The sequence below is a fragment of the Geotrypetes seraphini genome, chromosome 15 (genome assembly GCF_902459505.1).
Source record: "Geotrypetes seraphini chromosome 15, aGeoSer1.1, whole genome shotgun sequence".
NCBI lineage: Eukaryota > Metazoa > Chordata > Amphibia > Gymnophiona > Dermophiidae > Geotrypetes > Geotrypetes seraphini.
This window is the reverse complement of record NC_047098.1, coordinates 30,384,585-30,907,348: the sequence shown is the minus strand read 5'-3', so window position 1 is coordinate 30,907,348 and position 522,764 is coordinate 30,384,585. Positions and strand designations below refer to the sequence as shown.

The following is a 522,764-nucleotide window of genomic DNA, read 5'->3' as shown; positions in this document are numbered from 1 at the left end:
ATTATTTTCTGATTCTAAATCTTCTGTGTTCATCCCACGCTTCTTTGAACTCAGTCACAGTTTTACTCTCCACCACCTCTCTCGGGAGCGCATTCCAGGCATCCACCACCCTCTCCGTAAAGTAGAATTTTCTAACATTGCCCCTGAATCTACCACCCCTCAACCTCAAATTATGTCCTCTGGTTTTACCATTTTCCTTTCTCTGGAAAAGATTTTGTTCTACGTTAATACCCTTTAAGTATTTGAACGTCTGAATCATATCTCCCCTGTCTCTCCTTTCCTCTAGGGTATACATATTCAGGGCTTCCAGTCTCTCCTCATACGTCTTCTGGCGCAAGCCTCCTATCATTTTCGTCACCCTCCTCTGGACCGCCTCAAGTCTTCTTACATCTTTCGCCAGATACGGTCTCCAAAACTGAACACAATACTCCAAGTGGGGCCTCACCAATGACCTGTACAGGGGCATCAACACCTTCTTCCTTCTACTGACTACGCCTCTCTTTATACAGCCCAGAATCCTTCTGGCAGCAGCCACTGTCTTGTCACACTGTTTTTTCGCCTTTAGATCTTCGGACACTATCACCCCAAGGTCCCTCTCCCCGTCCGTGCATATCAGCTTCTCTCCTCCCAGCATATACGGTTCCTTCCTATTATTAATCCCCAAATGCATTACTCTGCATTTCTTTGCATTGAATTTTAGTTGCCAGGCATTAGACCATTCCTCTAACTTTTGCAGATCCTTTTTCATATTTTCCACTCCCTCTACGGTGTCTACTCTGTTACAAATCTTGGTATCATCTGCAAAAAGGCACACTTTTCCTTCTAACCCTTCAGCAATGTCACTTACATACATATTGAACAGGATTGGCCCCAGCACCGAACCCTGAGGGACTCCACTAGTCACCTTTCCTTCCTTCGAGCGACTTCCATTAACCACCACCCTCTGGCGTCTGTCCGACAGCCAGTTTCTGACCCAGTTCACCACTTTGGGTCCTAACTTCAGCCCTTCAAGTTTGTTCAACAGCCTCCTATGAGGAACTGTATCAAAGGCTTTGCTGAAATCCAAGTAAATTACATCTAGCATATGTCCTCGATCCAGCTCTCTGGTCACCCAATCAAAAAATTCAATCAGGTTCGTTTGGCACGATTTACCTTTTGTAAAGCCATGTTGCCTCGGATCCTGTAACCCATTAGATTCAAGAAAATATACTATCCTTTCTTTCAGCAACACTTCCATTATTTTTCCAACAACTGAAGTGAGGCTCACCGGCCTGTAGTTTCCTGCTTCATCCTTGTGACCACTTTTATGAATAGGGACCACATCCGCTCTCCTCCAATCCCCAGGAATCACTCCCGTCTCCAGAGATTTGTTGAACAAGTCTTTAATAGGACTCGCCAGAACCTCTCTGAGTTCCCTTAGTATCCTGGGATGGATCCCGTCTGGTCCCATCGCTTTGTCCACCTTCAGTTTTTCAAGTTGCTCATAAACACCCTCCTCCGTGAACGGCGCAGAATCTACTCCATTTTCTCGTGTAACTTTGCCGGACAATCTCGGTCCTTCTCCAGGATTTTCTTCTGTGAACACAGAACAGAAGTATTTGTTTAGCACATTTGCTTTCTCCTCATCACTCTCCACATATTTGTTCCCAGCATCTTTTAGCCTAGCAATTCCATTTTTTATCTTCCTCCTTTCACTAATATATCTGAAAAAATTTTTATCTCCCTTTTTTACATTTTTAGCCATTTGTTCTTCCGCCTGTGCCTTCGCCAAACGTATTTCTCTCTTGGCTTCTTTCAATTTCACCCTGTAGTCCTTTCTGCTCTCCTCTTCTTGGGTTTTTTTATATTTCATGAACGCCAACTCTTTCGCCTTTATTTTCTCAGCCACTAGGTTGGAGAACCATATCGGCTTCCTTTTTCTTTTGTTTTTATTGATTTTCTTCACATAAAGGTCCGTAGCCATTTTTATCGCTCCTTTCAGCTTAGACCACTGTCTTTCCACTTCTCTTATGTCCTCCCATCCTAACAGCTCTTTCTTCAGGTACTTTCCCATTGCATTAAAGTCCGTACGTTTGAAATCTAGGACTTTAAGTATCGTGCGGCCGCTCTCCACTTTAGCCGTTATATCAAACCAAACCGTTTGATGATCGCTACTACCCAGGTGAGCACCCACTCGAACATTAGAGATACTCTCTCCATTTGTGAGGACCAGATCCAATATCGCTTTTTCCCTTGTGGGTTCCGTCACCATTTGTCTGAGCAGAGCCTCTTGAAAGGCATCCACAATCTCCCTACTTCTTTCCGATTCCGCAGACGGAACATTCCAGTCCGCATCCGGCAGGTTGAAATCTCCCAACAGTAGAACCTCCTCTTTCCTTCCAAACTTTTGGATATCCACAATCAGATCCTTATCAATTTGCTGCGATTGAGTCGGAGGTCTGTAGACTACACCCACGTAGATAGAAGTTCCATCTTCTCTTTTCAGAGCAATCCATATCGCTTCTTCCTCTCCCCAGGTCCCTTGCATTTCGGTCGCTTGGATATTGATCTTTACATAGAGAGCTACTCCTCCACCTTTATGACCATCTCTGTCCTTCCTAAAAAGATTATATCCCGGTATGTTTGCATCCCATCCATGTGATTCACTGAACCATGTCTCTGTGATAGCAACAATATCTAGATCTGCCTCTAATATCAGGGCTTGCAGATCATGAACTTTGTTGCTTAGACTGCGAGCATTTGTGGTCATCGCTTTCCAGCTATTTTTCAGCGATAATCTCCTTTTTCGTATGGATTTTTGTGTCGTTTCACTTTCCGTTGCAATACTAAGAAATGAGTTGCTGATATTGCTTATGTTGCAGCCTTTACTACTATCACATCTTTTCTTTTGCCGGGGGTGGTCTCTATAATTGTCCTTCGTACATACACCACCCCCACCTTCTAGTTTAAATGCCTAGAAAAATATTGTCTAAATTTCTCTGCAAGGTTTCTTTTTCCTGCTGTAGTAATATGTAGCCCATCAGTGCAATATAGCTTCTTGTCCTTCCATGTATTTCCCCATCCTCCTATGTACCTGAAGCCTTCTTGATGACACCAGGCTCTGAGCCATCTATTAAAGTCCTCTGTGTTTTTCATTCTTTGCTCTCCTTTTCCATATGCAGGCAGTATTTCAGAAAAAGCTAAAGTCTTTACAAAAGGTTTCACGCCCTCACCAAGCTCCCGAAAAGCTTTCTGTGCTGCAAGTGTGGAGTTGTTGGCCAGGTCATTTGTTCCCAGATGGATAACAACATCAGTGTTAAAATCCTTAGTTTCTTCCTTAATTATAGTCAGTATTTGCCTGGAACTCCTGGTAGCTGAGGATCCTGGAAGACATTTCACTATTTTGGACTCCTCGCCCTGTGTTCCAAGGTTAATGCCTCTGATGATGGAATCCCCCAACAGTAATAGTTTTCTGTTTTTGGCTTTTTTATTTGTACTTAGGGTGCTCTTGTTCTCTTGAGTTTCCTTCATTGGTTCCAGTCCCACCTCCCTTCTGTTTTCCTGAGTATCGCAGTGCACTAGTGGAGCGAAGGAATTCTGTAGAGGTAATATTAGTGAAGGTGGATGTTTCTGTGTTACATGTCGCAGTCTTCCTGAGCCTACTGTGACCCATTTATTCCTGGGCTGTTTTATTCTTTGAGGTAGAGGTGGTAAGTTGGTATGATTTTGTGGAGTGATGGAAGCTGCTTTAATTGTATTCAATTCCTGTTTAAGTTTGCAGAGCTCCTCCTTAATACTGGCACAGATAGATTTCAGAGTAAAAGCACAAGTGCATTTTTCTAGCAAAAATGGTGCTGGTACTCAAATACCAGGCCATTCTTTAGGAGTGAGGTGATCACTGATGGACCCAGCCCAGAGGAGCTAGGTCCCTGCAACCAGTCACAGAATCCATGAAAAGGCAACACAGAGTGTGCAGAACCCGAGTTCTTTTATTAATACTTGGTGACCATGAGTCATTTTTATTAAGCAATGGCAAAGGTGCCATAGTACTAGAGAATGACACAGTGACAGATCTTGAGTTGAGGAAGGTGTGTGGGTTACAGAATGACACAGTGACACAAATTCATCACCATTCCCGTCCCCACAGATAACTGCGGGAAACCATCCCCATGTCATTCTTTAAGGAGAGAGGGAAGAATCAGAGTATGAATGGACACAGTTACTGACCCTCAGGTCTTGCATTGAAGAATGCTGGTGTAGAAGGACTGAGGTTTGAGACAGACCCTAAAGAATGACACAGGATGGTTAGAACATAAGGCCAGAAGTGTTGCCATACTGGGACAGACTGAAAGTCCATCAAGCTCAATATCCTGTTTCCAGCAGTGGTCAAGCCAGGTCTCAAGTACCTGGCAGAAACCCAAAGAGTAGCAACATTCCAGAGCTGAGATTGTGATGTCATAATGCCTTATTCTACCAATGCCTAAAAGCCAACCTCACCAGTGATGTCACAATGGCTTCATTATCCTATACTTGGCTCACATAAGAATCAGAGTATGAATGAACACAGCCACTGACCCTCAAGCCTTGCATTGAAGAATGCTGATGTAGAAGGACTGAGGTTGAGATAGACACTAAAGAATGACATGGGATGGTTTCCAGCAGTTATCCACAGAGACGGAAGTAGTGATGAATTCTGTCACTGTGTCATTCTCTACTCAATACCTCCTCAAAAAAAGCCCTGAGAAGGATCGCGTTCATATCTGGATGGAAAGAGGAGTTTGGGTCAGGGGCTTATTCTGGAACTGGGTCTGGGGAGGGGTGTGAGTCTAGAATATAGACTATACGATGGTGGGATGTGGATCATGGGTTCAGTTGTGCCAAACCTGTGGGACATGGATTAGATGCTTAATTTATGTGACATCAGGGAAAGATTGGAAAGCAAATGATGCCCACAGAGAAGTCCTAGAGAAGCGAATACATGATCCATCCTGTGATAATCAGAAGACACAGACCTCAAAATAATTCAAGCAACAATTTATATTCTGCACAATATCCAGTGTAGGGAGCTAGACAGCAATATAACACTATGAAATGCTTACAATTCAATTTCAACCCTAACACAGTAAAGTGAAAAACACTCAATAAATAATAAACTCTTTTCACAAATAAATGCACGGCTAAGTTTCATTATTATTCAATACATCACATCATTATGTTTACATATACACAGGCCAATCAAACATGAAAGGAGAAAAAAAGTCTCAGACCACGTAGCACAGCTTTAAGGCAAGGCTAAACGCCACCTCATAGGCATTAACAAACCCTCCTTTATTTTGCTCAAAATGCTCTATGCAATGCAAACTATCAAGGAAAACATTCAAATAGGGCAAAATAGCAACAAAACAGTTACTTATCTTTGCCGAAGACTGGTTTTTTTTTTTATGCCTATGAGGTGGCGTTTAGCCTTGCCTTAAAGCTGTGATCACAGCTGGCTTGTGTTAAGTGATCTGAGGCTTTTTCCTCCTTTCATGTTTGATTGGCTCGATAAGGAGAGAAAAAGGGGATATGCTGGATGAAAGTGAGGAAAGACCCAAGAGAGAGGTGACATATTGGATGGAAGTGGAAAGAGAGAGAGAGATGGACATGCTGAATGGAAGGGAGTAGAGGACAGAGTTAGTGAGAGACTGGGGAATAAGAGAAAGGGGAACGAGAGGTGGAGTGAGCAAAAAGAGACAGAAAGCTTTAAGTAGACAGTTGCTTTCAATGGAAGTAAAACCCAGATGTCTCAATCTGTCTTCCTTTTTCTGGAGCTATAATGGTAACCCTAATCAAGGGCAATTTAAAATGTGTCATTTGCATGCCAACCATTTATATCACTGATTTAACAGCATTCAGAATTCTTCCTACATCAAGAGCAAGATTAATATGGGAAAATCCAGAGTAAACCACTGCACTAAAATGTAGCACAGTCTACTACATCAACCCCAGAAAAGGAAGGAGCTATTCTGCTTTATTTCAACCTCTCCTTTCAAGCAGTCTGCAAGGAAAAGAAGGGGAGGGGCAGCACCACAGAATGAATTAGCACATCCCCTCTCCCTGGAGTGAATGTTTATCCCCTATGCCTACATAGATGCCATCCTTGTCTTTGCACTTTTCTAAAGGGACAGTTTAATGGCTTTTCTGCACTCTGGTTCACAAGCAGGCACAAGATCCAAAGACGACTTATCAGCAGTTTGTCTGATGTTTATTTTTATAAGAGGTTTATTCTGAAAACAAGCTCTAAGTGACTTTGCCTCTATAAGAAGAGAGATCCAGAACTGGACTTTGACTTCTGATCTTTATTGCACAGTCAGATAAGGCTCCAGAGCAAAGTCTAAAAACAGATACACTCATTTTTTTTTTTTTTTTTTAACCCAGCAGTTTCCTCCTGCCTCTTTTGCTCCAGCTTCTTTGAAACCAGCGCTGGGATCTGGTACCATAAGTCTTAATTCACAATTACCCAGGAAAGTTTCTCCTATTTTATATTCCTACCACTAGGTGTCACCCTTCAGCAATGAGCCAAGTTCCTCTTCTGCATGGGAAGGCTGGAGGACAGTTGCAAAAGCTGACCTCAGGAAGATCAACTCAGGGACCCTTCAAATGGCACTGCCACTGAGCCACATATTTAAAGACATGGGATGGGGATGGGACTTGTATACTGCCTTTTTGTGGTTACAAATTCAAAGCAGTGTACATATACTGTAAACAGGTATTTTGTACCTGGGGCAATGGAGGATTAAGTAATTTACTCAGGGTCACAAGGAGAAGCACTGGGATCAATCCCACAACCTCAGGGTGCAGAGGCACCAGCTCTACCACTAGGCCACTCCTCACATGTGGTCAGTGCTGATGGAAACTACATGAGTATTTGTCTAAATTTGCACTCATTCTATACATAATTCTAGTGTGGCCTACACAGTGTATCATGGGCTCTGTTCATAACACTTATAGGTAGGGTTTTACCATATTTTTCTCCATGACCCCGCCCCATTCTGCCTCCATTCTGTTCCGCCCAAGCCCCGCCCCCACAAAGCCTCCTCTCTGCTTCCAGATGAGCTGCATCTGTAGGGCCTGGAGCATGCGCGGACGTGCGTGACGTCATCCACGCATGCTCAGAGGCCCTCCAGATGCGGCCTGAGTTCATGGGGGCTTTCCAAAACCTGGACAAATGCCGGGCTTTGGAAAGTCCATCCAGGAGCCCAGACATTTAGTATCCCTACTTATAGGTTGGGATATGGGATTTGGGGTGAGCAGTAAAGTTATATGAAAGCCAGCTTGGAACTTTAATGGATGGTAGGCCAGTACAAAAGCAGGCATAATTTATGCATAGAAGTGGCAATGTAGCAATGTACTCTGGCTTGGCCCAAAATTAGATCACTTACCCACGCTCATTCCACCACCTTCTGGTCCCACACTGCAGATCGAATTCTCAAGCAAAGTTTGGGGCATCATTATTGACTCTACACTTTCCTTTAATGATCATCTCAACTCTCTGGTAAAAAAATGTTTTTTTAGTCTTCACATATTGAGGAAAGTGAGATCCTGCTTCTGCCAACAACATATTGCTGTCCTCGTACAATCAATCATTCTTTCCAGACTGGACTATTGTAATTCCATCTATCTAAGTCTAACCAAGGAAAATCTTCAAAGACTTCAGCGGATCCAGAACACTGCGGCTAGGCTGATCTTCGCAAAAAGCAAATTCGACCATGTTTCCCCGCTTCTGTCAAAACTTCACTGGCTTCCAATGATTTCTAGGATTCACTTTAAATGTACCTGCCTAATATTCAAGATCCTACATGGCATTCTTCCTCCCCTAATTCCACCATCCTGGAATTCTTCGAGACCTGACACTACCAGATCTGCCCACATACTCAAACTATCTTCCCCTCATTAAAAGGCATCATGTATGCAGGTGAATTAGGGAAATCCCTTTTCTTCAAATTCACTGAGATTTGGAATAACCTCCCTGCCCCGCTGCAGAACCTAGGCTCATTCCAATTATTCCGAAAGCATCTGAGAACCTGGCTTTTCTCCAAAACATAAAGCTGGTTATCCTCTTCATAACCTCTAATTTCTTATTATGTCCTTCCCTCATTTATTGAATTACCTGTAAACCGTACCGAGCTCTATCTTTATGGAGATGATGTGGTATACAAACTTAAGGTTTAGTTTAGTTTAGTTGCTACTTGAATATACAGCAATTTCATTTAAACAACCAGCACCATGGAATATATGGATAAGATTCTATATTATCTAGCAGCAACAGCTAATAAAAGTCAGTCTCTGAAAGGGGTTTATCGTTTAGAACATATTTTGGGGGATGATGGGGAGTTGTTGGAACGTGCAGATTTGCTAGCTAAGGTGGGGGAGACCTGGGGTGCGCAGTTTGCGTGTCATCAAGTGGAGCACTATATGGGATCCCTCGATAGAGCACAATTACGATGGGGGCCAGGCTGCGGGAACTGTTTGCTCGGGAGGAGGGGGTGACCCCTCTCGGTGTCCAGCATTCGTGCTAGCTTGCAAGAGTTACAACCGGCCAAAGATTACCAGAACATCCGGAGTAAATGGGAGGGGGAATTGCAAATTAATTTGAAACAATGGGATGTAGCCTGTACCTTGAGGGCAATGCCAGGGGTCACCCCGTGTGCTTGGTTGAGGGAAACGCATTATAGGGTGACCTTATGCGCATATTACACTCGCACACAATTGTATTATAGTGGGGGGTCTCCCTACACCACTGTGTCATAAATGTGGGTCAGGGGGACACACTTTGGGACATGCCTTTTGGACATGCCCCATCATCCAGCGCTTCTGAAGGCGTATAATCTTTTACATGTCCGGGTTGATTGGGAGAGCCCTGCGCAGTACCCCGGCTCACTTTGTCTTGGATTTGCCAGAGGCTTTTGGCCACTTGCCTAGGGGGAATCGGGCTCTGTGCAGGAAGATGAGTTTACTGGCCAGGAAATGTATTCTTCAATGCTGGACAGTCCGATCCTCCAGCGTTTTGGCATTGGCGGAACCAGTGGCATCAGTTGGCCATCTGGGAGGCGCGAGATGTGGGAGGGGCCAGGAAGCGTAACTTGTTGTTCCTGAATATTTGGGAACCATATTTGCAAGATTTGCATCCAAAGGGCCGTAGTGCGGTATTGAGATGGGTGTCCTAATGTGGGTGCCCAGATAGTTGGGCTGGGAGAGTACTGGCGAGTGTTGGTGGGGAGTACCTTTAGGAGGGTGGGAGGTTTGGGGTGGGATTGAGGGGTATGGGTAGGTTCTGGGATTTTGCTATGGACAGGGTTCAGGGGATTCAGTGGGGGGGGGGGGAGTGGAGTGGCATCTTCGGGGCTTATCAGAGTCCAGGGCCTCGGAGTGCTTTTCCGCTCTCCTTCCCATGCATGCTCGTAGTGTGTGCGGGGGGTGGGGAGGGGGGAGTTTGGTTGATATTCCTCTTGTTTTGTCCTTGTATGTTATACTATTTATTTGAATCAAGTAAATGCACTGTTTTAGAATCAAGGTGCTTATACATTCAACTCTCGATTACAGCCAGAATTCTACTTTCTTCCAGCTACAGCAGCAACCTTATTAAACCTTATCAGACCCTCAGGGGCACCACTCAGGACTCAAACTTCTCATAGTCTAATCTAATCTAAACCTTAGGTTTGTATACCGCATCATCTCTACATTCGTAAAGCTCAACATGGTTAACAAGTTAGGGTCAATTGACGGTTACAATGGTCGTCGGTGGGAAATAGGGATGGAGCCTTGAAAAAGCAATCTAGGCGAAACATGTCGGCTTTGACATCCCTAACTAACACTGACATCTTTAGCCAAGAAGACTTAGCCACAAACTTAAGCTAAGTACTAACTTATAAAAATAGAGAGTTAATAGAGGGGAAGTTATAAAATTAAGCTCTATTAAGAGAAAGTAGACCCAGTGACGAGCTGACACGTAAAGCTCAGGACTATGAGAAGTTTGAATCCTGAGTGGTGCCGCTGAGGGTCTGATAAGGTTTAATAAGGTTGCTTCTGTAGCCGGAAGAGAGAGATACTATTTATATGATGCATATTTGTTTTGTATTGTGCACCTTCGGGGTGCCTTGCTATTGTGTTCTTGTTGTTTGCATCAATAAAAATTGTTTGAACCTAAAAGTCAGTCTCATCAAAGTATTTGCAAAAAGAGCTGTGTTTTAATCAGCCTTACTGGGAGATTCCTAAAAATTAGATGTGAAGCCCAAGCATCAGGCCAGGTATCTATCTGGATAGCAAATTTTATCCTGTTAAAAGAGGGATCTCAAAGTCCCTCCTTGAGGGCCGCAATCCAGTTGGGTTTTCAGGATTTCCCCAATGAATATGCATTGAAAGCAGTGCATGCACATAGATCTCATGCATATTCATTTGGGGAAATCCTGAAAACCTGGATTGCGGCCCTCAAGGAGGGACTTTGAGACCCCTGTGTTAGTATATACTGATAAGTTAAATATTTTTACTATAATCACAATGTGCAAAATTGTAAATAAAAATGAGTTTTGTGCATATTTCAGGACTCACATGTACCAAACATTTGTCCAAATGTACATGGTCTCGGTGTATTAAGAATTCCCTTAGGGAATGCTGAGGCACACAGTGTTCTAACACATGTGCTAAAAATTTTAACTCTTGATGCAGTAAACTGATGGCATGCAAGTTACCACAGTAACGAACAAAAGAGAAAATCCCTTCTCACAGCGGAGAAATGAAAAGCACAGCAAAGGCGACCCTTGAGTATTTTATTTATTTCAACAGCTACTGAAAATACACAGTTGCCTTCACTGTGCTTTTCATTCATGCAAATTACCATAGCATTAAAAGCACTAATGTACTATCAGCAATAAAAAAAAACCTAGTAATGCAGCTCTTTGCTGCATGAAGAATAAATCTCTTTCTGACAGTACATGAGCTGGCGTTTGCTAATGCAGTGATTCCCAACCCTGTCCTGGAGGAACACCAGGCCAATCGGGTTTTCAGGCTAGCCCTAATGAATATGCATGAGAGAGATTTGCATATGATAGAAGTGATAGGCATGCAAATTTGCTTCATGCATATTCATTAGGGCTAGCCTGAAAACCCAATTGGCCTGGTGTTCCTCCAGGACAGGGTTGGGAACCACTGTGCTAATGCACTGACAGTAGGGAATTGTAGACGGTTTCACCAATCATTTCTATAAACCAGTGGTTCCCAAACCTGTCCTGGAGGACCCCCAGACCAGTCGGGTTTTCAAGATAGCCCTAATGAATATGCATGACAGAGATTTGCATATAAAGGAGATGCCAGGAATGCAGATCTGCTCCATGCATATTCATTAGGGCTATCTTGAAAACCCGACTGGCCTGGGGGTCCTTCAGGACAGGTTTGGGAACCACTGCTATAAACAGTTCAAACATCTGTTAGTGGACCCTCTTACAGCTATGTTTAGGAGAGGGTGGTGAATTACCCCATTTGTGGAGATTGCCAGGGGTTACCTTGATTTTAAAACCAGGCACAGATCCTACTAGCTCTGGCTCCTATAGACCAAGGGTGTCAAAGTCCCTCCTCAAGGGCTGCAATCCAGTCGGGTTTTCAGGATTTCCACAATGAATATGCATGAGATCTATTTGCATGCACTGCTTTCATTGTATGCTAATAGATCTCATGCATATTCATTGGGGAAATCCTGAAATCTGACCGGATTGCGGCCCTCGAGGAGGGACTTTGACACCCCTGCTATAGACCTATTTCGCTACTAGGTACCAACTATAAACTCTTCACTAAAATACTAGCTCGTAGATTACAACACACATGCCCGCACCTGATACATGATGACCAGGCAGGCTTTATTGAAGGTAGACAGACTTTTATTTGTCATTTGCCACACTTAATCTGGTCGGTAGAGAAGGGGGGTCCTCCTGCTTTGTTATTGGGAATTGATGCGGAAAAAGCCTTGGAAAGTCTATTGGCCATATTGCTAAGCACTTTGTCAAATATGGGCATTAGAGGACAGGTTTTTTCTTGGATAAAATTATTGTACACCAAACCATTGGCTGCTCTACTGATCAATGGAGGCGATACTGAATGCTTTGAATTGGGATGGGGGACTAGACAGGGGTGTGCTTTCTTCCCCTTGCTTTTTGCTTTGGCCATGGAACCCTTTACCAATCATGTCCGGTCCCAACAGGGTATAGGGGGCTTTACTAGTGGGGAGGTCTCTACTAAGCTTCTGCTATTTGCTGATGATGTTATACTCATGGTTACGCACCCTAGAACCTCTCTCCTGGGGATCATTGCAGAGTTAGCTCGATTTAGTCGAGCGTCTAATATTAAGGCTAATATGAACAAATCCAAAATTCTCAACCTCTTGGTACCTCCGGAGGATAGAGTTCAGCTGCAGAACAGCTTTCCCTTTAAATGGGTAGCAAAAAGCATCAAATACTCGGGAGTTAATATTACCTCTAGCCCGCAATCTTTGAGCTTTGAAGACGTACCTAGGGTTACCAGATGTCCAGATTTTCCCAACATGTCCTCTTTTTAGAGGACTGTCCAAGCGTTCAGACGGGCTTTTCAAAATCCGACACTTTGCCCTGGTTTGGAAAAGCATAGAGATCAGGGCGTGTGATGTCATCATGTCACACCTGCCCTTGGGCAGATGCCTTCCAGACACGGCCTCGAAGAGACAAGATTTGTGTGGGGTCGGGATTGGGGGGCAGAATGAGGCAGGGCTGTGGGTGGAACAGGGCGGGGCCACATGCCCTCTTTTTTTTCAAGCAAAAAGCCCAACCTAAATATATGGGATGGCATTGGTTGAGCAATGAAACCTCTTAAGTCTTCTGTGTGCTCTTATTCTTTATTGAATGATCTACATTCCCTTTCTTAAAGGAACTCTTGTTATTTTGTATAATTTGAAGGACAACATATCAAGTAATGAACTAAACTAAACGTGAAGACCAGCGTGCACGCAGAGCTGCGCTGGGATGTGTGAACACCAGTGTGTGCATAAGAGTTAATAGGATGCGCAGCACAGGACTGGCACATGGGAAGATGATTGTGCACACATTGCTGGGTTAGGAATGTACAGGAACAGTGAGAATTTGCTTCCTTCCCCTCCCCCATGTTATTAGTGTGTAAAAAGGCAAACCCTTCCAACATCTAGGACCCAGAGACATCAGTGGGAATCTGAACTGCAACTGAACAACTGGTGTTCAGTACACGAAGTACATGAAATGGTCCAGGCTTGACAACAGAAGTCTGAGATAGAGAATGACACGGTGACAAAATTCATCACCGTTCCCGTCCCCGCGGATAACCGCGGGAAATAATCCCGTGTCATTTTCTAGTGTCTATTTCAACCTCGGTCCTTCTACACCAGCATTCTTCAAAGCAAAGCTTGCGGGTCAGTGGTTGTAGCCATTCATACTCTGATTCTTATGGGAGCCAAGGATAATGAAGCCATTGTGACATCACTGATGTGATTGGCTCTTAGGCACTGGTGGAATGAGGCATTATGACATCACAATATCTGCTCTGGATACCAGAGACTGTCATTCTTCAGTGTCTATTTCAATCTCAATCCTTCTACACCAGCATTCTTCAAAGCAAAGCTTGCGGGTCAGTGGTTGTGGCCATTCATACTCTGATTCTTCCCTCTCTCCTTAAAGAATGACATGAAGATGGTTTCCCGTGGTTATCCGCGGGGACGGGAACGGTGATGAATTTTGTCACCGTGTCATTCTCTAGTCTGAGACTCCTGTGACTGACAGGATCTTGTTTAGACAATATAGTGATACATTCCAATCCCAGAATAGGTGTCTGAATCCTCAATCCTCCTATCAACAGATGGGAAGTTAGAAGAATACTCAGACGGAGAAGGGTAGGAGCAGAACGGTGAATAAGAAGGCAAACTGGACCCCGTCAGTGATTTTCAGTAACCTTATCTAGAAAATGCCTTTCAAAATCATGTCTGCCTCAGCAATATCCAGTTAGTGCTGGCACAGTCTGGAGGGCAGAGCTAGGGTAGAGCTGGCCATTACCCAGGTAATGCCGATATTCAGCCCTGGTACCTGGATAGCTCCAGCAGCTGAGTTATACCCAGATAGTCAATATTGGTATCCTGGAAAAGTCTGGCACTGAATACCTGAAGTCAGTGCTGACCAGGGTGTTTAAATTCCAAAGGCTCAATATATTGCACATATTTTTCCTGTATCTTTCTAGGGTTAACCTATGGCTCCAGAAAAAGGAGGACGGATTGACATCCAGGTTTTACTTCCGTTGAGAGCAATGGAAGTAAGGAGGACAGATTGAGACTTCTGGGTTTTACTTCCTGAAAAGCAATGGAAGTAAAACCCGGATACGGATGTCTCAATCTGTCCTCCTTTTTCTGGATATAAATGTTCCAACTACTTCAAAATATTCTTTGTCTTTAAGTTACTATCTCTTGGAGTATATAGCTTATGAATCTCTTATGAGTCTCTTATATTTTCTGTCATAGACCTCAGAAAGCATCCTCCTCCGTCCCACAATGGTGAACATCCCACCATTGTGGGACGGAGGAGGGTGCTTTCTGAGGTCTATGACAGAAAATATAAGAGACTCATAAGAGATTCATAAGCTATATACTCCAAGAGATAGTAACTTAAAGACAAAGAATATTTTGAAGTAGTTGGAACATTTATATAAAGGGAAGCAACTGAGTTCCAAGATATAAGTAAATTGCCTTTTAAGGTTGTTTGGCACTCCTTTTTCTGGAGCCATATATTAACCCTACTTTAAACCCCTCTTGGGGTAAAGACATCTTTGGTCTATTTTATTCTACCCAGTGTGACTCCAAGGGATTATCCTGATAGCAGAAGGCAATTTGCGCTTGGTATCTCTCGGCCTCACCTCCTGAGGGAAGCAGTGGCTCTCTTGTATTGGAACTGGCACTGAAGCAAAATTCCTGACACTGTGCTGCTTCCTGGCATATTGGGAGTGGCAGTGGTAGGTTCTTGGGGTGGAAGGGGTCCTGCCCTTGATGACAGGAGTGGGACTGGCAGGGCTGAGGAGATGCACACTGCAGACTGAGCTCTGGTATGTACTGTACGCTGGGATCAGGGCACTGCCTGGAGAGGAGAGGATCCATCGGACTATAACCCAGCTCCTGAGGAAAGGAAGTGGCAGAAGATAAATGAAGTCCTTGATAAGTTTTTTTAGTGGCTGAAGACCTTCTGTATTTCAGCTTGTCTAGTTTCCCATTCCGGCCTTCCCGTGCACGTCGGTTCTGGAACCAGACCTAGAGAGGCAGAAAACTTCAATCATTGTAGCTCACCAGCATCTGCCCCTCTTCTCCAAAACTCATTCTTCATACAACCTGACCCAAAATTACTCATTAAAAAGATTGCCCTTTTTTTCCCATGCACATGTACTTATCCTCAATCTGAGGCAGGGTTTATATTTTAATGAGCGCCATTTTTCCTCTTTAACAGAGTAGAGCTGTACCATTTTGACCCCTGAGGAAGCCACCAATGGTGAAACGGGTCCCCGTAGGGTTTTCGACACTAGCACTTGAAAAATCTTACTACCGGTAACAAAGATAAGTGCGATTATTTCATTTATTGATTTTTTTTCACTGGATGTTTTGTTGAATACACTTTATTGCACCAGTTTATCATTTATAACGAACTCAATGAATGATACCTTCTCCTGCATTTCTGGACAGAAATCCTTGATGATTTTCCAGAGCAGGGATCTGAGAGTTCAGTTATAACCTGAAAACATTTACTGTACAAGTTTTGTTATTTGTGCTCTAAGGAAATAAGAACATCGGGGTCATTCCCCCCCCCCCATTGTAATATAAATGCATTTCAATATTACCAAAAAATGGGACCCCCTTTGTTCTCATTGTAGAAGAAACCAGCAGAGGACAACACAGCAGGTAAGAAGCGCTGCTTGTTGACTCCACCTGCTGCTTGGAAAACAATATAAGGGAGTATGAAGAATGCACTCATCTCTTTGGGTTGGGTGGGGAGGTACAGGTCTCCCCCTATCCAACCATTCATTTTGCCAGCAGCTTTCATACCAGTGAAGGCGGGCCCTAGGCATGTGCCTAGCTTGCCTATGCATTAATCCTGCTCTGCCTTAATCCCAACCCTAGCCCTTCTCTATCCATTTGCTATCCTTCACTCCAAACTGGTTAGTGCCAAGCCCCCCAGCCCCATCTTTCTTTATATCACCCTCTGGCGAGAAGACTTACATGAATTTTGCTTTCAGGCAATTTGATGACAGCAGATAACTTCTCCCTGGTTGTGATGCTTGGATAGGGATCCACAGCAAACACCTTCTCCAACTCTAGAATCTGATGTTTTTCATAACTCGTCCTCACTCTCTTCTTTTTCACTCCTACTGGGGCACTCAGAAGCATCTCCAGCTCCTGCTGGGAATAAGATAGATCCACAAATGGCTGATTTACTGGAGCTAGAATGCAAACAGAAAAAAAATAATTGCCTGTAGAACAAAAAATGTATTTCCAAAGGCATAATTTACTTATAGACATGGCATCCCTCCCCCATCTCTTGGTATTGCAGGACCATGGGAGAAGCTGCATAATTAGCATCCCTTGAGAGAATAATCACACATGTCAGCTGATCCCTGCCCTGGAATCCATAAACCTGCCTGGAACCTTCTGCAGAACCAGTAAAATAATCTGAATGAATTTGCATGAAACACCCTCCCACCTCCACTGCTATGTCAGGTGGCTTTCTGTCATTCAACCCAATTCCCACCTGTTGGAAGAAAGCTAATCAGCACAGCTATAGTAGAAAAGTCAAAGGAAGGGAATGGCAATTCAGGGAGAATGCATTGGGGGTACACTGTCAGTATCACTGCTGACAACTAGTGGCCGGAAGCTAACACTGCGGATCCTCAATAGTGGCTGTGGCTCTACTGCTTTGCTGCTCCAGACTCAGGGCTCCTTTTATCAAGCCGTGTTAGCGGGGTTAACGCACGTGACTTTTCATCACGCATTAACCCCCACGCTGGCCTAAAAATTACCGCCTGCTTAAGGGAGGTGTCAGCGGCTAGCACGGCCGGCGGTTTAACGCGCGGTATTACGTGGGTTAAACCGCTAGCGCGGCTTGATAAAAGGAGCCCTCAGTTGCATATTACTTTCCTGCTTTTTTGTTATATACATAAACGACTTGTGGAAAATAATTTTAAAAATCAGCCCTAAATATTTAGGAGTCTAGGAATTTTTTACTGCAGGCCTTATCCTCTGTATAACCGGCTATGATTAGTGAAGATAGATGATATCTATAAATGATTATGAGTGGGGAAGGCAGATGGCATTGATATCAGATTTTCTAAAATATACATTTGGTTTTGTTTTAGTGTTTTGTATTTTATTGAATTATGTATGTTTGTGATATTCTAAGCTGCTTAGCGGCATGTGGAGTAAAAGTTTTTAAAATAAATAAATAACATTCTTTCTCATTTTTGCCCGTTTTTCTCTTACTCAGTTTTTAGAAGCAGTCTCTTGATTTAGCCTGAGCTTTAACATCAGCTAGGTGCCAAATTTAAGACAGAAATCAATCTGCTGCCCAACCTGCTTTCCAGTCTCACAGAGATTTATTTTGTAATCTTCATCTCCCCCGATTGCCTGCTTTCAATAATCTCTGACACTCCTTCCCTCCTCCCAGATAGGACTGTCACCACTCCAAAGGATGCAGGATTGCCTTCTTTTTATGCATCCTCAGCAGGACTGGGTTGGTGGCAAGAATTTGTACAGCAGTGGCAGGCATCTCCCTTCCCTTCCTGGGCCAGTGTGTTCTCTCAAGATTCCCTGTACCACATCACAAAGCTATTTGATCTGAACCACACAGCTGGTCTCCTTATGTCTCCTATTTTGTATGTACGAGAGTTATTTCATAAATAATGCACACAATTTTTTATTTTTTTTATTTACATGTTTATTTTTTTTTTTTTCAAGTACAGTATTTCTTTCCAATCCTTCAATATAGGGCTCCTTTTACTAAGGCGCGCTAGCGTTTTTAGCGCACGCGGGATTTTAGTGCACGCTAAATCCGCACTACGCGGCTAGAACTAACGCCAGCTCAATGCTGGCATTAGCGTCTAGCACACGTGGCATTGTAGTGCGCGCTATTCCACGTGTTAATGCCCTAACACAGCTTAGTAAAAAGAGCCCATAGTCTCTCTGCTTTGCAATGAACGAGTCCCAACATCCGGGAAGCTTCATTATTCCATCCATGACACCGTTTTTGTTCAGTTGCCGAATGGCTCGGGTAACGGCGGAAGAAAGCTCTTCCAGAGATGCAAAACGATGTCCACGCATCGGTTGTTTCAACTTTGGAAAAAGGTTGAAGTCTGGTGGACTCATGTCTGGACTGTAGGGAGCATGAGGTAACACCTCCCAGCCGTATTCACATAGTTTTTCAATGATGACATTCCCTATGTGCGGGCGAGTGTTGCCGTGAAGAATGAGTGGCCCAGCCAAGAGCAACTGAGGTCAGGTTTTTTGCGGTATACTGATGTCGGTGGAATCCCTGTGGTCTCAGAAAGTGAACAAGAAAGAGACCTGGGTGTACTGATAGATAGGACCCTGAAGCCGTCGGCACAATGCGCGGCAGCGGCAAAGAAGGCAAATAGAATGTTGGGCATGATAAAGAAAGGAATCTCGAGTAGATCGGCGAAAGTAATAATGCCGCTTTATAGGGCAATGGTCAGACCTCACTTGGAATACTGCGTCCAACATTGGTCTCCCTACCTAAAGAAGGATATAAAACTGCTGGAGAGGGTGCAGAGACGAGCAACAAAACTAGTGAAGGGTATGGAGAAACTGGAATATGAGGATCGACTTAAAACACTGGGATTGTTCTCCCTTGAGAAAAGGAGACTGCGGGGGGATATGATCGAGACTTTCAAAATACTGAAAGGAATCGACAAAATAGAGCAGAGAAGATTATTTACATTGTCCAATTTGACACGGACAAGAGGACATGGAATGAAGCTAAGGGGGGACAAGTTCAGGACTAATGTCAGGAAGTTCTGCTTCACACAGAGAGTGGTTGACATCTGGAATACTCTCCCAGGGGAGATTATTGCAGAATCGACAGTCCTAGGCTTCAAAAGCAAACTAGATGCATATCTCCTTGAGAGAGGCATATAAAGATATGGTGGCTATAAAATAAACCAGGTGTATACCTGGCGGGGCCTCCGCGTGTGCGGATCGCCGGACTTGATGGACCGAAGGTCTGATCCGGAGATGGCGCTTCTTATGTTCTTATGTTCTTATGTTCCTCGCATGTTGCACGACGATCTTGTTCAAGAGCATCAGCCACGAGTTTCACACATCGTTCATCGGTTGTTGATCTCGGCCTTCCTGGTCATGCATCATCATCGATGCTCACACGACCGCTCCGAAAACGAGTTGCCCACCGAGAAACTACTACGGTCCACTGTTGACTTACCACAGACTTCACGTAACACACTGGATTTCTGTCGGGGTTTTTGCCACGTAGAGTTTCATTCTTAATGTACGACCTCTGATCGTCAACAGACGCAGTACCCGAGACACCTGCAGCCTCCATTTCTCACACTTGTCACAGCCACACTATGTACACTACAGAGCTCCTAAGCACACATCCTGCTGCTTCAAGCATTGAAGTGAAAGTGAAACAAGGTTTACTGCAATAGCATCATCCACTCCCCAATGTTGCCAAACCTGTGCATTATTTATGAAATGACCCTTGTATAATAAAAGGATATTTGATGTGAGTTAGAATTTGATGGTATATTATGTGATGTTAAAGTATAAAATGATTTTATCTTATGTTACACTTATTGAAAGTTTTAAAAATGAATAAAGATTATTTTTTTTTAAAGGATAAATTATTTCAACAATTTCCAACAGCCCCCTTTAACAGCTGGATCTGGAAAGGCCATCGGTCTCTTTCCCCACCCACCCCCACCCACCTGTATCTCAAACAAGATCCTCAACCTAAGTACCCATAAATAAAGACACAACAACATTAAGTTGGAAAAATAGAGTCGCAGCTCTGTTTATTATAACAACAATAACACAGAATTATGAACAACCATCAAGCTACCATACAGTTACATATAAACAGCTATATGGCCCCCGTGACCCCGCCCCTGTCAGCAAAGGTCAGGGGGGGGTGGCAGGAACCGCCCTGCCCCTTCGGTCAGGTCACCAGCCCACCTGGGACCCGCTTCCGAACCAGCTGCCCTCTAGCCACTCATTTCCGGATGAGCCCCGGCTTTTTGGTAGCTTGAACCCCGCCTGCAACTCTAGAGCTCCCACCCGGGAACCAAACCACCCCGCAAAGGGAGGGTGGGCGGGAAAGCCGCCGCCGAGGACAGAGAGAGACCCGACACTCGGCGGCTTAACTCTAAAATAACCCTGCCCTGAGCGTCCTGCCGCTAGCCAATCCTGCACTCCTAAACTCGGCAGGACGCATTTCCTCCTATCCTAAACTCCCTTTTAAACTTTGTCCCGCCTCTCTTCCCCCCAAGAACCAATCACGACGGGCAGACACGAAGAGCCTTCCAGCCCCGTGTTATCAACGCCCGTCGAGACTAACTCTCGGGCTAACTTTAACAGCTGGATCTGGAAAGGCCATCGGTCTCTTTCCCCACCCACCCCCACCCACCTGTATCTCAAACAAGATCCTCAACCTAAGTACCCATAAATAAAGACACAACAACATTAAGTTGGAAAAATAGAGTCGCAGCTCTGTTTATTATAACAACAATAACACAGAATTATGAACAACCATCAAGCTACCATACAGTTACATATAAACAGCTATATGGCCCCCGTGACCCCGCCCCTGTCAGCAAAGGTCAGGGGGGGGGTGGCAGGAACCGCCCTGCCCCTTCGGTCAGGTCACCAGCCCACCTGGGACCCGCTTCCGAACCAGCTGCCCTCTAGCCACTCATTTCCGGATGAGCCCCGGCTTTTTGGTAGCTTGAACCCCGCCATGAGCCCGAAATCCTATTACGGGCTCCCCCCAAGAAACAGAGCTGCGACTACAAACCCCTACTCTCCAAACAAGCCTCACAACATGCCGCAAAGTCCTCAAGAAACAAATCCAAACCCACATCTGAAAGATGAACACCGTCCCTGGCAAACAAACCCCTACAAGTTACATCCACCCATTCGTGTCTGATGTGAAGCCCCCCCCGAAGCGCCACCCACGCCCCAATTTGTTTATTAACTTTGGACAAACCCCTGGTCCACTTCTTGGACCCCAAACACCGAGGTCGCGGGACAATATCCGACCAAGCCAACCTCGTAGCAGGGAACCAAGACATGATACACCGAAAATCATCTCGGGCTGCATTGACAAGCTGCTTGCCAGTGTAAGAGTCCACATCGTTTCCGCCCAGATGCACAACCAAGATGTCTGGGCGATAAGAGCAGGTCCGCAGGTCTCGCATCAGGGGCAGCAGCTGATTCCACCGCATGCCCCGCTGTCCCCACCACGAGACTCGAACACCTCGGTGAAAAAGGCCAAGATGCATACCACCCTGTCGGACCGTCGCCCGATCACTGGCCCAGTGAATAAAGAAATGCCCCACGATCCACACCGTAAAGGAACGAGGGACCCAACCTACAAAACAAAGCAAAGTACTGAAACAGAGAGAATAAGACCAAGGAGAGAACACATGCCAGCATGCCAGAGCAACAGGCTCGGATGCAAACAAAAGTGCTCCCCAACCCAACTCCCAACAGTTAAAACACAACCCCCCTCACACCAAATGCCCACCCCAGTACAGCTACGACAAACCAGATTAGCGCATACCAGTACGAATGTAACCTCTGAAAGCACCAGAAACCCATCTGCCCAAGCTTTGAATGACTCCGTCATTGAGACCCGCTTCCCGAGCACTCGTCGCCGCTCCTATCCGAAAGGAGTGAGTCCCAAAACGCGCTGGATTCAGCCCACAGCGCCCCAAAGCCTTTCGCAACACGGCCAGCAGTTGATAACGGGTAAGAGGAGACCCGTCATGGTGAACCAATAAAACAGATCCCCCGACAGGCCGGATTGCCAAGTACTCCTCCAGCAAAGACACCGGACAAGAACAACTGCCCGGAACTCGCCGAAGCCGCACCGACTGCCCCCGACCTGTCTGATCCGTTTTAGATCGCGCCACCAGCACTCTCAAGGTGTCACCAATCAACTGCACGTGGTGTAAACGGAGTCCCTCCTCTTCCCGGCCTACCGAAGGACGCGCCAGGAGTTCCCCAACTCGCAACGCCCCAAAAAAGGCCAAAGAAAAGGACACTTTGAACAACCGTTCCTCGTAGGCTGAAAGGACAACCGACCCTAAGACTTGCAGCAGCCGCACCAGCAAGTCATGAGTAATCGGTATCCTACTGTCAGGAAGGACTGGTCGGAGCCTGCCCATAGCCGCCAGCATCCGTTTCACCAGGAAACCAGCGGAAGGATTACCCCAACCGAAAGCCTTACAAAAGAAGGCAAAACCAGCCAATTTCCCAGCTACAGAACGACGGGAAGCCCCATTCCGGAAACAGTTCACCACAAACTCCGCCATCAGTTCATCGGAAACCGGGCCTGCAGACCAACCCTTACTCTGCAAAAAGGAGGAAACAGCCACCCAGCCAGCTCTATAATGGGTCCAAGTCGAAGGGGCCACAGAGCGCCTCAGCATGTCCCAGATGGAAGTCTCACCAGCTGCCACAGAGACTCCGGCATGGACCGTCCTTCGAGATGAGCGCCCGGAGCAAGACGACGGAACTGCAAAAAGTCAAAGCGAGACAAAGCGTCAGCTATACCATTATGAACCCCCGGTACATGACGAGCCCTGATGAACAAGTTAAGAGACAGACACCTAAGAACCAGCTCCCTAATTAAGGAATTAACCAGCAAACATTTTGCAGTCTGTCTATTAACAACAGCAACCACAGCAGCATTGTCACACCAGAAGAGTAACCGCCTGTCCCTCAATCTATCCGGCCAAAGCTCGCAGGCCACGACCAACGGGAATAACTCCAGCACGGTAACATTCCTCGTGACACCACGACTGTGCCATTCAACTGGCCAACGCTCAGCACACCAGTCCCCCTGAAAATACAAGCCAAACCCGACGCCACCGGCCGCATCAGAAAACAACTCGAGGTCAAAATTAGACACCTCCCGAAGCTGAATAGGAAGAGTCCCGTTAAAAGACAACAGAAAACGAGACCAAATGCGCAAATCCGCCCTAACCCCGGCCGAAATACGCACAAAATGCCGGGCAAGACGTACCCCGGACGTAGCGTGCGCCAGCCGCCTAGAAAAGGCTCTACCCATCGGCAAAACCCTGCACGCAAAATTCAAAGAACCCAGCAAAGACTGAATTTCCCGCAAGGGGACCCTCTTTGCCCCCAAAACCCGCCGAATCTGGACCAACAGCTTGTGAATCTTGCAATCAGGCAACCTGGTCACCATAGCCACAGTGTCCAGCTCGATGCCCAAAAAGACGAGCGAGGTAACCGGCCCCTCTGACTTGTCCGCCGCTAACGGAACCCCAAATTCCATAGCCACAAGCTCGAATGTCTCCTTCAGCCTACCACACTCCCCAGAACCCGGAGAACCAATGAACAAAAAATCATCCAAGTAATGAACCAAGGAGTCGAGATCCGCCCTCTGAACCGCCACCCAATGCAAAAAAGTACTGAAAGCTTCAAAATAGGCACACGAGATGGAACAACCCATTGGTAAACATTTATCGAAATAAAAACGGCCGTCAAAACAAAAACCCAACAGAGGGTAAGAATCAGGGTGAACAGGCAGCAACCGGAAAGCTGATTCAATGTCCACCTTGGCTAAAAGAGCACCCGGGCCCAAGCGCTGAATGATTGCCAATGCGCTGTCGAAAGACGCATAGCGCACCGTACATAAATTGCGCGGAATACCGTCATTCACAGACCGACCTAACGGAGAGGACAAATTATGAATCAAACGAAACTGCCCAAAAACCTTCTTAGGAACCACCGCCAAGGGTGACAAATGCATGGCAGGAAAAGGTTTCTCCAAAAAGGGGCCCGCAATACGACCCCGAGAAAGTTCCTCATCTAATTTGATCCGTACCACTGACCCCAAGCGACCCACTGAGGAAGAATTACGAGAGGAAACGTCACTTCTGGGACCCTGGAAGGGGATGAGGAATCCCTCGGAAAAACCGAGTAATAATAAAGAAGCAGCCTTGGTAAGAGGGTACCGTAAAAGCCAAGGCCGCATGGCATCGACCCGAACAGGAGTGGGAAGCCTAGAAGAATCACTTACCAGGACCGGCGCCACCAGCCGATCCCTTCTTGGGACACTTAACGGACGGATGCCCTTGTCCGCAAAGCAGGCAGACATGCTTAAACCTACAGTCGGGGAACAGACACGACGATCGATTGAACTTCCAACAAGCGTCTGACACCTGACCCCCCGCGACGCCCGGGGAGCTGGCGGAAGTCCAAAAGGGCCGCCCCGAGCCAGACCCAAAGTTCCCAGGACGCGCTGAAACCCCCCCTTGAGACCCCCCAGCCTTAGACGCCATATGAGTCAACCAAAGGTTAATGTCCTGAGTACCCCAAGACATATGACGATTTTCTTCCATCTTGTCGCGAAAAGCCTCATCATAGTTGAGCCAAGCCCAACCACCGAAACGCTGATAGGCATCTAAGACGGAATCGGCGTAAGACAACAATAAACCGGAATCAATCGGACGCGCTCTACCCCAAACACTAGCTAGTCTCAAAAACGACCGGATCCAATTGATAATATTCCGAGACACAGGAGAGGGACGCACAGGAACTCCGTCCTTTTTAACTTTCTTTTTAGATTTCTTATGAACACGCCCCTCCAACAGCCGGAAAATATCAACACACCTACGTTTTCGAATTTTTCGCCGCCACGCCTTCGGCACTTTTTCCCACAATTCAGACAACGCGACCAACGCCGGAGCACCCCGAGAGCTAACGTCCGAAGAGCGAGACTGACCCAAGAGACCCTCCGTCCCCGAAACAGAGGGTGAGGAAGAACTAGAAGAAGAAGAAGAAGAAGAAGAGTCAGACGAGGAAGAAGAGGACGACACATGCCCCTTACCCTTACCCTTCTTCCTATGACGTCTTCTAGCCCTTTTACCCCCACCAATCCCCCTTTTGTCCCCGTTACCCAGTCCAGCAGCGCGCTGAGGCTCTGCCACTCCTGAAGTCTCCACGCCAGTGGCGCCCCCCGCAGCAGCCACCACATCCTCCATCGTCTGACCAGGATCACGATCCACCACCACCGACGCTGATGCCGCTACCGATGCCTGACCAGGTCCAACCGCTCCACCGCTCGATGTCTCCGGTCTCGAACTCAGGTCCTGCAAAGTAGAAAGAGAAAAGGGAGCAGCACCCGAACCAGAAGAATGAGATCCTAATGCCAGAGAAGAGGCAAGACCCTGTGAACCCCCGCCTAGAGGCTGAGGACCCAGGCCCCACCCTACCATGGGAAAAGACCCCCCGCCTGAGGAAGACGTAGACCCCACCACGGGGGAAGGAAAAGGAGGCCAGAAGCTGGAACCCCAACCCTGAAACCAAGGACCCGGAGGCCAAACAGGCCAGGGGGGTGGGAAAGAAACAGACTGAGCCGACCCCTGGGACAAAGGAAGGGAACCGCCCTGAACACCGGTAACGGAACTAGGAGTCTGAGAGGGAAAAACAGGAAGTTGACTAGCCCCAGAGGAAGACCCACCAGCCCCCGTCGAGCCACATGCTCCCAGACCCGAAGGAAAAACAGGGGAAGAGAAAGAACCTAACCCCGGGAAAAGAGGGAAACCAGGAGACCCTGCGCCTGCACAAAAGGAAACACCAGCCAGGCTACCACCCTCCCCAGAAGGACCAGCCCCAGCAGTACGAGGGACCGGGAGAACCTCAAGGGAACCACAAACCTCCCCCACAGATAAAGGAACACCACTCTCACCAGACCTACCCAAAGAAGACCCAGCAGATCTTCCCCGACCCCCCTTTGAAGGCCCGCCCCTCCGCCCCCGGCGACCCACAACAAGCGCAGCGGCCGTCATGGCAGACAAGGCCGTCAGTTTAGAAGACCGAGCGGACTGAGGACGAGCCCCAGCGTCAGACGGAAGAGAACTCACCAAGTCTGACACAGGTTCCTCATCAAAAGAATCACCAGCTTGAAAAGACATCTCGGCCAGGTCCTCCACGTGCTCTGCCAGCTCCACGTGCTCCGCCAGCCCCACGTGCTCTGCCATCTCTACCGAGGAACCGCACTGCTCCAAACACCACAGACCGACACGTGGAAGAAAAACTACCCGAGCCACCACCGAGGACAGGAAAACAGCAAACCTCCCTACACAAAGCAACGCGAGCCCCACGCGAGCAGAGAAAAACGAAAAAAATTCACTAAAGCCGCCGCCGAGGACAGAGAGAGACCCGACACTCGGCGGCTTAACTCTAAAATAACCCTGCCCTGAGCGTCCTGCCGCTAGCCAATCCTGCACTCCTAAACTCGGCAGGACGCATTTCCTCCTATCCTAAACTCCCTTTTAAACTTTGTCCCGCCTCTCTTCCCCCCAAGAACCAATCACGACGGGCAGACACGAAGAGCCTTCCAGCCCCGTGTTATCAACGCCCGTCGAGACTAGCTCTCGGGCTAACTTTTACAAGTAGCATTAGCGAGTGCCGCACAGCAGCAGCGCCAAAGCTCATAGGGATTTAAAGGGCTTCGATGTGGTTAGCGTGCTGGCCCGCGCTAATCGCCTTAAGTAAAATAGAGCCTATTATATTTTGCAAATTATTTTTTATTACCCATGTAGGATGTATTAAAATACTTTTAATTATTTGGCTAGTACATTTTGTACTGTTAGTAGTGTCTAAGTTAAATATTGTTTATTCACAATGTGCAATTTTTAAATAAACATTTGTTTTGAGCATATTTTGAGATCCCCGTGTTTTGTGTTCCACTAATATCCTAATGGGGAAAACTTCTTGAGCACATCTGGCCCTAAGGCCGTTATGCATTAAGGATCAGATTCAATAAATGGTGCTCAAATTAGGCAGAAAATCCGTACCAGTGGCATAGTGAGGGTAGGAGGTGTCCCCCCGCTGCACAGTGTGCACCCCTTCCCTTCCCCCATAACTCTTTAGCTTCCCTGTTACAGTGTGTCTCTGAAGCGTTTTGTACGATAAATGTAAATTTTTTATTTTGTATGTTAATATGTAACTCGCTCTGGATAAGGGCGGGTGAGAAATAAACAAACAAACAAAGCAGTATCTTGAACTTGCTACCTTCGCTGGCGTCAGTGTTCCCTCTGACATCACTTTCTAGTTGTGGAACCCAGAAGAGACATCAGAGGGAGTGCCGATGCTGGCGTGGGCAGCAAGTTTGAGATGCTGCTCACGCTGGCAAAGAGCTACATAGTAGCAGAATTGCAGAACACCATATTGTAGCAAGATTCCCATTGTAGCAGCATTCCAGAAAGCCAAAGAGTGGCAAGATTCCAGAATCCCAAATAGTAGCAAGATTCCATGCCACGGATCCAGGGCAAGCAATGGCTTTTCCCATGTCTCTCAACAGCAATTTATGGACTTTTCCTCCAGGAACATGTCTAAACTTTTTTTAAATCCAGCTACATTAACCGCTCTTACCACATCCTCTGGCAATGCATTCCAGAGCTTAATTATTCTCTGAGTGAAAAAAAAAAAATATGTCCTCCTCCTATTGCTACTTCATCAACATAACTGCAACAATTTGCCATTTCAGCCAGAAAGTGTTTGTAAACCAGGTACAGCTTCCAGAAGAGAAAAATTAAGTTTTGCAGAGCCAACAGGCACTTATAGAGGCTGTTCCCCTTTATACCTATTATTTTTTTCAGCAAATGTGGTATAAGTAGCCTATATCTTTCTATGCAATAATTTTATCATGAATGGCATTAGTGTTTCAAACAAGGTTTGGGGAAGGGGTAATAAACTCAGAAACAGGGGCACAGGTTACAGCTTCTTTGCATTCCTAAACACTCCATTAGGTGTTTCTAAACTGCTCCACTCAGATTCAACACAAAATAAAAACTGATCACAGAAGAATTAATCCCTCTTCCCACTGCCAAGATGTGTCGACCACACTAAATAAAGTTCAATATGTGTGAGCCTGTCAATAAAATGTCCATCTATTCCAGGCAGCCCCTATGAAATATTCCCATTTCATTGGAGAATACACATTCAGGATAAGGGCCTCTGCATAGTAGGTCAAATCTGTCACTGGTTGTGTCTTTGGACACATTTTTCTTAATTTAGAGCTTCTTGATAAAGGGCTAATTCTCCTCCAGTAGGGCTTGCAACGGCACAAATATTCTGGAACCTGGAGAGGAATGCATGTTTCTGAAATATATATATATTTTTTTTATGTTTAAATTATTTTTATTATTCCAGCAGTAAGAAGCAAATACAAACAGTAGTACCAGTCAGGAAATAACATTTTCAGCAATATAATCAGTTCCCCTCCCATCCCCCCCTCCCCAAGAATCCATGGCCAGTCCAACAGCTGAGAGTGGGAATAAAATCTTAAAGATTCAAAAGTCTACTGCGAGCACGCGGTGTCCTGCCAGAAGTGCTCCCACACCAGACAAAATTTGCGTCCCGGGCCAAGAGTCAAGTCTCCCACCATGCGTCTCTCCAGTGTTGCGTGCACTATCATTAGGGATCTCCATTGTGCATATGACGGGGGATCACGGGAGAGCCAGTGGGTGAGGATGTCTGAAATATTTTAAAATGTAAACGAAAGCTGATCTAAAGCCCCCAAACTGCATTAATCCCAGAGAGAAAAAGTGAGAGATCTTACCTTGGGCAGCTGGCAGAGGCCTGGCATCCAGGTGTGCTGCTGGGCATCCCTCATTCCAGGAGCTGGGGCAATTGGCGATGAAGCTGGGAGGCTCCATAGCGCTGCAGATGGACCCACCTGTAGAAAAGAGTCTGGCTCTGGCTCTGGCTCTTCCTTCCTTCAGCCCTTCTGTTTCATCACTCTCCGCCCCCCGTCTCACACCGTGAAATCCCTGGTCCCCTAAGAGTAATTACTGAGCTTAGACACAAAAGGATCAGCTTCTTGCACCTCAATTTGGCCGCTTCAGTCTGACTCATTTAAGCAGTCCTGGCTTTTTGGCAAAAACCATTGCAGAGCATGCCCAAAGCTCCAGGACACTTTTGTTGATTTCAATATAGGTAACTTTATTGGCTTGACCTGGTACCTGTAGGATTATAAGAGAATCTACGGTGTGCTGGTGTAAACTTCAAAAACTGAAACATAATTGTAACAAGATTATAAAATATTTGCACGGTATATGTATTCTGCAGCTTAAGAACATAAGAATAGCCTTACTGGGTCAGTTCAATGGTCCATTCTACCCAGTATCCCATTTTCATGGAGGCCAATCCAAGTCAAAAGTACCTGGCAAAAAACACAAATAGGAGCAACATTCCATGCTACCAATCCACGGCAAGCAGTGGCTTCCCCCATTCCTGTCTCATAATAGACTATGGACTTTTCCTCCAGGAACTTGGCCAAACCCTTTTTTTTAAAATCAGCTACCTTTAACCGCTCTTACCACATCCTCTGGCAACGCATTCCAGAGCTTAATTATTCTCCGAGTGAAAAAATATTTCCTCTTTTTAGTTTTAAAAATATTACTGTAACTTCAGTCTTTGTAAATCCTTTTCTCTTGGATACACACACCAGACTTTCCTGTAAAGGAAGGAGACACATCCAAGAATTATAACTTATGGATCTGGAATGGCCGAGTTGTGCCCATACACCCCCTCCTCCCACCCCCACCTCTTTCTTACTCTTCAATTACCAGCGCTCCTTCTACCCTTGTCAATATCTTAGACAAAAATCTTAAACAAACCTTAACAATAGAGACTACAATAATTAAACAACAGCCACTTTGGACTAAATTCACCAAGCTTTGCGAGCCTTCTCCGACCCAATTCACTAACCTCCTAGCCGATCAACCTCCCACCCGATCCAATCTGCGCATGCAAATGAGGGGAAATGGCATGCAAAGTAGGAAGGCAGCGATTCACTAAAGAGAAGAAGGAACACCGATTGGGCTGGCCAATCCAAAAAGAAGTGACTGCCAAGTTACCAGTTGCTTCTATCCTGCCGACTCTCCTGCTCTCTGCCGCCCTGTCCCTGCCGACTTTCCTGCTCTCTGCTGCCCTGTCTCTGCCGACTCTCTTGCTCTCTGCCGCCTTTCCCTGCAGTGTGAGCCCGTGATTAAAAGCGTGTTCTGTTCCTGGCTGCAGTGTATTCTGTTCCATTAAAGCTCTCCCCCCTCCTTGTGCGGAGGGAAAGCGCATGTGTGGACCGCATCTACAGGCAAAGAAGATGGTCTGTGCATGTGTCAGGATCCATGGGGTGTGCCTCCGATCGGGATAATTTGCATAAGGATTCATAGTGAATCGGTCGCCCGGCCACGGATCGCCCACAGATCGGATCAGATCTGTGAGTTTAGTGAATCTAGGCCTTTATTATTTAAAAAAAAACCTGACCTCAGCTTTGTTTATTGAGGAAACACAATTGAATAAACAATTAACAATGCAACACCTCTCAAGCTACAAACAACTTGCAACTTGAAAAGACCCGATTAAAGTCCCCTGGCCCCGCCATATCAGCTAAGGCCTGAAGATAGGCATAAACCTCCATTACAGAATGACAGGACAAATTGTGCCTGTCCCCGCGGGATATCTCTATCCTGTCCCGTCCCTGCCCCATTCCTGCAAGCTCAGTCCTCATCTGCACAAGCCTCAAACACTTTAAAATCATAAGTAGCAACATTCTAAAGCTCAGATTGTGATGTCATAATGCCTCATTCCACCAATGCCTAAGCTCTGTCCTCATCTGCACAAGCCTCAAGCACTTTAAAATCATAAGTAGCAACATTCTAAAGCTCAGATTGTGATGTCATAATGCCTCATTTCGCCAATGCCTAAGCTCTGTCCTCATCTGCACAAGCCTCAAACACTTTAAAATCATAAGTTGCAACATTCTAAAGCTCAGATTGTGATGTCATAATGCCTCATTCCACCAATGCCTAAGCTCAGTCCTCATCTGCACAAGCCTCAAACACTTTAAAATCATAAGTAGCAACATTCTAAAGCTCAGATTGTGATGTCATAATGCCTCATTCCACCAATGCCTAAGCTCTGTCCTCATCTGCACAAGCCTCAAGCACTTTAAAATCATAAGTAGCAACATTCTAAAGCTCAGATTGTGATGTCATAATGCCTCATTTCGCCAATGCCTAAGCTCTGTCCTCATCTGCACAAGCCTCAAACACTTTAAAATCATAAGTTGCAACATTCTAAAGCTCAGATTGTGATGTCATAATGCCTCATTCCACCAATGCCTAAGCTCAGTCCTCATCTGCACAAGCCTCAAACACTTTAAAATCATAAGTAGCAACATTCTAAAGCTCAGATTGTGATGTCATAATGCCTCATTTCGCCAATGCCTAAGCTCTGTCCTCATCTGCACAAGCCTCAAACACTTTAAAATCATAAGTTGCAACATTCTAGAGCTCAGATTGTGATGTCATAATGCCTCATTCCACCAATGCCTAAGCTCCGTCCTCATCTGCACAAGCCTCAAACACTTTAAAATCATAAGTAGCAACATTCTAGAGCTCAGATTGTGATGTCACAATGCCTCATTTCACCAATGCCTAAGCTCCGTCCTCATCTACACAAGCTTCAAATACTTTAAAATCATAAGCGTTCGAGGCTTGTGTGGTTAAAGCAGAGCTTGCGGGGATGGGACAGGGATATTGAGACCCCCTGGGAACAGGGACAAATTTGTCCCTGTGTCATTCTCTACGCTCTTTGTCTCCTTTTCGAGTCGCCTGACCCAAAGTGTATCCATTCATCTGAGCACACTTTCAAATAATCACTCATCGCCTAATAAGCTAAAAGCCCTGTAGCTCTGGATTACCGCAGCTGTGACAATCTCAAGCCCCAGCATCTCCCTCAGCCAAAACTCCAGCGCAAAGGGACAGATGGGAGGGAAAGCTGCATCTGAGCAGTGGCGAAGTGAGCGTGAGAGGCGCACCCCCCTGCTCCCTCCCTGCCATGCTTGTGCTCCATTCCCTTCCCCCATATCTCTAGTTGTTCACTGCCGCAACAACTTAAATGTGCTCCTCGCGACCCCGTCAGCGTGGCACCTGGAAGTGACATTAGTGGGAGAGCAGTTGCGAGGAACACACTGAAGTTGTTGTTCGTGGCAGTGAACAACTAGATATGCGGGGGGAGGGAAGGGGGTGCGTGTGTGGCGAGGGGAGGGGAGGGGAGGAGTGGGAAGAGGCGGTGCTTGGAGAGGCAAACTGCCCCCTGCCCCCTCTCCTTACTATGCCACTGTAGAAAGGACCCTGTGCCTCAGAGGCAAGGCTCTTTATACCCCCACCCATAATGCTCTGCTCCTCTCTCGCTGTCAAATACGTTTAAACTTGCTGGCAAGAAGCCAAGTTTCCATACGGCTTCCCACCCACCTCTGCCTGCAAATACCCCCTACCCTCACCTCATGTGATGGGCTGGGGAGGGCTTCAATGGCTGGGAGGGTGTAGATGGTCTGGAGTAAGTCTTAACAGAGATTTCGGCAGTTGGAACCCAAGCACAGTACAGGGTAAAGCTTTGGATTCTTGCCCAGAAATAACTAAGTAGAAAAAATTAAAAAATTTAAATTGAATCAGGTTGGGCATACTGGATGGACCATTCGGGTCTTTATCTGCCATCATCTACTATGTTACTATGTTACTCCTTAGCCTAGCCTCTCCCTCCTGCAAGACCTTTCTAAAAAGGTCTTGATGGGCAACCAACTCGGGCCATCCAGCCCATTGTTGTTGTAGTTCATAAAATTTTTTAATGGAAAAAATGGAAATACAGAAAGAAAAAGAACATATCGAATGAAAATAGAGGTGATTAATATATAAACTAAACTAAACCATAAGTTTATATACCGCATCATCTCCATAAAGATAGAGCTCGGTACGGTTTACAGGTAATTCAATAAATGAGGGAAGGACATAATAAGAAATTAGAGGTTATGAAGAGGATAGCTAGCTTTACATTTTAAATAGATAGCTATACGTTTTGGAGAAGAGCCAGGTTTTCAGATGCTTTCGGAATAATTGGAATGAGCCCAGGTTCCGCAGCGGGGCAGGGAGGTTATTCCAAATCTCAGTGAATTTGAAGAAAAGGGATTTCCCTAATTCACCTGCATACATGATGCCTTTTAACAAGGGGAAAGATAGTTTGCGTATGTGGGCAGATCTGGTAGTGTCAGGTCTTGAAGAATTCCAGAATAGTGGAATTAGGGGAGGAAGAATGCCATGTAGGATCTTAAATATTAGGCAGGTACATTTAAAGTGAATCCTAGAAATCATTGGAAGCCAGTGAAGTTTTGACAGAAGCGGGGAAACATGGTCGAATTTGCTTTTTGCGAAGATCAACCTAGCCGCAGTGTTCTGGATCCGCTAAAGTCTTTGAAGATTTTTATTGGTTAGACTTAGATAGATGGAATTACAGTAGTCCAGTCTGGAAAGAATGATTGATTGGACAAGGACAGCAAAATGTTGTTGGCAGAAGCAGGATCTCACTTTCTTCAACATGTGAAGACTAAAAAAACAATTTTTTACCAGAGAGTTGAGATGATCATTAAAGGAAAGTGTAGATTCAATAATGATGCCCCAAACTTTGCTTGAGAATTCGATCTGCAGTGTGGGGCCAGAAGGTAGTGGAATGAGCATGGGTAACTGATCTAATTTTGGGCCAAGCCAGAGTAGTTTTGTTTTGGACTCATTCAGCTTCATTTTATTGTTTGTATAAGTTGTTTTTATTATGTTTAGTAGATTTAGTCCCTTTGTTAGTTATTTTTGTTACCCCTAATTCTGGGGTACAGATAGAGGGTTACTTTACAGGGCATTAAGCGAAAAGGGTATGAGAGTTTTAGGTTATGAGCACTATCAGGTCATAGACCTGAGGGGCTGCCGCGTGAGCGGACTGCCGGGCACGATGGACCTCTGGTCTGACCCGACTTATGTTCTTATCGATTTGTACATCGCTTAGAATTTGGAATAGGCGATTAATCAAATTTTATAATAAACTTGAAACTTGATTTGTACAGAGAAGGCCCAAATATATATTTCAACCATACAAAATAGACATCAGTAATACATAGTAACATAGTAGATGACGGCAGATAAAGACCCGAATGGTCCATCCAGTCTGCCCAACCTGATTCAATTTAAAAATTTTTTTTTTTTCTTCTTAGCTATTTCTGGGCGAGAATCCAAAGCTTTACCCGGTACTGTGCTTGGGTTCCAACTGCCGAAATCTCTGTTAAGACTTACTCCAGCCCATCTACACCCTCCCAGCCATTGAAGCCCTCCCCTGCCCATCCTCCTCCAAACGGCCATACACAGACACAGACCGTACAAGTCTGCCCAGTAACTGGCCTAGTTCAATCTTTAATATTATTTTCTGATTCTAAATCTTCTGTGTTCATCCCACGCTTCTTTGAACTCAGTCACAGTTTTACTCTCCACCACCTCTCTCGGGAGCGCATTCCAGGCATCCACCACCCTCTCCGTAAAGTAGAATTTCCTAACATTGCCCCTGAGTCTACCACCCCTCAACCTCAAATTATGTCCTCTGGTTTTACCATTTTCCTTTCTCTGGAAAAGATTTTGTTCTACGTTAATACCCTTTAAGTATTTGAACGTCTGAATCATATCTCCCCTGTCTCTCCTTTCCTCTAGGGTATACATATTCAGGGCTTCCAGTCTCTCCTCATACGTCTTCTGGTGAGTTAGGAGTGACAAGGTATACAGTATACATATGTTCAAACTTCCAAATAACAAACAGGTAATCTGGAGAAAGAAAACCAGGCATTTAGTGCAATGGAATGTATCATATAAAGGAACTTGGATCCAGTGATGAGGGGGGAGGGGTATAACCCATGGTGTACTCAACTAAGTGTCAGATATAAGGGCAGTAGCCATATAAATGAGAAAGAAAGGAAAAACTAAAAAGATTTTCCGTAAGAGAACAGGAGTATCAAAACATAATGCAGGAATAGAGGAATGTTAATTATTAACCTGAAAAATTCAGAATGGGGAGGGGCCCAAATTTTGTCAATGACAGACTGCTTATGGGAGAAGGCGGCAGCTTTGGAGTCATATAAATGGAGGTCACAGCCCATCATTAATGGTTCCCATTGAGTCCAGCTCTCACGCTTTGTATTACTGTTCTCAACTTAAGCATTTGCCTAGGGCCCAAATCTTTAGTTTAACATTCATAGGAGCCAGCTTTTCAAAATTATTCAGGGTGCTAAACCCAATGGAAATCGCCTCTCCCTGATTACAGTCAAGGAGTTTGTTCAATCTTGAGGGTGCTCTAACACCCAGAGCACTTACAGAACTGGCTTCTAAGATAGCATTTATCAAACTTTCTGTGGTTGTGACCCCATTATCAGGGCCACAAAAAAGCTTATGACTTCCAGAGGTGCAGGCAATGACATTTCAATGTACAGCCTGCCCAGATCACACCCCCATTTGGGGTTGAGACCCACAATTTTGGAAACTCTGGTTTGGAGGTGTCCTCTTATCAATTCAATGGCTTCTGATTCAGATGTTTGCACAGGCGGGTGCTTGATCACCCCAATATTGAGCAAATGATCCGAGGATACTCATTTAAAACTCACAAGAAGAGAAAGCGGCAGACACCTGCAGATGGGAGAACAATGCACAAGTGGCGGGGGTGGGAAACAGACAAATCTCTACACTACTGGAGCCAACTTCTCAGAATGATTGAGGGTGCTAAGCCCATCACAAATTAGCTCTCCTTTGACAAAAGTGAAAACATTTTGGTCAACACTGGGGGGAGGGGAAGACTTAATGGTACATGTTAGGGTTTTGTTTTTTTTAATGCACTGTTGTGACTTGCTGAATTGTGTTGTTATAACAAAATAGTATTAATGATTTTATGTTGTTTGTTAATTTACACGTATTATGTATGTATTGCTGTTACTCGCACAGAATTACAGAATGTAGTGGGATACAAATTTTTTATATAAATAAATACATAAGACTCTGCCAGCAGCACACTTTTTTTTTTTTTTTTTAAATTGTCTTTATTAGCAATTGCAAAAGGAACAATAACCAGGGTCAAAACAAGCAGAAAACATAACAGGTAGAGAAAACAATACTGGAAAACCAGAACAGCAGATGGTAAAAAAGCACATTTTATCTGCTGCTTTCTTTTCTGCTGTCTCAACTGTAAGGCGACCCTAAGAGGGTCTTATCCACCTCCCTGAGGTGCGGCCTTCCAGTGGGGTGCCCAGACCGCAACAGGAAAACGTTAACCAATCAGCCCAGGCTACCTCGTGATCTGCTCAGTCATGAACACGTCAGGTGCACAGGGCCATGTTGTGGTTGGCTCTGTGCACCCTGGAACTCTGACTTGTCATTTACCTGCTGTCTATTCCTCTGCATTCAGGACCACATGGGGCCCCCTAAGTGAGAGTTTTAAAACTGAGCTGCAATGATCTTGCTGCATACTTTGCAACTAAATTTAAAAGCCTCCATCAGGATTTACAGGATGTCTCTTACCCACAGGCCGATGTTCAAAACCTAACACCAGCACTAAACATGATTATCGCCGGCATCTATGTGCCACCCAATGCTCTAATCCAGTATATCGCAAACTGTGTGCCGCCTGAGATTCCAGGGATTCTGCGAGGCGCCGGCTGACTGCCTCTCATGGCAAGAGGCACATCCTGTAGGCAGTCAGTCAACAGCAGCGCCTCTCCTTCTCTCCATGCCTCTTCCCTTCCAGCACCCCTTACTGGCGGCTCAGGGCCCTTGCACATGTGCAGACATTGACTTGATGACATCATGCATGTGTGTGACATCATCGCACTGACGTCCGCACACTTCCGGATGCCCTCGAGCCACAGCCACCACGTTTAGAGTGCTGCAGCTTCGCAAAGTTTGCGAGACACTGCTCTAATGGCTTCAATGCAGGCTGCATTTAAATGCACTCAATTATTACCCTGCAGTATTCCTAAAAAAAAACCCAAAAACTCTCAGAAGCATTTAGTGCTTGAAAAAATAATGCCAGGTCCAGGGCAGCTCTGGAAGGGGTGGTTGAGAGAAGGGGTGTCTAATGACACTCCCTTCTTTCCCACCAACCTGACCATTCTGCCCTGAATGACTTCCTGTGCCATGCCCCCTGAAATCCACCCCTGAACACTGGGCAAACCCTGCAACCTTTTAAAAAAAAAAATCTCTTTTGGCCCAATGGACCCCTCTCAGCCCCTTTACAAGAGGATCTCTGACTCCCGCCCCCCCCCCCCAAAAAAAAAAAATATAGAAAAAGCCCTGGTGGACCAGTCCAGGCCAGATTGAGCCAGGACTCCCAGAAAGTCCACCCTTGAGGCCTAGGGGTAGCTTACCCCTCTGACCTCTTCATACTTTGTAGAAAGAGAAGGAGAAGGGAAGGATGCCTATTTCCTCCTCCTCCTCTGGGCAGCGTCATCAAAAAGGCAGCACCCTACACTGGGTGAGGTCTAACCACTATAAGTAGTTAGGCCTTATATGATAATTAAGCCCACCTCAATGCTTCCTAGGATGCACCGGGTGGGGTGTGGCACAGCCATTTTAATGACACCACCCAGAAGAAGAAAGAGTATTTATTTTTAAAATATTTCTATTCCACATAATTTTTACAACTCTCAGCAGAGTACAATCTAAATGTACATAATAAAATTGACATCTAATAACCAGACCTAGATAGTAACATTATATCCCAAACCTCTAGCTGAGCTGATTAGGTCAATGGAGATGAGGCTGCTTCAGAGCTTCCCCTGTTCAGCTGTTCAGGGTTTTGCCCTGCCAGCTCTGCGCATGTGTGAAAGTTGCTTTTCCAGTGGCTGATGGGGTGGGATTACAGCCAACCTCTGCGAAACTAACTTGCATGCAAAGTTGGTTGAGTATCGATTGCCATTTTAAAATTGGACAATTTAGTCGGCCCCACAGCGACCCACCAGATTTTAGCAACAATGTTAGTGTATCCGGGCCTCAAGCTCCTCATACTCATTGAAACTTGCTTGACTCCACTGAGCTCCTGTGAATCCCTAACACAGCTGGGAACATACTTGATATTGGCTTCTAAGCCCCTCCCCCTTAAATCGCAGGGGAACAGCTAAGCTCACTAATCCCCCATCTCCATTAGTCTTTTGTGTACTGCTTTTATCCTTTGTGATACATAGGCTGAACCTTCTCCATACTTTAGGATGGAGTGTATTGTCTTTCTGGTTCGCACCATGGTACCCTGGCACTATCTGTATTATTAAGTCATAAAATCCTCAATAAAAATTACCGGTACTTCTAAAATCTGCAATGAATCACTAAAATAAGAATCATTCAAAGGTTTTCACAAACAAACATTCTACTTTTTTCTAAAAGGTAAATAAGAAGTAAGAATTTATGTGCAACTTTCTTTAAATTAATTCCCTAGTTCCTGATACTATGTTCACATTTACTTAAACAAGTCCAAAGCACTTTTAATAACACATACGAGGTCTGTTCAAAAAGTTCCAGGACTGATTTTATAAAAATGTATTTAACAATCTTACAGCTTATTCCACTGGATCTCCTTCAAAGTATTCCCCTTCTCCCAACGTCATTTCCACTTCTGGAAACAGTCCTTAAATGCATTTTCAGGAATTGCCAAAAGTCGCTGCGTTGAATTTTGCTTTATGTCTTCAAATGGTGTCGTATTGCTTTCCTTTCAGTTTAAGTTTTGCTTTCCTTTTCAGATTTAAGTTTAGGAAACAAGAAGAAGTCAGCAGGGGTCAAGTCAGGAGAGTACGGTGGCTGGGGAAGAACTGTCATTGTGCTTTTTTGCACAAAATTCACAAATTTTGATGGTGGCGTGAGCGGGCGCATTGTCATGATGCAGGAACAATGACTGCTCCCCCCAAAATTCAGGCCATTTCCTCCTGATTCTCTCATAGAGTCATTTCAACACTTTCAGATAGCAGCTTGTCCTTGTGGCAGACATTTATAGTGAACAACGCCACAGCTGTCATAAAAACCTGTTAATATCACTTTGACGTTCGACATGATCACTTTTGAAGTGTGAATACCATTCAAAACACCTTCCGTGACTCATGACATGTTCCTCATAAGCCACTTTCAACATTCATAAGTTTCTATTGCGGCCTTACCCAATTTAAAACAGAACTTCATGCTGTAGCGCTGCTCATGGAGGTCGCCCATGATGAAAAATAGCCGATCACGAAAACACACTTTCACAAAAACTACTGTTGCTTGGAGACATAACCAGATATCAGCAAATGGGAAATAAAGAGGTTACACATGAGGTTTCATGCCGCTGTACCAGGCCATGATGCACCCTCACCTGGAGTACTGCGTCCAGCACTGGTTGCCGTACATGAAGGACACGGAACTACTCGTAAGGGTCCAGAGAAGAGCAACTAAGATGGTTAAGGGGCTGGAGGAGTTGCTGTACAGTGAAAGATTAGAGAAACTGGGCCTTTTATCCCTCGAACAGAGGAGATTGAGAGGGGACATGATCAAAACATTCAAGGTACTGAAGGGAATAGACTTAGTAGATAAGGACAGGTTGTTCACCCTTTCCAAGGGAGGAAGAACGAGAGGACACTCTAAAATTGAAAAGGGACAGATTCCGTACGAACATAAGGAAGTTCTTCTTCACCCAGAGAGTGGTAGAAAACTGGAACGCTCTTCCAGAGTCTGTCATAGGGGAAAACACCCTCTAGGGAGTCAAGACAAAGTTAGACAAGTTCCTGCTGAACAAGAATGTGCGCTGGTAGGGCTAGTCTCAGTTAGGGTGCTGGTCTTTGACCAGAGGGCCACCGCATGAGCGGACTGCTGGGCACGATGGACCACTGGTCTGACCCAGCAGTGGCAATTCTTATGTTCTTAAGTTTCAAACTGCTCAATACCACCTAGTGCGGCTCAAAACAAAATTCCTATTGGCGCAATTCAAACTGTCCTGGAACTTTCGGAACTGAAAGTGACTGCTCTGAATTGAGTCTGTTCTCCCAGGTGCTTTGGACTTCTTAGTGTTCCACTTTGTTCATTTGTTTGTTCACCTTTACTTAAACCCCCATAATATCTATTAACATGTTTTATTGTATATTATAGTGATGACTGAAGTAGCATATCATGCCATACTGTTATTGGAATTATTTTCACTTCTGTAATTGTTGCCTATGTTAAATTTATTCTTGCTGTACACCACCTTAGGTGAAGTTTTTCAAAAAGGCAGCAGATAAAACCTATTAATAAAATAAAATGTATTTTTGTTATAATGGGAGTTGGTCCAACACACCTGTTTTCCTAGTGCCCAACAAAGAGTTAATAATATTCTAGACTAGCCCCAGCTTCTGCTCAATCTAACTGAAGACCCGTTTTATTTGTGTCTTCATTTTCTCAAAAACTGCTACTTCTCTGTACAAAGCAGAAATGTTTTCTCTGCCTTCTTTTCTTAAATGGAGACCTTCCCCTTCAGTGTCTCCCCCACTGCCCCCCCTCCCCCACTCACACACAACCCAAAAAGATACACATTGCCGAGGAAAGGCTTCTGAAACTCCAGCAACCCACTAGCTCAGAGGAAAAAAAACCTTTCTGAACTATTGGAGACCTTATCTGACCAATGGGAGCTGCCTTATCCGACCAATGGGAGCTGTCGGGGACATCACCCATTTGTGGCTGACTCATCCTGCTTGTCCTAGGTCCAAGAACTGATAATCAAGGCTTTATGAATGTGCTGTTCGCCCTTTGATCCCTTATCTTGTCACAATTGTGATAAAACAATGGAAGAATCTCTCCTTCCTCAAACTTTCAGCCCCTTTTTCTTCATCATCCACCCCTTAACCGGACAGACAAGACAGGGCTAACCCTGAGAGGTCAAGCATAAACACTAAAAGCGCATGAAACCCCAAGGCACCTACAGACGGCAGAGGAAGACAATCTTTTTTGGTTGTGCTATAGTATATTATACTTATAATATTGCTTTTCTCAAATTCAGGTCTCTCACATGATTCATCTGAATTACATAGACACTGCTCAGATCGAAACAGACTGTTGTGCTGGCTTTTGTTGATCCCCCCACAGTTGCTGCCACCTTGCTCTATCATTTTTAGCCTTTCCATCTTGAGGTGGCAGCTCTTACACCTTCTCTCACCTAGCCCTGCCTCTTTAGTTTCTCCCTTTAATTGAGCACTCAGGCTCCTTGTACCCATTATCTTTTTTTTTCTTCTTCTTCTTCTTCATTATCATTCCTGCAATTTGTACTTACCCCAACACACACATACTTGCTTTCTCCTAGGAGAGGCATGAAAGGATTCTGATTTTTCAAAGGACCATCTCCATTCAGCTTAAGAACTGCCAAAATGAACTGACAACTGTCGCCTTCAGATCAATTTTCCATTTGTTTTGACTCAAATACATATCCCTACAGTTTACACAAACTGAGGGCTCCTTTTACAAAGGTGGGCTAGTGTTTTTAGCGCACGCACCGGATTAGCGCATGCTATAGCGTGCACCACCCAAAAAACTACCGCCTGCTCAAGAGGAGGCGGTAGCGGCCAGTGCGCGGTGCAATTTAGCACGCGCTATTCCGCGCGTTAAGGCCCTAATGCACCTTTGTAAAAGTAGCCCTGAGTCACTGGTACTGTACTTGTTCCTTTAATAAATCACTTATTTTGTATTTTGTCTTTGGGACGAAATGTCTTGATCTTACAATTCGATTGGAGTTGTGCCTTTGATTTCGTTGATCACAATATTTTATTGCACAGTCTGGATTCATTGAGTCTATTAGGTCAGTGGTTCCCAACCCTGTCCTGGAGGACCACCAGGCCAATTGGGTTTTCAGGCTAGCCCTAATGAATATGCATGAGAGAGATTAGCATATAATGGAAGTGAGAGGCATGCAAATCTGCTCCATGCATATTCATTAGGGCTATCCTGAAAACCCGATTGGCCTGGTGGTCCTCCAAGACAGGGTTGGGGACCACTGTATTAGATAATGTCATCTACTGGTTTAACAGGGTTTTTTTTGCAATCTCAGATACATCAGGTTAGAAGAGATGCAATTCTCTCATAAAGGTAAACCACGTGGAGTTCTTCAGGGATCTCCCCTTTCCTCTTTGACATCTACCTTTCTTCACCGAGTACAGAATTAACTGAATTACGAGTCTTACTGAATTACAAGTCTTATGCAAACGATATTACCTTGATATTTACTGTTTCCTCAAATTTCCCATTAGAAATAGATAGAAAAGGTTTTCCTGTTGATACATGATAGAATGACCAGTTTTAAGCTAAAATTAAATTTAAAAAATTAGAGTTTTCTTGGCTTCTAATAATAAGACAGATGAAAAAAACTTACAGTTACATGAGATTAATTATATCATTATTCCAGCAATACAAATTTTAGGGGTCCAATTAGATTGGAATTTATCAATGAAATCACAAGTAGATTCAGTAGCTCAAAAAGGATTTGTAATGCTATGGAAGTTATTTTGAACCTTATCTGTTTCAACTGTTAGTGCAATCTCTTTTAAGTATCCTAAATTACTGCAATATAATATACTTAGTGGGTTCCTATGTAAATTTCCAAAAGTATCTAAAATTACACAGAGCGTTTGCTATTTAATCTGAAGAAAGTTGAGCATATTTTTGTTTTTTTAACCAGAAATTACATAACAGGCCAGGGCCAGAGTTTTATTACCTCCCCCCCCCCCCCTTTTTACAAAAGCGTAGCATAGTTTTTACTGCCAACCATGGCGGTAACAGCGCTGATGCTCATAGAATTCCTATGGTGGTATAGTGGTTTCTTCAGGAGCAGGAAAGAGCCCAACTCCTGCCCCTGCCGCTGCTAGAGCTGCCGCCGATGCCTGTCCGAAGATTCTGAAAATGGCGATTGAGATTTCATGGGGCAGCCTCGCGAGACTTCGCACAGTCCACACTCATTACCTACACCATGCCAGGGTACACAGTTACCCCCAGATTCTCTACATATGGTGCCTACATCTGCGCATCCAAGATGCGTGTGAAATTTTATTGTGTAGCGAGCCCTTAACTATCAACAATCGGGCGCTAATTTAATTGTGTGTGAAATTTAATTGTGTAGCGAGCCCTTAACTATCAGCAATCGGGCGCTAACAACCAGTTATTGAAGTTAATTGGCACTCGTTGAAATCTGCACACATATCTCGCTGTGCTCTATTTTACAAGGCGTGGCAACTAACTATTAGCAAACAACTCAAAAGGGGGTGTGGCCATGAGCAGTGATGTAATGGGGTGAGCGGTGGCGCCCCTCTCCCGCCCACCCCTGCCCCTTCCCCGTACCTTTTTATTTTCGGGACAAGCAGCCACAAACTTGCTGCTTGCGTTGGCTTCCGCGCTCTCTCTGACATCACTTCCTAGGCGTGGGTCCCGGAAGTGACATCAGAGAGTGCACCGAAGCTGATGTGAGCAGCAAATTTGTGGTTGTTCGCCCGGAAGTTAAAAAGGTACAGGGAAGGGAAGGGGCTCACGTGCAGCAGGGGGTAGAGTAGGAAAGGGGGGCAGAGAGCAGAAGGGGTGCCTGCGCCCCCAGGAAGGACATCCTCCCTTATTACGCCACTGGCCATGAGCATGTTAGGGGCATTCTGAAAAGTTCCACATATAGTTATAGAATATGGCCATGGGGAGAGTGTGGTGCAGTGGTTAAAGCTACAGCCTCAGCACCCTAAGGTTGTGGGTTCAAACCAACGTTGCTCCTTGTGACCCTGGGCAAGTCACTTAATCCCCCCATTGCCTCAGGTACATTAGATAGATTGTGAGCCCACCAAGATAGACAAAGAAAAATGCTTGAGTACCTGAATAAAAATTCATGTAAACTGTTCTGAGCTCCCCTAGGAGAATGGTATAGAAAATTGAATAAATAAATAATGTGAAAAGTTTCACCTCTGATAGAGCTGGTATTGTGACATCATAATGCCTCAGTCCACCAGTGCCTAAGAACCAACCTCATCAGTGATGTCACAATGGCTTCACTGTCCTTTACTTGGCTCACTTTTACTACATTTTGATTTCTAGAGTGGCGCAGTGGTTAAAGCTACAGCCTCAGCACCCTGAGGTTGTGGGTTCAAACCCACATTGCTCCTTGTGACCCTGGGCAAGTCACTTAATCCCCCCATTGTCCCAGGTACATTAGATAGATTGTGAGCCCGCCAGGACAGACAGGGAAAACTGCTTGAGTACCTGAATAAATGCATGTTCTGAGCTCCCCTGGGAGAATGGTATAGAAAATTGAATAAATAAATAAATGGCTTTAGCATACCTAACTTGGGTGCCAGCGTACACCAGGTTTTGGTAGGCATAAATCTGGTGTCTAAAGTTAGGCAAGGGGATCGGTACTTAGCAAGATTCTATAAAGGTTGCCAATGTTTTCCAGCACTGAATTTTGAGTGCCATTCATAGAATTCCCTCCTTAATGAATTTTAGCACACCATTAGAAACATAGAAAGATGACGGCAGAAAAGGGCTATAGCCCATCAAGTCTGCCCACTCTACTGTCCCACCCCATTAAGTCAGAGTGCTGCTCGACCCACGTAGAGATCCCACGTGGATGTCCCATTTATTCTTAAAGTCGAGCACGCTAGTGGCCTTGATCACCTGCACCGGTAGTTTGTTCCAGTGATCCACCACCCTTTCTGTAAAGAAATACTTCCTGGTGTCACCACCAAATCTCCCTCCTCTGAGTTTGAGCGGGTGCCCCCTTGTGACTGAAGGTCCCTTAGGAAAGAATATGTCGTTTTCCACCTCGACACGACCCGTGATGTACTTAAATGTCTCAATCATGTCACCCCTCTCCCTGCGCTCCTCTAGAGAGTAGAGCTGCAACTTGCCCAGTTTTTCCTCGTATGAGAGACCCTTGAGTCCGGAGACCATCCTAGTGGCCATTCGCTGGACTGACTCAGCTCGAAGTACATCTTTACGGTAATGTGGCCTCCAGAATTGCACACAGTACTCCAGATGAGGTCTCACCGTGGTTCTGTACAGTGGCATTATGACTTCAGGTTTACGGCTGACGAAGCTTCTATTGATACATCCCATCATCCACCTTGCCTTGGTAACAGTTATCACAACTGTACACTAACAGCTACTTCTGGAGTCTGTTATAGGGGAAAACACCCTCCAGAGATTCAAGACAAAGTTGGACAAGTTCCTGCTAAACTGGAACGTACGCAGGTGAGGCTGGACTCATTTAGAGCACTGGTCTTTCACCTGGGGGCCGCCACGTGACCCAGCAGCGTCAATTCTTATGTTCTTACTACATGTTAATTCACATGGTAATCACTTACTGCACGTTAGTAAAAAGAACCTAACCTATGAAAAGAAAGACTTTTGCTCCCAGACAGTAATTTTAACAGATATACCACTTTTGAGAATATTTGAGAAACAAAAATTAAGCATGTTGAAACATGTTTCAGGAAGACAAATCAACTGGAACGTCTCCTGAACCCTCTGTGGCAGTGTCTCTCAAACTGTGTGCCACAGTACAATGATGTGCCCCGAAGAGATTCCAAGTGTGCCATGCGAGATTCCAGAATTTTACTTTGTTTTTAAAAATTCCCTTCATAAGTATACACTTCTCCCTCCGCATTCGCAAAGACAGAAAAACCGCAAATAACTTTTTCATACGTTGTTTGCTGTTTTCTATTAAAAACCATCGTGAATTTGGTGAAACCGCGAATAACATGGGGGGAGACCTGGCCTGTTCCTGAAGGAGAGGCAAAACACAGTGAGGAAAGTGCTGGGAATGGGCGATTTTCTCTGTAAATGCTTGGAATCGGCGATTTCTCTATGCAAGCTGATGTAATTTGGGGGGGAGGAGCCAGCAAGCTAAAACCCGCAAATAATCGAAACCGTGAATGCTGAAACCGCGAATACGGAGGGAGAAGTGTACACTAGAATAGATGACATGTACCTCGCATACAAAAGAGTCTATCAATGTTATGAGTTTCTATGTGTGTAAGGATGTAATCGCCCAGACAAGCATCTTCCTTTGATGTGATTGGTCCTTGAAAACTACCAGCAAGTAATTTTAGTTTTATTTTTTATGCAAACTTGGATTTTCAGCTCTGACAGAAATTCAATTTAAAAAAAGAGAGAACGACAGCAAATGGTTGATGATGAAATATGTGTTTGCTTGCCCACTATGGAGCCGCGTTTTGAGTTAATTTGCACTCAAAAAAAACAAGCACATTCATAGCATTGATTAGCAATTCTATTCTATCTACTTTAGTTTCACTATCGTTACAATTACACATACATAGCTTAAAGAACTTTAAAGAAATAACTCTCAAATTTTAATTTTTGTTGGTTTTGCAATTTTATACAGTATAATCTCATTATAACGGACTTCAAGGTACCTGGAAAAATGGTCTGTTATATCCAGAGTTGCATTTTTTTAAAACTTTATTTAGGGCAACTTGAAACAACGTAAATCGATGAACAGTCACTCCACAAGCATATCAGCAACATCAAGAACAAAACTCAGCAAAACATTGGTATGGCACGAAATGATTGCAAACCAGAACAATACTGTATCTTTTTTTTTTCTGGGCTGCATTTTGATACTATATCACCGGAATGCCACGTGCCTTATAGGCGGAGCCTGCCTGTCTGTTATAGCCAAATAAAACTACAGCTAAAAGCGGCTCTGGGGACCAAAATAGTTGTCCGTTATATCCGAAAGTCTGTTATATGCGAGTCCACTATATCTGATGATTTTCTGTATGTTTATAATGGCGCTCGGCTGGGACCAGCAGACCTCGTCCGCTATAGGCGAGGTTCCATTATAAGCGAGTCCGTTATAATGAGATTATACTGTAATTTCAAGTTATAATGTGCCACAAAAAATCATTTTTTTGCTCTATTTAGTGTGCCATAGCTAAAAAAAAAAACGTTTGAGTGACTGGGAGAAAGTAACTAGCGGAGTGCCTCAAGGTTCGGTTCTTGGGCCCATCTTATTCAATATTTTCATAAATGACCTTGAAGACGAAACGACCAGTGAAATCATCAAGTTTGCTGATGACAAAGCTGTGTAGGGCAATCAGGTCACAGACGGACAGCGAGGAACTCCAGAGAGATTTGAGACAACTAGAGAAATGGGCAGAAAAGTGGCAAATGAAGTTTAATGTAGAAAAATGTAAAGTGATGCACCTGGGCAGGAAAAACAAGGAGCACCAGTATACCTTGTTTGATGTAACTTTGGGAAAAAGCGTACAAGAAAAGGATCTGGGGGTATTGATAGATAGGACCCTGAAGCCGTCAGCTCAATGTGCAGCGGCGGCAAAAAAAGCAAACAGGATGTTGGGCATGATCAAGAAGGGTATCACGAGTAGATCTGAGGATGTCATAATGCCGCTTTACAGAGCGATGGTAAGACCACACTTGGAATACTGTGTCCAACATTGGTCCCCCTACCTAATAAAGGATATAGTACTACTGGAGAGGGTGAAGAGGCGAGCGACGAAGCTTGTAAAAGGTATGAAGAACTTGAGCTACAAGGATCGCCTCAGAAAACTAGGATTATTCACTCTCGAGAAGAGGAGACTGTGAGGGGATCTGATAGAGACTTTTAAAATACTGAAAGGATTCGACAAAATAGAGCAGGGAACAACTTTATTCACAATGTCAAAGGTGACATGGACAAGAGGTCATGGACTGAAGCTGAGGGGGGCCAGGGCCAGGACAAATGTCAGAAAGTTCTGCTTCACACAGCGAGTGGTGAACGCCTGGAACGCTCTCCCGGAAGAGGTTGTGGGGGAAACCACCATTCAAGGTTTTAAGGGCAAGTTGGATGCACATCTTCTTGAAAACCACATTGAGGGATACGAATAACTAAGGTATTCGCCAGGGTAGGCCTGGCTGGGCCTCCGCGTGTGCGGATCGCCGGACTAGGTGGACCCAAGGTCTGATCCGGTGCAGGCATTTCTTATATTCTTATGCTTTTATGGTGTGGAGTAGGATTCTAGGGGGTTCTGGGGACCACCAAGATAGAAGCAGCAAAGTGAAACACGATTAGAAATGGCATATCAAATTCTCAGATTTGATACATGATATAGAGACTGGTACACTCAAGTAGGGCAGACTGGGGCAGTATTTTATACAGAACTCATTTCCTGCCATTGTTACTCATTCCTGTAAGACTACAATGAAACTGACTAGACTCTGTGCTAAGACGGGCTTTCAGAGTTTAATGTTTGCAGATTCTGTATTTTGGGTTACAAACAAGCATTTAAAGTGCGATTAGCAGTGCATTGAGAGATTCTCTCCTCTGCTTCCTGTCTGTTCTGGTCTGTGTGTTTTGTCCTGTCTGAAGCTCCAGTGCCACCTCTTCGGCCTTTACCTGAAAGGGGTGATGAGGGAGGAGGGGGGGGGTCTGTCTCTTCCTGCCTAGTGGAGACGAGCAGAAGTTTGAATCTGGAGCCTAACGTGGATTGCAGAGGATACAATGAAGGGTGTCAGGAATAGGATCAAAGGAAGCCACATGAAACCAACTACTGGCTGCAGCGGCGATATCAAAGGCATGGTGTGGGGAGGTGGGGTGTTATAAGAGGGTTAAAAGGAGCTGTGGGCAAAGTAGGAGCAGGAGCAGCATATAACCCCAGGACATGGCACAGCCATCCCCCAGCTGCCATGAGCAGGAGTCGGTGATCTCAGGTAAGTGGCAGCAAGCATGCACTTAACTTTCACAGCAAAACAAAACCACAATCATTCCCAATGTGGGAATATACAAATACCGCTTCCTAAGGCTGTGAAAGCATTGCTCTCTAATGGGGTCGGGTTCCTAAAAGGGGGTGGGGTGGTCAGAGGTTTGAAACTCCTAATAGATGATGTCATGCAGCAAAAGAACCAAAAAGGGTAAAAGCTTCAATTTGAAACAACATTTTGCATTGGTTGAAAGACATTGTGGTAGTGCTCTACTTTTGTCATGGACTGCAGTTTGCAATGTAGAAAGTCATAGATTGAGGCTCCAAAAGGAGGGAGTCATTATGGCATGCAGGTCCTAAGGAACGGGGCCCGGGAACTGAAGCTTCTAAAAGGGGAGGTTGAAAGATGCAGGTCAACGATGCAATACAACGTCTTGAAGCCCGCAATTTTTCTACATGGAATCAATGCGGCTCACAGCAAGAGGGTTTACATTTGTGACTCTTAAGTCAGAGATAAGCCAATTTAATATAGGCCTGGATTCACTAAACTCACCTTTCCGATCCGATCCGTGGCCGAGTCATGCCGGGCAACTGATTCACTAAACAGTCCTCATGCAAATTATTTGATTGGAGGCACGGTCCACACTGACCGCAGGGATTGCTGCAGAGCGATCCAGACGCATGCGCAGACCATCTTGCACAGGGCTTTCTAATGCTGGAAGCTTTTTGGCTTCAGAAGACACATCCCAAGCAGGCTGCAGGATCAGGCACACCAGAGATTTGTGTTTAAACTTCATAAAATCAGACACTTCTCTGCACACAACCCACGTTGTCTCACAGCCAGCTCCTACACAGCATTTCGATATCACAGCCGAGGCAAGAAGCAGCAGTCATCGCAAATTTCCTGCCCGCTCTCTTCCCCCCCCCCTCTTTCTCCATATTCACATCTCTGCTACAGAAGCTCGTTTTAATTACCGATGCTTCACTTTTTTAAACATGCTTTAGCCAGATATGACAGAACACGCTACAGCCAAGAACACACTTTTAACTGGTGGTTTAAAACCACGGGTTAAAATCATGGGCTCGCACTGCAGAGACAGGGCGGCAGAGAGCAGGAGTGTCGGCAGGACAGAAGCGACTGGTCCTCAGCAGTCGCTTCTTTTTGGATCGGCCAGCCCAATCGGTGTTCCTTCGTTGCCTTCTTTGCATGCCATTTCCCCTCATTTGCATGCGCGGATCGGATCGGGTGGGAGGTTGATCGGCCAGGAGGTTAGTGAATCGGGTCTGGGTCGGAGAAGGCTCGCAAAGCTTAGTGAATCTAGCCCATAGATTCTATCTTGAGGTAATAATGATGGGACGGGGATGAAGTCTCTAGGAAGCATTTGATAATTAAGAGGAGAAAAAAGGTGTCTTTAGTTTTTTTTTTTCCTGAAGAGACAGTATGTGGCAAATTACTGCAGATATGTGGGTAGATTGTTCGAGAACTCAAAGGTGGCATTAAACACCTTCTTACGACTTACTTGTTTTGCAGTGGTTCCCAACCCTGTCCTGGAGGAACACCAGGCTAATTGGGTTTTCAGGCTAGCCCTAATGAATATGCATGAAGCAAATTTGCATGCCTATCACTTCCATCATATGCAAATCTCTCTCATGCATATTCATTAGGGCTAGCCTGAAAACCCGATTGGCCTGGTGTTCCTCCAGGACAGGGTTGGGAATCACTGGTTTAGAGGACAGAAATGGTATCTTGAAGCGCTGTGTAGATCTTGAGTTGAGGAAGGTGTGGGTTACAGAATGACACAGTGACAAAATTTATCACCGTTCCCGTCCCTGCAGATAACCGTGGGAAACCATCCCCATGTCATTCTTTAAGGAGAGAGGGAAGAATCAAGAGTATGAATGGTCACAGCCACTGACCCACAAGCCTTGCATTGAAAAATGCTGGTGTAGAAGGACTGAGGTTGAAATAGACATTAAAGAATGACACAGGATGATTAGAACATAAGACCATAAGCGTCGCCATGCTGGGACAGACTGAAGGTCCATCAAGCCCAGTATCCTGTTTCCAGCAGTGGTCAACCCAGGTCTCAAGTACCTGGCAGAAACCCAAAGAGTAGCAACATTCCAGAGCTGAGATTGTGATGTCATAATGCCTCATTCCACCAGTGCCTAAGAGCCAACCTCATCAGTGATGTCACAATGGGTTCATTATCCTATACTCGGCTCACATAAGAATCATAGTATGAATGGGCACAATCACTGACCCTCAAGCCTTGCATTGAAGAATGCTGGTGTAGAAAGACTGAGGTTGAGAGAGACACTAAAGAATGACATGGGATGATTTCCCGTGGGGACGGGAATGGTGATGAATTTTGTTATTGTGTCATTCTCTAATGTGGGTGATCTTAATGTGGGATACCAGTCTGCTGGAATTTTCTCCATAGATGGCTTTGTGGATCATACAATCCAACTTGTAAACAATCCATTTTTTCACTGGTAACCAGTGTAGTTTATGTACAAATGCACTTGAAGCCAAAGACAAAGGTGCCAGCTTTTCAGAGTGATTGGAGGGGAAGATGGGCTAAACACATTATTCGACCACTGCACCTACATAGCTGGCACCTATGGTAAGGAGTCTGAACCCCTGAAAGGTGCTGCTGATAAAGGTATGGGATGCAATGAATAAGGGAAGCTGAGACTCCTGATGGAGAATTGTCATAGGATGCAGATCCTAAAAATTGTGTGGGGGGCGGGGGGGGGGGTGCTCATGGGGTTAGGCTTCTAAGGGAGGGAAGGTCTTGGACTGCAGCTTCTAGGAGAAAGGATCATAGGTTAAGACTTTTACAAATTTCACAGGGTGAGATAGGAGCACAGCCCTCAGAGCAGACCCCTTTATTTATACTTGAGCACTTCCAGGATGCATATTAGCTGGATTAAAAATAATAAAATGTTAATAAAATGAATGTGTCTGCTATTGGATCTCTTGCCTCTAGGGACAAGAAAGCCACAGTCTGAGCAGCTGGAGTTCTCTGCAAGTCAGAGGAAGAGAAAAAGGATCACATTCAGCAAAGCCCAGCTCTCTGAGCTAGAGAAGGTCTTTGCTGTGGTTCCTTATCCAGATATCAACACTAGGGAAGACCTGGCAGTTGTCACCAAGCTCCCAGAATCCAAAATCCAGGTGAGATCAGCAGTCCTCTTTGCCCACTTCTTCCCCATCAGCAACCTCTCTACAAGGGAACAACTAATTTAATATCTAGGGAAAAACAGGCATGCAGGAGGGTAAATTCTGTAAAGCAGGCATATAAATGTACAGAATCCTGATTTACTGTCTCCTGTTCCCTATAGGCTCCTTTTACTAAACAGCGCTAGAGGTTTTTAGTGCGGGCCGGCAAGGTAAATGCTCCAATGCTCATAGAATTCCAACGAGCGTTGGAGCATTTACCTCGTCAGGCTGTGCTAAAAACCTCTAGCACCATTTAGTAAAACCCAACATGTTTTGAGGAAGAGAGAAGTTTCTTTCTAAATATCTTCTAAGTATTTTCTAGCAATATGTTTATGCTAATTGCTGAATCTATGACCTGATGAAGAGGCTGATATGGATCCTAAAAGGATTATCATTATGAGATTTTCATCCTGAAGACTGCTTCACTTCTGAAGGTCATTTAAATAGAAGTGCTGAATGGTATTTTTTGATTGGTTATGTGGGTTATATTTTTGAAGTAGTGTTAGAATTCTGGCATATATCCATGTGAACATATGAGCGTAAATTTCAAAAATCTGCATTAGAACTGTTTTGTCAATACATGCATATCTTATGTAGTGTGTTGACAGGTAGGCCAGAGGGACGTGAAAGGGAGATGAACTGCGAGCAGATCAAACAAGTATATGGACGCAGCACACATGATATTAAATTTCCTTTTGCTCCATATGCTCGTTTTAGAGAATGACACGGGGACAAAACTTTCCCCGTTCTCGCGGGAACTCATTTTCCTGTCTTGGCAAGGTCTTTTCCTGTCCCTGCCCCATTCCTGCAAGCTCCGTCCTTTAAAATCATAAGTGTTTGAGGCTTGTGCAGTTGAGGCAGATCTTGTAGGGATGGGGACAGTGACAGAATTTGCGGGGACGGGACAGGGAAATTGAATTCCTGCGGGGATGGGGAAAAATTTGTCCCCGTGTCATTCTCTAACTCATTTAACAGGGAGCAGGCCTACACATGGGCAGAGTGTGGTTTGGACTTACACATAGGATTACCAGATTTTTGCACAGAGAAACCTGGACACTTGGCCCCGCCCTATTCTGCCTCCAGCCATACTGTTCCATCTCCAGCCCCACCCCTACCCCCACCCCCACAAAGTCTCATCTTTCTTTTCTGACCTCCAGGCTGTGTTTGGAGGGCCTCCGAGCATGCGTGTGACATCATCCATGCATGCTCAGAGACCCTCCATTCGTGGCTGGGAGGCTGGGGATTCCAAAACCCGGACAAACTACCAGGTTTTGGAAAGTCCATCCGGGCACCCAGACATTCCTTTAAAAAGAGGCCTTGTCCAGGTTTTCCCTGTTAAAGAATGGTAGGAATCATGAGGTGGAAAACAGATTATCATTGGTTGGAATATATAATAATAATAAATAATAATAATAATTGCTTATATACCGTAATACCGTGAAGTTCTATGATCTCAATCTAAAATGCAAAACCCATATGTGGTAGGTCTGTTAAACACTGCCAGAGGTTGTGGTAAGAGTGGATAGCGTAGCTGGTTTTAAGAAAGGTTTGGACAAGTTCCTGGAGGAAAAGTCCATAGTCTGTTATTGAGAAAGATATGGGGGAAGCCACTGCTTGCCCTGGATCGGTAGCATGGAATGTTGCTACTCCTTGGGTTTGGCCAGGTACTAGGGACCTGGATTGGCCACTGTGAGAGCGGGCTACTGGGCTAAATGAACCATTGGTCTGACCCAGTATGGCTGTTCTTATGCTCTTACGTGAGCAAAGTATAGGACAATTAAGCCATTGTAACATCACTGATGAGGTTGGCTCTGAGGCACTGTGGAATGAGGCATTTGGACATCACAGTTTCAGCTCTGGACTGTTGCTGTCATTGGGGTTCTGGAATCTTGCTATTCTTTGAGATGTTGGAATGTTGCTACTCCTTGGGTTTGGCCAGGTACTAGTGACCAGGATTGGCCACCGTGAGAATGGGCTACTGGGCTAGATGGACCATTGGTCTGATCCAGTACGGCTATTAAAAAAAAAAAAGAGAGAGAGAAACACAAAATAAAGAACTATACATTCAAACAGATTAACTCAGCAACCAGACTACTTTATCTGGGTCTGTAAAAACTCCCCCCCCCCCCACTCCCCATGTCTCTCCCATCCTGGTGAACATCAACTTTCTTTACAAAGATCTCATCCCCCGCCTTTTTTTTTTTTTTTTTTTTTAAACTGGAATTAGCCCTGCTGGTCAGAAAGGATGCTCACTGGAGAAGATGACAACCAACATTTAATCAGAGAGCCTTTCATAAAATAAACTAAGCTAAGCCCAGTCAGCTCAACATCCTGTTCTCTGACAGGTCACAAGTACCCGGCAGATCCCAAAAGTTGATCTGTTTATTTGGTTGGTTTTATATCCCGTCCTCCCCCAACGAGTTCAGAACGGGTTACAAGGTTGACATTCATTCGTATTGCTTATTTCCAGGGACAAACAGTGAATTTCTCAAATCTAGCTGGTTCATCATTTTTATGGACTTTTTCTTCTTTTGAACTCCACTGTGCTAGTCATCTTGGTCCCCCTCCCTGACAATGGGTTAAACAGTTTGAATGAGCACTGCATTCAAATATACTTTTTACAATTTGTTTGTAATCTGCTGTTTGTTTCATGGAATATTTTATTGTGGCGTTATTTGAAAGGTTAAATCACCCTCCCCCCTACTTACCCACTTTACCCCACTCATGATTTTGTAGACTTCTATCATATCCCATCTCGGTCATTTCTAAACTTAACCTGTTTGGCCTTTTTTCATAAGGGAGCCTTTCCATCCCTTGCATCATTTCTGTTCCTCTTCTCTGAACCTTTCTTAGTTCCACGACCTCCTTTTTTGAGTTGGAGCCACCAGAACTCAAGTTTTCAAGCAATCTTTTACATTCTATTTACCATTTTGGTGGGATGAAAATATCAAAGTGTTATTTATGAGTTCAAGAATGTTTTTCTTGGGGAATCACTCTTAACAAGTTGGGTTTTAGGAGAGTAAAATCCGATACAAAATAACCAAGCAATTGTTAGTGAATCAATCGCTTGGCTATTTTGCATGGGGGTTTTACTCATTTGCATGGGTGCATTGGATCGGGTAGGAGATTGATCAGGCAGCGGTTTAATGAACCAGGTCGGGGAATGATCACAAAACCAGTTTTCTGAAGAGTTCTCATGTGCCTTTAAAATCCAATTACAATATATCAACTTCTTCATTTTTATCTTTTCTTCTAAGGTGTGGTTTCAGAACAGACGTGCAAAGAGAATCAAGAGCGGAAAGCTGGATAGGTCTGTATGCAAAAGATCATCAATGACCAAGAAACTCAAAGAGAAATTCTACCCATCCTCCCTTGCCCAAGGCCTAAGATACAGCCAGAGTATGCCCCTCCTCTCCAAGCAATGCTCAGATCCCAGGGTGCAATATGTGCCAGAACTGAACCCAAGCAGTGTTTTGCCTCAGCAGTGCCACGACCTGTCTTTGCATCAGGGGCAGGACATCTTTCATTCCAATAATCCACCAGTACAGCCCTCAACATGCCAGCAAGCAGCCCAGTGGCACAACTTCTGTTTCAATGCCAGTCTGAGTTCAAGAGAGCTAACGCCTTTGTCAGAGCCCCAGGCAGCACATAGGACACAGTTTTCTGCCTCAGAATGTCAGCAGCTAGCCTGTGAAGAGATGCTTCCTCTAAACAGGCATGAGGGTGGGCAGCAGACCTCTTTGAGTTACATTTCAGATCTCATTTACAATGCAGCTATAGTTACCAACCTTGGAGACTATTAGATCTACTCTAAAGACAGAAATACTTGAGGTATTGGGTCTATTGTATCATTAAGAACTTATTTTTTTAATTGACTAAATTCGGCTCTCAGCTTTGACCCAGTAATTCCTTGGGACGGGACAGGACAGTAACTCTCTGAAACATCCATGACCCCCACCTTGGAAGAGGACAATCTCACTCTAAAGCAGTGGCTCTCGATCTTTCAGCTGTTGTGACACACTTGACAGATAATATTCACATGCGTGACACATTATACACTACAGTTTTCAGCTGAACACAGAAAAAAAAAACCCTATATAATAATTAAATTATTGCTAGCAATGATGGAAGGGACATACAGAAGCAATAGTGGTGACTGCAAGGGTGGATGAGAGAGAGAGGTGAGCTTTAACACTTTCATTTGAGGCAAATGACAGAAGTAGAAACCAAGGACAGATTCTTCAGACTGTGGGGAACCACAAGTACTAGGGGTCACTCGGAGAAATTGAAAGGGGACAGGTTTAGAACAAATGCTAGGAAGTTCTTTTTTACCCAGAGGGTGGTGGACACATGGAACGCACTTCCAGAGGTTGTGATAGGCCAGAGCACAGTACAGGGGTTCAAGGAAGGTTTAGATAGGTTCCTAAAGGATAAAGGGATTGAGGGGTACAGATAGAAGCAGAGGTAGGTTATAGAAATGGTCAGGAACCACTTCACAGGTCATAGACCTGATGGGCCGCCGCGGGAGCGGACCGCTGGGCGCGATAGACCTCTGGTCTGACTTAGTGGAGGCAACTTCTTATGTTCTTATGGAGATTTTATTTAGTACCTCACTTCATGGTTCTCAGCTCTCTCCAACCTGCAGTAGGAGGAGTGTGGCACAGTGGATAAAGCTACAGCCTCAGCTCCCTGCACTGCTCCCTGTTACCCTGGGCAAGTCACTTACTCCTCCACTGCCCCAGGTACATTAGAAAGCTTGTGAGCCCACCAGGACAGATAGGAAAAATGCCTGAAGTGTCTGTATGTAAACTGCTTTGAATGTGGTTGTATAACTACAAAAAAGCAGCAGTATAGAAGTCTCAATCATTACACGTAGTTATTAAGAAAAGCACAAGCATGCTATCAAATTTTCAGTGACACACCTCCCAGCTGTTAGTGACACTCCAATGTGTCTTGGCACAGTGGTTGAGAGCCACGCTCTGAGGCAATCCTTCCGAGAAGTAATCAACAGTTCTGACTGTTCTCCAAACCGGATGAAAGTTTGACTTTGTTTAAGCATCGATACAACACAAAACCAAGGGCTCCTTTTACAAAGGTGCGTTAGGGCCTTAACGCGTGGAATACGCGAAAATGCCCCGCGCGCTAGCCGCTACTCTTGAGCAGGCAGTAGTTTTTCGGCTAGTGCACACGCTAATCCGGTGCGTGCGCTAAAAATGCTAGCGCACCTTTGTAAAAGGAGCCCTAAGTTTTCAATAAGGATAGAAAATAATAATTTAATACTGATGATTATATTAAAAACAAAACAGCCCAAAGAAGTTAACTTTTCATTCTATAACAGGGCAGACATAAGATCACATTAAGAAGTAGGCAGGAAGCCCCTTCCCCATAACGCTTACTGGCATCAGGAAACACTAGGACCCAGGACAGGATTAATTTGTCAAGGGCCCCTAGGCACCCAAGTACACTGGGCCCCCTGCCCCGCCCCACCATGCGCCCAGGCAGAAACAGGAAGCTACATCAGAGGGAAGCTTTGGGCAAGCAGCACCGCTTGCACAATTGCAGTTCCTGTTGTCTTTTTTACCCGCGTTGCTTGCTTGTCTTACTTTCCGTCGGTGGGAGGGGGGGGGGGGGGAAGGGTCCGCATTGCCGATCGATGCTGGAGGGGCCCATCACCATTTGGAAAAAACAATGTTGATGCCCTCCTTCATCGGGCCCCCCTGACCATTTCGGGCCCTAGGCATGTGCCTACTTGGCCTATTGGTTAATCTCGCCCTGCTAGGACCTGACTACCTTTAATGTCTGACCTTTAGGTAAAACTATCTCTGATGTTACAGCTACTAGGCACACCTCCCAGAACTGCTGCATCTTCCTCTCACCCCTGATCCTGGCACGCAGGACCTCAGGGCTTCACAAGTGTCCTCTGTATTCCTGGATAAAAGAGAGCAGCAAATTCATGACGAGTCAACCGATTTCATGTATAGCATCAAAACAGTAGAAATTCACTGTACTTATTGGCTCTCTGACCTGATGTCAACTTTCCTGCTTAAGACAAATGTAAAAATGTATAAAACATAATAAAACATAACTCTATAACTAGGTGCATGTGATTTTGCAAACTGTGTGTACAGTAGACTCCGTTAACCGGCACCCATGGGGATCGATAGATGCTGGATCAATGTAGTTTCTGGTTGCTTGAGAGTTGCTATTAAAAATAGGCCTAACTAATACTATACCCCATGCTATAAACTGTTCCAGACAAACTACCGGACATGTGGAAGGCAAAGCGTGGGCGTACTTAGGTATGGCATGTCCAAGTTTACACTTAATTTCTACCCTCATTTTTATTTAAAGTATTACAGTATTTCTTTGATTTTTTATTTTTCTGGTTGCTTAAGATCCAGTTAACAGTCTACTGTACATAAATGCTGAGAAAATTGGCACTTGTGCACTAAAGCACCCTATGTACTATTCTGTAAGTGCGTGTATACTGTAAGTGCTGTGGCACGCATATGTAAGGACGTGTGCACATGGGCGGAACACAGCTGGGACTCCTAATTGTATGCATAAAACTTCAGCATACCATAAGTTGTATGCATCCATACTGTATTTACTCACCAGCTCTATGGCCGGTACAGCTACTGGCACATAAATATTAGGTGCACCAGTGCCAGCTTAAGCTTTTATTCTATAATGGAATTGGGCGGGCAGATGCTGTTATTAGACTAGGGAAGTCCGATCCTTGAGAGCCGGAGCCAGGTCAGGTTTTCAGGATAGCCACAATAAATATGCATGAGATAGATTTGCATTTCAAGGAGGCAGTGCATGCAAATCCATCTCATACATATTTATTGTGGATATCCTGAAATCCTGGCCTGGCTCTGGCTCTCGAGGAGTGGAATTGCCTACCCCTGGACTAGGCACTTCCCAATCATTATCAGAGCATCTCTAACACAAGGTCTCATTCTGTCTTCACCTTTTTATTAACTTCCATGGCTTGGAGAGTATTAATGCCCTGCATGATTCTTTAAGATTGTTACACTATAAAGCAGAGGTGTCAAAGTCCCTCCTCAAGGGCCGCAATTCAGTTGGGTTGTCAGGATTTCCCCAATGAATATGCATGAGATCTATTAGCATACAATGAAAGCAGTGCATGCAAATAGATCTCATGATTATTCATTGGGAAAATCCTGAAAACCCGACTGGATTGTGGCCCTCAAGGAGGGACTTTGACACCCCTGCTATAAAGGGAAGGAGATGAGGTACAGCATCCAGACCAGACTGGAGAACAGCCTTTGAATCTTAGCAATGCCAAATACTCTTCAAAAACCACCATGTCTGTGCAAAGAACAGTCTTGTTTTTATCAACATAACCTAATCACAAGACTATGTTGTGGTTCCAGGTTACAGAACAGATTTGTATAGATTAAGACATTAAATGCATTTTAGAAGAGGTTTAACAGACATCAGAACATTGATCAGCATTATTATGTCTGGAGAATGCCCTCAGGTTGGTGAGCTAGCCCCCAGTTTTCAATGAGAAGCCAGTCACTGTACATGCTCAGCTTGGCAATCCTCAGAATCAGACACCACACCAACCCCTTGCAGTCCTCAGAATTAGGTGCCACCATAATACCCTCTGTAACTAGAGAAGAGGAAAGGGCCAATCTTTTGTCCATTACAGGTTGACTTTGGTAATAAGGCTGCCTGTTTGCCAAGTACCCAAAACACTATTTTTTAAAGTTTTTGTAGGTTTTCTTGTTCTGCAGGCATGACCTGGCTAATACTTTCAACAGCTCTCCTTCGTTGCCGCTGACACTCCACAAAGGTGACCCCTATGGCAGAGGTACAATCTAACACTGCCCTCAGCAGAATTCCTCTGCTATCACCAATTGTCCTCAGCAGTATCGTCTCTTAAGAATGGGTTTCCCAACCAGTATGTTCTTTTAGATCCTCATGTCCATTAAGCTCTGCACCCTGGTCCACAAGCGCCTGCTAATCTATTAGTAATCATAGCCCTCTCTACTGCGGAAACAACATAACTGTTTTTCTCGATTCCAAAGCAATCCAGAGAAATCAAGACCTCACTCCCTTTACATGGTAGAGCTAATAGTTTATTTGCTTTTTTGATAATGAGACACTGGCTTAAAAGTTTTCACATACTGTAGAATGACACCAAGATCTTTTCTTGAATAGTGATGCTTAAATTAGAAGCCAGCATTATGTATCTGTAAATGGGTCTAGAACAATTCAGCATGGCTGTTTCATCGTGGCCCTGTCATTGTGAACATTTTAGTGCAGCCAATTCATTAGGGCTGTTTCTTCGCTGCCAAGCACTTACCTTGCTCAAACTGTCATTCCATCAAACAAATAACATGGTGAGGGGGCATATCAAAGAAGGCTTGACCCCACGACACCCCCCCCCCTCGGTGCTTAAGTCCCAATTGGAGAGGTGAAGAAAGGCTTCCAGGGCAGACCCCATAGCCCCCCCACTGGTGCTTCATGCCCAATTGAACTGGTGAAAGAGAAGGCATTGCCCCTTCACCCCCCAACTTCAAAGTTATCTGAAGGCTCCCACTATGGCTGGACCTTCTCCCCTTTCCCCCCACTAGTGAATCAATAAAGGTATCTGGGACAGCATCTGTCAGACTCTTCCCGAGCTGGGATGACTCAGCACAATAAAACTGCCTGCTCTTAAAGAGCCACAATATAAAAAAGGGGGGGGGAATAAACATAAAAGACGTCTCTTTTTAATTATGATAAGTACAGCTAAACAATTGATTACATGAAACTGGAAAAACTGGGATCGTCTCAACTTTACATTTTGGTGGGCAAGTTTATGTCTAATATATAAATATGAGAAAATGAATGCTGCTATATTAGGGAATAATGAAAACTTTAAATTAATTTGGGGCCCATTGACATCCTTTGTAGAATCTCTATAGTTATGGTTTGTTATTAGATAATAAGCAGATCCAGGGAGGGGGGAGGGGGGAGGGGTGGGAGGTAAATAAGGTTGGAAAAGTTTTGGTGGGGGGAAGGGAGGGTATTAATAAGCATGAATTTTGAAAAATTTTAAGTGATGTCTATATTGTAAAAAGATTAATTTACTCTGTATTTCACTTATTGTATATGTTTTAAAAATGAATAAAGAATTTAAAGATCCTCTAAAAAAAAAAAGGGGGGGGGGAGAGGGAATTGCCCCTTCACTGGTGTTTCATGCCCAACTGGATTGATGAAAGAGGGGGGGCATTGCCCCCTCACCTCCCCCCTACTGGTACTTCATGCCCAATTGGACTGGTGAAAAAAGGGGACAATGCCCCCCTCATCCCCCACTGGTGCTTCAATAAAGTTATCTGAAGGCTCTTGTTGCAGCCGGCAGTGCTCCCCTCAATAAAGTTATCCGAGACAGCATCTGCCAGACTCCTCAGCTCTTCAGGTGAGCTGGGTGGGGGTGACAACTCAGCGCGATGGGTCCGACTCAGAACAGCAAGTCAGACTCCTCGTGAGCCGCCTGTTCAGTTGAGATAGGTAGGGCCAACTCAGCATGATGAAATGGCCCATGCTTAAAGGGCCGCATTGAAACGTCCCAATCCCTCTATAAATTGGGATTATTTGTTCCCATGTGCATCACTTTGCACGTGCCCACATTTGAATCTGATGTGCCATTTGACGACTAAGCTCCTAGTTATATAAACTGTTCTATAATTTCCTACAATCCTTTGCTGTTGTAATGACTTCAAATTTACAGCTGACGTAGAATTATTTAATCACCTCATTCATCCAGATATTTATGGATATGTTAAACACCACACATTCCTCTATGACTACTGGGATACTATTATAGAACTTCCAAAAAAGGGAAAAAAAAGATCATTTAGTCAGACTCTTGTTTCTTGTATTTTAACCAGTTTAATATTTACAAAAGGGCATAATCTCCCATCCCAACACCTTTTAATTTTCTGAGGAATCTCTAAGGGAATTTGACAAATGACTTCTGAAAATCCAAATACACTAGTAACTGATTCAAATTTATGTACATTTGTTTAACCATTAAAGCTAGTATGGCTGTTTTAAAAATTGCAGAGAGAAGGCAGGAGCTCAATTTGCTGATCCTTGTTTCCACATCATTATGTGACCAAAGATTCTAATTTTTTTAGCACTATATACTCAAGCCTAGTATAAAGAGTAGTTCCAATATGAGTAGTGAGCTTGACTATATATTTTAACCCCCACATGAGAAAACTTTGTTTTTGGTATTAATACTAATCCTTAAGGCAAGGGGTGCCCACACTTTTTTGGTTTGTGAGCTACTTTTAAAATGACCAAGTCAAAATGATCTACCAACAATAAAAATTTTTTTAAAAACCCATAAAGCATACTGTACACAGAGAAAATGTTAATTATAATTTATATTCGGGCTTTTTTTCAAAGAGGTCAAGGCAGATTATTTTAAAATATGCAATGTCACCTCAGTAACAACTATACAAAAATAACTATACAAAAATAACAACTATACAAAAATAGACAAATATACCCCCTCCCCTTTTACTAAACCGCGATAGCGTTTTTTAGCACAGGGAGCTGCACTGAATACCCTGTGCTGCTCCCGATGCTCATAGGCTCTCTGCGCTAAAAACCGCTATTGCGGTTTAGTAAAAGGGGGACATAGTGCAAAATATAGTCAGCAGATATAAATTCTCAAAACAGACACATTTTGATCACTAAATTGAAAATAAAATCATTTTTCCTACCTTTGTTGTCTGGTGATTTCATGAGTCTCTGGTTGCACTTCCTTCTGACTGTGCGTCCAATATTTCTTCCCTTCTTTCTGCCTCCTGCATGCTTCCTCTCCTCCAGACCTCATTCCATTCCCCAACCAACATCTCTCTCTGTCCCTCCATGAGTCCAACTTTTTCTTCCTCTCTACTTGCCTGCCCCCTGCCCCCCCGAAACACTCCATTCCCTCCCCCAACTTTTTCCTTACTCTCTCCCTGCCCCCTCCCTTCTTTCTTTCTCCCTTCCCCTTTGTCTTTCTTTCTCTCTCCCTGCTCCCTTCTTTCTTTCTTTCTCCATGCCCAAGCCACCTCCACCATTGCCAAATGCCCCCAGCAAACACTTCCTCCTGTCTGCTCTTACCATTATTTCCCAAATTATGTATTTTTCTCTCAGTTCTCCTCCCCCATTACATCGCATGCTCCCTCTTTGAGTTCCTGTCACCCTCACAGACTATTTCTTCTCCACTGCCACAGCTCCAATCCAAGTTTCAGTCTCCATTTCTGGCTCTTCATAGCAACATGCTTTGTCCCAGCTATTAACCCTTTTAATTTACTTCATCATCCTCTCTATTCCTTCCCATGACTTCACTCCCAATTGTGCGCCGGGCCCACAAGCCTTCACCCCCGACGTCAATTCTGACGTCGGAGAGGAAGTTCTGGGCCAGCCAGGCTGCAATTGGCTGGCCTGGAACTTCTTCTCCAACGTCAGAATTAATGTCGGGGGGGGGGGGGGGGGGGAAGTGAAGGTTCGTGGGCCCGGCGCTTGTGCAGTGGATGCACTGACCTGGCTTTTGTGACATCAGGGAAGCAGGGAGAAGGCAAAAGCAATGCGAGTCTATCATGGAGCCCAAGATGGGCTCCGTGATCGACTCGCATTGCCCTTGCGATCTACTGGTTGTTCGCGATCGACCTTTTGGGCACCTATGCCTTAAGGCATGTTGCTCATTTGATTGCTTACCACTTTCAAACAACCGAGCACTCAATCCAAATATTGATTTTTATAAATAAGTGCATTAAACCAAGGGTCCTTTTACTAAGGGCATGTTAACAAATTAGCATGTGTTAAGTGCCATGCTACCCATAGGTATATAACGGGCTGTATCACATTGAGTGTATGCTATCATTAGTGTGCCATAGTAAAAGGCCTCCTAAATGTTATATATTTTTCATGAATTGAATGCAGACATGACCGTGCAATGCAGACATGACCGTGCAATAAAACATTTTGAGGTTACGGCTTTGAGAGTGCAGGGTTTACAAAGTTGCTGTACTATTTTTATAAACACTTTTGAAGTTGTGTATGCTTTATGTACTCATTAGAGGTGGATTCACTTTAGAAAAACAGCTTATCAAACATGATAAAAGGAATATGATTAAAAATTCTTGCAATTCATAGATTTGATTTGGCTTTTTCTCTTTGAAAAGCAACAACTCTAATTCTGCAAGTGCTGGGTTTTCCTGAACGATGGTAGAGGTTTCTACCACGGGCCGTCAAATTAAATCCTCCGATGCTCATAGAATTCCTGTAAGCATTGGAGCATTTAACTCGGAAATCTCTACCGCCGTTTAGTAAAAGGAGCCCTACATTAGCAGGGACCGATGTAACTCTTCCTTTAGTACCTTCAGGGCTCTTTGATTAAGCTGTCCTATGAAGTTGGCGTAGTGTGTCCTAACAGGGACTTTCCCCCCTCCCCAATCAGGCCCATTTCTAGCACACTACTTGAATAGCACTTCCCACACCCATACTCTGTCCAACATACCTCCTCCAACCCCTCCCCCCACCAAATAAAACCCCACACACATACCGCAGTTAAAGTGCACAAAAAGGAAAATTATGACAAAATACTTTAACGCATTTTACACTTTTTTTTCCTACATTAAGCGTGGTAGCACTTAATCTGATTTAGTAAAAGGGCTGCTTCAGTGATTGTATACCGAGAAACATATTTCATATTTTTTCACCCCTTCCTATATGGTAAAGAATTTCATATTTTTTCACCCCTTCATATATGGTAAAGAACAGAGTTTAACGTATATTTTCTACCACCCTCCATTTTTCCCATCTACAGGGACATGATCAAGCAGTACAAGCGGCCTATGCTGGCGAAAGCTGAAATAGAAAGCACATCAGCTGGTCTGCCATTACTCCTTCACTCTTGGTCCCATTAGGTAGCAGACAGGTTTTCCTGCATTGGGTATAGTGACACTGTAGTACAGAGTCCTACAATCCCTGACTACATCTAAACCACCTGAAGGGAAAAAAAAAAAAAAAAAAAAAAAGCTGCGTCTATACATTATACATATACAAACAGGCAAGACATCAATCAACATCTACAAATAGCTTCAGTGAAATCTTTATCAGAAGACCAGTACGCTCCCTGTAAGAGAGGAGACAAGTTCATACTATTACATTGAATCCTTCACCAAGATGTCAGCAAACATCTTCAAGTGACTGCTTCATATTCTGAATCCGTTCCATTACTGAGTAACAAGTCAATGTGAATTAACACTCCAAGCTCTCCTTCTGAAAGTTCAAGGAGAAATGCAACAAGTTTGATAATCACTCCAGTTCTCCAAGCTCTCCTTCCATAGTCCGCACCAAAACATAGAGCTCCGCCAAACCCACCACAGAGGCCACAATGACAGATGACAACACCCTCTGGGGAGGAAAGAGCAAAACAAAAACTGAGAACAGATTGACAAAAATGGATTTGAACATTTTAGATCTAACAGAACTAGATTATTTCTGTTTTATAATCCAAGCATAGTCAGAATATATGCTAAGCTTCCTGGTGCTTCCACAGTAGAGACACAGTAAGTAAGGTAGCAGCTGCACCTTGTATAATGAGAATTGGGCAGAGGAAAGTGAAGTTGCACACCTGGAACAGATGTTCTCTGTGGACAGTAAGATCCAACAGCCAAATAAGTGGGTAAGTTAAGCACCTGATGAAATCAAGCTGATCCCTTGTCCCAAAGCTCAAGTCTCTGAACATGTGCAAGATATCCTACCCAACTCAGCTCATTCAAAAGTGTGATTCAAGCTTGGGCAGAGGGGGCAGGATAGTGTAACTACTGGATCTTTGTGACTTGCCCAAGATCACAAGGAGCTGCGGCAGGATTTAAACCAGCCTCCCTTGGTTCTCAATCCTTGCTCTAACCCATGGAGTGAATAATGCAGATTCAAGAGCAGCAAAATAATATATTAAACATTAAAATATATATATTTATTGTATAGACTTATGAAATGGGGATTGTGCCAGTGCCATATGAGACATTCAGGTCTTTTTACAAAGCTGCTCTGTTGCTACATGCCCAGCCACCCAGTATATCAAATCGCATCCCCTTTCCCCTTCCCGTATTTATCCACAATTTGATTCATGGATTGTATTTTTGTTCCATTCCGAGTTACATTTCCACTTTCTTGGATTATGGTCAATAAAAGCATAGCAACAAGTTCCAGTGTGCTGCTTTGTTTCAGATGGTTCCTTAAAACAAGATTATACAAAGGGTTCAACATCTGAGAAAATACAATATTTACCAACTCCCCACCCTTGCACTTACCGCTGCAATTTCAGTGAAGTAGTACTGACTGCCTAGATACGTACAGACAAATGCAGCAGCCACAGTAACAATAAAGTTGAATATTGTTATCGCCACAGCTTTCATGGATTTCACTGTAGCAAGGAAAACATGAGGAAAAAAAAAAGCAATGAAGTATGAACTGAAAGGTTGTTAAATCAGAGCAGAAAGGATTAGATTCTGTACTAATGTCTCTGATGGGAGAAATAGGATATGACATCAGGCAAGGACTATGAAAGCCATCTAGTCTGCCCAGTTTACTCCCTATTATGCTGCCATTGCTGGACCAGTTTAAAATCAGCGACCCTTGGATTTTATGATCCAGTGTGCAGGCCCTCTGCCATAGCTTCATGTATTCTGAAAGTTTTGAAGGTGTCATTTTCAAACATAGACATCTGTGGATGTGCTCAAAAATCTATACACACTAAATGTGATGCCCTTCCCTGGAGCATCTCTAACATAAACCAAAACTAATATTAAACAAAAAGGTGGTTCATTATTTTGCAAAGCTCCTGCATAAATTCTTTTGGGTATTTGCTTTTTACTCCAATAGACAGGAATCACAAACTGCACTAAATTCACACAACAAGAATTCTTCAATATCCCACAACTTTATCCATATAGTTTTTTCATTAACGCAAGCAATACTGACCTGGAGTCTGTCACTTTTCATTAAGTACATCCTTGTAATAAGCATTTAAAACTACCCCCCCCCCCTCAAACACACTTGGGGAGTGTCGCTGTGAACTGGGATCACACTTTCAGCTCTACCATGGAGTGAAATCAAAGGTGTATGTATGAATAACTCACCCTGTCTTCCAAAATCAGCTAGAGTTCCATACCGATTCAGCTCCTGTCAAGGACAGGTATTTTATTATTTAAAACATACTTTGAGCCAAAATACTAACTACGAAAAACCTAATAGTTGAGTTTTTATCGATGAAGGACTGATGACTGCAAAATCTGCATTTGCTGATTATTATAAAGGTGTTCTACTGGAACTAGATAGAGAAGCAAGATGTTCAGAATAAAACTATCCATATAAAACATTGAGGGCTCCTTTTACAAAGTTGTGGTAGTGATTCCCAGTGTGGCAAATGTGACAAAGCTCGAAGGAATTGAATAGGCTTTGTTATATTTGCTACATGGGAATTGCTACCATGGCTTTGAACAAGGAGCCCTTAGAGAGAGATGCTTATATAGAAATGCTCCAGGCAGCTAATGATTTTACAGGGCCTATATTAGGATCATGTCAGAATACAGCACTGTCCGAACAGACTGAATCCTTATTTTGAAAAGGTAGAATAATACAGGAAATGGATATGAAAATATGATTAAAGTAAAAGAGGTTCTCCTATTAGCTCAGTAAGAGAAGCTACTCTAACTCAGCCTCAGTTGCAGGTTCAAATCTCAATCTAGATAGGCAGTAGTACTACAGTATGCAGTCCCCCCAAATTCTATGACCTTAGAAGCTAAGCATCCCATGTGTATGCTAAAATTACAGAACACTTCCGGGAGGGAGGAGAGGGAGGAAGAGTTGTGTGAATTCTGAAGGACACACTGGGTGCTCACCCAATTGGGGTTATTAAGGAGGGTTGGGAGGAGGGTTTTAATTCTGATGCGATAATTTCATAATGGGGAGAGATTTGTCTATGGGGAGTTGCTGTACGGGTTACACTGCCTAGAGACGATACTTTGTGTATTAGGCATTAGACTATATGGCTCTGTAACTTTGGCTCTATTTGACCATGTGCACTGCATATAACATAACATAACTTTATTCTTCTATACCACCACAATCAGACGATTTCTGGGCGGTTTACACTGAAGAGAGCTGGACAATCAGCAAAGTACAAAATACAATTAGCAAGGGTACAAAATTTCCTAAGAGTAGTCAGAGTAGAATTATTGTTATTAATATAACTTCTATTTAGGAAATGAATTTATCAAACAGTACAGTCTTAATTTCTTTCCGAAATTCACCGTAAGACAGCCTGGCTCCATTGATGCAATTACCTAACCGTTATATATAAAATATTAATAAAAATTTATTGTGGGGGGGTGGGGAAAAATTATAGAACACTAGAATTCACCCGTAAAAGTCAGTATTCTACAAGTTTACTGTACAGCCTGAGTAGCCTGCAGCTGCAAGTAGTGTCCCTGTGGGAAGGTCCCACACTTAGGGAATAACTTAGAGAATACAATAAATTATAAGCTAAAGAGCAACATTTACACCTGTTTTTTTTTTTTACATGGTGTAATAGCTAATGCTGACTTACACTCAGTTCTAATACAAACCTGGGAGGTCCAGATGCTGTTGCAGAGTGCTGTGTGCAAATTCATTTTACTGCCCAAATTTGGGTGACCTTTTTGCCCCCAGTGAGCTTGGATCTTACCTACAACTACAGGTTGTGTTACAGAAGCATGATGGCAGAAAAAGGCCAAATGGCCCATCCAGTCTGCCCATCCGCAGTAACCATTATTTCTTCCTCTCTCTAAGAGATCCCATGTACCTATCCCATACTCTCTTGAATTCAGACACAGTATCCAACTCCACCACCTCTTCCAGAAGACTGTTCCACACATCCACCACCCTTTCTGTTGCTGTAATAAAAGGTAATTTCTGCTTTCGGAGTAATAGATTTTATGGTTCCAAAAGCTTAGCTTATTGGTTTTGTTGTTCCAGTAGCATATATGAAGATTAGTTTCTCACAGACCAAGAACACTCCTGGAACCTGCAGCCTTATCTACAGTATCATATCACCATTTCTTTCAATCCCATACACTACATCATTTCTCAGCTGAATATCTGCAATCTCCTTCAACAACTCATACCATAGGTTCCTTCTATTACCTGGCAGTTGATGTTTCTTGTAATACGCTTATATTCATCATTTGCTAATTTTGCCTTTATCTTTTCCAAACGGGTCACAAGCTCTGGGTTCTGGAAAAAAAAAAAGGATTAAATATTACATTACAGCTACATGTTTTACAGGTATTAACCTAGTGGTTTTAATGCCCTTCTTTTAAAGCCTCTACCCTGAAGGAAGAATAAGGAATGAAATCACTTTACAACTCAAAACTGTAGCCACTGGATTCAACAACCATAATACAGAAGATGCTGTGTGGCTTTTGGCCCAGTGATTACTCTCCTTTCATTCTCCAATTCATAAAACATAAGAACATAAGCAATGCCTCTGCTGGGTCAGACCTGAGGTCCATCGTGCCCAGTAGTCTGCTCACGCGGCGGCCCAACAGGTCCAGGACCTGTGCAGTAATCCTCTATCTATACCCCTCTATCTCCTTTTCCAGCAGGAAATTGTCCAATCCTTTCTTGAACCCCAGTACCATACTCTGCCCTTTTACGCTCTCCAGGTGTCCACTACACATTGGGTAAAGAAGAACTTCCTAGCATTCGTTTTGAATCTGTCCCCTTTCAATTTTTCTGAATGCCCTCTTGTTCTTTTATTATTCGATAGTTTGAAGAATCTGTCCCTCTCTATGCCCTTCATGATCTTGTAAGTCTCTATCATATCCCCTCTAAGTCTCCTCTTCTCCAGGGAAAAGAGACCCAGTTTCTCCAATCTCTCAGCGTATGAAAGGTTTTCCATCCCCTTTATCAGACGCGTCGCTCTCCTCTGAACCCTCTCGAGTAACGCCATGTCCTTCTTAAGGTACAGCGACCAATATTGGACGCAGTACTCCAGATGCGGACGCACCATCGCCCGATACAATGGCAGGATAACTTCTTTCGTTCTGGTTGTAATACCCTTCTTGATTGTGCCTAGCATTCTGTTTGCCTTCTTAGCGGCCGCTGTGCACTGTGCCGTCCACCATTACCCCCAAGTCCCTTTCTTGGGTACTCTCATTTAATAGCACCCCTCCCATCATGTAGTTGTACCTCGGGTTTCTGTTTCCTACATGTAATACTTTAGTCCAGTCTAAATATAGATTCTGAAATCAAAGAAATCTACTAAAAGTTCATAAAAAAAACCAAAATAAAAAAAAACAACTCTAAGGAAATAATTCAGTTTCATGAATATGACCAAGTACCTCCATCATTAAGGTAGAAATCTGTCATATCCACAGACCCTTATCCTCCAATCACAAGGAATTAGCCATACTGGATCAAATGAAAAGATCCACAAGTCCAATATCTTATTGCCAACAGTGTCCAAAAATGTCACAGGAGTGATCTCAAAAAATTGCATGCTGTTTTACCTACAGGGATAAGCAGTGGCTTTTCCCATATCTATCTTTGTAATGGTTTATGGACCTTTCCTCCAGAAAGTTTGTTTAAAAAAATAAAAAGTTATGCTAGCTGATTTTACCACATTTGAATGCCCATGCCAAACTGTCTATTGTAACTTCCTGGGTAGCAGACCCAACCTGTCCTGAAGCTGAAGAGAAAAGTGTCTGAGATAACTCAATTGTCGTTTGAGGAATAAAAGAGATACAGAACATAGAAAGCACCTCAAATGAAGCCTAGAGTTAGAAAATTGCCTAAGTAGAATATTTATAACAAATGCGAGAACATGTAATGTAATTCAACCTTGAACTGAATAGGTAAAGGCAGAATAGAAAACCTGATTAACATAACATTCTGTGTCAATGAATTCCAAATCTAATTTTTTTTCACTCAATACATGTTCTCCCATTTGTTATAAATATTCTACTAAGGCAATTTTCTAAATCTAGGCTTCATTTGAGGTGCTTTCCATGTTCTGTATCTCGTTATTCCTCAAATGACAATTGAGTTACCTCAGACACATTTCTCTTTATTTTCAGGACAAAGAGCTAGATTCACTAAGCCCACCAATCATGTCCCGACCACTTAGTGACTCCTTTGCGACCTGATTTCCCTCCAACCTGATTCACTAACCTCGTGGCCGCTCATCCTCCCATCAGATCCGATTATGCAAATGGGACACGGCATGCAAAGTAGGCAGGCAGTGATTCACTAAACAAAATCTGGACTGGCCGATCAACAAAGAAGCAACTGCTGGGAACCATTCGCTCACATCCTTTCTGACTACCCTCTCCTGCTCTCTGCCACCTTGCTCAATAAACTCCTGCTCTCTGCCCCGACTGCCCTTCCCCGCAGTGCAAGCCCTTGGTTTTAACCCAATGGTTTAAAGTGGATTAAAACCACAGGCTTGCAAAAAAGTAAAAAACACACAAAAAAGTTTTCTTTTCAGCTCTGCCAGGCACAAATAGCCAAACAAGATATACAGGGGTAACTCTTACAAGATAAAGTTACTGTTGAGTGACTAAAGAAATTGATAGCACAAAAAACCAGCACTTGCACAGACTATCTACAGATGGTCTGCACATGCGTCGGGATCACTGGAGAGCGATCTGTGCAGTCGCAGTCAGTTGGGAGTCTGATTCCAATTGCCCTCATTTGCATGAGGGTGATTCATGAATCAGCACACCCCCCTCCTCCCAGACACGGATCCCTCTCTCTACAAAGAAATCAGGACAGCCTCTTTTCTTCTACAATTCTATCTTTGTGGTACAGCAGCTTATCAGCTAGAGACAAAATACCATCCTAGACTATACTAATTATATGATTACAGAAACATAGAAACATGATGACCTGGATTGGCCACCGTGAGAATGGGCTACTGGGCTTGATAGACCATTCATCTGACCCAGCATGGCTATTCTTATGTTCTTAAAAAAAATGAGAAGTCAACAAACAAAATAAGGCGACACTTTTTTTTAACTGAATATCTGAAAGTCAGACACCAATGTATTAAATTAATCAAATAAACATGTTTCACCTTCAAGTTATTTGCTAATTTGTAGCGTTATTCTTACAAATACAAGTCACGAAGTTTCCTCCCCATCCTCAAAGACTGACTAGAGAGACATACCCTTGGAGGTTTCTCCACCTTGGGCAGATAAATCTGACTTCCTTCCAGCAGCTCATGGAGATATACAGGAGAGCCTATGGAACGAAATTACTGCAGTTAGTATCCATTATTATTAAAACGGATCCTAGTCCATATTATGCTATTACTTTTTGATCGTGGAACGTCTTTTTTGCTCCTTGGTGTGTTACAACTTGACTTGAACTGACAAGCGACGGCAGCAAAATCCCTTACCAGACTCCTGTAAGAAGCTGTGCAATTTCCTCAGCAACTGGAAGGACAGCAAAGGCTCGCCCGTAGGACTCACGACTGCCCGCAGGGATTCCCTGAAGTCGTCGGGGAGCAGCTGCTCTCGCTGAAGCAGGGTCCGGATCTCCCGCTGTAGCCTCTGCCCCGCCACATACGAGCACGCCATGTCCGCACAACGACCGGAAACCCGAGTCGCGCGCCTGCGCTGTGCGTCCGTTCGTCCCCATGGCCCGTGGGAAGAGCGCATGCGTTGGCCTAGGGTTACCGGAGCGCAGGCGCGCTGTGCTGTGGGGGGGTCAGTTGGGAAGATGGCGGCGTCTGTAGCGCGGTGCTGCCTGGCTGCTGTGAGCCGCTACAAGCGCAGGGGCTTTGGGGCGCTGACGGTTTGGACTGGGCTTCGCCCGGGGCCGTTGTGTGCCTGTTGTGGTCATAGCTTCCAGCAGGAAAAGCGGTTCGCATCCAGGTAATTTAATGAGGGAGCTCAGAAGCTGGTGCACAGCAGCCTCATAGGGTCCTCTGCAGTAACAGCAACAGTTATATTTGGTCTCTCTAGGGACACCGGGAATCACACTGGGGTTTCGCCGGAACTGTGGCTCCTCCTGGTATGGACAGCGGAACATTTATTTGGTTGGAGGAGCCAAACAAACCAATTACTGTAAAGATCTCTAGTTGCTTGTGGTAGTTTGGCCAAAATATTCTGTTGCTTAGGTGGGTTAAACCCTTTGGAGAAGAGCATTTGCCAGTACTTGGGGGGTGGGGAGCTACAACATGTGTTCGGATAGATACTTGTTTTGCATATGAGAGTCTTATTTTATTCAGGCTATCTCGACTTTAAAATCCTTCAAGGTGGTTTATAAAGAAATACACAAAATTATAGATTCATACGTAATATAATACACCCAAATATGTTTAAAATGCGTAACTATATGTTAAAGTAAATGTGAAACGCAAGAATAGCAGTTAATAGGTATTGCAGGTTGGCATAACTTTCGATCAACCATTTACCGGGAGCAGACTTTGCCTTCTTTAACCCTTGAATTGGCAGATGGTAAAACGGCTGCTTTACTGTAACTTGATGTTGAACAAGAGTATCAGTGCCGAGGACAGGCATTTAGAGATGCAGATCTCCCATAAGAGCCATAGAAAACACATGTTTCTGAGCAACAATGCCAAATAAAGGGTTAAGTCACATGAAATGACCCCCGACCCCCACCCCATCCATTCCCCTCCATTATACTGCAGTGTATGCCATAGAGCCAGAGCAATCGGTCTAAAGGCCTTTGCTCTATTAACAGTCTTTCTCACTCAGTAAAGGAAGGCACACATAGTATAATGGTTTAGAGCAGCAAGCTGAAAACCTGGAATTCATCTTAAGTCCCACTGTGGTTCCTTGTGATTTGGGGCAACCCTGCACCATCTCAGGTAGAAACAGACTATAAGTGGGGGATAGGAAAATACTTGAACTTGCCTTGAGCTACATCCGGAACCTTAGGCCCCTCCTGGTGCATCCCACAATGCACTGGGAAGGGACAGGCCCCCCATTCAGTGGCGGCGGGCCTGCCGGCCAGAGGGACAAAGTATCCCTTTGGTCAGCCAACTTAAAGAAGGTACTGGGGGGGTCAGGGGCATTCCCTTTGGGGGGGGTTGTCCGTCAGAAGGGAATGGGCATCCCTCCTGCCAATGATCTTTGGGGGAGGGAGATTCCAGCAGGAGGAATAAGCATTCCTCCTGCCAGGGAATGTCTCGGGGGGGGGGGGGGTTTGGAAGTTTTTCCAGCAGGAGGGAATGGGCATCTCTCCTGCCAGGGGATGTCTTGGGGGTGGCAGCAGGAGGAATTGGGCACTCTTCCTGCCGCAGACATTCAGGGGTTCCGGCAGGAGGGACAGGGCGTACCTCCTGTCGGTAGTCTTCACAGGGAGGACGGGTTCCCTGCCGTAGCCGCTAAACTGATCGAGGCAGGGAGATTCCTTTGCCATGATCAATTCAGCGGACGCGTCTAACTGGCCTACATTTCAGGTGCCTCTCGCAGCTCTAGGAAGTCGCCTAGGGCCACCTAAGCTCGCCTAAGGCCACTTCTAGCCTTGGGCAAGCTTAGGCGGCCCTACTTGTCTCCCTAGGCTTGTGAAGAAACCCACAATGTAAGCAGCTTGCCTTGGGATGTTATTTATTTTTTTAACGTATGTCCCGATTAGCGGGTTAGACAGCGGTAGGACGCCTACCGCCGCCTACAATTGGGATGCCGTTTATAGAATTTTCCCCATAGTGTTTGAACTGGGCACCAAGCTTCTATTCCATAAAAATAAAAAAAATTCCCTTTAAGCACTCAAAGTACTAAAATGTTAAGGGATTAGTGTACAATATTTGCCTCTTAACACGTGTTAAGCAACAATATTGTCTTAATGCATGTCAGTTTGTTACCACAGGAAATATAATGATATGCAAATGCATGCAGAGCATCTATATAATTCATTATTTCAACTTCACAAGATGCATTATTCCATGAAAAATAAGGTCAGCTGAAAACTAGCATTACTTTTCCTTCCAGAGAGAGCTTTGAGCTGCTAACAAGCAATATGTTAATCTCAGATGTCTTCTTTGAAGGGTTTAGTGTGGTAGAAGAAGTGAAGTCTGGAGGATTCTCTCTCCCCCTAAGAAGACACGTTATAGTCTTTTTAAGCTGTTTGGTCATAGCTCTACTTAGCAGTCAAATGAGCACTGTAACTTAGGGGAAAGTGACTTTTGAAGGGGATACAACTTTCAGCTCTAATGGAACTTCTCAAGTGCGACCAGCCATTTTCTCCCTTCCTGAGCAAACTTAAAAGTGCAGACATGGCAGAAAAAGAAGCACATTGGACCATGCATTAGAAGCTTAGTGCTCCTGAGGAACAGAATGACACAGCCTATGAGACGATCACAAGCTGTTGTTTTCCTTTACTATGGGAGTCACTAGCCTTGATGCTGAGTTACAGATTAGTGACTCCCACAGTAAACTGCTCTGTGGTAAAATTAGAGATTTTACAGCAACTTAGCAGTTTCCCCTTCTAAATATTTTTAGCTGTTCAGTTTGGGTCATTTTATTTTGTGCTGCCAAAAATTGATTGCCTCGGGTGTGTGGAAGGATTCTGTCAGTTCATGCAAATTCATGTCATTTTGTATTGAATGATGGGCTTTTGTCATTATAGATTCTGTTATAATAATTGTATATGTCTTATTTATTATCAGAAATAGGCCAGAAGGAAAAGTGCTGGAAACTGTGGGAGTTTTTGAAGCACCAAAACAGCAAGGAAAATATGAGACTGGCCAGGTAAGAGAGAGCTGGGCTGGTGCTGTTAGATATGGTTCCACTTTGTGAAGTAAGCAAATTTGTCTTTTGAAGAAAATGAGTGACTGCATCCTGCATCCATCATCTCTTTTTTAATTTAAATGTTTATTCTTATTATTTCATATTAAACCAAATAAACATTTGAATAGCATCAGGATTATATTCGGGGAAACATTGAAATCCAGTTGAAAAGCTTCACCATTCTATTAAAGAAAACAAATCACCATAAATATCAATATAATCCTATTAGAACTAAACAAAAAAATGGATCCAGGAGGAGAAAAGTGGAGGATAACAATAAGGAAAAACCTATATAGGAAATTATACCTGAATTACCCCTCCCTTCTAAATTAAGCACTTTCCATTATAACCATCATAATTTGAAATACAATTAAATATCTTCATGGGGTACAGCTGGATTCAAAGATAAACCTGGGATTCTCTAATGCACTGAGATGACTTTTTACTTTCAAGAAATCTAGAAAATTATAGTGGTTTGAAAATTACATATTTTTGGGATTGATAAATGATCTCACATTTTACAAGGAAATTTAATCATAACCTGCATACCAAGAGACTTGGCCTCTTGGGAAAGTACAGGAAACTTCTTTCCATCTCTTTAACATCTACATGTCCTCCCTGAAACTCTTTCAACTATCCCCCCTGGAAACAATCTACACTTATGCAGATGACATCCTTGTCCTCCTTGAGACTGACCAGAACCTCACCAACCTCCACGAAAACATTACAGCTTGCATAATGAGACTCCGTGCCTGGTCCCTCTCGGTACAGATGAAACTAAATGAATCTAAAACAAAACTACTCTGGCTCGGCCCAAAATTCGAACACCTGCCCACACTTTTCACACTACCCACAGGCGATACACTACAGCTCGAGTTCTCATGCAAGGTCCTTGGTATCACTATCAATTCCTCTCTCTCCTTCAATGACCACCTCAACTCCTTGGCAAAATCATGCTTTTTCAGCCTTCACATGCTGAGGAAAGCTAGATCCTACTTCAGCCAACAACACTTTGCCATCCTTGTCCAATCCATCATCCTCTCCAAACTAGATTACTGCAACGCCATCTACTTAAATCTATCAAAAAAAAGTATTCTAAGACTCCAGCTAATCCAGAATACTGCAGCCAAACTGATCTTCTCAAAACGCAAGTCTGACCATGCCTCCCCACTCCTTGCCAAACTTCATTGTCTCCCAATAATCTCCAGAATCCATTTCAAATGTTCCTGCCTGGCTTTCAAGATCATTCACGGAATCCTGCCTCCTCTTATCCCACTGTCTTTCAACTCCTCCAGTCCCGACTCCTCCAGAACTGCCCAAAGGCTTAAACTAGCCTTCCCCTCTCCACGCGGCATCCACTATTCAGGCAAACTGGGAAAATCCCTTCTCTTCAAAAGCACAGGTCTTTGGAACGACCTCACCACCCCGCTGCGGAACCTGAGCTCCCTTCAGTTATTCCGCAAAAAACTGAAAACCTGGCTTTTCAGCAAATTGTAGCTCTATCCTTCCCCCCTTTCTCTCCCCCCTTCTACACATAAGTTCATGTAATCCTTTTTCTTCTTCTCTACCCACTATTTTAAGTTCTTGTAAACCGTGTCGAGCTCCATTCTCATGGAGATGATGCAGTATATAAACTTAAGGTTTAGATTAGATTAGAGTAGATTTACATAAATCAGGAAAAAATAAAGTCAAACGATTTTTGAAAAACAATTTAAGAATTCTATCTTTATCTTGTTAAAATACAAATGAAACCAGCAAGATAGCTCTATCAGTTACTTCTTCAATTAATGTCTCTAGCATAGTAATAACATCCAATTCGGCTCCTGGAATTTCTGCAGGTTGATCTTCTGTTCCCTGCTGTGTCTTCACCTTCAAATAATATTTAGCTATAGGTGGTAATGCCTCTACTGGGATCTTCAAAACATTTAGAAAATATTTCTTTAAAGTATCTCTAGGATTTTCATAAGGCACCCTAGGAAAATTCACAAATCTCTAATTCAAAAGTCTAATCCTGTTTTCAGTATATTCCATTCTCTGATGAAATACCAGCCAATCTTGAACAACAGAAGTTGCCAGGTTAACCTGTTGCTCTACACACTGTTCTAAGTCACCACCCTCCGAGTCAAAGTGCTAATTTTCTATTCCTGCTGAGAAACATTTAAGGCTAATTTAGCTGAAAATGTACCCAATTCACTGGAACATTTCATTACTGAAGATTCTAAACGTACAAGAGCTGCCCAAACTGAGTCCAGTGTCACCAATAGAGGCTTAATATGCTGGGAGCCAGATGATCCCGGTTTAGAAACTGACTCAAATAAGTCAATGAATTCAAGCCAGAAGGAATGGTGACTAACAGAATTTACAACCGTTAACTCCTTCTCAGATGTTTCTATAACAGAAAAAGCTGGTGCTGCTACTGGCAACAAAGTCTGGGAGCTAAATGCTTCCTAGACTTCCTCTCCGAGCTGCATCTCCTCGACCTGCTCCTCGGCATTTGATTCAGTGCCCTGAACTGGCAACACTCTGGAATTAGGTGGGGGGGGGGGGGGTGGAGTGCTTTGAGCTATCAGGCTCCAAGAAGTCTCAAGCAGCTGCTGGGCCAAATTCTCCTGCAGAAGTCGCTGCTAGCTCTGAAACTGGAGCGTTCAGCGCAAATGCCGAAATCAGCTGCTGCTTCAATTCGGGCTTGGGTGGAGACTTGTAGGGACAGCTCTGCACCTTGCCTTTCCTCTTAAGAGACATATCAAGTTTAAACAGGAAAAAGAAAAACCCAAAGGTAAAATATCCATTCAGAAGAGTCTGGAGCTCAGCTGAATGCATCCACACAGGTAAATGCCATCTTGGATCTCCTGCATCCATCATCTTTTTTCTGTAATATGTGAACTTTTGAAATGATGTAAAATTTTTGGAGAGAAGGATTTGCAGTTGTAGCATGAGCTGAAGCATGGTAACATATTCCTTTGCTTTCTGTTTGTGAATCTTTCATTATCTAATAATCTTGATATTTTTATTCTTTGATAAATGTTATTATTTGTGGCCATATGACGAATGTAAATAAAGCCAGAATATTGTAATTGCTTGTGTTCTCATATGCATTGTTCTCATTTCATGCCAAGGAGCATTTTATTGAACAGTAGCCATATTGGTCCTGGGGGAAAATACATTCTTTGTAAGTTTTAATATTTTCTTTTGTATAATGAAAGAACTGCTATGCGCTTCTAAGCAAGGTCAGTAAAAAAAAAAAATATCAAAGCTTGCATGGAATTCAGCAGAATATTGTTTAAAGGGTTTCCTCAGGAATAGCAGTGTATGTATTGTAAGGGCCTAAAAGCCATAAGGTTGAATGTGGCTTACAGTTAAAAAAATAATATACAGAATGTAGTTATCAATCTGCTAAATCCAACGTAAGCGAAAAAAAGATATAAAATCAACACATATTAGGAGGGCAAGTGCAAACCTTCAGGATTCAGGGGCTAATGCAGTAGGATCTGTAGTTTCCTTTTGCCAGTATGGATAGGAAACCCAGATAACCTCTTTTGCTAATGGCAATTTGAAAAATGTTTTGTTTGGTTTTTGCTGAATGTGTTAAGACTCTTACTTTGATGCACTAGTTTGTACAGCTATGGAGGAATAGAATCCTTTATTCCAGTGTTGTTGGTTTTTGTTTTATGTTTTTTTTGTGACTGAGGACTATATCTACTTCTCTTGTCTGCAGTTATTTCTTCACAGTGTTTTTGGATATCGGGGTATTGTCCTTTTCCCCTGGCAAGCCAGACTGTATGATCGGGATGTGGCGTCCCCTGTCTCGGACAAGTAAGGATTTTCTTCTCATTCTGAATCGGTTTAATATCACGAGCCCTTCCTTCCCTTCGGGTCAGTGCTACACTTATTGGAAAGACTTGATTCTTGAATGATGACCACTGAGAATTTCATTCACATTAAGCTTTGCTGAAGAGCTTGCAGCTATAGAGAGCTAACAGCAAAATAATTGTCATGCTAGATCAGAAAAATGATTCATTAAGCCTAGCATCCTGTCCCTGATAGTGACCAGCTTGGGTCACTTGGAAGTACCTGCCGCATATTAATGGCAAATAGCCATTAAGCCAGGTAAGCTTATAAGAAGGTGTTGTATAGTGAGTGTGGTTGTCTGATCTCAGAAGAAGTTAGTTTTGCAAGTGAAACTTCTGGTTTGTTGGTTAATCAGCTTTAGTTCCCTATGTGGTGGGAGTGATGTCATGCTAGAACCAAGCATTGTCCTGGTTGAGGAGCAGAAAGCCAAGCAATACACATTGTTCTTAAGTCCTCATGTGTGGGATTTGATTCTTCCTAGGGCAGAGAACTCAACAGGTCATGGATCTAAAGAAGTCAAAGGCAAAACCCACACTTACTATCAGGTGCTGATAGATGCTCGGGACTGTCCACATATAGTAAGTCACTGGCAATTAGTTCATATAGGGTCCTGTTCTCAGTGTGTTGTAATTCCAGACAGAGTTTAATAACCAAAAACATATTGAGAGCTGCACAGTCTAAGCTGTAGTGAAATGAGCTGGAGCTGAGATATTTCTGCTTTTCCAATTAGCAAATCTTAACTTACACAGTCAAGTCACATTATTATGACCACCACCTATTTCTGACGTCAGGGACGCACAGCCAATGAACGAATGTATGTTTTGCACTCAGACTTTGTGGGTATATAAGATAGGATGTCATCAAGTTGCCAATATAGCAGCCATAGCTGTTGTGGGGAAAAGCGCAATTTATCAGGCATTGAAAAAGGCTTTTAGTGGCTTTGTATGTTTCTTGTTGTGTGCTTTCAATAAAAGTTGTCAATTTAAAAAAAGAAAAAGGCATGATCATCAGCTACTAGGTCAAGGGTGTCAGCATTGCGGAAACAGCAGAGTTTATGAAACTGCCAAGAACAAGCACCCTGCAACTATTGTTGGATGTACACAAGCTGGTGGCAGCAGTGTTATGGTCTGGTTTTCTTGGTATGGTCTAGGTCCCTTGATACCTCTGAAAACCATATGAGTATCTCTCCATCCTTGCCAATCAAGTATACCCATACGTGTTGATGGACTTCCCTGTGGCTTATGGGATCTTTCAACAAGACAATTCAACATGTCATACTGCCAGAATTGTTTGCAAGTGGTTTGCAGAGCATGATGAAGACTTGCAGCTGCTTCTCTTGTCTCCGAATTTCCCAGACCTTAATCCAGTCAAGTACATTTGGAACTACCTCGATCGACGACTGGATCCACCACCATGCTGCCGTCAACAACTGTTGGACGAACTGCAGTCTGTATGGCTCTAGATACCTCTAGCGTTCAAATTCTTGCACAACATGGCACCAGGCTACATGACAACCAAGTTTCCTCCATACATGCCAAACAGGTCCCTCAAAATGCCCCCTGGTCATGGCCTTCAACTGCAAACTGCCAAATGACGTTCCTTCTCCCACTTCGTACTAAGCCACTGGAATCAGTAGCCCCCACAGATCAGATCTCCTGAAGGACTCCTGAACTTTAGGAAAGCAATAAAAACATACCTCTTCACCTAACTCCCCTGCCTACGGCCGATGGATTACAAAGAAATGTATATTGGTTCTAGATCCTTGGTATATGTTGCATTAAGATAAAAACTTGTATTGAAAAATCTTGTACTGTAACTATGGCAAATTGTAACCTGTATATTATATATATTGGTATTAGATCCTTAGTATGTGCTGAGTTACGATAAAGACTTGTATCGATTAAACTTGTACTGTAACTATGGCAAATTGTAACCTGTTCTGAGCTCTTTGGGGAGAACGGGATAGAAAAAAAAAAATAAATAGCAACCACTCAGCATCTTATTGAATCTCTCCCATGGCGTCTGGCTGCCATCTGTGTTGTCTGAGGTGGTTATTCTGGATATTAGCAGATGGTCATAATAATATGACTCAGCTGTGTATAAACGTCAATTGCCTAGTAAAATGATAAAGAATGAGTAGATCTGCTTGTCTACAATGCCTAATGTTCTGCAGGATAAGGGCAGGAGTAGCACCATGACTTTTGTCCTATACATAAATTGTTTTGATAGTTCTCATGGATGCTGTTGCTTTCCTAAATGATATGAACTGGCCGTTGCCTTGTAAAACTAGAATAGACTTCTCAGAAAATTCCTAAGTTCTCTTTGTTTCTTGGCAAAATGGAGTACTAATCTTTCCTTATTACTTTTCAGTCTCAGAGGTCACAAACGGAAGCGGTAACATTTCTCGCTAATCATGACGACAGCCGAGCACTCTATGCTATACCAGGTGGGTGAAAGACTGTGCTTGTTGCTAAAGGCTATAGTGATGGCTCTGTGCAAGTAGAACAACTAGGCTTCCAGACTGGATTCTTAGTTTTGTGGGAACATTTTTCTGACCTGTTATAAGCTGGGTCTAATTTCTGTTTTCAGTACAAAAAGCACATGATTCCTGAACCATGGGTGAAGACCCAATTATTCAAGACTGACGTTCCTATTGAACTAGAATGTAAGACAATACCTTCCGCAAGGGACGCAAAAGGTATTGTCAATGGGAATGTCAGTCTTGAACCAGTGGATGTATGCACCTTCACCCATGGGTGTATGTAGAGAGCCTCATTTCCATCCCTCACGGGTGAAGATGCACCACCCAAAGGTTCAGGACTCATGTGCTCTTCTACTGGAAAGAAGATTATCGAGGTAAGAACCTAATCTTCTGATAGTTGGTAGAATATGTAGTTGGACTGATCTAAGCAATCACATAATTAAATCAAAAATAAGTTTGCCACTCCTTCTGCAGGACTGGATTATGTGAGTCATGAAGACATCCTACCCTACAATTCCAGTGACCAGGTGCCCATCCAGCATGAACTATTTGAGAGATTCCTGGGCTATGATCAGACTAAAGGTAACATCCTATTCTGCATCCCGATTGGGAGACTTTCCCATGCAGAAATTCATGAGTTCTGGATATTTTGGGGGCTGTAGTGATAGGACATGGTTGCTTGGCAGTGGAGTTTAGGATACAGTGGGATATAAGGTCACAGCAGGTATTGGCTGCATTGTTTAAGTGATGTTTCAGGTGTTGTGGGGCACTTTCACAATATGGTCCATTTATTATAGCAAGGGCAGAGTTGAACCTCCCTTCTGTAACTTTAATGTAGAAACTTGCATTTATTTTGTAGAAAAAAAAAGTGTATTTTCTGTCTATCTCCATAGTTCCTCCATTTATAGCAAGGGAAACATTGCGTGCATGGCAAGAAAAAAATCACCCATGGTTGGAGTTGTCAGATGTCCATAGGGAAACCACTGATAATGTCCGAATCACAGTCATCCCCTTCTACATGGGCATGAGGGTAAGTCCCTGTCGTGCCTGCTGGGGGAAGGGGCATGGGGTGATTTTGCCTTTCCTAGAGGAGGGCAACCCTTTTTTCAATACACTGACATCACATTTCAACCCAGCCTGGCCTATATAGATGATGCAATGTGCTGATATCTCAGTGAGAAACTCTGTTTGCTCAGCAGGAGGCGCAGAATTCCCACGTTTACTGGGTGAGTGTTTTTCTGAATGTAACTTTTTTTTTTCTGTTTGCATTTTGGAAAAAAAAAATGATTAAATGGCTGTAGCTTGTTTCTGTACAGTGGCGTTACTGTATCCGCCTGGAAAATTTGGGAAATGAAGTTGTTCAGCTCCGAGAACGACACTGGAGGATTTTTAGCTTATCTGGAACTTTGGAAACAGTCCGGGGCCGTGGAGTTGTGGGACGGGTGAGTATCCATGTAGTGCTTCCCAATATTACAGCCCTACCACACTTGTTCAGCACTCTCCAAGTTAATAGTTGTATGTGATAGATTATAGATTCCCTGCAGAGAACATAAGAATTGGCGCTGCTGGGTCAGACCAGTGGTCCATCGTGCCCAGCAGTCCGCTCCCGTGGCAGCCCTTAGGTCAAAGACCAGCGCCTTAGAGGAACAGTTTGCAAAGATCAAAAATTTGCGTTAGGCATGGATGATGTTCAAAAATACCAGCCTGGAAGCCCAGACTAGATATATTCCATGTATTAAAAAAGGAGGAAAACCAAATGGCAGCTGGCTTGGTTAACGAGTGAGGTGAAGGAAGCTATTAGAGCTAAAAGAGAATCCTTCAGAAAGTGGAAGAATGATCCAACTGAAAATAATTGTAAATGGAGCAAGAAATGACAAATCAAATGCAAGGTGCTAATAAGAAAAGCAGAGAGAGACCTTGAAAAGAAGATTGCACTGAGGGCAAAAACACATAGTAAAATTTTTTTTTAGGTATATTAAAAGCAAGAAACCGGAAAGAGAATCAGTTGGACCGCTAGAAGACTGCGGGTTAAAAGGGGCTCTCAGGGAAGTCAAGGCTATAGCGGAGAGATTAAATGAATTATCCCAGGACAAGCAGGCAGCATATTCTTGACTGATGGGTGACGGCACCGACGGAGCCCCGGTACGGACAATTTTAGAGTGATTGCACTCTAAGAACTTGGAAAGTTCTGGCATGCCGCACCGCGCACGCGCGAGTGCCTTCCCGCCCGACAGAGGCGCGCGGTCCCCAGTTTCTTAGTTTCCGCGGAGCTAAGAAGACGCGTTTTTTTTCAACGGCTGTTGAAAATTTTTTTGACTTGCCTTCCCGCTCGCGTAAACCTTTTTGGCTTTTGCCTGTTTCCTTTTTTCTTTAATTTTTGTCTAAAAAAAAAAAAAAAAACCTTTTCTTTTTTAGTCAATTTGGCTTTTCCCCTGCGGGGCCTTCTGCCACCATCGAGGCCTCGGCCTTCGATTTGGCTGAAGCCGTTTTTACGTTCATGCCCCCTCAGCCAGGGTTTAAAAAGTGCCAGCGGTGTGCTCGGCCTATATCTCTCACGGACCCACACAACTGGTGCTTACAGTGTTTGGGTCCTGAGCATCAGGCCTCCACCTGCACCCGCTGTGCCACACTTAAAAAACGAACATTAAAAAATCGCCAAATACAACAGCGATTACTGTTCGGTGCCGAGATGTCCGATCCCGTTCCATCGACTCCGGCTTTGGCACCAGTTCAGTCGGCACCCTCTTCTTCGACGCCGCGCAACACCGCACCGGCGTCCCAACATTCAGGTAAGCCGGCTAAGAAGCCTTCCCCGCTGGAGCGTCCTCCGGTCTCGAGTGCAGTGAGTCCAATCCTGCCGACTGTGAGGCGCCAGCGGAAGCGCTCCGCCCCTATCGAGGTGAGTCCCTCGACATCGGGCTCCTCATCTCCGGGGCGTCGAGCGGCACTGCAGGTACCGCAGAAGAAAAAAGCGGTACCGGTGCCATCCCTTGATGACCGAATTACGGCCATTCTCCAGGTGCAGCTCAAGGAGCAATTGCAACAGCTCCTTCCAGCTATCCTGGCACCGAACCTTCCGGTGCCGGTCCGCACTGAGCCGGTACCGATAGTGGAACAGCCTGTGCTGTCGGTATCCACTCCTTCGGTACCGCTTCACTCGACCTCATCGGTATCGATGCCAGTCCTTGCACCGGAGCCGAGAGCTCAACATCAGTCGGTGCAGACTTCGGCACCGGTGCCACCGATTACATCGCCTGGCTCGGTATCGATGAGATCGGGTAAGTCGGTGCGCAAAACCCGACATGTAGAACCATCTACTCCAGAGTCTCGGGACCGTTCTTCCCATGTCAGGGATCCTGATCTGTGGGGAGATTCAGAGGAACCTTTTCTCTCTGAAGGAGAATGTTCCTCAGATGAGGAGGATTCTGCTGTACATGACCCGTCCTCTAGGCATGACACTTCATCTTTCTCGAGTTTTTTGAAAGATATGTGTGACTCTTTGTCTATTCCTTTGGAGGCTGAGTCCAAAAAGTCTAAAGCTTTTTTGGATGCCCTTGACTTTGACCAACCTCCAAAGGAATTTTTGAAGCTCCCTCTTCACGACATCTTGAGGGAGACTTTCTACAAAAATTTGGAGACTCCCTTAACGGTTCCAGGGGCCCCACGTAAATTAGACTCTTTATACAAAGTAATTCCCATTCCTGGGTTCGACAAACCTCAACTTCCACACGAATCTTTACTTGTCGAATCCACCCTTAAAAAATCTTCAGGAGCCAGTGTATATGCTTCTGTACCTCCTGGCAGAGAGGGTAAAGCCATGGATAAATTTGGTAAGAGGCTCTACCAAAATGCAATGTTGGCAAATAGAGCTGGTAATTATGCTTTTCATTTTTCTTTCTACCTTAAACATCTCCTTACCACCATGGCTTCATTTGAGAAGTACCTTCCCCAACGGAAACAACAATCCTTTCACCATTGTTTGTCGTCTCTGTTTCAACTGCGTAAGTTCATGGTTAGGTCCATTTACGACACCTTCGAACTTACTTCCAGAGCGACAGCAATGTCTGTGGCAATGCGTCGCCTGGCCTGGCTTCGGGTATCTGAACTTGATGTTAATCATCAAGATCGGTTAGCCAACGCCCCGTGCCTAGGGGATGAGCTTTTTGGGAATCCATGGACTCGACTACTCAAAAGCTCTCTGCTCATGAGACACGCTGGGATACCCTGCTTAAAAATAAGAAAAAGCCTCCCCCAGCAAGGCCTTTTAGACAACAGTCAGCCTATCAACGCCGCTTCACAGCTCGCCCATTGCCAGCAACAGCTCAGCAACCCAGGCGTCAGCGGCAGCAACAACGTCAGCCTCCCAGACAACAGCAACAACAGCAGCCTGTGAAGCCACCTCCACAGCAGAAGGCACAGCCCTTTTGACTTAATTCGCCAAAGTATAGCCAGTACTCCTATATCTGCTCTCCTGCCTCAACCTATAGGAGGTCGTCTCTCTCTGTTCCTCAGCCGGTGGGAAGTTATCACTTCGGACCAATGGGTCCTCAACATCATCCGCCACGGCTACTCTCTCAACTTTCAGACTCTTCCGCCCCAAAGCCTGCCAAAAGAGTCTGCTTTGAACAGTCCTCAATCTGCCCTCCTTATTCAGGAAGTCAAGTTTCAAGTTTTTCAAGTTTATTAAATTGTTTGATTAAACGCTTTTCCAATTTCAAAGCGTTTTACAAAATTAAAAACAGAGTTTAAAAACAAAACTAACTTATACATAATGTTATACTACACAAACTAGGGTAACATCCTTTGGACAAAAGAAAACTGGAAACAGTGGGAAAATAGGGAAGAAATACAATTTTTGTTTAAAGAGAACATATAAGGAAAACACATTAGGGAGGTAGGGAATATAAAAAGGCCTAAAAAATGTCATTATAGAAGTATAAAGGTATATATTTAAGGGAAAAGAAGTTAACTGATATTATTGCTCAGGAATTAACTGATATAATTAAGAAAGAGAACTATCAGTTAAATGCTTCTTTAAAAAGAAGACATTTTAAGTTCTTTTTAAAAGTTTGCAAATCTTGTTCTAATCTTAAATACAAAGGGAGAGAATTCCATAACATTGGGGCAGTAACAGAGAAAATTGAAGCACGGCGGGTTCCAATAATTTTCAGTGAAGGAACATTAAGGGTAGATTGAGAGGCTGATCTGAGAACTCTGGATGAACTGTAAGGAATCAGGAGCCTATCTATAAAAGCAGGAGTATTGGTTTTTAATGTGTTATGAACTAGAAGAGCTAATTTATAATTAATCCTATAAGATATAGGCAGCCAATGAGCATTTTGTAATAGAGGTGTGACATGATCAAACTTTTTGGAACCTGTAATAATCTTTATTGCAATATTTTGAATGAGTTGAAGACGTCTTATATCCTTTTGGTAAGCTCCTTTTAATAAGGAGTTACAATAATCTAATTTTGCGATAACTAAGGAGTGAATTAATGTATTAAGGGAAAATGAATCGAGAAGTGGGGCAAGCGAACGGATCATCTTTAACCTGTAGAAACAATTTTTAACGAGAGCGCTGATGTGTGCTTGGAAAGTGAGATTGTTGTCTATTAAGACTCCCAAAATTTTTGTGTTAGTTGTTTGATTGAGGGGCTTATTGTCAATTATTATTGGACTGGTAAGTTGAACTCCTTCTTTCCCTGAGAAAAGCACAGTGGAAGTTTTAGTTATACTTAGAGATAATTGATTGTTATTTAACCATTCGTGAATTTTGGCTAACTTATGATTGATTTCTGATATGTCATGTGAACTGTTGGGATCAATAGTGTGCAAAAGTTGAAAATCATCTGCATAGGCATATACTGTAAAGCCTATGGATTGACAGAGTGTTAAAAGTGGGGCCAAGTAAATATTGAACAGTAATGGTGAAAGTATGGATCCTTGAGGTATTCCATAATTGTTTTGGTACGGCTTTGAAAAAGCATTGTTGAAAAACACAGTGGAAGATCTTTCAGAAAAGTAAGATCGAAACCAATCTAATACTTGATCTTTAATGCCAATGGATGAAAGGCGCTGTAGTAGTAAATAGTGATCGATAGTATCAAAAGCTGCAGCTAAATCTAGAGAAATGAGTATAACCGATTTATGTTGGTCCAGAAAATATTGAATAGTTGTAACAAGACCTAATAATGAATGTTCAGTAGAATGATTTTTCCGAAATCCAGTTTGATTAGGATGTAAAACCTGAGTTTTGTCAATGAAGTCTGATAATTGCTGGAATACTACCTTTTCTGTAATTTTGGCTAAAAATGGTAAACTCGAGATAGGACGATAATTTGAGCATTCTGACAAACTTGATTTAGTATCCTTAATGATAGGAAGAAGAACAGAATGCTTCCAATCAGTTGGAATTGATGAAGTGGACAGACTCGTATGAATAATTTGAAGAATAGCTGGACCAAATACTGAGAAATAACGTTTGAGAAGAAAAGGCGGAAAGTATTCTAATTTTGACCCTTTGAGGTTTAATCCTTGAAGTAGCTGTTTTATTTCAGTTAAGGATGGAAGGGTAAAGTTTGAACATGTAGCATGTAGTGACATATTATTTGATTTTTTGTCGTCATCTAGATTTCCCGTTAAATCATCGGTTAGGGGTGAGCTAGCATTATTGATTATGTTTGCTCTTATTGAAGTTATTTTAGTATGAAAAAAATTGGCTAAACAATTAGCAGAAGGAGTATCAATTGGGGAAATCATTGGTTTATGTTTGAAGATTGTTAAATGTTTTAACATTTTAAAAAGCGCTGAGGTATTCTTGGTCTTAGAAATTTTTTGAGTGTAATACTGTTTCTTTGTTTTGTTGATCATTTGACGGTAGTGTTGGGATTGCTGTTTATAATTGTCTAAATTGATTTGAGTTGGTTTATTGCGCCATTTACGTTCGATTGAGCGTAACTGTCTCTTTAATAAGGCAAGGGAAGAATTGTACCAATCCCTCCTCCTTCTGAACGCTATAGAAGAAGTTCCTCTAGATCAAAAGGGGCAGGGATTCTACTCCCGTTATTTTCTAGTCCAAAACAGGAGATCTCAGACCAATTCTGGATCTTCGCGATCTCAACAAACATCTGGTAAAGGAAAAATTCAAAATGCTTTCCTTAGCCATTCTTTATCCTCTTCTCAATCAAGACGACTGGCTATGCTCCCTCGATCTCAAAGAGGCATACACTCACATACCGATCAATATAACCTCAAGACGGTATCTCCGCTTCATGATAAATCAATGTCATTACCAATACAAGGTGCTGCCCTTCGGTCTTGCTTCCTCTCCAAGGGTGTTCACCAAATGTCTTATTGTGGTAGCTGCTTTTCTACGCTCTCACCACCTTCAGGTATTCCCTTACCTGGACGACTGGTTAATCAAGGCCACATCCGCTCAAGCAGTTCTCCTGGCCACCAACCAAACCATCCTGTTTCTACGAATACTGGGATTCGAGATCAATCTACCCAAGTCTCATCTCATTCCCACTCAGAGACTTCAGTTCATTGGAGCGATGCTGGACACACTCCTCATGAGAGCATTCCTACCATCCAATCGTCTTCAGACCCTTCAGTCTCTATGTCAGCAGGTGCTTCCACAACATTCCATCTCGGCCAAACAAATGATGATACTCTTGGGTCACATGGCATCCACAGTCCATGTCACACCCCTCGCACGTCTTCACCTGCGCACTCCTCAATGGACCCTTGCTACTCAGTGGTCCCAAGCGATGGATCCTTGCTCACGACACATATCTGTGACATCATCTCTTCGTCAGTCTCTACAATGGTGGTTGGTATCCTCAAATCTATCCAGAGGTCTTCTGTTCCATCAACCTCCTCATCAACTAGTCATCACCACCGACGCCTCTCCTTATGCATGGGGAGCTCATTTGAACGAGTTCCAGACTCAAGGTCTTTGGACAGCCCAGGAAAAGAAGCATCACATCAATTTCCTGGAACTCAGAGCGATGTTTTATGCCCTCAAGGCCTTCCAACATCTTCTCTTTCTCAGGTCCTTCTGCTGTGCACAGACAATCAAGTGGCCATGTACTACATCAACAAACAAGGTGGGACAGGCTCTCGCCTCTTATGCCAGGAAGCCCAGAAGATCTGGACTTGGGCCATAAATTACCATCTATTCCTGAAAGCTATCTACATTCAGGGAGAACAGAATTCCTTAGCGGACAAGCTCAGCAGAATTCTCCAGCCTCACGAGTGGACACTCGATCCTGTAACTCTACAGTCTATCTTCGCTCAATGGGGCACTCCTCAGATAGACCTCTTTGCAGCTCCTCACAATCACCAGCTGCCCCTATTCTGCTCCAGACTCTACTCTCCTCACCGTCTGGCAGCGGATGCATTTCTACTCGACTGGTCCAATCTGTTCCTGTACGCTTTCCCTCCTCTGCCTCTCATGTTAAGGACCTTGTTCAAGCTCCAGAGGGAACGAGCCACCATGATTCTGATTGCTCCGAGGTGGCCCAGGCAACATTGGTTCTTCCTTCTACTTCAACTCAGTTCCAGGGAACCTTTTCTTCTTCTTTCTCTGCTTATACAGCATCAGGAGACCCTTCTACATCCCAACCTCCAGTCTCTGCACCTGACAGCTTGGTATCTCTCGGGCTGACCTCTCATGATACTCTTTTGTCTCAGCCTGTTCGTTCCATTATTGATGCCTCCAGGAAACCAGCCACTCTGCAATGTTACCATCAGAAGTGGACGAGATTTTCTTCCTGGTGTCTTCTTCATCATCTTGATCCCACTTCCCTGGCAGTGGAGACGTTGTTGGATTATTTGCTTTCTTTGTCTGACTCTGGCCTTAAGTCTTCTTCCATCAGAGTCCACCTCAGTGCCATTGCTGCTTTTCATGAGCCGGTCCATGGAAAACTTCTCTCAGCTCATCCCCTGGTGTCCAGGTTCATGCGGGGTCTTTTCAATGTGAAACCACCTCTTAAAGCCCCTCCCGTTATCTGGGATCTCAATGTGGTTCTTTCCGCCTTAATGAAGCCTCCATTTGAACCTTTGGTTACCTCTCCTTTCAAGTTTCTCACTTGGAAGGTACTTTTCCTTATTGCTCTTACCTCTGCCAGGAGAGTCAGTGAGCTTCATGCACTGGTTGCAGATCCACCTTTTACGGTCTTTCACCATGACAAGGTGGTTCTGCGTACACATCCAAAGTTTCTCCCTAAGGTTGTCTCTGAATTCCATCTCAACCAATCCATTGTTCTGCCTGTTTTCTTTCCAAAACCTCATTCTCATTCTGGGGAACAAGCTCTGCATACTTTGGATTGTAAAAGGGCTCTAGCTTACTATCTAGAGCGTACGAAACCCCACAGATCAGTTCCCCAACTCTTTCTGTCCTTTGATCCGAATAAATTGGGACGTCCTGTTTCTAAACGTACGTTGTCTAATTGGCTGGCAGCGTGCATTTCATTCTGTTATGCTCAGACCGGACTGACACTGGAAGGTTCTGTCACGGCCCATAGAGTCCGAGCAATGGCAGCATCTGTAGCTTTCCTCCGTTCCACTCCTATTGAGGAAATCTGCAAGGCTGCTACTTGGTCCTCAGTTCATACTTTTACATCTCATTATTGTCTGGATGCATTCTCCAGACGGGATGGACACTTCGGCCAATCTGTTTTGCAAAATTTGTTTTCCTAATGGCCAACCTTCCCTCCATCCCTCTTTTTGTTAGCTTGGAGGTCACCCATCAGTCAAGAATATGCTGCCTGCTTGTCCTGGGATAAAGCACAGTTACTTACCGTAACAGGTGTTATCCAGGGACAGCAGGCAGATATTCTTGCGTCCCACCCACCTCCCCGGGTTGGCTTCTTAGCTGGCTTATCATAACTGGGGACCGCGCGCCTCTGTCGGGCGGGAAGGCACTCGCGCGTGCGCGGTGCGGCATGCCAGAACTTTCCAAGTTCTTAGAGTGCAATCACTCTAAAATTGTCCGTACCGGGGCTCCGTCGGTGCCGTCACCCATCAGTCAAGAATATCTGCCTGCTGTCCCTGGATAACACCTGTTATGGTAAGTAACTGTGCTTTCTATGCTTTGATTTCACCTAGGAAGATGTAGGAGAGTTGCTGGTGCCAGAAATGGTATTCCAATCTGATGAACCACAGAAACTCAAACAAATCTGTAACTCTGACTGGAAGATATAATAGGTCAAATTGAAGAGTAGCAAATCGCCTGGACTGGATGATAGACATCTCAGAGTGCTGATAGAATTGAAAAATGAACTTGCAGAGCTATTGTTAGTAATTTTTCTTTAAAATCTAGCATAGTACCAGGAGACTGAAGGGTGGCCAACATAATGCTGATTTTTAAAAAGGGTTCCAGAAGTGATTCAGTAAATTATAGACCAGTGAGTCTGATGTCAGTGCCAGCAAAACAGTAAAGACTATTATAATTATAAAGAATAAAATGACAGAACATATACTTAAGCATTGATTAATGAGAGAAAGTCAAAATGGATTTAGTCAAAGAAAATCTTATCTTGCCAATTTACTGCATTTTTTTGAAGGGGTGAATGAACATGTGGATAAAGGTGAGCAGGTTGATATTGTGTATTTGAATTTTCAAAATGCATTTGACAAAGTACCTCATGAAAGACTTCTGAGGAAATTAGAAAGTCATGGGATAGGAGGTAATGTCCTATTATGGATTAAGAACTGGTTAAAAGACAGAAAACAGAGTAGGTTTAAATTACCAATATTCTCAATGGAGAAGGGTAAATAGTGGGGTTCCTCAGGGTTTGTGCTGGGACTGCTGCTTTTTTAGCATATTTACAAGGACGTACGCTGGTAGGGCTAGTCTCAGTTAGGGCGCTGGTCTTTGACCAAAAGGGCCGCCGCGTGAGCGGACTACTGGGCATGATGGACCACTGGTCTGACCCAGCAGTGGCATTTCTTATGTTCTTATGTAATTGCCACGGTGTTCAGATCAGGATTTGTGCATTTTGAGTCCACTGGGGTTGGGGATGCTGCAGAGGCAGTGTTGAGCCCAGAGTAGAGTTATGCAAGGAATCCTATTGCCTGTCCCCTTGCCTCAGGACAGTTGCTGCAGTAACCAAACAAGGATTAGCCGGAGGGTGGAATTACTAGAATAGAAGAAGAATCCTTTTGACAATTATTAATGAAGTTTCATAGAGTTAGAATTCTAGAACTGGCTGTGACTGAAGTAAGAACATAAGCAGTGCCTCTACTGGGTCAGACCAGAGGTCCATCATGCCCGGCAGCCCTCTCACGCGGCGGCCCATCAGGTCCAGGACCTGCACATTAATCCTCTATCTATACCCTTCAATCCCTTTTTCCTTCAGGAAAACATCTAATCCTTTCTTGAAACCCAATACCATAGTCTGTCCTACCACACCTTCTGGAAGCGCATTCTAGGTGTCCACCACCCTCTGAATGAAGAAGAACTTCCTAGCATTGGTTCTGAATCTGTCCCCTTTTAATTTATCCGAATGCCCTCTCGTTCTTGTAGTCTTCGAAGGTTTGAAGAATCTGTCCCTCTCCACTTTTTCTATGCCCTTCATGATCTTGTCAGTCTCTATCATGTCCCCTCTAAGCCTCCGCTTTTCCAGGGAAAAGAGCCCCAGTTTCTCCAATCTTTCAGTATAGGAAAGGTTTTCCATACTTTTATCAATCTTGTCGCCCTTTCCTGAACTCACTTGAGTATCGCCATGTCCTTCTTAAGATACGGCGACCAGTATTGGACGCAGTACTCCAGATGTGGGCGCACCATCGCCCGATACAACGACAAGATAACTTTCTTCGTTCTGGTTGTAATACCTTTCTTGATGATACCTAGCATTCTGTTCGCCTTCTTAGAGGCCGCTGCGCACTGGGCCGACGGTTTCATTATCTTGTCTACCAGTACCCCTAAGTTCTTTTCTAGGCTACTTTCACCCATTACCAGCCCTCCCATCATGTAGTTGTACCTCGGGTTTCTGTTCCCTACGTGCAAGACTTTACATTTCTCAGTTGAACTTCATCTGCCATCTCGTCGCCCACTCCCCTAGTTTGTTCATGTCCCTTTGTAAATCTTTGCAGTCCTCTTTAGTTCTAGCCCCATTAAATAGTTTGGTGTCGTCTGCGAATTTTATTACTTCGCACTTCGTCCCTGTTTCTAGATCATTTATAAATACATTGAATAGCAGTGGTCCAAGAACCGACCCCTGCGGAACACCACTCGTGACCCTCCTCCAGTCCGAGTAGTGGCCCTTCACTCCTACCCTCTGCTTCCTACCCGCTAACCAGTGCAATAGAAAGAGAGGACTTTTTTGTTGTGGAGATCTTCCAAGTTGATGGTGGTGTAAGAAGCAGTTGTTTTGTTTGCATGCAGGGAGGAGATGTAAACTGAACCCTGTTTAACTCTTTTGAGGTCCCCTCTCTTTAGGAGCCTTTCCTCTCCAAAGAACAGCCAGCATTCCAATACAGCAGCCATGTTTCTCTGCAGGCATCCAGTGGACACATGTGGTAAGAAACTATTCTCTACTTACAATCTGCATTGTGTCCCATTATACTTTTTCCTTTAAGTATGTTCATATGTTGTAACCTAGACAGATAGGCCATATGGTCTTTATCTGCCTTTGTTTCTATCTAGTCAGCCTCTCCTTCCCTTCTGTTAAACAGTGGAAAAGGCCTGTGAAGAAAGGGAGGGCCACTATTCCAAGCTCTCTCTTTTTTTGATTTAATCGCTTCTGATTGCCTCCTGTGTACATCCACTGATTGCTGATTTGACATGGCACTGGAAATAATTAACAGAGAATTATGAATGCCACTGTGTGACAGTGTTTTAAGCAATTTGCTCCATCTTTTTCATCTGTCCATAGTCTTATAGCATATGCATAATGCTTTTTTAATTTAAATTTTATGTTGCTTGCTTCCCACAGGGACTCCAGATGGCACAGCATAGTCAAAACAATATGTAATAAAACTACCACGCAGTATATAAATAAACTGCCATGCAGTATATAAATAGTCTCCTGGTAGAGGTGGTGGAGACAGTCTGCGTCTGAAATCAAGAAAGCGTGGGACAGGCACATGGGATTTCTTAGGGAGAGGAGGAGAAAGTGGATGCTGCAAATGGGCAGACTGGATGGACCATTTGGCCTTTATCTGGCATCATGTTTTATCCACTGCTTTGAAAGTGCTTGGGGAAGGGGCACCAAAAGATTTTTTTTTTGCCAACACAATGGGATATACTGATATGTCTCAGTCAGTGTAGTGCTCACATGAGGCCTGGAACATGATTGATATGTTATTGAGTTGCAGCTTGGCAATAAATTATCCCCAGGGTAGATGGTGCAGCAGAGCTGAAGAAGCTGCTGAATTTGAAACCACTACATTCATTGCTGGTATGTATTATATGTATTCATTAACTACCCAGGCTCATAAACCTACATTTTGTGTTCGTTAGGGGGACGTTCCGCTTTGAGAGGCCTGATGGTTCCCATATTGATGTCCGAATTCCACCTTTTTCCTTGGAAAGCAACAAAGATGAGAAGACACCTCCTTCAGGCCTTCATTGGTAGAGAATAGCTTCCCATCCTGAGGAGTCAAGTTTTTACCCATCCAGCTGCAGCCTTGTCTGTTTCTCCAAATTCTTTTAGTTTCACACAGCAGGTGGTTTTTTGTGAGGATTTTTTTTTTTTTTTAAAGACTGATGGAATCTGAACTCCATTGCTGGAAAGCTGTGTTAACTATCCCCAGGTCATCGTCCACCTAATGAGAGGAATGTTTCATATTCTGTACAACCTTCCACATCGATGGTTTCTTATAATAAAAATGCTACATTTAGTTTTTCTGTTGTTTAATCATCATATCTGTTCTTTTGTACATTTGCAAGTTATTTTTTAGCAATGCAAGTACAAGAATAAGCTAGAGAAAGTTTTATGCTGTAAGAGTCAAAAGATAAAGAAGAATTTCAGGATGTTATAAACAGTTGGTAGTAGAAAGGGGAGAAAAGTACAATGAACTAATTTAAAAGCAGAATATTTGATCTGCAGACATTTTACAGAATTGAGTAAGGGAGAGGGAAGGACCAAGACTATGGAGAGGAATCCCATGAAGAAGTAAAGAAAATCAGTCTTAGAGAAATTTCATGTATGGCAATGAAAGCATCCAGGGAGGTACTGCAGAGAGGCAGGTTTAAGCATTTGCAAAGAAAACAGCAAGAGGATTTCATGAGAGTATAATATGTTTCTAGTGTGACAGACACATTATTCTTGAACCCATGGGTAGTCAATCTATTCCTGTGAGAATTCTTGTAGAGAGCCTCATTAGCATTCTTTTGCTCTGCCTCCCAAATCTCTGGGCTGTCCTCCAATTCCTCAGTTGTCTCTACAAGCGAGATGGCATTTTTTTCCTTTAATTTTGGATTTTGCTTACTGTTTGCGAGGCTTTTTCATTTCTACAGAGGATCCCAATCATGGAACATCTCTGGCTGCAGAAGAGCCCAGACTCTTAAGGTCAGAGGTCTGCATCCAAGGGGCAGACTGCCTTACAGTGAATCCACTTGCACTAACCGTCCGGGAGCTCAGAGACCAGTCCCTTGAGGGTTCATAGACAACCCCGCGAAAGACAAAGGCACGCGCCAACAACTGAGCGCAAGACGGAGGCGCGCGCCGAAGAAAATTACAGTTTTTAGGGGATCCGACGGGGGTTTTTGTTGGGGAGCCCCCCCAGTTTACTTAATAGAGATCGCGCCGGCGTTATGGGGGGTTGTAACCTTCCACATTTTACTGTAAACTTAACTTTTTCCCTAAAACAAGGAAAAAGTGAAGTTTTCAGTAAAATGTGGGGGGTTACAACCCCACAACGCGGCGCGATCCCCACGCCCCCCCCCCCCCCCGTCGGAGCCCTAAAAACAGTAATTTTGTGCGGCGCGCACCCCCACGCTGTGCTCAATTGTCTAGGCGCGCTTTTGACCTGACACCCCCTTGAGAACAGGGCTACCCCAGGTTCTGTCCATATTGGACTGCAGCACAGACTGCGTGGCTCCATGGTGATTTTTCAAGGATTGGAGCTTGACTGCATTTCCTCCTTCCAAATGTGCACGCATGAGGTTCCGGTGGGGGTTGAGGTCTCCGGCCGGTCATGGGCCTGAGAAGCAGTCCAAATTTCAGGCTTGTCTGAGGCAGAAGTTCTTCTTGTAAGCCATCTTCAAGCAACCCCCTGCACAGTGAGTAGCAGGCTAACAGCCTTTAAAACAAAATTGGGGTGCGGGGGTGGTCTTTAAAAGGTTTTTTGGGGGGTTCTGAGGTTAGAGCCACCTCTAAAATCCCCAAATCGCTAGTTTTTGGACCCCAAGGTAGCTCTCACAAGCTGTTTTTGATGCTAAAATTGATGCCACAGTGGCGATCTTGGATTTCCGGATTTGAAAATGAGCCTCTATTTTCCCCCAAACACCTTGATTTTGATGAGAACAGGTGTGAGAGACTCCTTAGACCAAGATACCTTGGATTCATGCCAGATTTGCGCTGGATGACTGACTGAGGACCGTTGGTGTTCCACATACCACGCGTTGGGGGGGGGGGGGGTGGAGTCGCTAGCTTAGCCTCCTCTAGTTCCTTGGGTGGGAGTGTTAGTGCCAAATGGTGTGAGGACCAGGTAAAAAGTCCAGGTTTAAGCCAGGAAGTAGCAAAAAAATGCATCTCTGGTAAAGTGGAGCCATGTTACTGCCACAAAACCCCAGAAAGGAGCTTGGGAACAACCGCAGGGGTTATCTGGGCATCCTGGTAAGGGTTTCCCCCTGAATTCATCAAGATGATGTTTGACACTTTCAAGATTAATAAGGGCCGCATGGAGACCTTGGGGATTGTGGCCATACTGAACCTGCCCCCTCTCCCCCCCCCCCCCCACAATGCTAAGAGCACAATTCTGTAGCAACAGTGCCTTGCACAAGATAGGGAGGTTCAGTCTGAGGAGGACTGGGGCGATTAGAGCTTTATATCAATGCCTTTACTTTCCCAGTCTGTGAACTCAGCAACAGGAGATGCTACTTCATGTCTTTTGGGGGAGGGGGGCAAATCCAGACCTGATGGAGACTCTTGATCTGTGAAAGGACCCGACTGTGCCAGTTGTTTAAGCCTTCTGTGCTTTTGAAGGTAATCACAGAATCTCTCCAGGAATTAAAGATAGATTCCACAGCCACACAGTGCTCTCTTATGAGCAGCACTAAGGCACAGACCACATGTTTCCCTTCTTGTCAGGACATTAGAAAAATGTTAATGGACCATTGGAAGGTCCCAGAGGGGCCCCTTCGGGTGTCCACAACCATGGCAAAGCTCTATCCGATGGATGCTGAGCTTAACCAGCTAATTGTTCCACCAAAAGTGGGTTCCTTGGTAGCACAAGTAACCAAGCGTACCTCCCTCTCTAGTGAAGGTGGTGTGGTATTAAAAAATACCCAGGACCACAGGCTGGATTTTGTTCTTAAGAAGTAATTTGAAACCACAGTCTCCGATCTAAAAGTAGCTGCAAAGGCATTCTTTGTTGCCCATGCTTGCCACTTCAAGTTGCTCCGTGATCTGGAGGCAGTGGCCGGAAGGAATCATCAGTTTCTGATGTCTGGAGTAGATTATGTAGCTGAGTCCAGTTCAGGGACACTGGTCCCCTTCTCAGGGGAAGCAGTCTATCAACAGCTTGGAGCTTCAAGCCATCCATCTAGCGCTTCAGGCTAACTACTAAGCCATGGAATAGGAGGAGAAGTGCACAGATGGATCGGCAAATGGCTAGAAAACAGAAGGCAGAGGGTTAGCATAAATGGGAAATTCTCGGACTGGGAGGAAGTGACTAGCGGCGTGCCCCAGGGCTCGGTTCTTGGGCCTATCTTGTTCAATATTTTTATAAATGACCTAGATGAGGAAACAACATGCAATATAATAAAGTTTGCAGATGACACAAAACTATGTCGGGCGGTTGCCTCTCAAAGGGACTGCGAGGACCTCCAGAAAGATCTGATCCAGCTGGAAACGTGGGCGACAAAGTGGCAGATGAACTTTAACATAAACAAATGCAAGGTGATGCATTTAGGAAAGAAAAACACAAAACATGAGTATAAGATGTTGGGGGTGACATTAGCAAAATGTGAACAAGAAAGGGATTTAGGGGTACTGATTGATAGTACCCTGAAGCCATCGGCACAATGTGCGGCAGCGGCAAAAAAAGCAAACAGGATGCTAGGCATAATTAAGGGGATCACGAGTTGATCGGAAGAAGTCATAATGCCACTTTATAGAACAATGGTTAGACCGCACTTAGAATATTGTGTCCAACACTGGTCTCCATACCTCAAGATAGATATAACTCTGTTGGAGAAAGTGCAGAGGCGAGCCACAAAACTTGTCAAAGGAATGGAGCATTTGAGCTACAAAGAACGACTGAGGAAACTGGGACTTTTTACCCTCGAGAAGAGAAGACTGAGAGGGGATTTGATAGAGACTTTTAAAATATTAAAAGGATTTGATAAAATAGACCAAGAAGCAGCATTGCTAACATTTTCGGATGTGACACGGACAAGAGGTCATAGCCTGAAACCGAGTGGCAGCAGGTTCAGGACAAATGTCAGGAAATTCTGTTTCACACAGCGGGTGGTGGGTGCTTGGAATGCACTCCCAGAGGAGGTTGTGGCGGAGACTACTGTACTGGGATTCAAACGCAAGTTGGACGCACACCTTCTTGCATATCATATTGAAGGATACGGTATAGTCGGGTCTCCAAAAAGGAGTACCTAAATGGGCCGCCGCGTGTGCGGAGCACCGGACTAGATGGACCTCGGTCTGATCCGGTGAAGGCGTTTCTTATGTTCTTATGGGAGCACACTGCAAAGCAAAGCAGTATGAGTTTTCTCAGACAACAGAACAACGGGAGCTTATTTCAATTGCTAAGGGACATCAAGAATGCTCCTATATGCTTGGAAGCCCAGATGCTATTTCGGTGGGTGGTACTCTCAGCAGCACATGTGGCAGGAGTGGACAACGTGCAAGCATATTTCCTTAGCTGGAAGTCTCTAGATCATGGGGAGTAATCTCTGTCTTTGGAAGCCTTCACCTGCATTCTGAGTCGGTGGGGGTGTCTGACTTTTGATCTGATGGCATCAGCGGCCAACAAGAAGGTAGCACAGTTCTTCAGTTGAAGATACAAGCCAAGAAGTGAAAGTTTGGATACCCTGGTGCAACCATGACCAAATAGATTAGAGAAACTGGGCCTCCTCTCCATTGAAAAGAGGAGACTGAGAGGGGACATGATCGAAACCTCCAAGATAATGAAGGGAATAGACTTAGTAGATACGGACAGGTTGTTCACCCTCTCCAAGGTAGGGAGAACGAGAGGGCACTCTCTAAAGTTGAAAACGGATAGATTCCGTACAAACGTAAGGAAGTTCTTTTTCACCCAGAGAGTGTTGGAAAACTGGAACACACTTCCGGAAGCTGTCATAGGGGAAAACACCATCCAGGGATTCAAGACAAAGTTAGACAAGTTCCTGTGGAACTAGAACATACGCAGGTAGGGCTGGTCTTGGTTAGGGCGCTGGTCTTTGACCTGGGGGCCACCGCAGGAGTGGACTGCTGGCACGATGGACCACTGGTCTGACCCAGCAGCGGCAGTTCTTATGTTCTTAGGACTTTTCTATGTCTTCCCTCCGCAGCCCTTGATAGGCAGACTTCCACGCAGGATCATGGTGCACCCAGGACTGGTGATTCTAGAAGCACCAGACTGGCCAAGTCGTCCGTGGTATGCAGACTTGTCTGTAAAAGGGGCCAGGGTCTCGGACTTCTGTGCCATCAAAGACTGCTCATGCAGGGCCTAATTGTCCTGGAGGATACGGAACGCTTTGATCTTGCAGCATGGCTCTTGAGCACCCAGCACTAGTGCACAAAGGCTATTCGGACAGAGTGATGACCATCCTTCTAAGATATAGAAAGAAAGCGATTCTAGCTGAATATGTAAAAGCCTGGTGGATTCAAGAGGAGTGAGGACCCATGCTCTGCCCTGATATCTGTGGTGCTTTCCTTCTTGCAGGAAGAACTAGATAAAGGTCTAGCGGTTGGCTCCCTGAAAGTTCAGATAGTGAGTCTTTTGTGTTTTTGGCTTAAGGTTAATAAGAGCACCCGTAGACTCACATCCAGATGTGGCTAGGTTTTTGAAGGTCACTTTGTACCCAAGTCCTCTGGTAGGGCAGCCTTTTCCAGCATGGAGTCTTAATATGGTGTTATGGGCACTAGCGAGAGCGCCTTATGAACCTCAAGAGAAGCTTCACTGATGGATCTTACATTTAAAACAGTGCTTTTGGTGGTGATCACTTCAGCTCAATGGGTGTCGGAATTGCGGGCATTGTCAGAGATCCCTTCCTCAGAATTTCACATTCAGGCATTGTACTATCTTTCTTACTAAGGGCTCCTTATATAAAACTGCGCTAGCGGGTTTAACGCGTGTGACTTTTCATCACACGCTAACCCCCGCGCTGGCTAAAAAACTACTGCCTGCTCAAGAGGAGGCGGTAGCGGCTAGCGCAGCCGGCGGTTTAGCTCAGCTTTGTAAAAGGAGCCCTAAAAGTAGCCTCCAATTATCATTAATCAAGAAGTGCAGTTGCTTGCCTTCACCCTCAGGATCAAGGAAAACTGATAAAAAGTGCTGAAATTGTTGAATGTGTGCAGTGTGTTGCTGTGGTATCTGGAGGTTATAAACAAATTTTGACTGTCTTATCTCTTTATGCTGGCATTTGCTGCTCATAAAGGCCAACCAGTTTTGAAACAGACCATTCCTAGATAAATCTGTATGGCCATTTCTTCAGCCTATATCCATAAAGATGCACTCCACTAGAAGTGTGGCTTCCTCATGGGCAGAATCTTCAGCTGTGTCCCCGGAAAAATTTGTAGAGTGGTCACTTGATCTTCTCTCCATATGTTCATGAAGTTTTACAGGATAGATGTGGCCAAGAAGGACTCCACAATCGGATCATCCGTTCTGCCAGCAGGCTCATGTGTCCCGCCTTAAACACAGAGGACCACTTTGATATGGCCCACAGGTTCAGGAATAATATGTCGCACTAGAAGGAAAGATTAGGTTCTTACCTCAGTAATCTTTTTTTCTAGTAAACAGATACATTATTCCTGGAGTCCACCCTGTCAGATATTTATTTGCCTCTTTACTGCCTCGAATGTGCTGGGGAATCTGGATGTCTTGTTTCTTTCCTTTATCCAACATTGACAAGGATAGAGGACACTGTTAACAGTTCTCTCACTACTTACACCCCTATGCTTCAAGAAGATAGCTTAAAATTCAATTTATTTTGGTATGAGTTATTACAGAAGAACCACTGAGGTGGCTTCAGCTTATGGAAAATACTGCAGTCAAACTTATTTTCTGAGTTGGACAGTACACCGGAACTATTACTCTGTTGAAAAGATTACAGTGGCTACCAGTTATCGCATGGATCAAATTTAAGATAGCATGTTTTGTCTGTTAAGTCTTTGGTTTGGTATCTGAGAGGGAAGGAGATTTGTGGCTGTCACTGATGCTTCTGGAACTAGAGGGAGGGAGGGAGGTAGTTGGGTCAGGAGTGCATGACTGGAGATTGAGGATGACGGAAGACTTTTTTTTTTTTTTTTTGGCCAGTTGGTTAAGAGTGCTGATTAGTTGAATACTGGTTAACTGGAATTCTACTGTATTTAAAAATAAGAACATAAGAATTGTCATCTCCGGATCAGACCCTGGGTCCATCAAGTCCGGTGATCCGCACATGCGGAGGCCCCACCAGGTGTACCCTGGCATAGTTTTAGTCCCCATATCACTGTATGCTTCTCAAGGGAGATGTGCATCTAATTTACCCTTATCCGTATCACTCTATGCCATAGAGAAGATATTGCTTAAAATGCAGCAAACAATAAAGTTATAACATTTGTTACAGGATGACATGGTTAAGGCAAGTGCAATAACTGTTTAAAAAAAAGGTTTAGACAACTTGAAGGAAAAGACCATAAACTATGTAGACTTAGGAAAGCTATCACTTATGTCTGGCTGTGAACAATAAGGAATAGATTCATCCACTGGAATCTTGCTGGGTTGACCTGGACTAATCATTGTCAGTGATAGGATGCTAGGTAGGATTGATCTTTGATCTAACAAAAACCAGAAGAGGTGTGAAGGTCAGATAGGAAGTGATTCTATAAATGGGTGCAAGGACTTATGTGCTCCTTGCATGCTAAGTACTGGCATAATTGGCAGATACATGGCTAGATGCAAAGAGGGCATACATGGGGCAGATTAGAGGTATAATACCAGGTAATACATGCAACTTATAGAATGCTATCTGTTGTGCAATTTGCATGGTGTACATAGGTGCACCCACATATAGCAGCCATCGTCTTGGTGTAAATGATCCCACCTAACTTTTGGTGCGACAAAGTGAGTTTATGCTAGTATTCTATAACATCTTAGGTGGCCTAAATATCATTATAGAATAGGCACTCATGCCCCATTGTGTCATCTTTTATGAGTTGGCAGATTCTAGAATTACCTCCATAGATCCCCTAACATCAGCACGCAATTCCTTTACCAAAATTGCAGTCTTTTGAAACATAACAAGAAGAAAAAGATCTCAGTCGTGGCCATTATATTTGTTAAAAAATGTGGCTCCAAAACAATGCCCCTCCAAACATTATTTTAAATTTTCATTTTATATATCATTTTTATTAAGGAGTCAACAAGAGAAACAGGCATGACACAATTAACAAATAAGCAGACATGATTAAGAACTGCCCACAATAGCAGATATGATACGAGCAACACAAAACAGAAAGAGGAGCCCTAATGACACATTTATGAAAATAAAACATTCTTCATTCAGGCTTCTTCAAGGTGTGCAATTGTTGCACACAGCAGTGCTGTACCTTAAAGCCAGTATAGTGTTCTTTCCTTCTCAAGCCCCAGCATTATAAAAATCCTTCTCTTAACCCCCCCCCCCCCCAGCTTCACAGAGATCCAACCATCCAAATTCCTTCACCCCACCTGATAAAGACAACCCCTCCCATTCCCCCAAAAAAGCCCTCATGCCTGATTCTCCCCAACTTTATTGGGATCTCTCTGAGATCTAGAAGTTACCCAAAGTCACTCTTGCCCTTTCTGGGCTGGGTTCAAAATGGCAGCAGTTGTCCCTTAGTAGGCGTTCACTTGGAGGATGTCCAAATCAAACTTTGGACATTTCCTGCAGGAAGTCCAAAGTAGGAGGCAGAGAAACAGCCATTTTTAAAACTGGCAACACAGCAAGACACCCCAATTTTTATTTTTTTTTTAATGCCTACTTCAATGGCTGTCGGGATGTCCAACTTTATTTGCCATTTTTGACCACAAAACTAAGTTCAAAACATCCAAATCTAGAACATTTGAATGTGGGAGAGCCCAGCATTTTAATGGACTGGCCACATAGACATACCAATACTGTGTTTCCCCGAAAATAAGACAGTGTCTTATATTAATTTGGGGGTCCAAAAAAATGCATTAAGGCTTATTTTTTGGGGGGGATGTCTTTTTTTTTAATATACAACAATCATCTGTCCCTCTCCTCTACCCCAATTCTTCCGCTTTCCTTTCTCCCCCCACCCCATGTTTTAGCATCTTTCCTTCCCTCTCACCCATCCCCTTGTGCACCATCTTTCTATCCCTCCCTCCCATCCCCCTGTGCAGCAGAACCCCACTGGCCCTCTCATCGTGAGACTGACATACCTCCGCTCTGAGGCCTCCAAAAACAGCAGCAGCAGCAGCAGCGCACAGTAATGCAGCAGAGGTACGGTCCTGGCAGGGAAGGCCGTGAAGCAGCCCATTCAGAGCGCTGCCACCGCTGCTGTTTTACGAGGTCTCGGAGCGGAGGTATGTCAGGTCTCACCAGGTGGGGGTTGCTGAATCGATGAGTCCAATTTTTTTGGCGAATTGGGCAGACATGGAGCCAGGGAGTGTCAGGGATATTTGGGAGGGGGGGCTTCAGGGGTTGATCTTAACTAGGGCTTATTTTTTGGGTAGGGCTTATATTAGGAGCATCTTTAAAAATCATGCTAGGGCTTATTTTAAGGATAGGTATTATTTTCAGGGAAACAGTAAAGTAGTGGGACACTTCAGATAAAGGGTGTCGGAAGTACTTCTCATTGTAACCCTCTTCTAATGTTTGGTGAACCCTCCAAAATGTCCCCAAAACCTACTATACCCACCTGTCTACCATCTCAATAGGCTTAATGGCTGCAGGTGTTCAAATCCAAGCTAAAGGTCCACTTTTTAAAAACTGCCTTTAACTCTTAACTCCCACTCACTGCTGTCAGATTCCCATACCCACTGTATCATTTCCTCTACCATAATCTTCCCAACCCTGAAATGTCCTGTCTAAATTTGATTTTAAGCTCTTCTGAGCAGGGACTGTCTATTGTATGTTAAAATGTACAGTGCTGCATTTGCCTTTGAGCAATCAAGCTCAAGAAATGGGCATTGACATGGCAAATGAGGTTCAACTTGGATAAGTGCAAAGTGATGCATGTCTGGAACAAAAATCTCATGCACGAATACAGGATGTCCGGGGTGGTACTTGGAGAGACCTCCCAGGAAAGGGAGTTCTGATTGACAAATCCATGAAGCCATCTGCACAATGCGCTGCAGCAGTGAAAAGAATGCTAGGAATGATCAAGAAGGGGATCATGAACAGATCAGAGAAGGTTATCATGCCGTTGCACTGGGCCGTGGTGCACCCACACTTGGAGTACTGCATCCAGCACTGGTCGTCATACATGAAGAAGGACACAGTACTACTCGAAAGGGTCCAGAGAAGAATGACTAAAATGGTTAAGGGGATGGAGGAGTTGCTGTACAGTAAGAGATTGGAGAAGCTGGGCCTCTTCTCCCTTGAAAAGTGGAGACTGCGAGGGGACATGATCGAAACATTCAAAATACTGAAAGGAATAGACTTAGTAGAGAAAGACAGACTGTTCACCCTCTCCAAGGAAGGGAGTACCAGAGGACACTCTCTAAAATTGAAAGGGGATAGATTCCGTACAAATGTAAGGAAATTCTTCTTCACTCAGAGAGTGGTATAAAATTGGAATGCTCTTCCGGAGTCTGTTAGGCATGATAAAGAAAGGAATCACGAGTAGATCGGAGAAAGTTATAATGCCGCTTTATAGGGCAATGGTCAGACCACACTTGGAATACTGTGTCCAACCTAAAGAAGGATATAAAACCGCTGGAGAGGGTGCAGAGACGAGCAATGAAGCTAATAAAAGGTATGGAGAACTTGGAATACGAGGAACGACTTAAGAAACTGGGATTGTTCTTCCTTGAGAAAAGGAGACTGCGAGGGGATATGATCGAGACTTTCAAAATGCTGAAAGGAATCGACAAAATAGAACAGGAAAAAAAATTATTTACAATGTCCAATGTGACACGGACAAGAGGACATGGACTGAAGCTAAGGGGGGACAAGTCCAGGACAAATATCAGGAAGTTCTGCTTCACGCAACGAGTGGTGGACACCTGGAATGCTCTCCCAGAGGAGGTTATTGCGGAATTCACCATTCTAGGATTTAAAAGCAAACTAGATGCACCTCTCCTTACAAGAGGCATAGAGAGATATGGGTGACCAAAATTACGCCAGGTGTACACCTGGCTGGGCCTCCGCATGTGTAGATCGCTGGACTTGATGGACCGAAGGTCTGATCCGGAGATGGCAGTTCTTATGTTATAGAGGAAAACATTCTCCAGGGTTTCAAGACAAAGTTGGACAAGTTCATGCTAAACTGGTGAGACTGGACTCATTTGGAGTACTGGTCTTGACCTAGGGGCCGCCGCGTGAGCGGACTGCCGGGCAGGATGGACCACTGGTCTGAGCTAGCAGCGGCAATTCTTATGTTTTTAATAAATAGTAGTAGTAATAGGTGCAGTATAGTAGGATTTTTGTGAGCTCACACATTCCACCATAAATGTAGTGGTTAAAGTGACTTATGGGCCTGGGTTTTCTCTATAGCTCACTAGCCTACTCACCAGGCTACTTAAGACACCTGTATGTTGCTCTACTAGGCCTTCCCATACCAGGTGCAGCTGTTTTAGGGACAGATATGTATTGTTTCATTCAGATTTTTGAGGGGTGAGAGGGGGGTCAGTAGCCACTGGGGGGAGTGTGGAGGGGTCATAATTTAATTCCTCCAGTGGTCATCTGGTTGGTTTGGGTACCTTTTTTACACTTAGATGCTTTTAAAACAGGTCTAGCTCACGTCTAAATGTTTTGGGAAAGGTGTATTACCTCAAGACGTTCCAAGTCTAAGGCCACCCAGAAAATGCCTCCAGCATGCTCTGGATGCAAAGTGGTTATGATGCTTCGCAAAACATCCAGAAAGACTGTTTCAAAAATTGGCACTTGAAAATTTTAGCGAGAAAAAGTCCATGTGCCAATTTATGCTCTTTTTTTGATGTCTTAATGTTTTGAAAATACCCCTAAAAACCCTTTTTGGCTCAAATGCCATCAAGGGAGGGACCCATGAAAGCAAAAGTGCCTAGGGCCCACAAAAGTCATAATGTGGCCCTGGAAGCCTTACAGAAATTCATATTTTAGACCCCACCAAGTCCTGCTCAAAACACACCCTGATCATGTCCCCCTGCTATTTATATCCAGGTTTGCTGAAATTTTATGCAATATTAACATTTATGTGCTGGGTTATGCACATTTACAATATGAACATTGGTTGGATTTTAATTATCTTGATATACCACAATTTACAATAATGTCATGGTGGTTTACATATAATACGAGGGCTGTTCAAAACGTATCAGACCTTTATTCATAAAAAATACTTGTATTCAGATACCGCAATCTTATAACCAATCTCCATCAAAGTAGTCCCCTTGGGCTGTCACACACTTCTTCCAACGGTTCTGCCACTGTCGGAAGCAGCTCTGGAATGCCTCTTTTGAGATTGCTCGCAACTGGTCTATCGCATTCTGCATGATGTCTTCTCTTGACGGAAATCTGGTCCCTTTCAGGGGCATTTTCAGCTTGGGGAAAAGCCAGAAGTCACACGGAGCCATGTCGGGAGAGTAGGGAGCCTGAGGAATCACAGATGTGTTGTGTTTGGCCAGGAAACTCCATATCAAATGTGAAGAATGGGCAGGTGCATTATCGTGATGGAGCTACCAATTGCTTGCCCACAGGTCCAGCCATTTGCATCTCACTGTGTTATGAAGGCAACGCAGAACCTCTTGGTAGTACCCCTTGGTGATTCGATGATCTTGCATCACTAGGGTCCTCACTTGGTCAATGATGATCTCATTTCTGGATGTTGAGAGCCTACCAGAACATGCTTCACTCTACACTGATGTGCGGCCATCTCTGAAGCGGTTGTACCAGTCGTTTATCTGTGTGGTGCCCATTGCTTCGTCCCCAAAGGTCTGTTAAATCTTGCGGATCATTTCCACTTGGGAATCGTCAAGCTTTACATAAAATTTAATGCAATAGCGTTGTTCAACTTTTCCTGTCATTTTGTCAAAAATGGAAATCGGACGGCATTCACTTACACTTCCTCACTCATTGGCAGTCTGCCGGAGACTGACAACTTCTTGTTCAAGCCAAGCTGGAAGACTTGAACAGTGGGGCCAAAAGAATTGCCAGAATGGAATCTCGGCAATTCAAATAACAGACACGAGAAAAAGCCATGTAATATTCAAATTTCTGTAGGCGGAAAAAGATTCAAGCATGCGCATTAGGGTCGCCTATATACCTGTACCAAACCATGCCTCCCTAGCTTTATTTATTTACGCAAGAAAAATTAAGGTCTGATACTTTTTGAGCAGCCCTAGTATTTCAAGCAAATACAATTGTACAAAACATCATTGCAAAAAAAAAAAAAAAAGGAAATGCAAAATCCAACATAGACATTTGTTAAAATATGCACATATTCCCATGCATGATTGGGAATATTCATATAGGGACCAGTATATTCAAAAAATGCCACACAAGATTTTTACTAAGACCTCCTTCATATGCTAATATGCGTTCATAGCCTGGCTTCATTATTTTTTATCCAGCATGTTTTTGATTTATGTTTATAATTTGTTTATTTATTTTATTTATTATTTTAAAATTTTCTATGCCGTTTTTTTCCAAAACAGTTTACAAAAAGTTACATAATAAAATATTATAAAAATCAGGACAAGATAAGAACAAAAACAGACAGATTCAATCTTTACATAAGGTCAATTGCTCAAAGAAATGCATCTACAAAAGAACAAAAGAAACAGATCAAACATAATCAGTAATATAGAATTTGAATAGTTTTCCATTAACATCATACAATAATATAAAACTCTCCCCTCCACACACACTCTTTCAAGAACTGCTGTGAGTTCCTGAAACCCCCTCAACTCTGTATCCTCCAGCAGGATCCCATTGCACCAACCAGCATTGTGAGCTTCTCTACCGCTACTAATGACAGGGGAGTCAATTCAGAGCGGTTTGCATGAGTTTCTATAGAGGTGTTACAATACAAAGTTACAAAGAGCTTCTGCAGGTGTTACAGTGTTACAGGGGCTCCTGTAGCAGTCTACATATGTTACCAGCAGATCAATCATCCCACACACTCCATTCCCACAGTCTCACTTGTAGGAGAGGAAGAGGAAATACAGTAGGAGCTGGGATATATCACTAAGTGGAAGTGGTATAAATATGTACATACACAGTAGGATGATTGATTATGGTATAAATATGTCTATATTGAAAACCATCTCAGAAAACACTAACTCTGTATTGTAACACCTTTACAGAAGCTCATGCGAACTGCTCTGAATTTACTCCCAGTCATTAGTAGCAATATAGAAGCTTTCAATAAACATATATAATGAAATGTTATTCCTTTATATGAAGTTAGATCATCCACCCCCCTCTCAACTGATAAAAAAGAAATGATCTGATATCACCATTGTGTTAGGGCATGCTCTTTGATTTATAAGAACTGGCAAAATAAATATTGATGCACAATTTTTGTACTACTTCTGTGGTAGGCTTACAATTTTCTTTATGCCTGTCCCTTGTAAGAGTTCTGCTACCACAGTGGGATTTCTAAGGCATGTTTTGGGATGGCCAAGTTCCAATGCAATCATATAAATATTTAGAGGGAACAGAGGGAGAGAAGATTTTGGTCACTTCTGATGCTTAGTGTTGAGTTTTAGGGTAATAGCTAAAAGTGATCAACCTCACACTGCAGCTTTCCCGTGATATGTAGCCTTCTCTCTTGTGTACTTGTCTGCCCTCTTCCTCGTCTTCTCTGATATTATGAGTCTTCTTTTCATGAGGAGTTTTGAAATGGCAGATCTGGCTGTTGAAACAATTGGCATTAAACAGAAAGATAGTCGTTTCCATCCTGTGACCTTTCTGCTGTAGCAGCGCTGGAGGATGGGTCAGAAACCACAAGCTGTTTCCTCTGTGCTTCTGAGATGACATTGAGAATGAAGGGCACAGCACAGAGCCCCCCCAACTCTGTATCCTCCAGCAAGATCCCAATGCACTGACCGGTATGTGTGGGAACATAACACACTCCACTCCTGGAATATGAGTACAGTAAGAGCTGTGATACATTACTAAGTGGGAGAATAGCACAAAATAGGTTTATTAGTTAGAAGTCAAAGGAGTTTACTTGTGTTTATAAGTGTTCTAAGAGTCTGATTTACTTCAATATTTTTCCGTTTTCTGCAAGTGAGAATAAAGCTTAGTAAATCAAGTCTAATTGAGAAGTTCTAAATGTGATTCAGGATCCATTGCTGGTTTCCCACTGCCCCAAGATGGCAGTCCATCACTGACCCATCTCAGAGAGATGAGAAACCAGTTATATAAATCCAGAGATTTGTCCGAGTTGTTACATCCCTAGGACGCAGGTTCAAATTCAATTCATGAATATTTGGACCGTAGTCTGCTAATATCACTCAGACAAATTAGAGTTGATCTTTACTTAGAGGCTGCTTTCACTATAAGGCATTTTGTTAGTGGGAGTAGGCTTGATTGAATAAGACCCTTTGTGTTCTGCTGCAGCACAGGAAATTGGTCAGTGTTTAGTGGTTTTGACTTGTAGGCTGCAGTTTGTCGGGTGATTCTCAGCCATTTTGACTCTTTGGGTAGCAATGATTCTGCATGTCACAATTATTTTCTGATTTTTTTTTTTAGGTGCCAGGCTGAAGGAAGGGGCTCCTCATACGAAGAACCACCCCGATATGACATTCATAAACAGTACCAGTACCAGAAACCTGTCTGCTACAACCACTTCTGTGCCTACCACAGAACTCATAGTGAGAACCTCCTCTAGCAAGCACAATAAGAGTAAGCCAGCCAGCACTTCTCTATTCTGAATTCTAAAACTCATTCAGTTAACGTCATAGTCACATAACTATTTTCTCACGTTCCTCAGAGACAAATAGACGCATTTGCATGTCGCTAAGTATTTAAAGGAAGGGATTGGTGAACCAAGGATTGTAATGGAGTAAGCCAGAGGTGTCAAAGTCCCTCCTCGAGGGCCACAATCCAGTTGGGTTTCCAGGTTTTCCCCAATGAATATGCATGAGATCTATTTGCATGCACTTCTCTCATTGTATGCTAATAGATCTCATGCATATTCATTGGGGAAATCCTGAAAACCAGACTGGATTGCGGCCCTCGAGGAGGGACTTTGACACCCCTGGAGTAAGCTAAGGGTTTGGGGCCTGATAAACACAGTGGAGTGAGCAGAAGGTACATAGTCCAATACCTAAATGGAAAACTTAATAAACACAGCCTTGTGCATGATATTTGTTTTCCTCTCTCTCTCTCATTTAATGACAGGTTCATCAAACAACCTTTATATCTCCTTATTCTCAGTGGGCCCTATATTTGGTCTTATCATAATCATCACTGCAGTGGTACTACTATGCAAAAGGTAAGTTATTATTACCCAATAGTCCCATCTCGAGCACTGTCCTTTCAGAAGATTGTACAGTTGTATTCCACATTTTCCCGTAAGCCTCCTAGTATAACTCTAAGCACTGTCTATCCCATGTTAAGACCTGCGCTCTGTTTGCACTTACAATCCATTAGCAGCACTTTGAAAGATTCAGCATATATTTACCCCCGTCTTATGACACACTGATCACTAGGTCTTTGGGGAATATTTTATATTAAGCATAGGACACCATCAGAAATTGTCCTTTCTAGTGTTCAAGCCTTGGATTCATCTTATCAGCTACTGCAGCACCTTTTACAGTCAGAGGGCAATTTTTAAAGCAATTTCTGCAAACTAAAGACATTGTACGTACATAAATAGGCTGACAATACCCAGATAAATCTGAGTACATTTATTTCCATTTGGGCAAGGCATTCCCAGGCATGTAGGATGAAAATGTGCGTACTTTAGTAGCCATGGTTTTGTTTTGGTGATTTTGGTTAAGGAAAGGAGATGTAAGCGTGTTCTGTGTACAAAATATGCACATATTTGTTGTGTAGAGGCTGTGGGTAAAAAGTATCCGTGTACTTTGCAGCTTGAAAACCATTCCCAGAGGCTCAGATAAAGGGGATGGAACACCTTCATCATGAAGAGAGGCTAAACAGGATAGGGCTCTTCAGCTTGGAAAAAAAGATGATTCCGAGAGGATATAATAAGTTTATACAATTATGAGTGAGGTGTAATGGTTAAATAGATGCAATTATGAGTGAGGTGTAATGGTTAAATAGGGAATAGTTGTTTAGTCTGTGAGACACAAAAACAAGGGACACTCCAATAACCTAATGACCAACAGATTAAAAAAAACCAACCTTTTAATAATTTGGTTTCAAACTTCAGGTTGTTAAGTGTCTCTATCATCCAGGAAAAAAAAAATGTTAGAGGGCCCTGATGAGTCCTGCAATGCCTTCAGATATTATTAATTCAAATTCTGCTGTTTGTTATTTTTTTGTAGAGGCAAGAAACACCACCTGACATCACAGAACAGGAGACAGATGGCTGTCTCTAGAAGAGAGGAGAATATTCCACAGTCTACATTGGTCATCAGTCAGCCACTTCCACTTAAAAAACCTGATCCACCAGGCCGGTGGCAGCCATTGCAGGAGATGCACTCATCTGTCCGAATCTGGAGACAAAGACAGAGATTGCTGGTGAGTACCTGAGGACCTACGCTATCTATAAACTTTTTCCTATTCTTCCATCATTAATAAGTGCAATCTTCCAAAGACGCTTGCCAGAACTACATGTAGCTAAAACAGCTTCAGTATCCCTGCTGGTCCAGGAAGGAACACATGACGCACTACAGGTATTCATGAGATGGCACATATCTACCTTCTTTTAAGTATCTTGTAGTGGCTACTGTATTGTTCTATTTGTGCAGAGGTCCTGGTCTTCATCATTTTCACAGGTCCCCTCATACATCATTTTCACAGGTCCCCTCATACAACCTGCAAGATATTTCCCTCCTGGAGATGATAAAGGATGGAAGGCAAGGACGATTCTACCGAGCCAAGATGAGCTATGGGAATTGCAAGGGACACAAACTTATCACTTGCAAGGTTATCAAGGAAGGTGAGTCTTTTTAACTCACAGTCACATCATGTGTGTTTCAGCAGTGGTGTTGCCATGGGTGGGCTGGAGCCCTCCCAAAATCATAGCATTCTTCTGTGGCTGGCAGGGATTCCTAAACCCCGCAAGCTGAAGCGTTCCTCCTCCTCAGGCGGCCAGTACTTTTCCAAATGGCAGCTGTCAGCACTTGCCTCAAGCTGATGCTGACACCAGTCCCTCTGCACATGCTCAGTTTGTCTGAACATACGCAAGCACGGAGTATGGGTGGCCTGCTGGCAATGGTGTTATCTTGAGGCAAGTGCTGACAGCTACTATATGGAAGAGCACTTGGCTGCCTGAGGTGGAGGAGATTTTCAGCTGGCGAGATTTGGGGATCCCAAGCAGCTCAGGTATTTAATATTTTGGGTTGGTGGGCAGGAAGGGGTGGAAGTCGGAGCTGGGGGATGAATTCTGTGACCACCCACCTTGGGCTAAGACCCATCAAAATCAGCTGTTTGGCTGCCTTCCTCTTAAACCATCCTGGCTTTCTTTCACCATTATTGAAAGAACTCCCTACTACTAGGCCTCCTTAAATATCCTTTCTCAATAGTATCCTTCAAGGATACCTCACACCGAATCATCTGCTCCTGGGCAACTGTCAGCTTTCCTCTGCATCTCAGTTTAATAGCTCTTTGTGACCTTTATGAAATCATATTACCCTTACCCCCCCATCCCCATTCTCTCACATACAAACCAAGATTGTAAGCCCTTTAGTGCAGGGGTGTCAAGGTCCCTCCTCAAGGGCCACAATCCAGTTGGGGTTTCAGGATTTCCCCAATGAATATGCATGAGATCTATTAGAACAATGAAAGCAGTGCATGCAAATAGATCTCATGCATATTCATTGGGGAAATCTTGAAAACCCGACTGGATTGTGGACCTCGAGGAGGGACTTTGACATCCCTGCCCTAGAGGAAAATATCCACTGAACTTTGAATTCCTACTGAAAAGGTATACACCAGGGATCTCAAAGTCCCTCCTTGAGGGCTGCAATCCAGTTGGGTTTTCAGGATTTCCCCAATGTAATGTAATGTAATGTAATGTAATTTATTTCTTATATACCGCTACATCCGTTAGGTTCTAAGCGGTTTACAGAAAATATACATTAAGATTAGAAATAGGAAAGGTACTTGAAAAATTCCCTTACTGTCCCGAAGGCTCACAATCTAACTAAAGTACCTGGAGGGTAATAGAGAAGTGAAAAGTAGAGTTAGAGGAAAAATAAAAATAAAATAAACATTTTAACAAGACAGCATTGATCTAAATACTTTGGGAGGTAGAAGAGAGGAGAGAAAGGAATAGAAGCAGAAGGGGGAGACGTTGAACAGTAGAATTCTGGAGAAATTTAAATGATAGAAATAGAACAAAACAAAGACAAAATGCAAAACAATAGATAAGATTAAAGATAAATCATAAGCTGGAAAGAAAAATAAAATAAAACTTTGTCTTCAATCCACGGTTTCAGCGTCAGTGATGAAGTGGAGCAAGTAAGTTTAGGAGGAGCGATGACGTTTCCAGAAAAAGGGCTTCTTCAGGGAAGAGACTTGGCCGACAGTCCCAGGATGTCTATGTCTCCTCCCCTGCGATGTTCTCCCATCCATGCATTCCCTCCCAGACACACTGCCCATGCCCCAGCCGCTCCAAGGAGGCTGCCCCAGATGAGGCCCACGGTGAATGCAGGATTCTCTCCTCTGCGGGAAAGACGCCCGGAGCCGACAGTCGATCTTCATAGCGGATTGCAGGGGGGGAAGAGTTCACACTCTTGGTAGGATCGGGTCTGTGTTCTCTCGGTGGTTGTGGCTGGTCTCGTTGCTGCTTAGGTGTAAAAGCAGTTGATCTCCACTGCTGCTGATATTTAAAAGCAGGCAGATTGATCTCTCCAATGGACTGCAGGGGGAGGAGTTCACAATCCTGGCAGGATCGGGTCTGTGGGCTCTTGGTGGTTGCGGTAGGTCTCGCTGCTGCTTGTATGTAAAAGCAGTTGTTTTTCTACTGCTGCTGATATTTAAAGCAGGTAGATTGATCTCTTAAACGGGATATAAAGGGAGGAGCTCTCGATAGTGGCGGCTGGTCTTGGTGCTGTTTAGGTGTAAAAGCAGTTGATCTCCTCCTTCTGATGATATTTAAAAGCAAGCATATTGATTTTTCCAACGGAATGCTGGGGGAAGAGCTTACTTGTCTGGCTGGATCAGGGCAAAGGGCTCTCGGTAATGGTGGCTGGTCCTGTTGCTGCTTAGGTGTAAAAAACAGTTGATCTTCTTAGTGGACTGCAGAGGGAGGTGGAGCTCACACTCTTGGTTGGATCGGGTCTGTGGGCTCTTGGTAGTTGCGGATAGTTCCGCTGCTGCTGAGGTGTAAAAGCAGTTGATTTCCCACTGTTGCTGATATTTAAAAGCAGGTAGATTGATCTCTCCAATGGACTGCAGAGGGAGGAGCTCACTTGCCTGGCTGGATCGGGGCAAAGGGCTCTTGGTAGTGGTGGCTGGTCCTGCTGCTGCTTAGGTGTAAAAGCAGTTGATTTTTCTAGCGGACTGCAGGGAGGGTGGAGCTCATATTTTTGCAGGATCGGGACTGTGGGTTTTTGGTGGGTTGGTCCCATTGCTGCTGGGTGTAAAAGCAATTGATCTCCCACTGCTGCTGATATTTAAAAGCAGGCAGATTGTCCAGGGAGAGGAGCTCTGCACTCAAACTGCCATCCTCCTCGCCTCCAAGTTCCGGAATATAGATAGATCTCATGCATATTCATTGGGGAAATCCTGAAAACCCGACTGGATTGCGGCCCTCAAGGAGGGACTTTGAGACCCCTGGTGTACACTAAATCCAAAATAGTGAAAAGTGCTTGTTTCAGTGTTTTTAAAATGACCCCTTAGATCAGAGATCTCAAAGTCCCTCCTTGAGGGCTGCAATCCAGTTGGGTTTTCAGGATTTCCCCAATGAATATGCATTGAAAGCAGTGCATGCACATAGATCTCATGCATATTCATTGGGGAAATCCTGAAAACCCGACTGGATTGCGGCCCTCAAGGAGGGACCTTGAGACCCCTGGTGTACACTAAATCCAAAATTGTGAAAAGTGCTTGTTTCAGTGTTTTTAAAATGACCCCTTAGATCAGAGATCTCAAAGTCCCTCCTTGAGGGCCGCAATCCAGTCGGGTTTTCAGGATTTCACCAATGAATATGCATTGAAAGCAGTGCATGCACATAGATCTCATGCATATTCATTGGGGAAATCCTGAAAACCCGACTGGATTGCGGCCCTCAAGGAGGGACTTTGAGACCCCTGCCTTAGATCTTAAGAAGGCTCTGAACATTTGTGTAGACATTTTTCATGAAATCAGACACCTGTTATTTTCTTCTTTAAATGGCTACTATGGGCTCCTTTTACGAAGGTGCGCTAGCGGTTTTAGCGCACACTTAGCGTGCGCTACATTGCAGTGCACGCTACACGCTAACGCCTCCATAGAGCTTGCGTTAGTATTTTTCATGGGATAGCGTGCGCTAATCTTCAGTGTGCGCTAAAAACGCTAGCGCACCTTCGTAAAAGGAGCCCTTTGTTGCATTACTGAGCTTTGCCAATGGTTAGAGGGGGTTTTTTTCCCCCTAGAATAACACTATTAATTTCTGACTTTCTCCCCTCAGACATTATTGGTACTCACCGTCGTGCTCTCTTCTTCTTCTAGGAGTATCCCTGAAAAAGTTAGAGTTGGAAGTTTCAATCCTGAAGAAAGTTGGATACCACAAACACGTGCTGCAGCTTTTAGACTGGGAGATAATGCAAAGTAGGCAAGACGAGCTTTTCTGCCCTTAGAGACTTCTCTGCCCCTTTCTCCTGCTCTGCTTTCACCTCTGTAATTGTCTCAGCTTCTTACCTCACACTACATTTACAGGATACAACAATCAAAAATGTCATTTGAAATGATGTTCAGAGCTGGTCCTAGGACATCTCGCAACTGTGCTGTATGTCTCATATGAATGCTCACACTTATAAGCCATTCAGTATCCAAACAAAATCTTAAACTCCTTTGTTCATTTTTTCAAGGGCTTCAGATATGCCAATGGTTAGCCAAATGTTTCCTATGGCTACCAATATAATTGTGGCCATGGCTTCCTCACTAGCCCCATTATTTGCTTTTTTTTCGTATTTTTTCTTAATTTTCTTTAAGCCTTTAAAGTGCTCAGTGCTCTATCAATAACTTATCTCTTATAAAAATTAATAAACTTTAAAACTTATCTTTGTTTCTAAGTATTGTTCTCTTGTTCACATCGGGAAGGGACCTGTCATTTCGACATGTCTACACATGTCGAAATGACAGGTCCCTTCCCGATGTGAACAAGAGAACAATACTTAGAAACAAAGATATGTGCTATGTCCCAGTAGTCATCCAACTCAAAACTGATAAGAGGCTTCTGTGTTAATCCTTGCTGTAGTGATGCAGCGTGTCCTACAGGAAGAGATATGCTAAAGTTATGAGCTTTATAAAACTACTGGGAGTCACTTTAGACGCTATGAAGGCCTAGGTCGTTTAGAAATACGTCCAAAACCTGTTTTTATTATTGGCATTTGGACGTTTTTGAGAAATGTTCGTCCAAGTGTCGACTTAGGCCAGTTTTTGGACGTTTTTCTCTTTCGATTATAAGCACCATCTTAAATAATAAAATGCTAGCCCGCGCATGCGCACCCAGGACGCGTGTTCCCTGATCCCTTTTCTGTCGGGATGTGGCCGCACGAGTGCGCATGCGCGAGTATTACTTCACAACAGCCTCCTTGCTCTCCACCTAGCCTGCTTTCAAAGGGCCCGGTAAAGGTCGGAGAAGGCAGCGAGCTCTGACACCAACAGCAGCGCCACTGCACACCCGCCGCCACCCCCTGATCCCTGCTCTGTCGGCAAGAGTGCACTACAGGGGGAAGGCTTAAAGGAGCAGTGCTGGCAGCGGTTGCCAGGAGGAGGGCTTCGAGGCAAGGCGGCTGTCGGCAGAGGGCAGATGCCGGGCCAGGACGGACTGAAGAAGATGCGGATGGCGGCGGAGGGAGCGATCGCAGAGTCCTACCGTTGAGATGGCCCCTGCCCAGGGAAACCTTCCAGGAAGTAAAGATAAACCGGCTCCGGAACACTTGCAATTCAAAGTCGCCGCAGCGGCTCCTCTCTCGAACCGCACCAGCGTCGGAGAAGACTTCCGACTCAGGCGGGGATCGAGAGAGGAGTCGCGGCGTCAGCTTTGCACTAAAACATGAACTTTGAGCGTGTCCGCCAGTTGGCATTATAACACCAACCTGACTGCGGAGAACCAAGCAGAAACAGGTAGTTCGGCGCGGAGGGAGACCACACAAGTGTTTTGCGGCGGATTTTGTTGTGGGGGAGGGGAAGGCAAGGACGATTGAGTAAGAAAAATGGTAGGGGAGGGGAAGGGGGTTAAACAGATCCTTACTAAATAAGCCTCCAATGAGAGTAATTTTTAGATACATATTCAAGGCCAGTTTCCAGTTCTTTCATCTGTGCTCCTCTGTTAATGAAGATATTGTGTATTTTTATGCCTACATAAGAGTAGGGGCAGGGATTGGGGAATGACTACCTCCCTCTTCCTGGGTAATGAGAGCTATCAGGTGGAAAGTAGCTAGCTGGATGGGGAAGCTGCATATGGAGATGAGGTGCTACAAGTATGCATCTGGTGCAACCCCAAACTTATATGTCATGTCTGTATTTCTAAGTTAGATTGTAAGCTCTTTGGAGCAGGGACCATCTATAAATGTCAAAATGGCTACATCAGGTCACCAACTTCAACTTTATTCTACCCACTGAAAAAGTGACCGGCTTGAAACCTTTGCACAAATCAAAACAAAGAGCCAGACAAAGAGCAGGCAGGGGGGGTCTTCGTGGGGGGCGCAAGCACCTCTTCTCCTCTCTGCATACCTCTTTAAATGTTCGCCAGCGCACGAAGCATATTCCGTTCTTCAGATAAGCTACTCTTACATTTACCCTTCTCCTCCACTGCCAATTCCATAGGGGACATGTGAGGGAAGGAGGCTTTACTAGCACCCGTTAATGTAATGCGCTAAAAAACTAGTGATATATAATACATTATACATCTTAAGTAAGATGATTTAACTTTTACTGGGTATATTTTAGAACTTGAATATCACTATAAAAAGAGAAATTATACAATAAAAAACACACCAAGTTCAATATATAGCCACACTTCCAGAAGGATGATATGCCACCTCTCTTGGTTTCCCTTTTCATTATATGGATCCAATTTAGCATTCTTCTAGCAGATTTATCACTAAAGATCTTCAGAAAAGGTTCCCATGCTGCATCTGAGGGATTAACCTTTAACTCATTTGTTAATTTTTCAATATTATATGTTCCCAAACTTGACTAATGAATTTATATCTAGTAGGAGACTCTGATCTTTTCTAATTAAAGGCCACATAGCATCATACACCATCCACAAATGAGAAAATAACTTGGGGGGTTGGTCAATTTCTCAGACTCTGTATAAAGATTTCTATATTTTACAGACTATCTACTTTGAACATTTTTATTAATCTCTGTATTTCCCTCAAAGCTTTTTAAAAAGGAGGGGTAGAATTGCACAGAATTAAGGAATGTGATACACATATAGTAGAGCTGCCCTAAGATCATGCCTCTTTGAGAGAAGCACAGAGAAGATATGGCAGTACTTTTGGGATACTTACCCCCTCTTCTATGAAACCGTTCTAGCGGTTTTTAGCGCAGAGAGAACAGAGAGCCGCGTTGAATGGCCTGCGCTGCTCCCGATGCTCATTGAGTTCCTATAAGTGTTGGGAGCAGCGCAGACCATTCAGCTGGCTCCCTGCGCTAGAAACTGCTATCAAGCATGCAAGGATAAATAGTGTGTCTGCTTAAGCTGAGGCTTGGAAAAATTCCCAAACGTACTGCCATATCTTCTTTGGATTGGCAAATGCCATTTCTAAAAAGGTATGTGATTCTTTGGATTTCTCACTTCAGTGTCCCTTCTTTCAACTCCCCCACCTCCACCCCCACCCCCACCCCCACCCCCCTCACCCTGGAAATTTCCTATGGTTTCCCCCAAGTCTTTTTTTTTCTCTACCTTTCTTTCAGGGCCTTACATGCTATTCCTGGAGAATGTCAGCTTTGGAACTTTAAGGAAATTCCTGCGTGTCTTTCGAGTGCAGCTGATGGCCAATGAGAACCTGCAAAAGCTGCTAACTGTAGTTGCCTATCATATAGCCCTGGGCATGGAACACATCGCCAGCAAAATGGTAACACAGTTATGTACTGCCTTTAAAAAAAAAAACACATCCCATCCTATTATCAACTAATATCAAGTCTAATGTCCCAAATGCACATTGTTCAACACAGCACTGAGCAACAGACCATGGTTTAGTTCTGGGGCATTAATAATCACTATCAACCAATACAAACAAACTGTCACACGGGTGCACAGGTGGTTCAGAAAAGACAGCCAGTCAAAACTGGAGAAAAAAAGCCTCAAAATCAAAACTTGCAGCAAATTACATAAAGTAAAGTATAGCTGCCATGTTCTTACCACAGCAATGATTTTGGAGGATATTTGATTTCTGAAAAATGACAGAATAATCTTGGTAATCTGGATGATGGTGTTCCTGTTATGACTTTAAAGCAGTGGTTCTTAACCTTGTTGGAGGTACTGAACCCCACCAGTTTCATATGCGTGTTCACCGAACCCTTCTTTATTGGAAAAATAAAATATGATTTTTACAAATTCAAAACATAGGTATACAGTGAGGGAAAAAATAATATAAATTTTGAAAACAAAAAAGTTCTCCTATATTTCGAATAATAATAACATAATAATGAAATTTACTGCAAATCAGTGTGACTTCTGCTGTTGCCTCTCAGAGACCAGTTCAGAAATGCGCGGCTTTACCTTGGCAAGTGCCACTCTCATATCATTTTCGCAACAAAGTCTGTTCCTTTTCTTCGTTTTTATGTCCAGCATCCTCGAAAAGGATTGCTCGCAAAGATATGTTGTAACAAACGGTATGAAAATTTCCAGAGCTTTCTTAGCAATAACAGGGTACGTTACCAATTGTTGACACCAAAACGTTGAGAGCGTTGTTGTTCTGAAGAGTTGCTGTTGAACCTGGCTCTGCTGAATTTCAATGATTTCATCGAGGTATTCATCATTGACATCTGTTGTCTCAACACTAAACGTGAACGGCTGTCTCACCCATGCTGGATATGACTCTCTTGTAGGGACGTATCCGTCGAGAGACTTTGCAAGCTCATCTAAGTGCGTGGCAATAGTTTGCTTCAGTTCCGCGGGTACAGAAATGTCTCCGATTCCAGATACATCTTCGATCTTACTTACACAGTTGTCTAGCAGGGGAAAGTTCGCAAAGTTATCGTTTTCTGTTTGTCGTTTCCATAATGGTAGCTTTTTTTGAAAATCTTTCAGGTTTTCTTCCGCTTCGATGATGTTGACTCCACCACCCTGAATCTGCTTATTGAGATGATTGAGAGCTGCAAAGATATCAGCCATGTACGCTAAAATGAGAATGAACTCAGAATTTTTGAAGCAATCTGCATGACAATGTTGCTGCTCACTGAATAACTGATAGATGATTGAACGTGACCGAAGTGCTATATGAGTCGGAGGTGTGTTTTGACCTCCGCCGAACCCGCGAGACTGACTCACCGAACCCCTGGGGTTCGGTCGAACCCAGGTTAAGAACCACTGCTTTAAAGGAACTAGTCTAACAGTGGACAACAATTACATGTGATCCACAGGACCACGACTTGCATTAAATTCCTGCTGGTTTTTAGGTGCTACCGCAGCATATGGGAAAGAGTCAGAACCCAGACTCCTTGGGACACGTACCTCCTATTTCTATAACCTCAGTACTTAAGTGGAAAAGATTATAGCATACTAGTAATTAATGCATGAATGTAGCTCATGTACTAGTGTGCTGTTCTATATTATAAACACTCAAACTACATAGTGTGTAATGCAAGGCTGTATATGTGGGTGGGGCTAGGGGGCAGAGCATGGTCAGGTGCCACATTTATACATATATATTATAGAATACGGTGCTAAAGTATTCTATTTAGGCCTGAGCATTTAGGCCCGCTATTGATGTGGTGTAAGTGGGCATGTCTAAGTGTTACCATATAATTGATGACCTATAGTAGCATTTTACTGTAATAAGGGAATCTGTGCACACAGATGGCTTTATAGAATTTGAACTTAGCAAGCTGCATTTTGACACTCTTTCAAGAATTGCCCCTCAACACGCACTCTACAGACTCTTGGTTGAACTGTAAATGCTGCTGCACATATTGCCCTTAGGTACTACACCGGGATCTGGCACTCAGGAATATCCTGATTGGTTCTTTCCCTTATGAATGCAAAATCACAGAGTTTGGACTGGCCAGTGACCTGCTCAATCACGGGAGCACCCGGAAGCATTACAAGGTAAAAAAAAAAAGACTTTATTTTCCTTGTGATTTTTATTGTTTGATAATATCTCCTTTCCTTCTTTATATTATTTGGTATTGTACAGCACTCTGCTGTAAATTAAACTAACAGGAAGGAGAGGTTAGCGTAGTGTTCTTCTGTGCAGCCCCCAGAGACCTCTGTTGCAGTCCTCGTAATTTTTTCCTCGTTACTCTGCCTCTCTACCCAGGCTCAGGACAGAAAGGAGAAAGTGAATGGGGGGAGGGGGGCTGCATGCATGAAGGCATGGCATTTCTCAACCAACAAAAAGAGAAAGCATTTGTAAATGCTCACAATCCCCTCATGAGGTTTAAAGGTAGGCTGGTGGGGATAGATGTCATTGGCACACATTGGTCAGCAGTGTTGTGGCCCTGCATGGAAAGGTATTTAGTGGATCTCTTGTAGATCATTAGAATCCAAAATGGCCCCAGCTTAAAAATTAATGAAGGCCACTTGGTTAGTGCATTATCTCTGAGAAAGATATAGGTCAGGTTGGGGCAGGAGTGATCCCTTTACGTGCCTGCCTGGCAGTCTCCATAATGAAAAAATGGCTACCATGAGATCCCATGACAACCTTTGCGAGACTGCGAGTTTCCTGAAGGTTGCCTTGGAATTCCATGGCAGCCATTTTTCACTACAGAGTCTGCTGGGCAGGAGTTTAAGGGGTTTGCTCCTGCCCCGCCTCACCACTGGACCAGCAGAATCAGGCAGGCTATTTAGCTATTTGCACAAAGGCACGGGGAGGGAGAGATTGACGGCAGCTCCAGCTCCCTGCACCACTAGACCAGTACTAGAGGCCCGTGGTAGGTCCAGGAAAGGGGGCAGACTGGTAGTCTGTCTGCACCACTGGACCACCAGAGCAATACTGGAGGTTTGCGAGAGGTCTGGGGGGGGGGATCCGGGAATGGGAACAATTTGGCTGGCTGCAGAGCCGGCAGACAGGACACTAGGGAAGGGAGGAGGGGGTCACTTCTGTCCCAGTACCTGTACTTGAATATAAACTATCGGTTTATATTTGAGTCAACCTTTTTCCCTCCTTTTTTGGGGGAAAAAGGTTACCTCAGTTTAAATTAGGATCGGTTTAGTCCACAACTACTGATCCCCAGAACTGTTAATCACTAACCCTTAACTTTGTTAAATCTACTCAATCTGTAACATCTTTTAATCATTGTAAACCGCATAGAATTTCACGGTCTTGCGGTATATAAACTGTTATTATTATTATAGTCGAGTATATATGGTACATAACAATACAAAACCAGCACTTAAATGTTAATGAAGGCTCATGGTGCCAGATCCCAGCCCTGATTCCAAGTGAAGAGGAAGTACAAAGGAGCAGGAGGAAACTGCTTTGGTAAACAAACTACCTAGGCTTTCTTCCTAAAACCCCCTCCTCCCACAGAACTATTATACTTTACTCTTGCACTGCAGCACTGGGACTCCCCCACACGAAGGGTTACCATATGGCTTCTCCAGGAAAAAAGAGGACGGATTGAGATATCTGGATTTTACTTCCATTGAAAGCAATGAAAGTAAAACCCGGATGTCTCAATCCATCCTCCTTTTTATGAAGCCATATGGTAATGCTACATGTGACTCTGCCAATGCTCTTCTATTCTGCCTGCAATACAGGGATCTCAAAGTCCCTCCTTGAGGGCCACATTCCAGTCAGGTTTTCAGGATTTCCCCAATGAATATGCATTGAAAGCAGTGCATGAAAATAGATCTCATGCATATTCATTGGGGAAATCCTGAAAACCCGATTGGAATCCGGCCCTTGAGGACCGGAGTTGCCCATGTCTGCTCTAAGGCCATCCACTAGTCCAGGGGTAGGCAATTCCAGTCCTCGAGAGCCACAGCTAGGTCAGGTTTTCAGGATATCCACAATAAATATGCATGAGATAGATTTGCATCTCAAGGAGGCAGTGCATGCAAATCCATCTCATACATATTCATTGTGGATATCCAGAAAACCTGATCTGGCTGCGGCTCTCGAGGACTGGAATTGCCTACCCCTGCACTAGTCCAATACCGAGGGCCACACATAAAGTTCTGCCATTTTGCTTTGCTCCTAACCTGCTATCCCCTTCATATACTACCTAAAGCACAAAGCACCCCTCCGTACATTGATTCAAGTGTAACCAATTCCCTGTGTGTGTCTTCACAAAAACACCTACCTACCCCTACACAAGCTTCTCAAAGCACTCTTGACTCCCTGAGCATTTTGCTCCAAGAATACATTGACTGATATATTTTGTGTTTCTATAGTCTGATGTTCCCCTCCGCTGGTATCCACCTGAATACTTCAGAGAAAAAGCTTATCATCTGAAAAGTGAGGTGTGGTCTTATGGCATCCTGCTCTGGGAAATGGAAACACTGGGTAAATGTATTTCTTCTATACTGCTTAAATAGTTCACATTTTCCCTATCTGTTCCAGTGGGCTCAGAGTCTAGCTATGCTACCTGGGGCAATGGAGGGTTGGGTGACTTGCCCAGGGTCACAGGGAGTAGCACTGGAATTGAACCTACAGTCTCAGGGTGCTGAGGCAGTAACTCTAACCACTAGGCCACCCCTCCACTCCATTAAATAAAAGGTTCTTTAATCTTTTATGTTTATTTATTTGCTTAGATTTACCACCTTTTTGAATACATTTGCCCGAGGCGGTTTACAGGCTGAACAGAATCTCATCCATTTTTCAGAAAGTGTTTCATGATTTGCTGGTAGCCTGAGTATGTATGTCTTGCAGGCTGCTCACCATATCCAGACTTGGAAAGTGCTGAGGAAGTTATGTTTCATGTCTGCAATGGATACAGAATGAGGAAACCGGGAGGATGTCGAGATGAGATGTGAGTGTCACATTTTCTACTGGAGAAGCGGAGACTGAGAGGGGACATGATAGAAACTTATAAAATCATGAAAGGCATAGAGAAGGTGGAGAGGGACAGATTCTTTAGACTAGCAGGGACAACTAAAACAAGAGGTCATTCAGAAAAACTGAGAGGAGACAGATTCATAACGAATGCAAGGAGGATTCTTCTTCACTCAGAGGGTGGTGGACACCTGGAACGCACTTCCCGGAGAGGTGATAGGACAGAGTACAATTCTGGGGTTCAAAAAGGGACTGGATGACTTCCTGGAAGCGAAGGAGATAACAGGGTACAGATAGAGGTTTACCTTACAGGACATTGAGCGAATAGGGTATGGATATTTTAGGTTAGGTAGGGAACACTTTCAGGTCATGGACCTGGGGGGCCGCCGCGGGAGCAGACTGCCGGGCACGATGGACCCCTGGTCTGACCCGGCAGAGGCAACGCTTATGTTCTTATGTTCTTTCCTCTTTGTGGGGGAAGGGGTGAGTAATTGCAGGTTTTGGCAAGGAAAGAGGTTCTCCACGGACCTCAGATCTGCTGACCAGAACTTATTGATTGTCCCCCCCCAATCAAAGAACTTTACTGCACTAGAAACACCAATTTCTCTGTTACAGCTCCAACCCTTTGGAATGCCATGCCATCTCACCTTCGCCAAGAAAATTCTCTTGAAAAATTCAAAACTAAACTAAAAACTTTCTTATTCCGAGACGCATACCACAGCGTCTGATAATTCCCTTTTCCAACAGCACTTCAGTTTACAAAAAGAACTGCTTTTAAGAAGCGACCCCCCTCTCCTGGTGTTTTTCCCTCCCCCCCTCTTCCCATCATTTATTTCTATTTATTTTAAAGATATAATTATAAATTTTCCTTTCCCCCTCTCCCTCAAAATCGCGTACATTAATGTACTCATCCATTTTATGTCCCTTTTATTTGACCCCATTCTTAAATTTAACATTTTTAGCTTTGTAAACCGGCCAGATACATGTTAATGGTCAGTATATTAAAATGTAAATAAACTTGGAAACTTGGTGGGTTTGCGGGAGGTGATTTTGCAGAGCTGGGATAGCACAGAGAAAGCTATCATTTTGGGGTTTCAACATTACCATCCTGTGTTCTGTGCATCTCCCAGATTCAAGGTGATGGAGCAATGCTGGACAGAAAATGCAGGTCAGCGTCCTTCCTTCTCAGAGATTTCCAAGTATTTGGAGGATATTGTCGAAGAGGATGCGGTGAGATATACACTGATGCCATATATTCTGCAGCAATGCAATGTGATGTCTCCATGGCTGAAATGAAGGTTTTAACCTGATTCATGGTTTGTTTTTTTTGCTCAGGATTATATACAGGTGGAAGAAAGCAAGACATAAGAACATAAGAAGTTACCTCCACTGGGTCAGACCAGAGGTCCATCCCGCCCAGTGGTCCGCTCCCGCGGTGGCCCACCAGGTCCTTTGACCTGTGAAGTGATTTGACCATTTTTATATCCTACCTCTGCTTCTATCTGTACCCCTCAATCCCTTTATCCTTTAGGAACCCATCCAAACCTTCCTTGAACCCCTGTACTGTGGTCTGGCCTATCACAACCTCTGGAAGAGCGTTCCATGTGTCTACCACCCTCTGGGTAAAAAAAGAACTTCCTAGCATTTGTTCTGAACCTGTCCCCTTTCAATTTCTCCGAGTGACCCCTAGTGCTTGTGGTTCCCCACCGTTTGAAGAATCTGTCCTTGTCCACTTTCTCTATGCCCTTCAGGATTTTGAAGGTTTCTATCATGTCCCCTCTAAGACTCCTCTTCTCCAGGGAGAACAGCCCCAGCATTTTTAACCTGTCAGCGTATGAAAAATTTTCCATACCTCTTATCAGTTTTGTCGCTCTTCTCTGGACTCCCTCGAGTACTGCCATGTCTTTCTTGAGGTACGGCGACCAGTACTGGACACAGTATTCCAGGTGCGGGCGCACCATTGCACGATACAGTGGCATGATGACGTCTTTCGTCCTGGTTGTGATACCCTTTTTGATGATGCCCAGCATTCTGTTTGCTTTCTTTGAGGCTGTCGCACACTGCGCCGATGGCTTCAATGTTGCGTCCACCATCACCCCCAGGTCTTTTTCAAGGTCGCTCACCCCTAGCAATATTCCTCCCATTTTATAGCTGAACATCGGGTTCTTTTTCCCTACATGCATGACCTTGCCTTTGTCCACATTGAAACTCATTTGCCATTTTTTTGCCCACTCCTCTAGTCTCGTCAGGTCCCTCTGCAGGTCTTCATAATCCTCCTTGGTTTTGACCCTGCTACAGTTTGGTGTCATCAGCAAATTTAATGACCTCACATTTCATCCCCGTCTCCAGGTCGTTGATAAATATATTGAACAGGTGTGGTCCCAACACCGATCCCTGAGGGACTCCGCTCGTGACCCATTGCCAGTCTGAGTAATGCCCTTTTATTCCAACCCTCTGTTTTCTGCCCGCCAGCCAGTGTCTGATCCATCTGTGTATATCCCCTTGCACCCCGTGATTCCACAGCTTCTTAAGCAGCCTTTCGTGAGGTACCTTGTCGAAGGCTTTTTGGAAGTCGAGGAAGGCTTTTTGGAAGACCATGTGCCTCAGTCTGTAGGGATGATCTCAAAGTCACTCTCAAGACATGCATTCACCCCTAGTTGGAAGCAAAAAGTGTTGAGTGGAGGGAAGCCAGAAGCTAACCTTTATTCATGAAAGCAGCATTGTAGTGGGATTTCAGTGGCTGGATTGTACTAAGGATAAGGTATCTTCTGCTGGGGTGAAGGGTGTTTCTCTATTTCTTGATACCTGTGCATCCCTTGTAGCCTGCTACCAAAGTCCCTAAAAAGGGACAGCAGTGTTGCTTATATTACTGGTACTAAGGCTTAGCATTGGTGTACAGAAGGAACCAGAGAGCAGGTGTCCTAATTTGTTGATTCCGTAGTGAGGGGGAAGTGGGGGGTTTTTTCTCATTCATTTTTGTACAGAGAATTTAAATCCAGTGTTTGTTTATATGTTTGATGTATGTCTAGCAGTACTATAGAAATAAGTAGCTTTAGTACACTTCCCCCTCAATATTTGCGGGGGTTAGGGGCAGAGCCAACCCACAAATATCGAGAAAATGCGAATAACTTTTAGGGCTGGCTCTGACCCACCCCCACTTCCCTCATGCCTTCTAGACCTCTCCCCTGCCTCCCGGACCTCTATACAGCTTCCCTGGTGGTATAGCGGGAGAAGTGGGGCAGCATTGAAAAGACAGTGGACTTCCCCTCCCCTCACAAGGATGATGCCGATTGGCTGGCAGCGGGTTGGCATGACAGCAGCAGAGACATTTCTCGCCATGGGTTCCGGCCAAGACCAAGGCAGCCGCTGATTGGCTGAGGCACCGGTGCTCAGAAGCCCGGCTGGGAGCATGAGACTGCCAGGTGGGCGGATGCTGTGGCTGTCTGGGGGGCTTTGTGAGAGGTGAGGCATGAGGCCATTAGAGTGATGAAGGCCTGGGGGGACCGTGGCCAGATGTTGTGACGGTCCAAAGAGAGGCGAGGCTGTTAGAGCGGAGCTTCGTGGTCGTGTGCAGGGAGGAGCCGACCGAGTTACTTGTTGCCTACGGTGGTTGCACCGGTTTTGAATCACGGTAACGCAGTGGGGCCGGATTTGGCCATTTTATGAGGCATTCGGGAGGCGGGGGTGGGTCCAGGTTTAGAAACTTGCGAATAATCAAATTAGTGACTCTCTAGTGAGAGAAAGAAATGCTGGTGTTGAGCAGTGGATTTTCCACAGTTAATATCCCCAGTATATTTCAGACCCTTGCTAAAGCATCAGAATCAGGCGAAACGGGTCCCGTCGGGGATGGGGATTGACTGAATACTCATTTTCTTCTATGAGATCTTGATGCCGGCAGGCGCAGATTAAGCTAAGCCCCACTCTGCTGCTTTTGCAAAAAACATAAAATGATAAGTTATTTATTCGAAAAAAGAAAAATTTATTTATAAAAAGTTCTGAGCTAAAAATAACGAATTAGCAGGTTTTTTGAGTCAATAAGATACCGAAACCCTTTCATATGTGAACATATATTATCCGTTGTGGATGGTTCATGGGGTTACTGAGACCTTTTTTCCTCTGATCTAATGATCTATCTTTGGCTTGCATAAGAGATTATTTGTTCTTGCTCCCACAGAGACCACTAGGCTTCACTAAGGAAGGGCAGGCACAGGAGAGCAATCAAGGGGAAGGAGGAATAAGGGAAAGTTTCAGCTGAAAATGCAAACCCAAAATTCAGTTGATCTCTAGACTGGTTAGTAGGAGGCTGCTTGCTCCTATTATTTTCTCTCTGGTGATGCTCCCTGTTGAATGAATATTATTAATTGATCTGTTACATTTATTGAAATGGAAATAAAAGTACTACTGGGTCATTAAATATTTTAATTCCTGTCAAAACAAACATATTCCCCGCTATTCTGTACAGGGTGCCCAATTTTCCACACACAAATTTAAGTAGGATCCCAAGATGCATGTGCACCTCAATTGATTAACAAGCCAATTAACATCAATAATTGAACACTAAATTATTGGTGTTAATTGTGAAAGTTGTGCACACATCTTGGCTATGCTCTTTCTACTGTTAGTAATGTAACCTGTCGTTAAAACCATCCATGGTACCTGAAAATTGGAGGGTGGCAAATATAATGCCAATTTTTAAAAAGGGTTCCAGGGGTGATCTGATAAATTACAGATTGGTAAACCTAACTTCAGCTCTGGGCAATATAGTGGAAACTATTATAAAGAATAAAATTGCAGAACATGTAGACAAACATTGTTTAATGGGTCAGAGATGTAGTATCTACAATGATCATCTCTTCCTTTCTTTCCTCCACCCCAATCCTTCCTCTTTCCTTTCTCTCCTCCACCCCAATTCTTCCTCTTTCCTTTCTCTCCCACACATGTGCAGCATCTTTCCTCCCCCTGTGCCTTCCCTCTGGAGCATCTTTCTATCCCTCCCTCCCATCCCTCATGCAGCAGAACCTTTGCACAGCTTCTATCCCTCCCTTCCGTGCAGCAGAACCCATGACCCTCCCCATCTTTCCCTCCCATCCGAACACCGCCAACCGCAAGACCTACATACCTCCCTCAAAGAGTAGCATTGGCAGCACTCTAAACAGGCTGCTTCGCGGCCTTCTCCCGCTGGGGCCTTCTGTGCGCCGAGTTACTGATGACATCATCAGTGATGTGGCAGAGGGAATACCCTGGTGGGAGAAGGCCACGAAGCAGCCTGTTTAGAATGCTGCCGATGCTGCTCTTTGTAGGTCTTGCAGTCGGCGGGGTTCGGACTGGAGAGATGGGTCAGCAGGGCTTCGGCAGCAAGGCGGTGGGAAACACTGCTGCCGGCGAATCCAGGAACATTCAGGTTAGGCTTCTGGGGACTAGGGTTTACTTTTGGGGTAAGGTTTATATTAAGATCTACCCCGAAAATCATGCTACGGCTTATTTTTAGGGAAACACGGTAGCTGCTCTATAAATAAATACCGAGCTTAATAAATGAAGGTACATTCCACTGGAAAACATATGGCGCTGAAGCAGCTATGCCTGCCCCTTTTTCTTCTCCTTCACTTGTCTTGAGTGCACTGTGTCAGACTGACTGCTTCAGTAGTCACTTGATTCAGTAGTCAGATGAAGGTCACTCCATCGCTACTTCCTGAACATCCTTCAAAATTTCACTGCTTGACCATGGCACTGGTTCTGGCACATATGGCTCATAAGTCCATTTAGGAAAAATACGCTTGTAAAGGTTCATGAGCACGGTGTCCTGTGACTTCAGTTGTCTGTTGAAACAGCACTTCATATGTCCATGGGTACCTGTTTAAAAAACACCCACAACGTGCTATATCAAAAGCAAATCTTCAGCACTGTCAAATAGTTCCTCCACCCCTTCCCAACCATCACATCAATCAGTCGTCTGCCAATATCTTCCCGGCTACTCACTCCCCAACAACAGACTCTCCATCCCTTGATTTTCCCTCAATGAGTTACTTCTCCATCCCACCCCTTCCCTTGTTTTCCTCTGCCTCTTTCTCTATCCCTAACAGACCATTCTGTTTCTTTCACCCTCCCTCAGCTAGCTGTTTTTCTGATTATCCCTTTTCCACATCGTTCCCCTCTTTCTCCATCCCCCTCCTTCCAGGAGCTCTGGTTGGTGCTGAAAAAGAACTAGAGGTAAGAGAGTCCAAGTTATGGGGTCAGAGCTTATAATGAAGTGCAGCGGGGTTGAGAACCAGGGAAGCTAGGTTGCAGATCCCAAATGATGCTCCCTGTGGCCTTGAGAAAATCACTTAAACCCTCATTGCCTTAGCTACAAATTGAGACTGCAAGCCCTCTGGGGAAATGGAAATGTGCCATGTACTTTAATGTAACTTGCCTTGAGTTAATACCAAAAAGACACAAGCAAAATCCTAACATACTGCACTGAAGATATGTATAGCAATGGGGCATCCCGACTTACCTAAAGGCTCCTTAATATGACCTCTGCAGCCCCATTTTGTTCGCAGCTCAACTAGTTTAAACCACAGTACATCCTCTTAGATAAGACAAAGAGAAACAAAGAAATGGAAACATTAAAAAGGAAAACTAGGTTCTTAGATACAAATGAAATAAAAAGTTTACAAATCTCATCAGCAGTAGTCACCAAACCTCTTCTCTTCATGGACAGTAAATGATGCAAGCTCCATGGAGCCTATAATGCTAATAACTAATGCTCTTTATAAAGATGACATAGAGCAGCAACAATGTCTCTGGGTTTATAATGCTAATAGCTGTACCCAGCACATATGAATTTCCCATCTTGCTGCTTTGCAGCAAGCACCCAAAGTCAACATGAGCAAGTTCTCTGTTCACCCTAGCAGCTGGAAATCAGTAAATCTTGTAGGGGTGTGGTTCAAGAGACTCCTGCTTTCACCTCCTGCTTCTCATTGAGTTACTTTGGAAGTGCAGTGTGATAACCAATTGAGCGTCAAGCCCTAAATTAGCCACGTAAATTAGGCCTAAATGCTTTTGTCAATTAAGATCCCTTCTGACCAAAGAGATTCTGACCAAATTAATTTGTGCCTTCATAACAAGTTGTCTTGACTATTGTAATAATCTTTTTTTTGATCTTAGTAAAAACAAAATCTGCTGCAAAATTGCTTCTGGGAGTTAAGAGATATGAGCATATTACCCTAGTTCTCTATTTATAAAAGTATGGAATTCAAATTGCTCTGCCTGTTTAAAACATGTAACATTGGTCAAATAAACTGTCAAGATATCTACCAGCTAGATCCTTGTGTTCTTTGCAAACGAATCGATTCAAACTGCCAGGTTTGAAATAAATTAAATTGTCATCTAAAAGAAGTAGGGCTTTCTCTTATGCCAGACCAGCTCTTTGGAATTCATTAAGTAGCTTTCATGGCAATTGCTCTTATTTAACTTTTCGTAAGATAATTAAATCTATCTTATTTCATCAGTGTTTTACGCAATTGCTATTTTGAGGGCTGCTTGATTGTGATCTAAGCTGTAGATTAAATTTTATTTGTTTGTTAGACTAAGATATTTTGGTTTTGCATTTGTCTTTTACTGATGTAATTTTTTTTCTCGGAACTTGTTTATATTGTAAACTGCTTAATATCTGGTTGTCAATACTGGTATATCAGATTAATAAATCCAATCCAATGTCTTCTCTAACTTACCTCTATTAAAAAACATATAGCGGACCACTGCTGTTTTCTTTATGATTTTGAATGGGTGTCCACTCAGAATAATTCTCTTAATGATAATCCTGTCTGGATCCACTGTCAACAGAGAACCTGTGGCTACCAAGTCATGCATACCTGTGGAAGAGGGACAAACATCACTGCACTTGCTACCTAACAGTAAAATCATACTGCAATGAATGGGTGGGGTAGTAAGGATAAAGCCAAAGTAGCAATAAAGACCTTGCTCTTCTCCCAACTCTTTTGAATCTGAGAATGCAAGGTTGCATTGCGCAATTAGTTAAGTCCTACAGAATTGCCCACTTCCCTTTTCTCCTTTGCATTATTTGCTCCTAATTATCCCTTGTGTTTCTTTATTTCTTGGATGTATGGTATCCTATCCTCTCCTGTCCACAATAATGGTGTTCCTGTCTGTAAACCACTTAGCTCTGTTTTTACAATTTACAGAAGTATAGTAATCTATAATAATAAAATGCTAAGCACGCTTGCGCACTCTTACCCCGTGTTCCCTGAGTCCTGATCTGTCGGGCTATGGCAGTAAGAGTGCGCATGTGCGTGTCTAAGGACCGGCCAGGTAACACGCTGTGACTCCCCCCTCCCCACCACCGACCCTACCCGGCACACCACTAACACGCTGCGACTTCCCCCCCACCGACCCTACCCGGCACACCAGAAACCCCCGTTGACCCTCAGCCGACCCTCCCACCGCTAGACGGCCGACAAACCTCACAGCTCCAGCAGCGTCCCAGGCCAGTAAACACACTGCTTCGGGTCTTCTACTGGCCTAATTTCCTCTGCGGCGTCCCTGATGACATCATCAGGGACACGGCAGAGGAAATTAGGCCAGACGAAGACCCGAAGCAGCATGTTTACTGTGCCTGGGACGCTGCTGGAGCTGCGAGGTTTGTCAGCCGTCTAGCGGTGGGAGGGTCGGCTGGGAGGGTCAACGGGGGTTTCTGGTGTGCCGGGCAGGGTCAGCGCGGGGGGAGGGGGTGTTAAAAACATGCTGCTCAGGGGGATGGGAGGCAGGCAGGCAGGCAGGCATGGGGGGGGGGGTTAAATGGAAGGGGGATGGGAGGCAGGCAGGCAGGCATCAGAGGGGGTGTGGGGGGGGGGGTTTCAATGGAAACATGCTGCTCAGGGGGATGGGAGGCAGGCAGGCAGACTGGCATTGGGGGGGGGTGTTAAATGGAAACATATTGCTCAGGGGGATGGGAGGCAGGCAGGCTGGCATCGGGGGTGGGGGGTTTAAATGGAAATATGCTGCTCAGGGGGATGGGAGGCAGGCAGGCTGGCATCGGGGGGTGGGGGGTTTAAATGGAAATATGCTGCTCAGGGGGATGGGAGGCAGGCAGGCTGGCATCGGGGGTGGGGTGGGACAAAGTCTGGAAGATAATGATGGGGACATAAGGAGGCACTGGGGGCACTAAGGACATAGAAAGATGCACTGAGGGCACTAAGCAGGACAGAGGCACTGGGGGCATTAAGGACACAGGAAGGAGGCACTGGGGGCATTAAGGACACAGGAAGGAGGCACTGGGGGCATTAAGGACACAGGAAAGAGGCACTGGGGGCATTAAGGACACAGTACGCAGGCACTGGGGCACTAAAGACACAGTACAGAGGCACTGGGGGCATTAAGGACACAGTACGCAGGCACTGGGGCACTAAAGACACAGTACAGAGGCACTGGGGGCACTAAGGATATGGGAAGAAGGCACTGGGGGCATTATGGACACAGGAAGGAGGTAATGGGGGCACTAAGGATGTAGGAAGGGGTACTAAGGACAAAGGAAGGAGGCACTGAGGGCACTAAGGACATAGGGAGAGACACAGATAGAAAAAATGACAGACAGGCAGCGTGCAAAGAGAGAGAGACAAAGAAAAAAAAACCCCAGACAGACATCTACTCTAGCACCTGTTAATGTAACGGGCTTAAAGACTAGTTGTGCAATAAATAAATAGATTATGCAATATCCAGGTCCATACATTGCTGTCATATTTTCTATTAATAAAACATTTCTTTTGTGGTGCTCATATAAATGACATAATTATGTTATAAATCTCATTCTCTCGTAGATGCATGTACACAAAAACAGCAATTTTAGTCTGAACTGTAAATGTCTGCTGTACTCACCATTACTCCTTTGCCTAAACATCAGTACAGAGGCAGGAGGAAACATGATGGGGGCATATACTGTTGCCACCACAGCAGTGTCGGGGTGCAGGAAGCATTCAGCCTTGTGCTTATCAGCTGAAATAGAAAATATTCCAAATTAAAAATAGAACAATCACCAAACACAAATACTGAAGTAGGTATGCTCTGCTTCCCAAACCGCTCATGACCAAAGTATGGTCCTGAAAGCAGCAGCTGTACTAGAGACACACTTTCTTTAAACTTCAATAAGCAGCAAAAATCTAAGTCAATAAGATTTTTAAATTGGTATCTCTCGGTCCTGTTTGTAAAGTTTCTGGCTCATCCTTTCACTTTTGGGACTCTTATGTTTCCTGCAATTCTGAAGCAAGGGCAGCAAAATTCAGCTCCTATTGTGGATCTGCAGCCTTCCAAAATCACACTGATAAGCACAGCATGTACTGTGATTAAAAGACTCAAGAGAGATTTTATATGAGGATCTGGCCATAATAAAAAAGTGCACAGTGAAAACAAAAATAACTTTTGAAGGACAAAAGTGAAACAACCAAAATCTAAGGGCTCCTTTTACTTAGCTACAGTAGCGTTTTTAGTGCGCGCTAACCCCAGCTCAATGGAGGCGTTAGCGTCTAGCACAAGCGCTAAAACCACTAGCGCAGCTTAGTAAAAGAAGCCCTAAGAGTTGAGGAGGGAACAGAGATAAAGTAGGCAATTTGATAGTGTCAAAATGATGGACTCGGGGAACTGGTACTGACCCAGGATGTGCAAGAATACAGGATTTCAGTTTGCTCCAGTCTTAACCTGAAGATTTTCTGGAACAATGGAAAAGGGAACGGCAGGGCATTAGTCTTGGAAATTCTGGGCAAGACAGTACATAAAAGATAGAATGAAGTCTACTGGATATGGGCCCACCTGGACTGAAAACCATTTAGAGACTACTACTAGCCATATATAATTATGGCTGGCAGATTGGCTTTGGCAATGGCTTGGAAATAACCTTTGATTCCATCTCATGTGCAGGTTTTGGCCAAGCTAAATTCATTCCTGATGACAAAATTGATTGTGTTTTAATGGAATCGAATAGCCCCTTTTACGAAGATTTGGCAGCCATTCCAGAAATGGCGGCAGGCAAAATGGGGACTCAAGAGACGGAGCTGTGAATAAACAATGCTAGCATTTTGTTTGTAAGTTTTGGGATAAGCCGGACTGAATTAATACTACATAACTCCCCCCCCTTCCCTGCAGTATCTGGGGACATTAGTGGATCAGAGGTAACTATTCTATTAATTAAGCCACATTCTGAAGCATCACAGTGCGTAATGATAATTTGGAATATTTGGTACTATTGGTCTAGTTTGAATAATGTTTGAAAAATTAATAAAAAGACTTCAAAAAAAGAAAAAAAAGAATTAAACAAAAAGAAAAGAGAATGGCTCACCCTAGTACTGACCCAAGGTTTGCAAGCAACACAGAAAGCCTGGATTGCACTTCAGTACCAATTAAAAAAAACACTAGTACTACAGAAGCCTATTTTCCTACAACACTCACCTGAGGTATGCTGGGAGTATAGGGGTTTGGCTTGAAAACGTCTGAAACCACAGTGAAATATCATCTCTTCTTTGGCTTTCACTGGTATGCTATTCGCAAGATATCTTCTTACCAGTAAATTCAATACAGACATCTGCAGAAATAAAATGTCAACTCATGAGAAATCAATTCATGAGAATCTAGGAACCAATCAGATGGCTAGAATATGTACCTTCTGTTCATAGGAGAGCAAAGAGAAGAGGACTAGAGGTGCTCCCCGCTGAAAACTCTCCAGCACCGAAACAGGAACTGCGGAAATATGAACTGTAACATACCAGCCAACCTGAACAGGAAAAAAAAACCCACTATTATTACTTTGAAACCTCTCCAAGAAAGGATAGACAGGGGTAGCCTAAGCAGCATAAGTACCATTGCGCCTTCCATCTCCTTCTCCTCATGTTCCCTGAGGATACGCTTCTGGGTTCTTGAGAAATTGTGAAACTGGAAAATGCGCGCATAATCCCTGGGAAGATTTTCTTTTGCATCCCATGGAGATGTGCGGAAACTCTGTAGACCCCGATATTTCTGGAATCTGCACAACACAGAAATTTATGAGAGAGCTATCCCAAACAGTACTTTAGCATTCTGTCAATTTATACTGTCACTCCAGGCACTCGCTACGTTCCTTTGGAGCACTGCTAATTACCAAAGAGAATGTGCTGACACTTACCGGACTCTGCAAAGCCCATCCTGAGGTGTATCCACCTCATCTGGGAACATCTCATCCTGCCTTTGTTGTCTGTATTTCTCCATATTCTGCTGGTCCTCTCTCTCGTCAATATTTTCATCATATTGTTTATCATGTGTACTTTCAGCAATGCTCATAGTCTCCAAATCTTCCTCTTCCTGATCTTCATCATCTTCCTCATTCTCATCCTGTTTCAAACAGGACATAAAAAAATTACTTAAATATGTAATCTTATGTAATGTATATGTGCATACATCTATATATGACATACAGATACATAAGCTACAAATATGTATACACTTATAAGGCACACTCTCCATCACACCTCCTACTCAAACTGCTACCAGGATCAGACACAGGGTTTTTTTCCTCCTTCCTGTATGGTATGATCTGCACTTACCCCAGAAACAGCTTCATCCATCATATCAATTTTTTCCATGCATTCCTCTTCATCCTTGCTGTCTTCTTCCTCTCCACTTTCATCATCCACAATCCATGCAGCCTGGTAACTAGATGTTCCTTTTGGGACCTTCTTTACTACGGTCCTCTTGTTTGTCAGTGACTCTGAAAAATGCCCACCACAATGAGAAAATGAGAACTCAGCAAAGGGAGCCCAGACTATCAGCATGCACACAGCAAGGGAGAATGTGGAAAACTCAGCTCTGGCTCTATACAGTATAATCAACCCATTTGTGCTGAATGTCTCTTTTCTCAATAATCTCAGGTGATTTACATTGCAATAGTACTGAAAAACTACATGCATCAAACCAGACAAGCTATAGGATTTGTAATATACCCACCTTCAGCCTCTTTGAGCTCTTCTTCACTAGGCCATGTCTGCTCGCCTTCCATAGGGTCTGGAATAACTTCTGACTGCAAAGATTCCTGTAATCTAGGATCTGCCTTCATCAGTACCTTCAGGTCTTCCTCCATCGCAGCAACTCCACCTTCCAAGCAATCCTGTGTGGCAGAAGTCTCAAGCTTTAAATCCAACTTCCTCAACTAAGAACTAAGCCTGCTCCAAAAAACCATCCGATACATACTCAGTAACTGTTCCACATATTAGTAAAACCTGATCCTACCTAACCCATACTCATTATAAACCCTTTATCTAAATCCCTTCTCACGGTGATCAGTTCCTTATAGGGAGTGTACATCAGTTCAATGTTCCCTCTAAGATAGGGGTCTCCAGCATATGGCCCAGACACTCCAATGTGGCCCCAGGAGACAGAGTCGACTTCAGCTTTCACTTCCAGTTTGCTCTGCTGGAAGTGAAAGCATTTAAAGAGACACTAGGCACTAGTACCAACCTCAAGGTTACTACACTGTTTGAGCTATTTGTCTCTCGGTAAGTTAATATTTTTGTAACATCAAGAAGATGGGCTGAGAGAGAGAGTGGGTGAAGTTTGAAGGAGGTGAGGGTTGAATACGAGTGGGTGAAGGCTGAAAGGAGGGTTTGAAAGAAAGTCGGTTAAGGCTGAAGGGGGGGGGGGGAGTTGAGAGAGTGTGTGTAAAGATTGAAGAAGGGGATTTGAATGAGAGTGGGTGAAGGCTGAAGGGGAGTCTGAGAGAGCATGCAGGGGGTGGAAGGGCTGGAGAAGCAACATTTCTAAATTTGTGGAAGGTTTGGAGGGCTTAGGCCGGCAGATGGACACCGAGGTGGGGGGAGATATGGTGTTAGTGGGAGGATGCCAGGGGAGGTATTTGTGGCCCTCAGAGCTTTCTCATTACCACTTTGCAGCCCTCAAGGTGAAGAAAGATGCGAGACCCCTGCTTTAAAGCGTGGCCTGGTGCATGCAAATTTTTTTTCGTGTGAGCAACAAGATTCTATAAAACAAAAATATTTGATCCCAGGATTGGCAATACATTTCTGTATATAGCGCAAAAAACGATCATACATATGGTAATTGATTTAGTTTAATTTTTAAAATTTAATTTTGTTTGAAAGTCAGGTCAGTATTTTTGTGAGCGACCATATAAAATGTAAGAGCGATTGCTCATGCACTCTGCTTAGCGGGAACATAGCACCGGTTACCTGGTATTCGATTTTGGCACAGGTCGCATTTACTCAATTGTATTTGGGTTGAACTATTACACTGCTTTTTTATTCTATTCAGAGATTTTTTATTCTGCCTTGTTCAATATAGATTCTAGATGTACAAACTTGGAAATCTCCAAACCAAAGTAAAGGAGTATAGCAGCTGAAAATACAAAACAGGAAGTGTAAGATTATCTATAAAAATAAATATGCGAAGGCCTGAAGAAATTTACCCCCCTTTTTACTAAGCCGCAATAGAGGTTTTTATCGTGACCCGGAGCACTAAATGCTCTGATGCTGCTTAGTAAAGGAGGGGGGGGGGGGGATTAATCCTCAATGTAGAAAAAATATACATTTTTAAAAAATATTCCAAAAAAGTATAATAGGAAGTTATTTGCCTTTACTACTGGCAAGTTATTCCATATCTTTGTCTCCTAATGCATAAATGATTGCACAAGCCTTCTGAACTTATAGACTAGTTTATTCATCAGCTAAATCTAAGTAAATATGAACATCAAGAATTATATCAGCCTGAAAAACTAATTAAATGTTAACGCTATTGCTGTTCTATGGGTTTATAAACGACCTGGAAACGGGGACGAAGTGTGAAGTTATAAAATTTGCAGATAACACCAAACTCTGCAGCAGGGTTAGGACCGCGGAGGAATGCGAAGACCTACAAAGGGACCTAAACAAACTGGAAGAGTGGGCATACAAATGGCAAATGCGATTTAATATAGAGAAATGCAAGGTCATGCATATAGGGAAAAAGAACCCGATGTTCAGCTACAAAATGGGGGGATTGGTGCTAGGGGAAAGCAACCTTGAAAAGGACTTGGGTGTGCTAGTGGATACAACAATGAAATCAACGGCACAATGTGCAGCAGCCTCAAAGAAAGCAAATAGAATGTTGGGTATTATTAAGAAGGGTATCACAACCAGGACGAAGGAAGTCATCATGCCGCTGTATCGAGCGATGGTGCGCCCGCACCTGGAATACTGTGTCCAGTATTGGTCGCCGTACCTCAAGAAGGACATGGCGATGCTTGAGAGGGTCCAGAGAAGAGCGACGAAAATGATAAAAGGCATGGAAAACCTTTCATATGCAGACAGGTTAGAAAGGCTGGGGCTATTCTCCCTGGAAAAGCGGAGACTCAGAGGAGACATGATAGTGACTTTCAAGATCATGAGAGGTATCGAGAAGGTAGACAGAGATAGATTCTTCAGACTAATGGGGACCACAAGTACAAGGGGGCACTTGGAGAAGCTGAAAGGGGACAGGTTTAGAACCAATGCTAGGAAGTTCTTTTTCACTCAGAGGGTGGTGGACACATGGAACGCACTGCCGGAGGTTGTGATAGGACAGAGTACACTACAGAGTTTTAAAGAAGGATCAGATAAATTCCTGAAAGATAGGGGGATTGAGGGATACAGATAGAGGTAGAGATGGGATATAGAGAGAGTATAGATAAAGACCAAGGGGATTTAAGGGTTCAGATAATGATCACTGTACAGGTCATGGGCCTGATGGGCCACCGCGGGTGCGGACTGCTGGGCGCGATGGACCTCTGGTCTGACTCAGCAGAGGCAACTTCTTATGTTCTTATATTGATTTGTATACTAAACAAGCTATTTTAAACTGAATTCTTAATTTCACAGGAAGCCAATGCAATTTTTTAAAAGATGGGGTGCCCTTTTAAGCTTGCCTAATTTAAAGATTAGCCTAATTTAAGTGTTTTGTAATAATTGTAAGATTTATAGTGGCATTTCCCCAATAAAAATACAGCAGAGAGAGTTACAATAATCAAGCTATGGCAATAAAATTGACTGTTATGATTCTAAAACTATTTTGGACCATGTTTAATATTGTATATGATATCTTGTTTAACTGTCTTAAAGAGTGACTGAAATTTAAGAAGATAAGTATCCATATTTAAATATAATTCACATAGTCATTGCTACCCTACACAAGGTCCTACCTGTGTCTGCATGTGTTCATCTTTTTTCATTTGAATTTTCGTTATCCTGGGATTCAAGGGAAAAGGGTCTGCAGGAGCATCGATCTGACTCATCTGGAAATCCCCATGTCCCACAATATGTACCAAACTGTTCACATTCAGAGTTTGTCCTCGGATATAACCAGATACTTTCAGGGTCCCCACTAAACCTGCTTCATCAATGGGCAGAAAGTCAGCTTTCTGGGCTAAGAGGTATGTCCGCTGATCCCTAAATGCAAGGTGATGCTGTTTCTGTGTGGCCATCTGCCTGAGCAAGACAGCAGCCGCCTCCTCTGTATCCAAACTGAAAACTTTGGCATCCGGAAAACGTTTCTTAATGGTTTTGCTCATATTTTTCTTGGCATCATTTTGTTTCTTCAATGAAAGTGCATGAGCCCCTTGTACTGCCAGAGCTGAAACAGTGGAGGAAGGAAACACACTGGCTGATTCAGGTGATTAAAAATTGCTGCTATTGCTCATTTTATGCTTTATTAAGGGCCCAAAGTAAGATGCATGCATATACAAAAACCACATCCTAAATAATACATAACTAACCCCCTCTTTTACAAAGGTGCACTATGGTATTTAGTGCGTGCTAACCACACGCTAAATGCATGTTATCCTATGGACGCGTTAGCATTTAGCGCACGCGTTGTTTTAGTGCGCACTAAACACACGCTAAAACGCTTAGCGTGCCTTTGTAAAAGGACCCCTAAGAGCACAAGAAAAATATCAGCAGAAATTTTTCATTTCTTTATTGTACACACACAAAAATCTGGAATCGAAGAGCAGTACTACTAACATGACACTCATCAGTAGGAAATAAGCTTGTACCCATGAAGTTGTAAAATTGACAGTTTTGCATGGTAAGCAAAAAGGGATCCACAGGATATGGGTTCTGCCTTTATTTTACCCTCACATTTCTCACCTGGACACTAGTTTTTATTCCACTGTACAGTTCTCCCTTCATGCACGCACATCAACCACTCACTCTTCTTCCACAAAGCTATTCTATTTCTCAGTGAGCTACAGATTTTTATACATACCATAAGTGGGGAGTCCCTGTGCAAACAGACAAGACAGGCAGTAATCTCCATAACTGTCCCAGCCTTTTTGAGCATCCACCAAAAACAAGAGGGTGTCTGCCACTTTTGCTAGATCTAGAAGAGCATTAAAATCCCCTATAGATACAAAGCAAGTGTTATTAAATTCAGGAGGAAAGCTCTCCTGTAAATAAAAAAAACAGCTATTCCAGCACTCTAAGGCCATACAAATATTTTTAAAAAATTAAAGCATTATAACAACAAATGTTAGTGTTCCTTAGTGTTATCTCTCTGATCATCAGATCAAAACTTACTTTCCGTACCTTCCTTGAAAATCATAGGGACCAGAAGATTAGATATGTTCACTGTGGCGGGTCCACAATGGTGGAATGCCCTTCCTCAATACATTAGAACAGAAAATGATATCGTAACATTTAAAAAACTTTTAAAAACATATTTATTTAAAGATGCCTATAACTCTTGAAACCTTTTTACTTGTTTTAATAACACTTTATAGATTGTGCTTTGGTATTTTGTACCCTTTCCTCTTGTTTTTCCCTTCCTTTCTTACCATACCCAATATTGTAACTTTTAACTCCTTTCCTCACCCCTCATGTAAGTATTAATTGTAATGTCATTGTTATTATGTTAAGTTTCTTTATCTATTTTACTTAGACTGTGTACATCGCCTAGCAATTGTAATAGGCGATTCATCAAAAGCTTAAATATACTTGAAACTTGGTTTTCTTACTTATGTTTGCTGAAATGAAGATCCACCTTTGTTTGAATTGAGGACATATCAATGCAAAAGTATCATTGTGCTGTTCACTCTGGTGGACAATCATAGCTACATCACTTTTAATTAATTTCAAAGCACTCTGTATATCAATCTCAGCATGAAGTGGGACCAGAACCACTAGGTGTGGAGGACCATCCTTGCTGCCCAGGTTCCGCTTTTCAGAGAGAACCTGTAAGATGAATGATATAAATTTCATTACAGAGAAACAAAATCTAGCCCTAATCGTCTCTTCCCCACCTTGCAAGCATAAAACACAGTCAGCTCTGCTATTTATTTATTTCAATTCCTATCCCGTCCTCCCAGAAGCTCAGAACGGGTACAAAAAAGACATTCACAGTAAATTAAGGACATGACTTGTCATAAAACATGGAGTATATAGGAGGAATGAAATAAAGAGGAGTCTGTCTGCTGGTGTCTGCTTAGTTGAAGATAGGTAGCTATAGGTAGCAAAACATCTCCTTTGGTGAAACCTGGCTGTCACAGCCTTTAGGCTTGATGATTTTTTTTTTTTTTGTTATATCTCAGTATTTAAAACCACTACTATAATTTACAATACTCACTGCATCTTTGCGTTGCCTCCGGATTTGGTTCAACTTGTGCTTCCTGTCCAACTTATTCAGATCTTTTCTTATTTTTTTACTCAGGATTTTTGCAGACACTCGACCTAAGACAGGAAAAATAGTCTTCATATACAATAAATCATATGCAGTTTATATTCTAGCAATCAAACTACAGTGGTACCTTGGAATCCAAACTTAATCCGTTCCAGAACCCCAATCGAGTTCCAAAACTTTTGAGTTCCAAGACAATTTTTCCTATTGAAAATAATAGAAATTGGATTAATCCATTCCTTGGTCCCAAAAACCTGGCAGAGACAGCAAGATCGGGCCCCCACCGGCATAGGCAGAAAGATCGGACCCCCACCAGCATAGGCAGCAAAATCAGCAACAGCAACTGCAAGCGGTGCTCAGCCCAAAGCTTCCCTCTGACGCGAACTGCCCAGGTGGAAACAGAAAGCTGCGTCAGAGGGGAAGCTTTGGGCTGAGCACTGCTTGCAGTTCCCATACGTTCGGATTCCAAAGCAGTGTTTGGATTACGGGGCAAAATTTAATTAAAAAAAGTTTGGATTCCAAGTTGTTTGAGTTCTGGGACATTCGGATTCCGAGGCACCACTGTACATTATTATGTTTTGGCTTGATTTAATAACATTCATAAATCACTTTTTATAGATAAGTACAAAATAATGTACAGGTCTGCATACTACAACTCAAAAATTAGCTCCACGAAGCAGTTCAGTAAGGGCCTGCATAATTTTTTAAAAAGGTTGTTTAATTTTTAAAACCCTTACCCCCCCTTTTTTTTACAAAACTGCAAAAGTGGTTTTTAGAACAGGCCGGTGTGCTGAATGCTCTGCGCTGCTCTGGACACTCATAGGAACTCTATGAGTGTCGGGAGTGCAGAGCAGTCAACGCGCCAGTCTGCGCTAAAAACTGCTTTCACGGTTTTGTAAAAGGGGAGGTTAATGACTAATGCCCCGAGAGATTAGTCTCATTGATAAATCTACTGGGATATGTTTCTGAATCAAGGCAAAGTATATATATTTATTTCTGGAATTTCCATCAATTAGAAATGTTAGGTTTGAAGTAATTTTTTCTCATCTAATATAATAAAACCCTAAGCATGCATGCGCACTCTTACCTGCGTGCTTCCGTTTTCCATGATCTGTAGGTCCGCAGCAGGCAAGAGTGCGCATGCGCGCGTCGACTCCCTCCCTCCCTCACTGTAAGATTGCTGCCGTTGTCCCCCACATGCACCCTTTCCCGGCGCACACAAACCCCCACTGACCCTCCCATCGCAAGATGCACAAACCTCCCGGCTCCAGCAGCGGCCGCATCACACTAAAGATGTGAAGAGGGAGCAGGGAAGAGGTGCTGCTGGACCAGAGGAGCAGGGAAGAGGTGCTGCTAGACCAGGGGAGCAGGGAAGAGGTGCTGCTGGACCGGGGGAGCAAAGAATAGGGACAGGGGGAGCAGGGAAGAGTTGCTGCTTGACAGGGGGAGCAGGGAAGAGGTGCTGCTGCACAGGGAAGTGGGTTGGGGGAGGAAAATGCTGCTGCACAGGAAAATGGAAGGGGAGGGTATGCTTCTGCTGCTACTGCACAGGGAAATGGAGTGGGGAAGGAAATGCTGCAGGTGAGAAAAGGGGGCTGGGGCTGAAAGGGAAAAGATGGGAGAAGGGGGTTGGGGGTGTAAAAATGAGTTTGGAGCTGGAGCTGGGGCCAAAAATAGGAGACATGTGAGGGAAGGAGCTTTACTAGCATCCGTTAATATAAAGGGCTTAAACACTAGTTCCTATATGTATCTTGCTGTACAGCTATGGAATAGTTTTCCTATTGAACGTCGCACTGTGGCCAATTATTTTAAAATTTAGGAAATTGTTGAAGACCTATTTAGTTTTGATATATTGTTATTAAATTTATTGTACTTATGTTAACTTCCTGATGGTTATTAGTTTGACTTTTTCTATCCCACCTCAAACCTACCTTAAAGGGCTTTGACGGGTAAGGAGTTCAGTATTACATAATATTAAAAAAATTCCATTGTTCAGTTTGCCTGCAAAGAGTGGATGTTCTTGACTGAGCACAGAGGGGGGACTCAGAATCAAGCAGTAGCATCTTTTGTCCTAATATAGGCTCAAGAAGAGTGAACAATAGCAAGAGGCAATGGCTTTGACCCAGACTGAATAGCAAGAGAAAGGAATTAGAAAAAGTCTTTGCCCTTCCCTTCCTCTCATCGGGCATGAAGTAGAGTGGGGCTGGGGACTTGGGAAGAGTGATATAGTTGCATCTAGTGAGGCATCTCTGCCCATGGAAGTCTAAGAAGAGTCAGAAGGTGGTGGTGAGGAGAAGAAATTGCTTTGGAGAGGAAGGGGTGAATGGCAGAAAAGAAGTGAGGAATATAGGCAGAGCCTTGAGGACTGCATCTTAATGGGAAAGGAATTGGATTGGAAAGAAGGGAAAAAGAGAATGCTGTTATCTATCAAAATAGGGTGGGTGTCTGGTATATTCTGATCAGCCTTTATTCTACACAAGTTATTGGACAGATACTTTCCAAATAATGCAGAGAAGTACGTGGGTCAAGTGGGCTTTGACACTCTCAACTGTCCAAAAATAATTAAATAAATGAAAGTCTTAATAGAACAGCTCGCTATGAAGTTACACAACATAATTCCAGAGAATAGCTCCATATCTTACGTTTGTAAACCACTGTGAACTATATTATGGTATTGGTGGTATATAAAGAAATTGTATTGTATTGGAAGGCATTCATTTCCGCGTCCTCACTGGAATAGAGTTAAAGGTAATCGTAAATTAGATAGCAGTCAGCAGATACAAAAGTTTGGTCCATCCTGGAAGCCCAACCACATCACTACCCTATGTCAGGAGTTTCAAAGTCCCTCCTCGAGGGCCGCAATTCAGTCGGGTTTTCAGGATTTCCCCAATGAATATGCATGAGATCTATTAGCATACAATGAAAGCAGCGCATGCAAATAGATCTCATGCATATTCATTGGGGAAATTCTGAAAACCCAACTGGATTGCGGCCCTAGAGGAGGGACTTTGAGACCCCTGGCCTATGTGTATCTATCTACAATTTGTTAGCAAGCCTGCAGGAAGTCAACCCTTCTCACATTTGCCTTAGCTAGGAAGTGTTATTGAATCAGCCTACTATAAATGTTAGAAGACCTCATTCACCTTCCCCAACCACGTATCCGGCATAGACTGTCAGACAGCATTGCTGGTACGAATTTGCAACCCCCATGAACTTTCCAAGATCCGGGGCCACTGCAACTGAAAACAACATAGGCTCCCTCCATTACCGCGACTCTCCCGCTCAAACTCTCCTTTGCTGCGGTGTTTCCCCGTCTTGTGATGCTTGTTCTGCTGTTTCAGAGCGCTAGCTCGGTGCACCGCCTGCTTCTTCTCCGTAGCCATCTTTTGGAAGAGAATCTCTTCCGGGTCACGGAATCCGTCCCGACCCCCCTGACGTACCTTCCTGTTTCCGGCAGGGCGGAACGCGACCGAGGGGGGCAAAGTTGCGTCAAGAGGGGACGGAGCACAGGAGGAGGGAAGCGGCGGCGGCGGCGTCCTGGAGTTTGAAGGTAGGATGGGGGGATGACTTGAGATTGAGGGTCAGGTGCCGGATGGTGGATGGGGAGGAGGGGAGAAATATACTGAATTGTGGAGCGCTGAAGAGAGAAGGAGAGATGGCAGACCGTGGGGGAGTGGACGGGACGGTACCCGTGTATCCGAATGTATGTGAAGAGGGGAGCCCGGGAGTACTGGAAAGCTTGCGACTTGGTATCTCCGAGTCAGATTGTTAAGTTTTTAAGGGACTATGATAAGAGCATAGAGAATCTGTAACTACTGAAAGTGGAGAGAGAGAGTAGTGGCAGGGATTTGTATTTTTTTTTAAACATCCAGAGTCATTTGCTTCAACAGTGAGTGTTGGGTCTTAGGGAGTGGATAACAAATGTATTGATGTGTTTACTTAAGGGTCGTTTTACTAAGCTGCGCTTGTAAATGGGCTTAGCGCTTCCTAACATGGGACTTTCCTACAGTCTCTAAGCCCATTTGTATAGAGGGGCTGCTGTAAAGTTCTCAGCCCAACCAACAAAGTCGGAGCAGTCTCCATCGAGGGCTGTAAACTTAGTCCAGCGATTTTCATTCCGTATTTCTCCGATGGAACGAACAAAGTGGAAAATCGCTGGACTAAGTGTATTCTAGCTCCCAGTGGAGACTGCCCCAACGTTGTTGGTTGGGCTGAGAACTTTTTAGCGGCCCCTTGTATCTATAAAATAGGCACTTCTCTATTTGTTGAATTTCTGGCTGTGTGCTACTGTTATCAGCATGCATGCTCATTAAAAAAAATTAATTGTGTTTACTGCCTCCAGTTTAGGAAGTGCTAAAAGCTCTTGAGTTACGCCACTTCACCTTCCCAGGTTCTAACCGTACACGTAATGCACACCTGTTTGCCTACCCCTCCCCAAAAGGATGCATCCACAAAAGATTCTTCGACAGGACCCTCTCCTTCCAGGCTGGCAAATGGAATGACTGCCTGTCCACTCTCATCTCTCTTGCCCCTACTTACCAATCGTTCAGGAAATCGCTCAAAACATACCTCTTTGACAAATTCCTCTAACCCCCGCTCCTCCCCTACCGAACTAATAATCCCTTGCCTATCTCCCTCTCCCTTCCCCTCCCCCCATGCAACAGTTACTGGATCATTTTTGTAATTAACACTGGTTTATACCATATAATTGCTAACTAACTCTCTGCACCTACATTGTATAAATCGCCCTGAACTGTCTTCTTGATATGCTGTAACCTCGATGTTAACTTCGCTGTAACCTTGATGTAACTTCACTGTTAATGTACAGTCTCTTATCCTGTAAACCGCTTTGAACTGTTTTGTGGTATTGCGGTATACAAAAATAAAGTTATTATTATTATTATTATTATTATAGACATGCTAACTAGTTTCCATACTGCTAGCTGAACAGTGCTTGCCTATTCTCTTCCCCTGACATGCATTCTTAATGCAGGAAAAATGGCCTAACGCATTCTTTGTTAGTTTTGCCATTTGCACACACTAACCCCCTCTTTTACGAACGCATAGCGCGGGTTTTAGCACTGGCAGTGGCGGTAATTGCTCTGACGCTCATAGGAATTCTATGAGCATCAGAGCAGTTACTAGTGCTGCCGGCACTAAAACCCGTGCTATGTGTTCGTAAAAGAGGGGGTTAGTGTGTGTAAATGGCAAAACTAATGAAGAATGTGTTAGGCCATTTTTCCTGCATTAAGAATGCATTAGCATTTAATGCAGCTTAGTAAAAGGGCCTCTTAATTACAATATTTTCATCGGAGTGGTTCTGAGTGCATTACAAGGCAGAAGTATAAAGAGATGTACAAACAAAGCCATATAAAACAACATAACGATGCAATAAAACACAATACAGTGAGAAAATACATATGTACAGTAATAAAATCATAAAATATAACACCTTAAATACAATACAACTTCTTATATCCCACAATTTTCAATAGGTAATCATTGTGGCTCACAGCAAGATGAGTTACATTTATGATTATAATGCTGTTGGTAAACAAAGTTTAATATTGCTAGGTTAATTTAAGGATGGCAGTCTATGGGTAGAGAATGACACGGGGACCGTTTACCATGGTAAACCGGGGATCACCGCAGTAAATCTGCAGAAATGGAGACATTTGCAACTGATTTACCGCAGGAATGGGGACAAGACCTTTCACCGCCCCGCGGGAATGGGGACAAGACCTTTTACCACCCCATGGGAGCGGTGAAAAGTCTTACTCCTGTGGTAAAAAAAATTGCGCCCATGTCAGGCTCGGCATCTTCTCCCCAGCTACTCTTGCGCCTATTTTACCTTCAGGAGCCAGCCATGCCACGATGAAGACAGAAGGAACCTAAAACCAAAGCATGAGACCAATGTGATTCGAAGCATAAAATTACCAGACCACAAAAAGAAAAAAATTACATTTATTTTATATTTTGTGATTAGAATATTTCAGATTTGAAATATGTATCCTGCTAGAGCTGGTATTCGACATAACTAGGGACCGCAAAGTCCAGGCTGTTCTTCTTTAGCTTCCAGCTGGCTTAGGCCTCTCTCTCTGACCAGGGGGCTGTTGCCCTAGTTGCACTCCCCTAACATTATTCTTGCCATGTGTGACTAAAGTATTCTGTTAGCTTGATTTTTCTATATAGCATTCTGTAGTAATTTGGTTTGTTCAGTTTTTACAATAGTGAAGGGGATATTTGTGAGAGGGGAGATGGGTTTTGTTGAACCTTGCTCTGTTTTATTTGTGTTTATAAAATGACAATTGTCAGAGGAGCAGCTTCCGCCCACACAAGTGACTGCAGGGTGGCACAGGCAGGCTTCACCAGCATCAGTTTCTTTTCTAAAGCGCGGCATCAGTTTCTTTTCTACAGCGCCGCGAAAGTAAGGGGGATGGAGGAAGATAGATTTGGCTGGAGGGAGGGAGAGAAGGGGCCGTGCACGTGATCAGTGACCACGCGCCTTCCCTCCCTTAAGCTTCTTTACACTGCGAAGGTAAGGGGGAGGGAGGGAGATTATCGAGCCGCTGAAGGGCGGTGAGGTGGCGAGAGGGAAAGGTGGATGTGGGGACGGGGCGGTGAAGGGGACGGTGAGTTCGGGGACGGGGCGGTGAAGGGGACGGTGGTCTGGTGACGGGGCAGTGACGGAGACAGATTTTTTCCCCTTGTCATTCTCTATCTGGACTGAAGAGGACTGGGAAGAGTTGAGTCTACTGGGGGAAGAGATATGTCATTAATTTTTTCCTGAAAAGGCAATGTGTGGGTAATCGTCACAGATAGGTAGGTAGACTGTTCCAGATATGTGGACCTAGGAACTACTACTATTTATTATTTCTATAGCGCTGAAAGGTGAACGCAGTGCTGTACATTTTAAAATACAATAGAAAGTCCCTGCTCAAAAGAGCTTACAATCTAATTTGGACAGGACATTTCAGGGTTGTGAAGATTATGGTAGAGGAAATGATACAGTGGGTATATGTATCTAACATCAGTGAGTGGGAGTTAAGAGTTGAAAACAGTTTCAAAAAAGTGGGCTTTTAGTTTGGATTTGAATACTGGTATGGATGGAGCATGACGTATTGATTCAGGCAGCCTGTTCCAGGTATACAGTGCCGCAAGAATGAAGGGACGGAGTCTGAAGTTGGCAGAGGAAGAGAATAATACAGATAAGAGGGGCTTGCCCAATGAATGGAGATCACATGGAGGAGCATAGGGGGAGATAAGTGAAGAGAGGTATTGGGGGGGGGCTTCAGAGTGAATGCACTTGTAAGTCAGCAAGAGGAGTTTAAACTGTATTCGGAAATGGATGGGGAGCCAATGAAGTGACTTGAGGAGAGGGGTAATGTGAGAATACCAGTTCTCATGGAATATGAGTTGTACAGCAGAATTTTGAACGGATTGAAGAGGTGAGAGATGGGTGTGCAGGAGTCCTGAGAGAAGTACTTTGTAGTAGTGTAAGCACGAGGTGATGAGAGCATGTACAAGGGTTTTGGTAGTTCAGAGAGAAGAGGACAGATTTTGGTAATATTATAGAGGAGGAATTGACAGGATTTGGCGGTTTGTTGGATCTGAGCAGAGAAGGAAAGAGAGGAGTCAAAAATTACCCCAAGGTTGCGAACTGATGAAACAGGGAGGAGGATAGTGTTATCCACAGAAAAAGAGAACAGCGAGAGGGGGGAGGTGAGTTTAGGTGGGAAGATATGGAGTTCAGTTTTAGCCATATTCAATTTGAGATGGCAGTGAGACATCCAAGCTGCAATGTCGGACAGGCAGGCTGAAATTCGGGTCTGAACTCCTGTAGAGATATCTGGTGTGGAGAGGTAGATCTGGGAGTCATCAGCATAGAGGTGATATTGAAAACCATGAGAGGACATCAGTGTACCAAGAGAGAAGGTATATGGAAAAGAGGAGAGGGCCCAGGACAGAGCCTTGAGGTATGCCAATAGACAGTGGGATGGCAGTGGAGGAGAATCCACCGTAGCATATGCTTAAGGTACGATGAGAGAGATATGAAGAAAACCAGGAGAGAGCAGAAACCTGGAATCCCAGCGAGAACATATTGAGGAGGAGATGGTGATCAATAGTGTCGAAGGCAGCAGACAGATTGAGAAGAATGAGGATAGAGTAGAGTCTATTGGATTTGGCCAGGAGCAGGTCATTAGAGACTTTAGCAAGGGCAGTTTCTGTAGAGTGGAGAGGGTGGAGGTGGAGTTAAACATCCTCTTAAGATGTACTTCTTGAGAGGATGGAAATGGTATCTTAAATCATTGCATGGTTCTTGAGTTAAGGAAGATGTGTGAGACTGGAATGCTAGCCACTAGTCTGCTGGAGTTTTCTCTAAAGATGGACTTGTGAATTATATAGGTTAACTTATAGTGAATTCTTTTTTTTTCATACAGTAGGTAGCCAGTGTAGTTCGAGTAGCAATGGGCTAGCCCTCTCTAAGCGGTGGGATTGGAAGATTAGCCTTGCTGCTGAATTCTGGAGCACTTGCAGATGCTTTAGTTCTTTCTCTGTAGCATTATAGTAGAAGGAGTTGCAATAGTCTAGGTGGGTTAGTAAGACAGCTTGTGCCACCTTCCTAAAGCTGCTCTGGGACAGGGCTGGTCTGACTGATCTTAGTTGTCTCAGTCTGAAGAAAAACTTTGCCAGAGAAGCGATCTGGCCTTTGAATGTTAGAGTGGAATCCAGTGTAACTCCTAGCACCTTTATGGAGTTTATCTCAAGTATCTCATCTGTAGGTAGCACTAGTTCCTTGCAAGTAACAGGTCATAGTCGCAAAACCAGAGCAACCTGATCTTTTGTTTGTTGATTTTGGTATGGGCTCAGGTACTCGAGGTGCATAGTATCTTCCAGAGATTCTTTGGCTATGCAAAGTATGAAAATGTCTGCGTGGGAGAAGATATGTGACTGGGGGAAGGGGAAGCTGTTGCTCACTGCTTTTAGGTAGATGTTGAATAGGGAGGATGAGAGCGGGGAGCTTTGTGGGACCCCACAGGAGGACACCCAGCACTGGGATCTTTGGCTGTCCTTCTAGACCTCTTAGGACCTGTTTTTTAGGATCTGTGAGAACTAGCTGAGGACTATTCCTTGCATACCTAGTTTGTTTAATCTCAGGAGCACAGTGTCAAAGGCGGCTGAGATGTCGAACTGCGTCAAGACTGGGCTGTTTGTCGAACTGCGTCAAGACTGGGCTGTTTGTCGAACTGCGTCAAGACTGGGCTGTTTGTTGAACTGCAACTGGACTTTTGTCAAACTGCATCAAGACTGACTGTTTGCCCTTGCTCAGATAGTGTTTGGCTGTTGAGGTTAGTCCCAGTAGAAGAGTTTCGGTGCTGTGCATGACTGAAGCTGAGTTGCATGCAGTGGCATCCATCCTGTTGGTTAATGAAGTCAGATAGTTGTGTGTTGATGCAGAATTCTAACAGTTTTCCCAGCCAGGATATTCCTGCTATGGGTCTGAAGCTCTCGACCTTAGCTGAGTCGAGGCCTGGGGCTTTTGGTATAGATGTCAGTGGAATTACCGATACTGCATTGGGGTAGATGCTTTTGCTTAAGCATGTATTTATCAGGTCTGTCAGTCAGAGGAGGAAGACAGGGGGCGCCTGGCACAGTAGTTTTGCTGGACATATGTCTAGGTTGGATGTTTGTTTTTTTTAAAGCCTTTTTAGCCAGTTTGAGATCTCTTTGGGTGTGACTGGGAAGGAGTTTAACCAGCATCTGTCAGCAGGGACGCCTTCCTCAGCAGTGTGGCATATTTGGTCTTGTCTGACACTTTCTTCTAAGGAGTATATGAAGGAGATTCCCTCATTATCACAGTTTTTTTCGGAAGTAGTGTGCCAACTGTGTTGCGTCCAGTTGATATGAGGCTGAACCGCCACAGATGGCCTGCATTGCTGTTAAGGAGTCAAAAAAATTTGAAGAGGCTTTTAGTGGAGTTTTCTGGCTTGTTGGTATTGTTTTCTTTTTCTTCTCCATCGGATGTGTCAGTCCTGCATCTGGTTCTTCTTCCAGGCCCTTTCTAGTTGCCTGGCTTCAGTTCTTTGTATGATACTGGGTTCCACATCAGGATTCACTAAAGAAAAAGATTTAGATGTTGTCATGGATAATAAATACATTGATATTTCTGCTCAGTGGAAACAGTGCATTTAAAATTTATCTTGTACATATTAATTGTCGATATCTTGAAAACCAGACTGGCTGGATGTGTTCTGCAGTCTGAGTTGAGAACCTCTGACCAAGAGTAATTGTCAGTGGTGGGGCAATTTAAGAAATTATTGAAAACACTTTTCTAGCAGTTTGGCACATTTATTTGGCACATAAGTGTCCTGCGTGGATCAGATAACATCAAGCAAACCATATGCATATAAAACAAGGTATATTCAAGTTGCTCCTAGGAACAGTGCCCAACACATTTCGCCAAACAAGGCTGCCTCAAGGGCATATAACTAACTAGAATAAGAACAGCTTTCACAAACAATAGCAGTTTGCTAGTGTGCAAATAAATAGCTTCTTCCAGCTCTTAGAAAATGTCCTGGGTCCGTCGTAACACTTACAATGGACCCATGCCCTTTTTTTTTTTTTTTTAAAGAGTTTTCTGCATACTATTTCTAATTGCTTCTGCTCCTGTGTAAAGGATATCAGGAGCCCACTGACCAGGAAGTTGCACTTCTGCAGGCTTGGATGCAATATATCCTAGTTCTTTCAGCAGTTTTTCTAATAGGATTGAGTTTTTAGAAAAGTATTGCTGAGCTGGAGTTTATGGCAGCATTTTCCTTATAGTGTTTATCTTTTAGTTTACTGTTCAGGTCATCTGTTTCTGATCCACTTAGCATCTAAGCCTGTTAATAGTCTTGTGTCTTCTACGTCCATAGAGAGGGAACTGGGTTTAATATCTGGCTGCAGTTATACAATCTTCCTATTTAACAGAACTCCTGGATATAGACCTACTGCTCTAGAAGTTACTTTATCAATTATACAGTCTTCTTATTTAAGGAAAATTCTGGATATAGGCCCTCCTTTCTTGAAATTCCATAGTTGGGTCATATTACTTTCTCTCAGATGAGTAATTCTGATATCCATGGCAAACCAGGACATCTTGATTTTTATGGCTTATTTAAAAAAAAAAAAAAAAAATTGCTTTGCATTCTTCCTTCACTTACTTCTGGGTACATGAGCTTGAAACTCCTAGAAATATAGTAGAAGGTTCTTACTGTGTTTTCTTCTCACTCTCGGGTGTCCTGAATCTATTTGTTTATTCTCCTCAGTGTTCTCTGAGGCGTAGAGACAGGAAAAAGTTTCTTCCTTCCTCTCTTGAATGCTAATCCCTAGTTTTCTTCAGAATGAATGATTTGAAGAAAACTACATCTGATGTTCTTCAAAACCTCAGGTACCAACTTACTGTGGTTAATAACCATCTTGTACTTCTCTCTAGTAGTTATAATAGTATTCCTAAATGTTGAGAATTTCTATTGGTTTCCTCATGAATTCTCCTTCATTATTTTATCTTCAGTTTGGAGTTCATTGCATGGTTTTTCAGCAGATTGAAGATTTATGTGTTACAGCCTTTTCCTCTCATTTTCTTTCTAGCTCCTTCCATAGTAGTATATCGGAATTAGTATTTTCAGATTTCTTGTATTTTGGGATCTGTAGTTTCTTGGACAGGAATTTAGAACTGTCTAATGAAGTTCAAGAGAAATGCAGAGTGATATATTTGGGGAGTAGATATCCGAGGGAGAGGTATATGCTGGGAGGCTAGAGGCTGATATGCATGGATAGGGAGAGGGACCTTAGGGTGATGGTGTGTGAGGATCTGAAGGCGATAAAGTAGTGTGATGAGGCAGTGACTATAGCCAGAAAGATGCTAGGCTGTATAGAGAGAGGTGTAAGCAGCAGAAAAAATGAAGTACAGGTTGTTTCTGAGGCCTCACTTGGAGTATTGTGTTCAGTTTTGGAGGCCATATCTGGACAAGGATATAAGAAGACTTGAAGCGGTACAAAGGAAAGCAACAAAAATGGTAGGGGTTTGTGCCAAAAGAAGTATGAGAAGAGGCTATAAGACCTCAACATGTATACTCTGGAGGAGAGGAAGGACAGGGGTGATAAGGTATAGACATTTAAATATTTGAAAGGTATTAATATAGGGAGGGAAGTTGGTAAAATTAGAGAAGGGAAATTGATAAAATTAGAGGACATAAATTGTGGTAGACTTAAGAGTAGTGTTAGGAAATTATTTTTTATGGAGAGGGTGGTTGATGTCCTGAATGTCCTCCTAAGGGGGGTGGTGGAGAGGAAAACGGTGACTGAATTAAAAAAGGTGTGGGGTAAACATAGAGGATCGTGCAAAAGAGTTGGTTTGGATAGGCTGGAAAGAGCAACAGCTTGAAACTAAGGATAGTACCAGGTAGGCTTGTAAGGTCTATGGCCCAGAAATAACAAAGAAATAAGATATTTTAATCATGAAATTGTAATGCATGTAATTACAGGGCAGACTGGATGGACCATTCAGGTCTTTATCTGCTGTTATTTACTATATTTCATGATAATTCAACATTTTTTAGCAAAACAATCTTGATGGATACTGTGCTGTCTCCTTTGAATTCAAATATTTTTTTTAATATCTCAACTCTTTCAGCCTCATCAACACAGTTCTCAGCAGAGAACTCATATTTTGACAAGATCTTACTTGCTACCTCTTTCATTATTCCACAAGATGGTTAAGTTCAGGGTATGAGCATGTTCGCCTTTGATGGTCCATGTTAAAGATTTGCTGTATCTCTGACATATCTCCGGTTTTACCTAACCTATCTCGGCTCACTAATGTAATTGAAATTTGTTACCAATGTACTTGACAATATTTTCTGTAACATCGCTGTATATGTACAGTCTTCCTCTGTAAACCGCTCTGAACTGCTTGTGGTATTGCGGTATACAAAATAAAGTTATTATTATTAACGGGTATTCATATTCCCACCCTTTCTGAGAAGTGCTTTGCTACATTCCATGGATTTTGGATGGTCTGGTCTGGATGCTAAGGAAGGAAAAGTTAGATGTTCCCTGATAATTTTCTTTCCTTTAGTCTCACTAGACCAGTACAGGGTCCCTTCCTATTATATAATCAGTTTTCTTTAAAAAAAAAAAAAAAAAAAGTGTTTATTGAGAATGGCAAATGGTCCAGACACTGAATTACAATCAACAATAGCAATACAGGAGGAACAAGAACTGGCTGTAATTTGTAATAATTCCTCTCGGGTTCAATAGTCAAGTTGACCATTCAATACTAAAGTATCAGCAATAGGCTGATACTGTTATCACATCTCCACAGAATTCCTGTTGTTATGGCTTCTCAATACTACTGTATCAACAATAGGATGACCATTGTTATGACATGTCAATGGAATTGCTGTTATGACTTTTCAACAGAAATCAGGAAGCGATTAGTCCACTGCTTTGTAATTCAAAATACTGAAGATCTAATGCTGTGTGGAGCCCTTTTAGAGCAAAGTACACAGGACTTTTTATTTTCTCTGTTTCCATCTTCTGTTCAACTGAAACAACCCATGGGTCCTGGACTGGTCTGGTGGGACTAAAGAAAAAAATTAGTAGGTAAGATCTAATTTTTTGATTTAGATACTAACAAGGTCTTTACCAGGTTGATCTATTCATTTCTCTTTGGGACTCAAGTTATGTAAGGATGCCTGTGGGAATTTACTGGCTGGATAATAGTTTTGTATTCTAGCCTCACATCTTGGATACTTCTTAATAGAACATTCATTTCATCCTTCTTTAGTTTAAGTGGCATAAGGGAAAGATACCTATTGTCACGTGAAAGTTTGAGGATATGACAGATAGAAGGGATGACAGTAGGAAAGATAGTGCTGAATAGATTGGTGGCAATCGAATCAGAGAAACAGGTAATTTGGAAGAGGAAAAAAATGTGCCGTTTCCTCTTCAGTGATTTCAGAAAAGGAAGAAAAAAGGTGGCAGGGGTTGAAGGAAGGTTGACAGAATGGACTGGAGGAAGGAAAGGTAGAGGTGACCCGGTTGATAACTGAAGGTTAATCTTGTGAATCTTGTCGTAGAAGTACTTAGCCATAGTCTGGGGAGAAAGTGAAGGAGGGATTGGCGGTGAGGGCAGAGAATTCAGTGTGGCAGAGAGACAGTGAGGGTTGGAGCCAAGAGAGTTAGTCAAATGGGTGTAGTAGTCCTGTTTGGCAAGTAGGTCAGCAGGAATCTGAAATGTATAAAGTCAGTATAAGCACAGGATTTAAGCCAAAGACGTTCAGTAGACAAGACACAGGAACATAAGTAGCGGATTTTAGAGGTCAGCCAGGGCTGGGGTTGGCATGCCTCACATAGCGTGGGATGGGAGGAGCAAGGATATCTAGAGCAGAATGATATAGGAAGAGACAGCCTCGTTAACAGACTTGTATAACATAGTGGTTGAAAGGAGGGATAAAACAGTGGTGGAGAGAGAGCAAGGGTCAGTAGCCTGAAGATTCATAAGAACATAAGAATAGCCTTACTGGGTCAGACCAATGGTCCATCAAGCCCAGTAGCCCGTTCAAATGATGGCCAATCCAGGTCACTAGTACCTGGCCAAAACCCAAAAAGTAGCAACATTCCATGCTACTGATCCAGGGCAAGCAGTGGCTTGCCCCATGTCTTTCTCAATAACAGTATGGACTTTTTCTCCAGGAAATTGTCCAAACCTTTCTTTTTTTTTTTTTCAGTTCCAGTTTCAAAATTTTTTATTGAGATTTTGTATAACGTACAATAAAGCAGGAGAAACAAATTTAACAAACTGCTCATAACAATTAATAACAGAAAGCTTAGATAAAATCCTTGAAATAAACTCTGTCTCCCCACCTAGCCATCCCATTTGCAGAGAGTGAAAAACTAACATCCATCCATATCTACATACATCTCCAAACCTTTCTTAAAACTAGCTACGCTATCTGCTCTTACCACAACCTCTGGCAATGCGTTCCAGAGTTTAACTATTTTCTGAGTGAAAAAATATTTCCTCCTATTGGATTTAAAAGTATTTCCCTGTAACTTAGAGTGTGCCCTAGGCTTTGTAATTTGTGACGGAGTGAAAAATCAATCCACTTGTACCCGATATACACCATTCAGGATTATTTTGTAGACTTTAATCATATCTTCCCTCAGCCATCTCTTTTCCAAGCTGAAGAGCCCTAACATTTTTAGTCCTTCCTCATACGAGAGGAGTTCCATCCTATTTGCCATCTTGGTCGCTTTTCTTTGAACCTTTTCTAGTGCCGCTATATCTTTCTTGAGATAAGGAGACCAGAATTGAACGCAATATTCCAGATGATGTCACACCATGGAGCGATACAGGGGCATTATAACATTCTTATTCTTGTTAACCATCCTTTTAAAAATAATTCTTAGCATCCTGTTTGTTTTTTGGCTGCTTCCACACATTGGGCGGAAGGTTTCATCGTATTGTCTATGTTGACACCCAAATCCTTTTCTTGGGCGCAAACCCCCAAGGTAGACCCTAGCATCCAGTAACTATGATTTGGGTTATTCTTCCTAATGTGCATCACTTTGCATTTGTCCACATTAAATTTAATCTGCCACTTGGACGCCCAGTCTTCCAATTTCCTAAGGTCCGCCTGCAATTTTTCACAATCCGCATGCGTTTTAACAACTTTGAACAGTTTAGTGTCATCTGCAAATTTAATCATTTCACTTGTCGTTCCAATTTCCAGATCACTTATAAATAACTGTTTACTCTCCTACATTGAGAAAAATGACCATTTAACCCTACCCTCTGTTTTCTATCCAATAACCTACAAGAGTTTGGCCAAGTCAGAAAACCTCTCTTTGATTTTGAACAACAAGCAATCTATTATTTCAAGGAACAGTCATTTGTGCTGGATATTAGCTGCAAAATTCTTTATTTAATTTTCTATACCGTTCTCCCAAGGGAGCTCACTCAGAATGGTTTACATGAATTTATTCAGGTACTCAAGCATTTTTCCCTCCACGACTTTGATTCTTTGCAGGGCCCATTTCCTCCTCCAAGCTTTCATATATTTCCTGAAACTTTTTTCTCTGACCAATTAAGAATTATTTTACATCTTTTACCTTTTGTTGGCAATATGTACTATCAAATTGTTTTGCATGTAAAATAGGAAACAAGACAATTGTGTGAGCAAAAACTGCACCAAGATCATCAACAGGAAGGAAAGCTCAAGTCATCGAGTCTGTGAAGAAAACCTGATGCAGCAAATACTGTTTCACTATCCCATTCTTGAGCATTATTAATTATATCTTGAAATGGCTCAAGTAATCCTTTTTTATTCTCTTTCACAATGTTGACACTCTGTGAACTACAATTCCATTGTGTAGCAGCCATGGGATTCTTACTTTTACAAGGTTATCTAGTAGCTGAATTCTCTTACTTGACTTTGTGAAAAATGCAGCTCAGAGTAGAAACGAAAATTTTGCACTGGCGAATAAATCCAGCACTTTGACTCAGTACTAAGTTTAAGATATGTGCATAACAGTGAACAAACACTGCATTAGATGCTTCTTTTTGAATCGTGGATTGCACTCCACACAAGTTTGAAGCCATGACTGGAGTGCCATCAAATGCTTGTACTACAAGCTTTTCCAAGCACTAGAACAGGGGTGTCCAACCTGCGGCCCGAGTGCCACATGCGGCCTCTTGAAGTATTTTGTGCGGTCCTGGTCCAGGGCGATGCAGTGTTTTCCTCTGCTGTCTCCGGGTGTTTACCGTCTTGCCGACTCCTTCCTCTGTCTTGCTGCAGCATTTGTGCGGCCCCAGAAAATTTTGGGAGGGGCCAATGCGGCCCAGGGAAGCCAAAAGGTTGGACACCCCTACACTAGAACCTTAAGAGTTTGGAAGATAAGCATTGAAATTCCCTGTGCACTTCTATCTGTCACTTTGAGGAACCCCAAAAATCTTTCCTTTGGTCCACTGTCATCTGTAGTATATCTCACAGATATAGAAAGTTGAGAAAGCTACATCAGGAGATTCATCAGCCAAGAAAGCAACAAATGTTGATTTCTATAATTCTTCTTTAACTGAAGAAATTATGTTATTTTGAATATGGTTTCATGTTCCTGAGAAAACTGTAGCCATTTCCAAGTGCTGACACAAAACTGAGGGCTCCTTTTACTAAGCTGTGTTAGGGCATTAATGCGCGGAATAGTGCGCGCTAGACGCTAACTCCAGCATTGATCTGACATTAGTTCTAACCACATAGCGTGGGTTTAGCACGCGCTGAAAATGCTATCGCAACTTAGCAAAAGGAGCCCCGAGTCATTACTCGACCAAATCTGTAGCAGTTGCACATAATTCCCTCTGCTGATTGACTGTACAGATTCATCGTGGCCTCGAAATGCTAGTTCTTGTTGACCGAGAAAACAAACCACATCAATTAATCTCTTCAAAACATCTCGTTTTTTTCCGACCCTCATTGTGTCTCAGAATTCCAAGTCTGCAATGTTCATCAAGTTAGAGATTAGTACGAATTTGGCCAAACATTTTGAGCTACAAAGTAACTCTTAAGTGTGGCTGAGAGCATTCATGTTTTTGGCATTCTTTAGTCAAATTTTTCAGTTGAGAAAATCCGTTGAAATTTTGTGTTCCTTTTTCAGTGTTGAAAAGCAGATACTGCCAGCAGAATAATTTATTCAGAGTTAACACTTTCTATTAACCACTCTGGACCAGATTCTCAAAACTCACCGGTAAAATCCGGTGAGTCGATGTAATGGCGGTAGTAGGGTGATGTGACAAGTGATTCTCAGCATAATAGCATGCAAATTATATGCATGCTATTTCTGCAGAGAATTGCCGGTAAAGGGGGGGAGAGGGGAGTAACTGTGCCGTGTGCTTACTCAGAAGAGTAAATAAATCACAGCTTACTCCTTGATATGCTGTCCTCATTTGGATTCCATGAGTCTGTCCTCTCCTGGTTTGCCTCCTACCTTTCCCAACGCACCTTTAGTTTATGTGTTTGTGAGTCCTCTTCTGCTGCTACCCTGCTAGCGGTTGGTGTACCCCAGGGTTCTGTCTTAGGACCTCTTCTCTTTCTACACCTCTTCCCTCAGTGCCCTGATCTCCTCCCATGGTTTCCAGTATCACCTATATGCTGATGACTCCCAGATCTACACCTATGAACCTCTACACCTGAAATTTCACCTAAAGTCCAAGAAAAAGTCTCTGCTTGTTTGGCTGACATTGCTGCCTGGATGTCCTGCCATCATCTGAAACTAAATATGTCCAAGACTGAGCTGCTCCGCTTTCCTCCTAAACCCTCTGCTCCTTCTCCTCCTTTCTCCATCTCTGTAAATAATACTGTCATTGTTCCAGTCTCCTCTGCTCGCAACCTTGGAGTGGTCTTCGATTCTGACCTCTCATTTTCTACGTATATCCAACAAGCTGCTAAGACCTGTCACTTCTATCTCATCAATATCACCAAAATTCGCCCCTTCCTCTCAAGCTCTTGTAACCTCACGCTTAGATTACTGCAATCTACTCCTAACTGGTATCCTGCAGTGTCGACTCTCCCCCTTGCAATCTGTGCAAAACTCTGCTGCGCGTCTCATCTTCTACCAACCTCGCTATGCTCATGTCATCCCTCTCCTTAAGTTTCTTCACTGACTCCCTATCTGCTATCGCATACAGTTCAAGATCTTATTGCTGACCTACAAGTGTGTTCACTCTGCTGCCCCTCAATATCTCTCCTCGCTGCTCTCTCCTTATACACCTCCCAGAGAACTCCATCTCAGATAAGTCACTCTTAGCATTACCCTTCTCCTCCTCTGCCAATTCCAGACTTTGTTCCTTTCATCTAGCTGCCCCCAATGCCTGGAATAAATTATCTGAGTTTGTCCGTAAAGCCCCTTCCCTTGTTTAAAAGCAGACTGAAAACCCACATTTTTGATATAGCTTTCAATTCTTAACACTACTCCTCTGCCCTCCAACCCAGCCCGTTGATTAACCGTTCCCCTTAACTGTATCCCTGCCATCCTGTTTGTCTGTCTTGCCTGTTTAGATTGTAAGCTGTTTCGAGCAGGGACTGTTTTCTTACTCTTTGTGACTCTGTGCAGCGCTGCATGGGTCTTTTAGCGCTATAGAAATATTTAATAGTAATAGTAGTAGTAATTGCTAGGTACAGCTCCTCCTGTCAAGGCTGCACTCCCTGCCCCAATCAAATGAGCCTCTGGTATCTTCAAGTCCTGCCTGCTCAACTGATTGACCAGCAGGGAGAGCAGCAGAAGGGAAAGTCCCCTATCCCATTGACACCACCCCCTTGCCTGCCGTTGCCCAGCCCCTCCTCCACACACACATCCTGTACAAGATCGGCAGGAGGGATGTCCACTCCCTCCTGTCCTATTCACTGCTGCCCGAACCCTCTGACAACCCCCTGTCCCCCGTTAATTAATGCTGAAGAATGACAGGAGGGATGCCCACTCCCTCCTGCTGGCAAGCCACCGGAGTCCCCAGACATCCCACCACCCCTCTGTACTTCCCCATTACCTTAATGTTGAAGAGTGGCTGAAGGGATGCCCACTCCCTCTGTCCGGCAGGCCTGTCTCTTCAAAATGGTGGATGGACAGACCGGCTTATCAGGGGACCCCCGGCAGTTTTCCACTAGGAGGGAGTGGGCATCCCTCCTGCCGTTCTTCACCTTAAGGTACGGGGGGAGGGGAGGGGACCCCAGTGGCAGGAAGGAGTGGGCATCCTGCTTGCCGGCCCTGAGGGAGGAAGCAGGGGTCTTTTTTTTTTTTTTAATTGGGTATTTTTTTGTGGTGATCTGTCAAGTCTTACTTTCCTGTCGGTACCTGCACTTTCCTGTTGGGGGGCATCTGTTTGATTTGAATGAAGAGGTGAAAAGAGCGTTTGAAGAGAGATGATGTGCAGTTCTTTCATAATAACTTTCAAAAACTTGTCCATCAGCAGAAATGTGCGGCGAATGGTGGCAGCTATGTAGAAAAATACATACATGTAATAAAAGAGCATTATTTGGGGTTAAAAAAAATTATTATAAGATCTTCATTTTAAACAAAAGTTATGGAGGTAGAGGCATCATTTTTCATTTAATCCTCGTATATGCACGCACATAAGTGTGTGCAATCAAGTGATTCTCTTCCTTCCTCAGCATGGTGAGCATGAAAAGTTGGGAAAAAAATCATTAATGGGCAGTGATTAAAAAAAGGATTTTGAAACTATGTGAAGAGATTTGATTTAATGTATTTGTGTTATCTTTGACAGACAAATACTGGCTATCTGTTCTGGCTGCACTCTCTATTATACCAGGGCTTCGCGCTTTAGGTAGAAGTTATTTGCCTCCATCTGCTGGTAGGCGGACGTAACTCCACTCATCGCTGTACTGGTTCGGCAGGATTCAAAGAAAAGAAATTAATAAGTAAGTTCAAATTTCACTTCAATACCAGATTAATTGCATAAAATATTACCTAGTCTATATTAATACTTCTTTTAAATTTGGAGCTTATTTCTGGGCCCTCTCTCTGTCTCCTTGTTCATTCGAAGTCTGCTTGTTTCTTTGTCCCTCTCTGGGGCTGCAGATGTTCCTGATCTCAAGTTTTTTTAAACAAAAAAACTAACCCACTAATAAGGAAAAAGCTAAAGATACTACTGGTCCTCCAGAGTAGCAGATGATGTGGTCTCTTTCTACTCACTAATAGTGATGGAGAGTAAAGTGACTTGCCTAAGGTCCCAAAAAGCATTAATGGGCAAATGAGATTCATTTCCTGGTTCTCTGCTTCTTTATCCCTCCTCTAAGCACTAGGCTGCTGCTACTCCATGCCACAAAGATGGTCCAGGTTTGAGGATATATTGTTTACCTGTACAGCTTGAAAGAGACTTAGTGTGAGCAAATAAAGAAGATTCTATAGAACACTGGGTATGGAATTTTTAAAGGAATACCAGAACTAGCAGATTCACAGATCTCACAGAGAAACAAAACTGTTTACATAACCTGTGCTAGCTTTAATGTAGCACTGCAGACCCTCAAACCGTCTGGTTAAAGGATCCTGAGCTCTTCAGGGTAAGTGACTGGTGTGCCCTGCCTGCTGGGCATAACTCCTTTTTTCTAGAGTTGCTAGTTACTATAGATATTTATCCAGGGACAATACATTCAGCATGAAAATATCATGATAAAATACTGTTCTGTACTAAAATATCAAATTCCTTGATTTTCATTGACAGAGTTTGCTCTTATTTGCTGCTTCTCTTTTCCTGAGGTTTTTTTTCTTTCCCTTCCTCATAGAGCCTCTGAAAGAAATGAAGGAGCCCAGGCAACGGAGAGATAACAGGAGACCAGATCTGGAGCTGTACAAACCCCGGCTTTCACGCCTGAGAAACAAACATAAGGAAATAAAACAGGATACTTCAGGGAGTGAGGGGAACCAATCTGAGGAGTCCCGGGATGAAGCCACCAGTGACAAGGAGCTGACTCCCTCTAGTGATGGTCACTGCCAAAGGAATGGCATGTCTAGAAAAAATGGAGAGGTGGCCAGCAGAGATGGTTCCTTGGGTCATGAGGCAGATGGCTGCCTCAGGGTTAATAGGAGAATTAAGAAACCAGACAGGCAGATTTATGAGCCTGGCAAACGAATGTGGGGTTCATTAAAGGAGCCAGCTACCCTGGGAGCAGGTGAGGACTTGATCCAGAAAGTAGAACAGCTGAGCATTGTGGGCGATAAAGAAAGAAACCAAACTAGTGGCAAAGATCCAAGGAGTAGAGAGGGAGCTCTGAGTGAAGGAGGAAAATCTGGGAAAGGAGATAAAGGGAGGAATGTAGAGAGAGAGCGGAACCGAAAAGCCAGTGAGGATACAAATCAGGGGAGACTGATGAAAGATCAAAGGCGGCTGATCTCCACAAAGCGTTACTCCCACTCAGACAAGCGCAGGACTCGAGCTCGCACATGTAGTAGCAGCTCAGCTGGTAGTAACAGCAGCGAGGGGCTGATACCAGCTGAAGGGGACATGAGAGGGCAGGAAAGGAGCTGCAGTAAAAAACAGATGTGTGACTCATCCACTGACTCTCTAGATGATGAACAAAGAGCAGAAACAGAACCTTCAGTACCTCTCAGGAGCCCAGGCAGGAGAAGACAGCAGCCGCACCATTATACTCACAAGAATAGGACATGCAAAGGGGATAGTGTCAAAGAAAACCAGGACAGCTCCTCTTTTCCTTCCCACAATGACGGCACCCAGAGGGGAGGCACAGACCTCAGCAATCAGGAAAGTGGGCGAAGAGGTCGTGGGATACTAATTCTCCCTGCCAATACTGACCTCTGTGCTAGCTCTGGGGGAATACCAGAAACTGTCCACTTGGCACCAAAACTTACCAGCAAGGCAGTGTGGGGAAGAGGCCGTGGAGGCATGAACCGCCGTCTGTGGGACCCAAACAATCCAGAACAAAAGCCTGCGCTAAGAAATTCAACTCATGCACTGCATTTTCTGGATACAGATGATGAAACAAGCCCTGTGGCACCAGGAGATAGCTCTCAGTCTGGTCCTCGACTCACCTCGGCCCCCTTCTACAGGTTTCAGAGCTCTGACAACCCATATTACTTTCACAGGAACACAGGCTCAAATCCCAGTCCCCAGTATCCTTATGGAGCTTATTCCTTGCAGTATCAAATGGGGCCAAATCATAGCATGTACACAGGATCATGTTATCCAGGATACCCCCCTCCTGCAGGACACTATTTCCCTAGCAGCCCCTTGAGTCCTGAGGAGATGGAACAGCAGGTACGGAACATGCAGCAGCAAGAGCTTGCACGTCTTCTGCGGGTGGCAGATAACCAGGAACTGCAACTCAGCAACCTGCTTTCCAGGGACAGAATCAGCCCTGAAGGTCTGGAGAAGATGACTCTGCTCAGGTAGGAATCATCCAAGGGAGAGAGAAACATAAGGGTGAAACCCCCTTTCCTTTTCCACATTATTAGTTACTTAGTTAATTCTGGTTCTGTGCTTGTTTTGTTGTTTTCAGTCTATTATTGTTTTGTGTCTTTGTGAGCCATTTTGAAATATATTTCTTCAGTAAAATTCTATTTAAAACTTTTTAAATAAAATAAAGGAGGGTTGTTTTACCTGTTTGACGCTGTCCTTTTCTCTGGTCAGCTAGTGATCTTCTCTTTTTGCAGAATGGAACTTCTCCAGTTGTATGAGCGATGCATCCTTAGTGACATTGAATTCTCAGATTCCCAGAATGTGGATCAAATTCTATGGAAACATGCCTTTTATCAGGTGATTGAGAAATTCCGTCAGTTCCTGAAGGATCCAGCAAGTGAGAATGCAGAGGGAATTCGCAGGAAACTTTTGGAGCTCTTGGATGAGGTAAGTAGTACAAAATGGAAACATTTTTTTTGGTACGTGCTAATGGAAGAGAATTCTGCTCTTTCTGCAGTCAGACATTATTTATTTATTTTGGATAGTCTTGAGATCCTACACTCTTATTCCTGTAGTCTGTTAGTCTAGACCAGGGATCTCAAAGTCCCTCCTTGAGGGCCGCAATCCAGTCGGGTTTTCATGATTTCCCTAAAGAATATGCATTGAAAGCAGTGCATGCGCATAGATCTCATGCATATTCATTGGGGAAATCCTGAAAATCCAACTGGATTGCGGCCCTCAAGGAGGGACTGAGACCCCTGGTCTAGACTAACTGCAAGGTAATGGCGGAATAAAAATCACTAATATAATACTAAGGATGGGTTAACCTTTTTTAGAGTAGATGTGAATGGGGTACTGTGCTTATTCTTGGCTCCATACTGTAGTTTCCTACACACAGTAAGTGTTAATTTTGGGCTAGCATGGTTTTGAAAATATAATGGGTTTAACTGGACAGGAAATTCTCCTGCCCTTGCACAATGGCTTAATGAAATTAATCCAGAACTTACTGGATCCCGGCGACTTCCACAGCGTGTTACCAGTGCTTTAGATTTCTCAGCGTGCCTCACTGCTATGTGTCCAAGGCTATCCTTTTGATAACTTTTCCTTTTATCAAAAGTGGACCCCTGATGAAGATTATACGAAACACGGACCGTGTTGGGTCCCTTGCCTGGTAAAAGGTTTTTAACCAATGTTTTACTTGTTATAAATAAAGTCAGCCTGCATCGTGTACCAAGTCTGCAGTTTTTGGTTTGTTTGTTCTGGATTGTTGGTTACTGCAGACAGTTGGACCTCAGGTTTTTTCCTTTGTGGTTTGGTTTGTTGTTAATGAAATTAATCCCAAACCTGTCCTTAACTGGGTAGTGCCCCTGAATATCACCACTAATCAGCCATCTCCTAACTGGCTAGGTTAAGGGGCAAAGTGCCAGCTTAGCTGGTTAGTGGCAATATTCAGTTCGCTGATTGGCTAAGTAAATGCAGAAAGTTAGGAAAGCAAACCAGTCATCCTAACTTTATGTGCAGAGTTAACCAAACACAAGTGTGAATATTGGCCAGTGCCAACATTCTGATTAGAGACCATACCTGAATATTCACTGCTGTGAATATCTGGGTTTTAGGTCAGCCTACAGCTGGAAATGGCTCTTAGCTGCTTATCACCTCAGGCTAAATATTGGCCCCAATATTAACAAATTCCCAGGGGGAGGGATCGTTCACTTCAGGTTTTGAAGATCATGCAGTTATCCCAACTAACCAATTCCAGATCGGATTTATTTTTAAATCACACTCTACCCTGTTGTAGTCCTTAATATAACCAGAATATTAAAATTTTATAAAAATACCTCCTGGGAAGAGAGGGTAGGGGTGGGGGGGCTTGTAGAGCCCAGTAGTGGGGGGCTTCCCGTGTCTGGATGTGGATTGGGTGATTGCGCCGGATCTGGAGTTCTTCGCCTCTCTTCCGGGCCACTTGTAGAGCAGGCAGTGCTTGGAAGAGCAGGCATGAAAGGCCCAGGCTTTTGCCGAAGCCTGGGCCAGGCTGAAACATGTTGCCATGTGTGGTGATGATGTCATCAGTGACGTTTCGCACCTATGTGGGATGGAGGGGGGCAGGCCGAAGCTCTGGAGAGAGAGTCTCGGAGCCAAAATAAACACTGAGCCACCAACGTTTTGAAAATGCCAGGAGATTGGAGGGAGCCCAGAGAGGGGAAAATGAGGGTCCTATAGTGGTGGCATGATTCATGATGATATCACGACCACACATGCGCAGTTGCACATATAATTAAGTATATTTTGGGCTCGGAGACTGCTGCGAGACAAAGCGGAGGTAGCAGGAGACCCAACAACGGTAGTTTTGGTTTGATTTTATCATGCTTGCACAGTAATTGCAAAGGAGTCTGGCAAATAAATATAAAAAACATTAAAATTGAAAGATTTTTAAAAATTTCAAGGGACCAGCAAAGGTGCTGGATATCTCCTGGGCAGTGTTATATGTTAGCTGCCTTACAAAAACACTGCTATTTTTCAGAGTTAAAAAATAAAGTTCCTGCAAATTAATGTTTGCAATATTTTGATAGAATAATATTTTTGAGTGTCAGCTTAGTTGAATAATTAATTTCCAAAAATTAAGGTTTTAAAATTAATTTAAAACTGTAGTTGGAATGTGTAGGAGTTCTGCGTTTTATGAGATAAGCCTTCTGATTGCATAAGTTAAAAAGGGACTTTGCAGGTGTGTCAGAGGAGAGCAATGGAAGAATTCAGAAGAGGAGGAGCTGTTTATGAGTGCTCTGTATATGTGAAGGAAGTATTTGAGAAGAAAAATTGAGAGTGTAAATAAAGTGCTGAATGAGAGAGAAAGCTGGTATAATAAAATGGGAAAACCCATAAGTCTTATTTTCTTTCTTCAACAAAATTGATCTTCTCTTGGTTCTTTACTATGGCAGCAAGGCTCATACACTGCCTGATATCTGCATGCTGGTGTTTTTCATCTGACCAGTCTTGCCCCTGCAGACACAGGACGTTGCATTGGTGTGGGGGGATGGATCAAAGGGAAAGCTCTGGAGCAGGATGCAGTCAATTTATGGGCAAAGCTTCCACAGCTGGGGACCAAGGGAAAACCATATTTAAGGTAGACTTGTGGAGAGGGGAGCTGTCACACTGCTAGCAGGGTGAGGGGAGAGAGATGCTAGATCATACACTGGAGGGAAAAGACTTAACTGCAAACTGGGGAGTGGAGGAGATGGTAGCCAACAGAGGGAGAGAAGAGAAGGATAGAGAGAGAGAGATAATGGATCTGCAAAGGGAAGGAAGAAAGAGATGCACAACTGGAGGGAAGAGAGAGGAAGAGATGTTGGACTTGAAGGGGTGGAGGGTTGGTGAGAAGAAAGAGAAATATAATGGACTGGGGATGGAGGATAGAGAGAGGGTTTAGTATGGAAGAGATAATGGACCTGGGGTGGAGGAAGAGGGGAAGAAAGAGATCTATTGGGACACTGAAGGGCAATGGTGGGAGGGAAGAAAGAGAGAGAGAGAGAGATGGTCGACCCCAGAGGGCAGATGGAAGAGAAGAAGGAAGAATAAGAGAGAGAATGGACATGGCGGTGGAAGGAAGGAAGGGAGAGATGCTGGAAAGTGGAAGGGATGGAAGAGAGGGAGAAATTGGACCTGGGGTAGGTGAGCGGGAGATATTGGTCCTTTGCAAAATATAAAGAATTAAGAGCAGAGAGGTACTGTACCAAGAGGTAGAAGAGAGGGATGAGAAGAGGAGCATGGAATGTTTCTAATTGGGTTTATGTCAAGTACTTCTGATCTGGATTAGCCACTGGAAACAAGATACTGGACTAGATGAACCACTGGTCTGACCCAGTATGGTTCTTCTTGTGTGAGGTAGTAGATGAGGTGGATGGTGAGTGGGCAGGAGTAAGTTTGTAAAGGACCTTGAAAGTAATGGGGATGTTTGCCATTTCCCAGACTGTAACCCATAGAATTCTGGGTGTGAATGAAATGATACCACATATGATCTCTTAGCCTGTGTATACCTATATAAAGCTAGCACCAGAGGTTGCCAAACCTGTTCTGGTGATCTAACTTCTGAGTCAGGCTTTCATAAAATTCTATACAAATGTGCATGAAACAAATTTGCCTATGCCAGGTCTCCAGTGATGCAGTTTACTATCCTCACACTTTTGTAGATATTCTGAAATGCTGACAGACTGACAGATCACCAAGATAGAGTTGGGACACCCTGCTATACTGCAATCTGGGAATATTTTGATCTAACATTCTTTTTAATTTTTTAAAACTCCTGCAGGGCAGTACTTTCTTTGATGCTTTACTTCAGAAGCTACAGGTCACTTATCAGTTTAAACTGGAGGATTACATGGATGGAATGGCTATTCGTAGCAAGCCTCTGAGGAAGACGGTATGTGTTCTCTTCTCTTTCACTTTCTTACAAGTTACCTATTTGAGGTTATGATAACACACTCTTTGCATTTTCCTGTTAGCTTAATTCTGACATGCTACCTGGGCTTGTGCCCAGTAATATAGGCTGCTATAATGTACCATGAACTGGGTACCTACTTTGTATCTCTATAGGCTCTTTAGACCAGTGTTCAGTGGACATGGAATAAGGACCGTCCTTGATACTTCAGACCCATCTCTGCTATTACTTTTACCTGTTGTCCTCTTTTCATATTGCTTGGTCCTGATTTGTTATTTGCAAGTGGCAGAGGAATTCAGAGAAACACCAACATGGGGAAAATTGGAGAAAGTTGAATTCTGTTGACCAGATGGCCTACTCTGCTGCTGAGGGTATAAGAGAATATTAGGAGTATGCAAGAGGCTAAGAAGGAAGAGCTGAAAATATTGTAATGAAATAGTGCTACAAGTCTTGCTTGATCTCCTGACACCTGTGTTATTTCTGTTGTTTAGGTAAAGTATGCCTTAATCAGCGCTCAGCGGTGCATGATCTGCCAGGGAGACATTGCCAGGTACCGGGAACAAGCCAGTGACAGCACAAATTATGGGAAAGCACGAAGGTATTTTGCATAGTTATCACCTATTTCCTCTTTCCATAATAAGAAACAAGCAAAAGGTCCATCTCCAACAGTGGCATGTAGTGAGTGCTTAGGGGAAATATAAGAAGCAGGGCATAAATAGAGTTGGTATCCCCTATCAGACTCTTCCATCTTCCAGTAGTCATGATATAGAAGTGCACTGATTTTGGGGTTACATACCTGAGTGTTCTGAATTTAATAGCTTGCATAGCACAAGTTCCTGTAGGAGTGTGGAGATGGGTGTGTATCTGCATGGAAACTGTTTTAAGTCAAGGAAGGAGGGGTGGTTTCTCAGTGGCCTCTGTTAGGAGATGCTGCTTCCATTATGTCCAGTTGATTTTACAATGCTGCACAGCTCCTACCTGATCATGCATATTTTTCTCTGACAAGCACCCTTTCTTTGCTCCTTAGCTGGTATCTGAAGGCTCAACAGATTGCCCCCAAGAATGGCCGTCCCTACAATCAGCTGGCCCTTCTGGCCATCTACACGGTAAGTTCAGCAACCTGTCTTTATGGCAAGTGAAAGCAATGGAAACAAATTGTACTCCAAAGAGCCAAAACTGGTTCTGGTATACTCCAGTCAAGACACAGACTGATGGGAACACACTGTACCCTGACAAAGTGAGACCTGAAGCTGAAATGCTGCTATCAGAGCACAGAAGCTAATGGAGCCCTTTGACCAGTGAGGACAGGATGTTCTTTGCACATAAGGCAGAGCTTCCCAAACTGAGTGTTACAACCCTGGGGGGTGGGAAAGGTACTCTATGGTTCATCATTAGTCCATGCCACCCAGGAGCCACAGGCTTTCTATGGCCATGTGAATTGGTGGTGTGGCTACAGAAAATTTTTATAGAATGACACGGGAACAAATTTGTCCCCATCCTCACAGAAACTCAATTTCCCTGTCCCGTCCCTGTGAGTTTTGTCCCTGCCTCTGCCCCATTCCTATTAGCTCTGTCTTAACTGCACAAATCTTGAACACTTATGATTTTAAAATGTTTGAGACTTGGGCAGATGAGGACAGAACTTGCAGGAATGAGGCAGAGTCAAGAAAAGAACTCACTGGGATAGGACGGGAAAATGAGTTCCCATGGGGATAAGGAAAAATTTGTCCCCTTGCCATTCTTTTTAAGGCCCATTATAGCAGAATTCACCAAACTTTCCACGGCCACAATACCAATTCATGTGGCCACAGAATGCTTGGGAGAGAGGAACATCTGGATAAGAGGGCTTTTGTGGGCAGCATAGGGAGAAGTCTGGTTCTGTTGTAGTTATCCCAGTTTAGGTAAATGTGTGTTCATGATGGCATAGAGGGGGTGTGTGGTTCCTGCCGGTATTCAAGGGAATTGTACATCTGGTGTGGGTGATGTAGCACCAGATCTGAGTTTCTCAAAACAAAAGTGCACAAAATCTGTAAGTCCATTTGCTAGCATAGTTTTGTAATGGGAGATTCAGTTTAAGTGATATAAGAAACCTGTGGCCTGTAAAGTGATTAGCAAATAGCTTTTACCAAAGGTTTTCATTTTCTGCAATTTTTAAAAGAGATGATGATCTACAGAAAATAATTTGCAAGACCAAAGTCGTGGCCATTGAGATGCATTAATTTGATGGTTTATCTCAATGCTCCAAATGTCTTTAAGACCATTTTTTGGTTTTTTATTTACAAATCCAGATATTAATTTATACCATTTGGCCACGACTTTGGTCTTGGAGGTTAAGATGTACAGTGTCAGCATTTATGAGACAAACTTGGTTTTTTCTTTTGCATAGAGCTTTTTGGACCCCTGTTTGTTTACAAAAGATAGATAGTTCTAAGTCTAATAGATGCTGGCATTGTCATATTGAAGCTGGGACATTAGATCATCTTTTATTCTATTGTCCATTTATTTTATCATTCTGGAAATCAATTTGGCCTCAAATTAATAGGATGTTAGAAAACCCGGTAGCCTTGACATATGATACTATTTTATTTGGAACAACTATGAGAGCAAGAAGTCAAATTTCGCCAAATAACAACAAACTTTTGTTTATTTTAACTGGAATAGCAATACAACAAATAACATACAATTGGAAAAAATATGACAGGTTAAATTACAATTTCTGGTGGAATTCTGTATGTCATATGTACAAAATGGAACTCACTATTGCAACGCAAAAAGGTTATGTGAGTAAATTTCAGAAAGTCTGGGGACCGTTAACAGATTTTTGTAATGAATGATTAACTTTTCCCATGATAAGATATTTGATTAGAGGGGAATGGGGTGGGATTTTATTTCTGATTATTACATAATATATCAATATTTGAATGAATTTACAATAAAGATGATTTTATGTATTATTGAATTGGGAGGGAGGGAGGGATGGGGGATTATTATATTCAATAAGAATGATATAAATTTAGATTTCTTACATAATATTTTAACATTATAGAATACTAATTTCCTAATGAAATGTTAAATTTGATGCTAATATGTGAGTTAATCAAGTGTGTATCTTTAAGTTTTATATGAGTTTAATTGATACACTTGTTGTAACATACAAAAATGAATAAAGAATTATAAAAAAAAAAAAAAGAAAATAATTTGCAAACAAGAATCTCAACAAAAAGCTTTGAGGAGCTTCTATCTAAAAAGCTACATTTTAATAAAAAAAAAAATTGAAGACTGCTCAGTGCTCACCACACATGTGCCATACTTTTGCCTGCAGAACCAGTTGGCGGTACTGAAGCTCCCCATCAAGACTTCTGTTTTTTTGTGCTTTTGTGTTTTTTCATTTTTTTTACTTCATGTTTGATTATGTTCAGTTGCATTTAATAGAACATTATTTGGTGAATATTATCAGAGTGGTTTACGCCAGTCCAAACTAATAATGCTGCTAATTCAGTAGGACAGGAGGCCAGTAAGAAGGAAATACAGGGAGAGGGGAAGCAAGAAGAAAATATGCTGGACCTAGGACGGGGTGGAACAGAGTGAAAAGAGGGGAGAAAGAGAGAGATTGGACCCAGGAGAGGAGGGTAATACTGGACAGTCAGAGAGGGAGAAAGAGCTGCTGCACTGTTGGAGGGCAGCAGGAGAGAGAGGAGAAATGGTGGCCTGAGGTATGAGAGGAAGGAAAAAAAAAAGGGGAAGAGGAGAGAAGCTGGGCAGAGAAGAGGTGATAGTGGTTGGAGGGAGTAAGGGAGGAGGGCATGGCATAGTGGTTAGAGCCACAGCCTCAGCACCCTGAGGGTGTGGGTTCAAACCCCGTGCTGCTCCTTGTGACCCTGGGCAAGTCACTTAATTCTCCACTGCCCCGCTGTAACACATAGGAAAAATGCTTGAGTACCTCATTTGTAACCCATTCTGATCTCTTTTGAGAGGATGGGCTAAAAAAAATTGAATGAATGAATAACAAACAAAGTGGAGATAATTGGACAGAGCAAAGTAAGGACACAGAGGGAGAGATGCTGAATATGGGGGAAGAATAAAGACACTGAGAGGGCAAATGCCTGAATATGAGGGGAAGGGTAGGGTCAGGGACACAGAAGGAAGATGGTGGACATTGAGAGAGCAGAAATATCAGATGGCCAGAAGACTCTGTTAGGAGAGTTCAGAGAAAACCAGAGGAAACACTGGGGAAAAAAGGCCAACAAAGGAAGAAAACAGTATTGTATTCTGAAATGTATTAATTGGAATGTGTTTTGAGAGAGACGTTTAAATACCTATGTAATGTAAATGTAAATGCGCATGAGTCGAGTCTCTTTCATTTGAAAGGAAATGCTGCGATGGGAGGGCATAGGATGAAGTTATCAGAGTAATCTTAGAGAATACTTTTTTACAGAAAGGGTGGCAAATGCATGGAACAGTCTCCCAGATGAGGTGGTAGAGACAGAAACTGTGTCTGAATTCAAGAAGACTTGGGATAGGCATATGGGATCTCTCGGAGAGAGAGAAAGAAAGAGATAATGGTTACTGTAGATGGGCCATTTGGCCTTTATCTGCCAACATGTTTCTATAGTTTTGGGGGAAAAAAGCATCTCTGATATTTTGCATTTCAATTTCTGTTTCTCTAGTTTTGCTGTATATGCAGAGTTTGACTTCTTGAGGTTTCAAGTTCAGGGTTTTTTTTGTCCCTTGTTTCATATTTGTTGAGGAGTCTGTTTTACGCACATGACCAAGGTATGGTTTTTGAGGGTAAGGTTGTTACTCTTTGAGTCCTGGGAGTTAGTGCTGTTCTATTTCTCCAGTGTTGCATTTCATGCAGTGGGGAGGTAGTGATAAGAATTGCCTTACTGGGACAAACCGAAGATCTATGAAGCCCAGTATCCTGTTTCCAAAGACCTAGCTAGATCCCAAGTTGTCAAGCAGATTTTATGTTGCTTATCCTAGGAATAACCAGTAGATTTCCCCAAGCCATCTTAATAAAGGCCTATGGACTTCTCTTTTAGGAAATTATCCAAACATTTTTTTAAACTCTGCTAAGCTAACTGATTTCTCCACATTCTCTGGCAACAATTTCCAGTACTGGATGAGTGGAATCTTCGGAGATGAGTCCAGGGACTGGTGTTTGATACCACTGCAATTAATATAGGCCTGAAGAATGGTGAGCAAATGCACATGTAGTTAATACGTTCATGCACCTTCATTGAATCATCAATAGGACAAGAATTAGCATGGCTTACCTGTCATCAAATGATGAAACTGGTGCTTAGAAGCATTTTTACCCAACTGTTTGGAGTTAATAATGGAGGATCAGATGTTGTGATGTTCAAAGGATTTCAGCAAAATTAGCCATACATAGACTAGGATTCATATGTGGTTGTTGCAGACTATGTTTGATGCAGACACTTCAGTTATTCAGAAAGAAATTGCAAATTTCTGCAGAACAGCCTTGAATTCATCACTTCCAAGGGATGACTACAAGGAGCTTCTTGAGCTCTGTTTAATTTTTCTTGGTGGCTTCCCAGATGCAGATAAAATGAAGCCATCATTTCGAGCAAGGACCTTCCACCATGCACAATGGATGACGAAGGCCATCTACAATATTAAGATACTAGTCTTTAAGCCCGTTACATTAATGGGTGCTAGAATAGATGTGTCTGTCTGTCTTTCTTTCTTTCTTTCTCACTCCTTGGTCGCTGTCTGTCTGTCTCTCTGGCCCCCTGTCTGTTTGTCATTCCTTCTGTCTGTGTCTCTCCCTGGCCCCTTGTCTGTCTGTCTCTCTCCCTCTCCCTGGCCCCCTGCCTATTTCTCTCTGGCCCCCCAAGCAAACCAAGATTGCTGCCTGCCCCCCAGCACACCCCTCCCCCCAAAGCAGCCACTTTTCCCTCTCCCCCTCTACTTCCCTGTGCATCAGTAGCAGCCGGACGCCTCGCAGCACCTCGAAGGACACCCTCCTGCTGTTGCTCTCACCGCCGCATGCGCCACAAGCCAACGCACGCCGCAAAGCCAGCGCGCGCCGCAAATGGAACACGACACGGAAGCAAAAATCATGGCGGCAGGGATCACGCTGTTTCAACTGTGTATGCACGGGTAAGGGTTTTATTATAGAGGATTTCTGTTCCAGCAGTAGTTCTCTCTTACTGCCAAAGAAAGGCAGGGCATCAAAGAACTGTTTCTCTTTGTTAGCCTTATCTACATCTGCTACTGGCATGAAGCACTTCTTCCTGTAAATGCACCACTCAACGACTTGCATCTGCTTTCAGAACTTCAAAAATATCCAAACAAGACTGTTGCTAAGGCTGCGTCAACAACATTCACCAGACATCTGAGGTATTTGTCAGAAATTTTGGCTGGTCTGGCCTTTTTTGATGTCAGACTACGTAATGAAGTAAAGTCCAAGATGGTGGCAAACCTTCAGCTTCCACAAGTTCGGCAAAATGTTTTGACTGGCCCTGATTCACTTGGTCCCATCAGCCTGGTATCATGCATAACAAAGAGAACTTATGTCGTCTGTGGTGTTCTTGACACAAGTGAACAGAAAAACAATTTCTAGTTAAAGATCCTGCAAACTGGAAAATACTGCTGTTCATCTTCATTAGAGTCTATAAGTTTATTCAGGCTTTTGCTGCTACCTAACATACTGCTGGTTATTTGCTGTGTATATTTAATTATTTTTAAAGATATTTAGGTGTGGATTTAGTTTTCCTGATGAGCTTTTGTATTGAACTATTTTGTTTTAACAAGTTTTAATTTATTGTAGAGGACTTTATAGTTGTTTTTCTTTTATGTATGTTTATTTTATTATGTATGTTTTTATGTACTCTGCCTAGAATTGTATGATAGTGCAGAATATACAGTACATTTTAAAAAATTAAGAAGTGTAAATAGCCTGTGAGAAAATATCCAATAATTTCACTTCTTTCTTTTACTGTAGAGAAGGAAACTAGATGCTGTGTATTACTACATGCGCAGCCTGGCTGCCAGCAACCCTATCCTCACTGCCAAGGAGAGCCTCATCAGCTTGTTTGAGGAAACCAAGCGCAAGGTGAGTAGTCTGGTGAAGGCTGGTATGCTACGGGAAAAGGAACAGCTAGAGGGACAGCAAGTTAAAGGGTCAAGGCTTGTGGATTTGATATACCGCTTTTCTGTGGGTACAATCAAAGTGATTTATACAAATTACATGTAGGCACTTACTCTGTCCCTAGTGGATTCGCAATCTAAGTCTTCTACCTGGGGCAGTGGAGGGTTAGGTGACTTGCTTAGAGTCAAAAGGAGCTGAAGTGGGAAGTGAATCCAATTCCTCAGGATCTAAGCCCATTGCTCCAACCCAGTGTCTCTCAAACATTTTTAGCTACAGAAAACTAAATGGAGCAAATGTTTTTCGTGGCACATTATAATTTAAATTATAAAATTGCAAAACCAACAAAAATTTAATTTGAGAGTTATTTATTTAAAGTTCTTTAAGCTGGGTATGGATAATTGTAACAATGTTCAAACTAAAATACAGTGGTACCTTGGATTACGAGCATAATCCGTTCCAGGAGCATGCTCGTAATCCAAAATGCTCATTTATCAAAACAAAGTTCCCCATTGAGAATAGTGGCAACAGCAACGATTGGTTCCAGAATTCGGGGTCTGTACTTGTCTGGGCTGGGTGCTGCAGCACCGTCTCCTCCGTCCATCATCGGAAGAAGAACCCGATAGTGCCGCTTCGGGAGGGATGCCAGCCGCCGGAGAACCCCACAGTGCCGCTTCGGGGAGGATGCCAGCCACCGGATAACCTCATAGTGCCTTCAGAGGGATGCTTCCTCCATCTGCCGGCCAGCCCTCCATGTAGGATGCCCCTCGCATGCTGGAGAGCCCCCACCTGAGCCCACGCAGCCAAGCGCCGCCCCACCCGCACGCCGCGCATGACACACACAACGCCGATGATTGACGCTGTGCGTGTCACACGCAACACACAGGAGGGACAGCACCTGGCTACGCAGGCCCAGACAGAGGTCCTCCAACCTGCGGAAGGCACCCTATGTAGAAGGCTGGCCGGAAGACGGAAGAGGAATCCCCTGTAAGTGCTCGTTGATCGGGGCAGTGCTCGGTTTGCGAGTCAAAAGTTTGCCGAGTGTTTTGCTCGTCTTGCAAAACACTCGCAAACCGAGGTACCACTGTAGATAGAATAGAATTGCTGTTGTACAGGCAATGATCTTGTCGCGGCTGGACTACTGCAGTGTCCTGTACCTGGAATAACCAAAAACGGGCAGGGCATTGCGAGTGGTACAGAATGCCGCGGCTAGATTGATAACAGGAATGTCAAGATATGACCACATTATACCATGTCTTCGACAATTGCATCAATTTCTATATCGTTTTGTTTCATGCCACTTTTTGCTTATGATTATGGTTGTGACTATGGCACTTGTCATGTGACACCCCCCCCCCTATTTTAAATTGCCGGCGTTTTTAGAGCCGTTTTTACTTTCGGGTTGCTCAGCTCAGAGCACTGCAGATTGTCTCTACTAGGTAAGAGCCACCATGGCTTTATTTCATTCTTCCTTTTTATTTTTAACGTGCACAAAGTTATAAGTTATTTTAAGTTTCCATAAAATATTAGCTGATGGGGTTTTTGTTTTCTAAAATCTATTGCCACACTGCGACGTTTGTTAGTGCAGGACAGCTACCCTTCTTTCACGCTGTGCAGCAGAGACTTTTTATTTATGTATTTTTAAACCTTTCCGCATGCAAGGTTTTGTAATTATTTATTTTTCACTAATTATATTATACATTTTTTGGTAGGTTATAGTTTATTATGTGCATGCGATGTTTAGTTTATTATGTGCCCGTGATGCTTTTAGTTTCTTTTGCTGAGCCTTGTCCTTAAACATGGTTATGACCACGGCACTTTTTTGGTTGGCCCGAGACTTTGTCCAAGTTTTTAATTTTAGCCCACTGTGTATTTGAGTTTGACACCCTTGATCTAGAGCTTCAGCTATGTTAGTGGTGATGAGGTGTCTGGCATGGTTGAGAGTCTCGGATATGGACATCAACCTTCAGGACAGATTGGCTAATATTCCCTGTTTGGGAGAAGAGCTTTTTGGTGACTCCATTGAGGTGGCCACACAAAAACTCATTGACCATGAAAAGAATTGGAATGCTTTGGTTAAAACCAAGTCTAAGCCTCCCTCAGCTTCTCAGTCACCTGTATTATTCAAATGAGGTGACATAGAGAGTGATAAATTTGTCTCCATTTCCTTGAGATCTCAATATCTCCATCCTGTCCCCATGAGTTCTGTCCCTATCCCATTCCTATAAGCTTTTCCTTAACTGCACAAGCCTCGAACATTTATGGTTTTTAAAATGTTTGAGGCTTGTTCATATGAGGACAGAGCGTGCAGGAATGAGGCAGGAACAGAGAGAGAGAGAGCTCACAGGGTCAGAACGAGGATATTGAGATCCTGCAAGGATGGGTGGGTTTCTTGCAATATAAAGGTAGTAGTCTGGAGGCACACCAGATCTCTAAAGAAGGCCTTACACTTATGGGGAGAATTGAGGCCACAGAAGTTATAGGAGAGCACTTTAATCCCTGTCATTCTGAACCAAAAAAAAGTACTTTTCAAGGTAAGAAAGGAAGCATTGTAACCTCCCCTTCCCGTGATCATCAAGATCTCCCACCATATATCAAGTAAGTATCAGTCTCCAATAGCCAAAACCCCATGGAATATACATAGCATAAACAGAATCCCCCAGTCTCATGCATTTCTCATAGTTCTACCCATACACCATTCTCTCCATCATTCATTCTTACTTTCCTCGCAGTGCATCCACATTCACACCCAATCCCCCATTACCCCAATATGGAATGCAGTTCATAGCAAGGTCATGGCAGAGAAAGGTCTAGCACTAATAACACTTCTCATCAGCTGAGAAAACTGTCCACCAATTGCCTCCAGGCCATCCAGTCTCAAAAAACTCCATTACTGGTGTGAGGAGCTGCCAAACCATTTGAATTAGGAATCGATCCGTTTTCTACACCACTCTCTGCCAGCAAAATCCAGCTAGGCATTGCTGAATGGATTGAGATGCACCACTTGTCCCCGGAGCCTCTGGTATCTCAAAACTTTTCTTCAGAAGCAAATCTTTTTGCCTCACCGATAATCACTACTCAGTTATGTACTCCAAAGACTGTTATCAATAACCCAAAAGGGAAGATCCAGTGATATTGTATGTTAGCATTAGTGAGAGCAGGGGGTCATCTCCTGAAATGTTTTCCATTTCTGCAGGGTAGTAGAAACAAAGTCTCTTGGTAGAGCTCCACTCAGTTACATCCCAATGAACTGTCCCCAGCTCCCTGGCCCTGCGGAGCAACTTCTCTTTTAGAGCAAAATTTTGGAGGCATACCACAATATCCTGTGGCCTGTTCATCATCTTAGGTCCCAGGAGGGTGCACCCTCTCCACTCCTGGATCCAACGTGTCCTCTTGCAGAAGCCACCGATCCAGTTTCACTGCCACATCTTTGGCATCCTTATATAATGCAGTATTGGGCACTCGCCAAACCTGCAAATTATTGTGCCTGATTCTCAATGTCTTCCATTTTATCCACAAACTTGGATAAGTCTGCTCTCACATCTTCAAGACCCCATTATGTTCCCACCACTCTCTCTTCACAGGAGTCCATGTGGAGTTCCACCATATCAATTCGACTCCCCAGCTCCACATGGTCCTGATGCAACTCCTTGATTGCCTCTTTAACCTGCGCCGCTACTGCCGAAATGTCAGTTTTAACTTCTGTGAGCATGTCTGCCTTGGTTGGCACCTCTATTCTATTGCTCAGCTACAGGAGAGCTTTATCAGTCTCAGCCGCTATTGGCTCTAACATCACCACTGACGCCCGCCTTCCTTCCTCTCCCAAAATGCTGACGCCATGTGGTAATCTACCTGATATCTTCTCCGTGTGTCTCCACTCTCTTTTTCATTGACATACTAATGTCAGTGCTCTCCTCCACTAGACCCGAAATGTTTTGACTGGTTGCCTGCCGAATCGCTTCTAATTTAGGGATATTGACTGACTTTAGAACGGAGCCTCCAGATTAGGCAGTCATTGTCCCCGGTGATGTCACTTCCTCCTATTAAATATTTCTTTTTTTTTTTTTAGTTTTATTTCTTTATTAATTTTCAATTTAAATCAAGCTAAACACTTGTACAGAAAGCAATAGTCATAAAAACAAATAATCACGAGGTAATTTAACATCCAGTAAGAAAACATTATTTAACTATTTAAGCTCAAGTCCTCCTAAAGGATCCAAGATTTTAAATTAGCGAAAAATTAAAGTTACAGAAATTATTTTGCAAGATATTCAAAGCAGAAGCACTGGAAAATGAGGTTTCTTAATTATATTAGGGTTCAAGATAATCCTCCATCCAGACGAGACGTAGCTACGAAAGTTGTCAATTGAGATGGTTCAAAGAATACATATTTAACAGAACGGTAACACACTATACATTTACATGGATGTCTCAAATAAAAAGTTGCCCCCAGAGAGGTAACCCCAGGTTTCAAAAGAAGAAATTCACGGCGACGCTTCTGTGTCTCCCTTGTAAGGTCAGGGAACATCTGTACTTTACAACCAAGAAAAATTTTTTGTCTATTTTTAAAGTAAAGTCTTAATAACCATGTTTTATCTAATGGAAGCGCCACAGTTAGAATCAGAGTTGCTGGTGATGCCAAGTCTTTATCAGATGTCTCCAATAATTCTGAGTCCTGAATGAACCCGAAAAATGGGAGAAGAAGATATAACTGAAACAACAAATTCTCCCAACCCCCTAGAAGGAAACTGAGATGAGAGGGAGAGACCGCTAGTAGAGGGGATTCACTCAAAAGGAAGATAGATTCAATTAAATATTACTAAAATATATAAGAGAGCCCTCAGTCACACAGCCTTCCTCCAGTCTCCCGGAGATAATGGCTGTCATTGGTTTGCACCCAGAAAGGTGTCAATTGTGAAACATCCCCGGGCTCTCTTGTGAGTTTTAGTGATAAATAACACAAAAGTGCAGAAAAGTGTGTACAAAATCAAAAACACCCTTTCTACTAGTGGTCTCTGCCCCTGATCCAGTGGAGCCAAAGAAAGAAAGTTCAAGTGTCCAAATTCAATAATAAAGCCAATGGAAGATACTTAGCTTCTCAAGAAAAAACAGCCAGCGGGTAACCAAGTGTCCTACGGGACTCCGTTTCGGGGGTAGACCCCCTTCTTCAGGAACGGCTGGCTCAAAGCAGAAGCCCCAAAGTCAGCGGGCTGTAGCAGATTGGCAGTGAAAGAAAATGGCGCTTGAGCCGGGATGGACGCCTCCGATTTGAACTGCAGAAAAGGTGACGTCACTGCATCATGTGACTAAACAGCTGAGGGCAAGGAGAGAATTACTAACCCTCGCAGTAGGATCTAAAATAGTCATACTGAATAAAGTCCAAAATACGCACAATCAAAGCTAAAAACACTCTGAGTGATTAGAAAGTGTGATGCCACTCAATATATTCGTTATGCCCGATGGGAAATAGAGTTTGGCGCTCAAAGATCCAATACTGCTTCCTTCGTTGCAATAGAGCTAATTTGTTGCCCTGGTAATCATCATAGATCTGCTCAATAACAGTCCAGCGCAGATCTTGAAAAGTATGGTTAAATTGTACACAATGGGGCACCATAGGGGAGCTCATAGATTTGGTGTTAATCCTGCTCCGATGTTCTATCAGACGTGTTCTAATGGTTCTTTGGGTGCGCCCCACGTATAGCATATGGCACAGACATTCAATTATGTATATAACCCACTTAGAAGTGCACAAGGTGTTGGTTTTATGGAAATACACTTTCAAGGTCCCAGGATGTTGCCATGTGGGGCCCTCAATTGAGCTGGCGCATATATCACAGTTGTCACTACATTTTGTGTGCTGGCCTGCGCGCTGGATCTGGGTTCGATTGGAAATATATCTTGAGTGGATCACACGGTCAGCGATGTTCCTGGGACGGGCATATGCAATGCAAGGTAAGTCTTGAAAGCTAGAATGGAGCTGCCCCTGGATCAGGGGCAGAGACCACTAGTAGAAAGGGTGTTTTTGATTTTGTACACACTTTTCTGCACTTTTGTGTTATTTATCACTAAAACTCACAAGAGAGCCCGGGGATGTTTCACAGTTGACACCTTTCTGGGTGCAAACCAGTGACAGCCGTTATCTCCGGGAGACTGGAGGAAGGCTGTGTGACTGAGGGCTCTCTTATATATTTTAGTAATATTTAATTGAATCTATCTTCATTTTGAGTGAATCCCCTCTACTAGCGGTCTCTCCCTCTCATCTCAGTTTCCTTCTAGGGGTTTGGGAGAATTTGTTGTTTCATCCAATAATTCTGAAACATTTAAAGTTTGTTGGCCCAATTCTTTTTGTTGATTTACAGAAACTTTCATAGGCAAATAAGACACGTGAGAATGGTGGTAACATTTCTTCTGATACTTCCAAAGTTTCCATCAAATATCTCTTAAGCATTTCTCTTGGATTTACCATTTCTAATTTAGGAAAGTTAATTAGCCTTAAGTTATTACTACGAGAATTATTCTCAAGCATTTCAACTTTCCTTCTCAAGTTGGTATTGTCTTTAATTAAAGTTTCTTGAAGTTGTTTTGATGTAATTATTTCCTTTTCAATTTTCTGAATGGTTTTATCTGAATCAGACAATTCTTTTCTTAAATCTTTAAGTTCTTTTGTATGTTCTGTAATTTTTCCTTCCAAATATTGAAATTTAGGCGTAGTGAGCTTTACAAAACCAGCAATTAGGTCCCATAGTGAATCTAAGGTTACAACTTCAGGTTTAACCAAAGAAATTGAAGCTTGTAAAATAGTAGAGTGCTCACCATTCTGTAGAGATTCTTCAGGGCCTGTCTCCTGGATTTCGCCCCCTTGTAAAACTGAATTCTCCTCAGGTATATTTGTTAGGGTTCCTTGAGCATGAGCCCCAACCTCCAAACCTTCTCCTAGATTTAAACTTGCCTCTGAGGGAGAGAACACCTCCAGCTCTGGGGTTTCCCCATCCCTGGGAGAACTGGTAACCTGAGGGTGTGGGGGCGGCGCCCTTCCATCGGGGCTTTCATGCCCTGGAGGAACAGCTACGGGTTCGCCTCCCTGTGTCCTCAGCGGGCCGCCTTCCGACGCTCGAGAAACGTCCTGCACTCGCCTCAAAAGCCGTTCGATATTGCCCAGAGAGGGAACCTCAGGATGCCGCAAGACAGCAGCAGCGCTCCGTCCTCTTCTCTTGGGCATAATTGTAAGTAGTCACAAACCCTTTCCAGAGTTCAATTATAAAGAAATTCTTGATTTGAGAGCAAGCCCGACGCGAGCAGCTCAGCACGTCTGACTTGAAGCAACCATCTTGGATCCTTTTTCCTATTAAATATTTCTTAAAGAAATTCACAGGGGACATTCCCACCAATCTAGGGAAATTCAGGACTCTAAGGTTCAGTCTTCTATTAAAGTTCTCAATATATTCTAATTTTTAATGTTGTATAGCATTATCTCAGGAAAACGAAAAAAGAAGACCCAAATTTCCACAAACAGAACTGCAGAAATTACCTCTGTTTTATTCCTTCCAACAATCTTAGATTATTGGAAGAAATAAAACAGAGGTCAAGAATATAGCATTATATATATAAAATGGAGCGTACATTTGCAACACAGAGAGGTTATTTTGGTAAGTTTCAGAAGATCTGGGGACCATTAACAGACTTCTGTAATGAATGATACCATTTTCCCATAATAAGTTATTTGTTAAGAGGGGATGTGGGTGGGTATTATTTTAATCATCTCATAATGTATATGAATTTATTAATATATTTTGTTGAATTTGTATGCAATTTTTTTTTTAAGAGGAGGGAAGGGGATGGGTGGGTTTACAATTTTAGTAATAATTGTTATACATATTATGTATTACTTACTTTTTCAAATATTATAGTACATGACTGTAGAATGATATGTTGTATTTACAGTGATGCATGAAGGAATATCAAGTGTGTATTTTATGAGATTGTATAACTTTATATGATACACTTGTTGTAGTATGAAAAATGAATAAAAAATTTAAAACAAAAGACTAACATAATAGCTGAAACAAAATCTTACCTATTTAATTCTAAGTCTCCCTTTCCCACGTTTAAATGGAATTTACCTGCAGATAAAATAATCGCTAGCAAAGTTTTCTTGCTTTCTGGAAGTCCTCTTAATAGCAGCTTAATAGTCACTTTAATGGCAGCTTCAGTTGCTTTCTATAACTATACTATTGTTTTGTCCTCCTTTCCCAATTTTAGATCTAGCAGCAAAGCTTTAGAAAATGCTAGCCTTCTTTTCCTATGTTAGTCCTCTTGGTGCTTTCTACCTCCAATGGAGCATCTAGACCCCGATTCGGCAAAGTGTACCTAACGGCGCATAAGTGGCACCTACTATTTAGGTGTCCTAATTAAGTGGTTAATGAATGATTTAAGGGTCTTAACAAGCTCTAACTGGGACTTAGATGGAGGTAGGCGCCACTTAGGCATCCTTAGAAGGTAGATACGAGCCTATCTATTTGTAGGCGTCCTCAACAAAAACTGGCGCATGTGTCACGTCTCCCTATGTAGACGTGGGCGTAACCTAGGCATGGTTAAGCCTAAGCTTGAGAATAGGCACCTAGAACAGAAAAAATTAGATCGCGTCTATTATTGGGGACGCCCATATGGCGCCTAAATATAAAGACGCCTAAAGCACGCTAAAGATAGGCACACTTTGCAGAATCGGGGCCCTAGTGTCTCTTCCTGGTACCCTGGGTGGGGGGGTTCAAATCCATTTGAAACCTGCCGTGAGATTTGTTCTGCAGAATGGGAACTTCATCATCATTTTGACTTTCGTAGGTGGATGGAAGAATGGGGTATACGGGTTGAGGTAATTTTTGTTTCTTTCAAGTATGCTTGAAGGAGACAAGATAAACGAGGATTTGCTTCCATATGCCTCGCTTATCAGTTTCTAGAGAAATGAAGAAACTAGCTTAAGAACTTCCCCTTTTCTAAAAGTTTTCAAAGCAAAAGTGCATACATAACTTCCCTTTGAAAATAATTCCACTAAAAATACTGTATATATTTACACCTGCTATGTGGGATGTGCAATATTTCTTTGAAAATCCGAAAGTATGCACACAAGTGCAGACATTGTAATTGATATAAATGTAATTCACTGTTGTTCAGTTTTATATTTGTATACACCACATTGAACCGCATGGTATTTGTGATATAGAAATACATCTTAAATAATAAAATGCTAAGCGCGCATGTGCATTCGCGCCGCGTGTTCCCTGATCCCTTTTCTGTCGGGGTGTGGCGGCACGAGTGCGCATGCGCGCTTATTACCTCACAATAGCCTCCCTGCTCTCCACTTAGCGCTGCTTTCAAAGGGCCCGGTAAAGGTCGGAGAAGGCGGCGATTGTGAGAAGAGCCGCCGGAGCGTTAAACTGGTCGGGGCTCGGCCTGTTCGGTCCGTGCAGGCTCCTCTCTCGTGGTCTTGCCGGCGGACAAGAGGGAAGACGTAGATCAGCACGAAGCTCTGACTCGGCGCGCGCTTTTGACCTGTCACCAGCTCTGACACCAGCAGCGCCGCCGCCCCCTCCGTCAGCTCGCACGGCAGCTCCAGCTCCACCAGTCCCCGGTGATCCTTGTAGCTGCCCGCCTAACACAGTCTGTCCGCGGACGGCTCGGTTATCTGCCCCCAGTGGCTCAGCGTCGACCGACAATGCCAGGAGGGCAGCGCCACGTTCAGGAGCTGCCTTAGGGCGCACGGCAGCTTCGCACCCGGGAAGCTGCCGGGCCGGAGTGACATCGGCCAGGTCAGAGCTGCCGGGCGGTTCCGGGGGCCGCTCAGAGGTCCGGACGCTCATCCTCGGCTTTGATGAACATTAGCCTGCCTAACCCATGGAGAGAAAGGGAAGGTAATACGCTTGGCATTCAAAAAATAGGACCGCATGGTCTGATGTTGACCCGTTTTTCACAGGGCATTGATGGGCCTCTCTTTATCTGACCTTTAATACTACCTGCAGTTCCCCCACACATGCTATTGAAAAGTATGTCACTCTCAGCAGGGCTGGTTTTTACAGGAGAAATCTGCTTAAATTTATTGGGACGATGCAACACTTTTGTTTTGTATGAAACCTACCTGTTTTTGGTTTTGGTTTTTTTTCTCATAGCCCCTAAGGCATATTGGTAAACCTGGCTAGCTGCTTAAATCTGACAGCCTATTTTATATCAAGGGGGTGAAGAGTAATGCATTTTACCTATTTTAAAGCAAAGTATAACAAAAAATTGTGTCCACACTTTTCCTGTCATCAAAAATCTAAAGCCCCTTTTATCAAGTTGTGTTGGGGTTTATTGCAGGCCACTGTGGTAAAAGCTCCGATACTCATAGAATTCCTATGAGCTTTGGCACTTTTACGGCAGTGACGCTCAACCTCAGCTCCCTGCTGGCCGGTGATAGGTGTATGTGAGGGAAGATCCTGGATGGCGGCAGCAGGTAGCTCTCGGCTGCTTCCTCCGCCGGTTCCCCGGGACCGGTTATTCTCTCCACAATAGTTGACCCACCAGTTGTGTTTCGCTGGGATGGTAGTGAAAGGCAATCTAGAACTGGGCCCTCACAGTATAACCACTGATTGGATAATACCAACCCCTCAACAACGGGTCTCCAGCTACCACTACTGGGAAGCAAGTTAACCTGCCAACCAACACACACAAACACACAGAAAAAAAACAAACACACATACAGCAGGCAAAGAGACAAACACCAAAACAAACACAGACAGAGAGACCACAGGGAAGTGTGGAAGGGGGGGGAGGAAAATGCTGCAGCACAGGGAAATGGAGGGGGAAGGAATGCTGATGTAGCTACTGCACAGGGAAGTGGAGGGGGGAGAGAAATGCTGCTGCATAGGGGGCAGGGAGGGAGACAGAAAGAAAATAATGAGACAGGGGCAGGGAGAGAGACAGAAAGAAAGAAAGACAGACAAATATATATTCTAGCACCCGTTAATGTAACGGGCTTAAAGACTAGTTTTTTTATGTTATGTTATATCCTAACTCTGCATAGGTTCCAGGGCAAAAATAAAACAGGCACAGCTATCCCTATTTTCATCATTGTGTTTTTCTCACTGGGCACTAGTTTCATTGTTGCAATGCACAGTGTGTCTTTGATTTCAGGCCGAGCAAATGGAGCACAAGAAGCAGCGAGAAGTGGAGCTCAGCCCCAGCATGTGGGGAATGGGGAAGAAATCTACATTTCGACCATCGGTAGAAGACACTACACGATTAGAAATCTGGATACACCCTTCACACCCCCTCTCTTCTCAGGGCAGTGGATCAGGCCGGGATTCAGATCAGGACAATGACCTGGGAAACCTCAGCCCAAGTGATGTGAGTGACTTGCAGACTGTAAAATAACTAGCAGATCCCAGTTTACCTTAATTTCCCTTGTACCTATGCTTAAATAAGCTTTGTTCTCACTAGATCAAAGACTAACATTGCATTTCTTTTCCTGTTCATCCCATTAATATTGCCCCTGCTGTATGTTGCTCCCTTTCTTTGCTCACAGTGCTGTTTCTTCTCACCTTTCCTTTGCATGTACCTTCCTACCTCTTATCTCACCTTATTTCTGTGACCACACTATGTCATCCATGGTAACATGTGCCTAATTCACTGGTTTCCAATGTATCAGCTTCAACTTGTTAATGGATTTTTATAAATTAATTACATTTTGTATTTATGCTTTTACAGAGAAATGTACAGGAAAAACTTAACAGACTCAAACTTGACTAACAAATATTTCAAAATAGAAACAATTTTTAATTTTCAGACAGAGACTTACCATCAATCTAAGAAGGCTTTATCTAATAATCAAACAGAAAATCTTAATTATTGTCTCCCAAATAGCTCTCCCAATAGACAGGTCATAAGATAATGAAGTCATAAACACAAAGCATCACCACAAGTCAGCAGTGCATGAAGGGCTTTAAAAATGTAGACGTCAATATTCAAAATGATCTCTGTAGCTATGGAATTAACTGTATAAATCATTCTTTGAATATTGGTTCTGTTAATTGCATAACATTTGGCTGGACATCCAAAAGTTACATGGTTAATATGAAGGTGGTCTTGGAGGCGTTCCAGGGGTGAGGCTAAAAGCCAATTAAATAGTGCCAAAATTTAGCATGATCTGGTTAACTTTATCTACTTAATAGGGCTACATAAATATCTGTCCTTATTTAATCAAATGACTTATTCATTTATAGGCCTCTACTACTATTTATCACGTCTAAAGCACTGAAAGACATATGCAGAACTGCACATTTTTACATTTAATAGAAAGTCCCTGCTCAGAAGAGCTTACCGTCTAACTTGGATAGGTAGACATGACATAAAAGGTTGGGAGATGCAGAACCCAAGGTGAGAGGAGTTGAAATCAGTCTCGAAGAGGTGGGCTCTATAGTCAGCAGTTGATAAGTTGGCTGAAAATTTGCCTAAATTCATTCTGTTATCTTTAATCAGACTGAGATACTCTGAATATTAGTCCCTTAACATTTAATTCTAAAGATTGCCTCATTTAAATTTAAAGTTGCAGTTATTGTATTTCATGATTTGAAATCTGCTATCCTGTGCCTTTGGTGGTTGGTGTCTTTCTCCTTGTTGCCACTGTGTGGTGCTGTTTCTCTTAGCATATACAGTATGTCTGATGTCACTGCAGGATGTGCAGATAACTGCTTTGTTCTATTAAGTTATCACTTCTTGTATCTTTGTTGTGGGAGCCACATGCATATTACAAAGCTGCTCAGATAGGTACAAAAAAAAGAAACAGTCTCTGAATTTCTCCTGTAGGCATCAAACCCAGCGTAACTCTTTGGGATTGAGTAGTCTGCCAAGCCAGGTGGTCATTAGAGGATGAGCAGTGTGTTGGAGGAAAGAACGGCATTCCATAGATGGCATGCCAGAGTAGAGAATGGCTTCTTAGCAATTTGGTGCTCTGGAACAGGGAGCAGTGGGCCAGTGGTTGGCATTCTGAAGGGGAGGCAGTCTGGAGGGGTAATGCTGTGGGCTGAAATTGGCCTTTTGGAGAAGAGAGAAGAGCATCCCAGTGTTTGGTGTGGTAGAGGAGAGAGCAGTATGCTGGGTATTAGCATTTGTACCGTCTATCTCTTACCTTGCAGATGATGTGCTGGCCTCCTGCTGTCATTTTATGAAGCAAACAGTGTTAGAAGAAATTTTGAAGCTCAAGGGACACCCCATAGGCTTTCCCTTCATTTCACAGTTAGAACTAGTCTCTGCTTTTGTCTACTAAGATAAAAACATAGAAAATGGTGACAGACACCATATGGTCTGTCCAGTCTGCCCATCCATACCATTTACTGTCCCAGTGGTTTCCAACCTTGCTATGTAAAGGGCCGCAAAGTGGCCATGAGAAAACTCTGGGGGGCCACAAAAAGATTTTAGGCTTACACATCTAATTTTAAATACTAATTATGATTCTTCAAAGATATATATTTTTTAAAACTCACTTTATGTTGGCTTATTAACAGTTGAAAAAATCATAAGTGTGACTCCTGAGTAACACACTTAAGAGATCATTTATTGGAAGCTTCTCTACCGCTACTAATGACTGGGGAGTCAGTTCTGAGTGGTTTGCATGAGCTTCAGTAAAGGTGTTACAGTACCTGAGCTTCAGTAGTGGTGTTACAATACATGAGCTAAGTATATATATATATATATTTATACCATATATGTACATATACTATAGTTATAGTTTCTGTATTATCATATACTCATCTTAATGAGATGGATACCTGTATTTGCATATTGTTCACCAGCATAGAAAATTGTGGTTCATAGTTTGTCTCAATTCAAGGCAAGCAAGGATAGTTCACAATAGCTGGTATAAATAATTCTATCCTGCCTTTGGAATCACCTTCTGTGACCTGCCTATCAGACACATGGTCTGTGGATAATGCTTAAAAACTGAAGTTGCTCATCTGAAGGATGCAGCAAAGTTGAGATGCAGATAGAGAAAAGGCTCCTCGAAGCTCCGCTAGGTAGTGTGTGCCTTATATTGATGCAAATGCGTGCAAGAATGCGCATAAATGTGACCACACATGACATGCAACCCAGTGGAGCTTCGCAGGACCTTTCCTCTACCCACCTCCGATCGGTGCCACATCCATCTGGTGAGCGAATTCAATTTTTCAGCTATGGGTTTTGAGGCAGCAGAAATGGACTACTGGGATGGCATGTTGGAGACCACTGTACTATCGCTTTCTGTCCCATAGAAATAGCAAAGTAGTACTTGTTACAGGAGTTCTCCATAGATGACAGTGAAATGCAACTCAACTTTCAACTTGTATTCTGCCTTTTTGTAGTTTGCAACCAGACTCAAAGCAGTTTACACACAGGTACTTCAAGCGTTTTCCCTATCTGTCCCGGTGGGCTCACAATCTATCTAATGTACCTGGGGAAGTGGAGGATTAAGTGACTTGTCCAGGGTCACAAGGAGCAGCCATATTCTTTTTTTTAATTATTAATGCTTTATTAATATCAAAAAGGTACAACACAGCAAAGTAAGATTGAATACAATGCTAAGCACAGCATAACACTTCATAGCCAGAAAAAGCTCATAGCACATCCCCAGAACACCCCAATTTACCTACCTCCCATGCAAAATCAGGCAACAGAACTAATCTCCCTCCCCCACCCACTCTGGTACAGGAAATCATCTCTAAAAGATATCAGCACCTAGTTTTGCACCAACGCTTAAACGAATGCCATTGTCTCTCAAATCTACCTCATTTATGATGTTTCAGTGCCGTTAACTTATACAATAAGTGCCAGTCCTTTAACTTATGTACCAGCAAGTCACACTCCGGCAGGGTCTGCGAATGCCAAAATGCAGGCATATTCTGAGGTGACATCATCGAAGGAGCCTTGGTTGACGGACTAGTTCTTTAGCTTAGAAATATCTAAGAAAATATCTCTGAGCATGTGCAAGTGTTCCTGTGCTGCCTTGGTCTTGCTGCTCTCCTCACTCCATACAGAGCTGAAACGTAAGGGTTTAAAAAAAATCTTGTGGAGATGAGGGGAGGGCGAGTGTGGTTTCATTTCCCTTTTGTCTATAGACAATCCTTGTTACAGGTAAGCAACTTTGCTTTCTCCGTAGACTCGGGCAGGAAAATCCAGGCACACTCTGAGATGAGTCTGTAGCCGAGGGCCACGCCAAATATATTTATTTTAAAATTTCTATCCTGTTTAGACCTAAATGGATTACATATCTTCACATACATAGTATGGCTGCGTTTCACTGTCATCTAGGGAGAACTCCTGTAACAAGTAAGCTACTTTGCTATTTCTATGGGAGAGAAAGCGATAGTCCATACATAGTTCAGTAAAACAAATATGATCAAACAAACATAAACAAATAATTCTCAGAAAATCATATAAAAATTGCCCAGTAGAAAAACAATCATGAGAATCGATATCTAGAAAGATGCATTTACAAATAGCTGCATTTTAAGTAGTTTTCTAAAGCTACCCTTATCATTTGCCCGTAAGTGTACAAAAGGTGAACGTAAAGTCTGTGAAGGAGTTGAGATGCTGTCAAGCAAAGAGGTTGTAGAGGGCCACTGGTCCAAAATACTGCATCCTGGTTCTGATGAATATTTTGAAGGTGTGACCTGAAGCCCATATGGCTGCTCTATCTGCTGGAGGGCGTTTTCCTCTATGACTGACTCTGGAAGAGCGTTCCAGTCTTCTACCACTCTCTGGGTGAAAAAGAACTTCCTTACGTTTGTACGGAATCGATCCCTTTTCAACTTTAGCGAGTGCCCTCTCGTTCTCTCTACCTTGGAGAGGGTGAACAACCTGTCTTTATCTACTAAGTCTATTCCCTTCATTATCTTGAATGTTTTGATCATGTCCCCTCTCAATCTCCTCTGTTTGAGGGAGAAGAGGCCCAGTTTCTCTTATCTTTCACTGTACATTGAATGTCTAAGAAAGAAGAAGGGATAATAGACAGCATGCATAGGCAGACTAGATATTTTATGTGCAGAATATCTGCCATTGAAAAAAAACCCAACAAGTCTACACCAGTCGTTTTTTACGATCACTAAAACCCCCTTTTTTTTTTGGGGGGGAGGGAGACTAGCCAAGCAATGTTAGTGCATCAATCACTTGGCTACTTTGCATGGGGTTTTAGCTAATTTGCATGGTTGGATCAGAAAATGGGTGATTGAGGGGAAAAACACGCGGTGGACCGTTTTGTGTATTAGGTCGGGAAAAGCAATCGTCGCTAAAGCTATGAAAACATAGAACATAAGAGTTGCTGTACCAGGACAGACCAAGGTCTATCAAGCCCACAGTGGCCAACCCAGGTCCCAAGTATCTAGCAGGATCCCAAGTAGTAAAACAGATTTTATGCTGCTTGTCCTAGGAATAAGCAGTGGATTTCTCCAAGCTATCTTAGTAATGACTTATGGACTTCTCTTTTAGGAAATATTTTAGATAGCTTTCTGGATGTTGGGAGCACCTGTTGAATTTGTTCAGCTAAAGATTTCATGTCTATTAAGTCCCACGAATCTCCAGTCTACGAAGGAAAGTGTTGCAAAATTTGTGCTTAGGTCTGTGCTAACAGAGATGGGTGACTGCCTAGAAAGATATGCTAATCTATTGAGAAGCTTAGAATATGTGGAAAGCAAATTTCCCTGAGCCAGTGAGGAACAATTAGGGGATGGGCTCAGGAGTATTATAAGGAAATACTTTTTTTACAGAAAGGGTGATAGATGTGTGGAACAGTCTCCCGAAGAAGAGGTGAAGACAGAGACTGTGTCTGAATTCAAGAAAGTGTGGAATAGGCACGTGGGATCTCTTAGAGAGAGGAAGAGAGAATGGTTACTGCGAATGGGCACACTGGATGGGCCATTTGGCCTTTATCTGCCATCGTGTTTCTATGTTTCTGTTTGTGTCTTATAATAATAATAATAACTTTATTTTTGTATACCGCAGTACCAGAATAGTTCAGAGCGGTTTACATGACAAGAGTCTGTACATCTACAGCGAAATTTACAAATAAGTCAATCAATCAATATAACTTAGCGAGTTGGGAGCAGGCAAGAAGGAGATAGAGAGGTTATAAACAAGTCAATCAGCATGGCTTAGGAAGTCGGGAGCAGGTAGGTGGGAGGTGCAGGTAGGGAGAAGGCAAGTAGGTGGGAGGTGCAGGAAGGTGGGAGGTACAAGGCATAGTTAAAAATAGAGTTACAAGGAGGGCAGGAGTCAGAGATATTTGTCAAAGAGATAAGTTTTGATTGACTTCCTGAAAGTTTGGTAGGAGGGAGAATTAGAGATGAGAGTGGATAGACATTTGTTCCATTTGCATGCCTGGAATGCCAGGGATCTGTCGAGGAATCTCTTGTAGATGCAGCACTTTAGGGACGGGAAGGCAAACAAGTGGGCGTTACGTGTGCAGAGATCTGAAGGATGTTGAACAGCAGAAAGCAGGGGGGAAAATATAGAAAGACTGATTCCAGTGGATCATGAATACATCTGATTCTATTCTATTCTATTCTGTTGGGGCTTGGATGAATAGAAGGAACATCGAGCATTGTCCTGAGATGGAAACATATCTGGCACAGGAGTTTCCCAACTTTTGTAAAGCACTTGATATAGCTTGGGATCTAGTGCCCACTGGAGGGGTAGGGGGGGGGTGTGTGGGGGTTAATTTGTGACTGAGTCTGCTATCTGGTTTAGCCAACCTGGAAGGTATGGTGCTTGAAAATTCATGTTTAGTGATATTGGGTTCCAAATCCTTATGGCTTTTTGCCATAGATGGAGGGAACTCCATCCTCCTTGTATGTTTATAGAAATATAGAAACATAGAAAGATGACGGCAGAAAAGGGCTACAGCCCATCAAGTCTGCCCACTCTACTGACCCACCTCATTAAGTCTAAGTGCTAATGACCTAGTTCCTTAACTCGACCCTCGTAGGGATCCCACGTGAATGTCCCATTTATTCTTAAAGTCGAGCACGCTGGTGACCTTGATCACCTGCACCGGAAGTTTGTTCCAGTGATCCACCACCTTTTCTGTGAAGAAATACTAGTTTGAGCGGGTGCCCTCTTGTGACCGAGGGTCCCTTGGGAAAGAATATGTCATTTTCTACCTCGACATGACCTGTGACGTACTTAAATGTCTCAATCATGTCACCCCTCTCCCTGCGCTCCTCTAGAGAGTAGAGCTGCAACTTGCCCAGTCTTTCATCGTATGAGAGACCCTTGAGTCCGGAGACCATCCTAGTGGCCATTCGCTGGACTGACTCAGCTCGAAGTACATCTTTACGGTAATGTGGCCTCCAGAATTGCACACAGTATTCCAGATGAGGTCTCACCATGGTTCTGTAGAGTGGCATTATGACTTCAGGTTTGCGGCTGACGAAGCTTCTATTGATACATCCCATCACTATGTAGAACATGGTTACTTGATTGTGTGTCCTAAGGAGAAAAAGTTGGAACCAAAGCCACTAAGAAAACCGTTTGAAGTGCATTGTACAACGCCCTAGTTGTAGAAGTTTACGTCCATTCAAGGAGGCTCCAGTAACTTTGTGTTCACTGTTGCAGCAAGTGGGCCTCTCGGCTTAGTTTGGAGGCATCCATGTTTAAGGTTTATTTATAGTATTTATATCCCACTTACAACTAAACAGGTAATAAGGAACATGCCTAAAATAACATAAAACAATAAATATCAAGCCAAATATCAAACAGCAAACCTCTTCAAATAATCTAAACTAAAACTAAACTAAACCTTAAGTTTATATACCGCATCATCTCCACGGAAGTAGAGCTCGGCACGGTTTAGAAGAACTTAAAAATGAGAAAGGGTAGGAAAAGGTTTACATAAGTTTATAAATCGAGTGGAAAAGTAAGAGAAAAGAAAATACATGTTAGAGAAGAGCCAGGTTTTTAGTTGCTTGCGGAATAAATGAGATATATATGCCAGACCAAATAAGTGAGTTTTCAACCTCCTTTTAAATGCATCAAATCATTACCGGTACTTATTGTGGTGAAGACTGAAAAGGACATCCTGAGACTAGATTGGTTCGATGTAGCCTAAAATCTTTCGGTGGCCTCCTCGAGCTTTCTTGTGTTCACTTTGTGGCCCCTTACATGGAAAAGATTGCAGACCACTGCCCCACAGTCACTGTGAATGAGGACGTCTATACCCAGTTATGTACTTGTACTGGATGAAAACACTGGGCCTGCAGTAGCAACTTGTTTTGTTGCTTTTTATTTTGGAAGGTTTAGGTTTGTGGTAGAATCTTGCTTTTTCATTTGGCCATTTCAACTGTGAAGGGTTCTGCCTTGTGATGGAGTCTGGAGATGTGTGTAACAATCTTTAGCAATGCTATCTTAGCTTCTGGTCTTTGCTTCTGCTGCTTTTAATCTCTCACAATGCTCTTAAACATGTTCTCAGGGTGGCAGTGCCCCCTCTCTCCCCCTTCTTCCTTGGTGACCTCATCATTTTGTTCTGTGACCTTGGTCTTAAAACCACTTTAATGCCTTCCTTTCCCCCAAGTGCCTCATTTCTAGAGCTGAGGCAAGTTTCTTCTGCTTTTAGTAAAAGGTTTTGTGAGGAGGAAGCAGAGGGTGCCAGGGTGCATCTGGGGCTGGTTAAACACCAAAACCACATTCCCAGCATCTCAGGGCCTGCGACGTGACATAAGCCATGCATCAGCGCCTGGCTCTCACCTCGGCAGCCACATTCACCCTCTGACCTGCTTCTGCTTAACCCGCATTTTATTTTATTTTGTACTTCTCAAATAGAACCAGAACAGTTTTAGTCAATTGTTTGATACAGTGTATCTGTTTTTAAGACTCTTGCACTCATACATGACATTGCAAGCCTTCTTATAGCCAGGCTTCGGTTTGTGGTGTGACTTTTGCTGTTCGACAGGACAGCTGAGCGAGGTTTTGGCTAATGACAACAGAACTCAGACCACCTTGGCGGCTTTTTATTTTAGGACTTAAGTGAGAATTTGTGGGCCTACATAGTTGTGTTCCAGTATAACAGTAAAAAGTATGTGTGACAGAGAGAATACTCTTGCACTTTGAAGAAAAGATGATCTACCCCATTTACTATGGGAAAAGAGAAAGCAGCTGTACCTCAGAAAAAGTCACTGGGCCATATGTATTAGATTCTAATCCCTCTTTCTGAAGAGAAACATATTCCCTTATATGATAGAGACAGATTGCTCCCCGGCTTTGGAGATAGAGACTCTTTGTCCTCGCCCTGTCCTCACTCCAAAACTGTTTTTCTACTGGAGAAGGAAAGAGAGAGAGAGATACTTTTGTTCCCTATTTCCTGCTGTTCCCCCCCACCCCCCACAGAGAGCAGGCAGACTACCTCCATTACATGTGATAGAGATGAAAGCAAACTTAGGCTTCTATCCACATTGTGTTCTAGAAGGAGAGATGCTGATAATGTGGCTCTGAAACTGCTTCTGGTTTGGGTCCCCTTTAGATATTGTGATCCCCCACAGAATTTGTCACATCTTTTCTCATTATTCAATATATGCATGTCTTCCTTTCACTTTGCTATGTCTGCAGGATTCTTTTGCACGCAAGATCAGAGACTTCCCCAAAGAACTAACTTCCCGTGACCTTTCAGAATGAGATCTACAGGTCCTGAAATGTCACTAAGATGTCCCTTGTCTGGCTTTGAACTGTTTGCAGTGACACTCTAAATGCAGCAAGAGAAACAAACAGAAAAGAGAGAGAACTTGATTGTGGGAAAAGGTTGTCAGTCAGGAATTTATGATTCACAGTGGTATTCCTTCAAATGATATGGTTAAAAAACAGGGAAATTAGAGTATCCTGATAGAGAGAATATGAGAAATCCAAGGTTACTTAGACCAACATTAATGATCCAGAATTACCTGCATCTTCAGAGAGATATAAACAGAACGGAATCTAACTCTTATGACATCTCTTATGCTATTCCTGTAAACTTTTGTGTAATCTCTGAAAACTTTTATGTAATCCGCCTTGAACCGCAAGGTATTGGCAGAATAGAAATCACTAATGTAATGTAATCTAATCCAGTATTTCTGTCACACTATGCATAAATAGGTTCAAGGCAACTTACAATATAAGGAATTACAGATGTATATGGTCCATTATATTATAGGAGTTTGAGGAGGGCCAAGTTATGAACAGAGTAATGGAGAAGGGAGGATTGAGGTTCCATAACTGGACTGTATAACACTTGAGTATGGGATTTAGTGATATTAGGTATTTTGAGCATGCTTTCAAAGAAGAATTTTTATTTTTTTTCTGAATCTGTTGTAGAATGTTTACATCCTAATGTCAATTGGGAGGTTGTTCCATTTCTTGGTGCCATGATAATTGAAGAGTGAGTCAAATGTTCATTTATATTTAACTCCTGTTAGGTTGGGAGGACATAAGAGAAGTGGAAAGACAGTGGTCTAAGCTGAAAGGAGCGATAAAAATGGCTATGGACCTTTATGTGAAGAAAATCAATAAAAACAAGAGAAAAAAGAAGCCGATATGGTTCTCCAACCTAGTGGCTGAGAAAATAAAGGCGAAAGAGTTGGCATTCGTGAAATATAAAAAAAACCCAAGAAGAGGAGAGCAGAAAGGACTACAGGGTGAAACTGAAAGAAGCCAAGAGAGAGATACGTCTGGCGAAAGCACAGGTGGAAGAACAAATGACTAAAAATGTAAAAAAGGGAGACAAAAATTTTTTCAGATATATTAGTGAAAGGAGGAAGATGAAAAATGGAATTGCTAGGCTAAAAGATGCTGGGAACCAATATGTGGAGAGTGATGAGGAGAAAGCAAATGTGCTAAACAAATACTTCTGTTCTGTGTTCACAGAAGAAAATCCTGGAGAAGGACCGAGATTGTCTGGCAAAGTTACACGAGAAAATGGAGTAGATTCTGCGCCTTTCATGGAGAAGGGTGTTTATGAGCAACTTGAAAAACTGAAGGTGGACAAAGCGATGGGACCAGACGGGATCCATCCCAGGATACTAGGGAGCTCAGAGAGGTTCTGGCGAGTCCTATTAAAGACTTGTTCAACAAATCTCTGGAGACGGGAGTGATTCCTGGGGATTGGAGGAGAGTGGATGTGGTCCCTATTCATAAAAGTGGTTACAGGGATGAAGCAGGAAACTACAGGCCGGTGAGCCTCACTTCAGTTGTTGGAAAAATAATGGCAGTGTTGCTGAAAGAAAGGATAGTGCACTTCCTTGAATCTAATGGGTTACAGGATCCGAGGCAACATGGCTTTACAAAAGGTAAATCGTGCCAAACGAACCTGATTGAATTTTTTGATTGGGTGACCAGAGAGCTGGATCGAGGACATATGCTAGATGTAATTTACTTGGATTTCAGCAAAGCCTTTGATACAGTTCCTCATAGGAGGCTGTTGAACAAACTGGGTCAGAAACTGGCTGTCGGACAAACGCCAGAGGGTGGTGATTAATGGAAGTCGCTCGAAGGAAGGAAAGGTGAGTAGTGGAGTCCCTCAGGGTTCGGTGCTGGGGCCAATCCTGTTCAATATGTTTGTGAGTGACATTGCTGAAGGGTTAGAAGGAAAAGTGTGCCTTTTTACAGATGATACCAAGATTTGTAACAGAGTAGACACCGAAGAGGGAGTGGAAAATATGAAAAAGGATCTGCAAAAGTTAGAGGAATGGTCTAATGCCTGGCAACTAAAATTCAATGCAAAGAAATGCAGAGTAATGCATTTGGGGATTAATAATAGGAAGGAACCGTATATGCTGGGAGGAGAGAAGCTGATCTGCACTGACGGGGAGAGGGACCTTGGGGTGATAGTGTCCGAAGATCTAAAGGCGAAAAAACAGTGTGACAAGGCAGTGGTTGCTGCCAGAAGGATGCTGGGCTGTATAAAGAGAGGCATAGTCAGTAGAAGGAAGAAGGTGTTGATGTCCCTGTACAGGTCATTGGTAAGGCACCACTTGGAGTATTATGTTCAGTTTTGGAGACCGTATCTTGCGAAGGACGTAAGAAGACTTGAGGCGGTCCAGAGGAGGGTGACGAAAATGATAGGAGGCTTGCACCAGAAGACGTATGAGGAAAGACTGGAAGCTTTGAATATGTATACCCTAGAGGAAAGGAGAGACAGGGGAGATATGATTCAGACGTTCAAATACTTGAAGGGTATTAACGTAGAACAAAATCTTTTCCAGAGAAAGGAAAATGGTAAAACCAGAGGACATAATTTGAGGTTGAGGGGTGGTAGATTCAGGGGCAATGTTAGGAAATTCTACTTTACGGAGAGGGTAGTGGATGCCTGGAATGTGCTCCCGAGAGAGGTGGTGGAGAGTAAAACTGTAACAGAGTTCAAAGAAGCGTGGGATGAACAAGAGGATTTAGAATCAGAAAATAATAATAAATATTGAACTAAGGCCAGTACTGGGCAGACTTGCATGGTCTGTGTCTGTATATGGCCGTTTGGTGGAGGATGGCCTAGGGAGGGCTTCAATGGCTGGGAGGGTGTAGATGGGCTGGAGTAAGTCTTAACAGAGATTTCGGCAGTTGGAACCAAGCACAGTACCGGGTAAAGCTTTGGATTCTTGCCCAGAAATAGCTAAGAAGAAAAAATTAAAAAATTTAAATTGAATCAGGTTGGGCAGACTGGATGGACCATTCGGGTCTTTATCTGCCGTCATCTATTATGTTACTATGTTCCTTTGGGAGATGAATTTGTAGTTGAAGCGATTCCAGTTTTCTGGTTGATGTTGACAAGGAATTGACAAATAAGTTTATAAGTGGCTCTGCGGTTTTTGCATATCGAATTTGGAACATTATACATCTAATCCAATGTCTCTCAAACTGTGTGCCGAGGCACAATGCTCTGCCCCAAAGAGATTCTTGGTGTGCCATGAGAGATTCCAGAATTTTACTTTATTTTTAAAAAATTCCCTTCATAACTATACACTAGAATAGATGACATGCACTTCGTATTTGCAAGAGTCTGTCAATATTTTGAGCATTTGTGTGCGAAAGGATACAAGCACCCAGATAAGCATTCTTTGATGTGATTGGTCCTTGAAAACTAATGGCAAGTAATTAAATTTTAATTTTTTATGCAGTAGTTGTCCTAACTTGAGCATTAAAGCAATCGATGCTTTGTCACCGTTTGAATCTTCTTATCTTTGCGAACTTGAATTTTCAGTTCTGACAAATTAAATTGAAAAAGAGAATGACTGTAGATGGTGGATGATGTAATGCGTGTTTGCTTGTCGACTATCAAGCTACGTTTTGAATTAATTTGCACTCAAAAACAAGCACATCCATTGTATTGATTAGCAATTCTATTCTGTCTACTTTAGTTTCACCATTGTTACAATTATCCATACATAGCTTAATGAACTTTAAATAAATAACACTCAAATTTTAATTTTTTGTTGGTTTTGCAATTTTATAATTTCAATTATAATGTGTCGCGAAGAACATTTGCTCCATTTAATGTGCCAGGGCTAAAAAGGTTTGAGAGACGCTGATCTAATCTAATACAAGATTTCTGAATTGCTCTAATACCATTTAGTTCAAGGTGATTTACATAAAAAAGAAACCATAATAATTATATGGGAAAATACAATTCCTTGGATAAAAAGATATCTCTACAATTCTTTAAAAATACTAAGGGGTCCTTTTATTAAGGTGCACTAACTGATTTAGCACACGCTAAATGCTAAGGCACCCATAGAATATAATGGATGCCTTAGCATTTAGGTCATGCTAATCTTTAGCACGCCTTAATAAAAGGACCTATAAGTTAACAATTTATCATATAAAAATGTTTTCACATTCTACAAAATTTCCAATAACTAACTTATTGGCATAGGTAAATCATTCCAAATAACAATAGCAATGTATATAAAAGAAGAGTTAAATTGAAGTTTAAAATGTATACGTCTGAAAGTAAAAAAGACTAAATGGTTATCTATTAATTAAATAAACCGGAACTGGTAGTGGCGTACAGAAAAGCGTTGCTAATGAGACATAGCCCTGACGCAGCGGGGATATAATTTTATCCTGTGAAATGCAGGCCTCGTCAGAAGACTAAAAGTTTAAGCAACGGCCCTGTTTTTTTCTAAAAAGAGCAAAAGCTAAGTACAATAAAACCTTGGATTGCAAGTAACTTGGTTTGCAAGTGTTTTGCAAGACGAGCAAAACATTTTATTAAATTTTAACTTGATATACAAGCAATGTCTTGCAATACAAGTACATACAGTATACACACATCACAACTGACTTTTTCAACACCTTTTTGAAACCACCTTTTTGAAACCACTTTTTCAACCCCTTCTCCCTGGTGTTGAAAAAGTCTTTTTGGGTTTTGAGAGGGCGTGAAATTTTGCACTTACGTGTTTTTGGTAAATATGGACTACATGATGTATGAGGCTATTCTCATTTAGACTTCGGTCTGGTGCTGGTCACCTCTTGAGATATTGCCTGAGCCAGAGGTCTACGTTCATCTAGTTATGACGGGCTCATACTGATGTCCATTATTTATTTATTTACATATTTATCTATTTATTCCATGTATTTGTAGTTTTGCCTCATTTCCTCAGACTTTTTCTTCCCCAGCGATTAGGCGTTTTAGCCAATTTTGGATTATTCTTACAGATTTTGTGGATACTATTGGCTATTATCCATTCAGGGTTTTTACTTGTGCTTATATTACAAGACCTTGCTTGATTATCAAGTTAAAATATAATAAAATGTTTTGCTTGTCTTGCAAAACACTTGCATACCAAGTTACTTGCAATCCAAGGTTTTATTGTATTGGTTTCTGGAAACTGTAGTATCCTTTGTTTTAGCAGTGACTCAATTAATTTAAACTTGTAGTTCCCAGCTGCCTCCTTACTTACATTTTTGTGGACAGGAACTAAATCTGCCTGTTTCTAATCCTCTGGAACCCTTCCCAATTCCAAGGAAGCATTGAAAAGGTCAGAAAGTGGAGCTGTCGGAATTTACCTTGGTTGCAGTAGAACTCTCAGATATATCCTGTCTGGCCCCATCATTTTGTCTACTTTTAGTTTAGCTTGCTCTTTTTGAATGCAGTCTTCTGAAATTCTGTCAAAGTTTACCTCAGCTGTATTCCTGCTTGTATTGGAATACAGAAAAGAAAGCATAATGAACCCCAAGAATGGATGTGAAAACAAAACTTTAATAGAAGACCAACACAAGAAGAACTTTTAACTACAGTGGTACCTTGGTTTGCAAGCATAATTTGTTCAGAAGCATGCTCGCAATCCAAAGCATTCGTATATCAAAGCATATTTCCCCATAGGAAATAATGGAAGCTCAGATGATTCGTCCCACAACCCAAAAACTAATGTACCTGAATAAAATAAAAAGGAGAAAGATGCCGAGCTGCCAGAGGCGGAGGAAGAGGAAAAGAACCGCAACCTGGGTGGCTCCTCGGTACTGCTGCTCCTGTCTTAGCAGCCACTGTTGCTTCCGGAGCTGGGCTTGGTACTGCTGCAGAAGCAGGCGTGGCACTGTGTGGAGCAGAAGCGGTGAATCCGCAGGTGGTATTCCTCATGCTTTCCCAGGCTCCGCAGCGTCCTAGTGCACACCCTGCAGGAACGAAAACACCACCGGACCTGTATGCATGTGCCATCCACGTAAACACCACCAGCACTGGCTGAACCTGTACGCATGTGCTGACCCCCGCCTCCCGGAGCTCCAAACACGCAAAGTACAGGAGTTCTAACCAGGTGCGTGAGCTGCACAGAAATAGCCCCACCTCGAGCGAATGCATGCACCGTCCCATCTCTGGAGGAAGGCGCCCCCTCAGATCCAGTCACCTCGCAACAAGGACGCACTCCCAGCAGGAAGAAGTTATTTGACTGCTCATTTTGTAAGTCAATGCTCATTTTGCGAGTCACAAATTATGCAAACGTTTTGCTCGTCTTGCAAAACACTTGCAAACTGAATTACTTGCAAACTGAGATTTGACAGTATAAGAGTAGAATGACCTAGTTCAGATTTAGTTTGTATCTTAAAGTTTTCAAGATTATCTAAAGTCATATACACTTCTCCCTCGGAATCTGTGGTTTCAGTACCCACGGATTCGGTTATTTGTGATTTTTTTTTTTTTTTAAGAAACGCTGCATCCCAGATCTTTCCCAGACTTTACCTGGTTGTCTAGAGGTGACGCAGGGCAGAGCCATCATCAAAATGGCTGTCATTAGTTCCCTTTGTAGTCCCATCCATTCCTTCCTTTTTGGCAGCAGGTTCATGAGTCCCACCCTGAATTTTTGGGACTGCCTTGCTACGTCCCACTGGTCCCAGAATAAAGTAAGATTGTACAAGAATGAAATATGAGGTTCTTACCTTTGCTAATCTTCTTTCTTGTAAATCCACAGTTTATTCCGAGAACCCACACTATACCTCGCTGATTGTCTGCCTTTGCATGTACTGATAAGCTGGATTTCTGTTTTCTGACCAGCCTTTATAAGAGTGCCATAAGAATGGGGTTAGCACTTAGTTTTGGGGAGTCCCTTGTTCAGGCACCCCCTTCTGACGGTGCTGGCTGTGTCTCCTTGTAGCACTGTTTTGTTGGGTAGTGTCCCTGTTCCCTCTCTCTCTCTTTTTCTTATGCTCTACAGATGTTCCTGGCTGCTTTAAGACTAACTGATGTTCACAGGGACAGTGATGAGGTAAGAGGAGGAGGGGTTTAAGCCTCTGAAGTTTGAAGCTTCCTACAAAGTCCTTGTGGGTAGATGGAAATAACCCACTGGTCCCGGAATAAAGTGTGGATTTACAAGAAAAAAGATTAGCAAAGGTAAGAACCTAATCTTTTGTGTACACACACATACACACACCATACAACACTACCACACATAATTAGAGAAGTGCAATTAGGGCAACTACTCTTGTCCCCTAGCCAGAGAGAGCCCCAGACCTGCCAGAAGCTGAAAAAGACACAGCCTGGTAGTGGGCTTTGGGGTTCCTCCCAGATTCTTCCTGGGCTCCAGCTATGTCTAATACCAGATCTGGAGAGAGATACATTTCAAATCTGACAAATTCTAATCACAAAATAGAAAATAAAATTATTTTTTCAATCTTTTGTTGTCTGGTCATTTTATTTTTCAAATTATGTTGGTCTCAGGCTCTGGTTTCTGCTTCCCTCTGATTTCACTTAACTCACTTGCTAGGATCTCCTGTCCATTTTACATTTCTCTCGCCATGGTCACCATTCATTATCCATGTTCCTATCTTTTTCCCGTGTTCAGCATCTCCCATCTCTGCGTCCATATCCCTTCATCTAGTATCATCACTCTGTCCCTATCACCCCTCTCTGTTCCTATGCCCCCAATGTCTAGCATTTCCCTTCTTGTTTCCATATACTCCTCTCCCATGTCAGGCATTGCCCATCTGTGTCTATACCATCCCCATGCAGCATCTCCTCCTTGTGTCCCTATGTTCCCCCCATGCCTATCATTTCCCTTCTTTTTCTATATGCCTCCCTGTGTCCAGTTTCTGCCCTCTCCCACACTCAGACACAGCATAATATCTTTTCAGTTAGAGGGACCAAATAAACCAATCTCCAGACCTTCCCCCAAACTCTTTAGTTGCTGATACTGTTTGCAAAATATTGGTGGCTATTCCACTACCTATGCCCACACCAGTGTATTTGTCTCCTCTCTGACATACCCCATCCAGCTTCTCTCCCTCTCTTCCTTCTCCTCCCAGCATTTGACTTGCCTGTCCTACCTCCTTTTTCTGTCTTCCATTGTGGGTTTAGTATCTGACTCCCTATTCCTTCATTGCCTTGGTTCGGCATTCCCCCCTCCCCCATGGGTCCAGCACTTCTCTTCTAGCCAGCCAACCCCTTGTTCCACTGGTCCAGCATTTCTCTACCCCCCTTTCCATGGTTATGATCACCCCAATACATTGATCCCCAAAAAATTTTTTTATTAAAAATATGTATAACAAACAGCAAAGTTATTTTAGAAGTTTAAAAAAATAAAAGCAAGTTGAAAGTATGCTATTCATTTATACATTTAAATGGCAAGGAAGCCCCTACCCTTCCTCCTTAAAGCTAAAATTGTTGATGGGGCTGGCTTTACCATTAGGCAAACTAAGCGCTTACTTAAGGCAGAAGCTTCTGAGGGGGAGGGACAGCTTTTTCTAAGCAAAATTATAATTTCTGACAGCCACATTAACTCAAAGAATCATTTGTATGCAGTTTTACATATAGGAATGGTGGACAATTCTTACATGGCCTATTTACTAGGGTATGTCGCAAAGTTTATTATTTAAAAGAATGTTATATATTTTTACATGATTTTTCTGGGATGGTTGTTTTAGGGTGAGTTTAATAATGAATGCAAACTGGTAAATAGGCTGTGCGAGCATTGTCCATACTTTCTGTGGATAAAGTTGCACTTGGGTGATTTTTTAAAGTTTATGTTGCTGTCAGAAACTACGGTATAATTTTGCATTGAGTGAAGCTGCTGCCTCCTCTCCACTAGAAACTTCTGTCCTAGATGACTGCCTAAAGTTCATTATGGTTAAGGCAGCTCTAACATTAGCTTAAAGCCCTCCAAATAGGAAAGGTGGGGCACAGAGTTCAGTTCCATCATTCTTGGTGCAGTGTGAGAAACACCTTTCTCCATTATTTGTATGTTGAATATTTGGGGAAGAAGTTTTGCTGCTTTGGTGATGGCGGGAGTGAGCAATATATATAAGGTTTGGTTACTTTTATCATACTCCCTGCATATGCTAATGATATCCAGATATCTAATCTAATCTAATCCTTAGGTTTGTATACCGCATCATCTCCATATGTATGTACAAGTACTTTAATGCTAAAGTGAAAGAGAAGTGACTACTCATGCAGTGCTAGCAGGCTTACAGGTGCTGTAAGAAACCAGGGCCATCCTATGCTTCACACTCCCACTATTGTCTGTTGCTTCTTGCATGTATTTGTCTGCTGGTCTTTCTTGAGGTTCTGACAGGGAGCTTGTGCAGCTTTGTAGGGAAATACATGTGTCATTTGATAAAGAGCAGATACAGAAATATACATCCAAAACTGAAGTAGCAATTTTCAGCATGAGACTAAATTCTCCCAAGACTGGTTGCAAAATCTTTTCCTTATTTGGTGGCTGTTAGTGCAGTCGGAGGCCGCCCAGGTGCTGAACTTGTCCTCTGAATCTTCATGCTCCGCTAATGATGTCTTTGTGCTCAGGCAGCACCTGGCAAAAGGTTCATATTAATCATCAAAATATGCATCAGTTGAATTGTAGAAAACGCCAACTGTAAATCTAGGAAAATCTATTTAGTTTCATTCGGCAAGAGATACCAAGGCACTCACTGTTTGTGGAGCCCTGGTGCAGCTAAGCACAGAAAGCACATCCAGAGCCTAGGGAAGCTGTTGTAATGAGTAGCTAAGAAATATATGCAGGGGAAAAGGAAATGACCACTCTTCTTTCACTTAATGAGAATGGGACTCAGAAGACATGTCCTAATTTGCCCGGGGAGGCAGACCTCTGTGTTCTTCAGGGCATAGGTGTAGTCCTTCTGTAGCTGTTGGTTGTCAGCAGGAATAGATACCAGTGCAGACATCTGGAGTGCACTTGGGTAAATATACAAGTTCTACAGAAGCTGAAAAAGGGTGAAGTAGCAAGCAGCCTTGATTTTGCATAAAACCAAATGCAAATGCTGAGTTTTGAGGGACAATCACAGCAAGTAGTGGGATGAGGGAGAAGCCCTCTCTCATGAATGCTGACAAATATTATAACTACAAAACACCCGCAGTTAGTGCTCCTTCGCCCTCATAATGAATGTGACTGTTGGGCAGACTGGATGGACCACGCAGGTCGTTATCTACTGTCATGTTACTATGTAATAGGCCCTTTTATTTAAAACACTTGTAAAGCTTTTTATGCCTGTCTTGAATGTCACCCAGGCTCTTCATCTGGCTCTTGGTGGGATGATTTCAAACACAGGATTTGTTTGTAGGGAGCTGCCACATCCTGAATATCTCTTGGGATATGCATCAGTTCTTTTGGTTTGCATCTAGCAGATATGGGTGGGGTAGTAGTTGAGTGTTTACTGTCCTCATGATGTGCCTGCATGTGGACCTAGCTGCCAGCAGAGGGTACTGTGTGCCTGTCCAGCCCACCACTCTGAATGATACTCCAGCTGTTGTGCATTGTGCCCATGACTATGTGTGAGGAACTTGGGGTTTGCTCATAAAATATTCAACCCAGAGCTCACCAATGCCCTTTTGCCCTGCATTTCCAGGACACCTGGAGCTTCTCATTCCCAGAAAGTTTGAAGTGGGGTAGCAGTTTAATTCTCATCCTTTTTAGCCTGAGTTTGATAGAACAGAGAATTATGAAATCATACTTGAATGTGTCATGTAGTTTGTTTTTGTGTGTATGTCTCTCATAACTTTGGAATGATTAGACCAAGCTGCACCAACTTTATACAGAGGTAAGTCCTTTAGTGAATATCAGACTTTAATTTTTCAAAATTGGGGAGCAATTTGATGCTTTTCTGATCAGAAATTATATTTTTTGGGTGTCATATAACTTTTAATTAGATGAAACTAGGTCCACCCAAATATGTGTGCAGGTAAATGCTTGGTAGACATCCGACTTATCCATTTTTCAAGGTTAGTGAATGATCATTGAGGGGTGGGAGTGAAGGCAGGCAGCAGAGGAAGCAAAGTTGGCACCGTTCAAAAAGAAAATGCATGCCTGGTTGACCTTGGACTGTCTAGAATGTCATATATTTTACTTGTTTTTCTCATGCAGCTGAACAAACGATTCCAGCTCAGTTTCCTACATGCCCATGGGAAGCTCTTTACCAGGATTGGGTAAGTCTATGGACACTTCCTTTAAATCTGTATTATCTGCATTGTATCAGAGAGGCAACAAGTTTAACAACTCAGACCTTTTCTGTGCCTGCCTCCATTCCTGTGCCAGACTCCTTTCCATGTCACTACTGGCTGGAAGAGCAAGTGTTGCATTGAATGACTAGGTTAAGCAAGACCTGGAAGAGATTTCATTAGATATGGAATTTTTAAAAAATTGATATCCAAGCAGCCCACAGTGATGTCTGTTATCACTTTAGGAGGGCCTTTTGCAGTACCCTTGTTACTTGATAACAGTATGCAAACTTCACCTTATTGCTGTAGATATAAAATATTTTGGATGGTGACTTCTGAGATATAACAAAATGAAAAACTCCAAAGTAGCCATCTTGGATGAGCTGAATGTTGACAGATGGAGTAATAAAGCATCAGGGAAAGGTAACTATATACTTGGGTGCCTAAAGAAAAGGAGATAATATTGCCCTTGTGTAGGTCATTAGTAGACAATACTCCAAGGATTGGCCAGGTGTGTGCAAAATTTTTTTCAGGTGAGCAAAAATGTCCATTAACAAATGAAGGTGCAGAGACTGGAGGAAGTGTTTCATCTGGACCGTGATGCAGCTTGTAGCTCATTATTAGAATAATTTCCAAGCAGACATAAAGCTTTCTTGCATCACTTAGAAGAGGGAACCAGGAGGCACTTCTGGGTTCCCAGAAGTTGTTTACTTATCTGTTTTATATCCACTGCTTACCACAAAAGTTTAATTACTTTAGTAACAGATAAAGCCCAATAAGGGTGGAGTAATAGGCACAAGCCTTGTATAGGACCCTTGGGCAGGCCAGAATCTGACTGTCTGGAAGAAGGGTGGACAAGCACAGCTGCACATTCAGCCAAAGGAGAAACATGAAACAATTTAACTTAAGAATGTAATAAATTTTAGTTGATTCTTTTGTGTAATGTAAAGAACTCATTTAGTATCTGGTATAGAAAAGAAACAACATTGGTGAATACCCATTTCTGCTGCAGGGCACTCTTTCCCTTTCCAACCAGCTGTCTTCCTCCACTCCATAAGCAGCTCCTCCCCTTCACATTTGTTATCCCAACCATATAGACTACTACTTATCATCCTACCAGCTACCCTCCTCATAGAAACATAGAAGATGACGGCAGAAAAGGGCTATAGCCCATCAAGTCTGCCCACTCTAACAACCCCACCCCCTTGAATTTACCCCCTAGAGATACCACATGTGTATCCCCTTTACATTTTTTACCCCCCTAGAGATCCCACTCTATCCATATGTCATCTTACAGACCCCCATTTTTCCTTCTCATAAGCCAATTTTGTCTTCTGTATCTGTTTAGTTCTGCAGATATCTTTCCTTCCTGTGAGCAATGCCAGCCTTTTTCCTTCTTGGCCCATGTCCAACCCTGCAGATCCCCTCTTTGATTCCTATCAACCCCACCCTTATCTTTGGCACTTTTCTCTCTTTAGAAGCTGTACCATCCAGCTCTGCCGAAGCGCTGTATGTTCCTTCTTTTCTCCTATCAGTGCTATCCTTACTGCCTTATAAGCCCCTCCTTCCTTCCCTCCCCGTTGGAGTTCCATATCAGTCAACCCTGCACCTTTTTGCCTGCTTGGGAAGGAAGGTGAGAGAGGAATAACATATTAAATGACTGCAGGAAAAGACCATTTCTAGCACATTATGTCTAGTAGTCCTGAACGCTATGGTCTTGTCTCCCAACCATCAATTGCTTGCAGAAAACAGTCAACCATGTTTTCCAGCCCCTTCTCCTTTCCAGAAAGCTGCTATTGCCCTCTCAGTTTTTCTGCAAGCAAGTTGCTCAGAAGTGTTTTTGTTCTGTTCTGCTGTTTTGTTATTTTTGGAGTATTTTTCTCAATGATCTTTGGAAGCTCGGTATCCAGAGGTTCCCACTTGGTTGGACCTCTGCCTGGGAGAATAAGCAGACTCACATGGTGGAAGTCTGCTGCTAGCAGGATTAGCCCCTCGGTGACACCTTGCTAACCAGCCTGTTGGTATTTTATAGAGCTCGGGCTGTCACCTGCATAGCTGCTCACATCTTTGATTCAGTCAGAAGCTTGAGTGCAGACTGTATGGGCTCCTTCCCGGTTCTTACGGGACTAACAGTGGGCCGGTTGCATGGTCCTCCCTCCTTTTTATTTCCTTCAGGGAAATCTCCATGGACTGTTTTTGGCACAATTTTTCTGGTGATGGCCATCTTAGATTTTAAACAATATTTTTTTCTTTTGCCTCCGTCTGCCTCAAAACCCCTTGATTTTGCTTAAAATTAACTGGGATGGACTCCTCAGGTTTTTTAACCCCTATATCATGCTAGATTTGCTCTGGACAGCCAGCTGAGGAGTGTCCATGTCCCGTATGAAATGGATCTACAGGAGGTGCATCCCCAGGAGAAGAGACCCCTTCCAGAACCCTCCAAATCTGTATTAGCCAAGCGCAGTCGTGTGGGAGTGTGGGGTCTCTGCCGGGGTCGGAGGGACCCCTAGTACCAGGCTTCACACTGGATTTTGTGAGTCTGATGTGGAATGCTTATTTTAGCTGCTGAGGGTCTTCGGCATCTATTAGCAGCACACCAGTGGCAGTGGTGCAGGGGTTCTCCCTTCAACAGGTGCCCCGATCAGATGAGGTCTCAGACTTGGACTAGGAGGTTCAGTCTGTCATGGACTGGGAGGCTAGCAAGTGTGATTCTATGCCACTTTTATCCCAGGATGAAATCTCCTTAGCAGAGTCTGCTTTTGTGTAGGAGGATAGTGGTCAAGAGGCGACACTGGATCAGTACACCGGTTGATCAGGGCCTCTGTGCTTTCGAGCATTATTTCCACCTTGCTGCAAGAGTTAAAGCTGGAAGTCCTACCAGCTTCTTCTCAATGCTCATTAATGAGCAGTTCTGTGGCTCCAACCACATTTTTCTCTAGCATCCAGTCATCACAAATTTGGTCAGTGACCACTGAGAGTCACCAGATGGATCTCTTTGAGTGACTAAGACTATGGCCAAGCTGTATCTGATGGCGCCTGATTTCCAGCAGCTGCTTGTTCATCCAAAAGTGGACTTGCTAGTCACTAAATGAACCTCTCTTCCTAGTGATGGAGGGGTGATGATGTGAATCCTCAGGATCGCAAAGTGGACTTGTTCCTTAAACATCAATTTGAAGCTATGGCCCTAGGGATTAAAGCGGCAGCTGCGTCTTCCTTTGTGGCACATGCTTGTTGCACTCGCCTGTCTCAGGTCTCTGACCTGATAAATGGGGAAGATCCCCAAATGCTTCTCTCTGGGGTGAGTTATATTGCTGATGCTCTGTATGATCTTATCTGACTTATGTGCAAGGTCTAGGCCTAGGACTTCACTGCTCTGGATCAGACAGTGGGCAGGAGATACTACGTCTAAAGCTATGCTAAGCAGGCCTCCATTTTAGGAGAGATGATCTTTGGCAAGGGCCTAGATGACCTGATGGCTAGTGTGACAGACCGTCGCCCCAAGTCCTTATCGGACAGCAGACCCCGGATGGCCCAGAGTTCAGGTTGGGGCAATTTTTGAGGCTCCTGAAGATTTCATACTTATTTGGGAAGCCAGTCGATGCAAAGATCCTTTCAGGGATTACAGCAGAGATTCAGAGGTGGCAGGAGACAGCCTCAGGCTCTTGTCCCTCCCCAGCCACTAAGAAACTACAGTAATGCCAAGCCAGGGGGCAGGCTGTCGGTCTCAGATTGACGTAAACCACTGGGTTCTAGAGGAGTACAAAATTGAATTCTGTGTCCCCCTACCAGACCGCTTTCTAATGTCTCAGGCTAGCCAGCTGGATGGAGAGAGCCTTCAAAGTTCAGTCTGTGGTGAAAAGACTATTGGCTCTTTGAGCCATAGAGCTGGACCTGGACATAGATGTGGGCTTGGGCAGATATTCCATATACTTCATTGTGCCAAAGAAAGGCTCAGACAAATGCAGACTGATTCTAGACCTCAAGTCAGTCAGTACTGCTCTGAAGATATCACTTCCGTGTGGAGACCGTTTGGTTAGTCATAGAGGCAGTGGCGCCGGGGGAATTTCTTGCCTCCCTCGATCTGATGGAGGCCTGTCTTCACATTTCCATTTTCCCGGCCCACAGATATTTGCAATTTTATGTACTGGAGCAGCATTTTCAGTTCTCCGCTCTCCCATTTGGCCTTGCCACAGCTCCTCACCTTTACCAAGTTGATGATAGTGGTAGCAGCGTACCTCTACAAAGCTAGGATTCAGGTGCACTCTTATTTGGATCATCAGAGCTCCATTCATGGTGGAAGGTGAGCTGACGCTTTCAAGAGTGGTGCAACTCCGTCCAGGACTTGGGCTTCATAGTCACCTTCAAGAAGAGTCAGTTGGAATCGACTCAGCACCTGGAGTACCTTGGAGTCTTGCTCAACACTGCTAGGGCCAAGAGTTGCTTCTAGAGCCATACAGACTGAAGCTTCAGAAGCTGTTTTTGGAGCAACTCTAGAGGCCGGCTCCCACAGCGTTCCATTATCTGCAAGTCCTGGGTTCAATGGTGGTGACTATAGAGGTAGTTAATTGGGCCATAGCGCCCATGAGACATCTCCAAGGGCTGTCTTCTTTCTCGCTGGTCACTGCAGTCGGACTCGCTACCACAGCCGCTCCAATGGCTCCCATGGCTACCTACATCAAAGAACAGCCTGCGATGGTGGCTGTGGTCAGTTGCTCTTTCCATGGGAATACCTCTTCGCATCACCTCCTGGGAGATACTAAAACCGATGCCAGCCTTTACAGTGTGTTGGGGGGGGGGAGGGGTCACTGCAACAGACACCCAGTCCAGGGGTGTTGGACTCCTCAGCAGAAGTGGCCCATTAATCGCCTGGAACTCAGAGCCATCCGTCTAGTGCTTCAGATGCTTGAGAAGTCTCTGGAAGGCAAGGCAGAGTTTTCTCGGACAATGCAACAGCAGTAGCATATGTCAAGGAGGCACCCCGTTACACCTAGAAGCTTAACTCCTTTTGGGTAGAAGCTCACTTGCAGACTCTCGACCTTGACCATGCATGTTGCAGGAGTGGAAAATGGACAGGCCGACTTTCTCAGTCGGCAAACTTTTGACCTGGGGAAATGGTCTCTGTGGTCTCTGTCTCCACAGGCATTTGACACCATAGTTGGAAGTGGATGCCTTGCTTTTACAGCTGAAGAACCAATCTTGGAAGTGAGGGGATGGATGCGTTAATCTAACTGTTGCTGGAGAGCAAACTCTTGTATTTGTTTCCCCTGTGGCCCATGCTTAACTGAGTCATTCACAGGATTGCAATCCATCTCAGCTTGGTAGTCCTAGTGACATCCAATTGGCCTCGCAAACTATGGTATGCAGACTTAGCTTGTCTCCGGAGGGTTGAAGACCTCAGATTTCCGGTCCAAGTGGATCTTCTCAGGGACCGGTTCCTATCGAGAATCCAGAACACTTTGGGCTTACTGCATGGTTCTTGAGTGGATGGCCCTGACAAGCAAGGGTTATTCAGATGTGGTCATTACCATGTTGCTCAGAGCGAAGAAGTCGTCCACGTTGATAGCCTATGCTAAGACCTGAAAGTCTTTTCAGTGCTGGTTTATGGTAAAGGATGTAGGGCCCTGACAAACTCCAGTTTCAGTAGTCTTGGACTTTTTTGCAGGAGGGGCTTCAGACAGGGCTCTCGGTAGGTCCTCTGAAAGTGCAAGTAGGAGGTCTTCCCTGTTTCCAAGCTCGAGGGGAATGAGGCTCCTTGACCTCTCATTCAAATGCCACCCAATTCATTAAAGGGGCTCTGCAGTTGTGCCCTCCGTTGTGTGGCAAGGTCACAGTAGTGCTCCTTAAGAACCCTTATAGGAGGCTTCCCTCTTGGATCTTACGGTCAAGATAGTGTCCCTGGTGGCGATTACAATGGTGAGACAGGTTTCCAAGTTACAAGCTCTTTCCTGCAGGGAGCCATACCTCAGATTCACGGAAGCAGGGCTCTCTTTATGCATGGTCCTTTCTTTTTAAAGGTAGTCTCGGCCTTCCATCAGGAAGTCCGTTTGCCTGCTTTTTACTTTATGGAGCCTAAGAAAAAGGATAAAACATTGCATTTGCTGGATGTCAAGCGAGTGCTTCTTTGGTACCTCAAGGTTAGTTACCAACGAGTTTCACCTTTCAGATCACCTTTTTGTTCTCACAAGTCATGCCAAGAAAGGGAGGCCAATGTCTAAAGCCTCACTTTCTAGATGGATTAAAATGGCCATTTCCTCCACGTATGTGGGCTGTAGTAAACAACCACTGATCGCATTGAAAGTATACTGCACTAAAGGAGTTGCTGCCTTATGGGATTAGGACTGTATCACCCTAGGAGATTTGTAGAGTAGCTACATGGTATACACTTCATACCATCACCAGGTTCTATAGGGTGGACATAGCAGCTGGGATGGATGCTGCTTTCAAGGTCTCCGTCTTAAAGGCAGGCGCACTGGGCCCACCCTAGACTCTGGGGACTTCTTTGGCACGTCCCTAGCGTTCAGAACCACTAGATTGCTTTTGCCTGCCTTCTGCCTTAGGATGATTCTTAATTTGAAGAATTTCTGTCCCTCAGAGGATCTGAGAAAAAAAAAAAGACACTGTATCAGTATTTCCTCATGACTATACACTCTGGTTTAAGACTCTGCTTGTCAGCAGGGCTTGTGAATAGCTCTATACATAGTTGATGCTAGTTGCACAAGTTTGACTGTTACAATATTATAATGTTTTTTCCTATGTTTGTTACAGAGCAGAACAAAATTGTGGTGTCCAGGATCTTTCCCCGTTTTCCTGCTTCTTGTTATGTTTTTTATTACAGTTCTAATTGATTGCTTTTGTACAAACTGAGAGGGCAGGATCAGGTCCCTGGGAAGGAGGAGGGGTTGGAAAACATGATTGACAGTTTTCTGCAAGCAACTTGCTTTTTGGGATATAAGACCCTAGTGCTCAGGACCAATAGACACATCTACATGAAAGAAGATTACCAAGGTAAGAACCTAATCTTTCTTTGACTTATCCAGCGTTCTTATAGTACGGCCAATAACAATTAGAGATGCATCCTAGCCAAAAAAAAAATAATTTTCTTTCTTGGTCCCGAGTCTATCCTCTAGAAGCCTCATATTATGACCACCCTCATCTTCCAGGTCTGTCCCATATTTGCTATCAGCCTTCTTTTTGGCTGCAGTGTTAATCTGCTTATCTGTGGCCTAAAATACAGCTGTCAAACTTATTCATAACGGTAAAAAATATGATCACATTACTCCTTTTTTGATTAATTCACACTGGCTTTCAATTAACCACCATATCACCTTTAAAATATTACTTTTAGTATTTAAAACTCTGTCCACCAATGAACCACAATTTATTAATAGAATGCTTATTCCTTATAATACACCACGCTCTCTCCGATCTACAATCCAAAAGCTCATAGTAGTCCCTTCCTTGAAAGTCATCAGAACCAGATGCCATGATATGTTTTCGGTGATGGCCCCGCAACTCTGGAGCACTTTGCCTCAATATATAAGAGAGGAAAACGATCTCGGCCGTTTTAAAAATAACTTAAAAAGCTTTCTCTTTAAACATTACATTACATTAGGGATTTCTATTCCGCCATTACCTTGCAGTTCAAGGCGGATTACAAAAGAATTATCCAAGATATATTACAACAAGAACTTACAAAAAAAAAAAAATTGGTCATTTTCAAAAAGAGTGAGAAATGGGTAAGGTTATTTGTTTGGGGTAGTTGACTTTAGTGAGAGGTGGAGTTTGAGACTTGCAGTATTATTTCTTTTTTCAGAGTTTTCTTGAAGAGTATGGTCTTTATTTCTTTTCTAAAAGTCTTGCTTTTAATCTTTAAATTATATTCAAATTGTAAAGTAGTTACCCTCCATAACTATACTACTCCCTCTCTAATGTTTTTTTTCCATTTATGGTTCTTTTTTTCTACTTTAAAGCACTGATTTGTAACTTTATTCCTCCATTCCTTGTGTATCAACTAGTTTGTAAGTTAGTCGGTCCAATCCATTATTTTAAAATTTTAAATAGTATGTCTAAATGTATGTTTATTTTTATTCTATTGTAACTCACTTAGTAAATGTGAATAAGCGATTTATCAAATCAAAATAAAACTTGAAATAAATAAAAATAAAATAAAACTTGTAGGAGGTCAGGAATAATGCTTTATTCCATGCATTCTAAAAGAGTTTATAAAGAGAAAGGGGCAATCACCCTGGGGATACAGTATTTGCTATATTTTGTCCTTAGGACTTACTCTAGGGTGGAGAAGAAGTTGGAAAGATCAGGCAGAAAATGGGGGTCTTCAAGTGAAATTCATACATATTGGCTGTCTTCTCCAGGATGGAAATATTTCCTGATGTGGCAGAGAAGGCTCTGAGAGAATTTCAAGCACTTCTGCAGTTCAGCCCATCACCTATTGGAAGTACCCGTATGCTGCAGCTCATGGCTATCAACATGTTTACCATTCACAACTCCCAGCTGAAAGGTATTGTTTGTGTTTCTTGGGGAGATAAGGCAATCTGAACCTGGGAGCTGGAGAGGCCATACCTGATATACCCATGGCAGGGTACTATGATAGGCATGCAGAAGGCTCCAATTAGCTACATATTTTATGTTGTCCTATTCAGACCCAGTATACAAAGCTAAGTTTTAGTTTAATGTAATCCACTTTGATTTAAAGCAGACAAGAAATTTTTAAAATAAATAATATAGAGCCTATATCCTGCAGCAATGCAGGGCGATGCAGAGATGTGTCAATGCCTGATACCTACCGCCAGGTCTGAGGCTGGCGCATAACCACTTCAATCAGCATAAACCCCATTTTTCACCCCTGTTCGTCCCTGTTTTCTTCCACACCCATCCTCACAATATTACTACTACTACTATTTAAAAAAATGAATTTACTTTCTTGGTGTCTAGTAACACAGTAAATGATGGCAAGTAAAGACCTGCATGGTTCATCCAGTCTAACCAACAAGGTGGTTAGAGCTGCACCCGTCACTCTGCGGGCTACAGCCACCCCGTGCTTAAACACTGGTTAGCAAGTCTCCACCATTCCAACCACATGTGGAGGAGCATTTTCGATACAGTGTCCAAATCTGAGTTTGGATGTTTAGCAGAAGGCGCACACAAATCCAGTAGCAAACAAGACCATTTTCAAAACTGCAAAACGTCTATCTTGTTTATTCAAAAATGGCCATTTTTCAGATGTGTGTCTATTTTTTTTGAACCATTAAAAAACTAACAACCCCAAAATAAACACACATCTAAAAGAAAAACGCATATAACAAGCCATCGGGATGTGGGAGGGACCTGCGTTTGTAGTAGACTGATCACACAGACATCCAGCAGAGTAGTGTGGCACTTCAGGGGACACTGCAGTGAACTGCACATAAAAGGTTCCAGGTAACAGCTCGCCATAACTCCATTTTAGAATGCATTTTAATATGCAGTGCTCTGATATTTACCGTGGGAGGAAACTTCAACATAGAAGCATTTTTTGCATACAATGGTTATTAATGAGCTGATAAACTGCTCATTAAGGGCACACTGCAGCCTGCAGTAGCTTTCTGCAACCATTCACCAGAGTCTTAGATGTAGAACTATTCTGAAGTGAGATCTTGGATCAGGCCTGTGCTCTGTTGTGGCTTCCTTTGTAGTGAGCTGTTCTGGAGTTCAGCTTGCTTGCCCAGTAGATAACCACAGCCTTACAAAAAAAACAACCAAGAACCTGGGGCAAGGAGCAAGATTTACCCTCGGGCTGTATGGCTTTGCTGTGAAGCAGTTTGTAGAGGTCAGAACTCTAGAGGGTGGAGGAGTTGACTTCTGGGCAGAAGAAGCTCTTATTTCCCAGAAAAAGACTGATTCATTCTCTGAAGCTTGCTTACTCTTGCTCTGGGGCTGGCATAAAGAGAATTCTGAAATGTCTTTAGGACAAATGACAGAATTCATTTTTTTTTGCTCACTCATTTATAGTGGAAATTAGGAAATTTTTGTTTCATGTTGTTTCCTGTGTCATTTGTGGAAATGTTTATTTTGTTCAGGATTTTTCATTGAAGGGAGCAATGTCATCAAGATTACTTGCTCTTTTGAAAAAGTGGGCACTCTTTGCAAAGGGGGGCTCCCTCTTTTCCTGATAATGCATACTTGTGTAATGGTTCATGCATACAAGCACTATCGGAAAAGAGAATGTACTCTCTGAAAGAAGGCACCCTCTTTTCAAAGAATGAGTACTATTGATGAGAAAAGATAAAACACTAAGGGGGTCCTTTTACTAACATGTGCTAATGGATTTATTGCACACTAACGAATTAGAGTGCATTATGCAGCTCATAGGTATACAGTGGGCTGCATAGCATTTAACACGTGCCAATTGTTAGTATGCACTAGAAGAAATCCCAAATTTCCTGTGTATTTTTCCCTACTCATTTTCATTTGATAACATTAAACAACTTGGGACATATTATTGATTCTATGAATGCTTAGTGAAAATATATTTTTGACAAATACGAATTTGAAAAATAACAGTATTGAAGAACTACAAAAACAAACAAACAGAAACCTTGTTGCAAAATAAATTTCCATTCCATGTTGTGATACTGCCAGGCATAGTGATCCATCTGTGAAAAAATCTTAATACTGCTGCGGTCTGTTACGGGACATATTAGAGAGAGTTCATAAATGGCACCCAAAAACTTGAGCACTTAGCACTATTCTATAAAGGAAGCACACTCTTTACAAAAGTTACATTCAGAGTGGTTCCCTCACCTAAATTTTGGAGGCCACACTTATGCCTGCTAAAAGCAGATGTAAATTTTGGCACCAAAATTACTCCCCTCCCCTTTTTACAAAATCGCACAAGATATTTTTAGTGCTGAATGCTCTTCGCTGCTCCAATGGTCATAGAGTTTCTATGAGTATCGGAGTAGCGCAGAACATTCAGAGTGCCGGCCGGCACTAAAAACCTCTTGCGCAGTTTTGTAAAAGGAGCAAGTGCACTTCAGAAATGCACACACAGCTTTCTGGAACACCCCTGGCCATGCCCATTTTTCAGATATGTGTGATTAAGAACATAAGCAATGCCTCTGCTGGGTCAGACCTGAGGTCCATCATGAACAAAAGTCCGCTCATGTGGCGGCCCAACAGGTCCAGGATCTGTGCAGTAATCCTCTATCCCTTTTTCAGCAGGAAATTATCCAATCTTTTCTTGAACCCCAGTACCATACTCTGCCCTATTACGCTCTCTGGAAGTGCATTCCTGGTGTCCACCACACGTTGGGTAAAGAAGAACTTCCTAGCATTCGTTTTGAATCTGTCCCCTTTCAACTTTTCTGAATGCCCTCTTGTTCTTTTATTATTCGAAAGTTTGAAGAATCTGTCCCTCTGTACTCTCTCTATGCCCTTCGTGATCTTGTAAGTCTCTATCATATCCCCTCTAAGCCTCCTCTTCTCCAGGGAAAAGAGACCCAGTTTCTCCAATCTCTCAGCGTATGAAAGGTTTTCCATCCCCTTTATCAGACGTGTCACTCTCCTCTGAACCCTCTCGAGTAACGCCATGTCCTTCTTAAAGTACGGCGACCAATATTGGACGCAATACCCCAGATGCGGACGCACCATCGCCCGATACAATGGCAGGATAACTTCTTTCGTTCTGGTTGTAATACCCTTCTTGATTATGCCTAGAATTCTGTTTGCCTTCTTAGCGGCCGCTGCGCACTGTGCCGTCGGCTTCATTGTCATGTCCACCATTACCCCCAAATCCCTTTCTTGGGTACTCTCATTCAATAACATCCCTCCCATCGTATAGTTGTACCTTGAGTTTCTGCTTCCCACATGTAATACTTTACATTTCTCAACGTTGAACTTCATCTAACATCTCATCGCCCATTCCCCTAGTTTGTTCAAGACCCTTTGCAATTTTTCGCAGTCCTCTTTAGTCCGAGCTCCACTAAATAGTTTGGTGTCGTCTGCAAATTTTATTATTTCGCACTTTGTCCCTGTTTCTAGATCATTTATGAATATATTGAAATAAGCTGTTGCACTTTACAGAATAGTGAGATGCATGCACAAATTTTTACACCTGCCAATTAATATCAGTTATTGGCTGTTAGCACCCAGTTATTGATGTTTCTGAGCTCATTAGTCAATTTATTTGAATGCGCATCTCTGATGTATACACAAAATTGGTCATAAAAATTTAGGCAAGATATACAGAACCTGGGGTGTTGCGCATATGTGTGTGATGTTTCCACTGCTGCCATCTGTGCTGTCTGTAGTGAGACAAAGTACACATGGGTTATATGGAAGTTTACACTGGTTTTTATAAAGCCACAGTAGAGGTTTCTACCGCAGGCCAGCAAGGTAAATGCTCCGACGTTCATAGAATTCCTTTGAGCGTCGGAGTATTTACCTCGCTGGCCTGCGGTAGAAACCTCCACCACAGCTTTGTAAAAGGAGTCCTTGCTTGTCCTGTGGTGGGGCACTGAAGTTGTGTAGAAGAGAAATTTGTACAAACTGAAATCCTAGCAACATTGGTAACAGAACCATGGAGTTTTCAGTTAACTTGGTATCAGTTGGATAAATGCCTAATCAGGGCAAAGCTTTTTCTAGATGCCATAAATGACTGTCAAGGGGGGTGAACTACTTGATCTCTTCCTCACTGCAACACAGGCCCTGATGCCAGAAGTAACTGTGTGGGCTGGGGGCACTTGGCAATAGAGATGATAATGTGATCAAATCTGACATCATTATTTGGTGGGAGGAAATAAAGGAAAACGACTGCTGTTGTGTTGAACTTTAAAAAGGTGGTCTATGAAAGAAGCTAAAAGGAGGATTTGAAAGGCTAAAAATTTGGATGTGAATTGAATCTTTTTTAAAAATGCCATCTGAAAAGGAGGAATCGAGATGACTGTCAGTGCTGTCGTTTGAGGTCTGCTAAATGGGACAAATTTGAGTACTGGTATGTGGAGCTGCAAAGGCCAGGCCCAACCATGTACTCCCTGCTGCATTGTAGGGATCCAGCCAAACATAGTGCAGTTCTCAACAGGATGATCAGACTCTGAGGTTGTGATGACTGGAGATATGAGGTTTGGCAGAGATGTGCCCTTCTAAAGTGAGAGCAGTATTTCACTTAGGGCTCCTTTTACAAAGGCACGCTAAGCATTTTAGCGCACGCTTAGCGCATGCTACAATACCGCACGCGCTAAACACTAATGCCTCCATAGAGCTGGCGTTAATATTTTTCGTGGTTAGCGTGAGCTAAAAACGCTAGCGTACCTTAGTAAAAGGAGCCCTTAGTCCAACATAGATGAATTGTGATAGTTCCACATGCGAGTCAACTGATTGATTGTGTGAGACTTGTTGCAGCTGGTCTGCAGTTTGGGGCATCTTCTAAGATGCAGCTGGACTGTCTGCACTGGAAGATCTGTACATGGGTGCTGTGGAGTTGGCCAGAATATCAAAGAATCTATTGGAAAGTCAGACCTCAGACTTGAGAAGTAAGCTACAATGTAGTGCTTATAAAGCTCCTAGCATATTGGCATTCTATAGAGAGCAAACCACCAAATATCTGGTCTGCAATTGTAAGTATGGGACCTTTCCTTGTACATTATATTGACAGTGCTTTGGTTATATTGTCAACATATAGAAGCAAGTGATTAGAGTAGAGTAGTTTTGTGTGCTCTTGCATGCTAACAATGGTGATGTAAGAAGCCAAGCTATGAAGTTAAAACATGTCAGGTTCCACTAGAATCCATACCTCTAATTATGAGAGCTGCAACCATTACACAAGCATAAGCCTGAACAAGAAAAGTGCAGTAGCAATACAAAAGAAACAGAAAATCAAATATGTACAAAGTAATCATTACGGTATCATGGACCACTTGATCCTCAATATAGGAGAAGCAAGGAAAACTCTGAAGCAAGGAAAATCAAGAAATATGCTGGAAAATTAGGAGAGTGCAGTTACACTTTCAAATACTCCCCACAGCCCCCCGACTTCTAATTCCAACCCCTAACCCTGAGATGTGCCCAGGAACATCAACATGTAATACCACTACTTAGGAGGGAACATTGGATTTCAATTCATCTTTGAATTAAGTTTAAAATTCTTTTGCCTGACCCATAGGCTTTCTATACTGTATGCCTTTATATCTATGTCCTATATTTGCCATCCTACACTCTCTGATCTCAGCATGAGAATTTCCTATTTATTCATCTGCTGCTTATGCATGGCAGGAAATAACAAGACCATCAGCATTTTTCTTTCTGGCTGCTTCACTCTGGAATTCCTTACCTTCTTGTCTTCATGTAGCATCGTCATCTTATAAAAAGCTTAAGGTTTGAAAGCTTCCTTTTTTTTGGATTAGCTTTTGTTATGGGCTGACCAGATAGGATCTGTTAGATTGGTTAGTTGGACAGGTTGTATTTTATGTTGTCTGAATTTGCTTTTTTACTTTGGGGGTTTTTTTTGTTTGTTTTTAGATATGCATGACCTTGTCTTTTATTGTTGTTGTAGTTGCTATTTTAATCTATTGTAAATCACTTTGCTGTTGATAGCTGAAGGTGGTACATTTGGTAGAACAGTAATAGAATCAATTATCATCAGCTATAAAACTTGAGGATTAGTGGTAGCCAATATAATGCCAAACTATACCAGATACCAAAAAGCAAGAAGAATGCAATTAACCTGACTTTCCTATAGGAATTAACTATATCCTAGTTCTATGGAGGAAATCGAGCTTAATAAGATGAGAATACAATACAGTACTTTAAAATTGTCCTTATGAAGAAGACAGCAGTAAAGCTGGATCGCTCAAAATCTGTAACAAACATCAATCCAGATACAGGCAGTTCCTGGGTTAAGAACAAGTTACGTTTTTAAAGCTGTTCTTAAGTCAAATTCGTATGTAACTCAGAACTTGTAGATTTTAAGATTCTTGTTGCTTACCTCTGCTCCCAGCTGACAAAAGGGCCAACTGTCCCTACCAGTGGAATTAGCTTCAAACAATTGAGAGAGAGACCGCTGAACAGAAAGCTAATTCCAGTGGGTGGCCCTGAAGCAGTGGCGGTTTTGCCACGAAATGATCGTCGGCTCTTATCACCTATATTAAAATGGTGTGTGTCTAATCGATAAAACTTTTTTTGCTTACTTCAAAGGCTAAGTTAACCTTTATGCGAAAGTTTGTTGTTGTTTTTTTGCTGATGATGTAAGGGTGGGTGAGTGTGGGTTCACATCTCCAATGCTCTGAGGCTTTTTCTTTTGCTGGTTAGTTTTTGCTTTGATGCACTATTTATGGAGTGTATTTGATTTTGAATTGGACTACCCATATTTTATCCATTTTTACTTTTGTACGCCGCTTAGAAGTTTGATAAGCAGGATAACAAATTTTAAATAAACTTAAAATTCTACTTCAAACACCACAACAAAATTAGCCTTCTCAGTCACAACTAACCAGCAGTGATTTGCCATGTATTTTGTCAATGAAATTAAAGATCTTTGTCAGAATCTATAGATAGTTTCTTGAAGCCTCCCACCATATAATGAGAAGAACACCCTCTCCCCAACCCACCTACTCTGCACAGCCATCTGGGACTCATTCATCTGGGTCAAAGTAGAGGATCTCAGATCTTGAAAGGCTATGACCTACATCCTGCCATCTTATTTATTATTATTTATTTAAAAATTTGTATACCGCATACAACTATGCGGTTTCCAAATAACATACATAAAATCTTGACTCTTTGCCCAGCAAAGACATCACAACTAGCAAGCAAAGGCCTTATTGAAAGGGCCACAAAAATAACTCCTCTCTTTTGGATGGTTATCTGCCAACAACACTAAAAAGGGTGTAGTGTGTCCCTTATTGAAAAAAGAGCTTCCTTAATCAGGAGAAGGTTGAAAACTGCTAACCAGTTTCTAACATTGCTTTCCTGCAAAATTTACAGGATACTCTGCATTCAATTCAATGACTGGTAAATTAAAGTAACATGCTAGACCCATTGACAGTCTGGCTTCAGACTTGTGTACTGAACAGAAAAAGTTATTTTGTCCCTTCTTGACGACCAACCCCACAAAAACTATGACAGGGGATCTGCCATGATTCTAGTGTTGCTGGACTTCTCAACAGCTTTCAACACCGTGGATCATAACATGCTTACAAGGCTGGCAGAAATAGTTATCAGTGGCACAGTATTTACATTGTTCAAATCCTATCTGTCAGACCAACAACTATCAGTTCTGTTCAGCAACTGCACTTCACCTTGGGTACTGAACTGCAGGGTTCCTCAAGGATCCATACTGTCACCTATTTTAATTAGTAACTACCCTAAGCCTTTAAGTTTATTTCAAAAGCTTGATATACTGCCCAGCCTCATTGGATCAGGGTGGTTTACAATGAAGAACATATTTGGTTAAAAAGAATTTCAATAATTGAACAGGGAAGCCTAACCCACACATTCTTATAAGATTTACATAAAAACAAAACACCCATAAACACATTCAAACTAAAAGAAAATCAGTATACCTAAATCATATCTAACATACTTTAAAAAATCATTTTCAATCCTCTGTGGTCTGCCTAAAATAATGCATATATAATATATACCATATATAATCTAATATAAACCGGGATTTGGGCCAGTGCCCAGCACCCACTCACCTAACCCCCTCATAGACTTATTGCAGGCCTCTGCTGGCCACCAGGCTCTGCACCCTGTACCTCCTCCCTCCCTCTGGCACAGGAATCCCTGGTGGTCCAGAGGTGTAGCGGGCAGGAACGAGCTTTCCGCCCTCCTGCCCCACTGGTAACCTGGTCAGTCGCTGCTGCGAGTTCTGGCTTCAGCAGTTGAGTGGTACCGAGTAGGAGTGCGCTTTGGCACTGCTGCTCGGTGCTGAGCAGCTTCATGAATAGCTCCTGTTAATTCTCACAAGAATTCACGGGAGCCATTCAGAAAGCCACTTAGGGCAGAGCAGCAGTACCAAAACGTGCTCTTATTTGGTACTGCTCAGCAGCTGAAGCCGGAACTTGCGGAAGCAAGCGAATGACTGGGTTAGCAGTGGGGCAGGAGCATGGAAATCTCACTCCTGGCCACTACACCTCTGGACCACCAGGGTATTCCAGTGGCAGAGGAGGTATGATGGACAGGAAGGGAAGGGGACAGGATGGCGAGTCTGGGAGGGAGGGAAGGAGGCTGGGTGTAGTGCCTGGCAGGGAGGGGGTTGGGTGCAGTGCCTGGCAGGGGAGGAAGGGGACGCTGGGTACAGATCATGACAGGGCACTTGAATATTAAACTGTCCAACTTATATTCAAGTCAACCATTTTTCCTCTCTTTGGAGGAGTGTGTGGCGCAGTGGTTGGAGCTACAGGTTGTGGGTTCAAACCCCTCGCTGCTCCTTGTGACCCTGGGCAAATCACTCGGTCCTCCATAGCCCCAAGTACATTAGATAGCTTGTGAGCCCACTGGGACAGATAGGGAAAATACTCGGGTACCTGATTGTAAAACCACTTAGATAATCTTGATAGGCGGTATATAAAAACCTAATATACTTGAAACTTGTGTCTCGACTTATATTCGGATCGACATATTCAAGTATATACGGTAAATGTTTGTATTTCTGATACTGTGTCATGTTAGTTGCATTACTAGGATTGATTGATTGTATTTTAATATGTTAAAAGTATAACCAATTATATTTCCTATATTTTGGTTTTTTTCAGCATATAATTTTGAATTTTTTGGCACCTAATTCACTGGGGCAACATAATTAAAATCAATTGGAGGAAGTATTTTTTTCCTCCAGCATGCAAGAAAGCAATGGAAATTGTTGTTAGAAGGCAAGTTAGCTGAATTTTAAAAAATTTTAGACAATTTCCTGAGGAAAAAGTCAATAAACCATTATTAGCCATGTAGTCATGGAGAAGCCACTGCTTATCCCTGAGTATGAGCAATAAGGAATGGATTTTCTGCTTGGGATCCTGCTGGGTGCTTGTGAACTGGATTGTAGTGCTTGATGGATCTTTAGTCTGACTCATTATGGTTCATCTTTAATTTTTTATACCTGTGCTATATGGTGGTACACTCTGTGAAAAGCTTATGCTGCTTTCTCATGTGGGGTACAGTGTGTGTATATGCAAAGGCATGGTTATCAGCTTAGCCTTCCTTCATAAGAGAACCATTCCATCTACTTTAACATTTTGCTCCTCTTTTCCAGTTCATTTTTTAACTGATTCAGCATTCAGGTGCAGTCCATCATAGATTTTATACAGAGGTATTATAATATTATCTAAAGACAAGCAGGCAGCAAATTCTCACATGTAGGTGATGTCATCCATGGAGCCCAGTATGGACAGTGCAAAAGTGTACTGTCATTTAAAAAAATTCTTAAGACTGCCCATACCGTGCATGTGCGAGTGTCTTTCCTCCCGATGCCGGCACATGGGATCGTCAGTTAAGAACATAAGAATCGCCGCTGGGTCAGTGGTCCATCATGCCCAGCAGTCCACTCATGCGGCGGCCCTCTGGGCAAAGACCAGCGCCCTAACTGAGACTAGCCCTATCAGCGTTCCAGTTATGCCTAACTTTGTCTTGAATCCCTGGAGGGTGTTTTCCCCTATAACAGTCTCCGGAAGAGCGTTCCAGTTTTCCACCACTCTGGGTGAAGAAGAACTTTCTTACGTTTGTACGGAATCTATCCCCTTTCAACTTTAGAGAGTGTCCTCTCATTCTCCCTACCTTGGAGAGGGTGAACAGTCCGTCTTTCTATACTAAGTCTGTTCCCTTCAGTATTTTGAATGTTTCGATCATGTCCCCTCGCAGTCTCTTCTTTTCAAGGGAGAAGAGGCCCAGCTTCTCCAGTCTCTCACTGTACGGCAACTCCTCCATCCCCATAACCATCTTAGTTGCTCTTCTCTTGACTCTCGAGTAGTACCGTATCCTTCTTCATGTACGGTGACCAGTGCTGTACGCAGTACTCCAGGTGAGTGTGCACCATGGCCCGGTACAGTGGCATGATATCCTTCTCCGATCTGTTCGTGATCCCCTTCTTTATCATTCCTAGCATTCTGTTCACCCTTTTCGCTGCCGCCACACATTGCGCGGACGGCTTCATGGACTTGTCGATCAGAACTCCTAATTCCCTTTCCTGGGAGGTCTCTCCAAGCCCTGGACATCCTGTATTCGTGCATGAGATTTTTGTTACCGACATGCATCACTTTACACTTGTCCACGTTGAACCTCATCTGCCATGTCAATGCCCATTCCTCGAGCCTGATTATGTCACATTGCAGATCTTCATAATCCCCCTGCGTCTTCACTACTCTGAATAACTTCGTATCATCTGAAAATTTAATCACCTCGCTCGTCGTACCTATGTCCAGATCATTTATATGACCCGGGTCATTTCAGCTAAATAAGATAAGTAGCTTAAAGTTAAGCAGATATATGCAAGTAAAGATCTATTAAATAATTTAAAATTAATACGCTGATGAATATTTACTGGCCAATGATGAAGGTCCACGTAATGCTTCCCGCTGAGAGCGTTTATTAAGCGGTGGAGTGATGGGGCTGAGGCCAAGCTAAAACCAGCATTGGATTTGGAGTCTTTATTAACGAGTGGAACAGGACCATTTCAGGCATAACTGGTGTATCCTGTGTCTAGGTACTCAACATTGGGATACTTCTCTGCAAGCTCTGTTCTAAGTTGCAGAAGAGGTTGCTTAAGGCCAAGAAATTGCAGTTTGAAGAATTTTTTTGGGTCAACTTCAACTGTATTGACTATTACTGTACACTCTTGACACTGATCATCAACATCGATCAATGCCTACATCAACACAATTACTGGCAATGTCGATGCCACCTGTATTAGGGGAACTTCATAAAAAGGCTAAGAAGCATAAACATATCTTCCCTTTTGAACAGGCATGAGCATTGTTCCAGGCGTCGTCACCATCAACGCACTCCAAGTGTCAATGTATCATTGCAAGATTGTTATCTTTACAATTGGTGTCTCCTCTGAAGTGTTCCCTGACATTGGGGTTCCCAACGCAGACTGCAGCTACTGTACCCTTGCCAATATCGGTATTGACACCATCTCTCCAGAATCAGCTCAAAGAGCTGTTGCAGAAGGTGCTAATTGGATTGCTGAAGTTGGACTCAGTGCAAAAATCTAATTCATCGCACCCAGCCTCAGCCCAGTCCAAGCACCGCCCTCCAACTCCATCGGGCCATCGATCTTGGACACTAAGATGTTGAATGTCTGAGTCAAGGAGACCTCCATCTTCTAAGGAGCATAGCTCATCCTCTCGATGTTCTTCTCGACATCCATCTTGATGCTATCCTCGATGCTCACCTCAACGTTCTATATCTACAAAAGCTGACATCGAGGAGTATAACATGGATATGTCATGCTCTTCTAGTGACTACCCTGACTTGTCTACAGATGAGTCCTTTGGGATTTAATCTGATCCATCTCCTCTACCTCTTTGACGAAGGTCCCCTCCAGAAAGTCTGTCTTTTCAAAGTTTATCAGACAAATGAGGCAGTCGCTTCCAATTAATATGGAGTCAGAGCCTCAAGCAGAGCTCATGGATGCTCTTGACTACAAAGGGTGGCCTAAGGACTATATAAAGATACCTCTGCACAGTCTTATGAAGAGGCCTTATTCAAAAACTGGGACGCTCAACCAAAATTGGATACTCTGCAGAATTCAATTGTGCCCAGGCTTTGATAAATCACAGTTACAAAATCAGTCCTTGGTAGTGGAATCTGCCTTAAAGCGAGCTAATAGTTCTAGAACTTATGAAAGTGAATAAGTGTAAACTTCTAGTTTCCCTTATCGGACTATACAGCACAAAGTGTGAGAGAAGGTAAGTTGGAGACAGCCCCAAGATCAGTTTAAAACAGATACAAGAAAATTTAAATAATATTCATGCCTCCAACGGCAGCCAGTGCAGCAAATGGGTAAGAACATAATTTTTCTTTATCTGCCGTCATGTTTCTATGTTTCTACCCATAAGAAAGAAAACTAAAATTTTTTTTGAATTGGCAATTCTGACAGATCCTGGGTTGGCTGTGTGCTGCGATTCGACCTGCCTGGCGTACTATTGTAGTTTCACCATAATCAACCTCTGACCTGGTCCCGTCTATGTGAAAACAGAAGTTGTGTCAGAAGGGAGGCTTGGGGCTGGTACAAGGAGCGCCAAAAGAACTGAAGGCTTTAAAAGTTACTGGGAGGGATTGGGAAGTGGAGTTGAGAGACTTCTCATAACCTGCAGGGAGGAGGAGAAGAAGAGTTTCCGGGAGTCTTCAGCTGTGTCGCTGCTGGGTGAGCCTGGGTCCACTCATGGCTGTGCCACCAGCCTCACTCCCTGCATGTACCTACAGATGTGCATCTCATTCTCTGCCCATTCCAGTCCATGTATGAAGCTAACAGAGGTATATTTTGCACTACAGACTTTTCCCTAATAGTCTAGTGGAGAGACAACAATGAGTAATATGTCAGAGGTTGCAATTTTCTTTCTTAGGGAGATGGAAGAAATGTGATATTGGGGTCCTGGCTGTGTTTTATGTTGCGGTAGCTGCCTGTATGCCTGTTTATTGTATGTAACCCAATATTTTCTATTTTACCAAAGAGGCCAAGAATTAATTTTTTTTTTTTTTTTAATTCTATAAGTGGAGGAGAAGTACATTTGCTTTCTTGTGAGGAAATAACTGTGGGGTGCACCTCAGACCTACCTCATGTGCCCAGTTCATTCCAGATTGGCCTCCCTGGGCGTCCCTGTTTTGCACTTTGGTAATAATTTGTTTTGTAATTTCCAGGAATGGGACCCATCTAAGGCACACTGTTTTATTTTACTGTATTATTTGATTATGTTTCCTATAAATCATTCGCTGTTATTTGTCAGCCATCTCTACTTCTCCTTTTTACCCTCCTTGTGTGACTTTAAATTGTGAAGGCATGCTATAGAAGGTACCAGAAAAGACGCCATACAGAAATGGTACCAGGAAGAGCTGTGAGTTTTGAGCTTAGCTGACTCCTTCCAGATTGCTGCATGCAAACCAAGTGACTAAATGAGTCTTTACTGTAGTTGTTTGAAGTAGTCTCCCATCCCAAAAGCCTAGCCTATGTCCCTGTCCTCACAGCAGCAGTTCTGGTTTCTTGCTAGAGCCTTGCACAGCAGTAATCTCTTTTGTTCTGTCTACTGCTTTTTCTTCTGAGAAAATCTAAGTTAGTTCTTACATGATAACACCAATGCACTTTACATTTCTTAAATTAATGGTATCCCAAATGAGCTCATATATAGGGTGACATATGGGGCTATGGAGGTTTGTGAGAGTCAGGTTGTATACCATCTAGCATGGGACTGTCGCACTATACATAGGACCACAGTGAACTTGGGATGTGTACCTTGTGGTATGGGGCTAGAAGTGATTGCTGCAGTGTCCAGGGACCTCCTGCTGAACTGAGGTGTTCATGGCCGTTAGGGTCTGCTATAGTGTGTCTGAAGTTGACCTATGCCTTGTGTACGTAAATTCTCAGTATCTCCTGGAGCTGCTCCTGTGTACCAGTTTGGATTACTTGTTTTTTATGACTTTATCACATTCTTATAGGTAAATTTGACATATTCTTGTTTTGTTCTGTGTTAGAACTGCATTTGATTGACATATTTCTTTAGCTGGACTTGAGGGGAGTCAATCCTTCAGCTCATCTGGTGTAATTAACTTTCTTCATTAGGCACATATAGGAATGTTGTCCATAGAGGCTTGTATGCCTGGTCCTGACTCATTAGATGTGAAAACCAGTAAATCACATCAAAAATTTGAGTAGTGTTATGGAAATCACATCCTGGCATGCTGCCAGGCTGGTGTGCTGCTTGTACGTGGAACTAGAAATATCTGTAGTAAGCTGGAGACAGAGTTTTCCATGGAGTTTGACTGAATAAGGAGAGAGAGTATTTCTTTAAAGTGCTTTTTGACATCTTTGCAGAAGTATCTGCGTGTTTCATGTGTTTTGGATTTCCTGTTGACTGTAGTCTTTTGGTGCCACATTCTGCCTCTTGGTGTATGAAATATAGTAACTGCTGCAGCTGGAATTCTTGTCTCCTTATGTTTTGAGCGGTTTAGATACGGGGACAGTGTCAGGGTTTCTAAAACAAAAAAATGGATAAATAAGTACAGCGTCTGCTCTTCTGATATACCTTCTTTTGGTGGAAGTGTCATATTGGGTTAGTTTTATACTTGCAATCAATTCAAAAAATTAATAATTAATTTGTATATCATACACCCTTAAATCTAAATGCTCAAAACTAGTGTCTGTTCAATAAAAAGCCATAATTAAACCACAAAATAAAAATAATACTTATGAGAATAATGAACCTCACTCCTAAGTAAGGATATGTGGAACATGATCTCAGTCTCTTAAATATAGTGCTAATGCTTTCTGCAGTATTTTCTCTGTGTCAAAATGATCTTCCTTCTTGGGTTTGTAAGGTGAAATATGTATAGGCAACCCATCAAGGTGTGCTTTAATTGAACCTGTGAAGTTACATTTTTAAACCAATAGGAGGAAATATTTTTTCACTCAGAGAATAGTTAATCTCTGGAATGCGTTGCCAGAGGATGTGGTAAGAGCGGTTAATGTAGCTGGTTTAAAAAAGGTTTGGACAAGTTGCTGGAGGAAAAGTCCACAAACTGCTGTTGAGACAGACATGGGAGAAGCCACTGCTTGCCCTGGATCGATGGCAAGGATTGCTGCTACTGTTTGGGTTTTTTGCCGGGTACTTGTGACTTGGATTGACCTCCGTGAAGACAGCATACAAGGCTAGATGGACCATTGGTCTGATCCAGTAAGGCTATTCTTATGTTCTTATCCAATCATTGCAGAATATTTCTGTGTCTTTCTACCATTTTCTTGGTCTCTGCCCTATTTTATTGATGCGTGATGATGATCTCTCTCGCCATAATTCACAGAATAATCACTGGGTTCTGACACATCTATTATCAAAGTAGGTCTTGTACATTTTCTCCACTATTACTGGTTTTCTTTGTATTTGTTTTAGAAATGTAATTTCTTTGATGCTCTCAAGCTCTGCCAGTGAAGGATCTGTGAAGTGTGCTGTGCCGGGAGTTGTATTAAGACCTGCACTAAAATATGACTGTTTACTATCAGGCCACTTCAGATACTTTTCTATCTCTTAAATTTGTGGGTTTTTTTTATTTTTTATCTTCTTTCACTATTTCTATTTCTTTGATTTTTGATCTTGGAAATGTATTATATGTTGTTGTTATATATTTTTAGTTTATCAGGTACTTTAGCTAGATTATGAGCCTTCGGGACAGATAGGGTCTAAACTAAACTAAACCTTGGGTTTGTATACCGCGCCATCTCCGCGAGCGTAGAGCTCGGCACGGTTTACAGAGTTAAGATAGAAAGGAACTACAATGAAGGTTTATAGAAGAGGAAGTAAGAAGATAGAGAGGGACAAGGGTACCAGTGTTTCTCCATATGAGAAACACTACTTTATTTTGAAATCTCTCAAAGCTTTTTTTAAGTGCTGTCAAGTTCATCGTTTTTCTCAAGTACCTAATTTCACTTTAGTTTGATACTTTGTAAATCGCTTAGGTCAGTAAAATGCAGGAGCGGTATATCAAATCTTAAATAAACATATTCAGCTTTTTTTCAATTGGAATGGGAATGTCCCACATGGTCGTAACCTCTTCATCCTCCGTAATTCTCTTCGAGTTGCGATCCCAGTGCCTTTTGGTATGGCTCTGTTATAGTGTTGCCCAACAAACAAAAAAAGGAACTATAATAACTGTTGCAACCTTTGTAACCGAGGTGGTGCTCAGAACCGTGAAACGGTAAGAAAATCACAAATCGGGGATTACACCCCTGTGGGTGTTTTCAATCATCTATCATTGCACCATCTTCATTCGGTAGAAAGGTAATAAACTGAATTTCAAAAAGCTTAAAGTGTTCATTGTGGTATTGAAAAATACACTTCAATAAATTAAACTTGTAATATATCTTGTGACAAATCTTAACTTAACTTTAAATAAAGGAGTAAGGAAGTTTTTTCACTCCAGCGGGTCCTGATGCGTTTCGCCAGTGGCTTCCTTAGAGAACCCCCACTTGCTGGCTGTAATCACTGAGTAAAATTTCTCTGCTCCCCAAACTACATCACTTTAAGCTTTTTGAAATTCAGTTTATTACCATTCTACCGAATGAAGATGGTGCAATGATAGATGATTGAAAACACCTACAGGGGCGTAATCCTCGATTTGTGATTTTCTTACCGTTTCACGGTTCTGAGCACCACCTCGGTTACAAAGGTTGCAACAGTTATTATAGTTCCTTTTTTTGTTTGTTGAGCATTTCTACACTTTGGAAACTTAGGGGTCCTTTTTACAAAGGCGCGGTAGTGGTTTAACGCATGGAATACCGCACGCTAAACCGCCTGCCACGCTAGTACCTAATGCCTCCATTGACGAGGTGTTAGGATTTTAGGCTGCCGTGGGGGTTAGCGCGTGATGAAATGTCCTTGATAAAAAAGGAGCCCTTAGTGTTTATACCCCTTACCCATTAGTTCAATTGGGAATCCAGGACTTTTATAGTGTTTACAACATTTCCAGTGGATGAGACATACTCCTTATTGTGCCTTTCTGTATAAAGATGTTCTGCCATCAAACTTTGCAGCCAGCTATAAAGTTATGATAACACTTTTCTTCCTTATAGGGAGGACAGTGACCCTTTAACAGGAATTAGCTATAGTAGCTTCAGTATTCAGGCTAACGGGTGTCATTAGTTTAGAGCATGTTTCTCAAGCCAACCCTGAAGTACTCCTTCCAATTAAGACACAATGCATGTACATATAATTTATTGTTTATTATATATGATATACCACTAAGGTTGCAAAAGCAAATCATAGCAATTTCCATAAATAAAAACAGATAAAATAATGAAATGTAAAAACAGACCATAAAACAAGAAAGTCTATTATATGAAAGGAAAGAGAAAATCATTCATACAAGAGAACATTACATGATCTGTCATTTATCCTTCTGTCTACTGTATGTTCCTTGTGGATATCCTGAAATCCAGTCTGGGGGGAGACATTTAAGGAAAAACACCAGTACAGAACATCTAAGGAGGGTAGGAGCTGGTGTGATTAGGAGGATGAGCCCATGAAAAAAAGAGCATGCATAATAAAATATTTTCTAGGGATTATATCTGGTAAATCTGAAGTCCAGTCCCAGGAATCATTTACAAGTAGAACCTTAAACTATGTTTTAGAGATGTCTTAAGAGAGTATTTCTGGAGTAAAAGCCCAGAATGGAAGCCCGGATCCTTGATTTGCATATTTCTGTGGAATAGGGGCTTGGAATTACATTATAAGACACATAAGATTAGATATGTCACACTAACCCACTTCAGTGCTGCTTCCAATCTCAAGGCCTTCCTGGCCTGCATCCACCAGCAGTGCTACATTTGATCTTAAAGTCCTGCCTGTGGCACACTCATTCTCAGCAGTGCTGTATCTGATCTTGAGGGTCCCCTGCTTGTGTTGCATCACCCCTGAAATGTTGTTTCTAATCTTGAGACCCTCTCTGTGGAGTTTTCTGTCTCTATCGGAGCTGCTCATCTTCCCGCCTAAACCCACCTCCCCGTTTCCCTTGTTCTCTGTCTCTGTGGACAACACTCCCATCCTTCCTGATTTGTCTGCTCGTAATCTTGGGGTTATCTTTGACTCTTCTCTCTCCTTCACCGCCCAGATACAACATATCACTAAAATCTGCTACTTCTTCCTCTATAATATTACTGAAATCTGACCCTTTCTCTCTGAGCACACTACCAAAGCCCTTATCCACGCTCTCATAACCTCGTGCTTAGACTACTGCAACTCGCTATTCTCAGACCCTCCACTTAGCCATCTGGCTTCCCTCCAATCCATCCAGAATTCAGCTGCATGACTCATATTCCGGGAGATCCACTATACTCACGTTACCCTGCTCCTAAAATCACTTAATTGGCTTTCCATCCATTTCCAAATACAATTCAAACTCCTCTTACTGACCTACAAATGCACTCACTCAGCTGCCCCTCACTATCTCTCTCCACTTATTTCCCACCTATGTTCCACACCTCTACCCCGTGAGCTCTACCCAGCTGGAAAGCCCCTCCTATCTGTGCCCTTCTTTTCCTCTTCCAATTCCAGACTTCATCCCTTTTACCTTGCTGCGCCATATGCCCGAATCCCTATGGCGGGCTCCATCTCTGGCAGTGTTCAAGAACCAGTTAAAAGCCCACCTCTTTGAGAGATCTTTCAACTCCTAACTCCTCTCACCTTGGGTTCTGCATTTCCAACCCTATAGGTCTTGTCTGTCTGTCCAAGTCTGTCTGTAAGCTCTTCTGAGCAGGGACCATTTATGAAATGTCAAAATGTACAGCGCTGCGTAATCTTTCAGCTCTATATAAGTGATAAATAATAGTAGTAATACATTGCTGCTTGTGATCCCAAGGTCAGTCTTTCTTTCCCAGTCGGGGTAACTACATCATCTTATGGAGGGTGCTCTAAAGAAATGCATGGTATTGGAAGGGATCTTTATGAAAGTATTCCACTTCTACTTTATTGCTGTATACATATGGTTTACAGTCTCCTTGGCCCTAGCATACACTGAAAAACCAGAAGATCTGGAAATCAGCAACTGTGAATAACACATAAATACTAATACCCAGCTCCAGTAGCTTATACTGGGGATGATTCGTACCTCTTTCTGTATTATAATGAGAAAATTATGGCACCTTCACCTTCTCCCCCAACTATGGAGATATGACTTCCCTCTGTGCAGAAATAAAGTATCTTCCCCCTCTCCCTCACTGCTGAAGAAAACCTGTCTTTGCTGTCAGCGTTGTTGGGTAGAATCTCCCAAGACCCAGCAAACAGTTGGCTTGAACTTTGAACAAAAAAGAAAAAAAAAGCTTCTTCTCCAGATGTGCTGTATCTTTAAAAGAGAGGCAAGAGAGAAGGTGGAAGTGATGCTTTAAGGAACATCTGTAACAGCAGAGCCAGACGTGCTGCAGCTGGGGTGGTGCGAGGCCCTGGCAGGCGGCTGCGCTGCTGTCTGCTGGGGTTTACTCCTGTCTGCATTGAAACATGGCTTATGGTTGGGAGGGGAAGGATGGCACACAGCCAGTTCTAGTTAGCTGGCCCTTTCCCTCCTCCTTTCCCCAGTTTTAAGTCACATTTTGGGGCCAGACATGGAATTAATCTTCTGTCCTACTCTGGGCACTTCACATTGCTGGCAGCAGAAGGCAGGATGTGGGATCTCTCTCCCTCTCCCGCTCTGCGCCTTGGCTGACTTTTTTACCTCTCGAAGAATTTGGAAGGCCGTGAGATCCCCCTGCCCCCCTCCCCTCCCTGCTTAGCACTGATCACCCTGCTGTGGCTTCACCCTAATACATTTCAGATGTTGGCGCAGTTGACATCAGTATCAAACTATTTTACATGTGATCTGGTGTATTTCCTGAGGAAATCTGCAAGATATTTATTAAGAACTAATAAAATAAAGCTCTGTGAGATTTTAATTCATTTTTAGTCCCCTTAGTCCTCTGTTTCTCCGCTTATCAATGCAGTTCAGTACCTCTTGCTGCCTCTTATCTGTTGTCTTCATTTCATTTCATTTCTTTTCCTTGTCTTCATTTCTTGTTAATGTTTCTGTCAGCTCTTCTTCCAGCCTCACCCTTGCTCCCTAGTCTTTGTCTCCTTTTGGAATGTTTTTCTTAAAATGAAGAAAAATAATATTCCAATTTTCCTGACTTGGTTTTTGAGGAGATATATAATTAGATGTAGACAGATCTTGGAGCTGGAGGGGGCTATTCCCAATTCTCATTCTGCCCTGTTAATACGTAGAATTTCTGGTTATGAACCTGAGAAGCCACCTCAGATCTTAAGTACTTACTGGCTCTATCCATTCATCAGCATAACCCCCTTCAACAGATGAACATTTCATTTATGGGCACAGAATGCATCACAGAGACCTCAGTCCTCCTGAGAAAACTCTGCAGTCTCTGTGATGTATTCTGTGCCCAGAAAATGTTCCTTCACTCTTCTCTGTTTATTAGATGGACGGTGATAATTTTGTCCAGTGGGGCATGTGGTATCTAGAGGCCCTGTGAGTGCAAGGTCCTTTTGTCAGTGACTATTAGAATTTCTCACTTTATAGCTTAAAGTGCCTTACATTTGGAGCAGGGTCCCTAGCACTTTTCAATCTCTATTTTTTCCATTTGCTGACATGATCTGTTACATGAAGGTTTTGCCAGTTTGGGGTGTGTTGCTTTGCCTCACCTCTGGCTAAAGTTAAGGAAGGTCCCAGAACAGAGCTCGGTGCTTCACAGCAGACAGTAGGAGATGGATTCCAAACCTTTTACTCATAGTTACTGTCTGAAGTGGAGGCAGGACACCATGGTCATTGACTGCTTATTCACAAGTCTCAGAACAGATTAACTTTGGCTATGAATTTGCTAGTCTTCAACTTGTATATCATGGAAAAATATGATATAACCAGTAAATTCAGAATTTTTAAAAAGTACAAAGGTGAAAAAAATCAAAACCAGTAAGGGAGCAATCTTACAATTTGCTGATTACAGGTATATCAGAAACACTTCTGAATCTTTTACAGGACATATTATAATTTATGTTCCAATATTTATTATCAGCATTCATCTGCAACTTTTGGTATTTTCTCAAAACATGTTTTCTTGAAATTTTTATTTTCATTATTCAGTTATTTTTCTTCAAATCATATTCTTTTCCTTCAAAGTTAATGCTCTTCATTGACTCATTAGGAAACCTCTGTATAGCCTGCTATCTTTTTTTTCTGTACTTAATTCTTAAATCTTCAACAGAGGAGAATCACTGAACACTATGAAAAATCAATCATCAACCTCAGCTTGTGGCAGACCCTTTTTTCTTTGTTTATAGTGGTTATCTTGAATTAAAGGGTACTATCATCCTTCCATGAGTCCGCAGAACTGCTTATGGGGTCTGTGAGAGGATATTTGTTGCATGCAGAATCAGAAGAGGGTAAATAATTATTAGTCCAAACTGAATCAAAGAGCCTACCATGGAGCTCTGGGCCATGGTAGGGGCACTCAGGCATAGGTACTTTCACATACATGGTACTTCGGGCCATGGAGAACACTGCATCAGAGCCACAGTGACTTGGTGTGAATCCTTGCAATTTCTCTTCTACTGGGAAGTGTTCTAGTTGCATCCTTGTCTTAGTAATGCATGCTACAGATAGGGAGATCCTGCCCTTGCAGTTGACTGCCTGCTCTTCATGTTCTACTTGCTTGAATGATCCCAAATCCAGCATTTTAATACTGAATTCAGTGACTGGCAAGAAGCAGCATTTAATGTCTTGTTAAGACAGCTTGTTTTGTGGCAGCCAGCATCCTGCATTGATCAAGTTGGTGGAAAGAAGTGGATCTTTAAGAATTGAAGACCCTAGGTTCTCCGTACCAGAGCAACTCTGGGGATTGGGAGTATATAGCAATGTTGTATGGAACATTCAGTGGAACCCCAGGGTTCTCAGAAATAGGAGTGAACTGATAATGGAGTGGGATGGCAGGGCAGTAGCAGCTACTTCTGCTGCCTACTGTTTCAGTCTAATCTGTTCCCATTGTTTGTTGGGGATGAAGTATTGGGGGGGGGGGGGGACAGGGGATGGCAATGGAAGAAAGACAAGGCTTGTTTCCAGGAACTCTGCTCTCCCTCTCAGCTTGATAAACATTTAAAAATAAAAGCTACAGCTTTGCAGTTGGCAGGGCTGCCTCATTCTTGTGTCTCTCTGTTTATTTTGCTTCCCCTTCAGTTCATGTTCATCCCTGGACATGTGTATTACAGCCTGCGGTTTATTATCCTCTGAAGAGCCCTGTGCCTGAGACTCGGCTAACGCACTGCCTGGCAGAGCGGATGTGAGGAGGGTGTGTATGTGTGCGTATCTGTTTCATTAGCTCAACAAGGGGAAGATGGGCTTCTAGTCTTCTGTTGTCTCATACTTAAGATTGTAATTTGGCTTAATGATGGGACCTCAAAGCTTGCAGTTTGCAAAACTGTTTCCTCTATTAACTATGTCTTGGTGTTTCTGCTGCCCACCAAATACTCCATTAGTCTACTTTTTCTGCTCACTCCCCAAATCTCTTCTGGTTTTCTGGACCTTTTGGCCCTGGACTAGGTTTGCTTTAATGTTGAAGCTAGAGCATCCTCCAGAATTCAGCAATTCCAAAAAGCTCTGCTAGTGTACCTCATTCAACCCCTGCAGAACCTCCTGCTATTCTAGTATTAAAAATGCTTTCCCACTTCCTACAGCTCTGCCAATACATCTGTTTCCCACCCCCCTACAGCGCTGCCAGTACACTTCCATTCTGTTTCAGCTGTTCCAAAATTGAAACTCGTCATCTGCACACCTCCATCCTTCCATTCATTACCTGTTGCAATTTCATTCTCCGTGGACAAGCAGGATGAATCGGCCACCCTTGGTGATTTCATCCAACATACCCTGAAAGGGGGCTAGCACATGCTCAGAGTGAGTTTTCCTCTGAGTTCTGGGAAAGCAAATATACTTTCAGGGCCAAGGGTGGTTGTCTTATCCTGCTGTCCCGGAGAACCCCTGTTACAGGTAAGTAGCCTCACTGTACTGACATACATACAGCTATACCAATGTCCTCATTCCTGCACTATAGTAGTTCTTGCTATTGCAGTACTAATATCCCCATCACAAATTAATGGAAACGCTTTTAAATCAGAGAATGGTGAAGTTTCTGGAATCCTGTGGATCAGTGGTCCCCAACCCTGTCCCGGAGGACCACTAGCCAGTCGGTATTTTGGGATAGCCCTAATGAATAGGCATGGGGGCAGATCTGCATTCCTATCATCTTCATTACATGCAAATCTCTTTCATGCATATTCATTAGGGCTATCCCGAAAACCTGACTGGCTGGTGGTCCTCCAGGACAGGGTTGGAGACCACTGCTATGGATTACAGGACCGGATGCATCATGGATTCACTAGAGGTAGGTCTTGTCAGACAAATCTGATCAATTTCTTTGACTGGGTGACCAGAGAATTGGATAGAGGGAGTGTGCTAGATGTGGTGTATTTAGATTTTAGCAAAGCCTTTGACAGTGTACCACACAGACGTCTAATAAATAAACTGAGTGCCTTCAGGATGGGTCCCAAAGTGATGGGCTGGGTAAAGAACTGGTTGAGTGGAAGGCAACAGAGGGTAGTGATCAATGGAAATCACTCTGAGGAAAGGGATGTTACCAGTGGTGTGCCTCAAGGTTCTATTCTTGGGGCCTGTTCTTTTTAACATTTTTATAAATAATATTGTTGCAGGGCTGTCAAGTAAGATTTGCCTCTTTGCGGATGATACCAAAATCTGCAATAGAGTAGACACCCAGGATGATGTGAATAACATGAAGAAAGACCTGGTGAAGCTTAAAGAATGGTCTGAAATTTGTCAGCTAAAATTTAATGTTAAGAAATACAAGGTCATGCATTTAGGCTGCAAAAACCCAAGGAAACAGTACAGTTTAGGGGGTGAAAAACTTTGTGCATGACAGAAGAGCGGGACTTGGGTGTGATTGTATGTGATAATCTTAAGGTTGAAAAGGTGACTGCGAAAGCTTAGAAGGGTGCATTGGTAGAAATATGGCCAGTAGGAAAAAGGAGGTATTGATGCCCCTGTATAAGACTCGTGAGACCTCATTTAGAATATTGTGTACAATTCTGGAGGCCACACCTTCAAAAAGATATAAAAAGGATGGAGTCGATCCATAGGAAGGCTGCTAAAACGGTGTGTGGTCTTCGTCATAAGGCATATGGGGACAGACTTAAAGATCTTAATCTGTATACTTTGGAGGAAAAGGTGGGAGAGGGGAGATTTGATAGAGACATTTAAATACTTACGTGTAAATGCGCATGAATCGAGTCTCTTTCATTTGAAAGGAAGCTCTGGAATGAGGGCATAGGATGAAGTTAAGAGGTGATAGGCTCCGGAGTAATCTAAGGAAATTCTTTTTTACAGCAAGGGTGGTAGATGTGTGGAACAGTGTCCCGGTAGAGGTGGTGGAGACAGAGACTGTGTCTGATTTCAAGAAAGCCTGGGATAGGTACGTGGGATCTCTTAGAGAGAGGAAGAGAAAATGGTTAATGCAGATGGCCAGGCTGGATAGGCCATTTGGCCTTTATCTGCCATCTATGTTTCTAAATGCAGCAATGTAAATGACGCCTCCCCTCTTCTTGCAAATTCATTCCTCTTCTCTCTCCATTTGTCTTTCCTGATGACCCCTGTATCATCCTGTTTTTACTTACCTATTGCCTAAATCTGAAGCTATAAAGTTTGTTCTGTTTGTGTTGGTCAGTCTGTCTCCTTAAAATCAGCTCTTAGGATCTGACCAATAATTGCCCCTTAACAACCTTAATTGAACATGACATACAATTAAAATGATTTTCATATTTGTTGTTTCCTGGGAAGGCAATTTTCAGACGCTGAGTTGTTTGCCTATATGTTTTGGGAAATTATCCACATATCTAACAAATGAAAAGCAAGATGAAGCAGGGAAGAGATCGCAATTGAATGTAGTTAGCAAGATGGAAACCCCCCCAGAACAAATGAGCAAAAGGGGCATAGAGGATAGATGAAATGGAAAGCAAAAAGGGTTGCAGAGATGGTAGAAAACAGGCTGAAAGAGGAGGTGACAACAGATTCAGTGAAAAAGATCTTGAAGGGTCCAATCCAATTGTTCTTCCCTTTGTCTCTCTTTTCTACAGGCTATGTAGTTCTACCCCTCTTCCCTAGTGTACCAGTATATTAGTTTGTTATAGTACATCATTCGTATTCCCCAGATTTTACTTTTTAATGTAAATTTACTTGTACTCCACTTAGAAATTCGATAAGTGGAATATCAAATTTTTAATAAACTTGTAAACTTGTAAGAGCAGAACTTCTTATTGATGACTGTAAAGTAACATTTAAATGTTTGGTTTTCCTATCATTTTTTTTCTTTCCCCATCCTTCCATCCAGCAACTTTCTTTTTTTCTCTCCCCATCCTTCTATCAGTGAATCATTTTCCTTCCACATCCTTCCATCTAGCAAATCTATGCGCTCAGTACGTACCTTTCTACATCTGTCTGCTTTAAATATCCTTGTTCACTCCCTGTCATTAGTCACCTTGATTACTGCAATTCCCTATACAAAGGTATTAAAATAAAAGACCACAAACTGATCACCGGTCATCGAAAATATGATTGTCACCTCACTCCTCAAAGCTGCCCATTGGCTACCAATCTCTCACCGTATTACTTACAAGATTATTCTTCTTGTATTCAAGATTCATAGTGCTGGAGCACCTTATCTCTTCAAACACTTGATCCCTTATTGTTCTCCTCAATGTCTCAGATCTTCACAGCAGAACCATGTTATTGTCTCGACCTTTTGCAAGATTACCCTAGACTCTACATGAAGTTCTATATTTTCTGGCAAGGCCCTGAATTGTGCAACATGCTTCTTCAACATCTTAGACTCCTCACATCATTGAATAAATTTAAAGCTGATCTCAAAATTTTTCTTTTCTCAAATGCTTTTGTCCGACTTCTCTCTTTCTCTCTCGGGTTCATCATGGATCGTGTTTTCTTCCTAAACACAAAACATAGAAACCACCCTTTTATCTGTCCCCCACCCCACATTTCCTTTTAAAACTATGTAGTTCTACTCTCTCACCTCACTATCACTGTCTTGTCTACATGCAGCTACCTCCCCCACATCAATTTGGTCTTTAGGCCACCTAGACACTTTTTGATAGATGGATAGTAAGTCCCAAAATAAAGTTGGAAACTTGGAATCCCTTTTTTCTTTCCCCATCCTTCCATCAAGTGACTCCCCTCTTTCCCCATTGACTAGTGCTGCTGCTTTTCTAGCAGCAACTGCAAAACAACATCAAGCAGTCATGGGGTCACAGTCTCCATACCCATTGTTGGCTCTTTAGGTCTGCCTTAGAACGGGAAGTTAACATCAGAGGGGGCTGAGAACTAGCAGAGGCAACAGCATGTGCAAGGAGACTGCAGCCCTGTGACTACTTGATGCTGTTTTGCCACTGCTGTTGCTGTCCTGGAGAAGCAGCAGCTGCAGTGGGGAAGGTAGTGTGTTATACTGGGTACAACGTAAACTCTGCTGAGGTCTCAGGGTAGGCATACTGTATGTTGATAACCTATGTCTTAAGATCACATACTTCGCGGTGTTACTTTTAGTTTTAACTGTGCTCTCTGACTAAAGAAATGTTAACTTTATGGAAGCTTCAGCCACCAGGACTCTCTCCTGCCATTCTCCCTCATCTGGGGGAAAGAAAGGGCTTCTTTATTTGCTTGTAGCTACAAATTGTTTAGCTATTTTGGATTGTAGTAGGTTTCTATGGTGTCCCCTGAACGTCATTGGCCTAATATTTAAAAGCACTTATTCAGATAGCAGCATTGGTCTGGTCTATCCAGCGATTTTTCAGCAAAATTATCTGGATGAGCTGCTAAAAAATCATTATAGACCACCCTGGCTCTGTCCAGATAGTACAACCATTGTTTCTGTTCAAACAAGCATATGATTCCTTACGAATGAGTTAAGCACCTCAACTCATAAGTTGCTTGCAGAAGACATCAATCATTTTCTTCTTTCTGGCCCCTTGTCTCTCTGGGCAGTGCTCCCTCTCCTCAGTCTTAGTCTTAACTTGTGCAAGTGAGTTGAGAAGATGTCTTTTCATCTGCTCTGCACTACATTTTTTATTTTCAGGATTTAATCTGATTTATTTTGGCTTCCCTGTGCTGAGAGGTTTCCAGTAGTCCTGGGACAGCTCTGCCTGGGAGAAATGGCCCAACATTAGGGTCTGTAGCCAGGGAAGCGACACTTTTTAAAAAAAGCACCTGCCTGGTTGGTCTGCTCTAACACTTGGAGCTTGGGAATAGGTTCCCTGGGAGTGGTGCTCGCCCCTATGAAGTCAGATGCTGGAGCGCAGGCTGATTAGGCCCCGCAACTGGCTGAGAGGCTTGGCGGAGGTGGGCTACTTCCCTCCTCCCTGAACAACCATGTGGGAGCATGAGGGGTCCGGGGTTTGGAACCTGAATAAAAGGCAGTCCGAAGAGACAAGCCGCTGAAGCTACCCTTGCATGTATGAGGCAGAAATCCATTCTCCATATCCAGCTGCAGTGAGAAGCTGATGCAGGCGTAGCATATGGTAGAGCTGTGAGTATAGCTCATTACTGTCTATGGGAAAATCAAGGTGAGTCTGAATTCATCAAAACTAAGGGTTTCTGAGGGTGTTCCAAGGGTCCCACATCACTAAAATCCTATTTTCAGTCATTTTGAACTTTTGGTTTTGCTCCCACAGGCCATTTTTTTATGCTAAAATGTTGTGGTGGCAATATTGGATTTCCTAATTTTATTTCAAAAGCTTCCTTCTACCTCAAATTGCCTTGATTTTGGTAAAAAAAATCAATTGTTATGGACTTCTCTGTTGGTTTAGACCCCCATATCATGCCAGATTTGCACTTGAAGGGTCAGATGAGGAGCATCTTTGTCCCACGTACCACCAGGTACATGAAAAGGGGTGGGAGCCATGGGCTTAGCCCCTCTGGTCACTTCGCATGTCAGGAGGTGCAGAAAACTCAAGATCCGAGTTGTGAAGTCTTGTTAGAGCCTCTTAAACGTGACTCACGTCACAAATGAAATGCTTTTGCGCAGATGCCTCTGACCCTGAGAGGAGACATGTGGTAGACCGGAGAGGTCCTCAGAGGTCCCGGCAGGTGTTTGACTCTGATTTTGTGACATTAATTTATGCAGCTTACCAGAAGCATAAAGGGTTGTCTGTGTGTCAGCCAGTTAGCTCCTAGAGGAGTTTACCTCTACAAAGCAAGGTCTTGCTGCAACTGGTAGAGCTGCAGGAACCAGGGGCCCTGTCGGAAAAGGACTGGAATGATCTAGGGCCAGATGCAATTCTGCTGCTCTCCGACCATGCATGTTCCATGGAGGATCTTAGTTCTCCGTGTGAAGAAGGTGACTAGGAGTGGGTGACAGCCTTAATTCAGGAAGAGGATCCAACCCTGCAAAAGCTATTTAAGCTGGCAGATTTAACTGAGGTTATTACATTTTCTGTGCGGGAGTTAGATTTAGAGTCCCTGCAGGTTTGTACTGCCCAGCTCCCTGTTAAACAGTGCCAAGTCACAGTCCACTTGCTTCACTTCACAGCCAGAGATTACCAGGATGATAACAGAGCATTGGGAGATGCCTGAGGGTTCTCTGATTGGTGCCAGGGCAATGATGAAATTGTATCCCATGGCTTCTGATTTCCAACAGTTATTTACTCCATCTAAGGTGAATTCTCTGGTGGCTCAAGTTACTAAAAGAACTTCTCTGCTTAATGAAGATAGAGTAGTCCTGAATGATTCTCTGTTTCACTGGGTGGAAACTCATCTGCAGGACATCACAGCAACTCATGTAACTAGAGTGACAGTGTCCGGGCCGATTATCTCAGCCACTGGACCCTGAATCCAGGGGAATAGTCCTTGTCACAGAGAGTATTCAACTACATTGTGAAATGCAGGGGGCGACCAACACTCAATCTCATGGCCTCAGCAGACAAGAAGAAGTCTCCTCATTTCTTCAGTCAAAGGTCAGAGCTGGGAAGCATTGTCATACATGCTCTAGTACAACCTTGGCCAGTAAATAGGCTTCTGTATGTGTTCCTCCCCCATGGCCAATGATAGGCCAGGTCCTTCACAGGATAGCGACCTGTCGAGGATTGGTAATCCTAGTGGCTCTTCATTAGCTGCATTGTCTTTGGTACACGGATCTGGTCCGGTTGCAGCAAGACAGCTGTCTTGGACTACTACTGCACCAGGATCTTCTGTTCCAGGGGCCCATGGCCTTAGAGAATCTGGAACACTTTGGACTGTTGAGCACACAGCCTTAGCATGAACAGGATATTTGGATATGATTATCAGAACGCTTCTACAATCGAAGAAGCCAATAACTGTAGCAGCCTATGTGAAAGTATGGAAACACTTTCAGCTCTGGTGTAAGGAGAAGCAGTTGGATCCCTTTCGGGCTCCCATTGCTGAAGTCCTGTCCTTTCTGCAGGAAGGCCTAGAGAAGGGTCTGACGATAGGATCTTTCAAAGTTCAAATAGCCAGTCTTTTATGTTACAGAATTTGAGTGGACAGAAGATCTTTGTCCTCTCATCCAGATGTGTCCAGGTTCTTGAAGGGAGTTCTCAGGCTCTTCGCTCCAGTGCGGAAGCCAGTCCCTATGTGGAATCTCAACATTGTGTTACGGGCCTTCGTTAAAGCACAGTATGAAGCTCTGTCGGAGGCATCTAACCATTAAACAATTTTCTTAGTTGCAGTCACTTCTGCAAGGAGGGTATCGGAACTGCAAGCATTATCTTGCAGAGAGCCTTTCCTCAGATTTGCAGAAGCAGGAGTGTCTTTATGCACTGTGCCTTCCTTTCTATGGAAGGTATTTTCAGTGTTTCATGTCAGCCAGTAAGTGTGGCGTACTATTTTACAGCCACGGGCATGAAGAAACAGGACAAAATATTAAGTTACTGAATGTCAGGAGAGTTCTTTGTTACCTTGAGATGACAAATGAGTTCTGCCTGTTGGATCACCTATTTGTCTTGACCAGTGCTAGCTGTCGGGATAGACCAGCTTCTATTTCCTGATGGATCTGCATGGCTATTTCCTCGGAGTATATTGGCTATGGAAAGCAGCCACCAGTGTGGCGTCTTCCTGAGCAGAGTCCAGGAGAGTGCTGCCAGACAAAATTTGTAGGGCAGCCCCATAGTCTACTCTCCATACCTTTACAAAATTTTACACAGTGAACGTGGCAGCACAAATGGATGTGGCCTTTGGGTCCTGTATGCTGGTCTTAGGCTGTCCTACCCTAGACTCAAAGGACTGTACTGGTACATCCCATCTGTTTGCACAGGAAGGAAGGAAGAATTAGGATCTTACCTTGATCTTCTTTCTTGTAGAACAGCATATGATTCCTTATGCCCCACCCTGTCAGATATCTGTTTTGCCTGCAGAGACTTGTAATCCAGCGGCTTGGCTTGTGGTAGCTAAGGAAAAGAAACACAGCCTTTGAAGAGGTGACATATTAGTACTGAAATTGATATTAGCACATTTTGCTTTGCTAAGAGCTGCACAATTGTTAATGCTAGTTGCACACAGGTAGGTGGGTTTTTTGTTTTGCCACCTTTGTTGCCATGTTGGGTAGTTGTTTATTAACTCTTATTTACTATTGCAGAGCAGATCAAGTGTATCTGAATTGGGGAGTTCTTCGAGTGCCCCCTTGTTTTCATTTCATCTTCTAGGAGTTATCACTTGCTTTGGTACGGACTGAGGAGAGGGGGCAGAGAAAAGAAATTGATTGACATCTTCTGCAAGCAACTCACGAGTTGAAGTGCTTATCGCATCCGTAAGGAATCTTATACTGTTTTACAGGAAAGAGGATTATCAAGGTAAGAACCTAATTCTTCCTTTTTAAGGAATGGCATCTATAACATACAATACTCAAAAATATCAAAATTCCATTAAATTAGTGTCATGGCTGTAGAACTGCTGTATAAATTGATAAACCTTTTTTACTTACAGAAAGAAAAAAAGCCTCGGAATCAATATTAGCACATATGTACTTAATATATTTTGTCATTGACTAAAAAATCCTTAATCTATTTTGCAATTTTTAAAATTTTTAACCTTCTATCAAACATTCAAAATAAACTTAACTTATAATGTACTTACATTTTTTTTTATTCACCCAATGATGGCCAACATTTCATAGTAAATTTATGGATCAGATAAACTCTATAGAATAAGAACATTATATTAAACTAAACTAAACTAAACCTTAAGGGGCTCATAATCGAAAGAGAAAAACGTCCAAAAACCGGCCTAAATCGGCACTTGGACAAACATTTCTCAAAAAGAGCCAGCTCCCTCTTCCTAATTGATTCAGTGCACAAAGCCATGGACAGTGGCTCCTACGGGCATCCTGCACCTGAACCAGAAGCCTTCTTTCTGATGTTGCAACGTCAGAGGGAAGGCTTCCAGATGAGGGACGCGCAAGGTGCAATTAGTACTATTATGGGGGCGGGGTCTGGGTAGAGATTGGGTAGAGCTGGGCGGGATCTGGCCCACGACTTAGCCCAGTGTTCTTCATCCACTGGTCCACAGACCAATGCCTGTCCACAGAATAATTATTTTATTTCTGCCGGTCCATAGGTGTAAAAAGGTTGAAAACCACTTACTTAGACCATGTAAAACATGTCTAAGTCACAAAAACCCACCTAAAGTCACCAGATAAGCACTGCGAACACATAACACAGATTCCCACACACTACCCCAGTGATCACCAACCCCCCCCCATAAAAATTTTATTCACAACTTTAAATTTCAGCCTCCAGACCATCATCACCTGGCCGCGTGGCATAGGAAAGCCTAGTCGTCCAGCCCAGAGGCAGCTTAAATCGTCTTGGGGATGGGTTAGGGACCCATAGAGAGGAGGACCCATGCCCATAAGCCCCTATAATCACTGCATTGATACTTAAACATGTGTACTGCCCTATACACCCCCAAAACCCTTTTGTACTAGCATATAAGTGGCTCCTGGGGTTGTAGATAAGTGGGTCTAGGGGATTCTGGAGGTGGTTTGGGGGGCTCACCGTCACCTATAAGGGAGCTCTAGGGAGGAGAAGCCATGGTACCCTTTTTGTGATGTTCACAGCAGTGCCCTGTAAGATATCCCACTATTTAGGTGGCATGTCTGGGTGTTCAATCCATCACTTTGCAGACCCCTCCCACATCCAACAGGGCTTGTTATAGGCGTTTTGGACTTGGACGGAAAGTTGGACGGAAATGTGGTATAAAGATGGACGATTTAGCAGCTTGGTTGATCAGATTGGCAGGACGTATAATTAGACGATTTTTGAAAGTAAAAAAAAGTTGGACATATCTTTCGAAAATGTGTCTTGGGCACTTTTTAACTTTGGACGACTTGCGAGATGGACGTAAATGGACTTAGTCATCCCTTTCGATTACGCCCCTCTAAGCTTATATACTGCATCTTCTCTATAAATATAGAGCTCGACACGGTTTACAAAAGATTACAAAAAATTAAAAGGGAACTACAGTGAGAATTGGTGGTAGGGGGAAGCGGAAATTTACATTTTTGAAAATAGACAAGTTTTTAGATGTCTTTGGAATAATTGGAAAGAGCCCAGATTGCGTAGCTGAGCAGGAAAATTATCCCAAAGCTCTGTAGTTTTGAAGTGAAGGGATTTTCCCAATTTTCCATTAAGGCCAGTTTTTAGAAACAGATTCTTTTTAACAATTCATCTATGTTTTACAGCAAGTAGACTTCTGCATTGAAAACAAATGGTGAACATTGCAATATGACAATCCAACTGAAGTAAAATGCTGAAACATGAATCAGCCAATCAGATTATAGCATCATAGGCTTGGTTAGACTTTCAGAAAAAGTAAAACCAGTCAATCACTAAGTTCAAACCTTTGGGTTTGTCTGTATCTAATTTATATACAGGCCTAGCTCAACTTATGGACCAGACGAGGCATTGGCTTAGAGAATTGCATGGGGACAGAAATCCCACCCATCCCCGCCAGGATCCTCTCCATCCCCACCTGTTCCCGCCAGGATCCTCTCCATCCCCACCCGTCCCTGTCAGGATCCTCTCCGTCCCCACCCATCCCCGCAAGGAATTACCTCCATCCCCGCTTGTTCCCATAAAAAGCAGCAATTACTTCTAACAGGATCATCAATTCCACAGTTTCTTTTGTATTTGCGCTGCTGTTTTCCTTGTGGAATCTCTTTGGTGGAACCCTTTTTTTGTTTTCTGTTCAGGTAATTAACTTATAAACCCCCTCTTTTACTAAGGCTGATGTGTCCATTATATTATATGGATGAACCCTGCTTCCAAAGCCTTCCATCCCCATGGGAGTCCCGTGGCTAGAAAGGGGTCCCCGTGGGAGTCCCGTGGGCCAGAGGGGGGGTCCCCGTGGGAGTCCCATGGATTAGGGGGGATTCCCGTGGGACCTCCGCAGGATTCCCGTGATCCCCGTTCCCGTGCAGGCCTCTACATTGGTTCAGGGCATTACTGCTAAAGGGCACCAAAATCCTGATCTGGCATATCTCTCTCCCTTTTCTCTTCCCTCTGTCCTTCTGCCTTCCTGCAGTTTGCTATCCACAGTAGAGAGTGAAGGGAAGAGAGAAGAGATGCCAAATTGGGAGGGGGGGGTGAAACTTGAGGAGATACTGGATTGCTGGGAGGAGTCAAGTCAAAAGCTGCTTCAAGACGCCAGTGTCCCTTGAGCCAGTCCTACTTATATATTCATAACTGTTCCTTTTGTTGTATTAATCTTCTTCAGTTTCTACCTTGAGGGTTACTAACAATATGATCTGTGATAAAACATCTTAAATCTTCAAAAACTTGTCTATATTTGCCACAGTGTTTAACTAAAAGCGCTTCTCATTTTCTTCTCTTGATGTTACTTTAGTGTTAACTCTTTCTGGTTCGAAACTGTCTTTGACGTCTGACCCACATATAATTTTGAACTGGGGCACTGAATGCAATAAGCAACATATGGTTTAGATGGGCTGGTGTGAGCTTTGATAGAGACTTCAGTCTCTAAGCATAGTACGGTCCAGAGCTTTGGGTTGTGTCCCAGAAATAGCTAATAAAAAGTAAAATTTAAATCAGTAATTTAAAGAGAGGGTAAGGTTGGGCAGACTGGATGGACCATTCGGGTCTTTATTTGCCGTCAATTACTATGTTTCTATATTACTGTGTTTGATAACTCCCACATGCAAAATGTCTCATATGTTCAGAATCTCCTATTGTTCGTAGTACCAAGGAGTTCAGTTGTACCTTTCCAATTCCTTCCCCTGTGTCATGCCATCCGGATTTGTTAATTTTCAAATGTAAGTTGTAGTGATATAAGATAGGTAAGATTATGAACAAGAAGCCTAAGTCAACTGGAAGCTGTAGATAACTATTTAAAATCAGAATTTGATCTTATATCTAATTTATGGGAATGCATCAAAGTAGGCTCAGTCTTATATGAGATTATTTTACCATGCCAGGAACATCAGACCTCAAAGCCATTGGTCCCAGTCAGCGTTTAAATGGACTGTCAGAGCTGCTCCCCCACCCCCAAAAGGACATATTAATTGTGTCCCCCGATTGTCCAGTTTAAGTCAGACAGGAGTGATCCACAGTTGTTCCTGCCATGGACCCATGCTGTGTAGTAGTAGTAGTATCTAAAATAGTGCCCCTAATGGTAGTCTCGGATTACTACTGCTAAGAGGAAGGCTCTGATGGTCCTTGCAAAATGCAGCCTGGGAGCTTCAGGCTGCAGCTTTTTGACCTCATGCTCCTGGGCTGTTAGAATAATGTTGCTTGTAAGGTAACTATAAGCAGTGTTATTTATTTACAGTGGGAGTCAGCAACCTACAGGACTGTTATACTGCAGGATGTTGACCCCTGTGGTAAATCAAGATGCAATAAAAGCTCGCCTTTTACTGCACCTTGATAATTTCCCCCTCGGACTGCTATTCAGATAACTTAGGATGGTATTATCTGGATAGTGATGCAAATTATCTAGATTATTTTTTTTTTCCACTACAGATTAATATTGACTTGCAATGGTTTATTCTTCAGGAATGTGCTCAGAATTCCTTTATTTTGGAACTTTGCACTTTCAGTTTATCTAGCAGATTCATGGAGGTTTATGTATACTTTATAAAAATGTAACAATATAAATAAAGAGCAAATAGCATCTTCTTATGTTGAAAATATGTGATTGCATAATAAAACATTTTAGATCCTGCATTGTCACAGCATTTTTTGAGGTTTCTTATCACTGATCTTGCTATTTTTTAAGCAAAAGAGCTATCTGGTAAGGTTTGCCTCTTTATGGGTAACCAAATCTGCAATAGGATAAACCCCTGGGATGGTGTGGATAACATGAGGAAGGATCCAGTGAAACTTGAAGAATGGTCTAGAATTTGGCAGCTCTGACTTAATGCTAAAAATGGAGGGTTATGTATTTGACTTACAAACACTCAAGAGCAGAACAGTAAAGGGTGAAGAGCGGGACTTGAGTGTGATCATATCAATAATTTTAAGAGGCCAAATAGGTAGAAAAAACAATGGCAAAAACTGGAAAGATTCTTGGGTACACAGGGAGAGAAATGACCAGCAGGAAAAAGCAGGTGATGGTGCCTCATAAGTCTCGTGAGACCTCATTTGGAGTACTGTGTACAGTTATAGTGACATCACCTTCCTAAACATATAAACAGAATGGAGTCTTTCTAGAGCAGCCATTCACAACCCAGTCCTTGGGGCACATTCAGTTCCATTGGGTTTTCAGGATATCCACAATGAATATGCATGAGTTAGATTTGCATGCATTGAGGCAGTGCATGCAAATCTATCTTATGGATGTTCATTGTGGATATCCTAAAAACCAGATGGTGTACCCCAAGGACTGGGTTGGGAGTGGCAATTAAAATGGTCAGTGGTCTTTGTCGTAAGGAATGTGGAGACAGACTTAACGATCTCAATATGTATACTTTGGAAGAAAGTCAACAAAAGGGAGAATGATAGAGACATTTAAATGTATCCCTAACATAAATACACAGAAAGCAGGCCTCTTTCAACTGAAAGGAACTTTGGGACAAAGGATCATATGGTGAAGGTGAAAGGGGATAGACTCGGGAGTATTCTGTTGAAATATTTCATTACAGAAAGAGTGGTGAATCTTTGGAATGGCCTCCCAGTGGGGGTGGTGGAGATGAAGACTGTATCTGAATTCAAGAAAGCATGGGTCAAACACAGAGGATCTGTAAGGGAGAGGAAGGGATTGTAGAGATTAGTAGATGGTATGAATGGGCAAACCAGTTATGCCATATATGGTCTTTATCTGCCATTATTTGCTATATTTCTTGACTCTTGTAGTCAGTGCTGGTGTAGAAATGCTGCCCCAGGGAATTCTGGGAATTTGATTTATACCTGTAAGAAGCATCGTCTTCAAGTGATATTCATACTCTCTTGGATTCATGCCCTACCTGAAAGGTGAAACTTCTGAGCAGTGACTTCCCTTCTGATTTGTTGCACAGTGTGCTGAGATTTTCTTTGCCATGATTGCTGGCCTGCAGCAGACAAGACACAAATCTCATTTGTCATTGACTTTTACAACTGTCTTATGTATTGCCCAATCCCTCAGGGGCATCAGGAGTTAGAATATGGGGTGAATATGTGAAGGAAGCTTTGCGCTGTCTCCAATATCAAAGGTTGTCTGCAGCACAGTCTGCTATCTTTTATAGCTGACTAAAAGACTTACAAAGGTGTGTAGCAAACAGGTCTGAAACATCTGCTTGAAGTTTGCAGTAAATTGTGTGTGCCACTTCCCTAGGGAAACAGATGTTTGGGCTGTATTTCTCTCTCTAACATTATGCAAGGTGATGAACTACTGCTACCATATGTCAACTTTTCAGATTTAAAACAGGTACATTTGGGTAGGTAGATAAAGAAAGTGAACCGAATGAGAGCCTTGATTAAGACAATACCAGTCCATCCTGCTGACCCATGTTGGGGACAGTATGGCATTGATCTGAGGTGCTTGGTTGTAGAGTGCTGCTAGTTTGGCAAATTGGGTGAGGGTGTGCTGGGTGCAGGACTGCTCAGAACTGTTATAGGAAAGGTTTTTTGCTGGATGCAGGACAGTACTGTTCTATGGCAATGAGAGGGATTGTGCTAGGCGTGTGTTATAATGTGTGGAATGCTACATAGGAATTGATATTTGGGGTCAGAATAAAGGTTGGTCAAGTCCAATTTCCAACAGTGGCCAATGATGGTCATAATAGTATCTGGGAGGATCCCCAAATATAGAAAGATTTTCTGTTCTTTACCCCTAGAGATAAGAAGTGTCTTTCCACAAACCTATCTCATTCATAGTTTATAGATTTTTCTTCCATTAACTTGTCTAAAGTTTTTTTTTAAAAAATCCATCACCATCTGCTTTTACCATGTCCTTTAGTAATAAATTTCAGAGCTTAATTGTGTGTTGAGTGAAAAAAATATTTTCTCCTGTTTTAAAAGTGTTCATTTAGTAATGTCATGGCATGTCCCCTAGTCTTTGTGCTTTTTGAAAAAGTGGTCTATAGCAAAACCCGAAAATAAATGGGAGATAAAAAATCACAAAAAAAGCAAAAACTCCCAAACCCCAAGAAATAGAACTGGATAAGTGGGAGAGACAAGTACAAGAATGGTAAATCTACTCTAAGAACAACCAAATAATGAATTTTCAGTGCTTGGGAGAGCCCTCAGTCACACAGCCACCCACTGGAAACTCCCAAAAGTAATGGCTGTCACGGGCTTACACCCAGAAGAGTGTTAACTGTGAAACATCCCCGGGCTCTCTCTGTGCTAATTTAAGTGATGAAAGTGCACCCAACAGTGCTGAGTGTGAAAAAATATATATAAATCAAAAAAACACACTCTACCATTCACTAAAATTGTCTCTACCCCTTATCCAGGGGGCCAAAGTGTAAATATCAAACATCCATATCCAACAGAGCAAAAGACCAACTGGAAGTACTTAGCTTCTCCGAGGAAAAAGACAGCCAGCAGATGTCAGTTTGTCCGACGGGACTCCGTTTCGGGAGTGAACACCCCCTTCTTCAGGAACGGCTGGACTGCGCTATGATCCCCAAATCATCCGACACAGCTTAGTTTGACAAAGCTTTCCGCTTTGCTCTGTTGGATATGGACGTTTGATATTTACACTTTGGCCCCCTGGATAAGGGGTAGAGACAATTTTAGTGAATGGTAGAGTGTGTTTTTTTGATTTATATATATTTTTTCACACTCAGCACTGTTGGGTGCACTTTCATCACTTAAATTAGCACGGAGAGAGCCCGGGGATGTTTCACAGTTAACACTCTTCTGGGTGTAAGCCCGTGACAGCCATTACTTCTGGGAGTTTCCAGTGGGTGGCTGTGTGACTGAGGGCTCTCCCAAGCACTGAAAATTCATTATTTGGTTGTTCTTAGAGTAGATTTACCATTCTTGTACTTGTCTTTCCCCCTTATCCAGTTCCATTTCTTGGGGTTTGGGAGTTATTGCTTTTTTTTGAAAAAGTGAACAACCAATTTGTGTTTACCTGTTCATTCTACTCATGATTTTATAGACCTCTATCACAGTGTATTTCAATTTTCTCCCAGAGGCACACATAGCCAGTTGGGTTTTCAAGATTACAAAAATGAATATGCATGAGATAAATTTACATTTGTTGGAAGCCCTTTTTATGCAACTATCCTCATACATATTCAGTGTGTAATTCCTGAAAACCTGACTAGCTAGGTGTGCCTCCAGAAGAGGGTTGTAAAGCACTGCTTTCTCTTATCTCCCCTCAGCCTTCTGTTTTCCAAGCTGAAGAGCCCTGACTTCTTTGGCCTTTCTTCTCAGGGGAGTTTTCCCATCTTATTTATTATTTTGCTTACTCTTTTCTGTATTTTTTTCTAATTCTGCTATTTCTTTATTGAGAAGTTTCTATAATTGGTCAATTTAAATAGCGGGGGTTCAAGTACTGTATACTCCACATCCAATTCCAACACTAAAAAACATTCAATGACGTTGCTTGCCACCCTTATATTGACATAACTGATTGCTTATTTGGAGCAATATTTATTTATTTTTTTTTTTTAATAATTTTTGAGACCTCAGCAGGTGTTAGAATGCATATATGTACAAATATTGCAATTCAGCCAACATTGTTAACACTACTCAAACCATATCAATTGTATCAAATTGTGAATTTTAATTATACTTAGCAAAAGAAAGGAGGACCCACTGCCAACATGGCCCATGTTTCAGAAAAAAACATTTGTTGCATCAGGGCATGGTCCTGTAACAAAAGACAATTAATTGTAGAACACTAAGGGCTCCTTTTACTAAGCTGCGCTAGCGGTCTTAGCGTGCGCTAGATGCTAACGCCACCATTGAGCTGGCGTTAGTCTTTACGCGTAGCGCGGGGGTTAGCGCGCTCTAAAAATGTTAGCGCACTTTAGTAAAAGGAGCCCTAAATGTGGCATGTGATGCACATATATAGCCAAAATGAGGAGAAAAGACCTCAAAGAACCCCCGGAGTCCAGTCAATGGAAAGACACCAATTAGGGGTTTGGAGTACTATCACTGGTCAAAACCTCCTTTTTGGATAATAATTATTTTTATAGAAATTTTTTTTAAGTTTTTGAATTAAATATTATCCCAGGACAAGCAGGCAGGTATTCTCACTAATGGGTGATGTCATCCGACAGAGCCCCGATACGGACGTCTCGCAAGCATGTGTTGCTTGAAGAAACTTAGAAGTTTCGAGATGTCCGCACCGCGCATGCGCCAGTGCCTTCCCGCCCGATGGACCGGGCGTGTCTCCTCAGTTCTTTTCTTTCCGCGGAGCTGAGAAGTTTTACTTCAATTCTGCGCTGACTGAATTCACGTTTTATTGCCTTCTAATTCCGCGATTTTGGATTTCTTTTCCTCTTTTCGTGTGTTTTCTTTATTTTATTTAAAAAAAAAAAAAAAAAAAAAATTTTCTTCCGGCGAGTCGGCCGGGTCGGCCACGTGGCTCAGGCCCAGCTCCTTCGATCTAGCAGCGGAGCTTTTTCGGCCTATGTCCCGACCAATCACCGGTTTTAAAAAGTGTAGCAAGTGCCAGCGCGCGATTTCGCTGACGGACCTGCATCGACGCTGCCTGCAGTGTCTTGGTCCAGAACATTTCCCGAAATCGTGCCGGCCTTGTTCCACTCTAACAGCGCGAGCGTTTAAGCGGCGCTGCCTGTTGTGGGAGTCGATGTTCAAGATGGAAGCTGCTAAGGAACCTTCAGCTTCGACTTCATCGGCCGCTTTCGCCTGTCCATGCGAAACCAGCGAATACTCCTGCTACTCCAGGCCTTTTGAAGCCGGCTTCGTTTACCCCGACTTCGGCCACGAGTTCGACGCCGGTGCCTGTTCCCGTCTCCTCGGCTCAGGTACCGCCTTCCACTATTCCACCGGTGGTCATTAAAGTGCCGAAGGCTACCAAGCAGAAGCACTCGACCACGAAGGAGCGCGAAGACCGTGCAGGAGGACCCCCTTTCGGTGTGGATCCCTCCATATCGGCTTCGCTGTGGTCCCTGCTGGAAGCTCAGTTCGTCGAGCTCATGCAGACTATGGGACCCAGGTTAATCGCCTCCATCCAGGGTGACCTCCCAGTCCCGATCCCAGGGGGCGGGCCACCCCCTCCTCCTCCTCCTCGTCGATCGATCTCGTTGCTTAACGAGGAGGAGCGGCGGAGGGCGGCTGGTTCCTCGAGGCGGGCCTCCTTTAGCGATATGCCTCCCTTAGAGCCCATCACGGTGCCGTTCCTCCGACTGATAATCGCAGTCCTGGGCATAGTAAATCACAGGAAGAGTTCTTCCGCACTCCATACCAGGCCTGGGTTGCATCGCGTGAGGCGGCCTCCATTCCGCCCCTTCGCTCTACCGCTTCCAGTCCCATACATTCACTGGAAGCTTCGGGGGACCATGCAAAGTATAGGCGTTCCCGCTCTCCTTCCCGGCACCGGGAGGGACATCGATCCAGACACTCATCTCGGCACTCCTTGCGCCATTCTGAGGTTTCGCCGCAGAAGAAGCTGCCACGTCTGCGGTACTCCTCATCGGATTTATCTCCCCCGGAGGGGCCGGAGTACGAGGAACCATCTACCTCTTATTCTCCTTGTCGATCCCAAATCTCTCTGGATCCTGAGGCTTCTACTTCCTCCAGTCCGTCTCGAAGGCCCGTACTGGCAGACCAGTTGTCCTTTTCTTCATTCCTCAGGCAACTGGCTGATGACTTGGATGTGACTTTGGACACTGGGTCTCGGTATTCTAAAGAGTATCTCGACACCATGCACTTGCCTAATCCTCCTGCGGAGTCTCTTCGGCTTCCTCTACATAAATTGCTGGATCAAACATTCATGCAATGTTTTGAAACGCCGTACTCCATCCCTGCGGTCCCGAGCAAATTGGATGCCAGATACCGCATTGTTCATCACAAAGGGTTTGAGGGCGCTCAACTCTCTCACCAATCCCTGCTGGTTGAGTCCTCTCTCAAGCGTTCTCATCCCTCCCAAGTCTATGCCTCTGTGCCACCGGGACGAGAAGGGAGAACGATGGATAAGTTTGGTAGGAGGATCTACCAGAATTCTATGATGGCGTCTCGAGTGCTCAATTATAATTTCTTTTTTTCTTCATATTTGGAGTTCTTCTTGCCGGTGCTCCGCAAGTTTACTCCTTACATTGATTCTCAGGCTCGATTCGAGTTCGAGGAAGTGGTAGCCTCCCTTTCCCAGCTACGTCTCCAGCTGATGCAGTCCTCGTACGATGCCTTCGAACTCTCGGCACGTGCTGCCGCCTGCTCCTTGGCCATGCGTTGATTGGCATGGCTTCGAACGATTGACATGGATCCGAACCTACAAGACAGACTTGCCAATGTGCCTTGTGCGGGCGCCGATCTATTCGACGAGTCTATCGAGACTGTTACCAAAAAACTTTCAGATCATGAAAAGTCTTTTCAATCTATTCTTCGGCCTAAGCCCAAGCCTCAGCAGTCTCGACCTTCTAGACCGCCTTTGATTTATCAGCGGCGCTACACCCCTCGTCAACCGGCGAAGAGACAGCCTCCCCAGAAAGCTCAGCAGAAGCCTCAGCCGCCGGCTGCACCGAAGGCTACTCAGCCTTTTTGACTCTCTTCCAGGGAGCATAACCGATCTCGTTCTGCATCCCCCTATTTTTCCCATCGGGGGTCGCCTCCATCATTTTTACCATCGATGGGAGGCTATTACCACCGACCTCTGGGTCCTTTCCATCGTAAGAGAAGGATACTCCCTTCATTTCCATCGGTTCCCTCCGGACCACCCTCCAAGAGAGTATCCTTCCAACTTGACGCAGACCGCCCTTCTCCTTCAGGAGGCTCAGGCTTTGCTCCGGCTTCGGGCCGTCGAGCCGGTCCCGGTGGACCAGCACAACCGGGGGTTTTACTCCCGGTACTTCCTCGTCCCGAAGAAGACGGGCGACCTGCGGCCCATTCTGGACCTTCGAGTCCTTAACAAGTTTTTGGTAAAGGAGAGGTTTTGCATGCTGACCCTTGCTTCTCTCTACCCCCTCCTCGAGCGGAACGACTGGTTATGCTCTCTGGATCTCAAGGAGGCCTACACTCACATTCCCATTCATCCGACCTCCCGCAAGTTCCTCAGATTTCGGGTGGGACATCTACATCTGCAGTATCGAGTGCTTCCTTTTGGCCTGTCCTCGTCTCCCAGAGTCTTCATGAAGTGTCTGGTGGTGGTGGCCGCTGCACTCCGGAACAGAGGTCTTCAGGTATTTCCCTACCTCGACGACTGGCTCATCAAGGCCCCGTCAGCTCCAGAGGTCATTTCAGCGACCTTGACCACGATCTGCTTCCTGCAGAGCCTGGGCTTCGAGATCAACTTCCCCAAATCTCATCTGCAGCCTACCCAGTCCCTTCCCTTCATCGGGGCAGTACTGGACACCATTCAGCTTCGAGCATTCCTTCCTCCGCAGCACATGGATGCTCTTCTTCATCTCTGCCAGTCTGTATCTTCTCGCCAGTCCATCTCAGCGAGACACATGATGGTCCTCCTGGGCCACATGGCCTCTACAGTTCATGTGACACCCTTTGCCAGGCTCCATCTCAGAATTCCTCAGTGGACCCTAGCTTCACAATGGACTCAAGTGTCAGACCCGTTGACTCGACACATCATAGTCACTCCTGCTCTTCGGCAGTCTCTACTTTGGTGGATGACCTCTTCGAATCTATCCAGAGGTTTGCTGTTTCACATTCCTCCTCACCAGAAGGTTCTCACAACCGATTCCTCGACCTATGCCTGGGGAGCTCATCTGGATGGGCTTCGCACTCAGGGGTTCTGGACCAGTACGGACCGCCTCCATCAAATCAATCTTCTGGAGCTCAGAGCCATCTTCTATGCTCTTCAAACTTTTCAACATCTGCTTCACGACATGGTGGTCCTCATCCGCACAGACAACCAGGTCGCCATGTATTATGTAAACAAGCAGGGGGGCACGGGATCAGCCTCCCTATGTCAAGAAGCTCTCAGAGTCTGGGATTGGGCGGTTCGCCACAATGCCTTCCTCAAAGCTGTCTACATTCAGGGGAAGGACAATGTCTTGGCAGACAACTTGAGTCGTCTCCTCCAGCCTCACGAATGGACTCTCCATTCCAACCCCCTTCATTGGATCTTTGCACAATGGGGGATGCCTCAGATAGACCTCTTTGCGGCTCCCCACAACTTCAACCTGCCTCAGTTTTGCTCCAGGATCTACACTCCTCATCGCCTCGAGGCAGATGCCTTTCTGTTGGATTGGGGGAATCGCTTTCTGTATGCGTTTCCTCCATTTCCTCTCATTCAAAAGACTCTGGTCAAGTTGAAATCAGACCAGGCCACCATGATTCTGATAGCTCCTTGGTGGCCCAGGCAACCTTGGTTCTCCCTTCTACTTCAACTCAGCAGTAGGGAGCCGGTGCTTCTTCCAGTGTTTCCTTCTCTACTTACTCAACGCGGACCACCTTTTTCATGAGTTGGACAGCTCGAATTGGTCCTGCCCTGAAGACGGCTCAGCACAAAAGCCTGCGACACAGAACATTCAGTGTACAGCACCGCCGGCAATCGGGGCATGAGTATGCGGCTCAGGAGACTGGGAAGGGCCGCGGCGGCCTGCAGGCGCCTCAAGCCACCGCGGCCTCCTCCCGGCAGCCGCCGCTCCGCACCGCACCGCCTTTGCCTTAGCGCACATGCACACTCAGTGCCGAGGCCGGGGCTTGCGGGATGGTGGGGAGGCCGGGGTTGCGCGGAGCAGCAACGGCAGAAGATAGACATTGCCGGGGTCGGGCATGGACCTTGCGCCGCCCTGGCTGGCTCCTCACTTTGCTCGAGGAGGCGATCGGCAGCTGGCTGGGGCGATGGTAAGCCCAATGCGTGGTAAGCGTGCATGCGCACTTTTGTGGCCACATCTCAACGGATCAGGGAACACGGCTTTAGAGTGCGCATGCGCACTTACCATTTTATTATTATAGATACCGCCAAAGCCATAGTATTTCGAGGCGGTTTACAACAAAGAAGAGCTGGACAATCAGCGAATATAGGTACAATGTAAAGTCATCCAAAAACAGGTGAGCAGGACACAGAGGTAAGGCATAAGAGATCTTGGGAAACAAGAGATAAGGTATAAGAGGTCTTAGGTTACAAATCGGTTAAACAGGTTTGTTTTTAGTAATTTTCAGAAATTTAGGTAGGATGAGGAGTGCGAGATAATATTACCCAGCCAATCGTTCAGTTGACCTGCTTGGAAGGCAAGTGTTCTGTTCAGGTATTTTTTGTAACGGCAGGCCTTTAGTGTTGGATGGTTAAACAGATGTACTCTGCGTGTGGGTCTGGATGAACAATCTAAGTTAAAATGGGGAACCAAGTACATGGGGGCCGAACCAAGAATGGATTTGAAACAGACAGGCAAATTTGAACAGCACTTTTGTTTCCAGGGGCAGCCAGTGGAGTTTTTGGTAGTAGGGAGTTATGTATTCCCATTTTTTTAGCCCAAAGATCAATCAGATTGCCAAATTTTGGATGATTCAGATTGAGATTGCATTGAAGTACTTTCTGGTGGATCTTAGTTTCCATAATGTTGAGAAGCCTTTTCTGACCAGTAAGTCAGTGTGTGCTTCAAGGGTAAGGCAGCGGTCCAGTGTCACTCTCAGAATTTTTATGGCATCTGTAATAGGAAAGACTTGACCATTCAAGGAAATTGATGAATCTTTGATTTTGGCGTTCGGACTTGCCAGGAAGAATTTGTTTTTTTCTGAATTGAGTTTCAATTTGAAATCGACCATCCATAGTTAGATTTGCTTTAAGATAGATGCCAGGTGATTTTTCGTCTCGGGAGTTAGGCTTGTTAGTGGAAAGACTGTGGTGATGTTGTTAGCATAAATGTAGAATTTGATTTTTAAACTTTGCAATAGATTCCCCAGTGCGGCCAGGTAGATGTTGAACAGTGTGGGGGATGGGGGAAGCCCTGCGGGACTCCACATGAGTTTACCCAGTTGAAGGAATGAGTATTGTCACTGTAAACTTGGTATGATCATTTACTTAGAAAACCCTGGAACCATTTTAACACATTACCAGAGAGACCAATTAACTCCAAACAGTCCATAAGAATAGCATGATCAACTAAGTCGAAGGCATTACTTAAATCAAATTGCAGGACTAGTGCACTTGTGCCCTGGCTAAATAGGCTATGGAGGGAATCTAGCAGAGAGGCAATAACAGTTTCAGTGCTGTACCCGGAACAAAAACCTGACTGGTTATCATTTAGAATGCTGAATTTATCCAGATAGGTTACTAAATCCTGGTTGACCAGTCCTTCCATTAACTTTGCAAAGAAGGGAATGTTCGCAATGGGTCTGTAATTTGATGTCAGCTTGATAGATTCTTTGGGATTTTTTTACATTCGGAGTGATCAGGATATGGCCTAGGTCCTCAGGAAAAGTACCTGACCGTAAAAGGGAAGAGAGTCAAGTGTGTAACTTGGCTTTGAAGGTGGCTGGGGCAACTTTCATTACATTTGGTGGGCAACAGTCTAATTTGCAGTAGGAATCAGCATATTTTGAGTAGAACTTGCAGAATTGTTGCCAGGTAGGGATGGTAAAATTGTTCCAGATCAAATCAGCCCTAGGTTCGTCTTTGAGTTGAACAACTGGGTAGTTCAGATGGTTGGTTGTAACGACCGATAGGGTGGATCTCAGATTGGAGATTCTGTTCTTGAAAAACTCAGCCAGGGCATTGGCCGGTGGTGGGGAGTCTAAGGTAGGATGAGTTAAGGTCTGAATGTCATAAAGGTTGTTGACTATTTTGAAAAGATTTTTGATGTCGGGGTTTGGGGAACCGATTTTTTGTGTGTAAAAGTTAGTGTGTTTGATTGTTATAAGTTTTTTATACTCTTAATTTTGTTCTCCAATTGGCTCTCTTTACTATCACCAGATTTCAGCCATTGTCTTTCAAGTTTTCGTAATTCCCGTTTCACTGTTCCTAGTTTGGTGTCAAACCAGCCATCCAAATTTTTGTTTCTCATTTTCCTTGCTTTTATGGGGGCCATTTTGTTTAGGATCTGTGTGCTTATGTTGGTCCAGGAGTCTACCATAAATGAGTCTGGATCTGGGTTGGAAGAGATGTCATAGTGTGACCAGAATTCCACTGGGTTTACCAAGCCTCTAGTGGATATCACTTTCTTAATCCTTTTTGCCATCTTGGGATTGGATGGGTGATGTCTTGCTTGCCAGTTAAGTTGGAAATTGCATAATCGGTGGTCTGACCATAGGGAATCAGTCCAAGTGGCTTGCTCCCAGAGAATCTTGGGATAGACTTGTTCTTTGGAGGAGAAGGTTACTAGGTCTAGTTGGTGACCTTTTTGATGGTTTTTTTCTGGGGTCGGTATGAAGAAGTCAATAGAAGTGATGAAGGATAGTAAATCTTTAGTGTCACTCTGCTCTATCTGTTCTAGGTGAATGTTCAGGTCACCGATCAGTAGGTTGTAGGGACCTGTAATTGAGTTTGTGAGGAGGAATTCGGAGAAGTTGTCTTTAGCGGTGGACCATTTCTTAGGAGGGATGTAAAATAGCATGATAATTAAGCCATCTTCTAACTGGAGTTTACAGGAAAGAATTTCCAGATCCGTTGAGGATTTCGAGGCTAAGATGGTGGACTCGAATGAATCTCTTGCTATGATGGCTAGTCCTCCCCCTCTTCCCCTGGTTTTGGGTTGAGACATAATTTTAAACCCAGGTGGAAGACAATCATGAATTATGATATCATATGACACTGAGCAGGGTAGTGCTGGGTATTGGACAGCACTAGTTTATAGCATTGAGCTAAGATTTGCTGGGTGCAAGATGACAATGGTTTATAGCAGGGGGTCTCAAAGTCCCTCCTCGAGGGCCGCAAGCCAGTCGGGTTTTCAGGATTTCTCCAATGAATATGCACGAGATCTATTTGCATGCACTACTTTCATTGTATGCTAATAGATCTCATGCATATTCATTGGGGAAATCCTGAAAACCTGACTGGATTGCGGCCCTCGAGGAGGGACTTTGAGACCCCTGGTTTATAGCAATACTATGCTGTACTGTGTGTGAGACAGGGTTGGCCAGTGTCACTAGACCAGATTGTGTTGGGTACAGGACAGCACTGGACTGGGTTATATTGTTTAGAGAGTGCTACTGGTCTGAGGTGCTGTTAGGTGATTTCAGGTGAAAAACGGTGCTTACATCTACCAGCTGCAGAGCAGTACTGGTATATGGTACTGGACAAGGTTGTGCTGGGTGCAGGGATGTGCTAGTTTGTGATGCTGTGCCAGGTTGTTCTGGGCTGTATTTTGTTGTATATGGAAAGGTACTAGTCTGTGGTGCTGGGACAGGTGGTGCCAGTTAAGGGGTTGTTATTGGCTCAAGTAGTGCTGGGTATGGAGATGCGCTGATCTTTGACACTGGATCAAGTTTTATTAGGATTTTATATACCGCTTATCAAGGTTATTTAACGGTTTTACAATCAGGTACTCAAGAATTTTCCCTATCTGTCCCGGTGGGCTCACGATCTATCTAACGTATGGAGGATTAAGTGACTTGCCCAGAATCATCTTATACAACCGGTAGCTGAAGAATGGTGTTGGTCTGTGGCATTGGGCTTGCAGAATGTGTCAATATGTGGTGATGAGCTGGATTGTACTGAGTATGCATTGACTCTGTTGTGTGAAACTGAGCCAGCTTGTGCTAGGTCTTGGGTGGTATTGATCTGTGGTTCAGACATAGATTTTTAGTTTCAGGTTGTTTTATTTTAACTTGATATACTGCCGTTTGTAAAGTCCAGCATAGCAGTTTACAATATTTTGTTGGCTCCAGGGCAGTATAGGGCTGATTGTGCTGGGTGTGCATTGGCATTGATGTGTGTGGTATGCACTGGGCCTGGATGTCCTGGATGTGGGGAAGCACTGGACTGGGTTGTATTGGTATGCAATGTTAATTGCTATTTTTTTCTCTGTTAGAATCAGTTAATGGTTCCCATGCAATCTTTGAAAGTTTTGAGGGTTTTTTTGTGTAGTTTGGGAATATGTAATTAAGGTTTTATCATTTTCCCAGTAAATCTGCCAGTCATTTTATGATGTCATGAGGGATTCTGAAGTCTGCAGCTGCTTCCTCATTACGTCAGAGTCTGTGGAGAGATTAGTATAGGCACACCAGAGTTAGAAAGAAGTAAGTGCTGAATGTGGATTGGCTTGCAGAGGGAATAAGAGGCCCTCAGTATCAGCTGTCCTAGTCCGTTCTGAGACTCTTGCAGTCCCTGCCTTCCAGGTGTGTGAAAAGAATGGCACAGTTTCTGAGGCATGAAGGAGGAAGAAAGGAATCATGCCTTTGGAAGCTGAGGGGGTATCACTGTCCTAAGGGTGGGAGATTACTGTTGTAAGAGTTTAAGGGGAGCATGGACACAGTCTGTACGGTAGAAATAGGCAAGAACGAGTTTCATTCAGCCCAGAAACTTGCTTTGTTTAATAATTTCTTTAGTCCTTTCTTGTGTGTTGCTTTTTAGCTTTTCTATCATGTAATTTGGTGTTCATATTTGGTCTGTGGAGCTATGCAAAAATCTATTAATGACCCAGCAGGAAGTAGCATCTTTAATTGTATATGTCTATGTGAGGAAAAGGCAAGAATTCTGAGTGTATGTATCTGTGACTATGTATCTGTGACTATATCCGAATGTGACATTCTTTATGATTCTTTATGAGCTGGCCAAGCAGTCTATGCCAAGTTGCAGACTGAAAGTCCTTCCTGCCTGACACTGCACCCCAAAGTGATATTGGTACTTGGATGAAAATTGCTTTGTCTTACTTTCCTCCTGGTGGGAGTGAAGAAATGCCTAAGAAGAAGTAAGAGTGGCAGATAAGTAGCTACTTAAATCTGTCCATTCTGGCTGTACAGCAGTGCACAGATCCCTCAGTGTCCTTTTACTCAGTGGCATCTTAAGGTATTCTGATTCACATTCCAACAGGAGTGGTGTCCATTGATGCTTTCAGTGTGGCATGTACTGAAGCAAACATAACTGATAGAGACGTTTAAATACCTACATAATGTAAATGCGCATGAGTCGAGTCTCTTTCATTTGAAAGGAAACTACAATGAGAGGGCAAAGGATGAAGTTAAGAGGCAATAGGCTCCAGTGTAATCTAAGGAAATACTTTTTCTACAGAAAGGGTGGTAGATGCATGGAACAGTCTCCCAGAAGAGGTGGTGGAGACAGAGATTATGTCTGAATTCAAAAGGATTTGGTATAGGCATGTGGGATTTCTCGGAGAGAAAAAGAGATAACGGTTACTGCGGATGGGCTATTTGGCCTTTATCTGCCATCATCCGCTATAATAAAACCCTTAGCACGCATGCACAATTGAAACTTCGTGCGGCCGTGATCCGTGGCTCCTTGTCGCCAAATGTGCAGTAGGAGCCTTCGGCGGTTTGCGACACGTGCGGCGGTTTCCCCAGCAATGTTCCTGCCCCGATCTCCGATGCCAGCTGACTTCTGACAACGCCTCTCCTTCTTATCCCCGGACCAGCAGCGGCAGCAGCCACGCGGCATTTGCTAGGCCCACTTTGATAATGCGAAGCGGGCCAGCCTAGCAAAAGCCCTGAGGCTGCCTGGCCTAGCAGATGCTGGCTAGTGAGCAGGTAAGGGAGAAGGAGTACTACTGGACAGGGGGGAGGTAAAAGGAATGGAGAAGGGCTACTGCTGGACAGGGGGAGCAGGGAAAGGGATAAAAGGAACGGAGAAGGGCTACTGCTGGACAGGGGGAGCAGGGAAGGGGTGCTGCTGGACAGGGAGAGGTAAAAGTAAGAGAGAAGGGAAGACAGACAGGGCAGAGAGAAAGAAAGAAATGCCTAAGTCTACACATCTATTCTAGCACCTGTTAATGTAACAGGCTAAAAAACTAGTGTTTCTATATTCTGAGACCTTATGTATGAGAGTGGGAGGAGTGGGGCTTCCTGCCCTTTCCTCTTGAGAAGGAGAACATGCAGGTTACTTCCCTGGATGAGGCTTAAGGAGACAGGCTGACTTCTGCCCTTTCCCTAGATGAGTGGGAATAGGGAGGGAAGTAGAATGGGCAGTCTCCTTTGCCCTTTTGCCCAGGTACATAAGAACATAAGAACATAAGAAGCGCCATCTCCGGATCAGACCTTCGGTCCATCAAGTCCGGCGATCCGCACACGCGGAGGCCCTGCTAGGTATTCACCTGGCTTATTTTATAGCCAACCATATCTTTATATGCCTATCTCAAGGAGATATGCATCTAGTTTGCTTTTGAAACCTAGGACTGTCGATTCCGCAATAATCTCCCCTGGGAGAGTATTCCAGATGTCAACCACTCTCTGTGTGAAGCAGAACTTCCTGACATTAGTCCTGAACTTGCCCCCCCAGGTAAGTGAGGGGATGCTTGGATGAGCTTCTTGGCTGGACTCCTGCACATTTCTTTGTTGCAGTTCATCCATTCAGTTCTCTCCTTACCTTTCCTTGTATTGAAGCTCTTACTGTCTGGTCTGTTGCTATCTTTGCACCTTTGCTGGCAGGAGTCCAATTATCACTTTCCTGAAGATTTTCTGTTTTAGCACTGTCTGACAGTTACACTACCAAGTGCTGTGTTCTGTTCTAAGCGAATGGACCTTCTCTGCTGGAAGACATATAACATTAATTAGAAATACATAACATCCGTCCTGGACCAGACTTCTCCCGTCACTCTGCTTCCGAGGCTGAGACAGCTTGGAGGACAGTTGGTTTATATTTTCCATGAGTGAAACATTCTCCCAAAAACCAAAAGCTGTGTTTAAATTATACATGAAATTATAAGAGGGTTTATTCAATCACTCCTCAGCCCCAAACCAGGTAGATTTATGATCATAAGTAATATCTCCCTCGAGAGATATCATTAAAAAACAATTAAGTAGCATCTTGAGGATTCGAATGCTTAAATCAAGTTAAGAAACCCTTCAAATAGAAGTATATTGAGGGATAGCAGAGGCCAAAATGAGTTCTGAATGTTTACAGCTGTATCAGTATAGCTATATTTTTAAATAAAAATACTAGTACACTGTAATTGCACACTAGCAACTTGTGCAACCAATTTATTTATTTTTGCTTTCACTCAAGTATGAGTTGTCATTACAGGGATAGCCCTGGACTAAGGGTCATATACTAAGGTCGCTGCTAGGACCTTGCAATCATGAACCTTAATTCCATTCACCAGGTAACATTTTTAATTAGTGACACTGACTTCTTCCCCATCCTAGAGCTATGAGTATTGCTTCTGCACCATGTTCACTTGATCTGGTGAATGAAGGCATGACTCAAGAATGAAGCTGAGGACCTACCACATACAGTAGCAATCCATGGCATTTGCCACCTGAGCAAAAGTATGGGTGATTATCCCTGTTTTTGCTGGCTTCTGATATGTTCTATGTGGTCTTATAGCCCACCAAATTCTCCTGAGTAGAGTTCGAGGCATGTTACATCTACTTTTGTTAGATAGGATTTGTGTACAATATCAGGTTAAAATCAGATTAGACTTCTAAAATAGCTTTCTAATATCTTAAGATACCCACAGCATAGAAGTAGTTTTATATCCTACTAGTATTTTAGCCCGTTACATTAACGGGTGCTAGAATATATGTCTGTCTGTCTTTCTTTCTGTCTGTCTCTCTCCCTGGCCCCCTTTCTCTGTCTGTCTTTCTTTCTGTGTCTCTCCTTGCCCCTGTGTTTTTCTTCTTTTCTTTCTGTCTCCCTTCCTCCCGCTGTCTGTCTTTCTTTCTATCTGTCTCTCTCCCTGCCTCCTATGCAGCAGCATTTCTCTCCCCACACTTCCCTGTGCAGCAGCATTTGCTCCCCCTCCATTTCCCTGTGCAGCAGCATTTCCCCCACCCTATTTCCCTGTGCAGCAGCAGCATTTCGATCCCCCCACTTCCCTGTGCAGCAGCCACAGCAGCAGCATTGCCTCCCCCTCCATTTTCCTCCACCCACACCACTTCCCTGTGCAGTAGCAGCGTTTCCTCTACCCCCCCTTTCCCTTCCCGAGGTCTGGCCGGCTCCCTTAGTCCCTTACCGCCCCCCCCCCTTTACCTTCCCGCGGTCCTGACAAACCTGACGATTCCAGCAGCGTCTGCAGCACACTACCCACGCTGCTTCGGGGTCTTCTACTGCCCTGATTTACTCTGGCACGTCCCTGATGACATCATCAGAGACGCGGCAGAGCAAATCAGGGCAGTAGAAAGCCCTGAAGCAGCGTGTGTAGAGTGCTGTGGACCCTGCTGGAGTTGGCAGGTTTGGAGTCGGAAGTCTTCTCTGACGCTGGTGAGGTTTGAAAATAAACTTTGTCAGTCTGGCCGGAGCCGGCAAGCTCGCTGCGAGAGAGAGATGCGTGGTAAGCGCGCATGTGCACTCTGCCGACCATGGAACTACAGATCAGGTAATACGCCGGTAAGAGTGCGCATGCGCGGCTAGGGTTTTATTATATTAGATTCCTTATTACATGTAATATTTATTAATTTGACTTAAGCATTGACCTGGTCTTCAGGGTGCTTCTTAATTGTTTCATACCATCCTCAGAGCTGTTCTGTGTGTGTTTCAAGAGAGCACAGTAGGCTGGAAAGTACAGTGAAATGAGTCGAAGCTTTTGAGTGCAAAGATTTGCTTGCTACAATGATGTGAAAAAGTTTTTACCTCCTTCCTTATTTTCTCTGTTATTGCATTTATATCACACTAAATGATTTCTAATCTTTAAACAAACTGCTATATTAGGCTAAAGTAACCTGAGTACAGTTTTAAGGGTACAATTTTTAAATGATTACTTCATTTATTTGTTTAAGGGACAAAGGGAAAAATGGTCTAACATAGGATGCGCTGAAGCATTCTGCATTTGTTTTGCCATTTCAGCTTGCTAAGCATGCAGTATTTATTTTTCTGTGGGTTTCTTGGGGGGGGGGGGGTTGTCAGGAGTAGAGAATGAGTGTAGAAGTACTGTTCAGCTACCGTGCTGACATTAGCATGGTAATGGAATAACCCTGACTTAATGCGGGAGCCCTTAGCGCCTCCTAAATAGGACACAATAAGTGCTCTTGCTTTCATTTTGTAAAAGCCGTGTACTAATGCTAACAGCACACAGCCAGATATTCAACAGATGGGAAAATGCACAGCTTAGTAAAAGGACCCAAGTTCTACAACTCCCATATTACCCATGTGAATAAATAAGTGCCCATAAACTTAATACTAGTTGCAGCAATAATTGCAACAAAATACTTCTGATAATTTGATATCAGTCTTTCATATTGCTGTTGATAAATCTTAGCCCATTATTCTTTGCAGAATTGCTTTAATTCAGACACATTTGTAGGTTTTTGTGCATGAGCTCCTTATTTTCAGGTTCTGCTGCAGCATCTTTTGAGTTCAAGCCAAGTTTTTAACTAGGCTTAGCCAAAACTCTTAATTTCATTTAAGAACATAAGAATTGCCGCTTCAGGGTCAGACCAGTGGTCCATCATGTCCAGCAGTCCACTCACGTGGCAGCCCTTAGGTCAAAGACCAGTGCCCTATTTGAGTCTAGCCTTACTTGCATATGTTCTGTTCCAGTAGGAACTTATCCAACCTTGTCTTGAATCTCTGAAGGGCGCTTTCCCCTATAACAGCCTCCAGAAGAGCGTTCCAGATTTCTACCACTCTCTGGGTGAAGAAGAACTTCCTTATGTTTGTAAAGAATCTTTTCCCTTCTAACTTTAGCGAGTGTCCTCTCGTTCTCTTCACCTTAGAGAGGGTGAACAATCTCTCTTTCTCTACTAAGTCAATTCCCTTCAATATCTTGAATGTTTCGATCATGTCCCTTCTCAGTCTTCTCTTCTCAAGGGAGAAGAGGCCCAGTTTCTCTAGCCTCTCGTTGTATGGCAACTCCCTCAGTCCCTTAACCATTTTTGTCGCTCTTCTCTGGACCCTTTCAAGTAGTACTATGTGCTTTTTCATGTATGGCGACCAGTGTTGGATATAGTATTTCAGGTGGGGACGTACCATGGCTTGGTATAACGGCATGATAACCTTTTCAGATCTATTTGTGATCCCCTTCTTAATCATTCCTAGCATTCTGTTTGCCCTTTTTGCTGCCACCATGCATTGTGCGAACGGTTTCATTGACTTATCTACAAGAACTCCCAAGTCTTTCCTGGGAGCTCTCTTCGAGTATAGCTCCGGACATCCTGTATTCATGCATATGATTTTTGTTATCGACATGAGTAGTATAATGGGTACACCTCATGTCAAACTGATTGACAGGTGAGATAAGATAAGGATCGACCAATCAGCGTTCACTTCTGGGTTAAGCCCCGCCCATTGTCCTGCCTTAGTCTCCGCCCATGGCCCCGCCCTAGTCTCCGCCCATGGCCCCGCTCCTCCCATAGGAATGAATGGTGGTAGCCCCGCCCATGGCCACACCCCCGCCCATGGCCCCACCCCACCCTTCACCTAAGCCCCGCCCCTCCCATAGGAATGAATGGTGGTAGCCCCGCCCATGGCCACACCCCTGCCCATGGCCCCGCCCCTGTCCCCACCCCTCAAGCCACGCCCCCACCCATGACCACGCCCCCTCATGCCCCGCCCCCGGAAATGCACTTTTGATGACATCACCGGAAATGGGGGCGTGTTTAACCCCGAAAATACGCTTTCTGATGACATCACCGGAAATGGGAGTGCCTGCCCCCTACCGGAAATGCGCTTTTCTGATGACATAGGCGGAAATTGGGTAAATGACGCGGCGGAAATGCGCTTTTCTGAACACGTAGGCGGAAGTAGGGTAAATGACGCGGCGGAAATGCGCTTTTCTGAACACGTAGGCGGAAATAGGGAAACAGACTCAGTCAAAACCCCCACCCAGAAAAGAAGCGTCTTTATTTTAACAGTTTTTAGTTAAAAGACAGGGTTTAAGAGCTCACAGATAGAGCAGAGCACAAAACAAAAGGCATTCACAAAATCTTTCCTGTTTTTAAAGCAGAGTAGGGGCAGAAACAAACGAGAAAAAAAAAAAAAAAGTTGCATTTGCTTTTAACACCCTTTTCAGTAGGAATTCTGAGCTAATGGTTAATGGGTCAGCTCCCCTATTGTCATGGTAACAGCTGATAAGACCCTTGCAACACCCCTCCCCCTGATAAAACCAAGGGGAGAGATGTGGAAGTGTGTTTAAACATGTCTGAACTTGTCCCGGCCCCTACTGTTGTCTTAACAATCTGAAAAAAAAACAAAAAACACAAAAGCAGATGTCACCTAACAGGGCTCTGTTAAAAAAGGCAAAAGTCTTTATTGAAGCAAATTTATTATGATCCACACGCGGCAGGAAGCTATGGAGGCATTAACCCTCTACTTCAAGCGGCTAAAAAGAGTGATATAACAGCCCGGAGAAAAGATGTGGTGGATTGGGTCACCGGTCAAAACGCATACAATTTACACAGACCGGGTAGTATCCATTTAAAAAGAAATAAAACAACAGACAGTGGCAAAGTGACTTAGTCAACATGTCAGCCTTTGCCCCCCTTATAACAACGGTTACAAATACATCTTAACGGTAATAGATAACCTGTCAAAATATGCACGGGTCGTTTCTTTAAAAACAAAAACCGGTCGTGAAGTTACCGAAGCCTTTGAAACAATATTTAATTTAGGGCGTACATCTGAAAAACTTCAAACAGACAAGGGTAAAGAATTTTGTGACCCATAATGATGTTAAAGCAGCTGTAGTGGAAAGATTTAACAGGACTTTAAAATCCATAATACCTTTACTTACCAAGACGTCCTACAGGCTATGGTGTACATCCGTATGGGCACGCGTTTCCGGTTGCCGCGCGGCGGCACACGTACGGCACAAAGGAAACATAAGTTTAACCCCCACCCTGACAGGTAACACCCCCGGAAATACGCTTTCTGGTGACATCACAGGAAAAGGGAGTGCCTGCCCCCGACAGGAAATGCGCTTTTCTGATGACATAGGCGGAAATTGGGTAAATGAAGCGACGGAGATAACACAGGAGCAGTAAAGGATACCGTAAATGAAACTGTAAGGACAGCCAAGAGTAGAAGGTCCAAAAAGGTAACACGAAGGGAACTTAGATGTATGTATACAAATGCTAGAAGTCTAGGAAACAAAATGGGAGAACTAGAGACGATAGCAAGACATGAGAACATGGATATCATTGGCATAACAGAAACATGGTGGAATGAAGAAAACAAATGGGACACAGTACTACAGGGATACAAACTATATAGAAGGGATCGAGAAGGGCAGAAAGGTGGAGGTATTGCCCTATATGTTAAGGAAGGAATAGATTCTGTTGGAATGATTACAACAGACAGGAAAGAGAAGCTGGAGTCCCTCTGGATCAAAATTCCTGGTCACAATGGCGCAGATACAAAAATTGGCCTTTACTATCGTCCCCCAGGACAGGCGGAGGTCACTGACTCAGAAATGATGGAGGAAATCAAACAAGTATGCAAGACAGGCAATGTAGTTATATTGGGAGACTTCAATTTCCCAGGAATAGACTGGAAACTAGGAGCCTCCAACTGCGGCAAGGAGGCCAAGTTCCTGGAGGTGCTAGGGGATTGCTTCCTGGAGCAAATGGTAAAAGAGCCGACAAGAGGCGACGCCACCTTGGACTTGGTCCTAAATGGTCTCACCGGACCGATAACAGAAGTAGAAGTCATGGTTCCACTGGGAACGAGTGATCACAATGTAATCAACTTTAAACTTGACATCGGGAAAGGGAAACATGCCAAAACCTTAACCACCACCTTAAACTTTAAAAAGGGTAAATACGATTGCATGAGAGCCATGGTAACAAAACGACTCGAGAAGATGGTGGACAAACTTGAAACAGTAGACCAGGCATGGTGCCTATTGAAAAATACTATTGCAGAAGCACAAGATCTCTACATTCCGAGGATTTCCAAAGATCGGAGAACTAAAGGCAAAGGAGAACCAGCATGGCTTACCATACAGGTGAAGGAAGCCATAAAAGAAAAGAAGGACTCTTTCAAAAAATGGAAATGCACGAAGACAACCGAAGCCTGGAACAAACATAAAGATGAACAGAAGAAATGTCACAAGGCAGGTGAGGGATGCAAAACAGGACTATGAGGAAAAAATAGCCCGGGAGGCCAAAAACTTCAAGCCCTTCTTTAGATACGTGAAAGGGAAAAAACCTGCAAAAGAGGCAGTGGGACCCTTGGACGACATGGGAAGAAAAGGGTACATCAAGGAAGATAAACAAATCGCAGACAAACTAAATTCCTTCTTTGCGTCTGTCTTTACGAAGGAGGACACCTCAACAATACCTGAAGTGGAGAAACTGTTTACAGGAGAAATAAAGGACAGCCTCACCACAGTTGAAGTGAACTTAGATCAGATATACTACCAGATCGACAAACTTAAAAGTGACAAATCCCCTGGACCGGATGAAATTCACCCGAGAGTCTTGAAGGAATTGAAGGTCGAAATCGGAGAGTTACTGCAAAAACTTGCAAACCTGTCAATCAGAACTGGTCAGATACCAGACGACTGGAGGAAAGCGAACGTCACGCCAATTTTCAAAAAAGGATCGAGAGGAGAACCGGGCAACTATAGACCTGTGAGTCTTACATCTGTCCCCGGCAAGATGATTGAATCACTGATCAAGGATAGCATAGTTCAGCACTTGGACACACATGACTTGATGAAACCCAGTCAACATGGATTCAGGAAAGGGAAATCGTGTTTGACGAATTTACTCCAATTCTTTGAGACCGTGAACGAGCAAATTGATAGTGGAAAGCCGGTGGACATAATATACTTGGACTTCCAGAAAGCATTTGACAAAGTTCCACACAAAAGACTTCTTAGGAAACTACAAAGCCATGGCATAGAGGGAGATATACAAAGATGGATAGGCAAATGGCTGGAAAACAGGAAGCAGAGAGTGGGCATAAATGGGAAGTTCTCCGACTGGGAGAAAGTGACTAGTGGTGTACCCCAAGGCTCGGTACTTGGGCCGATCCTTTTTAATATTTATATCAATGACCTGGAAAACGGAACATCCAGTGAGATCATCAAGTTTGCAGACGACACAAAACTCTGCCGGGCAATCAGATCGCAGGAGGACAGTGAGGAACTCCAGAGCGACTTGTGTCGGTTAGAAAAATGGGCGGAGAAATGGCAGATGAAGTTCAACGTGGAGAAATGCAAGGTAATGCATTTAGGCAGTAAAAATAAGGAATACGAGTACAGAATGTCAGGTGCAACTCTGGGAAAAAGTGAACAAGAAAGGGATCTGGGTGTACTGATAGATAGGACCCTGAAGCCGTCGGCACAATGCGCGGCAGCGGCAAATAAGGCAAATAGAATGTTGGGCATGATAAAGAAAGGAATCTCGAGTAGATCGGAGAAAGTTATAATGCCGCTTTATAGGGCAATGGTCAGACCCCACTTGGAATACTGCGTCCAACATTGGTCTCCCTACTTAAAGAAGGATATAAAACTGCTGGAGAGGGTGCAGAGACGAGCAACTAAACTAGTGAAGGGTATGGAGAAACTGGAATATGAGGATCGACTTAAAACACTGGGATTGTTCTCCCTTGAGAAAAGGAGACTGCGTGGGGATATGATCGAAACCTTCAAAATACTGAAAGGAATCGACAAAATAGAGCAGAAAAAACTATTTACATTGTCCAATTTGACACGGACAAGAGGACATGAAATGAAGCTAAGGGGGGGCAAGTTCAGGACTAATATCAGGAAGTTCTGCTTCACACAGAGAGTGGTTGACATCTGGAATACTCTCCCAGGGGAGATTATTGCGGAATCGACAGTCCTAGGCTTCAAAAGCAAACTAGATGCATATCTCCTTGAGAGAGGCATATAAAGATATGGTTGGCTATAAAATAAACAAATATATAGGGCAGTAGTATGTATCTTTATAAGGCAAAAAATCTAGAAACTTTCAAAGCATATAGCCTTATTTAGAGCTTAAATACATTCATTTATGACCTCAGCAGTACAAACTGTGAGAGGAGTTTCATTCACAGTATACTTTGCACTAAAGTCGTCATCGGTCAGAGGTTTCTATCAAATCTTATTAGTTGGTTCATTTTAGTTTATTATTCTTTATTTTTCAAGATAAATTAGAACAAAATACTCATCTCTTTATCAGAGCATAGCAGGGGTACTTCACCGACATAGGCTATGTTTCGCCTCCTAGGGCTTTATCAAGGTAATCCCCTGATAAAAAAGAGAGAGATATATATCGTAGTTAATATCTTAGAACATATATTCTACAGTTCATATCAACCACTCTCAGAGGTAACATTTCTAACTCATATAAAGTAGTTGAGAGTAAAAATATAAGAATTAAGTCTTAAAGCAATAATTTGTTAGATACCTTTAGTATGCCGATTCCATATGCGCTGCCGTCAATAGGGTTTGGTTCAGGCAGAGCAACATGGCCGCGGCGTTTTTTATACAAATTAAGAGCGTCATGATCTCATAGTTACGCATCCTATCAGCATCCAGAATCGGTCCCGGGAGTATTTTAAACCAGTGTCATCCATTCGACTTCCGCATTCAAGCCATTAGGTTTAACAGTATTAAGAGTATATATCATTCTTTGTTCCTTAAAATTCAGACGTTCGATATAATTTCCTCCCTCCCACCCCACATTAATATGGTCAATAATTCTCCATTTTAGATCGGTAATTTTATGTTTCTGAGTTTGCCAGTGTTGTACAAGAGGTGCTTCTAGACTCCCGGTATTTATTTTAGATTTATGTTCGGTAAGTCTTATCATAATTTTTCGACTTGTTCTTCCCACGTATACTAAATCGCATGGACATTGGATCACATAGATTACATGAGTACTACTACAAGAGGTATTCATCTTAGATTTAAACTTCCTATTAGTACCTGGGTGAGTCCATTCAGGGCCCACTAGCGCTTGAGCACACCATTGGCATTGTCCGCAGATTTCGTGAGTAAACTGTTGGTCAGTTTCAATAGTTTTATTTTTGTCTTCAAATTTATATAGGGACAAAAATTCCCCTATAGTTTGTCCTCTTTTATATGACACAATAGGGTGTTCAGCAAAACAGGAATGGAGCTGGACTATTGGCCAATGTAATTTTAAAGTTTGAAAAAATCTATTGCTAAGATCATTAAAGGGGAGCACACATATCAAAGTTTCATCTACCTCATTAGCTATCTTTTCTTTAATCAGTAGGGATCTCTGAGCGTATTTTGCACGGAGGTATGCTTTCTTAACAGATTTTTTAGGATAAAGCCTTTCGTAAAACCTCTGAGACAATATGTGGGCTTGCTTATTAAATTCTTCATGATCTGAGCAAATCCGTCGGATTTAAGCGCGATGAACGCGACTACCAACAAGACAGGGTTTATACTTGGATGAAGAAGACTATGGGCAAACCTGCCATTTCTAAAGAGAAAACGACTGCTAAAACAACGAATAAGCAAGTAGCTTTTGAAGAATCATCAGGGACTTCTGATATAAGTAGTGAAGATGGGAGTGATTCCTTAAGACCTCAAGGATCTATAGAAAACGTAGACAACATACAACGACAAACAGAACAATCGAAAGGAAGAGGGAGACAAATGCAGAAACCAAAAGAGCCCCATGGACCAACTGTGCGAACACGGACAAACCAGCGGTATCAACAATCATAAATATTTCATCTACTTCCCTTTCTTCTTTTCAGACCCAGGTCTTACAATATGGCTTAGGGTTTATTCCTACTACTACATATGATCCGTTCCGTATGAGAATAGCCTTCTTTAAATTTTTTCGGAAATTACAACTGAAGGTCTTCTTTGCAGAAAACCCTTCTACTACAGATATTTCAATTCTGAAAAATGAGTCCAGATGGTGCCCTCCAGGACCGATGCCGCCTTTCTTAACTACCTATCGAGACTTAGTGCTTAAAGATTTGGAAATAATGGAAAAAACCTATTATTCTATATATAGGGAGTTTAACCTTTCAAAAAATGAAGCTACTGCTCTTAAAGAATTGCAAAACAATTCTGATATATTGATATTACGAGCAGATAAAGGGGGTGCTATTACTCTCTGGGATAGATCTGATTACCATAGAGAAGCTATGAGACAATTGAGTGATACTATAGCTTATCTAAAAACCAATGAGAATCCAGTGAATCACTTGAAAATGGAGATTAAAGAGATAGTGGAGGAAGGTCTAGGAAGAAAAATGATTACGAAGAAAGAAGCTCAGTTTCTTATTGAACCGTATCCTTCTACTCCGAAGCTGTACCTTCTCCCTAAAATCCATAAAGATCTATGTAAACCACCAGGACGCCCAATTGTTTCTACAAAACATTCCATCTTAGAACCACTATCTAAATTTGTAGATTACTTTCTGAGGCCAGAGGTACAGAAAGCTCCCTCCTACTTAAAAGACTCAGCGCATCTGCTAAGAATTCTTGATACTTTAACTAATGCTTCTGAAATTACATATCTAGTAACTCTTGATATTACCTCCCTTTATACCCAAATCCCTCAAACTGCTGCGCTACAAATAGTAGAGGAAATCCTAAAGAACAGAGATTTAGGTAGATTTAAAAAAGACTGGCTTATGAAACTTGCTACTCTTGTAGTTAAATCTAATTATTTCTGGTATCATGGTGATTATTATTACCAAACTCAAGGAGTTGCGATGGGGGCAACAATGGCCCCCTCTGTAGCCAATTTATATGTTTCGAAGTTTGAAATAGATTATATATATTCATCAACATACTTCCAGAATGTTAAACTGTGGAAGCGGTACTTGGATGACATTCTGTTTTTCTGGGGCGGATCATATGAAGATTTAGAGAATTTCCTTAAATGGATTAATACTTTGGACCCTTATCTTATCTTCACGATGTCAGCCCACCCTACTAGAATAGCATATTTGGACCTGCTGATAACGAAAGATCAATCTATTAGAACTACTCTATATAGAAAAGATGTTGAACGGAATAACTTTTTGCATTTTGCAAGCTATCATCCATACTTTTTGAAATTCAACATCCCTGTGAGTCAGTTCTTAAGGATCCGACGGATTTGCTCAGATCATGAAGAATTTAATAAGCAAGCCCACATATTGTCTCAGAGGTTTTACGAAAGGCTTTATCCTAAAAAATCTGTTAAGAAAGCATACCTCCGTGCAAAATACGCTCAGAGATCCCTACTGATTAAAGAAAAGATAGCTAATGAGGTAGATGAAACTTTGATATGTGTGCTCCCCTTTAATGATCTTAGCAATAGATTTTTTCAAACTTTAAAATTACATTGGCCAATAGTCCAGCTCCATTCCTGTTTTGCTGAACACCCTATTGTGTCATATAAAAGAGGACAAACTATAGGGGAATTTTTGTCCCTATATAAATTTGAAGACAAAAATAAAACTATTGAAACTGACCAACAGTTTACTCACGAAATCTGCGGACAATGCCAATGGTGTGCTCAAGCGCTAGTGGGCCCTGAATGGACTCACCCAGGTACTAATAGGAAGTTTAAATCTAAGATGAATACCTCTTGTAGTAGTACTCATGTAATCTATGTGATCCAATGTCCATGCGATTTAGTATACGTGGGAAGAACAAGTCGAAAAATTATGATAAGACTTACCGAACATAAATCTAAAATAAATACCGGGAGTCTAGAAGCACCTCTTGTACAACACTGGCAAACTCAGAAACATAAAATTACCGATCTAAAATGGAGAATTATTGACCATATTAATGTGGGGTGGGAGGGAGGAAATTATATCGAACGTCTGAATTTTAAGGAACAAAGAATGATATATACTCTTAATACTGTTAAACCTAATGGCTTGAATGCGGAAGTCGAATGGATGACACTGGTTTAAAATACTCCCGGGACCGATTCTGGATGCTGATAGGATGCGTAACTATGAGATCATGACGCTCTTAATTTGTATAAAAAACGCCGCGGCCATGTTGCTCTGCCTGAACCAAACCCTATTGACGGCAGCGCATATGGAATCGGCATACTAAAGGTATCTAACAAATTATTGCTTTAAGACTTAATTCTTATATTTTTACTCTCAACTACTTTATATGAGTTAGAAATGTTACCTCTGAGAGTGGTTGATATGAACTGTAGAATATATGTTCTAAGATATTAACTACGATATATATCTCTCTCTTTTTTATCAGGGGATTACCTTGATAAAGCCCTAGGAGGCGAAACATAGCCTATGTCGGTGAAGTACCCCTGCTATGCTCTGATAAAGAGATGAGTATTTTGTTCTAATTTATCTTGAAAAATAAAGAATAATAAACTAAAATGAACCAACTAATAAGATTTGATAGAAACCTCTGACCGATGACGACTTTAGTGCAAAGTATACTGTGAATGAAACTCCTCTCACAGTTTGTACTGCTGAGGTCATAAATGAATGTATTTAAGCTCTAAATAAGGCTATATGCTTTGAAAGTGGCTATAAAATAAGCCAGGTGTATACCTAGCAGGGCCTCCGCGTGTGCGGATCGCCGGACTTGATGGACCGAAGGTCTGATCCGGAGATGGCGCTTCTTATGTTCTTATGTTATGTTCTTATGTTCTTATATGCGCTTTTCTGAACACGTAGGCGGAAATAGGGAAACAGACTTAGTCAAAACCCCCCACCCAGAAAAGAAGCGTCTTTATTTTAACAGTTTTTAGTTAAAAGACAGGGTTTAAGAGCTCACAGATAGAGCAGATCACAAAACAAAAGCAGATGTCACCTAACAGGGCTCTGTTAAAAAGGCAAAAGTCTTTATTGAAGCAAATTTATTATGATCCACACGCGGCAGGAAGCTATGGAGGCATTAACCCTCTACTTCAAGCGGCTAAAAAGAGTGATATAACAGTCCGGAGAAAAGATGTGGTGGATTGGGTCACCGGTCAATCAGTTTGACATGAGGTGTACCCATTATACTACTGACATGCAACACCTTGCATTTATCCACGTTGAACCTCATTTGCCATTTCGCGGCCCATTCCTCAAACATATTTATGTCTCTTTGTAGGTCTTCGCAATCCTATGTCCTCACTATTCTGAATAATTTTGTATTGTCTGCAAATTTAATCACCTCATTCGTCGTGCCAATTTCTCCTTGCATTTGTGTGCTGGATCATTGACTTGCAGCATAAACCATTTGTGCTTCAGCTTCAATTCACAGACAGATGACTGGACATTTTCCTTAAGAATCTTCTGGTACAGCACAGAATTCCTTCAATGGCACATTTTCCAGGTGCTGAGGCAGCAAAACATCCCCACACCATCAGACTCCCACACCGTGTTTGACTTTTGGTATGATGTTCTTATAGGTGCAGTTTCCCCAATAGTGTTGTGCCAGGGCATGTGGATGTTCTTTTTCTGGAATGCTGTGTTTTGCTTTTATCCAGACTTACTGGGACCTGTGTTAAAAGAGTTCTACTTTTGACTTGTCTTTCCATAGAATATTATCTCAAAAGTCTTGGGAATCATCTAGGTGTCTCTTTGCAAATGTGAGGCAAGCACTGATGTTACTCTTAGAAAGTAGCAGTTTCCTCATAGGGATGCTTCAACATTGAGGTCTCCCACACCCTGACATCTGGTACAGCAGACTGCTTCAATGCAATATTTCTTTGGATATTGGTATAGGCACCATCTCTCCAGGAGGAGATCTAGGATATGCTCAGACAAGAGCTTTCTGGGCTACTGCAGATACAGTCTTCATAGGCTTTAAAAGCTTTCATTCCTGCCTCAGCCCAGCCTGAGGGCAAATCTAAGCATTGATTAAGGACATTGCCTCCTACCCATGACTTTCTAATTATCTCAGAAGTTTTTCATGAGGTACTTTGTCAAATAACTTTTGAAAATGCAAATACACAATATCAACTGGCTCACTTTTATCCACATGTTCACTCACTCCAAAGAAATGCAGCAGATCGGTGAGGCAAGATTTCTCTTGACTAAATCCATGTTAGCTTTTCTCATTAATCCATGCTTATGTTCTGTCATTTTGTTCTTTATAATAGATTCTACCATTTTGCCCAGCACTGATGTCAGACTCACTGGTCTATAATTTCCTGAATCATCTCTGGAACCCTTTTTAAAAATCGGTGTCACATTGGCCACTCTCCAGTCTTCTGGTGCTTTGCTGGATTTTAAAGAAAAATTACTAACAATAGCTCTGCAAGTTCATTTATCAGTTCTGTCAGTACTCTGGTATGGCCATCTGGTCCAGGTGATTTGCTACTGTTTAGTTTGTCAAATTGAGCCATTACATCTTCCAGTGTTACAGAGATTTGTTTGAGTTCTCTGGTTCATCAGAATTTCTGACACTTTTCATAGGGTCACGAAAGTAGCTTTATAACTGAGAGAATTTCCTGTTAGTCCAGGTAGCTCCTAAAAAGATAGAGACAATGTATAGAATTCAGAAGTGTCTAGGCATTCATTAGTTGTGGAATCTGCTCTCAAATGATCACTCAGATCACAATCTCACACTTCTGCTCCTCCAGGCAGAGAAGATAGGTTTTTGGTCTCTTTTGGCAAATGCATTTTTCTCAATCATCTATGTCAGGCATGTCTAACAGGTAGATCGCGATCTACCTTTAGATTGCGGAGGGGTCACAAGTAGATCTCCAGCCCCAATTGGCTCCATCTCTCTAGCAGCTCGCCCCGTCGCTAGGAGAGAGCTCGTGCCTGCAGGTCATCTGCCAAGGTTTGCTGCTGATGTTGATCCTTTGCCTGTCTTTTTTCCCTGCCTGTGGGAATCTTGCCTGTGGGTGTATTGGGAGTGGGTGCTTGTTGTTTTCATGCCAATAGTTTATGGGTACCCCAGGGGGCTACTACCTGTGCCTTGTGACAATACGCCACAGGCCCGGCATCATACCTGCTCTCTTGCCTCTCAGAATCACCCATTCCTGCCCCCGCCCAACACCCCTTAGAAGTGTGTTATATACCGTATTAGTTGTGTCATGTGTTGGTCGTTGGTAGCATTATAGTTTGCTTTCATTAAACACTTTTGGGCAGACACAACAAAGTGTCAAGAATTTGGTGATTTTGGTGGGCTTTTCCAATTTTGTTCTAACTTGCCTATGCCTTGCTTTTGAATTGGTTCAAACCACTGTGACTTTTGCTTGCTTCTGCAATTTTATTTCTCCTTGCCTTTGTGTTGATTCTACACTGTGTGCAGAATTTATTAAATCGTGTGTGGTGATGTTTGAACTTGTTTGCGGCATCACTTTCAAAATTGTTTGTGGAAGATCACTTCAAAGAGGACTTTTCAATCTTACTCTTGATGAAGGGGCAGTGGAAATCATTTTGCACACAAATGTAAGGTGACTAAGTAGGCACAAATTTCTTCAAAGATTTTGTGATTTGCTGAATGAAATAAGAAATTTTTTTGAAAGAGAGAGGAGATGACCAAGCAGCGTTGGAAGATGAAGAGTGGTTATGTGATCTGGCATTTCTCGCTGACTTTACAGGCGAACTAAGTGATATTAACCTTGAACTACAAGGTAAAAACAAATGCATTGGCGAGATGAGTACAGTTTCATCCTACAAGAGCAAATTTGAGCTAATGATGACTGACCATGCAAACAACACTTTTGATCATTTTCCTAATATGCAGGACCATCTGGGACAATATCCAAATTTTGTTTTTCAGAACGAGAAGTATGTGACAGAAATCTGTTCTGTTATTCAGGAATTTGAAAATAGATTCTGTGACTTCCAAAAAATTGGAACAGTTGTGGAGTACTTGTCATACCCATTCAAAGTAGATGTGGACATTAAAGAAACTGCAGTTGCTATCAGTAAAAATTACTCATTGAACAAACCATCTCTTGAAAACGAAATATTAACCCTTAAAAATGACATTTTTCTCAAGACCCGTGCTGAGCAAGAATCATTTTAGAAGCTAGTGCCTAGAGACAAATTTCCCAACTTGAGAAGATACAGTGAAGCTGTACACTCCTGTTTTGGTTCAACTTATTTGTGTGAATCTGCATTTTTGCATCTGAAAATGACAGAGTACATAATGTTCCAACATGACAAATGAACATCTCCAGGATTCCCTGGGAATGGCCCTCACGCAATATTCACCCAACTTCAAAAAGCTGGTAGATGAAATGCAGGCTCAGATGCCTCACTAATGAGCCAAGAGTGAAATATTAAAGATTGTGCAAGATCAACCTGGATCAATACTCAATCTAAATTTAACACAAATTACTCAATAAAACTTTAAGAAAAAAATGTATTTTCCATTTCCCCTCACAGTTCTTACTGGATCTTCCTCTCTCTGTTTTGTTTTTGCTTAATTTGCTTAACATCCAAGTAAATGACAGAAGGTTCATTAAAATGGGGGGGGGGGGAGAATCCTTCAACTTTATTGGGTTAAAATTTAATTTGAAACTTAATTTTCATAGTGGTAGATCACTGGCACTTTTGGCCGGAAAAAGTAGATCACGACCTGTTTGAAGTTGGGACATGTCTGATCTATGCTCATCAACAGGGAAAAATGCTTGAGTACCTGATTGTAACAACCGCTTAGATAACCTTGATAGGCGGTATATAAAATCCTAATAAACTTAAACTTAAACTTACCAATTCTACATCTCCATTTATTTTAAATCTTTACTTCAAACATCTGTCGGAGTTTGAGGAATTCCTCCCTCCAGTTATACTAAAACAATTCAACAATTATCTAAGAACTTGTTTACTACAAGAATGTATGTGGCTAGACTTGCTAGAGGAACTTTTGATGCATTTGATGTTTCTTCCTACACATCTGCAGTGACAATTGCAATGCGTTGCTTGGCCTGGCTTAGTGTATCTGATCTGGAAATTTCAGTACACCTTTCCAATGTTCCTTATAAGGGCGATAACCTGTTTAGGAATAAAATTGAGGCGTAGAAGATAAGATCAAACAATACAGAGATACTATGACCACTTTATCTAAACCACAAAACTCTCAATCTTCTTCGTCTAGAAGATATTCTGCCTCAACCACATACTTATATTACTGTGACACCAAATTGCATTACAGTCAGCCATCATCATCATCTAGGCTTCATGCTCAGTGACCTCATGCAAGGCAACAAAGGACACAGAAATCACAAACTCAGTCCAAACAGCAATCTTCCTTTTAACTCCTTTCTAGAGAGCATTGCCAACATTTCCCTGCTTCTTCCTCACAGTCTTCCTAATGGAGGCAAATTAATCTACTTCCATTAATGTTGGACTCTTATAACAAGAGATCAGTGGATGCTTCAGGTCATCACTTAGAGCTATACCTTACTCTTGAGCAGAAAACTCCAAAACACCCACCAAAATTGTCTCCTTCCAACTCCCTCCAGAAGACCCTCCTTTACAGAGAGCTCATGGTCCTTCTCCAGCTAAACACAATAGAACTTGCTCCTCTATAGGAGAGGGGCTAGGGCAGGGGTGTCCAATGTCGGTCCTCGAGGGCCGCAATCCAGTCGGGTTTTCAGGATTTCCCCAATGAATATGCATTGAAAGCAGTGCATGCACATAGATCTCATGCATATTCATTGGGGAAATCCTGAAAACCCGACTGGATTGCGGCCCTCGAGGACCGACATTGGACACCCCTGGGCTAGGGGTTCTATTCAAAGTATTTCCTGATACCAAAAAAGACCAGAGGCCTTCAACCAATTATAGACCTCCAATGCCTCAATAAATACTTCTTGAAGGAGATGTGAATCCTATCTCTACTGGAAAAAGGGCGATTTATTTTTCTCTTTGGATCTCAGAAACTTACATATCTATCCTGCCTGCTCACAGAAAGTACTTTTGCGTTTACATTGGATCTCGACATTTCCAATACAAAGTCTTGCCCGTTAAACTGGCTTCGGTCCCTTATGTCTTCATGAAATGCCTGGTGATAGTGGTACACACTCACTAGCACACAGGTAAAATACTAATTAGAGGGTATATCTTCAAATAATCAAATAGCTTCACAAACACATTGTGTTGGATGGTTTCTTCATTTATTGGGGGGACAGATTCCTCTACATGTTTCCTCCAATACCTCTCGCCTGAATTATTTTTGTTTTGCTTTATTTCTACATATTATCTGAAAGAGAAGAAGGACTTGTAGAGCTTAGTAGTTTGTATGGTTAGACCGACTAGATAAGTCATATGGTAGTGTTTACCACTCATTTTCTGACTGCAGGCCTGCCAAGATGCATTTTAATGACATGCCTGTGTACTTCCAGTCCAGTGTGTGCAACCCTGTTTGGGGTCATGATTTTCAGTTTGGATGCCCTGCCATGTGGCCTTTGACTGGATTTATCTTCTGTGTTCCTGTGTGATATCACTTAAAGTAGATGGCAATGATGGGAGAAAAAAAGGCAAAGAGGCTTATCCATTTTGCAAAGTTGTTTCTGTCCCAGTTGCCAGGTATAGAGCCTAGCCGCTTGTAGGATATTTATTTATTTATTTATTTCTTCTATTTGTGCGCCGCACATACCTATACAAGCTCTTGGTGACATTACAGAGGAAGGGGTTAGGGAGGACAACGGAGGGCAAGAAGATACAGGAGGAGAAGAGGATACACAAGTGATTAGATGTCAAATAGATGAGTTTTCAGTTTCTTCCGGAATTTGGTGTGGTTAGGTTCCATCCTGGTCATTTCAGTAAGGTCATTCTAAGTTTTTACCCCTCATCTAAAGTATCATTTGTCATCTTGCTCAATCTCCAGTCTATCAGTGCTGTACTTGTATTATGGCATGAGGTCACCTCTCCTTCCTTTGGTGCTCTTACTGGTAGATTGGTGTGTGATGAATAACTACAAAATGCTTGTTAAATAACTAAATTACTGACTAGTATTGCACTCCATTTTTAAATGCCAGGCATCCAGTGCTTCAAATATCTCTGCTGGAAGTGACTGCAGTAATGGTATGTTACATAGAAATAGGTTTGGGATACTGGATCATACCTATCTATCACATTTACATTTTTCCTGTTAGTACACTATGCCTGAACTGATTTTATTGGAAGGATTGGCGCTACCTGGACAACATTTCTTTGTTCTGGTTAGTTCTTTCTGTGTAGTGAGCACTTATTTTTCTGCCTGTTTCAGTTGTATCGTTTTCTTGTGACTGATGGTGCAATATAGTGTGTTGACATGGTTTCTGCTGCATTGAACCTTTTGGTGTCATGGATAGTAACATAGGCCCCCTTTTATCAAGCCACAGTAGAGTGTTTTAGTGCAGGTAAATGCTGCGATGCGCATAGGAATTGAATGAGTGTTGGAGCATTTACCTCACTGGCCTGCCCTAAAACACTCTATTGTGACTTGATAAAAGGGGGCCATAGTAAATAATAACAGATGAGAGTCCAGCATGACCTGATCACTAGGGGTAGTTTTCTATATGCGATATATATTTACCTTTTTTAAAATTTAATAGGATAATTGTTTCTTCTCTTATAATGTGGGCTTGTTCAATATACAGTAGTTGTGAAATATGACCTTTTATTATTGGAGGTTATTATTTTTAGATTATTACAATTGATTTTCTTTACATTACATTTGTGACTTATATTCCACCTTAACCTTGCAGTTCTAGGCGTATTACAAAAGAGGGAAGCTGGACATTACCAGGAGAGTTGCAGAGTAAGGTACTAGTTACGGGAATAGAGATAAATTACGGTACTGTGTTAGTTTGTCCTGACAAATTTTCTGAATAGCAGGGTTTTTATTTCCCTTTGGAGGATTTTGTAATCAGGTGCTGTTATCAGTAAGTTGGAGAGGTAGTGGTCAAGTTTCGCTGCCTGTGTTGCTAGGCCATCGTACATCTTTTTGCGCATTGTGCCTTTGATTGGGGGGTGAGTAAATGGAGTTCTTCTTGGCCTGGTTGAGTTGTTCTGCATGAGGCGTTTGAGGTAGGTGGGGGAAGCACCATTTAGGGCTTTGAATAGAAGACAGTAAAATTTGAATAATTTTCGTGCTTGCATAGGGAGCCAGTGTGAGTCTAGGTATGCAGTGGAGACGTAGTCATATTTATTTAATGTTTTGTATGGTCTGTAATTGTTTTATCATATCTGCGGGGCATGGTAGATACAGGACGTTGCAGTAGTCTAGAAGTCCCAGGATAGGGATTGGACCAGGAGTTGGAATTGTTCCTTTCGAAGAATTAACTTTGTAGATTTTATAAAATTCTAAATTTGATTAAAAGAAACCCCCCAAAAGCAATCAGCCAGCATGGTCCATCCAGAATACCTAGAAAGATGACCAGGTTTGCATTTGCTGCTTTATGCTGATTACCCTCCCTCCCTCTTTTTTTTTTAAATTTCTTTTCATTTGTTGGAATGATTTGTTTCCTTTAATGGAATGTATTATTTCCTCTCTTGTATTAGAAAATTGTTCCGGCATGGAGTTTACGCACTAGAGATCAGCTCTGCCTTTTGAGTCACCAGAAAATAATGTTTTCGGTTCAGGGCCCTATTTGTTGGAACAGGTTTTCTATGGATCTTAAGCAAGCAGCTTTGGTTTTACAGTTTAGAAAACAGCTGAAAATATCTCTATTCTTGCGTGCTTTTGCAATCAGTAACAGCAAGTAATGAACCAGCAGCCAAGTCTCAGTCAAGTAACAGCAATTAAGTATTTCTGTTTGTGTTGTTTATTGTCGGTAGTATTGTTATATGTTTGATGGTTGCATTGTAATATGTTTATTGTATTATGTTCCTTTGCTGTCTTATTGATATATATGTTGTATGTGATGGTTGTAATTTGTTATTTCTCATTTGGATGTCTTATTGTTCTCCGCATAAATAAATATAAAATAAAAACTTAACTGTGAAACTTTAGCCTGCATTTTACCAGGTTTACTAACTTTCCAAGTTTATTTAGACTTTTACCCCATCTATCATGCACATTGTCTGGGTGGCTTACATAGCATAGTAGGAGACTGGAGAGGGAGCAAGAAGGGAATGAGGGTATGAATTAGAATGTCTGAAAAGAAAGAAGGAGGGAAAACACATAGGTCAGGCTTGTTAGCATCACCAGAGTAAAATAAGTGTCAGCTGTAGTTATCAGAGCAATCTTAAATTGCTGAAGGGAGGAGGAGAATCTAAGGTTGAAGAGTAGACTATTCTAGAATTCGGAGCCTTGCACAGAAAAGATTGAGCAACAAGTAGCATTGTAAGTGAGTATATGAAAGAAATTTTTGTAGAACACTTTTTATGCATTCCACTCTCCAAGGGATCCATTCTGTTGCTAATTTTCATGTCATCCACCCAAAGACATACTTTTTCTTCTAACCCTTCAGCAATATTTTTCACAAAAACAAAACAGAATTGGCCCTAGATGGATCACTGAGGCAGTCCACTACTCGCCTTTCTTTCAAGCAAGCAAGTTCCAATGCCACAACCCTCATTTCTGATCCAGTTAACCATTTTGGATCCTGTTCTGAAGCTGCTCAGTTTATTCATGAGTCTTCTTTGAGGAACAGTTCCAAAGGTACTGCTGAAATCACATCAAGCACATCTCCTCAATCCAATTATTTTGTCACCCGGTCAAAGAAATCATGATCTACATTTGCCTTGGATCTTGCATCCCATTGGATTCTTCTGTAATAGGTTCTTGGGTGCTATATAGTGTTAACATGTTCTTTTTTTACATTTGGTCATTCAGTACAATATAGGAGCTTACATGATTTACTTTAATTTTAGAATTTATACTTTGCTTTCTAGTAAATATCATATATTAATGCAAAAAAATCAATATATTACAACTAAAATACATAAAACAATTTTATTATCAACTTTCTATGGAATAAGAACCAAGACCCAATTTCCAATTCCAATAGCTAAGTTTTAAAAGATGCCTAAACTTCTTATGCTCCAAAGTATTGCAAAGCTCCACAGTTTTAGGACAGTTGTGGGTGATGCCTTCTTTGTTTAGATGACTGAATCTGTCCTACTGCAATTGCATTGAGCAAGGCCTCTTTATCTGATCTTAATCTTTTTGGCTAGAGGAGTAGCCTAGTGGTTAGAGCAGCTGCCTCAGCACCCTGAGGTTATGAGTTCGATTCCCACTGCATTCCCTTGTAACTCTGGACAAGTCACTTAATACTTCATTGCCCCGTGTAAACTGCTTTGATTATGTAAACCCCACAGAAAAAGCGGCATATCAAGTCCCAACCCCATCCCCTTATCCCTTACCAGCTTAAGCAAGACTGAAAATAAGGTAGCACAACTATTCCATCCCCCTGAAAGCTAGAAGTCGAGATTAAAATGTTAAATTTAACACAATTTCACTGTATTGCTGTGGATGGGGTGAAAATTCTTTCTCTCTTAGGACCTTGAAAGGCAGTCTAGAAAGTCCAGCGATAAAATATAAAAATGTTAATTCTGTTCTGAAAATATTTTGGTACATGTTTCCAGTGTCAAGTTTGTCTCTCCTCAGAATGCCTGTCTGAAGATTGCCGATCTGTGATCCAGGAACAGGCCACAACTCTGGGGCTTTCCATGTTCTCGCTGCTGGTGAAAAGATGTACCGGCTTACTGAAGGACCTGGAAAAAGGTAGGGTAGAAATGTGTGAGAAGAAGCTTAGGAAAAGAAAGCCTAAGGGATGGGGAGGCACTGAGGGATTGCATGGAGGTGGATGCAGCACCTAAGTGAAGGGAGGGATCAGATAGGGAACATGAGAGGTGTGAGTGCAAAGCTGGAGAGCATATGTAATCATTTTCCAATAGGGTTTTACTTGTGTCAATCCTTTTCCTTCTCAGATCATCGGGGAATAGCAATGGAGCGGGAGACAACATACGTGAAAGTGTCTTCCTTCTTGCCGGATCTGAAGGAGCTACTTCCCAGTGTGAAAGTGTGGTCCGACTGGATGCTTGGTTACCCAGACACATGGAACCCTCCTCCCACCTGTCTTCTGTTATCCAAAGAGTAGGTGTCTTGCTCCATCTGCCTGTCTTGCCTTCACTCTTAGTTTCTAGGATTTGTTCTTCCTCCATTCTGTTTGCATTTCTCACTCTACTTCTTTACTCCTTTACTTTTCTTCTCTTTGCCCTTCTTCATATGCATCATTTTCCTCTGTTCCTGCTGTTCCTTTGCTTCTGTGTCTCCTTTTCCTCCTTCTCATTTCCTTTGTGTTTTGCTTTGGCTTAGTCTCTACTGTTTGTGTTACATTTCTATTTGGTTATTAAAAACAATGTAACTATGTTCTGCTATTAAGGAACAAAACAATACAAACTTCAAATGGTATTATATTCACAAAATATGAAACTATTGAAAACCATTTGCACAATATCAAAAATGGACACTACTTCTATATTCTAACTTTTTAATTAGATTCACTGCTTAAATAATTGGATTTAATAGTATAACTGTTGACTTTTAATCACATTACATTAATTAACTTCTAATGGGGACAAGCCTCAGACTTGGGAGAACATGTTTCCCAAAATGGGATTATTTAAAGAGAGAAACACATTCCTCTCATATCTTATCTGCTATTAAGGAAGGCACATTTTAGCATGCAGGGCTTTGAATTTTAGTTTTTGTAACCCCACTTCATGGACTAGTTCCATTTTTTGAAGGAGTCTATAACCAATTTGGCTTTATATGGGTAGAAGGATAAAGCATAAGAACTAGTTGTTGACAAGTCTGCATGAAGTAGGGCTAAATAATGAAACCCCAAAAACCTTGGTTTATTGTATGTCACAATTACATGCAAATGTTTGAGTACCTCTGATCAAATTTTATATTTCATTGAATCCCTAAGTGAACAGAGACCTGTATAATTTCTACATAATGCAAATTAGATATATCTTTTTGCCAATTTTAATGCATAATTGCTATTTATTTGCTGATTTTTGCATAATAAAAATGTGGCAGGTACATATATGTTCAGCTACCCTTCAGGTTGATTCATTACTCTTTTTAAAATTAATAAAGCCCAAAAAGTTTAGTGAGGCTCTAGGACTGTCTATTATTTTTATATCTTTAAAACATTTATATCCTACCCATAAATTCAATAAGTACATTAGGCAAAAGCAATTCCATTCCAGAACAAAATAATCTGACCCTTTTGATCAACAATCATGGGCTCCTCTAGGCAGCTCTCTTAGCATTTGAAAATGGAGATAACTCATTCTTTACAAAGTAGAGGAAGGCTATAAAAAAAATTTGAAAACACTTCCACCTATCAATTTTAACTGTCAGAAATATTGTTAAAAATGAAAGCTACACGAAATGTTGAACTGTCAAGACAAGATTTGTAAATCCATGAAATTTTTCCCCTAATCTGGCCAAATCTACAAAACAAAGCCCACAAATCCTTGTCATTGACTTATTGAAAAGTGTAGCTGACACTAGGGTAGTTGTCCATAGGTCCACAGTAAAGTATTATGTATACATTAACTGCATGGGAGCCTTGTCAGAAATGTCATCTAAAATTTACAAAAGAAAACCTGGATAAACGTGAAGCATTTTGAAATAAAGTGCTTCGGACTATTCAACCACAGCCACACATGATGCACTTGGAAAGACAGGAATGAAGCATTTGAGGAAAAAAACACCTCGCCAACTATTTTGCACAGAGGTGAATCTCTTTTGTTTTGGGGATAAGGGCAGCCATTAGCACAGGAAAAATTGTGTAGGTTGAAGGAAGAATGGATGCAACTAAGTATAATATCCTAGAAGCTAATGTCCCACAGACGGTAAAGAAATTGAAGCTGAAAAGAGATTGGATATTTCAGCAAGACAACAATCCCAAACATACCTAAAAATCAACCATGAAGTGCTTACAGGAAAGAAAGGTGAAAGTTTTAGAATGGCCTTTACAGTCCCCAGGCTTGAATCTTATTGAAAATCTGTGGGAAGATCTCAACCATACAGTGCATGAAAGGAGGTCTAAGAATATTTCTGAGTTAAGAGTACTGCAAGGAATAGAGAGAGAGAAAAAAAACCCAGAAGCAAACATAGAAACTCCTAGCTAACTACAGGAAATGTTTGGAAGCTATTATTTTTGCCAAGGTGATACTGACTGAAAGGGGTCTAAATATTGGTGCCTGCCATATTCTTTTAATAATTACAATCTGTTAAAATCAGAAAATAAATAGTAATTATGCATTAAAATTTACAGAAAGTGTTGTTTCACTTTTTACCATACAGTTTGACTAGAGATGCCTAGGATTCTACAAACAATTGTAACCAAGCAGGACACAGGATATAAAGGAGCCTGCATTTTTGTTGTGACATAAGTTTTGAGCTTCCTTTAAAGGCTAATTTTAATTTAGAGCCATAAGCTCTAAAACATCAGGAAAAGAGACTTGTGCTGATGTTGCTGTCATTGTTAAGGTGGTTTATTCTTGACTGAAACATGTTAAATATAGGGAAAATATTTTCAACAAGGAAAATCAAAAACCATAAAGGCCAAGAGTGAGTAACTGAGACCAGAAATGTGCCAAGTGTAAAATATCAGTCTGGGCTTTAGTATGCCTTGCATCGAGCACTCACCTCCTCAGGGCAGGAATCCCATCATTATGAAAATATGCAGGCCAGGCACAACAGACATGCCAGGAAAACAGTCTTCTGACATACATTAGAAGATGAAACCTTGTCTGTGCTAAACTGCAGAATCTATTGCAAATGGATGAATTTAAAGTCCTTTCCTTTTCAGTAAACTGCATCAAACTAGCTGGGACAAATCCTCTCTTTAAGGGCAAACTTGGAAACAGCTAAGGTTCTACTTGTATCTCTTCAGCTGCCCTTCGGCAGAAAAGGCAGGAATTTAGAAAATGGGGCTTCCATGTGGATGAAAAGTAGAAGAAATAAAATGAGGGTTGGCAGTTTGAGGCAATAAATGAGGCATTAATTAATAGTTCAGGATGGTCAGCCAAATATTTGAGACTGAAGAAGTCGCCTTTAGGAGTGTGAACAACAGAGAAATAGCTGATATTGAGACTTTTTATTTCTTTCATTTTTTAAGGACTGAGCCTCCCTCAAGCTGGGATCTGCAATATAGAAAATACTTATTTTGCTTTTTTGTACATACATAATTGATCCGATCTCTGTCTCCTGTAGAAAAAGATGAAGGCAGGCTTGCATTTAGATTTAGGCAAGGTAGACAGCTGCTTTCAGAACTAAGGGCTAGAATAAAAAAATAAAAAAACTGCGTAAAAAAACGACAGGCTGCTATCGCAGCCCTTATCGTAGCAATTTTAAAAAAGTGAGTAATTCTTCAAAAAGCACTCATGCAAATGAGGTTGGTGGAGAGTAGCGAAGACTTGCTAAATTTGCATGTGCCCATCGCTGGTTATAGTGATGGGCACATCCACAGAATAAATTACATAACAGCGGGAGAGATGCCCAATGTCTTCTGCCATCCGACACACCTCCCTTGCAGCAGGAGAGATGCCCAATCTCTCCCACCCAACTGACACCCCCCCCCTGGCAGCAGGAAAGATGTTATAAATCTGGCAATGGTATGGAGATTTCTCCTCCAAGGCAACCCTGAGCAAGTTTCCCTTTCGAGGGCAGTTTCTGTTCGGCAAAGGCTTGGATGATCAGCGTGCAAGACCGTAAGCCTAAGGCATTGCCAGATAGCAGACCCTTACCCTCAAGGGGTTCAGGGAACCCTATCTTTCATCCTCAATGGCGTTCATGTCTGTTCTATGGGGGTTCCTCGGGTACATGCTCTTCCCAATCTGCCAGGCCGTGATTCGGGGGTTCTCGACACTAGCTGGTGTCTGGGAGCCAACTGGTAATGGTCAGTTTCAGAGTTAACTGTCCAGCATAGTGTTTCAGTCACATCATATCCATCATATCCACAGTATATCACCTAAAAAGAAAGAAAAAAAATCTGAGCTGTTACACCTTCATTCTCCAAATCCAAAATCCATTCAGTCTAGCTCTAAAGGATTATAACTAAGAAGGTTATAATTCATCACATATTAAGAAAATTATGTGCCAAGATAACTTGGTGAAAGCTCAGCAAGCTAAAAAGCATCTAGAACTGCCTCCAGCCAAGGTCTTCAGGTAGCAGAATGCAGACGCCTTTTTCCTTCTCAGCAGTCGTTTTCTCCTATTTTGCTGATGGATGTACAGTATTGGCATTATCTTGGCCAAGTGCAACTTTTTCTTTCATATATCATTTAATACTCAACCCCTGCATTGCTGTCATGACCTTACATTTCAAGAGCTCCTACAATATATCAACACCGAACATCAAGCCTAGAGCCACTCGATAGTGGAAAATCCTTTGTCACACATAAAAGCTGACCTGTACCTTCAAATCTCTAGTAGTCATGTGATAATAAAGGAACTTCACCTTCATAGCTGTTCCCGTCAGTACCTTAGAATATAATACACATGGAACATAATCTGTATAATACACTGCTCATCATTCATGTTACTATGGCCAACCTTAGAGGGGTGCAACCAGGGAAATTGTCCTGAGCCAACATGCCATAAGGGGTGACAAGTCTGCACAAAGTTAAAGAAGACACAGCCTGGCTGAGAGCTTTGGGACAACCTCCCAAATTTCTGCCTGGTCCCCAGCATGTCTTTAACACTGACCCTGTGAATTCTTTGGTTTTTTAATCTCTTATCCAAACAGCTCGAAGCAACATATACAGTGAATTAATGGTTCAATATAAATTCTTAAAAATCAAAATTGGTAATTACATTACCCAGTCATCTCATAAAAGTATCATAGGAGTCATTTAAATAATCATGCAATGTACCAGCATTAGAGAATGCTGTGATTCACTCAGTATTTCAGCTGCCCAAACAGGCATGGTCCCTTTAGATGGCTGTACTGTACTACCCTAGTGATGACACGACACTACAGAAGGGCAACCTTTTGGCTAAGGTTCTGAATGCAGCATTGAGAATCTTAAGTTCAGATCTTCCATCCAATGTGGGTCGGTTAGACCTAGGCACACAAAGGAAGATGGTTGCCATCACAATGGGGGGAGGGCATAGAGACAGCCAAAGATAAAATTGGCTAAAATAAGGAAAGAGGTGGCTATTGCATGACTGAGAGCCACAGAGGCATCTCATAGATCCACCACCCCTTCTGCAAATTTTTCTACAGCTACATTTCAGAATTAGTCCTGTTGAGACCTGCCAACCTAGTAAGTATTTTTCTTTTGTTTTCTATATTATGTAAGGTTCTTACACATTGTTGATGAGTCCAGTGTGAGCTTCCAGGGTGCTGTAAACTATTTGTTGTCTATGAACTAATAATTGATGCTGTGTGTTTTTCAGACTTAACCTGAACGTTTTGGCACCTTGCTCCTAGTCCAGGAGTTGGAGAGGGGTAGACTCTGACTTCTGGCTATCAGAAGGATTAGGTGATTGAATATGTGTGGCCAAAAACTGATGGAGGACCCATAGGAGTGTAGAAGCACAGAGATCCAGTTGTGGCTAGTCTTGAACATCAACCCTATATGGTAAAATTGAGCTTTCACATGATATGTGTGTTGCTCTTTACCTCCCTTATCTGCTCTTATATCAGTTTTTTTTTCTTGGTGTGTACTATATAATCCAGCTTCTTTGCAGTGCCATGACTGCTGCTCATGCATGCATATGTGCTGTGGCATCTTTATTTCTGTGCTTTAGGTTCGGTTCCCTATTGCATACATAGGAAAGACATTTGTTTTTCTACCCAGTAGCCCCCATTTTTAGAGACTTAAAAAAAAAATTGGGCTATTTTATAGTATTCTATGTTTTGTTTACTAAGTTTTAAAGCAGATTACATTGATTTGATGGTGCTGCCAATCAGCAGCACAAGTGGAAGGATTCTGTTTTTAAATGCTGGTAATTCTATGGCACCCACATAATACTGAAACAGAGAGCTGTGACTGTTTAATTTTGCACTCTGTTTTGTGAGGTAAATTTGGGTTTCTTAGTTATTTGTAGCACCTTACAGAGGCTTTTTAGTTTCATTTTGTTATCTGGGGTAGCTTTTGAAGCTGGTACTATATTACTTCTCTTGTTATATATTTTTAGAAGGGCTTTAAAGGTTATGAGTCTGCTAACAGATAGCCCCTACAAGTAGATATATTGTTTGCAGTTTATTACACTTGCTACTGTTGTCTAAATATTTCTTTTCACATGTATATTAAATGGTTGCATGTGTGTTTAATGTGTTGAGTGGTGCTTAGATGGTGACTCTGGCTTTGAAGAAGTAAGGACAGTACCGGGAAGATTTGCATGGTCTGTGTCCCATATATAGCAATTCGGTTTAGAATGGGCTGGAGCGGGCTTTACAGGAACTCCAGTAACTTGGAACATGAGAATACTGCCAGGCAGACTTTTACGGTCTGAGTCCTGCAAATGACAAGATGATTTGGAAAGGTTGGCGTGAGTTTTGACAACTCCAGTAGTTGGAACCTAAGTACAGTGCTGGATGGACTTCTATGGTATATATCCCAGAAATTACATTACATTAGTGACTTTGATTCTGCCATTACCTTGCGGTTCAAGGCGGATTACATTAGAGGTTATCTGGACAATTCCAGAAGAGATTACATAGTTGAGCCGGGTTACTTTGGGGGGATTGAGATACTTCCTGTGGAGTTAGTTTGTCTTGATGGATTTCTTGAATAGCAGGGTTTTAATTTCTTTTCTGAAGGTTTTGTAGTCTGGTGTCGTCATCAGTAGATTGGATAATTGGTGGTCAAGTTTTGCTGCCTGCGTGGCCAGTAGGCCATCGTACATTTTTTTGCGTTTGACGCCTCTGATTGGGGGGTGCGTGAATGGTGCTTTGGTTCTCCTTTGCCTGGTTGTGTCAGTTTGGATAAAGCAGTTGTTCAAGTAGGCTGGGCTGTCTCCATTGATTGCTTTAAATAGTAGACAGTAAAATTTGAATTGTATTCTTACTTGTATTGGGAGCCAGTGTGAGTTGAGGTATGCGGCGGTGATGTGGTTGTATTTCTTCAGCAAATAAATCAGTCTCAGGGCTGTGTTTTATACTGTTTGTAATTGTTTTATCATGACTGCAGTGCAGGGGAGATAGAGGATGTTGCAGTAGTCTAGAAGTCCTAGGACTAGGGATTGGATCACAAGCCGAAATTGTTTTCTGTTAAAGAATTTTCGGATTTGCCTTAAGTTTCTCATGATCGCAAATGATTTCTGTATTGTTTTGTTGATTTGTGGTTGCATGTTACCAAAGAAAGACTGCCAGACAGACTTCTACAGTCTGTGTTCCGCACATGGCCAAATCCAGCATGAGGGAATGGAAGTCGATGCCAGATAGACTTGTAGTCTGTGTCCTGCATGTAATGAAAGATGAAGAAGAGTGGCCAAATCTATCATGGGGAAACAGAGGCTGATGCTGGACAGACTTGTACGGTATGTGTCTTGCACATGGTGAGAGACAGGTGAAGGTTCAACAGCTTCAGTATATTGTTCATTTTATTGTCACATACTGTGGGGGGACTGTGCAGCTTAGGAAGGAGGGGAAGTCATCTTGATTGATAAGTTGAATACTGTCTAGCAGTACACTATATATCATACCCATCATGTTTGGCTGCCTATGAATTGATAATGTGTATGACTGTTGGGTAGACTGGATGAACCATTAAGGTTGCCATTTACTAAGTTAATTTTTAGCAGGATGGATTTGATTTACAACAAATCAATTTAAATCACTAGTCAGAAAGACTTGATTTAAATCATGGTTTTTTCTACAGAAAGGCTCATTCTTGCTTTTATAATCTTAATATTGACAACCAGATGAAGGTTTCATGTTTTGAAAAATAACTTTTCAGGTTAGTTTTACAGTTATGCCAAAGAATTACTGACTTGGTTATACTATTAGAAATATATAGATACATAATTATTGCAGAGTGAACCATCTCCAGTATAATTGGTTAATATTTGGACAAGTTTCTGCTGTACTTTATTGACAGGAGAAAAATAATCATTACCTTAATAACAATTTAAATAATTTTATTTATCCAAAACAATAACATTATAGCAATTGTATTCTTGTATTTGCTTAAATATCCATGTGAACTGATGTGGTTAAACAAAATCTTTTTTTTTTTAAACTTAGATTATCAGCCAGGTCCACACATGAGAAACTTAAAATAATGTCTTCTGTAACTCACTCATCTTCATCCTCTTGTTTGTTCATAATCTGGAAAAGAAAACCAAGCTTTCCTGTTTTATCTGGTCCCAAATGATTTCTCAGTTTGAAATGAATGAGTCCAAAGGAAGAAAATATTCTTTCTGTGCCAGCAAAAGAAGCTACTGCTGTTAAAAATGAAATCATTATTTCAATATTCTCTAAGTCCAAGTGCTTAATAATTGACCTCCTCCAATTTACTGGTGTGACTTTCTTTAAAACATCTAAATTGCATATATACCAATGCAAGGATCAAAATGGGGGAATTAGAAGTCATGGCCAGTGCAAAGGACATAGACATCATTGGGGTCTCTGAAACATGGTGGAATGAAGAAAACAAATGGGATACAGCACTGCTGGGGTACAAGCTCTATCGCCAGGACAGGTCAGGACAGAAAGGAGGTGGAATAGCCCTATACATAAAAGAAAGCATACACTCGACTAGAGTAGACACAGCAGAGACGACCAACAAGCTTGAATCGCTATGGGTTAAAATACCAGGAAGGAAAGGGCCTGAAATAAAGATGGGTCTGTACTATCGTCCACCCAGGCAAACCGAAGATATCGATGAAGAAATGGAAGCCGAGATGAAGCGAGAATGCAAAAACAGTAACATGGTTATTATGGGAGACTTCAACTATCCCGGGATAGACTGGAGTTTTGGAAGCTCAAAATACGCTAGGGAGACAGGATTCCTGGAGCCTACACAGGATTGCTTCATGGAGCTGCTTGTCAGAGAACCGACGAGATGGAATGCCACGCTGGATCTAATCCTAAATGGGTTAAGAGGACCTGGAAAGGAAGTGAAAGTAGTGGGACCTTTGGGAAACAGCGATCATAATGTGATCAAGTTCAAGATTGAAGTAGAGATACCGAAAGGAAAGAGAACCATAACGACAACTTTCAACTTCAAGAAAGGAAACTGCGAAGCGATGAGGGGAATGGTAAGGAAGAAACTTAGGAACACTTCCAAGAAATGGCAGATGGTAGAGCAAGCCTGGTCTTTTTTCAAGGACACAGTGAGCGAGGTGCAAAATCTGTATATCCCCAGAATCAGAAAGGGGTGCAAAAAGAGTTGAACAAAAGACCCGGCGTGGATAACTAAAGTAGTAAGGGAAGCGATAGGTGATGAGAAGAATTCTTTCAGGAAATGGAAAAGGACAAAACTGAGGAGAACTGGAAAGAGCACAGGAAGTATCAAAAAGAATGCCACCGTGTGGTTCGAAAGGCTAAAAGAGAGTATGAAGAGAGGCTAGCCAGGGAAGCACAAAATTTCTAGCCGTTCTTCAGATATGTTAAAGGGAAGCAGCTGGCTAGGGAGGAGGTGGGACCGCTGGACGACGGAGACAGGAAGGGAGTGGTGAAGGAGGAGAAAGAAGTGGCAGAAAGACTTAACATGTTCTTTTCGTCTGTATTTACAGAAGAGGACACATCCATCATACCGCAACCTGAGCAAATCTTCAATGGAGACCAAGCAGAAAAATTAACAACCAAGGAGGTAAGCCTTGAAGATGTACACAGGCAGATAGGAAAATTAAAAACTGACAAATCCCCAGGTCTGGACGGAATTCACCCAAAGGTTCTGAAAGAACTAAAGGAGGAAATAGCAGAACTACTGTAGCAAATTTGCAATCTATTCTTGAAAACAGGCATGATCCCGGAGGATTGGAAGATAGCCAATGTTACGCCCTTCTTTAAAAAGGGATCAAGAGGTGACCCAGGAAACTACAGACCGGTGAGTCAGACCTCGGTTCTGGGGAAAATGGCGGAAGCACTGATAAAAGACAACATCAATGAGCATTTTGAAAGGAATGAACTTCTGATAACCAGCCAACATGGATTCTGCAAGGGGAGATCGTGCCTAACGAACTTATTGCACTTCTTTGAAGGAATTAACAAACGGATGAACAAAGGAGATCCCTTAGACATTATATATCTAGATTTCCAAAAAGCCTTTGATAAGGTACCCCACGAACGCCTACTTTGAAAACTGAAGAACCATGGGGTGAAAGGAGATGTACATAGATGGATCAAAAATTGGTTGGGACGAAGTGCGAGATAATAAAGTTCACAGACGACATCAAACTATTTAGTGGAGCTCGAATTAAAGAGGACTGCGAAGAATTACAAAGGGACTTGAACAAACTAGGGGAATGGGCGACGAAATGGCAGATGAAGTTCAACGTTGAGAAATGTAAATTATTACATGTAGGAAGCAGAAACCTGATGTACAACTATACGATGGGAGGGATGGTATTGAATGAGAGTACCCAAGAAAGGGACTTGGGGGTAATGGAGGACATGACAATGAAGCCGATGGCACAGTGCGCAGCGGCCGCTAAGAGAGCGAATAGAATGCTAGGTATAATCAAGAAGGGTATTACAACCAGAACGAAATAAGTTATCCTGCCATTGTATCGGGCGATGGTACGTACGCATCTGGAGTACTGTGTCCAATATTGGTCGCCGTACCTTAAGAAGGATATGGCGATACTCGAGAGGGTTCAAAGGAGAGCGACATGTCTGATAAAAGGTATGGAAAACCTTTCATACGCTGAGAGAGTGGAGAAACTGGGGCTTTTTTCCCTGGAGAAGAGGAGACATAGGGAATATGATAGAGACTTACAAGATCATGAAGGGCAGAGAGTGGAGAGGGACAGATTCTTCAAACTTTCAACAAATAAAAGAACAAGAGGGTATTCGGAAAAGTTGGAAAGGGACAGATTCAAAACAAAGCTAGGAAGTTTTTCTTCACCCAACGTGTGTTGGGCACCTGGAATGCGCTTCCAGAGGGCATGATAGGGGTTCAACAAAGGATTGGACAATTTCCTGCTGGAAAAGGGGATAGAGGGGTATAGATAGAGGATTACAGCACATGTCCTGGACCTGTTGGGCCGCCACATAAGCGGACTGCTGGGCACGATGGACCTCGGGTCTGACCCAGCGGAGGCACTGCTTATGTTCTTATCATCGGCAAACATATATTTATTGAATGGTTTCCCCTTAGTGCTGAAGTTTATTATAGTTGGTACAGATGGATGATTCCTGGATTCCCATGTCATAGCCAACCCCTCTTCTTCAGCACTTAAGGTTTGACCTTGGTACAGGATATTGACAATACATATTTGCAAGAAATTGAGCTGGAGACAGTGCTAGTCGCATTCACTTTTTTAATGCTTGTAAATTAATTCTCTTCATCACAAAAGACCAAATTCACTATTTTAAGCTCACAGAACAATGTTTAAACTGAAATTTTATTTCCCCTTCAGAAGCAGTACTCATAATAACTTTGTATTATGAACTTCCACTGTTAAGCTTCTTCATAAGCCCAGATTTACATATATAAATTTTGCTTCTTCTCATTTTATTTTTATCTTTTTACTTTATAGCAACATCCGTTAAAGATCACTTATCTTTTGCTGAGGTTCACCTGTTTAAAGTTGATCCGTATCTGACATGCATAAAAGAACAAATCTACATCAGGGCTCAGTGATAATCACTCTCATTTTCACTTCTCTTACATCAGGGCTCCTTTTACAAAGCGGTGATAGCGTTTTTAGTGCATGCAGAATTTTAGTGCGCGCTAAACCCACGCTATGCGGCTAGAACTAACGCCAGAATAGGCCCAGGCGCCTTAGGCCCCACCTGTGGGCGGGGTTTCAGACGCCTGGGCCAATCCAGCCCCATTCTGCAGCCGGCTGGCAGGTATGGGGGGGCGGGGGGGGTCATGGGGTCGGCGGGGGGTCATGGGTTGGCAGGGGGGCCTATCGGGGGTTCGGGGGTGGTCGTTGGGGGGGGTTGTGTCAAGGGCAGGAGGGCCTGGGATCCCTCCTGCCCGTATTGTAGTGGGGGTGGGGGGTAGGGGGTCCGTCTGGGCAGGAGGGGTTGGGCTCCCTCCTGCCCGATCATGTAGGAGGGTGGGGGGCGAGAGGCCAGGAGGGCTTGGGCTCCCTCCTGGCCTGATCGTAATTGGGGGGGTGCTGTAGGGCAAGAGGGCTTGTGCTCCTTCTTGCCCCGAATGTAATCGTGGGGGGGGAGGGGTCAGTGCCGCGGGGCAAGAGGGCTTGGGTTCCCTCTTGCCTCGATGTTGTGTGTGGGGAGGTAATGTATCGCGGCAGGAGAGATGCCTCATCTCCCCTACCGCGATGCCATCACTTCTCTACCCGAACTGCCGCGACCCGCGGCAGGAGAGATAGGGCATCTCTTCTGCCGCGGGTCACAGCAGTTCGGGTAGAGGAGTGATGGCGTCGCGGTAGGGGAGATGAGACATCTCTCCTGCCGCGATCATTGCTGTAGGGGGTAGGCAGGTTGCTGGGGCCACTGAGCTGATCGCAGCAGCCACGATCAGCTCAGCGGCCCCTTTTTCGGCAGTTAGAGACCTGTTTTGACTTTGTCTAAGTCAAAACGTATAAGTGCCGACTAGGCAACCTCCCTAAGGTTTTGATTATACCTGCTGCATGCCTAGGTGTAGGTCGGCCCACGTCCCGCCCACCACCCGCCCTTTCCCCTCCTCTAAACACGCCTCTTTTCTCTCTGTGCGTTTAGTGGCAGGGGACAGGCCTAAGCTGGTTTTAGATAAGTCTAAAACCAGCTTTTATTATGGGTACTTGGACGATCAGGCTTTTTGATCGTCCAAGTAGCCATTTAGGCCACTTTTTAGATGTTTTTTTTTTTTAATTATGAACCCCTTAGTCTTCAACTTGAAGACTTTATTGTCCATATGATAACTCCACGCCCATTTCAATCTGAGTTTCAAGCAAGTCATTGTACATACATTATATGTTGTTTTTGCATTTGTTTAATATTGTTAGAATGTGGCAGAAGGATACTTTGCTGGTCGTTTTGGTTATCTCTGTTTGACATGTTGGCTTATAAGCTATTGATACGACTTCAAGAATAAATGGGACATCCACGTGGGATCCCTACGAGGGTCGAGTTAAGGAACTAGGTCATTAGCATTCAGACTTAATGGGGTGGGTCAATAGAGTGGGCAGACTTGAAGGGCTGTAGCCCTTTTCTGCTGTCTTCTTTCTATGTTTCTATGTTTGTTGGAAGTGGAATTAGGTGGGAGGGGGCATGATACTTCAGTGACTTTCTTCTTTTTGACAAATCATACCTACTACATTCAAAGATAGGGAAGGAACCTGAAGGACTTGTCTATTAAGTGTGGGGTCCTGCAGAGGCCTTTTCTGCCCATCCTGCTTATTGGAAGGTTAATCCTCAATTTGAAGATTTTTTTTATTTTGCACCACTTTGCGGGATTATTCATATGCAAGGCCTTGAAAGCCATATCTTTGTTGATGATATGGAGGTTGGGATTAAAATAGGGATTCATTCACTGTATCTTTTCTACAATATTATAAATTGAAAGTTAACCCCCAAAATCTAAATTGTGGATCAGTTATCAGAGTAACCAGCTGAATGTACTGCTTAAGCTGTGTATTACATCCCTTCATCCCAGTTGACAGTATTAGAAGTCTATGATGATCCTTAATTTCCATCTTTTTTCCAATCAAATGTCTGCCATGTTTCATGTTTCGTACTGTTATCTTTAGCAAATGCGTTATCTGGATTTGAGTCCTCACCATCTTGATCCATGCTTTAATAACATGAGATTGATTTATTGTAATTCTTTGTATGTGGGGCTGCCAGAGTATGGTCTTCAAATTCAGTTCTTTTTTTATTATTGAATTTTTCAATTGTTACAAAATGTTTTAATTGAATTTTTCCAATTGTTACAATCAAAAGACACATTCAAAGTAAAACAAAACTACAAAGAACATTTTTACAATTATTAAGCCCTCATCAAGAGAGAAGTCGTTAACCTAAATATAAGAATAGTGAAAAAGCAATTTAATTCAAATTCAGTTTTTAATAATGCAGTTAAGTTAGTTAGAAGGAAGAAGAGATTTTCACCATGTGTCCCCTATGTTGTCTAACCAATATGGCTCTTTATTGCCATGCAAGTTAAATTTTAAATCATTGTACTGTCTTTTTACTTTGTATTTGTGATTTGGCCTAAATATCTGGTGGAACTATTAAAGACTTATGAACTTAAGCATACTTTGTGGTCTTCTGTTAGCTATTCCTATGTTACTTATCACTGGGTTAGCTGCTACTTGCTCCTCCCAGACCCTTAGATCGGCTGACCAGAGTTTATTGATCATACCTTCTACACTAGAAATACTAATTTTCTGTCATAGCTCCAACTTTATGGAACGCCGTGCCACCTCAATTCTGCCACGAAAACTCACTCGACAAATTTAAGACTAAACTAAAAATGTTCTTATTCCAAGACGCATACCATAACATCTAAATACCTTCCTTTCCAACAGTACAGCAGTATATTAAAAGAATTGCTTTTAAGAAGCGAGCTCCCTTCCTGATGTTTATTCCACCCCCCCTTCCCTAATTAATTTGTGTTAATGATGTAATTATTAACTTTCCTCCCTCTTTACCCTCAACTCATGTTCGTATTCATAATTTGTCTATTTATTGTTCACATATTCTCCTCCTAGCTCCCTTCTAAAATTTATTTTAAATAATATTTTTAGCTTTGCAAACCGGCCAGGTGCACGTCGATGGTCGGTATATCAAAATTTAATTAAATTTGAAACTTGAAACTCCTCTACATTCTCCTCTCTGTCTATTACACTCTGAAATAGTTTGGAAACATTGTTTGGTTTTAGTAACTGGCTAAGTTGTGGCTATTTGTGCAAGCTTTTCCAGAGGTTGTGAAACGATGATGGGGGAGGGGGGAATCTGAAGTGGCTATTTACCTTACTGCTGAATATGGTTGTATATGGTCAGAAGGCTTGTTTTATGCCTTAATGTTATCCCCTATCCTTTTCAACATCTGTATGTCCTCCCTAAAACTTCTCCAACTATCCCCCCTTGAAACAATTTACACTTAAGCAGACGACATCCTCGTCCTCCTCGAGACCGATTCGAACCTCACCGACCTGTCTAAGAACATATCCTCTTGTATAATGAACCTACAATCCTGGGCCCACACTGTGCAAATGAAATTGAATGAGTCCAAAACAAGACTTCTTTGGCTCGGTCCAAAACTAGATCACCTACCCACCTCCATCCCACTACCCTCTGGCTCCTCTCTGCAGCTTGAGTTCTCGAGCAAGGTCTTGGGCATCATCATTGATTCCACATTGTCCTTCAATGACCACCTACAATCCTTGGTAAAAAAAATGCTTTTTCAGCCTTCGCATGCTGAGGAAAGTTAGATCCTGCTTCCATCAAAAACATTTTACCCTCCTTGTCCAATCCATCATTCTCTCCAGATTAGACTATTGCAACTCTATCTACTTAAGCCTAACTAAGAAAAACCTCCACAGACTCCAACGGATTCAGAATGCCGCGGCCAAGCTCATCTTCGCTAAAAGTAAATTTGACCATGTCTCCCAGCTCCTGGCCAAGCTCCACTGGCTTCCGATAATCGCCAGGGTTCACTATAAATGCGCCTGTTTAACTTTCAAAATCCTATATGGTATCCTCCCTCCCTTTATCCCTCTTTCTTGGAATTCCTCAAACCCTAATACCACCAGATCCTCCCACAAATTAAAACTATCCTTCCCCTCGCTAAAAGGCATTTCCCACACAGGAAAGCTAGGGACATCCCTCCACTTCAAAATCACTGAGCTCTGGAACAACCTTACCTCCCCTCTTCGGAACTTGAGCTCTCTCCAAGTTTTCCGCAAACATCTGAAAACCTGGCTTTTCTCAAAAAATGTAAGTCTCCCTCCAACTTAGGAATCAAGGAAACTCTTATATCTTGGCATCCCAAGTCCTCTAAATTTTCTTCACACTTCTACCTCTAACCCTCTGTTTTAGTTCCTTCCTATTTCTCCTACTGTAAACCGCGTCGAGCTCTACGAACGTGGAGATGATGCGGTATACAAACCTAAGGATTAGATTAGATTAGATTAATGTGCTCATATGTTTTGTCTTTGATATGATTGTATTTATGGTATTAATGATTTTATTTTTTATATTGTACTCTGCTTTGATATATTATTATAAAAAGACGATTTTCAAAATGTTGTTAAATGGATAAGTGAAATCTTACAAACAGAATTGTACTTTATGGCTGGAAAAACCTTTAGACCTCTGGTTCAAATTCCAACTATAGTGGCTTATGTGAAATACGATTATGGACTCAAGCCTAGATTGTTAAAAAACCATGGGCTGCTATCGCAGCTGTTCTGGTAGCGAATTAAAAAAGTAAGTCATTCTCCAAAAAGTGCTCATGTAAATGAGGTTGGCGGAAAGTAGCGAAGACTTGCTGAATTTGCATGTGCCCATCGCTGGTGATAGCAATAGGCATATGCGCAGAAAAAACGCAAAAACAAAAATCCACTGCTTATTTCTAGGATAAACAGCATAAAATCTGTTTTACTATTTGGGATCTAGCTAGGTACTAGGGACATGGGTTGGCTACTGTTGGAAACAGGATACTGGGCTTGATGGATCTTTGGTCTGTCCCAGTATGACAGTTATGTTCTTATTTCAGGTACAGACCCACATAACTGGTGTTCCAGTCCCTAGGTCCTGAATACCATGATAATTCCTGCCCACTCTGCTTTAAACTGTAGAAAAGATCACTAAAAGCCAGGAAATTAAAGTACTCCAATTCTGACACTCACTGCCAGCAACTCCATCATCGAAACCGGTACCTACGGCATTGCCAGTGTCTGCTTCTTCAGTGCTGCCTAACTCAGGGGAATCTCATAAAAAGGCTAAGAAGCACAAGCATATGTCTGCATCCATGAATACTTCGGCATTATCTCAGGCATATTCACTGGCAACGCGCTCTAAGCGTCGACAGACTGATGCCAGATCGCCGTCTTTACAGTTGGTGTCACCTCCGAAGCATGCCTCGACATTGAGGTCCCCAACACTTTGACACACAACTTCTGCATCTAATATACCCGCATTAACAATGGTATCATTGCCATCTCTGTAAGAAAAGCTTCACATGCTGTTGCAGAAGGAACTAGATGGGCTACTGCAAGTGCTCTCGGTGCCAAATCCTGCTTCTATACTCCCAGCCTCAACTCAGTCCGAGCAACTCCCAAAACCTCCATCAAATCATCGAACTCGGAAGCCAAGACGTCAGATGCCTAAATTGAGGCATGTATCCACGTCGAGGAAACAAGTTCATCCTTTCATTCTCAGTGTTCATCGAGACACTCACGTTGACGCTGTCCTCAACTTTTGCCCCAGTCGCTATCATTCTGTAAGACCGGAAGTTGAGGGTTATGACTCTTGACTTATCTTTGTGTTCCTCCAGTTACTATCCAGAGCTGTCAGTGGATGAATCATATGGAATACCTTCAAACCCATCTCCACCTCTGTTTAGGGGATGTTTTTTTTGGGAGACTGTATAGAGGAGGCCACACAGAAAATCAAGAGGCATACTGACTGCATGACTGTCTTGTCCTTCTCAAAATCTCACCAGTCTCAGCAACTATGGAGATAATAAGTAGATAATAATAATAACAACTTTTATTTTTATATACCGCCATACCACAAACAGTTCTAAGTGGTTTACAAGGGAAGAGGCTGTATACAGACAGCGACTTTACAGAGAACTTTTGAAATTACATTGGCATGCTAAGTTTAGTCAGGTTTATCTGGAAGTGTTTTGGAAGTACATCAGGTTGAAGTGGGGGCAGAGAAATCTGTCAAAGAGATAAGTTTTTATTGACTTTCTAAACGTTTGGTACAAAAGTGCATTTGAGATGAAGTTGGTTAAACATTTGCTCCATTTGCCTGCTTGGAATGATAGTGTTCTATCGAGGTATCTCTTGTAGGTGCAGCCCTTTAGGGATGGAAAATGAACAAGTAGGTACTGCGTGTATTAGTTGTGCCTGGGAATTCGAATTGGTGAGACAGATAGGATGGGGATGAAGCTGTCATGGTTTTGAAGGAAAGGCAAGCAAACTTAAAAATGACCCTTGCTTCCACAGGTAGCCAATGTAGTTTTTTGTAATATGGGCTTACATGGTCTGATTTCTTGAGGCCATAAATGAGACGGACTGCAGCATTTTGGATGACTCTCAGTCGTTTGATGGTTTTCTTGAAAGATCCCAAGTATATAATATTGCAGTAGTCTAAGGTACTTAAGATCAGGGATTGAACGAGCAGTCAAAAGGAAAAGAAATCGAAGTATTGTTTAAGGTGCAAAGTTTCCATAGAGTGAGAAAGCATTTTTTGACTTGAGGATTAGTGTGATCTTCAAACGTCAAGTTCAGTCCAGGGTGACGCCAAAGATTTTGGTTGTGGGATTAATTGGATAATCTGATCCATTTAGTCTCAAGGAGGTGTTCACGATTTTGTTATTGGGACTTGCCAAGAAGATCTTGGTTTTTTCGGGATTCAGTTTTAGTGTGGAGTGCATAGTCCAATGTTCTACCTTGGTAAGGACGGTTGAGATGGAGGTTTTGGATTATCCAAGGTAAAGATATCGCCAGCCTTCTGCACCTCCTCAGCCAACGACTTAAAGGCACCCTAGGCAACAGAGGTAGCAGAAGACTCTGTGGCATCTCAATTCAAGCAACAGCCATCCTTTTGACTTAACTTCTAGAGATCATAGTCAGTATTTCTCAGCCTTTGCCTCAGACTCTACCCATAGGAGAGGTCAGCTCATCCATTACAATTAATGTTGGTCCTTAATAGCATCAGATCGTTGGGTCCTTCAAGTGATCAGTTAGGACTATGCCCTTCATTTACAGAAGAACCCTCTGAACCATCCTCCAAAAGAGTCTCTTTTCAACTCCCACCAGAAGATCCTCCTTCACCAGGAGCTATCAGCCTTCCTCCAACTCAGTGCCTTAGAACAAGTTCCCCTGCAGGAGAGGAGCTGAGGGTTCTACTCAAAGTATTTCCTCATACCAATAAAAATCGGAGGTCTCTGTTCAATTCTGGATCTCTGAGCACTCAACAAATACTTGGTGAAAGAGAAGTTTCACATGGTCTCTAATCTAATCTAATCTAAACCTTAAGTTTATATACTGCATCATCTCCACGAATATGAAGCTCGACACGGTTTACAAGAACTTAAAATATAGGTAGAGAAGGAAAAGGTTTACATGAACTTATATGTCTCATTGGGAACCTTGTTGATACTATTAGAGAAGAGTGACTGTTTCTGCTCTCTAGACCTCAGAGGCATACACATATTTTCATCCTACCTGCTCACAGGAAATAGCTTCGCTTTTGAGTAGAAATACACCATTTTCAGTACAAGGTGCTTCCATTTGGTCTGGCATTGCACCCTCACGAAGTGCTTAATAGTAGTAGCTGCACAACTCCACTCATACAGTTTTCACATGTTCCACAATTGTTGGTCAAGGCTTCCATTCTTCAACTGGCTTTCCAATCCATGACTACTATAGTTCGCATATTAGAACTCCTAGGTTTTGCAGTGAACTACAAGGCGTCTCATCTATAACCTACTCAAATTCTGAAATTTTATTGGAGCCCTACTATACACGATTTAAACTCGTGCTTTCTCACCACAACAGGGACTCCACACATTGATTTGTCTTGGCCATAAGGTCTCCTCTTGTCACTACATAACTGCATGTCAAATGTTGCGAGTCTTCAGCGACATGGACTCTATAATACATGTAACTCTGTTTGTCTGCATCTCAGAGAACCTCAATGGGGGGTCTTTCAACCCAATGGTCTCAGGCACCTGGTCTGTTTTCACAATAGATAAGTGATCTCACATCTCCAAAGTCACTTCAGTGGTGGTTATTGCTGAACAATCTTTCCAAGGACCTCCTATTTCAGGTGCCACCACATCAAAAGATTTACAACCAATGCCTCCATGCTTGGTTGGGGAGCCCACCTCAATGGCCTCCATACTGAAGACAGCTGGATTCCTTACGAGAAAACTCTTCATATCAACCTTCTTGACCTTCAAGCAATCTGCAATGCCCCCTCACTTTCCAAGATCATCTCCTCAATCAAATAGTGCTGATCTGAACAGACAACCAAGTAGCCATGTATTATATGAACAAACAGGGTGGAATGGGGTGCCGCCAACTCTGTCAAGAAGCATGCAAATCTGGTCTTGGGTGGCTCCCCGCAACATTTTCCTGAAGGCAATCTACCTAGCAGGAAAGCAAAATTTCTTAGTCGACAAGTTGATCAGACTCCTTCAACCACACAAGTGGTCACTCAACTCCACCCCTCTGCACCAGATCTTTGTGGATTGAGGGACCCCAGAGATAGATCTCTGTGTGACCCCCCCCAACCACAAACTTCCACTCTTCTGTTCCAGACTCTACACTCCTAATCATCTGGAGTCTGATGCATTCTTCCTCAATTGGTGGGTCAAGGTTCTTTATGCTTTCCCCCTAGTTACTTTAGTCAGAAAGTCTCTGCTCAAACTTTGACAAGACCAAGCCACTGTGATTCTCATAGCATCTTGGTGGCCACATCAACCTTGGTTCCCTCTCCTCCTCCAACTCAGTGCATGGGAACCCATTCCACTTCTAGTATTTCCAACATTACTAACACAAAATGAGGGATCTCGTCTCCATCCCCAATCTCCATTCATTAGCACTCAGAACATGGTATCTCTCTCCCAGCAAGTAGATGCTTGCTCATTATCTGCACCAATGTCAGCCAATATTGAAGCTTCTAGAAAACCTTCCACACAACATTGCTATCATTTCAAGTGGACTCACTTCACAGTCTGGTGTGATCTCCACTCGCTAGACCTGATCGTTTGTCTTCTCCCATTTGTTCTGGACTATCTTCTACACCTTTCTAACTCTGGTCTCAAGATTACTTCAGTCAGAGTTCACCTCAGTGCTATTAGTACTTTTCATACACCAGTGGACAAGAAGCCATTGTCTATATATCCTTTGGTATCCAGATTCATTAAAGGCCTTTACCATACCAAACCACCTCTCAAGCCACCTCTGGTAACTTGGGACCTTAATGTTGTTCTTTCCACTCTGATGAAACCTTCATCCTTCAAGCATCTCACTTGGAAAGTAATATTCCTCATATCTTTCACATCTGCATACAGAGTCAGTGAACTATAGATCTACCTTATGCAACATTCTACCACGATAGGGTGGTTCTTCGCACACATCCCAAGTTCATCTGAACCAGTCTATAGTTCTTCCTGTCTTCTTTCCAAGACATCTTTCTCACCCTGGTGAAGCTGCACTCCACACATTGGATTAAAAATTTGTTCTTGCTTATTTACTTGGATTAGACAGAGCTTGGATTGGACGTCACGAAATATTTTCAGTGATGGCCCCTCTTATCTGGAATACTCTCTCTTTATACATCAGAGAAATTAAAGACCTGAACTTATTTAAAACCAACCTAAAAACATTCCTTTTTAAAGCTTCTTTTAATATTTAAAATATATTTTTTAAAATTAGTTCAACAGCATTAAAAAAATTTTTTTAAATTTATTTATTTATTTATTTTTTTTAGAACAACTTTTTAGAACAATTTTTTTTAACCCCAATCCTAACGTTTTTTCCCCCTACTAGTTTTTCGTTTTCCTCTCTCTTGAGAAACTGCAATTTGTAACTTTTACCCACCTTTGCTCCTCCCCTGTGTTCCACAGTTCGTCTGTACTGTCTGTTAGAGGCTTCTTACCCCCTCTTAAGGTTGTGTATAACATATTTTTTAAATTGTTACTCGCTTAGTATGAAATAAGCGATTTATCAAATTTAATAAAATTTGAACTTGAAACTTGCACTCAGCTGTTCCTCACATTCGATCCTAACAGACTTGGAGACCAAGAGAACCATCTCCACATGGCTGGTAGACTGTATTTCTGGGCTGACGCTTGAAGGCCATTTCACTGCACATAAAGTTTGAGCAATGACGACTTCAGTAGCCCATCTATGTTCCAATACCATTGAGGACATCTAAAGCATCCATCTGATCCTCAGTTCACACCTTCATATCCTAGTACTATTTGGAAAATTATTTCATTTGGGATAGTCGATTTGGCCAAGCAGTTCTACAAAGTTTATTCAACTCCCCTTCAACTCTGTTGGGTTCACTAGGCTCATGGTAGTTGTCAATAACCCTCTTTTCAGAGGCATGATCCTGGCAGCTAGGGAGTCCCATATGTGAGAATATATTGCCTTCTTGTCCTCAGATAAAGTAGAGTTGCTTACCTGTAGTAGGTGTTATCCAAGGACAGCAAGCAGATATTCTCTCAACCCTCCTACATCCCCTAGTTGACTAAGTAATTTTTTTACTGAATTTGTGGGCCCGCATCTTTGGATGGGAAGGCACAGACGCATGCGCAGTGTGGACAGTCTTCAAGTTTTTTAAGTGACAGTTTACTTGTTGACTGTGTCCATACCAGGGCTTTATGGATGATGTCGCCCACATGTGAGAATATATGCCTGCTGTCCTCGGATAGCACCTGCTACAGGTAAGTAACTTCTTTTTATACTCATGAAATCTCTTCTGAAAATTTGTTTGCAGTGCCCCAAAATCATATGCACTAGGTAAAGCATTTTTTTTTTTGTGCTAAAAATGTAAATAGACTGTCTGACTCTGATTATACAGATAGTATAACCGGGCCATTTAGACAGATTTTTGGCTTGATGCTATCTATATAGTGGACAAAAAAACGATAGATAGCAGAGTTACACATTCCCCAGCTAATAGCGAACATATAAATCCATTTGAATGTTGACGTCAATGTTTTCCATTTTAGTAGCCTGTTTAATCTTTTAGCATTTCAGTCTGTTTTACCATCCTACCAGATAGATGGTAATATATATCTATTGATACATATGTAAAAATTCTTATATCCTTCAGTATCTCCAAATCTAGGTGGCTATCAAAAACCATACGTAGTATATCACCAAACAAATCACAAAATCAATGCATACATAAACATTGTTATTCAGTATGCCCCCCTTTCATACTTGCAGTTTATATCCACAGAGGTTCCAAAGTGCAGTTTTTTTTCCTTGCAATACTTTTAGTTTATATGATGCTCTATACTCTACTTTGTGCAATTGTGAACTTTTTAATTGATTGAATAAAAAAAAAGCCTGCATCAAGAACATCGTTTCCACAGCTTCTTGTGCTATGCTATTTTATAACTGCACATTACAATGTAAACACCTTGATGCTGGGCACTAATTATGTAATGGCATCTTGCTATCAAGTAGAGTACCAACATAAATTGGCATTGACAAACCTATATTTTGGGGTATATACTTATGTCATATCAATTGCAGATGTAAATGGGCATGACTAGCAACTCATCTAACATACATTGTTCTTACAAGTTACACATGTAAGTTAGAGATACACCCATGCCCACCAACATGTACACCCCCTCATACAATTGCACACTGAAGTATGTACATAATAGACTTATAAGCACAAGCACTCTGTATATACTCGAATATAAACCGAAGTAACCTTCCCCCCCCCCAATAAAGGAGGAAAAAGGTTGACTCGAATATTAACCAAATTAAGATGTTTGGGTCATCGTGTTGATGAGCCATGTACAAAGACTAGAAATCCTTGTCATAAATTTTAACACTTTTATTAACTGCTGTCTTTCCCTTTTCTCTTCCAGTGACTGATGCTGCTGGCATTTCTGTCCTTCACATACTCCCCCCACCCCGATGACTAGCACTAGTATCCTCCCCTTACCTCCTTCCTGATGGCCATCTGTGCTACTTTTCCCCACCATCATGACCATCACTATGCTGCTATCCCCCCCCCAGATGACTGGTACCTCTTTTCTCCACTACACCCCCATGACTAGAAATGTGTCCTCCCCTCGGATGACCATTGGCATGCTGCTGTCCCTCCCTCTGCCCTCCACCACCACACCTGATGACCAGTGCTAGTGTCCTACTCCCTCCCTCTCCCCCCATGATGACCATAGCACTATTTATTTATTTATTTTTAAAATGTATATACCGCTTAAATCTAAGCAGTTTACACAAGAACATACATAATATTAGAACAGATAACATATAGCTCAGTATCCCTCCTCCTCCCCAATGACCATTGGCATGCTACTGTCCCACCTTCCATAACCCCTCCCCCAAGATGACTGAAGCTGCTCTCATACACTGGGACTTCCCCCCTACCAACATCACATTTACCTGCATTGAACAAGCTGCCAGTGATCCTCCAAGCTGGCTCAGAGATTATCGGAGAGTACGGGAGTTGGCAGACCTTGAGCATGCACAGAAGCTCAAGGCCCTACACTGACCTAACACAGAGGATCACTGACAGCTTGTTCAGTGTGGGTAATTGCGATGTTGGTCGGGGAAGTCCTGGTATATGATAGCAGTGTCAGTCATCTTGGGGGTGGGGTTGTGAAAGGAGGGACAGTAGCATATGAGTAAGCGCGATGCCATTTGCGGAGGTTGGGGGAAGCAGCACACTGATTGTCAGAAGAGAGGAGAGAGGGGACAGCAGCGTGCCAGTAATTGGAGGGATGGGGGGGGCACTCAAATTTAAACCGAGACCCCCATTTTTGGGCCATTTTTTCTGTTATACAATTGCCCTGATAGTGTTATCCTCACTATCAGTTTAGACTGCCATGTAATTTTGTACCCTGGTGTTAGTATCCCTTTTGGTTATCCTCTTTTCCAGATCTCTGAGATGCTTATTGAGGTCAGTCTTGGAAGGATCTAGCCAGGTAACTAAAGTGAAGAATGGCATTCTGGGAGACAGAGTACCTAAGCTGTTTCTCTGAAAATTACTATTACTTATAATTTCAACAGTGCTACTAGATGAATGCAGCACTGTACACGTTATATGCAGGTACTTTCTCTGTCCCTAATGGGCTAAGGTGATGTTTTGTACTTGGCGCAATGGAGGATTAAGTGACTTGCCTAGGGTCACAAGGAGCTGCAGTGGGATCCCCAGGATCTCAACTCACTGCAGTAATCATTAGGCTACTCTTCCACTACAGTTAGCTACAAGGTGTCTGGCACATATGCTGAATAGGAAAAATGGCCTCCTTTGTCTCTGTCTTCATTCAGTGCCATACACTCTAATTTTTAAATATTATTTTTCAAACATCTGATATTTGCATCTGGACACATGTATTTGTTTTAATTCCCATTTCACAACCCACTTATTAGTAGTTGATTCAGATAATTTGGAATCCTTCACATTTTTTCCACATTCTCTCTTCTTGAATACTCTTAATTTCCCTGTTTAACAGTACCCTTTGAAGATGCCTTATATCAAGCCATGTGTTCTTGAACATATTTCACAAGTGACTGTCAGATTTCTCATTTTTAAGTGTACCAGAAACCAGATTCAGTTCTGGTTAAGCCAGAGCCCATCCTGTGAGGAAAAAGCTCTTTATTCCCTAGTTCCTAATGAATCCAAATCTCTTGTCTCTTCTACTGGCTCTGCCTCACCCTCTGGTTTTGCACCTAACATTCCTCTGGTTCTGGCCATTTCTCATTGTTTTGCTAGCAGGATTATGTCTGCACAGAATGAGAGTTCACATTGAACATGTAGCTTACATTGAAATGGAAGACAGCAGAAAGAAATGTAAAGTGGTAGCTTTTTCCTGTGACTATAATCTACTTTTTTAACATCATGTGCATGAGATTGGTTTGCTATAGTTCTTACAGCTGGTAGGACAGCACAAGCTATATCATTTCCCCACAGCTAGCATACTGCCATTTCCTACATCTTCCACTGCTTGAAGCAGGACTTTTGGGCACCATAGTATCGGCTCTGCCCTTTGGGCACCTATACACGTTGGCCCTGGACCTGTTGGCGGTATGTAAAAATCCTCCCCCTCCCCCCCCCCCCCTCCCGTACACGGATCATGATCTGTTGGGGGCTGTCTGGGCCAGCAGAGTTACAGTGCTGTGGGTGGATGTCCTTGGAGCTAAAAGAAAATCATAGCTACCTTAAGCAGTGCCTGTGAGAGCAGAGGCTGCCTGTTCCATCCTCTTTCACAGGACTGCCTAAGAACATAAGAATAGCCTTACTAGGTCAGACAAATGGTGCATCTAGCCCAGTATCCCATCTTCACGAAGGCCAATCCAAGTTGCAAGTACCTGTCAAAAACCCAAATAGTAGCAGCAATCCAGGGCCAGCAGTGGCTTCCCCTATGTCTGTCTCAACAGCAAACTATGGACTTTTCCTCCAGGAACTTGTCTGAATCTTTTTTTAAAACTAGCTACATTAACCGCTCTTACCACATCCTCTGACAACGCGTTCCAGAGCTTAACTATTCTTTGAGTGAAAACATATTTCCTCCTATTGGTTTTAAAAGTGATGTGCCTCAAGGTTCTGTTCTTGGGCCTGTTCTTTTTAACATTTTTATAAACAATATTGCTTAAGGGCTATCAGGTAAGATTTGCCTCTTTGCAGATGATATAAAAATCTGCAATAGAGTAGACACGCTGGATGGTGTGAATAACATAAAGAAAGACCTGGCAAAGCTTGAAGAATGGTCTGAAATTTGGCAGCTAAAATTTAATGCTAAGAAATGCAAGGCCATGCATTTGGGCTGAAAAACCCAGAGGGAATGGTACAGTTTAGGGGGTGAAGAACATATGTGCACGACGGAAAAGTGGGACTTGGGTGTGATTGTATGTGATGATCTTAAGATGACCAAACAGGTTGAAAAGGTGACGGCGAAAGCTAGAAGGATGCTAGGTTGCATAGGGAGAGGTATGATGCCTCTGTATAAAACTGATGAGACCTCATGTAGAATATTGTGTACAATTCTGGAGGCCTCACCTTCAAAAAGATATAAAGAGGATGGAGTCGGTCCAGAGGAAGACTACTAAAACGGTGTGTGGTCTTCATCATAAGGCGTATGGGGACAGACTTAAAGATCTCAATCTGTATATTTTGGAGGAAAGGCGGGAGAGGGGAGATATGATAGAGATGTTTAAAACCTTATGATGTAAATGTGCATGAGTTGAGTCTCATTTGAAAGGAAGCTCTGGAATGAGAGGGCATAGGATGAAGTTAAAAGGTGATAAGCTCAGAAGTAATCTAAGGAAATACTTTTTTACAGAAATGGTGGTAGATGTGTGGCACAGTCTCATGGAAGAGGTTGTGGAGACAGAGACTGTGTTTGAATTCAAGAAAGCCTGGGATAGGCAAGTGGGATCTCTTAGAGGGAGGAAGAGATAATGGTTACTGTGGCTGGGCAGACTGGATGGTCCATTTGGCCTTTATCTGTCATCATGTTTCTGTGTAAAAGTATTACTCTGTAACTTCACTGAGTGTCCCATAGTCTTTGTAAATCTTGATGCAATCAAAAATTGATCCACTTGTACCCATTCTACTCCTTTCATGATTTTGTAGACTTCAATCATATCTCCACTCAGCCATCTCTTTTCCAAGCTGAAGAGCCCTAACCTCTTTAGTCTTTCCTCATACACAAGGAGTTCCATCCCCTTTATCATCTTGGTTGCTCTTCTTTGAACCTTCTCTAGTGCCGCAATATCTTTTTTGAGATTAGAAGACCAGAACAGAACACAATACTCAAGTTAAGGTCGCACCATTGAGTGATACAGAGGCATTCTAACATTCTTAGTCTTGTTTACCATCCTTTTCTAATAATTCTTAGCATCTTGTTCATTTTTTTGGCTGCCACTGCACATTAGGCACAAGATTTCAGCCTATTGCCATGATGACAACCAGATCTTTTTCTTGAGCGCTGACCCTAGCATCCGATAACTCTGGTTTGGATTATTCTTCCCATTGTGCATCACTTTGTATTTGTCCACATTAAATCTCATCTGCCATTTGGACGCCCAGCTCAGTCTTCCAGTTTCCCAAGATCTTCCTGCAGTTTTTCACAGCCCGTATGCGTTTTAACAAACTTTGAACAGTTTAGTGTCATCTTCAAATTTAATGACCTAGGGCAGCTATGATTTCACTTATGCTCTGGGGATCTTCCCACCCACAGCACTGTGTATCTGCCAGCCCAGATGGCCTCCAGCTCAGATTGCAGTCAGTGTGGGAGAGGGCTTTTAGATGCTGCCCTTTTGCCCAAACGTCCAGGACCAATATGATAACACCCAAACAGTGGTGCCAAAAAGTCACGCTCCTCCCACTTCTAGGAGAAACTGGGACTGCAGTAGCTGTCAGCTTTTACATAGTCCACACCATTGCCTACGGCAACTCCTGCTGAGAGAGCCTGGATCTGCAAGAGCTGTGAGTGCTCCCATAGTCAGTGCTGCCAAAGTATTTCCTACAGTGCCTCCTACTGGAAGAGGATGGTATTACAAGAGCTATTAGCGCCCCCTAATAGCTAGTGATTCTGCTGTTTCCCATACAGTGTCACCTGGTAAAAGAGGCTTGGACTGCAGAAGGTGAGAATTTTCCACAGTCAATGTAATTGAAATATTCTCTGCAATGCCTCCTGCTGGGAAAAACTGAATTTAATGGCCATGTAACTATAATGGAAGTAATGTTCCTCCACCTTGTATGTGATTAATAGATCAAAATGATCATTGGCATCTTCTGATAGTAGATAGTGGGAGTCAGATCTGTGTATCGATACTTGTGCTTTTTAAAAACAAAATGTTCTGCTTTCATATTTGAATATAGTTCCTTTTCCTTCATATAGCATTTACAGCATCTTCATATACGATTGTATTAGAAAAAGGATTAAAAGTGAAGTTCTAAAAAAAAAAAAAAAGTGAAAGAAAATACAAGGCATGCCAGCAGAATGACCTGTCTTGTCCTGGGGCCTCAGTCTCAGTGTGTTCTCAGACTCCTTCATCTGCACTTCTCAGTAACCAGAAGAGCCCAGGGAGTTTGAGAACCTTCAAACTCAGCACAGCTGTGGCAGTTGGTTTATTGCTTTCAGCTGGTACTTGAACCCGGGTCCCTGGCTTTGGATGGGTTCCCAGGTTTAATCCCCGGAGCTTTCTCTGCAGCTGTATGACACCGTGCTGACCCCAAATGAGGATAGGAAAATAGAAGTTGTGCCAAGCCAGAGTCTCTTTTTCATTTAGAGTCTGGCTGTCTGCCCGTGACCAGGGTTACATAATGGGAAACATAGCTGGGCTGTGCAGCGCCAGGGCTTCACCAGGCTGCCCAGGGCCCCAGCCTGTGCTGCTATACATCTGCCTTCATGCAGTCCTACTGCATTTATCACTGTCCTATTCAGGACAAAAAGAAAAGGGTTCCTTCTTTCTTTCTTACTATCTTTCTAATTGTGAATTATGTTGAAACTGAAGGTAGACATGGGCTTTGGATATAGTGGGTAATAGAGATAGGTATAGAGCACTGTGAAGGGGTGTGTAGGCTAGAAGCTGGGATGGTGGTTCCGGGCAGGAATGGGGCAATGTGAGGATGTGTGGGGGTGGGAGTGGAATAGAGTAGTGTGACAGTGTGTATGAGATGCTGCATTGTTGGGCTTGAGCATTTTGGGGATAGGGATGTGAGGGCATGGGGTTAAGGTGAGGGAATAGAGCTGTGTGAGGGCATATAGGGGGAAATGGGGCAGTTTTGGGAACTAGAGTAGGTATAGAGCATTATGAGGGAAAGTAGTGACAGGGGTATGTGGGCAGTGTGAAGCTAGGGATGGGGCATTGTGAGGGCAAGTCTTGGTTGGAGTTGAGATGGGGCATTTTGGAGACTAGAGTAAAGCTAACATATTAAGGAGATATGAAGGCTAGAAGCATGGTTTAGGTTTTATGGAAAGTGCAAGGTGGTAAGTATTGAATTAGGGTTTTATGAGGGTGTTAGTTTTAGCAGGATTAGAGCATTTTGAGGTATTAGGAGTTTAAGGGTGGAGTTGAGGTATCATGGGCAAAAGTGTGGGAGGTGTCTGAGGGTGGAATAATGGAGTGGTTTTTGATGATCAGGGCAGGTTAAGGAATTGGAGGTGTGGACTAAGGATGTTGTGGTAGAATTAATTTGTAGTTGAAGGTTAAGGCGGGGGATTATTCTGTTAAGAGATATAGGGAATGGGGTTAAGGTACTGTGGAGATATATATAGGGTCAGGGACTGGATTCAGGCATTATGGGGGATAGGGACGAGTCCTGCAATGCCTGTGTATAACTCCTGCATATAAGGGTGAATACATATGGGATATTATGTACATTCTTATATGAGATAAGATTAATGATTTTTGTGGATAAACTTTATTTGCATGCACATGTACACTTTTTTGGGCATTCTCTTTGTTACAGTGTTTCTTGCATCCTTTAAGCTTTGAGAATTTGCAAAGGGTTGAATCCTACGGGTATGATTGTTCCAGCATGTCTTTTCATCATAATCCTATCTTGCATTCTCTTTCCTCTGCTTGATTTGTCTATTGCCTGTAGATAATGTCCCAAGGTCTGTTGGTGCTGCTGCAGCCAGCCTTCCTCACCACGGGAGTAGAGGACCCTGACCGTGTGCTCTGCCTAGAGACATAGTACACATGTTCTTTCTGTGTGTTCCTTTTGCAGCTGCAAGGTTTAATGTTCATGTTTAAACAGGCTGGTATTACACAGGAAATACACCTCCACAGGCCCCACAGGCTGGGGACATGGGGTCACTGTATTCCATATGACCCCCCCCCCCTAACCACCACTTAAAGGGGAGGTAGGATATGTGAAACTGCTGCTGTGGGACTCTATAACTTTACTCACTGCATCTCCTGTGCTCAGAGGCCTGTTTCTCTCTATTCACATCTACTGTTGCATCTGTTAAGGTAGTGATACAAGCTTAACATGTGTGGACACACTGTTTAACCCATCTCTACTCTCTGTCCATCTGCTAGGCACAGTCTTCCTAATCCATTAGGCCAGCGGTCCCCAACCTTTTTTGTACCAGGGACCGGTTTCATGCAAGACATTTTCCACAGACCAGGGTGGTGGAGAGGGATTCAAGCGCATAATCAATAAAGTGCATAATATATAATCTAATTATTACATATATAATGTAAATGTAATTATCCCAGGACAAGCTGGCAGCATATTCTTAACGTATGGGTGACGTCACCGACGGAACCCCGGTACGGACACTTTTAACTAGAAAGTTCTAGTTGACCGCACCGCGCATGCGCGGGTGCCTTCCCGCTCGACGGAGGAGAGCGTGGTCCCCAGTTTCTTCGTTTCCGCGGAGCGAAGAAGACGCATGTGCTTTCAACGGCTGTTGAAATCTCCTTCCTTGCCTTCCCGCTCGTGTATTTTTCTTATTTTACTTTTCCCTTCGGGGTTTCTTTTTGTTTCGTTCAAAAAAAAACAAAACATTATTAATTAGTTTTTTTCCTTATTTTTCTGGCCGGCCCCGGCGGGGCCTGTTGCCAACATAAAGGCCTCCGGGTTTGATTTTGCGGAGGCCGTATTTCCATTCATGCCCCTTCAGCCGGGCTTTAAGAAGTGCCAGCGGTGTGCACGCCCGATCTCTCTTACTGACCCACACAATTGGTGTTTACAGTGCCTGGGTCCAGAGCATCGGGCTGACACCTGCACCCGCTATGCCACTCTTAAAAAACGTACGTTAAAAAATCGGCAGATCCAGCAGAATATTCTTTTCGGCACCGGTTCTGCCATGGAATCTGCCACACCATCGACGGCGCCACCGAAGTCGGCACCGACTACATCGACACCGCCTGATCCTTCCTCGGGGTCGATAGCGCCAGGTAAGCCAGCTAAGAAGCCTTCCACTTCCCTTGAGTGCCCTCCTGCCACAACGGCGACACCGGTCCTCCCGGCATCGCGCCGACCCCGCAAACGCTCCGCCCCGATATCGGTGAGTGCTTCGTCATCGGCCTCCTCATCGCCGGGGGCGTTGAAGCGGCACCTATGGTACCGAAAAAGAAAAAAGCGGTACCGGTGCCTCCTCTGGACGACCGCATAGCGGCCATACTCCAAACCCAATTGCAGGAGCAACTACAGCAACAGCTCCAACATCTGTTGCCGGCAATGTTGGCCCCGCTACTTCCGGTACCGGACCGGCCCGAGCATCGCTCCATACCACCGGAGTCCACTCCATCGGTGCCATTGAACACATCCATGCCGGTACTCTCGGCAGAACCCATTAATCCTCTCATTCAACTACGATCTGACGCCGATCCTCCCCGACATCGGGAACGGCACCAGGCTCTCCGAGACCAAGACCGGCACCGTTCTTCTTCCCCCGGTACCGTCTCCATGCGTTCTGGCAAATCTCTCTCAAAGACTCGCCACGCAGAACCATCCACACCGCCGTCCCGTCCCACGCACCCCGACGTCAGGGACCCGGACCTATGGGAGGAATCCCAACCCGGTACCGATGAGGAGCCTTCCTCATCCGATGAGGAACCTTCCACACTTGATACCGGTTCCAAGCCTGAACAATCCTCGTTCACCAAATTTCTTAGAGAGATGTCAGCGGTTCTCTCTATACCTTTGGAATCTGACTCTAAGAAGTCACAGGCTTTCCTAGATGCCCTAGACTTCGAGCAACCACCCAAAGAATTTCTCAAGTTACCCGTCCACGACATCTTACGGGAAACTTTCTATAAGAATTGGGAAAACCCTCTCACGGTACCCGGGCGCCCCTAGAAAACTGGACAGTCTCTACAGGGTCATTCCTATCCCGGGGTTTGACAAAACCCCAACTACCCCATGAATCCCTTTCTGGTGGAGTCCACTTTGAAGAAAACCCAGGGCTCCAGTGTATATGCTTCCACCCCTCCTGGCAGAGAGGGAAAAATGATGGATAAATTTGGCAAGCGCCTTTATCAAAATGCCATGCTTGCAAACAGGGCCAATAATTACACCTTTCACTTCTCCTTCTACATGAAGCACCTAGTGAATCAACTTTCTTCTCTACAGAAATATCTGCCTGAACGTAAGGTCCCTCTCTTTCAACAACAAAATTTCCAGTCTGCTCCAACTCCGAAAATTCATGGTGCGCTCCATCTATGATTCATTTGAGCTGACCTCTCGAGAATCTGCTATGGCTGTTGCCATGAGACGTCTAGCCTGGCTGAGAGTTTCCGACCTCGATATTAACCACCAAGACCGCCTGGCTAACGCACCTTGTCTTGGTGATGAACTTTTTGGAGAGTCCCTGGATTCCACCACCCAGAAACTCTCAGCTCATGAGACGAGGTGGGATACTCTCATCAAACCAAAGAAAAAGACTCCGCCTGCTCACCCTTACAGCAGTCTTCCTACCAACGTAGGTTCTTCGCCAGACCTCTTCAGCCACCTCCGCAACAACCTCGCCGACCTCTGTCAGCAACATCAAACTCAGGCTCGCTCCCAATCTCATCAACCTGCCAAGCCTCTCATTTCAGTCAAAACCTGCTCAGCCCTTTTGACTCCCTTTCTCCAGGGCATAGCCAGTCTCTCACCGTCGTTACCTCTTCCTCAACCTATCGGAGGATGCCTGCAACTTTTTCTCAGCCGTTGGGAGGTCATCACATCAGACCAGTGGGTCCTCAACATCATTCGCCACGGCTACTCTCTCAACTTCCAGACTCTTCCACCAGACAATTCTCCCGTAGAGTCTGGTTCTCACTCTTCTCAAACCCTCCTCCTCCTTCAGGAGGTCCAATCCCTCCTTCTTCTCAATGCCATCGAAGAAGTCCCCCAAGACCAAAGGGGTCAGGGATTCTACTCCCGCTACTTCCTGGTACCCAAGAAGACAGGAGACCTCCGTCCCATCCTCGATCTCAGGGACCTCAACAAGTGTTTGGTCAAGGAAAAGTTCAGAATGCTCTCCCTTGCCACGCTTTACACTCTTCTCTCTCAACACGACTGGCTATGTTCCCTAGACCTCAAAGAGGCCTACACTCACATTCCAATCCATCTGACTTCACGTCGCTACCTCCGATTTCAGATTCAGCACCGCCACTACCAGTACAAAGTGCTACCCTTTGGCTCGCATCATCGCCCAGGGTGTTCACCAAGTGCCTTATTGTAGTGGCGGCCTTCCTCAGGTCTCACAACCTCCAGGTGTTCCCATACTTGGACGAATTGGTTGGTGAAAGCTCCTACGTCTCCACTGTGCTACAGGCCACTCATCACACAACATCTCTTTCCTCCATCTCCTGGGGTTCGAGATCAACTATCCCAAGTCGCATCTGCTTCCCACACAGCGACTTCAGTTCATTGGAGCCGTCCTCGACACCACTCTGATGAGGGCATTTCTCCCCTCAGACCGCCAACGGACTCTGCTCCGCCTCTGCCATCAGGTGCTCCTTTGTCGCTTTATTCCTGCTCGGCAAATGATGGTCCTCTTGGGCCACATGGCCTCGACGGTCCATGTGCTTCCTCTGGCACGCCTCCACCTCAGAACACCTCAATGGACTCTGGCCACCCAATGGTCACAGACCACGGATCCCTCTTTCTCATCCCATCTCTGTGACATCGTCTCTTCAGCAATCTCTTCAATGGTGGTTGAACTCCTCAAATCTTTCCAGGGGTCTACTCTTTCATCATGCCCCCTCACTCCATGATCATCACCACGGATGCCTCCCCTATGCGTGGGGAGCTCACATGGGAGATCTTCGCACCCAGGGACTCTGGACCCTTCAGGAACGTCAACATCACATCAATTTCCTGGAACTAAGAGCCATGTTCTGTGCTCTCAAAGCCTTCCAGTACCTTCTCTACCCTCAGGTCCTTCTCCTGTGCACAGACAACCAAGTCGCCATGTACTACATAAACAAGCAAGTGCGGCACCGGATCTCCCCTCCTCGTGACAGGAGGGCCATCCGCATCTGGACCTGGGCCGCGGCACACAGTCTCTTCCTCAGGGCTGTCTATATCCAGGGCGAACAGAACTCCCTGGCCGACAATCTCAGCCGCATTCTTCAACCTCACGAGTGGACCCTGGATCCTCCCACGCTCCGCTCCATCCGCTCCGCTCCGCCCCATCGCTGGGGCACTCACAGGTGGACCTCTTTGCAGCTCCTCACAACCATCAGCTGCCGCAGTTCTGTTCCCGACTCTCTCTCCCTTATCGTCTGACCCCGGATGCATTCCTGCTCGACTGGATGGACGGTTCCTCTATGCCTTTCCTCCATGCCTCTGATGTTGCGGACGTTATCCAAACTCTGTGTCCTCTTATCGCTCCTCAGTGGCCTCGCCAACACTGGTTTCTCCCTCTGCTCCAGCTCAGCTCCAGGGAGCCCATTCCTCTTCCTGTGTTTCCTACTCTACTTACGCAGCAGCATTCAGTCTCTACTTCATCCCAATCTGTCCTCCCTCCACCTGACAGCTTGGTTTCTCTCGCGGGCTGACCTCTCCAGAGAATCTGTCTCAGCCTGTCCGCCGTATTTTGGATGCCTCCAGGAAAACCGGCCACCCTCCAATGTTACCATCAGAAGTGGACCCGGTTCTCCTCTTGGTGTCTACTACATCATCACGATCCCACCTCATTGGCGGTGGAAACTGTACTGGACTATTTGCCTCTCTCTCTCCGACGCTGGCCTCAAGTCTACCTCAATCAGAGTCCACCTCAGTGCCATCACTGCGTTTCATGAGCCTATCCTCGGAAAACCTCTTACGGCTCATCCCCTGGTTTCCCGGTTACATGAGAGGCCTCTTCGATGTCAAAACCGCCTCTGAAGCCTCCTCCAGTCGTCTGGGACCTGAATGTGATTTTCTCAGCCCTCATGAAACCTCCGTTTTGAGCCTCTTGCCACAACTTCACTCAAATTTCTCCACATGGGAAGGTGCTTTTCCTCATTGCCATCACCTCTGCCAGGAGGGTTAGTGAGCTGCATGCACTGGTTGCCGACCCACCATTCACATGTTTTTCACCATGACAAGGTGGTTCTGCGTACCCATCCTAAATTCCTTCCCAAGGTGGTCTCGGACTTCCACCTCAACCAGTCCATTGTGTTGCCTGTCTTTTTCCCTAAGCCCCATTCTCATCCTGGGGAACAGGCGTTGCACACGCTGGACTGTAAGCGTGCCCTTGCATACTACCTTGACCGTACCAGGGCTCACCGCTCGTCACCTCAGCTCTTTCTGTCCTTCGATCCTAACCGTCTAGGTCGTCCTGTCTCTAAACGGACGCTTTCCAACTGGCTTGCTGCCTGCATTGCGTTCTGTTAAGCTCGGGCCAGTCTCTCACTGGAAGGTGCTGTCACGGCCCACAAGGTCAGAGCTATGGCTGCTTCTGTAGCTTTCCTCCGCTCCACGCCCATCGAGGAAATCTGCAAGGCTGCCACTTGGTCCTCAGTTCACACGTTCACTACTCACTACTGTCTGGATGCCTTCTCCAGACGGGATGGACACTTCGGCCAATCTGTGTTACAAAATTTATTTTCCTAATGGCCAACCATCCCACCTCCCTCTTTGTTAGCTTGGAGGTCACCCATACGTTAAGAATATGCTGCCTGCTTGTCCTGGGATAAAGCACAGTTACTTACTGTAACAGGTGTTATCCAGGGACAGCAGGCAGATAATTCTTAAGGACCCGCCCCTCCTCCCCGGGTTGGCTTCTATCTGGCTTATCTTAACTGGGGACCACGCTCTCCTCCGTCGAGCGGGAAGGCACCCGCGCATGCGCGGTGCGGTCAACTAGAACTTTCTAGTTAAAAGTGTCCGTACCGGGGTTCCGTCGGTGACGTCACCCATACGTTAAGAATATCTGCCTGCTGTCCCTGGATAACACCTGTTACGGTAAGTAACTGTGCTTTATTACATTTTAGAGGGAAGGCTTCCGGGTCGGCCGTGAGCAGCGTGTAGGAGCTGCTGCTCGCAGCTTTGTGAAGAGAAGTGTGGCTAGGAGGAGGGAACTGGCCAGAACCCAGGGACTGCCTGTAATGTAAATAAAATAAAAATTTATTTGCAACCCAGTTCAGCGCAGCCCTGGTCCTGTGGCCCAGTGGTTGGGGACCCCTACATTAGACTGTGTGCTGAGAGAGAGGGCTTTATCGATGTTGGAAACAGGTTTAAAGCAGAAAAGTGAGATCCAGTGGTTTCATGTATCTAGATACTGGAATTAACTTGTAACTAATACTCTGGTTTAAATATGATTTGTGGTGTTTGAATTTTTTAAGGGGACAAAGTAATGGATCAAGAAGGAACAGTGTATTTAGACTTCTCTGGACTCAACTACCAAGAAATGCAATTGAAGACCAAAAAAATGTGGCAGAAATATTTCTCATCTTAAGGTGCTACAGGCTTGATTAAAAGAAATTTTCAAGCATACCTTAGTTATATGTTGCATGTTATGAACTGCAGAAGGTAGCTCACTTTGGCATGAGGCAAATACTGCAGCAAGTGTTGGCAGTAAATTTGAGAAACTGAGATTAGGATTTCAGGTTCATTGCTGTCATAGTACTTGCAAACCTGACTCATTTGGAGACATTGTCCTCCAAGAAAAACTACTTAAGTAATTAGTTAAGAAAGATTGAGGACTTGGTTAAGTACCAGAACTTAGAATGGTGGTCATGAAGTCTAGTCTGGTGAAAGTACTAGGGGCTTGTTAAGACAGACTTTCCTTACTAGTGACATTGTAGAAGGACTTAAGGGAAATAGCTAGTTACCAATATCACAGAAATCTGAAGCACTAGGAGAGATGATAAAAATGAAAGTTTACTTGAAAAGATTGAAATAATAGTTACAGCTTTGGCAATTTTGCTTCACTGCTAGAAAAAAAACCCCTCATAAAATGTGTTTATCTAAGATACAGAAATCCACTAGGTGTGTATTGAAAGGACAAGAAATGGTCACTGGAAAATAGCAAAAAGCCTAGAAGTAATCATTTAGAATAACCTAAAGGTTAACCGTTCCTGAGCTCTTCTGGGAGAACGGTATAAGAAAATTGAATAAATAAATAATAAAGCTTCACAGGAAGGTAACGACTGCATATGCTAAGATGCATAAGGAAATGGGAGACAATATTGCCCTTTTGTAGCAAGGGTGCACCATGAGTACTATGTTTGATTCTGGTGGCTGTACTTTTAGAAGGGCATTGAGAGAACTCGAGCTACCCAAATGGTGCAAGACATGCTGCATAAACCATACACAGAGAGGTTTAGATAACCCAAAACTAACTTGTTGAAGAAAAGGCGAGATATGATAAAAAATATTGATATATTTGGTAGGATTCAGTGGAGTTCAGTAATGTAGCATTTTTCATAGAAAAATAAACTTAAGGAAAGAATCCATGATACAAAGTTTGGAAGTAGATAGACTCAGAGGGAGTACTTCTTTACTGAGAAATTGGTAAATGCATAGAATTGTCTGCCAGCAGAAGTCTTGGTAACCAAAACTGACAGAATTTAAGCGTATTTGGGATAGGTGCAAACAGCAATGGGAACAGAAAATGAGGGAAGGAAATAGATGTTGAAGTACTTATGATAATCTATATGCTCGATCACATGGAACAATAGAAGTTAAAAAATGGAGAAGACAAAGCCAGCCTACAGAAAGCAGTGGTACTACTGCATAAGACTTCAAGAAAGAGAAGGGAAAATCAACATGAAACAGCAGCAGGACTGAGGTACAGTCTTACATAAAATCAGGGAAAAATGACAAGTTCCCTAGCATCAGCTGCAAGCTGAATTGGCCATGCTTGCTAGCTGTGAATGAAAAGTCAGATCCTGCAGGAAATCCAGCTCATATAATTCACAGCTAAAAGCTATCCTGTAGTGTTGTGGTTGGGTAAAGGTAAGGCAGGGTGATGACAACTAAAGCACAGAAGACAGTGCTATACCCTCAGCTATAGCTGTGTGAACAACAGTGATTGATCCAGATATACGGTACTACTATAGAAGTAAGTCCACTTATGTGCTAAAATAAGTTGTGTCTATCTGTAATCTAGGAATTATGTCCCATCACAGTGTACATCAGACTTCTGCATAGTTCCTTCAGGATGCCCAAAATTTCAGAGGCAAAAAGCAGAAAGCTCATTGCAGAGAAATCAAGTAAAACATGTTTATCCTGTTTTCCCACAAATCAGCCAAAATAGACTAACACCTTTTGCAGGGCAGAATAGGCCTTATCTGTGGAACTTAACAGATAACATCCTGGGTAAACATCTTGTCCATAAGTGACCAGTCTGGATCACTTTAAATGCCCAAAAGAACCTAGTAAGGAGATTAATTCCCTGTTCACTCCCAGTCTTTGTCAGGAAGAAGAAATTTTCCACAAACCTACACAGCTGGTAGCTTTTAATAAACCTGTTTTCTAGAAATATCTGCAAACTTTTTATTTATTAAAAAATTTATATACCGCATACAACTATGCGGTTTCCATATTACATACATAAAAATCTTGTTTCCCTCTGATTATCACATATAATATAGACATGTCTAAACAACATCGTTAATCGTCCCTGTTTTAATAGGGATAGAGCACAAATTAAATCATACATTGATGTCAGAAAAGTTCTAAAAGGCGATTATCAACTGAAATATACCTTAGCATAAGAAAGCATTGGCAAATAATTGAGTTTTCAGCATTTTCTTAAAATTCATCCACCCCATACAAAACCACAGGATACCAGGCAAGGCATTACATAGTTCTACGCCAGCCACAGATATCAATGATGCTCCGATCCTAGCATATATAGTTGACATTCTACCCTCCAAACTTAATTTCATCCCATTTACATCTCTAAGCTCTTTTCTCGGTTTATAGATCTGGAAGAATTCTTGTAAGATCTTTGGGGAAGCATGGTACAATGTCTGATGTATAATCACACCAATCTTAAACTGCATCTCTATATTGCTGGCTTTGACTGCATCCTCCAACAACAAATTTCAGTCATGCATTGACTGAAAAAAAGCACATTTGTTTGAAATTTACTTTGGGGGAAGAGGCATATGGGTTTACCTTTTCTGTATATGTCTGTGTCCTCTTCACTGATGACTTTCTTGTTTAGAGTGCTTTTGACACCAAAGATTCAGACCATGAGAAGAGCTGAGGAGTCAAACAGAAGTTGGCCTAATATTCAAAAGAAGTGTATACCTAAAAATGTAAACCTTCTAACCATGAATTTTCAGTGGCATTATACGGAACATGTCACTGAAAATTCTTTCAGACTTCTCTAGCACTATCTGGATTGTGCCAAAGTAGAGCAAGGGACATTTCTCTGCTGTCTGTATAGAGTTGAAAATCAATACTTGTATGCCTGTGTTCAGCAATGTCATTTCTATGAATAGAAACGCTAAATATATGTAAAATATTTAATTGCTGTGGCTGTTACATAAAAAAATTGACTGGGGCATTTGAATATTGACCTGAATTATTTTTTCACTAAATTTGTGTACTCCACAAATATGTTCATGATAGAATATTTAGGGGGAAACTGATGTGTTCTACCAATATATATGTTCAGTTATATCATCTTAACAATTTCTTGATTTTCTGTACAAGTCACACCAAATTTTAATGAATTCTAAAATTCCAAGAGGAATATGCTTTTGGTAAACCCACATACTTGAGAAAAATATATATGTAATTGTGCTACCTAGTGATTTTTTTTAGTTTTGTATCCAAATCTATATTAGATATTAAAAAGATTTTAAGCTCTATTAATTTAATTTGGAATCCCCATTTTCTCCTTTTGTAGATCTATGGTAGTTCGTTAGAAATTTCCAGACTGTTCTTTAAAGTTGCTTATCCTCATCCTCCTTATCATTCAGGGCCGGCTCTACCTATGGACCAGGTGAAACTCTGGCCCAGGGTGCTGGTGATAAAGAGCACCAAGAAACCCAGTCCTGTCTTGTTTCAAATGTCTAGAAGGATAGATACTGGAATTTTGGCATCCTTTATCATCAGTGCCCTGAGCCAGTGCTTCACCTGGGCCAGCAGGAATAGAAGGCTTGAGAAAGGTGGCGATACCAGATTGTAGTGGTTGGGGGGCACCAATGCAAAAGTTGGATCAGGGTGCCACAGCTCCTTGAGCTGACCCTCTTATCTTTCATCCGTTAGCAGTATGATTCCAATATTATACTGTACACTAGGGTGGACAGGGAATGTGTGTAGTCTTTCTGTGATGCTGCTGTTTCACATAACAAAATCTCACACCTCTTTAGAACTGCAGCATTGGCCTCTCTGAAACATAAAGAAGTTGCATTCAGTGCACTGCATTCCTTAGCAGCTGGACTGGGTTTAGACAACTTTGCTACTTTGGTGAACAGCAGAAGCTTCACAAATAGCTTTCCAGAGACAAAGGAAACTGAATGGCAAAGTCTGGGGCATAGCATTATGGGGGAGTACTTTGTATATTGGAGTGTATCCTGGCAGGGTCTCATTCATGCTACAGGTCTAGTTTCCATTAGAATTGAAGTGGAGTTGGAATAGAATGGAAAAGAGCTGAACTTTGGGCTGTGAATGGCCACGTGAGGAAAGGTTTAGTGCTTTTGGGTCTGGAAAGAAGCCAGTAGCACTTTGGGAAAATGGTTCCAGACACACACTGAACTGATTTAAAAAATTAACCATCCAAAAACGGAGTTGGAAATTAAATTTAAGAAATCTGTCAGAAAAGGGGGATCTTTTTGTCACATTCATCTTTGCTTTTGTACAGAGTATTATTTTAAATTATAACATGTATTCCCGGGACCATTCTGAAGGATGGTTGGTTGAAAACATTTCTGGCTGTAAAAGCCTGACATTGTGCAGCTATGAAAGGTATCACTGGTACTTTTCATATTTGCACAACTCATACTGCGTAGTCCAGTATTAGACATTTTAGGCTGCCTAGAAAAGGGAGACTTTGACTTGTTAGGATTGTTAAGTTTGAGAAACTCAGCTTTGAGGGCCCAAGTGTGGCAAATAGACTGAATATGAGGCATTTGATTCTAGTATGATTCTAATGCTTGGGATATGTTGCCATCTTTAAATATGCATGAACCTCATTATGCCTTTCTACATATGCACAGTTATTTCACTGACCTTTGCCCTCTGTAGCAAAAAGGGAAGCAGATACATGGAGCATATATTAGCAGCCTATGTGCACGAAACCAAAACGCTTGCCTATGCTTCAGCCGCAGCCCTGTTTCCAACACTTACTCACCCTGGCTTCATAGGATATAATGGGGTGTTGTAGTACTGGAACATAGTGAACAAAGGGGCCCTTTTACTGAAGCTTAGCATGTACTAAATGCTAAGAAGCCCATAGGTATAAAATGGGATTCTTAGCATTTAGCACACACTAAATTTAAGTAAAAGTGCCCCATAATTTGCCTAGTTCTTCCATGTTGGCTAAATGCAGGCACAAGATTTGGAATTGAATTTGGATTTTAGATTTAATTACTTGCCTTTTCAAACCTGAGGTTAAGGCAGATTACATTCTAGTGCAATAGGTGTGTCATTCTGGACAGTAGGCTATTCTCCTCATTCTCGTGAGCTATGCAGAAGAAATATATTGCAGGTTTTCAACTCCTCTTCCTTCTCCAGAGGGCTCTGCCGCCTTCAGTTTTTCATTTTGCATGCGAGCCGGAAGGTGTCCTCCTGATCTGTTCTGTATATCTCTTTATTATTTTTCACAGTTTTTTTTCAGTTATCAGTGCACCAGAGCTCCCCAGTACAGGGGAAAGTTCTGCCTGTGTGGAGAAGAAGCAGACTTGGATCTACAGCTGGCAGGTTAATCCCTTGGGGAACTATTTGGCAGGTCTACAAAAAACTTTGTGCAGCTTGGGGGTCCGTATCCCTAGTAGCTTAGCTCACCTACTGAATCATAGGTGCTTGAGCACAAGCTGTTAGGCATCCACAGGGGACTCAGCGGGACTCTTCAGGGTTCCAGCTGCGATTTTGCCTTTCCCCTTTGCATGCGCAGTTCCGCGGAGGTTGAGGATCAGTCCGAGTTTGGTCCAACTGGCAGCCCGAAGATCTCAGAATTTGGAGAACTGGCTAATTGAGGCAGGGATTCTTCTCCTATATCCAGCTACTGCTTAGAGTTGAGGCAGGCAGCAGCACCTTCAGAGCATGTGACACAGTGAGTAAGACTATTGCTGTCTATGAGCGAAATCAAGGGGGTGTCTGATAAACTTATTTTTGAAGATTTTTGCCATATGCTATATGGTCCCTCACCTCTAAAATCCTGTTTTTTTAGGGGTTTTTTTTTTAGTTTTAGTAATGTCATTTTTGAGCTGTTATTTTTGAGCTGATATTTTTTCAAATTTCTCCAAATCCTTCAAATCACCTCATTTTGCCTCAAAACTGGCAGGGATGGAATCCCCATGCTCTTTTACCCCTAATTCAAGCCAGATTTGCACTAGTTGGATGCTAGAAGAGTTCCCTTGTGCCATGTACTATTTAGCACATGAAGGGGGGTGGGAGCATTAAGCTTAGCCTCTCCTTTGATCTCTAGGGCTGAGGAACTTTTGAAGGGTCCTGTCTACCAGGAGAAAATCTGTCCCAGAGCCCCAGAACAGTGGCATACCTAAATATGTGAGCATGGAAACTGCGTAGCTCAATAGACATAAGGTGGAGTTACCTAAAGGGGACTCAGTGCTACCTAGTAAAGCCTTTTCTCCTGAATTTGTTAATGTGATGTGGAGAGCTTATTTGGATAGCCTGGATCCTCATATGAGTTCTGGCAGCAAGCCAGAGGTCTTGCAAGGAGACTTGGGCTTCCAGAGCACATCGGTGTCATTGGCAGAGGCTGATCAGGATCCTGTGGGTTGGCAACAGCACCCCACATGTTCACCTAGGTGTTGGTGGTGATAGCAGTGCATCTCCACAGGGCAGGATTGCAAGTGCATCCATATCTGGATGACTGGCTGATCAGAGCTTCATCATTATCAGAAGGGGAGCAAGCAGTGGCTCAAGTGGTCCAGGTCTTGTAGAGCCTGGGCTGGATAGTGAATTTTCAAAAGAGCCAACTGGTTCCGTCACAAGCCCTGGAATACCTGGGAGTGCTATTCAACATAGCAGAAGGCCGGGTCTATCTTCGAGGGGCACGCAGATAGCTTTGCACTCAGAAAATTGACATGATGGCCAAAACAGCTCTGTCTTCATGGCACTGCGTCCAAGTATAATGCTCCATGGCAGCCACTATATTGTCCCTTGGGCAAAGGCTCACATGTGTCCTCTCCAGAATGCACTCTCCAGAAGAAGGTCCCCACAAATGGACTCGCTTCAAATGACTCTCCTGTGGACTCCGGAATCCCACTGCAGTATGAGTTGGTGTCTCCATCCACAGTCGTTATTACGGGGCATGCCCCTCAGAATAACTTTGAGGGTGTTTTTCACAATAGATGCCAGCTTATTTGGTTGGGGAGGCCATTACAACAGATACCCAGTCCAGGGGCGGTGGTCCATTAATAGACTGAAACTTCAGACCATTCGAAGGCCAGGCAGTCCATCTTCTCAGAAAACACTACAGCAGTGGTGTATGTCAATCACCAAAGAGGTTCCAAGAATGTGCAGCTGAGCCTGGAAGCCCACTTATTGTTCTGGTGGGCAAAGCTATCTCCATAGCGCATGTAGCGGGCGTGGACAATATCCAGGCCGATTGCCTCAGCAGGCAGACCTTAGACCGTGAGAATGGACATTATCTGTAGTTGATCTGAGGCCATGGTAAGGAACAAGAAGGTGAACTGCTTCTTCAGTCAAAGATCCGAGCCCAGAAGCAAAGGCCTGGATGATGCTCTAGTTCAATCATGGCCAAAGAGTGTGCTCTTGTACATGTTTCCTCCATGACCCATAATAGGGCAGATACTTCACAGATTAGGCATAACCACCCAGGGAGAGTGGATTTCGAAGCACCGGATTGGCCAGCAGGCCGTAGTACATGGACCTAGCGCGTCTTCAGAGGGACAAGGGTCTCTGACTGCAGGTACAACCCAATCTTCGGTCTTAGGGCACAGTGATCATAGAAGATCTGGATCGCTTTGGTCTTATGGCATGGCTCTTGAGCGCATGGCATTAGAGCACAAAGGATACTCGAGGTAGTCATTGCTACTCTCCTCAGGGCCAAGAAGCCTACAACGGTCTCAGCTTATGCTAAGGCATGGGAAACATTTCAACACTGGTGCTCAAATGAGAAGGTGGAGTCATTTAGTGCCCCAATTGCGGTGGTACTAGCTTTTCTCCAAGCAGATCTCTACAAAAGCCTCACAGTAGCATCACTCAGGGTCCATGAATGCAAAGCTCCCCTGGCTTCTCAACCAGACATAGCCAGATTCCTAAAGAGGGAACTAAGGTTCAGACCACCAGTAAGACAACTGCTTCCGTTGTGGAAACTTAATTTGGTTTTGCATGGCCTCAATCAGGTTCCATATAAGCCTATTCAGGAGGCATCTTTGTTGGATCTTACCATCAAGACTGTTTTCCTCATGGCCATTATGTCAGTAAGATGAGTCTCAAAGCTGAAGGCCCTGTCATGCAGGTAGCCTTTCCTCAAGAACCTAATCTTTTACAGATACAGTAAATATTTTCACTGCCCCAGAAAGAAGGCTTGCTACTTGAGGCAATGGAAGGTACAGTGTCACTGTAACCAAAACCAAAATTCGATTGACCCCTAAAAGACAGCAACCTTGTATGACTTCTGACCTTATGGGAGAAAGATTTGTTTTCCTGCTGTTAACTATTGTACTAAAATCTTTTTAATGTCTCTACATAACTACTCGCCACAGCCATTCAGGAAGCTGCTCAGCGCCAAGCAGCAGCACAAAAGCGTGCTCCTGCTCAGTATAGCTGAAGCCAGAAATTGCATCAGCGATCGGTTTAGTACCAGGGCAGGAGCGTGGAAAGCTTGCTTCTGCCTGCTACACCCTCTGGACTCCAGGGATTCCAGGTACGCAGCAGAGAGGATGTGGCAAGGAGGGGGGACAGGGTGCAGAGCCTGGCGGCCCAGCGGAAGCCTGCGACAAGTCCAGGAGAGGGGGCAGGTGGGTGCTGGCCCGAATATAAACCAAGACCCCCATTTTTGAGCCGAAAATCTCGGTTTATATTCAAGTATATGTGGTAAAAAAGTCCATTTCATATTGCCCAAATCCAGAAGTAGGAGGTGAAATCATCTAAAGCTAGCAGATTAATTGACCTGTATTCTAGAAACTTGTCCAAACCTTATTTTTTAATTGGCCAAGTTGCTACTTTGACCACATTTTCTAGCAGCAAATTCCTTAGTTTATGTATTGTCTAAAAAAATACATTCTAAAATTCATATTAAATCTGCTACTAGTTAGTTTCATGGACTGTTTGTATTTATTTATTTAACTTAATAAATTTCCTTACTTTTCAAAATGGCCCAAAGCAATCATCAACATGTAAAATTACAACAGATGCATAATTGCTGCTAATAGCAGGAAATAAAATAAAACCACAATAAAATATAAAATTAATGCAAACATCTACTAAAACAAGATTCAAGCAATAAACCTTTAAAGTTCACCATAACATCCAAGCAATGTACAATAAATTAAATAATAAACAGTAAACTACAAATACATTATAATACAGTAAGATAAAACCAGCAAAAGCTTGATTAAAATAATGAGCTTTTAACAGCTTATGAAACTTTACATAGTTCTTCTTCAAATACAAGTCAATCAATAAATCATCACATAAAACTGGAGCAACACAAACAAAGGATGGTGCCCTCATATTTGACAGTCTGCATTGTTTCACAGGAGGTATAGTTAAAAACTCAGGTTTCAGACCATATTTTATTTTAAAAACAAGACACATAAACTTGGAGGTGAATTAAAACTAGAGAAATATGGGTTCTCAAATTACTACTTGAAACCAACCGTGCAGCAGTGTTCTGCACCATCTGTAAAGCATGCACTCAGTAGACCAACATAGGGGAAGCAACAGTAGTCCAGAATGGACCACATATTTCAACCGAGAGACAGTCATAAGAATTGCCATACTGGGACAGACTAAAGGTCCATCAAACCCAGTATCCTTTTTCCAACAGTGGCCAGCCCAGGTCCCAAGTACCTTGCTAGATCCCAAGTAGTAAAACAGATTTTATGTTGCATATCTTAGGAATAAGCAGTGGATTTTCCCCAAACCATCTCAATAATAGTCTATGGACTTCTCTTTTAGGAAATTATCCAAACCTTTTTAAACCCTGCTATGCCAATTTCATCACTTAATCTGGCAACAAATTACATGTGTGAAGAAATATTTTCTCCGGTTTGTTTTAAATCGACTACTTAGCAGCTTCATTGCATGTCCTAGTATTTTTGAAAAGAGTAAACAAGCGATTCACATCAACCCTTTCCAATCCACTCTGTATTTAATGACCTCTATCATATCACCCTTGAGCCATCTCTTCTCCAAGCTGAAGAGCCCTAGCCGCTTTAGCCTTTCCTTATAGGGAAGGCATCCCATCCCTTTTATCATTTTCATCACCCTCTGTACCTTTTCTAATTCTGCTATATCTTATTTGAGATAAGGCGACCAGAACTGTATTCAAGTTGCAGCCATACCATAGAGTAATACAAGGGCATTATAACATTTTCATCTTTGTTTTCCATTCCTTTCCTGATGATTCCTAACATTCTATTTGCTTTCTTAGCACCAGTCATAACTTAACTAAAAAAGCAGGTTCAATCCAGAGAGATAATATGTTATCACTGTATTTTTATTAGTCAGAGATCCAATAATCACATACTCACTCTGGCTGATTCCACTTTTTTGTTCTCTTAGTTGATGCTTTAGGGCAGTGTGTCACAAACTTTTTAAGCTGCGGCACACTAATCTCGGGGCTGTGGCTAGAGGGCACCTGGAAATGCGATAATGTCATGCACATGTGTGATGTCATCAAGTCGACACATGCATGGATGTCCTCCAGCTGTGGGGGAGAGTGCTGCAGAAGGAGAGGTGAGGAGAAGGAGCAGAGGCACCGGCTAATTAACTACAGGATGTGCCTCTTGCTGCAAGAGGGATGTCCTGTATGTAGTCAGCCAGTGCGGGCACCTCTCCTCGTTGGCATCTTGAGGCACACCTTGAATCTGCTGGGGCACATTAGTTTGCCGTGGCACACAGTTTGCGATTCACTGCTATAGGGTTTGTTTCTTTTGCTTCCTGTCTATTCATAACTTAAACAAACCTTTGGCACAACAGAAGTAATAATGTTCCTCCAGAGTAAATTGAGGTTCTAGAATCACTTCTAAAACTGCCCATATAATGAGGAATTCTGCGCCCAAATTTCAGTGCAAAAACGTTACAATGAATGCAAGGCACCAAAATAGGGCTGAAATGACAGATTGGTATGGAAATACACTTATGTACCCAATTTTGCATGTATTGTCATTGCTTAGCATCTCATTATGTATCTCCCATGGTAACTTAATGTGCAGTATGGCAATTCGGCACACTAATTGTAACTTCCTGGGTAAGTGATCCAACCTCTTGTAATGTAATCTGACCTTGAACTTAATAGGTAAAGGTGGAATAGAAAACCTGATTAGCATAACATCACATAACATAATTGCTCTTTAATATGTGTTAAGGTGCATATAGTGTATCTTATGATCTTAACTCACCTTAATAGTTATCTCCTAAATGTTACCTCAAAATGCTAAATCTCAAATGAGTGTCTTAAAATGTCTCATGAATCTTCTGTACCAAAATGAAAAAAAACTGCCTGAATTTCACATTTAGAACAAGTCAGCCATTCTACCACAGGATAAAATTCCTTTGTTTTATACACCACTTGTCAATAATAATCAGAAATAAAACATTTGACCAAAAATATGTTTAGTTGTAGTGAGTAGCCGACCTTATCTATCTCCGATTTAAATTCATTGATAATACTGGCTTCTGCCTAATAAGAGGATTAAAATTTAATACAATAAAATATCACATAAAGCTTCCTACTTTGGGTTCCTTATTTATTTGAATAATCTTTTGCTTCCATATGCTTCAGGCAGCAGTTACACTGTCAAGACCAACATCGGCTTACTCTCACCTTGTTTATGATTGGCAGACTGGAGTCTACTCATCAATTCACATTTTATTGTTTGGCTTCATCACTGTGGAATTCTCTTCCCTTGTACCTTTTAATGGAACCTTATTTTAAGAAGTTCAACATAAGCCTAAAAACCCTTCCTGCTCCCCTTCCCACTTCCAAGGTATTTGAGGATTGCTAGTGAGATAAAATACCCAAAGGCTGCATACTTGTAAATATTAAACAGGGTAGGAGACAAATTGAGTCTTGTAGCACCTCATAAGTTAGCTGATGGTATTGAGGTAGATTCTTCCTTATGCTTCACATCTGTCAAAGATGAAAAAGACCAATTAAAAACTGAACCACTAAATCCATAAATCCCGTCCCTGAGAGTTTTGTTGCTCTCCCTGTCCCATTCCTGTAAGCTCTGTTTTAACTGCACAAGATAAGGAAATTGGGTCATTAGGGCATAGACAGGGGGTGGGTAAGCAGAGTGGGCAGACTTGATGGGCTGTATCCCTTTTCTGCCATCATCTTCTATGTTCTATGTGAGATGAGGATGGAGCTTGCAGGAATAGGGCAGGCACAGGAAAAGAACTCGTGGGGAAGGCAAAATTAGTTTCCGTGGGGACGGGGAAAAATTTGAACCTATGACATTCTCTAATCCATAACTTTAAATAATGTACAGGGGCATAATTGAAAGAACGTCTAAGTCCGTTTTCGTCCAAGTTGTAAGTCGTCCAAAGTAAAAAACAGCTTAGGACACATTTTCGAAAAATATGTCCAAATTATTTTCCATTTCCAAAATCGTCTAACTATACATCCTGCCGATCTGATTGTCCAAGCTGATAAATCGTCCATCTTTATATCATATTTTCATCCAACTTTTCGTCCAAGGCAAAAATGCCTAGAAACAGACCTTTTGAACGTGGGAGGGGTCTACAAAGTAATGGACTGGACAACCAGACATGGCACCTAAATAGTGGGGTACCTTACAGAGCACTGCTGTGAACATCATAAAAAGGGTGCCGTGTCTTCATCTCACTACAGCTCCCTTATAGGTCATGGTAAGCCCCCCAAACCACCTCCAGAATCTCCTAGACCCACCTATCTACCACCCCAATATCCCTTATGGCTGCAGAAGCCACTTATAGGGCAGTACAAAAGGGTTTTGGGTTTTTTTACGGGAGTGCACATGTTTAACCAACAATGCAGTGATTACAGTGGCTTATGGGCATGGGTCTTCCTTTCCATGGGTCCCTAACCCACCCCCAAGATGACTTAAGCCGCCTCTGTGCAGGTCGACTAGGCTTTCCTATGCCAGGCTGCCAGGTGATGATTGTCAGGAGGCTGAATTTTAAAGGTGTGATTACGATTTTTATGGGGTTGGGGGGATCGGTGATCACTGGGGTAGTGTGTGGAGGTCTGTAGTTAGTGTCTGCAGTGCTTATCTGGTGACTTTAGGTGGGTTTTTGTGACTTAGACCATGTTTTAAATGGTCTAAGTCACAATGTCCAAGTTCCGTCTATGCTGTGCTGTATAACTTTCGGTTATACATGCAATACGACTAAGTCTAAGCCTGCCCACGTCCCGCCCAAATCCCGCCCTCGACACTCCTCCTGAAATGCCCTGTTTAGCTATGGTCGTTCAGCGGCACTGTGAAGGCCTAGGTCGTTTTTAATACGTCCAAAACCCAGTTTTATTATCGGAACTTGGACGTTTTTGACTGATGATCGTCCAAGTGCCGACTTAGGCCGGTTTTTGGATGTTTTTCTCTTTCGATTATGAGCCTCATATTCTTTAAATCTGATAATCTATTGTAGCCTTGTTGCCATAGCAGCCAATTTTTCAAAATGATTGGGAGTGCTAAATCATAATAGAAATTACCTTTTCTTGATACTTGTGTTTGATCAATATTGTAGATGCTCAAGCACCCACAGAGCTGGCTCCTATGTTCATTGCAGTGGTAAAATCAAGTAAAGTTACTGAAGACTAATTTCCCTGATCAAGCTCCTGTTACATTGTCTAACATTCCTAAAAAAGCAGTATCTATATTATGTTCCCTATGAAATCCTGGTTCACAAGTTATCAAGAAAGTAATCTTGTAATTCTCAAGTCACCTTTCCTAAAAATGGGAAGTTTGAGACGGACATAGTGTTTTAGCGTAAGTGGATCTAGTGGTGGCTTTTTTTCAGGATTACTCTAACAACTTTAGTTTTTTAAAGCATGAGGCATTACTCCCTGAAAGAGTCATTAATTTGGGCCCCAGTAGCCTTTCTGAGGAGCTTTATACAAGCTGTGATGAAATAAGATTAAATACCTCTTTTGATGTGCTCTGGCACACTAACTGGCTGTTTTGGGTTTATCTTGGGTATCATTCTTGTTTGGTAAATTGCTAATTCTCCACCTCCAAAAATGGTATTTGGACCTTGAATTTCAGTACTCCGAGGCATGATTTTGCAGAATGTTTTGAATTAAAGTGTAGTTGCCATACTGTTGATCATTTTTCCAGTGTGTTAAAGTCTTCTTTTATATTTACCCCATGTGGCATATCTACTCTTACAAACTTTTTTTTTTTTCCTTCCTGCACCCTTTAATATTTTCCCGAGAAATCTAGGGGTCCTTTTACTAAGGCGTGCTAGCCGTTTTAGCGTGTGCTAAACGCATGCTTTCCAGATGGTTTAATGTATATTTTTCTCTCAGGATAGGTTCTCGTGAGCATGAACTTTATAATATCTATTGGAAGCGGCAAAGACCTTCAGAAAATTTAAAATGCAATTCTTGTCTTGTATAAGTTCCATTTGTAACAAGGACATTTGGACTGTCTAGTCTCCTGAACCTAGTCTTCATGGGAATCATTTTATAAAGGATTATTAGCATGTAAAATAAATTATCCCATATGTAAAAGTATGTATGGTAACAAGAAGGTTTAAATTTTGATCCAAAAGGAGGTTTGTTTGGGTGAGGAGTTGAGAAAATACTGGTATAAATATACTGACTGTATTTTAGCCTTGACAGTATAATTACAATGAGCGGGTCAGTAGAGTGACAGTATAATTACAATTATACTTAAGAGGTCAGAAGACCTAAGAGGGTGGGTAAATAGTGTGGGCAGACTTGATGGGCTATATGGCCCTTATCTGCCGTCATTTTTCTATGTTTCTATGATTATTGCAGCTTTAGTCATGCTGTTTTCTTAAATTAAAAAAAACCCAACAGTTGTGCCTATCTACCTTTATGAAGCTGCTGCTTTATTTATTTTCCTTTTTGATATAGAAAAGCATTATATCAAATTTATTAAATACTATTAATCATTTCTATAGTGGTACTAGATGTACACAGCATTGTAGATTATTATATGTAGGTACTTTCTCTGTCCCTAGAGGGCATACAATCTGTTCCTGGGGCAATGGAAGGCTAAGGGTCACAAGGAGCTACAGTGGGAATTGAACTCAGTTCCCCAGGATCTTAGTCCACTGCTCTAATCATTAGGCTACTCCGCCCTTCAAATAAATAAAAGAAATTGGCTAGAAGGTGCTTACTTTGAGGTTTGCAACCTAAGCAATCTGTTATAAAATTCCCTTCCATAGCAATATGAGAAGTAATAATCACCAAAGATGAAATTGATTTTCCCAAGAAAGCCAACATGATTGTATAGCTTTAAGGATAATGGTGACGGGTTTTACAGAGGGTATTAGTCCTGCCAGGTCCAAAATGGCAGCAGAGGCAAATAGAAATACTGAGAACTACCCCCAAATGTCATCAGGTTTAGGGTCTGCCATCAAAACCACCACCACAGAACTTTACTCCTGATTTCAGCAAGTCCTGGGGATCCACTCTTTCTATTTTGACAAAGTTCCTCATGAAAGACTCCTAAGAAAATTAAAGAGTCATGGGATAGGAGGCAATGTTATGTTGTGGATTAGGAACTGGTTATTGGACAGAAAACAGTGGGTAGAGTTAAATGGCCATTTTCTCAATGGAGGGTGGTGAATAGTGGAGTGCCGCAGGGATCTGTACTGGGAATGGTGCTATTTAATAGGTTTATAAATGATCTGAAAATTAGAACAACAAATAGGTGACTAAATTTGTGGATGATACAAAACTATTCAAAGTTGTCAAAGCACATGAGGACTGTGAAAAATCTTAGGCAGATCTTAGGAAATTGGAAGTCTGGGCATCCTAATGGAAGAAAAAAATTTAATGTGACCAAATGCAAAGTATTGCATATTGGGAAGAACAATCCAAATCATAGTTAACAATGCTAGGGAATACCTTAGCAGTCAGCACCCAAGAAAAAGATCTGGGTATCATTGTAGACACTGCGCTGAAATCTTCTGTCCAATCTGTGGCTTCGGCAACAAAGTAAACAGGATGCTAAGAATTATTAGGAAAGGAATTGTAAATAAAACCAACAATATTATAATGCCTCTCTATTACTTCATGATGCCTTCTCATCTTGAATATACACAGTTCTGGTCGTTGTATCTCAAAAAAGATATAGCGGAATTAGAATAGATTCAAAGAAGAATGACCAGAATGATAAAGGGATGGAACTCCTCTCGTATGAGAAAAGACTAAAGAGTTTGGGGCTCTTCAGCTTGGAAAAGAAATGGCTGAGGGGGAATATGATTGAGATCTACAAAATCCTGACTAGTGTAGAACGGGTAAGAGTGAAATGATTTTTCATCCTTTCAAAAAATACAAAAACCAGGGGACACTCAATAAAATTACATGGAATACTTTTTAAAACAAATAGAAGGAAATATTTTTTTTAACTCAAAGAATAGTTAAGCTCTGGAACTCATTGCAGTGGTTAGCGTAGCTGGGTTTGAGAAAAGTTTGGACAAGTTCCTGGAGGAAAAGTCCATAGTCTGCTATTGAGGAAGTTACTATTTGCCCTTGATCGGTAGCATGGTGTATTGCTACTATTTGGGTTTCTGCCAGGTACTGTGACCTGGATTGGCCACTGTTGAAAACAGGGCTAGGTGGACCATTGGTCTGACCGAGTATGACTCTTCTCATGTTTTTGTTCTTGCAATTGCTGCTCTTGTCTCATGAGATGTGCAATTGCTTCTTCCCTCTTGGGTGCTGCACTTCTTTCATATGAGGCATCCACCATCATTCCACAGTCTTGTAAAGAGACTCCAAAGAGAAGGTCTGTTCAGCTAGTCTTACATGCTTCTCCCAGCATTCAGGCACCTCTGGATTCTCACCTACACTGGGACTATCAATGAAAAAGTAAGACACTTTTATTAAAGCCTACTATCAGTCAGCTGGTTTAAGAGAATCCAAGTTTTACTCCATTTCTTTCTCTTTCAGGTTTCCCTGTTGGCAAAAATAAAAAGAAACAAACAGTTGGTTGTACTCATCTCTTGGAGTACCTAAAGCACAGCCTCTCTCTTGTTTTCTATATTGAATCATCCCAAGAATTGACTTGTGTGAAAGATTTAAAAACCACACGGAACCCTCTGAATTTTAACCATGTTTTGTGGAGTAAATAAACTTCCTGAAACTTCCTTTTTGTCTTTTTTGTGTATCTTGATTACATTGTAATCTCCATGGAGCTGGGATTATTTATTATGGCACTCATTTTCAAATCATAAGAGCATTTCCAAAGGCCAAATGGCCATCTTTGTGCTTGAAACATCCAAATCCTGATTTTGAAATGGTAGAATAAGGACATCTAACACTGCAGCAAGAGAGCGTGTTGTGGGCATGTTCTGGGTGGGACTAGGGAGGGCCTGAAATCTGGACATCCAACATTGATTGCTGAAAGGGAAGAAACATCCATATCTGAAAAGGATTTCCTTATTTACACCTGTTTCAGGAATGTCCAGGTTACAGAAAGGTGCACTGATTGAGTATATGTACACTGGAGGGATTAAGGCCTAATGCCATCTTAATCCCCCAGTGGTTGCTATCCCCCTCCCTCGCCAGGCCCAGAAAAATACCTACTGTACCTATGACATCTGCAAGCCTGAAAGCTATTGAAGTGGTGTACATTCAGCTATAGTCAATATTTTTCTGTTTCTGGAGAGCTCACAATTACAAAAAGAAAGAGTTAGTGGGATTTGAACCTGGGACCCTTGGTTTACAATCCACTGCACTAACTTCTAGACTGCTGTGCATGATCATTTTCTCAGAATGCTGCTTATACAGGTGTTCATGTATCTTGTTTTCGCCTGCTTAAATGTGGACATTTCAGTTTGTAAAATGGATGTTTGTGGTGGACTTTTCTAGCATATGGACGTCCATCTCACATATTTTTGAACAGGTGTTTAAAAATACACCTGAGATGGACATTCTGGACTTCCTTTCAAAAATACCTCTCCACATGTATCAGTTCACCTTCAGATCAGTGAGCCTGCTCTTGTATAGCGTTAACTCTCATGTGCTTCTGCCTCCCATGCCTAATGTTAGTATACCTTCTAGCACTATAGAAATAATAAATAGTAGCAAGTGTAGTGATAGATACTAGAGATGACAGTCTAGCAAGATCGTATGGTCTAGTTAAGATCAAGAAGGAACATTTTTCAATGCTGTGAAAAAGTCTAGCTTTCAGCTTAAGTGTAATATGCAAATTAACCATTTATTGAAACAAATAATTTTTGATGAATATACATTATGGATATCCTGGAAACCAGAGCTCAGTGTGGCCCTCAATACCTGCAAGTGAGTATCTTAGGGCTTATTTTCCTAAAGAGCTTGGGGTGTCAATGAAATTACTAACAAACTTATTGCAAGTATTGTTTGCTATTTGTTCTTGATCCATCCTTCCCTCCACCCCCATTCCAGATCCTTTCCTAACCCTGATCCTTCTCTCCATTCCCCCATTCCTGATCTCTCTACGCTCCAACCACCCTCACCCATTCCTGATACTTTCTTCCCTTCTATCCCTGTTTGTGATCTTCCCTTCCCTTTATTACTGGTCTCTTATGTCTCCTCTTCTCCCAGGGCCTCCGTAGATGTGTGGGTGACACTGGCAGAGTTCTGTAATGTTCTCACTACAGTGAATCAGTTGGAGGTGCCCCTGTACAAGGACCTTGATGATGACCTCACCCTCCTTGTCTTGGAAGAGGACCGGCTATTGTCCGGATTCATCCCCCTTCTGGCCACCCCCCAAGACCCCTGTTACATGGAGAAAACCTCGGACAAGGTCAGCAACAGGGCATCCCTTCTTCTTTCCAGCTTCTCTTATTCTTTTCTTTTTTTTTTTAGTATATTCTTGGGAAGTTTTCTGTGCAAACGGAACACGATTAAGTCATTGAGAAGGGTGTTAAGGGAAAATATCGACCTTTTAACCGCTCACATCCAGCTCTGTGTCATGAAAAAACCTTCTGGACTTCCTTTGGTGTGTGTGTGCTTGCTGGCACGCTGTATATACCATCATTTCCTCACTTGTTTAAATAGTGCAGCTTGTGTTGGCAGCATCTCACATTGCTCCAAATGGTTTGCATCATGCATAAAGCCCCCCCCCTCCCCCACCCCAGGACGCAGGCCAGTGCCTTCCCCAGTTTTAAGAGGAAAGTGATAAATAGGCAACTAGAGAGCAGCAGACACCATATGTGAACTTTAAGAAGAAAAAAAAAGGCTTTTAGGAAAAGCAGGCGTCCCTTCCCCCTACTGCAGTATCACATCAGCCTTCCTTTCAGTTGGCATTTTAGATGAATGAATAGGAGCATTTGAACCTGGTGTTTGCCCTCTTGAAGCCAGATTCTCTCACTTTTTCTTCTACAAAATATAATTTTCAACTGTGTATGCACCCTATCTCCCTAAGCCCAGGAATGTGAACCTCTGAGTTGGGCTTTATTGAGTGGGAGCATTTATATCTTTACACCCTACTGATATCAGTGGTTGTTTTGGGAGAAGGGGGTTGGGTTGGGGGTAAAGGGACAAGGGACGGGAGATGTACTTTAAACCTATAAATCTTATTTTCCATTTTGTTGATGGCTGTCTTCCAGCACGCTTGTGTGTTAGAGGGATCCTGGTTATATATAAATGTACTGCAGTCCCAAAATTTCAGGATGCTGTGATACTAAATCGTTATGATGCTATTGGAAAAGGTGGTATAGCAAATCATGTAGTAAATATAAACCTACATCTAGTATGGTTGAAAACTGATTGCCAGTGGCAAGCATAGGAACATCCCTGGTTGTGAGTTTCATCAGTAGATAGCATTGAGCATCAAGCTTCTGAACTGGTATAACAAAATGTACTGGTCTGCATGATTTAATCATTATCACCAGTGATGACCCATATGGACATTTAAAGGAATCAGGCTTCCAGTCATCCAATTATTCCAATCACTTTGTTCTTTTCACGTGTGCATTATACATTTTTACACATCTCCCTCGTTATTCACGGGGGATAGGGGCAGAGACGGACCGCGAATGGCGAAAAAACGCGAATATCCGGCTCTGACCCACCCCACCTTCCCCCCCGGCATCCTGGCCTTACCTGGTGGTCTAGCGGGCTTTCGGGGCAGGAGCGATCTTCCTACGCTTCTGCCCCCTGCAGATCGCCAATAGGAAATGGCTGCCGTGAGTTCCCGTAGTCTCTCGAGACTATGACGGGAACTCCCCACAGCCATTTCCTTTTGGCGATCTCCACAGGGCAGGAGTGTAGGAAGATTGCTCCTGCCCCGAACGCCCACTAGACCACCAGGTAAGGCTGGGATGCTGGGGGGAAAGCAAAAATATGGGGGGAGTTCTCCCCCCCAAAAAAATAATGATTATGTGAAATCACGAGTGTGGAAACCACAAATGGGGAGGGGGAAGTGTATTGTAGTTTCCCCATTTTAGAGGAATACTTTTTAAACATCAGCTTAATTCTTCTTTTACATTTTTTGCAATTGTTATTTGGAATGATTTATTATACAAATAAGGACAGAAGTTAGTTATTGGAAATTTCATAGAATGTTGAAAAACATTTTTATATTTAGATTGTAAAGTTAGTACTTTTAGTTAAAGAATTGTAAGGATATCTTTTTATCCAAGGAATTGTATTTTCCCATAGAACTTTATGGCTTCTTTTTTTTTTGTTGTTGTTCAATCATTTTTATTGATATTTGCATATTTATAACAAACAACCAGTAATTGACCAGTAAGCTAACAGTTGTATAATAAGCAGTGTTACATAGTGTCAATCACTACAACTTAATATAACTTAAGTAGGAAACATCCTACACATCTCCCTCGTTATTCGCGGGGGATAGGGGCAGAGCCGAAATACCGCGAATATCCAGCTCTGACCCACCCCCGCCTTCCTCCGGCATCCCGGCCTTACCTTATGGTCTAGCGGGCTTTCGGGGCAGGAGCGATCTTCTACGCTCCTGCCCTGTGCAAATCGCCAATAAGAAATGACTGCCGTGAGTTCCCGTAGTCTCTCGAGACTATGATGGGAACTCCCCACAGCCATTTCCTATTGGCGATCTACACGGGGCAGGAGCGTAGGAAGATCGCTCCTGCCCCGAAAGCCCACTAGACCACCAGGTAAGGCTGGGATGCCGGGGGGAAGGCAAAAATATAGTTGTTTTTTTTTTCCCCCTCCCCCCAAAAATCACGATTATGTGAAATCGCGAGTGCGGAAACCGCGAATGGGGAGGTGGAATTGTACTATAAATTTAACCAAAAGAGGAACTGGAAAGACATGTAAAATAAAATAAATGAGAAAATGAGAATAGCGTTCTCATGTTACATCACAAATTGTTAACATATACAGAAATTCTAAAGGGCGATCTTTACTTATATTTTCATGTAGATCATAGGTTAATGTAACATATTACATCAAGCTGATTTACAGGAATCTGCAGAAGTACATAGCATTTTAGTTTAAGATAGCAATGATGCCCACATTCTTTCAAATCTGGTAAGTGAACCGTTTCGTTCATATTTAGCATAAAGGCAAACTGTTTCACCATTCATTATGAGAGACATTAGTGAAATCTTTCCAGTTTGCAAAAATAATGCGCAAAGCCACCAACATTAATAATTGGACCAGTGGCACATTCTCTGGAAGTAGTGATGTATGTGATGCCGTTAAACTAACGAGTAATAGTGAGTAAGATAATGGAATGAAAATATCCAGTAAGGAATGTATGTGGTTTCATACATTCGTCCAATAAAGTTTTAATAAAGGACATTCATAAAGCATGTGTTTCAATGTACCTTGTGACGGTTTACAGGACCAACGTAAATCATTGTGGTGATCTTTCTGTATTTTTGCAAGCTTACTAGGAGTCCAGTAGACTCTATGTACCAGAAAGAAAAAAGTTTGGTATAGCGCAGCAAAACTAGTGATTTTATATATCAATGACCGCATGTTTCTCCACAAAGGAGCTAATATGTATCTAATGGGATGCCCATATCCTCTTGCCATTTGTTCATCACATTAGATAGAGGAGAGTTTTTTTAGTGGCTTCTTTTTGATGTAAATCACCTTGAATTAAATGGTATTAGAGCAGCGGTCTCAAACATGTGGCCCACGGGCCGCATGTAGCTCTCCAGATTTTATTTGCGGCCCGTGGTCTGGACTGGATCATTATCTTCCTTTTGGAGCAGCAGCGTGTCTGGCCAGCTCGTTCCGTTCAAAGCTGCGGGTTGGCGGCTCCTTGCGCTATCCACGGAAGAGCGGGCCAGACACGCTGCTGCTCCAGTGGCGTATGAAGGGGGGGCGGTCCACTGTTCTCCCTAGAGTGCGTCTCGTCTAGAGCAGTGGTGCCCAACCTGCTTCCCTTCCCTTCTCAGGCCGGCACCGTGTTCTTTGATCTCCCTGCTTTTCTTCGGGGCCGACCAACTCTCGCCGCCCGACGTCAATTCTGACGCTGAGAGGACGTTCTGGCTAGCCAATCGCTGCCTGGCTGCCCGGAACGTCCTTTCCAACGTTAGAATTGAGTTCGGGCGGCGAGAGTTGGTTGGCCCCGTGGAGAAGAGAAGGAGGGAGATCTCGGCCTGTTCCCGATGGCAGCAGCAGCCAATTCCCCGGCGGCGGTGGCAGGAGGGCAGGAAGGAAGAAAGAAAGTAGGGGGGGACAGGGAGCCAGAAACAAAGCAAAAAATGGGACAAGGAATCAGAGAAAGACAGACATAGAGAAAGAAAGAAAAAGTTGGGGGAGGGAATGAGGTCTGGAGGAGAGGAAGCATACAGGAGGCTGAAAGAAGGGAAGAAATATTGGATGCACAGTCAGAAGAATAAAGTGCAACCTGAGACTGATGAAATTACCAAACAAAGGTAGGAAAATGATTTTATTTTCAATTTAGTAATTGAAATGTGCCAGTTTTGAGAAAGAAAAGATATTAAACTTTAAATGTGAGTGCTGCAGAAAAAATAGAGTACTTGGAGGGCTGCAGAAAAAATAGTTAAAATGTCTTATTAAAGAAATGACAATTTTGCATGAGGTAAACTCTTTATAGTTTATATATCTTTCCTTTTAACTGTTAAAGGAAAGTTTTATAAACTATAAAGAGTTTAACCTCATGCAAAATTGTCATTTCTTTAATAAGACATTAACTATTTTTTCTGCGGCCCTCCAAGTACCTACAAATCCAAAATGTGGCCCCGCAAAGGGTTTGAGTTTGAGACCACTGTATTAGAGTGATTTAGAAATTTTAGATTAGATTAGTTTTGATTCAGCAGGGCACTTTTGTAAGGTACAAAGCATCTTTTCCTCAGCCTGTTCACTTGCACTGAAGTAGTATGGCCAGGCATCAGCTGAGGTTTTCTGTAGGTCACCTCTTGAACTGAAGTCAATTGTGTTTTAATAATTTAAATGAGTACCTAAAGATCTTAGGAGTGGAAAGTCTGGTAATTTACAACAAATGTGTAAAGTTTGAGGACTTTGCTCACTTGGCATTGTGGAATATGGAGTGGCCAGAGAAAAGGGAATACCAAGATGCATATGGATAATTATTAAATGGACCATAAAGGAAGTGATTGCAAGACTGATCATTGATAAGAGATCACCTGGACTATTGTATTTGGAATAATCTTCCTGATCATCTGCATTTCATGATGGATTATATATGTTTTCAGGAAAACTGAAAACCTTTTTATGTCAGAGATTTCTTAATAGTAAAAATTTAGAATCATTCTTGTTTTGAGCATATTTAGTAATTAGTAGGGAATTTTATGTATTGATAGTCCCGGTATTTTACCCGTTTCTTTTAATTGTTGTTCGCAGTGGACTTATGGTATCTAGTGGAATGTAAGTGGATATATTGTTAGTTTTGGAGGCTATACCCTCAAAATTATGCAAACAGAGCAGCAGTAATCCAGAGAAGTGCTGTTAAAGTTGTACAGTTTCTGCATCAGAAAAGCCCCATGAGACAAAACTTAAGAACCAAAACAGTTATACTCAAGAAAAGCTAAGAGTAAGGTGGGATATTGCAGAAACATTAAATTACACAAAAATGCACAAAAGCAAACATTTTCAGTGAAATGGCAATTCTAGAACAAAAGGTCTTGGTGTATGGCTCAAAGGGGATAAATCTAGGAGTTAACATAAGCAGATAAACTTTTACATAAAGGGTGATGTATGCATGGAGTGGGCTCCCAATGGAGGCGGTGGAGGCAAAAAATGATAACATCATTCAAGAAAGCACAGAGTTTCTAGGTTTGAAAACATAAAGGGAAGCTGGAAATCAAATGAGCTCTTAAGACATTGCATCAGAAAGTATATGGATCTTATGGTCTTTATCTACATGTTTCTGTATTAGCATTGGTTAATGCACATTGAGATATAAGTGCATCTGGCTGCTGAACTTACAAACCTTATGCATTTTGCTATCTCTGGTCTTGTTTTTCCTGTATAAATGTTCTTTCTGTCTGAGGGGTAGTATAGGGATTGTTAATGCCATTTATCCTTCTGTATGAGGGAGGGGGGTTCCTGAAACCTGAGCCCCCACTTCCACTCTTATGTTTGTCAAAGTCTGTCTTTTTGTTAATAAAACCTGAAGCTGCTGGCAGGCAGTCTGGGGCTGACTGGGGTCCCAGAGACTGCCCTGCACAAAATGTGCTTTTTGCATCTTCAGGTTTTTTGGCTGTTGGATGAGGTAAGCTTAGGGAGAAAAGTATTCCTTCCCCAGATAACAAACCATTCCACGTGTGCACAGGGTCACGAGTGCAAGGATTAGAAACAGACGTAGCATGATTTATACCTCTCCTTCTAGTGCCAGACGCTCAGGCTGCTTCCGTTCAAGAGAAATAAACTCATTCACTTCAGGTTGTAATATTAGCACTAATGTGTACAAAGCTGCTCCTCATTTGAATAAGTGGCTATTTGTTTTTGAAGTGACGTGCTATCTGCAATTTTGATATTCCAATCAAAACTTATATTCCACCTTTCCAAGGGGAATGCCCTGTTTAAGTCGAATCAAAATAATTTAATGCTGCTGTATAAGTCTTTGATTAGGCCCCATTTGGAATACTGTGTGCACTTTTGGAGACCATACCTTCAAAAAGATATAAATAGAATAGTCAGTCCAGAGGGCTGCAACAAAGTTGGTTAGCGGCCTTTGTCATAAATCGTATGAGGATAGACTTAAAGAATATAATATGTATACTAATCTAGAGGAAAGATGGAGAGAGGGGATATGATAGGGATATTTAAATCTCTCTCCATGGCGTTAATATACAGGAGGTGAGTCTTTTTCAAATTAAGGAAAATTCCGGAAGGAGTTGGGCGTAGGATGAAGTTAAGCGGCGATAGGCTCAGGAGGAATGTAACAAAATACTTCTTTACAGAAAGGATGGTAGATGTCTGGAATGGTCTCCCGGTGCATGTGGTGGAGATGAAGACGGTATCTGAATTCAAGGTAGCATTGGACAGGCATGTGGGATCTCTTAGAAGAGAAAGATAATAAGAACATAAGAAATGCCTGCACCGGATCAGACCTGGGGTCCATCTAGTCCGGCGATCCGCACACACGGAGGCTCAGCCAGGCAAACCCTGGTGAATACAATGGTCACTCGTATCCCTCAATGTCTTCTGCAAGAAGATGTGCGTCCAATTTTCCCTTAAATCCTAGAATGGTGGATTCCTCCACCAGCTCTTTCGGGAGAGAGTTCCAGGCGTTCACTACTCGCTGTGTGAAGCAGAACTTTCTGACGTTTGTCCTGGCCGTGTCCCCTCTCAGCTTCAGGCCATGACCTCTGGTCCGAGACTGGGTTACATTTGCCAATGTGGATGTGGAGAACGGCAGATGGAAGGGATGGTAGGGAAGGGCCATTAGGCCTTTATCTGCCGTCATGTTTCTGTGTTTCTAAATCAAAAACCCTTACTTAATCTCATAAAGGTCCAAGGTCTATACATAATAATACACAATCTGCCCAGTATTCAGGGGTATTTAGCTGGCACTAAACTGGTTAACCGCTGATACCCAGCGGGAGATAGCCAGCTATCTCCCACTGAACATCCTGATCACAAGCTATGTTGTGCCAATATTCATTGGCTAACTGGCTAAGTCTAGCAGCCATATGGACCCACCTAAAAAACAGGCCTATCTTTGGCTGCTATGATTTAGCCAGCAAATCAATGACTCTTAGCTTGGGCGGCTATGCCAATCACAGCTGAACTTAGCCCAGAAATTCAGTACCAGTAGCTGGATATGACCCAGGCATTTAATTTCCAGGTTTATTGTCAACCACTGGAGGTAGCCAGGATGCCTCCTGTGGTCTGAATATCGAGCCCAATAAATCTATAATAAAATCAAAATTCATAATATAAATGAAACATTGCAATCAATATCACCATCAAAATCCAAAAAAACCCCAGGTCCAATGTCACCATCAGTATCCAAAATCCCAGTCCACTCAAAATGTATAATTATATATTGTCAGCATAACAGAAAACTTGCAGCTGAAATGCACAGTGCTGGAACCCTACTGAAACCCAACAGGATGTGCTATTTCTTAAGAAAACCTCTTATAATATTCTGATGGGACATAGGCCCCTTTAACCCATGAACATATGATTGCTATTAACAGATCAGTGCAATCAAGCTTTATAAAAATAAATATAAAAGTATGGATGCATGGGTATACACATACATATACCCTTTTACGTTGTTTTATAAATCTAGAATGAGTAGAAAAGATCACATTTTACAAAGCCACTTGGGGCATACTGTTTCTTGAAATTCTGATACTGTGATTTCAATCCAATAAAATCCCACCCAGTATTGAACATGTGATTATGTCTAGAGGCCCATTCAGGAAGCTAAGATTGCAGGCTGTATTTGTTCTGGAATATACAGATTTGTAAATTATCTATCTTGAAAGCAGGAGGATGACTATAAGTGTGTGGATATGTTTCATAATTTAGTTCTTTAGCTCTCCAGTTTTCCTCCATTGTCTAATAATAGAATGGTCCATGATTTTACAGCTTGAGCAAGTTGATTTAGGAATATTTTTTTTCTCCTCTCTCATGCTACTGACGGCTTTGGAGCAATTCTAGAAACCCTCATTCCTGGCAGAGGTGGTAAGATGGATTTCTCTATGGGCTACTGATGGGAGTATTGGTGCTAGACCACAAGGTGAAGAGGCACAGCTCTAAATAAATCTGAAGTCTACAAAGTGAATCCATCCAGGTCTGGGTTAAGGTTCATTGATAGTACTGTTAACGGAAGCCCAGAATTACATAATAATGTAAAACAGTGCATAGGAATTAGTCCTTTCCAAAATAAGGATCTAAGTGAAAAAGAAGAAACCAGCATGAGACTTGTGTATGCTTCTGCCATATCAAAGATCAGATTAAACTATTAAGGTGGGCAGCCTACTGCCTGAATACCTGGACTGACACATTTTATCTTAGAATGGAAGGGATAGCTTCATATGAAAAGAGGTGGAAGACTCTTGGTACTCATCAGCCAGAACCTGGAAGAACATGAGCAGTGCAGATTGTCCTGTAATCACTGCTTACCACACATAGCACTGCCAAAACCACAAAGAGGTTGTGCCATGTAAAGACACACTGCATACATAACTATATATGCCCCCTATTGACACAGAAGAGAAAACTGTGAAACCCAGTCAGGAGCTGCACATCAAAAGACCAGATATGGGAGGACAGAAAGGAGGGAAGGAGAAATGTCACACTCGAGGGGAAGGGGGAGAGGGCAGAAAGTGAAAAGTTGGACTCATGGAGGGAGAGAGAGAGAGATGTTGGTTAGGAGAAGGAAGGAGGACCAGAGGAGAAGCATGCAGGAGGAAGAGAGAAAAAAATGTTAGACTAGTGGAAAGGAGGGAGAAATGTTGGACTGGGAGGGGGGCCAGAAAGGAGGAAGGGAAGGGAGATGAACTGCAGGGGGCAGAAAGGAGGAATGGAAAGAGAAATGTTACACTGGGGGGGGAGGGGAGAGAAGAGATTACTAAAAGAAGGGAGAAATATCAGAGCAGGGAAGGGAAGGAGAGGAGTCTGGTAGTACTATAGAAATAGAAATAATAATATTAGTAGTAATAGAGAGAGATGTCAGATTATGGGAAGGAGAGGAGAGATGCCAGACTAGGAAGGGGGGGAAAGGAAGGAGAGAGATGTCGGACAACTGGGCGGGGGGGGGGGGGGGGAGAGGGAAGGAGAGAGATGTCAGACCATGGAAATAGGGAGGGAAGGAGAGAGAGATAGGAAGGGAAGGTAAGATGTGGAAAAGTAGATTTTGAGAAGAAAACAGACAAATTGAAAAATTGAATGTTAACTTAATGCCAAAGATGGATGCAACTTCGTTATAGCAAATTACAGGGACTGTCTATAAACAATAGTCAGTAAAAGGCTATGTATATAATGGGAGACTGACTATATAATAAAGAAACTACCAGTGTGGAGAAAATGAATAACTCATTAGCAGTACGCTCAGAGAAATGAAACTCTGAAGAGGGGGTGAGAACCTCCTCTTGGGGTAAGAGTTTACCATCCAATCATTGCATATGTTTCATGAAAAAACACTCTCTGAACACTGGTAAAACATGTATTGATAATTAGATTTGCTTGTAAGGCTGGCGTAAATATTCAAATTTCTTATGCCACAAATCTCACTGGATTGCTAGTTTGGAACACTTATCTTGTAAGTATAGCTCTCAGGGGTCTCAACGCGGCTCCGTTTCGTTGTACAGAGTCTCAATGAGTACATCGTTCAATTAAGTGTTTCTGGGTCTTCTGAAGCAGAACACGAAACGGGGCCGCGTTGAGATCCCTGAGAGCTATACTTACAAGATAAGTGTTCCAAACTAGCAATCCAGTGAGATTTGTGGCATAAGAAATTTGAATATTTACGCCAGCCTTACAAGCAAGTCTAATTATCAATACATGTTTTACCAGTGTTCAGAGAGTGTTTTTTCATGAAACATATGCAATGATTGGATGGTAAACTCTTACCCCAAGAGGAGGTTCTCACCCCCTCTTCAGAGTTTCATTTCTCTGAGCGTACAGCTAATGAGTTATTCATTTTCTCCACATTGGTAGTTTCTTTATTATATAGTCAGTCTCCCATTATATACAAAGATGGATGCAAGGCAGAAAGTGAAGACGGAGAGAAAAACAGTCAATGGATAGGAAGGCACTGGAAACTTAGTTAAAAGCACAGAAAAATAGTCACCAGACAGCAAAGGTAGGGAAAAATGATTTTATTTTCAATTGAAATGTATCAGTTTTGAGAATTTATATCTGCTGTGCATATGAAAAATGAATGGAAAAAATTGCATTACAATTAGTAAAGGGGGCGGGATCTGGGGAAGAGCTTGGGTAGGTCTAGGGTGGAGCTTGGAAGGTCTATGGTTGGGGTTCCTCAGTTGATATTTGTTAGACTTCCCTGCTGGCACACCCTACTGGCATTTCAGGGCCTGTCTGGAGGGCCTCCGCTTACGTGGATGTCAGTGTGATGATGTCATGCATGCACATGATATCATCATGGTGACGTCCATGCACTTCTGGGTGCCTCGAGCTGTGGCCACTACCTTTAGTGTGTCCCGGCTCGAGAAAGTTTGAGAGACACTGCCCTAGGTGATCCTCTGGGGGCAGTTCAAGGTCCTACCCCTCCATAGTCCAGCATCTCCCTTTCTAGATCCCCCTTCCCTAGTATACAACCATTCCCTTTCCTTACCCCCTCCTGAGAGGTCCAGCCTCTCTCTTCCTGTATTCTCACACATCTATTCTTTCTCCTTTTCTATCTTCTATGCTCTGTTCTCACCTTCTCTACTTTCAGCCTTTCCCCTTTCCTCACCTCTCCCCAGGTGTATCCAGCCTCTCCCCTCCCTACCCCTTTCCCTTTCCTAAGTGTGTCCAGCTAAGCTGGCTTAAAGCATGGACAAACTAGGCATATGCCTAGGACCCAAACATTTATGGCTGCCCTTGCAAATAATTTAGGAGGCTATGATTGCAAGCTGTATTTTTTTTCTGGAATCTACAGATTTCTAAATTATCTGTCTTGAAGGCAGGAAGATGGCTACAAGTGTGTAGATATATTTCATAATTTAGTTCTTTAGCTCTCCAATGCTCCTCCATCCAGTGCAGAGGCCATGGTAAGATCCATCCAGAGGGAAGGCTTGTCTAGTTACAGAAGGGAGGGGCTGTATTGTGATAAGTTTCTGTGTAGTGCAAGTGCTGATTGGGGGGAGGGAGGCTAGCCTTTGTATGAGCTAGAGAATGGCATGGGAACAAAGTTTGTCCCCCATCCCTGCCCCTTCCCTATGGGCTCTGTCTCCATCCCTACAGTCTCCGTCCCCGTGGACTCTGTCCTCATTTGCACAAGACTCGAACACTTATGATTTTATATTTAAATATTTTTATTAAAGTATAAAAAGGGACAATATTTTGTACAACTTTTTTTATAAATCACAAAAAGAGCCTTCCATTTCAATCTGATTTTGTACAACCTTCCCAAAGATTCAATCACTTATACTTTTACATCATCTGGTAAGATAATTAGATTGTCTTTCAGAGATGGGTGTAGAAGAGAACCTAAACTGTAGTGGATGAACAGTAAAAAAAAAAAAAAAAAAAGTATTAAATGTTAGAAATGTTCCTTGATGCCAACTATGATGGATGAATCTGTTGCAGTAACAGTAAGATTCTTGAGCAGCTGGGCACAAGATGGAAGGACATTGCGGATGGTAGGAGTCTGATCAGCAGACAAGACTCTGGTTGCTTTATCAAAGGCAGACAAGATACAAATGATGTTATTTAACAATAGTTCATTTAAATCCAAAAGCAGCTTCTGCAGTTTTTTATAATCATTGAATTCAGTTATCAATTGTCTAAGGTGTGTTAAGTTTTTACATATCAATACTAGTCTCAAGTTTTTAGAGAATGGCGTGGGGACAAAATTTATCCCCGTCAGCTCGGTCATCGTTCCCGTGGGCTCTGTCCCTGTCCTGCAGTTAACCACAGGTACCTGTTCCCATGTCATTCTCTACTATGAGGCCAGTGAAACCAATGAGTATCATGGATGGGGAGAGGGGGATTGCTGAAAAACGGTAGGATTATAAGAGTAATGGGGAAAATATGATGGGGCTGGCAACCAGTAAGAATTTTTCATGGGCTAACTGAATGAGCACATGAGCAGCACAGAACCAGAAGAGAAAAAGTGTGTGTGTTATCTTGTCTGAAAAGTGGTGTGTGTATCTGTATCATTTTCTTTACTTCTTCCTTTTGTGAAGCTTTTCTCATATTTAAAGCCTATAAATTTCACTCCTTGGGGCAATCTACCCTTGACATCTCTGGTTTGTTCCAGAGGCATTGGAGGGTGAAAATGACTTGCTCAACCCCATGATCACAGCCTGCAACTTGAGAACCAAGTTATCTAGGTCAGAAAGGAGACTTTTGGCCAGTCCTGATTTTGAACTAGCATCCCAATTCAGTGTTGTTATTAGTATGTGTTCTTTGTAGTCTTTTTTTTCTACCCATTGAAATCAGTGTTGCAGGTCCCATACTGCAATGGGATAGGGTTGTCAGATATCTAGAACTGTCCTTAAATCTCCTTCCTGGAACTGGGCAATTTTGTACCCACTCCATTCAAAGCATGTGTTTGCCTAGGCCCCAGGCTCACTCACAAACTATTACTGCTGCCAGGTCTACAGCTAGACTCTGCATTTTTGTCTTGCTACTAATGGAGAGATGAAATGTGGGGAGAAGATCGTGATTGAAATGATGGGGGGTAAAGGCTAGGAAATATTAATACGACTTAGATGGAGTGGGAGAGAAACTAAATCAATGGGAGTCCATGGTAGGGGAGCTCCACAAATGGATGTTTGCATAGGGCTCTCTTTAGTGTTATTTTGGGCCCTAGTCCAGCTTCAACATTTCCCTATACTACCAAGTATTCAGCATTGCCCCTTCCATAGGATGCCCTTCCCCTTGTTCCATTCTACTGGTGGGTACTATCACTACTGCTATTGCTGCTGCCCTCCTCCAGGCCAGCCTTTAAACAAAGCAATAATGGCCAGCATGGAGACTTGAGCCAGATGCATGTGCTCAAGGCTTGCTACGTCCCACCCCCCTTCCTTAACATCTGTTTATGTTGTATATTGCGAGATCAGTATACAAGAAATGGTAGCCATTGAGTTTTGAACATACTCATGATATCAGTACAGACAGGGTGAAGTTGCTGCAGTTCTTCTGTTACCTCATGTTAAGTGTGATGTACGTCACTACGTAAGGAAGGCTGTGCACCCCTTTAGAAAATGCTGCTGATGGCAGACTTTTAAAGACCTGTAGATTTTCTTTTGGAAAGTCACGTAGGGCTGAGAAGATGCTGATTGGCCATCCCTACCATACTTAATCCAACACCCGTCCTCCATGTGTTTACCAAGCCTTGTAATAATTTGTAAAAGCCAATAAAATTAATAAAGCATATCTGGCATCATAGGTATCTGTGACCTAGCTAGACAGTATCATACCACCATCAGTGACCCAGTTCATTTCTGGATAACTGTAGCCTGATGCCACCAGTCAACTACCTTATGATGTGCTATATCATGAGGTCATATTTTCTTTAGATGCCCTTTACTTTGTCCACATCTCCTCTTGGGGGAATGAAGGGTGAATTGTCTTTAAGTCTGTTTAGTTTAATGTCTAGCAAACTGCTATAGACTCATAGTTCTCAATTGAGGTTACAGAAATAAGGCTGTTCTCCTTTCCTGTGGACTTCCTTTGTCACTAGCAGTTGCAATCAGCATGTGGCCCATCAGCTAGTGTTCTTAGGCCTCCACCCCTCCTGAGACATTGGGTCATGTGCTAACTGCTGCTTCTGTTTCCTCTGTGCTTTGGATAAGTTGGAGGAGGCAAATGTTTGGGGGTTTTTTTTAGGGGGAGAGATTATAGGGGCCGTCTTATTTTTTTTTATCATCAACTGGGGTTACATAAGTGTTTACCTATTAAAACAGGTCTTAGAAGTTTGGTTTTCACTGCTTATAAGAACATAAGAAGTTGCCTCCGCTGGATCAGACCAGAGGTCCATCGCGCCCAGCAGTCCGCTCCCGTGGCGGCCCATCAGCTTTTTCTTTACTTCTTTCCTGCTAGGGATCCTCTGTGCCTATTCCAATGTTCCATACTTTCTTGAATTCTGTTCTAATTTTGCTTATGTGTCTACTCTGTTTTTACTGACTTCTTATTTTGAAGCAGTATTTCTTGTGTAGAAAACTTGTCTCTTATGCTTAACATATACATTTGAGGAATCTAAACGCCTCTATTCTATCTCCAGTGTCTTCTGTTGAATGGAACTGGTCACAGAAAAGGTTGTTAGGACATACCAATAATCGCCTTCCTTTCCTCAGAATGAATTCCATTTACTGCTACTACCGTATTTTCTCGCATATAATGCGCGCGTTATATGTGGTTTTTACGTACCGCGCATACCCTTGCACGTTATACGCGTGAGCGCGTTGTACAAAATTTTTTTTACATAGTTCCCCCCCCCCCCGACGTCCCGATTCACCCCTCCCCCCCGCAGGACCGCTCGCAACCCAAGTCGGGGGGGCAAGAGGGCTTGAGCTCCCTCTTGCCCCGATCGTGTCGGGGGTGCCGCGGTTGGCTGGGGCAAGAGGGCTTGAGCTCTTGAGCGGGTGCGGGTGCGGGTGGGAATGCGTGCGAGCGGTCCTTCGGGGTGGGGGGTGCGGGTGCGTGCGAGCGGTCCTTCGGGGTGGGGGTGCGAGCGGTCCTGCGGGGGGGGGGTGAATCGGACATTGGGGGGGCATCAGGCTTTCAGGGTGGGGACAGGACTTCAAGGGGGAGAGGAGAGTCGGGGCGGGCGAAAGGAGAGTCGGGCAACATGTGCGGTATACGGGTGTGCGCGATATATAAAAATTTCTGTACATAAATTTGTGTTTTTCGCGTGCTATACCCGTGTGCGCGTTTTACACGGGTGCGTGTTATCTACGTGAAAATACGGTACTTCTCAGTCACTCAGCCAGCTTCTAATCCATCCTCCCCCCTTGGAGCCCACCTCCCAGACTGCTTATTTTATTTATGAACCTTCTATTCAAGATAGTATCAAGGTTTTACTGAAGTCAAGTAAACTACATCTACTACATGACCCTGATTGAAGTCTCTAGTAATCCAACTAGAGAAATTAATCAAGTTCATCTGACTTGATCTTCTTCTGATAAACAATATTGCCTTGGGTCCTGCAGCTCACTAGATTCAAGATACTTCAGTAGGTCTCCATTAATTTTCCCACCACTGAGGTAAGGCTAACCTATAATCACCTCTGTTATTCATTGGCCTCAGGATAAAATAAGCATTGGGCTACTGTTGCTACTAGAATAATGTGCATCTTTCTCTAGCCTACAGGATCACTCCCACTTCCAAAGGTCTATAGAATGAACCCTTAGTGAACTACTCAGAACCTTTCTGAGCTCCCTTTATACCTTAGCAAATATTCCATCTGGCCCCACAGATTTGTTCATTTTCGATCTGAGAAGGCTAAAACTGTTCTGTAAATGATGGCATATAACCCTGCCAACAATCAGTGGCCCTTCTCCATTGAACACTGAAGAAAAATATATAAGAGTTCTACATTTTCTTATCTTCCCTACTATCCTTTTTTTTCCCTCTGTTCTATAATCTCACTTCTTTCTTTCATTGATATATCAGTCCTCTCTACTGATTTTGCCTTCAGTGAGCTGGCTATTTTCAACTTTACCAGATATTCTTCCCTGTGCTCCTCTTTCCAAGATCCTTTGTGTTTTGTCAATATTAATTTGTTGCCATTTTTCAGTCACCTTTTTGGGAAAGTGTACTAGTCTTTTTTTCCTTTTCTTTTTATTTGCTTTCCTAACATGGATGTGTATTGCCCTTAATACTATTTCTTTAGCTTAACTCACTGTTTTAGTTCAAAAAGAATATTCTACCTTACTTCCTTAAAAAATGGTTCATGTTAACAAATACGGTACTCCTAAAGCCCTCTAGACCTTGACTGCATTATGAACCTATATGTGCTTCAGTTCTTATATTAACCCATACCAATCTGGTGTCACTGGTGTTCAGATAGCCACCTGGCTAAACGTTAGAATCATTTTCTCCATTTTTATACCACTGAAAGAATAAAATGTGGCACTTTCTTCTTGCAGGTCTTTGATTTCATATGCCTTTATCCCTTCCTCTATTGGGTGGTCTGAAGCTGTACCAGGGGTTGTGCAATTATTCTCTGTTTGTATGACTTCATAAAGACAGACACCAGCTGCTGAAGCTGTACAAAAAATTCACAATTTTTGCCCTTTTCCAGTTTTCTTGGAGTTTGAGGTGGGCTGGGCCTTGGAATATTCTCTGTTTCTTGCAGTCTGTTGTGTACTGTATATGTGATAGTATGCCTTTAAAATGGTTTCTGATGTATGAATTTGGGTTTCCTAACTGCCATGGTCTCTAAGCAGTTCCTTATGAGAGGCCTTGAGAGTGTGCTGTGTATTAGACCAGGGGATATTTTAGAGGGGGCAGGATAAACTGTCATGGTTTCAGAGCTCTTAGAGAAGCGAACCAAATGTGAAGTGTACGTGCAGTAAAGGTTGTTGCTTAATCCTACAAGACCTTCTTACAGCTATTTCTGCTAAAGGCTTTAGGGGAACAGCAAAACCCCTGTAGTGTAGGAGAATGACAGCTCCCGGCACTGATGGCCATTTCAGCTGCTTTCTGCCAGCTTGTCTTGGCTTTATTCCAGCGTGCTGCTATCTGGGAGCCAGGTGTACTGTGTTTCTGTTTGGTCTTGTTACAGAATGTTGCCTCCAAGATCTGCGCTTTGGCTGCAGGCAGATGCATTTAGAAAAGGGGAACTGTCCCCAGCTGGCTCAGTGGCTGCCTAAAGATCCCACTGGGCACAATTTAAAGGTGGGAAGACCTCCTCCTCCTCTGTATATGTTTGGGATCCAATGAGTCTTGATCATATACAATAGCTAATGGGGTTGGGGGATCACAGGCACTTGCCGATAATTATCCATTGTTGAGTTGCAAGTGATAAATAATAAGCCAAAAGAGGAGCATTCATATTTCCTTGCTTACCTAGCTAGTTCTTGCCTGATTTGCAAGTCTGTCTTTCTATATTTTTTTGAAAGTTTAAAGGTTTTAAAAAAATTGTAAACTGTTCAAGAATGCGAATCCAACCCTAGACTGGGGTACATATCATCAAAGGAAGGTCATGGATTATTTGTTTGACTCCAAAATGTCCAGTATTTTCTAAGCTAGAAGTTTCATACTGAAACTCTCTGAATAAACACCCTCTCCCCCCCCCCTAGACACACACACATCTACACCACATTTCTGAGAAAATGCACACACTTTCTTTTTCTTGGAGTTTCCATCAATAAAGCTCAATAATACCCACTTATAAAAAAGCATTTATTAACCTAACAACTCCTTGTTTTTCTCATAGCTTAACTGTATGTGGTGTGTGTTAAGAGTTATAATTTGAATTTGTGTGTTTTTTATCCCTAACTCTAAAACAATAGTTTTTCTTTATCTTCTTGTTAGAGCAGTCCAGGTGGGTTATGTTCCCCAACCAGCAGATTTCTGCATTATATTGTAAATGCTTTTCTGTCTTTATCTGTTTTTAAGTCCATTATTCTAATTTGTATTTTATCCGTATCCCATGTATTAGCTCACCTTGTTGTGAACCGCCTAGAACTTTTTCGGTATGGCGGTATATAAGAATATAATTATAATAATTATTATTATTATAGAAGCAAATAACACTGGCTTTCAATGGTCTCATCAGTATAAGAATTGGTACAGTCCTGGAGCATGCCATTATTCTCTGCTCCAGCAGATGGTTGCAGAGTGGATTGGTGTAGCAGCTTTGAGTGGCTGGATTCTCTATGGTACAGGTTGAGACCTGTGTCTTATGAGTGCCAGTGCCATCTATCTGTCCACTGACTTTCTACTCTGGACTATTGCAATATCGTTTATATGGGTATACCCAAAAAAACAGTGAGGAAACTTAGAATTATTCAGAACACAGCGGTCCGCTTGATATTTGGATTAAAAAAGAGCGACCATGTCACCCCCTACTACAAATTACTGCACTGGCTGTCAGTTGAGGCACGAATAATTTTCAAGTTCTCCTGCATATGTTTCAAACTAGTTTGGAGGATTAACTCCTACGTACTTGCTATCTCACTTCATATTCTACAGCCCTATAAGACAAACCAGAAACCGCTACCTTTTTGCATGCCCAAGCATTACCAATTGTAAATACAAAATCTTTCTGGATAGAACTTTCGCGTACCAAGCAAACAAATAACAACACTGGCTAGACAACTGCATTAATAAAGCTAGGCTGACCTACAACGCTTTTAGAAAACTCATAAAAACTGCCTTATTCGACAAACAGAATCTTCACCGAACACTTCTGAAATCCTAATCAAACCGTATTTTGCAATTCGGGACATTTCTACTAATATGTCCCCCCTAAAAATTCTTAAACTGTATATTGTAATTTTCGATGTATTTTTTGTAATTCGCAACCTTTTCCTAACAGGTCCTCTCGGAAATTTCTTAGCGATACTGTACATTTTATATTTTCGCATTCTTAAAGTGATGTACTCTGTATTTCCTCTGACTATTTGCATATTGTAACTCGCTGAATGTCCAGCTCTATTGAATGTAAACCGCCTAGAAGTCGCAAGATTGTGGCGGTATAGAAGAATAAAGTTATTATTATTATTAATTGAGCTGGAGCATAGCATCAGGTCCAAAACATAGACCTATAAGACTATCTCCTAGTGGTCAACTTTTGAGGTGGTGCGCCCCATAAGTACACTGCCAGAGGTGGTGATAACTGGCGGGGGGGGGGGGGGGGAGTGAGTCTCATGATTCTGTGTTGCCTTGGATCATTCCTGACCTGGCCCACTCCTCTGCTAATTTTTTCCCTCAAACTAGCTATTTTCTATGAGCTATGCTAACTCTGCAGCAAAAAATTGTTTAGAAAAAAAGGCAAAAAGAGCAAAGGGCTGCTTGTGGTAGAGATTGCCAGCTATTTGAGTGTTCCTGTGGCTGGTGTGTGAAGAAAGATGGATGAGACAGGAAGTGAGGAGGTGATGACAATAGATTTAGTTGAACTAGTGTGAGGTGGTCTCACTTCAAGGGTTGCTGAGCAACTTGTGCTGAGGGTCTCTGCCTTGAATCGGAATCAGAAGCTGTCAGTCCAGAGTTCCTGCTGTCCATGCTGGGGGGTTTTCACCAGTGGAACTGTGGCCATATTGCCTCCAGCCATTTGTCATCCATATAGTGTACCTCAGTGTGAGAGGTCAGCTCTGGGTACACTATGGAATGTTCACCACCCATTGGGGAAGTCTGACTCTGACTCCCCATGGTGGTTTCAGCTAATAGTGACAGCAGCAAATTGCAGGCTGTGTGCAAAAAGCTTTGGTGTCCCTTCCTTTCCCTGGACAGCTAGGTGTGCAGTGATCAGGTAGACAAGAGGTGGAAGAGGCCTCAGAGTCTTGCTCTCTGGGAGCTAGCGCACAGAGGTGACCCAGGTAGACTGATTCCTTGAATGCAAAGCTAATGTTGCCGTGACTTCCGCTGAAATAGGAAATTCTGAAATACTTTTGGCTTATGGGCAGGTCCCAGAGGCAGTGTTCTTAGTACAAGGGGAACTTCACAACCATGGTAGCTATTCTGCATAAGGTTCTTAGGGCTTCAACTTCTCATTAGGGTCTAGAGATTTGTTGAGTACTGGTGTTATTTGATACAGAAATCTGTTATTTGATACAGAAATCATATATTGTTATGATTTTGATCTCTATAGGGTGCTCTTGAGAGGGTCTGATAACTTGATGGTCAGTCAACAATGTTGCCATGCTTCTGAGGCTAAGTAGAAAATGTTTCTTTGGCATTGTATGTGAGCATTGTGCATAGTGGAAGTAGAGGAGTAGCCTAATGGTTAGTGCAGTGAACTGGGTTTAGTTTCCATTACAGCTCCTTGTGACCCTGGGCAAGTCAGCTAACCCTCCATTGTCCCAGATACAGGAAAAAAAAACCTTAGATTATGAGCCCTCTAGGTACAGAGAAAGTACCTGTATATATTATGTGCAGCGCTGCATATATATGTATACTTTGGAAGAAATCAAATCATATATTGAGGTTGTCTTAATGAAATTCACACTAAGGACTAACCATGCTGTTTTATTGAACCACCCCCTTAGGGTATATTTCTCGTTTCATGTGTGTGGACCTTCAGACAGCTATCCGGTACAAAACTGCCGAATGCTTATGCTCTTCGTCGGTCCAACCTTTAATAGTGTTTATATCATTTTATTTTATTTTTTACTCGATTATATATTTTTTTTAATTGTCTTAAGTATATATAACCACAAAATATCACTTAGCTTATAGAAAGCACTGGCTATTAAAGAACAGAAATGGATATTTAAGTTAAAATCCTTGGCTCCCAAAGGATTAAATGAGGAAATCGAATGGCCATCAATCCTATGAGAATCTGATATATTCCGGGTCCAGTCCTGTCAAAACTTAGCCTCGCACTGGATTGCTGATTACGTCAGACGTCCTGCGATGTGCGTTAGGCCAGCTGTATTTAATGGCAGTAATTGTTCATCCCCGCCATGTTACAAAGTTGTAGTCAGCTCCCTCAAACAGTAAGCGCCGGTTTTCAGTGTATAATATTTGCTTCAATGTTTGTTTTAAGAAAGGCAGTATCTGTTGTATGTTGTCATATATAGGAGAAAGTAAGGCCTTCATGCATTTGTTATATTGACCCTGAAGAAAGGTTTCCTTGTGAAACATGCATGTTGGGAGAGGTGAAGACAAGACAAAATCACTATAAGCTAAGTGATATTTTGTGGTTATATATACTTAAGACAATTTTAAAAAACTATAATCGAGTAAAAAATAAAATGATATAAACACTATTAAAGGTTGGACCGACGAAGAGCATAAGCATTCGGCAGTTTTGTACCGGATAGCTGTCTGAAGGTTCACACACATGAAACGAGAAATATATCCTAAGGGGGGTGGTTCAATAAAACAGCATGGTTAGGCCTTAGTGTGAATTTCATTAAGACAACCTCAATATATGATTTGATTGATTTAACAACAGTGGCTTTTTGATATACTTTGGAAGAAAGGCAGAAGAGGGTAGATACAGTGGAGACGTTTAAATATCTATGTGGTATAAATGTGCATGAGGCTAATGTCTTCAATTTGAAAGGAAGCTCTGGCATAAAAAGGCATAGGATGAAGTTAGAGGTGATAGACTCGGGAGTAATATAAGGAAGTATTTTTTTTCCAAAAAGGATGGAATAGTCTCCCAGTAGAGGGGGTGGAGACAGACTGATGCCTGAATTCAAGAAAATGTAGAAAAGGCACATGGGATCTCTTAGGCAGAGGAGGAGATAGGGGATGTTGCAGATGAGCAGACTGGATGGGCCTTTATCTGCCGTCATGTTTCTAGTAGCACTATAGAAATGATAGATAGTAGTACTGGTAGGGTGTCAAGACGTTGTGAGTGCAGAACTGGGTGGTAGTGCCTCAGAGGAACCTTCACTGATTAGAAATATCTTGGCAAGACCATATTTTGGGACCCAGGCTTAAGTATACATTGTGAATGGTGGGTTTCATACTATTAGACATACTATCCAATTTAGCTAAACATATGTTCAAATTTCAGGGACCTCTTTGTGCACAAACTCCCTTTTTGCCTGTGGTACTATCACCATTTCTGCTTATTCAGGTAGTTTATCTTGCAGTACTCTCTAAGGAGGATGGGAGTGGGTACCTTTGGCTGGACATAGAGCCTTGATTCATTATTTAAAATTTATAAAGTCCTTTGCAAGTTGGTTAATTTATTTGACCTCTGCAGTTGCTTGGGTGGAAAGGGTGATGGTCAAAGCCAGAAGGATGCATGGGTGCATAGGAAGAGCAATGGCCAGCAGAAAAAAAGAGGTGTTCATGCCTCTGTATAAGACTTTGACAAGGCCCATTTAGAGTACTGTGTACAATTCTGAACACCGCATATTCATAAAGATATAACCAGGATGGAGTTGGTTCAGAGGGCAGCTAGTAAAATGGTCAGTGGTCTTCATCATAAAGCATAAAGAGACAGGACTCATAGACCTCAATATGTATATCTTGGAAGAAAGATGAGAAAAAGGAGATATGATTGAGAGATTTAAATATCTTTACAGCATAAATGCACAGGAGGTAGGTCTCTTTCAACTGAAAGGAATCTCTGGAACAAGAGGGCTGCTACTATTTGGTTTTTTGAAAAAATCAGATGTAGGCTCTCAAATTAACTTCCTACTCATATCAAAAGATTACTAAAGAGGAGAGGGTAATAGGATGATTATAAAGACTATCATATTCTCATTGTTCCAAAAAATTGATAATTGCCAAAAACAATTTCTGGTTTCATAACTTCATTTTATCATCTCCCCAAAAAATATATATTTTTAAACTTTATTAATTTTCCAGTCAAAAAACAGTGTATTAAAATATGCATACAATTAATTTCAAGACAGCACTTACAATCGATCAAAGAAATACTACAAAACATTCCCCACCCACACCCCTAATTCAAGAACAAAAAGAAAGTACACTATTACATACATACAATTAAAATGATAAACAGCACCTTTCTTTGGTCAATTAATAACAACAAAATATAATACCCTCCCACTCGCCCTCCCTCCCTGGATGTGCAAATCAAATAGGAAATAAGGGAATAATCTAGCTAATCAGTGTTAACAAAATTTGTCAATGAACCCCATGTTAATTTAAATAGCTTATTATTACACAAATTTCTGAATTTATTTTTTCATATTTATAGCATAAACATAAAAAATTCCACCAAAAGGAGAAATTAAGTCTATCCCAATTTTTCCAGTTCTTGGTACCATTTGCATGGCTATCCCAGTCATTATGGCAAATAGTCTGCTTTTATATCTATCTAATGGTGGTTTAGGTGACAACAATGTACCACAGATAACTGAATCGAAGACTCCAGAATCAAATCGATTTGTTTCCATACTGATTTCCAAAAGTTGAGTATCAAAGGACAATAGAACAACAAATGATCTAGTGTCCCTATTTCAAGATGGCAGTGCCAGAATCTATTAGATTTGGAACTAACTTATGCAAACGAACTGGGGTCCAAAAAACTCTTATGTAACAAAAAGAACCATGTTTGTCTCATAGATGCTGATACTGTACATGTCATCCTCCAAGTCCAAATCCGTGGCCATTGAGTAGCAGAAATCTGCTGCTTAATCTCAATGCTCCAAATGTCTTTTAGGCTAGTTTTAGGTTTTTTTAATTAAAATATTTCGATATTGATTTATACCACTTGGTGGCCTGATGCCCTAGCAAATCTGTCTGGAAACATAGGCCCGGCAAGCTATACTGAGTTTTTAAATTTCGCCAATCAAGGAACCCTTTCTGAATGGCCTGTTTCAACTGCAACTATTTATATGCTTGAGACTTTGAGATGCCGAATGATTGTTGCAGTTCTAATAAATTTAGCATTTTCCCATTGGGGAATGTAAAGTACGTATACCTGCCTGAAGCCAATGCTTCCAGAGGATCTTAGACTCGCCAATTTGAATCTTGGAGTTCAACCATAAGGATTGACACGTGGATTGTTATACTGGTATAGATGTTAAATTGTTAATGAAATTTAAAGTTTTACATGTGGCAAAAATAATATTATTGTCCTTGTAAATTCAGGGCAACTTGATACTCAAAATGTGGCTCAGCTGTAATGGGGACATGAGTTGCCTTTCTAAAATCATCTAGTCCAGAAGATACTCCAAGACTTCAAGAAGGATCCGATACATTCCCTGACGCATAATGAAAGCTTGATGAAATCTATAAAAATTTGGAAAATTTATTCCCACCATCAATTGTGGTTTTTGCAAAGATATTAAAGATATTCTAGCAGATTTACCCAGCCAAATAAATTTTGTAAGGATCCCATTCAATTTTTTTTATAAAAGGACCTTTGGAAATAAACCAGCAACATACTCATTTGGTAGCAAACTACAGGCAAAATCATCATTTTAATGGTTTGGACTCTCTTCCACCAAGAAAAATGTAATGTGTTCCAATGCTCACACATTTCTTTGACTTTCAGCAGTAAAGACTTTCATTTACTGTCATTGTGTCTTCCAAAGTTCTTTGAATCATAATACCCAAATACTTTATTCCCTCTTCCTTCCAAAGGAAAGGGAATGAATCAATTAAACCTTTTACACAATGCACATTTAGTGGAAGAACCTCTGATTTGCTCCAATTTATTTTGTACTCAGAAAATTTGCCAAATCTATCAATCAATTCCAGTAAATGCGGGATGGTAGACTCAGGATTTATCAAATGAAGCAAAATATCATCTGCTCAGGCTGAAACCTTATAATCTTGACCTGCATATGGGATTCCCTCTATCTCCTTTACCTGCTGAATGGCCAACAACAAGGGTTCCAAAACAGTATCAAAAAGCAAAGGAGATGGGGCATCCTTGTCTAACTTCCCTCTTCCAAAAATTTTTTATCTTGTTACACTTTGATTTTTCTATAAGAATCTCATTAAACTCCAAATATTACTAAGGGAGATGAGCATATCATAATATTTAAGAACTCGGATCATAGGACCTCATCCTGTGCTCCATTTTTTAATCATATATGCTCACTCTTCCCATCCTACCTTATAAATTAATTGCATATGCTATCTGTGTTATTAAAACATTAATTTTTATAAAAACACTGGTTTATTGCATAACACTAGTTTTATCAAAATCCTGGTTTCCTGCATAAAATGTCACCATAATTAAGGCAAAGAAGGCAACACTTATCTTATAATAGAGCCAGCCACAATCAGCACTGAATCTATAATACAGGCTCCCAACGCCCTTTCCTAGAACTATGGATCTTCTTTGGGGGATTTGTGCGCTGCCTCTCTCTAGGGCTTCAAACTGCTGGATAAATAGCTTCAAACTTCTGAATAAATGACGGTGACCGGTCTGTGTGAGTGCATTTGGGTTTTTGCCAGGTACTTGTGACTTGGATTGGCCTCCATGAAGACGGGATACTGGGCTAGACGGATCGTTGGTCTGATCTAGTAAGGCTGTTCTTATGTTCTTAAGAAGAAGTTGAAGGGGGATAGATTCAAAAGTAATCTAAGGAAATAATTCTTTAAAATCAATTACGGTACAAAAGCTTAAGGAGAATTGACATTTTATCTTTAGGAGGTCTGCATAAAACTAAAGATTGCTAAGGGGTAGCTATTGAGTCCACCGTTGTTAGATGTTTTTAAGCCACTTACAGCCATGGGCTGAATTAACTCCAAGACCATGTCTGCTCTGGCCTGGAAGTTAACCAGGCCCCAGCTGATATTTAGACCAGTGCCTACTTAGCTTGCAGATAGTTAGGACAGTTTTTTTGCACTGTGGCAAAGATCAGTAAATGCTAATGGTGGGGTCCCCAAGCTGCATGGCAGACCTAATGCAGGCCATGGTCATGATGAAGATAATCATAGCCAGCTGACGGGGACCCCATACCCCTCTGACATAGGAAGTGGCAAAGGCCTTGGTGGCAGCAAAGAACAGCTGCCAGCGGTAAGCCCATCCTCTGCCAGCAGAGGAATTCATCAAGGCTATTAGTGCCACATTGACAATCGCTGGGTGGTCAATGGCAGAAGAATTAATCAATAACTCAGTGCCTGTTGGTGGAGGATGGGTTCCCCACAGGCAGGCTCTAGCAGTCTTCACTATGGCATGTGGCCCTAATGTGTATTTCAGCTGAGGAGGGAGGGGGAATAGGGAAGAGTGTAGATGGAAAAAAGAGATTTTGAGGTTGAAGGGAAGTATGGGGTGTGAGGAGGGAAATAAAGGACAGCAGGGCAAAAGGAGTAGAGGGCCAGAAAAGATAGGGAGACAGTTTTTGATGGTGGGTGGGGGTGGCAGAAGGGAAGAGGGAGGGGGATGGAAGAGAGAGGGAAAGAATATGGGACAAGGAAAGAGGCATAAAAGTGGGATAATGAAGATTTGAGTGTATGAGGGAAAGAAAACCATAATGCCTGTAAGTCAAGAGGCACACACTTCACCCACCTACCCACTCATGCAGTGTACCTGTCCCCTTCCCCTGCAATCGGTCATATCCCCGTATACACATATCCCTCACCCCCTCTACACACAAAGCCAGTTCTCTCCTTCCCTCTCCCACACAGAGAGCCACTTCTTTCCCTTCCCCACAAGTACAGTCACATCTGTTCTTCCCTACACACACAGCTACAACCCCCTACATAGCCACCCAGCCACACTCCATACACTCCTATCTCATTACCACCCTGACATATACATTTCACACTTCACTTCACCCATCCATACACTCACCCCAATGTGCAAACTTCATATGTGTGTGTATATATACACACAAACACACATCCCTATCTCCCTGTTCTTCCATACTGCCCCTTGCCAGAGCATACCTTTGTTTGTTTTATTAAGAAGCTTAATATACCATTCCTCTTGGCAAACAAATCAAGCTAACAAATGGAGGGGTCAGAAGAGAGAAAAGTAAGCTCTGAAATGCTCTCCCATTAAATCTCTGACAAAAATCATTATGCTCATTCTTAAAACATTCTTTTTCAAGCAGATCAAAGTAATAGGTAGCACCCAGAGGGTTCTCTGTGAATGTGATAAAATAAATTTAGGATCCTTTCTGCTTTATATTTAATGGTTGTTTTTTGTGGGGGGATGGGTTTGTAGGATCCTGCAATATTTTATAAAATTCAGAAGAAAGACCTTCGGATCCTGGGGCCTTTGAAAGCAGAGAGTCTCGAATAACCTGCCGAATCTCCAGGGCCGTAATGGAAGCATGCAAGTCCTCCACTGCGGCTCCTGACACCCGAGGCAACTGTAAGGAGTCCAAGTAGGAAGCCACCGCACCCGGAGGTGAAGCTCTCCTAGAAAAGAAGTCCCAAAAATGGCGAGAAAAAATATCAGTGAGACGATCCCTATCAGTGACAAAGGAATTATGCTGCAAGATCCCTTTACAAAACTGGGGACCCCGCCAAAGATGAACCATACGGGCCAGTAATTTACCAGACCGATTCCCATATCTATAGAATTTATGTTTTGAAAACTGGAAGGATTTTAAAGTATGTTCATGAAGCTTAACCTGAAGCGTCACCCTAGCAGCCTGAAGGGATTCTCTGTCTACCAGATTCCTCGAAGCAATCCACCGATGTTTACAGGTGTCAACCGCATGATGCAAATACAATAATTCCCGGGAACGCTCCTTCTGCTGCCTATATTCTATGGTCTCCCCTCGAAGGACCGCCTTAGCAGCCTCCCACAACAATACCGAATCCGAAGTAGAGGCAGCATTGTCCAGCAGGTATTGGTCCCATTTCTGTACAATATACTCTCTATAACCCTTATCCCAGTAAAGATATTTAGGGAACCTCCATTGACCAGGTGTAGATCCCAACTGGACACCCTGGAGTTCCACCCACACTAAAGCATGATCAGAAATAGAAAGGGTGCCAATTTCTGCGCAGAACACCCTAGGGAGAAAAGAGGAAGACACCAAGATATAATCTATCCGAGACATAGAAGGATGAGCCCGTGCAACATGTGTGAAATCCTTATCTATGGGATGGTAAAGTCGCCAGATGTCCACCAAGTCCAGCACCTGGCAAAACTGAGTAAGGCCCCGCATAGGCCTATCGTCAGTGGAAGAAGTTCCGCCGAGACGATCCATTTCTGGGTCAAGGACCGCATTAAAATCACCAAACATCAGAATGGGGAGCTGCGGAAAAGTGGCACACAAACCCATAAACTGTTGAAAAAAGTCCATATTAGAAACATTTGGGGAATAGAAATTTGCAATCACCTTCTCCATCCCTTGCACTTCCAGATGTAAAAACAGATACCTCCCCCACAGGTCCCTAACCACTTATGAACAGTATAAGGAAGGAATTTACTTAAAAGGATCGCCACCCCAGCACTATGAGTAGTGCCTTAGGAGTAGTGAACCTCCCTTACCCAACCCTTAGCCAATTTATCATGCTCACTATCTGACAAATGTGTCTCCTGGAGACAAGCAATATGCATACGTTGTTTCTTTAAGGACTGTAATAGTTTGGAGCATTTGACAGGTGAATTTATACCCGCCACGTTCCACGAGCAGGCCCATAGAGTGGACTCACCCAGTATCATACCACCATAAAACAAACATTGGATACAAGATTGAAAATGGGCAAGTCCAGCGCCCAGCCCTCGCTGGACCCCCCCCCCCCCCAACAACAAAAAAGACACCTCCAAGCCCACCCTGAAAGAGACTACAACTATTTTTTAAATAATAATTGACCCTGAAAATTGACAAATTTCAGCCCCTTTGTCAAAGACACCAAATTTGAAGGAATGTTATGATGCAAATATTCATGCAGAATTGCTACAAATTTGAGAGTAGTGTCCAATTCAAGGATAATCTATGATAAAAATCTGAAGTTTGTATTTACTCTGGCTCTGGAGTTATAGCAGCTGATAAATTGGTCAAAATCTGTTGCAACAAACTGCGAGTTAAAACCACGGGCTCGCACTGAGATTTACTGAGATTTCAGGGCAGCAGAGAGCAAGAGAGTCGGCCGGGACAAACCTAGATTTCAGGGCGGCAGAGAGCAGGAGAGTCGGCAGGGACAGTAAGCAACCGGTCCTCAGCAGTCGCTTCATTTTGGATTGGCAAGCCGTATTGGTGTTCCTTCTTTTGTTTAGTGAATCGCTGCCTTCTTACTTATGCATGCCATTTCCCCTCATTTGCATGGGTGGATCGGATCAGGTGGGAGATTGATTGGTCAGAGAACGCTCACAAACTGGTCAGGACACGATCGGTGAGCTTAGTGAATCTAGCCCCTAGTTTGTTCAGTATCTTGTGTTAAGAATTTGCTTCAAATATGAACAAGCGCAGGCAGAATGGGGAATTCTGGAGCTCACAGGCACTTGCTACTGAGAGTGTCTCGGCGGATAGGGAGATCAGGTCAGCATTCTGCAAGGGTGTTTTGTGTTGGGGTTTTTGTTTTGTTTTTTTGCATTCAAATATATTAGGGGGATTCTGGTTGTATCTCAGTGTTGCTAAATGTCCCAGCAAAGGGAAGCTTGCCTATGTTATCCAGTGAGAAAATGCTGGTCCTAGGGTCTTTCAGTAAAATGGCCAAGATTAAAATTATCTATTTGTCATCTTGCATTACCTTCCTCAGTCTGATTCTCAAGCAAGAATAGGAAGACAGCAGTTTTGAAACAAAAGCCACAGGCTGTGAAACTGACTTTATTATTGGAGGTTACTGTCCTAATTTGATTTGAGAAATGTTCAATGTCTGGCATCAGAAGCTTTCTAGATGTAGACTGAGATAACTGTTTTGTCAATGTAGAAGGTGGGGAATGGCCTGTTTGATTGAGTATGTGTGAAGAATACTAGCCCCCTGTTCTTTCTTCCAGAAAATGAGGGTCAGTGCTGGCAGGACATTTGGAAACACAGAATATGGTATATGACGATCATCTGGCTCATACAATCTGACAGTTTGTTTCCTTGTGCAATGCCATAGAACTCAGCTGATCTCTGACCTCCCCTTCACTTCTTTACAATTATGGATCCTCTATACCAGTGGTTCCCAACCCTGTCCTGGAGGACCACCAGGCCAATCGGGTTTTCAGGCGAGCCCTAATGGATATGCATGGAACAGATTTGCATGCCTATCACGTCCATTATATGCAAATCTCTCTCATGCATATTCATTAGGGTTAGCCTGAAAACCCGATTGGCCTGGTGGTCCTCCAGGACAGGGTTGGGAACCACTGCTCTATATTACTTCCAGGTTTTTCTCAGTTATTTTATTATCTTTGCATTGGCCACATACTACCTACCTTTCTGAGATCCAGAATGCAGTCCCACACCCTCTACTTTTCAGTTAGGGATCAGTTCACATACCCCCCTTTTTTTTTTTAATCAAGCCATGCTGCCAAGCAGCGTGAGCTAAATGCCAATCCGCCCATAGGATTAGAATGGGCAGCTCAGCATGTAGCTCGCACTGCTTGGCAGTGCAGTTTGATAAAAGGGGGGATAGTCGAGATTGGAAGGGAGGCTAAAGTGAATAGTTATTCCAACAGGCTAGTGAATAAATTGATTTACTATTCAGTGCTGGAATGAAGATTGAATGGGGTGAACAGGATGAAAAAAAGAATATAATGAATCATTTCAACAATTCTTGTCGCTTGTACTTAGACCTGTACTGAATAAGGCAGATAAACTCTGGTGGATAATTAACATAAACTCCGGTGAGTATAGTGTCTTGTTTGCTGTATTTATGTGAGAAGGTTACGATCTGAACATCATGTTGATGAGTCCAGTGTGCACCAAGTGACTGAGCATTCTAGGTCAAGGGTTCTCAACCAAGTTCTCAGGATACACCTAGTTAGTCAGGTTTTCAGGATATCCGTAATGAAAATATGCATGAGATAGATTTACATTCAATTAGGGTAGTGCAGGCAAATTTACCTCATGCATATTCATTTTGGATATCCTGAAACCCTGACTGCATAGGTGTTTCCCAAGTATTGGGTTGAGTGCCACTGTTCTAGATTAATGCTTTGCTTTGCACTTGATGCCAGTCTCTAATGGCTTTTTTTAGGGAAGGGGAGAGGGGTGGTTCAGAGAGAACTGCAGTCTCGTGACATGGATAATCCTAGTTCAGAAGTTGGCGATGTGCATTTCTTTTTTTTCTTTTTGCCACCTGGGGTCCTCTGTGGTGCTTCTTAAGTTTAGTTGGGGGGGGGGGGGTTTGCACATATAAATAATGGGTATAAGTGGAGGAATGTATAGAAAGCTATCCAGGTACCTGACAGAGGTATGAGTAGGGGAACTGGGGTGAAGAGAATGGACATGCATGAATGTTATGAGATGCTTGTGTTTTATGTAGAGTCTGACAGACAAAGCTGCTTTTGATAAGTACCACATAGTACTATAGTCGATCCCATTATTAACAAGTCACAAGTAACTGCTGTGTTTGGGACTTGCTCCTGGAGGGAGTTTTTATCCTTCCTTTTTTCCTTCAAATTCTGGAGTACAGTAAAAGGAAATAATGTGGTATAGTCTAGCTCCCAGGCTTTTCATGGAAGAAAAAAAAAGCTGAATAATATATATTGACCTACAGGAAATATGAGCTATAATATAATAACAATAGCTGCCTCTTTCATTGGGTTTCTTGTCACTTTTGTGTGGGGCCAGAACTCATTAATGCAATGTATAGACAAGCTCTTAATCTTGCACACTGCTGTGGCAAAAAAAAAAAAAAGAAACAGAATGCTAGGAATTATAAAGAAAGGGATGGTAAATAAGACAGAGAATATTAGAATGCCTCTGTATCACTCTATGGTGCGTCCTCACCTTGAGAATTGTGTGCAGCTTTGTTCACTGTATCTCAAAAAAGATATAGTGGAATTAGAAAAGGTTCCATGAACAGTGACCAAAATGGTAAAGGGGATGGAACTCCTCTCTTAAGAGCAAAGATTTAAGAGATTGGGAATCTTCAGCTTGGAAAAGAGACAGTTAAGGGGGGATATGACTAAGGTTTACAAAATCCTGAGTGAATCGATTTTTCACCCTTTCCAAAAGTACAAAAACCAATGGACACTCAATGAAATTACATGGGAATACAGGCAGTCCCCGTGTTAAGAACAAGTTACGTTTTTAAAGCTGTTCTTAAGTCGGATTTGTATGTAACTCAGAACTTGTAGATTTTAAGATTCTTGCTGTTTACCTCTGCTCCCAGCTGTTCTTAATTTGGCCATGCATCATTTTTGAATTTGCTAAGAAGTGTGGGAGTCTATGCCATTGAAAATATTGCTCAGTGAAATCAAATGAAGCTGCAACTATGTTCTTAAGTACAAGTTGTACTTAAGTCAGGCGTCTGTAACTCAGGGACTACCTGTACTTTTAAAGCAAATAGGAGGAAATATTTTTTTACTCAAAGAATAGTTAAGCTCTGGAACTCATTACCAGAGGAAGTGGTTACAGCGGTTAGTGTAGCTAGGTTTGAGAAAGGTTTGGACAAGTTCTTGGAGGAAAAGCCCATAGTCTGCTATTGAGACAGACATGGGGGAAGCCACTGCTGCCCTGGACCGGAATGTGGCTACTATTTGAGTTTCTGCCAGGTATTGTGATCTGGATTGGCCACTGTTGGTGTGACCCAGTATGACTGTTCTTATGACTACAGTGTTTAAGTCCCTTCCAAATAACTTTTAGAGCAGTAGTAAGCGCACTGTGTAACAGCCAAATGTCCCCTTTTATGACTGCAGATATTCAGAAAAAAACCAACAGATATTTATTTGTCTGCTATTTTCCTCCTGAAAGAAAGTCAAAACTACTGGGGGGTTATTTGACCTCTATTTTTTTTTCCAGCAATGTAAACTACCTACTTTTTAGGATTCTGAACCTGCTGAGATCTTTTAAGCACATGATTTGTTAGTTAGCTTTATATACAGAGATTGTACTCTGATTAACTGTGCTACAGTAGGGCAGGCTACACCATGTGAATATCCTGCATTTGCACAGGGGAGAACACAGGTCTCTCATCACCTCAGAGAACTGTTCAGGCACAAGCTCTGAAACATGAGAGAAAAACAGGAAATGCTTCATGGATTGATGGGGGGTTAACAGGATTGTTGTATAGAAGGTGTTAGATTAGAAGCTGGGATGCTGCAAGGAGCTGATTGCAGTCAGATTGTGTGCATTACTTTGGCAACACATGTATAAACGATCAGGCCAATGATTTTTCTTGATTCTGTGAGAGCAGAGGTGGTAGTCCCAGGGTGTCACCCCATATCTCAGTTTTAGTTCCATGTCCAAGACCAGCTAAGCTCTTTCTCTCCTTTACATTCCTTTTGGCCCCATGCACATGAATTCAATGAGGGAAGGAGTGTCTTGTGTCTATTGCTGGCAGCATGCCCAATGTAGCTTCAGGCAGTGCCACGCTGCACATCTCCAAGCGGCTGGGAGAGTGCGATAAGATCAGCAGCTTGAGGTGATGGCATTGTTTCAAATAAACCATGCATGACCCAAACCTTCCACTTCAAATGGGGAAGGAAACTGCTTCATCCCTGACAGCTTCTCCACCACAGAGATTTATCGGCCTGTAATTGCTTTGGATCCCAAAAGGCTTTGACTTGCACTGTCATTTCTGGGACATAATTATATCAAATTTAAAAAATGTGTAAATGTGCATAAGTAGGAATGAGAAGGTTTGATTAAAGAAGCATGGATGGCATTATTGGTTAGGGGTGGAGGCAGGGAGACAGCAGAAGAGAAAACAGCACTGTGCAAAGAGACAGCACCACAAGAAAGGAAAAGAGACAATATTTATATTATTCTACTATTCCTGAACCTGTGGGTAGTCAATCCCTTCTCGAGAGAATTCTTGTAGAGAGCCTCATTAGCCTTTTTTGCTCCACCTCCCATCCCTCTGGGCGATCCTCCAATTCCTCCATTGTCTCTCTACAAGTGAGATGGTAGGAGCCAATCTTTTTTGTTTGTGTTTATTTTTCAATTATATTCGGAGGGGTTTTGCTACTGTTTTTGGTTCTGCAGAGGATGCCATTCTTGGGACATCTCTGGCTGTGGGAAAGCACAGACTCTGAGGTTGTGGGTCTGCTTTCAAGGGACAGACTGCTTTGCAGTGCACCCACTTGGACAAGTCTGTATTACAGTTCAGGGGCTCAGAGAACGAACACTTAGGAGCAGAGCTCGCCCCAGGTTCGTCTGTAGTGGACTTGAGCACAGGCTGGTTTCATGTTGATTTTTACAGAATTGGGACTGATTGCTTTTTGCCCACGATTGTGTGTGTGTGTGAGGTCCAGGGGGGGTTGAGGTCTCAGGCCGGTTCGTTAGGCCGGAGAGGCAGTCTGAAGAAACAAGCAGTCTGGATTCCAGGCTTGATGAGGCAAAAGTTCTCCCTGTAAGCTGTTTGCAGCTTCAACACTTTCAGCTCCCAGCACAAAGCAAGATACAGGGTGTAACAGGCTGACAGCCTGAAAAACAGAATTTGGGTGTTATTAAAATTGGGTTTCTTGGGCTAGTCTGGTTCCCCCACCTCTAAAATCCCAAAATTGCTAGTTGTTAGACCCCTGGGCTGTTTTTGGTACTAAAATTGTTGCCATGGCAGCCATCTTGGATTTCCCTATATGAAAATAGCCTGTATCTGCCTCAAAACACATCGATTTTGTCTAAAAACAGGTGTGATAGAGTCCTCAGGCCAGGATGGTGCACCAGGGGCTGGTGATTCTAGTAGCAGCAGACTGGCTGAGATGACCGTGGTATGCAGATCTAGTCCATCTACAAAGGTCTCAAATTTCCATGTCAACCCACGCCAGCTTTCGCAAGGTCCAATTTTCCTGCATGATCCAGAAAGCTTTGGTCTTGTGGCATGAATCTTAAGCGCACTGCGCTAGCACGTAAAGACTATTTGGATGGAGTGGTCTCCACCCTTCTAAGATGTAGAATGAAGGCGACGTGAGCAGCATATGCAAAAGCCTGGAAGTGCTTCCAAGCTTGGTGCACTCAGAGAAGTGATGTCCCAAGCTTGGTGCCAATCTCTGTGGTGCTCACCTTCCTGCAGGAAGGTCTGGATAAAGGGCCCAGCAGTTGGTTCTCTGTAAATTCAGATGGCGGAGCTATCGTTTTTTGGGTCTAGGATTATTAAGAGCACTGTAGCCGCATATCCAGATATGGCCAGATTTTGCACCTCTGGTGAGACAGCCATGGAGTCTTAATCTGGTCCTCCAGATACAGGCTAGAGTGCCCTACAAACCTCTGGGACAAGCTTCTCTGATTGGCCTTATCAAGATGGGGTTTTTGGTGGTGATTACCTCAGCCCGACAAGTGTCAGAACTACAGGCTTTGTTATCCAGAGATCCCTTCCTCAGAATTTCAGATGGGTCTTACACACAGTCCTATCTTTCTTACCGACAGTGGTTTCCAACTTCCACATCAACCAAGAAGTGTGCTTGCCTGCCTTCACTTCCTCGGGATTGGGAAAGAGTGATCAGACACTGAAATTGTTTGGATGTCTGCAGATTCTTTACAAATGAATTTTGGTACTGGCGGGGGCTGCCCATGAAGGCCAACCAGCCTCAAAAGTGAACATTTCAAGATGGATTTAAATAACCATTTCTTCAGCTTATATCGGAAGTGGAAAGCGTCTTCTTCTATCGGTAAAGGCACATTCCACTAGAAACGTGGCTTCCTCATGGGCAGAATTCTTCAGCAGGGTCCCCGGAAGAAATCTGTAAAGCAGCCACATGGTTATCTCGTCATGCGTTCATGAAGTTTTACAGAGTGGACTAGGTGGTCAAAGAGGGCTTCACCTTTCGGGTCTTCAGTTCTGATAGCAGGCTCATCTGTCCTACCCTAAACACGAGGGACTGCTTTGATACGTACCACAGATTCAGGAATAGAGTGTCTGTCGCACCAGAAGAAAAGATTAGGTTCTTACCTTGGTAATCTTCTTTCTAGTAGACAGACATTCTGTTTCTAAGTCATTGGCTCAAGGTATCTCTTTGAAAGACCTCTGCTTGGCATTTACACAGATGGAGGAGACTTTGAAGGAACTCTTTATTCAACTATATTAATTCTCCAAGGAAAATGTTAAATTTCTAAAGTAGAATAATAAGATTAGCAGTATTGAATTTAGCTGGTTGAAATTCAAAATGATTTAATCGGCCAGAAAATGGCTGTTTACCAGTTAAATAACTTGTTTGGAGCTATCCACTAATTTAACTGGTTATCACTGCTGACAATTAGCAGTTAGTACCTAAGTGAAACCCAGCTATTTGGGGGACATTCTGGGGGCAGAGTCAGTTAAGTGCCAATATTCAGCACTTAATTGACCAAGGTAATCGCCTAAATGGAACCACATAAACACAGTCCTGTCTTTATGCTGCAACTCTTGGCTGGTTAAGTTTTAAATATCGATTTAACTAACTGTGTGTTAGCTGGCTCCACATATACTGGATATTCATTCCAAAGTCCAGGTATTGCCTGATATTGAATATCCAGGAATTACACCAACAGAAGCAAATCACTTGTTGCTGCTGGCTGAATATGTACCCCTAGATGTTTGAGAATGGAAAGACAGCTATCTGCTATTCAGTCAGTTGAGACTGCCACTGTAAAAGATAGCCTGATTTGCATAATAAACTGCAGTCTATGGAGAATGTGGCTAAGGCCAAGAATTTAGGGATCCTAAACCTCCCAGTGTCTCCTGAAAAAAATACTTGAAAGAAGTATTGAGATATTCACATGCTGATACTTTTGAAAATATTCAGTATATATTTTTCCTAAGGAATGAGGAGAATGGATTTAATTTCCTCTGCAGATAGTCTGGAGCTTTCTGAGTTCTGAGAGATATTTGCAGGACAATATTTCTGCCCAAGCAATCCTTATGGTTACTTTTTAATCCAAGCTAGAAAAACTTTCAGTTTTGAAATTTTATGTTTTTAATAAAGTTTCTTTTTATGGTCAAAATATATATATATTCCCAAATGTGTTGGAAGTAGAGAGTTGCGTGGGGACAGAATCAAACCCGTCCATCCCCAGTAGAGTCAAACCCATCCCTGCCTGTCCCCGCTGGAATCAAATCCATCCCCGCCTGTCCCTATAAACTTCAGAAGTAGTTATTTCATTTAATTATGCTACTGAATTAAAGGCTATGGTAGAGACCCATTTACAAATAAGCAAAGACACTTTATTAATTTGGAAATATTGGGAAGAAAACATTCTTTGTAAACGGGTTTCTACTAGAGCCTCTAATGTAAATATAAAATAATAATACTCAGCTGATGAGGACCCCCAAGCTGTCAGATGAGGACTTCCTGTGCAGTAGGTAACTATCCTGAGGAGGAGAGTCACAGCTCCACTTCTGAGTCCGAGGTAAGTGCTCACTTTGCTAACAATACCAAGTCCGAGGTAAGTACTCAACATTGCAAATAATTCTGAGTCCGTAATAAATGCTCACATTGCAAACAATTCATTAGGAGGTAAACTAACTCGGATGGGAAACTCCCCACAGGCTCCTAGCAATCACAAGGCATGGAGGGCTATGTATGTCAATGCACACAGTTTAGGCAATAAAATCCTGGAACTGGAGACCGAGATAATAAATGCTGACCTAGATGTGGTGGCAATTTCCGAAAGTTGGTTCACGGACTCTCATGGGTGGGATATGGCTATACCGGGTTACAACTTACTTCGTCAAGACAGAGAGGGCAAGTTAGGAGGAGGGGTAGCGCTATACACTAGGGAGGACATTAAAACTACGAGAATCACGGAGGTCAAGTACTCCGGGGAATCCCTCTGGGTAAACCTAGCCAGAGGCAAAGAAAAGTGTCTGTATCTTGGTGTAATATACAGACCACCAAGACAGCTGGAAAACAAAGACATAGAATTAATCCAAGACATAGAGAATATCACTTTAAGGGGGGACACTGTACTGCTAGGAGACTTCAACATGCCGGATGCAGATTGGAACACGCTCACAGCGACAACCAGCGCCAGCAGAAGGCTATTATCCACCATTAAAGGAGCACAACTCAAACAACTGGTATTGGAGCCCACTAGGGCACAGGCGATATTGGACCTCGTACTCACCAACGGAGAAAGCGTATCGGAGGTCTCGGTAGGCAATAAGTTAGCCTCCAGTGACCACAACATGGTATGGTTCAACCTCAAGAAAGTTTTCACTAGATCAAGCACGACAACAAGAGTACTCAACTTTCAAGGCGCTGACTTCAAACGCATGGGAGATTTCATCCATCACGCACTACAAATCCAAGCTGTGGCCAATAATGTGGAGGATATGTGGTCAACCTTGAAATCTACCTTACATGTAGCAACGAACCGATACATAAAATCAGCAAGCAAACGGCGAAGAAACAATAGACCCCCAATGGTTCACCGCAGAGATCTCAGATCTCGTTAAAGAAAAGAAATTAGCATTCATTTCTTACAAACATTCAGAGACAAGGGAGGCTAAATTGGAATATATGGCCAAATCTACAGCGGCGAAAGCGGCAGTCAGAGAGGCCAAGCATCAAGCTGAGGTAAACCTAGCAAGGAACATCAAGAAGGGCGACAAATCCTTCTTCAGGTATATTAGTGAAAGAAAAAGAAACACTGATGGAATAGTGCGCCTTAGGAAATCAGATGGGAAGTATGTAGAATCAGATTCAGACAAAGCCGAACTACTAAATGAATATTTCTGCTCGGTCTTCACCTGCGAGGCACCAGGGTCCGGTCCACAGTTGCAGGCAAAGCAAAGTTCAGAAGACCCGTTTCGGGATTTTGAGTTTACTTCCGGAGACGTCTACGACGAATTATCAAGACTCAAGGTGAACAAAGCAATGGGGCCGGACAATCTACATCCCAGGGTGCTCAGTGAGCTCAGGCACGTCCTAGCGGAACCGTTATCAGTACTCTTCAATCTGTCCCTGAGCACGGGAATAGTGCCCTTGGACTGGAAAACAGCTAACATCGTTCCTCTGCACAAAAAGAGTTGCAGGACAGAGGCTGCAAATTACAGACCGGTGAGTCTCACATCGGTAGTGAGTAAACTCATGGAAACACTCATCAAATGCAAATTAGACATGATACTAGACGAGGAGGAACTACGCGATCCCCACCAACATGGATTCACCAAGGGTAGGTCCTGTCAATCCAATCTCATCAGTTTCTTTGACTGGGTAACAAGGAAACTAGATATGGGAGAATCCCTGGACGTCGTGTACTTGGACTTCAGCAAAGCCTTTGATAGCGTCCCCCACCGCAGGTTATTGAGCAAGATGAAATCGATGAGATTAGGTGAAACACTTACAGCATGGGTCCACGATTGGCTGAGTGGTAGACTTCAGAGGGTGGTGGTTAATGGTACCATCTCTAAAACGTCGGAGGTGACCAGTGGGGTGCCGCAGGGCTCGGTCTTGGGCCCGATCCTTTTCAACATATTCGTAAGAGACATGACTCAGGGTCTTCAAGGTAAAATAGTATTATTCGCTGATGATGCCAAACTATGTAACATTGTGAGTAACGGCAGTCTGTTCGACAGCATGACGCAAGACCTGCTTTTATTGGAACTTTGGTCCTCGACCTGGCAGCTTAGCTTCAACGCTAACAAATGCAAGGTCATGCACCTGGGCAACAATAATCCGTGCAGAACGTACACATTAAATGGTGAAACCTTAGCAAGGACTACAGCAGAATGGGATTTGGGGGTGATCATTAGTGAAGACATGAAAAAGGCCAATCAAGTGGAGAAGGCTTCATCCAGAGCTAGGCAAATGCTGGGTTGTATCCGGAGAAGCTTTGTTAGTCGGAAGCCCGACGTCCTAATGCCCTTGTACAGAACCATGTTGAGGCCTCATCTGGAGTACTGCGTACAATTCTGGAGGCCACATTACCATAAAGATGTGCTGAGAGTCGAGTCGGTACAGCGAATGGCCACCAGGATGGTCTCGGGGCTCAAAGATCTATCATACAAAGAAAGGCTGAACGAATTGCAGCTATACTCTCTCGAAGAACGCAGGGAGAGAGGAGACATGATTGAGACATTTAAGTATGTCACTGGTCGTATCGAGGTAGAAGATGATATTTTCCTTCTTAAAGGACCCTTGGCCACAAGAGGACACCCGCTGAAAATAAAGGGCGGGAAGTTTCATGTCGACACCAGGAAATACTTCTTCACCGAAAGAGTGGTTGACAGTTGGAATAAGCTCCCAGTGCAGGTGATCGAGGCCAGCAGCGTGCTGGATTTTAAGAACAGATGGGATGCTCATGTCGGATCTCTACGAGGGAAAGGTCATCAGAGAGCGATTAAATAGGGGGGTGGGTCAATGGTGTGGGCAGACTCGATGGGCCTCGGCCTTTTTCTGCCGTCACTTTCTATGTTTCTATGTTTCCTCTGCAGTGGGCCGGGTGTCCCTTTTGCCAAGCTTGGCAGGCAGCAGTAGCGTCCCTGAATCACAATTGCTGGCACCTCAGTGGCTTATGGATGCTACCAACGACTGCTGCGCTTGGTGGAGGGCAGTTCTGGCTGTCTCTAGAGGAGGTCCTCTGCTGGCGGTGCTTGGGGATCCCCACCAGCCACAGTAAAGGTCAGCAAGTACTTCAGTGCTATAGAATTCAAACCAGAAATGCATTTCTTTTGAACACAATACAAAGACATCTGCTATATACATTTCCATCAAGTTGGTCCCAGTTTCTTTTTTCTGCTTTCCCATCTTCTGTAAATGCTTCTGTTGCTGTCCATTGATTCCTCCTACCATGGTCCAGCATTTATCCCTCTCTCATCCCTCGGACCATGTGCAGCATCTTTCGCCCCTGCCCACCAGTCCCCATGCCCAACATTTCTCCTTCTATCACCCCTCTCCAGCACCATGTCACAACTCTCCCTCCATTCCCTCCACCACTATGTCCAACATTCCTCCCTCTTGCATCCATTTCAATCTACTACTACTATTAATTATTTCTATAGCGCTACCAGACGCACGCAGCACTGTACAGAGTCACAAAGAGTAAGAAAACAGTCCCTGCTTGAAAGAGCTTACAATCTAAACAGGCAAGACAGACAAACAAGATGCCCTGGATACAGTTAAGGGGAACTGTTAATCAGCTGGCTGGGTTGGAGGGTAGAGGAGTAGGGTTAAGGATTGAAAACTATATCAAAAAGGTGGGTTTTCAGTCTGCTTTTAAACAAGGGAAGGGAAGGGGCTAGACGGACAAACCTAAATGAGCCCAGCCTCACCTGCGTACTTTCCAGTTGAGCAGGAACTTGTCCAACTTTGTCTTCCCCTACAACAGACTCCGGAAGAGTGTTCCAGTTTTCTACCACTCTCTGGTGAAGAAGTACTTCCTTACGTTCATACGGAATCTATCCCCTTTCAACTTTAGAGAGTGCCCTCTCGTTCTCCTTTCCTTGGAGAGGGTGAACAACCTGTCTTTATCTACTAACGGCCTCTTTTATAAAGACACACTAGCAGCTGCTGTGCGCTAATGGCCCTGAAGCCCATAGAGATTTAAAGGGCCTTGGGGCTGTTGCCACGGCTTTGTAAAAGAGGCAGTAAGTCTATTCCCTTCAGTATCTTTAATGTTTTGATCATGTCCCCTCTCAATCTTCTCTAATCTCTCGCTGTATGGCAACTCCTCCAACCCCTTACCCATTTTGGTTGATCTTCGCTGGACCCTTTCGAGTAGTAAACTGCAAGCGAACAAGTAGGGAAAGCCACCTTTGATCTTGGAAACCATTCTGTTCTTTGGAGTTTAGCTAATCTACATGTTTATGGGACTGGCCTTCTTTAGTTCTAGTCTAACCTGGTGACCAGATTCTTCCTTCCAAGTCTACCTTTCACCTTTCTTCTCAAAGCTCAAACCACTTAAATCTGGGGTACTCCAAGGCTCAATCCTTGGCCCAGTCCTCTATAATGTTTTTCTATTTCATCATGCCTTACTGATTTCAGTCTCTAGATCAGGGTTGCACAAGTCCGGTCCTCGAGATCTACTGGCAGGCCAGGTTTTCAGGATATCCACAATGCATATGCATGAGAGAGAGATTTGCATACCAAGAAGGCAGTGCAGGCAAATCTCTCTCATGCATATTCATTGTGGATATCCTGAAAACCTGGCCTGCCAGTAGATCTCGAGGACCGGACTTGGGCAACCCTGCTCTAGATCTATGCTTTTGTTTCTACACAGATACATATAGTTATCCTTGGAGAAGCAGGCAGTGTATTCCCACATATGGGTGATGTCATCCATGGAGCCCAGTATGGACAGTGCCAAAAGTGTACTGTCACTTTAAATTTGTGCCTTCCCACCTGACATCGGCTCGAGGTTCTTTAGTTTTTCATTCTCAGCGGAATGAAGAAGTTGTATTTTGAATTCTGTCCGAATCGTTTTACTTTCCCAACGTATTTTTTACCTTTCCGCTCGGTTTTCTTTATTATTCTTTACTCCTAATAGTTTCTTTGGTTCTTCTTTAAAAAAAAAAACATTTCTAGCATTATTTTCTTTTGTTCCTTAGCCAGACCTTTGGGCCTTCTCTCTTTGGTGTTTTCTAACTGGTTTGTTCTCGGGCTGCAACCATTGAGTTTTTTTACTTCACCGCCGAGATTTTTCCTCACGTTGAGGCCACTTTTGAACTTGGAATACAGCACAGCCAGGTGAAAAACCACCTTGATCTCCATAGTGTGAAGAGTGGCTTTAAAAAGTGCATTCGTTGCCAACAGCCCATCTCCATCACTGACCCACACAGCTGGTTAATTCGGTGTCTGGGCCTGGAGCATCGAGTGGACACTTGCATTCGCTGTTCTACACTGCAAATACGCTCTCTTAAGGCTCGATGTGTTCAGCAGAAGTTGTTTGGGCCAGCCATGGCCTCTTGTGACAAATCAATGCCATCGGTACCAACGATACCAGCATCAATGCCTCCCTCAACATCGGACATCATTCCTGCATCGGGTAAACCTGCTAAGAAGCCATCCTCTACTCCACAAGTGTTGCAGGCATCATCAGCATCGAGTCATATTAAAGCTACACAATTGCAGGCTCTGCAGGATAAGGAAGAGGCACTGTGGGTCTATCTGGAAAGAGGGAATGGAAAATGTATTTATATTGGTATGATATACAGGCCTCCTTCACAGACACAAAAAGTGGAAGGAAATTTAATAGTAAACATTCAGAATATAGCTATAAAAAGGGAAGTATTACTAATAGGTGATTCTAATATACTAGATATTGATTGGGGTATCCATATTGTGGGGCCTTCTAGAAGTAGGGAGATCCTAGATTCTCTTCAAGGAGAACTATCCCAGTAGTTGGTAATGGAACTCCACATGGGATGGGGTCATAGAAACATGATGGCAGATAAAGGCCAAATGGTCCATCCATTCTACCCATCCACTGTAACCATTATCTCTTCCTCTCTCTAAGAGATCCCACGTGCCTACCCTAAGCTTTCTTGAATTCAGACAGTCTCTTGTCTCCACCACCTCTTTTGGGAGACTGTTCACGCATCTACCATCCTTTCTGTAAAAAAAAAAAGATTTCCTTAGATTACTCTTGAGCCTATCGCCTCTTAACTTCATCCTTTGCCTTCTAATTCCAGAGCTTACTTTCAAATGAAAGAGAGGCTCGACTCATGCACATTTACATCACATAGGTATTTAAGTGTTTGTGTCATATCTCCCCTCTCCTATCTTTCCTCCAAAGTATACATATTGAGATCTTTAAGTCTATTCCCATACGCCTTATGATGAAGACCACCAACCATTTTAGTAGCCTTCCTTTGGACCGACTCCATCCTTTTTATATCTTGTTGAAGGTATGGCCTCCAGAATTGTACACAATATTCTAAATGAGGTCTCACCAAAGTCTTATACAGGGGCATTAATAGCTCCTTTTCCCTATTGGCCATACCTCTCCCTATGCACCCTAGCATCCTTCTAGCTTTCGCCATCACCTTTTTAACCTGTTTGGCTGCCTTAAGATCATCACATACAATCACATCCAAGTCCCGCTCTTCTGTCTTGCACATAAGTTCTTCACCCCCTAAACTGTACCATTCCCTTGGGTTTTTTCTGCCCAAATGCATGACCTTGCATATCTTAGCATTAAATCTTAGCTGCCAAATTTCAGACCATTCTTCAAGTTTTGCTAGGTCCTTCCTCATGTTATTCACATCATCAGGGATGTGTACTCTATTGCAGATTTTGGAATCATCTGGTCTCCTTATCTCAGGAAAGATATAGTGGCACTAGAAAAGGTTAAAAGAAGAGCGGCCAAGATGATAAAGGGGATGCTTCAGATGGGCAGACTGGATGGCCATTTGGCTTTTATCTGCCATCATGTTTCTATGTTTCTGGCCCACCTGTCTCACCCTGCTCCCTACCTTGTATCCATTGTGTAGATTTTCCCTTCAAATATTGTGTACAAAGATTTCATCTGTTGTACAATGTAGTTTCTTCACCTTGAAACAGATCTGGTCTGACTGTTCAATGCTGGATTTTTCCATCCTTACAATCCTTCTCTTGGCCCTTGTCATTACTAATTTAGATTACTGCTTTCTCAAATTCTGTGACTTCAGATTGTCCAAAACACTGTTATTTGGTAAAAAGAGATAGTCATGTATACGGTAGATTTAATTTAAATCAAATCGATTTAAATAACTAGTTAGAAAGACTTGATTTAAATCATGCCCTTGAAATGTGTGAATATAAAGCCTCATGCTACATAATTAAAAATTAATCCTTATTTTATGATGAATAATTTTTGGACTATAATGAATCTTAGATAGAAAACTATTTTTAGATAGATTTTTCCTCAAAATCACATTTTATTTTTAAAAGTCTGATTTAAATTTTTAAAAAATCTGATTTAAAAAAATATCATTGACTTTTATCCATCCTGGTCATGTGACAGTTCTGTTTAACTCGGAACACTGGCTCCCAGTTCCTTTCAGATTCCCTTCAAATATTTGACAGTTGTTGACCTTGCACTTCGGTCTTTTATCATTTCTGTCAAACCTTCTTATCCCTTACCACAGTGAGTCTTTTTCATTCTTCCCAGCAGTACTTACCATCCCTTCCTTTTGCCATATATGGCTTTATATGAAATACTTGCTTTAGTGTTGTTACACCTACTTTGTGGAATTCTCGCTCACTACTACTACTATTTATCATTTCTATAGCACTGCCAGACATATGCAGCACTGTACATTAAACATGTAAGAGACAATCCCTGCTCTAATCAAAACAGACAAACGAGACAAATAGGAGTTAGGGAATTTATCACAGAGGGAATGATAAAACAGACATTGGTAAGAGTTAGGAGTTAAAAGAAGCCTTAAAAAAGTGGACTTTTAGCCTAAAATTGAACACTGCCAGAGACAGAGCTTGACGTACTGATTCAGGCAGTCTGTTCCAGGAGTATGGTGCAGCAAGATGGAAGGGACGGAGTCTGGAGTTAGCAGTAGAAGAGAAGGGTACAAATAGGATATACCTTATGAATGGAGTTTCCGGGGGGAGTATAGGGAGAGATAAGAACATAAGCATTGCCTCTGCCGGGTCAGACCAGGGGTCCATCGTGCCCAGCAGTCCACTCCCGCGGCGGCCCCCCAGGTCCATGACCTGTAAGTGATCCTTTACCTAAAACGTGTATCCCCCTATTCATTTAGTGTCCTGTAAAGTTACCCTCTATCTGTATCCTTCAATCCCCTTCACCTTCAGGAAGTCATCCAATCCCTTTTTGAAACCCAGTATTGTACTCTGTCCTATCAGCTCTCCTGGGAACGCATTCCAGGTATCCATCACCCTCTGAGTGAAGAAGAACTTCCTAGCAATCGTTTTGAAACTGTCTCCTTTCAATTTTTCTGAATGCCCTCTTGTTTTTTTTGTCCCCGCTAGTCTGAAGAATCTGTCCCTCTCCACCTTCTCTATGCCTTTCATGATCTTATAAGTCTTTATCATGTCCCCTCTAAGTCTCCGCTTTTCCAGGGTAAAGAGCCCCAGCTTCTCCAGCCTTTCAGCATACGAAAGGTTTTCCATGCCTTTTATCATCCTAGTCGCCCTTCTCTGGACCCTCTCGAGTATCGCCATATCCTTGTTAAAGTACTGCGACCAGTATTGGACGCAATACTCCAAATGCGGGCGCACCATCACTCGGTACAGTGGTAGGATAACTTCCTTCATTCTGATAGTGATACCCTTTTTGATAATGCCCAACATTCTGTTCGCTTTCTTTGAGGCCGCTGCACATTGCGCCGCCGGCTTCATTGTTTATCCACCAATACCCCTAAGTCTTTTTCTAGGTTGCCATCCCCCAGTACCCTCCCTCCCATCGTGTAGCTGTACATCGGGTTCCCTTTCCCTATATGCAAGACTTTACATTTCTCTACATTGAAGCTCATCTGCCATCTTTCTGCCCACTCACTCAGTTTGTTCAGGTCTCTTTGTAGATCTTTGCATTCCTCAACAGTTATGACCCTACTAGAGAATTTTGTGTCGTCCGCAAATTTTATAACTTCGCACTTTGTCCCTATTTCCAGGTCATTTATGAATATATTGAACAGCAGCAGTTCGAACACTGACCCCTGTGGGACACCACTTGTGACCCCTTTCCAGTCAAAGTAGTGTCCCTTTACTCCTACCCTTTGTTTCCTGTCCGCCAGCCAATTCCTGATCCATCTGTGCACGTCCCCTACCACCTCGTGGTTCCACAGTTTTCTTAGTAGGCGCTCATGTGGTACCTTGTCAAAGGCTTTTTTGAAATCCAGATATAAGATGTCTATGGGGTCACCCTTGTCCAATTGTTCGCTTATCCCCTCAAAGAAATGAAGTAGGTTCATATGGCATGATCTTCTTTTACAGAAACTATGCTGGCTTGTTCTCATCAGATTATTTTTTTCTAAGTGCTCATTTATACTTTCCTTGATTAATGATTCGGCCATCTTCCCCGGAACTGAGGTTAGGCTCACCGGTCTGTAGTTCCCTGGGTCACTTCTTGATCCTTTTTTGAAGATAGGTGTAACATTTGCTATCCTCCGGGATTGCCCCTGTTTTCAAGGATAGATTACAAATCTGCCGTAGTAACTCTGCTATTTTGTCCCTGAGCTCTTTCATTATTTTCGGGTGGATCCTGTCTGGGCCCGGAGATTTGTCAGTTTTTAATCTATCTATCTGCCTGAGTACGTCTTCAAGGCTTACCTCCATGCATGATAATTTTCCCTCTTGAAGATAAGAGAGGATAGATACTGAAGAGCTACAGAAGGTATGCACTTATAGGTCAATAAGAGGAGTTTGAAAGTGAAAGGGAATAGGAATTGTTTATCATCTTTTTGTGGTTACACATGCAAAGCGGCTTACATATATACAGGTACTTATTTTGTACTTGGGGCAATGGAGGATTAAATGACTTGCCCAGGATCACAAGGGATAGCGCTGGCATTTGATCCCACAACCTCTGGGTGCAGAGATAGCAGCTCTACTACTAGGCTACTCTTCACCCTGTATGTGGAAATGTGAGCTTAGTGACATTGGTGGAATATGAGTCGTGCAACAGAATTTTGAATGGATTGAAGGGGGGAGAGATGGTTTAGTGGAAGACCTGTGAGAAACAAGTTGCAGTAATCTAGGCGAGAGGTGATAAGGATTTTGGCAGTGTGCTCAGAAAGGAAAGGTCGGATTTTGGTGATATTGGTATCAGGTCATTAACTACCCAGAAAGTTCCCACCCACTAATTCGCACCTGGACAATTCCCACCTAGGTCAATTCCCATCTGAACATTTCACCCCCCGGACAGTCCCAACTCCCACTCCCCCCCCCCCCGCCTCAATATTACCAGTACTGCTCTGGATGTGACTGCGCTGTGTGCAACTCCCGAGTGTTAGAGTTAGGGGAGACCCAAAGTATGTGCAGCCCCCTAGTGTTAGGGTTAGAGGGAGACATCAAGTATTAGGACAAAGGTTGTTTTTGTGGAATGGGTGTGGTTTTGGTGTTTTATTATTGGGTATATGTCTGGTCAAGGAGAGAAATTGTCCATCATGAGTGGGTGGGAACTGTCCGGTAGGAATTGACCTAGGTGGTAATTTTCCAGATGTCAGTTGGTGGGTGGGAACTGTCCAGTGGAAATTTGTCTCAGTTGTTACTGACCTAGAACCTATGATGATATATTATAGAGCAGTGGTCTCAAACTCAAACCCTTTGCGGGGCCACATTTTGGATTTGTAGGTACTTGGAGGGCAGCAGAAAAAAATAGTTAATGTCTTTATTAAAGAAATGACAATTTTGCATGAGGTTAAACTCTTTATAGTTTATAAAACTTTCCTTTAACAGTTTTACCTTATGCAAAATTGTCATTTCTTTAATAAGACATTAACTATTTTTTTCTGCGGCCCTCCAAGTACTCTATTTTTTCTGCAGCACTCACATTTAAAGTTTAATATCTTTTCTTTCTCAAAACTGGCACATTTTTATTACTAAATTGAAAATAAAATCATTTTCCTACCTTTGTTTGGTAATTTCATCAGTCTCTGGTTGCACTTTATTCTTCTGACTGTGCATCCAATATTTCTTCTCTTCTTTCAGCCTCCTGTTTGCTTCCTCTCCTCCAGACCTCATTCCCTCCCCCAACTTTTTATTTCTTTTTCTATGTCTGTCTTTCTCTGATTCCTTGTCCCAGTTTTTGCTTTGCTTCTGGCTCCTTGTCCCCCCCCCTTCTTTCTTTTTTCCTTCTGGCTCCCTGCCCCCCCTTCTTTCTTTCTTCCTTCCTGCCCTCCCCAATGCCACCGCCGCCGGGGAATAGGCTGCTGCTGCTGCTGCTACCGCCATCGGGAACAGGCCGAGATCTCCACGGGGCCAACCAACTCTCGCTGCCCGACGTCAATTCTAACGTCGGAAAGGACGTTCCGGGCAGCCAGGCAGCGATTGGCTAGCCAGAACGTCCTCTCGACGTCAGAATTGAGGTCGTGCGGCGAGAGAGCAGGGAGATCAAAGAGCATGGTGCTGGTGTTGAGAAGGGAAGGGAAGCAGTTGGGCACCCCTGCTCTAGGCGAGCCGCACTCTATGAAGAATAGTGGAGGGTGACCAGTTGTGCGGACCGCCCCCCCCCCCCTTGGTACGCCACTGGAGCAGCAGCGTGTCTGGCCGGCTCATTCCATTCAAAGCCGCGGGTGGCGGCTCCTTGCGAGATCCGCGCCTGCGTCTGAAGCCTCTCTGATGTTGTGATGTCAGAGAGGCTTCCGATGCAGGAGCGAATAGCGCAAGGAGCCGCCAACCCGCAGCTTTGAACGGAACGAACCGGCCAGACCCGCTGCTGCTCCAAAAGGAAGGAATTATCAAGTCCAGACCACGGGCCGCAAATAAAACTTGGAGAGCCACATGTGGCCCGCGTGCCGCGTGTTTGAGACCGCTGTTATAGAGGAAGAAACAACAGGCTTTAGCAGTCTATTGGATTTGTGCAGAGAAAGACAGAGAGGAGTCAAAGATGACCATGAGGTTATGAGCTGATAAGACAGGGAGGATGAAAGTATTAGCTACAGAAATAGAGACATCCAAGCAGCGATGTCAGATAGGCAGGCTGAGACTTGGACCTGGATTCCCATAGAAATTTCTGGAGTAGAGAGATAGATCTGGGAGTCATCAGCATAAAGGTGATACTGAAAACCATGGAAGGAGATCAGAGCATCAAGGGAGTTAGTATAGATGTAAAAAAAAAAAGTCTTAAGACAGAATCATGAGGTACACTGACTAATAGTGGGATAGCAGTGGAGGAAGATCTACTAGAAAATACACTAAAGGTGCGATGGGAGAGTTAAGAAGAAAACCAAGAAATTACAGAGCCCTGAAATCCAAATGAGGATAGTGTATCAAGGTGTAGGTGGTCAAAAGCAGCAGATAGATTGAGAAGGATGAGGGTAGAATAGAGGCCTTTTCATTTGGCCAGGAACAGGTCATTGGAGACTTTAGCAAGGGCAGTTTCTATAGAATGTAGAGGGTGAAAGCCTGATTGAAGTGGGTCAAGAATAGCTTGAGATGAAAAAAAATCAAAACAGCATGTTCAAGTAGCTTGGATAAGGAAGGGAGATGGGGGCGATAATTAGAAGGGCAGGTAGGGTCCAGTGAAGGTTTTTTGAGGAGTGGTGCAACTGCAACATATTTGAAGGCATCAGGAACAGTTGCAGTGGAAAGTGAAAGATTGAGAATCTGACAGATAGAAGGGATGACAGTAGGATAGATAGTGCTGAGTAGATGGCTGGGAATCGAATCAGAGGATCAAACTGTCGCTTAAAATATTTAAGAACTGCCTTCTCAAGCTTTTCTGTAACATTCATCCTTTCTTTAAAAAATGTAGCTTACTCTAATAGTACTTTCTCCTTTGGACTTACCCATTCCCCCTCCCCTGATTCTTCTCAAGAGATTGTAATATCCTTTATGTTCACCCTTATGTATCTCCCACTTTCTTACATTACCTTAGTTTTTGTCCAACTGCTCTCCCTTACTTCCCTAATTATTTATTTTAGAAATGTCTTTGCATGTATTAGCAGTGTATCAAATAAGGTTGAACTAGAAAGTATGTACAGTTTACTCCAAAATCATGTAATTAAGAAAGACCTAGAAGATAAGAGAGAAGGATCGATCAAACTGGTAAGATGATATTATGTAGGCAGTTGTATAGCACAACTGCTTCACTGGGGTTTGAAAGTAAGACAAGGTTCATACATATGAGCTGACAGCGATCTCCTTTCCCAGGAAGTGTCTTGGGCTGAGATTTTGGGATGGACAGGGAATTTACAATTGAAAGGAAGAGTGTCTCTGGAGGCAAATTTTTGAGTTCTTTGATTTTTGGGCATTCTCTTGGAAATTTGTCAAGGTGTTTTTGTTTGATTATGGAACACCTGTACCAGAGTCAGGAGACCTGAAGCAGAAGCTAGCCAAATACTGGTATGTATCACCCAGAAATGACCTGATTCCAGAGCAGGAATCTGTCCCACTGTAATACAACACACTTCCGTGTGTCACTAGGAAATGACATTTGATTAAAAAAAAAGAAACTGGTCACACAATGTGGTGTGTGACTCAGAAATAAACTCTGAGCCAAGAGAAAGAGCCAGTTGCATGTTGATATCACTCTGCTACTGTATAACATCAGACACAGGGACAGTGGAACACTTTTTTGGTTGGAAGAGTCAATCAAACCAATGACCAGCTCCATCCCCAAGCTCTTTAATTGCTGATGCTGATGAGCAAATATTTGTCTGCTCTTGGCCCCAGTGACCCACCCCATTCCACTGTCTATGGTCTGACTCCAAAGCAGGAGCCAATTACAGGCTGCCAGGTATCACCCAGTTATAACCACTGACCCTAGAGAAGAAGCCAATCACACACTTATATCACTCAGATATACTATAACTTCTGTCTTCAGAGTAGGAATCAGTTGTAAGCTGCTAGGTATCACCTAGTATTGCCCTCTGACTGAAGAGGAGGAGCTGATCACATGCTGGTATATATTACCAGGAAGTGATCTCTGACCCTTGAGGAAGAGCTGGCAATATGCTGCTGTGTATCAACAGGAATTGATGTCTGACCCCAGAGGATTTGCTGATCTCATGCTGCTGTGTACTTTTTATTCACAGCTCATCCGGAATATCTCTAGACTTAGTGTCAAAAATGGCATGGTATCTTTGAACTTTCACACTAAAGGTTCCTTTTACTACACGGCGCTAGAGGTTTTCAGTGCAACCTGGTAAGGTAATTGCTTTGACACTCATAGAATTCTTAAGAGCGTTATTTACCTTGCCGGCCTGTGCTAAAAACCTATAGCACCGTTTAGCAAAACCCAGTATAAGTTCTGATCTCTTCTGCTTCTGAGCTGAGTAATATCTAGTTAGAGTTGCCTGCAGAGGGTAGAACTGTATTCTATGGTTTATAGAATTGTACATGAAAAATTTTCATCATTCTACTCGTTTTGGGCCTTAGTACCACGTATATGGATTTTATTTATTTAAAATATTTATATCCCACATGTCCAAAGTTCCAAGCGGATTATACATATATTATATATATAGGTATTTAATTATAGCAATAACACTGTAAATGGATTCAAATAAAGATACTTTATAGTGGTGAAATAAAATAATTTTTTTACAGCTTAATAAAAAGTACAATATTCAAATTATAATGTGAAATATTTGACAAAATGAATACAATACAACTAACGCAAAACGTGATTATAAACAACAATTTTAGTTTCACCTCCTGGAGCAAGAACATATAAATTCTTGGGTGAACCCACCCTTGAGCAAGCAACATAGAGTTGTGGGCTGCGAGACCCCCAGAACATATCACCCCAGGTAGTGAGGGATCTGCATACCAAGTTTCGTTCAAATCGGTCAAGCCGTTTTTGAATTACTGTGAGAATGGCAGCTTTTTACATTTTTTCCATTGACATGAATGGGTGAAATCTGATTTTCTGTTTGTAGCTCCGCCCACGTGTGCAGGTGGGCCGCGAGACCCCCAGAACATATCACCCCAGGTAGTGAGGGATCTGCATACCAAGTTTCGTTCAAATCAGTCAAGCCGTTTTTGAATTACTGTGAGAATGGCAGCTTTTTACATTTTTTCCATTGACATGAATGGGTGAAATCTGATTTTCTGTTTGTAGCTCCGCCCACGTGTGCAGGTGGGCCGCGAGACCCCCAGAACATATCACCCCAGGTAGTGAGGGATCTGCATACCAAGTTTCGTTCAAATCGGTCAAGCCGTTTTTGAATTACAGTGAGAATGGCAGCTTTTTACATTTTTTCCATTGACATGAATGGGTGAAATCTGATTTTCTGTTTGTAGCTGCGCCCACGTGTGCAAGTGGGCCGCGAGACCCCCAGAACATATCACCCCAGGTAGTGAGGGATCTGCATACCAAGTTTCGTTCAAATCGGTCAAGCCGTTTTTGAATTACAGTGAGAATGGCAGCCTTTTACATTTTTTCCATTGACATGAATGGGTGAAATCTGATTTTCTGTTTGTAGCTCCGCCCACGTGTGCAGGTGGGCCGCGAGACCCCCAGAACATATCACCCCAGGTAGTGAAGGATCTGCATACCAAGTTTCGTTCAAATCGGTCAAGCCGTTTTTGAATTACTGTGAGAATGGCAGCTTTTTACATTTTTTCCATTGACATGAATGGGTGAAATCTGATTTTCTGTTTGTAGCTCCGCCCACGTGTGCAGGTGGGCCGCGAGACCCCCAGAACATATCACCCCAGGTAGTGAGGGATCTGCATACCAAGTTTCGTTCAAATCGGTCAAGCCGTTTTTGAATTACAGTGAGAATGGCAGCTTTTTACATTTTTTCCATTGACATGAATGGGTGAAATCTGATTTTCTGTTTGTAGCTCCGCCCACGTGTGCAGGTGGGCCGCGAGACCCCCAGAACATATCATCCCAGGTAGTGAGGGATCTGCATACCAAGTTTCGTTCAAATCGGTCAAGCCGTTTTGCGTGATCGCGGCACATACACACATACATACCTCCGATTTTATATATATATATATATATATATATATATATATATATATATATAGATACACTGTATGTATATATATATATAGATACACTGTGTATATATATATATATATATATATATATATATATATATATATATATATATATATATATATATATATATATAATCACCTTTGGTATCAATTTCCATTGTTTTGTAACCTTGAAGAACAGATTTGTTTTTGGGGGGGGAGGGTAATGGATTATAGCTGGGAACCTCTTCTCTGACTTCAGCTAGTTAAGGAGTAAGTCTTGGAAGGTTTCTGGGTTAGAGAACATGACAGCAGGCTTGATACATTGCTTTTCTGCAGACAAGCAGAGGAGATGCTGGCACACTGTATGGTGATATCATCTGATAGAGTGATTGTGTCGGAGCTCTCTTCCAGCTCAAGAGACTTGTAGGCTTGTCCTGAGCATGCACTTGGTAATTCTCTTCCTCCTATCATGCACTTGGTAATTCTCCTCCTCCTATCATGCACTTAGTAATTCTCCTCCTCCTATCAGTGTGCTTTTTTGTGCACTTACAAAACAGTTGCAGCTCTCCTCCTCTCCAGTATTCAACAGGTCAAAAGCAGCTCAGCAACCAAACAAAAAAAAAAAACCCAAAGCAAAACAAAAAGAGTTCACAGCTCGATCCCTTTCATGCTCAACTATGTGGCCACATTGGGCCCTTCGCATTGTCGAGGTGTTTGCCCCACCCCTGGACACCACCAAGGGAGCTTTAACACAAACACAGTAGCCCCCTTGCCCAACCAGATACAGTTGACATACTGGTGACAGCATATTCAAAGAGAGCATGTAGCCAGCAACTGCAGGACTGTTACTCTACCCTTCTCCATCAAGCAGTATCACTACCAATACTTTAGGATTGAGAATACCTGTCCCTCTTCTGCTTCAGTCACCCTTTTCTTCACACAGCCAAGTGCATACCAATTTAGCTCCTCTTCCAGATTTCCTTGCCTTTATTCTCCTTCCTTCCACTGGGTATCCTTAATATAAGGTGTTTCTGGAATTTCCAGTTGAGATGATCTGGAGGATGATTCTACCTCTTTTGGTCAGAATAATCCTGCCTCATCTCCACAGGACCCAGCCCAGGAAGATCAGACAGAGGATTACACTTGCTCTCAATTTTTACAGAAAACTAGATATATTCAAACACTAGACAATAAACATGACTTTCAAACCATTCTGCAGTTGTGCAGTCCCAAAGAGATCATAGCCCTTCCTGTACACCAGATCTTGCAAGATTTTCAGCTCAGTGTTTGGCAAACATCATTGTCTAGCACAAGAGAAAAGTACAGTGTGCCACGGATTGTATTGAAAGACAGATCCGTGAGTTGGAAGAAGCAGGGTTTATTAAAGAACTCGACCTAGCCCATATTTTGTCATTGTGCCTGCATCTGGAATCGTATGGTCTTGAAAACAAATAGATTCAGATCACAAGTGTGTCTCAAAACCAGCAGCATTTTCTGTGAGTGAAGTAATCATACAGAGCTCATGCTGTGTTCATTTGGGTCCTTCAATAAACTGTGTCCTCCAGCTCAAAGCTCTGCCTTTTGGTTCCATCCATGATCCACTGCATTTTTCTCCTGTGTTGTTTGATTTGTGCTGCTGATTCCCTCTTGTTTATCCAAAATACCACTCTCATCCAGGCAACTTCCATGCACATTGAGCTTTCAATACAAGGTGCATCAGGCCTCAGGACATCGGTTTTAATTGTCTCATTTGAAATAACCATCAAAAAGTCCAAGATCTCCAAATTCCATCTTAGCACACCACCTGTAAAAGACCAGGAGATCCTCAACACCTTAGGCAGAAAAATCTAGCAAGGGGCCATGTTTACCCTACAAACATGGCACACCAACTGAAAATCTTGCATTACCACCATTCATTCCTTTATCAGTGAATTTGCAGCAACAACCTCAGGTGATGGGCTCAAAACTTCCTGACTATATATCGTCTTGAAAAAATCCACCTACCATCTTATTCGCTTCTCCTGTGATGCTTATTACATGGCATTGGCCATCAGTGTCCATCTGGCTTGGAGGTCCTCTGCTCTCTGCGAGGACCTACATGACTAGCTTGTAAATGCATCCTGCCTGGACAACAACCTATTTGGGATAATGTTAAGGACATGGTTTTTCAGATTAAGAACAACGGCTGACTGTTGCAAGAACTGTCTTCACAACTTTATCTGTACACAACTTGCTGACCAGCCTCCTCAGTACAGAAAACCAGCTCTGCCCATGCATAGGAGACCCTACCACCAGCAATTTTTATATCAACTCCATTCATGGAAGTGTTATCCGAGGTATGTCAGACCAGCCTCCTAATTTCACCCTACACAGCCTTCCACCCATGAGTGCAAACAAATGGCCATCTCTGTGAATATACTCACCTTTCTTGTGGGGGCAGGCTTCTGTACTTCAGAGATGTTTGGCTTGCTATCACCACAGACCAATGAGTCATAAGCATCATCACCTGAGGGTACAAGCTAAATTTTGCCCATTGCCTACCCAGCCAGGGGCCTGAGGGCACTTGAAGGTCCCTTACCATCATTCTAGCCTTAGAACCTGACACCTAGTATGCAACAGGGTGATAGAGTAGTTCCACACGCTCAACAAGGTTTTTACTCTGTTTTTTTCTCATACCAAAGAAATCAGGAGGTCTCAGACCAATACTCAAGTCGTTGTGGGCTCAATCTCTTTATCAAATGAGAAAAATTCAGAATAAACTCTCTCATTATATTTCCCTTTTTCTGCAATGATGACTGATTGGCATCTCTTGACCTCAAGGATGCCTACACCCATATCTCCATACACACTCAGCATTAGAAGTTTTTTGCTTCATGTCCTCAGAAGACATTCAGTATCAGGTGCTCCATTTGGCCTCTCATCACACCCAAAGTATTCACAAAGTAGCTGATCAGACTGCGGGAGTCAGCCTGCTAAGACCCGCAGTTGATGGTGAGCTTGGATATTTAATGCTGGACCATTTCTGGTGACTTTTGGCCAGCGCTAACTTAACTAAGTTAGTATTTAGCACTTGCCAGTTAAGTTAATAGTGGCCAAAGATAGGCCTGCTATTTACACAGCCTGATTTGGCTCTTAAGCGCTGAATATTAATGATTATTGTGTGATATAGCCGGTTTACTTTTAGCTGATAACCATGAATTCTCAGTAGAGCTAACCGGTTACCTCATGCTGAATATTTGAAGTTAGCTGGTTAAATGCTATTTAACCGGTCAGCAGCCATTTCTGGCTGAAGTAACCTTGAATATCAGAGGAGAAAGTGCCCAACTGTGGTGGCCATGCATCTACACCAAGGCAGAATACTTCATGTATCTGTGCCTGGAGGACTGAGAATGAGTACAGTGTACTATGGACTCTTGGGCTCCTCATCAATTACAAAATGTCCAACCTCACACCAACGCAGTTTCTTTTCTTCATAGGAGCCCACCTGGACACACACAAGGTTAGATCTTCCAAAAGACAATCCAGGCAATCACCATTCTGTGTGACTGCCTTTGTGTTATACAACACACGCCACAGTGTCCTCTGCGTCCTTGGTCACATGCCTGCTATGGTCCATGTGATCCCTCATGTCAGGTTCCATATGCGGTAGCTGCAGTGGTATCTCAAATTCCACTGGATCCAGAAGTTACAACTCATCCCCAAGAGAGAGCCCCATCCCAAATGCCCTCAATTGTACCTACAATGATGGAGGTCACATTCAGGCTCACCAGTGGTTGCCTGTTTCATCCACAACAACATCAATTCCCCACTTGGGTGGGGTGTACACCTTCATTACTTCGGGACCCAGGTTGCTTAGACTACTCTGAAACAAGTTAACACTTCAACGTTGAAGAACTCAGAGCAATCATCTATGTGCTACATACCTTCAGGCTCTGGAAATGAAACTCATCTGAACAGACAAACAAGTGGCGATGTTTTATGTCACCAAGAGAGAAGGTGAAGATCCCTCCAATTCAACTATGAGAAGAGGCATATGTGGCACTTCGCTTCAGCAATTTCAACTTCCATTCAAGCAGCTTACCTTATATAAATATACATCCAGATTGTTGACTCAATCCAGGCTTCAGTACAAGGTGACTCCAGCATTGTCTTTGTGTTTTTTGTGCATTGGCACAACCCAATCTTGATGTTCACCACACTAGGAAATGCAAAATATGCTACCTTCTGCTACCTATACCCAGGCCCTCACAAAATAGCACACTGTGCACTCACTCTCTCATGGAGTCAGGACCTCCTTTATACATTTACCCTATTCCTCTTGGTGCTTCAGAAAATCCTGCAAGATGGAGCACAGGTCATGCTCATCGTTCCTCATTGTCCAAGGCATTTAATTTTAGTTCCCTTGCCTGCTTTCTCTGCAAGTCAACAAGCCAGTCCAACCAGTGACATCAGCTGCATCCCAGCTTTTTGAGTCTCTCTCTCTTCTCTGAAGAGGTCCAAGACATTGTTCTTGTTACACTGAGACCCTCTACGGAAAGATCCTATCAATTCAAGTGGACTTACTTCTCATATGGACTGCCTTCTAACAGCCAGGATCCATTCACTTGCCCCATACCGCAAGTCTTGCTTCACCTTTCCCAATCACGACTTCAATACAGCCCCATCTGTCTACCATTGTGGTGTGCCATTCATTATACAGTTAATGCAAAACACTTCTCTGCACCCTATCGTTCTCTGCTTCTTTTTTTGTTTTTTTTAAATTAACATTTCAAACATTCACAAGACAAAACTCTTGTTACAAGAAACACAGAAACAAATCAAATTTAAATATATGAAGAAAAAAGATAAATTACCCCCAAAGGAAATGTAATTAATCCTTCATTAGACCTCTAATAATAGGTGGGTCAAAGGAAAGTAAGGAGATTACATAGCATTTTTCAGTAAAACATAGCTCTCATACTATTTGCTTTAATTTAGGAAAGTCCTTCAATTGTTCAGGAGAATAGAATACATATTTAGACCCCCGCATATCGTACCAGTCATTTACATGGATATGTCAGCAAGAAAGTGGCTCCTAAATCAATGGTCTTCTGTCTCATAGATAGAAATTATCTTCTCCGTTCTTGAGTAGTTTTGCGACATCTGGATAAACCTGAATTTTTTGGCCCCCAAAGGAAATAAGAGAATTCTTTAAAATAAAGTCTTAAGACCATATTCATATCTTGTTTGAAAACAAATGACACTAGTAATGTTGCCCTCTCAGTAACATCTGCTATAGATTGCTTCAATATGGCAGATATATTATCAAAGTTAATTTGTAGCTCTCCTCTGTTATTCCCCTCACCAACTCCTTGAGCCATGTTCTTAGCTGGCAAATAGTAAATTTTGTTAATCAGAGGAATAGTCAGAAGAAAATTTTAAATTATCAACTAGATATCATCTGTAAAGATCCATAGGTAACACTCTCAGTCTTGGGGAAATTTAACAGATGGAAATGTAAACGTCTATTAAAATTGTACATTTGTTCAAGTTTCCTATGCAGTAACAGATTATCTTTCACTATTGAAACCTTACATTGCTGGAGATGTTGTACATCTTCCTGCACTTGTCTGACATGAGCTTCTTTAACAGATTCAACAGTCTTAGTCAAATTTTCAAAAAAATTTTTAAATCATAGTTGTTATCTCTTCTGTTGATTTAATAACAGTAGAGTCCAAACACTGAAGGACATTCCAAATAGTAGTTAAAGACACTTCCTTAGATGTTATAGGAGCTACCGCTTCTGTGTTCTGACTTCTCAGCAGTTCAGACGCTGACATGTTGCCCTCGCTGGATTTCCCACTCTCAATTCCTCTGTGAGTGTCTCCCCAGTTGATGCTGCCGAACTTGGTGGACATGGAGGACTGTTGGACTCCGGAGGCAACAAAGAGATCTCCAACCCCTGAGAGGAAGACTCTCCTTTACCACTCCTCAAAGCACGGTCAACAACTCCAGCTTCTAACAACTGGACATGGGGAGAGTCTATGAATGATTCTGCTCTTATCTATCCAATAGATCTTACTCTGTTCTGTGGTGAAATGCCCTAGAGCCCCATCCTACTCCCTTACCTGCAGAGTCCCAGAGGCTCTTATACAGTATTATTTAAAATATTTTGGCCCCATTAGCTAGCCTCATGCAAGCTTTAGACTTCACCTCCTTCATATGTGCAGATGACATCCAGATACTTTCCATCACATACTACTGGTAAACTTACACATTGAAATTAAATCTGGCAAAATTCAAGGCCCTCATCTTTTCCCGGAAACCTAAAGTCAGTTTCTCTGTACCACTTTCCATTGCGAATGCAATAATTAAGATTGTTAACTCCCTAAAAACTGTTGGAGTCACTTTGGCTGATATATTAACTTTTCAACCATGTATCTCTTCAGTAATGCAAAAATGTTTCTATAAACTAAAAATCATTCATTCCAGTGTTCCTTTGACCAAACCTCCATTCGTATTTTATTCCATACATTGTTTAGTGTGCCACAGTTTGAGAAAATTTGTGGGACACTGGAGTAGATAGATAGTAGACTTGGGTTGGTAGGTTACTTAATATCTTTATGAAATGGGCTAAAATAGTCACCTAAATGGACATGTGATCGGTGGCTGCTTCTTAAGCGGCAGTTGACATTGGTGTCCTATACAGAATCAGGTCCCATATGGCCTATCTCATGTGCCTAACAATGCCATCTTCTATAGGATTGTTCTCCCTTGAGAAGAGGAGACTGCGAGGGGATCTGATTGAGACTTTCAAAATACTGAAAGGAATCGACAAAATAGAGCAGGAAAAAAAGTTATTTACAATGTCCAATGTGACTCGGACAAGAGGTCATGGACTGAAGCTGAGGGGGGACAAGTCCAGGACAAATATCAGGAAGTTCTGCTTCATGCAGCGAGTGGTGGACACCTGGAATGCTCTCCCGGAGGAGGTTGCTGCGGAATCCACTGTTCTAGGATTTAAAGGCAAGCTAGATGCACATCTCCTTGCAAGATGCATAGAGGGATACGGGTGACTAAGGTTACGCCAGGGTACACCTGGCTGGGCCTCCGCGTGTGCGAATCGCCGGACTTGATGGACCTAAGGTCTGATCCGGAGATGGCAGTTCTTTTGTTCTGAATAATTTGTAATCTGCATAGAATCGTAGGATATACAGAATATAAATAATTGAATTTAAAAAATATATATTCTGATCTTCCGTTCTTTCTGGCATGACCCTTGCACCCTCTAGAGCAGTGGTTCCCAACCCTGTCCTGGAGGACCACCAGGCCAGTTGAGTTTTCAGGATAGCCCTAATGAATATGCATGAGAAAGATCAGCATATAATGGAGGTGCCAGGCATGCAAATCTGCTCCATGCATATTCATTAGGGCTATCTTGAAAACCTGACTGGCCTGGTGGTCCTCCAGGACAGGGTTGGGAAATCTCAAACTCACGGCCCAGGGGCCAAATGCGGCCCACCAGGTACTATTTTGAGGCCCTCGGTATGTTTATCATAATCACAAAAGTAAAATAAAACAGTTTATTGATCATATGTCTCTATAGCTATAAATGACAATATTATTATTAAGACTTAGCCAAAAGGAAAGATTTATAAGCTATAACGAGTTTTGTCTCTGCAAAATTGTCATTGCTTTAATAAGACATTAACTATTTTTTTTCTGAGGCCCTCCAAGGACCTACAAATCCAAAATGTGGTCCTGCAAAGTGTTTGAGTTTGAGACCACTACTCTAGATCTTTGCGATCTGCACATCATCATCTTGTAGTCCTTTCATTACAGCATCTATGTCTTGACTGCACTATCTTCATTGTAGTGGGGCTGCTCTACTTAGGCCTTGAAACTTCCTTTCTGAAGTTCAACAGCCCTAAGAACATATATATATATATTTTTTTTTATTACTATTATTATAAAACTTTCAAAACAGTTATTCCACCTCTTGAATCTGGAATATATAATCAGCTCATTTTGTCCTCATTGTAACATAGTAAATGACAGCAGATAAAAACCTGAATGGTCCATCCAGTCAGCCCAACATTCCACACTCATACATTCATGTTTGTCTTTTCTTTAATATTTCTGCCTGGTATTGTCTTTAGGTTCCCACTGCTGGATTTGCCATTGAAGCCCACTCCAGCCTATCCTAACCATCCTGTCACTGGAGCTTCTATCAAATCTCATCCTAAACCAATTCACCATATACGGGAAGCCCAGTTACTAACCTTAGTTTGTTTTATACTTCATTTTCTAATTAGAGATCCTCCCTGGGGAGGGCATTCCAGGCATCCACCACCCTCTTCATGAAAAAGAATTTCTTAACATTACTCCTTAAGTCTGCCACCCCGTAACCTTCTAAATTGCCTTTCTCTACCTCCATCTGCCTCTCCCGCCATGAATCTATTTTTGTTGTGTATTGTTTGTAAACTGCTTAGATGGAACTTCTGTTGAGGAGTATATGAAATATTAAATAAACTTGAAATTTAAATTACAAGCAGTCCCTGGGTTAAGAACAAGTTATGTTTTTAAAGCTGTTCGTAAGTCAGATGTGTATGTAACTCAAACCTTGTAGATTTTAAGATTCTTGCTGCTTACCTCTGCTCCCAGCTGACAAAAGGGCCAACTGTCCCTACCAGTATTCCCTCTAAGGTACAGCATGCACAACCACACACCATTCTTAATGTGGCCATGCATCATTCCTGGATCTGCTACAGGAAAAGTGTAGGAGTCTATGCCACTGGAAATACTGCTCAATGAAATCAAATGAAGCCGCAACCGCATTCTTAAGTCGCGCGTCTATAACTCGGGGACTGCCTGTATATTAATTCCAGGTCCACTGGATTTGGAGTTTGGGTTCTTGATTTCATTACTTGCCTTTTTCAAATATGAGTGCAAAATGAGTAACACATTCAGGTGCATTTGGTAGGTCCCTTCTAAGATACTTTGGGCTCCTTTTACAAAGCTGCAGTATTGAGGTGCAGTAAATGTGACACAGCCCATAAGAATTGAATGGGCTGCGTTGCATTTGCTTCACAGAAATCACTACCATTAAGGCAGCATAGAGTAAAGTGACATCCAAGGTCAAAAGGAGTGTCAGTGAGAGAAGCAGGATTTGAGCCCTAGTTTCCCCTGGTCCTGGTACCCTAACCACTAGACTCCACTCCACTGACTCTGTTTCATCTCCCTTCTATATCCACATATGCATAACATGACTTCCTTACTCTTATGCAATGTATACAATGCAAATTTACCCTAGAGGTAGCTGCGCATCTCTGTCTGGAGTATTTGGATTTTAAAGTTCACTTAGGTATACTGGATGCCAGTTATTGTGGCCCCATTCCAGATCAAAATTTTGTATAGCCAGCAGCTGGCAATTTGGAGAAAAATTACTAACCAGAATAAAATTTATACTAAGTCAATCATATGTGTTTAATTATATAAAGATTATAATTAGCCAGTCACTAATTGGTGCCTTGCCACCTAACTTTGGCTTCACCAGTCATTCTTGCTAATTTGTAAACACTTTTCAGTATGCGTAATTACTACAAAAAGTCACCATTATGCAACCTCTGGTCACGTTCACTGAGGGCACGCTAAGTTTAATGCAGTGTGAGCAGAGATTGAGGGTTTCAAAGCATGGAGAAAACCTTCACTGGGTTAGCATTAAATTAAAAAAGAAAAGAAAAAAATGAAGGGAAAGCACATTCGATAGTAAAAAGGGAAAATTACAGTATGAACAACAGACATGGGAGAGTAAGGTCCAATTTTGAAGCATGTGGACGTGGCCTTCATGAAACTGAAAAGTTTATCTTCAGCACTTATAGAAACACAATCCTCACCTCCTGACTCTGCTACTAAACTTTTGCCTACGTCTATACCTGCCTCCTCTTAACTTCTACCTACCTATGATTGTATATCCTTCATTTCAGGTCCATTATTGTGTGTAACTGTAAAGGGGATGGGAGACATTGCTATGAAATTGCTCATGTGTGACTGTAAGCAAGCTGGGAACCATTGCTATAGCACAGTTCATGAGGCAGTGTGTGACTAAGTGAGCTGCCATAATGGCTCACAGGACATAGTGTGCCACTGTAAGAGAGCTAGGAAGCAGTGCAGTAACGGGGTGTGACTGTAAGGGAGCTGCCACGGCACGGCCTACTGGATGTGGTATGTCATTTTGAATCCCTAATTCATGAGATATGGAGTTCAACCGTCGGAGAACTGGGAGACACTGCAGAACAGCTCATAGGATACCGTGCGTGGCTGCAAAGATGCTGATGTAACATACTGTGGGTCACAGGCACAATGTGCTATTGTAAGGGGGGGGGTGGAGTTGTGATACAGTTCACAGACCTTGCATGTGACTGCAGGGGAGCAGGGAGTTACTGATATACCACAACTCACGAAAATCTGTATGTTGTACTGTGTCCAGCACTCCATATTATAGGATCCTGACAGCGAAGAACTGATGATTATGGTCAGTTCTCCTGGGAACCTGAGAGTTCGTGACTGAGAGCAGCCAACCACTTCACCAAATCTGTCTTTCGGTTTTTCTTTGCAAGTTGTTGTGCGCTGGTGTCAGGTTTACTATTCTTAATGATAATGTCACATGAGGTTTTCAGTTCTGCCCTTTCCTTTATATCTGTATAGACTGTTGGTGTGGGAAAGGAAGTTGTTGTCTCCTCAGAGTTAGGCTGTGGTACCACTTCTGCATTTCATACCTCTTGACATTACTTTTTTTTCTAAAAGTGATTTAAGTTAATGTACTTGTTTATTAGGCAGAGCACTGAGAAAATGGTGGGACGTGACAAGGTTGGGCACTGATCAGCAATAATGCCATGGATCCAGGAGGAAGGTTGGGCAGTAGCAGATAAGGGCGCATGGATCATTACAAATTGATAAGTTATTAACTGGTCTACAGTTCTGCTTGCACTATTTGAGGCCCACTATAATATGCTCAAAACATGCAATGTACCACCCATTGAACATAAGAATTGCCGCTGCTGGGTCAGACCAGTGGTCCATCATGCCCAGCAGTCCACTCATGCGGCGGCCCTCTGGTCAAACACCAGCACCCTAACCGAGACTAGCCCTACCAGCGTACGTCCTTGTTCAGCAGGAACTTGTCTAACTTTGTCTTGAATCCCTGGAGGGTGTTTTCCCCTATGACAGACTCCGAAAGAGCGTTCCAGTTTTCTACCACTCTCTGGGTGAAGAAGAACTTCCTTACGTTCGTACGGAATCTATTCCCTTTCAATTTTAGAGAGTGCCCTCTCGTTCGCCCTACCTTGGAGAGGGTGAACAACCTGTCCTTATCTACTTCAGTACCTTGAATGTTTCGATCATGTCCCCTCGCAGTCTCCTCTTTTCAAGGGAGAAGAAGCCCAGCTTCTCCAATCTCTCACTGTACGGCAACTCCTCCATTCCCTTAACCATCTTAGTCGCTCTTCTCTGGACCCTTTCGAGTAGTACCGTGTCCTTCTTCATGTACGGCGACTAGTGCTGGACGCAGTACTCCAGGTGAGGGCGCACCATGGCCCGGTACAGTGGCATGATAACCTTCTCTGATCTGTTCGTGATCCCCTTCTTTATCATTCCTAGCATTCTGTTTTCCCTTTTTGCCGCCGCCGCACATTGCGTGGACGGCTTCATCAACTTGTTTTAATTCAAGGTTCATGTTGCAAACACTTTTCTGTGTCGGAATGGAATGTGACTTGTTGAGATATTGACTTTATTGGAAATTCCCTGTATCCGGTTACTAGTGGATCATTGGTTTGTGTTTTGATTTTCACTGCTGAACTATGGAAACATTGATTAATGTGCAGTATATGTCAGAGACTCTTCTTTTCCCAAATGGATATACAACTGAGGTAATTCTATAAGTAGGTGCCAATATTTAGGACCTAGAATATGCACTATTGACCAGAATTCTGGCATACACACACACACATGGGCCCGATATTCAGAGCAATTTAAGAAGGCCAGAGCACCTCTGGCCCACTTAAATTGCCAATTTGCATCTAAACACCGATATTCAGCTGCACTAAGCTGGGCAGTGCCACTGAATATTAGCTCTGACTGCTCCCCCCCCCCCCAAAAAAAAAAAAAGTGGGCCAGTCAGGGGCTGTGCAGAGGAGGAGCCATTGCTTATGCGGGCTTCAGCGATATTCAGCCAGTGCCTGCATAAGATGAACAGGTGAATTTAGGATAGCTCAAAAACTCATCTTATGCAAGCTCTGGCTGAATATTAGGCTGCCATCAAAGTAAGCCCCACCTCAACCTGATCAACCCCTCCCATGTGTAGCTAGGCCTCCCCTCAACATACCTACATAGATTCCTGGTGGTTCAGCTAGGGGTCTTTGGAAGCAAGAATGCCATTTTGCAAAGGTGCTACAAGGGGGCATCACTCCTGCCCCCAAAGATCCCCTGGTGAACCACTAGGTATGTAGATAAGCCCAGATTCTGGCTGAAAATCAGGCCTTGGCTCGCATAAGTATTTTTCTCATCTTAAAAATCAAAAAAAAACCTGCGCCCCTTCTGCACCCACCCCCAAATGAATACCTCCTCTCTCCTGTCTCACCCACCTGCCCACCCCTTCCATGTATAAGCAGTAAATTTTCCTAAGCCACTTCAATAATGGCCTATGGACTTCTCTTTTAGGAAATGATCTAAACCTTTTTTTAAACCCTGCTAAGCTAACTGATTTATTAACTCAGGTAATTAAACTCTGGAATTCATTGCAGCTTAGCAGAGTTTAAAAATAAATAAATAAAATTGTATAATTTCCAAAACCAAAGTCCAATAAGCCATTATTAGGATGGATTTGGGGAAATCTGCTTATTTCTAGGATAAGCAGCATACAATCTGTTTTACTTCTTGGGATCTTGCCATGAACTTGTGACCTATGTTCCTTCAAAGCTGACCACGTGAGTGTCACTCACAAAAATATTTGCAAATCTGCAAAATTGTTGGTTTTTAGAACTTGTCGCTCAAATGAGAAAAAATTTGCACACACCTGGCCAATCCTTACAGGGAGTATTGCTTGTGACCTGAGTTATCTACTGTTGGATACAGAATACTGGGCTTGATGAACCTTCGGTCTGTCCCAGTATGGCAACTCTTGTTTTTATGTCTAATGAGATATGTTCACCAAATCCTAGAATCCAGCCTTATTGCAGATGATGTGATTACTGTGACATTGTTATGTATTGCTTAAAAATTATGACTATAAAAACTTGAATGCTGGCAAATAAATTATGTTTAAATATCCAAACAACTGAAATCATAATATTAAGTGGAACATCTGATTTGAAACTCATTTGAAAATTGATGAATGATTGATTTCTTAATATTTTTGAGCTCAAAAAAAATTAGGCATTGTCCTTCACCATAGTTTGTCAAGGAATGCTAAGCTTAAAGCCATAGTGAAGAGTTCAATTTTCAAGCTGCATGTGATAACATGTTTGAAAACTTAGGGGGGGGATTTTGACCATCTTTCTAGCACTATCCATATGTTAATTATTTTTTGACTAGACAGTTGTACTAGTCTATTTATTTTACTGTTCTACAATCATTGCAGATCATTCAATCAGGGCTACCTGTTTTGAGAACGTAACATTGGTATTGTGTGCATTAGTTGCCAATTGTCTGGTAAATAAAATTTTAAATTCTTACTTTGGTATGTAAAGCTGTAAGCAATGAGGCCCCAGTCCTGCTGAAGCTTTACCAGCCATCTTAGGTGCTTAGGTTCATGAATCACTGCTTATCAGATGTTCCATGCTTTCATCAAATGCAATTAGAGGAGACTCGCACCCGTGTGTTTTCAGTTGAAGGTCCAATATGTGGAACTTGTGCCAGCAGAGTTGAGACTATTAACCAGTATGGCAATGTTTTAGAGGTAGTTAAATCAAAGTATGAAAACGAGGTTCTGTCGGGCACTATGCCTTTCACTTCTACTGTGACAGAACAAAACCATACTCTTCACAAAATACATAAAACCCATCCAGCACGACCAATCCCAATCCAATATCTAACACTCTTTATACCCTTAATACTCTCTAATACTCTTCTATTTACCAAACGTTATCTAAAACCCTTAATTCACCCTATTCCTATCTCCTAAAAACTTCTACTTCCCGTTGATAACTATTTTTACCCGACATTGTTATTACCTTAAAATTTTATCTCATCGCTTATTCCAGTCTTTCAGATTTTGAATGTAATTCTTGTTTAGTTTGGATGTAATCCGCCTTGAACCGCAAGGTAATGGCAGAATAGAAATCACTAATGTAATGTAACAAAATCAAGATAAAATCATTGCCAGGTTTAACAAGAAATTTAATGTTTGTTGCTCTAATTCAAGCTCAGATATTCTTGCGACGGCACACAAAAACATGCAACAACAATAATGAATGCCACTCAGGAAAACACCACCATACATCGACATGAACACAGCTGTGAAACACTGATATACCAAGGTTCATGAACTTAATTTTCAGACCTTGTAGATAGAGAGAGAGAGATTAGGATCCTATGAAAGAGGTTCCTAAAGTGATAGTTGTATAAAGTATGTGGGAGTATGTGCTAAGGCGTCCTATATAGAATTGCGTCTGTCCTAATGAACAGACACCTAACTGCACCGATTCTCTAACCTGTGTCCATGTCACAGATGCCGTTTAGATAATCGCTTTACCGCTGAGCTGATTGCAGCAAGGGAAGTGGGCATCCCTCCTGCCAGCTGATTTGTGGTGGGGTTTGGGGCGCAGCAGGGGGATTTCCTTGCTGCGATCAGTTTAGCGGCCGCATCTATTTGAAATGTAGGCCAGCATTTCAATGGCCTACATTTCAGGCACCTATCGCGGCCCTAGAGAAACGCCTAAGGCCACTTCCAGGTGAAACCACGCCCAGCCTAGGCACCTCCATGCACTCATGACAGATGCCTACGGTGAAGACGGCCTGCCTCAGGTTGTTGTTGTTGTTGTTTTTGTTTTTATAGAAAACGTACGTCCTGGTTAGCTGGTTAGACAATAATAGGATGCCTACAATCGGGATGCCGTTTATGGAATGTGGCCCTAAGTATGTGACATAGTGGTTAAAGCTACATCCTCAGCACGCTGAGGTTGTGGGTTCAAATCCCGCACTACTCCCTGTGATCCTGGGCAAGTCACTTAATCCTCCACTGCCCAGGTACATTAGATAGATTGTGAGCCCACTGGGACAGACAGAGAAAATGCGTGAAGGACCTGTATGTAAACCGCTTTGAGTGTGGTTGTAGAAATTACAAAAAGGCGATATACAAGTCCCAATCATTGGATTTCTTTTACAAAGTGTGCTACCAATTAACGGCGTGCTGAATGTGAAGAAGTGCACTCAATTCCTATGAACGACTTTGCATCCATTTGTTTTTCTGTTTTAGTTTCTTGCTTTTTATTATAAGTCTTGTTTTATATTACAAAAATTGTATTTATTGTTTTATAACATTGTGATGTATTCATTTTATTTTGTATATTTTGTATATTTTTAGACTGAGCAAGCTAGAAATTTTTAAATAAAACCAAATTTACACACTATAAAGCTTTAAACCCTTGTTAAAATAAAATATAAAAGCAAATAACATTATGATTATAATAAAGCCAAGAGTTCAGGGTAACTGGCATCCTTCTGCTCATTCAGCGTTTTTCCCGTTGTCATGACTTCATGAATGATTTGTATCCCATAATCAAGTGAGATACCAAGGCCAGTGGATTAACTGGAATATTTAATGGCAGACCTAATTTCATATCTTTTACATTGATATTGGCAGGAGCTCTCCTCTTTACTTCTTATTCACTATAGTTAGCATAGGTGTAAGCACTGGGTAAGGAGGACAGAGAAAGGAAAGATGCTAGAGGCAGAGAAGAGATGCTGGAGATACGTGGAAGAAGATGAGAAAAGAAAAGGGGAGTTGCTAAAATAAGGAGAATACAGTAGATGTAAGGTGAAGAGGTCATTGAAAATTTCTTTTAGCCTTGTCAATAATTTTGACAGTTATGTGCTCTTTATATAAAAAAAAAAATATTGGGAACTCTTTTGTAAGATCCTAGATAAATGTAAATATAATCCTGGCATCTGATATTTAAGTGGGAAATGACTCTCTTTCCATTTATTTTATTGTGGTTTTGTTCTGATAATAAACTGAGAAATTACTGAGAAAAAAAAATATCAACCAATAAAGAAGAGCCTTAACTATAATCCAGCTGATGAGAATAGATTATCCTTCAATATCTTTTCCTTCCCTGTTTTCTTCCTGCTCAGGTTGACTCTTCAATGATTTTGTCATAAATTGAAATTCAGGTAAACTGAAATGCTCTTTTGTTACAAGTGCAGCCTCTCAAGGAATGTCCTGAAACCATTACATAACCACCCATGCTTCGAGCAGCCGCTCAGGCACAGGGTTCTTGGGCTGTGGGCAGAGGTCACCCTAGGGTCAGGCAGGCACTGCTATCAACCACGAGCTGGATAAAATTAGATGTCAAAGAGGAAGCTTGCTGTATTATGGAAAACAAATAAGTTTCCTCTGTAACAACGGACAGTGCTCCAGAGGCTGTGGGACTGAAGTACGTGAGGGGTGGCAGCCAACTGATTTTTCTCATTTCATTCATTGTGCACAAATTCCTTTTTTCGCATGTGTTGCCCTTAGTAACTCTTAGTGTGTTGACATCCACAGCAAGTCATACCTGGCAGAAGAGATTTTGTCCAGGCCAGTGTGACTAATCATTTGAAAATATGTGGATTACTAACCCAGTCTACTGACTGGTAACACTTTTGTGAGTATACTTATGTATTGTTAATCTCAGAGCCCAGCCAAGAGAAGATCATTTTCTTTCTTTGATTGATAAAGTTAAACACAAGTCTTCTGTGATCTTAGGAAGAAAGTTACAGGTACAAGACCAAGTCTAATTGGTGTTAGGCGGACTATGAGTATAAAGATATGACATACATCAGTGGTGCCAATGTCCCTCCTCGAGGGCCGCAATCCAGTCAGGTTTTCAGGATTTCCCCATTGAATATACATGAGATCTATTTGCATGCACTGCTTTCATTGTATGCTAATAGATCTCATGCATATTCATTGGAGAAATTCTGAAAATCCAACTGGATTGTGGCCCTCGAGGAGGGACTTTGACACCCCTGACATATACTTATAAATGCTATTTAGCACACCAACTACATGAGAGTCGAACAAGAACCTTCTGTGATGAATTTCAGTACTCTACTACTCAAATCACAGAATTATGTTTGCTATAATCGCTATATAAAAAATTATAATGTGCAGTGCTCAGACCCACAACCTCAAGTGCTAATAGTGTTGTACTCCATAGCATGAGTTGCCATCGGGACCATCATGTCCCACTGCCAAAACACCTTGATTCGACCACTTTGCTAGATCTTCAATATTATCATCAAAGAAATATACTTACATTAAAATGTTGAAAACTGTGGTGGCATTTCAAGGCAATCAAATGCAGCAAACTAAACTTAACAATTCCCAAAGCTACAACCTTCATACCAGCCCCCCTCGACTCAAGTTTCGCAATCCAAATGCTTCTTCAAGAGGGGATGCTAAAAGTGACAAAAACAACACAAGGCAACAAAAAAAAAATTTCGGAATCATATGACAACATAGCACATTTTTCTAAATCAGTTTTTCACACTGATTTCAGATCTGTTAGTTTTAAAGTTATGATTAATGTTAGTTTATAGCGTTATAGCATATAGGGTTTTAAGAACTGCAGCATCAACTTAAATGTACTATCTTCGGTCCAAAGTCAAATAAGCACACAGCATAGCATAATTATACTGGACTGTGTCACTTAGCAACCAATATTTCTTCAAACATTTTGTGAGTTATGTCTGGATTGTCACGGCACAACATCCAGCAGTAGTCGGCCATCAAACTCTCATTCCAGAAACCTTGGTAGCGATGATCCATTAATTGAATGTCCTGGTGAAAATGTTCTCCTTGCTCATCACTCACTATACCAAGATTTTCTGGAAAAAAGTCAAAATGTGAGTGCAAAAAGTGTTTTTTTAATGACATGCGACAACCAAGTTTCTGATATGAGTCAAAGAGATTCTGAACTCCTTTCTTGTATGAAGGAGACTTATGGTTGCCCAGAAAGTCTTCCACTAACCACTTGAATGCCTCCCAAGCTTCAAGCTCAGCTACTGAGAGTGATTGCTTAAAATCTTCATCCTGCATAATTGACTTGATCTGTGGGCCTATAAATATCCCTTCCTTCAGTTTTGCAGTGCTGATTTTTGGAAATTTCTTACCAAGATATTGAAAACCTGGCGAGTTTGCTTTACCCATGGCCTTTACCAGGTTCTTCATCAATCCCAGCTTGATATGAAGAGGTGGAAGAAATATTTTATAAGGATCCACCAATGGCATAAATTTCACACTGCTTGTCCATGGGTTATAGGTATCCCTCAGCTGCCAGAAAAGATTGGCATAATGTTCAACTGTAGATCTGCTATCCCACAAGCACATGAAACAGCAGTATTTAGTGAATCCTCCTTGCATTCCCATTAGCATGCCAATGACCTTCAGATCACCACAGATGTTCCACTGGTGTGTTTTATAACTGATTGCTTCTAGTAAATTCTCCATGTTCTTATAAGACTCCTTTAGAGGAGCAGAATGGGCAATAGGTATACTTGGTTTGTTATTTCCGTTGTTCAGTAACACTGCCTTCAAGCTTCTTTGAAGAATCAATGAAGAGATGCCATTCAATTGGACAATGCACTTGTGACAAATGGATGAAGAGCCTGTTGTGACAAATGGATGAAGAGCCTGTTGATGTCATGACAAAAGCACAAGTCATTTACAGTGAAGAATGTTCTTAAGTTATGATTCCTTTTTCTGTAATGAGTTATATTAGCATCTTTTGCAAGCACGTGCTTTTGCTTAAGCCTCGAAGCAAGAAGTTCTGCTTTTTCTTTTGAAAAATTTAGATCACGAATAAGATCATTGAGCTCAGCTTGTGTAAAGGTCTCTGGTTCTGAATCTTCATCATACACATCATCAGTATCAGATAATTCTGGATTGTGACCAGCTGCTGGATCATCATCACATTCCTCATCATTTTCCACAGAAGCAGGCCTAATAGCAGAATCCAGAGTAGGATATATAATTTTGTGCTTAGTTTTAGCTGAGAATCCACTTGTGTTCACAAGGCAAAAGTAGCAATCTTTAATATGGTCTCACGTTTCCCTCCATATCATTGGGATTACAAATGACATCGCTGCCTTTCGTCAATTAAGCCAGTCACGAAGTCTGTTGGAACAACTGGTACAGATGATATGTGGAGCACAAGACTTATCATGGTCACCCAGTCGACCGCCAAAGTACAATTTGTATTCCTTCTTCAGATCTACGGTAATTGGGCAACATTGTGCTTTCTTTGTGAATGAACCACAGATGTAACAGAAACTATCTGGATGATTAGTACAATGTATTGGCATGATAAAGACTGATATTAATCACTGTCTGTAGCATAAAAAAACAAAGACAACTGTCGTTATCCCTTATATGTTTATCCTAGAAACACATGATATATTGCCCAATTAATATTTATAATTATATATAATGAGCCTCATTACAAAAATGTGACGTGCTAGTGAAAAACTAAACACAAATTTGAAATCAGCATGAAAAATACTACAAAACCCACCCAGCATTAACTCTGATGAAAATGATGTGTTGACCTGTGTAATAAAATCAGCCTCACATCTCTACAGGTACATACACTCATACTTTTTATAATTTTTACATTTGTTCAATTTAATCTGTATTTAAATACCTTGATCGGCATCCATACACAGACAAATTCACAGACTAATGTCTTGCAAAGTGCGTACTTCTTACATTTCTATCAGCTGCTACAATCATCTTATTTAAATCTCCCCTCTGCAGATGATGTCAAGTGCTGGCAGAAGAGCATTGGCTGGGAGCTAATGATGCGTCTCAAAGCTTTAACCATTCTATTTCTGCATTTAAACCTGAAGGGTTAAGCGTACACCGATTAAAAATAAACTTTTGCTCTTGTAGTAACAGGTATTGAGACACATCCCCTGTCCGCTTGACAGCTTGTAAAAGGACAATATACACTAGCTCTTCCTCAGTGTGTCCCTTAACTTTCCAATGTTGCACTAACGGAGCCAATAAACGGCCTTGTCAGATGTTACTCAAATGCTCAACTATACGGGATTTAACCATGCTCTTAGTGTGGCCTATGTAGTACTTCTTACAGGGACACATGATACAATATACCACTGCAGTCGACTTGCAGTTTGTTAGTTCTTAATTTGTACTTTCTACTAATGGAATCACCACTGTATCATCTTGGAACACAAAGGTCTTGCCTGGTACCCCAATGCTTAAGTATCTCACCCAAGTTGTGGCCACATGTAAACGCAAACTTGGGGAGACCTTTTAAATTATCATGAACTTGCAGCACTGGCCAGTGTATGTTTATTATGTCACAGATTTTATGACTATTAACTGAATACGGAAGGGTACACACTAGAGGATTAACAGTTCTATGTGGCTTAGTGTGCATAAGCCAACCCCTTTGACAAAACCTAGCTCACTTCCAAGCTCTCCTGTCTGCATGCACTGGGTACCCTCTTTGGGTAAATTTATGATACATGATAGTAGTTTATGAAATTCCTGGTTGTCAGAACAAATACGTCTTAGACACAAAAACTGACCAACAGGAATACTGTCATGCAGCGCTTTAGGGTGAAAACTATGATACTGTTAAATGGTGTTACGATCTGAAGGTTTACGAAACTGAGGTATGCAACCTACCTTCACTTTTCCTAATCTGAATATCCAGAAATGAAATCATCTCCATATCAGTAGTATATATGAAAATATTAGGGTCAAATGTATTCAACTCCATCATAAATGCATGCAACTGGTCAACAGACCCACCCCATATAAAAAAAACATCATCGATTAATCATTTCCAATTCGTACCCTCCCATAATTTTCAGATTGATACACAAATTGTTCCTCAAAGCGGGTCATATATAAGCATGTTATAATAGGAGCTACTGTAGCCCCCATTGCTACCCCTTTTATCTGTAAAAGTACTGATCCAGTACTGATCCTCAAATCTAAAATAATTTTTACATATGACTATCTTGTATAAACTTCTGTTTAGGTTCAGATAGTCCCATAGTCCTTACCAGTTGTTGTACCAATTCCACCGCTGCTTGCTGAGGTTCATTCGTGTATAAAGCTGTCGCATCCCTGCTATAACAAGTATATCTTGTGTATCAAGAGTTGGGATATTCAAATTGTCTAACACTTGCAAAAAATGGGAAGAATCCCTGATGTATTATTGAGCTTTAAACATCAATTCTTTCAAAAACCTTTCTACATAATGGGACAACAGTTCTACTGTGGACCTTTTGGGAGGGAAGGGGGGGTTGCGAAAAGATTTATTTATTCAATTTTCTATACCGTTCTCCCAAAGGAGCTCAGAACGGTTACATGAATCTATTCAGGTAGGCATTTTTCCTTGTCTGTCCCGGTGGGCTCACAAGCTATCTAATGTACCAGGGACAATAGGGGGATTGTGACTTGCCCAGAGCAGCGTGGGTTTGAACCCACAACCCCAGGGTGCTGAGGCTGTAGCTTTATGAACTTTAGGGATGAAGTAGATGACTGTAGATGAAGTAGATGACTGATATGCAGTCATATCTGAGGATACGACTGCATTTGTGATTTAAGTAGTGGAATACACTTATAAATGCCAGTTTTACAATACCATTATTTATAAGTGTAGATGCCATGGGAGAGACAGATTTTAAGTGAGTGCACTTTGCACAGTGCAACAAAAAAATTTATTTATTTATTTATTTATTTTTTTAAATAAGTTCACTGGCAATACAGGGCTAAATTTTGTCTGATCTTCAAAGCCCTTAAAGGAAATGGCCCAGAACCCTTGAAGAACAGGATTCACCTCTGTACGCCTCCAAGGTCAATAAGACCCGGATTCTATATATGGCGCCATCATCGCCGACCATCTTAAAAATGGCTGCCGATCATGTGTCAATCATGCAACAGTACTGTTTATATTGCATCTTTGGGAAAGATAGGTAACATAGTAACATAGTAGATGACGGCAGATAAAGACCCAAATGGTCCATCCAGTCTGCCCAACCTGATTCAATTTAAATTTTTTATTCTTAGCTATTTCTGGGCAAGAATCCAAAGCTCTACCCTGTACTGTGCTTGGGTTCCAACTGCCTAAAACCTACTCCATCCCATCTAAACCCTCCCAGCCATTGAAGCCCTCTCCAGCACATCCTCTCCCAAACGGCCATATACAGACACAGACCATGCAAATCTGCCCAGTACTGGCCTTAGGTGCTAGAAATGTAGGCCAGGGTTTTCAAGGCATACATTTCCGGCACCTATCTTTGATGTGAATCGTGCCTAAAAAGACGCGTTATGACGCCTGACGCCACCTCCGGTGTTAGCCATGCCTACAGTGGCATTAGATGTTGTAAAATGCCTCCATAGGCACAATTCTGGTGCCAATGTTTAGGCGCTAGTAGGCACATACATTTTTTTAACCCACTTTCAGTCGGTTTTAAACGACATTTTCAACTTTTACTGGTAGGGTGCCTGCCAGTGCCTACCTTAAGGAACCATTTATAGAATCTAGGACTAAGGTCCTCCTAAGGACATCACATGACGTGATACCCATCAGCGAGCCTTCTCTGGAGTAGCTCTTATACACTGGAATGTACTTCCTAAAAGGTTTTGCTTAACAGAAGACTCTCTCTACCTCAGGAGAGGATGAAAGTTTGGCTCGTCATCAGGCATTTAATGGACGAAGCATACTGACCTGCTAGTCACACACATAAGAGTGACAATGGCTGCACATACTGTAGCAGGACATGTTTATCCACTCCTACCCTGGCTGAGACAAGCACCCTTCTGACTTCATGTGCAAATTATTTTCTAACTCCCGTTACTCTGTCTTATCTGTCTTTATGTTCCATCTTTGTTTACACTAGAGAATTGTACGGGGACAGAAATCCCACCCATCCCCGCCCGTCCCCATCAGGATCCTCTCCGTCCCCACCCATCCCCGCAAGGAATTACCTCCATCCCCATAAAAAACAGCAATTACTTCTGACAGGATCATCAATTCTACAGTTTCTTTTGCTGTTTTCCTTGTGGAATCTCTTTGGTGGAACCCTTTTTTTGTTTTCTGTTCAGGTAATTAACATATAAACCCCCTCTTTTACTAAGGATGATGTGTCCATTATATTATATGACCGAACCCTTCTTCCAAAGCCTGTGGGAGTCCCGTTGGCTAGAGGGGGGTCCCCGTGGGAATCCCATGGGCCAGAGGGAGGTCCCCGTGAGAGTCCCGTGGGTTATGGGGGGATTCTTGCGGGACCCGCGGGATTCCCGTGATCCCCGTTCCTGTGCAGACCTCTAGTTTACACCCTATGCTGTCTATTATGTATTGGGTTGATACTGTAATGTAGCATACTGTGCCATACCTTGTATTGTTTGAATATTTTTACTGTTGTAATTGTCTATTGCCTATGTTTAACTTATTCATGCTGTACACTGCATTGAATAAATTTCTTCAAAAGGCAGTAAACAAATAAATAACGGGGGTTAACAGTTAACTCACATGACCTAACAGTAGGCCACATTCTATTTTTGATTTAGACAGCCCATGCAAAACCAGGCTTCATGTCTGGTCAATGAAGCTTTATTTGGATAATGCTGCGGAAAATCTGTGCATGGTCCCGGTTGGCACAGCAGCACCTGCTACCTGGATAAGTGCAGCTGAATTTCAGGTGGCAAATGTATGAGGGGATGTAAAACATCAGCAATCAATACCTAGGCAATCAACTATACTACAATAAAAATGTTAAAATCAGAGAGTATTCAGCGAACTCTGCACTGCTTTATGGATGAGTTTGGCTTGCATTTGCCTGGTTTCTGGATACAATGGCCTACTCTTGGAGTGTTGCATTATCAGTGATGAGAGCATAGAGAAATAAAAGAGGTGTTAATATTTTATTTGCCACCAACCCAGATAGATTTAAACAAATAAAATGGATAGGAGTAGAGGTAGGTTATAGGGATAGGAGTAGAGGTAGGTTATAGGGATAGGATTAGAGGTAATTTATAAAATTAGTCAGAGACCACTGTTCAGGCAATAGGCCTGATGGGCCGCCGTGGGAGCAGACCGCTGGGCAAGATGGACCTCTGGTCTGCCTCAGCGGAGGCAACTTCTTATGTTCTTATGGAGTGGGAGTGCGGAACAGAAAATGAATTTTCAGATGCCTTTATAAGTGTTGGGTGCCTTATTTGCTTGTTCTCTTTAATTCTGGGCAAAATGCAAAAGTCAAGTTTCACTACCATTCCTGGTCATTCTTTCTGTTTATGATTAAGTAGTTTTCTGAATAAAGGAATCCATGCATGTTCTCATTATATCCTACTGTGTCTATCTTTTCACCCCATCCCTTCTATATTTTTTATTTCCTTTACTTCACTCTCTCTCGTTCAGTGTCACAGGGTCCTTAGGCTGCTGGGCACAACCCTCTCCTCCACACAAAACTTTGACACATTTCTCACAAGTCCCTTGATTGATCACCATGTGGTCCGTGATCTGGTTCTGCTGCTTGTATTAAGGGAAGATATTTGTTATTCTTGTTTCAATGCCCCCCTTCTCCTTCCCTCCCACTGTAGGTTATTGCAGCCGACTGCAAGAGGGTCACAGTGTTGAAGTATTTCCTGGAAGCTCTTTGTGGACAAGAAGAACCTCTGCTGGCATTCAAGGCTGGAAAGTATGTGTCAGTGGCCCCCGTCCCAGACACCATGGGAAAGGAAATGGGAAGCCAAGAGGGAAAACAACTGGAAGATCAGGTACTATCTAGTGACTTATGGGGGAAGAGCTTCATCTATACAGTTCTTCCATCGGCTCTGCATTTTTGCATGTAAAGAATGTGTAATCCTGTTCTCCTAATGCCCTTCCTGCCAGCTCCGCCCTACTACCTCTTTATCTGTATCCTATGAGTTCCACATGCGGCATTTGTTTTTTTAAATATTTAGTACTATGAATGTGCAGTTCTAGGTCCCCAGGGAAAGAGGGGCAGGCTGTCGAAGTTCAGAATCAGGATAAAGTTTATGAACGTGGAGCTGAGTGCAGCCTGCAGCATACATACAGGAAGAGCTGACACTGCACTCCCTCCCCCCTAAAATAAGGAAAACTCAGCCCTCTCTCTCTCCCTCACATCCTGATGTGATTAAGGAATTCTCTTTTTTTTGGAGGGGAGGGGGATTGCCCTTGGTTCATTTCAGGCAGTTATTTGTGTATGTGCATGGGCATATCATCTAGATGCATACACTCATGTGCTTGTATTTATTCATTAAGAGGAAAACGTCTAATGAATGTGGTGTATATGTGTGTATGAGTTTATTAAAACACTTATTCTACTGCAGGTCAAAGCAGTTTATAAGCTAAATATATTTATGCATTTATTTTGAGAGTGTTTAGTTTCCCTTCTTTACAAGATTTTTCATTTCATTCAAGATTTTGTAAAAATTTCTTTGTCCAGTGTCATCAATAGTTAATGTGCATTCTTATTTCCAATGAATGTACATCCCTAATACAGATAAATAGAAAGATATAGATAATTTTTAATTTTAATTTCATTTCTTCAATTTATGACACTATGACCACCCATCATCATACTTCCAGGTAGTGTTTAATAAAACATTCATAATACATTAAAAAAACAAAAATTTGCAAAAACATTAATGATAAATTGAAAATCAAGCTATGCTTTAAGTTATTTGCAAAACGTTTTAAATAGTATCTGTCCTCGTAATTTCAAAGGCAAGCTGTTCCACAGCTGAGGCCCATGTACAGAAAATGTATGAATTAAACCAAACAGTGCATATACCACATTCCATGTATAACTTTTTTTTATTTTTGGACTTTCAGAGGTATACAAGGTATACTGTTCAGTATAACATAATGCATGAACCTCAAGAATATTTCTTTTTATTATTATTTCTTAAACATTACTGCACACTTTTAAAACTTAGAGTATGAAATTAAAGCACTTATCTTTTGAAAACATATCGTGGGATATTAGTGCTGATAGGAATCCATGTTTCGCCCTGACCAGGCTGTTTCAAGGCAAATCTCCTCTGCAAAGTTTCAAGATGATTTCAACTTTTCAGTTGAAATCACCTTGAAACTTTGCAGAGGGGATTTGCCTTGAAACAGCCTGGTCAGGGCGAAACATGGATTCCTATCAGCACTAATATCCCACGATATGTTTTCAAAAGATAAGTGCTTTAATTTCATACTCTAAGTTTTAAAAGTGTGCAGTAATATTTAAGAAATTCAAAATATTGACTAATGAAGAAGGGAGGTTCATGCATTATGTTATACTGAACAGTACACCTTGTATACCTCTTGGCGGTCCAAAAAGTTATATATGGAATGTGGTATATGCACTGCTTGGTTTAATTGGTACATCTGATATTGCATTTTTTGAAAATAGTGACTAAGTTGGTGCCTCCTCTACAACTTCAGAAAAACATGTAGATTCCTTTCAAACCTATAGTACTTCAAATAGTAGAAGTAGAAAACAGCCCAGCCTGAGAAGAACAAAGAGAATATTTTGGATAATAATCCTGAATGAAATTTTTCAAATCAGTGTGACAGCTTCTGTACAGTCTTAAAAACCAAGTAGAAGTACTTAAATAAAGTACGATATTCAATAGTAAGCCAATGCAGCTTTTGCAAAACAGGCAGGATATGATCCATATACTGGTTCCCAGTAATCAGGTGAGCAGTGTGTTTTGGACCAACTGCAGTGGTGGTAATGCAATATCAGGCAAACCTAGGCACAAAATATTACAATAGTTGAAATATTACAGAACAAGTTTATAGTTTATTCAATTTTTGATTAAACGCCTTTTCGATACTACAAAGCGTTGTACAGAGTAAAAAGTATTAACATTTCACAAAAATGACGATTAAACATACTTTCCTATAGTAAACTACAGGAATACAGACCGTACAAACTGGGTAAATGTTGACTTATTTGCCATAGAAACATAAGGATAAATGGGAAGAAATACACTTGTAATAGAAAAGTGAGGAACATTTAAGGGAAAAACACTTAGGACCAGGGGAACAATATAAAATTAATAGTTGAGGAAAAGTGGTTTAATTAAAAGCGTCATTAAAAAGAAAGCACTTTAAATTGCTTTTAAAAGTTTTTAGGTTTTTTTCCATTTTTATATACAAAGGCAGAGCGTTCCAGATTGTAGGGGCTGTAACAGAAAACGTAATGGTGCGACGTGTACCAATGATTTTTAATGAGGGAATATGAAGGTTATATTGAGAGATGGATTTCCAGTTAGTGGTTCAGAATCAGATGAAGTCACCATAAAAGGTGAAGGGTTTCTATGTTTCTATCCTAGAAATATGTGGACAAGAATAGCATAGAATCAATCTACACTCCTATCAAGTTTCAAGTTTTATTTTAATTTGATGAATCGCTTATTCAGATTTACTAAGCGAGTTACAATTAAAAAAAAAATATAAACATATATTTAGACATACCATTTAAAATTTAAAAATGATGGGTTAGACCGACAGACTTACAGACTAATCAATACACAAGGTAAGGAGGGATAGAACTACAATGCTTTAAAGTACAGAAAAGAACCATAGATGGAAAGAACATTAGGGAGGAAAAATAGAAACCTGGAGGGTAATTAATATAAAATTTGAATATATGTCTCTTCACCCAAGCCTTTAATACATAGGGTGATTGACTATACACTCATAGAAACACAGAACATGACGGCAGAAAAGGGCCACGGCCCATCTAGTCTGCCCACACTAATGGCCCACCCCCTAACTACCTCCATGAAGAAATTCCACATGCCAATCCCATCTTTTCTTAAAATCTGGCACGCTGCTTGCCTCAATTACCTGTTGTGGAAGATTATTCCAGCGATCAACCACCCTTTCGGTGAAGAAATATTTTCTGGTGTCGCCATGAAATTTCCCACCAGAAAATATTTCTTCACCGAAAACTAGCTTGCCACACATACCAACTAAATCAGTTCCTTATACCATGTTTAACTATGTAAACAGCTTCCCATGAGTTTAGCCTCCCATCTGTTTACCTCAATGCATTCTGTACCACCCATCTTGTCCCCATCTAATATCTGCATTTGATACCTCGGCTATAGGATAAGTTGTATTATAGAAAAACATTAGTATCATAACTATGTTATTTGAATGTTCTGATTTGTGCTTATTAGATGCTTCATAAGTATTATGTCTCATTTGAATTTCAGTGCTGTTAAGTATATTTTTGAAACTATTTCATGGTAGTCCTATTACTAAGTTTCAGGGCTCCTTTTACTAAGGTGCGCTAGCGTATTTAGCGCGGGGTTTGCGAGCGCTAATCTTCAGCGTACGCTAAAAACGCTAGCGCACCTTAGTAAAAGGAGCCCTGAAACTTAGTAATAGGACTACCATGAAATAGTTTCAGTTTATTGATTTTAATTTTATCTCATTCATTGTATTTATGTATATATTTGGTCTTTTTGCTACTATTAGCAAAATTATAAGTTTTATGTTGAATTAACCTGCTGTACACGGCCTTGGGTGAATCTTTTCATGAAGGCACTTAATAAATCCCAAGCAATAAATAAATAAAACGTCCTTACAGATACAATAGATCACACCTCAATGCCAGTCCCTCTCTTTAATGTATCAGGAGGGGAATATAAACTTATTAGGCTTTGGTCTTTTTCAAATTAATTAAAGGCTCATTCAAATACCAGTCTGAAATCAGCTTAAAGGACTTTACAATGGAAGACTGGTAAAATCCAAATCCAATAGACTTAATGTGAATGATGCTGTTCTGTTATGACATTGTAGCTCTTTTTCCATATATGGGTTGGTTGGTTTTTGTTTTTTTAAGATTATCCACCACCTTGGTCTGCTAGTGCAGTTAAAGGCAGTGTAGTAAATCGGAAATAAATAAACGGGGCAACCAATCATCTGCATAAAAACATAAAATAACTGCCGATTTTTGCAGAATGAAAACATATATATATTAAATAATGTGGCAGATAGGGCAGAGCTGTGAGGAACCCCTCTCTCAGTGGCAAGCCATCAAGGGATGTTGTTCTCCAGATGTACCTGATAAGTGTCCCTCCAAAAAGGATCCAAATCAACATAAAACAGTTCTGCCAATGTCTGCTTCATGCAGTTCTCTCAGCAATTTATAATGAAGCACTGAGTCAATGGCAGCTGAAATATTTATAAACCAGAATGAGAAGGCAGAATCTTTGGACCCGATACTCTTCATAAAAAGACAAATCTGATAAAGAGGTAATCAAAATTTGTCATGTGGGCAGTAGGTTGGGACCACATAGAATAGATACGTATATTAGTAACTTTTTGGAAACTGAATATTTCATCATTTATTTTTGGGTCCAAGTTCTGAGTCCAGTGATACAACAAAGCAATGACCTTACCATCACATAAAGAAGGCAAATTTAACCAAAAATCAAACAGGCTCCTGATCTGGAGGCATCTGCAAGAGAAAATAACTTTCCTCAGCCTTGTAATGAGAGAGAGGAGAGTGAGATGTATTAAAGTTGTTCTTTCTCCTTCTCATGGTCAAACTTCTGTGAGGACAGGTCTTTCACATATGAAAGAAAGGAAAAGGTAAATAACTCATGACTTCCTAGACTAGGAGAAAACAAAACAAGCATTTTAAATCATTTTATCAAGACACAAAAATAATGTGGGAAGGTAAGCATGCAGGTCAGCAATAGAAGGCACAACTCTGCAGAGAATTCCTGAAAGTTGCAAGATCATTATTGCAAAAGCCAAAACATTCTCCCCTCCAACCATTTCTGCTGGTGCCATATTTCCAGACTGATACAGCAGGAGATCTCTTGTAGATTTTTCATAGCAGAGATGGCGCTATGGTGGTCTACTTTGTATCTGAAACGTTCTGTAATATTTAGAAGCTAGTGTTGGATTTCAGTTTTACGTTCCAAACCAAGACCTAGAGGAGCTTTAAGAAAGGGTAAAAGAAATAATAATAAGGCTATAAAACATTGTCCTTAGTAAAGTTTTAAAACTCACATTTTTTTTCTCAAAGGATGAGGATGTAGTGTTGGAGGCATTCCAAGAGGATTCAGAACCAGAAGGCAGCGGAGCAGAGTATGATATAAAGGAGTTGAGAGCCAAGAAACAGGTCCTCTCCAGAAAGGTAGCTGAGCAACAGCGGCGGCAGGAAAAGATTCAGGTATGACAATGAGGGTGGCAGAGCTCCCCACTACTTCCTAGAAAGTCTATAGCATTCCCTTTCCTTTTAACAGTAGAAAAAAGAGTAGCAGTAGGGATGTGAACATTCATGGTTCAACAGAGAAACACAGTAGAAAGAAAGGGAATGTTATTATGTAGACTCTGGGTGCAGTGTTTCAGTACATGATAACCAACAGAGGCTACATTGAAGAACCTTAAATACCCACCCCAGTTCAGGATTTTGGACTTAACACTTAGAGGTTCATGGTTTTGCTCAACAGTTAGCCCAAAGGTATCCCAAGCCCTAGACAAACTTTTAACCATTTGCCTCCCACCCCAGGGGCAGCTCAAAGCCTTATATTACAGGCCCCCACCATCTCCCCTTCTTTATCTCCTACCAGTCCACCATCTCCCTTCTTCCCTCCCCTACCTCTCAGCAGGCTAGAATTTCCCTTCTTTCCTTCCCTTCCACTCACCCAGTCAACATATATTCCTTCTCCTCCCTCTGTATCTCCCCATTTTTTCTTCCCACTGCCTTCCCCATTCCAGAGCCAAAAAGGAAATTGAATTCAGTACTGGCACAGGACCTTCAAACATAGACTCACACTAAAATGCTGCCACATCCCACCCTCCTCTGATACAGGAAGTGAGGTGGGATACAACAGTACTTAAAGACAGACCTGTGCGTCAAGAGAAGGGGAGGGGAGGGAGAGTGGTGGTGCCAGTAGCAGCAGCTGCAGGAGGATGAGAAAAAGGGAGAAGCGAGATAGAGAAGCACTCTTTCCCACCGCTGTTGCACCCTTAGATGGTTGCCTAGTCCACCTAGAGGCAGGATCAGCCATTTGCTTCATTTGGTTACATGTGAGTGAGGCTGTGCTAGTTCACTCACTGCAATAATTTTTAGAATTAGTAGAGAAATTGGGTCTTATCCAATGACTTGGTAATGTTGGTAGTGCTGTGCATTGCCATGTGGAGACTTGGATTTTATTCTCAAGCACAGCTTCTGTTTCTTGTTCACAGCACCTAGTGCAAGTAGTCCTGGCCGTCATACTATGGGAAAACCTAGTAACTAACCAGGTTGCAGACATTATGGAATCTGGTTGCAGTGTCTGAGCTATGCAGGAGGAACATAAGAACAAGCTCTGGATATTTTCAGTAGATACGGGCTCTGACTAAACTAGAAGTCTCCCCCCAAAAAAAACAAAACAAAACCCAGGAGTCTATAGAACACCGGACTAAACAAAATAATTTTTGTTAATAATTTGAGGATCTTTTTAAAATATTTTGATCAGTGCCCTCCTGAGTCTCTCTCGGTTTGTAATCATCTCTCAAGATATACATTTCTGTGACATAAGATTTCTGGGGATTTGGTGTTTGTACTGAGCAGCCATTGACCCTACAATGAATGACCAAAACAAACAAAAAAAAATGGTCTGAAATAGGGGAAAAATCTGTGACTTGGAATCTAGAAAATGTAACAAGGATGAGCAAGAACAAGTTCAGTTGTTTCAAGAGACACTGCTGCATTAGAATTCTCTCTTTATTTTAATTTTGATTGGGATTCTTTGAGATGCTCTTAAGTTTGGGGTGGTGACTCCTCTTTCATGTCTCTGCTTCATGGACATTCTGTTTTATTAATCTATATGAAGCTCCTCCTCTTCCCCTCCCCTTCCTTTCTTTCGGAATCATTGCTGAACACTTCTAAACCCCAACTTCATATTTTTCTTCATTTTCCTTGTAATCTGATGACAATTTTATATTTTGAAGCAAAGTTGTAACCTAATTGGAAGGAAATCTATGAACTGCTATTGTTGGCAAGTACTCATCTCAGTGTAACAGAAGCTGAAGTGAATGAAAGATGGGACGATAAAGTGGAATGGGACGTACAGCTCAACACCTGTGACAGAAGAGGCAGCTAGTAGGCAAATTATGTATGACCCTGAGGAACCTGCCCAGTCACACCCAGTGATGTAAAGGGCCCACCTTTCTGGCCCAGTACATAAAGAAGCCTGGTCCTTTTGTTTCCCCCTCCCCCAAAGCCCTGCAAGACCAGCATCCTTGCTTTCATTGTTTTGAAAGCCAAATGTCATTGCAAGACAAGGCTGAGAGTGGAAGCAGGCAACCATCCAGCCATCTCTTTTGTTGTTAGAGGGACAGGGTCTGTATCTGGAAGTTGTGATGCACTTTGGAGGCAGAGCTCCATCTTCCTGCCCCCACCTGAAATAGAATCACTGCTTCCTGCACTGACTGCTGTTCTTCAAGTAGGCTAAAGTATGACACGACAGACTTAACTCAAATAACTTTTCTTCTCATTTTTGCTGTTTAATAACGGCTTCCGCCAATACTAAGGGGCCTTCGGTATAACATTCCACAGTTGCTTTGTAACAGAGTGAGTAATTTTCTAAATATAATTCTGTCCCATTGCTGGCTTTCATATGGGAACAAATGGACAAGCAGACAGTGATATACACACACAGATACTTCTACTGATAAATACTCTATGATACGCTCACATTAATACTCCAGACTTGACAGTGACATGCTGGTCTTAATATTGCGACATGTACAGTAACACACATGCCCTGACACAATCGCACTAGAACACATTTGATGACGTATGACCCGCAAATCCCTGGTGTGGAAGTCATTAGCCTTGGGCAGCCGCCTGGCACGCAGTAAGTGGTTTTGATCACCCTAATCAGTGGACAAAACAGCAGCCTGGATTGCTCTTGTTTCCCCTTCCCTTTCAGACTCCATACTCACAAAGTGACTGAAAATGGGTGATGAGTTCTCCTCCATGCCCCCTCCATCCCCAGCTAGGCACCCAGTTCGATTGTCCATCTTTACCCAGGGCCTTGAGACTGGCAGATACTGGAGATGTCACTGCAACAACAATTGAGGAAGACGCTTGAGATAAACATTGGAAATGGCAATAGGCATAGGCAGTCTCAGTCTTGCTTTTCATTCAAGGTTGCAGGGCTGGCAGTCTGAAAACAGCACATTCTGAATATACTTGGACCTGGCATGTCACTGGTAGACTACAGATGTCTCCAGAATCTGGGCAGAGTCAGGCTCTTCTTGGGCCCCTGGCAAGTTCAAACTATCTTTGGGCCCCAGACAGGGATCAGATGTGTGGAGATTAAGCTGTCTTACAAAATTTGGATAGGTTGCTTTATATATACTTCAGCAAAGAGCCAGTAAAAGAATGCTGCCCAAACATCACTTATGAACTCATCTCCAACCCTAGCCACTGAGGCTTTTAGTCAGAAACAGAACTAAGTCTGACCTGTTCAACATCCCCTCCCTCACAGCACCCCCCTCTTTATTGCCCTGTTACCCTTGTGCAATACCCCCCTTTACTGCACTTCCCTCTCATCCTCTGACTGCCAGAGGGGATGTGGGTGGCACATTCCTGAAGAAGCTGATGCTTTCAGCCCTAGAGCATCCTGTGTCCTCCCTTCACAGTGCAGCCCAAGGATCACAATGGGACGTGACGAGAAGCACAGACGCCTGCACAGCTGCCAGCATGGAAAAGCAAACACCATATTACAACAACGAAAATGGCATACACCCAGAATAACACACACCAGCTTGCACATATTCACAAGTCACACACACACGTTGAAAGTGCACACTGATACACGAATTGCCAGTACACGGATGTACATTTCAATCTGAGTCTCCACGTTCTACGCTTTCCTCTAGACCTTTAACTTTGAATACCTCAGGGATCCATCCTTCTTCTTTAATTCATTCTGTAGCTACTACCATTTCTCCTTTTGTGGTTATCATAATGCTGCAGTTCTCAAGCTAGTTCGGGAGTACTCCAGTCACTGTTTTTCAGGATATGCACCATGAATATGCATGAGAGAGATTTATTTGCATTCACTGCCTGTATTTCATACAAATTTAGCTCTTGCATATCCTGAAAACCAGTTTGGTTGTGGTGCTCCAGGATTGACTTGAAAATTTTAGTTTAGTGCTGATATCTCTGTTCTGGTGTTTGAGACTCCCAGTGCTTTCATAGCACTCGACAATAAAATTGTGCCTCTTTTACTTCTCTACTACCCTTCCAGACTTCTCAATATTTATCTCATTCCTCTTTATACTGATCATTGCAATCATTAAATTTTTTGCACATGCTCCATACTGATAACAGATTTGCTAAGGTGCAATGAGATTCTGGCCCAGTTTAGAACTCGAACCCAGTTATTGCCAGAGCATGGTGGGAAAAGGCCTGTGCAAGCAACCTTTGCTGGTTGTCAGCTTCAGCACCTCCTTGTCTAAGAGCCTAGAGTGATAGCTTTTTACCTATACAGGGAGGAGAAGGGGAATAACAGTTGCTAACCTGTGCAGGTACTGTATGATTTAGGAATTAAAGGATTCATACATACTCTGCTACTTAAGCTGTTTGTACAGGTCTGTCTGTGTGTCTGATGTAATGGGGTATGGATTTCTCTTTCAGGCAGTACTAGAGGACCAGATGAGGCACATTGAACTAGAGATTTCACCCCTTTTCCTGGTGCCAGACACAAATGGCTTTATTGACCACCTGCCCAGCCTGTTGCGGCTGCTGGATAGCCGGCACTACATCCTTGTGGTTCCCCTCATTGGTAAGAATACAATCATAACATGCTGGCCACAGGAGGAGATCCCAGGGCTCCCTTCCCCTGTGGCATTTGCCTTGCTTCCTATTACTGCAGACATGTTAAATCCTGCCCTTCCACAGCTGGTAGCGTGGGGAGCCCCAGGAGATTCCAGCTGCAGTAGCTCTGAGTAGGAAAAGGGATCCGGAGGGGGAATTTGAGGAGGAGCAGGGTGGGGAACATTGTTTGGGAATGAAAGCTCCAAAGATTAGGAGCACTGATCCCCAGCTTAACAGCTGGAGTAAAAAAAAAAGAACTGTGCTTCTATGGCAGAAACTCTGTCAGAGAAGGTCACTTCGGTCTTTTTCCCTTATAAAGCTTGCAATGAGGGCTGGTGCTGCTTCCCCTTATTGGTAAACAGTGGCCTGGCAGATGCACTTGTATTGCTGGGTGGTCTGGCAGGGTGGGGAGGTTCTGAAATGGTTCAGTGTGCGTTTCACACAGCTTCATGTTGGCTGTCAAGGTCCGAGGTAAGATTCCTTTGACTGATGTCACTTTATGGTTGGTTGGATAGATCCCTTCAGAAAGCGATGCTTTATGCAATTTGCTGGATCCTTGCCACTCCTTCACTCGTTAGAAGTCTCCATTTTCTTATCTTTTTGCAAATATAGACTTTGCTGCTGAATTTGTTTGTTGATGCAGAATGTTTCCTGTAACATTTTTGTAGGGAAAAAAAATGCACATTTGCAGATGAGTGAAAATAAATGAAAAAGACTTATGCGGGAATCATTTGAGAACTTACAAAGCCAATTGAGCAGCAGCAATAGAAAGAGCAATCATAATCAAAGCAACAAGGTGCAAAAACTGTGATTTTATGCAGGTCTCTAGGCATTCATTATGCCTTTATGTACCTCTAAAGACAGTGGTTCCCAAAGCTGTCCTGAGGAAAGCTCCAGCTAGTTAGGTTTTCAGGATATCCACAATGAATATTCAAAAGAGGGATTTGCTGGCAGGCCAACAACTTAAGATATATTTATTGAATGGAGAAACTAACTGCAATCTGTATTATGATAAACATACTGTTTTGGATCTTTTGACCCTTATTCCTCTCCCTGTTTTACACCTGGTCTTGTAAAATTGTATGTATTCAGACTGTGTATGTGAAAGCGGATTATAAATGTGATAAACAAATCAGGTGAAAGGCTTAGGTGAAGTGGGAGAGGATCTGGGGAGCGTTTGAGGTACATTGATTGGGTTAATTGTGTGCAGGAAAGGAGTGGTTTAATGATTTTCTTTTCCTCTAGTGGGGTTAGGTGGTCTGACTAGGGATTCTTTTTGGAGGGGGGCACGGGAGGATGCTTTTATTATGTGGGATTTTTCTTTTTAGTTCAACACTTTTACTCTGATATAAAAACTGTGGTTTACTTACGTATTTTGAAACCTAAATTTTTATTGACATTTTCAAAATATACAAATAGTAAACTGGTTACAAGGAATAGAGTAACATGGAACAGAGAGTTATTTATTTGATATATGAATACTAAGTGATCTGTTAAAGATTCTTGTTTCTATGTTTGTTATTGTTCATCTTGAATGTTTTAATAAAGAACTCCATTAAATTTTTAAAAAGACAAGAGAGATTTGCATGCACATCCTCTACTGCTTATAGATTTCTCTCATACGTATTCATTATGGATATCCAGAAAACCAAACTAGCTAGAAATTCCCCCAGGAGAGGTTTGGGAGCCACTGCTCTAAGGAAAGATATTTAAAACAAAGCTGTTTTTAGTTTATTTGAGATAATGGGAAATTTTTCAAACAGCACACATACTTGTGAACTATATAGCAGTAAGTATGTTATCCCCTTCTCTTTGAAAAGTAGCAGAAAGGATGCTTGTTGAACAGGTTCATGTTCTTTCTACCTGCAAACAGCTAAAAGATAAATTTTGCTCATGTGGTTGTAAAAATGTCTTGACCTAAATATGCCACTGGGAACATCAGTCTGCAGTCCAGTTAAAACATTGCCATGTTTTTACCCAGTCCAAGGAGAGCTATTACCCAGGTAAATTTTATGTATGTATCTATTTAATTAGTTAGTTATTTACCTCTTATAGCCTAAGTGGTTTACATTCAGGTTGTCAAGCATTTTTCCCTATCTGTCCCGGTAAGCTCACGCTCTGTCTAATATACCTGGGCAATGGGGGACTCCGTGACTGCCCAGGGTCACAAGGAGCAGTATGTTGAGGTTGTAGCTCTAACCACTGCACCGCACACTTGCTTTCAAGGAATATAAATATGTAACATAGCCATCACTGAAGACTGACATCGCAATAGCAGTTCAGAACCTTCCCTCACCAACACCATGATTTAGATAGTATTTAAGGGACAGTTTTCACATTGTCTACCCTGGGACAAATATTGTGTATATTCTACCTGCTGGTTTTTCATCAGTTTTCAAAAGTAAAGATATTTGTATAGCTTCTCTTTGAAACTTGCCCTTGATACAGAGTACATGCACCTGATTATTCTGAGTTAAAATTTATTGGAAGAATATGCGTGAAGATTTGAGAATCAACCACATCATAAGAACATAAGCAATGCCTCTCCTGGGTCAGACCTGAGGTCCATCATGCCCAGAAGTCCGCTCACGCGGCGGCCGAACAGGTCCAGGACCTGTGCAGTAATCCTCTATTTATACCCTTCTATCCCCTTTTCCAGCAGGAAATTGTCCAATCCTTTCTTAAACCCCATTACTGTACTCTGCCCTATTATGCCCTCTGGAAGCGCATTCCAGTTGTCCACCACTCGTTGGGTAAAGAAGAACTTCCTAGCATTCGTTTTGAATCTGTCCCCTTTCAACTTTTCCGAGTGCCCTCTTGTTCTTTTATTTTTAGAAAGTTTGAAGAATCTGTCCCTCTCTACTCTCTCTATCATAAGTAAAGCTTATCAATAATGATATGTGACGTAGAAACAAATGAAGAAAAAGGACCTAAAAAACCCAGATACTGAATATTATACCCGGTTGATATAGTGTATCTAGATTTTCAGAAAGCTTTTGATAAAGTTCCTCACGAGAGGCTCCTCAGAAAATTGAAGTGTCATGGCAAAGTTCAGTTGTGGATTAGGAATTGGTTATCGGATAGAAAACAGAGGGTAGGGTTACATGGTCATTTTTCTCAATGGAGGAGAATAAACTGTGGAGTGCCGCAGGGGTCTGTACTGGGACCTGTGCTATTTAACTTATTTATAAATGATCTTGAAATTGGAACGACGAGTGAGATGATTAAATTTGCAGAGGACACTAAACTGTTCAAAGTTGTTAAAACGCATGCGGATTGTGAAACATTGCAGGCAGACCTTAGGAAATTGGAAGACTTGGCATCCAAATGGCAGATGAAATTTAATGTGGACAAATGCAAAGTGATGCACATTGGGAAGAATAACCCAAATCATAGTTACCGGATGCTAGGGTCCAACTTAGAATCTGGGTATTATAAAATCGTAGACAATACGATTAAACCTTCTGCTCAATGGGTGGCGGCGGCCAAGAAAGCAAACAGGATGCTGGGAATTATTAAAAAAGGGATGGTTAACAAGACTAAGAATGTTATAATACCCCTTTAACGCTCCATGGTGTGACCTCATCTGGAGTATTGCGTTCAATTCTGGTCTTCTTATCTCAAGAAAGATATAGTGATGCTGGAAAAGGTTCAAAGAAGAGTGACCAAGATGATAAAAGGGATGGAACTCCTCTCGTATGAGGAAAGACTAAAATGGTTAGGGCTCTTCAGCTTGGAAAAGAGATGGCTGAGGGGAGATATGATTGAAGTCTACAAAATCCTGAGTGGAGTAGAACGGGTACAAGTGGATCAATTTTTCACTCCATCAAAAATTGCAAAGACTAGGGGACACTCGATGAAGTTATAGGGAAATACTTTTAAAACCAATAGGAGGAATTTTTTTTTTTCACTCAGAGAATAGTTAAGGTCTGGAACGCATTACCAGAAGTTGTGGTAAGAGCGGATAGCGTAGCTGGTTTTAAGAAAGGTTTGGACAAGTTCCTGAAGGAAAAGTCCATAGTCTGTTATTGAGAAAGACATGGGGGAAGCCACTGCTTGCCCTGGATCGGTAGCATGGAATATTGCTACTCCTTGGTTTTGGCCAGGTACTAGTGACCTGGATGGCCACCGTGAGAACGGGCTACTGAGCTTATGTTCTTATGTTGTGATTATAGGTCCTAAAAAAGAACCCGTTGTTAAAATTTTTTCTATACACAATCCTTGTGGAATTTAAAATATTCAAAAATTGCAGCTCAGTTGCTATAAACAATACAAGTCCATATTTCAAAACAGAAACACTTAACGGGGTTGGATGTCATCAGGGTGACATCACCAGATAATACTAATAATAATAACAGTTTATATACCGCAGTACCGTGAAGTTCTATGTGGTTTACAAAAGATTAAAAGACATTACAAGTTGATTGAGCTTAAAGAGGTGAGGGAAAGTGGATAGTAGGTCATCAGAATCGTATTGAGGAGACAGAGAGTATGGGTCAGCTGTCTAGATATTTCAGGAATGGATATGTTTTTAGGCGCTTCCTGAATCCCTTATAAGTAGTGGGCGAAAGCAATTGTTCTAGATCTTTACCCCATAGTGCTGCCTGATGTGAGAGAAGGTGTTCATGGTGTTTTTTCAGTTTACATCCTCTAACTGGAGGGGAAACGAAGTTCGAGTGTGAGCTTCTCTTGTGTTTGTTGGCTGAGAATGCGAAAAGGTCAGTTATGTATTTAGGGGCTAGTCCGTATAGTACTTTAAAGCAAAGACAAGCGAACTTAAACTTTACACGTGCTTCCATCAGTAGCCAATGTAGCTGCCGGTAGTAGGGTGTTACGTGATCGAATTTCCTTAGACTGAAGATTAGTCTGACCACTGCATTTTGTATCAATTGTAAGCGTCGCATATTCTTTTGCGAAATTGCTAAATAGGCGATGTTGCAGTAATCAAGTTGGCTTAGTACTAGCGATTGTACCAGGATTCTGAATGATGGCGTATCAAAATATGATTTGATGGATCTAAGTTTCCAGAGAGTGAAGAAACCCTTTCTGATTAAGGAGTCTACCTGGTCTTTCATGGTTAGGCATTGATCGAGAGTTACGCCCAGTATCTTCATGGTAGATTGAATAGGGTAACTAAGTTTATTGATGCAAAGTGGTGTTGTGGTGTCACATGGATGTGGCGAAGCAATGAAAAATGTGTGGCTAAATAGATTAGCTGTCCAGGGAGAACATTCCTCTGTCAGTGACTCAGCTGTTTCACTCCAAGGCTTCATCAGGGGCAGTGTTTCTTTGCTGGCATTAAAATACAAAATACATCTCTGCTGAAAAATATTATTGCCATTTGTAGTTCACTCTTCAGTGACAACCTAAAGAACATACCACAGACAAGCCTTCAGCAGCTAAAATTGCCATGCCGTGTAAAGTTTGACAATACTGGCAATATTTCACAAAACATGAAAAATAAATAAATTATCACTTGAATAAAACTTCCACATGCTCACAATGCTTCCTACTGTTGTAACATCAGTATTACAAAACCAAAATGGTGCCAATGCTTTAACAAAAATGCAATCGAACCATGGCCAATCAGTGAAGAAGAATCCCAACTCTAACGCACCATAAGCCAAGACAATGTGACTGAAAGCATCAGAGGTGGAAACCATGGTAAATTGTTACTCTGTAAGGAACAACAATGGATACATAAACTGCTGTTGGGAACCTATAGAACTCAATAATCTTATAGAATGGAAGACATTTTTTGGATAATTGAATCTCCATTGAATTTTTTTTAAATAAATGGCACATTGTCATAGCCTATTGTGAGTTAGAGTTGGAATTCCTCTTCATTGATTGGCTGTGGTTCGTTGGCATCTTTGTTAAAGGATGGGCGCCATTTTGGTTTTATAATGCCTATGTTGCAACAGTAGGATGCTTTGCAATCATGTGCAAGTATTATTCAAGTAAGAGTCAACATATTTATTTTTCATGTTTTGTGAAATATTGCCAGTAGAGTCACATTTTCTGTGGCGATTTTACTACTGAAGGATTGCCTGTGGTATGTTCTTTAGGTTGTCACTGAAGAGTGAACCACAAACAGCAGTAATATTTTTCAGCAGCCATGTGTTTTGTATTTTAATACCAGCAGAGAAACACTTCCCCTGAGGAAGCCTTAGAGTGAAACAATCGAGTCACAAGTGAAAGTTAAGTGTTACTATTTTGAAATATGTACCGTATTTTCGCGGATATAACGCGCACCATTGTAAAACGCGCACAGGGGTATAGCGCGCAGAAATCACGATGATATGTACAAAAACTTTTCTATACCGCGCTCAGGCATATAACGCGCATGCTGCCCGACTCTCCTCTGGCCACCCCGACTCTCCTTTCGCTCTCCCCGACTCTCCTCTGGCCACCCCGACTCTCCTTTCGCCCTCCCCGACTCTCATCTGGTTGCCCCGACTCACCCTGACTTTCGGTGCACTGCCCCGACTCTCCTCTGGTTGCCCCGACTCACCGTTCACCCGCCCTGACTTTCGGTGCACTGCCCCGCCTCTCCGTGCCTGTCCCCCTTGAAGTCCTGTCCCCCCTTGAAGTCCTGTCCCCCTTGAAGGTCTGCCTGTCCCCCTTGAAGATCTGCCTGTCCCCCCTTGAAGTCCTGTCCCCATTCTGAAAGCCTGATGCCCCCCCTCGACGTCCGATTCTTCTCCCCCCTCGGCAGGACCACTCGCACCCCCACCCCGAAGGACCGCCGACTCCCCGACAATATTGGGCCAGGAGGGAGCCCAAATCCTCCTGGCCACGGCGACCCCCTAACCCCACCCCGCACTACATTACGGGCAGGAGGGATCCCAGGCCCTCCTGCCCTCGACGCAAACCCCCTCCCCCCAACGACCGCCCCCCCCCAAGAACCTCCGCCCGTCCCCCAGCCGACCCGCGACCCCCCTGGCCGACCCCCACGACACCCCCACCCGCCTTCCCCGTACTTTGTGTAGTTGGGCCAGAAGGGAGCCCAAACCCTCCTGGCCACGGCGACCCCCTAACCCCACCCCGCACTACATTACGGGCAGGAGGGATCCCAGGCCCTCCTGCCCTCGACGCAAACCCCCCTCCCTCCAACGACCGCCCCCCCCCAAGAACCTCCGACCGACCCGCGACCCCCCTGGCCGACCCCCCCACCCCCCTTCCCCGTACCTTTGGAAGTTGGCCGGACAGACGGGAGCCAAACCCGCCTGTCCGGCAGGCAGCCAACGAAGGAATGAGGCCGGATTGGCCCATCCGTCCTAAAGCTCCGCCTACTGGTGGGGCCTAAGGCGCGTGGGCCAATCAGAATAGGCCCTGGAGCCTTAGGTCCCACCTGGGGGCGCGGCCTGAGACACATGGTCGGGTTTGGCCCATGTGCCTCAGGCCGCGCCCCCAGGTGGGACCTAAGGCTCCAGGGCCTATTCTGATTGGCCCACGCGCCTTAGGCCCCACCAGTAGGCGGAGCTTTAGGACGGATGGGCCAATCCGGCCTCATTCCTTCGTTGGCTGCCTGCCGGACAGGCGGGTTTGGCTCCCGTCTGTCCGGCCAACTTCCAAAGGTACGGGGAAGGGGGGTGGGGGGGTCGGCCAGGGGGGTCGCGGGTCGGTCGGAGGTTCTTGGGGGGGGGGCGGTCGTTGGAGGGAGGGGGGTTTGCGTCGAGGGCAGGAGGGCCTGGGATCCCTCCTGCCCGTAATGTAGTGCGGGGTGGGGTTAGGGGGTCGCCGTGGCCAGGAGGGTTTGGGCTCCCTTCTGGCCCAACTACACAAAGTACGGGGAAGGCGGGTGGGGGTGTCGTGGGGGTCGGCCAGGGGGGTCGCGGGTCGGCTGGGGGACGGGCGGAGGTTCTTGGGGGGGGGGCGGTCGTTGGGGGGAGGGGGTTTGCGTCGAGGGCAGGAGGGCCTGGGATCCCTCCTGCCCGTAATGTAGTGCGGGGTGGGGTTAGGGGGTCGCCGTGGCCAGGAGGGTTTGGGCTCCCTCCTGGCCCGATATTGTTGGGGAGTCGGCGGTCCTTCGGGGTGAGGGTGCGAGTGGTCCTGCCGGGGGGGGGGATGTATCGGACGTCGGGGAGTCGGCCGGGCAAGAGGGCTTGGGCTCCCTCTTGCTCCGATCGTGGATGCGGGTGCGGGTGGGAGCGCGTGCGAGCGGTCGTTCGGGGTGGGGGTGCGAGCGGTCCTGCTGGGGGGGTGAATCGGGCGTCGGGCGGGGTGGGAACTATGTTTAAAAACTTTTGTATACCGCGCTCAGGCATATAACGCGCGAGGGGTATGCGCGGTACGTAAAATCACGTATAACGCGCACGTTATATCCGCGAAAATACGGTACTTGTATTGTTTATAACAATTGAATTGCAATTTTTTAATATTTTAAATTCCACAATGGGTGGTATATAGAAAAAGATTAGCAAATGGTATTTTTAGGACCTATAATAAATAACATTACGCCAGTAAAGATATAGGTGTGATATGCAGTATCTGGGTGTTTGAGGTTTTTTCTTTGTTTGTTTCTATATCACGTATTATACATCATTATTGATAAGCTTTACTTTTGATGTGGTGGTTTGTCAGTTCAGTTGAGTATAAGCTTTGTTTCCACTATTGATTTTTGAAGATTTGAAAATGCCATCTACGCCTGTACCTTTCCTCTCCCAACCTAGACTCGTCTCTGGGAACAATGGATATATTTTTAGCCACTTTGAGGGTGGGCAGTTTCTAGAGAGCTGACTAACACAAGTCAAAGACTTTTTACCTGTACAAATCACTCTGAAGATTGACTCCCATAGGAGGAGGTGTGGGATTTGGGTACATTATTTGTAATATGGTTAAGTATCTATATTGATAACAAGTTTCAAAATCTGTTTATAAAATTCCTACCATGTGTAATGATTTCTCATTCTCCTAATGATATTCTGTGGAATATGTTGTACTGCATGTGTGTACCTCAATCCATGCATCTCTTGTAGAGAACTGGTCTTTCATTTTTCCAACCATGACTAAATTCATTGAATAATCCAATAGAAACATGAATCTTGAGTCTGATGTTGAAGAGAACACACTCTTAATGCCCATCACAGTCTTAGATTTGGTACTCTGCATGTTTTCATCTTTGTCTGTCTCTTCCCCATAGTTTTGGGATGACACTGTCAGCATCTCCTGCTATAGGGCTGGCTTAATGTTTGGACCAGGTGAGGCTCTGGCCTAGGTTGCCATTAAGGGTACCAAAATACCCAGCCTCTGATCTCACCCAGTCTACAGATTAAGCCTTTTCTCCCCCCTCCCCCCCCACCCGAGGTCAGGTCTCTCCTCTTCGGTCTTCTCCCTCCCCACAGGTCTGGTACTGCTCCCTAACTACCGCCTCAGTCCTGTAAAGTTTATTTTGGTTGATGGCAGCAGAATGACAGGCTGCCTTCAGCCAGCCTCTGTGTCTTCCCACTGCAGTGTCCTTCCTCCTCTGATACAATGTCCTGTGAGCAGGACACGGCCGAAGGAAGACCCAGAGGCTGGCTGAAGGCAGCTTGTCATGTTGCTCCTGCAGCTGCCGTTGACCGACGTAAGCATTATAGGACCACGGGGATGTGAGAAAGGTGAGGGAGCAGTGCCAGACCAGTGGGGAGGGGGAAAAAGACACTGGACTAAGGGCAGGAAAGATGCCAGACCCAAGGGGTTGGGGGTGGGGGTGCCAGAAGTGATGGAATGGGGGACACAGCCAAAGCAAGTTGGCTAAGGGCCCACTATCCTTTGAGCCAGCTCTATTCTGCTGCTTATGATTGTTTCTTTTAGTGTCTCATCTGCAGTTTACATATGGGGCCCTCATCATTAGCGCTCTTCATGTTCCCCCTCTTGGAGTCTTGAGATTTCTTTGTTTTCTGCTGTCTTAGGATTTGCCATTATCAGTGTCTCATGTTATCTTAGGATTAATGCTCTGTGTATTTCTTATTCTGTCTCAGGGCTGACACTCCTCTTCTTCATCAGAATTGCCTTACCTGCAATTTTGAGATTGACTTACCTGCTTGAGATTTTTCAGCCTCCCTTGCTTTCCTAGAGTTTGGCAATCTTGGAGCATCCCCTGAAGCCTCATGATTAGTACTGTCTGTCTTCCCCGTGTTCTTGGGACTGATTCTGTCCACCACCTCAGAATTTTACTTAGTCTTATGATTGGCATACAGTCTGCTCTGCTGTCTCAGGTGGTTAAAGATAAGAAAAAGAAGAGCATTTTTTTAATCCTGAGCCTTGGCATAGAGTAGCAACCCTGATGGGTATGTGTTCTCCACCCCCTCCCCCTACCTCCCCCAACAGCACAAAGCATTCCTGAACCAGCGGAAGCAGGTCAGGAAGCTGCCTGTGGTTCCCTAAGCCCTGGGGGATTTGGGGAAACACGTTTGCAGCACCTGAGAATGTTGGCATAACTGCAGCTGCAATAAGTCCTATGGATGTGTTCATAGTGGCCAGCTCTGGCTAATCAGGCTCAGGACTCAGTAATGTGGGAAGAATATGGAATACATACTTCAGTGAGCTACAAGTGTCAGAGATCATTCCTCTCATATGCCCTTCAACTCGCTCCCCTTTTCTATGCCATTCAACCCAGCAACTCCATGCCTACCTTTTTCTGTGTGCTTTCTTCTACCCTTTGCATAATCTCCCAAACTCTTTTGCAATGCTTCCTTCTGCTCTTCACCCACTCCTTCCTTCTGCCCATCCTGCATACTTCTGCCCCTTGCAGTACCTCTTTCTATCATGGATTCCTTTCCCTTTTGCTTTTCTAGTCATGTGCACTGTCTCTGAAACTCTGTCATTGTGGTTTTCCTGTGCCCCAGTTATGTACAGTGTCCCCAGGGCCTTGTCAATGTGAGCTCTCTGAGCCCCAGACATGTACAGGTTCTTGTCCCAAATGGCCCCCTCTTCTGTTTTCCTAACTAAGTGATCTGTTCTTGCAGTAATAAATGAATTGGATGGCTTAGCAAAAGGCCAAGAGTCTGATTGCAGAGCTGGAGGTCATAGTCGCTTGGTCCAGGAGAAAGCAAAAATGGCTGTGGAGTCTCTGGAGCAGAGATTTGAAGGTCGGGACCCCTTCCTGAGGGCACTGACAAGTCGTGGAAATGAACTTGAATCAATTGCCTTTCGCAGTGAGGATACTACTGGGCAGAAGGTAAAGGAACAGCATTCACAAGTGTAAGAGCCCAGGTCAAGTCTCAGCTCACTCTCTCAATGATCATATTAATCTGGTCTGCAAAAGTGAGATTCTGGAGTATCCTACCCCAGAACCTTGTTCTCATATTATTCAAGGGACATCAATACTTCTACAGGGGTGGCATGGATGGAGGATTGCAGAAAAGGTCCAATGGCTGGCTAAAATGGAGTCCTGGATATAATTTGTCTTGAGACTGTGTATAGGGAATAGGAGAATTTGCTTGCTAGACAGATGTGGTAGCAAAAGTGGTAAGGCTTAACAAAAAATTATCAAAATAATAGGAGAAACAACAAAGCTAATATTTTTAGATTTTTCAAAAAAATGAATAATAAACTCGAAGAAAAATCTCACCAAATATAGAACTTATCAATATATTTCAATAAAATTTATATAAAATGCTCAGTATGACACATCAGCCAGGCAGGCAACGGTATGTTGAAACATCACAGCACCTGAACCCTACCAACCGACCAAGGCCGGGGGTAAATAGTTATAGTACAACACCAGTGGTGATCCCTGTTCTGCCGCTGCTTCTTTCCTTAACTAGCAGCAGCAGCAGTAAACTTAAAATCAGGGGTGTCCCAACACGACCTCCTCTCTTCCTTCGGTGCCTCCCTCCGGCGGGTGTTTAGCTGCTGGTCGGCTCCCTTGCTGCCTACAGTAGTTTTTCTGCTGAAAGCCTCGGGCATCGGCTCCTCGCAAAGGTAGAAAAAAATTTTTTTTGTTGCTTTAGAATAAAATAGTATTGTAGTTGTATTGATAAAACTTTTATGAACAGAAAATAAGGTAATCTTTTCATTGGACTAATTTTAATACATTTTTTACTAACTTTTAGGGCCTCTTTTACAAAGCCGCACTAGCGGCTACCCTGCGCTAACGACCCCGAAGCCCATAGAGATTTAAAGGGCTTTGAAGCTGTTGCTGCTCAGCTTTGTAAGAGAGGCAGTTAGACACCAAAACCCCGTTTCTCAGGTCAGGACAGTATAATGTAACAGCAGTATATAGTGGAACCTTGGTTTACGAGCATAATTCATTCCAGAAGAATGCTCGTAAACCAATTTACTTGTATATCAAAGTGAGTTTCCCCATAGGAAGTAAGGGAAACTCGCTTGATTCGTTCCACCTCCCCTCCCCCGAGGCCACCGGCACTGCTCCACTTTACCCCCCACCCCCGAGGCTACCTGCACTGCTCCACACCCCCCCGCGATCCAGCATCCCCCCCCGCTCGTGTCACCCCCCCTCCCACCGCGATCTGGCACCCCCACTCACCCATCTAAACACAATCGCTTACCCCACTCTGTCACCAGCACCAACACACAGGACATGCTGGTGCCAAAGATTCTCCCTGTTGCTTGTGCTGGGCCTTGAGCATCTGCGTATGCTCAAGGCCTTCTAGTTCTCGTTCAGTCCGAGATTCTCAGAGATCTCTGAGATTCTCGGAGAGAGCGAGAAATAGAAGGCTTTGAGCATGCGCAGATGCTCAAGGCCCAGCACAACCAACAGGGAAGATCTTCGGCACCGGCATGTCCTGTGTGTTGGTGCTGGTGCCAGAGCGGGGTAAATGATTGTGCTTGGGTGGGTGGGTGAGTGGGGGATGCCGGATCGCGGCCGGAGGAATGCAGGATCGCAGGGGGGGGGGGAATGCTGGATTGCAGGGGGAAGCTCGCAAATCGAGGTAAGCTCGGTTTCCGATTGTGCAGATTTTTAAAATGTTTTGCTCGTCTTGCAAAACACTCGCAAACCGCGGCACTCGTAAACCGAGATTTGACTGTACTATATTGACCTGAAGGAGGTTATGGCCTCTGAAAGTTAATTGAAAAATGGATTAGTCCAATAAAATGGTATATTCTTATTTTCAATTTTCATTTTCTTTCTATATGTTAATTTGTAAAGTGGTGATTGTTTGTCAGTTTCTTCAAATTTACATCTGCTATATTTATATTTTGCAGAGTATTAGAGGGCTATGTGTCATTGTTTCTGTGATGTTTCACTGTATGCAGTTTGACTTCTTGGTGGTTCAGTTTAACCTTTATTTACATATTTCTATTTTTAGTTTGTGATTACTTATACCATACTGGGTGAGGGTGTATCTATGTTCTGTGTGTATTAAAGTCATAGTTTTCTGTTAGCACTGACTAGCCTTGTTTGGTGAAATGCATCGGGCATGGTTCTTGGGAGCACCTTGAATAAACCTAATTTGAATCTCCTTATTTTCTGCCGATCTTCTTTTGTTTCATGTTGGATTCTTTGGTGGACTGCTTGCCTTGTTGTTTCGTTACAAGTTAACATACATTGAGTGGAACATACTAGAGGAGTTAGATTTGGTTGTTTATCCATACATATGGGTTACAGTTGGTTGACATAGAGTGAGGCAGTTGAGATGCATTGTAAACTTGGTTATTAATATAGACTTATACAGTATTTCGGATAGTATTACTGCTTTACAATATATTTGAACACTTTTATATGTGTATGGAGAGAGTGCAGAGTTAAGTCCTGGGTAAGTAGGTGGGAAGGGAAGGAAGGGAGATTTGTTCAGAGATGTTTGGGGGTTGCATAGAAGAAAAACTGTGCACTTGGTATGCTAATCATTGTTTTGAATTTAAAAAAAAAAAAAAAGAAATACAAGTGGAAATAAAGAAGTAAAGAAGAAAACAGATAAATGGGGACAGGGTGTGGGCGGGGCGTGTGCCTAGGGGCCCTCGAAGAATTAATCCTGCCCTGCCCAAGTGGAAAAAAATCAACATGAAAAAATCAAACAGAAAAAGCAAAAAATTAATAAATATATTTCCCAAAGGGAAACAATCCAAATGTCAGCAACCAGCAGTCCTCGATCTTCACAATTCTCCCTCTTCCTCTACACAATTTTGTGTTTCACTGATGGCTTCTTCAGGAGGAAGAATGATTTTTTACTCAAGAGAGACCAGAGGATTCACAGTCAACATACCATTGCCTGCCTGGCTGTTGTATGTCATATTGAGCACTTTATATAAATTTTATTCAAATATCTTGTGAGATTTTTCTTTGTTTATTAGCAAGAAGGTGCCATATGCAAGAGGAAGACAGTGAGCCCCATGAACAGGTTGAGATCTATGAACATACTAGGGATGGCAAGAAAGATTATATCTTGGTAGATAGAAGTGCCTCATCAGTGACCTGCATGTGTATTGTTCTATACTGACTTGAAGGAAAAAGAACAAAAGCTTTTTTTTGTTGTTGTTTGTTTCAGGGTAACAATGACGATCTGATCCTGTCCTGTTGCCTTCATTACTGCAAGGACAAAGCCAAGGACTTCATGCCAACTACTAAAGGTATGAGTGCAAGACCCCCAAAGTCAGAGAAATGACAGGGATACAGACAGGAGACAGAGCTTAGGTTTGAGGAGTCAAGTAACTACTGCTTCCTTTGCAGTCAATAGGGAGTTCAAGAGCCATGACTTCAGAGCAACACATCTGTCCTCTATGATATAAATAGGGAGTGGGTATACTGAACTGCTTCATGTTAGGAATTATTAGGAAATGAATAGGAAACAAAAATAGGAATATTATAATACCTTTGTAACACTCCATGGTGTGACTGCACCTCGAATACTGTGTGCAGTTCTGGTCACTGCATCTCAAAAAGATATAGAATTAGAAAAGGTACAGAGAAAGGTGAAGAAAATAATAAAAGGGATGGGATGACTTCCTTGTGAGGAAAGGCTAAAGAAGCTAGGGCTCTTTAGCTTGGGGAAATAGCTAAATGGGAGATATTAAAGAAGTCTATAAAATTCTGAGTGGAGTGGAAAGGCTAGATGCGAATTGCTTACTCTTTCTAAACATACAAGGACTAGGGGACACACAATGAAGCTACTAAGTAGTAAATTTAAAACAAATCAGAGAAAATATTTGTCACTCAACTTGTAATTAAACTCTGGAATTTGTTGCCAGAGTATGGTAAAAACAATTAGCTTAACAGGGTTTTAAAAAGGTTTGGATAATTTCTGAAAAGTCCATAAGCCATTATTAAGATGGACTTGGAAAATCCATTCCTTATTGCTAGGATAAGCAGCATAAAATCTGTTTATTCTTTTTAGGATCTTGCAGATACATGTGACCTGGATTGGCCACTATTGGAAACACAATACTGGGCTTGACTGACTTCCGGTCTGTCCCATTATGGCAACACTTTGTTCTTATGTTTTAACGATCAAGCTATATAGCCTGTTGCTTGGTGATTCATATGCTGTAGGACAGATCAAGTACTAACCCTTTGGCCAAGCTGTTGGAATCTTTAGGTTTTTATTACTGCAACTCACTTCCATATATTTAGAAAAGTCAGATAACCAAATGAATAAATAGAAATATAGGAGTCAATATTCAGCTAGAGGTGATCAGCTTTTCTTTAAATGCTGACTGTCTTCAGCTAAATTAAAATGAGATTCAGTATCAGGCCTTGTCTGGGCTTCAGGATTCTGTCAGTGCTTGAAAGCAAGCTGAGAACAGCCATGTCCGCATAGCTGACTGGACAAGGTAAGACTGCTCTTTGTGCAATGTCACGTGCTATATAGGCATTGGCACTGGTGCCTGCATAATTTCCAATTCTGTCCCCGGATGCCTGGAGAGTGCCTTGGAAGTCAAAGCAGATGTTCAGCAGCACTATCTGATTAAGTGCCACTGACTATCTGCTTCAAACTCACTCAGTGTGATCTAACCAGTAGAGAATGACACAGGGACAAATTTGTCCCCAAGGGATCTTAATAACACTGTCCTGTCCCCACGAGTTCTGTCCCTGTCCCATTCCTGCAAGCTCTGCCTTAACTGTACAAGCCTCAAAAACGTGTGATTTAAAGTGTTTGAGGTTTGTACAGATAAGGACAGAGCTTGCAGGAATGGCACAGGGATCGAACTTGTGAGGACGGGATGGGGATAGAGAGACCTTGCGGGGACGGAGAATATTTGTCCCCATGTCATTCTCTACTAACCAATCAAGAGCCTTTACTGCCTAATTAAATCCCTTTGAATATCGACCCCAGAAATTCTAAAAGGGAGGTAGGGCAAGGATGACATGCACCAAGATGGATGCCTAATCCTCTAGCTGCTGCTCAAGTGTTCTACCTTTTGGGTGTACGGCCAGACATCCACCTGATTGTGGAGGGGTGATGATGGCCTGAAAAATGTTCTGTGACAAAAGAGATGGGCTCCAAAAAGAAAGGAGTATTCTGATCTCTTCTTAAGGGCAAGTAAAAAGAGAAACAATAGGAATGCTTCATATGTAGAAACTGTATGATGAGAGCAAAGATCTGCTAAGCAGGAGAGAGATTAAATCTGATTTAAGGAACTGAAGACTGATATGCACATCTTGACTGATGAGCTCTGATTGGATGCGAATGATCTAGCTCAAAGTCAATGGTATAGAACAAGACAAAGGAACAGGGTGACAGGTGGCAAGCTCTAGCCCAGTGAGTGAAGTAGATAGAGAAAGCACAATACAACAGTATTAATAAAGTGGAGGGCTTGAAAAACAGGCTCCAAAGTTATAATTTGCACTTTCAAGGGTTGCTGATAGACTTTCTTGAGACAGGTGTAGAGTCAGAAAGACCAGCTCAGTGAGGAGTATGCAGAAATGGGTGGAAAGAAACTGTATAGTGTCCCAGTAAATCTTAATCCCCAGCAGAGGTGGCCACCTAATTTGCAACAATGGAGCTCTAGTGGACCTTGTATTGTGTGATTTTGGATGGGTGGGAAAGATGATTAATGGAAAAGGCTCACTGAAAGAACATATGTAGTGAAAATGGCATGGGGAATGATGGGGGCAAGTTTTATAGGGTTGAGGATTGTGGGTAAAGGGGTAATCAGTAGGTTAAGTTAGACTTCATAGAATCAGAGTCTAGGCATTACTTGGGTAGGGGGAGGGAGGGAGGGATTGGCCCCAGGTTCCATGCAGAGGGATATGATAGAATGCACAGAAGGTAGGGAGGAGAGAAGGGTTGGGAGCTTTTGGGAGGTATTTGGAGGTGGGGGAGGGCTATTGTGACCCCCCTCCCCAGGGCACACCTTCAGCCATGCCACCCCCTCCTGCTCAAGTTCAGCATCTCCTCTTCTCTTTCCCCTCTTGTAATCTAATATCTCCCTTCCCCCTATCATGGCTAGCCTTTCTCCTCCTCTATCACCTCCCCCAGGTTGCCATTATTTTCCCTTTCCCTCTTCCCTCCACCAGGTGCCTAGTATTTCATTTCCCTTTCCCTGTCACCACCCTGCTTCCCAGCAGCTGCTGACACTGCCGTATCAGCTTCCAGGCCGGCCCAAATCTTGAACAAAATTTTAGTTCTTTATGAGCCTTATAAACAAGGCCTGTGCTCAAGCGCTGCCAATCCTGGCCGCTTCTGAGGCAGGCTTTCTATCAGAGAAGGGTAGTGTTTGAGTGCAGGCCTATATTTACAGGACCTATACAGCACTAAGTTTTGTTTAAGCTTCAGGCCGGTCTGAAAGGAGGTAGGGAGTGGCAGTGATGAGCCTAGCATGGGGATGGGAAGCTGGGAAGGCCTTCTCAATCTGCATTGACACTCCCTAAATTATGTCACCCTTGGTGGATGCTTACTTCACATACTGGTAGGGTCCATCCCTGTCCATAACTTAATTGAACTGATAATTCTTGCTTAGTGTGAAAGGACTGAACTCAACTTCCCAAAAAAACTGCTCATTGAAAAAGGCATGACAGATAAAAGCTGACATCATTCTGATACATGAAATTCACTTTCTTAAGATGGATGAACATTTTATTAAAAACTGAGAACTCTCCACTTTAATATTCTCCAATACAAATGGGCACCTAACTGGTTAGAGAAGAAAAATGGGGAAGGAAGGATTATGCTGACAAGGAGACTGAAGACAGAGACTCATAGGATATATGAGGAGAATGGGGGATACCTTTTGATGGCAACCATTTCTGTGAATACGTAAAGAATTGAGATAACTAGTGTATGCCCCCATTTGTCAACAAGGAAAGTTCTTTGACATGGTTAGGGAAAAGTTGGAATTCAAAGATGGTTGGCAACTTTAACTGCGCATTAGATCCAAGCTTGGACAATTTCTGGTGAGAAAAGAGAGTGGGAGGAAGAACAGACAAAAGTTTACAAAATTTGTTGGAGGTGCTTGACCTGTAATAGATGAAGATTTTATAATCCAGGAAAAAAGACATGTTCTGTCCCTAGGTTCAACATTCATACTTGACATAGTCTTGGTGAAGAACAAAATTGTTCCAGGTGAAAATATCACCTGGTCAGACCACACACCAGTGTGGGTCAAGATGGGAGTGGCTGTCCCAAATTCAGGTGACCAATATTGGTGGTTCAATTGCAGTTTACTCAATGACAAAGAACAGTGACTCTCTCGTGGAAATATTTGCACACTAGAGAATACAAGGTGGTGGAATCCTGCAGAGCCATATTTGGGAGTAGTTACGTGAGGTGGAACCAGCAAAGATAAGTGCCTCTATAAACTATATGGGTAGAGGTTTAGCAATGAACATACAATATTGTTCCCCTTATAAGAATAAGAACTAAATAAGAGAAGGGACCCATAGGTGTGATGATGGTCCCTAACTAATCTCGCTGTGGCTCCAATGCAGGAATTTGGGCACTGAGTGAGCACTTATGTACAAGTTATAAAATATAACGTGATTTGAATTTTATGAAAACTTTAAATTCAAAACTAGTGTTTTGGTATTTAATGATAATTTCATACACTGGGATTTAAATCAACTAGACTTCTACTAGTAATTAGTTGGAGAGCCTTAATTTGATTGACATATAGCAGGTGCCATTTATAGAAGCTCATAAAGCCTTTTAGGGAATATTGTTGTTTTGAACAAGTTAATTCTCCCCACTAAAAATAAAGGTAATAAGTGCCATGCCACCAATCGCAGAGTGCTAGACTGAATGAGAGCAGAAATATTACTTGAATATAACTGTCAAGGATTCTCAAGGAGCTGAATACCTATGTATCAGAAACTACTTGTTACCCACCGTACTGAAAATCCATCGTACCAATGCCCTGCAAAAGTTCAAGCACATGGACAAGGCCCCAGATTAATGCATATTTAACTTAAATCATTTTTAAAAATCCCCAGATTCAGTAAAACTCTCAGTCAGCACCAAGAGAGACCACCTGCGCTCCACCAGATAAACCAAAAGATTATCTGCAACATGGCTATTATAAATTTGTGGCACTGCTATCATTTAAAAGGATGGATTGATGAACAGAAGTTGAGGTCAGAGGTGGCTTAATTTTAGAGGCAGCAAAATAAGAGGAAGAGATGGGATTTTGTTTAGCTCACACCTCAGTTGTAGCTCAAGGCAAATTACATTCAGGTACAATAGGCCTTTCTCCTATGCCTGAAGGGCTAACAATCTAAGTCTGTATCTGAGGTAATGAATAGTTAAATGATTTGCCCAGGATTTTAAGGAGCTGCTACGAGATTTGAACCAAGCTTCTCTATTACTCCTAATGATTAGAGATAGAGAATTTTACAGGAAGCTGGTGATAGCCAGAAATAATCTTAATATATAGAGGACTTAAAATTCAAATTAGATAGTTTGCCAAAAATACTTTGAATTTGTAAATAAAACTAGCACATTACTGACCCACAAACTACAGATGCAAGAATCAAAGAAGGAGTAGCCTAATGGTTAGTGTAGTGAACTGAGTTCAGTTCTCACTGTGGCTCCTTGTGACCCTATGTGAATCACTTAACCCTCCATTGCCCGAGGTACAAAACTTAGATTGTGAGCCCACTAGGGCAGAGAAAATACCTGAATATAATGTGTAAACCACTTTAATTTAGCATTGAAAGGCGGTGTATGAAATCCATGACCCTTTCTATAAACTGAAGAGGAAATGGGGGAGCACTTGCTGTGTGGCAGAGAAGGCTGGAGAGAATGTGCCAGATAAGCATTGTTGATGATATAGAAATGGAAAATGTCCCCCCAAAAAAGGGGGGGGCAGAGTGACTGTACTTGGTAGATGTATCCCTGGTTCTTATTTACCTGGAGGGTGCTTTGTAGTCTTTAGTCTTCCTTTCGCAGCAGGGACTCTGCTCTCCATAGTGAAATTCAGACAGGGCTTAAGGACTGGAGGTAGGCAGCCGTGTGAATTCTTAGCAGATCAGTCTGTCAGGTTTACAGAGGAGCTGTCATACAGTGTTTATGTGGAGGTGACAGCCAGTGCTGCAGCCCTGAGGGTTTAGCAGATGGCGGATGGCAACTGACAGAAGCAGTTTCTGGTTTTTAACAAAATAGAACCTTACCAGTGTCACAGGATGTTTATTGTTCAAAATTTCCTAAAGTATCAGAAAAGAAAAGAACCAGTACTCTTGCCAGCAGATCACACAATCCAAGCTGGAGTTTGTCTAGAGTTTATTTTGGGGCAAAGTGGAGGCTGATATGTTCTAGCTATATGTGACTTTAGAGAATATCATTACCTGTTCACCAAAGCCTGTTTTCCTCCCAGTGACCTCTTCCCAACCTGGCATGGTTCAATGAATGGGTTTTCTGATTGGCTGATATTCTCATGCTTTCTAAAAGACATGACATTTTTAAGAGAATAAAGACATTACCATAGAAGGTGCCATCAGTGCACTTAAAAATATAGATTAATGTTTGTTGTAAAACATGCACACAAGTCCAAAAGATCTGTTGAGTTTCCCTTCTTTATGAGTGCTGTCTTTCTAATCCTTCTACATGCCTGGACTCTTGTTTTGTAGATGAACCTATCCGTTTAAGACGAGAAGTCGTGCTGCTGACAGATGACCGTAACCTGCGGGTCAAGGCACTGACCCACCATGTCCCTGTGCGAGATATTGCAGCCTTCCTGAAATGGGCCAAAGTAGGATGAATGCCTTAAGAGCAGCGAGGACCATATCCTCAGCTTTGATAATCCTGAGTGTTGGCAGCAGGTTGGAGGCCTTCTATGGCATCCTTCAAATAACATCACCCCCAAAACCAAGAAACCGCAATAAACTAAAGACAAAACACTTGTAACACAACCCAGAAGAGCTGTGGTGTGGCGCCTCTGTCCCCAGGATGGGGAAATGGAGGAAGCTGAATAGGAGAGTTAGAGGGTTATTGCTTAAGAGGGGCCATGTTCAAGGTTTAAGCTAACAGGTTGTGAGATATTTTAGAGAGGCAGGGAGCAGATGCTCCAGAAGAGCCCAATCTTTCTCTCTCACCTGGATTTTCAACACTGTGTGAGATGAGAATTCAGGTTTGGTTTTATTTCTTTCAACAGAAAATTGAATCTTATTTCTTTAGCTCATTTAGAATACAAGCCTGGAAAGCTAATTTCTAAGCTGAAGAGTTTTACCTTTTGCTTTATATTTTGGGGCGTGAAGTTAATTTGATTGTGCATTTAGGAGAAGTCAGGAAGTACAGCAGATATGCAGGAGCATGTTTCTCGCTTTCCTGCAATGCACTGGAAGCATGTGGGCTTTCTTGTGCTGCAAGTAGTAGTCAAAGTTTGCACAGTCTTTGCAAGCCATGTCACTTTGAGCGACAGGGAAATGCTCTGTTAAGCGCAGTCTTTCTCCCGTCCCATCAGTGATCCAGCTACATCACTTGTTTTTCTTTTTTTGTTTTGTTTTTTTTCCAAACACTTTTACTGATACCTATTTCAGTTAGAAATAGGCTTCATAATTCTCAGTGATTCGACTGTACTTGTAAGTCTTAGATCCACTGAAATTTCAAGCTGGATTGAGCCCATATCACCACCCATTGCAGCCTAAGGCTGCTGTAAGTATATGCCAAAGGAGCTGTTGAGAAACAGATGAGAGTCCCTTTGTCCCTTTAAATCCATTGGACTAAGGGACGAATTAAGAGAATGCAGTGGGAAAATTAAGCTACTTGTGCCAAATAAAAGAAGAGGGGACTAGTAAATCTGTACCAGGGAAACTGCCCTGTGATCAGAATTGTTGAGGGCGAGGGAAAGCAGCACAAAATGTGGATCCAGTCTGACAATCTGAAACCATTCAATAATCAGATATGATTGTCATGGTAAATGTTGAGAAGTTACCATTTGGGTCATGTGGGGTCTAGCCTGAGGTCATTCTCTTAGCACATAGGTTATAGATGAGGCCCTCTTGAAATCAAAGGGAAGCCACTGATGGGACCATCTTGGGAATCCAATAAAAGGATACTTCATGATCATCACATCCTCTAAGTCTCCAACCATATGATCTCCAGCAAAATATATCCTAACTGCTTAATACTTCTGTGCAAAGCATTGAAAAGAGATGGATCAAGTGGGCCCAATGAATCAGAGGCATTGACTTTTAGGCAACATTTTCCAGTGAAAAATTCCTTCCATCAGTGCATTTCACTGGGAAACTAAGTCTTTGTCCTCTATAAGCTCCCAGCTAAACAGAAACAGAAGATGTTGGCAGAAAAAGACCACCTGGCTCATTCAGTCTGCCCTCTTGTTCCTACCTAGCTGCTGTGCTATCTAGCTCTGGCTCCTTCCCATGTCGCTGAAGTCCTTTTGTGTCTATCCCACACATGCTTAAGTTTTGCCCCTATTTAGGCTCCTATAACCTCCACTGAAAATCTGTTCTAGACGTCCATCATCCTACCAGTGAATGTTATACCATGTATAAATAGAATTCGTTTAAAAGTTGTATTTGGCTCTGAGGGCTGCAGCAGAAATTTGAAGAGGCTCATATGTTATATGGGTAGTGTGAGGCTGCCCATTGAATGGTCCCTCATGGTCTGTCTTTGCAGTGTGAAAAACAGAACTCTAAGCAGATGTTAGGCACGCTTGGCTCCAGCATGAAGGGAAGCAGTCAGAAAAAAGATTGAGCAGTTGGGTAAAAGACAGGTGAGCATGAATTACTGTTAGGTTGGATATGACCTTTATATGAGTATTGATAAAAGTGGACAAATCTCAAATGTGCAACTGGATGGGCCATTTTAGTCTTTCTCTGCCATAATTTGTTTTTTTACTGTCTGGGACAGCCCAAGATTACCACAGTGCTTCCAAGACCCCCAGAGAATTAGCACCCAGTTTGATCTCTGTAAATTCACATTGCCATGTGTTCTGGGACTAGTCAATCTTGCTTTCATTCATAGAAGAAAAGCTAAGAATATACATCTCAAATCTGCCTGAAATTGCTGTTTTATAAAGTAGAGAAAGACTTCTTTCTTCAAGGTGTGTAATGTGGGCAGCCACTGAAGCATTGGCATCATCGTGTAACATTCCCTGGCTGCAGCCGGATGTGAAACTGGAACCTGCCTTGCCAATGAACCCATGTGCTGATTGGACAGGAAGGATACGAGGCGTCTGTTCTCCCTAGCACATAAGCTGGGCAATTGCCTCTTATCTGAGACCTTTAACCTTCTCTGTGTTTGTGACTCTGGTGGAGGGCTATCGGGCAGAAGACTTCCTTAGTGAAAGCGTTCATGGCATTCAGAGGAAATGACTCTGGGCTATCTCCTATCACTCTTCAGCTGTCTGGAGAACTGGTGCGAGGGGATATTTGCTGTTTTAAAATGTTTTAAGTTCTAAAAAAATGACTTATGTAAGGGAATTTACACTTGTTTAGACTCTGTGTTGATATCTGAGTTAGCTTGGGAAATAAGAGAGAGGCTGCACAGAGCAATAGAATGATTGGTGGTTATTTTAGTAGTGGTTACAGATTACAGTACAATTAGAAGATTCCTGTTTACCTGCTATAGGGCAAACAGGTTAGACGGAAGGAAGTTTCAAGTTTAATTTTATTTTGACATACCGCCTATCTATTAGTCTAAGCGGTGGGCATGATGGGATCAGCATAGGGAGGAAAGGAAGGAAGATGCTTTGGAATTGGCAGATGGGACGATGGCTGGATATGATAGGATCAGTAGAGGGAAGGTAGCAGGAAATGGTGGGTTCAGCTGAGAGTATGTAGGCACGGAAGGATTGGCTGAGAGAAAGTAGTTGGGTGCCATGGAATCAGCGAAAGGCAAGTAGCTGGGATTAAGAGAGGTATGGTAGCCAGGAGTTGACAGAACTTTGGTAGTGGAGAGGGTAGCTGAATGAAGTGGGTTCATTGGAGAGAGAGCAGTGGAATCTGGTGGAAGGGATTTAGCCAGGTATAGCAGGATCTATTGGGAAGGGGGGGGATAACAAAATGTAGAGGGATTGGAGGAAGGAAGGGTAGCCAGATGCAGACAATATAGTGGGAGTAGTAGGGCTGAGCTGGATTGGAACCAAGCAGCCTTTGCAAGTGGTAGAAGCATCTGTAAAGTTGTTGTATAAAGCTCATTGTGAAACTGACAGACCTTAAGCCTCTTTTGTGTAAACTTTTGATTTTATATTGGGGTAAGGGATTAGTATACTTTCCCAAGGAAAAGGTGGTATATGGGATCCTCATGTTTGTGTCCATTAATGTTTGTGTTGGGTGTTCTGTCTATTCCACTTTTTCAGGATCTGTCATGGGAAAATGAAGATTGATGGGGGTGTGATTGTATTTCAAATCCACACTGGTGAGGGCCACAAATATGTTCATGAAGGCATCCTAGAAAGTAGACTTCTTTATTTCTAAGTGGGGTTTCATGTTGTGTTTGTAATACATAAAAATGTAATTACTTCTTGTCTCTTACTGACAAAAGCATGCTTGCATTTACCCAGCTGGACTGATATAAAAGCCTGGGGTTACTTTCCTTGAGAGATCCACAGTTCTGATGTTGGACTTTACTTTCAAAACACTAGCACTAATCTCCTCTGCCCATCACCAATGCTGTTCTCGCCACAGCCCCCATTACCAGCAATGACCATCCCCTGTCCCTACCACCTTCTCGGTCATCAGCATGGTGTACCCACTGTCAGACCTTGCCCTTCAATCACCATTATGCCCCAGCACCAACACTAGCATTCCTAGAGTTAGCTAGTGCTGCTGTTCCCTGATTACTGGTGTGCGCTCCACTGTCCCCTTCCAGCAGTAGCACTGGTCTCCTTGTTGCCCTTAAGGATATCTGTTTTGATTTGGTTTTCCTCTCCTGATTACCAGAACTGTTCTCACCACCCAATCACTGATGCTCCTGAAAAGTCATCACATGGAGTTTTCTCTGCAGGTAATGAAATAGAAAATGTCAATTTTATTGGCCCTGATTCTTCAAATAAATAGAAATAGCTGATGCACAACACCCAAACTCAGCAACCCTTTAAAACAGAGTATCCTAGGTTACTGAGAGGCTATCAGTCAGGCATGTTTTATAGAGGGGATCCTGTCGTCTCTGTGCCTTCCTGCTCTGTCCCCCTCCCTTCACAGCTTCTGCTCTGTGCAGTGAAACTGTCTGACCTCTTCTGGTTTCTGTGTTTTTCTGATTGAAGTTCAGACCTTCTTCAGGGCATCTTTGCTAATGGTGATACTTTTCATGAGAAGGACTTTGAATAAATTCATTTTTAGTTTCAAACAGTTGCCTAGTGTTGTGACTTTCAGTGTATATTATCAATTCTGATCCATGTCCCTTAACATTTACACTTGGCAGGAATGAGCCATCTCCCTATCTCTAATGAACATCTACAGTCATATTAAGAAATATTAGCCATAGGAGAAGCTCACGTCTGCTGGCTTTGCTGAGCAGTGTGTATGAGCATAGGTGCCAACTTTTCAAAATGATCAATGGAGATGCTCAGTACCCACAGAACTGACACCTATATGTGTGTGAAGGAAGTTTGCTTTGCTGCTATGCTCTGGGGCAGAATATTGTATGTGAATTTGTGCTGGGACAGTATGTGTGAGCGTAGAAGGGAAACATGCACTGCTGATATACCTATAGTTTGTTGGGGTAGGAAGGGGAAAGTTTGTAGTGCTGCTACCTGTACTGCCCCTGTCCTTTGTTGAGGCAACCTTGCACTGATGTTGCCTGTTGGCAGCGATCTAAGTTACAGCCCTGTTCCATTTCAGTGTTATTTTGACCAAATGCCAATCTTAGCCAGAGAGAAGTCAGTGGCCAAACCTGAGATGGAGACCTTTTGAAGGCATGTGGATATATAACCCATGCCTATAATAGGAGAATAGCTTTCTCACGGACTTAAAGAAACAGCAAGTACACATATTGGAGAGGACTGAATCACAACAAAACATACTGTCATAATATCCTGTTTATTGCTTGTTTGGAGTATAGAAAATGGAGTAAGGCCTTCCCCTCCAGCCTTTGTTCATTTTATTAAAAAATATAGAAAAACACACAACACAAATTCTCACAAAGCATTTTATACAAACACTGAAATATAAAACTCATGAACATGCAATAAATATATTCTCTGTAATGAAAAAGACTGTAAAAAAATACTATTTGGTTTGTCCCATTGTCCTAGATAATGGCTCCTTTGGGTTGGTGCATGGCTAAAGGTCACCTCTGGCCAGGCTCTCTAATGGCTCCTAAACTGCAGGAGAATCTGGCCCTGGCCCCCAGAGAGCCACCCACTGGGAGCCCTAGACAGGACATCACACTTGAAAGAATTTTAGCACATTTGCAAAAAAAGCAGATGTAACAAAAATGGATATGGTTCAAAGTCATGTCCAATTTGCCAATTATAGAAACAAAGCTTACTCTTAACAGTATGATTTTGGCCCTCCAAAGAGGTCCAGTTATCCTTCATGAAATGTGTGCCATTAGAATGGTCCCCTTCATTCCAGAAGGGTCTCTCTTGAGGAACAGATACAGATTCATACGAGCAGTACTGCCCTATGCTTCATGTGAACAATGAAACTTGAATTGGACATCCTGAGACTAACCAGTTTCATCCTTAATGTCACCATTACTCAGCCTTCCCTCAAATCTGACGTGCTCAGCATAACAGCATACCCCTCTTTCCCAGCAGTGAGATGACTAGGAAGACTGCAGCCTACCCTCTTATCCTAGTGATGTGCCAGCTTCAGGAATATACTGCTTTCTCTCCATATCTGGTTGGCATGCTGGAAGGAAGCCCCTTTAGATCTGTGTTCAAAGTATCCCTTGGGTATATGGCTTTTGCCCTCTAGAACCCTGGATATGGGATGGGTGCATTCAGGGGAACCTGTGCATGGCCCCTGCAAAGCAATAACCCCAAGCCAGTCTAAAGGAAGCAGTATCAGTGCAAGCATTGCCTACAATAATACCACATATGCCTGGGTGCTTATTCCATGACATGACTTGCAGCTCTGAGCTCCCAGTTATCTATGAGAATGTAAGAATTGGATATTAATCCTTGAGGCCCACCTCCTCCTAGGAAATATATTCTTTTTAACATATGAAAGGTGGAGGAATGTGACCAGTGACAAGTATATGGAAGCAAACCCCAATTTAATAAATCCTTAAAAATCTTAGACGACAGCTTCCCCCTATTTTGTTGTTTAATGTTTCATGAGATGGGCACTAAAAAACAAATCTGAATTTGTATAATGAGTGATTCTGTACACACACACCAAGATGTCCCTATTAGAGAGTTGCGCGGGGACAGAAATCCTACCCATCCCCGCCAGTATCTTCTCCGTCCCCACCCATCCCCATAAAAAACAGCAATTACTTATGATAGGATCATCAATTCCACAGTTTCTTTTGTGTTTGCGCTGCTATTTTCCTTGTGGAATCTCTTTGGTGGAACCCTTTTTTTGTTTTCAGTTCAGGTAATTAACTTATAAACCCCCTCTTTTACTAAGGCTGATGTGTCCATTATATTATATGAACGAACCCTGCTTCCAAAGCCTTCAATCCTCGTGGGAGTCCCGTTGGCTAGAGGGGGGTCCCCATGGGAGTCCCGTGGGCCAGAGGGGGTCCCCAAGGGTTAGGGGGGATTCCCGTGGGACCCCCGGGATTTCTGCAATCCCTGTTCCTGTACAGACCTCTAGTTCCTATATATCAAATGTGTCTTAATTACATTAAAAAGAGCTGATGTGTGGGTGAAAAATGGAAGCTGCACATAGACTACACATGGATACGTCAGAAAATGAAATGTTTGTGCCACTAAGGCAGGGGTCTCAAAGTCCCTCCTTGAGGGCTGCAATCCAGTTGGGTTTTCAGAATTTCCCCAATGAATATGCATGAAATCTATGTGCATGCACTGCTTTCAATGCATATTCATTGGGGAAATCCTGAAAACCCAACTGGATTGCGGCCCTCCTGCACTAAGGTGTACTTTAATCAACCGCGTTCAAGTGGATTGCCTGATTTTAGGTACTTCACACAATAGACATAGAAAGGCTTTGTTTAAAACCCTTTGGGTTTGAGCAACCTGAAAAGATCATGTGTACTTTTGAAGGAGATGCCCTATTGAAAGTTACCCTAAAGCAAGAGCTGCAACTTTAGCTTCTTATTGGTTCCTTTGAATACACAAATAACCACATCTGGGAGTGTGGTGAGACAGCCTTATTGTCTTCTGAAGACACTTTCATAGAACCGACACATGTGGACACTTATCTGTATACAAAATTAATGCCTACAGGTTATGCCTCCTTCAGGCAGGGACAGTATATGCACTTTGACCAGTCATGAAAACAATATTCTGTGTGCAACATAGAGGATCATTTCTGAACTTTATGCATATGAAAAAGCTATGTGCACTATCTTCTCTGCAAACCTGACCAGATTTTCAGAGTATACATATAGCGGCCCTCGGGTAGTTTTCAAAAAATATGTGCATCTTTACATCTGCTATTTGGCTTGCCCACGTTTACCTGCAAGTTCTTGAATTTTCAAAAGTGAAAACCTCTTCCCAGATCTCAGGAATGTTTCTGCTCTGTCCAGGTAATCTTACATATAGGTAGGAGGCACATGTAAAAGTTTACCCCTCTGATGGGGTGGGCAATTTTATTTAAAAAAAACTGCTGTTGGGGATGTCTTCAGCAATTGCTTCACATATTTTATTACCATTCTCTAGTATCTGTATTTTTTGTAAGCTTTTGAATATTTTGGACAGTTTTTAAACCAATTGGCATTGTTTGGGGGGGAGGGGGAAGGTTGAACCTGTTGAACCAGTGATTGGTGTAGGGTTTTTTAATGACCAATGGCTGAATGTGCTGTTGTGTCAGGCAACAGGGTAGGCAAAGGTTTCTGAGGTCTTTTTTTTCTCCATTATCAAAACATTTTCTTCTGGATCACTGCCACCCTCTTCCCCACTTATAGAGGGAAGGATGCTTTAATGGATTTTGGTGCCTTTTATCACCAGTACAGAGGTTGAGCTGGCCCTACTTCATTTCTGCTCACTCAGCAGCTGGGAGATACCTCCAACTTTCCCCATCCTTGTATTTACACCATTACTACCCTCTGCTGTGGATTCAGATATTGTGAGGTCTCCTGCTGCTGAGAGCTGAAGATAGCCTCAAAACCTCATACTTATGAAAGGTGCTAAGAGAGATGTGGCAGAATAGATGTGGCCCATCAGGAAAAATCAACCCTTGCAATAGCAAAATCCCACAAGCTTCATAACTAGTCCTCTTACACTTTCAGTAAAAGAAAGCACTGTGTTTACAAATTAATAATTCTGCCTGTGTAAAGTACCAGTGCAAATCAGTCTGCCTCAAGCAATACTGCTAGCAGAAAGAAGCAAACACCCTGCGCCTGGCCAGTGAAGCCTCATCTTCCCCACTCATGTAAGTGGATAGTATATGACAGGCAAATACTGTCTAAAGGTCCTATCAGTGCATGCACGCCAGTCTGTGCCTACATCACCACAGCTACAAAGTGTGACTGACCACAGAAAGTAAAGAGGCCAAAGGCTTTTCCTGCTTGCTGTAGATTTGTTTAAAGACAGAGTCAGATGGGATCTTTATTATGACTACTACTGATTCTTCTACCGTTTGCTTGTAGTCAACCCTGAAGAATCTTATCTCTGATGCCAGTCCTCAGTCTATTTTCTTTATACCTGTTCTGTAAGTGAATTCAGCTGTAAACCTGTACCCTAGCTACAAACACCTGCCCACCACTCCTCACCCCCAGCCAGAGCACCGGCACATCCAAAGTCTCACCTCAGCACTGTCCACAATGCTGTGTGTTTTTATTATCCTTTTACAACAAAGGATATGCCTCCCAAATAGCTTATTGAGTTTTCTGTTCTCTTAAGAAATAAATGTATAAACCGCAACTCTACAATTTGTGGTTTACAACTTATATTTCAAATAGGACTGATAAGATGATTCTACATTTGTAAAGCTAGGAATCCTCTCTTTGTAGAGCCCAAGCAGTAGCTGGTACCTTTGCCAGTCCCATCATGCACTCAGCTCTACACATAAAGGGTTGATTTATATGTGCTGTAACTACAAATTCTCAAGAAAGGTCAATTTATTTGAAAATACTAATGTTTTTAGACTCCTGAGCCACTGAAGCATGTGATCTGAGAAGGGGAAAAAGGCACCAACCTCGCCACCTCAAAAAAAAAATTATACAATAAAAAAATATTCTTAGGCAAATGCCTTAAGGTAATGCTCTGTGCTGTGCTATGCAGGAGTTCTAGGTTCTATTCCTAGGCTCGGCTTCTGACCTTAGGCCAGCCAGCATCTAGGATACTACACAGGCATGGCTCAGGTATCACACAACAGTGACACTTAGTGGCCACACTTGGTACCTGTGAACCAGTTTCTGGAGTTCACCTATGCCTGTGGCCCCTTACCAAGAACTGCTGCTGCAATGACTAGGTTAGACTAATGGGGGAAAAATGAAGAAAGACACCAGTGATGGATAACAAGCAAGCTTAGAAAGACGAGCTCTCCTTGGAGTAAACAAGTTTTCTAAAAGCATACTGCCAAGAACTGTTGCTGCAGCAGCAGCTGTGTTGGACTAGCAGAGGGGAGAGGGTTATAAAATACATGGCAAGATTCTGACTGATCTGAAAGAATAAACTGGAGGAGAGACAGAAGAAAATTACGAAACCACTGGCCGATAATAAGCAAGATAAGAAGGAGGTGCCCTCCATGGTATAATAAACTAATTTTCTACCAGTATGCTTTAAAATAGCTGTTTCCAAAAGGCATTTGAGGGGGGGGAGAAAGTCTGTGCTTATGAGTTGAGATAGTGTGTGGATGGATTTGAGAGAGCATATTGACTGTAAAAGGGAAAGAAATACCATGAATTTTTGTGCATTTATGTGCTAGTGATAGAGATGCTGTCACTTGTCTATTAATTTCTATCTTTGCACTTTTTCAACTTAGGCACATAACATGGCCTTGCTGGTGAACTTATGAGCAGAAGTGCAAGGCATAGGAAAAATCCACACTTTTGCAGACTTGACCACCATCTTGTTGCACTCAATAGACGTACAAGCCTAGCTTTCCAGCACCATGGCACTTTCATGTATAGCCTTCCTATTTAACGTATTTTGTAAAGGATACCTGGGAAAAAAAAGTTACTACCTCATATTGTAAAACTATACATACTGTATTCAGCCATACGTTATATACATCTGTACACAATCGGTATTGTGTAAGGTAAAGCTATTGAAGTGGCAGTGGAAAGCAATGAAGCCCGAGTTTCCTAAAGACTGCAGTACCAAATAATAACATTATTCAGACAAGAATGCTTATTAATTCTGAGTCTGGATAAATGGCCTATTGGTAGATTCCTAGTGTCAACTTCCTAAAGATGAGTGTTACCCAGCTAGATGCCCAAGGGCACAGAAACTGAAAAGCTGAGATTAGAATGAAGGGTCAGCAAGATAAAGGGTTGGATGCATGAGAACATATTCTCATTTTGTTTCTATTAGAGAAACGCTTAGTACAGAGATTCTAAGAGAGCCATGCCAGGTCACAGAGGAGGCTTCACTGGCAATGATTTTTAGCCATCAGGCCACTTCTCCCATAACTGCAGGATAGGTTTGCTCACTGGAGTTCACTTTTGGATTCCAAAGAGACATGAAAACTTCCCTAGCTACAACCCTCAAGAGTCCACGTAAAATGATCAGGCTTATGCTATTAGCCTGTCCCATTTCACCTCATGTAGCCAACTCTGAAATCTCACTGTGTTACATTTTACCATGAAGCTTTAATTGTACTCCATCAACCGACTATTGATTTTAACTCTAGGTGTTCATTTCAGCTTTTCAAATATAAACAGTTCACCAACAGGACTACAAATTCAAGGTAAAAGAAGAGAAGCCTACCTGTTGGTGCAGTGCATTGAGAATGAGGGGAACTGAGTTCAGTGCCTGCCGCAGCTCCTTCTGACTTTGGGAAGTCACTTCACCCTCCATTGTCCCAGGGACAAAATAAGTACCTGAATTTAGTATGTAAACTGCTTTGATTGTAACTACAGAAAGGTAGTATCAAATCCCCCCCATCAGATGGCACCTCAGACACTTATGATTTGCAATCTTATTAGTTGAACTGGTAGACCCGGTGGCATAGTAAGGGGGGGGCACCATGTTGGTGGGGGGGTGCTGGCACCTCTCTTCCTCTCCCCCCCACCTCTTCCCATTTCTCCCCTCCACTTTCCCCATACCTCGTTTAAGTTGTTCACGGAGGTCAACAAGGTGCTCCTCATGATGCCATCAGCTCTCTATGTACCACACCCAGAAGTGACGTCAGCAGGAAAGCCGACAGAGACTGCTGTGAGCAACAACTTCAACTAGAGGGACATTGGAAAGGAGGGGGTATGCACAGCAGGTGGGAGGGGCACAACTGCCCAGGGCACCTCACCCTCACTATGCCTCTGGGTAGACCTGTCACTATTCAATCTTTAAAGCAAGGGTTCTCAACTCAGTCATCAAGACGTAGCCGTAGACAAGTTTTCAGAGAGATTTGCAAATAACAAGTGGTAGTGCATGCAAATCTCTCTCATGCATATTCATGGTGGATTTCCTGAAAACTGGGTTGCGATACTGCTTTAAAGCAGTATGAGAACTGAAAAGGAGAGAAGCAAACTACAACCACCGGCAATCATTCCAAAAGACCCATACAGAGCATGCAGGGCACCAGTTTAGAAATACTAACAGCAAATTAAACTCATCCTTGACTGTAGTTTGCTTGCTTATATAAGGGGGGGGGGGGAGGCAGGGGCACCACCACCTCATACCCATCCCAAACTACACCTATACTTGAAGGGACAGTATGAAAAACATCCTCTACATAACATCTGGGAACAGCTTCATTGTACCATGTGTAAACTGCACCAGTCACAGGGCACCTGAGGTTTTCCAGCGACATCCCCCCCTTTTTATCAAGCTGTGCTAGAGCTTTTTAGCATGGGCCAGTGAGGTAAGTGCTCCGACACTCACAGGAATTATAAGGGCGTCAGAACATCTGCCATGCCAGCTTGCACTAAAAACTTCTAGCACAGCTTGATAAAAGGGGCCCATTGTAACTAGGGCAGACTAAGTGGGGAAATGGGTTCCAATGCAAGCAAATTATTCTGAAACAGGGGATAGAAAGACAGAGCATTAGAAAATAGGGAACAATATTTTTCAGTGCTTTAAATCACAACTCTGGTTTTCTAATTGTATAGAATTTTAGCTTTGGGCTCTGAGCTTTACCCCCTATAGCTATACATTTTTCAAATATCCTAAAAATATATAGTGTGCTCCAGGCTTAAAATCTTTGAGCCTAGTCAATAGGACATTGGCTGCAGTTTTATCTGAGTGTCCAATTTGAAGAATATTCTGGGTGTTTTATTATAGCGCACACACCATTTCTTGGTACAAGCATGCACAGATACTGCAGTTTGGGGGGCTTTTTTGGCAGACCCTCTTGGGCTGAGATACAGTAATAAAAGATTTTTCAGAGTGCAGTGTACACTGATGATACCTTATGATGATTGGGTAATAATCCGGCTTGGCCACCAACTCCAAACATGGAAAAAGTTGCCTCATTTTGACATTCCAGACCTTCCCAGTATATTACGAGTATGGACTAGCACCGGGCAAAAGCAGATACCAGCCTCCACCTCTTAGTATTATCTAGCTCTTTCTCTCTCTGCACCCCCCCCCTTTTTTACCCTTGTTTTCTCCTGCCTTGAAGGTCTCCCTTATCCTGCATTCTTTCCTCCCCATTCTTCCAGTGGAAAGCCCCAATTCAGACCTGCTGTAGCTAATAACTAAACATCCGAGGCTTTCTGGAATCTGCTCCAAATCAAAGGTTTTCCATTGTTTGGAACAATGCAGGATGTCCCAATCATGCCAGAGTAAAGACTTTCCTAACCCACTCCCTGCAAACATAAAAATAGTGCAGCTACAGACCTTTGACACAGCAGCACCAGCACAACCTGGCATCCAGCAGACCTGCTACACAGTCAGTCATCAAAATGGATATATCCCCTGGGAAATGCCGGAACTGTGTATGTTGCACCGCCAGAGATACAGCACAAAATTTGAGCATTCTTGGCCACACTTGCACATCTGTCCTCCTAACACTGACCAAAATTTCTCTCTGACCCCATCACAGAATCAACCAACAATGACATCTGCTTTGGAAATCTAATTTGAAGATTAACTTAGATGGTGTCCTTTTCAAATGCAAATAACCATGAGACTTTTGCTTAATTTCTATCTGCACTTCCATTTTCTGAACCTATTATTTCTTCAGGTTACAGCACTAGAACAGCCTAATAAAACAAAAGTTACAGTGCACAGGAAACGTCACCAACAAGAGAAGGGCTGGCTCACATTACTTTGGATTACAAAGGCTCAAAACCCTGTTCCCTTTGGTATTGGAACTGAAACAGAGCAGAAGCATGGGGAAGGTCCTGTCCTTCTAGTTATTCAGTGAACTAATTCATGATAGGGTGCCCTAGTGGAAACATCTAGAAGCTACAATCTTCAGAGAGCATATGTGGGGGGGTGTTCAAAATTGACATAGGTGCATATAGCAAATGTGACCTTTGGGGCCAAAATTGTCAAAGAGTTCTGCTTCAGCCTGCAGGGCTGGTCACTGTTGGCTGTAGGATCTGATAACCCCCACCCAACATCTGGGTAAAACTAACAGCAGAAAATGTAAGTTAGTCTCAAAAAGGTCTGGCAAAGAGCGCAGCCACCCCCTGACTGCCGCCGCCGCCACCCCCCCCCCCCCTCTCCAAAGCTGACAAGGTCAGAACCAACGCAATCTATAGCTTGTAATGGCATTTCTCCTAAGACAAGCAGGATGAGCCAGCCACAAATGGGTGAAGTCCCCGACAGCTCCCATTGGTCGGCTAAGCTCTCCAATAGCTGAGAGAGCTATTGGGTGCTGGGACCCCTCTGGATAAGGACAGAACCAACTCAAGCTGTAGCTAGTTACTGTGCTTCTTACACCTGAAAAAGAAAGTTGAGGGAAACTTCCGGTCTGGCTTAGCCCTATATGGAACAGGAGATTTATGAGCAGAAATGGGGGGAAAAAAAAAAGAAAAACAACCCCTTTAACTGGAGAAACTGAAGCCCCTTCGCTAGCTCCCCTTGATTTCACGCCCAATACACTCTCTCCTCCGACATGCTAGGTACAGCTCCACCTTCTTCATCTCTATTTGCACACAGAAGTTGCATATAAATAAGAAAGGTCAAGAGACCCATTGATAAAGACTCCATTGGGGGAAGAAAGGACTTGGCTTCTGCGAGCTAGGTGACATTAATAAGGCAGTGCGCTATAATATCAAAAGTCCAAAAAGAAGCTATTCACTCTGAAGCTAACCACCATAAGAGGCAGGAATACACTACATTCGAAAAACTGGGACAGCATGAGCATATCATACTGCCTGAGTTTTAAGGTTTACGATATTCTTGTGATTAGCTTCAAAATGCGATAGTACCTGAAACACATTTTGATACATGGAATATGTAATACTAGAAAGCACTGCACGACAGCTCGGTTGAAGCTGGAGTTTATTAATGGAATAGCGGTGCAGCGAATAACTTCTTGTTGGACTTGTGTTAGTTTAATTAATAGAACATTTCAGCTGTGTCAAAATATACACCTGGTTTTGGAATGGCTTAAAATAGCTGAACTTAGTTTGAGTGGATTGCTTAGCGCTGGTCTAGCCCAGCAGCAGCACCCCACCCCCCTTTCTCTCTCACACACACACTAGAAGATATCAATTGTACACAGTGTTTAAAAATCTAGGGTGGTTCAAGGCACTGCACTTTACAGGCATATCCCATAACCTGGTGCAAGAACATTCATGACAGCTGAACCATAGGGTTTACTCTCCTCTTCTCCCTCAAGGTACCTTAACCTTGAGATAAAGCCAGTATCCATCACCCAAATAGTCCTCTTTGGCAAGGTGATTCGATTTTTGGTGTCCCTGTGATACAAAATCAGTGCAACCCCTGGCAGCACAAGCAAATCACATCAGTCTGCACAGAAGGCCCTGTGAAATCCAACTCAGAAAGCTCGGTAGCTACCACGTGCTTTAGAAAACAAATCCCTCCTCACATTTATGGTTTCACCTCAATGTTTGAATGGGGGGGGGAGTAAGTGAGACAGGAGCCTGCAGGGGTATAATGAGAGGAAAGGGTTATGAAAGAACTCACTTCTGGGTCTTGGGACTTCAGTCTGGGCCCCAGCTCCAATGCCCATCGGGAAAAGTGAGCCCCCTGGCAAACAGTCTGGGTTGCAGGTCCTGGGCAGCCTTTGGGTTTTCTTTGGCACAATGTCTTTGGCAGGATTGGGGTTGGGCCTAGTCTCGTTTGCTTTACTTTGGCCTGGCAGGGCTCGGTCTGTTCTCTCCCCCAGCGAAGCGTGGCTCAGTTCGCTCTGGCTCTCTTTGCTCCGGCCCGGCCCCGCGCCGAACCCCTAGGCCGGGGAGAACCTGTCGATGAGCCGGCCGTCGTGGTGCAGCACCTCCACCGCCTTGTCCGGGCTCAGGCCCAAGTGCTCGGCCGTGAATTTGGCCAGCGGGTACAGGCTGTCCAGGGCCTTGGGGTCGGTGAGGAAGGGCGAGGCGTGCGCCAGCTGCTGGGCCCCCAGGCGGGCCACGGCCAGCAGGCCGTCGGCGGGGCCCCCGGGCCCGTGCATCTTCATGTGGCTGAGCAGGTTGCGCTGCTGCGCGAAGCGGCCGCCGCACACCTGGCACTCGTACGGCTTCTCGCCCGAGTGAATGCGCATGTGCTCGGTGAGGCGGTACTGGCGCGTGAAGCGCATGCCGCAGGCGTCGCAGGCGAAGGGCTTGAGGCCCAGGTGCGAGCGCATGTGGCGCGTCATGGTGCCGCGCTGCGTGAACTTCTTGCCGCAGATGGTGCACGGGTAGGGCCGGCTCAGCCAGTGGGTCTTCTCGTGCTGGCGCAGGGTGGCCGGGTCCTTGTAGCTCTTGTGGCACGAGGCGCAGCGGTAGGGCCGGGGGTCGCCGGGGGGGGTCCCCGGGGGGCTCCCCCTCGGCGTGCGCCTCCACGTGGGCGTTGAGCTGCTCCGAGCTGGGGAAGCCCTGGCCGCACGGGATGCACACGTACACGTTGTGGCCCAGGCTCTCGGGTTCGTAGCCGGGGCCCGGGCCGGGCGGCTCCTCGCTGCTGCCCGTGTCGCCCTCCTCCTCCTCTTCTTCCTCCTCCTCCTCCTCGCAGCCCCCGCCGCTGCTGCTCTTGTCCTCGTCGGGCTCCGGGTAGGGCCCCCCCGGGGGCTCGGGCTTCATCCAGCGGTAGAGGGGCTCGGGGACTTGGATGGCGGGGCCTTCCGCGGAGGGGCCCGGGGGGCTCTTCTTGGTCAGATCCAGGCCGCAGAGGGGCAGAGCCAGGGCGGATCCTTGGGGGCCTGCGGCGTAGAGCTCGGCCCGGTGTGTGTCCAGCGGAGGGGCGGGCTGGGCGGGGGCCGGAGCCGGAGCCCGGGGCGGGTAGCAGGGCAGCACTTTGCTGTATGGCCCGTAGGCGGCGCTCCGCAGCTGCCGGTATTTGCCCGAGCGCTTCAGCTGCTTCTTGCACAGGGCTACCAGGTCGGCGATCTGCAGGTAAGTGGCAGCGGCCAGGAGGCCGGCCAGGCTGGGCTCCAGTCCCGGCTCGGCCTCGCTCAGCCGCCCCGTGTAAATGAAGTCCAGCACGGCCCGGAAGATGCCGGGGCTCACCAGCTCGTGGTCCAGGTTGATGAGGTTGTCGTGCACCACCAGGGACTTGAGGTAGGCGCTGCTGGCGGCCAGGATGTTCTTGTGGGCCCGGAAGAGCGCGTTCTGGACCACGATGATCACGTCGCACAGGAAGCCCTTGGTCCTCTGGCTGTTGAGCTGCAGCAGTAGGTGACGGGCGTGGCTGGGCACTTCCATGGCATCCAGCATGGCACTCGCTCCTACACCTGCAAGAGAGCAGAGGGCACATGAACGGGGTGGCTTCACTCCTCACCCAGGAACCTACCAGTTACACTTGTTTGATTGTTAGCGGCTCCCAGTCCCGACCCACTAAGCCACTAGCTGCACATATTTCTAGCACTTAATGGTCCTGCCTGGCCCTAGTCGGATTTCCGTTTGTTACTCAGTTTTAACCACCTAGGAAAAAAGAGCAAAAAAGCACTTTTATTATGGGCTGGATTGTTCTCTGCTTGGCACGTTTTGTTTTAAAAGTTTTTGTTTTGTTTTTTTAATTGGAGGTCATTCTCTGTTGTATTCGTTTTGAAAACACTAGACTAAAACGTGTAGTAACGAATTTGTGCCTAAAACTGAAACTCTATGTTATAATGCTATTATTAAATAGCTTTGCGGTTGGTACTATATATTATAAACGGAAAGGGGTTTTGTTTTTCATTCGGTGTATATGCTGAAGCAAATGGGAGGAAACATTTTAGAAAGCTAAATTCATATTAGAAAGCAATGGGATAATTAAAGCGGCCAGCAGAATGTTTCATGTACCTGAGGAGAAAGGAGATGCCAGTGTCTTGTCCCGGGCAGGCTTGTTTGGACTCAGTCACCGGCTACTGCCTTGTGCCTTCTCTTCCACGATGGGACTGGGGGTGGGTAAACCCCCGTAGGCATTTGAAGCCAATGACATCACCGCCTGGGCTGCCCATTCGGCAAAGCTTCAGCGGGTGCATTTAAAAAAAAACAAAAAAACCCTGCCCTCACCTGGGGCAGCTTTAACCAAGCAAAGATGCACCTGCCCCCTCAGCCCTGGTTGCAAAGGGAGGCGAGGCAGTGTCCCGGGATCCCTCCCCCAATTTCAAGACTCCCCCGTGATCATGACGGGAATAGCCATCCAAATGGTCACACATAACTGGAAGAGCCACGACAGAATAAATTACACATTTTGGTGGGCAAATGTGTGTACCACATATACATATGAGAGAATGAATGCGAAACGTATGGGGTTTCGTAGTTCATTTAATAAAGTGTGGAGCCCATTGACTACATTTGTTATCTCGCAATAAGGGTCATATGTCTCTCCTTTTCTTAGATTTCCTTACACATCCAGGGTGGGTGGGAGGGAAATGGATTTTGAGGATTAAAATTACTTAATTATAGTATTGTAATCACATCATATGTATTAATAATTGGGAAGAGGATGGGAGAAAATGATTGTTTTTATGTATTACTTGTGTAGTTAATACTGCATTTATGCAGTATTATATGTTCAATTAATTGTATTGCACTGTCAAAGTTTGAAAATCAATAAAGATTTTAAAAAAAAAGGACTCCCCCGTGACATTTTCCAACCTGGAAAAGAAAGTGGCCGCTCTAATCCATTCTTGCAAGGGAAAACGATCAATCCTGGAAGGGGAGACCCTACGATTGACCTCCGCTTCCCATCCTAATTAAATCCGATTGCAAGGGCACCTTTAGATGGCAAAGGACCGCGGACTCTTCTCGTTTTTCCCTTGGGCAGCTTCAGCTGAACGGCCATCATTTCTCTTCTAGATGGTTTTAGAATCTTTGTTTAATGTTTCCTTTAATTTAGGGGCTAATTAGGCGCTAAGTTGTTTAAAAGTAAGAGGGCTCTGGAAATTGTAAGAATTCTGACTGACTTGCAACGAGCACAGCGTAAATATTGTAAAAAAAAATCTTTCATCTAAATACTTTCGAGTTAGTTTGGTCTAACAAAAACGTCTTGTGCATCTGGCAAAGTAGACTCTGGCCCTGAAAGCTCATGCCTTAATAAATTGGTTAGTCTATAGTGTACCACCTGCTTCTATTTTTTTTTTTTGCTTTAAAATAGACTTCCAGATGCAAGAAGCTGAAGCCTATGGTGGCAAAGGGTTCTCTCCTAAACTTTATGATGAGTTGAGTTAAGACTATCCCCCTTCTGAAGGAGAAAGCGGATACAGGGAAACAGAAAAGAAAAAATACGCCCAAACCAAGAAACAATGATATTGAAACAAGGAGAAAGCGACCGAATTTTGTAGGGACGGGAAAAGCGAAGCTTCCTTTCCTGAGCCTCGGGGAAGCCCCGGCCTAAGAGAGGGGCTGAGTCCCAGAAGGAGCAGCTTTATTTCACCCTCTGTTCTCTGCCTCCTCTTCCCGATTTTTGTTGTTTTTTTAATTATTTTGGTTGGGGAAAGTTTGTGGTCATCGTTCCCCTCTTTTTTCCAGGGTACGAGCTAGCTCTCAGCCCTTACTCCGAAGTTCAGAGCTGCTTGGCTTGTCTATCTTTTTGTTAAGCTCCACATAAACCTAGGCCTTGACTTGGCTTTATTTCACACAAATAACGAACATTAGGATGACGAGAGAAACCAAGTGTAACCATTTCTCAAGAATCTCGTTACGGTAGCCCAGTTAAAGGTACCTGCCAAGGCCACTCGGGGCTACCAGAACTCACCCATAACGGGAATTAAAAAGTAGGCAAGAACTCTGTTATCTGTTACTTTATAAGGCCTGGCCCAGGAAGGCCAGAGAGAACCGATTAATTGTTTGGGCTTTGCTTTTACAACGCAGAAATTATCTGCGGTTCAGAAATGCCCCAGTGTCTGACCCCCGAGCCCTCTGCCTTCCCCCTCCTGCCGGGATCTCTTCCGGCAGAGGAAGGCGCTCCGCGGGGCTGAAACTTTTCTGAAGTTCCCTGTGGTCGCTCTGCACTTTCGACGCTTCTCCCCGATTATATTTCCTGAGGACGGACGGGGGGGAGGGAGGGGGGCAGCTGCTGTATCTACGAATATGCTCAATCTAGTAATAAGTGTTTACAAGTCGTGATCTTCGGTTGCATCAATTCAAGAATTAGTCCTTGGAAGCCACTTTCACCTATCTGCTGCCATTTGTCAACATTTTGCTCATTTTCTGATCGGAAGAAGAAGGGTCACCCTCGAAAGGTCATCGTAAAATGCAATGAGTTAGTTCAATAAAAAAGATATCACCTTATCTCCTTTTTTTGTTTTGTTTCTTTTAAAGAATCCAAACTTCTCCCGTTTCAACAGGGCTATTAGATCTCTAGATGGAACAAAAATCTTAGCAGAGGCAGCTAAGGAAAAAAAAAAATCCCCTATTGTAATAACGAATAGTCCTGGAAGCAATGCCAGTGCACTTCCCTGCGACGAAATTTCCATCGAGAAATGATAGGGCTAAACGATCCCTTCCCCAAATGAATCTGCTTTTGAAATTCTCGGAAATGCGCATCTTAAAATGCCCATTTCCGGCTTTCAGTGGTGTGCCAAGTCCCCTGGGAGTCTGTCCTTCGATCTGGGTGCCAGGTCCCTGGGGGGGGGGAGAGGGGTCTGTCCTTCGATCTGGGTGCCAGGTCCCGGGGGGGGGGGAGAGGGGTCTGTCCTTCGATCTGGGTGCCAGGTCCCGGGGGGGGGAAGAGGGGTCTGTCCTTCGATCTGGGTGCCAGGTCCCTGGGGGGGGGGGGGGAAGAGGAGTCTGTCCTTCGATCTGGGTGCCAGGTCCTTCGGTGGGGAGGGGGGCCTATCCCTCGATCTATGTGCCAGGTCTCGCAGACTAAGTGCCAGATTCTCTGGAGGGGGCTGTCACTCCATTTCTGTGCCATCTGGGCCTCTGTCACCTGACGTGCCAGGTCCTTTTGGGGAACCCAGTCCCTCTTTCTGTGTGGAAGAACCCCAGGGGTCAGCTGGTGCCAAGTTCCCGGGGATCTGTCCCTCGAATCGTGTGCCAGATTCTCGGGGGGGGGGGGGTCTAAACACCGGTCTGCCCCGGTGCCACGATCTCTCTCTCTCTGGGTTCGAGGGCCAGGTTTACTGGGACTATCTCCATCCCTCTCAGGGACACACTGGTGCCTTTGCAGCGCGGTTCAGGCTCAGAAGGCGGAAAAGTTTGCCTGGCACCATGGAGGGAGAGCAACTGCATGCGGATCCCCTCCTCCCCCCCCTGGTTCTACCTGGGTATTCGACGCTCCGCCCCCTCCCCTTGCCCCTACCTGGATGCCCACTCGCTTGTGGCAGCCCCCTCAGCTCGCTGGGAATGATCATGTCGCTCTCAGCAGCCCCTCGGAGTCATGTCTGACGCTGCCTCTCGGCTGCCAGCCTTCCCGGGCTCATGCCAGCCTCTCCGCCTCCGCCAACTCGCCCCGATGGTCTTCGCACTGGCGGAACGGACCGGGCTGGGCCCAGCATCGGCTTCCTGCCGTTTCCTGCCTCTGCCGCGTTCAGTCAGGATCTGGGCAGATAAAGGGCTCTCTATGCGCAGGAGGCTGGGAGCGCCCCATGTGATGCGCGGCTTTTATTAAAGCAAAGGTAAAAGCCGGGGCAGGAACTTCGAGTGACCCCGACTTGAACTTCACACGCATCGCAACTTGTTTTTAAAGAGACAGCAGCTCGATTCCTCCCCGAGAGACAGCGGCCGCTCCCGCCCGGGCTGCTCTGTCACGCGGGCACCGAGCCAAGCCAGAGGCTCGGAATCGGGCTGGCTCGGTCCACCCGGATCCCTTGGCTCGCACCTAGGACGTGCGGTTGAGATCCGCGTTTTACCCCCCCCCCCCTCCCCCTCCCGCTTTCAGCTCGTGGGACGAGAATCGGCGCAGACGGAGAGAGGCAGAGATGGCTTTTGGAGGGCAGTGGGGCATTCTGAGAGGGGCACAAGTGGGGGCAGAAGTCGTGCTCTGCACCAGAGCACAATGGCAGAGATCCTGCTGTCTTGTCTTTATTTAATAAAATCTTGATAGGTTAAAAAAAAAGATTCCATGAATTATGTACCTTTACAAATGATCCAGGTTTTTTGAGTGGGGGGGGGGGGGGTCTGTAATACTATTTTTTTTCGTACTTTGTTTTCAGCCGGAAGCGAAAAGTAATGTCATGTCAACAGAGGGAATTGAAAGCTGCAATAATAAATGCATAAGTCATTTTCTCTTAACTGGGCTTGAATTAAGCTGGTTGTCATATCAGAGTTTTGATCTTTGCAGCCTGCTAGTTACTTGATAGGAACTACATTTTCTTCACCTGGTTCCTGACCCCGGGGCTCCAGAAAAGCCGAAATCAGATCGACTTCGGACAATTGGCTCTAGGTCTGTCTGTGAGCTACTAACTAAATTTGAATGAAAGTTGGATCCTACCACTCATGCAACCCGGGGACAATCAGTTGAAAAAGTGATCAAACAAAATCTTCCCCCTAAAGCTTCATTCTTCCCTCGCTGGGTCCTTCTGCCACCCGGCAGGCTTATGGTTGCTACAAAAGTTAGCGTCCTGCGCTGAAACAGTCCCTTTTCTCTAGTGGGCAGCCGTAACTTTTCTGACCCTCGCACAGCATCTGTGGTGCCCAGCTGCAATTCTCAGCCTGTGTGGAAATACTGCCATCTAGCGGCTGGCTGCGAGTCTGCGCGGGCGTTGGTTGCTCCGATTTCTTTAGCCGGCCCAGTGCATAAGAGTCCCCATGCTAAGCCAGGTGTCTCTCCAGATCGCTATAAAAGCCACACTTAACGCGCCCTCCCGTTTCCGTCGATCATTCTGGCTTGCTTCAATAGAGAAAATACCGTTCCTTCTCTATTGCTCACATCAGAAGTAAGAGATCCCTGGCTAATAATTAACGAGCAGACTTCCAGAAACTTGTCCAAACCTTTTTAAAACCCAGCTGTAGAATGAACCTTGCACACGCTCTCTGGCAACAAAATAAAATATCTTCTGCATCTGAATGGAGCTCACCTTGAGCCACTACTGAAAAGATGTGAGCAAAATCCAAACTAACCCCTCCCCCCTCCTTGTGGGATGCATGATGTCACAGCAAGGAAGAAAATAGGCGATAGCCTGTGGCTTAAGGTAGTTATCAAGTCAGATTTTCTTACAAGCTGATTCTTTATCACGATTCTTACTGTTTCTTCAAGGTTAACACTCTGTTATAGTTTCTCTTCCTTACTTGCATATTCCAAGTAGGGTTGACAATAGGTTCTTAAATATGGTGGCCTACATGTGCGTGGCAAGGAGCGCTTAGACCAGGGGTGTCAAGGTCCCTCCTCGAGGGCCGCAATCCAGTCGGGTTTTCAGGATTTCCCCAATGAATATGCATGAGATCTATTTGCATGCATTGCTTTGATTGTATGCTAATAGGTCTCATGCATATTCATTGGGGAAATCCTCAAAACCCGACTGGATTGCGGCCCTCCAGGAGGGACTTTGACACCCCTGGCCTAGACAAACATTTGTGTTTTGACTGCTAGTTTGAACTTCTTATGCTAATAGATCTCGTGCATATTCATTGGGGAAATCCTGAAAACCCGACTGGATTGCGGCCCTCGAGGACTGACATTGGACACCCCTGTCTTAAGAGATGTTTCACCTCAGATCAGTACCAGAGGTAGAGAATTCCCTAGTGATTGAGCGCTGAAGGAAAAGGTGCAGTATAGCTTCAATGACTCATGGTTGTTTGAGGGGATTCTTCATTTTGCTAAATTAGCTCGCCAATATGTAGACCCTCATTGCATAAACTAGTACCTGTATTAATTTTGAATAAACTAGATTAGGGTAACTTTATAACTACCTAAATATACAGTATTGTCAACCATCTACAAACAATTCAGAATGTAGCTATTTGAATGATTACAGGGTCCATTGGATTGCGCTGCTTGCCCTGCCTAGGAAAGCCTCAGTACTTGACCAATTTGTTAATTCCTTCCTGCCTGTCACAGAACCAGTTAATGATCTCATTTTATGAATCAGCATTTTTTATATCTGGCTCCTGCTCTGTGGAATTCACTTCTTCAGGTTTTGAGGTTAGAAGTCTGGTTAGAGAATTTTGAGAAGGGTTTAAAACCCTATCCTTTGTAACCCAAGCTTTTAAAACCTTCAGACTTTAGGAAGTCTGTATTATCAGAAACCAGGCTGACTGAGATCTATCCATCTTCTACATCTGTTGTTTTAGATTTTTGTTGTTTTTTTTTTATTTCGATTTTGTTAAATGTGTAGTGAAGCACAAGGATTCTAGGTTTGTTTTTTCCCCCTCAGCTCCTCTTCAGTTATGTCCCTTGGTACAGGAAGGATACTACTGTCTCGATATGTGTATAGGAGTAGTTTGGCACATGGATTTTTTTCCTTCTTACACAGCACATTGGGATATGTATTGTTCTTTTTTCTTTAGTTCCTTCCCCTTCATTCAAGGACTGAATATGGGTCAGATTGATAAGTTATTCCTTATGAATTGTTTTGATACCCTTTGTATCCAGACAGGATTTATTCTTGTAATAAGTACTGCATTTGAAAAATCTGCATGCATAAATAAAGGAAAAAAAAAACATGCATTCAAAGTTCAGGTCTTCTGTACACCTCAAGTTTCAAGTTTATTAGTTTTTTATATACCGTCTATTAAGGTTATCTAAGCGGTTTTACAATCAGATACTCAAGCATTTTCCCTATCTGTCCCAGTGGGCTCACAATCTATCTAATGTACCCAGGGCAGGATTAATTCATCGAGGGCCCCTAGGCACACAAGTACACTGGGCCCCCTGCCTCGCCCCACCCCACCATGTGCCCAGGCGGAAACAGGAAGCTGCGTCAGAGGGAAGCTTTGCGCAATTACAGTTCTCGTTGCCTTTCTTACCCACATTGCTTGCTTGGGTGGGGGGGGGGCGTGTTTCCGATCGGGATTACCGATCGATGCTGGAGGGGCCCATCGCTGTTTGGAAAAAACAATATTGATGCCCTCCTTCATCAGGCCCCCCTGACCATTTCGGGCCCTACTCACGTGCCTACTTGGCCTATTGGTTAATCCTGCTCTGAATGTACCAGGGGCTATGGAGGACTGAGTGACTTGCCCAGGGTCACAAGGAGCAGTACGGGTTTGAACCCACAACCCCAGGATGCTGAGGCAGTAGCTTCAACCACTGTGCCACACACTCCTCCATCCAAGGTTAATTGCTAAAATTGTAATTTAACCCCTTTTACGAAGCCATGTATGCTTTTTTTTTATCATCAGCAGTGGCGGTATTAGCTCCATTGCTCATAGGAATTCTATGAGCGTTGGAGCTAATACCATCACAGCTGGTGAGAAAAAAAGCGAAATGTGGTTTTGTAAACTGGGGGGACAGTTTAATGTATTTTATTTTGTGCTATTGTGATATGTTATGAGTGTTACTTTGATTTCATATTAGAAGATTTAGCAACTTATCGATATGAATAGTGTTGGCCAGCGTGGTAAATGCACCAAAGCCCATAAGGATTGAGTGGGCTTTGGTGCATTTGCCACGTGGCACTCACTACCGTGGCTTGATAAAAGAGGCTTTAAGTAAAATAAATAAACAGTGCACTGATGTATGTGCAGTTTTCTTGTTTGCTAAACTCCTCCATGTCTAGGGTGGCTACAAGCACAGAAAACTGCAAAAGTTGTGCTTAGCCTCCCAGGGTTCATTATACGCCTTTGAGTATCATCTGATGGGGCTTAATGTACAGACTCTGTATCATTTTCTCCAGATTATCTCTGTTCTGTCTATAGTCTTATAAAGTGAACTGAGCAGAAGACTTTAGCAAGGTATGCTAGCTCATTTTTAAGGGAATGGACCCAGGTTGTTATGTTCATATTACACTTCAGCAAGGCTTCGTCCACTGAAAAAGAATCTGGAATTTTGTATAGTCTCTCTAAATCAAACTATGTACTTCCCTTTTCAAGCTGACTTCTCAGTTCTGACACCTCCAGGGGCACCCTAAGAAACAAAGAACACAAAAGGGCGGTCCTGCCTCCCACAGTAACGGACCTGGGTGCCACCAAAGTCAAGTGGTATAGAAGAAAAAAGTGGAACCAGATCCTGGACTTTCAGGAGTTAAAAATGTTGAAGTTTATTGATATTCTTAAACAAATAAATGTCACAATATAATCAAAAAACAAACTAGTAAAGGAACCCACTGGCTACTTCAAAATTCTTTTCATTGGGTGGTGCTCAGATTCCAAGATGGAAATAAAGAGTTCAATATGGGGACCAAACCCCTGTGAAAACTCTTATGGTATCTATCATTGCACCGTATGGAAAAGATGTTTTAAAGTGCTCACAAAGTGAACTCATAATATGCTCAAAGTCTTTAGAAATACTGAATGAATGTCCAGTCTTTGTATAAATTTCAATGTGTAACAGCTTCAAAATATGCAAGTATTCAAAAAAGGACTTAGCTGAAGAATACTGAAAGCGTAGATGATTGCTGGGTCCTGACGCGTTTCGCCGCCCTGGCTTCCTCAGAGAACCCGCAGCTTTCAGGCTTGTATTCAAAACTTGTCCTAAAAGCACAATGCAGATGAATATGTCAAAACATTTAATACAAAATCGTTATTCACTGTTAAGAACCGTTTCCTGAGCTCTCAACGCTAACAGCTGGGTACCTGTGGTAAATCAATGAATTCTCCGTTTCCTATGACGTAAGCGCTCAGCTGAGCGCCCATTTTATATTGGGACAATATAATCAAAATCAGACAAATGCCAACAGACTAAAAATGCAAATCTATGTTATTGCATATGAGGTAATCAGACCCTACATGGGCCGTGTTTCGGCAATGTAAAGCCTTCCTCAGGGGTCTTTAGTATATAGTAACCAAGCAGTCAGAAAGACAACATCATGGAAAACCCTGTTGCTCGGGTCCTCTGGAGTGACATTGATTTGCAATTTGTCTTGTTCCCCCATATCTAGGTTGCCCTCCTTCCTATTGTCATCTGAAATATTTCTGTGTAGGGAGCCACTGGTGTAGGAATGTGATACTGTGTGTCAGTGTGTGCAACTTTGTATAAGCGGGGTGTTTTGCCATGTATTAGGGGCAGTGTGCCAGGGGGGGAATGTCACAATGCATTTATGTCCCAATGCAAATATTCTTTAAATGTCTTTAGCTGCATCAGCTACCTTAGGGTTCCTTTTATCAAGCAGCGGTAGAGCCTTTTACCGCAGGCCAATGAGGAAAATTCTCTGACGCTCATTCATTTCCTAGGAACATTGGAGCATTTACCTCGCTGGCCCACGGTAAAAGGCTCTACCACTGCATTGATAAAAGCAGCCCTTAATTTTGCAATGTAGGACCATCAGAGGCAAATTATTTCACATGAGCAATAGAAACTTTATCTGCTCATGACTCAGCTAATTTGTCATCGGTCCAAGCTAACTTTAAAGATTTTCTTTGCATAGAAAAACACTACTTCCAATCAACACTTTGCTTAACATCATTGGACATCACTGAACACTTATCTCAAATTGGAGACCAGATGCTGACATCGGCCATGTTTTGCTGACCTGCCAAAAAAAACCCCAAAAAAACAACCCTCAGTTGTAAAACAAAAATATTTATACAAATAATGTTCCGCAGCTGCTATTCTTGTTGATGCTGTTTCTATAAAATCACCTAACAGAACACTCTGATATGACTGAATATGAATTCTTGAGCTGCAAAACATTATTAATATATAAAATATTTGCTGCTTTACAACTTTTTCTTTTTTTAGTGGACCGGGTACAAGTGGATCGATTTTTTTTTTTTTTTACTGCATCAAGATTTACAAAGACTAGGTGACACTCGATAAAGTTGCAGAGTAGAACTTTTAAAACCAATAGGAGGAAATATTTCTTCACTCAAAGAATAGTCAAGCTCTGGTGATGTGTTCAATATGGGGACAGATTATTCTCATACTGGAATCAACAATTCCATTGACATATGAGATAATCATATGTGAAACATTACTGCATATTAAGCCCCTCATGGACCGCTATAAATGCAGGCTTTTCTTAATTATGACAGAGATAGCCATGCAAATGGTAACTTGTAATTGGAAAAATTGTGATCGCCTTAATTTTCCTTTTTGGTGGGCGAGTTTATGTTTATGCTACAGATATGAGAAGATAAATGCTAATATGTTGGGGCATAGAAATTTATTCAAACTGGTTTGGGGCCCATTGACATCCTTTGTAACTTCATTATAGGTGTCTTTTGTTTTTAATTTTTGTTTATTTCCAGACACATTCAGGACAGGGTGGGTGGGGGGATATCTTGTTGGTTTATTCTTTGATTAAATGTATTGGATGGGAGGGGAGGGATATTTTTCTTCTGTATTGTTGATTGAATATAAGTGCTTGTTTTGATTATTAATGTCTGTATAATTCCTGGCACTTTGTATTAGTTTTGAAAAATTAATAAAGATTAAAAAAAAAAAAAAAAGCTCTGGTGATGCGGTAAAAGTAGTTAGTGTTGCTGGTTTAAAAAAAAAAAGGTTTGGACACATTCCTGGAGGAAAAGTCCATAGTCTGCTATTGAGACAGACATGGGATGGTAACATGGAATGCTGCTACTATTTGGGTTTTTCCTAGGTACGTGTGACTTGGATTGTCCTCCATGAAGATGGGATACCGGGCTAGATGGACCATTGGTCTGACCCAGAAGGCTATTCTTATGTCAACATGGGCCATGTCAGTGGCTGGTCCCCGATTTGAAGATAAGTGTTCTGTGATTTTCAATGATATTATTGCAGATAAAATGTTGATACTGTTGGAAGTAGTGTTTTTGAATGCAAATAAAATCTTTAATGTTAGTTAGGACCAATGACAAATTAGCTGAATCATGAGCAGATAAAGTTTTATTGCTTATGTGAAATAAAATTTGTAGCTATAAAATTAGTGTAATTGATGCAGCTAAAGTCATTTAAAAATATTTGTGCTGGGACATTCTATTGACTTGGTGATGATTCCCCCACATAAGATTTTTGACAAGGTGCATGTGAGAGCATGACACAATTTGTTTGTGTGTATGGTTAAAGGAGTATATTACAGTACAGTATAGTCTGCATGTGAGAAAGTGCAGGCAAGTCTGTTGCAATGTATGTGTGTTCATGTGGGGAATGTGAAACTGTGTGTATGTATAGAGTGGAATTGTCATAGTGTGTGTGAGTGTGCAGAATCTCTCTCTCTATATATAAAATCAAATATATCTTTGTGTATGTTTCAGCATAACTCTGAAACACATGGAGAGATTTCAACCAAACTTGTATACATATCACTATCTGGGAAAAAATACCGTGGGGGTGGGAAGGGGGTAACATGTAAAAATTATCGAAACAACAGATTTTAGTTTCTGACCCATAGTTTTCGGCCTTGCTGAGATGATGTTCCAGTATAACTCTGGAACGCATGCAGAGATTTCAACCAAACTTAGTATACACATGACTTACTATCTGGGAAAAAATACTGTGGGGGTGGGAAGGGGAAAACTGTAAAAATGATTGAAAAAGACAGATATTAGTGTCACTCTAACCCATAGTTTTTGGGCTCGCTGAGATGAATACTGACACTCCTGATGCCGTTTAAGTCCAAGTTCAGCCCTTGTGGGGTATGTGGGGGGGGTAGGACATGGGGAGGGGGGACATTTTGGGATAAATAAATACCCGGGCAACGCTGGCTAATCTTCTAATGTGTTATTTAGTATGCTTGTGTGTGTATGCACAGAAAAGTGGGTCAGTATATTTGTGCGGTGGACATGTGTCACAATGTTTGTGTGCATGTGGGGAGCGTATCACAGTGGGTACGTGTGAAGTGGGTTTGTCAGTTGTGTTCATAAGATGAGTGTGTCACAGTGCGACCTTGTGTATTAGTGGGGAGTATGTCACAGTGCATATGTGTAGAGGGGTATGTTTCAGCATAGGCAGCAGAAAGCTGTTTTGTTTGGGCAGGGGGCCCATAAGGTTCTGCCCTAGTCCCAGTAGGATCCTGCGGCACGGCAACTCACCCCACCTATCTTCTCTGTTCGCTGTAATTTTAAACCTTCGTGCAGCCGCCGTGCAGTGTCAATGAGCAGGCCTGCCCTGGAAGTCTTCATTCTACGGCGATGCTGTGCAGTGGCTGCCCACAGATTTAAAATTACAGCAGCTGGGAGGAGGTGGGTGGGGGGGGGGGGGTAGAGCCATACCCGACTTTTCGGACTGCCAACTTTTGGGGAGTCCGTGGCCCCTGTGGCCTCCCCTGTTCCGACACCTACATGTTGCATAGTATGTTATGTATGCGTGTTTCTGTTGTGTGTGTGTCACAGTGTGCGTGCACAGAGGAGCATCTCGGTGTGTGTTTGCAAGACATTTGTCACAGTGTGGGTGTCAGTGTATGTTGCAGTGTGTGCGAGTGCATGTGGGGAGTGTATCACTGTGCTAGTATAGCTTTGTGTTCAGTACACATAATCTATGGTTTTGAATTAATGGAGAATCTACATTCAGTTATGAGTGTCTGCCAGGAGAGGGAAGGGACACAGGAAGGGCAAAGAAGAGTGGATTTAATTGCCCAGTAAGAATGTGATTAAGTAAAGCTGTCAGTGTCTTCATGGAGGGATGTGAGGAGCCTGGGTTCCCTCTAATTACTGCTCCTCCCCAATTTACTGCCTTCAACCTCTATTCCTCGTCAGAAAACCTCAGCCAGGAAGGCCAGAAACATCTTGTTCTTCCCACACACAGCTCATTCCTTTCTGAAAATGTTAAAAACTGTCTGTTGCAGAGCTTCGAGTTAGCAGGGCTTTATCCCAGTCCTGGTCCAGTGTTGCCCAAACTCTCCCTTCTGTCATAAGCTTCCTCCCCTGCACTCCTGCGAAGATTCTATGACCCATGTCAACACTGGGCCAAGAGGCTTAATTCCCAATATCTATTCCAAATCTAATGCTTTTTGTCTTTGTAGGATGAAAAGGAAGAGGGACAAAAGGTGGGGGAGAGATAGAGGAGCAGAGGAGGTTAGACTTAGGAGGCACTGATGAGGGAGAAGAAGGGATGAATGAGATGTAGATGGAATAGGAGAGGTCTCGAGCAGTGGTCTCAAACTCAAACCCTTTGCAGTGCCACATTTTAAATTTATAGGAACTTGGAGGGCCTCAGAAAAAATTAGTTAATGTCTTATTAAAGAAATGAGAATTTTGCATGAGGTAAAACTCTTTATGGTTTATAAATCTTTCCTATTGGCTAAGTCTTAATAATAATATTGTATTTATAGCTAAAGAGACATATGATCAAGAAACTTTTATTTTACTTTTATGATTATGATAAACACACCAAGAGCCTCAAAATAGTACCTGGTGGGACGTGAGTTTCAGACCACTAGTCTAGAGGAAGTAAGAGAAGCCTCTGGCCTTAGTCCCTCATCTCCCCGTCCATCATGAGTTCCTCTCAAGTTTCACAGTCAAGACTTTTTTTCACATCCAAATGCCCCTTCATTCTATCCTTTGCTTTCTCTTCTGCAAGTTTCTTTCTCCATGGACAGTTGATCTAAACAGCTACACAGTAGGTGATGTCACCACATGACGGAATCGACCCGGCTAGTCCCCAAGCTGCGAAAGCTCTAGAAAACTTCACGGTGCATGCGCCAGCCCTTCCTGCCCAATGTAATTACTGTACATACTGTACACCATACTATACCTCCTCAGTTTATATTTTTCCGCGATTGAAGTCATTCGCTAGTCGTTTAGTCAGCCCGTTTATTTATCAGTGATATTAACACCAACTTTCCTTCATGAAGCCGGAAGATACATCTTACCCTAAATTTCTCTCCAAGCTGGCCCATACTTTACAATTGGTGGCCACATCCAAATCAGACCCTAAATAAAAGGTCTTGAAATACCTTAATATTCCAAAGGAAATATAATCCTTACTAATACATGATCTTTTATTGGATATCCAACAGGCTATATGGGTTGCTCCGTATTCGTCTAAACTTACAAATGGGATTTGGGATGCCACAGCTGCCCCATCATTCCTTGGTGGTTAGATTGGCCATGTGAAAAGCTAAAAGTAACAAATATTTCTCCAATACGCCACCAGGGCGTGATATGAAAACGATGGATATGATGGGAAAGCGTATGTACCAAAATACAATGTTGTCTGGGTGGATTGAATCAGAAAATAAGATTAAATATTGAACTAAGGCCAGTACTGGGCAGACTTGCACGATCTGTGTCTGTATATGGCCATTTGGTGGAGGATGGGCTGGGGAGGGCTTCAATGGCTGGGAAGGTGTAGATGGGCTGGAGTAAGTCTTAACAGAGATTTTGGCAGTTGGAACCCAAGCACAGTACAGGGTAAAGCTTTGGATTCTTGCCCAGAAATAGCTAAAAAGAAAAAATTAAAAAATTTAAATTGAATCAGGTTGGGCAGACTGGATGGACCATTCTGGTCTTTATCTGCTGTCATCTACTATGTTACCAGTTTTTCAATATCCAATACTTATATGCTGTTATGGAGGAGCTAAGAAAATAAGTGGATACTTTACCGAAAGACCTGTTTGACAAGGTGTTGTCAGACTTTGAGGAATGCTCCAAAAATTTAATCAGGGCAGCCAGTGACTTGTTTGATACTACCATGAGAGGGATCTCTACTAGACATGTATGGTTGCAGTCATCCGGTCTGGGATTGGATGACCATGAAAAAGTAGCGGATGCAGTTTGTACTGGAGAACATTTGTTTGGCGACAAGTTGAAAGATCTGATTGAAGGTATCAAACCAGATTGCACTATGCTGGACACATTAGAGGAGGAAGGAATTCAGCAGTTTAAGCCTCCGTATAAGAAAAAATGTATTATAGTACTTCTAGATTTTAGGCAAATAAAAGATCTTATTCTTCATACAAGAATTAAAACTATAATCGAAGATCAAATTGTTATTCCAAGTGTCATACAAATCCATGAACATCCAGGGACAAGCGCCTGCAAAAACAGTACCAACCTGGGGGGGGATGATTACAGTTTTTTCATAGTGCTTGGCAGAAGATCACATCAGACACTTGGGCACTTCAGATTGTGCACTAGGTTATCACATATGTTTCTGTACTAGTCCTCTTACTGGCCCTCCAATACAACAAGCAACGCAGTCGGCACACCTACTTCCTCTGCAACATAAGATGCCATAGAGCCAGTTCCATCAAACCAATGGGGCCGAGGGTTTTATTCAAGATATTTTCTCATTCCCAAGAAGACAGGAGGCATTTGACTCATTTTGGACCTTTGCAATCTCAACACCTACATCGTCAAAGAAAATTTTCAGATGCTATCTCCTCCATAATGCCGCTTCTTCAGATGGATGCCTGGCTGTCCTCAATAGATCTGCAGGACCCTTATCTTCATATCTCGATTCATCCATCTCACAAGAGGTATCTCCGCTTCATGTTTCAGAATCAGCATTATCAGTACAAGGTATTACCATTCGGTCTCTCCTCAGCTTCCAGAATCTTCACAAAATGTGTAATCCCTATAGTAGCACATCTGAGACAACAAGGTCTTCTAATCTTTCCATATCTGGACAATTGGCTCATTTCAGCTATCACCCCAGGCTAAAATTGCTGAGCGCTGGAAAAAACCGTAAACCATCTCCTACAGCTGGGATTTCTGGTAAACTATCCCAAGTCCCAGCTACAACCCTCTCAAAAGATGCAATTCATCAGAACAGACATATGCACTCAGGAAACAAGTGTTTATCTGCCACGTCCCAGTGCCATTGCAATCAAGGATCTGTTCTGCAAATTCTGGGTAGGCAGAGTTGTCACAGCTCGAACTATTCTAACTTTACTGGGGCACATGTCAGAGACTGTGCAAGTTCTACATTCTGCTCTTCTCCACATGAGACCACTTCAGTGGTATTTGAAGAATCATTGGGAACAGTATTCTCAACCTCTTTCAACAAAAATTCATTTGGATCTTCAGGTGGTGCAAGATCTCCAGTTTTATTTGGAGCACTTACTGATTGGCATTCCATTCTGTCCACCACAACATACGATCACGCTCATGACGAATGCATCCAAGAAAAGCTGGGGAGCTTACCTGGGTGTTTGGTCCACACAGGGCTCTTGGCATCCATCATTGAGAACTCACAGTATCAATTACCTGGAATGTCATGCGATGCACTTGACGTTTAGGACATTTCGTGCTCACATGTCCAATAACACCATTCAAATTCATACGGACAATCAAATAGCGGTGTTTTACATAAACAAGCAAGGAGGAAGCTACAGCCATTGAATTCAATGATCCAAGCCATTTTATCTCCCAGGAAAACAATGTGATGATGGACAAATTGAACAGGCAGCTAAACCCTCACAAGTGGTCACTACAGAGTACAGTTACGCGAGATGTTTTTCAAATGTGGGGGACTCTACTAATAGATCTCTTTGCATCCCCACAGAATGCCACATGTATCAATTTTTTTTCCAGGTACTCCAATCCAGCCAAGATAGAAGAGGATGTTTTTCAAATCTCTTGGTCATAGGGCCTGATGTATGCTTTTCCTCCCATACCTCTGAAAGGAAAAACATTGCAAAATGTTCATTTCATACTGATCACAACACATTGGCCACAACAAGTTTGGTATCCAATTCTGCTAAACAGAGCCAGCTACCCTCCTTATATGCTTCCAAAGATTCTGGATCTCATAACACAGCTACAAGGTTGACTCCTTCACCCCAACTTTCAATCTCTGAATCTGGCAGCATGGCTGCTTCAGTCACGCTAGGTTCCTCTCAACTGCTCTCTTCAGATGTTTTAAATATTCTGCTTTCCTCTAGAGCCAATTTGACAAAATGTTACCTGGTGTATGAGACATAATTTGGATCCAGTCAACACTTCAAGTCCACAGGTACTTCAATACCTAGTGCATTTAAAATCAATGGAACTTGTTTTCAACTCTATACGTACGCATCTTTCTGTGTTTCATTCTCCAATAGATGGAGCAACTCTAATGCAGCATTCCATTGTTAAATGTTTTTTCAAGGGAATTCGGGGGATATATCCTCCCATCTCTCCACCACTCCCTGGATGGGATTTTAATTTCATTCTGGGCTTTCATTCTGCCTCCATTTGAATCAATGAGTATAGCAGATTTCAAGTATCTCTCATGGAAGACCATTTTTCTTGTGGCAATTAGGTCAGCTCGGCATATTGGTGAACTTCAAGCACTGGTCTTCTACCCCTCAGACCTTGCAGGACAAAGTCCTTTTCAGAAATCATTCTAAGTTTCTACCAAAAGTAGTTTCCAAGTTTCATTGTTCTGCCTGCTTTCTGCCCGCCACCGCATATTTCACCAACAGAGGAATGTTTATATCTTTTAGACTGCTCCAGGACTCTCTCCATTTATTTGGAAAGGATGAATTTTCCAAATCGTTCCTCTGCAATTATTTCTTTTGCTGAGTTCTACTTCGCTCGCAAGACCTGTTTCTGAGACTAGCCTGTCCAAATGGATTTCAAATGTTATCAAGTACTGTTATGCTAAGGGATTTGCAGAGTACGAGACCTCCGATCCACCTCATATAACAGCACACAACTTTAGAGCGATGGCTACTTCATGGGCAAATCTCAGATATGCTCCTCTACTGGACATCTGCAGAGCCACAACATGGACATTCTCTCATAGATTTTCCAGGCACCATTGTATAGATGTAGCGTCTCAGACGGATTCCTTATTTGATGGAGCAGTCCTTCAAACCAATTAATAAGGCGGCAACATCCCTCCACCTCAGCATATCAGGTAACAGCAATAATTTCCTTATTTTTAAAAAAAAAAAATCTGTAGATGATTGTTCTTGTATCTATAGATGACTAAACCACATGTATAGGATCAAATTGTTTGTTACCTTCTAGCTCGGGAGGCACCTACTGTGTGGCTGTTTAGATCACCTGTCCATGGAAAAATAGAAGTTGCTTACCTTTAACAGTTGTTCTCCTTAGACAGATGATCTTATAGCCATACAGACCCGCCCAACCTCCCCTGTTGCTGCTAGCTCCTAACATAACTTAGAAGATACAGTATGGTGTACAGTATATACAGTAGTTATAATGGGTGGGAAGAGCTGGCGCATGCGCTGTGAAGTTTTCTGGAGCTTTCGCAGCTTGGGATCTAGCCGGGTCGGCTCCTTCACGTGTGGCTGTAAGATCATCTGCCCAAGGAGAGCTACTGTTACAGGTAAGCAACTTCTATTTCTTATCTTGTTAATCTTTCTCCTCCATGTTTTTCTTCTACCACTCCCTCTCTCCTCTCTCTTTTCTCTTTTCTCCTTTGTTTCTGTGAGCTATACCAGTGGTTCCCAACCCTGTCCTGGAGGACCACCAGGCCAATCAGGTTTTCAGGCTAGCCCTAATGAATATGTATGAGAGAGATTTGCATATAATGGATGTGACAGGCATGCAAATCTGCTTCGTGCATATTCATTAGGGCTAGCCTGAAAACCTGATTGGCCTGATGGTCCTCCAGGACAGAGTTGGGAACCACCGGACTATACAGTTCTTTTGCAGAGAACATTTGCCCTCAGAAAAAAGCAGACGCAAAGTGTTGGGAATTTTGTAAATTTGCTACAAAGTCCATGTGTCTGAGGTTTCTGTATGCTTGCAGCACAGTTTGGCTATCTCAGAATGGGCCCCGCTGCAACTAGGGGAAAAACAAAGTCAGGGAATCCGGCCCACCACGGGACGTCTGTCTCTTTTCTCCATGTTTGGTGGTGCTGTGTTGTTGCTGCTGCATCTTTTTTGGAGAACGGTTCAGTGTATTATCTCTGAAATGACTGATGGCATCCTGCTGTTTTCCTTCCATTTAGTATATTGGTTTCTCATTTTATTGGTTTGCAGCTGCCCATTGGAAAAATCCTAATGCCCCATCTGTGACTGATTGATGTGTCCCTGTTATGGAAAAGCTAACATCTGCAAGATGATAGAGTTTGGAAAGTTTTCCTCCTTTCTTTTTTTAAGATTTTTTTTTTTTTCACTGCTCAGATTGTTACACTATGCTGCTTCTCTGGAAAAATTCCTATAACAGGTCTGGTACATTTCTTTTCCTAATTTGAAAAACTGGCTAAAGTGAATATGTTTCTTCTTAGAGTTACCTTTACATGAGACGTTTCACTTTCTTTTTCATTTTCTTATTTTAATGTTTTATGTAATGTGTAATCTTTCATGTGGTATTTTTCTCTAATCAATCTGCTTGATCCTAATAAAAACTAATTCAAGCCTGCCTGTCATACCTTAGTATTAGGAAGTAGGAGGGAAAAGACCACAGACTAAGAGCTGCGATAGCTAGAGAATGACACGGGGACAAATTTTTCCTCGTCCCCATGGGAACTCATTTTCCCATCCTGTACCGGCCCCATTCCTGCAAGCTCCGTCCTCATCTGCACAAGCCTCAAACACTTTAAAATCATAAGTGTTTGAGGCTTGTGTGGTTAAGGCAGAGCTTACAGGAATGGGTCAGGGACAGGAACAGTGGCAAAACTCGCGGGGACGGGGCGGGGAAATTGAGTTCCTGCGGGAACAGGGAAAAATTTGTCCCCGTGTCATTCTCTTGTGCTAGCATTCTGGGCAGTCTGAGTGGGCCTCGTGTTCCTTGTCTGGTGGTCTAAGTTACTATAGAACTAAGAAGGATAGGGAACCTTCAGATACCACAAAGGTCTGTGACAGAAGGATGGGAGTGACATTATGCCTGTGAGAGGAGCAGGTGAGCTATAAGAAAATAAGAGTTGCAGGACAGACCAAAGGTCCATCAAGCCTAGCATTCTTTTCCAACAGTGGCCAACCCTGATCACAAGTACTTTGCAAGATCACAAGGAGAGGAAAGATTCCCTGGCTCAGAAGTGTGGAACACACTAGACGGCAGGATTAAGGAATTTCAAACTAGGCACATGGCTAGGGCTCAGTTGTTTAGAAAGAGTACTCACAGATGCATAATTCAGTGGCTTCTACTGTACATTGGTGGCAGAAAGAGTGTGAGGAGAAGGATCATGAAACCAAAGCCCCCATGTCATTCTCTAGTCTATCCTGTACATAGTTCTATAATAAGTAGGGGGAGCTAGTGAGTGGTTTTTCTTATCTGCTGCTTCCTCCTGAGCCAGTTTTTGGCAGTGGTCAGAACCATGTACATATATTTAAATTATAATAGGGCTCTAATGTGCTTCTTTGCCTAGGACCCTCCAAAGGATTAATCCTGCTCTGGTTCTAGGGAAGATGCTTCTCACTATGGGTCTGATTTACCATAACTTTTTTTCTCATTCTCTGTCTATAGACAGATGCTTAATAAATCAGGCCTTGTATTAGAAGTATTGGGTTTAAGAGCTTGAATCTTGTGGGAGGTCTTTAGGGGCGGCTCTGGTCTTGCCTGTTTGCTTCCCGCTTCTCCCAGCACAACTGTGCGACTGTGCTGGGAGTCAACTGTGGTAAGGACTAGCTCTCCTTTCTCTGTATCTTCATGTGTTGAATTAAGCTCTGTTCTGGCAGGCTCAGAAACAGTCCTACCCCCCTTTCACTGGTGATAGCACTGCTCTTCCTCTGGTGCTCTGATGCCATGCCAGCATGCTAAAGAACCACAAATGTCTTTGCATGGTTAGCACTGAGAAGCATGAAGCAAGCTCTCTTGGTAATGCAGCCTTCAAACAATAAAATGAAAGTAGGAGCCCCTCTAGCGAGGGTAGGATAAAGACAGAAAAGCTAGACATATGTAAGGTGGCAGCTGGATCCAGATTCGCAGGACTGGGTTTATCCCATTGCATTTAGGGACTTATAGTTCTGATTTCCCCATTGCATTCCCTAAGAAAAGCTTGTGGTGTGGAAGGAGTCCTTCTGATCATAGTGCCAATGGCTAAGACCATATTTGCCATAACTTTGCTATGACTCTGACCTCTATCCTTTTGTACAGGGAGCCCTTCCAACTTTCTGAAAGCCCTATGAGTGAGTATATAGAATAATCTATGTCCCCCTTAAACATACTCTGTAATCGGGACACCTTAAGAGGCCTAAAGCAGAGGAGTTCAGCTAGGGGAAATGGGCAGGGGCAAGACAGCTGGACCTAGAGGGAAGAGAAAGAGCCTCCAGGTCTGATCCAAGGATTGCAAGGATCTAAGGAGAGGCTTGCAGCTGTGTACCCTACAAGAAAGGACAAGATAAAATTGTACCTTGTTCAAAACGGTGTATTTTTCTATTGAGCTGGAAGGCGACCAGACCTCCTTTAGAGGATAATCGTGAGCAGGAAAAGCCAGTGAGGAAGACAGGGGCTTTTAGACTTTGACTTTAACTGCATTATTATTATTGGGGTAACTATTCAACCAGGTGTGGTGAGAATTTTTTTAAGCTGCTGCCAGCATTATTCACTGATATTCAATGCTTGGGCTATCGTTTATGACTATGGTCTTCTTTAACTTTTATGCTGGGGCCACTTTAGATTCTGCTCAGCTGAAGGAGAACTGCTAGATATCTTCCCATGCTGGGCCACAACCCTGCTGACCAGTGGGTGTCAATGGTGTCCATTCCCACTAGCCCACCTGAAAACTTCATTGGGGGGGAGGGGTATCCTCAAGGATGTGAGCATTTTCAAATGGTTTGAAAGGATGATCTTTAAAAGCTAATCAGCTGTGCATGAGAGCAATGTCCTGTCTCAACTAAACATCCTTTCAAACCACCATTCATTTATTTACATTTAGAGGAGATTTGAAAACAAAGTGCTTCTCATTGAGGATAAGACCCCTGAGGCAGGCCATAGGGCCAAAACACGTACGGGTCAGGTCTTGAATGAATAAAAAGATTGCGCACCAAGGTTGCCTCTTTTGCTTCTCTTTAAAATAAGAGATAACCATAAAAACTGTTAGCATAAAAGATATGATAAATCACAAAAAAACATTAGGCTTATACCAGAACTAAGAAAGATGTAGTATATATATGTACATAAATAGTAGACCTGTATGGCATGTCCATTTATTTTAGTACTTTTTAAGATGAATCTTATTAATGAAATTTAACAGCACAAATCTAATGATAACAGGATAAGCATAAATGAGAAAACATAAACAATCATGCATTTTGTGAAGAATGATGGTCTATAGGAGAGGAATAAAGTCCACTTTCTAAGTTGAGGTCCACAGGGAAAACTGTATTGATTTAAAAGATTGCTCTCTGTTCTGCCTGACATAATAGTTGATTAATATTCCCACCTCTCCAGTGAAATACTCCACAGAATAGCATTGGGTCACTCTTCAATGAAGGCTTTTGACAAAGTATTCAAAAGCAAGGAAATAACACTCCAAACAAAGATCAGACATCCACACAATCATTTTCTCAGTGGTCAATTCCGGATGCAAAACCTGAACACTACGGAGTAATCTAAGGAAATACTTTTTTTTTTTACAGAAATGGTGGTAGATGCATGGAACAGTCTCCCAGAAGAGGTGGTGGAGACAGAGACTGTGTCTGAATTCAAAAGGGTCTTGGATAGGCACATGGGATCTCTTGGAGAGAGAAAGAGATGGCCTTTGTCTGCCATCATGTTTCTATGTTTTCTAAGACAAAAAGAATATTGACTCATTTGAGCTTTGGTTCTGAAGAAGGATTTTATGCATGCTGTGGACCGCCAGAAGATCTAACAAATTGATTCTGGAAATGATCAAACCAGCTATATCATTTGAAGCCTAAATGATGACTTTACAACTGTCTTATTTTGGTCACACTGTCAGAAGAAAAAGATCATTGGAGAAGGACATTATGTTTGGGAAGATCAAAGGAACCAGGCAAAGAGAGCGACTTGCAGTCAGATGGCTGGACATGCTGAAAAGACCATGGGGATGACCCTGGAGGACCTTACCGGACTAGCACAAAAGCAATCTCTTTTTAGATCTGTAATTCATCCAATTTCTAGGACTCATGCATGAGTCGATGGCACGTAACTAACTAACTAATACATGCTAGAGCAATCAAGTTGTCCACTGCCCTGTAGAGGCACCTTTTAGTGAAATCTGCATGACAGATGTGGAGAAATTTCCATAAATATTATAAACTACATGCCCATTGCTCTCAATACTTGCCTATAGTGGGTAATGCAGAGTTTCTGCCAAGATGTGAAGAGGGCAGCTTCCATCATTGGGCCAACCAGGACATGACAATGATTACTCATGTTTTGGAGAATGAGAAAGATTGTACTTTAAAACTGAGGGGTTGGTATTATTATCTTCAGTTAAAACATTACATCCAGTCACTTCTTAAGGACCATTCATGCGATCTTGTAGAGTCTGAGTTTGATGATCATTGGCTCATACAAACAGTGACAAAGGGATTGGTGGGTACAGGGGACTGATAATACCGGAGGGACTTCATTTGTTGCACAGGGTGGTGGCCTCGAGGATTGAGGACTTTGGATTGCATGATGTAGACAAGTTCCTAATAGCTTATATATGGTACCAAAGTTGAGAGAAAGTATGTTGTTGCAAGAACTCCATTATAAATTCTTGTTATGTATGTATATTCATCATCTCGAGTGAAAAAGATGGGTCTTCCCTCAGATAGGACCTGTCTGAAATGGGGTGCAATAGAAGTTCTTATAAACACTATGGGGCTCATAATCAAAACGTTAAAACTTCTAAAACTCCACCTGTCAGCACTTAGATGTCCTAATAGACAGGACATCCAAGTGCTGATAATCAAACTGACTTTTTGGACATGTAGCGGGACTTCTTATGCCTCTGAATTCTGTTGTGCACCCAGAACTGAAAGGGGCATAGCTGGAGGAGTGGTCAGAGCAGTATTTGGGCAGAATGTGGGCCGACTTAGATGTTGTGAGTTAGACGATATGAAAACGGGTATAAGTGCCAAAAAGTTATCCAAAGGGACCAGGTAACCACTGCAGAGACAAAGTAAAGACCTCCACATACTCCCCCAGTGTTCACTGACTCTCTCACCCCCCCAAAAAAATAAAAATCAGAATAAAAAAGTACATACCTGTCTCCAGAATATCAGCACCTAGTAGAGCTGCACACAGATGTCTTAAAGAGCCTGGGGTTGGGGGTAGGTGGGCTAGTGAACCATAGAGAGGAGTAGCAAGTCCCCTAAACCACTCTAACCACTACATTTATGGTAGAACATGTGAGGCCACCCAAATCCTACTCTATTGCCATATAGGTGCCACCTATAGTCATAAGGGCTATTGGGGTTGTAGATGGGTATAGTGGGTTTTGGGGGGCTCACCAAAACCTATAAGGGAGTTCTGGTGAGATGTTTATGTGCTCTATTGCCATGTCTGGGTGGTCGGTCCATTAAAGATTGGCCCCTCTCATGTCCAAATGGTCTTGATCTGGGCATTTGGGACTTGGATGAAATTTTGGTTGAAAATGTGGTATAAAGATAGATGTCCTGGTCTGGGCGACCCAATGGCCTGGACGTCCAAATAGATGATTTTTGAAGGAAAAAAATATTCTAGATGTATGGTGATTTACCTTTTGAAAATGCCGACTTTGGGTGTCTAGCACCATACGTCCACATTGGACTTAGACGCATGTTTTGATTATGTTCCTCCTTGTATAGGGCTTTGACCAAATATGATTTTGGACAATCATAAGGACTTATTTAGGTGGCTTGTACTAGACATCTTGGCCCCCAAATCCAAACACATGTCTTTTGGATGACACAGATGGCATATATGATGGCAATAAGGTCACAGAATTATTCCTATGGAAATTACATTACATTCGTACTTACAGTATATTCCACCAAAGCCCTTATGAGTTCATGACAGATAACAATATATTTCTATTACTGGGAACAAACCCGGTTAAACATAATGCAATGACAAATATTCAAATAGAACATTAACAGTAGAAGATGATAAATTTCAAGATCAAATTTTTTTAAACAAGAATGTCTTTAAAAGTTTCTAAAAACAGTATATTAACGTACTGATCTTATTAAAATAGGGAGATCATTCCAAATTAAAGAAGCCTGATAAAAGAAGGAAGCCTTCCATTGAACAAATGATCTAATTGTCTTTGGTGAGGGAAACTTAATATGACCTGGTGTTCCTGCTAGTAATGAAATCAATTTCACTAAATAATATGGTACCTGGTCATTTAGAATATTAAAAATCATAATACAAAGCTTAAAATAAATCCTTGCATTTATAATAATAATAATAACAGTTTATATACCACAATACCGTTAAGTTCTATGCGGTTTACAATAGATTAAGCGAGGTACAAATTGATTGAATTTAAGAGGGGGGAAGAGGAGAGTTAATAGGACCGGAAATTCGTTGAGGAGAAAGAGATTAATAGGACAGAGGAATCACTATGGAGAAGAAAGAAGATGAGTGGATCAGTTGTCTAGATACTTTAGGAACAGTTGAGTTTTTAGACGTTTTCTGAATTCCTCATAAATAGTGGGCAAAAGCAGTTGATCTAGGTCTTTACCCCACAATGCTGCTTGATGTGAAAGAAGGTGTTCATGGTGTTTTTTCAGTTTACAACCCCTAACTGGGGGGGGAAACGAAGTAGGAATGAGAGCTTCTCTTGTGTCTGTTGGCAGACTGGCATCAAATATAATTTAATGAAATGTGATGTAATTCTACTGTATCATATTTGGAGATGGAAAAAAATTTACCCTCACCGTAGTATTTTGCAGTTTGTAATTTTTTCAACAATACTTTAGCAAATCCTAAATAAACAATATTACAGTAGTCTATCTGGAAAAGAACAAGCGATTGAACCGCAAGTGCAAAATCTGGCTTATCAAAATATTTCTGAGCTACTTGTAATATCTATAAAATAAAAAAAAAATAATTTGGTACTAACTCTATTAACTTGATGCTCCAAGCTCAATAAATTATTTAATTGAATGCCCCAAACTCTAGTTTTCATATCAAATGTATAATTACTTTGGCCAAAGTGTGATAAATGATCAGCTCTCATTGCCAAACAGTGTATATTAAAGCAGTGGCTAATTGAGACCCCCTCCCAATCGGATTCAATAGAATATCATATACATGAACTTTTACATATGGGTAACCAATCAATGATAATACAAGCATGGCAAGAACAGCAAAGGTTTTTGAAACTATGGACACTTTTTGTTGATGCATTACTGATGAGATTGCGCTCTACCATTCTGAAAGATTTAGATGTGTAGCACCAACTGTATAATCTATAAATGTATAATTTGATAATATTATAGTCATTAGTTGGGTTTGATTAGAATTTGAAGGGAGGGAAGGAGGGAGGAGACAGTGCGTGTGTGTGTGGGGGGGGGGGGAATTTGATGGGTAAATTTGGGGAGGGAGGTGGGAACCTGGATATAAGCCAGAAGTATCTGTTATGGCACTTCAAGCAGTTGACATGAATAATATATTTTGCATTATGGTTGCTGTGGTTGAAACTAATAAAGAAAAGTTTAAATAAAAGGTGAGGGGGGCTTTGGAACAGGGTAGAGAGAAGGGAAGTACATCTCAGTCCACGGAGGCTCAGCTGTCCTGTTTGCACCTCCCCCCCAAAAAAAAAACTAATGCCAGCCCTGCCCTGAACCACCTGAATAGCCTGCTTTCACTTTAGTGGTCTGTGGTGATATTCAGTAGCACTGACCAGTTAAATGCTGCTGAAACAGAGAATGACACAGGAACAGAATTTGATCCCATCCCCGTGGATAACAGCGGGAAACCATCCCGTGCCATTCTTTTCTATTCCGCCTTTACCTATTCAGCTCTAGGTCAGATTACATTAAAAGAAGTTGGGTCAGTTACCCAGAAAATTACAATGGACAGTCTGATAAAGAGCATTCAGTAGAGTTGCTAGTACAGGTAGACCAATACAACTATTAATAGTTAGGTCATAGTTATAAGTACATAGTTGCAAGTAGGTCAAGTGCCACCGATATTTGCTCTGATCACCACATCAATCTCTGGTTAATGTTGGAGTGGAGTGGGGACAGAGTCAAAGTTATCTGGGCACCACTGTTATTGAATGTGCAGGACCCGCTGCCGGTGACCTGAGGAGGAAGAGAGAGGCTGTTTAGGCTCCGGGGGGGGGGGGGGGGGGGGAGGAAGGAAAAGAGGCTGCACAGGCTGAGGAGTGGCAAGGGCAGTCTAAGAGCAGGTCTGAGCCCAGATAGGGCGAGCCAGGCCCATCTAGGCCTTGTCCGTAGTTACACCCCTGATACCCAGGACTGTCCTGAGCCAGAAATGTGTGATACACCCTCTAGAGCTCCCATCCTGCCCACTGTGTCACAGCCAAGCAGGAAAGGCAATGGGCAGGACAAATTTTGGAGCCTCCACCTCCCTTATGCCTGTGCGGCTGCACTGCCTACAGTTAGCTCACCATGGTCCTGCCACTAGCCAGATAGATATGTGTGGATACAGATCACACAATATAATAACTTATCACACAGTCTAACTTATTAGGGGCTCATTATATGCACAATGTATATAAATATCTGTACGCATTCTCTGCAACTCTAATGTAATTGTAAAATCTAAATTAAACTGATGGCAGACCGATTTCTACAATTTTATTTTAACAAGAATAAAATTACTGAGCCATTAGTTGATTAGAGCTTGCTAGGCCAAGCTCAACTTACTGGTCTTTGTCCAAAGCAAACCATGTCAATGATTAAACATCCGCTTTAATAAAGACAAAAAGTGTGTCTTAGATTTATTTTGTCTTCTGAATACCATACAATTAATTCATACAGTTCACAGGTATAAGCTATACTAGTACTTGTGATACTGAGAATCAAATGGCATAATTTAATATAGTATAATTGAATTATGCCGTTATCGGAAACCTTAGGCATCGGAATAGGGGGGCCACAGGGATCATGGCCTCCCCATAAATTGGTGATCAGAGTCAGTTATGTCTCTACTCCTCCACCCACCTCCTCCCGGCCACTGTAATTTTAAATCTTCCAGAAAATTTTAAATTACAGTGACCGGGAAAGGTAGGTGGGGGAGTCGGGAGCCAGAGAGAGAGGTTGTGTCACAGGATCCAACTGTGGCTAGGGCAGAGCCTTTGGGCCCCTCCCCCCAAACAAAATAGCATTCCGCTGCCTATGTCGGAAAAATAGATGGTGTCCGTGCGAGCGGATATGCTAGCTACATCTCCGCAGCTTTTCTTTTGCTTTGAGATCCATTGCCTCTCCCCAACTCTCAAAGTGTGCTGCCAAACCTAGGGCAAAGAACAGGGTCGCCTCCTGAACCTCTGATAGCTTTTCGTTACTTATGTTATCTCTATCCCTTCTCTAGCTGTAGGTGGCAGACCACAGAAGAACTCGGCCCTCTTTGAGAATGAGGTCTCATTGAGCCTAGATCTGTATAGCCCACCAAGAGAACTGCAGCAGCATAGGGTTGGGGACAGATCTGGCCTTCTTCTCTAAGGGAAAGGAAGAAAGTTTACATTTTATTGCTCCAAATGCTGCAGCCAATGAGAGAGCTCTGAAGTTTGAACACGTGACTGATGGGGGTTGAGGCCTCAAGACTGAGAGCTGAGGAGGAATGGATCGGCTCCTGTACATCAGAGGTGAATGGGTCCTTGTGAGGGGGTCAGGGATTCTCCCTCACGAAGGATACTGCTAGTTTATCAATGGGTAGCAGAGGGCGTGGACCATTAGTGGGTAAACTAAAGGACCATTAGTGGGTAAACTAAAAGATCCACCATTCAGCAGGTGGCACTGGTATACCAATGGGACAGTTTCTGAGAATCAGATGTGTATGCTCGAGTGATAAAGAATTTCAAATACAAGCGAATATTTTGTATGATAAATTCAAACAAAGAGGTTACCCAAATAAAATTTTGAAAAAAGCATGGAAAAGAGTTTTTTATGTTCATCGCGAATGGCTCCTGAAACTTCTCAAAAAGATAATTCCAATCCTTTAGTTCCAATCCTTTAGTTTGTGTTCTTCCATTCTCGTCCCGGAGTCATCAGATTTGTAACATCATCTGCAAACATTGGGTAATCTTGAGAATACATGCCTCCCCCTCCCCCCACTGACCAGCTCTGGCCTTACCTGTGTGCTGGTGCTGAAAGTGCCTGCCGCCGGTTCACTGCTGGGCTGCTGCGAGGCCTTGAGCATCTGCGCATGCTCAAGGCCTTCTGGCTCCCACCCTCTCCGAGATTCTCACATCTCACCTTGACCCCCTTATAGTGTATGGTGAGTCCTCCAAAGCAACCTAAAATCTCCTAGACCCAACAGCCCTTATGCCTATATGTAGGTACAGTGAGATTTGGGTGGATTTTGAAAGGCTCCCATATTCCACCATGAGTGTAATAGTTACAATAGAGTGGGATATGGTCCCGAGTCCCCATCTCCATAGTAGACTAAACTGCCCAGTAGGTTACTCCAGGAACCTGCTTGCTGTTCTACTAGGATTGGCCATAAGAATTGAAGCTGTCATATAGGCAGGTATGTACTGTTTCATTCATATCTTTAGGGGGCTGGAGAGGGTCAGTGACCACTGGGTGAGTGTGAGGGCTCATGCCTTCATCCCGCTAGTGGTCCTCTGGTCAGTTTGGAAACCTTTTTACACTTATTCATTGTTAAAACAGGTCTAGCCCCAAACGTCCAAATTGTGCCCTGGATGTTTTCTAAAATGTTTGATTACTACTACAGTACTACTATCATTTCTATAGACGTATACAGCACTGTATATTAAAACGTTCAAGAAACAGTCCCTTCTCAGTAGAGCTTACTATCTAATCAAACAGACAAGTAGAGGGTTAAGGAGCTTGAAAAGCGGACTTTTAGCTTGGATTTGAATACTGCTAGGGACGGAGCCTTTCCAGACACTGATCTGAAATAGGTTACTGTTGCAGCCTTGGCTTGCATATTGTGACCCTGTAGCAGTTCAGAAGAAGTAAATGCTGAGCTGAGCTGAGCTATGCTATGCTATGCTGAGCTGAGCTGTGCTGAGCTGTGCTGAACTGAGCTGTGCGTAGCTGAGGTGAGCTGAGCTGTGCTGAGCTGTTCTATGCTATGCAACCTCAGTCCTTCTACACCAGCATCCTTCAATGCAAGGCCTGAGGGTCAGTGGTTGCGCTCATTCATACTCTGATTCTTCCTTCTCTCCTTAAAAAATGACATGGGAATGGTTTCTCGCGGTTAACCGCAGGGACATGGACAAATTCTTCAGGAGGCACTTCTGGCCAGTTAAATTGCTTTGACTATTGATCCCCTTTATTATTAATAAATAGTTTGCCTCTGAAGTGTCATCTTCTGTAAGAGCCTTATCTATTCTGTTTGCTTACTGCATTTTAAGTTAAGAACCTGCCAGGCACTGTCATACCACTGGTCCATCGAACCTAGCCTCCTGCCTCCGGCAGCAGCCAACATTGATCACTCAGAAGTATCCAGCAGATCCTAAAAGGGAGACTGAGTCCCTGTTGGTCAGTCCCAGAAACAAGAGCTGATGATACCTATGTCTGCTAGGAACAGACCACCTGGGTTGTGTGTGTGATTAGAGGGTGATCTGTCCAGCATTTCTTCATTCTCCTTCAACTAGGGAATTTCAGTGGTTGACCTTGGTGCCACCCAGACTGAGTGAAAATCATGAGAGATACATCTAGTGCCAAACCCTAGCCTGGTCACATCTGCTCCCCATCAGCTACAGCCATAAATCAAGCCACAGTCCCTGTAACACAATGCACCAGTTTAAAGTCTAACCTGCTTCCTGGGTAGAAACTGCCCCCTGCTGGGAGAAGGAGAGACAACCACTAGAGGATGTATCTTCTATGTATCTGACTCTGAGGGCTAATGTCTGTGTGTTTACATCTGTGTGTGTTGATACTGGAATTTATGTGGAAAATGATTATTTGAGATTTAGAAAAACACTAAAGACATTGTTTTTAAAATAAGTTCTATTTATAGATAGTTTTATACTTTTGTAACTTGAATATGAGATTGTAAATCACTTGCTGATCGAAATTAGATTACTGTAACTCACTTTTAAAAGGAATATATCATAAAGACTTAAAACGTTTGCAGTTGATTCAAAATACTGCTATTAAGATAATCTCAGGAGCAAAGAAGTACGATCACGTAACCCCTCTTCTTCAAAATGCCCATTGGTTGCCAGTCTCACAAAGAGTAACATATAAAATCGCCCTCTTAACATTCGGAACTCTGCAGTCAAATGCCCCAGCCTTCATAGACAGATTACTGATTCCATACGACCCACCAAGATCCTTAAGGTCCATATCTCAATTTAACCTCAACATTCCTTCCCTAAAAAATATCGGCACACGCCGTACCTCAATTTTTTCAGTTACAGCCCCTACAATCTGGAACACTCTTCCACTATATTTAAAAATGGAAAAAAACTTAAAAAAATTTAAAAGTAACTTAAAATGTTTCCTTTTTAACGAAGCTTTTAACTGAAAAAAAAAAAAAAAAGAGGCACATTTCAGAGATCAAATAATTAATACTTGTTTTTAATTTATACCCTTCCCCCTAATTCCTTTTGTGTTTACCTTAAATGTTTCTTATTTTTATTTTATCAATTGTATTTCTTACCCCCTTTACCAATCGTGTCTATTGCATGCCTGCCTATAATTACCTAATACGTCAGTCATGTTGATCTTAAAAGTTTGTATTAAATGTTTTATTTACTTTTTTCTGTAAAGTTATTTTTATTCTGTACAACGCTTTGAAGAAACGAAAAAGCGTTTAATCAAAAATTGAATAAACTATAAACTATAAACTATCTTTTTATTCCTTGCGGACCACTTAGAGCAGTGGTTTCCAACATGAGCGCTACCACCCACTGGTGGGCGCTGAGAAGTCTAAGGGGGGCATTTTGTGTCCAAGTCATATTGAGGGGGCTTTGAAGACCAGCCGCCGCCCCCTTGAGCAATTGGCGAATCCAACGGTCACCGATGGCAGCACTGCTCCAAAGCTTCTCCTCTGGCACAAGCTGTCCAGGCAAAACCGGGAAATGCATCAGAGGAGAAACTTTAGGGCAGTCGCACGGGACATGGTGTCTGGACACCTCAGAAAGAGAAAACTGTGAAGAGTGCCCGTGAAGGTGAGGGGAAGGGAGGAAGGTGGCCCGATGAGGGGGAAGAGGTTGAGTGATGCTGAAGGGGAGGGTGAGGGGGAAGAGTAACAGATGCTGAAGGGAAATGAGGAGGGAAGAGAGAGGGAAGCAGATGCTGAAGGAAAGTATGTACAATATAGTTTACCCAAGGGGGCACTATCGAATCATTCACTGAAAAAGTGGGCTCTGATTCAAAAAAGGTTGGAAACCTATGACTTAGAGCTTCTGGTTAAGATGCTTCATAAGTAAATGGCTATTCTTATTATTATTTGAAGTATATAGACTCAAAAGTGACATCAGAAAATATTTCTTCATGGAAAGGGTAAGCAGATGTGTGCAATAGACTTCAAGGAGTGGTGAAGGAGGCAAAAACAGCAATAGATTTTAAGAAACCCTGAGAAAAGCATATTTGATATTTAGTTGTGGCATACCATGGGCCTCCAGTGCCTGGGGGCTATTGTTTGCATCTGCCCCCCCCCCCCACTCCAATACACACCATATCACTAAGGATACATGTTTTTGATTTTTTGCTTTTCCAGCTCCTAAGGCTCACAGCCCCTTCCTAGCCTCCTGTCAGTTTGCCACAGGGAAAAGCAGATGCTCAAGCAGGATCTCCAGTATCTCAACAGAATGGAAAAATGGGCAACCTAGATCAGAGCTGGTGCAAATGTTTTGACTACCATAGCCAAGTATGGAGGTCATTGATTGCATTTCTATATATTTATTTGTTTTGGATTTACTAGGGGATGCACTTAAACTTACTGATCGTCGCTAAACTGGTTTGACCGGTTTTGCGATCGATCGATCGGATTTCCTGACCCGATGCACAAAACTGCTGGCCGTGTGTTTTTCCGAGTGATCGCTCATTCTCCAATCTATGCAAATTACTGCATTAATATTAAAATCCCATGCATTGCAAACTAGCTCATTGATCGGTGCCCTACAATCCCAAGGAAAATCGCAATCGCTCCTACTGAGCTGAAATAGCTGACTGTAGACAGGTCTGCCTGGTTTTTAAAAAAATGGTATCATGAAAGGACACTGCGACACACCCCCTCCCCCATGGCAGCGAAAATGGCAGGAAGGATGCCTACTCCCTCCTGCCTGGCCGAATACACCCACACCATGCCCTCACCTGCTCCTGGCCCCCCATGCCACCGACTCCTCTATACCAATCCCCTCCCCTTCTCCAAAAATAGGCAGGAGGGATGCCCACTCCCTCCTGCCACGCAGAACACTCCCGTACCATGCCTTCCTGTGCCAGGCACCCCTGAATCATCAATCTCCCCCCAAACCAAAAAATGGCAGGACGGATGCCCACTCCACCTCTGTACAAATCATTTGCATGCAAACTTGGTAGCACATCTATCGCTTCTCCAAAATTGGCCAGAGAATCGGCCAACAGCAATCCAGTCGGTATTACTGATTATCTTTAGTGCATCCAGGGTTCCAGGCCTTAGTTCACATCTTTCCCAGAAGTAGCTTAAGGTGCATTACATCAGGTACACTGTCTGCAGAGGGCTTACAATCTAAGGGCCATTTTACTAAAGGATATTAAGCCCCTAATTGATACTTAATATATATATATTTTTCCATTGGCATGGAATCAGTTAAGTACCTTGTGCTAACTAGTTAATGTGGGGTTAATAGAGGAACCTTCCTAGGAGGTGTTAAGTGCCACCATGGTAACTTTTTGCAGGTAGCAGATGCTCATGGCAGCATTAGCGCATGACCTGAAAACCCCCCAAAATACTGAAAATGCTTTAAAAGGGCCCTGAAAACCCTGGGCTTAGCACATGGGAAAGCCCCACATGAGGATGTGCTGTGCTCAGATTTGACTGCCCTTTAGTAAAAGAGTCCCCAACTTTGTACCTGAGGTTTTACTTCTATTGAAAACAATGGAAGTAAAACCCGGATGGCTCAATCCATCCTCCTTTTTCTGGAGCCATATGGTAACTGCAGTTCAGTTTTAATATAGCCTGTGTTTTAACACCATTTTACCAACTCTGCCAATGTTTTTGCGTTTTTACTTGGCTTTTATCATTTTTAGTACTTAAGAAAAGTCCTTTACATGAGAAGTGTCTGTGTGAGACGTGGATAGTCTGACACCTAGTGGCACAGAGCATTGATTACAGGATTATTTTTGGCTAAACGCCTGGATGCACTAAATTCACTGCACATCTAATAATTGTCACTAAACCAGTTGAACCAGTTTAGCGTCAACCTTATTTTATCGACCTATGTACACAATGGCTCACCGCAGGCTTTTCTGTGTTTTTGTTGCAGCCTCCGACCCTGCCATGCAAATGACCTCATTAGTATTAAAATGAAGTCATTAATATTAAAACAAGCAGCCCGATCGATGCCCTAACATTGCTTAGGCATGCACTAAATCTAGCGACCACTACAAATGACCCAAAATTACTGACAGGTCTGCAATATTGCCACGACAGCCCCTGAAAAAAAGAGAGGCAGGATGGATGCCCACTCGAAAACCCAAACCCCACACACATTCCACCCCCCCCAGCAAAGATCAGCAGCAGGAGGGATCCCCACTCCCTCCTGCTGCCAGGTGGCCCCCTTTGGCCCTCCCAGAGGGTGTCTGAGCCAATCAGGGCCTTAGGCCCCCTGCCTGGTGCATCCTGGGATACACTGGGAGGAGTCTAAGGCCCTGATTGGCTCAGATGCCTAAGGCCCCTCCCCTGGGGTCATCATCAGGAGGGAAGGGGCGGCATAACTTTTTTTTTTTTAAATGGGACAGATATTGTTCGGATGTAACACACACTATCTGTGCCCATTAAAAAAAAAAGAATCTTCCTGCCCCAAACAGTTGAGCGGCAGAAGGCTGCTTTGAGGCTTCTCCTGACACTCAGCTGTTCGGGCTTCTCCTGCCATTTCTGCGCATGTGTCAAAGTAAGTTTCCCAACGACTGATCAGATAGGATTCTGGCAGGCCTCCGTGAAACTCATTTGCATGCAAAATTATTTCAACATTGATTGCCATTTTGAAATTGGACAATTTGCCGGCCCCACAGCAACCCAGTCGGATTTTAACGATAGTTTTAGTGCAAACGGGCCTAAGATCCAAGTGCAGGATCGGAGCCACCAACTGAGGACAGAGCTTTCTTCATGGATGTTAACACCCTTCCAACTTACCACCTTGGTAACACAATAATGCAATGACTATTACCAACAGAGATTAAACCTCCTTCAAAAAATGGGTGCCTGTTGATTACTCTGTAGGGCATGGATGAGGCGTCTAAATTGCAAACAGCTCGCAATTCATTGGCAACGAGCTCCATAATTAAGGGCTCATTTTACGAAAGTGCGCTAGAGGTTTTAGTGCACGCACCAGATTAGCACATGCTAGCCAAAAATCTCCCGCCTGCTCAAAAGGAGGCAATAGCGGCTAGAGCGCACGGCAATTTAGCGCGCACTATTCCACATGTTAACCTTTTCCTGTCATAATAAATTTTACATTACGCTGGTTCCAATCGTAATTATTTACGTGTGCTCCGAGTTTGTCCCATACCCTGGGACGAATGATAGTTAGAGCAGATCATTTCTACAATGGCCCAATAGATGGGACAAATGATAGGTAGAAGGTGTACTGTATTATGTCCCATGCCATGGGATATACGATGGCAATGACATTTTTGGAATGTCCCGTCATACGGGACACACGATAAGAAAAGGTTAAGGCCCTAGCGTACCTTCGTAAAAGGAGCCCTAAGTCTCACTATTGAAAAGGCTAAAGCACGAGAGCTTTGCATGATTCATGGAAGAACGGCCAAGTATATTGGCATTTCCAGAACTTAACCCAACTCACTAGGTGTCGCAGAGAAGACAACCGGAGAGAATAGAAAGAATCCAAAAGAACTTTCAAGGCAACACAAATTAAGGGTCGCCAACTAACTCAGATCAATGTCAAAAGATTGGTCCATCTATGGACTTCATTCCTGGCCTTTCTGAGAGAAACAGAAATTGAGTGAGGCAAAGCCTGGAGTGATCCTAATGTAGGGGGTATCCACGTTCAGCCTTTGAGGGCCATAAATCAGCCTAATTTGCAAGATATCCTTAATGAATAATAATAATAATTTTATTTTTTGTATACCGCTATACCAGAAATTCAAAGCGGTTCAGAACAAGAGAATACATACAATCAGTAAATAGAATACATGATAAGACAGTCGATAAAGAATACATCAGGAAGCATGGAGAGTTAAATCAATGACCGTTGTTATATCAAACAGCCGTGTCTTTAGTGATTTTCAAAAATCTAGGTAGGACGAAGCTTCTAGTATAGGTTTTCCAAGCCAAGCCTTAGGGTGATGGCTCATGGAGTAATCATGACAGAGAACCGCAAGCACCGCCTCATATGTAAGCAAATATATTTCATGCATATTTATTAGGGGTTTCCTGAAAACTAGACTGGTTTACGGTTCTCAAGGACACTCTTTTAATGGTCAGTTTTTTCCTTTCTGAGACACTGCTTGTTTTGAACTCTGCTTTTGCCCCTGTCTGTGCTCATGTTTTGTATGTATTCCGATGCATGAGCATAGGGACCCTCACAACTATATGATGGGTGAGTCACTGAGATGCCAGGCTGTCGGGAGCAGTGATGCTGAGACCCCTGCTGAGGTGGTATGGAGCAGACAGAGCTAATGCCACCGCGACTGCAGAACACCCCCCCCCCTCACACACACACACACACACACACACACAGGCATGCTCTGAGATCATCACTGCTCCCATGTATGCACCTACATCCTCAGACAAAAATCAATGCATCTCCCCACTCACACACTCTCATAAAATTCACACATCCACACGCTGAATCATGAATGGATTTTGTGCTTTGTGAATGGAGGAAAGCAGCTTGCCAGTTTTGCATGGAGAGCTGAGGTACACCGGGAGACAGAAATACCATGCAAAAAAGCGTTACCGCATTTTAACACAAGGATTGCATGGATACTTACCTAGGGCCATAGAGGCACACTAATCTTTACACTAACAAGAACCTGGTGACATTAAACATAAAGCTTTCTGCATACGCAGATGTAGGAATGCGTTGCCTATACTGTACACGTAGATGGATGCTGAAGCTCTGGCCTGGCACACACTGCGGTACAAAAGGCAATGGACGCTGTTTTCGCTGATTTCCACCAGAGGGCGCCATCCTCTCCTCTTCTGTAGCAATTGCCAGGCTCTGAAGGTCTTACGAGAAACCGGTGGTGGAGGAGAATTTTATAGATTAATGAACAGCTTGAAATGTACCGATTTCAAAATCTCCGTTTCCTCCCTCCCATATTTTATGACTAATGTGTAGCAGTGGTATCGCTAACGGTTAAGAATGAGATTGTTGATATTTCTGTGCATCTGGTTAATCTAAAATGGAGGCCAATTTGGCTTGGTGATACACTCCCGGTAGGATTAAGTCTCCTGCAACGGGGAAGGCCACAGCAGTAAGGATGTGTACGTACTCCCCTCCTCACAATGCATGACTGAGGGGTACCGACAGGGGCAGCAGAGTACCTTTTTGGTTGGGGAGGTAAATAAACGAATTTCCACATTGACCCCCTAGGCTCCCTAGTTGTTGATGCCATATGAGTCGGAGAACCTACGTTACAGGTAAGTAACTACACTTTTATGCTGTTGCCTTTGAGAGAGAAGTGCCTGCTCTGTGACAGGCACAGAAACAGGGTAACAGACCAGTGTGGCTGGAGTCGTACCTCCACTCTCTGCAGCTTGTTCAGGTTGCCTCCTCCAGCCGTTGTGCCAGTCTTGTGCCTTTCCGGGGACTGTCTCTGCTTCACCTGTTAACCAGTAGAATAGGGGAAAGCAAGAGAACCAACCATTAGAGTCTGAGTCACTATGTGAAGTACATGATGGAGGAGGAAGAGTGCGTGCAAGGTCGGGAGGGCTGGCAAGGAGAAATAGAGGAGGGAGCCATACAGTGGCACTAAGGAGAAAGAAAGAGGTGCTGTGGGTGCATTTTTTTCAGGCATGCTGGATTGAAAGAAGATGGCTGGGTAGGTAAAGGCTCCCTGGATTAGCAGCAGTCTTGGAAGGCTCTGTTTTAAGCACGTTTTGAATGATGGTTTATTTTGAAACTGGGAAAATCCCTTCTCTTCAGAATCACAGGTCTTTGGAACGACCTTACTACCCCGCTGCGGAACCTGGGCTCCCTCCAATTATTCCGCGAGCAACTGAAAACCTGGCTTTTCACTAAAATGTAATTCTATCCCCCCTTACTCTTCTCCTCTATATATAAGTTCATGTAAACCTTTTTTTTTTTTTTCCTTCTCTTCCTATATTTTAAGTTCTTGTAAACCGTGCCGAGCTCCACATCCGTGGAGATGATGCGGTATATAAACTTAAGGTTTAGTTTAGTTTAGTAGTTTAGAAAGGAAAGTTTAGGATTTGGCCTTTCTTTTTACGGTGCTCTGAGTGTGAAAGTCTTCCGATAGTGCTGGAAGCAATTTCTGGTTTTCTCTGACTTGTATTTGCTGCACTGTGTACTTGACATTATGATGTATGTAAGCTGTGTTGCTTACATGAGAGTTTGTCACTGACCATAGCTGGATGATTAAGAACTTAAGAATAGCTAGTGGTATAGTAGGGGGAAGGGTGGACTGCTCCAGGTGCCATCTTCTCCTCCTCTCCGTCCCCCAAGAACCTCTTTAAATATTCGCTGGCGCGAGAAGCGTCTTCCACTTGCTGCTTGCGCCGGCCTTGACTCCCTTCTGATGACACTTCCTGGTTGCGGGACCAGAACGTGACATCAGAAGGGTGCCGAGGCCGAAAAGCAGGTGGAGGATGTTGCTTGTGCTGGCAAACATTTCAAGAGGGCAGGCGCTCAAGCGCAGGGTAGAGTGTGTGTGGGGGAGGGGGGCACACAAAGCAGCGATGCTGGGAACCACCGCCCTTGGGCACCAACTTCTCTTGCTACACCATTGAGAATAGCCACACTGAGTCCGACCAATGGTTCATGGAGTCCAGTTTCCTGTTTCCAACAGTGGCTAATCCAGGTCACAGTACCTGGCAGAAACCCAAATAATAGCAACATTCCATACTACCAATCCAGGGCAAGCAGTAGCTTCCCCCATTTCTTTCTCAATAGCAGACCATGGACTTTTCCTCCAGGAATTTGTCCAAACCCTTCTTAAACCCAGCTACCACATCCTCTGGCAATGAGCTCCAGAGTTTAACTATTCTTCGAGTGAAAAATATTTCCTCCTGTTTGTTTTGAAGGTATTTCCATGTAATTTCTTCCAGTGTTCCCTGGTTTTTGTACTTCTTGAAAGGATGAAAAATCAATTCACTCTTATTTGTTCTACACCACTCAGGATTCTGTAAACCCAATCGTATCTCTCCTTAACCGTCTCTTTTCCAAGTTGAAGAGCCCCAGCCTCTTTGATCTTTCCTCATACGAGAGGAGTTCCATCCCCTTTATCTTTCTGGTTGCTTTTCTTTTAAACTTTTTCTAATTCTGCTCTATCTTTTTTGAGATACACCAACCAGAACTGTGTGCAGTATTCAAAATGAGGACACACTGTGGAGTGAATCAACAAAGAAGAGAATGATGTTGATATGGTTCAATCAATCATCTGAAAGAATGTCAAAACCATAGAATTTAATTTCTGCAAATGGGCACTTAACAAAATAAGATAACCCTCTTTTCAGCTACAGTGGCAAAATGATGATCAGAATTTAGGAAGTTGGTTGGGCTGAGAACTTTTCAGCACCCCCTCATATATTCTTAGAACATAAGAATATCCTTACTGGGTCAGACCAATAGTCCATCAAGCCCAGTAGCCTCTTCCCACTGTAGCCAATCCAGGTCACTATTACCTGGCAAAAACCCAGAGAGTAGCAACCTTCAATGCTACCAATCCAGGCAAGCAGTCTAACCTGTTCCCTGCTGACTAAGCAAGACATCTTAATTAGAGAATGACATGGTGACAAAATTCAACACCATTCCCGTCCCCGCGGATAACCGCGGGAAATAATCCCATGTCATTTTCTAGTGTCTATTTCAACCTCAGTCCTTCTACACCAGCATTCTTCAAAGCAAAGCTTGCGGGTCAGTGGTTGTGGCCATTCATACTCTGATTCTTATGGGAGCCAAGGATAATGAAGCCATTGTGACATCACTGATGTGATTGGTTCTTAGGCACTGGTGGAATGAGGCATTATGACATCACAATATCTGCTCTGGATACCAGAGACTGTCATTCTGTAGTGTCTGTTTCAACCTCAGTCCTTCTACACCAGCATTCTTCAAAGCAAAGCTTGAGGGTCAGTGATTGTGGCCATTCATACTCTGATTCTTCCTTCTCTCCTTAAAAAAATGACATGAAGATGGTTTCCTGCGGTTATCCGTGGGCACGGGAATGGTGATGAATTTTGTCACCGTGTCATTCTCTAATCTTCATGTCTTCGTTTATAGATATAGTGTTATTGTGTTAATTATCATCATATTTTCTTATTTTTTATTGTATTTATGCTGACTGCATCAGCTGTCTGTATGTTTCTTACTATTATAAAGTAAGTTGTGGTGTTTGCCTTTCCCCAATATACTGTTATTTTTTTTTTCCCCATATTGCTTTGCTGTCTCTGATGAAGGATGGTTAATCAAATCTATAAACCTTAAGCCTCAACGTAGCCTAGCTAAAATGCACCCTCTGCTCATTTCTCACTAGGAGGAATGAGTGGCAGTTGTCACTCTTCTGCTCCAGATGGTTCTGCTTCCATGGTTGTCAAAATATCCGATGAATGCATCATGTGTCCTCTGAGCTACTGACAAGCTGAGCGTTCTATCACCTAGGCTACTGTTCCAATGTCAGCGATCAAGATGGTCTGCCAGCTCCCTGGGTCCTGCCTAAGACAGGAGGGGATGGAAGAGATATTTAGGTAGGGGTTATTTCATTGGTGGAGGGCTACATATGCTGAGATGGGGAGAAACACCATCCCCACAAGATTAACCTGAAAGTTAAAATACCTAAATGATCTCAGATTACTACTCCAAGGATTATAATGATATTCTCCTTTGGTTATTCTGTGGTACGGGTATCTTTCATAGATCAAAAACCTTCATAATTATCTGACTCTATACTATACCAAGTCTTATTAGTTAAATGCTACTCAAATTTTTGTTTTTTAATTTTAAAATGTTCAATATTCACATCTTAGCACCATACTGCATAGTGTAAATCTCAACCAACATTAAAGGCATTTATCTCTGTTGTTGAGGCTGCATGGATCATATATTCCAAGCCCAAATTGCAAAAATTATATGGAGTCCGATGGGACCCTTTTCGCCACCGAAATGTTGGCTACTTCAGGGTAAACAAGTCGGGCTGCAAATGTAGCGTCCGAACAGTAGTCATAGTAACACTGCGACTATTGAAAAATTTAAAAATTAAAAACAAAAATTTGAGTAGCATTTAACTATCATTTTCAAGCTTTCCAAATAACCATGTGCACTTATCTTTCTGAGACGCAGTGGATTCTGACGCATTTTGACAAAGCTGCTTCAAAAAATGCGAGAACAGGAACTTTTCAGTATGCTGGTCTCACTCTATATCTTCTCTCGGTTATTTGGTTATTTAGAAAGTTTGAAGATAAACCTCCACAGACTCCAACGGATTCGGAATGCCGCGGCCAAGCTCATCTTCGCTAAAAGTAAATTTGACCATGTCTCCCCACTCCTGGCCAAGCTCCACTGGCTTCCGATAATCGCCAGGGTCCACTATAAATGCGCCTGTTTAACTTTCAAAATCCTAAATGGTATCCTCCCTCCCTTTATCCCTCTTTCATGGAATTCCTCAAACCCTAATACCACCAGATCCTCCCACAAATTAAAATTATCCTTCCCCTCGCTAAAAGGCATTTCCCACACCGGAAAGCTAGGGACCTCCCTCCACTTCAAAATCACTGAGCTCTGGAACAACCTTACCTCCCCTCTTCGGAACTTGAGCTCTCTCCAAGTTTTCCGCAAACATCTGAAAACCTGGCTTTTCTCAAAAAATGTAAGTCTCCCTCCAACTTAGGAATCAAGGAAACTCTTATATCTTGGCATCCCAAGTCCTCTAAATTTTCTTCACACTTCTACCTCTGTTGTAGTTCCTTCCTATTTCTCCTACTGTAAACCGCGTCGAGCTCTACGAACGTGGAGATGATGTGGTATACAAACCTAAGGATTAGATTAGATAATAGCATGGTATTGTCATCAATTTTTTTTCACATGTGCAATGATTGAAGAAGGAGAGATATTGTGTTGGGGCTTGACCTTACGTTTGGTTTCTCCCCATTTTACAAAGCCACATTAGGCTTTTTTTTATCCATGACCATGGTGGTATTAGCTCCAATGCTCATAGAATTCCTATAAGCATCAAAGCTAATACCGCCGCAGCCGGTGATAAAAATGCATAACATGGAATAAATAAATATATATTCTTTGATCCTGCTCACCTAATCAACTTTCTAACTTTGAAGCGCCTTGAAAAAGAGGGAACAACAGTGATCTAATTTGACTCCTTGTTTACCCCCCTCTTCTACAAAACCACGCTAGCAGTTTTTAGTGCAGAGAGCCACGCTGAATGGCTCGCACTGCTTCCGACGCTCATTGACTTCCTATGAGCGTCGGGAGCAGCGCAGGCCATTCAGCGTGGCTCCCCGCATTACAAACCGCTAGTTAGGTTTTGTAGAAGAGGGGGTTAGCATATAGTTACTCTTTATTTCTTCTATTTTGATTTATGTATTAATATTACCCACTCAATGAAAATCTTGGATCATGATTTGTGGACTAGAGATTGTATATGTTTGAATTTTTCCTGTATAGCTTACTCAATTTATGTAGTCTTTTCTGTACAAGATGTTTAAATGCTTGTTAAAATTATTTAAAATTGATAAATAAAGAAATTGTACAAGGGGGGGGGGTAGCTTATAAATACTGGAAGAAATAGTGGTTGTGACCCACCATTACCAGAAGTACAGCAATCCCAATTGAATACAACAAACAATGGGAGGGCAGTAAAGATGATCTTTCAGCTCTTACTGGCTCAAGGATCGTGGTATGGTCCTCTCTCCCAGTCCAGGCCTCAAGGCTCCAAAGTTTGATACAGTTCTTCCAGCTCCTACTGATGATGTTGGCAGAAGCATCATGGTCCTAACTGAATCTAGCAAGTAAAGGGGAAGGGGCAACGAAGATGAGTTTATGAGCTACCTCCTGGCTCTAGGGTGGTGGTAAGTCTGTCTCCCTTGTTTGGGGTTTCTTGCCTATGTTTTTGACTGATGTCATGTCATGAACATGCTCCATTATCTTCCTTTGCCTAATTCCATGTGTTGCTCGGATCAGTAGTCCTATGGGCTTCCTCTGCCTTGTTCTGTAGCATTTCTTTGCACATCTGAGAAAGGATAGCAACGCTCCTGCATATGATAACAAAGCTGATATTGTATGGTTTGTGGCATTTTGCATGAAGCTTAGAACTGCTAGAGATAGGTGGGTAAATTAACACATTCATAATTAAATGATGTGAAAGGATGAACCAGAGAGAAAAGGAATTTGGGGGACATTGGTGAAATGAGGGGGGTTTCTTGGCAGCATTATCTGAACTGAGGATGTAATCATTTCTAATCATTAATGTAGTGGATACATGTGTTTATTTTGTACTCAGATTTTATTCTGAAGCCAGCGATGCTATCACAGGTGTTTAAAATAACAATTGTACATGATGTACAGATATCCAAGGTCTTTTCATTAAATACAAATACACAATTTATACAGATATATTTTCAGTACGGGAGACTGACTTAGTAACAAGAAAAACGTACTTGGCTGGAGAGATGAGTCATCTATAGACACTGGAGGCAGAATAGGAGTGAAACTCTTGTTTTCCAACCAGTGTGGAAACCAGTCTTTCTGTTGCATGTATCATGCAGCCGTGGAAGTGTGCAGCTAGTATGGGTCTAGGTCCCGCCTCTTACTGACATCATTGGCTACATCTGATGACATCATAAAAAAAAAAAGACTACAGCCTAGATTCACATGCTTTTTTATGTACAACTTTCAAGTAGATGCTTCGCCATGAACTTCTTACAACTACCATACATCCCTTTGCACAACAATCCGAATTGCAATTACAAACAGTAACATTCCCCTGACCCAGCTGTTCTTAACATCTGTGATCCAATTTGTAGCCTATGGAGGTAATTCTGCTGCGTAAGAAGCTGCCTAACGTATGGTATTCTAGTCATTTACAGGCATATGTGAGCAATAAGGGCCCCTTTTATCAAGCTGCGCTAGAGGATTTTAGCACGAGCCTGCGCAGTGAATGCTCCAACGCTTATAGCATTCCTATGAGCGTTGGAGTAGAGAATGACACGGTGACAAAATTCATCACCGTTCCCATCCCCGCGGATAACCGCGGGAAATAATCCCTTGTCATTCTTTAGTGTC

At 42.9% G+C, this 522,764-nt stretch overlaps 8 protein-coding genes across 13 annotated transcripts; 4 read left to right on the top strand and 4 right to left on the bottom strand.

Moving 5' to 3' along the window:
* Positions 1–14,662: 14,662 nt before the first annotated feature.
* LOC117348855 (paired box protein Pax-6-like) lies at positions 14,663–16,669 on the bottom strand. The gene is made up of 3 exons (XM_033921413.1): positions 16,635–16,669; positions 16,256–16,476; positions 14,663–15,295 (listed from the first exon to the last, which is right to left on the bottom strand). The coding sequence occupies exons 1-3, from the start codon at positions 16,636–16,638 to the stop codon at positions 14,831–14,833; spliced, it is 690 nt and encodes a 229-aa protein (XP_033777304.1). The 5' UTR covers positions 16,639–16,669; the 3' UTR covers positions 14,663–14,830.
* A 32,137-nt stretch (positions 16,670–48,806) lies between these two features.
* SEBOX (SEBOX homeobox) lies at positions 48,807–55,871 on the top strand. Its single transcript, XM_033922437.1, has 3 exons — positions 48,807–48,855; positions 51,839–52,023; positions 55,326–55,871. Exons 1-3 carry the CDS (start codon positions 48,807–48,809, stop codon positions 55,869–55,871), a joined length of 780 nt encoding a protein of 259 aa, XP_033778328.1.
* Positions 55,872–64,773: 8,902 nt separating this feature from the next.
* Positions 64,774–72,793, bottom strand: TMEM199 (transmembrane protein 199). Its single transcript, XM_033922134.1, has 6 exons — positions 72,533–72,793; positions 72,302–72,375; positions 69,277–69,366; positions 67,233–67,275; positions 66,405–66,517; positions 64,774–65,502 (listed from the first exon to the last, which is right to left on the bottom strand). The coding sequence occupies exons 1-6, from the start codon at positions 72,711–72,713 to the stop codon at positions 65,404–65,406; spliced, it is 600 nt and encodes a 199-aa protein (XP_033778025.1). The 5' UTR covers positions 72,714–72,793; the 3' UTR covers positions 64,774–65,403.
* POLDIP2 (DNA polymerase delta interacting protein 2) lies at positions 72,299–96,076 on the top strand. 3 transcript variants are annotated; one of them, XM_033922133.1, is made up of 11 exons: positions 72,299–72,396; positions 75,770–75,851; positions 79,606–79,703; positions 80,221–80,317; positions 82,110–82,185; positions 82,696–82,803; positions 83,115–83,251; positions 83,421–83,447; positions 83,538–83,663; positions 94,669–94,748; positions 95,692–96,076. In XM_033922133.1, the coding sequence occupies exons 1-11, from the start codon at positions 72,356–72,358 to the stop codon at positions 95,804–95,806; spliced, it is 987 nt and encodes a 328-aa protein (XP_033778024.1). In that variant the 5' UTR covers positions 72,299–72,355; the 3' UTR covers positions 95,807–96,076. The 3 variants fall into 3 exon arrangements, with proteins under 3 accessions (XP_033778024.1, XP_033778023.1, XP_033778022.1); XM_033922131.1 differs by lacking the exon at positions 72,299–72,396 and adding an exon at positions 72,801–73,010; XM_033922132.1 differs by lacking the exons at positions 72,299–72,396; positions 79,606–79,703; positions 80,221–80,317 and adding an exon at positions 72,796–73,010.
* Positions 96,077–110,440: 14,364 nt separating this feature from the next.
* Positions 110,441–127,693, top strand: LOC117349471 (fibroblast growth factor receptor homolog 1-like). Its single transcript, XM_033922996.1, has 12 exons — positions 110,441–110,813; positions 111,460–111,612; positions 112,111–112,204; positions 113,220–113,415; positions 113,698–113,836; positions 117,553–117,651; positions 120,973–121,133; positions 123,203–123,328; positions 125,618–125,729; positions 126,096–126,195; positions 127,349–127,448; positions 127,554–127,693. Exons 2-12 carry the CDS (start codon positions 111,507–111,509, stop codon positions 127,584–127,586), a joined length of 1,266 nt encoding a protein of 421 aa, XP_033778887.1. The 5' UTR covers positions 110,441–110,813; positions 111,460–111,506; the 3' UTR covers positions 127,587–127,693.
* A 3,975-nt stretch (positions 127,694–131,668) lies between these two features.
* On the bottom strand, positions 131,669–148,291 carry TSR1 (TSR1 ribosome maturation factor). 2 transcript variants are annotated; one of them, XM_033921224.1, is made up of 15 exons: positions 148,138–148,291; positions 144,819–144,922; positions 144,211–144,427; positions 143,463–143,597; positions 142,399–142,829; positions 139,182–139,341; positions 138,782–138,945; positions 138,364–138,569; positions 138,063–138,225; positions 137,866–137,976; positions 137,655–137,787; positions 136,092–136,208; positions 133,931–134,071; positions 132,712–132,786; positions 131,669–132,068 (listed from the first exon to the last, which is right to left on the bottom strand). In XM_033921224.1, the coding sequence occupies exons 1-15, from the start codon at positions 148,250–148,252 to the stop codon at positions 131,890–131,892; spliced, it is 2,451 nt and encodes an 816-aa protein (XP_033777115.1). In that variant the 5' UTR covers positions 148,253–148,291; the 3' UTR covers positions 131,669–131,889. The 2 variants fall into 2 exon arrangements, with proteins under 2 accessions (XP_033777115.1, XP_033777116.1); XM_033921225.1 differs by having other exon boundaries at positions 148,013–148,149.
* Positions 148,262–465,842, top strand: SMG6 (SMG6 nonsense mediated mRNA decay factor). 3 transcript variants are annotated; one of them, XM_033921220.1, is made up of 20 exons: positions 148,262–148,419; positions 165,187–165,340; positions 166,205–167,825; positions 168,090–168,282; positions 172,139–172,249; positions 172,759–172,865; positions 173,295–173,373; positions 179,238–179,348; positions 190,545–190,757; positions 211,202–211,263; positions 219,648–219,793; positions 294,068–294,184; positions 294,391–294,556; positions 350,494–350,695; positions 428,898–429,074; positions 434,366–434,512; positions 438,977–439,124; positions 450,109–450,320; positions 453,592–453,673; positions 460,104–465,842. In XM_033921220.1, exons 3-20 carry the CDS (start codon positions 166,219–166,221, stop codon positions 460,232–460,234), a joined length of 4,011 nt encoding a protein of 1,336 aa, XP_033777111.1. In that variant the 5' UTR covers positions 148,262–148,419; positions 165,187–165,340; positions 166,205–166,218; the 3' UTR covers positions 460,235–465,842. The 3 variants fall into 3 exon arrangements, with proteins under 3 accessions (XP_033777111.1, XP_033777112.1, XP_033777113.1); XM_033921221.1 differs by lacking the exon at positions 148,262–148,419 and adding an exon at positions 148,500–148,572; XM_033921222.1 differs by lacking the exons at positions 148,262–148,419; positions 165,187–165,340; positions 166,205–167,825; ... (8 more) ...; positions 294,068–294,184; positions 294,391–294,556 and adding exons at positions 299,952–300,069; positions 301,794–301,972.
* A 1,197-nt stretch (positions 465,843–467,039) lies between these two features.
* Positions 467,040–481,902, bottom strand: HIC1 (HIC ZBTB transcriptional repressor 1). Its single transcript, XM_033922135.1, is given in 3 exon segments — positions 467,040–476,592; positions 476,594–477,521; positions 481,520–481,902. Coding segments are annotated over 3 exon segments (1,533 nt in total). The 5' UTR covers positions 481,572–481,902; the 3' UTR covers positions 467,040–476,039.
* Between the last annotated feature and the right edge of the window lie 40,862 nt (positions 481,903–522,764).

Bases quoted from the DNA above. Each gene is read 5' to 3' on its own strand.
- LOC117348855 (XM_033921413.1), bottom strand. The intron at 15,296-16,255 runs GTAAGTCTTCTC...CTGCCTCTCTAG, and splicing joins TGCCTGAAAGCAAAATTCAT to GTCTGGTTCCAGAACCGACG.
- SEBOX (XM_033922437.1), top strand. From the start codon at position 48,807: ATGGCACAGCCATCCCCCAGCTGCCATGAGCAGGAGTCGGTGATCTCA. The intron at 48,856-51,838 runs GTAAGTGGCAGC...TCTTGCCTCTAG, and splicing joins GCAGGAGTCGGTGATCTCAG to GGACAAGAAAGCCACAGTCT. The intron at 52,024-55,325 runs GTGAGATCAGCA...TTTTCTTCTAAG, and splicing joins TCCCAGAATCCAAAATCCAG to GTGTGGTTTCAGAACAGACG.
- TMEM199 (XM_033922134.1), bottom strand. From the start codon at position 72,713: ATGGCGTGCTCGTATGTGGCGGGGCAGAGGCTACAGCGGGAGATCCGG. The intron at 72,376-72,532 runs GTAAGGGATTTT...TTCGTTCCATAG, and splicing joins CAGCTTCTTACAGGAGTCTG to GCTCTCCTGTATATCTCCAT. The intron at 67,276-69,276 runs GTAATAGAAGGA...TGTCCTTGACAG, and splicing joins CAAGAAACATCAACTGCCAG to GAGCTGAATCGGTATGGAAC.
- POLDIP2 (XM_033922131.1), top strand. From the start codon at position 72,856: ATGGCGGCGTCTGTAGCGCGGTGCTGCCTGGCTGCTGTGAGCCGCTAC. The intron at 75,852-79,605 runs GTAAGAGAGAGC...TCTTGTCTGCAG, and splicing joins GAAAATATGAGACTGGCCAG to TTATTTCTTCACAGTGTTTT. The intron at 82,186-82,695 runs GTGGGTGAAAGA...CTCCTTCTGCAG, and splicing joins AGCACTCTATGCTATACCAG to GACTGGATTATGTGAGTCAT.
- SMG6 (XM_033921220.1), top strand. From the start codon at position 166,219: ATGAAGGAGCCCAGGCAACGGAGAGATAACAGGAGACCAGATCTGGAG. The intron at 167,826-168,089 runs GTAGGAATCATC...CTCTTTTTGCAG, and splicing joins GAGAAGATGACTCTGCTCAG to AATGGAACTTCTCCAGTTGT. The intron at 211,264-219,647 runs GTAAGTCTATGG...TGTCTTCTCCAG, and splicing joins AAGCTCTTTACCAGGATTGG to GATGGAAATATTTCCTGATG.
- TSR1 (XM_033921224.1), bottom strand. From the start codon at position 148,252: ATGGCTACGGAGAAGAAGCAGGCGGTGCACCGAGCTAGCGCTCTGAAA. The intron at 139,342-142,398 runs GTAGGACCTTGT...TCTGCCACACAG, and splicing joins ATGAACACATGCAGACACAG to GATTGCTTGGAAGGTGGAGT. The intron at 138,570-138,781 runs GTAAGTGCAGAT...TGTTTGAAACAG, and splicing joins TGGATGAAGCTGTTTCTGGG to GATGAGAATGAGGAAGATGA.
- LOC117349471 (XM_033922996.1), top strand. From the start codon at position 111,507: ATGACATTCATAAACAGTACCAGTACCAGAAACCTGTCTGCTACAACC. The intron at 112,205-113,219 runs GTAAGTTATTAT...ATTTTTTTGTAG, and splicing joins GTGGTACTACTATGCAAAAG to AGGCAAGAAACACCACCTGA. The intron at 123,329-125,617 runs GTAAAAAAAAAA...GTGTTTCTATAG, and splicing joins GCACCCGGAAGCATTACAAG to TCTGATGTTCCCCTCCGCTG.